General features: G+C 45.6%; 1 protein-coding gene and 2 pseudogenes across 1 annotated transcript; 2 read left to right on the forward strand and 1 right to left on the reverse strand.

Moving 5' to 3' along the window:
* Window positions 1-185662: 185662 nt before the first annotated feature.
* On the reverse strand, window positions 185663-190660 carry LOC147710314 (Y-box-binding protein 3 pseudogene; annotated as a pseudogene).
* A 210-nt stretch (window positions 190661-190870) lies between these two features.
* Window positions 190871-446084, forward strand: LOC147710315 (solute carrier family 53 member 1-like). The gene is made up of 15 exons (XM_086919346.1): window positions 190871-190874; window positions 191910-192011; window positions 193937-194151; window positions 201260-201409; window positions 287332-287415; window positions 298230-298311; window positions 299242-299429; window positions 305030-305209; window positions 319171-319349; window positions 322002-322454; window positions 323829-324208; window positions 331355-331549; window positions 337404-337567; window positions 420163-420299; window positions 445434-446084. The coding sequence occupies exons 1-15, from the start codon at window positions 190871-190873 to the stop codon at window positions 445645-445647; spliced, it is 2727 nt and encodes a 908-aa protein (XP_086775472.1). The 3' UTR covers window positions 445648-446084.
* LOC147710316 (28S ribosomal RNA) lies at window positions 220002-221041 on the forward strand (annotated as a pseudogene).
* Window positions 446085-576716: the final 130632 nt, after the last annotated feature.

Raw genomic sequence — 576716 nt, forward strand, 5'->3', positions numbered from 1 at the left:
ATATGTGGTGAACATACATGCCCTAGGGGCATGTATGTGCATCACATGGCACTTTGAAAAATGCTCAAATTGGCATTTTTCAAGAAATTCGCAACTTACCACCAACTTGAAGTTGGTGGTAATTTGCGATTCCTTAGGGACAATTAGCAATGTTTTTTTGCATCATACATTGCATTTAAGGAATCGCACAAGGAATCGCCAATTTTGCGATTCCTTATTTTGCACCACATTTTGCTTAATACATTCCATTTAGCAAATTCGCATTCGCAAAGGCCGAAATTCTGCGAATTTCGGCCTTTGCGAATGCGAATTTGCTTGATACATATGGCCCAATGTCTCCTCGTGCCTAACAACAATGAATGTGGCCATCTGTAAAAAAACTGGTGCTCATGTAAAGCGCTCTGATACCTGACATGCTCGGGTCTAGTTTGCGCTATATAAAACTCTAAAAAAAAATTACAAAATACTCCATTAAGCATTGGGAAAACTTAGATTTCTGGGCCCTGCGGCTTACAAATGTTTTAAGATCCATTATAAGCGGGGGACGATCGTGGAGGCAGTCAGTCACAGTCCCCATTTATAAAAATAGAGCTAAGAATGTCCCCAAACACTATCCGCCGAGTGCACTGCTCGACTCCCCATGAAAATCTTAGGTAGGGTTATCTTGAGGATGCTGGAAGCATGGGAGAATGAAAAGTCAGTTTTCACAAAAGTGCTATATGGGTTCCGCCCCAGAGCTGGCACCACTGAGCAAGCTCTGAATCTTTCCCTAATTTTGGGTAAATACAACAGGGCCAGGAGAGTAGCCATGTATATTGCTTTGATAGACCTCTCCTGTATTTTTGACCTAGTGGACAGAAATAAACTGTGGGTCATCATGGGACATGCAGGAGTGGATTTACCTTTATTGAGCGTGTTAAAAAGTCTCCACCAAGACGCAAACATGAGAGTTTGTTACTTCCACACGGGCAAACAAACTTCCCCTATTCAAGTCGCACGCAGGGTGAGACAACGCGTCCTGAAAATTGGTTCGCCCTTAGTCCCTGTGCTACTGTACATGGGCGATGCCGTCCTTTTGGCTCACACTGCAAATGGCCAGCAAGCACTTTAGATGGGTTTGATAGTTTTATGCAGGGGCTGAATCTTAAGGTTAATAACAATAAATCATACATCTTAACATGTTGACCAAAGATAACCCGCTCAAAGACATTTTTTGGTGGAAATACACCAATTTCAAAAACAATGAATTTTAGTACCTGGGTATTTTATTTCGAGCCAACCTGAGATGTAACAGTCTAATTACCCAAAAATCCCACTCGATGGAGGCGGTGTGTGAATCCCTATTTAGATATGCGAAACGTTTGGCACATACATTTCCCAAGGAACTGACCATGCTATATTAAAAGCAAATCTTTTTTCTTTGGGCACATACGGTGCTGGTATGTGGGGGCACATTCCTGCAAAGTCCCTTCAGGTAGTAGAAAATATGGTCCTCATTTATGAGGCTGTGCGTCACTTTTTTGCCACTGGTGCGTCACTTTTTGGTGGCATAAAAAATGCGCCTTGTTGCACCATATTTACAAAGTGACGCATCTAGGTAGATGCGTCACTTTGTAAACCCCTGCGCCACATTATACCTGCGGCAGGTATAATGTATGCAAAGGGGGCGTATTGATGCAAGAAAGGGTCGTAGAAGTGACACCGTGAAATCTATAAGATTTCACTGCGCCACTTCTAGGACACAAATGCATCAATATCTTATGCCTGCCTGACAGCAGGCGTAAGACTGACGCAGGCCCCCATGTGAAAGGAAACATTGCTGGAGTTGCGTCACTTTTGTGACACACTCCAGCAATACGTCAATTTTGCGCCCTACATATATGTCAGAAATACTGACGTATCTGTAACTCCTTGCGACATGATGCGTCATACAGTAAATAGGACGCATCAATCATGTCGAAAGGAGGGCGCACTGAGAAGTGACGCATCAACGCTTTCACGCAGCGATGCGTCACTTCTCATAAATGAGGCCCTACGTTTTTAACTAGGCTGTTAGGACTCCCCAGATCTACATCTTATAACGAAATGGGTCTAGATCTCTTGGAAGACAGGGTGGGCTTGGCACCCATCTTGGTATGGATTAAAATGTGGTCCACTCCAGAGCTAGGCATTACTCAGGAAATTGTAGAGGATTGTCTCAGTCAAGCATGCTAGTTAATCCGTGGATTAGGTTATTAAAAAAAATACTCTTCCAGACCTAGGATAATCCAGTCTCTTTGAGAATACCAACGAGATAACCACATTCACAAAGACCTTGGTAAAGGACACAGTACATCTACAGAGAGAAGATGAGACATGAGAAGGTTTTAGATATGGTCACTGTTTACTCATACACCCCATTGTCAACCTGCGAACGAATGGAACCCTATCTATTTTGGATAAAGGTTCGAGTCCACAAATGCTATCTAACTCGTCTTCGATTAAACACAATACACTTCTTAGTAGCCTTTCATCTTACTGGGTCTTGGTTTGATTTTTTCACCCCGTGGTCCATGCGATGGTAGGCGAAGCACTTTATGCTTTTCTGCACCTTATACTCTGATTTTAGAGCTCTTTGTTTACATCTGATTTTATCAGGAAAAGGCCTCACAAAACACCAAGAAGGTCTAATAATTCTACAACATCTTGAGAATCCATCAACCTGCTTATGCAGCGCTAAATTTTATTATTCAGGCAATAAGTCTAAGGAATAAATATGCAGCATGATTTTAGTTTTACTGATATGGAAGGCCAAGGATGATGTACATTTGTATTTTAAAATGTGATAATGATTTATATGACATTTGTATTGGTTTTTATTATGTGCGTTTGTGGTCATATTGCTGACCAAATAAAGATCATTTGAACTTGAATTTTATACTGCAGTAAAGGTTTTTGTTTGACTAGATTCCGGGGAAGTCCCAAGCCCTAGTCTGTCTTATTCTGCCTTCCTATTGCCTCCATATACCATTGTCGCAGCTCAGTGTTACATCCCAAGATTTGTTCTCTTGTGTTGTCTTTAACAAACTCTTCTCAATTGCATACAGTCCTTAAGGTTACTCCCTCCAACCAGAACGTAGTTATTTTATTTATGAAGCATGTACGTAGAATGCACAAGGCTCAAGAGCAAAGGTGCCCTAAGTATGGGTAGAGAAAATATATACCTTGCAAAATAGTAGAAAACAGAAACAATATTGAACAGAATGAAGAAAAGAAAATGTTTTACAAATAGGGGGCAGCAGCGAATCATAAAATTGTGTAAGGGTACACATTTTTCCCCGTTGACGTTCACATTTTTAGTAAATGAGGTTTTGATTGTGTCTAATAATTGCAGATCTACCAGCAGACATTGATCACAAGCAGTGGTCGAAGTGCTTTAAAAAACACTGGGAACTCTGATCCTGAGTCCAATGTTGGCAGGGACAGAGAGCATGGGGGTGGGATCAAATCTGCGGCTAAAAAGTAGAAAATATTCTGTAACTATTTTGTTGGTCTTTCACCTTAAAGAAACTGCATATAAAATAATACACACCTTACATGAAAAATAAATGCAAGTTAAACTAATCAGTGAGAGATGCACTTTTTTATATTGTGAAACCTCTATTGGTTAATGTGGTCACTGCAGATATATGTGGGTGTAACCAAAGAGTCACAGAATTGAATTCTGGTCGGTGCAGTGGGGAATAGCGACTTGAGAATCTTTAGTGTTACTGTGTCCCAGCCTGTGGCAAAAAGCACTATGAATATGTACAGCATTCCACACAGTATAAGACAGGCTGCCACAAAGTGCTCGAAGTGGTTTTGGTTTGAGATAAACAAATACAGATCTGACTAGTATGCAGACTGTACTTAGTGCAAAAAATATTTTAACTGTCCCCTAAAAGCACCCTCTCCACAGCTCATCAGGTCACCTTACAATACCACTCAAAAAGAATGTTCTTCAAGTGAATCGATCAATTTAAGCCAACAACATCTCCCAAGCAGCCTTTACATTTGCGGATTAACCAAATGCTCACATTAACATTTCTTTCAGGCAGCAGACACCCTGGCAAGAAGGCTTAGTTCTTGTTTAGCTCTCTGCTTCACTGCACAGGAGGCTCTCTCCCCTTCCACTTCACTTGAGGCATTTCAAATGTTGGCATTCACCACCTCGGCAGGGTCGCTTTTTAATAAAAGGGGGGGATCTGTCTTTTGACAAATAAAAAAAATATGGGCACATTGTGCCCCTCAGATCCCACCCACTTCGACCTCTGATCAAAAGTCTGCCTGCACTTTTCTTGCTCCCTTTGAGACAAGTCTTCTTCAGGCTTGACCACAGCCTGGTGGGTTCAGCAGTCGGTAGACTTCTGTGACCTTGCCCTGCTTATAATGGATTAAAAGATGGAAAGGTAGAAGTTGGGAGGTGCAGAGTAAAGAAGTAAACCCTCTCTCTCCCATGTGATGTTTACTCAGAAGTATATAAAATAATAAACATTTCTATTATAAGTTTTATAGCTAGTCATGTCTGCTCCTGAGTCAAAGTTGCCATCTGCATCGTACAGGCTAGCTGTGGGTCAGTGAATGTATTGAAGCCCTGGCAAAGAATAAGGGCCCCGCAAGATGCCTTAATTGGAAAGTGATATTGTCTCTTTAATTGATTGAGGGTAAAATAAGAACTTAATTAATACATCCCCCTCTGCGCTCCATGAAACATACACCCACCCTTCCATCCATCCACCCACCCACCTAACTATGACCCACCCACACATACACCCTCCCACCCACCCATGCATCCATCCATCCATCTCTTTAAAAAGTCTACTTGGTGATCCTGATTCACTATGTAAAGAGTTCTCCAGAGGATCCACAGTATTTGAAACAACCAATGAACTAAAGAAGCAGCGATGAAGGGCCATATGTATCAAGAAGTCATTTTGCGATTCTCAAATAGCGATTTTTTGCGAATCACTATTTGAGAATCGCAAAATGCTATGCATGTAGGATTTGCAATAAATTTTGCGAATCCTACATGTTCCTTAATTGCGATTCGCAATTAAGGATTACCTCCCCATTCATTCCTATGGGCCTAGAGGTCCATAGAAATGACTGAGAAGACATTCTCAATTTGCGATTGGCAGTTAGCGAATCGCAAATTGAGAATGCAATTTCAAGGGTGAAGGGGTGTCAAAAGAACACCCTGTTGCACCCCTGAAATAAGTATGGGTGCACATGTGGCGCACATACATGCCCTAAGGCCATGTATGTGCTTCACATTGCACTTCGAAAAATGCAAAAAAATGAATTTTTCAAAGAAATCGCAAATTACCACCAACTTGAAGTTGGTGGTAATTTGCGATTCCTTAAGGCCAAATTGCACTTTTTTGGTGCTTCTTACATTGCATTTAAGGAATCACAAATTTTGCGATTCCTTAAATGCAAACGCAAAATAGGGAATTGCAAATTTTGCGATTCCTTATTTTGCCTTAATACATACCATTTGGCAAAATTGCATTCGCAAACGCGGAAATTCTGCGAATTTCGGCATTTGCGAATGCAATTTTGCTTGATACATATGGCCCATAATCCTCGTGCAATATGAATGGAAATCTTCTACGTACAGTTAAGAATAGTAAAAAAGAAATCACATTTCCATACAATTAAACTCGGATGAATCCTAGAAATAGAAGAATCACTGATCAGCAGGCCTACCTAGTCTGGCGCGTGCGTCTGTTAAAAAACAATTTGGATTTCTTTTCCACCTCTCCAATTCCTGAAAGGGATGTGATGTTTCCTGCACTTAATAGGAGCTTACTACCAGGCCACTGGAATTACGCAGCAATGGTGGACCAAATTATGCAGGGCAATCTGTGATGGTATTATTTCGTTATTTTGGAATTTTTCATCTATTAATACCATCTGGGCAAAATGGCTCCTCGTTAGTAGCTGCTTGGCACCTAAATACAATAAATAGAAGCTGGATGATCATCAGTTTTCCTTTGCAAAGTGTCTGCCATTGCGCGGAACTCCGAGCACCGCTGGCACTCAATTCTGTAACTTTTGATCTGTTTGTGTGGGAAAATCCAGCAGTTTTATGTGGGAAACACAGCATCTCCTGGAGCAATTCAAGGTACGGAGCTCTACCCTTGAAACTGCTAAATATCCACATTTCAGGGTGTGGAACATGTTAACGAGGATTTTCAGTACATTTTTAAAGTTCATGTGTTTTATCAAAAAGACGGACGAAGAGCAGATTGAGGGAAATTCATATCTTCTGAGAGCAAAATAAAATGGCCATTTTCAGCCAGAAGCTACCAAAGGGCACATTGTGTTTGCACATTTTATAAGCCAGCAGGTATTTCAAAGAATCGTTTACTATAGTTAAGAAAATTATCATGTTTGCCCATACGTGGACATTTTTACCTTCATCGCAGGCCCTTGATCGTCATTTCGGGTCCCGGTAGCCCATTAGGGAGGCATTTCTTATAATCGCAAAGCAATGGTTTGGCTTGGCTAGCCAGCATCTACATATGGCTCACTGAGTCTGGTAAATTGTAAATTACTGCATTCACTAAACTGATGGAAAGGACAAAAGGCCTATGTTTTAGTCTGAAAAAGATTGCAACCTCTGGCTGAATAGAAAATAACAGAATTCCTACTACTAAAGAAGTAAATATTTGACTAAGACTCACTGATCTATCACCTGCCTCACCTAAGGAAACCCTGTTTTTTTCTAAGCTAACTCAGAGCATCACCTCGGTCCTCGTCGTCACCACATCACAACTTGAAGAATTAGCCCGGAGATGCATCAAGCCCAGATTCTGCGAATTTTAAATTGCGAAAAATTCAGAATCGCAATTTAGAATTCGCAGAATGAGATGCATCATGAAAAGCGACGAAAAAAAGCGAATCGCAGTCGGCCGCAATTGCCGATTGCGATTTTTGTGAAATCGCACAAAAATTGCAGAATCACACGTTTTCCATGTTCAAATTGCGAACTCGCAATTACTGAAATCGTAAATTGCGATCTCGCTAATTGCAAGATCGCAAAAACGGGAAGTCACATTTCGAGCGGAATGATGACATAACAACCAGGAAGTATGCAGAACACAGAGCCTGAGAGTGGAAGAAGCACAGCCCAGAGCTCCACAAGACACATCCTGCAGCACCACAACAGGACACAAACACCAAAATAGAATGTCTCAGGAACCAGCAAGAAGCAGTGCACCCGACAGAAAGCGAAAAATTTAATTTTTGGAACAGGAGTTGGAGTTCCTCATCGAAGGAGTATCCAAGGACCATGACAGGCGGTTTGGCAAGGAATCCCGGAGGGTGCCTGAAGCCGACAAGAGGCGCATTTGACTGCGCATCCGGTCCAAGGCGAACTCTGTTGGAGTGACCCAGCGCTCCACTGATGAGCTTAAAAAGAGGTGGTACGACCTCAGAGGTCGTGCCAAAGAACGCATTGCTGAGAGACTGGGGGAGCAACATGCCACCGGAGGAGGAGACCCCACAGATGCACCCAACACTCCACTTGAAGACCTGGTGGAGGACACACTCAACCCTGCAGCCTACGTGGGGGTCTCCCGGCTGGACACCTCCCGACCCACCCAACAATCCCAAGGTAAGTGCCATACAACTGCGAACCCGTCCCCTAACAATGCCCATGACTCCAGAGCTAGCTATTTGATAACCCCAGTAATGCAGGCCATGCACACCTGAAATGCCCTATTGCATTGTGGGACCTGTAGTGGGACAATATTTCCCGGATAGCCACACACAGCCAGACCTGTCAAGTGAAACATATCCCTAAAGCCAGTCAGGGAATGCAAGCCTGCATGTATGTTGCAACATCCCATGTGCAAGATACATATCATTAATCATGCACCCATTTACATCACAGGTGCATCAGAACAACCCAGCACAGACAGCGAGGCACTCCAGATTGAGGAGAATCTTGAGGACACTGAGGGAAAGGGCCATCCTGCCCCACGACCTGGACCATCACAACCACCAGCACCAGTACCACCACCTCCCCATGTGGACAGGGCCACCCCTGCAGCCACAGGAGGACAGCAACTACCCCATGTGACACCCATGGCTGTGGTACAGGCCACACCACCACCCAGGAGGCAGACACGGCGCACAGCCACTGTGCGATCGCAGTCCAGCGGACTGATGAGGCAGCAGCACAACGTGTCAACACGCGCTGGTAGGGGGGAACATGTCCGGGATCCTGGGCTGGGCATAAAACGCCGGATGCTTGCTGTCCACCAAAAGCAGGCGAGGCACTTGGCAGCCATACAGCTGCAGCTTTATAAGACAGCACGAAACGTGAGCCAGCTCACAGAAAGCATGCATATGATGACGGCTGCTGTCAGGGAGAACAGCCAGATCCTGGTGACATAGCAGGACATCACCCGCCGCCGCCGCCACCGCCAGCTGCTGACCCGCCTGTCAGCATACACACAGTGGCGTAACGAAACTTGAGGGGGCCCCTCTGCAAACTACATGGAGGGGGCCCCCTCCCATTCTCCGTGCCAGTCTAGAGCTCTCAGGCCAGCGACCCGCCGTACTGCAGGGGATGCGGGGTTATTGTTACGCCACTGTCACCAATACAGCTGTTATAAGTAACACTGGATGGTGGAGTTAAAGGTTGTGCCTAGTCTGCCAGCAGGCTATCATAGGTGGTGTTCCATTCATTACAGGGTCCCTGCCATCAGTAGGCCGGGGAAGATAGCCCAATTTTAGGTGGGTTTCCTGATGCAAACTACAGTCATGATATACAACATTGGGCCCACTCATCGTTCAGTTTTGACAAAAGTGCATCCACTGCTCCTTCTCGTTTACGTTTTAAACCATTAGACAATGCGACAATGCAGTATTTCAAAGCAGATGTAACGACAAAGAGCATTTTGATAACACATTTTTATTAGTAGACAATAGCAATCTTAAGAGGCATTGCATAGGTTCATACACACTGTGACCCCAATTCATCACAGTCTCTCTCTCGCTCTCTCTCTCTCAGTGAGTCAGTCTCTCTCTCTCAGTCAGTCTCTCTCTCTGTCATTCAGTCTCTCTCTTCAGTCAGTCTCTATCTGTCAGTCAGTCTCTATCTGTCAGTCAGTCTCTCTCGCTGGCGGTCAGGTTCTCTCTCTCAGTCAGTCTCTCTCCGTCAGTCAGTCTCTCTCTCTCTCTCTCTCTGCAAGTCTCTCTCTCTCTCTGTCAGTCTCTCTCTCTCTCAGTCGGTCTCTCTCTCTCTCTCTCTCAGTCAGTCTCTGCCTCTCCCTGTCATTCTCTCTCTCTCATTCTCTCTCTCTCTGTCATTCAGTCAGTCTCTATCTGTCAGTCAGTCTCTCTCGCTGGCGGTCAGGTTCTCTCTCTCAGTCAGTCTCTCTCCGTCAGTAAGCCTCTCTCTCTCTCTCTGCAAGTCTCTCTCTCTCTCTGTCAGTCTCTCTCTCTCTCAGTCGGTCTCTCTCTCTCTCTCAGTCAGTCTCTGCCTCTGCCTGTCATTCTCTCTCTCTCATTCTCTCTCTCTGTCATTCAGTCAGTCTCTATCTGTCAGTCAGTCTCTCTCGCTGGCGGTCAGGTTCTCTCTCTCAGTCAGTCTCTCTCCGTCAGTAAGCCTCTATCTCTCTCTCTCTCTCTCTGTCTCTCTCTCTCTGTCAGTCTCTCTCTCTCTCTCTCTGTCAATCTCTCTCTCTCTGTCAGTCTCTCTTGCAGTCAATCAGTCTCTCTCTGTCAGTCTCTGTCTCTATCGGTCAGTCAGTACCTCTCTACCTCAGTCAGTCAGGCAGTCTCTGTCAGTCATTCTCTCTCTCTCTCTGTCAGTCAGTCTCACTCTCTCTGTCAGCCAGTCTCTCTCTCTGTCAGTCTCTCTCTCTCAGTCAGTCTCTCAGCCAGTCAGTCTCTCAGCCAGTCAGTCTCTCAGTCAGTCAGTCTCTCAGTCAGTCAGTCTCTCAGTCAGTCAGTCTCTCAGTCAGTCAGTATTCAGTCTTAGAGTCAGTCAGTCTCTCCACTCTCTCTCTCTACTCTGTCCACTCTATATCCACTGTCTCACTCTCTCCACTGTCTCTCTCTACTGTCTCTCCACTCTCTCTCTACTCTCTCCACCCTCTCTACTGTCTCTCCACTCTCTCTCCACTGTCACTCTCTCTCCACTCTCTCTCTCCAACCTCTCCTCTCTCGATCCACTGTCTCTCTCCACTTTCTGTCTCTCCACTCTCTTGCTCTCTCCGCTCTCTGTCCAACCTCTGCACTCTCTCTCTCTCTCTCCAACCTCTCCAATCTCTCCACTCTCTCTCTCCACTTTCTGTCTCTCCACTCTCTCTCTCCACGCTCTCTATCTACTCTCTTTCCATATGTCTCTCTCTCTCTCCACTCTCTCTCATTCCAGACTCCACTCTCTCTCTACTCTCTCTCCACTCTCTCTCCACTCTATCTCCACTATCTCTCTCTTTAGTGTCTCTCCACTTTCTGTCTCTCCACTCTCACTCCACTCTCTCTCTCTACTCTCTCTCAACTCTCTCCACCGTCTCTCCACTCTCTCTCTCTCCACTCTCTACTCTCTCCCTCCCTCCGGTCTCGCTCCACTCTCTCACTCTCTCTCCACAGTCTCTCCACTTTCTCTCTCCACTTTCTCTCTCCACTCTCTCTCTCCACTCTCTCCCTCTCCACTCTCTCTCTCCTCTCTCTCTCTCCACTCTCTCTCTCCACTCTCTCTCTCCACTCTCTCTCTCTCCACTCTCTCTCTCTCTCCACTCTCTCTCTCCTCTCTCTCTCCACTCTCTCTCTCCACTCTCTCTCTCCACTCTCTCTCTCTCCACTCTCTCTCTCTCCACTCTCTCTCTCCTCTCTCTCTCTCTCCACTCTCTCTCTCCACTCTCTCTCTCCACTCTCTCTCTCTCCACTCTCTCTCTCCCTCCACTCTCTCTCTCCCTCCACTCTCTCTCTCTCTACTCTCTACTGTCTCTCCACTCTCTCCCTCCACTCTCTCCCTCCACTCTCTCTCCACTGTCTCCACTCTCTCTCTCCAATCTCTCCACTCTCTCTCTCCACTCTCTCTCTCCACTCTCTCTCTCTCTCTCTCTCCACTCACTCTCTCTCCACTGTCTCTCTCCACTGTCTCTCTCCACTTTCTGTCTCCACTTTCTGTCTCTCCACTTGCCTCTCTCTCTCTCTCCACTCTCTCTCTCTCGCTCTCTGGGGGGGCATGGGTAAATTACCGGCAAGGTACGCAGGCCATTATGTTGCACCCTCATTCTGGTTAATTCAGTCATCAGTCAGTCATAAGCTTTTATTCGATATGCAGAGATATCTTATAAGCACATTTAAAATACAATCAATACAGTGTACAAAAAAAAAAAAAACATTGCCACAAGAAGTCAGTATGAAATATAAAAGAGATAAAAAGATATAAAGGTCCGTTAATAAATTAGCTAAAAAGAGAATTAAACAGCTACTGACAATCTCTTACATCGAATAAGCCAAAACTGCTTTAAAAATTTAGCTAAACCACACACAACGGGGGGAGAGGTGTCCGTGCTTAGGATACGCAAGGCTACTAAATGACTGCGTGTGCCCATATTACGGCAAAGTGGTTTCAGCCAGAATCTCCTAGGCCTTGCATAATCCGGGCATTCAAATAAAACATGCGCAATGGACTCAACCCTACTCGGGCAACATGCACAGTTAGGAGAAATACGGTCCGCCATTGCCCATTTTGATACCAGAGCGCCCAGCGGGAGGGAACCAACTCTGAATTTAAAATAGAGAGCTCGGTCGAAGGGGAGAGTGATCAAGTCCAGATAGGGTTCAGTAGCAACAGTGTCTTTAATTTGTAAAAAGGCGGCAGTGGACCTGCAGTGGTTGGAGCTAGTAATTAGACGCTCCGCAGTCCATTTCCAATAAAGCGCCTTGACAACTTCTTTTGGGGGGGCTGAACGGGATGACCAGCAATCTCCTAGTCCAATATTCTCCAAAAGCTTTTTGGTGTCATTTAACCATCTTATCTTGGCCCAACCCCCCTGGCTCATTATGTCTCCCAGGGCATCAGCATAGGATTTTAATTCTTCGCATCTCCAAATCCGTGTCCACAACAGGAGCGGGCGAAGCTGGGCCTGTTCTTTAATGTTTTTGCAACCCGTGTCCATCCACACTGGTACTGACGGTGACGGAGTGCTCAGTGGAACAGAGATGAAGGATTTTAAGAGCTTGCTTTCTGCTGTGACTAGGGCATCCAGTCGACAGTGGCCCCACAGTTCTGCCCCATACAAGGCTGATGTCGCTACTTTGGCCTTGTAGATGTCGAGTACTGGGGTAGTTGATCTTCTAGTTGAGGCCCTGTATTCCCTCATAAGAGCTCCTCCTACTCTCTTGTGGTTAAGCACCATTTTTTCGATGTGGCTAGCCCAAGTCATCCTGTCCGTAATCCGGATACCAAGGTAGTCGAATTCGGCTACTTTCTCTAGGGGAATAGAATTGAGTGTAGGTGGGCGGCCCAATTTTTTAGGTGGGTTAACAACTAAGTATTTGGTTTTGTCCACATTTATTATTAGCCCTTTAGCATCACAGAACTCCTGGAATCGTGCTAAAAGTTTCTGTAGGCCTTGTGGGGTCTTCGAAATCAGGAGCGTGTTGTCCGCAAAGAGCAGGGTTGGGATGCGGACACCTCCAAGACAGGGCGCGTCGGCTGGTTCTTGTTGAAGGTGTTTTACCACCCCATTCAGATATAACGAAAAAAGGGTGGGTGCCAAGACGCAGCCCTGTCTTACGCCCCTAGACACTGGTATCTTTTCAGTGAGCTCTCCGTTTTTGCCCCAGCGGACCTGTGCAAAGGTGTGTTCATGAAGGGTTATGAGAAGGGACAAGGTGGTAGTCCCAACTCACGAAGAACCCTCCAGAGCTCTTCCCGGGGAACTAGGTCAAAGGCAGTCTTCAAGTCTATAAAGGCTAAATAAAGACTACCCTTGCCCAGTTCCACCACCTTCCACCCCAATAGGGACAACCTAAACACCTGCTCTATAGTCCCCATACCAGCCCGGAAACCTGCCTGAAAGTCTGATAGGATTTTATTCTCCTCCACCCAATGGAGGATCCTACCAAGGATAGCTTTACCAGCTATCTTTTGGGTGGAGTCTATCAGACTTATGGGGCGATAGTTTCCTGGGGTTTCCCTACACCCTTTTTTATAAGTAGGGACAACCACCGCCCCTTTCCAGGATTCTGGTACTACTCCTCCCCTCATAATGTCATTTAGGAGAGCTGCTATGATCCTTCCCCATTCCGCTGGGTAAGCCCTCATGAGATCACCCGGCAGGCCGTCCGGGCCTGGTGCCTTGCGTGGTGCTACCCAGCCTATAACCCCCTCGATCTCTAATGGAGTAAAGAGGTCATAGGCATGGGGTTCGATTGCTAGTGTGAAGTCCATCCCCACAGACAGTTCCCCAATTGGTGGGAGGTATAGAGATCCAAAGTGTTTTACCCAGCTTTGGGGCGGGATGTTGCAGGGTCTCATGGCTGCGTCGGGTCTGCTCCGTTTACCTATAAGGTTCCAAAAGACCCCTGAATCCCTAACCTTGCTAGCCTGGAGCAGGTCTTCCCAGTATTTATCCTCCCACTCCCTTTTAGCCAAATTAAGGGACTTTTTATAGGCCTTCCTCGCTTCCTGGATCACATTTTGAGATTTGGATTTAACTGCCTCAACCAACTTTGCCTTATGGGCCCTACATACTTGGGTGTACCACCCCTCCACTGGTTTTTTAGATCCTATATTACCCGGCTTTTTAGAGTACAGGGTAAACACGTTGGTTAAGGTTTCAATCAGGGAGGCAAACAACCCACTCGCTTTACCCACCCCTTCTAGGGAGGTTCCAAGAGCTGCCACTGCACGGTTTAGATGGGACTGAATTTCCCCAACCTTTGCCTCGGATAGGACCAGTTTCGCCCATTTAATTCTTCTACCACCTGGGGAGACTTCTGATTCATCTAGTGGTGCGGGTGCCACTTTGGCATTGGACTTCCCTAAGGGTTGCCACCATTGTTCCATTTTTAGGGATAGAGGGTTGTGATCACTTTCTGTCGAAGGGACCACCTGCATATCCCTTACATAAGGCCATAAGCACACATCTATTAGAATATAATCCAGCCTAGAGGTGTGCCCTGGTCTATTGTAGGTATGCGCACCCCCCCTATCCGAGGAAGTCCTCCCATTCGCTGCCCTTAGATTAAATTCCAGGCTCCGGGAGTATATCTGGAGTGCCACTTCTGTCCACCTTTTGATCGGTGGGATGTCCAGTGCTGGGATCCCCCACCTAGCATCCTCCTCATCTTGGTCCAGGGAAACATCCGAGCCCAAGGGCTCGAACGTGCAGTTTATATCACCTGCAACCAAGGTGCGGGTCTTATGGGGAGTGTTGTTTAACAGGGTCTCGAGGAGAGCTATTACTGGAGACTTTCTCCCACCCTTTGTACCCCGTGCATACACATTAAAGATATTTAAAACAATTCTTCCCCTTTGGTCTATAAGGGTAATGTTTTGTATGTCCGGGGAACCTGTTGGAAAGTCCACTACTCTACAGTTTAGAGAAGCCGCGACCCAGATGAGAAGGCCGCCCGAGGGTCGGCCTCTCCCAGATTCCGAGACCCGCGCAGGAGAGGAGTATGAGGAGAATCCCACCCTATGGACCGGTACCAGACTCCAAGTTTCCTGGAATAGGCACAAGGAGTGCTCATCCACCCATGCAGTAAAATCTGGAAGGGCCAGTTTTCCTGCAATCCCTGCGACATTCCAGCTGAAAACCTTAAAGACTAGGTCCGTCACAGCTGGGAGGTCGCTGGGCACCTGAGAGCCCCTATCTGTAGGATTCCCCCCAAGTATCCGAGGAGAGCAGGGATCTTGTGGAGTTATTAGAGAGTCTCCCATTCCACTTGCAAGGTTTATTTGGATGGGCAGTGCTCCTACTTGTTCTACTCTGCTCGCTGAATCCAGTCAGCAGGGGCCAATTGCCCACATTTGATTCTCCCTATTGTCCCCTACCACCCCAGCCCAATTTTGATCGGAGTTCGGGGAACTTACACTTCCTCCATTTGGGCTAACAAGGTGCCTAGGGTAAAAATACGAGAGGTCTACAAGTTTAACCCCCGGGGCCCCCATATTTTTAATAGGAGTGCAAATCGATGGTACCACTCTGGGGTCTTGGAAGTTTATGATTATACAGTCTCCCTCCTGCATTTTTTTTCCTTGCCCTACCCATCCCACTCTGCGGACACTTAGGATAATGCCGTCCACACCCAGGGGGATTGGCTTGTTTGCCTTCAGCCAGTGGATACACTTGTTTTTGAGTGATTGATGGTTTTCCAACTGGCCATCCTTTAGGGGAGGCACATTAACCATGACAGCAACAAAAGGTTGACAGTCTGGTGGGAGATTTATCGGGGGAATCCTTCGTGGGGGAATGCCTGGGGCCTGTAGGGAGGTAGTTGGGGCTGAACGTTGTGTTACAGGCCTAGGTACTTTCCCTGACGAAGGCCCGCTGGGCTTGCTGCTACCCTCTGATTTTTGACGGACTTCCTTTTCACCACTAGGTGTCTGTTTCTGTTTTTGGGGAAGAGGCTTTGGCTTATTTTTCTCAGGCTCTGTATGTGTTGAGAGACCCTTGTGACTTGGGCCTGCTTTGGGATGGGGAGAAGATTTAGGAGTTGGGATTACTGAGCTATTAGGAGCAGCTTTGTTTTGGGATATTAAGGGCTTAGGGCCGCTCTGCGCTGGTAAATCATTCCCTTTTACACCCCCGTCCTTATTACCAGTCACTCTAATTGTTTGTTTAATTGTTGTTTTGAGTGAGTGTAGCCCGTCCAGGGTTGACTGCTCTAGTTTGTCAATCCTCTCCCCTAGACCCTTAACTTGTGTTAGTAACGGTTTCAAGAGGGTATATACCTTCTCCAGAATATTTTCAACCGCTACTAAGTCAATTGGTTTTGAGATCTTTGCTGTGTGTAACCCCTTGGGAGAAATAGGGACATCCTCTTCTATATCGGGTTCATTCAGCATAGGGGCACCCCTTGTAGTTCTCGAGCAGAATACAGGAGACTTCCTTACTCTTTGGTATAGGGCGGCCTGCCTCACTAGCCTACCCTTCTTGCGTTTACGCAACTTTTTACCTACGGAGGGAAACTCCTGCCTAATATCGGGAGTCACGGTGATAGGTGAAGCCCCAACTAACTTCCCATCTGATACAACTGTGGGGGGTACAAGCAATTTTGGGGACTCGGGATCTCTGATGACATCACTTGTCAGAATAGGTGGTAATGATGTGGACAGGTTACTAGGGCCTCCGTCTTCCATTATAGTTATAGGTAGGAGAGCAGCCAGATTTTCCAGCCTATCTATATTTTTCTCTAAACCAATCAAATGGAGGGGTTCTGAGGAAACATTCTGGTTAATTATAATGTTTAGAGGAACAACAGTTGTTGCATAAATATGATAATTTTAGGACGTCAATCACCTTGACATAAACCATTGCTTGCTAAATGAGATAATAGATATTTATTTATATATATATATATATATATATATATATATATATATATATATATATATATATATATATATATGTTATATATATATATATGTTATATATATATATGTATATATATATATGTATATCTATATATGTCATTCAGGCATGTGATTCATTTTTGAACACTCACTTTTTGTAAAACCCTTTATAAATACAACTATCAAAAGCAATGTTGAGTAACAGTGACTCAAAAGGCAGCATTGTTCTTATATAAATAACTTTTTGAAAGCACACTGTCGTCTGGAAACATTTTAAATTCGTAAGCACAATACAATACCTCACAAATATCCATGTATTCTCAGATGGAAAATCCCTGATGGGAAATCTATCTGGCTACTTACTAATGTTTTTACTCGGGTCAGCTACAGAGCGTGAGATTTAAAAGGAAGTACACTGGAAAATACAACCCCAATAACCAGTTGCAGGATTGCAGTGTTCCCCAGGAAAACATCAGGTGTCAAAAAACCAATATGGTAGCTACTACGTCTAGCAGAAACTTTTTGCAATCAGCCAACAGGGATTTTCACTAGGGTTGTGAAAAGGCACCATCAGGGTTCAATCAATGCAGAGCAGAGAGCATGGAGGCCACGGGCTCTAAAACACACACAAATTAAGCTTGTATTAATTATTCTACCTTGTTGAAAGTCACGTGCATGCGCTATATAGCTCAAGGATAGGGGGTGGTCAGGACACCAACTGTAAACACTTTACCACACCAGGGTTTTTCAACTGCAGCTACCAGGGTATTTTGAAATGCTTTACATATGCAGGACATTGTAATGCGTGTGCAGACCACCGTGGCCGCCCATCAAATACTAACTCCACACAATATCTGCTACACGAGCAAATAATAAACACAAGTGTTTGTTCACACTTCCTAAACGGGCCAATCCCAGCTGATGAGGAGGCACAGTTAGGCGAAGCGGCCATGCAGACTTCAAGGTCACAGTGTGCAAATTCCAATAGGGAACTGAAGGACACACTAAGCTAGAGCACTTACTATGAGGGCTACTTGCAATATCGCAACATATAAATGTCACGCTCGACTGGTTTTAGCATCCCCGATTTACACAGTACACAGACCAGGGAATACATTCACGCCTATTTACACCACATAGCTTCTTCCACCCGCGCTCCCCGATGTACATATGCACCTTATTTTGTTTCTGCAATGCTGTTTTACCAAGATTGGATGCCTATGGATTGCATGACAATGGATTCAGTACATGGTGCAGAATTCATTGAAAAACTGTTACACGGACATTCTGCACATATAGATCGAATGATCCATCCATCCATCGCACATCCTGTCTAAGTTGCTTACATTTATTTGTTGACGTTTTTGTTCGTGTGCTCAGTTTAAAATTGTCACTTCAGTCACACAAGTTTTATATGTCTGGCAAGGAATATAGCGGTACAAAAGGGGGGACTGATTTGCGGTATTCACCTGTTACAACGCATTTTTTACAACGCACTACCACTACAACGCAGGCATTACAACGCATACCATTACAACGCATAGCGCTGGGGGGCGCTCTAGGATAAGAGGTAAGTTTAATTTACTATCCAACACCTTCCCTAGGGTCCACGGGGACTGGAGTTAGAATAGTAAATTATACTTACCACTATCCAGCACCCCAAAGCGCTATGCGTTGTAGTGGTATGCGTTGTGAATACCGCGTTGTAATGGTATGCGGAGTAAAAGTATGCGTTGTAACGTCATACATCCCTGATTTGCATATAGCCATGTCTGAACTGGGGTGGCAGAGTGGGCTAAAGAACGGTGATGGATTAAACCCAGATCTTTTGACTGAGTGTGAGTGTTTGATTGATTCGGATGCTCCGTCCATCACCACCCCCTTTTGTACCGCTTTTGGCCGCCATAAGTGTGGCAGGGTATGCTCAGACCTGAGTCCCTTGCTCACTTTGCCACTGGATTCAAGCAAGCCGGGCTGAAGACGGCTGGAATGCCAGAAACCGGTCTTCGGAAGCTTGTTTCTGGTCCAGGGAAGACATGGCTTGGCAGTTCGGGCTGGACTGTTCCCGTGAGGCACAGGGTCAGACTGATTTGCTTATAGCCATGTCTGAACTGGGGTGGCAGAGTGGGCTAAAGAATGGTGATGGATTAAACCCAGATCTTTTGACTGGGTGTGAGTGTTTGATTGATTCAGATGCTCCGTCCATCACCACCCCCTTTTGTACCGGCAAGGAATATAGATCATTACCCATCAACATATGCAGCCTAAGAGAATGCTACCAAACAAGGTGAATTCCTTGTGTTTTGGCATGGTACAAAGTGGTACACCATCACAAAATGATACATTCCCTTGCTAAGTTAGACAACACTTTGTGAATTGCTGGGCTGAAACCGAGAAATATGTATTCATGCAACAAGCAAACCTTTTAGATGAAGAGAGGAAATATAACTTTAGTGGTATATGCTGTGCGGGAACTAAACATCAGTCAAGGAGCAAGTACATGTCTGCTATCTTAATCGACCCAAAGCGAGGTGACACCCTCACAATAAAAAATCTTCATTGTTCCAGGAAACGTGTAACACATAGCTTTAAGGGGTATGGAACATCACGGAAAGAAATGTAGTTATTTCAAGAGAGTGTTTTTGTACAACACAAACAAACTTTACTATCTAAAACAGCTGCCCTTTAGAGCAGAAAGCGGTGCATCGTTTTCTTGAAAAACCTCTCAAAACTCGCTACTGTGGTGCTTTAAAATGACCTCCCTGATCCTCGCAGAAAGAAAATGGAATTGTTTTTGTTCGAGAGCTTTACGCTTGCCAATACTTTCAGTAGCTCTAGTGCATAGCTGCCAAGGTTTCAGAGTACTTATGTGTGACATTTTCAGAATTTCAGTGTAATTATGAGTGACATTCAACGACAATGAGTGACACTTTCTCACGAGCAAAAATCAAGCAACTGAGACAAGGGAAATGTATACATTTCAGAAATGACACCCAGTCGAGCAACAAGAAACTCTAAGATTATCTTAAAACTGCTGCAAACGACCATAAATGGAAAGGCAGTCCTCCTCAACAGGTGGCAAATGCAATACCACATCCTTCTTCGGCTTTCTCCCATTTACATACTCCTTCAAAACACCAACTGTGCCCTACAAAACTCTCATACATTAGCATAATCTCCTCTCATCCTACACTTTACTACTTCTCGCACCACAGAACTGCAGATAATTGAAACTGCTCTGTTTTAAATTTGCCATTCCAAGCTACTAAACCTTACCAGAGTGATCAGTAAATCCAATGTTCTTCCTGTAAACTATTGCTGTAACAGGGCAGATGGTGTGGGGTACCGAGTACCTGCACTACTTTAATTTAAAAGAGGGAGCAACTGCACTTCTCAGCAATGCTGTAATATTTAATGGGAGAACAGTGGCACTTTGAAGGAGAAATAGGTACTGTGGATAAGTAGCAGCACTTTTTGTATGTTTTAATTTAAAGTACTGCCTGCAACATTTCATTGGTATCCATCACTCCTCCAACTGCAGCCATCCATCACTCTATAAGCACGGATTGAAAGCCCCTTCTGGACAGGCCACTAACTAACTTTCTCCACTACGGGTTCTGCTAAATGTGCTAAGCGCCCGAACTGGTGGTGGAATTGCTCTGACAGCAGCAGTCGCTGGGCCTCTTTTGAATTAGGGGGCTAAGTGCAGAGTTGATAGTCTGTAGAATACTCGTTCACATCTGCCGCCACTTCAGGTCATCGATAAATCAAAGGCTCTGGTCTGCTGTTCCTTATCAAGATAGTGCAGCACAGCATGGACACAAGTGCCCTGCCGTTCCCGGAACACACGTGGAGCCAGGGCAGAATGCTTTCTATCACAGGCCCTCCCAGACCAACGGAATCTCTGCCTATGGGCCAGGGCTGGCGAGGCAGCAGGGGGCACAGCAGGACGTAAAACACTGTTGTCAGTGTGAGCGCGGTCTCCTCCACGCTAGTCTGAATAAGATAAACACTAGTGGACTGTGGTGCCTATGATAACCTAAGGATGACGAGAGAAACAGAGTAGTCCTGCTGCCTGCAGATTTTAGTGTGTGTGTCTGAATTAAATTATCAGATCATTTGCATGACTGTGTGTGTGCTCCGCAGCGCTGTGTGACAAGTTACAACAGGTTGCCTGGTATCAATCAGCACGTGGCTAAAGTAAAAGTTAAAAAGTTAATTAATTTAACTTACTTGAACTACTACTCCAGAGTCTGTCTCTGACTGTCTGCGTCGGTCCTGGTCCGGCGCCGGTGGTAAGCAGCACGAGGATCACCCGCGGAGGAAGGGGGGGGGGGGGCACAGCACACTGCATGCATGCATGCATGCTGTGACCATTCAGAACCAGTCTTTAGCCCAGCTCGGCCGCAGTGCTGCCTGCGCCCGGTGCCTCTCATCAATCTGCGCCCAGGCGACCATGCTGAGGAGTCAAATGGTTTGTTGGTCATTTCTGCAGCTGGCCTCCCGCCCTTGCCGGGGTAACGGTGTTTCAAAGTTATGCACAGACAGAGTGGAAAAGTGCAGCTTTAGTTGACATGCATGAGATTCACCCGGGGGGAGGTATCTATCTAAAATATATACAAAGCTGTTCCTCAACTGATGCCACACTGTGGATCAGGACTTTCAGCCTGAAATGTATCTACCAGGCTCAAGTGTCTAGCAATTCTGCTTACCTGAGGGCACCGACCATTTTGCTGCCTCGTCCGTTCACTTATGGGCTGCATTGCCCTATGGAAAATGCTCTCTCTGGGGCGGGGCCCCCGCCCCCATCCCTTTTCCGGTGTTCTGGCGCGCTGTGACTGAAGAGAAACATTGTTTTCTCTTCAGTCCTGGGTCAGCGCTAGGAGGTCGGAGCAGGCTGCGCACAGCAGCTGCTGCTTTAGAGCCTTTCTCTCTCACAGCTCTCTGTAGATGAGCTGAGGGGGCCGGGGTCCCCCTTCATGTACTGGAGCCTGGGGGCCCACGCATTGGGGGCCCCCTTCATGTACTGGAGCCTGGAGGCCCCCCCGCAATGCGTGGGCTGCGGGGGTGTTTGTTACGCCCCTGCATACACAAAATCCAACCATCTGATTGGTAATGCAACCTCCCAACTTTCGCGCCGCTCCCTTGCGATGCAAATTCAGATGGTACAATGCTGCCAGGACATCCCCAGGGCCTTGGAATAGGTCACAGCAGCTGTCCAGAATCAGCAGGTGTGTGGCCATGCCCAAGCAAGTGGGGGGATGATGCCAGTGAGGGCACATCAACTCACAGCAGCCTGTCCTTGCCAGTGGTAACAGCACGCCGCCGCAGCACCAGGCCCACTGCAGCATCACGGGCCAATACTGGCGTGGAGGACGTGAAGAGGCGACTGGGTGCGTCCGGCCGGAGGTGCCAGTGACTCTATGTACTCGAGCAGCAGGGCCATGCTGATAAGACAAGCACGCCTGCTTCGCTATCATGGGACTGTATGAGAAAATACAGTTGTCATGTATTTTGAAAAAAAAAATGTAAAGACACATTATTGTGAAAATAACAATAAGAATTTATGTCACACGTAAATCCGACTCATGTCATTATTACATTTGTCATGCATGAGTGCAGTTTTGTGTGAGGGCTATGGGTGCACTAGACACAGTTCATTGTGATTTGGTTGCGGCGCCTGTGTCCTTCTGCAGGATTCTCCCGCGTGCATGATGCACATGTGCAGGTGGGCTGTTGTCCCCTTCCGACTCACTGCCAGAGATCTCCACAGGTATCCTCCGCTTGGTAGCAATATTGTGGAGTATTTCACACACGGCCACGATGCCGCAGCAGACCTCAGGCTGGTATTTGAGGGCCCCACCAGTCTTATGTAGGATGCGGAATCGGCTCTTTAACAGCCCAAATGTCCGTTTAATGCAATTTCTAGTGCGAATGTGTGCAGCATTGTAACGCCATTGCTGTGGTGTGGCAGGGTTGCGGTATGGGGTGAGGAGGTACTCACGGAGGCCGTAGGCACTGTCACCTGAATGAAAGGAGCAGAGGGTCAGTACCCGTTATGCGCAACTACATGGTCTCGACGTACTGTTTGTGGGCATGTGTACTTACCTCGGAGGTGTCCTTCGCCAAAATCACCCCTGGCCAGGCGTGTATACGTGCCTCTGTGCCGAAATATGAAGGAATCATGCGTGCCCCCAGGGTATTGTGCCACTATGTCAGTGATGATTGTCTTTGCGTTGCAGACCATCTGGATGTTCAGTGAGTGGTAGGACTTGCGGTTCCGGTACATGTATTATGTCTCAGCGGGTAGGTAGATGTGGATGTGGGTACAGTCAATGTATCCAATTACATGGGGGAATTGCGCAATGTTGTAAAATTGGAGCTTTGTTTGATTCAAGTCCTGTTGGGTGGTTGGGAATGTAATGTAATGGTGTATCTGGGTCAGCATGGCGTCAAGGAAACTCCTTAGGCAGTGGGACAGTGTGCTCTGGGATATCCCCCCTGCAACTGCAACTATCCCCTGGACGCTTCCGTAGGCCAGGAGGTGCAGGCAGCACAAAACCTGGACATGGGTGGGCACGGCATTGGTCCTCCTTGTTGGGTGCTGCATCAGGGGGTCAAGGTCCCAGATGAGCTTGGTAATCATTGCCCCATTCAGCCTGTATTTCGAGTAGATTTCCTCCTCAGTCTGGCCCAGGAGTGTGATCCGCTGCCGGAAAATGCGCTCCTGGATCCTGCGTCTGTTCCTGGCTGCAGCCTGGAGCCTTTGCCACCTTACCACAATGTAGAGTCTTGGCATTGTGAATGTCCTCATGCTCCTACTGTGTCTCCTTAAGTGTGTTTGTTCAGCCCCGTACCTGTACCTAGTTTACATTTTTTTTCCCTTTATGGTTACCACCTGGTTTGAGTTCTCCTTAAATTAAGCCTCGCAATTTGCGATTTTGAGCTTTTTCGCTAATTGCGATTTTTTTCATGCATTTGGTTTGCGATTTTTTTGCGAATTCGCAAATGAATTCGCAGAATCAGTGGAAATTTGCTATTTCAGAATTGCAAAGGTGTTCCACCTTGATTTTGCGATTTTATTTGCGAAGTTGCAAAATTTATTTTGCGATTTCGCGATTTGGTTGTTTTTCATTTCATGAATTGCGGTTCATGGAATTGCTATCGCAATAGCAGTTTCACAACTATTGCTATAGCAATTTGTGTTGATGAATCTATCTGATAGTGCTATTTACACAGGGCTCCTAGCCGAAACCATCGGCCTAAGATCGCCACACTGGCTACTCATTAAAATGAAATTCCAATTTTAAATCCTGTCGAGTGCTCCTTCCTGCACAAAAACAATCCTGCATGCAACACATTCACATGGTGCATAGGTGCCTACATTGGTGCTAGGCTGGCAAAAGGGCACCAGAGCTGTGAAAAGGACAGGAATGTGCTGTATTGACTTAAATGTGGCGTATTCCTGCCTTGTACCTGTCATGCTGTGTAGTGCAGCAAGGAGAAATGCTTCACCACTTGCTCATAAATGAGCCCCTTTATATTTTCGAACTCGTTCTTGCGCTTTGTCAGTAGCAAGCATGCACTCAAGGAAACCAGCTACCAATTTGCTGCTGACCAAATATCCAGGAGTTGTTGTAGGTGTCACAATTGATATGGAACCAGTTACCGCCAATAATAATAATCTTTATTGCTGATTTAAAAGTAAACCATTGCAAGTACAAAACATTTAAAAGGTTCAAGATTGCATTTAGAATGTTAAATTCATTAGAAGTCAGTATGTATAGATGATAACAAATGAGACTTCCATTTAAAAAGTCATATTCATAATATAAAAAGCCAGCAACAGCAAGTAAAATTTGGCAGCATTATTCCAATGGGGGGTCGCAAACTCTGGGCAGCTCAGTAAGTTTTTTTCCAGCGCGCTCCCTGAATCTTACTAGGCACAATTTAATTTAGTGTTCCTAGGGTAGAAACAGGACAAAACTGCTGCTCTACAGCTTCTAATCATGTTTCTATTCCAATGATGCTTGAGTAGGGCCCGTCTCTCTGTCAATAGTAGAGGGCACAGGCATATGATGTGTATGATGTCTTCTTTGTGGGTCCCACAAAGTCGGCATTGAACTTTTCCATGTTCTCTTTTCCATTTTGGCCAATGAGTCAACAGGTTAATAATTCCCAGTCTCAGTTTTAAAAAACTTAGTTTCATCTGAGCACTAAACGATATGGTAAGGTACGGCTGTGGAATTAGCAAGGCATAGGATTGAAGGGTCATCCACCCATGACTTCTTTTGGCAAGGCTGGCTTTGTCTTCCACTATTGATAATTGCTTGGTGCTGATTTTCGCTAGCCTTTTAAATTCCATCTGACTGGCGTGCAAGTTCCAGAGGTCATTTAGGCACAGGGTTTTTAAGCCTTTTGACCAGTATTCATGTCCTGCTCCCCATGAGTTGTTATCAATGCTGGCCCACAAATGGTATCCTAAGCTTCCCTCCTTTGATAACCTCAATTTGTGACAGGACACGAGGAAAGACATGGCTCTGGCCAATCGTTGTTTGCAGATGCCAAGTTCCAACCTAATTTGTGCCGGTGATGTATGGTTTGGTAATTTGAACACAGACCTGTAGATCTTAGTAATTATTTTGTCCAGATGGTCACTGTCCAATCCTTTTAAAGCTTCGCTGCCGTAAGTTAAGGTAGGAATTATTTTTGCCTGAGCCACCTGTAGTGTGGGTGCAAGAGTAGGGCCTTGTAGTTTCTTTTGAATTAGTCCGATTGCAAAAGCGAGTGCCGTACCCTTCCTTTTTTGCTCTTCTAGTTGGGATTTGTATTTTCCATTGTTGTTAAAAGTGACTCCAAGGTACTTTTGGCAATTTGATTCAACAATGCTTTCATTATTCAAAGCCCAAGACAGTTTCTTAACTTTCCTTGAGTGCACCGCTAAAATTTTCGTCTTCCCGTTGTTGATGCGAAGCTCATTATCGTTTGAATAGTTGGAAGTAGCATCCAGAAGTCTTTGCATTCCGATCTTTGTTTTACTTAACAGTACCACGTCATCAGCATATAATAGATTTGTCAGCAGCAAGCCAGATAGTTTAGGAGCGTTGGAGTTGACCTTATTAAGAGCTTCAGGGAGGTCAGCTAAGAATAGATTAAAAAGTGTCGGGCCAAGACACAACCCTGTTTGAGGCCTTTTTCTGTTGGAATTGGGCGAGACAGTCTTGAGCCGTCCCCGATCTTAATTCTGACCCATGTGTCCTGGTGTAGGAGTTGTATGGCTCTTAGGAGGGCCTCTGGAATGTTAAATCTGGACAACTTCTGCCAGAGTTTACTTCTGTTGACATTGTCAAAAGCCGCTTGGTAGTCAATAAACCCCATACAAAGTGAACAAGAGCAGAATTTCGCTTGGTCAATTAAGCATGAAAGGGTCATGAGGTTGACTGAGGTACCGGTGTTTATTGTAAAACCTGTTTGATTCGGAGGAATTATGGAGTTTTCATCAGCCAATGCCCTAAGTGAGTTGAGCAGCACTCCCGCAAAATACTTTGCTTCGTTGTCAATAAGTGCGATGAGACGGTAATTCCCTGGGGATTTTTTGTCCCCGCCTTTGAAGATTGGTGCAAGGATGGATCCACGCCAGGAGGGCGGTATGGTGTTGTTTTGCAGACATGTGTTAAAAAGGGGGCTTAGTTTCTCAGCACAGAAAGTTGCATCTTCCTTGAACAGAGCTTGAGGAATTCCACCTGGACCAGGCGCGCCATCCTTACGTCCCTTTTGTATTATTTTTTCAATTTCGACCTTCTGGACTGTCGCAAAATTGACGCAGCTTTGGGTCGAATGACGTTCTTTTGTTGGTGTCATTTTGTGACCTAGCTTCTTTAGGGAGTTTGAAATGTTCACGAGAGGTTCCGGGACAATCTCTGTTTGTGTTAATGTGTCCATGAGAGGGGGATTTGGATGGTTAATGAGCAGTTCCTGGCTATTAAAGTGGGAGAAAAGAAATTCAACCCACTCTATTTCAAGAATGCTCGAAGAAGCAACTTTGGATGTGCGCCCAGATGCACTATTGATTGTGCGCCAAAACCTGGCAGAGTTGTTTGTTTTAATGTCATGCTGCAGTTTGACCCAAAACAGGTTTCATTGGTTTGTGCATAGTTCACGTTTTGCTTTCTTGAGGTGATTGCTGGCCTCTCTCAATTTTAATTTTTTACTGGGATCCATTGGATCAGTTTTTAAAGCCCGCCATAAGCGATTCATCGATCTTGTTGCAGATAGTATCTCAGAATTCGAGCGCGGCGTATACTTTTGATCAGTTTGACTTATGTGTTTTGTTGGTTTCGCGAATCTGTCAGTAAGTTCGGTAGCAAATGTTGACCAGTTGGCACATATGTTGTCCGGGCACGTTTGGCGCTCAATTATTTGTTTAGCCTCTGCTGATAAGAGTTGAAGATTCTCAAAGGAGCATTTGATGCGTTTAAGGTTGATTGTAAGGCTCTCAGATGGCAAGTCCCTTACCTTTTTGTGTTGTGTAAGGCAAGTCCTCAGAATAATTTCTTGCGGGCAGTGATCACTTTCTGTTCTGTTTCCAAGACAGTATCCTGCTACTTGATGGAGCAATGAAATGCTGACGAAGGTATAGTCAATTAATGAAGTGCCTTTTTTCGATAGATAGGAGAATCGAGGTGGCTTGTCAGCAGGATAACGCCCAGATATGGAACCAGTTGTCAAGTTGGTCCAATCCTGCTACCGGAACATCAACCAGGTGGCAAGAAGAGTGCCACCAACTTCAATACAGGCTAAAAACATAGCCCCCTGCATCCCTGTTGTCTTGAGCAGCTGACAGCTGTGACTGAAGCAGTTGCTGTAGCTGGCCCCTCAGGTAGGAGGGGCAGCTGTGCCACTTCACCTGCTCCACCAATGATATCGTCACCTATGAATCGCTCTTAATCTTGCCGTATAGCTCCATGTTGCCAAGAGACAAAGGTCCCAATTTTCGACAATGTTGGAAATCTGTGCCTAAAGACTTCTGCTCAAGCAAGGGTACAGATTTCCAGTTTTTTTGGGAAAATGCAAAATATTTACAGATTTTCAGGTGTGCTTCTGGAAATCTGGATTTCATTACTTTTGCAAGCATGAATATAAACATGTACATTTTCTTTTTTATCTTAACCATGTTTGACATTGGGAAAACTGATTTCCTTAACTCCCCATATTTAGGGAGGATGATGGGAGAGTTGGTGGATGTTGCCATACTAGAAAGAGATTTTCTGCTTCCTCTTAAAGATCTGCCTTTTTACAAAGTGGGATGGATTGTAAGACAAGTTTGTAAATACAAATGTGTGAGTTTGCAGGTATTCACCTGCTCCATTTACATTGCTGGCCTTCTGCCCTGGCCAATAGATTTAATCACATGAACCTTTCTGAGTAAATCATTGTATTGCCGACCTCTAATACTAGCAAAGGCTGTTTATCACTCCTAAAAAGTCTGTTTGCAAGTGTAAGTCATGTGCAAATAGGTTTGTGAATCAAGTCCAATATTCCCAGTTCTGATTTCTTTGTTATGTGGTGTCAAATGTGTCATTCCAGGTGATTCAATGGAAGCAAGCCAACACCAGATGACCCAGACCACAAGTAGTCAAATAAAAGCTAAGGACTGGAAAAACTTGACAATATGAAGCTAAGAGATAGTTTTTTCATACAGACACAGACCTGAACAAGAAGCCCCTTTGTTAGGGTATGTAATGTCTTGTAAGTATGAATAGCGAGACCCTTCTGGTCACTGATGGACTCCGTAGGGGATGACATAATAGTTTGGGTGTGTCTGGATCTGGATCTGAACTCCCTTGGGGTCACACGCTCCTACTTGTCGCCGTGCAGCGGATCTAGCGCTGACACGGGACCTTGCGCTTGCACTGAGCGCCCCGCCGCCATCACCAGCGAGGCCGCTGGACACGCCCCTTTTGAGGCCACGCCCCCCCTAACCGTCTTTCGGCACATATAAAAATTTGCAACTTCAGGAAGCGCAGCGGATGAGCGCAGCGGGCGAGCCTAAGGCAAGCCCGTCTGCGCCCGTCCGCAACGAGCCGGGACTAGGGGCTACGACCCCTGGTTCTACACTCTGTGGTCTACCCCATACTTATTCTAGGGAGTCCCTCCTTAGCCTCAGGCCATCACAGTGCTCACACTGTACCACTATGAATCCTCATTGTGCTCCTTTAACCTGCCCGGTTTGTCTTCTCCCCCTCACATCCTTCCCCTCCCTAACCAACATAGCCTCATCTGATTTTCCTCCATCTCGCCCAAAACCTACATCTACAGACTTGTCTCAGACTCGGACGCTGATCAGCTTAAACTGTAGATCATTAGTTAAACATAAGAGAGAGATCTTTGATCTACTTGTCTCGGTGGAACCTGCAGCCTTATTCCTCACTGAGACATGGCTAAAAGACTACTCTGGCCCGGATATTGCTGCTGCTCTCCCTGACAATTACACTTATGTTGGAAAAAACAGATTAATGAAAGATGGTGGAGGGATAGCCATCATTTATAATAGACTGTACTCCTGCAAATTGTATCATGGGAGATAGCGAGTGTCTTGACACTCTGCCTTCCTTGACAATGGAGGCCTTGATTCCTTGAGCCTAAAAATTAAGTCGGGTTCTCCTGCGGATCCGCTCAAACCGGTTCAGCTTAGGAATATGCTGCCGCTATGCCGTAATCCGGTGTTGTCTCTAATTAACCTGTCACTATCCTCAGGTATAGTGCCTATGAGGTGGAAGCAGGCCGTAGTTACACCTATCTTGAAGAAGGCTACCCTGGATCCTCTCAAACCTGAGAACTACCGCCCTATCTCCTTGCTTCCCTGGGCCACAAAAGTTGCTGAGGCCCATGTGAACAGCATCCTGGCAGACCATCTTACCAGAGCCAACATTCTTGACCCCACTCAAAATGGGTTCCGCTCGGGCCACAGCACGGAGACGGCCCTACTTTCTATGGTCGAACACCTGCGTTCTGTGCTTGATGTGGGACGGACTGCGGCACTTTTGCTATTAGGTCTGAGTGCCGCGTTCGACATGGTCTCGCACGGGATTTTACTTCAGCGACTCGAGGAAGTAGAAGTTAAGGGCTCTGCCCTATGCTGGTTTTGGTCTTTTCTTACGGATAGGTCGTTCCAGGTGGCGATTCCACCCGGCAAATCCAAATCTTACCCGTTGGCCCTGGGGGTCCCTCAGGGATCATCGTTGAGTCCCACTCTATTTAATCTTTACGTTAGACCGCTGGCTGCGGTCATCAAGCAATGGGGCCTGACGATGGTCTCATATGCCGATGACACGCAGCTGGCGGTCATGTTGAGTGGGGACTCTGATGTGGAGGCTCTCAGGTTCCGTGACGGTGTACGGGCAGTGGCCAATTGGATGAACTCTAACTGTCTCCAGTTGAATACTAAGAAGACAGAGGTCATGGTGGTCGGCAAGCAAGTGGGCTGTGGAGTGACAACTGGTGGCCTCCTGAACTGGGTATGACCCCCTCTCCAGTATCGGAGATAAAAAATCTTGGGGTCTGGCTTGATCCAACACTCAGTTTTACTTGCCACACCAAGAGGGTGGCGGCCTCTTGCTATGGCACTATTACAGGTCTTAGGCCTATACTTAAATTCTTTGATGCCCCCACCAGACAGCTGGTGGTTTAGGCATCAGTGTTGTCCCGGCTGGACTATGCCAGCTCGCTCTTGGCAGGGATAAACCAGGCTGAACTCACCCGGTTGCAGCGAGTGCAAAATGCTGCAGCCAGAGTAGTGGTAGGTCTGCCCAGGCGGTGCTCGGTTTCAAAAACGTTGCATTCGCTTCATTGGCTTCCCATAAATCAGAGGATTAAATTCAAGGTCCTCTACCTTGCATTTAAAATCCTCAAGGGTAGGTCCCCTCAAATACTGGCGAATCTTTTAACATCTTATGTTCCTCTGCGATCCTTGAGATCTTTGGGTTAGAACCTGGCGGTGGTTCCACGCTTCAGGTTGAGTAGAACTGGTGGCCGCTTCTTTCGAGTGTTAGCCGCGAAGTGGTGGAACCTCCTTCCCTCTGAGATTCGGGCCATTGATGACCTTCTTCAGTTTAGAAAAGGGGGTGGTGATGAACGGTGATGGATCAAGCCCTGATCTTTGGACTGGGTAAGAGTGGTCTGCTTAATTCGGACACTCTGTTCATCACCACCCCCTTTTCTGAATCTTCTTTAGTTTAGGCGTGCCATCAAAACTTTCTTGTTTTAGGCTATTTCCTCTCCCCTCTTTTTTATCGGTGTTGTGTTGTGTTTACCTTCTCATAGCGCCAGGACGCACCTTCGCTGGGGCAGCTGTGCGCTGTACAAATAAAAATACCATAACATAACATAACATAACAAATGGGAAGATTTTGAACTACCAAACAGCGAAGCCGGTCTTTTCAAACTTTCGCTATTTCCCAATTTTACTCTTTCTGGGATGCTTATTTATCGCCCCCCTGGCCCAGCGAGTTCCTGGGCCACCACTTTTCCTGAGTATGCAGCACCTCAAATTAAGAATTCAACTAACTTTTCTATTATTGGTGATCTGAACCTGCATCTGAATGATCTTTCGTGCCCCACCAGCAGCAATCTCTTACAGGACTTGGCTGCTCTAAATATTATTTTACATAATTCTGGTCCCACTCATAAAGCTGGGAACCTTCTGGACCCTATTCTTTCTAATTTAGAAACCATTATATGTGAGGCTCCTTCACCTATTATATGGTCCGACCACTATATGGTGACTTTCTCTGTTACCATTGGTTGTCCACCGAACACCCTCTCTAATTCTACAGAATCTAGACCATCCAGAAACTGGAACAAACTGGACCTTAAGAAACTCAACTCTTGTCTTGAGAATTCTAGACCTTTCACGGAAGTCACTAGTATTGAAGCAGCTGATACGGTAAATGCCTGGCTTGCACATGCTGCCGATGCATGCATGCCTCAGCGCATGCAAAAGCACAACCCCCACCATCCGCCTGCGCCCTGGTTTACAGCCGCTTTGAAAAAAGAAAAAACCTTCTGCAAAAACCTTGAGCGCAAATGGCGCACAAAATATGATCTGTGCTCCAAGCAAATTTACAAAGCTGCCTTAACGAAATATCATTCTTTATGCAAAACTGCAAAAATTGAACATGTCAACCTAACTATTCTTGAGGCACAAAATCGTCCTAAAGCACTTTTTACGGTAGTACAAAAGCTCTCGGGCGCATTATGTCAACCCAAACCACCATGTTTAGATACTGCACAGTGCAACTCTCTGGCTGAATTTTTTATCGCCAAATCGATACCATCTATTCTGATTTTGAGAAACTTGCCCCTCCCCCTTCCTTGTCTCACTTATCAGCCCCAATCTCATCTTCTGATCGAGTGACTTTAGAAGATAGGTCCATTACCCCTGCACAGCAGACCCCTCCCACAGTATCTAACCTCACGATCTCCGATGATTCAGGGGTCCGACAGGATTTCTGTCCCCCCGCTTCAAAGCTGATCGCCTCATGGGATCCTCTCAACATCAATACTCTTTCTGATATTATCAGTAAAATCAAATCCGGCTCCCCATTGGATCCTTTTCCCCCTCAAATATTAAAAATGTTGGACAATTCGTCCCTTGAACTCATTATGGATCTTCTAAACTCCTCCCTTAGAGAAGCTACAGTACCCTCTGCATGGAAACATGCGATGATAGTGCCTCTGCTAAAAAAGGCCAATGCTGACCCTAGCATTCCATCTAACTTCCGTCCAATTTCACTTCTCCCGTTTTTTTCAAAAATTATGGAAAAGCACATCAATTCACAACTTTCAACCCATGTTGAATCTAGGGGAATTTTACATCCATCCCAATCCGGTTTTAGGTCTGGTTTCTCGACGGAATCTACTCTGTTGGGGGTTTCTGAAAACACCTGATGCCGAGTGGATAGGGGGGAAACCGTGGCACTCATTTTACTTGATTTGAGTGCCGCATTTGACACCGTTTCCCACCCCATTCTTATCAATGCCCTTAGATCATCTGGCATCACCGGCTCAGCCCTCAACTGGTTCATTAGTTTTCTACCGGATTGTACCTTCCAAGTATTCTCCTCCTCATCAGCTTCCCAAACCTATACATTGGCGTACGGTGTTCCACAAGGTTCCATCCTGAGCCCCTTGCTCTTCAATTTGTATGTCAGACCTTTGGCTACTATTGCGGAGCAAGCTGGGCTCACCATTTACTCGTACGCCGATGACACCCAGGTCATCTACTCTCTTCCCACGGGTTCTCACTCCTCTTCCTCCTCCCTATGCGCAGGTCTCAGTAACATTGCAGCTTGGATGTATGATAACAAACTGAAACTGAACGGGGGGAAAACAGAGCTTCTTCTGTTTGGCCATAATACCACCTTATGGGGACCCCAACACTGGCCCTCTCAAATGGGCACTCTACCCATTCCATCTAAAACAGCACGCAACCTCTGCGTCATTTTTGACGACCAGTTATCCATGAAGAACCACGTGGTTAAAACCTCCTCCACTTGTATCACTATCATTAAGTGGTTGCGTAAGATCATCTGGATGCTCCCCCAGGATACTCAGAAAACTGTGGTCCAGGCCTTAATCACCTCTAGACTGGACTACGGGAACATTCTTCTCCTGGGAGCCTGCAAGGAGGTGATTCGTAAATTACAAACAGTCCAGAATATGGCAGCGCAACTGCTCTGTAAACTCCCCAATACATCCCCTACCTCCAATTCTCTACGCACTCTGCACTGGCTTCGCATTGAAAGCCGCACAAAATTTAAGGCCCTTTGCTTTATGCACAGATTAAATGCTGGCCTGGCCCCACCCTATCTTAACTCCTTGGTACAACATTACTGTCCCCTCCGTACTCTGCGATCATCTAATCAGTACTTGTTCTCGGTTCCCAGAATTAAAAGATCCAGAATGGGTGGCCGCTCTTTCGCCTGGCTGGCCCTCTCACTCTGGAATTCCCTTCCTCTCCTGTTGCGAACTGAACCCTGCTACCTTAAGTTTCGCAGACAAGTAAAAACTTGGTTATTTAATATGTAATAGCCTTCCTTTCTGACTCTCCCCGCCTCATTTGGTTTTTAGCACCGGGAAACCTACGGGTAGCTGAGCGCTTTACAAACTTAAATATAATAATAATAATAATCTGGGTGTGGTTAATAAAGTTGATGACGCAGAGCGAGTTAGTTAACAGTTGCACTCTGAAGAATAAAGACGTGCACTACAGAGCTCTGTGAGTGGCATGGTCATTTGCATGTCACCAGGCTGGGGAGAACACTGCCGGGTGCATGAGAGAGGGTTAGGAAATGACCCGGAGGTAGCTTTTTAGGGAGTAATGTTTCTTACTGGCATTGGCCTTTTGAGCATGTAGGAGGATTCAGTTGTGCCAATGTCTGCGCCTTCTAAAAACCTGGAACTCCACTGGCTAATGAAGTGGTGCAGTCACGTTTGCTAGTGCCTGCTCTGCAGTGTAATTAATAGACTCAAGATTAAACATGAAATCCTTTCCAGCCATTAATAATTGAGCTGCAGCGCCAGCATCATTAGCGTCCCACTTCGTATTCTCCTCAAGTCTGCTGGAGGAAACACTCTGGGAAGAATTAGGTGCTTTTTATCAATCTCCGTTTAAAGTGAAAGTCTGGCCAACACTAACTAAATATCATCCAAAGATGATGATGAAGCAAACTGCTTCATTGTCCCCGTCTTCTCCTCCTCCATCTCCCCACCAATGTTTTTCAGGAGACTTGTCCCTGCTCTAGCTATGAAATAGATATATTGGACCATGGGCTTGAGCTTCAGAGAGGTGGTGAGGCCTGATGAGCACTCACCAACATGTGAGGCTTATATCTGATACATGACCAACCACGCCCAGGCCCACAGGCTTCACATATGAAGCCTTTTTGAGAAGTCTTATGATGTTCCTCTTGACCATTCTGCCTCTAAGACCATTTGCCCAGTGCTAAAATGGTATGGACCAGAACATAGGAGCATAAATATCGGCAGACAGAAATGTTTTATCCGGAATACTGGCACACTCATCCTGGCCATGAAGTATTTTAAGTGCAAACCCAACCACGCTTTGAGTTTCAACTCTAGATTGAAATGCGCTGTTCCAAAATCCCACAGAACTTGAATGCAGTCGGCATTGCCAGATGATGGAGCAATGTTTAACTTGTCAACTTTGGTGTGGTTTCCCATGACTTTTTGCCTCTACCAGTATTTTTGATGCTGTGCTGGATTTAGTTTTTGCTGGCTTAGATGCTTTGGGCACTTTGCCACTGTGGATCAGTGTCAAAGTGAAAGTGCTCCCTGCGTAAATTGTTATTACAATTGGTTCTCCATGATTGGCATATTTGATTTACTAGTGCATCCCTAGTAAAGTGCACTGAATGTGCGTGGGCCTGTAAATCAAATGCTACTAGTGGGCCTGGAGCACTGATTGTGCCACTCACATGAGTACCCCTGAAAAGGTATCTCAGACCTGCCACTGCATTGTCTGTGTGTAGTTTAAAACTGCCATGTTGACCTGGCATGTGCACCCACTTGCCAGGACCTAACCTTCCCTTTTCTCTGCCTGGTTGTGGATTGACTGTCTGGTTTTGGAGTGATAGGAGCTGGGTATGTGCATGCACTGTAGACAGCCACAGGGAGGGTTAAGGTGTGCCTGGTCCTTCCTATATGACTCAGATCTTAGCTGAATAGGCCTTGGCTGCATTTAGAGTAGTGGGAAGAGCTTTCCATGTACCTGAATAGGGCCTGTCTCCCTTGCACAATGCTGTCTCCACCCCCTGTTGTCATACTGCACCAGTGAGGACAGAACTGGTTTGGACTGGGCTCAAAGAACTTTGCTCAAAGAAGAACAAATTCAAAATGGGGTATAAGTAGTGGAAATTAAACCCCAGAACGTTGGATCACTTCTGGACTCAAAAGAAACCTTTGCCAAAGAGAAGAGCCGGAGAGCTGTGAGGCGCAGTACTGCCCCTTTGCTGTGTGCTGTGTGGGGTTGGCCTGCAGTTGCTGCTTCTGCCAAGGAAAGGACAAAGACTGGAACTTTGCTGAGAAACCTGCGTGAAGAAGAATCTCCAAGGGATTGTGTGTGCTGGCATCCTGTTCTGAGGTCTCAGGGACACAGTGACTTCACTCCCAGCTCCCCTGAACTCTACTGATGAGAGTTCGCACCTAGCTGGAGGTGCCTATTCCAGTTTTGGGCCTCTGGAGGTTGTTCCTGCTGTTGAGAGCTGGAAGAAACCTAAGAGTAGAAAAGCAATCCTCAACAAGGTCAGCGCCGCCGCCGTGACAATTCGCTGATGCTGCGACCTGCACCGAGGCCTGGGGCACCACTCTTAAAGTGCACAATGCACCGCCCGGCCTGCGCCTCAGCTCCGACGCCCTTCAACGTCTGCCGATTCCTGCAGTTATCGGCATTCCTGATGCCAGCGCTCACACTGATTGCATCATTTCCAGTGCCTGCATCCTGTTATCGCGGTTCCGATAAATGCCGAGGGTGACTCCACAAACTTGCCGACTTCGCATCGCATCACCGGAACCGACACCTCACTGCGGATGCAACCGACTCCCCTGTCCTGGTTTTGACACGTTGCCTCCTTGTGGACACAGCGCCTCGCCTCCCCTGTGGCACCCAGGGAGCCGGCCTCGACCTCGGTTCCAAAGCCTCACCTCCATGACACTGTGCAGTTCTAACAAGCAAGCTATATTAAATGCCATGGGGCTGCTGGGCAAATAGGTGGGCCCAGTGCCTGGCAGGAATAAATAGGAAAAGCTGAGTCAAATGCAGAGACAAAGGGTTTATGCGTTAGCACAATACATTGGTCAAAACATGGTTGAGCCTAGTTGCTAATTTATAGAGGTGTGCATTTTACCCGTATTAGTCTCAAGAGATAAACATACCACTTAATGTAGGAGTCCAAGTTCTTGCAAAGATTTTTCTGAGAATGGATTGGAAATGGAATCAAACTACATGAAAAGTTCTGCATCTTTTGAAGAAAATAGGTGTCTTGTGTTTGGGTTGTTATTAGTGGCTCATTGTGGAATCTCTTAAAAACCTTTTGAACAAAGGGCTGCATATAGAAACAATTTGGCATGGCATAGTGACCACAACATAAACATGACATGCAAAGAAAATCCATTTTAAGCACAGTACAGCATTACTTCAATAAAGTTTACTAAAGGAATAATGCAAGTTGCGACCACACCATTACCTGAACAATGCTTCCCAAACCCTCTCTACAATAAAGTCTGCATCAGAACCAGTGGTGGCCTAGCATCCCCTTAAGAACACTTCAGCATAATTGGAACAATCTGGAGTAATACTGTGTCTTTTTGCCACTACTATCCCGGACTTCTAGGTTCACCTTTAATACTGCAAGCAAGGCGTAAAAAAGGGTAGTGTGCAAAGTGGTACTTACAAAAAACAAAGGTGTCACATTTGCCATATAGACAGAGGAAAAGATGCTGTAACCAACTTGAATTAGGTCACTTCTGCACCACACACATAAAGGTCTCATATAGGTGTTGTTTACTGAGAACAATCAAGCTAATAAAATAGGGGAAATGTAATTTCTCCTTAACTTGCATTTAAGTTAATGAAGTTTAAACAGGGAGAAAATTAAAACTTTCTCTTTTTAAGTCTAAAAAATCTCAAGACTCGCGCCTAAATTGGGAGTGTTGTCATATGTGAGCCATATCAAAGCAAGAGTGAAAAAAAGCAATAAAAATAGGGACATGTAATCAGATTATGAAAATCTGAGATGCTTGCACGCCGCCTCCCCAAAATAATAATCTAAATTTTTACACCCAACTAATTTACAGACGCTCTCACTATGACCACACTGAAATATTCATGTATTAAATACTGAAATAGCAAACACAAAAAGATAATGGATGGAGTGTTGAAACTTTTCAACCACTCACCCGGAGTTAAGAGATCTAGGTTTAATCCATAATTCTTTTGCTCACTATGCCACCCCTGTTTGGGCCCAGCTGTATGCAAATCAGTCTTGACCTTGCTCCTCATGGGAACAGTCCAGCCTGAACTCCTCCTTGGACCGGAAACAAGCATCCTGGGACCGGTTTCAGGGTATCACCCCTCATCAGCCATGCTAGCTTATATCCAGTCGTAATCAACAAACAGTGCCCACACCACAATTACTCAATACCTGTTTTCAAAGGGTAAGAAACCAATTTATTGTCACTTCCCTAGACAGTGTTACTTTGTGTCCATTATTTTATATCTTTTTCATATTTGCAAAAACTCATAACAGAAAAGAAGACAATAGATTCAAATATTTACAAGGCTAAATAGACTCTGTACATACATTAAAGACAAACATTATTTACACATTAGAAAACATTTCAACATCAAGCATTACAAAAAAAAACAACAGTTATTACAATCAATTAATGAGAAAAACTAAGTTTGGGGGGGGAAATAAGTAACTCAAAGACTTATAGATGCTTGAATACTGGACCAGCCGGTCCTAGTATCCTAAAAATGGCAAATTATTTCTCCCAAACAACACTGCCAACCCCTGTTGTTCACAGCTTATATCCAGTGGCACAGTGAGCAAGCGACCCACATCTGCACATACCCATGGCCACTTAAGGCGAACATAGCAAACACTATAAGATGATGAACAGAGTGCTGAAACTTTTTAAACACTCACCCCCAGTCAAGCGATCTGGGTTTAATCCATTGTTCTTTTGTGCACTACTCCACCCCAGCCATATGCAAATCAGTCTTGACCCATAGGAACAGTTCAGTCATAACTGCCAGACCAGGTCCTGTCTGGACCTGAAACAAGAGTCCTGGGACTGGTTTTGGGGTATCACCCCTCATCCGCTGGACCTGGCCTGGAAGTTCGGGCTTGACTGTTTCCATGAGGAGCAGGGTAAAGGCTATTTTTTGCATATGGCTGGTTCCAAAGTGGAGTGGCATAGTGAGAAAAAGAATGATGTATTTAACCTGTATCTGTGACTGGGGGTGAGGGTTTGAATGATTCATCACTCCATCCATCATTTTGTTGTGCTGCAAAGTCCTGAAATGATATAAGGAATAAAGTTCAAACAATTTTTGGGAAAATCAGAAACAAATGTCAGTGGAGGAGCTGTGGAGCTTCCCAGCCCACCGGTTTTTGAAAATACTCTTTGGAAAGTGGATGAAATGGATGAAAAGTGAAAGTGAACAAACCAGGGTTCTGCAGAGCTCGATTCAGTGATACATTTTTTTTTTTTTTTTTTTTTTTAGCTTTTATTTTGGTTGGAAACCAATTCCAATTCCAAAAATTCTTTATTTCGGCCATATAGGCCATACAAGATGCAGTAAAATACAATACATACATTTAAAATACAGAATTTAATACATATAAAAGTCTCTACTGGACCAGCGGGGGATAGAGGGTGCAAGACAGTACCAGTTCAGGGGGACATTTTCTTTCTAATTAGCCACGCTGCCATTAAGAATTTTGATACAGCAAACACAATGTGGCCCAGAGTACTGGTTTTCATGACCCTGTATGCCTGTAAGTACTTCCTGAACCCCAGGTTCCGGCAGAGCGGTGCAATCCAGTGTTTCCTGGGTCTATGGTAAGCATGGCATACAAACAATATATGTAGGTCATCTTCATCATGGGCTTTACAGCATGGGCAGAGTTTATCACCCCCTATGGACCATTTGCAGGTAAATGTTTTAGTGGGGAGTGTGCCGAACCTCCATAGCACAATCAATTTCCTCGCCAGGACAGGAAAGATAAAATCCATAAAAGATTCGAAAACATAAGAATTTTTGAATTCCATAAAACATGCCGTCAGGGTGCCACTATTATAAGCATTTTCCATGTGAGACAAGTTCTTATTCTTATACATCTGGGCCAGGGTTTTACGGTTAATCCTTTGGCAGCCTTGAGCTGGATCCTCCCATAGGTCTGGCAAATTCATACTGAGCAATTCCGTCTTGATAAAAGCCAGCCAGGGAATTTTATTGTTGCCATTCAAGCTCATTACATGAATAAGGTCCTGTCTGTAATGGTACAGTTCATCAGTGGTCCATAACCGGTGCCAAAACTTCACGGGTTTTGACAGAAGATCTTCAGCAATGGAGGGAAGACCCATGTCTAATCTTAGGGGCAGAAGTGGCGTGCCTTGCGGGAGACCAAGTAGGCGTCTTAGGAAACTGTTTTCCACTCCTGCCAGAGCCTTCCCTGCATTGTGGCCCCATAACTCGCTACCATACATGGCTGCTGCCTTGGCTTGGGACCTATATATTTCCAGGGCCGAGCTTAAAGGCTTAAAGGTGGACTTATTAGCCACCTTCAATATTGCACCCGATAGCTGGGACAATTTTACCCTGGATCTAGCTATCTGGCAGTCCCATGAGAGGTTTTCCTGGAGTGTTACCCCCAAATATATGAAGGTCGAGACCCTCTCAAGACTAACTTTTCCCAGTGTGGGGTTGGGTCTGGTTTTGGTGGGGGGGTTGAAGATCATGAACTTGGTCTTTTCTGTGTTCACCTCCAGCCCGTGTTGGCGACAGAAAAGGCCAAAACCGTTCACGATCCTCTGAATCCCCATGGGGGATTTGGAAAGCAGGAGGGTATCGTCAGCAAACATTATTGCCGGGACCCTCCTGCCTGCCAGGAGCGGGGCATCATTGTCCTTAACGTTATCAAGATGTAGTATAACGCTATTAATGAAAAGACAGAACAGGGTTGGTGCCAGGACACAGCCCTGTCTGACTCCTCGATGGACCGGAAACCTGGACGAGAGCTTGCCATCCCTCCCGCACCTCACTTGTGCATAGTTGTTCTCATGCAACCTGATTATAACGCTGAGTAGCTGAGGGGGTACTCCTAGCTTTTCCAGAACCTCCCATAATTTCCTTCGAGGGACTAGATCGAAGGCTGACCTCAGATCCACGAAGACCATGTACAGTCTTCCCCCCTCTAACGTCACCGTCTTCCAATAGAGGAGGAGGAGGCGGAAGATCTGGTCCATGGTCGACGTGTTCTTTCTGAAGCCAGCCTGGAGGGGGCTCATGATGTCATTGTCCTCCACCCAATCCAACAGATGGTTAAGAATGAGGTGCGCAAAGAGCTTTTGGGGTACATCTATTAGGCTAATAGGCCTGTAGTTAGCCGGGAGCAGAGTAGACCCCTTCTTATGAATCGGTACAATCTCTGCCCCCAGCCAAGAGCCAGGGATCACCATACCTCCTAGAATGGCATTAAAAAGAATAAGGAGGTACGGACCCCAGATGTCCGTATGATGCCTAAAAAGATCCCCTGGTAACTTATCCAGACCCGGCGCCTTCCCCAACGTTAAGTGCTCCAAAGCAGCCTCCACCTCCCCTAGGGATAGTTCCAGGGCTGAGTCCTGGGTGCCTGTGGGCACTGACAGGGCTCTATCTGGCCAAGTATTAGTGTCTTGATAGAGTGCCCCAAAGTGAGCCTCCCAAAGCACGGGGGCGATGTTGGGTTCAATTGCTTTTTTGAGTTCCCCCATCCCATTGTTTACCAAGGCCCAGAATTTCCTGGAGTCTCTGGCTTTTAGGGCATCATGGAGGTCATGCCAGTGGTTCCAGTCCCACTCGGTCCTAGCATTAGCCATCACTGATTTATACTCCTTCCTAAGGTCACGTACCTTGGCCTTATTTGACCCCTCCTTAATTGCGGCGATAAGCTCAGATTTGGCTGCCCTGCAGGAAGAGGTACTGTATACCAGGTAGGAACACGGGTCTTTTTCTTTCGGGTTGGCACCAACGGGTAAAATACCTCCGCCAGATCCCTCACTAATTCCTGGTGTATGCTACCCAGTTTCTCATTATATTCTGGGGTTCTTGGTTCATTTAAAAGCACATCCACCTCCATAAACCTTGGGAGTGCCAAACCGTATAACTTATTGATGGCATCTTCTGAGCTCAGGAGCTTTCCCCACTTAACCCGACGCCTATTTGTTGTAAGAAGCAACTCCCCCATGTCTTCTCCGCCATTTTCTGCGGGCAGGCCCACTAGGGGCAGGGGCTGCTGGATGTTTAAGCAGATGGCATTGTGGTCACTATCTGACCTATTTATTACCCTGAAGTCGAGGACTTTTGGCCAAAGTGTGATATCTATCATAATGTAATCTAGCCTCGACTCATGGCCCCTTCTGTTGAAAGTACACACTGAGGGGGTATCAGAAGGGGTACGACCATTACAAGCCCTCAGTGCGCAGTTCAAAGTGAGGGACATGAGTTGTATTGCTAGAGGGGACCAGGCTTTAGGGTGGGGCGAGGACGAGGGTGGTACCCCCCAATAGTCATCCTCAGCAGTGAGGGCACCCTCCAGTAGACCTTCCAAGGGTTCGAAGTGACAGTTAAAGTCTCCTCCCAGCACTACCTTATAGTCTCCTGGCAGTTGACCCAGGAAGGAGGACAAAATCGTTTAGGGTGGGTGATTCATTTGGCGCGGCAACTGGTCGCGAGTAGACATTAACAATGGCCCACGATGGTTTGCCAGGCCATGTGAGCAGTACACACTGGATGTCCTGCGAAGACGTATGCATCTTTTCCGCCTGGCACCCAGTGTGACTCGCTATCCAGATTGCCAAGCCTCCTGACGGCCTCCCTCTCCCACTCCATTTGGCAGGGATTTCAAATATTTCGAACCCTCTCCTGGTTTGGGGTTCCCTCGCCCATGTTTCCTGAAAAAGGAGGATATCACTGGTACCTAATAGGTGATCCCACTCCGGTGTGCCTTCCTTATTTGCGATTCCTGCCACATTCCAGGAAAGAATTCTCAGCCCTGGATCTTGTGGTAGTATACCTTGGCCTCCAGTAGGAGGTGGTGCAGTGACTGTGGGGGGATTAGAGTCTTGCGGAGCATTGTTACAAACCGGGATGATGGGTGGACCATCCACCTCCACCTCCACAGTTTGTAAACTATGACCAGACCCAGTGTTAGGTGATGGCCCTTGTTGGCCCAGAATATCATCCAGGGTAACCGTTCGTACTTTAGCGGTATCCTGTGGGCCACACTCAGTTACAGGGGCAGCACTCAATCCCACCCAACTTAGGGCCTCACCCACTAGCTTCCCAGGGCTAAGTGGAGTCTCCCCAGTTTGTGGTCAGTCCACTTGGTCTAGGCAGGAAAATCTATTGTGATGTATGATATTAACCGGGACAGGAGGTAAGTAATGCTTTGGTCTATAACGTGAGCCATCTACAGCAAAGCCTACTCTAGTCCACCCCTGCTCCCTCCCCACCTCCGTATTGCAGGCATTTGGGTAGAAGTGTGAAAGTGGTAATAATTCAATGTTGGACTTATCAGGCCTTACGAGCCAATTACAAATATAGTTGGCGACATGTGGGCTTTTGAAACTAACAATAATGCAATCCCCTGCCCTGTTCTTTGGGGTAAGGTCAATCCATGGGATCCTCCTGACCATCAAAACCTCACCTTTCAAGTTTGGGGGCAGAGGCCTGTTAATACTAAGCCAGCTTATGACCTTGTTGCGTAAAGAGTCCTGAGGCTCCCTTGTGTCACCAGTTAGCTCAGGTACTCCCACCATGATTGCCGTGTACGGTACTGCTTCTGGGAGCAGATTAACCACCCTACGCCTATCATGGGGGGTAGTAGTGTGGCCAGTGGGACCATTGGTAGAATTCTCCTCTCCCCTTGGTTGAGGAGCAGGAAGTGGCTTAGATCTCCTAGGGGCAGGAACAGGGGGCCTAGGCAGTGGAGATGGCAAGGGGTGCGTTTGGGGGGCAAGCGCACCGTTTTTGCTGCGCAAGTCCAAATTTGAGTCCTGGGTGGTCAGTGCAGAGGACGACGGTCTGTTCCCAGATGGGTCCCGGGGAACTAATGGAGCATTTGGAACCGACCCAGGGCTGTTCCTTTTGTGAGTATTTTCCATAGCCTTGAGTCTAGCCTCTATGGCATCCAGTTTGTCGGAGATAGGGATCAGCAAGTTCTTAAGAGTATCTGTGAGTGAGCTGATTATCATGTCTGTGCTATTAGAAGTTGCTCCACCGAATATAAAAGGACCCGGGTGCAGTGGTAAGGCCGTGGATAGTGGAGAGCCTATATGATCCGACCTGGACCCTGGTGAAATGACCTCAGGGGAGGCCGAGATGTCTGTGCTGTCATCCAGATTTAACTCAATTGTATCAACTTTGGCCCTTTTTGCCCTCTTTGGTTTCCTGGACCTTTTCCTTTTTGGTGGTTGTTCCACTCCACTACTCGCAGGCTCTGTGAGAAGGGCAACCTGTCTCACTTCCTGCGACTCTGTTCCCATGTTGACCGGAATTGAAGAGTGGTCATTGATCCCAGATGGCCGAGGGGAGTCACTATCCCTCTGGGGGTTTGATGGAGTTCTTAGCTGCTGGAGAACCGAATCAATGGTCTGATCGATACTGTCCATTAGTGACATGTGGGTGGCGTCCAGTAGTATAGGCGTACTAACATCAATAGAAGAAGTATCCGCGGGGTCCAATGTCACGCTTTCAGATCCCAGCTCCAGGTGTGTTTCCGTGACTGACTGGCATTTATTGGCTAGAGCACTCGCCTTAGGGAAGAATTTTTCCAGTGTGCTTGAACACTGTTGAGCAGATTTACTCCTTGAAACCCTGGACGCCATTTTGGAGTTAAGCAGATAGGGGCTAAGGGACAGGGAGCGTCAGAGGGGTGGCCCGGTCCGGTCTCTGCCGGCCTCTAACGGCCTAAAACGGCCCGCTCTTTGCCCGGTCTTCACCCGCTTCCTCGTCCGCGCGCGTCCCGCGTTCGCGTTCAGGGCGGGGTTAAAGTAGAGGAGGAAAGAAGGGGGCGGGAAGAGGAACCAGGTGCGCGCGGTGGACGGCGCAAGCACTTCTGGACCTCGCAGTCCCGCTCCCTATGCAGGTGGCGTATGTAGCACTCCCCCAGCCGAGGTAACCGAGCCGAAATGCTCCCAGGTCACGAAGAAGATCTAACAAAGGGCTCCGCTGTAGATAATGCCCCTGAAACGGCCACAAGCACAGTCCAAAGTTCTTCACGCTACACGAGCGGCCCCCGCGCCAGCGGGGGCCGCGAGGAGTTTATGAGCTTCCAGGAAGGTCCAGGGAGGTCGGAGGGAGAAGGGGGCGGGAAGAGGAACCAGGTGCGCGCGGTGGACGGCGCAAGCACTTCTGGACCTCCCAGTCCCGCTCCCTATGCAGGTGGCGTTTGTAGCACTCCCCCAGCCGAGGTAACCGAGCCGAAATGCTCCCAGGTCACGAAGAAGATCTAACAAAGGGCTCCGCTGTAGATAATGCCCCTGAAACGGCCACAAGCACAGTCCAAAGTTCTTCACGCTACACGAGCGGCACCCGCGCCAGCGGGGGCCACGAGGAGTTTATGAGCTTCCAGGAAGGTCCAGGGAGGTCGGAGGGAGAAGGGGGCGGGAAGAGGAACCAGGTGCGCGCGGTGGACGGCGCAAGCACTTCTGGACAATGGAGAAACAGCGGCCCTCATCCTCCTAGACCTCTCCGCGGCATCCGACACGGTCTGCCACCGCACCCTAGTACGGCGCCTCAGCAACATCGGAATCCAGGACAAGGCGCTGGAATGGATCATCTCCTTCCTCGACGGAAGAACACAGAGAGTCCGCCTACCACCGTACAAGTCAGAGGCCTCCGAAGTCATCTGCGGCGTCCCCCAAGGATCATCCCTGAGCCCCACCCTCTTCAACGTCTACATGAGCCCCCTCGCGGCCATCGTACGCAAACACCACCTCAGCATAATCTCCTACGCCGACGACACCCAGCTGATCCTCTCCCTGACCAACGACCCCGCCGCTGCCAGAGCCAACCTGCACGAAGGGATGAAAGAGGTAGCCGAGTGGATGACGACCAGCCGCCTGAAACTGAACTCGGACAAGACGGAGGTCCTCATCCTGGGCTCCTCACCCTCCGCCTGGGACGACTCCTGGTGGCCTCCCGCCCTGGGCACCGCACCCAAACCGACAGACCATGCACGAAACCTGGGCTTCATCCTGGACTCCTCCCTCTCCATGACCAGGCAAGTCAACAGCGTCTCCTCGGCGTGCTTCAACATCCTACGCATGCTACGGAAGATCTTCTGGTGGATCCCCACAGAGACCAGGAAGACCGTCACCCAGGCCCTCGTCACCAGCCGACTGGACTACGGCAACGCCCTCTACGCCGGGACCACCGTCAAGCTCCAGAAGAGACTCCAGCGGATCCAAAACGCCTCAGCCAGACTCATCCTCAACATCCCACGATCCAGCCACATCTCCGGACATCTGAGAGACCTTCACTGGCTCCCCGTCAACAAGAGAATCACCTTCCGCCTCCTCACCCACGCACACAAAGCCCTACACGACCAAGGCCCGAGCTACCTCAACAGCCGAGTCAACTTCTACGCTCCCAAACGCCACCTCCGATCAGCCAACCACGCCCTCGCCGCCGTCCCCCGCATCCGAAGAGCGACTACAGGAGGAAGGTCCTTCTCCTACCTGGCCGCCAAGACCTGGAACTCCCTCCCGTCCGACCTGTGCCTGACCCAAGACCACCTCTCCTTCAGGAAGAAGCTGAAGACCTGGCTGTTCGAGCAGTAGCGCCCCCCCCCCCCCCCCCCCAGCGCCTTGAGACCCTACGGGTATGTAGCGCGCTTTATAAGTGTCACTGATTGATTGATTGATTCTGGACCTCGCAGTCCCGCTCCCTATGCAGGTGGCGTTTGTAGCACTCCCCCAGCCGAGGTAACCGAGCCGAAATGCTCCCAGGTCACGAAGAAGATCTAACAAAGGGCTCCGCTGTAGATAATGCCCCTGAAACGGCCACAAGCACAGTCCAAAGTTCTTCACGCTACACGAGCGGCACCCCATTTGTTCTTTTATGATACATTTCTCTGACAGGGTAATTTTATATGTTTTGATTTCTTCACTTCTTAGTCTGGAAATTAATCACAGACTAGCACAGGCATGGGGGAGGAAAGTAACCCATCGCCCCCCCCCCCACTATAATATCTCTGCTTTTACATCACAAGTAATTCTTTAAACCCTACTCTTCAATCAGTCCTTGCAAAGGGTTCATGGTTCCTTGACTATGTCTTAGTTACCTCCAGATAGCTCTAGAAAACCATAATCTCAACCTCAGTGACCTTTGGCTATGTCACAGACACCCCCGAATGGTCTTATAAAATCACATCAACCCCCAACCTCAAAAACCCTTGGTGTGTCTTCTGATTCCCAGAAGGCTTTTAGAGATCGCTCAGCCATATCCTAAAGACCCTTCATTCGCATTTAGATGCTCAAAGCCAACTAACAGATACTACTTGCCTATCTTCAGACATTCCACACCAGCATTGTGAGCTCCTTGGCATGCCCTCAGAGACCTTACTGCTCAGTCAGTCTTCAGACAATCCCATCTACTGATTAGGTGGCTCAGCCAGTCATACATCCACTTTCAAACACTCCAAGATACTCTTTAGACACCACCTGATGTCTCTCAAAAACTCAGCTTAACTTCAAACACAATGGCAGTCCCTAAAAGAGCCTCAGCTGGCCTGTAACGTCCCTATTCTCCGTTCTTTTCATCTTCAGTGCGCTCTCGACACCATCAGCAGGTCCTTAGAGAATGTCTCATGGCATTCTGACAACCCAATTGTCATATATAACCCCAGTCGGCTGTGCCAACATGTGCAACCACTCTTCAATCTTGTGAGTTATTTATAGTGACTGTACTCATGGCATGTATCTACCATAATGCAGCTTATTGATCTGGTGTTGTTTAGCCGAGCACTGTGCTCTCCTTCCCCATTGACTATAACTCCAGCTGAACCTCCGCCTGACTTTGAGTACCCTAAGCTAGTCCTAAGCACTTCTCAGAGACTACTACTGCCATTTAGACAAGAGGCATAATGCAAAATGATGGGTCTACTCTACAGAATATAATGAGGGGCTCCTAAGTCTCCCATATCTCACAGATTGTAATTGGTCTTGCACTGAATGGGGTCCCCCCGCAGGGTTGCCCCCACGCCAAAGGGGCAGTGGAGACCTGTCTTATGCCCTGCTTCAAACATTCCCAGCAGACACTTTTAGATGCTCTTTTGGACCCTTGAGACTCTGCCTGATTGTAAATACCCTCGCCTTGCCATTCAACAGCTCTTTTCAGCAGCCATCAAAGACCTTCAGTATGTTGTGTGAGCAAAATTACCATGCCCTCAATCTATTGCATAAACATCTCTTGTCTCAACTCAGATTACTATGGTGTGCTTCCAGAGCCCTACAGAATGCTCCCAGAAAACCCCAAAATGTCCTCAGAGGACCTCAACTAGCCATTAGTCACCATCGGCTGGTCCTTCCTCTCCTAACTAGCCATTAGAGACCAACAACAGGCTCTCAACAACCTTCACAAAGTTTCAGAAACCCTCAGATTGCCTTCAGACACCCTTGGCGAGTGTCAGAGACCATCTGCTTACCTTCAGACACAACTAGCTAGTCATTAGACATCCTCATTCTGCCATCAAAGAAGTTTTAGAAATCCACCAAATTACTGGGTTACCTGCCAATAGCACTCTGAGACAGCCATCCTACTTTCAGTAGACTATAGCTTTCTATCCCGCTGCCCACACCACTACCATATGGTGCCTACAAACACTTGCTCCACCATCAAACACTGCCGGAAAACCACAAGAGTCCTTCAAACAGGTCATAAAAACCTTCAGTCTGCATTGAGACACCACAGTCTACTTTTAAACACCTCTAGTATAGCTTCAAACTTCCTAGACAGGCCCTCAGAGATTCTCAGCATACCCTCAAAGACTTGACAGCTCAGCCTGCCATTAAACACTCCTCTTTGGTCATTATTTACCTCTGCCAGTCCACAGTCTGACACCTGAACTTGGCATTAGATCCCACTGATGTCCAACAGAGACCCTAAACCTTTAGCCAGACATCTTCAACAGAACCTCAGAGAGATTTGGTCAGCTCCTAAATACCATCACTTTCTTTTCAGATATCTCAGGCCCACACTTAGAACCCCCAATGAGCCCTTAGAGACCCCGGCAGGCACCCAGCCTGCTTCCTAGACACCTCCAATTGACTGTAGGACAAACTGAGCCTCTCTCAGCTTGCCTTCAACAAGACAGATACTTAGAGTGTCTCCAGCTGCTCCAGCATGCCCTCAGAATCCATGAGCATGCTTTCGAATTCACTCAGACTGCTGTCACCCTTTTGCTGGTTCTCACACACTTCTGATAGACCCTCAGATACCTTTGGTGTGTCATCAAGCATGTCCAGCATACCCCAAGAGACCCTCAGCCTGTCCTCCAAAACCCCCAGCAGGTCCTCAAAAGGTCATCTTTATCTTTGCAGTGTCACAGGTCCTCACCTGCCTTCCCCAGACTCTTCAGGGTCTCTATAGACCCCAGAAGGTGACAGAATGTAGGTGATACTGTGCCTGCACCGGCCGCCTTCTCCCCTGTCAGCATGGTCTCTTCTGCAGACGTGCGCTGACAGGAGGAACCATCCTATGTTTATGTGGGTGGTATACCCAATGCTATATGTGTGCTGGTGGTTTCAGATGAGGCCCACCAGTGCTCATTCTTGGGAACTGACTTTTTTTCCCCCATCAGACTTTGACCCAGAGCAAGAAAGCGAAAAAGGTCCAAGTTCCTCTACCAATTTACAGTGGAACTCATGGCCAATAGACCTTTATTGCCTGCTGAGAAGTGCAGAGGGGAGAAACAAATCATTGAACAGGATTGCAATTTACATGGACTGTGACTCTAAAGAACCACAGACTCCGGATTCCAATTTAGTGGGTATATTACAAAGCCAAAAACAACTAAATGTACAAGCACCTCATTACGATGTTGTTGAAATACATGGGAACTAATACAAATACAAATACAAATACAAACCTACTGGCTATTTTTTTTTTTGTAAACAGATTTTATTCAATAGCATCCAAGCATTCAAAAGCAATACAATGGGGGTCTAGAGCTTACATCGTACTTTCGACAATTTTTATCAACATCCATATGCAATGATCTCAATCCACCATCTTCAGATACTCACCAGATGTGATCCTTGTGCAAAATGTCAACAGCACGTTGAGGTCAAATCAGAGCCCTCAGGCGAGCCAGGCTCTATATCCCTTCAGTGGATAGCCGACATCTTAACAGTCTGTTCCATTACAAACTCGCAAGGTTCACAACAAATAAATAAAATGACAGAAATATCCCTCCCCTCCCCCCCGCTCAACTCCTACCCACACCCACCCACTCCAGGCATGTCACTCAATAATCTAATTCTCTGTGGAGAATAATATCCAGTTGTACAGGGCATCAAACACAATAATTCCAGAAGGAAGGGGTCTAAAAAAGGGTAAACCCCTATGCAGTATATACTTTCAGTCGGCCAGGCTACATGCACATGTAGGGCAGTGTTCCAACCTCCACATCAGGTGCTACTCATTCAGGGAGGGGGGTGGGGGGTTGTTATCATCACTCGTTTGCTTTAGCAACTCTACTACCGCCATCCACGCTCTCGCCGCGTTCAGTGTTTTTTCACTGCCAGTTCTTTTGGCCATTTGCAGTCTAAAAATCCCTTCACAATCTGCCCATTTAGTAAACTCCCTCAGCCACCTCAAGACACTAGGGGCACTGTTCGCCTTCCAATGGCTAGTGATTTGCCTTTTAGCCAGAACCAACCCCAAGTCTATGAATTTGCTGGTAACTTTTTTCCGGGCGGTGTGAGGAAACCAGTGTAGAAGACAATACCCGGGGTCAGTGTTATATCCCATTCCGTTATGTCACCTAATCTAGTCGATACATCCGTCCAGAACTCATCTAGTAATGGGCAGTCCCAGAACATATGTAAAAAGTCAGCATTTTCTAAATTACACCTCGGACAGGCTGATCGGGCCCCAAAATACTCATTAATCTTGTACGGGGTAAGATATGCTCTGTGGAGGAAAATAAATGTATTAGCTGGAAACACGCATTTCTGGAACTTTTCCAGGCTCTTTCTACCAGTTCTTCCCACGGCTTCTCATCTGTGGGCATACCTAGGTCTGTCTTCCATTTAAGACGCAGGCCCTACAAGGGACGCCGTATCTCTTGGGTGAGCCGTCAATAGAGGTAAGTGACTGCCTTGATGTAATGTAAATGTATTTGAGCTTATATAGCGCACAGCTACCCACAAAGGGTTTCCCGGCGCTTGCTTAGGGAACCCGTCCTGGTATTCCCCTGTGAGATAACCCCGGCAGGGTATCCACAAGGTGAAAGCCAGGCATCCCGCCGCGAGGGGCCGTTGTGGAGATTAAGCAAGCTATTGCCCAGAGTCGCAGAGTGTGAACCCGTGAGTTGAGAAGGCACCAGAGCGAGAATTATCGAGTCCGTGGAATTTTTGAGCCCAAGACCCGCCGAGGCGGGGAATTGAACCCTGGTCCAGGGCCGATCTCAGCTTCCGGGTCTGCCGCCTCTAACCCCCGAGCCACACTTCTCCAGTAAAGAGGTTGGCGGTTCTACCATTCCCTTCCTCCAATGTTGATCGTCCCACCTGCCATCACTACATACTGGCAAGGTAAAGAGGTTGGCGGTTCTACCATTCCCTTCCTCCAATGTTTACGGATGGCTGCTGTCAGGGCAGCATGTAACAGAAAGACACTTCTTGGGAAGCTCATAGCACTCCAATAAATCATGAAAGGGGAGCAGGGTATTGTATTCGTAGAGGTCTCCAATAGTGGAGATCCCCGCCTCCTCCATGCCCATAGTACCTGCCAATCTCCGCCATAGGGCAGGGCCTCGCAGACCAACAGCAGAATCTCAGGCGCATACGGGGGTCCCTGCTGGTCTCTTCTACCAGCCCGGTTCCAGCAGTGGCGCATCACCCATAAGTCCACCGGGGTTTCTCTTTCACTCAAGGGGAACCGCAACAGCATGCAGGACAGCAGCCTCAAACCCAGATCTGTACTCCCATGGACCTCCTCATTGCAAAGCTGCCCCACCATCCACTTTGTGAACCACTGTATTTGGGCTGCGTGATAATAAGCCTCAAAGTCTGGCACTGCAAAGCCCCCCTCCTTCCTGTGTCTCATCATGGTGGTGAACACTACCCTACATCTCCTAGAGCCCCATATAAATCCTGATATCATGGTGTTAAAAATTTTGCACGAACCCAGAGTGGTAACAAGCCAAAATAATAGAGCAATCTCGATAATGTGACCATCTTTAGTAGTGCTACCCGTCCTGCCACTGACAGCGGGAGGGTCCCCCAAAATTCAAAGTTACTCTTGGTGGCTTGTATCACTCGTCCGACATTACCTTCTAACAAATCGACGGCGGCGTGATATATTCGAACCCCCAGATAAGTCAGGCATCTGCTTTTCCATGCTACATCTAGCATGTCCAGTGGGTCATTCCTTCCACTCAAAGCAGGGAAAAGGCATGTCTTGTTCCAATTAACCTTGAGGCCCGCAACTCTTCCCAGTCTATTCAGTAGATCCTTGGCTCCCCGCAGGTCGTCCGCAGAATTGGCAAGGAACATTAGGAGATCATCTGCATATAATGCTATTAATTGGGGTTGGCCCATCATGTCTAGTCCCCGATAGTACTCCCTCAATTGCGCATGTACGGCCAGAGGTTCCACTGCCAGCACGAACAAGAGTGGAGACAGCGGACATCCCTGTCTCGTTCCCATCCCTACAGCGCAGGCCCCGGAGATCAAACCTCCTGTACGAACCCTGGCAGTGGAGCTCTTATACAGTATTGCTGTCCAGGCTACGAACTCCTCCCCTAACCCAAAGGCCCTCAAGACTCTAAAAAGATATGGCCATTCGAGACTGTCAAAGGCTTTCTCGATGTCAATCGATAAAATGCACGCCTCATCTTTGTCCTAGGTAGATTCGTCCAGCAGTCGAAGCAGCTGTCTTATATTCATGGCCGTGTTCCGGGACGGAATGAAATCCGCCTGGTCCACGTGCACAAGTGTCATCATATGGATCATCAGGCAGCTAGCCAAGATGCTGCTTAATATCTTATAATCTAGATTGAAAATGGCGAGGGGCCGATATGCAGTGCGATCCCAAGCTGGTTTATAAGGTTTTAGTAGCAGGATAATTGCTGCTTCCCTCGCTGATACAGGAAACACCTATCGCGCTTCGATCTATTATAGAGGGGCATCAATCGGGAGCCAAAGCGTCTACCTATGTGGAGTAGAACTCAACCAGAAGTCCGTCCGTACCAGGAGTTTTGTTTCTGGCCATGTGTTTTATGGCCCCCCTGACCTCACCAAGTTCAACATCACAACCTAGGACCTTCGCTGCATCTGCATCATTTTGAGGAAGTTCGATATCTTCTAAAAATCCCTCCCCTTCTAACACCATTGGGTCTAGTTGGCTCTGATACAATGCAGTATATTATTCCAAAAACTGAGCGTTGATATCCTGTTGCCCATAGTGACTCACGCCATCCCTCCCCTGCAATTCCAGGATCGTCGTCCCTCTACACGCCGGAATGGACAGCCAAGCCAGCAACACCCCAGACTTGTCTCTCTCAGCATGGGCCCAAGCTGTGTAAGCCCTATAGTCAAAGTATCTCAACCGTTCCACCTGTACCACCAGCATTTCTCTGGCCTCTAGTAGACCTGCTTGTCGGTCCCCTCTCTCCGGCCAATCCCTTTCTGCATCTCGGAGCCGTTGTTCCGCTTTCTGCACGCCACCCAGTCGGACCCTCCATACTCCCACTGCTTCACCAATACATCGACCGCTAATGACAACTTTAAAAGCATCCCATTCAATGAGGGGGCTGGTACCTGTGTTAGTATTAGTCAGGAAATAATCCTCTATAGCAGTGCCTATCGTGGTTCAAAACACCTGATCTTCTAACACCTCCGGTCGGAGTCGCCAACTAGGAATTGTAGGCCTAGTCCACATCTAATCCAAGGACACCAGCAGGGGATTGTGATCAGATACTGTCCTAGCTAAGTACTCACTCAGAGTGATCCCTACATGTATGTCCGGGGAGCAGAGGATGGCGTCTAAATGAACATGCAGCTCGTGTAGAGCTGAAAATAAGAGTAGTCCCTCTCCACCCGATGATGGGCTCTTCATGTGTCTGTCAACCCCAAATGCCGCTGCCAATCACGCCGAGCTTCTGCAACCCTGTGTGTAGGAGCGTCGGGGAGTGGCGGGTGGGAACGGTCCAGAGTGACATCAGCAATGCTATTGAAGTCCCCCCCCCCCCAGGAGTACCGATGAAGTCAGTACCTGCGCTAGTGTCTGTGAAAGCTGAGCCAAAAATGCGGGTTGATCGACATTAGGGGCGTATATACTTCCTATAGTTATATCTTGTCCATCCAGCTGCCCCAATACTACCACAAACCTGCCCTCTGGGTCTATAATTTGTCTGATATATTGAAAGGGGACTCCTGCCCGTACCCAGATCAGGGTCCCTCTAGCAAAGGCTGAATACATAGTGTGAAACACCTGCCCTCTGCAGCCGTGCTGCAGTGCCGCCCCTTCCTTCTGCGTTTAGTGGGTTTCCTGTAATAATGCAATTTGCACCGCTCTTCTGATCAGATAAGCATGAATTTTATGCCGTTGGACCATGGTCCCACTGGCTAACTTTATGCGGAGGATCATAAACAGAATGACAATCTCCAGAACCAGAAAACAGGCAATGATTGCCCCCACGTCAAGTTCGGTCTTCATCTGGCGGGAATGAATAAAAAGCATTAGTCTGTCCCTACTATCGTGACATCCCTACTTACATTTCCCCGGCAGGATCTGGAAAAGGGTGTCAGCGCGTGAAGACTTCCTAAGAAGTACACTCACATTGTATGGGTCATGTAGCCAAGGCTACGGAGCTCGTTCTAAGATGCTCCTTCTGTTTCCTTCGATCTCCTCACCCTTTCTCACTGTCTCCACCCCGGGACACTAGCCCTAATACAAAACATGAAAAGGCAAAACACGCCCACAAATCACCTCATCTCGCTGAACACTTCCTATAGGTGATTTTCCCTGCTGTGTCGATACTCCCAGCTCCTGGCTTGATTACCTTGATTTCCAAGCCTCCCTCAATGAGAAAGAACACAGGCTCCTGATTATCAGCTCTCCTCACCAGCATCTACCACATCCTCCTGAGCCTAACTCTCCTAAACAAAAGACGTTATTCTAACTAACAAAGATGACTTTCTCCACCTGCAACAGAAATGTGAGAACAGAACAAATCCAACATGTTCACAAATTTTACCAACTGCACAAACAGCTTTCCAGGATAAATTCATTTCAGGCCTACAAAACTCGGCTAACATAAGAATAAAATACATAGGCCTTTTAAATACAGACGTAAGTGAACATTTCATTTAGGCCTTTCTACCCCATTGAATTACAAAGCACATCAATGCATTTTATTGCAAGCAGTACGCAAAATCTACACGTTATATGCAATTAATCACGTCCATGTGCAACTTTAATATGGTGCACATTTAAATCATACACATCACATTACATATAAGCAAATTCTTTAAACAGATGACATTGAATACTATGAATGACAATGTTATAACATGAAGAATACGTTGTCTCTCTACATAACACAACACTTTATAGGTCTCGCCTGAGCCAATGCGCTTGCGCATTGCTCCGGCGAGATTATAGTAAACGGCAAAGTAAGGTCTACCAAAACGTCTGCGGATCGCATATAGTTTATGTGATCTGTGAGCGTGCACAGAGCCAGCCACTTCACACACCACCATTTGTCTGTGCCTCGGCATCAGACTTCAAAGGCTGCCGCTCCCCCGCCCCCCCGGCGGACACATCACACACCACCATGTCTGTGCCTCGGCATCAGACTTCAAAGGAATGCTCTCCCGCTCCCCCGCTGCCCCGCCACAGCAATGCCGAGAGCTTGTTTCTGGACAAAAGTGAAAGCCTACCGTGCTTGTTTACAGTAGCCTTGCTCCTCAAATGCTGTTGCTGTGTTGCCATCTCTCTAGGGACACTCAGCTTGAAAACTCTCGACTTGCTAGCTGCAATGCTACATCCGCCATGCTTTGCCTCTAGACACATTGATCCCTCGCAGACTGTGCTGACTCTGCCCCTCCTGATTCTGAAACTGACCAACGCAGTCACCACGCTGTCTCTTCTCTCTGCCTTATGATGTCTGCCCTGCCACCATTTACTTTGGACCCTCACACCTCCTCACCCTCACACACCCTCACACCCTCTCACCCTCACACACCCTCACTCACCCTCACCCCCTCACCCTCACAACCCCCTCACCCTCACAACCCTCTCACCCTCACTCACCCTCACCCCCTCACACCTCCACACCCTCACATACCCCCTCACCTTCACCCTCACACACCCCCTCACCCTCACCCTCACACACCCTCACACTCACACCCCCTCACCCCCATCACCCTCACCTCCGTCACCCTCGCACTCCCACACCCTCAAACCCCCTCACCCTCACACACCCTCTCACACCCTCACACCCTCACCCACCCTCACACACCCTCACTCACCCTCACAACCTCACACCCTCACATCCCTCACCCTCACAACCCTCTGACCCTCACTCACCCTCACCCCCCACACACCCTCACCCTCACACACCACATCCCTCAGGAACACCACCACATCACCCAGGGACACCACCACATCACTCAGGGGCACCACTCAGGGCACCACTCAGGGCACCACCACATCACTCAGGGACACCACCACATCACTCAGGGACACCACCACATCATTCAGGAACACCACCACATCACTCAGGGGCACCACCACATCACTCAGGGACAACACCACATCACTCAGGGACACCACCACATCACTCAGGAACACCACCACATCACTACACCACCACATCACTCAGGAACACCACCACATGACTCGGGGACAACACCACATCACTCAGGGACACCACCACATCACTCGGGACACCACCACATCACTCGGGGACACCACCACATCACTCAGAGGCACCACCACATCACTCAGGGACACCACCACATCACTCAGGGACATCACTTAGGGACACCACCAAATCACTCGGGTACACCACCACATCACTCTGGGACACCACCACATCACTCAGGGACACCACCACACCACTCGAGGACACCACCACATCACTCGGGGACACCACCACATCACTCTGGGGCACCACCACATCACTCAGGGGCACCAACACATTACTCTGGGACACCACCACATCACTCGGGGACACCACCACATCACTCGGGAACACCACCAAATCACTCAGGGACACCACCACATCACTCAGGGACACCACCAAATCACTCGGGGACACCACCACATCACTCGGGGACACCACCACATCACTCAGGGACACCACCACATCACTCGAGGACACCACCACATCACTCAGGGACACCACCACATCACTCTGGGGCACCACCACATCACTCAGGGGCACCAACACATTACTCTGGGACACCACCACATCACTCGGGGACACCACTACATCACTCAGGAACACCACCAAATCTCTCAGGGACACCACCACATCACTCAGGGACACCACCACATCACTCGGGGACACCACCACATCACTCAGGGACACCACCACATCACTCAGGGGCACCACTCAGGGGCACCACCACATCACTCAGGGACACCGCCACATCACTCAGGGACACCACCACATCACTCGGGGACACCACCACATCACTCAGGGACACCACCACATCACTCAGGGACACCACCACATCACTCAGGGACACCACCACATCACTCAGGGGCACCACTCAGGGGCACCACCACCACATCACTCAGGGACACCGCCACATCACTCAGGGACACCACCACATCACTCAGGGGCACCACTCAGGGGCACCACCACATCACTCAGGGACACCGCCACATCACTCAGGGACACCACCACATCACTCAGGGGCACCACTCAGGGGCACCACCACATCACTCAGGGACACCGCCACATCACTCAGGGACACCACCACATCACTCAGGGACACCACCACATCACTCAGGGACACCACCACATCACTCGGGGACACCACCACATCACTCAGGGACACCACCACATCACTCAGGGGCACCACTCAGGGGCACCACCACATCACTCAGGGACACCGCCACATCACTCAGGGACACCGCCAAATCACTCAGGGACACCACCACATCACTCAGGGACACCACCACATCACTCGGGGACACCACCACATCACTCAGGGACACCACCACATCACTCAGGGGCACCACTCAGGGGCACCACCACATCACTCAGGGACACCGCCACATCACTCAGGGACACCACCACATCACTCGGGGACACCACCACATCACTCAGGGACACCACCACATCACTCAGGGACACCACCACATCACTCAGGGACACCACCACATCACTCAGGGGCACCACTCAGGGGCACCACCACCACATCACTCAGGGACACCGCCACATCACTCAGGGACACCACCACATCACTCAGGGGCACCACTCAGGGGCACCACCACCACATCACTCAGGGACACCGCCACATCACTCAGGGACACCACCACATCACTCAGGGGCACCACCACATCACTCAGGGACACCGCCACATCACTCAGGGACACCACCAAATCACTCAGGGACACCACCACATCACTCAGGGACACCACCACATCACTCGGGGACACCACCACATCACTCAGGGACACCACCACATCACTCAGGGGCACCACTCAGGGGCACCACCACCACATCACTCAGGGACACCGCCACATCACTCAGGGACACCACCACATCACTCAGGAACACCACCACATCACTCAGGGACACCAGCATATCACTCGGGGACACCACCACATCCCTCGGGGACACCACCACATCCCTCGGGGACACCGCCACATCACTCAGGCACACCACCACATCACTCTGGAACACCACCACATCACTCAGGAACACCACCACATCACTCAGGGACACCAGCATATCACTCGGGGACACCACCACATCACTCGGGGACACCGCCACATCACTCAGGGACACCACCACATCACTCAGGGGCACCACTCAGGGACACCACCTCATCACTCAGGGACACTACCACATCACTCTGGGATACCACCACATTACTCAGGAACACCACCACATCACGCAGGAGCACCACCACATCACTCAGGGGCACCCCCACATCACTCAGGGACACCACCACATCACTCAGGGACACCACCACATCACTCAGGGACACCACCACATCACTCAGGAACACCACCACATCACTCAGGGACACCACCACATCACTAAGGGGCACCATTCAGGGACACCACCTCATCACTCAGAGACACCACCACATCACTCAGGGACACCACCACATCACTCAAGAACACCACCACATCACTCAGGGACACCACCACATCACTCAGGGACACCACCACATCACTCGGGGACACCACCACATCACTCAGGGACACCACCACATCACTCAGGGACCGCACCACATCACTCAAGGGCACCACCACATCACTCGGGAACACCACCACATCACTCGGGGACACCACCACATCACTCGGGAATACCACCACATCACTCGGGGACACTACCACATCACTCGGGACACTACCACATCACTCATGGGGCACCACCATGTCACTCAGGTGCACCACTCAGGGGGACCACCACATCACTCAGGGACACCACCACATCACTCAGGAACACCACCACATCACTCAGAGACACCACCACATCACCCAAGGGCACCACTCAGGGACACCACCTAATCACTCAGGGACACCACCACATCACTCAGGGACACCACCACATCACTCAGGGACACCACCACATCACTCGGGGACACCACCACATCACTCGGGGACACCACCACATCACTCAGGGACACCACCACATCACTCAGGGACACCACCACATCACTCAAGGGCACCAGCACATCACTCGGGAACACCACCACATCACTCGGGGACACCACCACATCACTCAGGAATACCACCACATCACTCGGGAACACCACCACATCACTCGGGGACACTACCACATCACTCATGGGGCACCACCACATCACTCAGGTGCACCACGCAGGGGCACCACCACATCACTCAGGGACACCACCACATCACTCAGGGACACCACCACATCACTCAGGGACACCACCACATCACTCGGGGACACCACCACATCACTCAGGGACACCACCACATAACTCGGGGACACCACCACATCACTCTGCGACACCACTACATCACTCTGGGACCCCACCACATCACTCGGGGACACCACCACATCACTCAGGGACACCACCACATCACTCTGCGACACCACTACATCACTCTGGGACACCACCACATCACTCAAGGACACCATCACATCACTCGGGGACACCACCACATCACTCTGCGACACCACTACATCACTCTGGGACACCACCACATCACTCGGGGACACCACCACATCACTTAGTGGGTTTATTACAAAGCCAAAAACAACTGAATGTACAAACATGTCATTAAGAGGTTGTAGAAATACATGGGAACTAATCCAAATCCAAACCTGTGGGCTAACTTTATGCAGTGGATCATAAACAGAATGACAATCTCCAGTAGCAGAACACAGGCTAGGATTGCCCCCACATCCAGTTCGGTCTTCATCTGGGGGGGTGAATAAAATGCATTAGTCTGTCCCTACACTACCACTATCATGACATCCCTACTTAGCATTTCCCAAGCCAGATCAGGAAAAAGGTGTCAGCGCGTGAAGACTTCCTAAGAAGTACACTCATGTTGTATGGGTCAAGCAGCCAAAGCTACGGAGCTCGTTCTAAGATGCTCCTTCCGTCTCCTTCAATCTCCTCGGCCCTTCTCCCTGTCTCCACCCCGGAACCCTATCCCTAATCCAAACGTGAAAAGGCAAAACACTCCCACATATCACTGGACACTTCCCATAGGTGATTTTCCACGCGGTGTCGATGCTCCCAGCTCCTTGCTCGATGACCTTGATTCCCAAGCTTCCCTCGATGAGAAAGAACACCGGCTCCTGATTATCAGCTCTCCTCTGCAGAATGTATCACATCCTCCTGAGTCTAACTCTCCTAAGCAAAAGACGTTCTTCTAACTAATAAAGACGACTTAGTCCACCTGCAACAGAAACGTGAAAACAGAACAAATCCACCATGTACATGAATTTTACCAACTGCACAAAGATCCTTCCAGGGAAAATACATTTCAGGCCTACAAAACTCGGCTAACATAAGAATGAAATAAATAGGCCTTTCAAATACACACATAAGTGAACATTTAATTTAGGCCTTTCTATCCCATTACATTACATAGAACATCAATGCTTTATTGCAAGCAGTATACAAAATCTACACGTTATATGCAATTAGTCACGTCCATGTGCAACTTTAAAATGGTGCATGGTTAAATCATACACATCACATTACATGTAAGCAAATTTGTTAAACAGGTGACATTGAATACTATGAATTACAATGGTTTAACATGAAGAATATGTTGTCTCTGTACATAACCCAACACTTTTCCTAACATTTGCACTTTCACGTGTTATTACTGAACACTTTCTACTGCTCAAATGTTATCACAACAAAGGAATATATGTGGGTGTGGACTATCCATGGTTATGATGCACCCCTGCAGTTTTCAGAACCCCATTATGCTCCATCAAAAGCGACAAAACCAAATGGGGGCGAGGAAGGAAAAGATGGAAAACTTTTTCAAAGGTAGAGAGAAGGGATGAAAATAAGCATACAGGAAGGAGAAAATTTGTGTGGAGTGCCTGGTGGTGGATAAAAGAGGCATGAGTTGCAATTAAGACTAACCACCCTGGCTATTCAGCTGACATTTGATAGGACGACTGAAATCTGAGCAAAGCTTTGGGTCCCAGCCCTCATTAGTTTACAGATAAAAGCACTGGGGATACCCATGAGGGTGATGAGGGTGCGTGGCAGGGGGCCAGGTGTTTTTTCTTTCAATTTGGGAAAGGCCGGTATTTCTCAAGGGTGGTAATGGTAGATGGCTTGAATCCAGGTGTTTTTATTTAATTTTATATTTGGGCTGGGTTTGAGGATTTTTCAAAGAGTGGTGGGGATGAGGGTGGGTGTCAGGAGGTACTGTGTTTATTTTTCACTTTGGTAGTGAGGGAGGGCGTATGTTAATAGTAGTGCGGGAGGATGGTAAGAGGTAGTGCTTCATTTGTAAAAGATAAGTGCCAGGGCCCTCGTCATGATGCCACCTCAGCTTGCACCATCCACTCCCACTCCCAGAGGCTGGCAAATACAGTACCAGCACAAGTACTAACCATAACACTCCAACAAGTGTGACAGTTCAGACTATTTTAGGCCCCCAAAGCTATAAGAATGGCTTGGGAAGGAGGTATTAGATGTTATTAATGTATATTGAATTAATAAACAACTGTTGTTCTGTTCAGTTCTAAATTACACAAACAGTGCCACCATGTGGCAGCTCTCATATGTGCCAGTGTTGACATGAATTGCCAGTGCCGAGCACCGGAAACCACCAGCTCAAATTAAGCACTGGGAGGCAAAGTGTTTCTTACAACATTTGGATGGCAGGCAGTGTTCTATATGTATCTTTCATTCTTTATATTCATCTACGCAGAAAACAGTCCGACCTATAGCGTAAACTTGCCCAATGCCAGACTTGAGGTACAAGAGTTATCAGTAGTTATCTCAATTTTCGCTGTGAAATGCAGACTTTGCAGCTATGAAATATAAAGAAAAGCATACATCAATCATATACCTACAGGCGCAGTTGCTTTAAATGTCTCTGAAAGATATTCAGTAATAACAGACATCTTTTGGCTTGTTCACATGCATAATTTGTTCTGTCCGGAACTTGTTATTTCATGTGGTTGGCACGCTTTGACAATAATGAACTTGAAAGTATCTAGGCATACCATTAAGACAAACCCACCAATTTTATGACAAAGAAACATTGAAAAAGCAATAAAACATCCAGGCGTTTTTAAAGGCCATTGTAGAATTAAAGGTCTAACTACCGTCCAACGTAGGCTCAAGAGGGCCTGGATCACGCCACATGTTTTTCTAACCACTATGCAAAGAATTCTATTTAGATTCACTGTATCCATTTGTTTATTTTAATCAGGAAAATCTAGATATGACCCTTCTGCACCTGCGGTGGACACCCTGAAAACAGCTTCAATCCGCTACACCTGTGTATCCCCACAGAACATGATACAGGGAAGGTTTAAACGCGCTTTCATATCTTCCTTCGCTGAAGGAGCTGCTGTCTTTGATGCAGAGTTGAAAGGCGCACCTGTAGCAAAACCCAGGTTTTGCATAAGCCCTAATGTTCCAGTAAAACAGTATCTGGCTAGGTTCTGTGTGTCTGCAAAAAGCTCTTTCATCTGTTCTCACTTTCAGTGAGAAAACAAACTCACATTCACTTCAGAGTTGACAATGCGGAGCCGTTTTGACACACAACAATGGGGCGGTCATGAATAATAGTGAATAAAAAGCGGTTGTTTGCTTACAACAAAAAGATGCTAATTAATATGTAAAAATCGGCCTTGCAAATTGAAGATTACTGATTGGACATGGGGAAACTGCTTTTATGTTTCATTTCCCGAGCTCATCCGCCGCTGCGCAAATCAAAGGCGACGGAATAAAAAAAAATGTGTGCATACGTGAGTTTATTAATGCAGGAGAGGGGCCGTGGCGGTTTCCTTAGAGCACAGCGTGTTCAGAAATGGATGCGCGCGGCGCGCGCGAGGGTGACAGCGAGAACAGCGCGCGATGATCTACGGCCGCGCCGCTTTGCGGTGCCTCGTTTCATAAAGCATATTGAATAAAACACCAGGGTGGCATGTCTGGAAATGCCAGGGAAATTTCACCTGCTGCAGTTTTATTGCCCAAAAAACGGAGCCCTGAAGAAATAGAGAAGCGGGCTTCTGTAAAACTGACAGGGAAATGCCTATTGCGGCGATATGCGCAGCTTAAAGGCCTCTTTTATGCACCATAAACGTAATGTATTCCTGCGCCGGCTGCAGCTCCGATGTGGCTGTGAACTGCGCTCCGCCGTTTTATGTTGTCTTACGCGACTGCGGCGAGGCATTAAACAAGAAATGCATTTTGCTCTCTTTTCATTTAAAATCAAGGACCATTTATTACTCCCAAATGAAGCTGTTACCCTCGTCTTCTAGAAAGTGGTCTCCTGGCTGATGGAGGGTTTATATGTGCACACAGGAAACTGCATAATGGCACCTCTCTGAAAAATGCTCTATAGAGCCTAGCTTCCCGGAAGCGCCTGCCAGAAACAATAAACAGCGCATTGATATTTTTAAGTCGAGCATTCGAGACCTCTTGTATATACTTTAGTATTTACTTATATGTGTATGTACTTTGTGGGCTCTGGAGATTATCTCCTAGAACTTGTCTGCTTCCGCTTAAGGACTTTTTTTCTGTTCAACTGCCTCTATTTAACTGTCTTGATGGAAAATGACCAGGAGAGGTCAGTAAAATTCCAGAATTGCTTTCTGCATGTTCAACTGCCTCTATTTAACTTTCTTGATAGAAAACGAACAGCAGAGGTCAGTAAAATACCAGAATCACTTTAGCATTCTCTAGATTCCAGGCCATAGAAATTGTCTTCCACAAGTGGAGAAGTGTGGCTCACTGGTTAGAGGCAGCATACCCTGAAGCTGAGGTCAGACCCGGGACCAGGGTTCGATTCCCGACACAGAAATTGTCCACAGACTCGATAATTCTCGCTTCGGTGCTCACTCTAAGCATGAGTTCACACTATGCAGCTCTGGGCAACAAGCTTGCTTAATCTCCACAACGGCCCCCCCCCTCCCGCGGCAGGATGCCTGGTTTTCACCTTGGGAATGCCCAGCACGGGTGATCTCACAGGGAAAAACCAGGACAGGTTCCCAAGGAAAGCGCTGAGATGCCCAAGGGTACATCGAGCGCTATATACATACAAGCACCCGTAGACAATAATAGTTTTTCAAATCTTGTATTTTCAGTGATACGACCACCGAAGACCCTTATTTTATTTTAAAAACAGAGCTTTGGACTATACCATTTCCAGCTGAAAGGTAATATTTCCTTCCATGTGTTCCCAAACCTGGCGTGTCACGCAGTTTGGTGCTTACTTTCTCCATGTTAAAGAACAGTAGATGTTTCAGCACCCAGGCTAATGTGCTGCATAGCTAAATACATATAAGGACCCAAAGGCGAGACCAATTGCATTGCAAATGCTTGTTTTAAATGTAAACCTGCACGGCGAGGTCGCTTTATGTTCCCCTGAGTTCATTGGAGACGTGTGAACTGATGCACATTTATAAATGTGGAAAGCATTCTCCAATAAGGCGACTTTTTCACCACCCACACCCAGTGCCACGTCATGAGCAAGGAATAAGGCGGGGTAGTACACAGCCGCCCCCACTCCCACCTCTGTCCACCTGTTCAAGGAATTTGAACGCTATCATGCGTTTCTAAGCACTGTAAATAACAGATGTCGTTATCACTTAATGTATGACACTCAATTTACCTGCTAATATGGATGAAAGGCTGAGGCTGCGTTGCCAGGTTTCAACCTCATGACTTTTATGTTATCTTCTCCAAATATTATGTTTCAGATATTTGCTCAAACTCCTGTAAGACCCTCAGCATTTAGCATAATGTTACTGTAAGAAAGTCCAGAATGATTTGGGGTGAACAGTTACCCACATCATTGAATATTAACACTCACTTGTCAGGGTGAACCCCAAAGTCACTAAGGGGCATATGTTTCAAGCCCTTTTCCCGTTCACAAATGGGCCGATTCTTAGAATCAGCCCGTTTGCGAATGGGAAAAGGCCTTTTGGGATGTATCATCCCAAAAGCGAATCGCAAAATAGGGAATCGCAAAATTTGCGATTCCCTATTTTTCGAAAGCATTCTGGCCCACATGCATCAAGCATTTTTGTAGTCGCAAACGGTGCGATTACTTAAAATCGGCCGTTTGCGAATGCAAAAGTGCTTTTTGGGATGCATGAAGCAATTTTAGAATTCGTAACATTGTTGCGAGTTCTAAAATTGCGGGTGCTTTTAAGAAGTCGCAGATGTGCGACTTCTTAAAAGCAATGCATCATTACTTTCACAAGTGCAAAGTCGCAATTAGGGTGCCAAATTTACCGAGTGGTTGAACCACTCGGTAAATTTGGAAAAAGTGTTTAAAATGCTGCAAATGTTTTTATTTCTACATTCATGTTTCACACACACATGTCCTTAGGACATGTGTGTGTGAAACATGATGTGAAAAATACATTTCAGGGGTGCATGGGGGGGTCCTTTGGACCCCCCCCTGCACCCATGAAATTTTCAAAGTGCCACTCGCAATTTGCTGATGCCTTCCCATTGACTCCTATGGGCCTTTTGGCCCATAGGAATCAATAGGAATTGCGAAAATGCACTTAAGAATTCGGTATTCATTTGGGATTCGGTAAAAATTGCGATTTTTACCGAATCCCAAATGAATACCGAAAACAATGATGCATAGCATTTTGCACTTCTTAATTTGTGATTCCTTATTTTTCGCAAATTAGGAAGTGCAAAATGTAACAATGATGCATGTGGGCCTCTAGGTATCGCAGATTGCGATTCCTTAAGTGCGATGTAACAAGCACCCAAGTTGTGCGATTTCTCCTTAAGAAATCGCAAATTAACACCAACTTCAAGTTGGTGGTAATTAGCGATTTCTTTGAAAAATGCACTTTTTGCCATTTTTCAAAGTGCCATGTGGCGCACATACATGCCCTAAGGGCACATACATAGGGCATGTATGTGCGCCACATGCGCACACATGCTCATTTCAGGGGCGCCTCAGGGTGTCCTTATGACACCTTTGCACCCTTGAAATTATTCTCAATTTGCGATTCTCTAATTGCGAATCGCAAATTGAGAATGTCTTCCCATTCACTCCTATGGGCCTCCTAGCCCATAGGAATGAATGGGAAGGTAGTCCTAAATTGCGATTCACAATTTGCTAATCGCAATTAAGGAATGCCAAGGAATCACTAACTATTTGCAAATTTTTAATTACATCTCGTTTGAGATTCGCAAATAGCGATTCTCAAAAAATCGCTATTTGAGAATCGCAAATGGAGTTTTTGACACATATGCCCCAAAATTACCAAAGTTCAATCCCTTGGTAGCTATGGCACAGAGTAGATATACTTAACGAAAGGCAATGGGTAAAACGTACACAGTACCTAAACAGTTGTAAAGTAAAACGTAAATCCATAAAAATCCAAATAATGCCATAAAGCACTAAGCGACAATGATAGTCCGTGGAAGAGGTAGATTGGCACCTTGGTATGATTTCAATCTGACCGGGAGGGAGTAGGCGTTAGATGCACCAAGCATCTTTGGCCCAGTCAAAGATTTTACCTTTTGACTTAGCCTCTTTTATGGAGCTCAAATCGTCCAGTGGCTCAAGCCTGAAGCTGTATCCAAGGAAGGTGCATCAAAATCAGACACATTTTCCACTAAGTCCCCTTTATGGTTTCTTAAGTCTTGGAACTCAGAAAAGGCCTCATTTTCAAGGGTTTTTGGAGCCGCACCTCTTGGTCTTTTCTAAGGCTTACAGACTTAGGGACAACACTTAGGGGTCAGGACTCGCTCCATCAGAGGGGACTAGCAAGGTCCAGTCTAGGTCCATTTGGTACTCATCAACTGATCACTTTAGAAGAAAAGGCCTCTTGCAACTTGTTATGTCTTGTAGCCGCACAGGAGGTCAGCCAACTGACCATTGGGCTCCTCTTCTTTGTCATGGGTATTGTATTGTATTGTGGCATACTTGTATAGCGCAACCTGTCACCACAAAGGGCATCCTGGCGCTTAACCCGTACTCAGTGAGGGTACAAGAGAGAGACGGCCCTTCAGTGCTTCTGAGGTCAGAGACACCAGGTTAAGTTCTCTTCTGATTTGCTGCAGGTTCAGAAGTGCTCTGAGGAGTCTGTTTTAGGATGTCAAATTCCTAACCAATGGGGTAGAAGTTCCCCAGGGCAAAGCTACCCACTTTTCAGCCGCTCCTGTTTGCCCTACTGCAAACAATTTGTCAGTGCCCTCACGCCTAAAATCATTGATGGGAAAACCCTTCCTCCCTTGTGCAGAGTTCTTGTGTCCACACAAAGGTGTGGCCAGGGAAATGAGCAGACCCCTCCCCTGTGCCCAATCCAATCCAATTCTGGTGGTAGCGTCCATTTCACTGGGTTCGGGCCAACCTGGCTTGAATAGGCATTGGAACAAAGGCTTTTTCTTCTTCAGGTCTCCCATTCACTAAAATATGAATTTCATATTGTTTAATTTCCTGGGTCCACCTCAATTGTCCTTCCTGGGCTGACAAGGACCAAAGCCCCCACTCCTAGTCCATCCTCCCACTAGATCTAAGCCATTGTTCTGATCTGGGAGCAGTTTTCACACCTCATTAAGGTCAAGCACGGACTAGGCTGCTGCTAGCAGACTAATGCCAAATAGCCTCGAGGAACTTCAGGCAGTGAAAAGATAACTCTCAACAACTAACTTTTCCTACATTTTTATTTGAAATCCAAATGCACAAATGAATTGGAATTTTATCAAACATGAAAAATAGTCTTTGAATTACTATTTTAGTCATCGAGGAAGAAAGATGGCGGGTTGACCCCGCCACAGAGAGCACCTTCCGTATCCTTCCTCGACTCCCCCCCCCCCCCATCTCCGTAGCATTTATGGAATGCACTACAGCACAACTAAAGTGGTGAAGGCTAAAGGAATTCTGCTGTCTTACTGATCATCTTCAAGCATGGATGTGCTGGCGTTGCTCCATCTGGCGTTGCTCCATCTGCTGCGTCTTGCATAGTGTCAGGCTCTGACTATGGCATCTGCAGGCTCTCTGCAGACCCTGCATGGTTCCACATGGGACCTGCCATTCAGAGGGGACGTAGCCACACTAACGAGCCATTAATACTGAGTCAGGGAATACCAGCTGTTGCGGTTGCTGCTGCTGAATCAGCAAGGGAGCCAGCACCTCCCCTACAGACCGGTCGGGCGTCTGACGTTAAGGCTGCCTCCGGCTCTCTACTAGGTAAGCCGATCCTACGGCTGTTGCACTCTAGGAGGGCAGGTGGCTTTTTTCAATCCTATGGTTCAGAAAACTCCATTCCGGCCTTGGAGATGGCTGATGTCTTGCTGGCAGCAGTGCAGGAGGGCTGGGTGAATAATCCTATACTCCAGTCCCCCGTCGTCACTAGAGGAGGGGATTTGACTATTGATCATCAGTGGGGTTGACGATGAAGCTAGTCTCAGCGATGCTAACGCTACTCTGCAGAATGTGGGTCAACCTGAGTCCGAGATGGTGACCGGCTCAAACTCTATTCTTACTGGCTATAACACCCTTTCTCCATTACTTTTACATCTGCAAGTGGGTTGTGGCAAGAATGGTGCAACGCTACACCCCGATGCGGACACTAACCTGCAAGAGGTCTCCTTAGTTGTGTTGGAGTTACAGATCTCAGGAGGGGTTAAAGCTCCCCAGGGAAAAGACTCAACAAGGGCTCACCCTGCACCTCTGGCAGTTCCTTGTTCTATACCAGGGATCTCCAACCTTTTCTGCAGTGAGAGCTACTACTGATCAGTGAAAATCATCGTAAGCTACTAAGGGCCAAGCAACTCGTGCATTTTTCCAAGAAACTCCCTCACACGCAGCATCATTGACTTTAAGGCAAGCCTAATTGCTACAGAGCCCATACTGTGGTTTGAACAAAATACTTGAGTTACCTAGAACCACTGACCTCATCTGAGCTAAACAGCGCATTGTTTGGCCTCGTCGTGCTCCTCAACATGAAATCATTCCCATTATCCATGTTGGTGAACCCTTTTATTAGTTGCAATGGAATGAAATTTAAACAGACGGTGGGTGGAGGGGAAGAAATGGACCCTTAATCTTCATGCAGATGATCTCTGACCTTCACCCGTAGGCCACACATGACTCCCTTACTGCTTCCCATAAGACCTCTTCCCATCAAGGCGAGCTGCCCTCTTCTCCTGCCTTAACTGCAAATATTCCACCGGTGGAAGACAGGCCAAAAGCAGAAATAGGGACATCCTATGGATTTTTGGGGCCTGGGGCCAAAGGTATCTTGAAAGCCCCAGTTCAGAACAGCTTTGAATTTATGTTCCATTCTCATATCTTTCATGCCCTCTTTGGCCAGGTCACTGACAGTGCACAGGTGCACTTGTCCAAATTCTAAAGCTGTTAAATTTATATATTCAGGGATAGTGAGGTGTGTTTTCAATGTCGTAATGCAGCAGCTCACTAATATTACTGCAAATAATCCATGTGACACCCTCCTATTTCTCATATAGGAGATCTTGTTTTGATCTAATAGGAACTTTATTTATGGATGTTGCATGAAACATAAACACAACATTTCTCTGCAAAAAAGTCTGTAATAGACTTTCACAGACATTAAAAATAAATGAAAGGGAAACAATAAAACAATATGTTGAAGAATTATTCACGGTTATAAGGGCAAGACTCTGAGAAGAACAGAGCTTGCTCTATCACGGCCCCTGGAAGGCTGGGGCCTTGGGCCAGAGTCCACTTTGCCCACGCATAAAACATCTCTGAGCAGAGGTATTTATAACTTCTGAGTTGATATCCATTCACACCCACTATATTTTGAGAGCTTCAATCAGGGGATCTGTAGTGCAAGACCCCCCAGCAAATCATTTTATTTTTAGATATTTCATATAATAAGCCAGCAATCTATATTGTGATGAAAATGTAGTTTGCTGTGAAACCTCTACTATCTTGCTAATTCTTTTTGCTGCATGCCATGGATGTTGTTTGCAGAACTTGTTTAGATTTCAGTCCTCGCTATGTTTACTCACTCCAAACGTTTGCCATATAGTTAGGCATGGAGGCACGCAATGCATATTCTTGACCTCTAAGTGTAATTTTCAGCAAACACCAAGAATCAATGTTCAGCTTGCCAACTGTAGTTTTATTTTCCATTAGGGAATGCTATCTATGGGAATTGACATGTTGCACAAAATAGTGTAATTCACAAGTGCATTTTAAATTAGTGAATTTTGGTACGATCACTTTAGGTTTGTTTCACTGCCATTAATATGAAGTACGTTTTTACATTCTTATTTCAATGGTTAGCATCACGGATCTCTTCTCCCCCTCCTCACTCTCTTCACGCCCTCCATACTCTTCACTGACCGTGGTTCTGGGCAAGAATACTTTTGGTGCCTGGGGCTGAGAAAGACTAATGCTAGGGTACGGGCGCACAATTATGCTGCAACTAATTGAGGCATGAGATTCTGTAGGCTGCAAACGCACAACATTGAACGTGCACAGTGCCATGATGAAACAAAAAGCGGTCTGATCAAAAACCTATGAATGAATTGTAGGAAGCATCCTCTCTCATAGACAGCTTACAACTATGCAGCAACAATTCAGGCCACGGCTTACCGATCAATCTACTGCTCCACACGCAGATCAAAGGAGGGGTGCCAGCCTGAAAAATGCAAGTGGCGTGGGTACTGGTAGGGTAGCAGTTCTATACTGCTGTGCCACACACACCCTTGCACACTCCCAAGCTCTCCAGCCCATGCTGCTCGTCACTGATACATGTTTGGGAGTTTGGCTGGACAAAACCCTCACTTTTAACACTCAGGCAACTAAAACAGCAGCAACCTGCTTCGGGATCATCCGGATGCTGAGAAAGATCCTTCCAATCCTGCCCTTTGAAGCTGAGCAGGTTGTCATTCAGGGCCTCATCCAATCCCGACTCGACTTTAACAACCCCTTTACTTGGGAGCCCCTCAATACGTGCTGCAGAAACTCCAGCGTACCCAGAATTGCACAGCTCGTACGCTACTCCAGATTCCCTGCAGAAAATCGGCTAAGTCAGGGAACAGGTCACTCCACTGGCTCCCTGTCAGGGAAAGAATAAAATTCAAAACCCTGTGCATATCGCATCAAGCCTTCCATAGAGCTAGCCCTGAGATCAACCACACACTTCTCACCCCCTACTGCCCCGGCAAGCTACTCCGATCTACGAACGCATTCCTTGTCGCAGTCCCCAGAATCAAAACATCCAGAGCAGGAGGCAGGTCCTTCACGCTCAATGCCGCTAAACTATGGAACTCCCTTCCCCTTTCCCTAAGGTCCAACCCCATCCTCTCGTCCTTCCGTAAAGAGTTAAAAACATTCCTTTCCAGAAACTAATACTCCCCCCTGGCTCTCTCCCCCCGCCCCTCAGAGTACTATTTCCTCCACCTAGCGCTTGGACGCCCTCGGGCAGCAGTCACGCTCTACAAAACCCCTTTAATTCATTCATTCATACTCCAAAGATTGAAAGCGCGGTACCAGGCGGCGAAAGGCAGGTGGTGCGGATATGACTCTGATGACGATCAAAGTTGTCCTCTTCAGGCTGCCCCACCAGCCCCAGATAAGCTTGATTGAGCTTATCAGAGCAGCAGGTTTGGGTGAGGGTGGGCATCGGCTACAGAAAAAAGTCAGAAAAACAATAAAGACAATAAAGGGCTACAAAATAAAAGTGCTGGCGTGAGCTACTCACAGGGCCTCAGCGAACTACCGGTAGCTCGTGATCGACTAGGTATTCCAGCTAGTGTAGAAATAGGGGTACTGATCAGAATATGGAGTCAACGGAATCGGTGGAAGTCTTAAGGCTCAATGAAATAAGGGGCAGTACCCCGCCTGGGGTTAAGCCATCAAGAGTTGAGGGAGCTAATGGAACAAGAGGAATCAAAGGAGGGAAATGACGAGGAGATGTACAGGAATTTATATAGCACAAATCACCGAGCGGTTTCTAAGCGCTTGCTTAGGGAACCCGTCCTGGTATTCCCCTGTGAGATAACCCCGGCAGGGTATCCGCAAGGTGAAAGCCAGGCATCCCACCACGAGGGGCCGTTGTGGAGATTAAGCAAGCTATTGCCCAGAGTCGCAGAGTGTGAACCCGTGAATCAAGTAGGCACCGGAGCGAGAATTGTCGAGTCTATGGATATTTTAGGACTCAAGACCCCGCCGAGCCGGGCATTGAACCCTAGTCCCGGGCTGACCTCTGCTTCCAGGTCTGCCTCCTCTAACCAGTGAGCCACAGGAGGCCCCAAGCCCACCTTTCGTGACCTAGATGACCCAATTAAAAACCCTGTCTCAACTCGCTCAAAGGTCGGATGTGATGCTAGTCCCTTACATAGATGTGTGACATCAAAGGAGGAGGTCAAAGCCATTATCTCTAGACTGTCTAACTCCAGAAAAGCAGAACCTTCGGAACACTCTCTTTGGGGGGAGGGGGAGCCTGCAAACTCTGTATATCTTGCTCAGGACACCTTAGCTTGCAGCCATGGTCAAATGGACAATTTAGAAGGAACATCGGCCTCATCGGGCCACCCACCTTCATCAATAGATTTATCTGACCCATCGGGAAGGGTAGCAGCTCGAAGTTCGAGCTCTACCGACTTCGAAGCGCCCTCTCTTTCCACAATTCTAGAGGTGCTGACCACTCAAAGAACAGAGGCCCAAGAGTACTATGTACAGGCTAAGGCTGATAGCCTAAAGATCAAACAGACACTAGCGGATGTTACCACGAAAGTTGCCTCACTCTCCTTGGATGTTTCTGAACTGCAATAGTGGGTCGTGGCAGTATAAGAAGCTGGCATTTCGGCCGCGAGATCCATTAAAGTGCAAGAGACACATATAATGCTACTGCAGAAGAAAATTGAGGACCTTGAAAATCGACAACGCTGCAATAACTTGAGGGTCTTTGGTATTCCTGAAAGAAGGGAAGGCTCGGATCCTAGGGCTTACACGGTCAGCTTATTGCAGCAGGCGTTTCCGTACCTTGCCAATTGGGACATGGACTCACAGGTTCAGCAGGCACATCAACAACCAATATTTATAGCACAAGGGAACCAAGGTTAGCCATCCCATCCTCGTCCAATACTTGTGTTAATCAGCAATTTCCTGTTTCGACAAGGGATTTATGCCAAAGCCCGTCCAACAACTCCTGTAAAAGTGGACTGGATCTCTATTTTCATAAGGCCAGATCTGTGCAAAGCTACAATGGACGGACGGTGGAAGCTCCACCAGCCAATTGACCCTCTCAAAGCAGTCTGCTTCCAAGTCTTCCTGCAGGGGCCTGCTCGGCTGAAGATATTCAAAGATTGTCGGCCGCAATTTTTCTATACAGAGACTGATGTTAAACAAGCCCTCTCTAGATGGCAGTCTGACACTACTTTAAAAAAAAGGGGGATAATTTATAAGGAGAGTAAGTCTGGTTTCTGTCTTTTTTTTTATTTGTTGCAAACACATTGTCAAGGGTGGGGTGGGGCTGCTGGAGCCGGGGCGGCACCGGGTAGTTGTTCTCTGAAGGCTGTCAGTCAGTGATAGCAGGGTAAGGGGGTGATTCCTTTTTGTAGGCACAGGGTGGGAAGTGCAGGGTTGGGCTGGGGTCTGGTGTAATTGGAGGGCAGTTCTCTGTTAATCTATTGGAAAACTTGGCCTGAGCTCTGCAGGTAAACCTATAATCTATTGAGAGCAATCTGCAGGTCTGAAGGTAAATGTGCCATCTATTGAGAGGGATATATACCATTAGATTGCATGCGTTTACAACACATGCGATTAGAATGCGGTTGTTACAACAACCGCGTTGTTACATCACAGTACAAAACAACGCAAGTCGTTAACATGACTTGCTCTAGATGGCGCGTTGGACTTAGGAATTGTAAAATTTACTATACCGACTCCAGTGTGTGCAACAGTATGGAAGGTGTTGGAATAGTAAATTATACTATTCCTTAGTTTAGAGCGCCATCTAGAGCAAGTCGTTGTAACAACGGCATAGTAATGTACTGCGTTGTAACAACGCATCCGTTGAGAGCAAGCTGCAGCTCTGAAGGTAAAGGTATCATCTGTTGAGGGCAAGTTGCAGCTCTGAAGGTACACACATCATCTGTTGAGGGTAAACTGCTGCTCTAAAGGTAAACGTGTCATATTTTGAGGGCAAGCTGCAGCTCTGAAGGTAAACGTATCATCTGTTGAGGGCAAGATGCTGCTCTGAAGGTACACGTAACGTATCATCTGTTGAGGGTAAGGTAATGCTCTGAAGGTAAACGTCTCATCTGTTGAGGGCCAGCTGCAAGTATCTGGCCTTGCTCTTGTCAGGCAGAGTTATTAGAACACACCAGCACTAAGACATGGCATGCAGTGACAGTGACACCAAGCCACCCACTGGGGCAGAGACGCAGTGGTGCCCACCTCTGGCCTGCAAGTCAAGCCCAATGATTGCATCTGTTGAGGGCAAGCTGCTGCTCTGAAGGTAAATACATCATCCGTTGAGGGCAAGCTGCAGCTCTGAAGGTAAATGTGTCATCTGTTGAGGGCAAGCTGCAGCTCTGAAGGTACACGCATCATTTGTTGAGGGCAAACTGCAGTTCTGAAGGTACACACATCATTTGTTTAGGGCAAACTGCAGCTCTGAAGGTAAACGTTCCATTGTTGAGGGCAAGCTGCAGCTCTGCTGGTAAACATAATCATCTGTTGTAGGCAAGCTGCAGCTCTGAAGGTAAACGTAACGAATCATCTGTTGAGGGCCAGCTGCAGCTCTGAAGGTAAACGTGCCATCTAATGAGTGCATGCTGCAGCTCTGAAGGTAAACGTATCATCTGTTGAGGGCAAGCTGCAGCTCTGAAGGTAAACGTGTCATCTAATGATTGCAAGCTGCAGCTCTGAAGGTAAACGTATCATCTGTTGAGGGCAAGCTGCAGCTCTGAAGGTATATGCATCATCAGTTGAGGCCAAGCTGCAGCTCTGAAGGTAAACGTGTCATCTAATGAGGGCAAGCCAAAGCTCTGAAGGTACACGTATCATCAGTTGAGGGCAAGCTGCAGCTATGAAGGTACCTGCATCATCAGTTGAGGGCAAGCTGAAGCTCTGAAGGTACATGCATCATCAGTTGAGGGCAAGCTGCAGCTCTGAAGGTACATGCATCATCAGTTGAGGGCAAGCTGCAGCTCTGAAGGTACATGCATCATCAGTTGAGGGCAAGCTGCAGCTCTGAAGGTACATGCATCATCAGTTGAGGGCAAGCTGCAGCTCTGAAGGTACATGCATCATCAGTTGAGGGCAAGCTGCAGCTCTGAAGGTAAACGTATCAGCTGTTAAGGGCAAGCTGCTGCTCTGATGGTAAATATACCATCTGTTGAGGGCCAGCTGCAATGATCTGGCCTTGTTCTTGTCAGGCAGAGGTCTTAGAACACACCAGCACCAGGACATGGCATGCGGTGACAGTGACACCACGCCAACCACTGGGGCAGAGACGCAGTGGTGCCCACCTCTGGCCTGCAAGTCAAGCCCAGTGACTGCACTCACAACAAAGTTCGAGGGTACGAGACCCGAAGCAGACACAGTCCCAGTCTGAGTACTGAAACACCCAACTTGAAAATTATGCAAGCAACCCCTTCATGGGCCTTACCCTGTGAACATCCCCTTCCAGAGGTGGATGCAGTGACACGTAAACAACACGACTTCATTATTTCATATTACTGTCCTACGACAGATCCTAATACATATGCGAGTTTATTTAATCTGGGGGATCAGCAAGGCAAGCTCAATCAACAAACAATGCAATCAGAGTCAAAGAAGAATGCGCTTCCCTGTGAGCATCACAGCAGGTCTGTATTTAGCCCAGGGGCCTTTGCAGGAGCCCTCCTGCCTCCTGCTCCAGAGCTCTCCTTGTTCACAGGCTCTGTTTATGAACTGCCTGTGATACCTCGTGTACACTCCCAGTATCAGGAGGCCCAGGCGCAGAGTCTGCCAAGTGCATTAAATTTAATATCTCTTCCTCGTAATGCTCCCATGCGCTATAATGTCTAGTATGCCTTAAAAATTAATTGCATCACCTCCCGAAGCTGCTTTAACTGCTCGTGGGATTAAACCACGCTAATAATAATAACTTCACAGTGACTGCTTGTTAGACGAGTGTTCGGCCACATTCCATTTCGTGGGGCATCATTTTGCTTATGATGTGCCAAGGCGTAAACAAATCTTCTAGTATGCATTCCAGTCCAGTCTTTTCCATAGGTGTCCAACAACATAAAGCTATATATTTTAAATTGAAGAACAGGTAAATACAACAGGATGTCATTTCGAGCCTAGAGCTTGTGATGGGGTCATATTTTTAACATTGCTTGAGTATAAATGCCTGCTTGTGTGTTATTATGGGTGACCTATATATTTGGGGGCAGATTTATGTCGGACTTGACGCAACGGCGGCGTAAACGTGGCGCATCCCTGCAACCCATTTACAACGTGACGCATCTAGGCAGATGTGTCATGTTGTAAAGCCCTGCGCCACATGTGGGCGTTCCGGCGCAGGGGGGGCGTTCCGGGGCAGGTGTGCCTCGCAAAAGTGGCTGAGTGAAATCTACAAGATTTCACTCAGTCACTTTTAGGCCAATGCTGCGTCAAAACCCTGCGCCTGCTTGAAGCAGGCGTAAGGCTTGACGCAGCATTGGACAGATAGGGCAACCCCGAGCCTTGCTGGAGCTGCGTCGCGCTTGCGACGCAACTCCACCAATGAGCCACCTTTACATCACATATGCGTCACGCATCTGTGACGTTTTTGCCCCATGGTGCGCCGCATTGTAAATGTGGCGCACTATGGGTGGCGGAGCTGCAGCGCACAATAACTGGCATATCCCTGGGGATGCGCCAGTTATTGTAAATCAGCCCCTTGGTGGTTAAAGTTTTTCAATGGCCAATTCTATTCAGAAAGGCTCTCGTCAGAGGTGAGCACAGAAATGCACATTCAAAAGATGTGAAAAAAACTGTGGCGGCTGGCATATATTTAGGGTGGCGAGGCTGGCAACATATGGGTGGCATTAAGATCATTTTTTAAAAAGGCACTTACATTTCAGACTTTTCACCTGACGTCCTCTTCGCTCGAGTCTCTTCATTCCTGGAAGCACGGGAGAAGGAAACTGCACTCTCAGCATAAAAGACGCATCAGGATTGGAGGAAGAGGCCTCTCACAGTGCTCCTAAGAGCATTGGAGGCCTGCACTTTCTCTAACCTAGCTGCCTAAGATAGCTACATTAGGGAAGTTTAAAATGTGCATGTCTGGCTGTCCGTCGCAAGATGGCTAGCCAAAGAGACATGCGCACTTTAAACATTAGTGCACAGCTCTCTGCTGCCACTCATCAGCCCTGGCCCTGCCCCATTCTGACACTCGGTTCAGAATGGGTTGCTTCAAAATAAAATGGAAATAAATAAACTTTATTACAATTATATTTTTTTTAGCTGCCCAGGGGCATATTTTTTAGGGGGGGACGATGCTGCCCCGCTCTGAAGGAGGAGCCTCTCCTGACGAGAAGTGAAAAACCATGATCCATACGTGACACACATTACTATTGTGTAGCAGGCTTTCATCCATTGTTACAGCCCTATGGCTCTTTAACCAGTGTGATGACTTTCTGCATTGTTCCAGGGTTCCCTCTATAGGCGGTAGTCAGATGCACTATGAGTATCTCTTCTGGTTGAATTCTTGTTTTGATGCCTATGCCTTATTCATTTAGCCGAGGGTGTTTGATTTTGGTGTGTAAGGGTTAACTCCTGCTGGAATGAACAGAGATTTGCACTGGTGGGGCCGTCTGCCATTGAATGCACTGGGGGACACTCTTTTTTTCAAAATGATGACCCTGCTGCACTTTCTATATATTTTTTCAAATTTTACTCACCTGATCCTTAGGAAATGGTTCCAGGAGCTAGATTCAAGGGTTGCCGCCTTTCTTAGGGCAGGCGGCCTCCCACATGTGCCCTTTGTTAATGGTCTACACTCCCCATATGAGGAAGGACTGGGTATGGTGGACCTTTATGGGTACTACTTAGAGGCCTTAAGTCAAAGATGGGGGGGGCGCGGAAGATAGGTTCTACTCCTGAGCTCCTCCAGGGACTAACATCAGGATTATCAAGTGTGAGGGTAGTTCCTCTGCCAGACAGACGCACGAATTTGTGCTATTTGGCCGGAGTACGTGTCACTGGGAGATCTGTAATTCAGATCGCAATACCCTCACTCACGTGTTGGGGTGTCATGCTTCATCATTGGGCTCTCCTCGTCAGATTGGCGCTGCTTTAGCGGAGTTCTTCTGATCTGAGGACGCCGTATATGATGGGTGCAAGTGGGCAGTATGAGCGGTTAATCAGGTGTAAAAAGGTGATTTAAAATAGGCACAGGAGCCCATCGGCAAACTATTTAATCAGATATGGGCCTCAGGACCCGGTAAAAGCAGTGGTGCTATCTGTTGGTTGTTAGGTCCCAGGATATCGTAAGTAGCAGGTGGTCAATATGTTTCATGCCATCTATCCCCAACCGTCGGGCGGCACTTCTTCAGGATCTTAGTGATCAGAGATGCTCCCTATTGGGCTAGAGGTCTCCCTGCTACATGGGGATGATGCTTACGTGTGCCGGTGTCCTATATTTGGGAGCCGGTTCGGTTTTCCACATAAGAAAGTGGGAGAAAAATGGTGGAAAAACAAACAAACACGCAACATGAGGACTCCGTATTTCACAGTGAGCGCAAGCAGCAATAACATGTGTGTGGTAGACAGTATAGGTTTGTAAGGTTCAGGGGACTGCCAGCCAAAGCTGATAAAACAAACCCCTTTACCCACAGATACTATCAATGTCACAAAAGTGATATAAATACCTTGACAAGATCCTGAGTAACAGTCAAGGTGGGATAAAAAATTAACTCATTAGGAATTAATAAAAGATAAAGCTAGTGTGCATCTAATAATTATGGTACTGATTGAATCAATGTAGGACAAGTGTACACCTTGTCCAATTGGTAAGGGCGGGACGGAGTCAAGTAGCCCTTGTGCGGCTTACCTTAAGTTGAGGAGTCTAGTTCTTCATAGAAGGATTGGAGTGCCCCGAACATGCTGGGGGACACCTTCAAGGAAACATAACAAGGGTGGGGCCAAATGGCTTGGCCAGTTAGTGCACGATAATCAGGGATATACTGGTTAAAGGACACAGGGTATACACTCAATCGCATGCCAGGAAGATGCTTACCAATCGGCAAGCACCCTGTGTGGTTTTAAGAGGACCTGTGTGGTATACAGACCCCGTCATGCAAGAACTCTAATGCGCGAGTGCAAGTGCGCTACCAGGTTGAGTCTTGTGTCTTATTTAGCCAAGCTGTACCGTGAGCTGTAGGCGTCACTGGGTGCTTAGATCCAGGTGTCAATACTGCTTGAATGCGAGTGATTGTGGTCTAAAAAAGCGCATTCAGTGTGAGATTATCAAAGTGCCCGTTAACACGGGTATCTTAATTTTTAACGCTGTTGGTCATCTGCTGGAAAGCGTGTGATCATGATCGAGAGGGCATATACATAGGCCCCTGCCAGATGCTTGTGTAGTGAGCCGAGAGCCGGTAAAATACACCTGAATGTTGGACAGTGGCTGTTTAATAAACCATAGCGGGTCCCCAAAGTTACTTGTCTAAGCAGCTCGTGCAAATTTGGCCCATAATTAGAGACGTAAACAGGCTGACCCTCAATATGTCTGTTTCACTTACTTGGTATGTAGATCGGACACTTCCGTCTCACCTACCCCACTCCATCCAGCCTAAATGTTACCGGTAAAGCGGCCATGGTTGAGACTAAGTAGTCTGGGTCACAGTCCATCATCTCCTTGTTTTTGCTTTGTTCGCACTAAGTTGGCAGGGTATACCCATACGTGGGTCCCTTGCTCACTTTGCCACTGGATTTAAGTTAGCCTGGCTGATGAGGAGTGTTACCCTGAAACCGGTCCCAGGATGCTTTTTTCCGGTCCAGGGAAAACCTGGCTTGACTGTTCGGCCGGACTGTTCCCATGAGGCACAGAGCCAAGATCGATTTGCCCATTACTAGGTCTGAACTGGGGTGGTGAAGTGAGCTAAAGACGATGATGGATTCAACCCAGATCTGTAGCTTGGGCTGAGTATCTGGAAAGTTTCAGCTCTCCGTCCATGATCACCTTGTGCTTGGTTTGTTTCCCTAAGATGGCAGGGTATTCCCAGATGTAGGTTCCTTGATCACTTTGCCACTGGATTCAAGCTAGCCTAGCTGATGAGGGGTGATACCCTACAACCGGTCCCAGGATGCTTATTTCTGGCCCGAGGAAGACCTGCCTTGGAAGTTCAGGATGGACTGTTCCCATGAGTCACAGGCTCAAGACCGATTTGCATATGGCTGGGCCTGAACTGGGATGGCGAAGTGAGCTAAAGAACGATTATGGATTCAACCAAGATCTGTGACTGGGGGTGAGTGTCTGAAAAGTTTCAGTGCTCCATCCATCATCTCCTTGTGTACGCTTTGTTCGCCCTAAGTTGGCAGGGTATGCCCAGATGTGGGTCCCCTGGTCACTTTGCCTCTGGATTCAAGCTAGCCTTGCTGATGAGAGGTGTTACCCCGAAACCGGTCCCAGGGTGTTTGTTTCTAGTCCAGGGAAGACCTGGCTTGGCAGTTCGGACTGGACTGTTCCTATGAGGCACAGCGTAAAGACTGATTTACATATGGCTGGGTTCTAACTGGGGTGGTGAAGTGAGCTAAAGAACGATGACGGATTCAACCCAGATTTGTGACTGGGGGTGAGTGTGTGAAGCGTTTCCATGCTCCGTTCACCAGCTTCTTGTGTTTGCTGTGCTGGAGGGCAGCACTCTGATTTATCATCTGGGAGTGCAAACTCACGACACTGACCCCACTGTGGCAGGGGCTCATGGTTACATCACACTGCCGGGCTGCAGGGATTTGCGAGGTGGGACAGGATGGGTATCGCTCATCTTGGGGATGGATGTCACGGTGATTGTGTACAGACATACCAGGAAATGCAGGAGCAATACCAGCTATCCCGAACACAGTTCACCCATCACCTGAGGTTGTGTCATGCCTTGTTAGCTGAAAATACCTCTGGTACACATGTCCCAGAATTCACCCCCATTGAGGCCAATATCTTCATGGGGAGGCTGGGCAAGGGAATCATCTGGATTTATTGACCTCTCATTATTAATGCTCCAGACTGCTTCCCTGGGTTTTGTGAGCGGTGAGTGGGTCCTCATATTCCCAACTCAACGTGAGCTATCTTAATACTCGCTCTCTGGTAAAACACCAGTTGGAAATCTTTCATTACTTAGACTCCTTGAAACCTGGTATACTGCTGCTGACTGAGACCTGGCTTAACGAGGAGTCTTCCCCAGATATTCTTGCCGCAATTCCCACTGGTTATTATATTCTCCAAGCGAACAGAGCCTGCGGCAGGCCAGGAGGCGGGGTAGCAGCTATTATTAAACACCCAATTAGATTTTCCACTCTGTCAACTGTTGGCATCCCTTTGGTCGACCTTCTTGTGTTGAGACTGGAATCTCCAATGACTCCCCTCACTTGTGTCCTAGCATATCGCCCTCCTCAGTCGATGCCTGATTTCCCAATGTTGTTTGGCGATATGCTGTCTCAATTAGTGATTAACCACTCTAAAATTCTAGTTCTAGGAGATTTTAATTATTGGCCCACTCACGAGAAGGAGAGCGCTTGTTCTGTTATGTTTTCCGATCTTTTATCTGGAATGAACTGCAGTCAACACATAAACGCTGTGACTCACATTCAAGGTCACGTCCTAGACCAGGTCTGGACTTTGAACCTGGATATTTCTGCCCCTCTCATCTCTCCCTGTTTATGGTCAGACCATTCCATTATCTCCTTCCTTCTCACGGTCACCTCTCATCCCAGTAGGGCCCTAGAGGGTAACCTTTCGGCCCGGAACTGGAATAGAGCTGACCTTAGTGAATTTGTTAACCTTCTTAGAACCTCAACCCCTTTTCCCTCTGACTATGATCTTATTGACACCCAAGCCTCCGCCCTTACGTGCTGGCTTGAATCAGCCAGCAACATCGTTGCACCTCTCAAGCAGATCAAGCTCAAGCGCCTGCACGATGCACAAAGGTGGTTTACCGAGGATCTCAAAGGCCTAAAGCTTGGACTTAGGCAAGCCGAGCGCCGCTGGCGACGAGGCTATGCTGCTAACACGAGACTGCGTTTCATGTCTCTGCTCAAAGAGTATAAAACAGCGGTCCTACTTGCAAAGACCTCTTATTTTTCAAAAAAGATTGTTGAGTCGGCCTCCAAAACTAAAGATATTGTTTCCATTGTGGAGGAGTTGTCACACCCAGATAGAGTCACCATTAAACCTCTTCCCTCCCGTGCGCTCTGCGATTCCCTCAATCAATTTTTTGTGGATAAAATTGCCAACATTAAAAACAGCATTTCACTTGCGGGTACTTCCCCTTCCCCTATGCTTAATCCTTCCCTGTCTTCCCCTAACCCTCAGCAATTGACTCAGATCCCTCCTATTTTGGAGGAGGAATGTTTTGCTCTCTTAAATAAGGTTGCTTCTGGGTCCCCCACTGATTGTTGTCCCCCCTAATTCTTCGTGAGGCCTTCACAGCCTGTCCGCTTCCCCCTTTGAGGCTTCTGAATAAGTCTCTCTCCTCTGGCTTAGTTCCCAACTCATTTAAAGTTGCAGAGGTTGTGCCCATCTTAAAAAAAACAACGGCAGACCCTTCGGTCATGAGCAGCTACCGTCCCATTTCCCTTCTTCCTTACCTCAGTAAAATTCTTGAGTTTCATGTTACCAACATCTTGAGCTCATTCATCGAGCGTTTTCAATATCTTGACTCCCAACAGGCCGGTTTTAGACCCGCCCATTCTACGGAGTCTGTTCTACTGTCAGTCATGGAGGAACTGCGAAGAGGAGCGGACTCTAACATCAGTCAGGTTCTGGTGCTCCTGGACTTGTCGGCCGCCTTCGACACGGTCGACCATGATATTCTGGTCGACCGTGTCGGGGAGGCTGGCGTTCAGGGTACGGCTCTTGACTGGATCCGCTGCTTTTTAAGCAATCGCCACCAGGCGGTCCGACTTTCGCAGTTTACCGCGGACAGGGTCGAACTGACCTGTGGTGTCCCGCAGGGTTCCTCCTTATCCCCCCTTCTTTTTAATGTATACTTGGCCCCCCTTATTTGTTCTTTGCAAGGTAGCCATGTCACCGCGTTTAATTACGCGGATGACATTCAGCTGGTCTTCAATATCGACTCCTCGGACCAGTCCATTGTCAACTTTCAGTCAACCCTCTGCCACATCAGTGACTGGATGGGGGCCAACCACCTCAAACTTAACCCCGACAAGACAGAGTTGGTTCTTGTTGGGGGTGCTGCCAATCCATGGAAATCCACCTTTTGGTCTGCGAGGTTGGATCTTCCCCCCAGCTCAGTCGACTCAGCAAAAAGTCTGGGGGTGATCATTGGTAACAATCTCACAATGAAGCCCCAGATTAATGCCGTAGTCTCTTACAGTTTTTTCCAGTTGCGGAAAGTCCGAAAGATTGCCCGTTTTCTGACCATTGATGCCCTTACTTTAGTTCTGTTAGCCTTAGTCATCTCAAGGTTAGATTACGCCAATTCCCTCTACGTTGGCATCCTGGCATACTTAATGAAGAGGTTACAGCTTGTTCAGAATCCGGCTGCTCGTCGCATTTATCATTAACCCAGGCACCAACACGTCCGTCCTTTGTTAAAATCCCTTCATTGGCTTCCCGTGTCCGAGTGCTGTAAATTTAAACTAGGTTGTGCTATTTTTAAGTCCCTTGCCGGAACGGGTCCGTCTTTTATCTCTTCACTACTACACCCTTATGTCACCTCCCGCAACCTCCGTTCCTCTCATCTCATCTTGCTTAAGGTTCCAGTTTTTAAACACAAGAAACACGGAGGTTTGAGATTTTCTTTTCTTGCCCCTTCCCTTTGGAACTCACTCCCCCTAGGTATAAGACTTGCTTCCCCCTATACTCGCTTCAGGTCCCTTCTTAAAACTCACCTGTTCTGTAATGTTTATCACTAACGCCTTTTGTTCTGCGGACTGTTTTCCCCCTTGTGCTCGAGCGCCAAGAAACCGTCTGGTGTTAGTTGCGCTTTAAAAATATTTTTTACATTTAACCACTACTCCCTAAACCACAAATTCCTTAACCACGATGGCTAAACAACGATCAATCCCAAACCACTACTTTTTTTATTATGAGTTCCTAAACCACGAAAAAATATTTACATAGCTCATTACATATTTACACCATATTTTTCTTTTAAATCATAATGTTTGACATTTTTTATATAGATATAGTTTTGGATTATGGGGTTCAGGGTAGTTTTAGGGTTTAGGGATAGGTATGGGTTTCGGGGTACAGGGGTATTTTTAGGGTTCAGGGCTAGGTTTGGGTTTTGGGGTATAGGGGTACTTTTAGGGTTCAGTGGTAGGTTTGGGTTTTGGGGTACAGGGGTATTTTAAGGGTTCAGGGCTAGGTTTGGGTTTTGGGGTACAGGGGTATTTTTAGGGTTCAGGGCTAGGTTTGGGTTTTGGGGTAAAGGGGTATTTTAGGGTTCAGGGGTAGGTTTGGGTTTTGGGATACAGGGTTTTTTTTAGGGTTCAGGGCTAGGTTTGGGTTTTGGGGTACAGGGGTATTTTTAGGGTTCAGGGGTAGGTTTGGGTTTTAGGGTACAGGGGTATTTTAAGGGTTCAGGGCTAGGTTTGGGTTTTGGGGTACAGGGGTATTTTAGGGTTCAGGGGTAAGTTTGGGTTTTGGGATACAGTGGTATTTTTAGGGTTCAGGGCTAGGTTTGGGTTTTGGGGTACAGGGGTATTTTTAGGGTTTAGCGATAGGTTTGGGTTTTGGGGTATAGGGTATATTTATTGAGTTAAGATGGGTTAGTGTTTAAGGGTGTTGGGGTATTTTAATGAGTAAGGGTGGGTTATGATTATGGGGTGCAGGTGTATTTAAAGGGAGCAGGGTGGGATTAGCACACGATATGAGACATGGCATGAAGGACTGAACGTACCACATGCCCCCAGCATTTGTCACACCCCCAGCACACGCCCACAGCACAACGCTAACACACCCACAAGGGACTACTTTGCTGGCACAGTTCTTTTACCTTTTAAATGTGTATGGTGGGCGTCTGCATAGCCTATGTCCTTCTGCTGCAACTGCCCTTTCAAACGCTGTATTGGGTGTTGTGATTGGTGCGGTGGTTCCTGAGATTACCCGCCTCAAAGGTTTGGGATCTCTCTTTATTATATTAGTATGGATATATATATATATATATATATATATATATATATATATATATTACCTACTGGCGGTCGCCAGTAGGTAGTTATAGTTAGGATTATTTTCAATAGAAAATCTCAAAATTCTATTGTGAATAACTTTGGCGCCGGTTGAGGAATCAGCCTGAGAATTTCCTCAAATTTGCCTCACGGCGCCCCGGTCCTTCCCTGAAAGTTTGGGGGGGATTTGTCAAGCGGGGGCCGAGAAAAAAGGGGGGTCCCAAAACGTGTTTTCCCCATGTTAATTTCCAAAGGGCGGTCAACCTCACTTTTAGCCCGAACGGCTGAATGGATTTCCACCAAACTTGGCAAAATTGTAGGGACTGGTAGCCCGATGTGCCTTTGCTATGTCTCAAGATATGTGCTCCAGTGGATTTTGAGTAATTTAGGGTAAAAAAAAATATATATATCTATAAGCGCTCCCCGGTACGCGCACCGGGGCGCTAACTAGCGCGCTACGCGAGCTCGCGCGCGGAAAGCTGATTGGCTCTTGGGTGTCTGTCAACATTCCAAACAGTCCGGAGCAGCCGCCATCTTGTGTCTCGGTAGGATCGAGACACAAGAGGTGGCAAAAATAAAGGGGGAAATGACCATAAGGGTGCAGAGTAGACCCCCCTTGACCCCCTAGGTTTGATGTGGGGGCTATAAAAGGGCTCCGCGGGACAAAAAAAAAAGATTTTTTGTTGATTTGCGCGGGTTGAATGCCCAGTACGCGCACCGCGGAGCGTACCGGGGAGCGTACAATGGGGAAAAAAGAATGATAGAGTTTTAAAAAAATGTAGCCTTTTTTTCATAAATTGGAGATAGTTCTAAAAAGAACTGTTTTTTTTCTTCTTTTTGTTGTTTTATATTTTTTTAATGTTTTTTTGAACATTTTGTACTTTTTTTGGCTTTTATGAACTATTTTATATTTTTTTTGTTATTTTTATGGGGAGAAACAAAAAACAGGGAATTGAAAACGGCTCAACTGGAGCAAAAAAAAAACATGAAAAAATTATGGATTTTTGGGGCATTTGTGGTTGTCACCAGCACGGTTGATGAGCGTTATGCTTTGCTCACCATAGGTGATGGTCTTACCACAAAAAATACAAGAGATCTTGTATTGCCCAAACCTTTGTTGAATGTTTGGGACCATCTCCCTTGTTTCTGGTCCCAATGGAGTGGGTTGCTTTCGTTTGGAGGTGCTGGGTGAAGATTGGGGAGGGTTGCTGGCCAGTTCTCTCACCTCTGCCTCAGCATAGTTGTTGGGATGCTTGCGCTGCATGTGTCGAATCATGGTGTTATTACCAAATGAATATTTCTTTATTTCTTATTAGGGTTCCCCCTTGAAAGTTCAATGCCACAGATTTGGCAAGTCACCTTTGGCGCATTCACTTTCTTCTTTCCCTCTAGGATGAAAAAAAACACCCATACAATGTGCTGCTTTGGCCTGTATGGGGTATTGTCTTCTGGCAGCCACCTCCTCCCCTCCTCCTCCTCCTCCTCCTCCTCTTCTTCTTGACCACCAATGTGATGTTGTGGTGGTCCTCTTGGTGGTGGTGGTGGTGGTGCAGATGCTCCAGCTGCTGCTGCTACTGTAGCCATTTTAAAGTACAAAATATTACTCAAAGATCTCCAAACAGGTCTTCCTCAGTCAAAGGACAAAGTCAGAATAAGGAAAAAAGGTGGGGGCTTTCATCATTTGGAAAAAAAACCTGTCCTGAACCAATGAAAAGTGTTATTTTCAGGTCACATGACCTGGGCTTTCATCATTTGGAAACCAAAACTGTTCTGCACCAATAAAAAGTGTTATTTTCAGGTCACATGACCCGACACACTTACGCGACGCGCCCCCGGGCGCGCGTCGCGTAAGCGCGTCAGATGCTTACATTGCGCGATCGTATTCGCTCGAGTGCTTCCAGGTGCGCTTATGCCGTGCGTATCACGCGGACGCGGCTACGCGATACGTCACGATGATGTTTTCGTTCGCGGCAATAGCGCTAACGCGACGCTCACCGGTGCGCGCCGGAAAACTGTGCTTTCCGGTGCGCACACCGGGGCGCGCACCGGGAGCGTTCCAGGGCAAAAGAATAAAAAATAAAGAAAAATATATTATATAAATGTACAATATAGGATTCATTATAAAAAATATTACATTTCATAGGTTTGAGGCCCTATATATAGTTAGGAATTAGCATTTAAAAAACCTATGAAATTCACTGAAAAAACCATAGGTTTCACACCAGTTATAGTTAGGAATTAGCATTTAAAAAAACCTATTAAATTCACTGAAAAAACCATAGGTTTCACACCAGTTATAGTTAGCTGGAAATTTTACATCAGTGATGTCATGAGTGATGTCACTGACCATGTCATGAGTGATGTAATATGTGACGTCATCAGCAGTGCATTCCAGGCGCACAAGTTATAGTGAGTTCAACTAACTATAACGTGGGAATTTCAATGGTTTTATGTCAGTAAAATTTAACACTTTTCACACTGTCTACGAGCAGCTCACTGGAGCAAGATTTTGGACTACGAACACCAGAAGGCTTAGGGAAGCCAACGCCCACTGGGGCAGGTGTTTGTGATAAAAGATTCCGGAGCTTCACACAGTGTTCACGAGCCTCTGAAGAAATGCTCCCAGAGCATGAAACGCGTCAGGCTTCCAAATCAAATGGGACTTTGTTTAATCTGCATTAATGCTGGCAACTTGCAAATAAAATGAATTTGCACCTAAGTGGATGGTGGTTTTTCCTCATGGGGTAACCTTTTGTTGGAATGTTTTGCGGCCGACCCCGGTCGCGGAAAAGCCCTGCCACATGAAAGTGGTCACAAGCTGCAGTCACCTGGCGAACAGCTTTGACAGGAAGGTCGTTTTTGCAGGATTATTTCACAGCGCAGAGACAAGGGAACAACTTCCACACCCACTGGGGTTTTATTTTTTGAACACTTTTCACACTGTCTACGAGCAGCTCACTGGAGCAAGATTTTGGACTACGAACACCAGAAGGCTTAGGGAAGCCAACGCCCACTGGGGCAGGTGTTTGTGATAAAAGATTCCGGAGCTTCACACAGTGTTCACGAGCCTCTGAAGAAATGCTCCCAGAGCATGAAACGCGTCAGGCTTCCAAATCAAATATCAAATGGGACTTTGTTTCATCTGCATTAATGCTGGCAACTTGCAAATAAAACGAATTTGCACCTACCTGGATGGTGGTTTTCCTCATGGGGTAACCTTTTGTTGGAATATATATATATATATATATATATATATATATATATATATATATATATATATAGATATAGATATAGATATAGATATAGATATAGATATATATCTATATATATATACATACTGAGACATGGCATGAAGGGCTGAACGTACCACATGCCCCCAGCATTTGTCACGCCCCCAGCACACGCCCACAGCACAACGCTAACACACCCACAAGGGACTACTTTGCTGGCACGGTTCTTTTACCTTTTAAATGTTTATGGTGGGCGTCTGCATAGCCTATGTCCTTCTGCTGCAACTGCCCTTTCAAACGCTGTATTGGGTGTTGTGATTGGTGCGGTGGTTCCTGAGATTACCCGCCTCAAAAATATATATATTACCTACTGGCGGTCGCCAGTAGGTATATATAGTTAGGATTTTTTCCCTATGGGATTTCTGAAAATTCTATGTCTAATAACTTTGGCGTTTGTGGACGGAATCGGCTGAAATTTTCAGGAAAATGGTACATTTTGTTTCTGAGCAGCTCCTGGAAATTTGGGGGGGGGTCGTCAAGGGGGGGCCGAGAAAAAAGGGGGGTCCCAAAACGCGTTTTTCCCATGTTAATTTCCATAGGGCGGTTGGCCTCACTTTTAGCTCGAACGGCTGAATGGATTTCCACGAAACTTGGCAAAATTGTAGGGACTGTTAGCCCGATGTGCCTTTGCTAGGTCTCAATATATGTGCTTTAGTGGATTTTGAGAAATTAACGTTTAAATCAAGATATATATCTGTAACAGCGCTCCGGGCAGCGATCCGGTCCGCTTACTTTTCGCGAAACGGAACTTTGCGCGCAGAAAGCTGATTGGCTCTCCAGTGTCTGTCAACATTCTAAACAGTCCGGAGCGGCCGCCATCTTATCTCTCGCTAGGATCGAGAGAGAAGAAGAGGTGAAAAACGAAGGGGGAATTTATTGAAAGGGGGCAAGGTATACCCCTCTTGACCCCCTAGGAATGTTGTTGGGGTTATTAAAGGGTCCCGTGGGGAAAATAAAAAAAAAATGATTTTTCACGGTAGAAGCGCTTCACGGGCCGCGAACTGGGCCGCAAACTGGTAGCGAAATGGGAATTCGCCATTTTGTGCTTCGTTTTAATTGTTTAGAGACAAAAATTATCGCCGCACATCGGCCACAATGCATGAATATCGCTGAAAAGTCAGCGATATTCATGCATTATCCAGCAAATGCTCTTAGCCATGTTATCCACCTTCCATTGGATAACATGGCTAAAAACTGCTCTGTGCGTGAGCTTTTTTTTTTTTTTTTTGCTGCGTGACGTTTGTTAACGTTCGATTCGATGGAAATCAGGAAGTGTTGACCACCATTTTGTCACTGCGAGTAAATATTTTGTTATAAATGAATCCTTATTGATAAACATTGTCTGCGCCATCTTGCGTTTTTGTCCAATGCCACAATTTTGTCGTGCACGGCAGCCATTTTAGATGCCTTGACCAGGGCCACTCTCTGCACGCCGCCGATCCTCAGCATGGCTCCCCACCCTCGCAAGCATCTCCCCCACGCACTGGTCACCCCCGCTCTTTCTCTCATGCATGGGCCATATACTTCCCCCCATCTGCGCTGCTCTTCTCTGAGAATCAAACCCTGTGCCCGCCCGACACCTCCCTTTCACCCTATTCACTACCGCACCCTCTGACACTCCTCTTCCTCTGTGTCCGATTGTCCAGGCCGGACCTAGGCTATCACCTAGCCCTGCGGATGTAGTTTATGGCCCCAGCTGTAGAGTATCCAGACATGCCAACCCTCCCGATTCAGGCGTGAGACTACTGATTTCAGTGCTAGTCTCCCGCCTCCCGATTCCTGCAAGCAAAAACCCAGGGGCATATTACCAACAACTAGCGATAATTTTTGTCTCTAACTTGTTTAGAGACAAAAATTATCGGCGCACATCGGCGAATTTTATCGCACATAAACCTTGCTATTAGCAAGGTTTATCGCAAATGCGATAAAAAACGGCCGCAATGCATGAATATCGTTGAAAAGTCAGCGATATTCATGCATTATCCAGCAAATGCTCTTAGCCATGTTATCCACTTCCCATTGGATAACATGGCTAAAACTGCTCAGGGCAGGTGTTAGGTTTTGGAGATATTCGCGCTTAGCGCGAATATCTCCAAAAGTTGGTAATAGGAGATAGCGATGGTTAGGGACTGTTTCCAGTCGCTAAAATCTTGGCACGCCCACTTTGCATGTCATTAGTGATAAATATCACTGATATGCAAAGCGGGGCCCAAGATGGTCGCTATCTCCTTTTAGATGTCACTAACTGGTGTTAGCGACAGCTTGGTAATAGGGAGATAATTTTATCTCTTTTTTTTTTGGCTTTTAAAGCCAAAAAAGCGGAAATTAACCCCCTTGATAATATGCCCCATGATTTCTCGGGGGTTTCAGCTGACAGGGCTTGGTATTGTGTTACGTGCTAATTCTTCCAGGAAACGTCAGAGGGTCGATGCAGGGGTTCTAGAAGGGGTGATAAACCATTTAAGCCTCATGAACAAGCGCATGGTCTTTTAAAGATTTGTGAAGTACTCGGGGCGGCGGTGTGTGTGTGCCCTCTTTCAGGAGCGGGCGGGGGGGGCACTGCCAGCAACTTGCCAGGCCAGGCAGTGTTCAACACGTGCATCACCCTTTCTCTGCCTGCTATTGCGCTCCATGCTTCGGAAAGGTAAGAAAAAGAACGTGCATTTGAGTTTGAAATGTCCGATCTTGTAGCAGTACACTTGCAAAGCCCACACATGACAATAACCCGATTCAAGGCCCCATTCACCCGATTTTTTAAACATATATAGCACTCCAACAAAGTTAGATTTTAAAACTTTATTAACTTTTAACTATAATGAACGGAACAAAAACTGTAAAAACATTTAAACATTTTTCACCCAAAAAAGCAACAATTGTCAGAAGCTGTCTTTTGTGCGAATAGTCCCAAGGCAGCACAACGTGCTGAGTTCTGGACGGCACCCAGGTGATGTCGCCTGGGTGCCGCACTGGTTTTGGTATCCTACAATGCTGCTCTGAAAATTGGCGTGGGGCGTCCCGGATGGGGCGGGGGGAGGCCTCGTCAGTAGCGGTCTGTTGTGCGAATAGTCCCAAGGCAGCAGAAAGCGCTGAGATGTTGATGGCACCCAGGTGATGTCCAGTAAACTGCCGCACTGGTTTTGGTATCCTACAATGCTGCTCCGAAAATTGGCGTGGGGCGGCCCGGGGGGGGGGGGGGGGGCGTGGGGGAGGCGGCATGAACGGGCCTCCCCAGGTGGCGGCCATCCAGCTGAGTTGCGCCCGCTCTTGCGGCTACAGCGCCTCGCTCACCATGTTGTTGAGTTGCTCCCACTCTTGCAGTGCAGCGATAGGCGGCTGCCACATGACTCTTAAAATGGCGGACGGCTCTTCGGTTTTGGGCCTGGTCCACTGAAATGGCCCTGGGACACCTTGGAACTCGGACGCTTGCCTGCTAGGGCTTGGGCTCCATTCTCGAAAAGCATCCCCTCAGCCGTGAAGATTCTACAAAAGTCTTGGGGGCCCCCGACTCCCGCAGGCTTCCGGTGGGGAGCGGCTGCCATGATTGCTCGCGGAATGACCACGACGGAGCTACGAGATGGTGGTGCTCTCATGCTGACGCCAGCTTTAGTCTGAAACATCCAGAAACAAGGTGGGGCTTTCATCGTTTGGGAAAAAAAATGTTCTAAACTAATGAAAAGTGTTATTTTTAGGTCATATGACCAAGCCTTCCATCTTTAGGAAACCAAAAGTAAAATGAACCAATGAAAAGTTTTATAAACAAGTCACATGACCTGTTATGCGGCATAGGGCTAAAAAAAGCGTAGAAAATCCGTTGGCACGTGAGGCGGCGTCAGTAGCGGACCGATGTGCGAATAGGCCGAAGGCAGCACAACGCGCTGAGATCCGGATGGCACCGAGGTGGTGTCCAGCAAATTGCCGCACTGGTGTGGCCATCCTACAATGCTGCGCCGAAAGACGGCGTGTCCAGCTGAGTTCCGGTCACTCTTGCGGTACAGTGAGTCGAACGCGCCGAGATCCGGATGGCACCGAGGTTGTGTCTAGCAAGTTGCCGCACTGGTGTGGCCATCCTACAATGCTGTGCCGAAAGTCGGCGTGTTCAGCTGAGTTCCGGTCACTCTTCCGGCACAGTGACTCGAATGCGCCGAGATCCGGATGGCACCGAGGTTGTGTCCAGCAAGTTGCCGCACTGGTGTGGCCAGTCTACAATGCTGCGCCGAAAGTCGGCGTGGGGTGCCCCGTTGGCTTATGAGGTGATGTCAGTAGTGGACCGATGTGTGAATAGGTCGGAACCAGCACAAGGCGCCAAGATCCGAATGGCAAGTCCTGGACGTTGAGTGCCTCAGTTGAGAGTTCTGAGCAGTGCTTGTAAGACTGTCTGAAGCTTATTTGCACCTGCTGCAGCTTCACTATTGCCCTGGTGTGGCCAAAGGTCGCACATGACATAGGCGGCCGGCTCCCGAGGTCCGGCGGAACTTTTTTCCTTTTCCTTTCTGCTTCTTTTCCTACAATCCGTTTCATCTGAAGACACGACCAGGTCCCTGAATGTGTGCAGGGGGACGCTATTGATTGAATGAAAATGGCGGCTTGACACAAAGCTGACTCAAGCGTTGCTGTTGATGCTATACAGACAAAAATTGGTTTTCAGTTTGTACATTCTTCAGGATTTTTTTTTCCATCCAAGTCTGATTGAGAGTTTGTAGAAAAATGGCTTCAGATTTTCCACATACTACTCTTCAACATTCTTCCTAAATGTAACAATGTGAAACTCACTAGGAGAACGGCTGTTTCTGTTTCCTTTCAAAATGCTGCCAACAATATTTTCTGAATGGAAGACACCATCTTGTAGCATAAAGGGCCGAAAGGGGTTCTGGTCTGGCCGATGGTTGGTGGAGACATTTTGACTATATCTTGGACCTGCCCGGCCTCGCCCAAAATGGCGCCGGTATAAATGGGACTCGTAACTCCTTGCCCGCAAATGTATATCTAGAAAATGTTATTGTAAGTGGCCCTGTCGTATTTTAATTACAAAATGTACGTCCACCGATTCCGCAACTGTTAGACACCTTTGTTCTTGCAACCTAATGGCCCGCTCGTTACGTTCCTCTACAGTGTAAATGTCTCCTCATCATATACGAATTCAGTTTGCTCCGTGGCCGGCCCACGTGGTTATAGGCCCGCATTTGTATACTGACATTTTCACAATAAAGGTTTTTAAAACAAAACACAGTAGTAGTATTTACATTGGTAAAGTTTTTACTTTTAGTCACTGTTTTCGAATCAGTAAAAGGCAAGTGAAATAAAGCAGTCCAATTACATGACGGATAAAAGGTATAATATGTAGGAACACAGTAAAGATAAATGGTCAAGGGCAGTTGTGTTTTTCATTTCTGCAACATAAAGTGATCGATAAGAATCTGATAATCAGGCGTATCGGCGACTAAGACAGCAGGCTGAATCTCTTTTACTCAACGGCTCCGTCATGGAAGGAAGAAACGCCCTTTTTCTCGAAAAAGGAATATATTTTACTTGCAGGACAGTTGTAAATTTTCCGGGAAAGTACATTAGCCTGGAATATTATAACATATGTTTAAAAAAAAATAATGTTCGAAAACAATAGAAAGCGTAATTTTTAGGTCATATGACCAAGCTTTTCATCATTAAAATAACAAAAGTAAAATGAACCAATGAAAAGTTTTATTAACAAGTCACATGACCTGTTATGCTTACGTTACGCGCTGCGCGCCGCGCCTCGGATCACTTCCGGGTGCGCTAACGCGGCGTGTCATATAACGCATTACGCGACAACGTAGGTCAAGAATATAGTCAAAATGTCTCCACCAACCAGCGTTCGGAACACAACCCCTTTCAGCAGTCCAAAAAGTTCTGTTAAATGACAACAGAGGGGACAGGCAACAAGAACCATCAGTCAAAGAGGGGAGGGCAAGTTCTTCTCTTCCGGGTCATGTTGGGGCGCTACCGGAACTGATCGAATTGGTAGTCTACAGTGTTTCTGGATGTTTCAGACTAAAGCTGGCGTCAGCATGAGAGCACTACCATCTCGTAGCTCCGTCGTGGCCATTCCACGAGCAATCATGGCAGCCGCTCCCCACCAGAAGCCTGCGGGAGTCGGAGGCCCCCAAGACTTTTGTAGAATCTTCACGGCTGAGGGGACGCTTTCGAGAATGGGACCCAAGCCCTATCAGGGAAGCGTCCGAGTTCAAAGGTGTCCCAGGGCCATTTTAGTGGACCAGGCCCAAAACCGAAGAGCCGGCCGCCATTTTGAGAGTCCTGTGGCAGCCGCCTATCGCTGCACCGCAAGAGCGGGAGCAACTCAACTACATGATGAGCGAGACGCTGTAGTCGCAAGAGCGGGCGGTAAACAGCTGAATGGCGGAAGAGGCACAGTGTAGCAAAAGCGGGCGGAATGGCAACTGAAACGGTAAAGGGGCGCCCCACTACAGCGTGTCTTCAGGTCAAACGGATTGTGGGACAAGGTCCAGAATTGAAGAGTCATCAAAAGGCAAAAAGTTCCGCCGGACCCCGGGAGCCGGCCGCCTATGTCGGGGGCGATCTCAGGCTACACCAGTGCTATAAGACTTGGGGAGGGTGTCGGAGCCAAGCGTCTTCTCCGAGTCCATGGCCATCACACCGCCCCCTCAGGGGCCTCCGTCAAGCTGTTTAGGAAGGTAACATATCACATTGTTTTCTAATGCAGTCAGGTCCACAAACGACACTCATTTACTTTGAGAATAGTGAAGCTGCAGTAGGTGGAAATAAGCTTCAGACAGTGTTACAAGCACTGCTCAGAACTCTTAACTATGGCACCCAACATCCAGAACTTATGCCATTTGAGAATGGCAGTGACATTGAAGCAACTCAGGGACCAAAACCATTAACGTACTTTCACGTATGAAAATCTTACTTGGGGAGGGGGCAGGAGCGAAGCGCCCCCTCCCAGTCCGCGCCACCACACCGTATGTTGAAAATCTGAAGCCATCGTTCTACAAAGTCAACCAACCTTGGATTGAAAAATCTAGAAAAATGTACAAACTGAAAACCAGTTTTGGTCTGCATAGCATCAGTAGCAACGCTTGCTATCAGAGTGCATGAGTTTCATGCTCGATCGATTGAGCTAGCCGGATCGGGCAATAAAAAAAATAAAATAGTTATGTAAATAGTTATTTAATAAAATGTTTTACCCTGTTTCTTTGCTGGTGTGTTGTCTATATTTTTAATATTTGCATAGGGTTTGTCGTTATTTTGGGCGGGGTGGGTGACGGAGTCGAGCTGTCTTGCAGCCCTCATGGTGTGGAGCTCAGTTCATCTCACTATTTTCGTATTTCTCATGAAGGGTTGTTCCTAATATTTCTATTTTAGCGAGGTCAAAAAGAGATCCAATTAGTGGCCTACTGATTTTGCTCGATTACTTTTATTTTTTTACACGATTTTTCACTATCTGCAAAGACTAAACAGAGTATTGCGACTTTGTGCTTGTTTGTAAATAGAGAATGATCCAAAGAGAACCAATTCTAAAACAGTAAATGCTTGGATAACAATCAATCAAATGGAGAGACAAGCAGGCACGACGGATTACAACGGGGGCAAAGGCCTGCGTTAACTACCGTTCACTATCTGCAAAGAGAGAGTACTACTAAGAGAAAAGAGGGGAGGGGGGGGCAGCGTTCAAAGCACATCAGCGTGCATAAATACGAAAATGTTTTTATCTATCACGTACTTGACATTTTAAAGCTTTTCATATTTGCTATTAAAAAACCAATGAAATTCACAGAAAAAACCATAGGTTATAGTGGATATATAGTTAGGAATTTGCATTTACAAAACCTTGAAAATTCAATGAAAAAACCATTGGTTTTAGGCCATATATAGTTAGGGATTTGCATTTACAAAACCTTATTTTACTCGCATAAAACCATTGAAATTCCATATATAGTTAGATGCGCTAACTATATATCGCGCACCCGCAATCCACTGCTGATGATGTCACATATTACATCATTCATGACATGGTCAGTGACATCACTGATGACATCACTGATGACAACTCAAATGACATCACTGATGACATCTCAAATGACATCACTGATGAAATCACTGATGACAACTCAAATGACATCACTGACAACATCACAGATGACATCATTCATGTGTTAATACGATGAACCTCTACAGACTCTGATATATCCTTAGATACACTCAGTGAAAACAGACACTCACAGATTGTCACTCATCCATGGAGTTACTCATACACCTAGTTAGTCATGCAAAGAATCAATCACACCTCCAATTCCTCAACTATACAGTTATACACACCTTACTTATTGAAACATATTCTAACACATATTTATTCTCTTATATAATCCCTAATAAAAGTTCACAATGATCCATACAGCCACTCACACATTCACTGGCTCTAATGCACAGTTATTTATATATGTCAACTCTCACATGGAGTGTGTTTTACATATGTACTTACTTTGACATGTAGCACTGAGATATCCATTCACTCACCAATACACTCATGCACACAGTCAACCGCCCATACAGCTGTTTCCACATGCACTTTTGAAACCATACATCTAGTGAATCAACTGCTCACACATCTATGCACAGAGTCACACACCTCCCAGCCACCTCCACACACACACTTACTCTCCCATAGAAATACTTAGGCAACCAATCAATAACCCATATAGTTACTCATATAGCTACTGATTAACACATGCAGCACTTCATAGAACAACAGATATAATGATGCACAAATTTATACAGTTTAATCACTAACCCATGCACTCAGTGAGACACATTTAATCACTCCCTCATACAATCAGTCATGCACCTACTAAATCCTTCATCCAGACATTTATACATCCACTCATTCTTCAATATGTAAGACATATTTTAACTTTACAGAAACATACAGTCACTGGATGTTGTGATCAGTGATGTCATCAGTGATGTCACTGACCATGTCATGAATGATGTAATATGTGACATCATCAGCAGTGGATTGCGGGTGCGCGATATATAGTTAGCGCATCTAACTATATATGGAATTTCAATGGTTTTATGCGAGTAAAATAAGGTTTTGTAAATGCAAATCCCTAACTATATATGGCCTAAAACCAATGGTTTTTTCATTGAATTTTCAAGGTTTTGTAAATGCAAATTCCTAACTATATATCCACTATAACCTATGGTTTTTTCTGTGAATATATATATATATATATATATATATATATATATATATATATATATGCGATATGTGTCGTCCTCAGCTTAATTAAGCTCAGCTACTTGCAGCCAAAGGAAGATGCGAGACCCGATTTCTTAGGTGTTATTAAGTATTTATTTTGAACCCAAACACCAGTTTGCCACGACGCGTTATATATCTATAAGCGCTCCCCGGTACGCGCACCGGGGCGCTAACCAGCGCGCTACGCGAGCTCGCGCGCGGAAAGCTGATTGGCTCTTGGGTGTCTGTCAACATTCCAAACAGTCCGGAGCAGCCGCCATCTTGTGTCTCGGTAGGATCGAGACACAAGAGGTGGCAAAAATAAAGGGGGAAATTACCATAAGGGTGCAGAGTAGACCCCCCTTGACCCCCTAGGTTTGATGTGGGGGCTATAAAAGGGCTCCGCGGGACAAAAAAAAAAGATTTTTTGTTGATTTGCGCGGGGGGAGTGCCCAGTACGCGCACCGTGGAGCATACCGGGGAGCGTACAATGGGGAAAAAAGAATGATAGAGTTTTAAAAAAATGTAGCCTTTTTTTATAAATTGGAGATAGTTCTAAAAAGAACTGGTTTTTTTCTTCTTTTTGTTGTTTTATATTTTTTTAATGTTTTTTTGAACATTTTGTACTTTTTTTGGCTTTTATGAACTATTTTATATATTTTTTGTTATTTTTATGGGGAGAAACAAAAAACAGGGAATTGAAAACGGCTCAACTGGAGCAAAAAAAAAACATGAAAAAATTATGGATTTTTGGGGCATTTGTGGTTGTCACCAGCACGGTTGATGAGCGTTATGCTTTGCTCACCATAGGTGATGGTCTTACCACAAAAAATACAAGAGATCTTGTATTGCCCAAACCTTTGTTGAATGTTTGGGACCATCTCCCTTGTTTCTGGTCCCAATGGAGTGGGTTGCTTTCGTTTGGAGGTGCTGGGTGAAGATTGGGGAGGGTTGCTGGCCAGTTCTCTCACCTCTGCCTCAGCATAGTTGTTGGGATGCTTGCGCTGCATGTGTCGAATCATGGTGTTATTACCAAATGAATATTTCTTTATTTCTTATTAGGGTTCCCCCTTGAAAGTTCAATGCCACAGATTTGGCAAGTCACCTTTGGCGCATTCACTTTCTTCTTTCCCTCTAGGATGAAAAAAATCTCCCATACAATGTGCTGCTTTGGCCTGTATAGGGTATTGTCTTCTGGCAGCCACCTCCTCCCCTCCTCCTCCTCCTCCTCCTCCTCTTCTTCTTGACCACCAATGTGATGTTGTGGTGGTCCCCTTGGGGGTGGTGGTGGTGGTGGTGGTGCAGATGCTCCAGCTGCTGCTGCTACTGTAGCCATTTTAAAGTACAAAATATTACTCAAAGATCTCCAAACAGGTCTTCCTCAGTCAAAGGACAAAGTCAGAATAAGGAAAAAAGGTGGGGGCTTTCATCATTTGGAAAAAAAAACTGTCCTGAACCAATGAAAAGTGTTATTTTCAGGTCACATGACCTGGGCTTTCATCATTTGGAAACCAAAACTGTTCTGCACCAATAAAAAGTGTTATTTTCAGGTCACATGACCCGACACGCTTACGCGACGCGCCCCCGGGCGCGCGTCAGATGCTTACATTGCGCGATCGTATTTGCTCGAGTGCTTCCAGGTGCGCTTATGCCGTGCGTATCACGCGGACGCGGCTACGCGATACGTCACGATGATGTTTTCGTTCGCGGCAATAGCGCTAACGCGACGCTCACCGGTGCGCGCCGGAAAACTGTGCTTTCCGGTGCGCACACCGGGGCGCGCACCGGGAGCGTTCCAGGGCAAAAGAATAAAAAATAAATAAAAATATATTATATAAATGTACAATATAGGATTCATTATAAAAAATATTACATTTCATAGGTTTGAGGCCCTATATATAGTTAGGAATTAGCATTTAAAAAACCTATGAAATTCACAGAAAAAACCATAGGTTTCACACCAGTTATAGTTAGGAATTAGCATTTAAAAAAACCTATTAAATTCACTGAAAAAACCATAGGTTTCACACCTGTTATAGTTAGGAATTAGCATTTCAAAAACCTATTAAATTCACTGAAAAAACCATAGGTTTCACACCAGTTATAGTTAGCTGGAAATTTTACATCAGTGATGTCATGAGTGATGTCACTGACCATGTCATGAGTGATGTAATATGTGACGTCATCAGCAGTGCATTCCAGGCGCACAAGTTATAGTGAGTTCAACTAACTATAACGTGGGAATTTCAATGGTTTTATGTCAGTAAAATTTAACACTTTTCACACTGTCTACGAGCAGCTCACTGGAGCAAGATTTTGGACTACGAACACCAGAAGGCTTAGGGAAGCCAACGCCCACTGGGGCAGGTGTTTGTGATAAAAGATTCCGGAGCTTCACACAGTGTTCACGAGCCTCTGAAGAAATGCTCCCAGAGCATGAAACGCGTCAGGCTTCCAAATCAAATGGGACTTTGTTTCATCTGCATTAATGCTGGCAACTTGCAAATAAAACGAATTTGCACCTACCTGGATGGTGGTTTTTCCTCATGGGTTAACCTTTTGTGGGAATGTTTTGCGGCCGACCCCGGTCGCGGAAAAGCCCTGCCACATGCAAGTGGTCACAAGCTGCAGTCACCTGGCGAACAGCTTTGACAGGAAGGTCGTTTTTGCAGGATTATTTCACAGCGCAGAGACAAGGGAACAACTTCCACACCCACTGGGGTTTTATTTTTTGAACACTTTTCACACTGTCTACGAGCAGCTCACTGGAGCAAGATTTTGGACTACGAACACCAGAAGGCTTAGGGAAGCTAACGCCCACTGGGGCAGGTGTTTGTGATAAAAGATTCCGGAGCTTCACACAGTGTTCACGAGCCTCTGAAGAAATGCTCCCAGAGCATGAAACGCGTCAGGCTTCCAAATCAAATGGGACTTTGTTTCATCTGCATTAATGCTGGCAACTTGCAAATAAAACGAATTTGCACCTACCTGGATGGTGGTTTTTCCTCATGGGGTAACCTTTTGTTGGAATGTTTTGCGGCCGACCCCGGTCGCGGAAAAGCCCTGCCACATGAAAGTGGTCACAAGCTGCAGTCACCTGGCGAACAGCTTTGACAGGAAGGTCGTTTTTGCAGGATTATTTCACAGCGCAGAGACAAGGGAACAACTTCCACACCCACTGGGGTTTTATTTTTTGAACACTTTTCACACTGTCTACGAGCAGCTCACTGGAGCAAGATTTTGGACGACGAACACCAGAAGGCTTAGGGAAGCCAACGCCCACTGGGGCAGGTGTTTGTGATAAAAGATTCCGGAGCTTCACACAGTGTTCACGAGCCTCTGAAGAAATGCTCCCAGAGCATGAAACGCGTCAGGCTTCCAAATCAAATATCAAATGGGACTTTGTTTCATCTGCATTAATGCTGGCAACTTGCAAATAAAACGAATTTGCACCTACCTGGATGGTGGTTTTTCCTCATGGGGTAACCTTTTGTGGGAATGTTTTGCGGCCGACCCCGGTCGCGGAAAAGCCCTGCCACATGCAAGTGGTCACAAGCTGCAGTCACCTGGCGAACAGCTTTGACAGGAAGGTCGTTTTTGCAGGATTATTTCACAGCGCAGAGACAAGGGAACAACTTCCACACCCACTGGGGTTTTATTTTTTGAACACTTTTCACACTGTCTACGAGCAGCTCACTGGAGCAAGATTTTGGACTACAAACACCAGAAGGCTTAGGGAAGCTAACGCCCACTGGGGCAGGTGTTTGTGATAAAAGATTCCGGAGCTTCACACAGTGTTCACGAGCCTCTGAAGAAATGCTCCCAGAGCATGAAACGCGTCAGGCTTCCAAATCAAATGGGACTTTGTTTCATCTGCATTAATGCTGGCAACTTGCAAATAAAACGAATTTACACCTAAGTGGATGGTGGTTTTTCCTCATGGGGTAACCTTTTGTTGGAATGTTTTGCGGCCGACCCCGGTCGCGGAAAAGCCCTGCCACATGAAAGTGGTCACAAGCTGCAGTCACCTGGCGAACAGCTTTGACAGGAAGGTCGTTTTTGCAGGATTATTTCACAGCGCAGAGACAAGGGAACAACTTCCACACCCACTGGGGTTTTATTTTTTGAACACTTTTCACACTGTCTACGAGCAGCTCACTGGAGCAAGATTTTGGACTACGAACACCAGAAGGCTTAGGGAAGCCAACGCCCACTGGGGCAGGTGTTTGTGATAAAAGATTCCGGAGCTTCACACAGTGTTCACGAGCCTCTGAAGAAATGCTCCCAGAGCATGAAACGCGTCAGGCTTCCAAATCAAATGGGACTTTGTTTCATCTGCATTAATGCTGGCAACTTGCAAATAAAACGAATTTGCACCTACCTGGATGGTGGTTTTTCCTCATGGGGTAACCTTTTGTTGGAATGTTTTGCGGCCGACCCCAGTCGCGGAAAAGCCCTGCCACATGAAAGTGGTCACAAGCTGCAGTCACCTGGCGAACAGCTTTGACAGGAAGGTCGTTTTTGCAGGATTATTTCACAGCGCAGAGACAAGGGAACAACTTCCACACCCACTGGGGTTTTATTTTTTGAACACTTTTCACACTGTCTACGAGCAGCTCACTGGAGCAAGATTTTGGACGACGAACACCAGAAGGCTTAGGGAAGCCAACGCCCACTGGGGCAGGTGTTTGTGATAAAAGATTCCGGAGCTTCACACAGTGTTCACGAGCCTCTGAAGAAATGCTCCCAGAGCATGAAACGCGTCAGGCTTCCAAATCAAATATCAAATGGGACTTTGTTTCATCTGCATTAATGCTGGCAACTTGCAAATAAAACGAATTTGCACCTACCTGGATGGTGGTTTTCCTCATGGGGTAACCTTTTGTTGGAATATATATATATATATATATATATATATATATATATATATATATATATATATATATATAGTTCTAAACCAAAAGTCCCAAAGCTTTCGAAAAATGCACTCATCAGCCAACTTATACCACAGGCATTTATTCATCACGGAAACCAGCTTGTGTCCCGATTTTTCAGTACTTCGCCAACGCGTTTCAAGGCCTTCGCCTCTTTTTCATAGGCAGTTCAAAAAATGCGGAGCGGATTCCACAGTCCCAAGTCTGATAGTCTTTTATATGCATCCCCAGGTGGGTATTGTTTAGTGCTTTGCGCATAGTGCTTCCCATTTGAAATGCATGATGGAACTTGCTGTTCAGATTTTAGAACTGTATTTACTCACGAGTTATTTTCTGCATTCTCTTCATTAAAAACATTGTTTTTCCCTCCAGTGGGTTTTTGAACACTTTCGCAGGTCGATTTTTCCAGAGTTGGCTGCGCTGACAGCAGCTGTGACATAGTTCATTACTGCCCAGCCTCTCTTCCTTCGAGATGGTGCACTTTTCCACGGCAGGACAGCCGTGCCAATTATGTTCTAAACCAAAAGTCCCAAAGCTTTCGAAAAATGCACTCATCAGCCAACTTATACCACAGGCATTTATTCATCACGGAAACCAGCTTGTGTCCCGATTTTTCAGTACTTTGCCAACGCGTTTCAAGGCCTTCGCCTCTTTTTCATAGGCAGTTCAAAAAATGCGGAGCGGATTCCACAGTCCCAAGTCTGATAGTCTTTTATATGCATCCCCAGGTGGGTATTGTTTAGTGCTTTGCGCATAGTGCTTCCCATTTGAAATGCATGATGGAACTTGCTGTTCAGATTTTAGAACTGTATTTACTCACGAGTTATTTTCTGCATTCTCTTCATTAAAAACATTGTTTTTCCCTCCAGTGGGTTTTTGAACACTTTCGCAGGTCGATTTTTCCAGAGTTGGCTGCGCTGACAGCAGCTGTGACATAGTTCATTACTGCCCAGCCTCTCTTCCTTCGAGATGGTGCACTTTTCCACGGCAGGACAGCCGTGCCAATTATGTTCTAAACCAAAAGTCCCAAAGCTTTCGAAAAATGCACTCATCAGCCAACTTATACCACAGGCATTTATTCATCACGGAAACCAGCTTGTGTCCTGATTTTTCAGTACTTCGCCAACGCGTTTCAAGGCCTTCGCCTCTTTTTGATAGGCAGTTCAAAAAATGCGGAGCGGATTCCACAGTCCCAAGTCTGATAGTCTTTTATATGCATCCCCAGGTGGGTATTGTTTAGTGCTTTGAGCATAGTGCTTCCCATTTGAAATGCATGATGGAACTTGCTGTTCAGATTTTAGAACTGTATTTACTGTATTTACTCACAAGTTTTTTTCTGCATTCTCTTCATTAAAAACATTGATGCATATAAAAGACTATCAGACTTGGGACTGTGGAATCCGCTCCGCATTTTTTGAACTGCCTATGAAAAAGAGGCGAAGGCCTTGAAACGCGTTGGCGAAGTACTGAAAAATCGGGACACAAGCTGGTTTCCGTGATGAATAAATGCCTGTGGTATAAGTTGGCTGATGAGTGCATTTTTCGAAAGCTTTGGGACTTTTGGTTTAGAACATAATTGGCACGGCTGTCCTGCCGTGGAAAAGTGCACCATCTCGAAGGAAGAGAGGCTGGGCAGTAATGAACTATGTCACAGCTGCTGTCAGCGCAGCCAACTCTGGAAAAATCGACCTGCGAAAGTGTTCAAAAACCCACTGGAGGGAAAAACAATGTTTTTAATGAAGAGAATGCAGAAAATAACTTGTGAGTAAATACAGTTCTAAAATCTGAACAGCAAGTTCCATCATGCATTTCAAATGGGAAGCACTATGCGCAAAGCACTAAACAATACCCACCTGGGGATGCATATAAAAGACTATCAGACTTGGGACTGTGGAATCCGCTCCGCATTTTTTGAACTGCCTATGAAAAAGAGGCGAAGGCCTTGAAACGCGTTGGCGAAGTACTGAAAAATCGGGACACAAGCTGGTTTCCGTGATGAATAAATGCCTGTGGTATAAGTTGGCTGATGAGTGCATTTTTCGAAAGCTTTGGGACTTTTGGTTTAGAACATAATTGGCACGGCTGTCCTGCCGTGGAAAAGTGCACCATCTCGAAGGAAGAGAGGCTGGGCAGTAATGAACTATGTCACAGCTGCTGTCAGCGCAGCCAACTCTGGAAAAATCGACCTGCGAAAGTGTTCAAAAACCCACTGGAGGGAAAAACAATGTTTTTAATGAAGAGAATGCAGAAAATAACTCGTGAGTAAATACAGTTCGAAAATCTGAACAGCAAGTTCCATCATGCATTTCAAATGGGAAGCACTATGCGCAAAGCACTAAACAATACCCACCTGGGGATGCATATAAAAGACTATCAGACTTGGGACTGTGGAATCCGCTCCGCATTTTTTGAACTGCCTATGAAAAAGAGGCGAAGGCCTTGAAACGCGTTGGCGAAGTACTGAAAAATCGGGACACAAGCTGGTTTCCGTGATGAATAAATGCCTGTGGTATAAGTTGGCTGATGAGTGCATTTTTCGAAAGCTTTGGGACTTTTGGTTTAGAACATAATTGGCACGGCTGTCCTGCCGTGGAAAAGTGCACCATCTCGAAGAAAGAGAGGCTGGGCAGTAATGAACTATGTCACAGCTGCTGTCAGCGCAGCCAACTCTGGAAAAATCGACCTGCGAAAGTGTTCAAAAACCCACTGGAGGGAAAAACAATGTTTTTAATGAAGAGAATGCAGAAAATAACTCGTGAGTAAATACAGTTCTAAAATCTGAACAGCAAGTTCCATCATGCATTTCAAATGGGAAGCACTATGCGCAAAGCACTAAACAATACCCACCTGGGGATGCATATAAAAGACTATCAGACTTGGGACTATGGAATCCGCTCCGCATTTTTTGAACTGCCTATGAAAAAGAGGCGAAGGCCTTGAAACGCGTTGGCGAAGTACTGAAAAATCGGGACACAAGCTGGTTTCCGTGATGAATAAATGCCTGTGGTATAAGTTGGCTGATGAGTGCATTTTTCGAAAGCTTTGGGACTTTTGGTTTAGAACATAATTGGCACGGCTGTCCTGCCGTGGAAAAGTGCACCATCTCGAAGGAAGAGAGGCTGGGCAGTAATGAACTATGTCACAGCTGCTGTCAGCGCAGCCAACTCTGGAAAAATCGACCTGCGAAAGTGTTCAAAAACCCACTGGAGGGAAAAACAATGTTTTTAATGAAGAGAATGCAGAAAATAACTCGTGAGTAAATACAGTTCGAAAATCTGAACAGCAAGTTCCATCATGCATTTCAAATGGGAAGCACTATGCGCAAAGCACTAAACAATACCCACCTGGGGATGCATATAAAAGACTATCAGACTTGGGACTGTGGAATCCGCTCCGCATTTTTTGAACTGCCTATGAAAAAGAGGCGAAGGCCTTGAAACGCGTTGGCGAAGTACTGAAAAATCGGGACACAAGCTGGTTTCCGTGATGAATAAATGCCTGTGGTATAAGTTGGCTGATGAGAGCATTTTTCGAAAGCTTTGGGACTTTTGGTTTAGAACATAATTGGCACGGCTGTCCTGCCGTGGAAAAGTGCACCATCTCGAAGGAAGAGAGGCTGGGCAGTAATGAACTATGTCACAGCTGCTGTCAGCGCAGCCAACTCTGGAAAAATCGACCTGCGAAAGTGTTCAAAAACCCACTGGAGGGAAAAACAATGTTTTTAATGAAGAGAATGCAGAAAATAACTCGTGAGTAAATACAGTTCTAAAATCTGAACAGCAAGTTCCATCATGCATTTCAAATGGGAAGCACTATGCGCAAAGCACTAAACAATACCCACCTGGGGATGCATATAAAAGACTATCAGACTTGGGACTGTGGAATCCGCTCCGCATTTTTTGAACTGCCTATCAAAAAGAGGCGAAGGCCTTGAAACGCGTTGGCGAAGTACTGAAAAATCGGGACACAAGCTGGTTTCCGTGATGAATAAATGCCTGTGGTATAAGTTGGCTGATGAGTGCATTTTTCGAAAGCTTTGGGACTTTTGGTTTAGAACATAATTGGCACGGCTGTCCTGCCGTGGAAAAGTGCACCATCTCGAAGGAAGAGAGGCTGGGCAGTAATGAACTATGTCACAGCTGCTGTCAGCGCAGCCAACTCTGGAAAAATCGACCTGCGAAAGTGTTCAAAAACCCACTGGAGGGAAAAACAATGTTTTTAATGAAGAGAATGCAGAAAATAACTCGTGAGTAAATACAGTTCTAAAATCTGAACAGCAAGTTCCATCATGCATTTCAAATGGGAAGCACTATGCGCAAAGCACTAAACAATACCCACCTGGGGATGCATATAAAAGACTATCAGACTTGGGACTGTGGAATCCGCTCCGCATTTTTTGAACTGCCTATCAAAAAGAGGCGAAGGCCTTGAAACGCGTTGGCGAAGTACTGAAAAATCGGGACACAAGCTGGTTTCCGTGATGAATAAATGCCTGTGGTATAAGTTGGCTGATGAGTGCATTTTTCGAAAGCTTTGGGACTTTTGGTTTAGAACATAATTGGCACGGCTGTCCTGCCGTGGAAAAGTGCACCATCTCGAAGGAAGAGAGGCTGGGCAGTAATGAACTATGTCACAGCTGCTGTCAGCGCAGCCAACTCTGGAAAAATCGACCTGCGAAAGTGTTCAAAAACCCACTGGAGGGAAAAACAATGTTTTTAATGAAGAGAATGCAGAAAATAACTTGTGAGTAAATACAGTTCTAAAATCTGAACAGCAAGTTCCATCATGCATTTCAAATGGGAAGCACTATGCGCAAAGCACTAAACAATACCCACCTGGGGATGCATATAAAAGACTATCAGACTTAGGACTGTGGAATCCGCTCCGCATTTTTTGAACTGCCTATGAAAAAGAGGCGAAGGCCTTGAAACGCGTTGGCGAAGTACTGAAAAATCGGGACACAAGCTGGTTTCCGTGATGAATAAATGCCTGTGGTATAAGTTGGCTGATGAGTGCATTTTTCGAAAGCTTTGGGACTTTTGGTTTAGAATATATATATATAGATAGATAGATATATATAGATATAGATATATATCTATATATATACATACTGAGACATGGCATGAAGGGCTGAACGTACCACATGCCCCCAGCATTTGTCACGCCCCCAGCACACGCCCACAGCACAACGCTAACACACCCACAAGGGACTACTTTGCTGGCACGGTTCTTTTACCTTTTAAATGTTTATGGTGGGCGTCTGCATAGCCTATGTCCTTCTGCTGCAACTGCCCTTTCAAACGCTGTATTGGGTGTTGTGATTGGTGCGGTGGTTCCTGAGATTACCCGCCTCAAAGGTTTGGGATCTCTCTTTATTATATTAGTATGGATATATATATATATATATATATATATATATATATATATATATATATATATATATATATACGGTATGTGTCGTCCTCAGCTTAATTAAGCTCAGCTACTTGCAGCCAAAGGAAGATGCGAGACCCGATTTCTTAGGTGTTATTAAGTATTTATTTTGAACCCAAACACCAGTTTGCCACGACGCGTTATATATCTATAAGCGCTCCCCAGTACGAGCACCGGGGCGCTAACCAGCGCGCTACGCGAGCTCGCGTGCGGAAAGCTGATTGGCTCTTGGGTGTCTGTCAACATTCCAAACAGTCCGGAGCAGCCGCCATCTTGTGTCTCGGTAGGATCGAGACACAAGAGGTGGCAAAAATAAAGGGGGAAATGACCATAAGGGTGCAGAGTAGACCCCCCTTGACCCCCTAGGTTTGATGTGAGGGCTATAAAAGGGCTCCGCGGGACAAAAAAAAAATGATTTTTTGTTGATTTGCGCGGGGGGAGCGCCCAGTACGCGCACCGCGGAGATTACCGGGGAGCGTACAATGGGGAAAAAAGAATGATAGAGTTTTAAAAAAATGTAGCCTTTTTTTATAAATTGGAGATAGTTCTGAAAAGAACTGTTTTTTTTCTTCTTTTTGTTGTTTTATATTTGTTTAATGTTTTTTTGAACATTTTGTACTTTTTTGGCTTTTATGAACTATTTTATATATTTTTTGTTATTTTTATGGGGAGAAACAAAAAACAGGGAATTGAAAACGGCTCAACTGGAGCAAAAAAGAAAACATGAAAAAATTATGGATTTTTGGGGCATTTGTGGTTGTCACCAGCACGGTTGATGAGCGTTATGCTTTGCTCACCATAGGTGATGGTCTTACCACAAAAAATACAAGACATCTTGTATTGCCCAAACCTTTGTTGAATGTTTGGGACCATCTCCCTTGTTTCTGGTCCCAATGGAGTGGGTTGCTTTCGTTTGGAGGTGCTGGGTGAAGATTGGGGAGGGTTGCTGGCCAGTTCTCTCACCTCTGCCTCAGCATAGTTGTTGGGATGCTTGCGCTGCATGTGTCGAATCATGGTGTTATTACCAAATGAATATTTCTTTATTTCTTATTAGGGTTCCCCCTTAAAAGTTCAATGCCACAGATTTGGCAAGTCACCTTTGGCGCATTCACTTTCTTCTTTCCCTCTAGGATGAAAAAAAACTCCCATACAATGTGCTGCTTTGGCCTGTATGGGGTATTGTCTTCTGGCAGCCACCTCCTCCCCTCCTCCTCCTCCTCCTCCTCCTCTTCTTCTTGACCACCAATGTGATGTTGTGGTGGTCCTCTTGGTGGTGGTGGTGGTGGTGGTGGTGCAGATGCTCCAGCTGCTGCTGCTACTGTAGCCATTTTAAAGTACAAAATATTACTCAAAGATCTCCAAACAGGTCTTCCTCAGTCAAAGGACAAAGTCAGAATAAGGAAAAAAGGTGGGGGCTTTCATCATTTGGAAAAAAAAACTGTCCTGAACCAATGAAAAGTGTTATTTTCAGGTCACATGACCTGGGCTTTCATCATTTGGAAACCAAAACTGTTCTGCACCAATAAAAAGTGTTATTTTCAGGTCACATGACCCGACACGCTTACGCGACGCGCCCCCGGGCGCGCGTCGCGTAAGCGCCTAAGCGCGTCAGATGCTTACATTGCGCGATCGTATTCGCTCGAGTGCTTCCAGGTGCGCTTATGCCGTGCGTATCACGCGGACGCGGCTACGCGATACGTCACGATGATGTTTTCTTTCGCGGCAATAGCGCTAACGCGACGCTCACCGGTGCGCGCCGGAAAACTGTGCTTTCCGGTGCGCACACCGGGGCGCGCACCGGGAGCGTTCCAGGGCAAAAGAATAAAAAATAAATAAAAATATATTATATAAATGTACAATATAGGATTCATTATAAAAAATATTAAATTTCATAGGTTTGAGGCCCTATATATAGTTAGGAATTAGCATTTAAAAAACCTATGAAATTCACTGAAAAAAACCATGGGTTTCACACCAGTTATAGTTAGGAATTAGCATTTAAAAAAACCTATTAAATTCACTGAAAAATCCATAGGTTTCACACCTGTTATAGTTAGGAATTAGCATTTAAAAAACATATTAAATTCACTGAAAAAACCATAGGTTTCACACCAGTTATAGTTAGCTGGAAATTTTACATCAGTGATGTCATGAGTGATGTCACTGACCATGTCATGAGTGATGTAGTATGTGACGTCATCAGCAGTGCATTCCAGGCGCACAAGTTATAGTGAGTTCAACTAACTATAACATGGGAATTTCAATGGTTTTATGTCAGTAAAATTTAACACTTTTCACACTGTCTACGAGCAGCTCACTGGAGCAAGATTTTGGACTACGAACACCAGAAGGCTTAGGGAAGCCAACGCCCACTGGGGCAGGTGTTTGTGATAAAAGATTCCGGAGCTTCACACAGTGTTCACGAGCCTCTGAAGAAATGCTCCCAGAGCATGAAACGCGTCAGGCTTCCAAATCAAATGGGACTTTGTTTCATCTGCATTAATGCTGGCAACTTGCAAATAAAACGAATTTGCACCTACCTGGATGGTGGTTTTTCCTCATGGGGTAACCTTTTGTTGGAATGTTTTGCGGCCGACCCCGGTCGCGGAAAAGCCCTGCCACATGCAAGTGGTCACAAGCTGTAGTCACCTGGCGAACAGCTTTGACAGGAAGGTCGTTTTTGCAGGATTATTTCACAGCGCAGAGACAAGGGAACAACTTCCACACCCACTGGGGTTTTATTTTTTGAACACTTTTCACACTGTCTACGAGCAGCTCACTGGAGCAAGATTTTGGACTACGAACACCAGAAGGCTTAGGGAAGCTAACGCCCACTGGGGCAGGTGTTTGTGATAAAAGATTCCGGAGCTTCACACAGTGTTCACGAGTCTCTGAAGAAATGCTCCCAGAGCATGAAACGCGTCAGGCTTCCAAATCAAATGGGACTTTGTTTCATCTGCATTAATGCTGGCAACTTGCAAATAAAATGAATTTGCACCTAAGTGGATGGTGGTTTTTCCTCATGGGGTAACCTTTTGTTGGAATGTTTTGCGGCCGACCCCGGTCGCGGAAAAGCCCTGTCACATGAAAGTGGTCACAAGCTGCAGTCACCTGGCGAACAGCTTTGACAGGAAGGTCGTTTTTGCAGGATTATTTCACAGCGCAGAGACAAGGGAACAACTTCCACACCCACTGGGGTTTTATTTTTTGAACACTTTTCACACTGTCTAAGAGCAGCTCACTGGAGCAAGATTTTGGACTACGAACACCAGAAGGCTTAGGTAAGCCAACGCCCACTGGGGCAGGTGTTTGTGATAAAAGATTCCGGAGCTTCACACAGTGTTCACGAGCCTCTGAAGAAATGCTCCCACAGCATGAAACGCGTCAGGCTTCCAAATCAAATGGGACTTTGTTTCATCTGCATTAATGCTGGCAACTTGCAAATAAAACGAATTTGCACCTACCTGGATGGTGGTTTTTCCTCATGGTGTAACCTTTTGTTGGAATGTTTTGCGACCGACCCCGGTCGCGGAAAAGCCCTGCCACATGAAAGTGGTCACAAGCTGCAGTCACCTGGCGAACAGCTTTGACAGGAAGGTCGTTTTTGCAGGATTATTTCACAGCGCAGAGACAAGGGAACAACTTCCACACCCACTGGGGTTTTATTTTTTGAACACTTTTCACACTGTCTACGAGCAGCTCACTGGAGCAAGATTTTGGACGACGAATACCAGAAGGCTTAGGGAAGCCAACGCCCACTGGGGCAGGTGTTTGTGATAAAAGATTCCGGAGCTTCACACAGTGTTCACGAGCCTCTGAAGAAATGCTCCCAGAGCATGAAACGTGTCAGGCTTCCAAATCAAATATCAAATGGGACTTTGTTTCATCTGCATTAATGCTGGCAACTTGCAAATAAAACGAATTTGCACCTACCTGGATGGTGGTTTTCCTCATGGGGTAACCTTTTGTTGGAATATATATATATATATATATATATATATATATATATATATATATATATATATATATATATATATATATATATATATATATATATATATATATATATATATATATATATATATATATATATACATCTATATATATCTATATATATATATCTATATATATATCTATATATATATATCTATATATATATATATATATATATTATATATATATATATATATCTATATATATACATACTGAGACATGGCATGAAGGGCTGAACGTACCACATGCCCCCAGCATTTGTCACGCCCCCAGCACACGCCCACAGCACAACGCTAACACACCCACAAGGGACTACTTTGCTGGCACGGTTCTTTTACCTTTTAAATGTTTATGGTGGGCGTCTGCATAGCCTATGTCCTTCTGCTGCAACTGCCCTTTCAAACGCTGTATTGGGTGTTGTGATTGGTGCGGTGGTTCCTGAGATTACCCGCCTCAAAGGTTTGGGATCTCTCTTTATTATATTAGTATGGATATATATATATATATATATATATATATATATATATATATATATATATATATATATATATATATATATATATATATATACGGTATGTGTCGTCCTCAGCTTAATTAAGCTCAGCTACTTGCAGCCAAAGGAAGATGCGAGACCCGATTTCTTAGGTGTTATCAAGTATTTATTTTGAACCCAAACACCAGTTTGCCACGACGCGTTATATATCTATAAGCGCTCCCCGGTACGAGCACCGGGGCGCTAACCAGCGCGCTACGCGAGCTCGCGCGCGGAAAGCTGATTGGCTCTTGGGTGTCTGTCAACATTCCAAACAGTCCGGAGCAGCCGCCATCTTGTGTCTCGGTAGGATCGAGACACAAGAGGTGGCAAAAATAAAGGGGGAAATGACCATAAGGGTGCAGAGTAGACCCCCCTTGACCCCCTAGGTTTGATGTGGGGGCTATAAAAGGGCTCCGCGGGACAAAAAAAAAATGATTTTTTGTTGATTTGCGCGGGGGGAGCGCCCAGTACGCGCACCGCGGAGCGTACCGGGGAGCGTACAATGGGGAAAAAAGAATGATAGAGTTTTAAAAAAATGTAGCCTTTTTTTATAAATTGGAGATAGTTCTGAAAAGAACTGTTTTTTTTCTTCTTTTTGTTGTTTTATATTTTTTTAATGTTTTTTTGAACATTTTGTACTTTTTTTGGCTTTTATGAACTATTTTATATTTTTTTTGTTATTTTTATGGGGAGAAACAAAAAACAGGGAATTGAAAACGGCTCAACTGGAGCAAAAAAAAAACATGAAAAAATTATGGATTTTTGGGGCATTTGTGGTTGTCACCAGCACGGTTGATGAGCGTTATGCTTTGCTCACCATAGGTGATGGTCTTACCACAAAAAATACAAGAGATCTTGTATTGCCCAAACCTTTGTTGAATGTTTGGGACCATCTCCCTTGTTTCTGGTCCCAATGGAGTGGGTTGCTTTCGTTTGGAGGTGCTGGGTGAAGATTGGGGAGGGTTGCTGGCCAGTTCTCTCACCTCTGCCTCAGCATAGTTGTTGGGATGCTTGCGCTGCATGTGTCGAATCATGGTGTTATTACCAAATGAATATTTCTTTATTTCTTATTAGGGTTCCCCCTTAAAAGTTCAATGCCACAGATTTGGCAAGTCACCTTTGGCGCATTCACTTTCTTCTTTCCCTCTAGGATGAAAAAAAACTCCCATACAATGTGCTGCTTTGGCCTGTATGGGGTATTGCCTTCTGGCAGCCACCTCCTCCCCTCCTCCTCCTCCTCCTCTTCTTCTTGACCACCAATGTGATATTGTGGTGGTCCTCTTGGTGGTGGTGGTGGTGGTGGTGGTGCAGATGCTCCAGCTGCTGCTGCTACTGTAGCCATTTTAAAGTACAAAATATTACTCAAAGATCTCCAAACAGGTCTTCCTCAGTCAAAGGACAAGGTCAGAATAAGGAAAAAAGGTGGGGGCTTTCATCATTTGGAAAAAAAAACTGTCCTGAACCAATGAAAAGTGTTATTTTCAGGTCACATGACCGGGGCTTTCATCATTTGGAAACCAAAACTGTTCTGCACCAATAAAAAGTGTTATTTTCAGGTCACATGACCCGACCCGACACGCTTACGCGACGCGCCCCCGGGCGCGCGTCGCGTAAGCGCGTCAGATGCTTACATTGCGCGATCGTATTCGCTCGAGTGCTTCCAGGTGCGCTTATGCCGTGCGTATCACGCGGACGCGGCTACGCGATACGTCACGATGATGTTTTCGTTCGCGGCAATAGCGCTAACGCGACGCTCACCGGTGCGCGCCGGAAAACTGTGCTTTCCGGTGCGCACACGCGTTCCAGGGCAAAAGAATAAAAAATAAATAAAAATATATTATATAAATGTACAATATAGGATTCATTATAAAAAATATTAAATTTCATAGGTTTGAGGCCCTATATATAGTTAGGAATTAGCATTTAAAAAACCTATGAAATTCACTGAAAAAACCATAGGTTTCACACCAGTTATAGTTAGGAATTAGCATTTAAAAAAACCTATTAAATTCACTGAAAAAAACATAGGTTTCACACCTGTTATAGTTAGGAATTAGCATTTAAAAAACCTATTAAATTCACTGAAAAAACCATAGGTTTCACACCAGTTATAGTTAGCTGGAAATTTTACATCAGTGATGTCATGAGTGATGTCACTGACCATGTCATGAGTGATGTAGTATGTGACGTCATCAGCAGTGCATTCCAGGCGCACAAGTTATAGTGAGTTTAACTAACTATAACGTGGGAATTTCAATGGTTTTATGTCAGTAAAATTTAACACTTTTCACACTGTCTACGAGCAGCTCACTGGAGCAAGATTTTGGACTACGAACACCAGAAGGCTTAGGGAAGCCAACGCCCACTGGGGCAGGTGTTTGTGATAAAAGATTCCGGAGCTTCACACAGTGTTCACGAGCCTCTGAAGAAATGCTCCCAGAGCATGAAACGCGTCAGGCTTCCAAATCAAATGGGACTTTGTTTCATCTGCATTAATGCTGGCAACTTGCAAATAAAACGAATTTGCACCTACCTGGATGGTGGGTTTTCCTCATGGGGTAACCTTTTGTTGGAATGTTTTGCGGCTGACCCCGGTCGCGGAAAAGCCCTGCCACATGCAAGTGGTCACAAGCTGCAGTCACCTGGCGAACAGCTTTGACAGGAAGGTCGTTTTTGCAGGATTATTTCACAGCGCAGAGACAAGGGAACAACTTCCACACCCACTGGGGTTTTATTTTTTGAACACTTTTCACACTGTCTACGAGCAGCTCACTGGAGCAAGATTTTGGACTACGAACGCCAGAAGGCTTAGGGAAGCTAACGCCCACTGGGGCAGGTGTTTGTGATAAAAGATTCCGGAGCTTCACACAGTGTTCACGAGCCTCTGAAGAAATGCTCCCAGAGCATGAAACGCGTCAGGCTTCCAAATCAAATGGGACTTTGTTTCATCTGCATTAAGGCTGGCAACTTGCAAATAAAACGAATTTGCACCTAAGTGGATGGTGGTTTTTCCTCATGGGGTAACCTTTTGTTGGAATGTTTTGCGGCCGACCCCGGTCGCGGAAAAGCCCTGCCACATGAAAGTGGTCACAAGCTGCAGTCACCTGGCGAACAGCTTTGACAGGAAGGTCGCTTTTGCAGGATTATTTCACAGCGCAGAGACAAGGGAACAACTTCCACACCCACTGGGGTTTTATTTTTTGAACACTTTTCACACTGTCTACGAGCAGCTCACTGGAGCAAGATTTTGGACTACGAACACCAGAAGGCTTAGGGAAGCCAACGCCCACTGGGGCAGGTGTTTGTGATAAAAGATTCCGGAGCTTCACACACTGTTCACGAGCCTCTGAAGAAATGCTCCCAGAGCATGAAACGCGTCAGGCTTCCAAATCAAATGGGACTTTGATTCATCTGCATTAATGCTGGCAACTTGCAAATAAAACGAATTTGCACCTCCCTGGATGGTGGTTTTTCCTCATGGGGTAACCTTTTGTTGGAATGTTTTGCGGCCGACCCCGGTAGCGGAAAAGCCCTGCCACATGAAAGTGGTCACAAGCTGCAGTCACCTGGCGAACAGCTTTGACAGGAAGGTCGTTTTTGCAGGATTATTTCACAGCGCAGAGACAAGGGAACAACTTCCACACCCACTGGGGTTTTATTTTTTGAACACTTTTCACACTGTCTACGAGCAGCTCACTGGAGCAAGATTTTGGACGACGAACACCAGAAGGCTTAGGGAAGCCAACGCCCACTGGGGCAGGTGTTTGTGATAAAAGATTCCGGAGCTTCACACAGTGTTCACGAGCCTCTGAAGAAATGCTCCCAGAGCATGAAACGCGTCAGGCTTCCAAATCAAATGGGACTTTGTTTCATCTGCATTAATGCTGGCAACTTGCAAATAAAACTAATTTGCACCTGAGTGGATGGTGGTTTTTCCTCATGGGGTAACCTTTTGTTGGAATGTTTTGCGTCCGACCACGGTCGCGGAAAAGCCCTGCCACATGAAAGTGGTCACAAGCTGCAGTCACCTGGCGAACAGCTTTGACAGGAAGGTCGTTTTTGCAGGATTATTTCACAGCGCAGAGACAAGGGAACAACTTCCACACCCACTGGGGTTTTATTTTTTGAACACTTTTCACACTGTCTACGAGCAGCTCACTGGAGCAAGATTTTGGACGACGAACACCAGAAGGCTTAGGGAAGCCAATGCCCACTGGGGCAGGTGTTTGTGATAAAAGATTCCGGAGCTTCACACAGTGTTCACGAGCCTCTGAAGAAATGCTCCCAGAGCATGAAACGCGTCAGGCTTCCAAATCAAATATCAAATGGGACTTTGTTTCATCTGCATTAATGCTGGCAACTTGCAAATAAAACGAATTTGCACCTACCTGAATGGTGGTTTTCCTCATGGGGTAACCTTTTGTTGGAATATATATATATATATATATATATATATATATATATATATATATATATATATATATATATATATACACATATATATATATATATATATATCTATATATATATATATATATATATCCAAACAATTTACCGTCTTTGCTTCACAGACAGAGAGTCGAGGCCCAGATTAGCTTTTCAAGTGTTTTTATTCCGCAACACTAGCACTCAACGCGTTTCGCAGCCTCCGCCGCTTTATCACGAGTGAATAACAGTGTAATACAATAAAGTTTTATACAATAACAAAAAAGGTTGATCATGTGACTTTTCAAGTGAAAGTGAAAACATACTCTTTTGTATAAGTGTCTCATTTTTAGCTTTTTGCATACTTTGTCACGAGTTACTTGAATTTACTAAACATAAGCGTAAAACATATTTAGTTATTTAGCAGTACATTTCGGGAAATTCAGTCCGTTTACCCTTCACGGACTGCTACTCCCATAAGTCAGTGTTTTAGAGGTTTACTCGCCCTACATAACGATTGTTATTCCTGAATTTCCTCATTCAGAAATAAAGTTGTAAGGTTTAAATTATATAAGGCTGCATCATTGCCAATATTGTGCATTCATTTGCGCAGTACTGTGCTGACATCACCTCTGATGTTCACATTGGCGGATGAACGGTTTAGGATTTCATTTACTCATGAAAGCATTAGACCCGTTCCTTTACGCGGGACTAGATTGAGTTATTCCACTCATTCTGCACACGCTATAACTTCACTGATATTTCGTCTCAGTGGGTTAGCATTCAAGAGATATTGGCTTCTTACATAAAGCCCCAGTGGGCATGATCCGCTAATGCTGTGCGCACTTGAACCTCACTGATAATTCACCTCAGTGGGTTGACCGTTAAAGAATACCACATTCATTGAATAGTGTCCTCTTGCATAAAGCCCCAGTGGGCTTAATCCATTAGTATACTGCTATTTCATTTAATACTTGAATCATTCCGTGTTGTGCTTGTGACTTTCATTACATTCATGCCATTAGTTCACCCCTCGTGACCTGCAAAATAAGAGAGCATATTCATTAAAATCATAACCTCAGTTATCATAAGTGCATTAAAACAAACATATATCATAGAATACTCTGTAGGCTTAAAGATTAGATTTTACATCAGTTTCAACTAGACGCTTCTTATTGTCCCAAGTGAGATGCCAGTCCCTCATCAATATTGTGCCCTAAAGGGGACAATGTCTGGAATCCAATTATAAATCTAGATTCCAGTCTACGTAATTCTTTTATTCTGTCTCCTCCTCTCTCTCTTTTAGGAACACAGTCCAACACCACAAATGACAGGAGGTTCGTGTTTTGGTTGTGCTCACTAAAAAAGTGACGGGCAATGGGGTATTGTTGGTCATGGTGGTTAATGGCCCTCAGGTGTTCCAGTACTCTTTTCTTTGCTTTGTGTACTGTACTCCCTATGTAAAATAATTCACATGGGCATTTGAGGGCATACACTGCGTATTCTGTCTCGCACGATAAATGTTTCTGAATTCTGAATGGCTTAGTTTTCGCAGATAACCTGACAGTTTTACAATTCTTGCTGTTTTTACAGGCTTTACACTTGCCACAAATAAAAAACCCCTGAACTGGATTCAATTTTTTGGGTACTAATTTGGGCAGGTTGGCTGGGCTTACTAAGTCCCTGATCGATTTTCCTTTTCTGAAGGTGATTTGAGGATAATCTTTCACTGACTTCCCAATCTCAAGGTCTGTTTGTAAAATACTCCAATGTTTTTCAAGGCATTTCCTTACTTCAAAGGACTTGTTGCTGTATGTGGTAACAAATCTGATTGTTTCTTCACTAGATATGCTACCTACTACTGACTCTCCTGTTAGTAAATCATTTCTGGTTCTTAGTTTCACCTTGGAGCAGGCTGTAGATATATTCTGGTCACTGTATCCTCTTTCCTTAAATCTTTGGGTCATCACTCTGCACTCTTTTTCATATCCCTCTATCGTGCTGCAGTTGCATTTAGCACGCAGCAACTCTCCATATGGGATACTTTCTATTAGGCTTTTAGGGTGACAGCCAACGCATGCAACATGCTGTTGCCAGCCGTGGCTTTGCGGTGTAGTACAGTTTCAATATTGCCATTTTGTACTTTCACTAACACATCTAGAAATTCCATCTGGGTTGGGTGCACCTGGTGTGTGAATGATAGGTTCAATTGGTTATCATTCAGATTTTTCACAAAGGTGTCCGCTTCTTCTATTGTGCCTTCCCACACACAGAACACGTCATCAATAAATCGTGCCCATTTTTTGACATGTTTTTTGTATAAGCTGTGGGGTCTAACAAATTGTTCCTCCCACCATCCCAAGAAGAGACAGGCAAAACTCGGGGCAAAACAAGTGCCCATCGAGGTCCCCATCAATTGTCTGTACACCTGATTGTCAAACAGAAAATAATTTTCCGTCAAGCATGTGTTAATCATGCTTAACAGAACCTCTGTGTGCATCAGGTAGGAAATGGATCTTTCATTCAAATAGTGTCTGCAGGCTTGCAATCCTAGATCATGGGGGATGCTGGTGTAAAGACTAGTAACGTCTAAACTTAACATCAAATAATTGTCATTCCACACAAACTCATTCATCATTCTCAAGAAATCGCCTGTGTCCTTGATATATGAAGGTAATTCTTTCATATATTGTTGCAAGAAATAATCTGCATACCTAGACGTGTTCTCAAGGCTGGACTTTCTGGATGACACTATAGGCCTCCCTGGTGGATTGTCCTTATCTTTGTGGACTTTTGGTAACAAATACAGTACCGGCAGTTTTGGATATTTACAAAATAAATAATCATATTCATTCTGCTCTAGCAAGCCCTTTTGTTTCCATTCAAATAATTCATCAAAATATTTTTTGTTAGACTCTTCGAAACATTTCTTGGAACTTTTTTCATATTGCTTTACATTGCTCAATTGTCTCAAACCCTCCTTCACATACCTATCTCTCCCCCATACCACCACATTACCCCCCTTATCAGATTTTTTTATCACAATGTTAAGGTCATTCTGCAATGTCTCGATGGCTGAGGTCTGTTCCTTGGTCAGGTTTCTCTTTACTTTGGAGGTCATGCCGCTTATTTTTTTGAGGCCATTTTTGACTCCTTTCTCAAAGACATCTAATGCCTCATTCATTATTTGCGGCATGAATATGGATGTGGGTTTAAAATGACTTTTACTGCTCAAGTCAGTTGCAATATCATCATTAAGCAAATTCAGTATCGGATCGCTATTAAAATTGGCTTGGTCTCCCCAATTCATTTAATAAGTGCAGTGTCTTAATGTCACTGATACACAAATTACTAACCTCTTCTCTGCTGGTCTTCTCTTTCTCCAGAACCGCCTTAGTGGAAAACCATTTCTTAAGGCGCAGCTTCCTTGTAAAATAGAAGAGGTCAATTCTTGTTTGGGTGTAGTCATATTCATTGGTAGGGACAAACGTTAATCCCCTGGATAGGACGTCAATTTCAATGTTGGTCAATTCGCGATTTGATAAATTCAATACTGTCTTAGTTTTCATTTCGGTTTGCTCCATTCTTTTGTTCTTTTTTGCCAACGTGTGCGAGATCCTACCGGACTCCCCATTACTTCCTTTGGCGTATTCTGCAGCCTTTCTACGCCTCTTCCTGCGCGTCCACGACCTCGTCCTCTTTGGTTGCTCGATTCGACGGTTTCTGGTGCTGTTAGCCTGTCTTGTGCTAACATTGAGAATTCCATTAAAATTTTGTCTTTTACTGACATATTAGGATTTTGGGCTTGTTCACTGGTTGTGGCTCTGGATTCTGGTGTTTTATCCACAAAACTTGCTCCATTCACTTGGTCAGCATTATCCAATACTGTTTTGGCATTCAAGTTTTGGCCTCTTAGCCGATCGAATTTTTTAGCAAAGGTTAATATCTGTCCTTTTTCATAGTCTACGAAATCACGTAGAAATTTCCTCTGCTTTTTTTCTTTAATCTCTTTTTCAATTCGTTCCAGCTTGGTTTCAAGTTTTGCCATATCTTGGTTGAATTCCTCTGTGTCACAGAGTGCCTTTAATTTAGCTGTTACCTCTTCTATTTTGCCACTCAGCGTTTCACAGTCACGGTTTGCGTATTTAACCAATAGTTTTAGCATCACCATTGAACAATGGTGATTGTTTTCAGCCCACTCGCCGATCAAATCAGGGTCTGGATCACTGAATGTGGGAGTGATAAAGATCCGGAGTCCTCGAGGCACTCTCCCTGCCTCTATGTATTTTTGTAGTGTAGTCGCCTCCCACCATTTATTTTGCTCTGCTTTCATGTGTTTCCAAAGCAGATCCCATTGTGCTCTTTTCGACATGTTCTCACCCACAGAGGGCGCAGCATTGCTCACTTCGCTCGGCGTCAGTGTCGATGTCTCAAACATTCTGCTCGCTGCCTCACAGCGTTTCTCATTTCTCGATGTTGCCATACCGATTACGTGGGGTCAGTATAAATTACACTTCTTTAGCTTGCCGCTTACTGTAATGCTTACATCACTTCGGCGGAATTCCACTTGCCTTGTTGTCTGTATTGTCTTCGCTCAGCTCGGCTTTTCTAACACGTTTGCATTCACGTGTTGGTGATGATTTACGAGGTTCACCTTCTCAGCGTTCTTCCGTTCGTGTTGTAGCGCTGAAAGGTCGAGATCCTCTGATGCCGTCACCGGGTCAGTTACAGGCGGGCGCTGGCTTTGAAACTTGTAATCCAAACAGCTTTAGCGAAAATCATGCCTGCGCCTCTTCGTATGTGGCGGGCCTCGGCGGGGTTTCGCCACACCCCTTTCAATCCAAACAATTTACCGTCTTTGCTTCACAGACAGAGAGTCGAGGCCCAGATTAGCTTTTCAAGTGTTTTTATTCCGCAACACTAGCACTCAACGCGTTTCGCAGCCTCCGCCGCTTTATCACGAGTGAATAACAGTGTAATACAATAAAGTTTTATACAATAACAAAAAAGGTTGATCATGTGACTTTTCAGGGTGAAAGTGAAAACATACTCTTTTGTATAAGTGTCTCATTTTTAGCTTTTTGCATACTTTGTCACGAGTTACTTGAATTTACTAAACATAAGCGTAAAACATATTTAGTTATTTAGCAGTACATTTCGGGAAATTCAGTCCGTTTACCCTTCACGGACTGCTACTCCCATAAGTCAGTGTTTTAGAGGTTTACTCGCCCTACATAACGATTGTTATTCCTGAATTTCCTCATTCAGAAATAAAGTTGTAAGGTTTAAATTATATAAGGCTGCATCATTGCCAATATTGTGCATTCATTTGCGCAGTACTGTGCTGACATCCCCTCTGATGTTCACATTGGCGGATGAACGGTTTAGGATTTCATTTACTCATGAAAGCATTAGACCCGTTCCTTTACGCGGGACTAGATTGAGTTATTCCACTCATTCTGCACACGCTATAACTTCACTGATATTTCGTCTCAGTGGGTTAGCATTCAAGAGATATTGGCTTCTTACATAAAGCCCCAGTGGGCATGATCCGCTAATGCTGTGCGCACTTGAACCTCACTGATAATTCACCTCAGTGGGTTGACCGTTAAAGAATACCACATTCATTGAATAGTGTCCTCTTGCATAAAGCCCCAGTGGGCTTAATCCATTAGTATACTGCTATTTCATTTAATACTTGAATCATTCCGTGTTGTGCTTGTGACTTTCATTACATTCATGCCATTAGTTCACCCCTCGTGATCACGGAATGATTCAAGTATTAAATGAAATAGCAGTATACTAATGGATTAAGCCCACTGGGGCTTTATGCAAGAGGACACTATTCAATGAATGTGGTATTCTTTAACGGTCAACCCACTGAGGTGAATTATCAGTGAGGTTCAAGTGCGCACAGCATTAGCGGATCATGCCCACTGGGGCTTTATGTAAGAAGCCAATATCTCTTGAATGCTAACCCACTGAGACGAAATATCAGTGAAGTTATAGCGTGTGCAGAATGAGTGGAATAACTCAATCTAGTCCCGCGTAAAGGAACGGGTCTAATGCTTTCATGAGTAAATGAAATCCTAAACCGTTCATCCGCCAATGTGAACATCAGAGGTGATGTCAGCACAGTACTGCGCAAATGAATGCACAATATTGGCAATGATGCAGCCTTATATAATTTAAACCTTACAACTTTATTTCTGAATGAGGAAATTCAGGAATAACAATCGTTATGTAGGGCGAGTAAACCTCTAAAACACTGACTTATGGGAGTAGCAGTCCGTGAAGGGTAAACGGACTGAATTTCCCGAAATGTACTGCTAAATAACTAAATATGTTTTACGCTTATGTTTAGTAAATTCAAGTAACTCGTGACAAAGTATGCAAAAAGCTAAAAATGAGACACTTATACAAAAGAGTATGTTTTCACTTTCACTTGAAAAGTCACATGATCAACCTTTTTTGTTATTGTATAAAACTTTATTGTATTGCACTGTTATTCACTCGTGATAAAGCGGCGGAGGCTGCGAAACGCGTTGAGTGCTAGTGTTGCGGAATAAAAACACTTGAAAAGCTAATCTGGGCCTCGACTCTCTGTCTGTGAAGCAAAGACGGTAAATTGTTTGGATTGAAAGGGGTGTGGCGAAACCCCGCCAAGGCCCGCCACATACGAAGAGGCGCCGGCATGATTTTCGCTAAAGCTGTTTGGATTACAAGTTTCAAAGCCAGCGCCCGCCTGTAACTGACCCGGTGACGGCATCAGAGGATCTCGACCTTTCAGCGCTACAACACGAACGGAAGAACGCTGAGAAGGTGAACCTCGTAAATCATCACCAACACGTAAATGCAAACGTGTTAGAAAAGCCGAGCTGAGCGAAGACAATACAGACAACAAGGCAAGTGGAATTCCGCCGAAGTGATGTAAGCATTACAGTAAGCGGCAAGCTAAAGAAGTGTAATTTATACTGACCCCACGTAATCGGTATGGCAACATCGAGAAATGAGAAACGCTGTGAGGCAGCGAGCAGAATGTTTGAGACATCGACACTGACGCCGAGCGAAGTGAGCAATGCTGCGCCCTCTGTGGGTGAGAACATGTCGAAAAGAGCACAATGGGATCTGCTTTGGAAACACATGAAAGCAGAGCAAAATAAATGGTGGGAGGCGACTACACTACAAAAATACATAGAGGCAGGGAGAGTGCCTCGAGGACTCCGGATCTTTATCACTCCCACATTCAGTGATCCAGACCCTGATTTGATCGGCGAGTGGGCTGAAAACAATCACCATTGTTCAATGGTGATGCTAAAACTATTGGTTAAATACGCAAACCGTGACTGTGAAACGCTGAGTGGCAAAATAGAAGAGGTAACAGCTAAATTAAAGGCACTCTGTGACACAGAGGAATTCAACCAAGATATGGCAAAACTTGAAACCAAGCTGGAACGAATTGAAAAAGAGATTAAAGAAAAAAAGCAGAGGACATTTCTACGTGATTTCGTAGACTATGAAAAAGGACAGATATTAACCTTTGCTAAAAAATTCGATCGGCTAAGAGGCCAAAACTTGAATGCCAAAACAGTATTGGATAATGCTGACCAAGTGAATGGAGCAAGTTTTGTGGATAAAACACCAGAATCCAGAGCCACAACCAGTGAACAAGCCCAAAATCCTAATATGTCAGTAAAAGACAAAATTTTAATGGAATTCTCAATGTTAGCACAAGACAGGCTAACAGCACCAGAAACCGTCGAATCGAGCAACCAAAGAGGACGAGGTCGTGGATGCGCAGGAAGAGGCGTAGAAAGGCTGCAGAATACGCCAAAGGAAGTAATGGGGAGTCCGGTAGGATCTCGCACACGTTGGCAAAAAAGAACAAAAGAATGGAGCAAACCGAAATGAAAACTAAGACAGTATTGAATTTATCAAATCGCGAATTGACCAACATTGAAATTGACGTCCTATCCAGGGGATTAACGTTTGTCCCTACCAATGAATATGACTACACCCAAACAAGAATTGACCTCTTCTATTTTACAAGGAAGCTGCGCCTTAAGAAATGGTTTTCCACTAAGGCGGTTCTGGAGAAAGAGAAGACCAGCAGAGAAGAGGTTAGTAATTTGTGTATCAGTGACATTAAGACACTGCACTTATTAAATGAATTGGGGGACCAAGCCAATTTTAATAGCGATCCGATACTGAATTTGCTTAATGATGATATTGCAACTGACTTGAGCAGTAAAAGTCATTTTAAACCCACATCCATATTCATGCCGCAAATAATGAATGAGGCATTAGATGTCTTTGAGAAAGGAGTCAAAAATGGCCTCAAAAAAATAAGCGGCATGACCTCCAAAGTAAAGAGAAACCTGACCAAGGAACAGACCTCAGCCATCGAGACATTGCAGAATGACCTTAACATTGTGATAAAAAAATCTGATAAGGGGGGTAATGTGGTGGTATGGGGGAGAGATAGGTATGTGAAGGAGGGTTTGAGACAATTGAGCAATGTAAAGCAATATGAAAAAAGTTCAAAGAAATGTTTCGAAGAGTCTAACAAAAAATATTTTGATGAATTATTTGAATGGAAACAAAAGGGCTTGCTAGAGCAGAATGAATATGATTATTTATTTTGTAAATATCCAAAACTGCCGGTACTGTATTTGTTACCAAAAGTCCACAAAGATAAGGACAATCCACCAGGGAGGCCTATAGTGTCATCCAGAGGGTCCAGCCTTGAGAACACGTCTAGGTATGCAGATTATTTCTTGCAACAATATATGAAAGAATTACCTTCATATATCAAGGACACAGGCGATTTCTTGAGAATGATGAATGAGTTTGTGTGGAATGACAATTATTTGATGTTAAGTTTAGATGTTACTAGTCTTTACACCAGCATCCCCCATGATCTAGGATTGCAAGCCTGCAGACACTATTTGAATGAAAGATCCATTTCCTACCTGATGCACACAGAGGTTCTGTTAAGCATGATTAACACATGCTTGACGGAAAATTATTTTCTGTTTGACAATCAGGTGTACAGACAATTGATGGGGACCTCGATGGGCACTTGTTTTGCCCCGAGTTTTGCCTGTCTCTTCTTGGGATGGTGGGAGGAACAATTTGTTAGACCCCACAGCTTATACAAAAAACATGTCAAAAAATGGGCACGATTTATTGATGACGTGTTCTGTGTGTGGGAAGGCACAATAGAAGAAGCGGACACCTTTGTGAAAAATCTGAATGATAACCAATTGAACCTATCATTCACACACCAGGTGCACCCAACCCAGATGGAATTTCTAGATGTGTTAGTGAAAGTACAAAATGGCAATATTGAAACTGTACTACACCGCAAAGCCACGGCTGGCAACAGCATGTTGCATGCGTGGAGCTGTCACCCTAAAAGCCTAATAGAAAGTATCCCATATGGAGAGTTGCTGCGTGCTAAACGCAACTGCAGCACGATAGAGGGATATGAAAAAGAGTGCAGAGTGATGACCCAAAGATTTAAGGAAAGAGGATACAGTGACCAGAATATATCTACAGCCTGCTCCAAGGTGAAACTAAGAACCAGAAATGATTTACTAACAGGAGAGTCAGTAGTAGGTAGCATATCTAGTGAAGAAACAATCAGATTTGTTACCACATACAGCAACAAGTCCTTTGAAGTAAGGAAATGCCTTGAAAAACATTGGAGTATTTTACAAACAGACCTTGAGATTGGGAAGTCAGTGAGAGATTATCCTCAAATCACCTTCAGAAAAGGAAAATCGATCAGGGACTTAGTAAGCCCAGCCAACCTGCCCAAATTAGTACCCAAAAAATTGAATCCAGTTCAGGGGTTTTTTATTTGTGGCAAGTGTAAAGCCTGTAAAAACAGCAAGAATTGTAAAACTGTCAGGTTATCTGCGAAAACTAAGCCATTCAGAATTCAGAAACATTTATCGTGCGAGACAGAATACGCAGTGTATGCCCTCAAATGCCCATGTGAATTATTTTACATAGGGAGTACAGTACACAAAGCAAAGAAAAGAGTACTGGAACACCTGAGGGCCATTAACCACCATGACCAACAATACCCCATTGCCCGTCACTTTTTTAGTGAGCACAACCAAAACACGAACCTCCTGTCATTTGTGGTGTTGGACTGTGTTCCTAAAAGAGAGAGAGGAGGAGACAGAATAAAAGAATTACGTAGACTGGAATCTAGATTTATAATTGGATTCCAGACATTGTCCCCTTTAGGGCACAATATTGATGAGGGACTGGCATCTCACTTGGGACAATAAGAAGCGTCTAGTTGAAACTGATGTAAAATCTAATCTTTAAGCCTACAGAGTATTCTATGATATATGTTTGTTTTAATGCACTTATGATAACTGAGGTTATGATTTTAATGAATATGCTCTCTTATTTTGCAGGTCACGAGGGGTGAACTAATGGCATGAATGTAATGAAAGTCACAAGCACAACACGGAATGATTCAAGTATTAAATGAAATAGCAGTATACTAATGGATTAAGCCCACTGGGGCTTTATGCAAGAGGACACTATTCATTGAATGTGGTATTCTTTAACGGTCAACCCACTGAGGTGAATTATCAGTGAGGTTCAAGTGCGCACAGCATTAGCGGATCATGCCCACTGGGGCTTTATGTAAGAAGCCAATATCTCTTGAATGCTAACCCACTGAGACGAAATATCAGTGAAGTTATAGCGTGTGCAGAATGAGTGGAATAACTCAATCTAGTCCCGCGTAAAGGAACGGGTCTAATGCTTTCATGAGTAAATGAAATCCTAAACCGTTCATCCGCCAATGTGATCATCAGAGGTGATGTCAGCACAGTACTGCGCAAATGAATGCACAATATTGGCAATGATGCAGCCTTATATAATTTAAACCTTACAACTTTATTTCTGAATGAGGAAATTCAGGAATAACAATCGTTATGTAGGGCGAGTAAACCTCTAAAACACTGACTTATGGGAGTAGCAGTCCGTGAAGGGTAAACGGACTGAATTTCCCGAAATGTACTGCTAAATAACTAAATATGTTTTACGCTTATGTTTAGTAAATTCAAGTAACTCGTGACAAAGTATGCAAAAAGCTAAAAATGAGACACTTATACAAAAGAGTATGTTTTCACTTTCACTTGAAAAGTCACATGATCAACCTTTTTTGTTATTGTATAAAACTTTATTGTATTACACTGTTATTCACTCGTGATAAAGCGGCGGAGGCTGCGAAACGCGTTGAGTGCTAGTGTTGCGGAATAAAAACACTTGAAAAGCTAATCTGGGCCTCGACTCTCTGTCTGTGAAGCAAAGACGGTAAATTGTTTGGATTGAAAGGGGTGTGGCGAAACCCCGCCGAGGCCCGCCACATACGAAGAGGCGCCGGCATGATTTTCGCTAAAGCTGTTTGGATATATATATATATATACACACAAACACAGTGTTCACAAGCCTCTGAAGAAATGCTCCCAGAGCATGAAACGCGTCAGGCTTCCAAATCAAATATCAAATGGGACTTTGTTTCATCTGCACTAATGAAAACGAATTTGCACCTACCTGGATGGTGGTTTTCCTCATGGGGTAACCTTTTGTTGGAATATATATATATATATATATATATATATATATATATATATATATATATATATATATATATATATATATATATAGACATAGATATATATATATCTATATTCACAGAAAAAACCATAGGTTATAGACCATATATAGTTAGGAATTTGCATTTACAAAACCTTGAAAATTCACTGAAAAAACCATAGGTTATAGACCATATATAGTTAGGGATTAGCATTTAAAAAACCTTATTTTATTTGCACAAAACCATTGAAATTCCATATATAGTTAGTTGCACTAACTATATATCGCGGACCCGCAATCCACTGCTAATGATGTCACATATTACATCATTCATGACATGGTCAGTGACATCACTGATGACATCACTGATGACATCTCAAATGACATCACTGATGACATCACTGATGACATCTCAAATGACATCACTGATGACATCACTGACATCTCATTTGACATTACTGATTACATCACTGATGATATCATTTATGTGATAATAAATCTTCAGACTCTAATATAACCTTTGATACACTCAGTGTAAACAGGCACTCACAGACTATCACACATCCATGGAGTTACTCACACACCTATTCAGTCATGCAAAGAATCAATCACATCTCCATTTCCTTAACTATACAGTTATACACACCTTACTTATTCAAACATATACTAACACATATTTACTCTCTTATACAATCCTTGATACAAGTTCACAATGATTCATACAGCCACTCTCACATTCACTGACTCTTATGTTCAGTTATTTATATATGTCAACTCTCACATGGAGTGTGCTTTACATATGTACTTACTTTGACATGTAGAACTGAGATATCCATTCACTCACCAATATACTCATGCACACAGTCAACTGTCCATACAGCTGTTTCTACATGCACTTTTGAACCCATACACCTAGGGAATCAACCGCTCACACATCTATGCACAGAGTTATACACCTCCCAGCCACCCACACACACACTCAGTCTCCCATACAAATACTTGGGCAACCATTCAATAACCCATATAGTTACTGATATAGCTACTGATTTAAACATGCAGCAGTTTACAGAAGAACATAAATATTGATTGCCAAATTAAGACACTTTAATCACTAACCCATGCACTCAGTGAGACACATTTAATCATTCTCTCATACAGTCAGTCATGCACCTACTAAATCCTTCATCCAGACACTTATACATCCACTCATTCTTCAATATGTAAGACATATTTTAACTTTACAGAAACATACAGTCACTGGGTGTTGTCATCAGTGATGTCATCAGTGATGTCATTTGAGATGTCATCAGTGATGTCATCAGTGATGTCACTGACCATGTCATGAATGATGTAATATGTGACATCATTAGCAGTGGATTGCGGGTCCGCGATATATAGTTAGTGCAACTAACTATATATGGAATTTCAATGGTTTTGTGCAAATAAAATAAGGTTTTTTAAATGCTAATCCCTAACTATATATGGTCTATAACCTATGGTTTTTTCAGTGAATTTTCAAGGTTTTGTAAATGCAAATTCCTAACTATATATGGTCTATAACCTATGGTTTTTTCTGTGAATTTCATTGGTTTTTTAAAAGCTAATATCTATAGCTGTAAAATATATTCTTTATTAAGTGACGTATCACGTAGCCCGTGAGACGCCTCATGATGCATCGCATAACCGTGACGTATCGTCTCTGCAGCGCAAACCAAACCCAAAACGTAAGCGCGCCAGAACACGCTTAAAGATATATATATATTTTTTAACCTTAATTAGACAAAATCCACACGTGCACATATCACAAACGTTCAAAAAACACAATATGTCGGACTCCCGTTACGCTGCCGGTTAGCTGCCCGGTTAACGTACCAGGAAGCACCTTTACCGCGAAAATCGCAAATTTTTTTTTTTCACCCCCCAGGGAACTTTAGTAGCCCCCTCATCAATCCTAGGGGTTCAGGAGGGGTCTGCCTTACCCCTTTCATTCATTTACACCTTTTTTTTTTCCACCTCTTGTCTCTCGATCCCACAGAGAGACAAGATGGCGGCCGCTCCAGACTGTTTACAATGATAACAGCCAATCAGCTTCTCCTCAGACTCCCGTTACACTGCCGATTAGCTTCCCGGTAGCTGCCCGGTTAGCTGCCCAGTTCGCGTACCAAGACGCGTCTCTACGGCGAAAAAATCGGATTTTTTTGTTTGTTTTTTTTTGGCCCCACGTGGTTTTATAATATCCCCCTCATAAATCCTAGGGGGTCAGAAGGGGTCTACCTTGCCCTCTTTCCTTCATTTCCCCCTTTGTTTTGGCCTCCTCTTGTCTCTCGATCCTACCGAGAGACAAGATGGTTTACAATATTGACAGCCAATCAGCTACTCCTCAGACTCCCGTTACACTGCCGGTTAGCTTCCCGGTTAGCTGCCCGGTTAGCTGCCCGGTTCGCGTACCAAGACGCGTCTCTACGGCGAAAAAATCGGATTTTTTTTTTTGGGTTACACTGCCGGTTAGCTTCCCGGTTAGCTGCCCGGTTAGCTGCCCGGTTCGCGAACCAAGACGCGTCTCTACGGCGAAAAAATCGGATTTTTTTTTTTTTTTGGGTTACACTGACGGTTAGCTTCCCGGTTAGCTGCCCGGTTAGCTGCCCGGTTCGCGAACCAAGACGCGTCTCTACGGCGAAAAAATCGGATTTTTTTTTTTTTTTTTTGGGCCCGGCGTGGCTCTATAATATCCCCCTCATCAATCCCAGGGGGTCAGGAGGGGTCTACCTTGCCCCCTTTCCTTCATTTCCCCCTTTGTTTTGGCCTCCTCTTGTCTCTCGATCCTACCGAGAGACAAGATGGCGGCCGCACCGGACTGTTTAGAATGTTGACAGACACCGGAGAGCCAATCAGCTTCGCTTTGCAAAGTTCCGATACGCGAAAAGTTCGCTAACCGGATCGCTGCCCGGAGCGCTGTTACAGATATATATCTTGATTTAAACGTTAATTTCTCAAAATCCACTGAAGCACATATATTGAGACCTAGCAAAGGCACATCGGGCTAACAGTCCCTACAATTTTGCCAAGTTTCGTGAAAATCCATTCAGCCGTTCGGGCTAAAAGTGAGTCCAACCGCCCTATGGAAATTAACATGGGAAAAACGCGTTTTGGGACCCCCCTTTTTTCTCGGCCCCCCCTTGACGAACCCCCCCCAAATTTTCAGGAGCTGCTCAGAAACAAAATGTGCCATTTTCCTGAAAATTTCAGCCGATTCCGTCCACAAACGCCAAAGTTATTAGACATAGAATTTTCAAAAGTCCCATAGGAAAAAAATCCTAACTATATATACCTACTGGCTATCGCCAGTAGGTAATATATATATATATATATAGATATATATATCTATATATATATATATATATATATATATATATATATAGATATATATATATATATTCACAGAAAAAAACCATAGGTTATAGTGGATATATAGTTAGGAATTTGCATTTACAAAACCTTGAAAATTCAATGAAAAAACCATTGGTTTTAGGCCATATATAGTTAGGGATTTGCATTTACAAAACCTTATTTTACTCGCATAAAACCATTGAAATTCCATATATAGTTATAAGCGCTAACTATATATCGCGCACCCGCAATCCACTGCTGATGATGTCACATATTACATCATTCATGACATGGTTAGTGACATCACTGATGACATCACTGATGACATCTCAAATGACATCACTGATGACATCACTGATTACAACATCCAGTGACTGTATGTTTCTGTAAAGTTAAAATATGTTTTACATATTGAAGAATGAGTGGATATATAAGTGTCTGGATGAAGGATTTACTAGGTGCATGACTGACTGACTGATTGAGTGAGTGATTAAATGTGTCTCACTGAGTGCATGGGTTAGTGACTAAACTGTTTTAATTTGTGCATCATTATATCTGTTGTTCTACAAACTGCTGCATATGTTGATCAGTAGCTATATGAGTAACTGTATGGGTTATTGATTGGTTGTCCAAGTATTTGTATGGGAAACTGAGTGTGTGTGTATGGGTGGCTGGAAGGTGTGTGACTCTGTACATAGATGTGTGAGTAGTTGATTCACTATATGTATAGATTCAAAAGTGCATGTGCAAACAGCTGTATGGGCGGTTGACTGTGCATGAGTGTATTAGTGAGTGAATGGATATCTCAGTGCTACATGTCAAATTAAGTACATATGTAAAACACAGTACATGTGAGAGTTGACATCTATAAATAACTGTGCATAAGAGCCAGTGAATGTGTGAGTGGCTGTATGGATCATTGTGAACATGTATCAGAGATTGTATAAGAGAGTAAAGTAAATATGTGTTAGTATATGTTTGAATAAGTAAGGTGTGTATAACTGTATAGTTGAGAAAATGGAGGTGTGATTGATTTTTGGCATAACTGACTAGGTGTGTGAGTAACTCCATGGATGAGTGACAGTCTGTGACTGTCTGTTTACACTGATTGTATCTAAGGTTATATTAGAGTCTGAAGAGGTTCATGGTATTATCACATGAATGATATCATCAGTGATGTTATCAGTCATGTCAAATGAGATGTTTTCAGTGATGTCATCAGTGATGTCATTTGAGATGTCATCAGTGATGTCATCAGTGATGTCACTAACCATGTCATTAATGATGTAATATGTGACATCATCAGCAGTGGATTGCGGGTGCGCGATATATAGTTAGCGCTTATAACTATATATGGAATTTCAATGGTTTTATGCGAGTAAAATAAGGTTTTGTAAATGCAAATCCCTAACTATATATGGCCTAAAACCAATGGTTTTTTCATTGAATTTTCAAGGTTTTGTAAATGCAAATTCCTAACTATATATCCACTATAACCTATGGTTTTTTCTGTGAATTTCATTGGTTTTTTAATAGCAAATATGAAAAGCTTTAAAATGTCAAGTACGTGATAGATAAAAACATTTTCGTATTTATGCACGCTGCCCCCCTCCCCTCTTTTCTCTTAGTAGTACTCTCTCTTTGCAGATAGTGAAGAGTAGTTAACGCAGGCCTTTACCCCCGTTGTAATCCGTCCTGCCTGCTTGTCTCTCCATTTGATTGATTATTATCCAACCATTTACTGTTTTTCAATTGATTCTCTTTGGTTCATTCTCTATTTACAAACAAGCACAAAGTCGCAATACTCTGTTTAGTCTTTGCAGATCGTGAAAAATCGTGTAAAAAAATAAAAGTAATCGAGCAAAATCAGTAGGCCACTAATTGGATCTCTTTTTGACCTCGCTAAAATAGAAATATTATAAACAACCCTTCATGAGAAATACGAAAATAGTGAGATGAACTGAGCTCCACACCATGAGGGCTGCAAGACAGCTCGGCTCCGTCACCCACCCCGCCCAAAATAACGACAAACCCTATGCAAATATTAAAAATATAGACAACACACCAGCAAAGAAACAGGGTAAAACATTTTATTAAATAACTATTTACATAACGTTGGTTTATAAGATGATGTCAGTAGTGGACCGATGTGTGAATAGGTCGGAAGCAGCACAAGGCGCCAAGATCCGGATGGAAAGTCCTGGATATTGGGTGCCATAGTTCAGAGTTCTGAGTTTGAGCCTTTTTCAATGCCTGTGCTTTGTTGTTTCCCCTCCATCAAAAACAAAAAAAAAATATAAAACTGTGCAAAAATACAAAAAAAACAAAAAATGTTTACAAAAGCAGTGCTTGTAAGACTGTCTGAAGCTTATTTCCACCTACTGCAGCTTCACTATTCTCAAAGTAAGTGAGGGTCGTTTGTGGACCTGACTGCATTTGAAAACAATGTTATATGGTACCTCCCTAAACCGCTTGACGGAGGCCCCCGAGGGGCGGTGTGATGACACGGACTCGGAGAAGACGCTTGGCTCCGACCCCCTCCCCAAGTCTTACAGCACTGGTGTAGCCTGAGATCGCCCCCGACATAGGCGGCCGGCTCCCGGGGTCCGGCGGAACTTTTTGCCTTTTGATGACTCTTTTATTCTGGACTTTGTCCCACAATCCGTTTGACCTGAAGACACGCTGTAGTGGGGCGCCCCTTTACCGTTTTAGTTGCCATTCCGCCCGCTTTTGCTACACTGTGCCTCTTCCGCCATTCAGCTGTTTACCGCCCGCTCTTGCGACTACAGCGTCTCGCTCACCATGTAGTTAAGTTGCTCCCGCTCTTGCGGTGCAGCGATAGGCGGCTGCCACAGGACTCTCAAAATGGGGGCCGGCTCTTCGGTTTTGGGCCTGGTCCACTAAAATGGCCCTGGGACACCTTGGAACTCGGACGCTTCCCTGATAGGGCTTGGGTCCCATTCTCGAAAGCGTCCCCTCAGCCGTGAAGATTCTACAAAAGTCTTGGGGGCCCCCAACTCCCGCAGGCTTCTGGTGGGGAGCGGCTGCCATGATTGCTCGTGGAATGGCCACGACGGAGCTACGAGATGGTAGTGCTCTCATGCTGACGCCAGCTTTAGTCTGAAACATCCAGAAACACTGTAGACTACCAATTCGATCAGTTCCGGTAGCGCCCCAACATGACCCGGAAGAGAAGAACTTGCCCTCCCCTCTTTGACTGATGGTTCTTGTTGCCTGTCCCCTCTGTTGTCATTTAACAGAACTTTTTGGACTGCTGAAAGGGGTTGTGTTCCAAACGCTGGTTGGTGGAGACATTTTGACTATATTCTTGACCTACGTTGTCGCGTAATGCGTTATATGACACGCCGCGTTAGCGCACCCGGAAGTGATCCGGGGCGCGGCGCGCAGCGCGTAACGTAAGCATAACAGGTCATGTGACTTGTTAATAAAACTTTTCATTGGTTCATTTTACTTTTGTTATTTTTTATTTTTTTCGATCATTATTTTTTTTAAAACATATATGTTATAATATTCCAGGCTAATGTACTTTCCCGGAAAATTTACAACTGTCCTGCAAGTAAAATATATTCCTTTTTCGAGAAAAAGGGCGTTTCTTCGTTCCATGACGGAGCCGTTGAGTAAAAGAGACTGGGCCTGCTGTCTTAGTCGCCGATACGCCTGATTATCAGATTCTTATCGATCACTTTATGTTGCAGGAGTGGAAAACACAACTGCCCTTGACCATTTATCTTTACTATGTTCCTACATATTATACCTTTTATCCGTCATGTAATTGGACTGCTTTATTTCACTTGCCTTTTACTGATTCGAAAACAGTGACTAAAAGTAAAAACTTTACCAATGTAAATACTACTACCGTGTTTGATTTAAAAACCTTTATTGTGAAAATGTCAGTATACAAATACGGGCCTATAACCACCTGGGCCGGCCACGGAGCAAACTGAAATCGTATATGATGAGGAGACATTTACACTGTAGAGGAACGTAACGAGCGGGCCATTAGGTTGCAAGAACTAAGGTGTCTAACAGTTGCGGAATCGGTGGACGTACATTTTGTAATTAAAATAAGACAGGGCCACTTACAATAAAATTTTCTAGATATACATTTGCGGGCAAGGAGTTACGAGTCCCATTTATACCGGCGCCATTTTGGGCGAGGCCGGGCAGGTCCAAGATATAGTCAAAATGTCTCCACCAACAATCGGCCAGACCAGAACCCCTTTCGGCCCTTTATGCTACAAGATGGTGTCTTCCATTCAGAAAATATTGTTCGCAGCATTTTGAAAGGAAAGATAAACAGCCGTTCTCCTAGTGAGTCTCACATTGTTACATTTAGGAAGAATGTTGAAGAGTAATATGTGGAAAATCTGAAGCCATTTTTCTACAAACTCTCAATCAGCCTAAGTCATGGGCGATCTTTGTCCACACCAGGGCAATAGTGAAGCTGCAGCAGGTGCAAAAGAGCTTCAGACAGTCTTACAAGCACTGCTTTTCTAAACATTTTTTTGTATTTTTGCACAGTTTTATATTTTTTTTTTTGTTTTTGATGGATGGGAAACAACAAAAAACAGGCATTGAAAAAAGCTCAACAGTGCAGGGCGCCTTGTGCTGCTTCCGACCTATTCACACATCGGTCCACTACTGACATCACCTCATAAGCCAACGGGGCACCCCACACTGACTTTCGGCGCAGCATTGTAGGATGGCCACACCAGTGCGGCAACTTGCTGGACACCACCTCGGTGCCATCCGGATCTCGGAGCGTTCGAGTCACTGTACCGCAAGAGTGACCGGAACTCAGCTGGTCACGCCGTCTTTCGGCGCAGCATTGTAGGATGGCCACACCAGTGCGGCAACTTGCTGGACACAACCTCGGTGCCATCCGGATCTCGGCGCGTTCGACTCACTGTACCGCAAGAGTGACCGGAACTCAGCTGGACACGCCGTCTTTCGGCGCAGCATTGTAGGATGGCCACACCACTGCAGCAATTTGCTGGACACCACCTTGGGCAACAGTGAAGCTGCAGCAGGTGCAAATAAGCTTCAGATAGTCTTACAAGCACTGCTCAGAACTCTCAACTATGGCACTCAATATCCAGGACTTGCCATTCGGATCTTGGCGCCTTGTGCTGGTTCCGACCTATTCACACATCGGTCCACTACTGACATCACCTCATAAGCCAACGGGGCACCCCACGCCGACTTTCGGCACAGCATTGTAGGATGGCCACACCAGTGCGGCAACTTGCTGGACACAACCTCTGTGCCATCCGGATCTCGGTACGTTCGACTCACTGTACCGCAAGAGTGACCGGAACTCAGCTGGACACGCCGTCTTTCGGCGCAGCATTGTAGGATGGCCACACCAGTGCGGCAATTTGCTTGACACCACCTCGGTGCCATCCGGATCTCAGCGCGTTGTGCTGCCTTCGGCCTATTCGCACATCGGTCCGCTACTGACGCCGCCTCACGTGCCAACGGATTTTCTACGCTTTTTGTAGCCCTATGCCGCATAACAGGTCATGTGACTTGTTTATAAAACTTTTCATTGGATCATTTTACTTTTGGTTTCCTAAAGATGGAAGGCTTGGTCATATGACCTAAAAATAACACTTTTCATTGGTTTAGAACATTTTTTTTCCCAAACGATGAAAGCCCCACCTTGTTTCTGGATCATTCAGACTGAAGCTGGCGTCCGCATGAGAGCACCACCATCTCGTGGCTCCGTCGTGGTCATTCCGCGAGCAATCATGGCAGCCGCTCCCCACCGGAAGCCTGCGGGAGTCGGGGGGCCCCCAAGACTTTTGTAGAATCTTCACGGCTGAGGGGACGCTTTTCGAGAATGGAGCCCAAGCCCTAGCAGGCAAGCGTCCGAGTTCCAAGGTGTCCCAGGGCCATTTCAGTGGACCAGGCCCAAAACCGAAGAGCCGTCCGCCATTTTAAGAGTCATGTGGCAGGCGCCTATCGCTGCACTGCAAGAGTGGGAGCAACTCAACAACATGGTGAGCGAGACGCTGTAGCCGCAAGAGCGGGCGCAACTCAGCTGGATGGCCGCCACCTGGGGAGGCCCGTTCACGCCGCCTCCCCCACGCCCCCCCACCCCCCGGGCCGCCGCACGCAAATTTTCGGAGCAGCTTTGTAGGATACCAAAACCAGTGCGGCAGTTTACTGGACATCACCTGGGTGCCATCAACATCTCAGCGCGTTCTGCTGCCTTGGGACTATTCGCACAACAGACCGCTACTGACGAGGCCTCCCCCCGCACCACCCGGGACGCCCCACGCCAATTTTCGGAGCAGCATTGTGGGATACCAAAACCAGTGCGGCACCCAGGCGACATCACCTGGGTGCCGTCCAGAACTCTGCACGTTGTGCTGCCTTGGGACTATTCGCACAAAAGACAGCTTCTGACCATTGTTGCTTTTTTGGGTGAAAAATGTTTAAATGTTTTTACAGTTTTTGTTCCGTTCATTATAGTTAAATGTTAATAAAGTTTTAAAATCTAACTTTGTTGGAGTGCTATATATGTTTAAAAAATCGGGTGAATGGGGCCTTGAATCGGATTATTGTCATGTGTGGGCTTTGCAAGTGTACTGCTACAAGATCGGACATTTCAAACTCAAATGCACGTTCTTTTTCTTACCTTTCCGAAGCATGGAGCGCAATAGCAGGCAGAGAAAGGGTGATGCACGTGTTGAACACTGCCTGGCCTGGCAAGTTGCTGGCAGTGCCCCCCCCGCCCGCTCCTGAAAGAGGGCACACACACACCGCCGCCCCGAGTACTTCATAAATCTTTAAAAGACCATGCGCTTGTTCATGAGGCTTAAATGGTTTATCACCCCTTCTAGAACCCCTGCATCGACCCTCTGACGTTTCCTGGAAGAATTAGCACGTAACACAATACCAAGCCCTGTCAGCTGAAACCCCCGAGAAATCATGGGGCATATTATCAAGGGGGGTTATTTCCGCTTTTTTGGCTTTAAAAGCCAAAAAAAAAAGAGATAAAATTATCTCCCTATTACCAAGCTGTCGCTAACACCAGTTAGTGACAGCTAAAAGGAGATAGCGACCATCTTGGGCCCCGCTTTGCATATCAGTGATATTTATCACTAATGACATGCAAAGTGGGCGTGCCAAGATTTTCGCGACTGGAAACAGTCCCTAACCATCGCTATCTCCTATTACCAACTTTTGGAGATATTCGCGCTAAGCGCGAATATCTCCAAAACCTAACACCTGCCCTGAGCAGTTTTAGCCATGTTATCCAATGGGAAGTGGATAACATGGCTAAGAGCATTTGCTGGATAATGCATGAATATCGCTGACTTTTCAACGATATTCATGCATTGCGGCCGTTTTTTATCGCATTTGCGATAAACCTTGCTAATAGCGAGGTTTATGTGCGATAAAATTCGCCGATGTGCGGCGATAATTTTTGTCTCTAAACAAGTTAGAGACAAAAATTATCGCTAGTTGTTGGTAATATGCCCCCGGGTTTTTGCTTGCAGGAATCGGGAGGCGGGAGACTAGCACTGAAATCAGTAGTCTCACGCCTGAATCGGGAAGGTTGGCATGTCTGGATACTCTACAGCTGGGGCCATAAACTACATCCGCAGGGCTAGGTGATAGCCTAGGTCCGGCCTGGACAATCGGACACAGAGGAAGAGGAGTGTCAGAGGGTGCGGTAGTGAATAGGGTGAAAGGGAGGTGTCGGGCGGGCACAGGGTGTGATTCTCAGAGAAGAGCAGCGCAGATGGGGGGAAGTATATGGCCCATGCATGAGAGAAAGAGCGGGGGTGACCAGTGCGTGGGGGAGATGCTTGCGAGGGTGGGGAGCCATGCTGAGGATCGGCGGCGTGCAGAGAGTGGCCCTGGTCAAGGCATCTAAAATGGCTGCCGTGCACGACAAAATTGTGGCATTGGACAAAAACGCAAGATGGCGCAGACAATGTTTATCAATAAGGATTCATTTATAACAAAATATTTACTCGCAGTGACAAAATGGTGGTCAACACTTCCTGATTTCCATCGAATCGAACGTTAACAAACGTCACGCAGCAAAAAAAAAAAAAAAAAAGCTCACGCACAGAGCAGTTTTTAGCCATGTTATCCAATGGAAGGTGGATAACATGGCTAAGAGCATTTGCTGGATAATGCATGAATATCGCTGACTTTTCAGCGATATTCATGCATTGTGGCCGATGTGCGGCGATAATTTTTGTCTCTAAACAATTAAAACGAAGCACAAAATGGCGAATTCCCGTTTCGCCACCAGTTTGCGGCCCAGTTCGCGGCCCGTGAAGCGCTTCTACCGTGAAAAATCATTTTTTTTTTATTTTCCCCACGGGACCCTTTAATAACCCCAACAACATTCCTAGGGGGTCAAGAGGGGTATACCTTGCCCCCTTTCAATAAATTCCCCCTTCGTTTTTCACCTCTTCTTCTCTCTCGATCCTACCGAGAGATAAGATGGCAGCCGCTCCGGACTGTTTAGAATGTTGACAGACACCGGAGAGCCAATCAGCTTTCTGTTATCCAATGGAAGGTGGATAACATGGCTAAGAGCATTTGCTGGATAATGCATGAATATCGCTGACTTTTCAGCGATATTCATGCATTGTGGCCAATGTGCGGCGATAATTTTTGTCTCTAAACAATTAAAACGAAGCACAAAATGGCGAATTCCCGTTTCGCTACCAGTTTGCGGCCCAGTTCGCGGCCCGTGAAGCGCTTCTACCGTGAAAAATCATTTTTTTTTATTTTCCCCACGGGACCCTTTAATAACCCCAACAACAATCCTAGGGGGTCAAGAGGGGTATACCTTGCCCCCTTTCATTAAATTCCCCCTTCGTTTTTCACCTCTTCTTCTCTCTCGATCCTACCGAGAGATAAGATGGCGGCCGCTCCAGACTGTTTAGAATGTTGACAGACACCGGAGAGCCAATCAGCTTTCTGCGCGCAAAGTTCCGTTTCGCGAAAAGTAAGCGGACCGGATCGCTGCCCGGAGCGCTGTTACAGATATATATCTTGTTTTGAACGTTAATTTCTCAAAAACTACTGGAGCACATATATTGAGACCTAGCAAAGGCACATCGGGCTAACAGTCCCTACAATTTTGCCAAGTTTCGTGAAAATCCATTCAGCCGTTCGGGCTAAAAGTGAGTCCAACCGCCCTATGGAAATTAACATGGGAAAAACGCGTTTTGGGACCCCCCTTTTTTCTCGGCCCCCCCTTGACGACCCCCCCCAAATTTCCAGGAGCTGCTCAGAAACAAAATGTGCCATTTTCCTGAAAATTTCAGCCGATTCCGTCCACAAACGCCAAAGTTATTAGACATAGAATTTTCAAAAATGCCATAGGGAAAAAATCCTAACTATATATACCTACTGGCGACCGCCAGTAGGTAATATAGATATAGATATATATCTATATATATATACATACTGAGACATGGCATGAAGGGCTGAACGTACCACATGCCCCCAGCATTTGTCACGCCCCCAGCACACGCCCACAGCACAACGCTAACACACCCACAAGGGACTACTTTGCTGGCATGGTTCTTTTACCTTTTAAATGTTTATGGTGGGCGTCTGCATAGCCTATGTCCTTCTGCTGCAACTGCCCTTTCAAACGCTGTATTGGGTGTTGTGATTGGTGCGGTGGTTCCTGAGATTACCCGCCTCAAAGGTTTGGGATCTCTCTTTATTATATTAGTATGGATATATATATATATATATATATATATATATATATATATATATATATATATATATATATATATATATATATATATATATGCGGTATGTGTCGTCCTCAGCTTAATTAAGCTCAGCTACTTGCAGCCAAAGGAAGATGCGAGACCCGATTTCTTAGGTGTTATTAAGTATTTATTTTGAACCCAAACACCAGTTTGCCACGACGCGTTTCGGCCAAAGCCTTGATCACATATATATATATATATATATATGTAAATATTATATGTAATAGACAGGTGTGCACAGCTAGGGTTGCACACTGGAGGAGAAGCCAATGGTACAAAACCTCAACAAAGTTGGAAAGGGAAGCTATAGGAGATAGGGATCCTTGAAGTTAGCAAAGAAAATGTAGCCGGGTGACCAGACTGAGAGTGTTATATGCTTACTTAGCAATGTCGATAATGTCCCCAGGCACCATTTAAAAAGAGTTAAATCAATTCTTCAAGGAAAAAATAGGAACAGTAACATAGGACTTAAAGGGGATAGAACCAGCTGAAAGGCACTATAGCTTCATTGCGATGCATTGAAAAGGAAGAAAGACCTTCCTTAAATAGTGCATAGATAGAAAAAGGAAATGACACAACAAATCACATGAGCCCAGCTATAACAGAGTGGGGAAAAAGGGAAAATGAAAGCAGCACACCTCTGTAAGAAATAGGGTTGAGGCGTGTGAAACCCTTCTCAAGCAGCACCACAACTCTTGTCAGGGGGAAGTCACAAGCAAACCCTAAATTAACCTGTGCTAAACCCTTGGGAAGCTTGGAACAGAGCAGTCAGGATTAACTCATAGGTAATGTGGAAAGCATTTGTGCAACCCTTCAAACAGTAATAAAGTGAAAACACACCACAAAAAGGATACCAGCACAAGATTAGAAAAATAAAGTAAATTTTAAATAAAAAAATAAAACAAGACTAAAATGACAAGAATCCAATCAGTAAAACCAGAGATATTCAATTTGAAATATTTTAGTGACAATAGCAACAAAAAAAGCAAAGCGCCAACTGTGGTTATCTGGTCGCCCTGGACTTGGACAAAGTTCCAAGTTATGGCTGACTGCGATGGAACGCGGGTCGACTACAGGGGCCAAGAGAGACCCACTGAGCAAAGTACCTTAAATTCTGGGGCATGGTTTGCGTCAGTTCCTGTGAGCAGTGGGGCAAAGCATTGTGGGACTTTATATAATTTTGGATCAGTTTCGATGGAGCAGGCAGCTGTGCAGTGAGGTTTTGCTGGGCTTGGTGTGGCTCGTAATCGAATCTGATGAGGCTGGCAGCTGTGCACCGAGGCTTTGTTGGACTTCACATCGCTTTGCATCAGTTCCGATGGGGACTACAGGTGGGCTGGCAGAGCACCTTCAGGAACACTTCTATGGGTCCAGGTGGGGTGTCACCACTTGGGAGGGAAGGGCTTATAGATGGCATAGTCCTTGTGCTGGGGGTCAAGGTTGAAGGAAGCCTGTTATGTCACTCAGGTTTATGATCAGGAGGCCAGCCAACTAGCCCATCCAGTAACACCTAAGCTCTCTTCTGTGTGGTTGTCTGGGAGGAATACACAAAGCCCAACTGCCAACTACACCCAGTCATGTGACCCAGAGATAGGCTTCAAGCTCTATATGGCTATGGCATGAAAATGACAACTTTCTAAAAGTGGCATTTTCAAAATTGTAGCTTAAAAGCAAACTTTACCATAAGATAGGATTTTTCAATACATTTTCAAAGACACTAAACGTGACTAGGTACCTGTATACATTTGGAAGTAATCACTTATTAAATTTAATAAGGTAACTCCAATATTATTTTATAGAAGAGGCAGGCCTTGCAGTAGTAAAAAACTTAATTTAAGAGTTTTTCACTACTAGAACATGTAAAACGTAAAAGACATAGCTACTATTTAAATACATTGCACTCTTCTCTGGGGCTGTTTGGGACCAACCAGGGGGGGTGGTTGACATATGTATTAAAAAGGAAGGTTTGGGCCTGGCAAAAGGTTTATTTTGCTAAGTTGAAATGGCAGTTCAAAATTGCACGTACAGGCTGCAATGGCAGGCATGATACATGTTTAAAGGGCTACTGAAGTGGGAGGCATAATCAGTGCTGCAGCCATACTAGTAAAAAGAACAAATGCAAAAAAACAAATGATGGACGGAATGCTGAACAATGGGTTTAATCCATAGTTTTTGTGCTCAACCCGCCACCCCAGTTTGGACCCAGCCATGTGAAAATCAGTCTTGACCCTGTCCCTGAAGGGAACAGTCAAGACTGAACTGCCAAACCAAATCCTCCCTAGACCAGAAACAAGCATCTTGGGACCAGTTCCGGGGTATCACCTCTGATCAGCCAGCTGGCTTGAACCCAGTGGTGCAGTAAGCACGGGACCCACGTCTGGGCATAGCCTGCTCACTTAGGGTGATGAAAGCAAAAATAACAAATGATAGACTGAATGCTGACCAATGCAAACATTCTCCTCAGTCACAAAAATCTGAGTTTTAATCAATCGATTTTTTGCTCACCACACCATCCCAGTTTGGACCCAGGCATATGCAAAAAAAAGTTTCGACCCTGATCCTCATTGGAACAGTCCAACCTGAACTGCCAAGCCAGATCTTCTCCGGACCGGAAAGAAGCATCCTGGGACTAGTTTCAGGATGTCACCCATAATCAGCCAGGCTAGCATGAATCCAGTGACCCAGTGAGTATGGTACCCATGTAAGGGCATACACTTCACACTTAGGTTGATAAAAGCAAAAAGAATAAATGATGAGTGGAATGCTGAGCAATGCAAACCTTCACCCCCAGTCACAAAGATCTGGGTTTAATCCATCATTTATTTGCTCACCATGCTACCCCAGTTTGGACCCAGCCATATGCAAATCAGTTGTGACCTTGCTCTTCATGGGAACAGTCCAGCCTGAACTGCCAATCCAGACCTTGCCTGAATTGGAAACAAATATCCTGGGACCGGTTTTGGGGTATCAGCCAGGCTAGTTTGAATCCAGCGGTGCAGTGAGCACGAGACCCACATCTGGGCATACAATTCCCACTAAGGGCGGCAAAAGCAAAAAGAACAAATGGTGGACGAAATGCTGAACAATGCAAACATTCACCCCATCACTAGTAGTATTTAATTTACAGGCCTTGGGTACCCAAGTACCACTAGTCTAGGGACTTATAAGTAAATTAAATATTTTAATTAGGAATAAGCCAATGTTATCATGTTTTAACGAGTAAGCACAGACCCTTTAATACTGGTTGGCAGTGGTAAACTAGTCTCCCCGTCGCCCTGACTATTTGAGGGCGGGAGTCTCACGCGCGCAATCATTGACTAAACGAAGTTTGCAGCGCCAGCGCTACACTTTTACCAGCGCTATACTCGCACTAGAATTACTACAAACAACTTACAGAATTTTATCGATCTCTTAGGATTTAAAAATATTTTCGAGCGTGATTTATTGATTGTGTGCTTTACATGTAATATTGTGTTTTAGAAAACATTAGCTCTGCCCATACTTGCAGTTTGCTCGCTACTCCCCGGTCCACCACAGCTTCTGTGCTGATTGTCGTGGAGGGAGCTTTGGAGCGTCATCACTTCCTGGTTCCTGGCTGTTCCATCCTGGTCAGCCATCTTGGAGAGGTCGGCGGACTAGTCTCCACCCTCACCTAATCTATAAGACCCCACACAGACTAGCGCAGCGGTGACGCGCAGCGGTAGCGCCGAATACGCGCCGAAGAGGCGCCAAAGAGTAGCCAGTCTGCGCCAGTCCGCGGCACGGAGGCGGACGGTGCCGGACGGTCTACGTATATACACTCTATCTGTGCTAGTGGCACTATGTGTCGCTGCATACTCAGGTATTCCAGCCCCGAGCTACGCTCCTTCCGCCCCCCGTGTGGTCGCTGCCATCATGTTTTTCCGGGAGGGCGGGCTTTGAAGAAAGGGTGTAGTACTTGCGGCTGGCGCCTTCCTGCTCGGAATTCTTTTACACAGGTCAGCCCACCCATTCTGCATAAATGTTTACTACTGAATACTAGATCCCTACCCGGCCACGCTCTAGACATTTGGAATATGTTACAGGATTCTAAGATATCCTGTCTGTTCCTTATGGAAACTTGGCTGTCCGAATCTTCCTCTCCCGATTTGGCAAATGCCGTACCTTCCGCCTATAACATTTATAGGAAAGATAGGTCATCTGGTAGAGGTGGTGGAGTGGCTATTATAGTTAATAAGAATATTGTATGCCATACGTTCTCAGTAGATAATATACAGGGCTGCGAAGCATTAGGCTTTACTCTCCAGCTCTCATCTTCCCAGGCTTGTATCCTGGTCTACAGATCACCAGGTTCGGTGGGGCTGTTTTTTGAAGAACTACAGGCAGCCCTATCAATACCATGCCTTAGGTCCAATCATTGCTTTTTATTAGGTGACTTAAATATCCATATGGATAATAGCTCGGATCCGGACACTCTAAAACTGTTAGATATTACTTCCGTGTTTGGCCTATCTCCTTATGTGGCAGGACCGTCTCATAATAAAGGCCACACGCTCGACCAGATTTTTTCTACTTTTCCTATCTGTGTTGACCCTCCCATGCCAGTTTTGTGGTCAGATCATTTTCTCATCACTTTTTCCATCTCTGTCATGGTTCCATCACGGTCTAAACCAGTAGGGCCGCTAAAGCATCTCTCTAAATCTTTCCATCTTCTTACTACAGAGATGCTATCAAATGTTCTAACTAACTTCCCGTGTCCCACCTCTGACAATGTAGAGGAGTACATCGATCTCTTCCATAATTGGTTCACAGACCGTCTAGAGAGCTTGGTTCCGGCCAAGAAACAAAATTCTGCAGATAAGAGAACATCTGCCCCTTGGTTTACCCCTCATCTAAAAAAAGCACGACAAGACCTTAAGAAAGCAGAAAGAGCATGGAGGCGATCCTATGATCTTTCTGAGAGGCTAAAATTTAAGACGCTGACTCGAGCCTACCATAAATTAATTTGGGATGGTAAAAAATCCTATCTGGAATCTAGAATAAATGAAGCGGAGCATTCTTGCAAGGAAATTTTCAGGGTGGTTAAAGATTTCACCTCCCCCTCTGCTTATACCCCGATCCATGCTCACTCCGAAATTTGGTTGAAGGAATTAGCTATCTATTTTGTACAGAAAATTACCTCTATTCAATCATCTCTCCAGGCCACTTTCCAGCAGCATACGACAAGTCTGGGGTGTCCCTTGCCAGATCATGGCCCCTTTCTGTCCAATTTTCCCCCATTAGATCATGAGAGTTCTCTTGCTATTCTGACAAGTCTCAAATCCGGATCTCCTCAAGATCCTTGCCCTGCTAAGTGTCTAGCAAATATGGCACCTGTTCTTAATGATTTGATTAATCCCATTTTGAATCTGTCACTCTCTTCCGGGGTAGTTCCCAAAGCTTGGAAGAGTGCCATGATCTTGCCACTTATTAAAAAACCTGCGCTCGACCCTGCAGTCCATGCAAATTACAGACCCATCTCCTTACTCCCTGCTCTGGCGAAAGTGACTGAAAGGTTTGCTCACAGATCTATTTCCAATTTTATTGAGGAAAGGGGTCTGTTGCATAATACTCAATCTGGCTTCCGTGCAAATTTCAGCACGGAGACCGCGCTCCTTGAAGTCACAGATGCCATCAGGGAGGAGTTGGATGTTGGTAAAAAAGTGGTACTGATTATGCTGGATCTGTCGGCGGCGTTCGACACCGTTCCCCACGCACTTCTTCTCTCCAGACTCTGGGACTTTGGTCTGCGAGGAACGGTGTGGAATTGGCTTAAATCCTTCTTAGCCGACCGCCGGCAGACAATCTGGGCGCCACCCTTCTCTGCTGAAATGTCACCACTTGAAGTGGGGGTCCCTCAAGGTTCCATCTTGAGCCCCCTCCTGTTCAACATCTTTATTGCCCCCCTGGCGGTGACAGCGGAGTCTTTTGGCGCCCGGATTGTCAGCTATGCTGACGACACCCAGCTCCTCTTTGTAAGTAACAGGGATGGTCAGTTTGATGGTGTCCAGGTCAACGGATGTTTGAGTGCTGTTTTTGAGTGGTTTGGACGCCATGGGCTGAAGTGCAACGCCGACAAGTCGGAGCTGCTCTTCTTTGGCTGTACATCTGAACCCGATTGGAAAACCTGGTGGCCGAAAGATATGTCTCCTCCCACTAGCTCGTCTGTGAAAGCCAAAAATTTGGGAGTGGTGATTGACAACAAGCTATCTTTCGGACCACATATTTCATCTCTCACTGGGAAATGTTTCGGCATCCTGCGGATGCTTCGCAAATTTCTCCCCCTAGTCTCTATCCAGCACAGAAAAATTATTGTCCAGGCACTGATCTGCTCCAGGCTGGATTATGCAAACATTCTGTTTCTGGGACTTCCCAAATATTTGGTCAGGCGTCTGCAAATCGCCCAGAATTCTGCAGCCCGAGCCATTTTTGGTCTTCCGAGGAAAGCCAGAGCCACGGATCTTCTCGCCACACTGCATTGGCTCCCAGTTGCAAAAAGGATTCTATTTAAAACTTTGACCACGACTTTCAAGGCCTTGCATGGCATAGGCCCCAAATATATCTCCAAACGACTGTCTTGGTATACCCCTCCCAGATCTCTTAGATCCTCGTCCTTATCAAAGATGAGTGTTCCCACTATCAAACGGGCAAGAGCAGGAGGACGGTCTTTTCGTCACTTAGCCCCTCATGCCTGGAATGATCTTCCAATCTCTCTAAGACAGACTTCTAGTCTTCTGTCTTTCCGCAAGGCCCTTAAGACTTGGCTCTTCCCGTAATCTTGATGCTGTTTCTATGTTTGTATGCCCTTTTGGTGTTATGTTTTTCCCCATCTTCGGTTGGGAGTCTTCGTTAAAGCGCCGGGATACTCCAGTGGAGTGGCCGTGCGCTATAGAAGTGTACAAATAACATAACATAACATAACATAAAGTGCACAGAGTCCTAAGGCTAGCATAAACAAGATCACCAAAAAAGAGGAGGGAGACAAGAGGTTTGAGGGAAGGCCACCCTAAGGCTGACAGGTCTAACAACCCCCATCCTGGAATTACAAGGCAGAACATAGAAACCTGGACTGGATTTAAGTCTTTAAAAGGTTTCAATGGTCCTCCTCCACCAAGAAGGCCATGAAGCTGCTGGTGAATATCTGCCCACCTTTCTCCCCCTTCCAGAGAAGCTAAGTTCCAAGAGGGAATTTACTGAAGGAACGCCCAAAGAAGTAGAGCAGGATCTGGCTCCCTTAGGCTGCAGGTAAGTGTTTACCCCAAAAGCTGTCAATTCCTGTGGGAGCGGTCTCACCAAAGAGATGCCACCTGCGAGTGGCCAAGAGTATGTGTTGAGTTATAAAAGGTTATTGCCTGTATTGGTTTCAGTTTTGAGTATCATGTTGTGAATCTGTTTTATAATAAGGCAGCCACCTATTCTGATAGAGGTAAACTTTAGGCCATCAGTTACATAACATCTCTTTGCTCTTTGTTAGGGTACCTTTCATTGTGCTGCATTTCCTTTTGAAATATTTTGCTCATGGTTGGAGTTTAAAGCTTTCGATTCCAACAGAGGAAATTGTCATACAATTCTGGCTTATTATGAACCATTTCGTGACTTAGAAGTCCGTTCAAATATCAGGAACATCTAGCATGGTTTGGTGGTCAAGTAGTTCAGAATGTTAGTCAAGGTCCAGTGAGCAACGAAGGGGCTGCTTGGCCAGTCCTGGCTGGGTATACACTATATTCAGTTCACAGTGAACTTGGCAACTGCAGAAGTAAGACATTTACTGAAACAGATGGCGGCCATCCATGAGTGAGGTTGACAGTATGGTCTACTATTGACTGGTACAGGAGTATTTGTCCCAGCTGCACAGCAGGCACGTCCTGGTACTCTGGCCTCAGGACAGCACTTTCTGTCATTCAAATATACTACTTTTAAACATTCCTAAAAATACTTGGGGAATTTATAACTTTCCCTAAGATATTCCAGGACTGGAGTTGTAAAACTTAATAATCCTCCTAGAATTTTTGGGGGAACATTGTTCTTTCACCATATATTCTAGGACTAGAGTTCTAATAGTAATTTTGACCTTCCAATGTCCGCCATGTCCACTGCTGCCCTGAGGGTGCAGGTAAGGGCAAACAACACGAATGAGCACACATCCTATGGGGCAGGAAATTAGTCCACAGACTATTAATGCCACTATGGCAAATCACTCACAAAATGAGACAAGATTCCTTTTTAGAGTGCTCTAAAACAACCCAGCCAGAAGTGGTCTATCCTCACACAACCCTCCAGGATGGAAATAAGATGTTACCTATGTGTGTTCCATTTGGAATAGTACCACCTGTAGAAGAGTGCACTACATGGGGAACAATATTTGATTTAAGGAAAATTGGTCATTACAAACTTTGAAATTGAATTAATTGTCATGGCAACTGAAGGCTGAGCTCCCTGTTTAGTCTCTATAATTTGACTTCGAAACAAGTAACTATCACTGAAAAAGAAGCATCATGGTATTTTAACAATAAAGCAGATAGAGAGCATCATGTTCTCTGTGACAGAACACCTACATCTCATGTGGCTCTTGTCTGGGCTAATATCCATGCAAATGACTACCTTTCGTTTTTATAATTGTAAGAAACATTAAATCTCAGGTTGGTATGAAAAACATTCACAATCGTTTTTTTAGCAAGGAAATTCCATTTTGAGTTCAATTGTTGGTTAAAAGACAATCCTGCATTGTTTGGCACATCTGCATGCAATAACTTACTCCTCAGTGATTCTATCCCTTTGCACATAGCGTCTAACCCTTTGAAATCCGACCTTCTAATTTCATAACAAGAAGTTCATCATAGTTTGCTATATGGAGTGAACCTGAACAGGATAGATTTGGTCCAGTCTGCTTTAATTTTGAGGTTCTGATTACAGGTTGCGACTAATGCTCATAAACGTTTTAGCTTTGGGACCAATCTTGTCTTAGATGTTGCTGCAGGATCGGCATCAGAGTAGTAATCTTTCAAATAGCAATCTTTGTTTTGCATCTGGCTCTTTAGTATTTTTATGCATTGTAAACGGTTTTATTAACTGGAACACTAACATACTTTGTGGAAGTACATGTTGATGCTGGCTAATTTTAAAATGAATTTACAGATTAGTCCTAGTTATCAGTGCTAAGTCTGTGTCGAAGAAGGTTCCATGTTGCTTTGCTACCTTGGGGTTGGGCAGAGGCAAGTACCTTCAAAGATGGAGTTGGGTAGAGCTGCTTGTTTTGAGAGTCAACATTCATTATCTGAAGTGGAGACATTTTGTTTATGTGCTGTTCATGCTGAGCCACTTTGATCCCGTTCCTGACCATGCTTAACTGGGATGGCTCGAGACAGTTTGTTAGTTTTTCTTCCTCTGGGGTTGAAAAGCTCGATAACCTGTGACACACCCTTTAATGGAACATCCCCCCTGATTCAAGGTAAGCGCAAGATCAGAGTGTACTGAAAGGTCCACAAGGGGGCAGTGTCCGTGCTACAGGTTTGAATATTCATTGTATTACTGCATTTTTTAAATATTCATGCCTAGTACCTTGTCAATGTAAATAAACATAGATTTTCATGAAGTATTTTTTTCTTCTTTGAATTTTAATAATTGGTTATGACTTTCCCCCTCTGAGCTCTCATTCACTTTTATACACGCCTTTTATTTCGTAAGCCATCTTTCCTTTCTATTTCTTAAGCCCTTTCTATTTGCTCTGCCCCTCACCACACCATTTCCATGTCCACAGCTCTTCCTAGTTCTTCTCTTTTCCATCTTTGTTGCTTTCTCTCCTTTTTAGGTCTTGCCTACTAACAGCTTTTAGCTGTGTGCTGTTTGTTCTGAAAGACCCATTGCGTGCAATACCAATTGTTACAGTGTACTTTGGGTCAGTCCATTACTTATCATTGGTTTGCTTTCTTCTCAGTCTAATGTGAGTGCTTCTAATCCAATAGCTTTCTTTTCTATTCTTATATTTGTCTCTCCCCTGGAGGATAGCTTCTTATACCTTCAGTGCATATGTCTATTCTCCCCTCCTTCTTGACTGGGAGCTGTCTTCCACTTCACATCCCTGACCTCACACTCTCCATTTTGCTCAACCACCCCACCCCCACCAGCTCACCTGTTGCTTACCACACCTCTTTTTTTATTACCAGCTCTATTTCTCCCTCAACTCTCCCTGCCCGCCATTATGTTGACTTTATTCCACACACCTCTGCTCCTCCATTGCTCCCTGCCCCGTTTCTCTGCATCAATTTCTTTTGAATTAAATGCGTTTTTTTTTCTCTCTTTTTGAGGGCTTGGCAGCTGCAACTCACGCCTTGGCTGCTACTTTATCAAAATGCACTTCTACGCACCTTTTTATTTTTTGTTTTACTTCGCCTAGATCGGCATCTAACATCTGGGATAATGACATATGTGCAACCATGTGTGGTAATGCATATCCATTATCACCCAGAATCAGCAGCAGCATCATGCTGCGGATGTGCACACGTGTGGTAATGCATTTCATTGCTTTTTTTTTTCTATTTTGCTGATACTTTACAGCATCAGCAACACTTTTTTTTTCTTTTCGCTATGGTTAACAGTATCAGCAGAAGGCATTAGCAAAACCAAAAGGTGGGGCCTGGTGGCTTTGCCAATGCTTGTTGTGCTGTATTTCGACTCTTTTTTTTCCAGACCTTGTAATCTCCATTGTATATAGTGAACTACCTTGCACCCAATGTACTCTTTTGTCCCTCTTGGTTTCTCTTGTACCCATTCTGCCTGTCTTTTTATTCATCCTAGTGTTGTTCACTCTTTCTTTCACTCTTCCTTTTCTGTGTGCTCCCTCTTTCACAGCACCCCATGCACTCTCTTTCCCTTTCTTTTCACCCTGACATTCAGTGCTCTAAGCCCCCTTCAGCAGTTCTCATCCTTCATTGTTCCATTCAGACCTCTGAGGCTCTTTACTATGCTCCCTTGTCTTGATATCTTCTCCCTTTGTTGTCATTATTCATGTCTCACATTTACTGACGCACTGTTTCTTTGCATGTTCTTTTCTCCTGTTACTTAATATGTTGCCCTTTGTTGCTGGAAAAATGTGGTTGCAACTCTTATTTTGTAAAACAAAAATAAATAAGTGCTGTGACCCACAGTTGTTCTTAGGAGCCCATTACCAGCAATGTCAAATACAGAGGTTGCCCAACCCCAAAGCTGTATGCTCTTAATTCCATCTCAAGTCTCCTCCTAACTCTTTATCTTACTCATGTGGCTCATCTTTCATTCCTGCTTTTTGCCTTTGCACTGTCTTCCTGTCTTTTACTGCGTGCCAATGAGCACCACTGGTACCCATTGGCACCAATTAAGACCTGGAGAGCTGCCATATTTTTGGGATTGCCCTCCCAGTGCATATTTTCCCTGCCTGGGCCCACCAGCAGAAGATCTCTAAACAAGGCCCCCGGGAGGCTAGAAGGGTGGGGGGTCGGTTTTGCGGCAGTGCAGCAGTTTTAAAAGCACTGTATATTGACCAGTTTTCCGGCAACAATAATAGTGTAAAGGTAACCTCTGGTTATTAACCCCCTGGCTGCAGCCAGAATTCTGCGCCTGTGCGGCACATTCCGATCGCGGGCGTGATCATGATGGCTCCCGGCCGTCATCAGCACATGCCCACCGTAACGCATGATGACCGGGAGCCGTCATCAGCACCGAGCAGGTTAATGTACCTGCTGGAGAGAGATGGGGGTTTTGTCTAGTGGCAGTTTTGAGCCATCTAAAGCAGCACAGAGGGTTAATATGCCTGCTGCAAAGAACGGGCACCATGCATATCAAAGAAGAATATTTAATGTGCATAGTTCAGTGGGTTACTGTGTTTGACACAGAGATTCTTTTGTTACTGTGTAGTTCATAAATTACAATTGTAATCTAGCACAGTGAGCTATGGACTGCCATCAAAAAACTGCATACAACCTGCATAGTACAGGTTAGAAAGTTAGGTTTTCCCAGCCTTTCATTTTCCTGAGGTTGCAGAAAAGGTTTGTTTGGGTAGAAATACATTTTTATTATTAAAGTCAACCCTAACCACTGTGTCATGTTCTGAATCCTGCGTTTGGACCTCTCCAGACCAAGTACTCTTAAAAAGTGCCTACCAGCATGGATGGCATGTGAATCCTACACCTTGTAGTCCCCTTTGCCTCCAGTAATATTTTCTATAAACTGATTTACACATCTATGATTCATGATGTCTATATGTGTGTGTGATGTGATGTGCTCCGACACCCGACACTGATATGGGAGGTGCTATAGAACAAATAAAATACATGTGACAGAGCGGCTATGGAGGGTGATAGTGAGGGAATCACTGAAGACCGCCAACAAAGATTGTCGTATTCCGGTGCCAGTAAGGTCAATATTTACTATGCTTCAAAAGCGAATACAATTGAATATATAATGACAATTGTGTTGTAGAATGCACCATTTTCTCCCAAATTTTCTTGAGGGGAGAAACCCTCCAAAATTCCCCTTTGCAGTGTCAAGCTCACACTCTGCACTCGCTATGCACCTTATGGGGGCTGGTCTGACAAAAGTTGCCAGGGCTGTTTTGGGTTCCCAGTCTGGCCCGGTCTCTACATATAGTCGGCAGTGTTCCACCAGAGGTAGGGGCTAGGTGCTCTGCTAATGTGGGGGCTCCTCTGACACAGTCCTGTGATGCTTTGACAATCTATGGGAATTTAGGAAGGCTCTAGGTACCTTCTGCTCGTCTATGGGATGTCTCTTTGAAAGCACATAGTTGTTGCTTGCCCTAGTTGTACGGTGGGTGTCACCTAGAAAAGTAGCCAATCAGTACAGGGCTCTCATCTTCAGTTATCAAAGGGTTTACGCATCCCACGAGGATCCTTGCATTGCTTTGGCATACGGAGCCAGATTCATTTCAGAATAAATGAAGCCTTGGACTTGGCTGGCACTTACCTCTGGGACAAAAACACAAGAAGCAGCTATTTTATGAGGACAAACTGATTAAATGCAGGAGGGATCTGGGACACGCTGTGTACTGCAGCAGCTCTATGCGGATAGGACACACCAGGACGCTGCATGGGAGGAAAAGCGGCCGCCTCAGCTAGAAATTTCCTGTCCCAGTGGGTTCCGCTTCTTGAACTCATCCACCAACGCTCAACTAATCAGACAAAATAGAACACGCACAGAGCCGAAAGAACAGCACTGTGCAAAATGTACGATTAGTCTATAAAAAGAAAGAGTTTTGATGTAAATTTGTTCTGCCTGCCTAAGAAGATCAGATTCCCTGTTCCCTGCCCCTCTCAATCTGTTACTTAGCAGACCTCGGTTTGCTGTCTTCTGCAAAACACATCAGTTTTCTTGTTACAAATGGGGCACAGTGATGTGGACCAAACAGATGCATGTGCAGCTGGCTTTGTCAGGCTTGCCAAATGTTGAAATAAGCATTCAGAGAGCCAATAGGATTTGCATTTTGCAGTGCTTAATTTGTAAAAATTTTAAAAAAAGCCAGGGTCCTTCTCAGGAGGCCACTGCAGCCTGACACGCCCATTGCCCCTGCCAACGCTGCCAAGGACAGTAGCAAGTACTGGCTGTCGCACTCCTACAAGTGTGACGGTTCAGACTATTCCAAGCCACCCAAAAGCTATAATATTGGTGTGAGCTACAGGTCTTTTTTATTTATAATATTTTTTACGGGGGCAGGAGGGGGGTTATATAGCGTGAACTAGACCCAAAGATATCAGTATGCTTTACATGAGTATCAGTTGCGTTACAGACTATTACATTCATTTTTGTTAAGCACAGGGAGATCAAGTGATTTGCCCAGAATCACAGGATGCTGAGCGTCACTGCTGAGACTTGAACACATTTCCCCAGCTTTAAGGTTCACTGCTCTAGCCATTAGGCCACATCTTCTCCCCTTTAAACACTGTTGTGCTAATCTCAAAATTAGACAGACAGCGCCACCATGTGGGGGATTGCCACTAGAGCCGGTGCTGACAATTCAGTGCTGGGCGAGCACCGGAAACCACTCTCTCAAATTAAGCACTACCTTTCTGACCTATTGGCCTTTCGAATTGTTCTTAGCTTGCTGCCCAGCCTCTCTGTTGCTGGGCAGAGTGGTTAAAGTTTTTTTAAAAAGCCTTAGAAGTGGTTGTGTTTTTTTGTAGACTTGCTTACAACAAATATGATGTGGGCGTTTTTTTCTATTTAGTTACCAATCTGAGTTTGAAGGGGTAGGGAGGGAAGAAAGTGACGTGTAAGTACCATGGGGGCAAGAAGGAGGGAGGCGAAGCAACAGTGGGGTTCGGGAATGCAACACAAAGGGCGCAAGTGGGGCAACAAACCACAGGGAAAAAGAATGGGGGCACAGATGGCAAAAGCAACACAGACGGCCTGGGGGAGGCAATGAGAAGAAGCACATAGGTGAGTGCAACAGGAAGCACTCGGGTGGCAGACAACTACACACACAGGAGGGGAGATGTTGGTTTCAACGTGAAAGCACATGCACTCTGATGAAGTGCCTATTACAAAAGAAAACAGTAGTGCTTGTTAAGAAAGCAGCAGAAGCGGAAATGCCAGATAATCAAAGAGATGGTAAACAGCCAATGATCCATGGGGGGGACAAACAGAAGATTGACACTTTGGGAACGAATAGCAAGCCGTCAAATGAGAATAACAGGAAAGCTAACCAATGGTAAGCACAGGTCAGAATTCAAGTCCCTCTACGTTCTTGGTAAGCCACATGTCAATAGACAGCTCGATCTAAAAATCTCACCGTGAAAGATGGGGAAGCGTGGAGTGGGTGGAGTCTGGTGAGGGAGGTATATATATGCTCGAGCCCATTGCTCTCACCATCCATGAGGGTACTTTGGAGGGGGCAGATTCAGGAGTCTCTCTACCCACCCTCGCCTCTGCAAACAAGCTTTCAAGGCTGCCACTGATGCCCTTGGGAGATTGCTGTCCCCACGAACATAAGCTCTGCACAGCCTCCACAAAGGAGCTGGAAACCCCCTCTGAGCAGGGGTTTCCAGCTCAAATTGTCTCCTGCAGTGTGGAAGATCATGTGAACAGAGCTGACATTGTGATTGGTTGATTGAGATCGTTTGTAAAGCGCAGAAAGAAGTGTCTTAGCGCTTGTGAGGTAACAACCCACACTCGGTCCCCCTACTTACAAGGAGAGAGAAGCGAAAACAAGGAGGAGGCACTAAGGGGAAAGTATTGAGCTTCTTTCTAAAAGCGAAAGATTGTTTGGGAGTGGGGATGGAGCAGCCTTGGCTGTTACCATCGCTAATGACTGGCCTCCCAATCTGGACTTTCGGAAACTTTTGAATCAACGATATGTATTTAGACCCTGGATTCCACGAGGACTTGTGCCAGATGCCTTGTGAGTTTCCTGGCAAGCCTTGTCACCCTTATGGCACAGGGCCTTAAAATAGCATCTCTTGTTCCCTGGCAGCCAGTGAAGCTTTTGTGGATGTGGGAGAGGGTCACACATCTTTTTAGTCCCAAAAGCAGTCTCACAGCCACCGTTTGAAGAAGCTGCAGCTTTTGAATAAGATGTTTAGGAAGGTCAACTAATAGAGCCTTACAATAGTCCACTCTAGACAGGATGAGCGCCTACGGTCACGCCATGCCAGGGTCGCATCATTCCACGCGCATTCTTAGGGCCCTGGGGTCCAGATGGTGCTGCCCTGGTTGGACCATGGCTAGGCCAGTGCTGGAAATAGTCAAATGTGTTCAGGGGTGAAGGCTGTGCTTGCTTTAAGCGGTGACTGCAAGATTGCCAGAAAGTACTGACTGCAGATGTGGGAGGACTGGTGGGCTGGTGAGGCTCAGAGCTTTTGCATGGAATCTGTATGGTTAAATACCCAATGGTTGGTCCCCAACCTTGTATTCTTAAAAGGGGCCAACAGTGCCCTCCACTCCATCTTTGATTAGACTGATTATACTCGGTAGGGGTGAACAGCATTGGCCCAGGAGGGCCAGTTACATGCAAGATTTCCAGAAAAACGACCGACTACTTACTAGATTTACATGTTGGTTCATTGTATTTAATTAGGATATGTCAATATCTGGACAATCTGTCACGAGCCCACCTTCCTAAACCTACATCGTCTTTCACTTGCACAAGGTTGCATTTCTCAGTCAGCAGTAGGGCGGCATGCCCATGATGGTCAATGCCAAGGGACATTAATACTTGCAGCACTCATTTTCCAAAATGTTTTCACAAGCTGGGGGCCTATTACATATAGGGCGCACTTTCGCGGTTTGCGCCAAGGCGCACCTTCAAACAGGTGCACTGTGCGCAAGCAGAGAAAAAGAGCCCTATTAGGTTGAACGTGCTGCCCTCAGGGCAGCTGCGAACTTACGCTACCCTGGGGGCGGTGCATTCAAGTGAAATACAGAGCGGCTGCTGAAAAGACGCTCCCTGTTATACGGTGCAGGCGGCACCTGCCTGACCGTTAAAGAAGGGAGGGAGATCCCCTTGTTAGCGGGTGCAATGAGTGAGTTCACCCACCTGCAAGGGGATGTTTGGGGGCCATAGGACCCCCTTGACCCTCTCCAGAGGGCTGCCATCAGGGGGCACACTGAAAGTGCATCACATTTTTGTGGCGCCCTGTCTTTACCTCTGTGCCTGCGTCCATAATACAGGGCAGGCACAGAGGTAAAGACATTCCCTCATTTGCATGGGACCACGCCCCATGCAAATGAGGGAATGCCTTCTTGAGATAGCGCCAGCGCAACATATGCGGTATCCATATTATAACAAGCATTTGCAATGCAATAGGTCTCGCATTAGGAAAGTTTGAGCTATTGGTATTGTAAATGACATATTTTTTATTTATGTGTTGGTTTTGAAAATAGCGAAATTAATAGCTTTGTCATTTACAATGGCAAAAGTTTTAACTTTCACAAATGTGACACCTATAGCTGTTGTAATGCAATATGTGTTGTATTGTCACGAAAATCTAAGAACAGAGTGAAATATTAACATCTTTTTGTGACATTTATAAGACAGACGTCATCGTTGTTCGAGTATTTTACGCTGGTGTTTGGATTCCTGTAAATCCCCAGTGTTGCAGGGTGCTTAAGAATTTTGTGATCACAGTGGTACTGTATTCCGTGCTGGGGGGGGAGGGGAGGAGAGAGAGAGAGGGAGGGAGGGGAGGAGAGAGAGAGAGAGGAAAGGGAGAGAGAGTGAGGGGAGGAGAGATAGAGAGAGAGAGGGAGGGGAGAAGAGAGAGAGAGAGAGAGAGAGAGAGGGAGAGAGAGAGAGAGAGAGAGAGAGAGTGTTTTTTCCTCTTTCTTATATTGTGTTTTAATTTTACCAAAGAGGTCCTGTGATTACATTTTGGGCATTTACAATAGAAATACATCTGTAACTTTCTTAAGCTTTTCTTAGGATGATGAGGGAATTCCTTGGGCACGAGCACATATGCCCTTCACATGAGTATAGCGATAACGATTATAGGTGAAACACTAATTATTCATAAACCTGTACCTTCTCAACAGTGGGTTCATAGACACGCTAACTCCCCTTATTTGGATGATGCGCCTGCCCTCCTCCCATTGTGACTCCAATGGACTCATGCACAAATATCGCTAGACAAGCAAGAGACGTCAATATTGGAGTTATGGTAATGCAACCAACACTCACCTTTGTCAATGGTCCATCTCTGTGCAGATTTCCAGATCCATCTACAAGGTTCATAAGACCTCCAGCACGTCCTGGTAACTGGCGTGTCACACTGGATTGGTTCCGGGTGCATTGATGTGTTAAATTCTATAGTAGCTAATACCGGTCCAGAGTTCGTCACAGAATATGTTTTGGAAATTTTTTCAAAAGTTTATGGTTCAGCAATAAACAATAACAAAGCCTCACTCATGATTCGATTTACTTCATCCACAGTGCTTTGCCCAACCTCACTCCTCCTTATCAAGGGGAATATCACGTAATTTCGCAAACCTGTCACTCAAATGTAGGAGGCGCAGCTACTGCCAGGCAGTGCAGTTTGTGAGGCATAATACTTTTAACTCTGCTTCAAAGTCCGCTCAAGCAGGACAAAACTGCAACAACATTATTGCATTTGATTTATGTCCATTGAAACCCGCTGCCATAACAGTTTTCCAGTCGAATAAAATCTGGCGCTCGTACTTCATGTAAATGAGGAGCTCATAGGCTAGATTCTGTCGAATTAAAGAAAATGCAAGTATATCTTGATAAATCTAGTTTATTGGCCTTAAGCGCATCGGTCTGCTTGGGTGGATGGGAGGCAAAGGGTAGTAAACATAAGCCTTTCAGCTGAAGCTTAAGAGGGTGCGCCCTTGTGAAGAGAGCGCGCGCACGACAGCAGAACGCCAACCGGAAGTTCGGCAGCGTGAAGCCGGTCGTGGGGCGGGACATCCGCCTTCTACGTGAAGCCCGCATCCACGGAGTGCCAGAGAGCAGCATTGGTGACGCGGGCGGGGCTCCCATGCCTGAGGGAGAGCTCCGCGGTGGCTGCCGAAGTCAGGAGTGGCAGCGATGCGGTGAGTGGGGTTTAGTTGTAAGGGGGGGCGGGGGTGTGTGTATGTGCGGGGGGGTTAGGGGGCTGCGACGGGTGTATGCATGCGTGTCTGTGTGTGTGCGTGTCTGTATGTGTGGGTGTGTGTGTGTGTGTGTGCAGGAGGGTTGGGGGGCGGCAGCGTGTGTATGTGTGCGCGCGCCTGTGTGTGTGTGTGTGCAGGGGGTGGGGGCTGGCTGTGTGTGTGAGTGTCCTGCGCCGTGTTTGCATGCAAGCCAAGCGATAGCAGGGGCTGTGTGTGCGCCTGTGCAAGCGCGTCTCAGAGGCGCGCTCCCGCGGTCAAAACTGAGACTGGGAAAGCGCGCGTCTGACTCGTGTCTACATTCCCAGAAACGAGCAGCAATAGGCCTCGAGCAGACTCTGCTCGACCTAAAAAGGGCTGCACAAGAATCTGAGGCCATTCTGTTGTACCAAAGTATACAATAGACACGCCAGACTCTATTTCTCTTTAGTCCCTCACGTTACATGACTGCGTGTGGAGAGAGGCCGCCACACACAACTCTTATTCCCATGATTCCCAACAGTCATGTGAATGCATGCGTGGGCACGCCTTTACCTACCACGTGACAAAGTGCAAGCTAATTCTTTTATGGCTCTCCTTCTTCTACTGGCGTCTCCCTTCCCATCACATCGTTGAGAGGAGATAGACGGTGAAGTAGGTGCGAAAGCAGGGTGTAATTTTGACAACATGTGTAATGGAGGATGTAGAGAGCCACCCGGGCTCTCCCGTACATTGTTGCCACTGACCCACGCATCCACACATACCCCGGGGCGGGCTCGCACCGGGGTATAAATAAAGAAAGCGGAAGACCGCTCAAGGTCTTTCCGGCTAACCTGCATCTCAGTGTCTGTGTCACCGTTATTCCAGCAGCCAAGCAGACACGTGTCAGGCCCTGACACTGGCCCTCCACACTGGCGACGAGGCCGGTCGGACTCTCGCGTGCCTGGCCGCCCCAGACTGCCGAACAACGTCGTGCCTGCTTCGGTCTGCGGAGCCCACCCGCACCTCTGTCCGGTGGCTGACTCCGGCTCCTGAGGCCCGCCCACGCGTCTCCCTGTCGGGAGCGCCTTCAGCTGGCGGGGCTCGCCGGAGAGTCCGCCTGCTGCTGCAGACCCTCCAGTCAATACGGGTGAGTCCTGCCTCCCTCACCCCCGCCCGCGCTACTCCATGCGGCCTACCTGGCCCAATGCAGCTCCACGCGGCCCCCCCGGGCCCAGCACAGCTCCACGCGGCCTACCTGGCCCTACGCAGCTCCACGCGGCCCCCCGGGCCCAGCACAGCTCCACGCGGCCTACCTGGCCCTGCACAGCCCACGCGGCCCTCCCGGCCCAGCACAGCTCCACGCAGCCTGCCTTGCCCAGCATAGCTCCACGCGGCCCTCCCGGCCCAGTGCTTCCCTCGTCACTGCATATAGACCCGCATGGCCGACGTCTAGCTTGCGGCCTGAAAAGAGGAGGAGCCACGTGCTGCGAGGAGCGCACGTGCACCGAGCGAAGCAGGGAGGCCCTGGATTTCGCCTCCCCAACGGTGAAAAGCCAGATGAAGGTGCCGATAGGGGTGGGAGGTCATTCTCATTCCCAACAGCCCATCAAGCATTGGCAAAGTCCGGTGAGGAAGTGTGAGGTCACAAGGGGCACAACGCTAATCTTCCTAGCCTTGCCCCCACCACATCCAGGCTCAGCTCCCAGCCCTACACGTGGGGAGGTGGAACTCAAGCAACAGTCGACTCTCGCTGCGAGGCAAACAAGCACGAGGCAAGCCAACTGTCCTCGCAAGGGGACACTGCGCACGAAGTTCTCCCGGGCTGGTACCAGAGGACCAGAACAAAGCTTGAAGAATGTCAGTGGTAGCACCGGGAGCCAGTCAAGCCGGGGCAGCACAGAATCCACCCGTGGTGGTTGCCCCACCACCTGTGGTAGTCGCACCACAGCCACCAGGCCAAAATCAGGCTGGGGCCATCGCACCAATGCCACATAGCCACATGAACTCAGGCGCTGCGCCCATTCCACCATTTAGTGAGGGGGCGGATCCTGCGACGGCGCCGCCGAGATGGAAGGCGTGGGTAGGAAGGCTGAACCTCTACTTTAAAGGTACCAGAGAGACCGATGGGACAGTCAAGAGGTCGCTCCTCATCCTGTATGGGGGTCCAGAGATATACGACCTATTTGAGACACTCCCTAACACCGGACCAGAACACAACTACGATGCCGCGGTCGCTGCGCTTGACGTGCATTTTGATCCCCAACTCAACAACGACTTCGAAAAATTCAAATTCAAAAGGGCGTGGCAAACTGAATCTGAGTCAATGGACATGTTCTACGCCCGATTGCGCCGACTGGCAAAAACCTGCCCGTTCACCAACCCGAGAGAAGAGATCCGAGACCAGATAATAGTGGGGTGTCGCTCTAAATTATTGAGGAAACCTAATCTCCGACAACCTGGCATATCACTCGATGAGATACTGATCCTAGCGAGGTCACGCAAACTTTCGGATGCAAGGGCGGAAGAAATGAAAGTCGCGCTGCGAACACCGGTGGTCGCACCGGCTATGACCAAAACAACGCCAATCAAGGAGGAGAAAATCAACGCTATCCAGAGAAGACCCCGGACAGCTCGCCCAAGAGCCCCTACCTCCTGAGGGAACCAATGTGGATACTGCGGAGAAGACCACCCTGCAATGGCGACGTGTGGGGCAAAAGGAAAGACATGTTTGAAATGTGGTCGACTGAATCATTTCGCTGCAGTGTGCAGAGGAGGAAAATACCGACCGGCAAGCCAGAGACTCAGGACCGTGACGCAACGAATTCGTCAGCTGTCACTGGATCGGGGGCCACCTCCTCCAGACAGTCAATCCCAAGGGAGACGACCCCGATATGAGGATGACGAAGATGATGAGGTGTATGTCATCTCATACGTCAGCAGAGCGTCAACCAAGAGGAGACCACCGCCCATGTGCTCGGTCTCCACAGAAGGCACAGAGGTTGCCGCCCTTATAGACACCGGAGCCTCATGGAACGTAATGGACCAGTATGAAAAGATGTCTCCCAAACCCCCTCTAGCACCTTCCAATGCCAGGATTTATACGTATGGTGGCACGGAACCGCTACCATTGAGAGGGGTTATTCAGAAGACAGTTGTGAACAGCGAATACTCAACGGAAACACAGTTTCACATCACGGAAGGGAAGAAAGGAACCCTGCTGAGCTGCCACACAGCAGAAGACCCTGGGTTAGTATTCTTCCTGAACCAGGTACTCCAGGCGCATGCAGACATCCTCCTGAAGGAATTCCCAACAATGTTCCAAGGCCTTGGAAAACTGAAAGGAAGAAAGTTCAAACTCCACATTGACCCTTCCGTAAAACCAGTCACCCCACGACATAGACGTGTGCCATTCAATCTGAGACTGCAGGTCGAAGAAGAGCTCCAAAAATTGAAAGACCTGGGAGTGATAGAAAAGGTGTCGGGCCCGACACCCTGGGTGTCCCCGTTGGTGGTAGCGCCGAAGCCAAAACAGCTGGGGGAGATCAGATTGTGTGTAGATATGAGGTTGCCCAATGTGGCTGTCAAGCGGGAAAGACACATTACCCCCACCATGGACGACATAGTGGCCGACCTGAATGGGGCCAAATGTTTCTCGAAACTGGACCTCAATACGGGATACCATGAACTAGAACTGGAGCCGGCGAGTCGGTATATAACGACCTTCTCAACCCATGTAGGACTACGTCGATACAAGCGGCTGAGTTTTGGCGTGTCCTCCTCCGCAGAGGTATTTCAAAATGCCATACGCGAAGTATTGTCCGGGCTGAACGGAGTGATCAACCTCAGCGACGACATCTTAGTGTACTCTGCGACACTGGAAGAACACCATGCGCATCTGAGGGCGACCCTCCAAAGGCTCGCAGACTGTGGACTAACCCTACACCGGTCAAAATGCTCCTTTTATCAGGACTCCATAGACTTTTTCGGTTATACCTTCACAAGAGAAGGACTGAAAGTTGACCCCAAAAAGGCGGAAGCAATCAAAGCAGCCAGTACCCCGCGGAACCCCACAGAAGTGCGCAGCTTCCTAGGGATGGCCACTTACTGTTACCGGTTCATTCCGAACCTGGCAGCGCTCGCAGAGCCCCTAAGAGCCCTCACGCGGGCGGACCACAAATGGGAGTGGACGGTGTCAGCAAACAAAGCATTCCAGGACATCAAAGCAAACCTCCTGGATACGACAGTGATGGCATATTTTCAACCACTTTGCAAAACAGAGCTGATAGTGGACGCCAGCCCCGTGGGCTTAGGGGCAGTACTTCTCCAGGAACACGGATCGGAGGTATGGAAGCCAGTAGCGTATGCAAGCAAGGCCTTATCGGACACAGAAACTCGGTATGCCCAGATTAACCGAGAGAGGCACTGGCCATAAACTGGGCGTGTCAGCATTTCCACCTTTGCCTGTGTGGCCAAGAATTCACTGTTGTGACAGACCACAAACCACTGCTGCCACTATTCGCAGGATCCGCCAGGCTGGCACCCCCACGGATAGAACGCTGGGCTGTCCAGCTACAAGGATACAACTTCAAGATTGTCTTCCGACCTGGAGCACACAACCCAGCTGACTACTTATCCCGAAACCCTGACGCTGCCAGCCAAGCCCCGCTACAGGAAGATGGAATGGAAGCAGAAGAATTTTTCCACATGATATCGCAAGCCGCATGTCCGGAGACCATGTCCCTGGAGGAGATAGAGGAAGCGACTACAAAGAACGAGACGCTGTCCCGAGTGCGACACGCTCTCGAAGGGAACCGATGCGCGCACTTCCTCGATGGAGCACAAACCCTTCGGCCAGAGATTAGGCACGTATGCCAACAGCTGTGGCAAGTCAGGAGGGAGCTAAAGGAGGGAGATGCAGGAGTCATCCTGAGAGGACATCTGATCGTAATACCGGAGTGCCTCCAGCAGAGGATACTAGCGCAGGCCCACATAGGCCATCAGGGAATGGCCAAGACTAAAGCCCGCCTGAGAAGCAAGGTCTGGTTCCCTGCCATGGACAGTCTGGTCGACGAAATGGTGCGCTCCTGTCACGCCTGCACCATCACCGGAAGCGATCCGGCACCCGCACCTGTGATTACAGAGGACGCCACCCAGACGCCGGGGTCCCACCTGAGCATCGATTTTGGGAGCTTCCCCGACGGACGGCACATGCTAGTCCTGGTTGATTCATTCTCCAAGTTCCCGGTGGTAGAAATATTATTGTCAACGGCATATCCCCAGGTCAAGAAAGCCCTGACCGCACCTTTGCCACTATGGGGCTTCCGGATGAAATTAAATCAGACAATGGGCCACCCTTCCAAGGGAGGGAGTTTCAGAGCTATCTCGAGAGTCTCCAGATCAAACACCGGAAGATTACCCCTCTGTGGCCCCAGGCCAATGGGGAGGTTGAAAGACTAATGAGGACGCTCAATCGAGCGCTGAGGATTGCAGTGGACCATGGAGAGGATCCTGAAACAGCCCTGGATAAGTTTCTGGGAGTCTATCGCCAAACGCCGCATAGTACCACAAAATGTGCCCCAGCGCACATTCTATTCAAGAGAGCACCCAGAGATAGCATCTCGACCGATAGCACTTGGGTGCCTGGAGACAGGAATGATGAAGCCATTCAGGATCGGAGGCGAACCACCAACTTGAGAGCCTACCCTGCAACTGGGAGACACTGTGGTGGTTCGGGATCGACACCCGGGATGGAAATTCCAAACACCCTACGAGCCCGAGGTGTGGGTCATAGAACGGATTCAAGGGACCATGGTCACCGCCCGGCGGAATGGACAAGTAGTAACACGAAATGTGTCATGTTTCAAGAAGGCAAGAGAGCAGGCAGTGGGTCTCCAGACAACAGAACATTCAGAGATGGGAGATGACGGAGGTCTAGATCTTGGGACATCGTTCCCAGGGTCACCGGTGGTCAGGCATTACGAAGGGAACTCACCAAGAGCGGCGACCCAAAATATCACAGTCGAATCCAAACATGTCCTAGAGCGGTGATGGTGAGGAGACAACCCCGGCGGGGGCTGCCGTATCCCCGTTTGCCCGGAGCCAGCGGTACAGTTTGCGATCCAACCCAAGACCAAGTCAGAAGTTGAGAGACTTTATGTGGACATCTCCCTAAGAAAAAAAAGAACTGACTAAATTGAAGGAGGGATGTAGAGAGCCACCCGGGCTCTCCCGTACATTGTTGCCACTGACCCACGCATCCACACATACCCCGGGGCTGGCTCGCACCGGGGTATAAATAAAGAAAGCGGAAGACCGCTCGGGGTATTTCCGGCTAACCTGCATCTAAGAGTCTGTGTCACCGTTTTTCCAGCAGCCAAGCAGACACGTGTCAGTTCCTGACCCTGGCCCTCCACAGAGTATTACTTATCATGGGCTTTCCACCATATTCTGTAAAATGCACGATCCATAGTGCTTTTGAAATGGTTTCAATATTTAAGTGTTTGACTACAAAGCCGCCCCCATCGATCTCCATGATGCCCTATCCTAGGTTAGTTTAGAGTACATGAAGAAACTTTGATGAGATAATGTATGAAGGTCCGTTTGGGTTTACCACCCACACAAATTGTACACTGATGTGCACTGTACCATGAAGTGTTCACTGACGTTCTCTCATAGATGTACGTTTCACAAATTTGCTTTGAACTACTACAAAAAATACCACAATGTGCAGCATGATTCTTTACCGTCATCGGAAATAAATTTATTTTGTTTATTGATTAAAAATTGCCTTTTGTCTTTTTGTTTATTTGTTATCATAGGATCTCCCAAAGACCCACTGATGAAGTGTTCCCTTCCATTTAGCAGGAAAAAAGGCAACATATACCAAATGTATTTGTATGAGAGTATACCTGTTGTATATGTACATTGGTTTATACTAGTAGACTAGGGTTGGAGGGATCCTCGGTCCTGAAGAAAGCCATTGACCCTTATGGGGCCAAAGGTTGAAACATGTCGACCCACAGATGCAGAATTATTCATGTCTCCGAGACATTGCAGTAGCTTTTAACCATTTTGTTTCCTTCGAAACAGAATAAAGGAATTTATAATCCTGGATCCCTACCCCCATCCTTCATCCATAAGTGCCCCCTATAGTCCCATAGGTGAGCCTGTCCTGCCACTAGAAACATGCCTTGGTGAGCAAGAATGGCCGATGATGAAGCATGGCACCCAAAGGATGTGTGAGGCCTTACCTTTCAATTTTGTTAATTGATTCTCGGAGCACAATGGGAAGATCAATACGTTTAGAGTCCTATCTTGACAAAAAAATTAAAAACATCGGCTTGGTTTTCATAAAAAAGGAAAAAATCCTGTTGTTGGCCTCACTGTGTCTCATTTGCCTTGCAGTGTTTGTCTCATTTGTTCAGCCCCTGTGCATCCAAAGTGGTGACAAAGGGTTCAATGAAAGTAAAGCTCACAAGGGAAATGGCGCTTGGTTGTTGGCTCAAGGCTGCACGTGCCGTTGGTCTCCTGCTTGGCTTGGACCGGTTGCCTGTTTACTCCTGAAGCTGCTGCTGCCTGGACACAGTCCCCACAGCGGTTTACCTGAGGTTCTGCCTTTTCAAGAGCCTTTGTTTGCAGAAGATAAACTAATCTAAGATCAACCTGCTATGTACAAGCAGGAGGCCAGCACCTATCTCTGAGCCCGAGACTCCTGTTCAGCGAATTGTTCTCAGTAATTTGCTTTACGGCTCATCAGTGACGCGTCATAAATCCGATCAGGGTGATGGGAGGAAGAACAGAACTGTGGAAGCCATCCCAAGAGGTCAGCCATACTGATAACATTTTAAATAGGTAATGCCTGCCTCCTGGACCAGGCAGCTCCTACTCGTTTCTATGATGAATGTTTGCTTTTAAACAAGGAGCGATTGATTATTAATGCATTAAATACCAGTTACAGGAAATAATAAAACCAGACTTTCATTTTGATCTCCAGTATGAAATCTGATGTATGGTTTGATGGGGAAATGCACACACCTGCTGCAGGTATGCTGATGCGATTCCAATTTGTCACGCTTGGCTGGTTGTGTAGAAGAGTGTACCATCTCTGCAAAATATGCAGGGTGCAGGAGCATTTTAGCACAACCCAAGAAAGCCATGAGGACTGCAGGAGAGGAAGATGCATTGCAACAGTTGTATCACAACACATCCAGGTCAATGTATTGGTCTACAATAATATTGCTTCCAGTAGAACGCCTACTTCTCCATTGCCAAGCATAGGGTCTAATTACAAGTGGCCTGTTCAATGGCAATCCCAGTGCAGATGATCGATGGTCTTCATGGTCGATGGAAAAGACCTGGGAACAACCACACTCCCCAGAGTCCAGAACCGTATGGATAAACCACTCATTTATTACTTTTGCAAGGTGCCAATCAACCAGTCCTGGGTGGTCAAGGTATCCAGCGCCCTCCAGGATACCTGGAAAGTAGGATGATAGCTTTAAAAAAGTGGGGGACTTAATTAGCATCAGGGTCGGACTGAGAACCCAAAGCAGCCCTTGCAAATGTTGTCAGCCCCGTACAGTGCGTAGCGAGCGCAGGGAGTGAGCCTGAACACTAGAAAAGGGGTTTTAAGGGGGGATCTCCTGTCAAGGAAAAAAAAGGGGGGGGGGACTATGGTGCATTTTACAACACGTATGTCCTTATAAAGTCAATTCTATTCGCTTTTAAAGCACAGTAAATGATGACCCTACTGTGCACCAGGATGCAACAATCTTTGTTGGCGCTCTTCAAGGATTCCCTCACTATCACCCTCCTTAGCCGCTCTGTCACATGTATTTAATTTGTTTTATAGCACCTCTCATATCAGTGTAGAGTGTCAGTGCACTTTACATCACACACACATACAGAGACAGTGAATCATATGCGTGTAAAGCAATGTATATAAAATGTTACATAAGGCACAAGGTGTAGGATTCATGTCATCCATACTGGTAGGCACTTTTTAAGAGTGCTTGGTCCAGAGAAGCACAAACCCATGATTCAGAACATAACACATTTTAACAATAATAACCTGTTTTGGCAACATCAGGATAATAACAGACTGGGGGAAAACCATAACTTTCTAACTTGTACATGCAGTTTGATGGCAGTTCATAGCTCACTTTGCTAGATTACTATTGTAACTTATGAACTGCACAGTAAGGAACGAATCTGTGCCAAACGCAGTAACCCACTGCACTACGCAGATGAAATATTGTTCTTTGATGTGCATGGTACACATTCTATGCAGCAGGCATATTAACCCTCTGTTCTACCCAGGGCTTTAAGTGGGCCGGGTCTCACGGGGTCTGAGCACCGGCAGTTTTTTTCAGGGGGCCTCGAAACGGGTCTCTATCGGGCTCTGTTTTGAGCCCTGGCACAGGCGGTCCGTTTTTTCCCCCAGACTGCAGTGACAGCAGTTTGCTGTCACTGCATCCGGAAAAAAGCTCCAGGGCACAAAACAGCCCGATAGAGACTCGTTTCGGAACAGCAATGCCAGGGCGCAAAACAGCCCGATAGAGACCCGTTTCGAGACAGCAGGCACGTTGATGTGTGTGTGCTCACACTGCTCACTTCTCACTAGTGGAGAAGTTATGGAATGACATCATGCCAGATGTGAGTTGTAGAGGAAGGGAAATCCTTTAAAGAGTGATTTTGTTTCTTGATTTCCCTTCTCTTCTTGAAATGCAAGAGCAGCAACATTGTGGTGCCACCAGGGCTTTAAGTGGAAGCTTTTTCAATATAAATGTAACAAACCATAGTTGCAGCTTATTTATCTTATGCAACTAATAACCATTGACAAAGCCAATAGTCCTGACATGCAGGTATGATGTTACTTGTTGTATCACATATCTGTATGCAATGACAGAAAGAGCAAAATACAAGTCTGGTGGCACACCATGCTAAACACAGATTTTTAGCGTCAGTGCTCTGAAGCCACGCCCTTAATTACATCGGCCTACGCCCCTTTGAGAGACCCCCAGTTTTTTCATCCCACTTAAAGCCCTGATTCTACCCTAGATGAGTCAAAACTGCCACAAGACAAAACTCCCATCTCTCTCCAGCAGCTACATTAATCATCAGAATTATGTTGGCACTTTTATCTTTGCCTGGATATACAAGTAACCTTGCAGTGCTTTTAAAACTGCTTAACTGCCACAGTCCCCCCCCCCTTCCAGCTTCCCGGGGAAATGCCTGATGCCCGGTACGACTAGCCGCTGCCCATGCAGCATAAGAGCGGTGGTAGGGTAGGGCCTTTTGGAGGGGATTCCGAGAGACGACCAGAAGGGAATAATTAATTTCCTCTGTGGTCATCTCTTGAAATACCTCCACCCGGCCCCACCCCACCGGTCTGCCCAGCACCAGGCCATGGCTGGGTGCGACCTTAATTAGCATATACAGGGATGTGACCTAATCGTAGGAAGGAAGGGCTGTCACGGACATATCAAGCCTTCTTAGCAGGCAAAGTGGAGGTACAAACTGCTATGCATATTATTAAATGCACGTAAATATACGACATGCAGTGTGTGCTCTTATATATAAACTGCACATTTAAATCTGTCTGTCTGCCACAGCAAAGAAAGAAGTGAGTGTACTGCGGCCTATATATGGGCATACATCAAAATACGATACAAAACAAACTGTGGAATGTACATTTTGCTTTATGGAGCCATGCACTGTTCTTTACTTTTAGATTTGGCAGTCATCAGCATAATACCAGTGATGACTCATTATGTCAAATACACTTATTTCTGATAGATTACAGAAAGTGTGCCATGACACTTGAGTGCAGTTTTACTTGTGGGCATCAGAGAGATTGAATAATAATGTTAGGCTTTTATTAGTACACCCACGCACTGCTGCCGAGAAACCTGTCCCAATGCCATGGAGTATTTTCCAACTTCCCTAGCCGGTGTACTTAAGCTCCTACCAGCACTAACTTTTATTTCAATATTAAATGCTATAAATTCTCCATAAAAATAATTGTGGTGGGAAGTGACCACACACCAATGTTGCACTCATGTCCTACTGTTTAAACAAGCATTGGAAATGCAATAGGGCTCGCATTAGGAAAGTTTGAGCTATTGGTCTTATAAATGATTTTTTTTTATTTATGTGTTATTTTTTAAAATAGCTAAATTAATAGCTTTGTCATTTACAATGCCAATAGTTATAACTTTCGCAAATGTGACACCTATAGCATTTGTAATGCAACATGTTTTGTATTTACGTGACTTAGATGTATTGATATTACAAATAACAATGGCTTTTAATTTTTTAAATAATTAATACTTAAATAATGTATTTAATTTGTAATGGCAATAGCTTAAACTTTTGTGAAGATTATGTGTTTTTTTATTGTGATGAAAATCCAAGAACAGAAGTGAAATATTAACATCTTTTTGTGATTTGTAATAAAGCGTGAAAGCTTGAAAACAGTTTGAAACATTGAAAGAACATATTTGAACCAGTGATGCTGTGGTTGCGCTGAGTGATGCTGTGGTGGTTCTGAGTGATGCTGTGGTTGCGGTGAGTGATGCTGTGCTTGCGCTGAGTGGTGTGTGCATCGGTGGAGCTTAGTGGGTGCATTGGTGGAGATGTGTGGTGGGTGCATTGGTGGAGCTTAGTTGGAGCATCGGTGGAGCTGTGTGGTGGGTGCATCGGTGGAGCTGTGTGGTCGGTGCCTCGGCGGAGCTGTGTGGTGGGTGCATCGGCAGAGCTGTGTGGTGGGTGCCTCGGTGGAGCTCTGTGGTGGGTGCATCGGTGAAGCTGTGTGGTGGGTGCATCGGTGGAGCTTAGTGGGTGCATTGGTGGAGCTGTGTGGTGGGTGCATTGGTGGAGCTTAGTTGGAGCATCGGGGGAGCTGTGTGGTGGGTGCATCGGTGGAGCTGTGTGGTGGGTGCATCAGTGGAGCTGTGTGTTGGGTGCATCAGTAGAGCTGTGTCGCTGGAGCTGTGTGGTGGGTGCATCGGTGGCGCTGGGTGCATCGGTGGAGCTGTGTAGGTGGAGCTGTGTGGTGGGTGCATCGGTGGAGCTGGGTGGTGGGTGCATCAGTGGAGCTGTGTGGTGGGTGCAGCTGGTGCTGCTGTACACAGACACTTTAGGAATGTTAACCAGTCATCTTCAGTCGTTTATTGCTGCAGTCCGGCATATAAAGAAGCGACAATGTTGCACAAGATGAATAAACATTCCCCAGTTGAAAGATCTTTGTCCTGAGCAGGAAACAAAAAACGCACGGCCTGATGCACATCAGAGTTTTGCAGTCGTAAAATCTGTAATTTGGAAAATTACAGGCTTTATAGAGACAGCCCTAAATCGCAATGTACTTAAGGTTCATTACAAGACGTAAATAAATGTCTTTGTGACTCACAATGCGTTCTTTGACACATAATATGGATTGATAGGAAAAGGTTGCATAAACTAGGCGTCCCTACTGATTCGAAAATCTTTAATGGGTGTTGGGTCCCCCCACCAAAACTGGGGGTGCCCATTCACAAAGTGGTCCCTGTTTGCGAGCGCTACTTGCATTTTTAAATGTGAGGATGTGGGGCCAGGGGGAAGCATGCAGGGGACCCCCAAATGCACTTCACTTCACTTCCAGGGGCAGAGGCTGAAATCCATAAAATAAAAGAGCATTTTGCGACTGTGACTGCAGGGACGGGGTATGCTGTCCCTCGCAGGCCTCCGTCCAGCCCAGCACTTTTAGTAGGGTTCAGACTCAATCTGCTGGTGTTGCTGCTTGGGGATTCCGGTTTGCAAACCTGTTGGCAGCTGTGCAAGGCCTTGTTGCACATCGTCTTGGGCGGGGCCCCACTCGCTGTAGTGTAAACTACAGCCGAGTGAGGCACATGAAATGAGATCTGCTGTTTTACACTGGTTTTAAACTGAAAGAGGTGCCACATAATTATAGCATAATTTTCCTTTCTTTGCTGCATAAACAAGTCAACTCTGCCACATAGAAAGAAAGAAAGAGAGAGAAAGGGGGAGGGAGGGTGGGGGAGAAAGAGTTAGAGCGAGAGAGAGGGAGAGAGAGAGAGGGGGAAAGAGAAAGAGATGGAGAGAGGGAGAGAGAGAGAGAAAGGAGAGAGAGAGAGAGAAAGGAGAGACAGAGAGAGAGAGAGCGAATGCGCCCTGGTGGGAGTTGCAGCCTTCGCACTATTTCTAAAGAATCTCGTAATGTCATTTTAATGTTCTTCCCTATCTATAGAGTTATTTTGAGTATTTCCCTCGTTTTTTCTATTCCGGTATTTTTAGCTGGGAATATTTTTCTATTCGTGGAGGAAGAAAGAGCTGGCTGGGATGGGTGGGGGAAGGGGGGTGAGTAGAGATGGGGAGGGAAGTGGAGAGACCGGGAGGAAGAGGCGGATGAGAGAGCGTGAAAGGAAGAGAGTCGACGAGCGAGAAGCAGACAGACAAACGGAGCGGAGATGGGAGAGAGGAGGGGTGAACACGAGAGGAGACAGAGGGGTGGACGCGCGTTCAAAGGGGGGGGACGAGTGGACAGACCCAGGAGGTGGACACTGGAGAGAGCGGGAAAGAAAGGGGGAGAAAGGACAGAGCGAGAGAGAAAAGATGGAACGGATAGGGGTGGAGACCCCGTAACTGAGTGCCTCGGTTATTCTGAGTGCACCACGGCTGTGTGTGCAAGCGAGGTGTGTCGGTGTCTCCCTTTCTGGCCTTCTCATCCCACCCCACCTTCAGCCTCTCATCAGTCAGAGCGGGGCATTAACCCCGCATTAAAGCCTCGGGCGGCACAGGCCTTGAATGTAGTGCGCACTCAAAACGTGATTTACCAAAATAATCTGTTGAGAGAAAAATGCGTAAAAAGATAAATCTGTATAAATAGAAGAAAGAAAAGGATTCATTGTGGCGTGAACTTAGAAGAGTGCGGAAGTAGATACTGAACGCCAGTGGTGTAAAAGGGCGTCAGAGAACAGCCAGAGCTGCAGACCGGGGGGCAATGGATACTGGGTGTGCTCGAGGGTACAGAGTGCATCGTTACAAGCAGAGGGACGAGAAGTAGGTTAAAGGTGGGGAGAGTAAGTGGGCACAGCCATTTATAACAAAATAATAAACATTGATTAAAATAAAAGGAGACACGGCCTGGCAGCCGTGAAACTGAAAGTACGGCCGCCAGGCCGTGAATAATTAGGGGATGAGAAATGCGCTGGGAGGAGAAATGCAGAGGGCACGCTGAGAATCTTGTGGGAGGGAGGCTGGGCTGCCTTTGATGTGGTAATGCGAGGCAGGCAGGCAGGCGGCTGGTGGCATTGTGCATGCGCTTTTTAGGGCTTGCACTTGTGCAATGACTTAATAAAAAGCACATGCACTGCATGGAATCGCCAGTGGAATCGCCAGTGGTTAAACTCTGGATAAGCGACTATAGAGCTTCACCAGCTATGCGCAAGCGCATCATCAGGTGATCCCTAAAAATACTCTCACTGTAGATGTGATTGACGCTGCTGACAGCACATGCAAGGTGTGCTGATCACCGCCGAATAGGAGGAACAAGCACGCGGTGTGCCAATCACCTTTGAGACAGATCAAAAATATGCCTCGAGAAACATGGCAGACAATGTGGATAAATGTATTGCAATAGTCTTGAGATGGTGCTATGGTTGCTGCCACTGTCAAAAAGAAAAGCCCACACTGATGGCTATTGCTGAATAATTCGACCTGCCCCAACTAAAATGGCTAACGGAATGGAGAAATTCACCTTGCAGGTACAGGGCTGCCTCCACCCAAGATGGCCACTGTAAATGAATGCCAAAAACGGGATGTGAGGTGCAGACTCCAGGTTTCCTTTCATACGCACATGCTGAGGAAAGAACACGCACCCAAGGAGAATTGCGAACCAGGTGCTCGCCTTGAAGATCACGTTGTACAGGAACGTGCGCACAGGAGCTCGCAGCAAAGTTCGTGTGCTGGAGCAGTGGCCCAAAATCCTCAAAAATTAAGAAACAGCCAGTCCACCTCAGCGCCCACAGCAATCCCCACGACATGGAGAAAACAGTACCTGGGAACAATAAATTGCTGCCCCTAACCAGTACTTGTGATTAACCTTGGGCACCAAACTACGCTCCGCTGGCAGAGTTTGCGGAATTTTGCATACTCCGCGATCCGCAGAGAACGCGAAGTTCCTGCAAACTTTTGACTCCACAAAGAAGCAGAGTTCAGCCCTGGGCCCTCCCCCTCCCACCCCTCGCAATAAATATTTTTGTAATAAGTTGTACAATTAAAGTAAAATAAAAGCGCACTTACCTTATCGTGGCGTCCGGGGCTGCCCCCCCCCTCCTTGCCGTAATCCCCTACCATGACCTCGGTGATTATGGCGAGGAGAAGGAGAGCAGCCCGAGACGCTGCAAAATATTTATTGCGGGGATGGGAGGCAGAAGTCCACCGAATTTTTGGCCAACTCCGTAGAGCTCCGGTAGAGTAACTCCGCCTTCTCTGCCCAGGCCTGCTTCTGATGCAGCACCAAACCTGGAATGCTGTGTAGGAACTGGATCATCGCCACTGAAAAGAAGATGCAACAATGGTATATGCCAATAAGTTTATTACACCATCAGCACGGAGAGTCTGCCAGCAATTGTCAGTCTCGGAATCCCCCATTACATTCTCCTCTTAAGAGCTTTTCCAGTCCTGGAGATAAGAGGATTGGAATGAGAACCCCCAACACCTTCTCTTGCTGCATAATTTACTCAACTCTGATGCATACATTGGCACTCTCCTGCAGCATAATTCTAGTGGCCCTGGGTAAGACCGGAAGTGGCATTGGGTTGGCTGCCAGACTACTGCGGCCAACCACTGCAAGTAGCCAAAGTCCACACCACACTTTGGCTTAGCACAGCCCCCTCCCTAACCACTTCGGGCCCCAGGAATTCCATCCCGAGGCCTCTTTTTAAGGGGAGGGGGAGCAAGATATTCCTCCCTGGACCACAAAAGGCCCTGGGGACCCCAATCCTTGGAGCATTTAAGGGCCCAGTAGTGGATCTAGAGACCACATACTCTGGGACCATTAACAACTATAGGGGAGGGGCGCACAACACCCATTATCGAGTCTTAAAAGGCTCTGGTGACATCATCCCCTGGGGCCCATTGCCATAATGAAGGGGAGGGGGCAGTGGCGGCTCTCGGAGGAGCGTCCCCACTGCCTGCGGAGCAGTGTGAAAAAAATGACAATAACAGTAGTTATTTCTGTTATTATCCTTAATTTTTTTCAATCAGGTTGGGCGGGACTGAGATTCCTGTGACATCCCAGAGGAGGAGTAGCTGCTGCACTACAAAGTGCGCATGACTGGTTGGCTGGCCCGCTTGGGCCGGCCAACCATACATGCGTACGTTGCATGTTCTCCACGAGGCTGCATCACACAGTCTGTTGGGGAACATGCCCAGCCTCCCATTCCCTGTGTGAGTGCCAAGCCACGACGCTTAGACCAATCACAAAGATGCATTGCAGCGTTGTGATTGGCTAAGAGGAGGGAGCTTGTGTGCTTCCCGGTTCCGGCGGAGAGACGATAAGGGACGACGGAGGAGATATAGCTTAGGACTCGAGATGCGGCAAGGAGGTAAGTGTTGTCTTTTCATTTTGTAATCCCCGCATGACCCTCCACCTGCCCCTCTATTTTTGTTCCATGCCAGCCGCTACTGGGGGGATGCGTGTCTGCAGTCGTGGCTGCTCCCGCAAAGCACTAGTGGAGCAGGGACAGGAGGAAGGAGGGGGATAAAAATAAATTGAAAAAGTCACTTACCTGCTGTAATGAGGACTTCGTGGAGAACATGCATAAGTGTGCATGAATATTTGGCCGGACAAACATTCAGGCACACTTAGGAGAGTGCCAGCACTCCTACCCCCTGTGCAGCCTAGCCCTGCCCCACAAAACTGCCCGAGCACAGAAAAAATAAATGATAAAATAACATCGCGTTTTTATCATTTTGTTTTTCCTTTTTTGCCATGCTGAAAGGCAGTGGGGTGATGCACCTCCACCTCAGTGGAGGAGCCTCCCCTGCATGTCTCCCCACCCCGAGCCTAATTAGGTCTGGGGACCTCATCCCCTAGGGCCAAATGCCATAAAAAAGGGGAGGATAGACATACAGCCCACCCTCAAGATCCTTAATAGACCCCAGGCCCCCATGCCCCAGGGACCATTTCCATAATGTTGGGGAGGGGAGCTACACCCCCCCTTTGCAGGCCTATTGTGGCGCCGGGCAACCCATCCTCTGGGGCCTCTCTTAATTATAGGTGGCTATCCTGGTGCCCACCCTGGACACTCATCAAGTAGCAAGTTGCGGCTTCAGGGGGAACCCCAGGACCCCGTGGCCCTAGCCGGCTTCCTGAATACTGTGAGAGCCATCGATGAGTCCGCCTGGCTTGACCAGATATTTCTGCAGGTTCTGGCTGGGCGGGAGCAATCTGTGTTTCCCTGTCCACATGAGTGCAGGCAGGGAAACAGAAGTCTACTGTCTCCCAGTTGGAGCATTTTTTTAATCTCCTGCCGAGTGGGAGCAGACTTACCTTTGTGCTCCTGCGGGCAGGGAAGGCTTGTTTGCTTGCACACAGTTGCAGATTTAAAAATGCTGCCACCAGGTGGGAGCAAACATATGTTTCCCTGCCCACACTAATGTGGGTAGGGAAAATACTGTGTCCCGGGGTTGGTCTCGACAGAACACAGTTTGGAAGACGGCTCCGGGTTATGGGGCCCCTATGGCCTTAAGATGTTCATGGAGAGGGGGTGCACAGGTTCTCCCTTTGAAGATTAGTACGGCCCCCTTCCTTTGAAGTTGAACTCAGCTTGAGTGGGGGATTCCCTGGGCCTTCTAAAGCTGGCGGGCAATATATATTCACAGAACAAAGTTTGTTTTAACTCGAGCCACTTGCGACGGCGGGCCGTGGCGGGTTATCCACAATTCCGTTGTGTATTTCTCCAAGCACAAACAACGGTCCACGGCACCAAAATGCTTTTCAACAGAGTTTATTTGATGGCAAACCCTCTACGCGTTTCGGAAACCATGTTACCTTGCTCACGAGTATAAATATATATACACACACACACACACACACAAACATGCATGGAGAAGCCAGGGTCTGATTTCACAGGAAAAACTTAGATATCTAATGGTAGAGCATCCGGTAACTCCAATATTATACCCGATCCTGAAGGTCCTCAAGAGCGCCGCCAATCCACCGGGCTGACGATTATTTTGGCAATAGGAGAGCTGTTCCTACCATCGTTCATTATGGATGCAGGAGATTTCCTACGCAGAATCTATGATGTAGCGTTGTATGACTCCGATGCTTTATGCTCTTTTTATGAGCATAATACACAACAATGGCAAAAGAGCATTAAGACACTTTCTTGGAACTCGACACCTATATCAGTATACTCAGATGCTGATTAGTATTGCAGAGTGGTGCCTAAAGAATAATCTTTTTTTGTTCCAACGACAGACATCCAAACAGATACAAGGGACTGCTATGGGTACCTGCTTTGCCCCAGCTATGCAAATTTGAATATGGGCTGATGGGAGGAGCAGGTACTAGCAGTTGACTATTCGAATGAATTGGCAGATAACATTGTACTGTGGACTAGATATATAGACGATCTCTTCATTCTTTGGAAGGGATCTCCTGAGTCGGCTAAAACATTTGCACAGCAATTAAATTCAAATGAGCTCAATCTTACGTTCACATATGACATTAGTAAACATGAGGTACATTTCCTCGATCTAGTTGTGTACGTAGAAAGGATTAGACTAAACAGTAGAATACACAGAAAACCTACTGCTGCCAATTCTATATTACATGCCAGAAGTTTTCATCGCACCAAAATTAAAATGAGCATCCCGTATGCAGAAAACATGCACACGCATAACTGTAGCCATGAGGAAACATTGAGGGAAGTTCAGAGTGATCTGCCAACTCATCTTACAAAGAGAGGCTATGCTAGAAATGTAAAAGACTCAACCAAAGAAAAAGTCAAATCACAGAAGAGAGCAGATTTGTTATTCTGCATGAACAAGAGGAAGAGACAAACATCTGACAACAGTCAGATTTGCTTGATTACGGGGTACTCAAACTATCACGCCAGATTACGCAACATCTTTTATAGGCACTGGCGTCTCATCAAAAGGGATCTGGTGATAGGGCATGACATACCCCTCATATTGTTCAGAAAGGCAAAATCCAATGTGAAATTAACTTGTGTAGAACCTACCCCAAACTACGAAGGGTTCAGAGTGGCTGAGACCTAGTAGGGGTTTCCAGGAAATGTTCCAGGTGTAAAGCCTGTAAACATGGTAGAAATATGAAAACAGTCTAATTACCCCTAAGAAAAACCCCTATGATTATTGGGGGGATGTTCAACTGCAAGACAGAATTTAGAGTGTATGTACTCAAGTGTTCATGTCCTAAACAATTTGTAGGCAGCACCATCCATATGATCCACGGCAGAATCCTGCAACACCTCGGGCCATAACAAAGAATGACAATACCTACCCCTTAGCTAGGCACATCCATGAACACCACCAGGGAACTGTTAAATATCTGGTGTATTATGTGATAGATGCCATTCCCAAAAACCTGAGGAGTGGTAACAGAGAGCAGCAATTGAGGAGGTTGGGATTACAGTATATCCTAACTATATCAGGCCTGAAACCTATGGTTTTTTCAGTGAATTTCAAAGGTTTTTTAAATGCTAATTCCTAACTATATCAGGCCTGAAACCTTTGTTTTTTTTTAGTGAATTTCGAAGGTTTTGTAAATGACAATTTTTAAATGTATTAATTGTTATATATTTTTTGATACTGATTTACTACATTTTTAAAACTATTTATTTTTAGATAATTTATCTTTTAATTTACATTGTAATTACATTATACATTACATTACAAAATATACTTTCTCAGAATTAATTACTATAGTTTAAATACTTTGCAAATAGGCAATACACTTTTAAGTACAGTAGTTACAGTTGTTACAATGGGCAACACAATTTCAAACACAATGCAACTTTGATCTCAATGTGTTTTTCTAGCTAAACGCAATTAGTTACTTTATGGATTACTTTTCTAACCACAGGATTGGATCCTAGATTCAGTCCTTGGATATCTCCTGTAAACAGTTGAGTAAAAGTGTTTTAGTTACAGTAGTGTTTTTAAGTAATATTATTGTATTTGACAGGATTAGACTGGGCTGAAAGATGCAGCACTGAGGTCTCTCCTGATAACAGGTGAGTAAATCGGAATTCGTAGTTCGGCTGATTTTAGAGGAATATTTGTACGTTTCAAAAATAGAAACTTAAAAACTTTGCTGGTGAAAACCACACAATAGATTCCTATGGAAGGAAATACAAGTTACTGGTAAGTACGCTTAGATTTACCTTTCAGGGTCTGAGACTGGGCTTAAAGATGTGGGACTGATGTCTCTCGTGATAACAGGTGAGTAAATCGGAATTCGTAGTTCCTCTGATTTTAGAGGAATATTGTGCTTAATAGTGAAGGAAGGGGGTGGGGCCTGAGGTGACATGTGTGTAAACAAGCCCTGTGGCGCGTTTTAGATTGGGAAATTAATTCCTCTTTAATCCTGAGGTCCCCTGTGAGCCAACTAGCCCACCAGGTACCTCCAGATTGCGCCAGGGAGCTGTGTTGCAGAGAGGTGTTCAGAGGGCACGCCCCCTTTTTACAACACTCTGCAACGCAGCTCTGTGGCACTTAATGGAGGTACCTGTTGGACTAGTTGGCCCCTAGGGGACCTCTGGATTGAAGAGGAATTAAATCCCCAACTTAAAATGCGCCAAAGGGCATGTTTGCACACATATCACCTCAAACCCCCCTTACTTTCACCACTGTGCAAATGCGCCCCGTAGCAGGTTCTAAGTTGGGGGATTAGGTCCCCTTGCATACTGGGGGTCCCTGGAGGCCAACTAGCCCACCAGGGACCTCCAGTATGCGCCGGGGGCTGCGTTGCAGAGAGGTGTAATGAGGCCCACCCCTTTATACACCTCTCTGCAACGCAGCCCCCCTGGCACGTTTGCAGAGGGTGAACTAATTCCCCTTGCATACTGGTGGTCCCTGGGGGCCAACTATCCCACCAGGAACCTCCAGTATACGCCAGGGGGCTGCGTTGCAGAGAGGTGTAATGAGGCCCCACCCCTTTTTAGACCTCCCTGCAAGGCAATCCCTTTGTGCGTTTGCAGAGGGGGAACTAATTCCCCTTGCATACTAGTGGACCCTGGGGGCCAACTAGCCCAGCAGGAACCTCCAGTATGCGCCAGGGGGTTGCATTGCAGAGAGGTGTTCTGAGGCCACGCCCCTTTTTACACCTCTCTGCAACGCAACCCCTTGGCACGTTTACAGAGGGGGACTAATTACCCTTGCATATTGGTGGTCCCTGCGGGCCAACTAGCCCACCAAGAACCTCTAGTATGCGCCAGGGGGCTGCGTTGCAGAGAGGTGTAATAAGGCCCGCCCCTTTTTACACCTCTCTTCAAGGCAGCCCCCTGGCGCATTTGCAGAGGGGGAACTAATTCCTCTTGCGTACTGGTGAACCCTGGGGGTCAACTAGCCCAGCAGGAACCTCCAGTATGCACCAGGGAGCTGCATTGCTAAGAGGTGTAATTAGGCTACGCCCCTTTTTACAACACTCTGCAAAGAAGCTCCGTGGCGCTTACTGGAGGTATCTGGTGAGCTAGTTGGCCCCCAAGGACCCCCAGTAATCAAGGGAAATTACTTCCCCGTCTGCAAACGCACCTGGTGGCGCGTTTGCAGAGTGGTGCAGGGAGGGGGCTGCGCTTGAGGTGAGGGATTGCACCACTCTGCAAACGCGCCCCCTGGCGCGTTTGTAGAGGGGGAACTAATTCCCCTTGAAAACTGGGGGTCCCTGGAGGCCAACTAGCCCACCAGGAACCTCAAGTATGCGCCAGGGGGCTGCCTTGCAGAGAGGTGTAAAAAGGGGTGAGGCCTCTTTACACGTCTCTGCAAGGTAGCCCCCTGGCGCGTTAGCAGAGGGGGAATTAATTCCTCTTGAATACTGGGGGTCCCTGGGGGCCAACTAGCCCACCAGGAACCTTCAGTATGCGCCTGGGGGCTGCGTTGCAGAGAGGTGTAAAAAGGGGCATGGGGGAGATTTTGCAGAGTGGTGCCTTAATTTTTTTGGGGGGATCGGCAGTGTATGAGTACCATACGCGAATCCCGTGATTTAAAAAAAAATCTACCCTGACCCCTATTCTTCGTTTTCACCTTTGTTTCCCTGATTTCTGTGATTCGGTTCTACCGAGGCACAAGATGGCTGCCAACACTTCCTGGTTCGGAGTGTTGACAGACAGTTGACAGCCAATCAGCATGCAGCTCGTAATTTTACGAGTAAAGTACTTCGTCTCTAGATATTACTATGAATTTACTTTTAATTTTCTCAGGAAATACTGAACGGATTTACGCCATTTAACAAAAAGCCCAATCTGTGCACCGAACTCTACCTTTTTGCCAAATTTGGTGTAATTCCATTCAGCCGTTCGGGCTGTAGCCATGGCTAAAGGTCCCTATGGAAAATTGCATGGGGAAAACATGTTTTGGGACCCCCCTCTTTTCTCAGCCCCCACTTGACGAATCACCCCCAAATGTTCAGGGAAGGAGCGGAGCGGAACAGGCCATTTTCTTGGAAGATTTCGCTAAGTTTCGTCCACCGACGCCAAAGTTATTCCAAATAGAATGTTGTGGATTTCCTATGGAAATGAGATCCTATATATATATATATATATATATATATATATATATATATATATATATATACACACAGCACCACGTTCTTGAAATTTCCCTGGATCCCAAAGATGGACACTGTGACACGAGAGGAGCGCCTCATCCAGCATGCAGTGAGAGGTGCATGCTGGGATCTGTAGTCTGCCGACGCGGCTACAGTATTCTGTGAGACTCTAATCCTGCCCCCAGGGACAACCACCAATGGTAGAACAAGTGGGTATTTATTAGCTGTGTACTGGCGCGAAGCTGTGATGTTGGCAGGCATTTGAGAAAGTCACTTATGACGAAACGCGTCATGCCGAAGCTGTTTGAGGAATAAATCACCTACCTGGCTCCCCGCTGTGTCCCTCCGATTCTTCCTTCGGCTTGAATCCTGTGTGGCATAATTTGCGCGCCGGCCCGAGACGCGCTGGAGGGTCCCGCCTCATGAAGTGGAAAGAGTGAACAAGGGCACTTTGTGGCAGTTACTTTTCCAGGGTACTGGAGCACTCTAACCCACCCCACCCGCATCTGAACAGTGCCGCTGCAGTTGCAGTCTGTGAACTTTCACGGAGGAACCAAGGGCCACTGTTTCTGAGGTTTCAGACCTGCCCACATGTGGACAATTGCGGTTGAGGCGTCCTGGGGACCCAGCGGGTGATTTCGACTCTGCAACGCAGCTGGCCAGAACACAGCACCACGTTCTTGAAATTTCCCTGGATCCCAAAGATGGACACTGTGACGCGAGAGGAGCGCCTCATCCAGCATGCAGTGAGAGGTGCATGCTGGGATCTGTAGTCTGCCGACGCGGCTACAGTATTATGTGAGACTCTAATCCTGCCCCCAGGGACAACCACCAATGGTAGAACAAGTGGGTGTTTATTAGCTGTGTACTGGCGCGAAGCTGTGATGTTGGCAGGCATTTGAGAAAGTCACTTATGACGAAACGCGTCATGCCGAAGCTGTTTGAGGAATAAATCACCTACCTGGCTCCCCGCTGTGTCCCTCCGATTCTTCCTTCGGCTTGAATCCTGTGTGGCATATATATATATATATATATATATATGTATATATATATATATATATATATAATAGTTAGGACCTTGCTTCTATTCAAAAAGCATTTTTCCTCAGATTTGGCATTGTTTGATAAATCTTCACAATTGTTTCAAAATTAATTGGGCAGTCAGGTCAGCTGCTGTGTTTCGTCAAGCAGGGGCAGAGAAAAAGGGAGGTCCCAAAACATGTTTTCTGCATGTTAATTTCTTTTTTTAAGTTCAATTGGTGTTTATTGCTTGCGAAGTAGACTGGATGAGATTACACCCATTTTCAGTTTGACATTTTTCATTTACACAAAAAAAGTTGCCATGGTGAACTTGCAGTAAACAGAGCCCCAGGATGCGGCGCAAAAGTTTACAAAAATAAGCTTCCCCTTTTACAATAAAAAGGGTGAACCTGGGGATTTAGCACCAGATGAGCTCATTCTCTAAAAGTGTGCTTTTACCTCTCGCATATTTAGTAGAAAGTTTAGTATTACAAAAAACCCTGAATAAATAAAAAACGTGAAAATGGAACGGGTTGTGGCAAACCTTGCACTTCTCTTTGCGCCGGGTGGGTAGGTGTCACATTATTTCATTCATGCCTTCCCCTGCCCAGTTCACGCAAATGAGCCTCTCCGCGGGTCTCGTCAGCTGTTGATTCCCTTTGAGTTTCTTCACTCAGATTATAAAGCAGTTTTGTTTCTTCCTCACTTTTAGAATTTCGGTTCGGATGTTAGCTTTGCATTTCAAATCTTTGGTGGTTCATTTCCTGGTGTCATCATGATTTTAATTTTTCCTTTCAAATTTGCTGGATGTTTCATTCCTCTGTTTAATTTCCCTTTAATTCCAGTTGAATTTACGACACCTGGATGGATGGTGGAGGTGTCCTGGGGAGCAGGATCTCACTCAGCCTTGCTCTCCCCGCTGGCCACCACTGCAGCAGCAGGGCTCTCTCCGCTGGTGTTGATTCAGCCACCTTGCCCTCTTGGCCATCTTGGGGTTGAGTGTTCTGCGGGTTGGGGCAGCGCCGATAGTTGTAGGGGCACCTGTTGTACCCACAGCGGGTTTGGGGCTGTTGCTGCTGGTCAAGGACTGCAATGTTCTCACCCTGGTTCTCCTTGTTGTCACCTTCGCCTGCCACTGGCGGTGGTCTTGGGCGCGGGGGTCCTCTGCGGTACCATGGCTTGTAGTTGGGCTGGCGTCCTGGCTGCGGGTTCTGGTTTGGCTCTACTTCGCCACTGTCTTCCTTCATCTCAACTTTTCCACCCTGTGCGCCGGAGTGCTGGCCGGGGCCGTGCGGGCGGCGTTTGAAGCCGCGCTGCACGTAATAGGGCGGGAAGCGCCACTGCCTGAACGGCGGTTGTTGTAGTAGCCTCATCGGTAACGGTGCCTGTAGGCAGCGTAGCGACTTCCCTGGACAGGGACGCCCTTCGGGCCAGTTACATTGGCGGCCTCGGCTCCCTTCTCTGCGGCGACTACATCGAACTCCACGGTCTCGCCATCTTCTATGCTGCGAAGGTACTTCGAGGGATTGTTCTTCATAATTGCGGTCTGGTGTACAAAGACGTCTTTCTTTGTGTCATTTCGGTTGATAAATCTGTAGCCGTTAGTCACATTAAACCATTTGACAGTGCCCAGGACTTTGGTTGTGAGCACTTTCTTGTCCAGGGCGGTGGTGGCAGAGGATCCACGAGCCCTCCAGATCCTGTGCCTGCAATCTGATTGACTGCCACCAGTTCTACCCAGGAAATGTTGGCAGCCATCTTGTGACTCGGTTGAACAGTCACAAGGAAAAGAGTAAAAGAAATATGGAAAATTAGGATAAGGGGGCAGGGTATAAACACCCTGACCCGTCAGCCTGCTCAGGGGGTCCCAAAAGGACCCCCAGGTCCAAAAAAAAGAATTTTTCGTTTTACATTTTTGGCGGGAGTCACGTAGGGTCCGCGAATCCCGCCTAATTTGTTTGTTTTTTAAACAAAGCGCAGTTTCCCGCGCTTCGTTTAATTAGGTCTCTGGGTGGGCAAGGTTCTGCAAGCAATTATATAAATAGATGTGGGGGCCCAAGGGGGCCCCTGCAGCCACAGGGACCGCCACCTCCCCGGGGTATGTTTATTAAAGGTGGGGGCCACATGGGCGCCCTGCAGCCACAGGGACCGCCACCTCCCCGGGGTATGTTTATTAAAGGTGGGGGCCACATGGGCGCCCTGCAGTCCCAAGGACTGCCACCTCCTCCATTAAAAAAATGCGTGGGGGGGCTCCTGCCATTTGGCGTTGCAGACCGCGCAATGTAATTTGTTTTATTGATTAATTATTTACTTAACTCTGTTCAGCCATATGCCCGAGTTTAATACCCCCCCACCCTACCCTTCCCCCGCACAACCTCACTGCTCCGCAGCACTTGCGCGAGGAGCTGCCACTGAATTGCACCAGGATAGAGCCTCATCTTGGAAGCCCATACAGTGTCCAAACATTTGCAGTGGTCTTCAATGATGTACATTGTCAAAGGGTACTGATAAATCTTGCAAGATTAGCAAGCATGATTCCCCTTCCCCAGAGTGATGAATATACTGTGCAGTATTTTCAGAGTTGCAGTTGGTAAACTCCTGATTGACAGTTTCCCATGACGTGTTCTTTAGTGATTGTGATGTTTCATTGGTTTCGGAAATTGTTTTCCTGGTTGAGGGGGGCAAAACTTTACTCAAGCCGCAACCACAATCTCTTTCAGGGTGAAACACAAGCGAACGCCAAAGTAACCTACGCTTAACCTTCTTGTAGCTTGGCACAAAAGCAGTCATGCTTAACTTAAAGGCAATGTTTAAATTATTTATGCAGCACTTCAAACAGTAATAAAGTGAAAACATCACACAAGAAAAATCCCACACCAGTTTAGAAAAATTTAGTAAAATGTAATATAATATTTGAGACCAAAGCAAAAAGAATCCAATCGATAAAACCGCAAATATGCAATTTTAAAGATCTAAGTGAAAACAATGTCTAGAAGCACAAAGTGCCAGCTGTGATTACAAGGACCAAGTTAGGCCCACTGAACAAAGTGCCTTGAATTTTGCTTGCGAAGCGTTGCAGTAACCTGCTTTGGAGAAGCGTCATGCAGAAATGGATCTGAGGAGCTGCAAAGCTGTGATTGAGAATGCCGTCAACAATGGGCTTGTGATGTGAAGTCCTGAAATGAGGATGCACTGCACACAGCGGTTCTGGAGAAGCTGCAGGACTGTGAAGCGAAGACCTGCAACTTCAGCAATAATGCTATTGATAAAGAGCTTGCCATGCGAAGGCCTGTATCGAGGATGCAGCACGCAGTGATGAGACTGCATGCTGTAATGCGAGGTTCTGCATTAGGGATGCTGCCGCAGTTCCAAAGCTGCTGTGAGGAGATGCATCGTGCTGCGTTGGTTCTGCTCACAGGACCACAGCTGTGCTGGCAGAGCACCTTCAGGCCCACTTGGGGGCAAGACTTATAGCACGTAGAGTCCAGCTGCTGGGTTCAGAATGGTTGGAACCTTTTCTGCCATGAAGGCCAGCCAACTGGCCCGTGGAGTCACTCTCGAGGTCTGGGGTTCAAGATGCAGCTCCAGCCCTTTCACTGTCAGCAAGGCAGCAGAGCAGCTATCCTTCTTGCACAGCAGCACAGCAGTCTTTCTGAGTCTTCCACAGGTCCAGAGGTGTGCTGGAGAGTTTGGTCTGAGTGTTCATTATTTATAACTGGTGCCAGCTTTGAGGTAGGAGAAGGTGTTAGTGATATCCATCCCCAGAGGTGTTGTGGATTTCCTGCCTCCCTGGCTTGCTCCAACTTGTCTGGGGGCACAAAAGACTAGTGTCAAACCCTTTCTGAGTGTGACCAGACACAGCCTTTGTGGTGTGCAAGTGTGGCAGGTGATAGCACCCCCCGCCGCATCGTCAGAGATGGCCTTTCTTGCTAACACCTATTGCCCTTTATCTCATTGTCTGGAAGCAATGCACAATGACCAAGAACTACAACACTGAGTCATGTGACCCAGGATACAGGCTGCTGACACCAAATATTTGTGACAAGAAAATTTCAACTTTCTAAATGTTTTACAGCCAAAAATGCTTGATACCAACCAACAAACTACACACACAGGTATACTGAGCTCTCTGTTTAATAATAGTGATCATCAAACAAACCTTTACATTTTATTTTTGTCATTCTAATGTTTGTCATGTACAAAAGATTATTTCAAAAAAATGACATACACCCAACCACCTACTTCATCCTTGCTGGTTTGTTCAACTTTCTAAAAGTGACTTTTTCAGAATTGTGACTTAAGTCGACCTTTACCATTAAAGAAGACTTTACATTACAATTCTTTAGACACCATATTCGAAATTCATACCTACAAAGGTATCACTTATCAAATGTAGTAAGTTAACCCAGTGTTATCCTATGAGAGCGGTAGACCTTGCAGTAGTGAAAACCTTATTAAAGATTTTAAAAGTACATGTCTAACTTTTTAAGCTTTGTGCTCCCTGTCCTCTGGACTGTCCAGGGCCTACCCAAGGGATGATCTATCTGCATTAAAAAAAGAAGGCGTTGGCCTGCCAAAAGATTACTTTTGCCGGGTCGAGATGGTAGTCTAAAACTGCACTCACAGGCTGCAATGGCAGGCCTGACACATGTTTAAAGGGCTCCTTAAGTGGATGGCACAATTAATGTTGCAGGCCCACTGGTGCAAAAACAACAAATGATGGACAGAATGCTGACCAATGAAAACATTCACCCCCAGTCACAAAGATCTGGGTTTAATCCATTGTTTTTTTGCTCACCACGCCACCCCAATTTGGACACAGCCATATGGAAATCAGTCTTAACCCTGCTCTTCATGAAAACAGTCCAGACCGAACTGCCAAGTCAGGTGCTCCCTGGACCGGCAACAAGTATCCTGGCGCTGGTTTTGGAGTATCTCCCCTCATCAGCCAGGCTAGCTTGAATCCAGTGGCTTAGTGAGCAAGTGGCCCACATCTGGGCATACCGTTCCCACTTAGGGCAACAAAAGCAAAAAGAACACATGATGGACTGAATGCTGAACAATGCAAACATTTATCCCCAGTCACAAAGATCTGTGTTTAACCCATTGTTTTGCTCACCATGCCACCTCAGTTTGAACCACGCCATACGCAAAACAGCCTTGACCCTCCACTCCTGGGAAAAGTCCAGCTGAAACTGCCAAGTCAGGTCCTCCCTGGACTGCAAACGAGCATCCTGGGACCAGTTTCGGGGTATCACCCCTGCAATGGCAGGTCTGATACATATTTAAAGAACTACCTAAGTGGGTGGCACAATTAGTGCTGCAGGGCCACTAGTCGCATTTAATTTACGGCCCCTGTGTACCTGCAGTACAACTTTACTGGGGACTTATGAGTAAATTATATGTGCCAATTGGGTGTAAGCCAGTTCTATCATGTTTAAAGAGAGAGCACAAGCACTGTAGCACTGGTTAGCATTGGTAAAGTGTGCAGAGCCATAAAAGCCCCCCTAAAAAGCGGATCAAGGAAACAGGATTGTGAGGGTAAAATGTTTGGGGTTGACCCTGCTGAAAGAGCCAAGTCCAACAGTTGGTTACAGTTTTTATAAGGCTTTCCCGAGCCTTGGTAGATTTCCTTTCACACTGTAATTTAATGCTTGGATATGGTCTCGTTCTCGTTTAGGCTGCATGCAGGTGATTTTAGCTGAGGATATGGCAAGTTTTTATTCTTTTCTTACTTTACTTGGCTTAGTTAGTGACTGGGCTCTTAAAATATTTCCATTCATTTCATGCTTCCCTAAATTTGATTCTTGCTTTGACTATGAATTCCAAAAAACAAGGTTGTTTAGTTCTAGTTCGAGAAATTATGAGTTTTTCAAAGCAATATCATTGGCAGCAGCTATTATGATTTTCACATATTCCCAGGTAGGGACCTTGATGCTCCTGTTTTGGTTGAAATGTTCAAGCGTGGGAGAGAGAGACTCTTGAAGGGCAGCATGGGTAAGCTTTCTCAGCGGGCAGGCGAGTCTTTTGGATTTTCCAGGTTTGCTTGAATTGTGATGGAGTTCATGAAAATTTGAAAAAGATTAGGCCGGTGGTAAGATCAGTCAACATCAAAAGGGAAAAAGGAGCAGACAGTATCAGAGTCACCAACTACGAAGCATAGTACTTTGCATTAATAGTCGGTGGGTTGCATCACCAATTGCCTCAAGTTGTGTAATGAATTTAGCCCACACGTATCAAGCTTTTTTCAGGTCGTAAATGGTATGTGACCAAAAAAAAGCATTTCGGTATGCAATCAAACCCAAACTTCGATTCAGTAGCGTGCTACTGAATTCCAATTTTGGTTAGCGACCAAATATCGGTTTAATATTTAGAAGGAGTGTTCCTTCCAAATATCGAATCGGAACGGTATGTATCAATGTATTGTGACTACCATAGTGTAGTGGTAATGCATTTGTGAATGGTCCCCTCAGTACCCTTTTCCATTTGTGAATGTAAAAAAGTTTGTTTAAAAGAAGGCAGTGGTGCACAGGACCACTGAGTCTTCTTAAACAAACAAAGAATTACAAAAAAAGGCACTTTTAATTTTAAACACATCCCATTTTCCTTTAAGGAAAATTGGTTGCATTTTTGAAAAAAAGGCTGCTTTATTTCAAATTCATGGTGGTCTGCTGACCTGTGATGGTATTGAATCCTAACGGATCGCAATATTCATTAAAGGTAGGTCAATATGCGACTCAGTGGGATTTGCTACATGAAACTTTATGAGCTTTTCATACATTAGGAATAGTGATTTCCTAATTGCAATTGCAGAAAATCCCAGTTAGGTAAATATTGATACATCTGGCCAAACTATTTTTCAGAGTTACAAAATGTTTGTTGTTCACATCACTGTTGAGACCGCCTAGAAATTTGATATTTGAAGACAGCATGCCATGCAGCTGTTCGTCAATTTTCAATGAATTTGCAGTTGTTCTTCTGGTGGATGGTAGATTTTGTGTGTATATCATTTAACAATGCATTCCTTCACAGATGCTGAGCCATCTGTATCCCAGCGGCAGTATGCTTCCTTTGAAGAAAAGTTCTTCCAGACGTGTGAAAAAGAACTTACTAAAGTCAATAATTTTTATGCAGGTTAGTGTATGTGTTACCTATTCCTTGTAAAATATTCTGGTCTGGATGGGACCTAAAATTGGCAGATGTGATCACAAGGGGGCCTATTCACACAGGTAAACTTGCACAAGAGTAGGTCTGCATGTGTAATGTTATTGGACTCTTTTTTGCAACTTTACTACTTTTGGCTAGTCATCATTTACAAGTGCAAATTTACTCCAAAGTGTAGACTTACTAAATTTATGAGTGTAAAGTTACAACAAAGAAGGAGCAGTAGTAGGTTCAGGGCCACACATACCAATCCACTGCTACACCTTCGCATAGCAAATAATAGAGGCAGAGACTTAAAAATGAAACCCATAAGAAATAATTAAATCACCTTTTTACACACACAGACACACACACGCACAAGCACACAAACACACACCACATATATATGTATGCATATAAAATGTATTTATTGTAAAACATATTATATATAATTTAAAAATAAATATTGTTTTATGATAAAATAGTTTAATAACCTTTTTAATTCAAAATTAAATGTAAATGTAATTTGTTAAAAACTATTTAAATTAATTTTGTGTATAACGTGTAATCTTTAGAATCTGATATATGAATGTATTTTTTAACTTTAGATGAGATTTTTAAATGATTGTTTAAAATGTAAATGTAATAGAGATAAACTAATTTAAAGAATTGAAAAATGCATTTAGAGTTAATAGTTCCGTTTTTATTTTGCTCTCCATTTAAAAGAAATACATACAATCAATTTACATTAACATTTAACATAAATACTAAAATATTTCAAGTTTTAAAAACTTTTTCAATTTTCTATACACTTTACCGTAAAGATATATGTGCTCCTTTGGCAGAAGTACATCAACTTTGACATGATAAAAGTAAATGTTTAAAACATTTATGAATACTGTCACAAAAAATGTTTTTTTTCTCAAAAGAAAATGCATTTCCATGCTCACAATCAGAGAAGCAGTAAATAGAAGCTGTTAATAAACCATCTCCTCACTCTACACATCACATTTAATTAATAGATCTTGCAAGTTTCATGCTAGTGAAATCAATCTTGAAGATAAACAAAATAATTACAAGGCTGATATCTTATTGTAACGCTTATTTCTCGGAAGCCTCTCAATGAATGTATATTGCTGAAATCAGACAAAAAGTTCATACGAAATAGCAGGGAAAATAGGGAAATATTTGGGTTTCAGGTGGGGTGTTCCTGATTTCACAGTAATTCACAATTTCTGGGGCAACCCTCATCCATGTATGTGTGCTTGCGTCCATTGTTGCATTGACTAATTCAGATTAATTCTTCAACTATTTCTTATCAATCCATCCGTCCTCTAGGCATCTTCCCGCCCATTTATCCATTGAGACATTAATCCATTTACCCCTTCAGACTTACCCCCACTGAATCCACAATGATACTCCAGACACACCACATCCATCCTTTCAGCTATCTGTGAATCGTCTTGAAATGTATGCTTCCTCTTAGAGCTTGTGTACCTCTCACCATTGTTGTTTCATTTACTTACATCTTTTAGTAGAGGTTGATGGATCAGTTCTCCATCAAAATCATGGCAGATGTCTGGTTCCTCATGTCATAAGTACTTTATAGTCAATGGCACGCTATGCCTGATGGGATATTCACCAAATTGTTCACAGGTCCCCTGTGCTCCAAACCCTAAAGAAGCCATACATGTGTTGCTGCCGCAAGCATGGCCCTGAAGCGCTAGTACATCACCACTGAAGCCATGCTGATGCAGCATTGTGCTGATGAGGATAGTGTTGAGTGGTGCATCCTTTTTGAGGGTGGGCATGCTGTGAGGAGGGTGCAGGGGGTTCAGCTCTATTGCTGAGGGAGAGAAGAAGGATTTCAAGAGCTCACTCAATCACTGGTTTGTGCATTTCCTTCACATGTAAAGAAAAGCTGGCTGAAGCTCAGCGGCGGCTGACAACTCTTGAGACAGAGCTGGAACTGGTCTCCGAAGCTCCCCAGGAAGATCCCAGCGGCCTCGGCAAGCAGAAGAGACTGCTGCGCAGACGCTCCAGCCATCGAGCCCAACACAAAACCATGTGCGACTTGAAGCTGGCCTTCAGTGAGCTATACCTCAGTCTGGTGCTGCTGCAGAACTACCAGGTGAGGAGGGGTGTGAGTCCTGAGAGGACTGACAGACCAAAGGCTGTACAGGGTATGCTGGGCTAGTCTTCCTCCTCTTCCTCCTTCTCCTCCATGGTCTGTTCACTCTATAACTCAAACAATGTCCCTATATTAACTCCCAGAAAAACTTACATTTCTCTGTTCCAAGATGTTTCTGTGGAAACAGGGGAAGGAGAACTGTGTATTGATGCCGGTCTGCCCAAGATCTCCCGCGGAAGCTCCTTAGCTCTAACAATCCATATTTCTTCACTCCCATTTCCAATAGAAGGTACCCGTTGTATAAATCTTTATAATTCTTGGCCAGTTTTTGAAGAAGCTAAAGTTGAGGGTCAGGAATCCTGCTCAGATAGTATTAATCACTCTTTCCTACCATCTCTAAGAAATGTGCTGCCCTTCTTCAAGGGAGGACTGCAGAGATCCACTCTGTACCGTGACACCCAGGTGGGAGGATTTAGTGAATCAGTGGTCAGTGAGGGGAAGAAACAAAATGTGGTGATAGTAGTAAAGTAAGCATGCGGATAAGCATGCAACATTTTAAAAACGACTACAAAACAGATTAGAAGGCAGAAGCCATATTTAATCCACAACACCGTGTGCTAATAGAAACACTAAAAATCATAGCACATTATTGGGAAAGTAATCACAACACCAACATTTAACTACGCTAACGCCCTATATCTGGGAACCCCACTTACTACCGCCCAAAAATTGCAGATAGTGCAGAATTGCGCAGCACTGCTGCTTAAGAATACTTCTAAACGCCTCTCAGCTTGCATCGCTTCATTGGCTCCATTTTTAAGAGAGAATCCAGTTCAAGGCCTTGTGTATTACACATAAAGCACTCTCAGGCAAGGGCCCGCCTATCATTGGGTCTATTATTGAACCCTATCGTTCTAATAGGTCTTTACAGTCAGATAATAAACAACTGGCGGTAGTCCCAAAAATAAGAAAATCACAAAGAGGAGGACGTCGCATCGTAGACAATGCCACTAAATTGTGGAATCTCTTGCCCCTCTGTATCCGCCTTGAACCAAACTACCTGACCTTTCATAAGCAGTTCAAAAGCTACTTGCTTCCCTATCACTGCCCGTAGTTCAAGCTGCACTGATATTAGCACTGGGATGCCCCCGGGTATCCTTGCACTTTAGAAATGCCTTTCATTCATTCATTGGTTCAACTCAATATGTCAATTGCAGTGTAAAAAGAATCAGTAGCTGAGCACCTTGTTTCCTTCTGCACCAATACCCCAATGCTGCATCAAACAGTGTTCATAGTATCCTGAGGGAGGTTGTTGTGAAATTATTAGTCCTACTCAATTACCCTTCCATTCCAATCAGATTCTTCATTTGATTAAATTAAATTCTTCCACTACTTAGTTACAATCTCACCAAATTACTATATGTACAGCCAACACGTGTTTCGAGGATTCTCCTCTTTATTAAGGCTGTAGTTAGACCTAAAAGATGAGAGAAACTCTTATAGGTCTTGTGTAATCACCTATCATCTAAATAAACCGAAGATAAACAAGAAGACAAAGAGAGCAACACTTTTCACGATCATCTCATACACTGAGTCTATTTTGTGGTCCTAAAACCTTTGAAAATGCACCAAACCAGTAGGTAGGGACTCTACTAACAAGAAACGTGGACTCTTTCATTGATTTATAATTTAATTTAATCTAATGATGTTATATGCAATTTGGGATACAGATTTAAAAAAACAGGTAACTAATTGGATTGTGCAATTCTGGAACTACACACCTGCGAGTCCACATGTTTCTTGTAAGAATTCTTACTCTATATTTTGATATATTTTTTTATTTCATGGGTTATCATACTCATGATATTAATTGTTTTAATCAAATGACATTCTATATAATTCGACATTGTGGGAACAAGATATAAGTGCATCTTGAAAATTAGGAATTGTATCATTGTGATGCTACGTATTTCTGACCCTGACATGATTCCATACCACTTATTCTCCCCCACACTTAAAAACTGAGGTGTAGGCAGGGAATATTGAATCCGAAATATCGACGGGTCTCAGTATCGTGACCAAAATATCAAATATCAAAGGAAAGTTTCCATACATTTTCTGTACCTAACTCTACATTAACACACCTGGGTGATATAAATACATCTTCAAGGTACGTAAATATGAAGCTAGGATTAGTAAATCATTACCTCCCTGTGTGCACTTACCAGTTCGATGTTTTGTCCCTCGATATTGTGGTCATCATATTTGAGCCATCGATATCTTTAATTCGATATTCTCTACTAAAATCAAATCTGAGATTATGCTCTCTCCTGTTCCTTCTGAATTAAAAACTGTTTTAATTGACAAGAGGTGAAAGAAACGAGAATACATTTAGGCACAGGAAAGATGGCTTGAGATATTACCATAAAAGATATAGATTTAAGAAAAACAAAAATTTAAATTTGCAAATAATCTGCAGAAAATGAGAACAAAAACCAAAGCAAACGAGAATGAGGTCCTGGAGTAATGCGAGTGGTGACAATGATTTGACTGAAGCTCATTAAAATCATTTAGCAGCAGGGATATGCAAAAAAGAAGCTAAGGGAATGTATGTTTTTTTAACACCTTAACATAAAAAAACTGAATTGCTTTCCAAGACAGTAATCCAACACTGCAATATTATGAAATATACCTAGATATTTTAACAAGATATGTAACAGCAGTTGAAAAACACATCTCGTTGTAGCTAAGGTTACTGCATAGGATGCACATATAGTGAGACGAGTGGAATAAGTGATAGGAGGGCACTTATCCAGAATAGATGCCTCAGCAGATTAAAGCATCTATTGCAAAAGTTGTTTTTGCGGCTGAAGGTCATCAGCCTGAATCTTGGCAGGACTGGCACAAACCTTTATCATTATGAGGTTGGTAAAGTCAGTAGGATTGACGTCAAAAATAGGCAAGTCTGCTCCAAAACTAGTGATTTCTGGTACAGTAAAAGAAGTAATAATTATAATATTAATAATAATATTACTACTAATAATAATAATACTTTTCAAGTTGACAAGCATATGAAATTATAGGGTAAAAAAGATAGGAGTGAGGTGCATGCCTAAATCTTCACCTGAGACAACCATTTCAGATAAATGCCTAATGAAAAGGTTGTGCAGATGCAAACGTTCTTGACATTTAGGGTCAGATTCATCAAACAAAAATCCGCTCGCAAAGGGCCAGATCCTGAGAATCTGGCCCTTTGCGAGCGGTATTTTTGCATTTGGGATGCTTAATCCAAAATGCAAAAATCACAATTTTAGAAATCGCTAAATTGCGATTATTTGCATTTAAGGAATCTCAATTTGAGATTCCTTAAATGCAATGCAAGAAAGTTTTTAAAATAGCGAATTCGCTAATAGGGCACGCAAATGACCATGAAGTACAACTTCATGGTAATTTGCAAAAACTTTGAAAAATGCACTAAAGTGCATTTTACAAAGTTTCATGTTGCTCACACACATGCCCTAAGGCACGGGTCTTCAAACTGTGGGGCGCGACCCCCAGGGGGACCATGGAGTGATGCCAAGGGGGTCGCGCCTTCACAGTCACACTTCTGCAGAGGCCCAAGGGCTTCAGCCCCCCTCCTCCCTCGTGTGTCTCTCAGCCCGGCTGCTGCTGCAGTGAAACTCGAGCAACTGGGGGCTCGGCTGGGCAGTGTCTGGAGTCATCTCCTGCACGCTGAGTTTTTCACAGGTCTTTAAAGACCATTTGCATATTTACATGTCTTTGTAAACTTGTTACAGAGGCGTAGTTTTTTTTCCTGGTTCCAGTACCCCCTGGGCCCCCACTCTGCCTGTTCCTCACATTTGTATTTTACAATTACCGTTGTACTGTGAGAATGCATTTAATGAAAAGGGATTTAAAGTAGGATTGCCAAAAGAAAAATGCCTGCCTGTTTTGTTTAAAGAGCCTGGAAAGACCTCCTCTTGACACTAAATAGACTTTTAAACACAAAAGTATGTATGCATTCCTTATGTGACTTTTCTGTCTTTTTTCTCTTCATCAGTCATGGATCATTGAGGCAGCCCTAGAACACAATTAAAAGTGCTTTCTATTTATATTTGCTGTTCAAAGTATGCACAGATAAATGCTGAAAATACAGTTTTAGGTGACTGCTTATTTTTGTACCGACTGTGCCATCAAAATAATCTGCTGGCAACCCTAACCATAGGACTGTAAGTTTGTTGCAGGATAAGCACATTATTTATTTCCTCCACCCTCGATCCCCGATTAATGCCGCAATAGTTTAACTTAGATTTTAAACCCTACACCGCCGTCAATAACATGAGTTACTTCAAGTGTCTGGAATGCGCCCTGCATTCAGACAGCTCGCTACTTATTCTCGCCCTTCACTTTCACACTCACCCTGCACTCACAGTGATCACTCTGCACTCACAATGCACTTACGCTGTTCACCCTATACCTCACCCCGCAGTCACACGAGTACACTACTCATCCTGCACTCATGTGACACTTCACTCACCTGTCCCCCTCAATGCTCAATATGCAACTCACTCAAATAAGCCCATCAGTAATCATACATTCATTCGTCCCATTCTGAACTTGCATTCGCACCCAAATTCATAAATTCATACGCCACCTCACTCACCCTGCACATTCCTCTTACCCAACTCTCGTACTGTTGCATCACTCACCGTGCACTCACATGGGCACTCTTGTCACCCACACAGTGTGCAGAGGGTTAATCTGCCTGCTACAAAGAATGTGTACTATGCAGATCACAGAACTGAGTGCGAGTAAACTATGAGTAGCGCTATAAAAAAATGAAATGTTTGTAAGAAAGGTGCTATAGAGAGATGAGGTGCATTGTTGGTGAGTGGCAGCGAAGGAATTCATGGAGAAGGAGGAAACGGGGGTGGGGCACCAAAAAAGACAGTTGCACAGTGTGCGACCAGTGTTAGGATCAGCCCTGGCTGGGAGTGTTAGTCCCCTCCAAATGTCTGGTCTAGTGACTCCCCTGCTTCTGGCTATTATTATTATTTACATTTGTAGTGTGCTACGCTTACCAAAAGATGTCCTGGGGCTAATAACTATCTGCTGCCTGTAGGCAAATGAGAAACACACAGAAGGAGAACCAGCCAAATGGGGTAACCTACAGAGCATAGAGAAAGGTTTTTATATCTTCATAAAGGATAATAGATTCTTGGTGGAGCGAAGCAAAGGAGGGTGTAAGTTCCATAACTGCGCGGCCTGCACCAAAACAGCGAGACAGACAACTCATGCCTTCTTGAATTAGGAAACAATAAGCAGAGTGGCACAGGCCGAGAGGAGCATACGGGTCTGACACGTATGCTTGGTGAAGAGAGATGAGAGGATGAGAGAGGACAGCAAGGGAGTGAGAGAATTCGATTGAGGAGGTCAGGGATGAGGAGAAATGTGAATTGCTGAAGAGAAGTGTGGACACACAAGAAGTGAGTGTGAGCCAAAGGTGAGGGCTTCTGCTAGAACAAAGGGGAGATGTGAAAGTTGAATGGGGGGACTGGAGAGGTGTAAGATATAAATAGACAAAAATTTGAATGGAGAGACGAGGTGAACGAGAAGTGCTGAGGGGCACGGGAGATGACGGGACCAGAGAGGCCATGAGATAAATGCGAGAGACTGTTAGAGATGAGGGCAGTGAAAAGAGAGAATGGCAAAAGGTGAAGTGAGAGAGTTCAGAAGTTGTAAAAAGGGGTGAAAGAAAATGGCCTGCAAAGTGACAGAGGGATCCGGGGTTAGGAGAGGAGAGAGGGATGGAAGGGAGGGGGTGAGAGGAAAGCTGCATGGGTAAACTGCTCGACTCTGCACAAAACCGCTAGGTTTTTAAGGGACCCCGGCTTCTCCTGGCCAGGGCCAGGTGAGCTTCTAATGTGGCAGCACATATTCCTGCGGAGTGGAAGGCCCTTCTCAAAGGTTGACTAGAAATCTTTCTGATGGTAATTGCTGTATTTTGGTTATAAACGGGTACTGATGGGGTGAAATCTTTCCTCAGTGTTACTGTGGGTAGAAAATGTCAAAATATTGAAGCAATGCTATCCCAAAAAACACAGTATCACATAACATCACTTACATTTCTTCCCACACAATTTAGTCAAGCCTGTCGCGTAATTTGGTCCTCACCTGCCTCATAATTCTAGTAGCCCTGCCTACAGGTTTAGACATTTTTGTCAGGAGGGGGTCCTTACACCTCAACATGTTGACAGGGGGGTCTCGGCATCCAAAAGTTTGAAGACCTCTGCCCTAAGGGCATGTGTGTGTGCAACATATGTGCACATATCAATTTCAGTGGTGCAACAGGGTGTCCCTTGGACACCCCTGCACCCTTGAAATCGCAATCTCAATTTGCGAATCGCTAATTGCGAATCGCAAATTGAGATTGTCTTCACATTCATTCCTATGGGCCCCTAGGCCCATAGGAATGAATGGGGAGGTATTCCTTAATTGCGACTTGCAATTTGCGAGTCGCAAATAAGGAATTCTAAGAAATCACTATTTTTTAAGTGATTTCTTGATGCATTCCATTTTGCAATTCCTTAATAGAGTATCGGAATTTTTCGCTATTAATGAATCGCAAATTGGGTTGTTGATGCATCTGGGGGTAGATGTGTACATTAAACCTGTGAACACTCTGATTGGGACCAACATAGAAATATTGAAATGATTCCCTCCTTATATTGTAAACATTGAGAGCTCTAAGTCTGTCGTCTTATAAATCCAGATTTTTCTGTTGTATGTATAATGAAAATTGTCTTCGAAAATATCGTCTTACATAAATATTGTGCCCTTATTATCGGTTACAAAGATTTCATCCTACTGGGTGTAGATGTTCTATTATTATCTCCAATGGGGCGACATTTTTAATTAACAATAGTCAGGACACAGTATTTCTAGCCAATAATGTTCTGGTACCATATTTTGTAAGTGTAGGTTTGTATATAGTCCCCTATTTAGTTTGGTTTATCGCCAGTTGTAAAGCCAAGTTATACTGCATTAACTGGTTTTATACCTATACATACTTGGTTTCCTAAAACACATCAATTATGCTTTCTCTTAGAATCTGAACTCCATGGGATTTCACAAAATAACCAAGAAGCACGACAAGCTGTTTGGGACGTACCGTGGATCTGAGTGGACAATGGTGCATGTGGACACCTCACCTTTCCATACAAGCAAGAAGAATGACCAGCTCATCCGCGACGTGGAGGTGAGGCAGCTTGGATGCAGTGTAGGGGAGGATGCTGGGGGATTCATGCCTAGGACACCTACATGGTAATGGACTATTCAAAAAAGTTGGTCACTTTTCCATTACTATATAATTTGCAATCAGCAATGCACAATAACCCCTTCCATGCTCATGACGAGCTCAGCTCGCCATGAGGCACAGTTGAGCAGTGCTGATGACGAGCTGAGCTCGTCATGACACCAGCAAAATGGCAATTTCCAGCACAGGGGAAAAATAACCACAGCAGCGATGTGGCTAAAGAGAAGGCTCTCATACAAGCTGTCAAAAGATGTTTCAGTCAATTTGTTAAGGTCTTTTGGTCTAGACCAGTTGTTGACTCACTTGATCTTGCTGGTTAAAAATTCCATTTAAATTACATTGCCCACAATTACAAACCTTAGTATTTATCCAGCAAATGTATTTGTTTTTAGGAAGACTATTGATAAGGTCCTATAGTTCCTTGTGTCAAAGCATCTTGAAGTGATACACAAAGTATTTGAAAAGAATGAAATGGAAAACATGCGGATTAACCATGAAATAATGGCATTTCCTAGAAGAACGATTAGTTCTACCATGGCATGATCCAGTGAGTGAGATAATGCAGTTAATCTTGGAAAATACCCTGGAGACTTCTAATTCCAATGTTATCACAAAACAGGGTGTAGGAATGTAGTAAATAGTTCCAGGTCACTTCAACTAACTAGTAAACCCCTATTGGGAAGGAACAAGGGGAGAAACCACTACCAGAGGAAGATGAGTTTAAACAAACATGAAGTGACTGTGTTTAAGGATTTTCAATGTTATTGGCAAAAAATGATTTGTGACTCCTTAAGGGAGGCTGGGCCACCTGTGCACCAGTTTGGTGGGGGTCCTGGCGATCCCTGGTAAATGACCGCCCACAATATATTTTCAGATTCCTGTGTGGATTTCACTGCCTGCAGATCTTCAGCCGGTGAGGAGGATGCTTTGTCAGCAGAGCAGTAGGCTGAGCAGGTGCCATGTTTTTTGGCCATGCTCAACATACTCTCTTACTTCACTCAAACAAATTTCAAAGCAAGAGATGCCTTTAGTTAAACAAAAAAAGGGATGGCCCTGACGCACCGGGAGGTTTGCCTGCCTGGGACCGCCATACCTCTCAAGTTCGACCCAGACAAGGATAGTCAGTAATTAGTGACAGTCACATGACCCGCTATATGTCTGGCTGACCGACACTGTGACCTTGCGACACAGTGGCAGATGCACTATCTTATCAAATTTGCCACTTCCGGAGCCTATTGGCACTCCATCAACAGAAACTCTGCTGTTCTCTCTCCTTAAAATTGGGTGGGTAAACCACAAGGTTGGTAGACTGATCATCAGCCGTTTTTGGCAGACGCCCCACATCCACCAACCTGTAAAAGATGCTCTAGAAGTGAAAGGTCTCCCAGCCCTTCCTTCATTGGTCACTACCTTCTTCCAGGTCAAGCAAGTCCTCGCATACCTCTGTGCATTACACACCCAGGTCTGTCCATGGACACCACTGGCTTTCCATGAAGTCTTGAAATTCCCTAGGTGCTGAAGAGGGTTTAAGGTCAAAGGGCCATACTGGCATATGTTCCTTGCTGCACAGTTCCTTCTTTCACCATCATTGAGCTCCAAAATGGGCTTGTTGCCACCCAGGAACAGGTGGTTAAGCAGAGCTGCTGCAGAACCATCCTCAGTTAATCTCACCAGATGGAAGCTGCCTTCAGTCACTGCAGTTCTAAATCCTTCAGGGTGTTTCTAAAGTTGTTCTTCTTCAGCGGGCACCTCCCTCTCTTGCAATCGCCACAGATCTATCATTGTCGCTCAAATACCTTTCCATGTCCATTTTGCCGGCTGTATTCTTATTTTCTCTCTCTCCGACTGCCCTGGGTATTCTTCATCTTTAACCTAAGTTTCTTACAACCACATGCATCAAAGGAAATTGCATTCGCAAACGGTCCGAATCGCAAAATTCGGCCGTTTGCGAATGCAATTTCCATTTTTGGGATGCATTAACATTTTAGTAAGTTTCGCAATTTAAGAAATCGCAAAATTGCGATTTCTTAAATTGCGATTGCATTTAAGGAATCTCAAATTGAGATTCCTTAAATGCAATGTATCAAACTTTAAAAATTTGCTAATTCGCAAATAAGGGGAGCAAATTACCATAAAGTTGACCTTCATGGTAATTTGCGAAAACTTTGAAAAACGCACTAAAGTGCATTTTTCAAAGTTCCATTTTACACACACACATGCCCTTGGGGCATGTGAGTGTGCAACATGTACTCCTAAGCAGATTTCAGGGGTGCAACAGGGTGTCCTTTGGACACCCCTGCACCCTTGAAATTGCATTTTTAATTTGCGAATTTTCAGTGGTGAATTGCAAATTAAGAATGTCTTTCCATTCATTCCTCTGGGCCTCTAGGCCCATAGGAATGGATGGGGAAGCATTCCTTAATTGCGATTCTCAATTAGAGAATCGCAATTAAGGAATTTTAAGAAATCTCTATTTTTATAGCGATTTCTTGATGCTTTGCATTTTGCAATTCCTTAATTGCGATTCCTTATTTTTCGCAATTAAGGAATCGCAAAATGCAATATTGGGCAAGAGTCCAGAGCACACAATAAGCGTAAACAGACTGGTTTGTCTGAGAGTAGCAGTAGTAGGGATAGACCAGACAAAGCGTATAATTTTCAAGGGTTTTATTCACCCACAGTGTTCCCAACCTGGGAATCACTGTCAAACACAAGTCCAGCCGACACGTGTTTCGTCACAACATATGGCTGTGACTCTTCAGGGCTGCTGTGAATTATCGAGGACGTGATCGGGGAACCGGTGATAATTCCAACCCGGTCCTAATCGGGTGGTCTAAGACTTAAATGGGCGGCACCAATCGGGTTGCCGGTGCCGGTCTGAAAGTAACAGGACTTGTTGTATCTACAAGTTCTGGAGAGCTGTGGCCGTGTTTCGCCAGAGTAGTTGCGTCGACCTCAATCGGTTTCGTCACAGCCATATGTTGTGACGAAACACGTGTCGGCTGGACTTGTGTTTGACAGTGATTCCCAGGTTGGGAACACTGTGGGTGTGGGTGAATAAAACCTTTGAAAATGATACGCTTTGTCTGGTCTATCCCTACTACTGCTACTCTCAGACAAACCAGTCTGTTTACGCTTATTGTGTGCTCTGGACTCTTGCCTAATTCACAGAAAAGGAGGTCCCCGTCCTTCTTTTTCTTTACAGAGGTTAAGGTTTTCCTCTGGCCAAGAAGCACCAACCAAAATATCCTTTTGAGAACTCATTGATTATTACCCTACCGTAACAAGTTGAGCGCCACATTTCTGAACACTCTAAAAACCGACTTGCAGAACCCTCGCAAAATGCAATATTGATGCATGTGCCTGTATATCTCTATAGGCCATAGACAGGAAACAGTGGTTTCAGGTTAATGTAATTCTGTATTCTTATGGGATCCTTCCTTTTGGGAGCAGAACATCATTAAGGACCGATGCCCACATGCATCAAAGTCAATTGCATTCGCAAACGGTGCGAATCGTAATTTTCGGCCGTTTGCAAATGCAATTGACTAATTTGGAATGCATCATGCATTTCGCAATTTTAGGAATCGCAACCATGTTGCGATTTCTAAAATTGCGATTGCATTTAAGAAATCGCAATTTCAGATTTCTTAAATGCAATGCATGATCATTTTCTAATTGCGAATTCGCAATTTGGAAGTGGTAAATTAGCATGAAGTTGAACTTCATGCTAATTTACCGAAAACTTTCAAATATGCACAAATTGCATTTTTGAAAGTTTTAATTTACACAAACACATGCCCTTGGGGCATGTGTGTGTGTAAATTGCATTTAAAGTTACATTTCAGGGGTGCAGGGAGGGGTTCTTTGGACCCCCCCTGCACCTTTGAAATTGCATTCACATTTTGCGAATCACAATTTGAAATTCGCAAAATGTGAATGCCTTCCCATGCATTCCGATGGGCCTTTTGGCCCATAGGAATCAATGGGAAGGGTTTTCCTTAATTGCGATTCGCAAATTGTGAATCGCAATTAAGGAAAAATACTGAATCGCAAAAATAAATGCGAATTGTTCATGCATTGCAGTTTGCGATTTCTAAATTGCGATTCCTTATTTTTCGCAATTTAGGAATCACAAACGGGTGCAATGATGCATGTGGCCGCATATGTATCAAAAAAGAGTTTTGCGATTCTCAAATTGCAATCTTTTGCGAATCGCAATTAGAGAATCGGAAAATGCAATGTATGTAGGATTTGCTAACATTTTTGCGAATTAAGGAATACCTTCCCATTCATTCCTATAGGCTAGGAGACCAATATGAATGAATGGGAAGACATTCTCAATTTGCGATTACCAATTAGAGAATCGCAAATTGAGAATGCAAATTCAAGGGTGCAAGTGTGCCAAAAGGACACCCTGTTGCACCCCTGAAGTATGCATGTGTGCACATTTTGCACACATACATGCCCTAAGGGCCTCAGGCTCTGCAGATGTGTGTGATCAGGAGGCCAACCAAGTGGCTTTCTTTTGTATGACAAACTGTTATGTTATAGTCAGTGCTTGAAATGGAAAAATGGAAAAATGGAAAAATAGAAGTGCATGTACTCTGTACCAGAGTACCTGCTTGTTTCTGGGAAGTGCAGGTACTTTCCAATTAGAAGTATTACGTCACTCTAGAGAAGTGCCGGTACTCTCCCTCTCAAAAAAAAATGTGCCGGTACTCCATACCGGACAGGACCGGCCCATTTAAAGCACTATCACCTGAGAGGGTATCGAGGCACTTCGCCAAGGGTGTAGTTTTGTGGTCCCCAAGGTGCTTGTACAAAGAGCCAGGTCTTCAGCTTCTTGGGGAAATCAAGCAGTGAGGAAAAGGCACTGATGTGTTGTGGTAGGTTGTGATTTGAAAACGTGGTACGTGGTGTGTGGCACACTATGTTCCTCTGTAGTTTGCTTCTTTTTTACGTGTTGCTTTAATTTAATTGTGTTTCTGGGGGCCAGTGGGTAGCTCCCTCTGACACTAGGGAGTTGGACTTAAATAGCGGAGAAGCAATGTTAACTGAATTCTAATTTGAATTAGAAGAAGATAAAACAAATTTTTGTATTGTCTTTATTTTTACAAGTGGACTTAAATTTGTAAACTATCGTGGGACCACGTCTCCTAAGGAGTGCCAGTCGGGAACAGTGGTATTAAGTTAACATTGCATCTCCGCTATTTGAGGTAGGTTGTTCCATTTCTTGGGTGCGATGTAGGAGATTGAGCGGTCTCCAGTTTTCTTTTTGTGGAATCATGACCTGTGTGTGAGTGACAGTGAGGCAGAGCGTAGATGTCTGGTGGGTTGGTGAAAGTGCCTATGGCTGTTTAGGTATTCTGCTCCTGTGTTGTGTAGGGTGTATGTGTGTGAGAAGTTTGAACTGGCTGCGCTTGTGAATGGTTGAGCCAATGAAGCCTCCTGAGGTGCGGTGTGATGTGAGTGCGGCTCGGGAGGTTGAGTATAAGTCTTGCAGCGGTGCTCTGGTGAAAAGAATTGCCATTCTGGAGCATCTTGAGCTGATACCTTTGTACCATGTAAAGGGAATGTGCAGTGGATGTCTAGGTGGACGCTCCCAGTTGTCGGGCAGGTCAGCCTCTCTAATGGATTAAAAAGGGATATCTGCACCAATTTTAACCCCTTGACAGAAATGTTAGGGGCATATTCACAAGGAGCTATCGCTGAATTAACAGCACTTCATCGCAGCCAACGTTGTGATAAATTTACCACCCCATTCACAAGCTGGTGCTAGCAGCCCACAGCACCAGTTTTCCTGGATAGCAGCCGCAACAATCACCACAGAGGACCACCGCAACTATCGCTAATGAGATTCAGAGTAGGTGTTTCCATGTAAAAAACCCCAACAACACGACCAGCCACATCGTCAATAAGAACACAAAACACGTGATAGGGTGTGTTAGATTTGGGGGTCTCTAGTTGGCACAGGTAGGTACTTGTGATAAATAGGGACCCTTGCCTCTAGTCAGGGTAAGGGGGTACACTCCTAAAATAACCCCTGCTCACCCCCTTGGTAGCTTGGCACAAGCAGACAGGCTTATCTCAGAGGCAGTGTGTAAAGCATGTGTGACCACATACAGTAACCCAGTGACAACACTACAGATGGACAACACACAGTTGTATATTAAAAATAATTTTTCTTTATATAGACTTAACACAAGACCACAAACGACAAAAATCCACAATACTATACTTAAAAATGGTAGTTTTAGCTTAGTTCAGTTCAGTTGTTAAGATGCAACACTTTAAGTCAATGTTCCTTACGATGCGTGACGCTTCCACAACAAAAGTATTGCAGCGATGGAAATGCAGCAAAGTTCCGGTGCAAAGAAATAAAGACATGTAGATCTTCCAGATGCGGCACGCTTCTCCGATGATGCGCAAAGTCTCGGTTTGATGCGTTGACTGCAGAGGCGACACCCTTGTGCAGCGATGCGACGGCAACGGCTGCGGCACTCTTCTCCAACATTTGCTAGAAGCTTCCGCGCAATGCTGAAGCTACAGCGGCGATATCCAAGATGCGACGGTAGTAGCTCCGACGGTGGCACGCTTCTCCGTGGATGTGAGGCGCTTTTCTTGATGCGGTCTAGTGGGACCACAGCAAAACACACAAGATGATGGACGGAATATTGCACAATGGCAAAACATTCACCCCCAGTCACAGATCTGGGTTTAATCCATCGTTATTTTGCTCACCAAGCCACCCCAGTTCAGACATGGCCATATGCAAATCAGTCTTGACCCTGTGCCTCATGGGAACAGTCCAGCCTGAACTGCCAAGCCATGTCTTCCCTGGACCGGAATCAAGCATCCTAGGACCGGTTTCTGGCTACCAGCCGTCTTCAGCCAGGATAGCTTGACTCCAGTGGCGTAGTGAGCAAGGGACCCACGTCTGGGCATACCCTTCCCACATAGGGTGAACAGCAAAACAAACAAGATGACGAACGGAATGTTGCACAATGGCAAAACATTCACCCCCAGTCACAGATCTGGGTTTAATCCATCATTATTTTGCACACCAAGCCACCCCAGTTAAGACATGGCCATATGCAAATCAGCCTTGACCCTGTGCCTCATGGGAACAGTCCAGCCCGAACTGCCAAACCATGTCTTTCCTGGACCGGAATCAAGCATCCTAGGACCGGTTTCTGGCTATCAGCCATCTTCAGCCAGGATAGCACGAAGATCCCCCAGGACAGAGGTGGTATCATAATGGTCATTCACTGGTGACGCAGCCCTTCTGGCTGGCCCCTGACCCACTGGTTCTTCCACTGGGGACTCTTTACCCCTCTCACTCCTCAGTCTGGACTTCTGTACCCTCCACTTAGGAGTGGCACCAGAACTAATGGAGGCCTGCTTACAGACACTCCCAGTTCACCAGACACTAGGAGATCCCCCTCAACGGGCAGCCCATCAGGACAGCCTAGGCTCCCCACCTGGTATTCCCTTAAAGACCCATCCAGGCTCTGAGACTGGGTTAGGGGCACCAGGGCACATGCAGCCCCACACTCACTCCTCCACTGAGACAGGACGTGAGCCCCTACACCCCTCCCACTACAATGGGACCTAGCTGGGCTACACTGAACCACTTCCACCACTCTGGGTTGAAAGATGCCTGAGCCACTCCCCACAGGGTCATTTCCCCAATGACTCTCCAGACCCTCTGGAATCCACCAAAAGGTCTGCCTCCAATGTGAGCTCCCTGGGGTAAGGGAACTCACTTTCCAACAGGTGTTGGCATAGCTCTGGAAAACAGGGACTTAAGATATGCTCTCCCACAACTGGATCGCAAAGCCCCCTACAGGGGTTAACCAAACTATCCTTCATCTCACCATCCTGGTGTATGTTAACCCTCTCCAAGTCAGGCGCCACATCTCTGGGTGTCTGTACTACTCCCTCAGCACTAGAACATTCAATTTTGCTGCCACCATCTGAGCTGGATTCCACCTTCAACTCAGCAAAGCTCAATCTCTGAGCTACACAAATTTCTTGTTGCTGGACTGAGACCCTCATGGCCTCAAGCCTCTCAAGCTCTAAATCAAGCTCCCTCATTGTCAACTCATGCTCCATTTGCATTCTCTTTTCATCTACGGACAATTTCCTGTTCTCTAACTCCAGTTGTCCACTCCACTTGAGCTTGGCCAGCTCCATTTCATGCATCCTACATCTCTCTGTCCTCCCAATCAAAATCAATAGATGCTATGGATGCTGCTTTACTCATGGTGGTTAAACTTGTCAGTTCTTGGCAAAAATAGAAAATCCCCAAAAGAAATCAACCAAAGGTATGTGGTCGCATTTTGGTCTGCACTCACTAGTAGTGTTCACCAATCACTGTACCTGAGTCACAAATGCAAGTCCAGAATCCTCATCGCTGACCACCAATGTTAGATTTGGGGGTCTCTAGTTGGCACAGGTAGATACTTGTGACAAATAGGGACCCTTGCTCACCCCCTTGGTAGCTTGGCACGAGCAGACAGGCTTATCTCAGAGGCAGTGTGTAAAGTAGGGCTGGGCGTAGTTTGCGTAGCGCCACTACACACACTACGCCGAATTTGGGAAAAAATGTGTGGAAAACGAGGGCACGTCCTGATGGTCCGGCTGGGCCCCAGGAGCACTTGCGGTCCTCCCCATGCCTGAGGCCCAGCGTGGGGGTTCGGAGTCCCCCTGAGCCTTGCAGCCCCAGAGCCCTGCAGCCCCAGAACCCTGCAGCCCCAGGGCCCTGCAGCCTCTGAGCCCTGCAGCCCCAGAGCCCTGTAGCCCCAGAGCCCTGCAGCCCCCGCACCCCGGAGCCCTGCAGCCCCAGAGCCCTGCAGCCCTGAGCCCTGCAGCCCCAGAGCCCTGCAGCCCTGGAGCCCTACAAGGGAAGGTGGGGCTGGAGCCCTCCCATGAAGGCTCAGGTGGGCAGCCGGGAGTTCTTTCGGTCCTGGTCATCTGTTTGCACCTTTCCCCTCGGCCATTTGGTCGCACGCAATGCTTTCCAATGGTGCGACCAGATGGCCGGTCTTCCCTGGAAGTCCCGATGAGATGCTATTTGCCTCCCCGATCCCAGCGAGGGCTCCAAGAGGTCGGGTGCCTCCGTGCCCTGGGTCCCCTCTGTCACTCTGTGTGTGCATGTTACAAGAAGGAGGGGTAGCCTTCCTCCGGATTACTAGAGGCAGGATATGCCCGGACACCCCTCCTGTGCTAGCGGTTCTCTGCTGGTGACCAGATGGGTTATGCTCAGACAACACCTCTCCTCCATCCGGGGGGCTCCGGGCAACGGCATGGCAAAGTGCCCGGGACGGTCTCCATGGTTCCCAGGCAGACCTCCCCCAGGCTTCATCCTCCAGGCCAACGCATGGCAAAGTGCTCAGGATGGGCTCCATGGGTCCCGGGCAGTCCTCCCCCTGACATCCGGGGCTCCCTCCTCCAGGCCAATGGCATAGCAAAGTGCCCAGGACGGGCTCCATGGGTCTCGGGCAGTCCTCCCCAGGGCATCCGGGGCTCCCTCCTCCAGGCCAACGGCGTGGCAAAGTCCCCGGGATGAGCTCCATGGGTCCCGGGCAGTCCTCCCATGGGCGTCTGGGCCCGAGAGCTCTGGTGGTCCTCCCCGTGCCCGAGGCCCAGCTGGGGACCCCAAGCCCCCGGGAAGCAGAGCCCCCGAGCCCTGCCCTGCGTAGGTAGGCGGGAGCAGCTGGGAGTCCTTTCGGTCCCGGCCATCTGGTCGCACCTTTCCCCTCGGCCATCTGGTTGCACGCAATGCTTTCCAATGGGGCGACTAGATGGCTGGTCTTCCCTGGAAATCCCGATGAGTTGTCATTTGCCTCCCTGACCCCAGGGAGGGCTCCAGGAGGTCGGGTGCCTCCGCGGCCTGGGTCCCCTCCGTCAATCTGTGCGCGCGGGTTCCCAGAAAGTGGGTTAGCCTTCCTCCAGATTACTAGGGGCAGAGTATGCCCGGACACCCCTCGCGGGTTGGCAGTTCTCTGCCGGGGACCAGATGGGCTATGCCTGGGCAGCACCTCCCTATGTATCCGTGGCTCCCTTCTCCGGGCCATGGCATGGCAAAGTGCCCGGGACAGGCTCCATGGTTCCCCGGCAGTCCTCCCCCGGGTGTCCGGGGCTCCCTCCACCAGCCCAACGGCATGGCAAAGTGCCCGGGACGGGCTCCAATGGTCCCAGGCAGTCCTCCGGCGGACGTCCGGGGCTCCCTCCTCTAGGCCAACGGCATGGCAAAGTGCCTGGGACGGGCTCCATAGTTCCCGGACAGTCCTCCACCGAACGTCCGGGGCTCCCTCCTCCGGGCCAACGGTGGGGCAAAGTGCATGGGATGGGCTCCATGGGTCCCAGGCAGTCCTCCCCCGGGCGTCTGGGCCCGAGAGCTCCGGTGGACCTCCCCGTGCCTGAGGCCCTTCCGGTGTCCCCGAGCCCCGGGGAAGCAGAGCCCCCGAGCCATGCCCTGCGTAGGCAGGCGGGAGCAACTGGGAGTCCTTTCGGTCCCGGCCATCTGGTCGCACCTTTCCCCTCAGCCATCTGGTCGCACGCAATGCTTTCCAATGGGGCAACCAGATGAACGTGCCCGACCAGATGAGGTGCCATTTGCCTCCCAGATCCCAGAAAGGGCTCCAGGAGGTCCGGCACGTTCACGCCTAGGGTCCCCTCCGTCACTCTGTGCGTACAGGTTCCCAGAAAGAGGGTTAGCCTTCCTCCGGATTACTAGGGACAAGGTACTCTGGGACCCCTCTCGGCCTAGCAGTTCTCAGCCGGCAGCTGGACGGGCCAGGATGCCATCCTGGCCCTGGGCCTGCCGCGTGGCAGGCTGCCCTGGATGGGGTCCGCTGGGCCCGGGGAGACTCCCCCGGATGGGCTGGGTAGAGGGGCCCCGGGGAGGGTGTCCTCCCTACCCTGGGCTCTGCCCTTGGTCCTGCTGCGTGGCAGGGTGCCTGGGACGGGGTCCGGAGGGCCCTGGGTTGGGTGCTGGGGCCCTGGGCCCTGTCCCCCAGCCTGCTGCACTGCCAAAGGCCCAGGATGGGGTTCCGTTATGCCCGGAGACCTTCCCCTTGCTTGGCTGGGTTCAGGAGCTCCATCCGGGGCCCCAGGGAGGGTGGCCTCCCCACCCCGGTCTCCGTCCTCGGTCCTGCCAATGGCAGGGTGCCCGGGATGGTGTCCGGCAGGCCCGGGGAGGCTTCCCCTCTGCCTCTGGGAGCCCCAACTGTGTCCAGGGGCCTGGCCAGGCCCCGGGTTGGGTCCCGCGTCCCTGGGCCCTGTCCCCCAGCCTGCTGCACTGCCAAAGGCCCAAGATGGGGTTCCGTTGTGCCCGGAGAGCCTCCCCTTGCTTGGCTGGGTTCAGGAGCTCCATCCAGGGCCCCTGAGGGCCCCGGGGGGGGGGGGTGGCCTCCCCACCCTGAGCTCCATCCTTGGTCTCTCCCCTTGGCAGGGTACCCGGGATGGTGTCTGGCAGGCGCCCGGACTGGTGTCCGGCAGCCCCGGGGAGGCTTCATCTGCGCTTCTGGGCCTGGGAGCCCCGGCTAGGTCCAGGGGCCCGGCTGGGCCCCGGGTTTGGTGTTCCTGCCCTGGGCCCAGTCCCCCGGCCTGCTGCACTGTCAAAAGGCCCAGGATGGGGTTCCGGGAGGCTTCCCCTGCGCCTCTAGGCCTGGGAGCCCCGGCTGGGTCCAGGGGCCTGGCCAGGCCCCGGGATGGGTGCTCCGGCCCTGGGCCCTGTCCCCCAGCCTTCCGCACTGCCAAAGGCCCAGGACGGGGTTCTGTTGTGCCCGGAGAGCTTCCCCTTGCTTGGCTGCGTTCAGGAGCTCCATCCGTGGCCTCTGAGGGCCCCAGGGAGGGTGGCCCCCCCGCCCCGGGCTCCGTTCTCGGTCCTGCCCATGGCAGGGTGCCCGGGATGGTGTCCAGCAGGCCCGGTAAGGCTTCCCCTGCACCTCTGGGCCTGGGAGCCCCGGCTGTGTACAGGGGCATGTCCGGGCCCCGGGTTGGGTGCTGCAGCCCTGGGCCCTGTCCCCCAGCCCTCAGCATTCCGCACTGCCAAAGGCCCAGGACGGGGTTCCGTCGTCCCGGGGGAGCCTCCCCTTGCTTGGCTGGGTTCAGGAGCTCTATCCGGGGCCCCTGTGGGCCCAGGAAGGGTGGCCTCCCCACCCCAGGCTCAGTCCTCGGTCATGTTGCGTGGCAGGGTGCCTGGGATGGTGTCCGGCAGGCCCTGGGAGGCTTCCCCTACCCCTCTGGGCCTGGGAGCCCCGGCTATGTCCAGGGGCCCGGCCGGGCCCCGGGTTGGGCGCTCCGGCCCTGGGCCCTGTCCCCCAGCCTGCTGCACTGCCAAAGGCCCAGGATGGGGTTATGTTGTGCCCGTGGAGCCGCCCATTGCTTGGCTGGGTTCAGCAGCTCCTTCCGGGGCCCCTGAGGGCCCAGGGAGGGTGGCCTCCCCACCCCAGGCTCAGTCCTTGGTCCTGCCGCATGGCAGGGTGCCCGGGATGGTGTCCGGCAGGCCCGGGGAGGCTTCCCCTGCGCCTCTGGGCCTGGGAGCCCCGGCTAGGTCCAGGGGCCCGGCCGGGCCCCGGGTTGGGTGCTCCTGACCTGGGCCCAGTCCCCCGGCATGCCGCATTGTCAAAGGCCCAGGATGGGGTTCCGTTGTGCCTGGGGAGCCTCCCCTTCCTTGGCTGCGTTCAGGAGCTCCATCTGGGGCCCCTAAGGGCCCCAGGAAGGGTGGCCTACCCCACCCCGGGCTCCGTTCTTGGTCCTGCTGCATGGCAGGGGTCCCGGGATGGTGTCCGGCAGGCCCAGGGAGGCTCTTCCTGCGCCTCTGGGAGCCCCCGCTGGGTCCAGGGGCCAGCCCTGGGCCCTGTCCCCCAGCCTGCTGCACTGTCAAAGGCCCAGGATGGGGTTCCGTTGTGCCCGGAGAGCTTCCCCTTGCATGGCTGGGTTCAGGAGCTCCATCCGGGGCCCCTGAGGGCCCAGGGATGGTGGCCTCCCCACCCCAGCCTCAGTCCTCGGTCCTGTCGTGTGGCAAGGTGCCCGGGATGGTGTCAGGCAGGCCCTGGGAGGCTTCTCCTACGCCTCTGGGCCTGGGACTCTCGGCTGGGCCCCGAGTTGGGTGCTCCGGCCCTGTGCCTTGTTCCCCAGCCTGCCACATTGCCAAAGGCCCAGGACGGTGTTCCGTTGTGCCCGGGGAGCCTCCCCTTGCTTGGCTGGGTTAAGGAGCTCCATCCAGGGCCCCTGAGGGCCCCAGGGAGGGTGGCCTCCCCACCCCGGGCTCCGTCCTCGCTCCTGCCCTGTGGCAGTGTGCCCAGGACGGGATCGGGAGGGCCTGGGGAGGTGTCCCCTGTGCCCCCGGGCTTGGGAGCCCTGGCTGGGTCCAGGGGCCCTGCCGGGCCCCGGGTCGGGTGCTCTGGCCCTGGGCCCTGTCCCCCGGCCTGCTGTGCCACCAAGGGCCCAGGACAGGGGTTTGTCGGTCCCGTGCAGGCCTCCCCTGCTTGTCAAGGTGTCCACAGGCCCCTTGTTGGAGGGCTGGTCGGGTCCCCCACGCAGCCTCCATGGCTTCGCCCCAGCTAGGGCCCTGGGCCTCCGGTCCCCCATTCCCCGGCACCCGCGCTCTCTTTCGTTGGGGCATAGAGTGACCAGGTGGCTTCCCTTTTGTGCCCAGCCATCTGGTCGCACCTTTCACTTCGGTCATCTGGTTGCACCGATCCCCTCGGCCATCTGGTCGCACCGATCCCCTCGGCCATCTGGTCGCACCAATCCCGTCGGCCATCTGGTCGCACCCAATGCTTTCCTATGGAGTGACCAGGTGGGCGGAGTTCCCTGGAAGTCCCGATGAGGTGCCATTTGCCTCCCCGATCCCAGCGAGGGCTCCAGGAGGTCGGGTGCTTTCGTGTCTTGGGTCCCCTCTGTCACCTCGTGTGCATGGATTACAAGAAGGGGGGTAATTTTCCTCCGGATTACTAGGGAGAGGGTCAGTCAGACCTCCGTGAAGTCTGGCGATTCTGAATCAGGGTTAGGCAGAACCTGGGCCTGGGTATGCACCTGCCTCTCAGCCCCTTGCCGATGGTCCTTTTTCTCTGATTTTGCTCAGGAAGACCTCCGTGAGGTCCGGCGATGCTGAGACGGGATAGGCAGCACCTGGGCCTGCCCACCGGGGCCCCCAGGGGCCCGGATATGCACCTGCCCCTCAGCCCTTACCAATGGTCCTTTTTCTCCGAGGTTTTTTCCTCAGTCTGACCTCCGTGAGGTCCGGCTATTCTGAAACGGGATAGCCACAACCCGGGCCTGCCCACCGGGACCCCCAGGGGCCCGGATACACACCTGCCTCTCAGCCCCTTCCCAATGCTCCTTTTTCTCTGAGTTTGCTCAGTCAGACCTCCATGAGGTCCGGTGATGCTGACTGAGACAGGGGAAGGTAGCACCTGGGTCCACCTGCTGTGGCCCCCAGGGGCCCAGGTATGCACCTGCCTCAGTCTCAGCCCCTTCCTGATGGTCCTTTTTCTCTGAGTTTGCCCAGTCAGACCTCCGTGAGGTCCGGTGATACTGAGACAGGGGAAGGCAGCATGCGGTCCCACCTGCTGTGGCCCCCAGGGGCCCGGGTATGCACCTGCCTCTCAGCCCCTCCCAGATGGAGACATAATGGGAACTTTTAAAGAACTGAGAAAACATGTCTCCAACAAACACAAAGGCTTCGATCTTAAAACGTACTGTTCAAAATGTGATAAAGAAGCCGAATACCACAATATTGCATGCTATTATGCCAAATGTAAAGGAAGACCTCAAAAAGCAGAGCTGCCATTCCTGTGCAGCTTCTGTGACCTCAGATTTGGAACAAAAATTGGTGTTTCTCAACATGCTCGGCATGCGCATCCAAGAGCCCAAAACGAGGCTAGACTAGCAGCTCTATCAAGCAGCAAACCATCAAAATTATGGTCACAGGAAGAAATACTGCTACTAGCAGAATTGGAAAAAGTATATGAAAATAAGAGGAATATTAATGCGCTGATGGTTCCACATTTTGACAATAAAAACAGAAAACAAATTGCAGAAAAAAGAAGAGATAGAAGAGATAAAATCAAAAAATCCGCAAAAGATGTACTGCAAGCATCAAATGTTTCGGAAAATGACTCTTGCGATGAACCAGAGGTTACAATGAAAGTAACATCAAAGCGCCTGGACACTCATTGAGTAGCCGTGCGCTATATAAGACAAATATAGCATAACATAACATAACAACAGAAAAGCGCAAAGGCTTTATCAACCGCAAACGTGCGCAAAAAATCAAGAACTTTGATGAACTGGAAGAACGAATCACAGAAATTGAGAAGTACACCCAAAACGTAAAGCAACACGATGTTGCTATGGATCTGATGGATGAGGTAGTGACTTCTATTGCAGAAAACACCACTGATATAAGTCCTACACCAGCAAGTGTACCAACAAATGAACCAGCAAGAGAACTCAATATTTAGCCTATGAACCCTGCTCAAGATGAGCACCAGAATGCCTCAGTTGTGAACAAGATAACAAAAAAAGATAAGAAAAACGGAAGGCTTAATTGCCAGGATTATCACTGATGGGGCAGAAGATGCCACTTGCCAAATCAGTGCTGATGAAATCTTTCAATATTACAAAAACATAACTGAGAAAGAAAACAAAAAAAATCCTAATTTTGTGTGATTGATCAGATACCAGAGGACTATGACATTAGAAATCTATGTAAAGAAATAACACTGCTCAAAATAACTCATGCCTTTGAGAACTCCAATTTAAAGAAAGCAGTGGGGCCTGATAAGATTGGTCTGAATGACTTGTATAAAGTACACAGCAAACAACCAAGACTGCTGCCCAGAATTCTATCGTCTTGGTTGATGATGAGAAGAGTACCAGAAATTATCAAAAACAACCGATCAATTTTGATACCCAAGAATGTACCGATTAGTGAACTTAAAAAAATCAGTAACTGGTGTCCAATTACCATCGGTACTGCATTCATGAAGTTATTCACAAAAATATTAACTAAAAGACTTTCTTTTTTTGTTGAATTGAATACGAGACAAAAAGGCTTCATGAAGGTGAGAGGTTGTCTTGAGAATCTGACACTCCTACAAAATATCATAAAAGGGGCACCAAAAAACAGTCACTCATTAGCAGTTGTGTTCATTGATATATCGAAAGCCTTCGACTCTGTCAGCCATGGTCACATTATACAGAGTCTCGCAAGGCAAAGAGTTCCATCATACATCAGAGACATAATAAAAGACTTATACACTGACTCAACAACATCTTTCAAGGGAAAGAACAACAAATCAACTCTTGAAATAACTATGAAATCTGGGGTCAAACAAGGTGACTCTTTATCCCCACTACTATTTAACATTGCCATGGATCCTCTGATCTGTGATCTTCAGAAAAATGGTAAGGGCTTCACATTTGGATCAGATGGTCTTATTGAGCAAATCACCGCTCTCGCCTTTGCCGATGACATCGCAGTACTCAGCAGTATCTGGGAAGGAATGAGTACAAATCTGAAAATCATTGAAAAGTTCAATAAAACCACAGGATTAAAACTTAATGTGAAAAAGACACATGGAGTTTTATATTAGTCACCATAAAGATAAAATCCTGGTTAACAACTGTACACCATGGCAATTTGAAAAAGACAATATTGAAAATATTCATCCAGGAGAAAGTGCGAGATACCTCGGATTGAACTTTGATCCACACACTGGTCATACAAGCAATAACAAAATTAATGAGGTTCTTGTCAATTGGGCTCAAAAACTTGATAATCTACCACTTAAACCCACGCAGAAAATAGAAATGTCGGGCCAGTACTTGGTACCTAAACTATCATTCACATTGGAAATGACAGGAACAGAAGCAAAATCTTTAAATGTACTGGATCAAACAGTAAAAAAGTATGCCAAACACTTTCTACACCTTCCTGCATACACATGTGATGGTCTCCTATATTCGAAAAGATCATTTGGAGGCCTCAGTATTCCAAAACTATGTAAACAAATTGGTCTCAATAAAGTCAATAGTTTATTGTATCTCAGGGCCGCTCCAGACCTGTACCTAACACATTCCTTCATGTATGCAGGAGAAAATATGAATAAAAAAATTGATAACATCATCAAAACACACAAACTTAACATTTTAGACAGTAACTCTCTGAGCTATGATTTGAATTTGTTAGCAACATATGATTGGAGAAAAGAAGAGTTTGAGAAATGGGCAAATCTCCCTGTCCAAGGTGATGGTATAAAATACTTAGCAAGTAATCCAACCTCAAACTTCTGGATCAGCAGGCATAACAAAATGAAAAAAAAAAACAGTACATAGCTGCGCTGATGCTAAGAGCAAATGTTTTATATACCAGAGAAACCATCACTAGGGGAAGAAATCTTGCATTTGCTACATGTAGGTATTGTAGTGATGTTTGTGAAACAATTTCTCATATTTCAGGCGCATGTCCTAAAACTAAGGACATTAGGATAAAAAGACATAACAAAATTCTGGAATTGCTCATTGATAGAGCAAAAATGTGTGGTTGGATGGCATACAGGGAACCTCATGTTAAGAATAATCAAGGAGAACTACGAAAACCAGATATAGTGTTTACCAAAAATGGTACAGCTGTAGTGATTGATGTTTCAATTCGTTATGAAAATTCGCAGAATTCCCTTGAATTAGCGTTTGAGAGTAAAGTGAAATACTATCAGGATCTGTCACAGCAAATCAAAGATCTCACTAAATGTAACACTGTTAAATTTCATGGCTTTATCGTTGGATGTCGTGGTTTTTGGCCTCAATGTAATGATGTTGTTCTGGCTGATTTAGGTCTACAAATGGCATTTCCATTCAAGAAAAATGTTTGCCTGACTACTTTAATGGACACTCTTAAAATGTGCCAAGTATTTATGGACAATTGAGTATCAAGCTTATACTGAGATGTACACTTTCTTGCAGCACACAAGTCACCCTTATAAAGCAAAATGTTTTAACATATAGGTTTATAGTTGGCAAAAGAGTTAGTATAGATGTAAATTTTTATAGATGTGAAATTCTCTAGATGTGCTTTTTTTATTAGAAGTGCAATTTGTAGATGTGCATTTTTGTTTTGTATATATGTGTGCTTATAGCAATGTAGATATAGTGTGTACATCATACTTATTGAAATGTCTTGAATGATGAATAGGTCTCAAATAATCGCATACACATAATTATCACACATTGATTATTGCTGTCCTGCTAATCATATTTTAATTTCTCAGGACTGTTCATAGACAATCTTAAAATTGTTGGAATAGTACTGCAGGGTGTACTATCTCTGGCCTGTACGTGATCCCAGTTCCAGTGAGGACAGCATTTGTGGCTGTACTCCGGAGCGAAAGAAATTTGTATTGTTGGAAGCCAAATGCCTCGTCATCTGATTAGTGACGCGCATGAATGGATGAACGAGATTCCCACTGTCCCTACCTACTATCTAGCAAAACCACAGCCAAGGGAACGGGCTTGGCAAAATCAGCGGGGAAAGAAGGTACTGTTGAGCTTGACTCTAGTCTGGCACTGTGAAGAGACATGAGAGGTGTAGGATAAGTGGGAGGCCCTCGGGCCACCGGTGAAATAGCACTACTCTTATCATTTTTTCACTTACCCGGTGAGGCGAAGGGGTGAGCCCCGTGGGGCTCTCGCTTCTGGCTCCAAGTGCCTTGCGCCCGCTGGGCGCGACCCTCTCCGGGGACAGTGGCAGGTAGGGAGTTTGACTGGGGTGGTACACCTCTCAAACGATAACACAGGTATCCTAAGGCGAGCTCAGGGAGGACAGAAATCTCCCGCGGAGCAGAAGGGCAAAAGCTCGCTTGATCTCAATTTTCAGTATGAATACAGACCGTGAAAGCGGGGCCTCACGATCCTTCTGACTTTTTGGGTTTCAAGCAGGAGGTGTCAGAAAAGTTACCAAGGGATAACTGACTTGTGGCGGCCAAGCGTTCATAGCGACGCAGTTTTTTGATCCTTCTATATCAGTTCTTCCTATCATTGTGAAGCACAATTCACCAAGCGTTGGATTGTTCACCCACTAATAGAGAACGAGAGCTGGGTTTAGACCGTCGTGAGACCGGTTAGTTTTACCCTACTGATGATGTGTTGTTGCAATAGTAATCCTGCTCAGTACGAGAGGAACCGCAGGTTCACACATTTGGTGAATGTGCTTGGCTGAGGAGCCAATGGGGCGAAGCTACCATCTGTGGGATTATGACTGAACGCCTCTAAGTCAGAATCCCCCCTAAACCGTAACGATACCGCAGTGCCATGGAGCCTTGGTTGGCCTGGGATAGCCAGCCTCTCTCAGGGGGCCGGTGAGTAGAGCCGCTCGCTTGGGGACCTGAGTGTGGACGGAAGGGGGCCGCCTCCATTGCCCTTAGTGCACCACATGTTCGTGGGGCACCCGGTGCTAAATCATTCGTAGACAACCTGATTCTGGGTCAGGGTTTCGTAAGTAGCAGAGCAGATAAATCGCTGCGATCTACTGAAAGTCATCCTCTGGGCCAAGCTTTTGTCTCTCCATGCGTGGGTGCCCCCGGAGGCCTCCCTCCACCACACCAAAGGGTGGGCGCCTCTGCTGCCAGGCTGGTGGGAGGGATGCAGAGGGGGTAACGTGGGTCTGCAGGAGGCCGCCTCCACCAAGCGCCCTTCGGCATGGGGGCCTCCCCCTCCTGTCCCTGCCCCACTGAGGTGCGGGGACGGGGGCCACCATCCCTCACGGATTGGCTTAGTGACCAGATGGCCTGGGCCACCGGCCAGGCCTCCCCTTCCCACTGCTCCCGGTCAAGTCGGGCAGGGAGGTGAGCAGCAGCCACCCAGGGGAAGGAGCCTCCAGAGCGGCAGCCTCAGTGCACCCGACCACCCTCGCCGGGCAGCAAGGGCGACTGGGTACGCAACCCTCCCAGGCCATCTGGGCCCTCCCGGGCCATCTGGTCGCCTGGCTGCATGACCAGATGGCCCTGCGGGCAGGGTGACCAGATGACCCTGCGGGCAGGGTGACCAGATGACCATGCGGGCTCAGTGACCAGATGGCCCTGCGGGCAGGGTGACCAGATGGCAGCTGGTCTAACTCCAATTTTTGTCCTTCCCCAAAATTCTTAATAGTCGAGGAAAATGGGCTCCCAGGGCAGCCCGTCAGGGAGAGGACGTGGCCTGGGCTTAACCCTCCTTGGTTCCGGCTGAGTGTCTGGGTGCTGGGGACAGGGGTCCACTGTGGCCCGGGAAGGCTCTCCTCGGCCTGGCTAGGGTTCGGAAGCTGGGACTGGGCCCGGGGCTTGAGATCCGTCTGGCGGGCCCCGGGGTGCATGAGCCCCCGTGTCCTGCAAGCCATCGGAGGGTCCAGGTGCTGGGGACGGGGGTCCACTGTGTCCCAGGGAGGCTCATCCCGGCCTGGCTAGGGTTCGGAAGCTGGGACCAGCCCGGGGCGTGAGCTCAGACCGGCAGGCACCTGGGGTGCGTGAGCCCCCTGTCCTGCAAGCCATCAGAGGGTCCGGGCACTGGGGACTGGGGTCCACCGGGGCCAGGGGAGGCTCTCCCCAGCCTGGCATGGGCTCGGAAGCTGGGACCGGCCCAGGGCTTGAGCTCCGTCCAGCAGGCCCTGGGGTGCGTGAGCCCCCGTCCTGCAAGCCATCAGAGGGTCCGGGCACTGGGGTCTCCCCGGCCCAGCTAGGGCTCGGAAGCTGGGACTGGGCCCGGGGTTTGAGCTCGGTCCAGCGGACCCCGGGGTGCATGAGCCCCCCTTCCTGCGAGCAATCAGAGGGTCCGGGCACTGGGGACAGGGGTCCACTGGGTCCTGGGTTGGCTCTCCCCGTCCTGGCTAGGGTTCAGAAGCTGGGACCGGCCCGGGGCTTGAGCTACGTCCAGCAGGCCCGGGGTATAAGATCCCTCCGTCCTGCATGCCATCAGAGGGTCTGGGCGCTGGGGACGGGGGTCCACCGGGGCCCGGGGAGGTTCTCCCCACCCAGGTTAGGGTTCGGAAGCTGGGACCGGGCCCTGGGCTTGAGCTCCATCCGGCGGGTCCCGTGGTGCGTGAGCCCACCCGTCCTACAAGCCATCAGAGGGTCCGGGTGCTGGGGACGGGGGTCCACCGGGGCCCGGGGAGGCTCTCCCCGGCCTGGCTAAGGTTCGGAAGCTGGGACCGGGCCCGGGGCTTGAGCTCTGTCCGGCAGGCCCTGGGGTGGATGAGACCCCGTCCTGCAAGCCAGCCGAGGGTCCAGGCGCTGGTGACGGGGGTCCGCCGGGCCCCGGGGAGGCTCTCCCCGGCCTGGCTAGGGTTCGGAAGCTGGGACCGAGCTTAGGGCTTGTGCTGCGTCCAGCGGGCCCTGGGGTACGGGAGCCCCCCGTCCTGCAAGCCAGCCGAGGGTCCGGGCGCTGGGGACTGTGGTCCACTGGGGGCCTGGGGAGGCTCTCCCCGGCCTGGCTGCTTTCAGAAGCAGGGACTGGGCCGGGGAGCAGGTGTGGCTGGCTTCATCCACTATGCTGTCAGAGCAGAGTTTTCTGCCCACCCCTAGTGTAAACCATTTGTGACCATATACAGTAACCCAGTGACAACACTACAGATGGACACCACAGAGTTGTATATTCAAAATAAGTATTCTTTATATAGACTTAACACAAGACCACAAACAACAAAAATCCACAATACTATACTTAAAAAGGGTAGTTTTAGCTTAGTTCAGTTCAGTTCTTAAGATGCAACACTTTAAGTCAATGACCTTATGATGCGTGACGCATCCACAACAAAAGTGTTGCAGCGATGGAAATGCCGCAAAGTTCCAGTGTAAAGAGATAAAGACGTTAAGATCTTCCAGATGCGGCACGCTTCTCTGATGATGCAAAAAGTCTTGGTTCGATGCATTGACTGCAGCGACGACACCCTTGTTCAGCGATGCGACGGCAACAGCCTCGGCTGCGGCACTCTTCTCCATCGTTTGCAAGATGTTTCCGCGCAGCTACAGTGGCGACATCCAAGATGCGACAGCAGCAGCTCCGACGGCGGCACGCTTCTCCATGGATGCAAGGCGCTTTTCTTGATGCTGTACAGTGCGACAACTACAGCGGCAACATCCACGATGCGACGGCAGCAGCAGCGACGGCGACACACTTCTTCCTCGTTGCGACATGCTTCTCTCGATGCGGTGCAGTGCGACAACTACAGCAGCGACATCCAAGATACGACGCCAGCTTCCTCTTCGTTGCAAGACGCCGCGGTATAATGCGTCAGCTACAGCGGTGACACCCTCCTTTAGAGTTGCCACGGCAGCGCCTGCGACGGCGACACTCTTCTTCCTCTTGAGTTGCGCTTCTAGCTCCATGCGACACGCAATCCCTCAAAAGGCCCAAAAACAGCAGCAGGAACTTGGGGGAGCTGGGGTTTGAAATCTGTTGTCCATGAGACTTCAGCAGGAGGCAAGCTCTGTTCCAAGCCCTTGTAGATCCTTCACAAGTTGAAAATAAAGCACACAAAGTTTTTTCTCCTTTCTTTGGCAGTCGGGCAACCACTGCAGGCCAATCCCCCAAGCAGCACTTCAACTTAGGGATAGTCTCTCCTCAGTTTCTTCGGGTTCCTCTTCTCGGCAAAGATTTCTTCTTGTAGTCCAAAAGTGATCTAATTTCTTGGGATCAGGGTCCCAATATTTATACCCCAAAATCCTTTGACCTCTGAGGTCAGAGGGGCATTTGCCCAGTCCAAACCAGTTCTGGAGCACTCTGTTGACATGACTCCTTCTTTCCTTTCACAGCGCAGGGCAGAAACATCAGATGCCCCGCAGGAGGTGGAGCCAGCATTGTGGAGGGAAAGCACAACCCTGGAGCACTTTGTTGACATGATTCCTTCTTTTCTTTCACAGTGCAGGGCAGAGACATCAGACGCACCACAGGGGGTGGAGCCAGCACTGTGGGGGGAGGCCCAGTCCTATTCAGGTCCCAGGTGCAACTCCTCCCTCCCATCTAGATGCAGATCACTCTATTCACCACTAGGCTGACTCACTCTGTCTCCTGGAATTCCCCAGCCCTGTCACTCAAACTCCAGACAAGGAATACACAACCTAGCAGAGGCAGGCTTTGGATAGTTAGACAAGAAAATACCTACTTTCTAAAAGTGGTATTTTCAAACACAGAATGTTAAAATCAACTTCACTAAAAGATGTATTTTATCATTCTGAGTTCAGGCGTACTAAACTCAAATTTCTACCATGTTCTCTGAGTCAGTTAGGATTAGAAGATGTAATAATCTAACTGCTCATTCTGGCCTATAGAGAACAGGTGGCTTTGCAATAGTGAAAAACAAAAATGGCTGTAATTCACTATTAGGACATTCCACGCACACCAGGGCATGTCGTACCTTATACTTACAATGCACCCTGCCCTTGGGCCTACTATTGGGGTGTCTGATATGAAGAACAGGGATGGTTTAGGGACTGGCAAGTGGGTGCATTTGCCCAGTCAGCATGACAGTACCAGGCTGCACACAGGCTCTGCAATGGCAGACCAGAGACATTTTACAAGGCTGCTTTTGTGGGTGGCACAACCAGTGCTGCAAGCCCACCAGCCGCATTTGTTTTACAAGCCCTATGCACATGCAGTGCACTGTACTAGGGTCTGACAAGTAAACCAAACTAGCCAATCATGGAATCACAAATTCATACATTAATTTACAGGGAGAACATATGCACTTTAGCACTAATCAGCAGTGGTAAAGTGCCCAGAGTCATAAAACCAAAAAAAACAGGTCAGACAAAATACAGGTACAGGAGGAAGGCAAAAAGTTCAGGGATGACCCAGCAAAAAGGGCCAAGTCCAACAGGGCGCGTAAGCAGCTGGAAATTAACACATGCTCTGACCTGGTGTAAAGTCGGACCACAACCTGCACCACAAAAGGGAGCCCAGCCCACAGCCACACCTGAAGACAAACAGATGCCATGGAGCAACTGAACATGCAGCACAGACACCCAAGAGGGCCAAAAGACCCCACCCAGGTCCACCCCTCCCTGGCACCCCCGACCAAAGACATCAGCTACACTTAAACATGTACAAAATAATCTGCCTGATGTCGTACAATCACAACTGGTGACATGCATGTGTCGCCACAGAAATGAGCATCACACATTCACTTTTGAAGGAACCAATGAAACTTTATTGAAATAAACACAGAAATGACATAAAGACACATGGCGGCTTCCCTCGGGACAATCCGTAGGCCACATCCTGCAAGACAAAAAGCATGATGAGGAGGTGTGTTCTGTGCACATCAAAGGACAGAGAGAGAGAGAAGGAGAGAGAGAGAGAAGGGAGAGGGTGAGAGAGAGAGAGAGAAGAAGAGAGGGGCACCCAGGTCATACTGCTCACCTGCTGCCACCGTTGTGTCCCCAAGCACTTGCCGGTATGTATAGCAGTACACCAGGTCACACATCAGAGTCAAAGCTGTCATCTGAAACAGAGCCAAGGTACATGACTGGCACGGTGCACCCCCTTGCACAAGACAATGTCGCCCACCCGCCCATGCACATCCAGGCAGAGGCACCCCGGTCCCTCCCAGCGCCCATCGGAGCATGCCCGCCCATGCACACCCAGGCCTCACTGCTGACCTTCCACCACTGGCGTGTAGACAGCGGGTCCCACCATGTGCCGCTACAAGCCACAAGCCCGGTGCCTGCGGACAGGGCACCCTCCACAGCATGCAGTCTTGCTGCGCAGGCCACCAGGTCCCACGTCTGGTGCTGGATCTTGATTACACCATGGCATAGGATATACCAGGGCACCCAGCAACATCGCAGCCTGCACAGTTGCTCAGACCAATGGGTGCCACTTACTCTGTGATCCCCGAAGCTAGGCCACGTGGCAGTAGGCCCATGCAGCCAGCTGGCTCTGCCTATACTGCGGCCAGCAAGGCACAAAAATCCTGAGCAGTCCGGACCGCCGGGACGGGCATCACCGCAGGCTGCACACCTGCTCAGCAGCTTGAGGTGCCAATGACTCAGTGCACCCAAACACACCATCCCGTGGTGGGGTGCCTGTGCCATTCGCAATGCAGCATGTGTCACAAACCCTGTTCAACCCCAGTCAGCGCCACGTGGTGATAGGCCTGTGCCAGCCTCAAGGCCTCGGGTCCATCATACAGTCACCACTGGCAGGGGATATGTGACATCGTCGGCCCCTTATATTTGCGGGGTCACATGGCCAGTGATGCCTGTGCCGGATGGGTTTGGTATGCGTGCAAACCTGTCCTCAGGGAGTGGCTGTGACATGCTGACAACTAGACCAGTGACCTGCACACTACCAGCGAGAAGGCCTGCAATGGGTATCAATGAGGCAACCCTTCAGTGCATAAGTAGAGTAGTCTGCCAGCGCAGGGCTTGCAACATTGACTCGGGGGCTCTGGGCATGATTCAGTACATGTCTGGACAAGAAAGTGGATGATGCATGTGTCCCTGTTGTGTTGTCCACAGGACCCGTAACACAAATTTATATATAGCACCCTCTGACTGGTATCCCACAGGATGAGCATCATCGACAAAAGGGTAATCACTGACCCTACATTCATCCACACATACATACATGAATGATGGAAGACATGACACAGCAGTGTATCACAGGATGTTTATTGCACATCCAGTGACGTTCTGCAACAGGAGCGGAATAGGGCAATGCCGAACACACTACACAAAATGGGCCCGTGGAGGGCCAGGCAGAGTCCATCTGGGGATCACAAGTGCTCTGGAAGAGGAGGGGTGCAGTTTGCAGTCTGGTCGATGTGTCATTGGTCATCAAAGAGGATGTGGCAGTCCATGTCGTAGTCCAAGGTGAGTGCATCTGTGTGATTCAGGGGTCAGTGGAAGGTCATGAGGCTATGTGCGGGACCAAGCAGAAAAAGGCCACGTGGCGGAAATGAATGCTACTGAGTCCTTCTGATCACAGGCACATCCACGTCCTCGTCCTTGGTTTTGTGCTCCACCCCACCTGGGGGGGTTGCAGTACTGGCTGCGGCTCTGCGTGCCACTGGCACATCAGTGGCCGGAGGTGGATTGTCTGCCGCACTGCGTGCCACTGACACATCAGGTGCCGGAGTGGATAGGCCTGCCCCACTGGGAGGCGGAGACACACCAGGGGCGGAGATGTGGATGGTGTAGGGGCAGCAGCATGCATCATCGCCACGCCCTGTGGCAGCAATGCCATGATGAGGATCTGCAGGGCATGGTAGATCCCAGCTACATTCCGCTGATGTGTTGAGGTGGCTGCCATCCTTTCCGCCTCCATCCGCACTATGTCCTCCATGAGCCTCCCCATGTGTGCCAGCTCACGGCTGTTAACGCTGGAGCCACTCTAAGCGGACAGGTGTTCTTCTCTCTGCGTCATGACTCCAGCGATGTCAGTCAGGGCTCGTTGGAGGCCATGGAGCGGGCCTACACACCCAAGGATGGCATCAAGTTTGGTTGCCATAATGCCGAAGCCCAACTGCACCTGCTCTACGGTCTCCCTCTGGAAGTCCAGCACATGGCGTTGGAAGGCCATGTGTTTTTCCTGGGGGTCTTGGGGGGGTGCTGGGCTGTGTGTGCCTCCTGCTGGGTGCTTTGGTTAGTAGGTGGGGTCTCCTCGATGTAGCTGGGCTGCCCTGATCCTGGAGGTGAGTGGCGGATGAGGTCAATTATGTCTTGGATGGTTTGGGTGTCGATGCTGGTGTTGTCCTCATCGTCATCAGTGAAGAGTGGCTGGTACTGCCCTGCAGGAGGTGTTGATGGTGCCCCTGCGATGTGAAGGGGAGATGGTGTATTACAATGTGTCCACATGTATGTGGCCGCATGGTACATGTTGACAATCTGACAGCATGGCATTGTACAATGTGACAGTCAGTAGATCTGGCCGAGGACCCAGAGTCATGGGTGTGCACTGTGCTCTGCTTGATTGGGCATGTGTGCCATTGTGCCTATCTCCACCCGTCCCCCCAGTACCTGGTGGTCACTCAAACTGTTGCGGTTGTGTTTTGTCCAGTCGAGAAGTGTCCGATTCCCCGACTCCGGCCACAGTCTCCACACTGATGACTGTTGACACCAGCTCCTCCATGTCATCCAGCTCGAACTGTGGCGCTGGGCCCCCATCTCCAGTCTGCATTACTGCCTTCTGGTTAGCAGAGAGATTCTCCTTGGTCCTCCGTTTGATGCCATTCCATCGCCTCTTGACCTGGTCCATTGTCCTCTTGTGCTCCCCGACAGCATTCACCTTGTCCATGATGTCCTGCCAGATTCCATTTTTGGTCCCCAATGACACATTGGAGGTGACGAACCGTTGTTGATGGTGTTCCATCACCTCCGTGACTATGAACCTGTTCGCCTGCGGACTGTACTTCGTCTTCCTCTTCTTCTTGTCCTTGCCCTTCCCTGTTCCCGAGCTCCCAGGCTGGTCGTCCGGGGTGCTTGTGGGGTTGCGCTCATCCTCTGCGCCTGCCCCGGCTGCATCCATGGTGCTTGGGTGTTGGTCAGTTTGCGTTTGTGTTATTTTTCTACTTTTATGGCGATTTTTCCCGCCTGCTAGGTGTGTGTTGCAGGCCTGGCGCTGCTTATGGCTGATTTCCTCATCGCACGTTGGCCCATCGCAGGTTTTTTGGTGTTCTGGTTTGTGTTTTGGACTCCATTGAGGTGGATGTATCTCTGACATTGTCTGTGGTTTCGGCAGACTATCGCATGCTACCGCCGCGTTGTGAATTTCACGTTGCCAATGGTTTTTTTTCCCGCGATAGGCTGCGATGTTGAAAGCTGCGTTACGCTACTCTTGCTGTAGTTTTCACAGGGTCTTGTGAATACACCCCTTAGTTTGTTCACCATGAAAAAAAGTGACCACTTAGCAGCAGTCTTCCTTTGTGACACTGTTGGTTATTGGGGATTCTAAAAATGCAGTGTGGGGCTGTCAGGAAATGTAAATCCGACAGCTATATACTACCACAACTAGACAAACAAATGATGCATGCGCGCGCTCCAGTCCAGGGTGTGCCTCAAACCCTACAGAAACTTAAGTCAGAGACGAACATTCAGGGAACTTTGCTCCGGGTGGCACTAGTCTGGCTGCCAATGGATGGCACGGGCGGCATGCATCAGGGGCGGCCCGCATTTCAAGTTTCTACAGAAACCCATCCGAGGTCATTTGTCATTCAGAGACGCTGCTCTTTTTCGGGACGGGACAAAACATATTTGGCATCGTTCAGTTCCTTTCGCCGCCGCGGGATGCGGATCATGTCTGCTCGGTAATTGATGCTGCCTCTAATCAAATTGATTTCCATTGCATTGCATCCTCCCTCCCTCCCCGCCGCGGTGATGTCAGTGTCAGCCCGGGCCGAGCCTCGCGCTGACGTGTAATCAAAGGACGAGATGCAGATCGCTCTGTGTTACTTTTCACTGAATCAAATTGAAGCTGAATTGCAGACGCTTTAAAAGGCACATCCCGCCCTTATTTTGTTCCCTTTGCAGCGGGCGGTGTGAGCCCAGGCAAGGCGATCGCATCACCCCCAGAATTAATCTGCCTTTTAGCAAACAGCACGACTCTAGATCCTCTGCGCTCCTATGCGTCAGCTGCTCTGATTTCAATTTCCAGTCTGAAGCAAAAAAAACACATTTTTGTTCGGAATGTGAATGCTGTAGCAGTCTGCCAGGGCCTGCCTTACTGCGGCTATTAGCATGTATCCAGGTCAGTTTAGACTCTTTCTTCTCCGGAATTTACACATCAAAAGTGTTCTCCTTGGGCAGGGAAGGAAGTTTCACCGCAGAGCATTGTGTGAATTAACTCTGGAGAATTAGCACTCTCTTGTGTTAAAAATAGCAGAGCAGAAGTGGTGTGTCTGGTGCAGTGAAACCTTGCCACTCCCACAGACAACCATCGGTGGGATATGAGGGGGTGGGGGGCAGAAGGGGGGCTAAAGTTAAATCAGATCATTTGATAACTCTGAAGCAAGGAATACTCCAATATGTGTGTGCAACGAATCAAAATGCGCCTTCGATCTATTAATACTAATAATCGCCTTAAACATTGTTCAAATGATTATGTGAGGAATATTTAGCTTCTAGCTAAGAAAACTGGAGAGAATGTTAGAAAACACATTATTGTGTGTGGGTGCCGAGCGGTCACAACACACTACAGGGCCTCACAGCACACCCTTGGTGCTCCCAGCGCCTAATCAGAGGAACACCAACTTGACATACGTACATCATGTGCCAGATTTTAAAAAAATGCATGTGACGCAACGCAGCACCCAAAGAGTCTGCGTTGCGTGACAGGGAGGGAGCAGGAAAGAACTATATCTACAGAACTATGGTTCTCTCCACCCCTCTCCCTAGCGCCGGCGCTGATTTCAGTTGCTGAGCGCCACGCTCACGCCGTAGCGCCATAGCACTAGGGTGTGTGTGTGTGAGTGTCTAGCATAGGCTTTGTATAGGAAGGGCATCCTTAATGTACGCAATACCATGCATAGACAAGTTTAAAAGCTTTTCCCACTTTGTAAGGGTGCTGCACAGTGCAACACGCACGCAAAGTCGGAAAAGAAGCAAAAAAGTTTAAAAAATGCTCCTGTTAGCGCCTTCTTTGAAGTAGTGTTAACTTTTGGCGCTAGACCCTGTCTACAATTCTTTGTAGATAGGATTTTGCATCAAAAAGCATGGGGGGGGGGGGGGGTTACATGGAAACACCCGTGTACCACCCATGTAACGCCCCCTTGGTGCTAAATATTTCAAAGCAGTGCTTTGCACTACTTTTGGGGACTTACCAGGGAAAAAAATGTTTTGCACTGGAAAGTAAATTCCCCAAAAACGTTCTGTGCTGGTTAGCATCACTTTTGTGATGCTCACCCTGCACAAAATGTTTGAAAATCTACCCTCTAGTACATTAACTAATGTAATGCTCTATTACTGGTTCATTCATCACAATCTATACTAAAACTCACAACGAGTTCTTTAGCAACATTGGTCAGATGTTCAAAAATTCTATTTGCAAAAAGAGGTTGCAAACTGTGCACCAACTCTGTACTAATAGGTTAGTTCACAACATTCCTGATTGGACTGAGTTGCAATATGACCTACAGCATTATTATTAATGAGGTAGGTTGGAAATAGCGACTCCCTGTGTTTGATGGCTATAAGAGATTGTATTATTAGCTTTGCAGGATGCGAGTCCTCTGGAAGTAATAGGTCCACAATTGGCCCCGTACGGTAAAGGACGTTCCTCATTGTAGCACCTGACTCTCCTAGAGTAGCAAAGCAGAGCGGTTCAAGGCCTACTCAGAGGAGGTGGTGTGGGCTAGAAACCTCAACAACACTGAATACATTATTATCCAGCCAGTACTTTTTCTTTGAAAAGGGAAAATTACATTTATTACCCACACACTACTAAATATTACACTTTAAATTACAATTATATGTGTGTGCTTTATGAAAATTCCTTTGGTGAACCTCTTATATCACATTTCACCCCTAAGTAGGACAGTACCACTGGCCCTGGAGAGACCCATTTGGTCCTTGTGTCAGCGACAGTAAAAGTCATTCGTCCATCTTTGCAGGGGGGGCATAAAGTTGTTTCTCCTTTGAACTTTCCAAGGTTCTGCTGTTGTCACCTTTCAGGTCCAAGGGCTTGCTCACTCTCTTGCCCTTATGGGGGGGTTTATAAGTGTGGATGGCATACATTTGGGATACCGAGCACCCCTGATGTCACATTATTCCTCTACCCCTGTCCCAACCCTCTTGCACAGCATCCTGGAACAACCCAAAATATCGCTGTCAAGTTGTCTCGGAGCAGAACGTCTCTTAGGACCTCAGCTCCACCCCTAGCTGAAATCATTTCCATGTCCCTTCCCACCCGAACTTCAACAGGGAGCCCCCTAAACTGCTGGTTCAAGATGCTGGGCTTCCTCCTTTGTTCAGTGAGTCTGGGCTGACCCACCCAGGTGCAGTGTGACTGCTGATTATCAGATGCAGATTCTCCTCTCCACCTCTTCCTTCTCAGGAACTAGACCAATCACTAATAATTGCCCTTTCGTGTGGGGAGGGCTGTGTTACCTCTGCTGGGCAGCCGATTATTTAAGTTGGCCCAGCAGATGAGACAAAGGCCTAGAATCTGATTCTGGATTGAGCTAGAGAAATATGACAATTCCTGACAATTTATAAGATATATGTGCATGGTGCTGGAACTTGAAAAATTAAGCTCAGCATACATTGTTTACTCCAGTTTGACATGCATCTGGACTGTGTAGGCTAAATGGAGTGAAACTGCACTTTAAGGCAGATTTCACCTATACACATAATACAGTGAAGGCACTACAGATTTAGCAGTAATCTCTGCTGACAAATTGTGAGAAAGCCATACTTTTTGCCCTGATCACCCCCATCTATTTTCTTGACTGATACTGGTGGTAACTGACTCTGATTGTGCCCGGGGCTCTGCTAACTAGACCCAGGGCCAGTGCTCTGTGTCAAAGGTATATGGTAATTTGGTGTAGTTACAATTGGGATGACAACCTACCCCTAGTATATGGTAGGGCATGTAGATGTAGAGGCCTGCTGTGTTGCCTGCTGTCATTTTAAAGGCAACCCTGCTTTGCAGGCTGATTTTAAAATTAAATTACATGCACATTCGACTTGGGAATTAAAGGTACTTTATAATCCTAAACTACATTTTTTACATTTAAGTACACCCTACTGTCCCCCCTAGGTGCCCCGTGGGTAGGGTGCCTTATAACTATAAGCAGGGTCATTTTAAAAGATGTTTTATATCCCCCCGTGAGGGAAAACCTGACAAGTTTGTTTTTCCCCATTGTAGCACATTGGCTCCATAGTCTAACATGGGAATACGTTAATAAAGTATAATTATTGACAGGAGTGAGCTAAAAGTATTAAAATGATGGAATACATCCAACAAGTTGCAAAAGTTAGATTTAATATAACTATCACATAAAATAAGTTATAGAACTTGCTTTTCTGATGAACAAAAAATCTAACATTTCAGCAGTTCTCCGGATTGCCAGCCTTTGACAGGCTGAGCCAAACTGCTCTGATCAGGTGTTGAGTGGGCTGCATAGAGACAAAGGACATCTGATGGGAGGAGATCTGAAGCTGCAGAGCAATAGGAAGGACGGGGCTGGAGTAGACAAACTCGTCCTCAAAGAGGGAATGCCAGTTATGACAGAACACAGGCTCAACCCCACATACTGCACCACTAGCCTGGCAGGAGTCCCAATAATTGAATTAGCAGCGGGGCTGGAAGGGAAGTGCTACATAAACTTAGCCATGCCAGTGGGTTGTCTTAGCCAGATCTTAACCTCCAGGAGAGAGTTTCTCCAGTTTGGATTTTAAAATAACTGTACTTTCTGGGACAAGAATATGCCACACTTTAGAGGACGTTGTCATACTCTGGGTGGCACCCTGCGCCCCATTGGTCAGGGGTGCCCTCCTTCTTGTCACACAAGAATATTGGATACATTTTGGAGAGCTGCCACAACTCAGATCCCCGCCTAAAACTGCAAGAAGACGAAGGACTGGCCTGCTGGAATCCTGACTTGCAACAAAAAGATTGCACTCGGAATGAATGCACATTGGAACTACAGCCCTAAGGACTTTGCCCTGTTTTGAAAAGTGAATGAGTGGACTCCCTGAAAGCAACAGGTTAAAAGAGTTCCACCAGCATCATCTCCAGGAAGAAGAAACCAGCAGACCACCTCCAGCGAGACTTCAAAGGATTTGGACAGGTGCATTGTGGGAGACATAGTCCCAGCATCTCAAGGAGCAACTCAGAGCTTCAGGAACCTTGGATTGGTGTTGTGAACCCTTTTGAATCCCAAAATGACCTTCTGGAAGAAGATACAGAAGACCGAGAAGATTTGGAAAAAGTTTCTCAAAAAGCTCCATAAGTTGACCGACCGGTCGTTGAGTCACGCCAGCAACACTGACCCCAGACTCGGCCTTAAATTCAGATTTTCCACCTGAAGCTCCGGAGCTTTTCATCTTTAATGAGACTCCCCGGAGTTGACAAGGTAGTGCGAAGAGCCAAACTGCCGTCGGTGAACCCAAAGACAGCCTGATGAGGAGTCTCGCTCAACATCGAGACAAATAGCTCCGAAAGAGTAACTAATTCAGAAGGTAAAAACTTCACTGAGCCCTGCCACTAAGTGTATCCCCCAACCTCCATCGAGGTCGGACTGAAACTTTGAGTTTGAACCGGGAAAGCGTGACCAGATGTCCAAAAGTGGTGCTTTGGGCATTTAGGAAATACAAAGTGTTTATTCTTAAAAAAAAATCATATATCCGGTTTCCTACATTGGATTTTTGTCCTTTTATTGTGTCATTTTACTCATAAAAATATTTTGTACTTTTAATAAATTTGTGTTGGATTATTATTTTGTGTTATGTCTTACTTATTTAATACACTGGTGTTTTTAATGCTTTACACACCTGTCTCCTAGGTTAAGCCTGCCTGCTCCCAGCCAACTACCAAGGGGGTAGCAAGGGAATAATTTAATGAGATCTTGACTGGGTCTTATATTGTGATTGGGGCCTTATTACAAGTGGTAGGTACGTACTTATCCCTATTAATAAACCACATTCCACCACATATATAGGAATGCCGACTAATATTATAAGGCCCACCTTGAGTCAGCACTTATCCTTGCAGAGTCCTCCTGCACCGGCTACTTCTGTACAAATACAGGGAAGTTCATGACGGCAGTCTGACCAATGCTGCCCACACATGTGTGCACACATGAGCACACCTTTTCATGTGTAACCAAACCAGGGACCCTTTCCCTAGCTGCACAGCAGCAGCTTTATCTTAAAAGACAGACACTAGCAGTAAACACGCCCAATTACTGTGAAATTTCTGCGAGTGAAACTCAGGGAGTGAGACTCACCCATAGTAAAGGTCCAATATCTGGGTGAGCAAAAAGCAAAAAATCCTGGTGAACTAAGTTGGTGGAACTCATTTGCAACAGAGGCCATTGCCTCTGTTGCAAATGACCACCATAGACCACCATGTCTGTGATTGGTTCTTAAATACATATATGTTTTAAATGAAGTCCATTATCGTACCAATGGCAGGCAACATCTGTGCAAATGCCACTGACACCTACACTTTTGTAATTGTCTTAATGGTATTGTTGGTAAAGCGTTGTGAGCTTCATGGGGCTACAAAATAACTGCTGCAATATGAAATATATGAAAAAGTAAGTGTTATATCTGTTTTAGCCGAGGTTATGATTATCTAGTCAAGGCTGGAATAAAATGTTGAATGGGTAACTGAGATGCACTTTGGAGTGGTTACTTTGGATCTCAGTGGCAACTGATTCATGATGCTTGGCCTAAGGGTTGCCACGGGTCCATGTTACTGATTAAAGAAGACTGGAATGCAAACTGGCTCCGTTGTCCATATCGCTACAATAATTGGCAACAATTTGCCCATCAGTTCAACAAGGATGCATGTTCACAGAAAGGCAACCTCATGCATACATCGTTTTGTAGGAATTACCTTTCTAATTCGCACTTCAATTTCATTTGCAAGTAGCCATCCAGTTGCGCGTAGCAATGTGCAGCCATCCTCAAGTAGACAGCGCACTTCCAATCGTCCATGCGCAGCACTTTATTTGAGGCTCTGACTGCCGCTGGGGATCACCGGCACTCTTTTTTGGGTACCTGCACTCATTTTTCCTCATCAGACATTTCACAAGAGCAAGAGAGGGAAAATGCAGAAAGGGGAAAGAAGGAGAAAGAGAAAGAAGAAAAGAGCCACAAGGTGGATTACAGCCTACACACCTTTGGGATTTGGACCGCCAGCCTCGGACATCCAAACAGATCTTTGGGCACCGGCACTTATTCATCTACAAATTTAACACTGTCCATGCAATTTCTTTGCTGTAGGAAATGCAATTTAGCAATATAGGGCCAGATGTATCAAGGCTTTTGCGACTCGCAAAGGCCGAAATTCGCAGAATTTCGGCTTTTGCGACTCACAAACCGCCTTTTAGCATTTTTTCATATGTATGAAAAAATCGCATTTTAAGGAATCGCAATAATTTGCGATTCCTTATTTTGCCATAGCATTTAAGGAATCGCAAATTTTGCGATTCCTTAAATGATATGTATGAATCATTTTGAAATTGCGATTTAGTGTTAAGAAATCGCAAATTACCACCAACTTGTAGTTGGTGGTAATTTGCGATTTCTTTTAAAAATGCCCTATTTGGCATTTGTGAGGGTGCCATGTGACACACATACATAGGGCATGTATGTGTGCCACATGCACACACATGTAAATTTCAGGGGTGCAGCAGGGTGTCTTTGAGACACCCCTGCACCCTTGAAATAATTCTCAAATTGCGATTAGCAAATTGTGAATTCGCAATTTGAGAATTATTGCACTATCATTCCTATGGGCCTTCTGGCCCATAGGAATGCATTGGAAATTATTCTTAATTTGCGAATTCGCAAAATGCGATTTCGCAATATAAAGAATAATAAGGAATCGCTAAAATATAGCGATTTTGTACATACATTCCGTTTTGCGAATTCTAAAAAGTGATTCGCAAAAAATCGCTATTTAGGATTCGCAAAACGGAATCTTGATACATCTGGCCCATAGTGAGATATGCACCTACTGCAAAGATAATGGTGAGTTTAATTTTCAAATAGTTTTGGGAAAACTGCGTTTTGCTTTCCCATTTATAAAGGCTGTTGACATGTCACTCATTTTATCAACGCTGGAAGAATGAAAGTTGTACACTTTACCTGCAAAGTCAGAAAAGATCGCATAGGAGAGACATGGGTGACCAAGAACCCTATTTGGAGTCTGGGTGGAGAAGGAGCCCTGCTGTATATCAGTGGTGCTCTCGGCTCATCAAACGTGCTGTTCTCCAGCACTGTTTAGAGTCTATGGAAGTGCTGTGTTCGCACCATCGTAGGCTCTGCTCAATGTGCTGGCTCCACCGGTGTAAAGCATCCACCTGGTGGTCCATTCACAAGGGGCCATAATATCACAGTGACAGTCAATCTCATATTATTGAGGACGAACTAAGGAGCATATTAGCAAGAACCTCGTTAAAATTATTGCAGTTTTAGCGGCGGGAAACTGCCGCTAAAACGGTGATAATGGGCTTGCTAATATGCGTTATAGAATACCAATAGAAGCCCAGGTTAGATGTCCTGCACATCTAACCTGGGCTTTTATTGGAATTCTATAATGTATATTAGCAAACCCATTATCACAGCTTTAGCGGCAGTTTCCTGCCACTAAAACGGCGTTAAGTTTAACGAGGTTCTTGCTAATATGCCCCTAAGTGTATCTGCTATGTGAGGAAAAATGTACACTAGTGCCCAAGTTCAGGGTGGAGACTTATTTTACATGGGGTATTTTGTTTGGAGAAAAGAAACTCATATTTTGTGAGTATTTTCCTGCCAACAAAGTGTTTGTTGGGCACTGCTTTAAACGTGGTGCCTGGTCTGAAGACCTTAATTGATGTGCGGGAAGCTGTCATGGTTGCTGTCTTAATGATCTCAAGGGTCTAAATGACCCTCAAAGTTTCCAGAGTTTTTGTACTTCATCTGAGGTGAGGTTTAATCCACTCCACCACAGTGCTATTTGGTGCATGGCTGTGCCCATGCTCCACATGTTTGCATACAGTCAGATGTTGCACCATAGAAGAGGGAAAACCTACGACAGGGAATTGTAAGGTGAGTTTCCACATCCGTGTGGCATCTAGGAGACATTCTGGCAGCTGAACAGCTCCTGTTTATGTGCTGTCCCTCAGGGCTGCCATTAGATCTGAGCAGAAGTGAGTAAACAGCCATTATTCGCTTGGCAGCTGGGCACTGTTGAGTCCCAAGCTGTGAGACTTCTGGTGGTGGCGAATTACAGTGCACAGCTGACACATGGGGGGATTTCTCTGTTTCTGCTTATTTCCTTGAGTGGCAGCTTAAATGGTTTCCTGCTTCTGCCATTTGAAGTTTAAGCTACAGTCTTGGTCTCCCGTTTCCTTTTTTAACTCCACCAGCTTATTGGTTTGCAAAGCTGGTGCATTTCGATAAAAAATGCTAAGTTACAAGAAGCAAGCCTTTTTTTGATCTTTCTACACCCATACCCAGAACCAGAGTCCCCTAGCTTGGACCACCCCTTAGCCACAGTCAATGTGTATATTTATGTCCATAGCTCACGGTGGTCTCTCTATAGCACGAACCTAGCCGAAAGGCAGCAAAGTGCTGTACATGGTCAAAGACAAGCATAAAGTCAACGAGTGATAGGAGAGGAAGCCAGGTTATGGACAGGTAATGCTTTCTAAGGTCTCTGCTTTGAGTCCTCTTCCTCCACTATCCAGAGTCTGCACCCTCCTGCAGTATCACCCGCTCTGCATTGGGCTGTGGTATTCATTCGACAGATGTTCTCCGGACGTCTGATGCACGCGCCAATATTCAGTTTGAGCAAAGCTGGGAGATTTCAACAGCCTTCAAGAAGGGCAACATTTTCCGATTTTGGATTAAACATTCACACGACCCTTCTCATAACACCAGGGACAGGCTGCCCACTATTAGACCAATGCCATAAATTATGTACATGCACCAATCACAGCCTACACAGCAATCAATGCTATATAAAGGTGTATTACGGGACTCAAAACAACCTGCATCCCTAATACGTGTCATGTGCATAACATCTCAATAAAATTTGGACACACCACTACACACTCATCCAGTGCTGCACAGACATGCCATACTTTTCAGTGCCACAATGCTGGCACCCATAATGCTCTATTGTCAACGCTATTTCTACCACCAATATATGCGAAAACAATGTAGTTACTTAGAACGGGTTTTGTGACTAAGCATGGGCGAATTTTGCGAATCTGGCGTTCGCGAATTTGCGTATTTACGAACTTGCAATCCGCAAAATCCGCGAATTCTCGCGAATTTGTGGATTTTTTTTTGTGTTCGCAAGGGTTTCTGCCAGTTCGCGAGGGTTTTGTACCAGTTCGCAATTGCGAACTTACTTGCCGGCTCGCAACGGTCGCGACTATGTTGTTTCTACGTCTGGTTCATCATCACAGGTTCCCAGTACCCTCTGATTCACCACTGCCACCCTCTGTTTCACCCATGCCACCCTCTGGTACACCAATCCCACCCTCTGCTTCATCATCACTGTAGATTATGGGGGGGAAAAGCAAGCACACCTGCCCTGCTTCAACTGACATGAATTAATTTGGGGTTGATTTATTAATGTGTCACTGTTTTAAAATTCCAGTCTGGCACCTGCTTCCTTATCTGTAATTTGCTTTCTGTTGCAGTGCAATTTTTTTTTCCAGGACCTTTGTGGCTTACTTGTAGCTATTCTATGAGCCTGCTGTGAGGGTCAGAGCAGGGTCATACAATTGTTGCAACTAGCAACTGAACTCTGGAGGGGCCCCAGTCAGGAAGCACTACAGGGAATGGTTACTAATGATGAGTTTGAACTTTTGCACCTGCTGAGTGCTTTCAGTTTTGCAAAACTCGTTTTTCTGCAATTTTGCGTGATTCGCGGGGCGCGAACGTGTGCGAGATCGAATTCGGAAGCCGCGAATTCGTGCGAATATGCGATTTGTTTTTTTGCGGCGTGTTAGTTCGCAAGGTTTTGTGCGTTTTAGCGAGCCGCTTGTAGCGCAACGGCGCGAAGTTACCCTCACGGTCGTTCACGGGCGCGGCCATCTTGTTTGCATGACGTATTTCCGTTTACGGGCGCGATGTGTAATCTCGCAAAGTGTGCGGCTCGCTAGTACAATTTCGCGTGTGTTCGCAAGGAAAATCTCGCGCGAACTTACCCATGCGGTCGTGAACGGGCGCGGCCATCTTGTTTCTCATTCATTGCTATGGTTCTGGGCATGCTTTTTCTATCCTCTCTGAATCTCTGCCATCCTTTGCTTGTTTGAAGTTTTTTTAATCTATTTTACTTATTATCTATCTCTCTATTTTTCTAGCTCTATATTTTTGTGTTTTCTGCTACTTTTGGTTAATTTTAAACTACTTTTTTAAACTCTTTTCTTTTCTTCTCTTCCCTAGTCTATTTTCTTTATTATTTAGCTTCCTTTCTGCCCAGACCATGGTCAAGGGAGCCGGGAAGCATCCCGAGAAGGGGAAGGGTCCCGCATCCCGTGCCCGGCTCCCGTGCGGGCGTTTGAGGGGGGAGCAGGTCGCACCCCGGGAGATCTTTAGCCCGGAGGAGGTGGCCGCACTAGTTTATTATGTTCAGCGCCGCCTCCCCAGGACCATCATGGCAGGCGGCAGGATCGCTAGCGGGTACGGGATCCAGGAGCGCCGGAAGCGGTGGGAGAAGGTGTGCCGGGCCATGTACCAACACTCTCGGGTCCGGCGCACCTACAACCAGGCCACCCACCGTTGGACGGATCTCCTGGACCTGAAACGCGATCTGCTCGACCTGCTCGGCCTTGAGATCCCCGGGCTTGGTGAGTAGTGGTAGCTATTTCTTTACTATGTTTTCTCCTGCTCTGTGTGTTATTATCTTGCAAATTTTTGTTTTTTACCAAGAGCAATAATGCTGCTGATTACATTGTAGGTAAATTATATTTCAAAATCTTCTGTGCATTTCAGGTGCACTGCTCTCCTTCTCAGTAGCGCTGCTACTATGCTTATTTGTTTTCGATTTTGTGCTTATTTCATTGGCCTGTGAAATTATGCATGAGTGTAGTTTAAAGAACTGCCTAATGCTAGACACTAAGGGTCAGATTTTTAATTACCGGCGCATCCCTGCAAAGTAGCAGGGATGCGCCAGTAATTGTGCGCCACTCCACCACCACCCATGGTGCGCCGTATTTACAATGCGGCGCACCATGGGCCCAAAACGTCACCAAAGCGTTACGCATCTGTGCCGTAAAGGCGGCGCATTGCTGGAGTTGCGTCGCAACGATGGCGCAGCTCCAGCAATGCTCTGGGGTGCCCTATCTCCCCAATGCTGCATCAAGCCGTACGTCTGCTTCAAGCAGGCGCAGGGTTTGAGTCACGCATCATTGTCCTCAAAGTGACTGATTGAAATCTTGTAGATTTCCCTCAGCCATTTTTAGGATGCGTTCCTGCGCAGGAACGCCCTCCCTTGCGCCGGAACACCCCCTGATGGCGCGGGGCTTTACAACATGATGCATCTCCCATATGCGTCACGTTGTTAATATACGCCGCACCATGGCGCCTCTTTTGTTCTGCCGCTGCGTCACAAAAGTCACGCAACAATGGAGCAAAAGAGCCGCAAGGGGCTTCTAAATCAGCCCCTACATACTCAAGTCCAGTCCTTCCTTTGTACACATGGCGGTAAGAAGAAATAGTGGTGGTGGATTGATAGTTTGAGTATTTTAATGACTGGTTAATGTAGTAGGAAACTTTAGTGTTGTCGCTGATCTGCAATCACGATGGACTTTGCCTGTCACTTCGCGTGCCTGCCAGTCCTAGGCAAACCTTTTTAGTACTTTGTTTAGTGAGTTACATAAGAACTTTCCAAATCGATGGTCCGCAAATCAAGCAATACTAATAACGTAGTAGACCAAATGAGATCGGTCAATATATCCAGTGGAATAGTTGTCTATTTGCTATTTCGCCAAAATATTTTGTTATTGTTCTTTTGAAATGTTTGATTTGGTTGACAAATATCATCCATGTTTTCTGGTCTTTCTTTCTTTCATGTTGTACATCAGCTCCCCCCAGTGGCAAGAGGACACAGGAGGAGTAGGCTGCTGTTCGCCAGGATGCAGGCCAGGATCGGGCAGGCGAGGGCTCCTTTGCTGGCCCGGTAAGTTTTAATTTTAATATAGAGTACCTATTTTTTCCTAGCGTTCCTCATTCAAGTTTTTCGAAATCGTCTTTGATCTTCTTGTAGACTGGATCTAAATTCTTATCCTGCCTCGACTATGACTCCCTGTGGTATTACTAGATTATTCTTATTAGTCTGTCTGTGTAGCTAACTAAGATTGCACATTTGGCAATTCCATTGGACTCCCATTCTAGTCAGCAATAGCTCTATGCACTGAGTGCAGTTCTCTGGGATTGTCCATACTGTCTTTTCAAGTCTTCTAAATGTTTATGCTTTGACAATTGCCAACAATAAAAAGGTGAATGACCACCAAGAAAGAATAAGATACTTCTTTACTTTTGGTTTGGATGGGAGGACAATCCATTCTACTACTGTTGCAGGGACAAATCTGCACAAACAGAACTATGGACACTAAATAATGCATTGCTTAGCTTATCAATTATAATAGGTGCTGTTAGACTTTCCACATACCTCAGTGATAACAGACTTTGTAGTTGAACCCCCAATCTCCTTACTGACTAGATAGTGTGGCAGATTCATTTAGCTCCCAAAGTCACCGATGATTGATCCCCAATGATGATTAGATTATCCAACGCAGGACAAGAGTACGGAGTCAGAGTCAAGAAGTGTCAGAGGCACGGACTCATGCTTGCAAAAATTCCAAAACCTTTAGCTCAGCCACTCTATTCTGGAGGACCAAAAACCACAGAGTCTATTTAAGTTTAAATGCTTTATTAAAAGTAAACACATTTATTAAAATCAAGTTTGTCATAAAACTAAACGTTTAACTGAAAATGGAAAAGTGCTTAGTGCTGACGATTAATTGGACACATTTCTTGTGGTCGAGCCGAGCTCTCACCTGGTTTGAACTTGATCTTGCTCGTGTTCTTAGAAGTCAAGCTTCTGTCTGTTAGGAGAAAAAGTGGTGCGTGTTAAAAATAAAAAGCAAGCATTCATCAGTTGTGTCAAAAAGTGCAGCAAGACAACAGCCTTCCCTGGGAAAAGGGACATTTTTACTTTAGAGTAGACAGCCACAAATGATTACATTGTTTGCTGTTTTTTTAACATTTGTTTATTACTAGACCAAATATTATATAGTAGTGAGCGGTGTATTCTAACATTCTGAAATGTACTTTGTAGGTGGAACATCTGGTGGCGGGGCCAGCGCGGAGGTGGTGGTGGTGGATGAGGGAAACACTTCTGGGGAGGATGCGATGCAAGTGCCGGACGACACCAGTGTGCCTGTGAGGGTTCACATGGTGGTGGCGGGCAGAGCTAAGCTATATATTCCTTACTTATTGAGATTGAAGACTGCAGAGTGGGCTTTCTGCACGGGTGTATTATAAATCAACCAGGTAATAGCCTCCTCTAAATGTACTTCGACTTAGCTGTGAAGTTTTTGGCGATAAGAATCCCAATCAGATCTGAGATGAACTTGATGGATGGGATGAACGAAAAGCGAAAGAAGGGTGTAAGTAAGTGTGGAAGGATGAGAAATTTAATGATGACTGGCAAAGAAGAATGATATGTGTTTGCTTGGTCCCCGAGGTGGCTGGGAAGGAAAGAATATGGTATGGTGCATGGCTGGGTGAATGATGAAGCAAGGATGGGTGGAAGGAGAACAGCCTGGGTGGGTGAAACAGAAACTGTATGTGTGCATATACTTTGAATCGATGGATGCCTGGATCATGGTACTATCTGACTCTTAGATAGCATATGTGTATCTAGAGAGAGTAGACGGTCACTGGATGAACTAAGTGTTACTTTGAAGAGCATATAACACCGCACCCGCACGTCCGTTCCAGTGTAGGAAAGGCAAGGAAAAGAAGTTGTAATTTTGTCCAAATACTACCATGAATAGTAGCAGTAGTTTGTATTGCAACTGCAAGCACAGCATATATCCGGTTATTACGGTGGACACTCCCTACCTCTCCTAATAACTTTATTTTAGTAGTAGTACATCATTCATGTGTGGGTGTATCACTGTTCACTCAATAATAAGCAAAGCACCTAAAGTCATCCCATATGTAATCAAATACATCCCATGTGAAGTGATAGATAATCAGATTATTTAGCTTCTTCTTTTTCCTTTTCTAGTACTCATTTGAACTGTAGGGTGAAAGCTAAATTAATTAGGCAGTAGCCCTTTTAACAGAGTACTCTCAGTGCCACCCGTAATAGAAAAGTAAGAGCTTCACCACCTGCATGTACTGGACCGGTACAGTAACGCAAGTCTGTCTCACTCATCATGGTGTGCGTCTGTTTTTCTCGGGTGCAAGTTCACTGCGCTGGCAATATGCCGGCTTGCATGAGATAACGTACCAATTTTCCTAAACAAGAGAGAAGAAGAAGAATAAGACTGGTGTACTGTCATAGTCGACTGTAATGGAAGTCCATAGTGCTCGTAGAATTTGTTCCTTAAACTCCCACTAATGTTAGAGCAAGGATGAAGAAGTGGGAGGTTAGATAGATACTGTCCTCAATAGTTATGTACTGTGCTTTCAATTTGCTACTTGCCTTGTGACACAACTTTCTGCTCAATCATTTTGTGTTAATCTTAAGGAGCATTGGTTATAGACTATGTCTTTCTTTCTTCATATAGTTGCTCCTTCCAACTCAAACAGACCATCAAGGAAGGAGCTGGCTCGAATGGCCCGGCAACGGAGGCTGGATGCCACTGTCGCCGAATATCGGGGGCTGGTGGCCCTGGAGGAGGAGGACACGCAGTCTACCGGTACAACATCCACTGGGACAGCTGCATCCTCCTCCGGGCTCCCACGGGCTGCCAGCCAGCACAGTGCTCCAGCGGTACGGAGCCGGGCTACCAAAGCCAACCGCCACCGCCGAGCAGCAAAGACAGCAGCTGCCCCCCACAGGAGTTGCAAGGCACGCCAGTACCGCTTATGCCTCAGAGTGTCCTACCTGGAGCAGGAGGTCCCAACGTATAAGACCTTGGTGGAGGGCCTCCACTCCGACCATGCCACCCTCCGCAAGGAGTATGATGCCCTGGCCGCAAAAGTGAACAGCAGCCTGCCGTAGTGTCCCTTGCCCCTTTTTTAGAGACTTTTGGGGGGTGGGAATTGGGAGTTGGGTTGTTTTTGGGACTTTTGAAGGACAATCGTTGGGGTTAGGGAGGGTCTTGCGGGAGATTATTTTGTTAGGGCTACAAAAATATACTTTTTGAAACTTTATCTGAGCATACCTGTTTTTTACTGCTTTTGAGTCTGGTGGGTGGGGGTTTAACAGAAAGTTTGTGTTCCTGAAACTTAAGTCTGTGTCATTTTCTTCCTTTAAGTGTAAATGGCTAAATGTTTTCAACACTAAGTGCCTCTCACAGAGTAAGTGAATTCAAGAGTCCTAGGACTTTAGTAGTACTACCGTCAATCTCTCGTCTCTCCTAATACTCCATTATACTACCTCCCACCAAACGCTTATCTTACCTGTAATTTGTGTTTGAAAGTAGGGCTAGGCCCAGGGCTGGCTCCACGGGAAATGGGGATTAAGGTTGGCAATCCTGGGCGGATTAAATGTCCTCCTCATTGCGGTGGTACTAGTGGTGTGACACAGTGGCAGTTGCATGCCAATGGAAAAAAAGAAAATGAAACCTGGTTTGTCCTTACTGTAGCATTAGATAGAGAATATAGCAGGTGACAGTACACTAGAACAGTGCCACAATGTAGCCTAACAAATGGTAAAGTATTGAAAGTATAACTAGTACTTGCGTTGAATTTCTTTGACATTGGCTACTACTACAAGAAATAGTACTGAAGCTGAGTAAGTCTAGAATATATCCTCGGATTCCTTCACCAGCCTGTTGCTATGACCTTATCCTCCCCAGCAAGTGTGTGGAATTATTGATGTCATTTAGTCACACATCAATAAAAAACCACACAGCCCGGGGGAAGAGGGTTAGGGTTTGGAAAATGGATGGGAATGGGGGTTTCTTTTTGGGTAGGTTTTGTTGAGAGAAGAAAAAAAAAGCACAGCATGGACAAACAATAATTGAAGATAAAGAAATCTTTGGGTACAAAGCTAACCATAAATCTTTTAAGTGACATAAAGGAAGTGCATGCACTACTGCATGCATTGTTACTGAAAAGTAAGTAGTACTTTCGAAAACCGTGAATGACAGAATGCGACAGTACAGAGCTGCAGCGTTTTCACTTGCCTATCTCTGCACTCAGAGAAACACTTCTTACATTAAATTGGGTTTAAAAAATAGCCGAAGTAAAACCTATAGAATGGCTGTAGGGATCAATTTAGAAGCAGAGAGAGATCCAAGAAATGCAGTCACACTCATAGAAGAAAGCAATGGATACTGTATCTGTATGTTGTTGTAGTTGTCCTGTTGAATTTGGTAAGTAAGTTGCACGCATCAAACAATTCCTCTTCTTAGCGGCACTCCTCCATTCCAGCCGACGCTTCGTCCATCAATGTTGGTGACCAGAAGACACCCTGTCCACTGCCTGCCTGGCGGATGCTGAATTGCGGCTCGCTAATGTGAAGCCTGATTCCATCCTTTTTTTCCCATTGCACAGACTGAAACCCGGCCTGTAATTATTGACGGAAAAACAGGAAGTGATATTAGAACACCACTGATAAATAAATATAAGGTATGTACGCTGTGTAGTACAAAAAGTCACACTTTGAGTTTCCTTTTAGACAGTACAATATTTTTGAAAGTGCGTACTCTGTCTGAGTCTCCTTTTGAAGGATAAATAAGTATGGGCAAATTAATTTAGCGGATCTTTCCCGTCAAGTTAGGTGTACTGTAAACTGTGTTTTAGAACAAAATTAGACCTTCCCAGCAGTGCTCCCACCTAGACCCTTACAAAAGCCAGTCGCAAAAATGTAGAAGACCCCCAATCAGATCTCAAAAAATGAGGCCTAGTAGAAAACAGGTGACAAAACGTACTTTGAAAGTAAAAGTAGGCCCAAATACCCCCTTACCCACCGTGGATTGTATTCAAACCACTTGCAAGCAAGCAAAAGTAATACCCAGCATCGCTCCAAGACTCGCAAACCCCCCCACCCAAACACATGCAATACAAATACTGCTAACCCTAACGAGCCCTAAGTTAAGAATAGTGGCAAAGGCTTTCTTTAACTATGCCAAATCCCCCCTTTCCCACCATGGATTTTCTTCAAATCACTTGCAACCAAAATGACACATTCCCACGAGTGCTCTAAGACCCCAGAACTCAGTTGCAAAAATGTAGAACACCCCGAAACACATGCAATCCTGCTGCTAGGGCTAACCCTAACGAACCCTAAGTTACAAAAAGTGCCAAAAGGCTTTTCCTTATGGATTTTGTCCAAACCACTTCTATCCGGTATTAGACCTTCCCAGCAATGCCCCAAGACCCGCCAACCCACCCGTAAAAAAGCACAACACCCCCAAACAGCCAAAAAGGAAAATCTCATACTTACAATATTTATCGGGCTTCGGTCCAAACGCGCTGTGCAGCTAGGTCATATCTCCCGTTTTCCACCACGGATTTCCTGAAAAGCAAATGCAATCAAAATTAGACTGTCCCAGCAGTGCTCCCAGACCCCAAAACTCACCCACAAACACCCGGAACCCCCCAAAGAGCACCTCAAAGGCAAGCCAGTCAGCAAAAACGCAAAAAAATGTTTCGCCTCCGATTTGGTCCAAACCACTTTTATCCGGTATTAGAGCTTCCCAGCAATGGCCCCAGAGCCGTCAACCCAGGCGAAAACTAGTAGAAGACCCTCAAACAGCCAAAAAGCAAAAGTACACAAATGGGGACAGTCATTTTCTTGGCAATTTCCAAAATCACTCCACGCGCGCTCTGCAGTAGGCCTTAACTCCCCTCTGCCACCATGGATTTGCTTCAAACCTCTTGCAATCTAAAGTATCCATAGCCAGCAGTGCTCCCAGACCCCAAAACCCACCCACAAACACCAGGAAGCCCCCCAAACAGGCCCCCGAAAACGCTACATTGAGCAAAATGTCAGAAATAGCAAAAAATATTTCTGCATTGATTTTGGCCAAACCACTTCTATCCGGTATTAGACCTTCCCAGCAATGCCCCAAGACCCGCCAACCCACCCGCAAAAAAGCACAACACCCCCCAAACAGCCAAAAAGGAAAATCTCATACTTACAATATTTATCGGCCTTCGGTCCAAACGCGCTGTGCAGCTAGGTCATAACTCCCGTTTTCCACCACGGATTTCCTGAAAAGCAAATGCAATCAAAATTAGACTGTCCCAGCAGTGCTCCCAGACCCCAAAACTCACCCACAAACACCCGGAACCCCCCCAAAGAGCATCTCAAAGGCAAGCAAGTCAGCAAAAACGCAAAACAATTTTCGCCTCCGATTTGGTCCAAACCACTTTTATCCGGTATTAAAGCTTCCCAGCAATGGCCCAAGACCCTTCAACCCACCCGCAAAAAAGCACAACACCCCCAAACAACCAAAAAGGAAAATCTCATACTTACAATATTTATCGGCCTTTGGTCCAAACGCGCTGTGCAGCTAGGTCATAACTCCCGTTTTCCACCACGGATTTCCTGAAAAGCAAATGCAATCAAAATTAGACTGTCGCAGCAGTGCTCCCAGACCCCAAAACTCACCCACAAACACCCGGAACCCCCCCAAAGAGCACCTCAAAGGCAAGCAAGCCAGCAAAAATGCACACAAATGTTCGCCTCCGATTTGGTCCAAACCACTTTTATCCGGTATTAGAGCTACCCAGCAATGGCCCCAGAGCCGTCAACTCAACCGCAAAGAAGTAGAACACCCCCACAAGTGCAGAGTCTTTCTTCATTGGGCGTAATCCAGCCCTCTGCTTAAGGGAAATAGGAGTCTGGAGGAGGAGGATAGAGGAGCATGTTCTTGTGAACTTGTGAACCTGAGGAATGCAGACTGCGGCACCTTCAAATCAATAAGCAAACAAGTGAAGACAGTTCTGCTGATGGGCTTGTTTTTGTGATTAGGTGATTAAAGTTTGAATTATATTAACTGTGCAAAACAAAGAAAGACAGACACACAGGAATAAAAGTTAATAAGGACGAAAAAGAAAGTTATTGATTCATTGTCTCATTTTCAGGGCTCGGTGTCAGGGAATAAGAATAAGGCTTCGTCATCATACTCTGCGAATTTAGGCAGGATGAGGTCAGTGTCACCTAACAGAGAAGAAATTCCCTCATCTACGTTGCTGTCCTCCTCGTCTTCAGCCGGCGTGCTTTCTCGTACTTTGTAATCTGGTGGTATGAGGTGCTGATTCATCTTGATCATTGTTAACCTCTCCACATTTTTGGGCGAGAGGCGGCTCCGTTTGGAAGTTACAATGCCACCAGCAGCACTAAAACCACGTTCAGAAGACACGCTTGCAAGTGGGCAAGACAAGTAGTTTATAGCCAGGTTGGCGAGCTGTGCCCACAATTCTTTTTTCCCATGACAATATGCCAATGGGTCAGCATTAACATAGACCTCTGTTGAGTCATTCAGATAGTCCTGCAGCATCGACTCAAGGTCCTCCAAGGTTCCTCCACTTCGCTTACTTTTTGCTGTGACCTTTTGAGAACCAAACCCAAGCCGAGTTAGCCAATCCTCTTCTGCATCCAATGTTACTGTTGTGTCTGGTGCAGATGATCTGGTTGCCGGTGTCTTTAACGGCTGAGAGGTCACTTGTGCCACAGCCACAGGTGCAGAAGTGGATTCTTTTGACTGGGTATGGCCTGCTGATGCTGATGTACTGCCTTTTCCTTCAATTTGCTGCCGTTCTATTTCAAACCTCTTGGCTGACAAGGCTAGCCAACGTTTGTACTTTATAACATTTTCATCATCAAAAGGAAAGAATGCTCGGCCTGCCAGCGCCTTTTTGTAGCGTGGATCCAGAATAGTAGCACAAATGTAATGCTGTTCTGAGTGGATCATTTTAAGACGTTCATCACCACGTAGGCGCTCTAATAATTTCTCCGCCAAAACAAAAGCGTCTTGCTTTTTTTCATCTTTTTGAAACATAGAAGACACCGCCTCAAGTTGGTGCTCCAGCATGCGCAACAATGGGATAGCTTTTCCCAAATTACAGTCCTCCTTGCTGACTGCACGCGTGAAGACCTCAAAAGGACGAAGCATGTCTGTCAGGCTTTTAACTAGGTTCCATTGCGCCGCATCTAGCCTCAGGTCCTTCTGAGCTGTACCCAGTGTTAAGAAATAGTGATCGAGTACCGTATACTGCTCATACAGACGCTCAAGCATGTAGAAGGTTGAGTTCCAAAGTGTTGCCACCTCCTGGATGAGTGCTTTCACTGGCATTCAACGTTCATGTAGCAGGCTCCTCAGATGCTTCCGGCCCTTAAAAGAATGGCTGAAATGGTTGCACATTCTACGGCAGGTGGCCACTAACTCGCACGCTGGACTGTCTTCATCACTCAAGAATTTTTTAACAACCAGGTTTATACAGTGCGCCAAACACGGCACTCTGAAATATTGACCCAGCTACATGGCCTTAACTACATTGGCGCCATTATCCGTGGAAACATAACCAATCTGGCGTTTTTTGGGGGACAGCCAGTGAAAGACCTTTGTGTTAAACTCATTCAAAATGTTTTCTGCTGTGTGATGTTTCTCCAAGCCAAACATGGCTAGTGTTGCATGTTTCCGAGCAGCTTTAAAAACTTGGTCCGGGTCAACACCTGTGTTTAGCTTTGCTTTAACCCCTGAAAAAGAGACCCATTGTGCAGTGATGCACATGTAATCAGCGCCTGCACCACTGGTCCACATGTCTGTTGTCAGATGTATAGTGTGAACAGCACTCTTCTGCAAAGCTGCCCCAATCACCTCCAGCACATCTCCATGTAGTGCTGGAACCGCAACTCTGGCAAAATAGAACCGGCTAGGAACCTTCCATTTAGGGCAGAGCGCTGCCACTAATTCTAGAAAACCAATCCCTTCTACAAAAGAAAAAGGGAGAAGGCCCAGAGCTAGCATTTTAGCCAGCTTAGTGTTATACAGACGCGTCAGTGGGTGGTTGCGTTCATATGGCGCTTCTGTAAAAAACATGGTTCTAATGTTGCCCTGGACCAAGCATTTACGGGATAATGATGACTTCTTCGACCCAGTTACGCTTGCTGATGAACTTTTTCGCATTGGTGTCTCACTCTCTCCTACACTCTTAGTGTGGCTCACATGGGGTGTGCTGCTGACAGGGGTACTGGGTGTAAGTGAAGTGTTTGACACGTCTTCTTCCTCCTCGTCATCATCAGATGAAACATCAACGTTTTCTTGACTTGCAATTCGGGCTTTCTTGATCTCCTTTAGGTGCGCAAACCATTGGACAGCGTGCTGTCTCTTAAGATGACCTCTCTGGCCTCCGGTACCATAGTTGGTCCCAAACTTACCACGACTAACTGCATGCTTACAAATGCTACAAATGGCGAAGTTTTCCTTTTTTGGGCAAACACTAAAGAAGTCCCGAACTGCAGACTTGAAATGCCTTTGGGGGCCGGAGGAGGCGGCGATACTGGTGGTGGTGGTCCTGATGCTAATGCCAGATGAAGTGGAGGATGTGGATTGCCGAACTTTAGTACGTTTTGCACTTTCACCACCACTAATTGAGGTCGAGGTGAATGGAGGTCCTTTCTGGTGAGGAAGAAATATGGAAGCGGTAGGTGTTGGTGTACTAGTTAACTCCAATGATTGTGGTGTTTCCATTGCCTCCTCGTCGACAACATCCTCACGCTCAGCAGCTTCTCGGGCTAGGGTCAAAATGTCTGTTTGCTGCATGCCCGCTGGGGCTGCAGTGACCTTTATGATGACTGGGTCGTCGTCGTGAGAGTCTTCATCAGCAGCAGTATCCGCCACTTCTTGTTGAGCCTCATCACACTCCATACCTATGAGACTTTTGACGAGCCTCCTTTTACGCTTAACTACCTTTGTCAGATCATGGTGTGCCTCACTCTCAGACGGCAGTGGTGCTGGTTCCCAATTTTGATCCGTATCATCCGAAGGAGGTGTGCTTGAAGAAGATGTAGACACCACCCTTGATCTTTTCCTTGCTAGGGATGAGGAAGACAATGAATGATCAGGAGGAGTGGCTTCCTCAAATGATACCTCGGCTTGATTGTTGATTTCCTGATGTGCCCCTACTTCTGGAGGAACAACTATTGTGGGCACTTGTGACCCTCCATGCACCACTGCTTGCGTATCTCCTTGCGCTGCCTCTCCTTCCACAAGTACTTGGGCTTGTACTTGCACATGTGGTTGTTGTTGCGGCTGTGGTTGTTCAACACTCGTCAGATGAGTTACAACAACCTGTGTTGATTGAGGGACATTGCTGCTACTTTCTTGCGATGAGCCAACATCACTGGTCGATGGTGATTGAATAACTAGACTAAGTGCCTCTGCAGCACTCAAGGGCGTGGATTTCAGTTGGCGTGGTGGTGGTGGTGGTGGCACTGAGCCCAATGGAGCGGGGGTGCTGCTCCCAGCTTGGTCCCCAGCAGATCCCGCTGCTGCTGCAGGCGTACTTTTTTTTTTACTCCCAAAAAATGTGGCGGGCGGCACACCAGTCTCCTTGGTAACTTGCTTCTTCTGCTCCTTACTGGCAACTTTCTTGCTAGAGGAGCTACGGGGAACTTTTTTGGGGGCCATCTTCTTTAGAGGTCAGAACAGCAGGCCGCAGTTGCACGAGTTGCAGAGTTGTCTGTGGCCAGACGTGACGTCGCGTGACGTTATGCTGCACACACACACCGCTGCAGGACTTCTTCCTGGCACTGGTGGTTCTCTTGAGTCTTGTGCACCTAAAAGCAATGGAAGACAGAGGAACATCAGTTCAGTTATACACCCCAAAAAAGTCGAAAAACACAGAAAAATCAGCACAATCCCATGCCATCCATGACACCCCACAGAAAGACTAGGCCCATGCATCACTCACTACCCCTGGTGAAAAGGCCACAACAAAAGCCCAAAAAAACGAAAATCACAGAAAAATCAGCACAATCCCAAGCCATCCAGGCCCTCCATGATGTTTTTATTAAAGAGACCCCACAGAAAGACTCAGTCCACCCACCACTGAGTACCCCTGGGCAAAAGGCCCCAACAACAGCCCAAAAATTGAAAATTCAAAAATTGTAGTTGCAGCAACTGTAATGCCCCAAACAAACTTACTTGTGAAATTTCTAATCCAAAAGTGATCCAAAGAAAGTCAAAAAGGCCTCAAATCCAAATATCCAGCAGCATCCGCAAAAAGTAATCCTTCCAGGTGAAGAATCCGAATGAAAGTGACCAGCACATGAAGAAAGCACAGGGAGGAGCCTGCTGGACAGGAACAGGAAGTTGGAGACTGTGGGGCACTTCCTCCTCCCCCCCCCACCCCAAAAAATGGACTCCTTGCAAAACAAAGTGCAGGCAAATGTCAACCTGAGGAGTTATTCTGATAAAAATCATCATTTCCAGAAGGTTTATGCTGCTTGCTGGTGGATTTCTTGTGCAGAATTGCAAATTTTGAAATTTCGCGAGTGCTAGATTGTTGCTGCCCGCCGCATCTACGTGTTCGCAATTGCGAACTCCTGCAATACGTGATCACGGCATACTCGCGTTGACAAACTCTCGCTGTGCAAGGTGGCAAGCCGCGATGACGTAATCGCGGTCGCCAAACTCCCGCGGGATCTCGCAGCAAGATCCAAAATGGCGCAGCACTCTCAAAATATCGAGAAAAACAACTCGGCAAACGCTGAATGACGGTAAGTGAACGCCGCACGCTGCAAAATTGTATCACCAAGAAAAAAAAATCCGCTGCGTGCGAATTTGCGGATTTTGCGGGAAATTCGTGAATCTCGCGGATTGCCAATTTACCGAAAATCCGCAAAATCCGCGAGCGGAACGGATTTTCCGCCCATGCTTATTTGTGACACCCGTGCCGAGGCGGTGGTGTGTTGATGGCAAATGATTTGAGCAGGAGCCAAACTCCAGTGTTGTTGCAAAGGACAATATTCCCTGGACTTCCAGTTCAAAACACCTCAGCATGGTTGATATGCCACATTATTTCCACAAGCAAGAATGGGGAAACTGGAAGAACATGTTCCATGCCTCCTCAAAAACAACACCGCCCTCACATTCTACACACTAACAGCCTAATTCATGAAGCTGAATTCGGCTCGCAAAGGGCCAGATTCTGAGAATCTGGCCCTTTGCGAGTGAGATTTTTGCATTTGGGATTCATCATCCCAAATGCAAAAATCGGTAATTGCGTTTTCGCAAATTTGCGATGGATTACATTTAAGGAATCTCTATTTGAGACTCCTTAAATGCATAGACCTGAAGATAAGGACACTGCCATGTTCCTTGGGGATATGACTACTTTTGGTCTATCTTTTATGGTCAAATCTCCTACGCATGATAGGGGCCATACTTTGGATGGCATCTTTTCCAATTCCAATGACCTCCATGTAACACATACCTTTCCGGTTACTTGGTCTGACCATTATGTTATCATGGCATCACTTAACCCTCACCAATAAGTTGTTCCCCGAAACCCAGCAATACTAATCAAACTTTCAAGGCATGGGACGATATAGACAGCTCCAATTTTAAAACCTCTCTAGTGGCCTCCATGCCTTCCTTTTCACAAGACCCAAACACAGAAACCTCTCAATTTCATGACTGGGTCGATGCAGCTGCATCCTCACTGGTTCCTATTAAGCAAATATCCCGCAATAGATCTACTCCCTCAGCCCCTTGGTACTCAGCTGCCTTAAGACAGCAGAAACAACAATGCAGGCAGAAAGAAAGGCTTTGGCGGAAAGATTATGCCGAAGAGGCCAAAACCAAATATAAGGAAATGGTAGCCAAATATAAACAAATGATTGATGAAGCCAAGAAATCATTTTTTAGTCACAAAATAGAAACTGCAAAAAACTCGTATAAACTTTTGTATGACACCGCAAAACAGCTAGCTGGTCACTCCCCCAACTTGACCCCTCCTCCATCTCAACTTCTATGTGACACATTGGCTAACTTTTTCTTTAGCAAAGTCAATGATATATACTCTGCATTTGCCACCAATATTAAAAATTCCTCCGAAAGCATACCTAACACACTTATCGGTCCCACACTCACTCAATTTGCTGAAATTACAGAAGCTCAGGTTATGGACATATCTGCTACCATTAGATCAGGTTCAGCACTTGACCCTTGCCCTTTCAAAGTTCTACTGCCAGTCCTAGAAGAGATCACCCCGGCCATATCCTCTATATGCAACGCCATGTTTAAAACAGGTATCTACCCTGAAAGTCTAAAAAAAAACATCATAAAACCTCTGTTAAAGAAATCACATTTGGACAAGGACGAACCTAAAAGCTATCGACCAATAGCCAACTTACCGGTCCTGGCCAAGATAGCCGAAAAGGCTATGAATAAACAACTTTCCGCTTTTTTGGAACAACACCAGCTACTTGACGAAACTCAGTTTGGGTTCCGCCAGTGTCATGGGACGGAGACAGCTCTGATTAAAGCAGCTGACGACATCAGACTCATCCGTGACACTGGGGGTACAGCAATTTTGATACTACTAGATCTATCTGCAGCCTTCGACACGGTAGATCATACCACCCTGATTGACCGTGTCGAAGGCCTGGGGGTACAAGGGACTGCCAGCAAACTTCTGGCCTCCTTTTTGGCTGATAGAACTCAGGTAGTTACAACGGGACCATTTCAGTCATCCACCATGTCACTGCCATGTGGTGTACCTCAGGGCTCATCCCTAAGCCCGACACTTTTTAACATCTACGTGTCGGGCTTAGCCAATGTCATTCGGGCCTATGGGATGAGCCTCACATCCTACGCAGATGACACCCAGCTGGTTCTAGCCATCAAGAACAATGGCTATAAAGTGGCAGATGACCTCAGGGCTGGTATGATGGCAATAGGGAGTTGGATGGCCTCCAATTGCTTAAAGTTAAACTCAGATAAAACTGAGGTAGTTATCTTTGGACAATTAACACCTGAGTGGTCATCCAATTGGTGGCCATCCTCCTTGGGCTCTCCCCCCGAGCCTGTTAGCAAAGTGAGGAATCTGGGAGTCATCTTTGATGACCGCCTCACGTTCCATCCACACGCCAACCAGATTACCTCTTCAGCTTTTTATAAACTGAAACTTATTAAAAAAATCCTCCCTTTTCTACCGGATAAAGCTGGTAAAACCCTTGTCACTTCCCTTGTGCTGTCCACCTTGGACTACTGCAATGCCCTGTTCCTCAATGCATAGGAAGGAGTCTTGAATAAACTACAAACAATACAAAACTCTGCTGCGAGGCTTTTGGGAAATATCCCTAAACATCACTCTGCCTCCAAAACCATCAAAGAGCTGCACTGGTTATCCATTAAAAACAGGATAAAATTCAAGACCCTGTGCATTGTGTATAAAGCGTTGCACAACCAAGGATCAGCACATCTCATCCGCAATCTGACTCTTTATCGTCCGCTCAGAACACTACGTTCATCCTGTTCAGGAGATCTTGTTATACCCCGAACAAAAACGGTCTTATGGGGCGATAGAAGATTCCTGGTATCAGCCCCCAAGTTGTGGAACACTCTGCCACCAATGATTAAAGCCAGTCCATCTTTATGGTCTTTTCGTAAACAACTCAAGACCTGGCTTTTCATCTATAGTTTCCTCAGGGTAAATATTCAGATACTCAGCGCCGAGACGCCCACGGGCCTTTGCATGCGCTCTACAAATATCAAAAATAAATAAATAAATAAATTCATCATCCATTTAAAAATTGCGAAATCGCAATTTCGGGCCGCAATTTACCGCGAGGTCAAACCTCGTGGTAAATAGCGATAACTCAGAAAAATGCTTTTAAAAGCATTTTTCTGAGTTGCATGTTGCACACACACATGTCCTTTGGACATGTGTGTGCGCAACCCCTGTTCATATTAGCATTTAAGGGGTGCTACAGGGTGTCCTTTGGACGCCCCTGGCACCCTTTCAATCGCTATCTTATTTGCGATTAGCTAATTGCTAATCACAATAAGGAATGCTCCCAATTCATTCCTATGGGCCTTCTGGCCCATAGGAATGAATGGGGAGTTATTCCTTATTTGCGATTAGCAATTTGCTAATCGCTAATAAGGAATTAGTAGGAATCGCATTTTTTTTGCATATTCCTACATGAATCCCGTTTTGCGAGTCCTTAATAGCGATTTGCTATGAATCGCTATTAGGGGCTCGCAAAACGGGAGTATGAGGAATCAGGCTGTAACATACAACTGACGACCAATGCCAGCTTTGGAACAAAGCAACCATTGGCTACGATCAGGGGGAAAGATTAAGGGGCACCCTCTGCATGACAGGCCGAACTGAGACAAGCGTAGCCCTGCAGAGATCTTTGTGTGCACTACGTTTTACAGGGGCTATTACAAAGGCATGATAACTCTGGTGGTTCATGCACTTGGGTAAAGATCTGCAATTTGTCTACTCACAGCTTTAACACTTATCCACATAAAGGGTACATGTTACTGCTGAAAAGTTCAATGTGTGACATTCAGATCACACATTAGTATTTTATGTTGAGAGATTAGTGGATTACTGCTTTTGTCACTTCTGTGAGTTCATAAGTAAAAATCCTTGGAAATATAGCACATTGAGCTATGAATTGACATCAGATTGCTGCCTGTAAATTGAAATGCATAGGTTTTAAAACTAGGCATAGGTGGAACGTGCAGAGGTTTGCTCTGAAGAATTTCACAGAGTTCTGAAAAGCCCAGCAGCACGTTTGCACAGCTTTTTTGTGTCAGTAGCGTGTTCCATGCTGAAAATCAGAGTGAACAGCACCATGCGGTCCGCATGGGTGTGGCCATTTTGTTTTACATGCTTTCTGTTCTGTGCATGGTGCTGGGCCTGATTTTTCTATCCATCCGAAATCTTTCCAATTCTCCCCCTATCCCACTCATCCACCCCTCATTTACCTTTATTTTATCAGTGTGTGTCTTTGTATTTGGGTATTTTATGTTTTTTTTCTTTTTCCGTGACTTTTTTGTACTTTTTAGTATTCCCTTTTCTTCCTTCCTACTTTTCTTATTTCTTTTTTTCCCACCCAGCGCAATAGCAGAGCAGGGTGAGACAAGAAGCGGCAGCGCCAGTGCGGCTGCTAGCCGCACACCTTGCAGGTTCCAGCACTGCTAAGGGGCGCAGCCCCGCCCCATTTATTCGGAGGTGGTAGCACTGATTATCACCAACTCCCTTCCATGCTGGCAGCAGCCGTCAGGTCTGGAAGTGGCTGCACCCTGTGGAGGCATCTGCTGCTGTAGGAGAGTGCTCGCCAATGCGTGTGCCGGAGCAGTGGGGACCCGCACACTTAGCAGCAGTTGACACAATGCTGGGCTGACTTATGTGACCAGGAGCAGGACCTGCTCGCCCTGCTGGATGTCCAGGTTGTGGGGCTCGGTGAGTATTTATTTATTTGTTGTGTTCTGCAATGCTAATATTTGTTTTTCAAATAACATACTGCTCACACTCAAAGGTAAGTCAAGTTTATGTTACGAATATTATGTGATCCAGTATGAGCTAGCCAGGTGCTCAGTGCTATCTAATCATACTCGTTGGTTTTTAGCTTGGGCTGATTATTTAAGAAGTCATTCCGACTCCTCTGTCCTGTCACTAGAATAGTGGTAATAGTAATAGCAGTGAGATATCATTCTCTGTGCCTTTCTTTATGTTGCTTGTACAATCCCAAGTAATCTCCCAGTCATGTGTAGCATGCACTTATGCATTGAAACGGAAGACTGAGTTAGCCCATCAAAGGGGTTGAGATGAGAAGCAAAAATCATTTGTTGCAATGCATTAGTTGTTCCAAATGTAGTTTAGGAATTTTGGATTTGGGCTAGGGTTTCAGAAACTAGAAATAGATCAACTCGAGCCGATACTGGTAATATAGGTGATCTGGTTTAGAAAAGTACAATGATATTTCATTTGCCTTTGCATGCCAAAATATTTGTGGAGAGATTAACTGTACCACTGATCTACTTGTGGCGGGTCAGGGTGCTGGGGTTGCTACCAGCAGTGCAACAGTGGGTGGAAGTACCACCACTACCACCAGTCCTGTGGCTGATGGATCTGCTGGTCCCAGTAAGACCTCCTGTTAATATTTTATTATCATTTCCCTAACTTCCACCTCTCCCCATTTAGACAGATGTTTTCCTTATGTTTTTAGTAATGTTCCTGTCTCCTTTGTTCCAACTCCTCTTCATTCTATCTAATGTTTCTTACATTCTTGTTATCCATGCATCATCCTTTTTTCTATATTTCGTGTTTCTGTGGCTGACATCCTCCTGTCAGTACTAGTCTGTAGCTGTCTACTGCTTTGCTAGTAATCTTTCCCTCAGGTAACCAGGAGTGTTATGGAGCTTTCGTCTTTTATGCAGGCGAAGACTAAGGACTGCTGATTGTAAAACAGAAATAATATTGTACATTTAAGGAGAAGGATAGAAGGTAAGCTTCATGAGGAGTGTACCAAGACTAAGAGGCAGAGCAAGAGCATAGGCTGCTGCAATCATTCAATTTATTACTCATGAGCAATTAATAAACTGAGAAGTTAGAGCAATTTTTCAACCAATCATGGAAACTTAGGGGCCCATTAGGATGGCGGGCGGACTTTGTCCGTCCGCCATCCCGACGTAAAACAGGACCGTCCGCCATAAGTGCGGCGATCCCGTGGGGGCCATTAGGATGCGCCCCCCACACTGGCAGGCACATCCCGCATTTTTAACATTGCGCACTTCAATGCACAACGTGACAAGCACCATGCCGTGCCTACCACGTTGCACAGTGAAGTGCGGGGGGGTACCATAGGTAGCCCCCATGTGCACCCCCCCCAGAGTCCCTGGGGACCCGCAACGGGCCCCCACAAGACATTCCTGCATGCCTTTCCGTGGCGGCAAAAGCATGTCCCCGCCTTCACCCCAATATTGATGGCGGTGTCTAACAGACACCGCCACCATATAAAAACCTTTTCTGCCCGGTCAACTCCTTGATCGGGTGGAAAAGCGGCAAACGGTCTTTCCGTTCGCCACGGTCCCCCCGCCATAGTAATATGGCGGGGGGGAATGGGTTGCGGGCGGGGAGGGATGTCGGACGGATCGCACCGCCCGCATGGCAGTTGCGATCCGCCCGACATCCTAATGGGGCCTTTAGTTGCATATACCAGGCTGATCAATCTCTCAACTGTCATCATAACTTTTAGCTGAGTGCATGCGTCATGTGATGATGATGTGACATTACATGTTTGCTCTTGTTACAATAACAGCCCCATAACCATAACCACATAATAGAGAAGTTTAAAATTTAAGCCAGCACACACAATCAGCAGCATTTCCCAAATCAAAGCACCTCTCACTCCAGTCCACAGAGCTGAGTATGACTCTTAGAGTTATCATCATGTCGGTTTACCTGAAGTCGATAACTCCCTTCTTCTGGCTGCTGTTGAGGTACTCCCACGTGAGTCCTTCCATCATCCTGACTCTGAGTAATAAATCAATTTGACTCCATTCCAACCCAAATGAGAGAGATCGTACTTTAGTGCACTCATGTTGATGAACGTGAAGAGAAAGATTTTTTGAGTAATTTTTTTTGTCTACATTTGTGTTTGTTAACTAAACTGATCTGGTCTCTGAAGACTGAGAACCAGAAAAAAGGAGTGTACCCTACAACTAAATCTCGCTAAGTGTGAAAGGGCCAATCACATTCAGGAAAGACTATCACCCATCAGGCCTTAAACAATGCAAATCATCAAAATCAAGTTTACAATTTAGTTGAACACCCTCCCTCACGGTCTGCCACCACATGTATCATCAATCATCACTCACAATCACTCACTAATGTTGTACTCATTGGTGCAAAAGTTACCTGTTCTAATCCAAGGATGGTGGTACACAATTGTATCTCCTCTTTGATGCAAGCAACACATATCGGATAGTCTTGAAAATCAAATGATCGGAGCCAGCCCTGCTGGTGGAAGAAAATATGATAGGCATGGGACAGAGGCAGGCATTGTTTCCAATGTCTCCAAAGGGAGCCCAGAGGCTTCTTTATTGCACACTGGTCCAACTTCAATCCAGCCATACATGTGCCTAAAAATAATAGGGCTGCATAAGTCAGTCAGACACAAATAAAATATATAATGCTCCTCTAGCTATATCTATTTTATTTGGCAAAGCAGTTTCGAAATAATATAAAGCTTCTATGGTAGCCTACTCTCAGTCAAAGAAGTAGTGTTTGTCCTCAAACTCAGGTGTTTCACCCAGAAGTTGGGCAGCTAACACACTTCAGTCTGATCAATCACCCTCATCCTCCTCCTGTGATATTTCAGGGATGATGTAATTGTGTAGTATGAGGTGTTGGTTCATTTTGATCATGGCCAATCTCTTAATGTTTAGAGGTGAGAACTGGTCCTTTTCATTGTGCCAACTGCACCAGCTGCACTGAACGCACACACAGCAGACACACTGGCTACTGGACAAGCCAGATACTTTATTACCAACCTGCTGAGCTCCGGCCATTGGCGCATCTTCCCATTCCAATAAACCAACGGGTTGTGATCCACATAGACCTCTCTTTGGTCCCCCAGATAGTCCTGGAACATCCTCTGAATGATAATCAGTGCGGCCACTTGCTCAACCTCTTTGCTTTCACCTCTGCACTGGCCTTAAGACCTACCACTTGAAACGTAACTAATGCAGAGGTTGGGGCCAATACTTCTGTTCATGTTGTTGTTGCCACCAGTGTTCTTGTTGCTGGTGTTGGCTGCTGTAAGACAACAAGACAGCCCTATCTGGAAGTTGAAGCTGGCCCCACAGAACGTCTGCCTGGGAGTGGGACTCTGATGTCCAACCATTCTTCTTCCAGGTCTCTGGTTCGCTCGACAATTCACATCTTGTATTGTGAAACATCCCCTTATGAAAAAGGACAGAAAGGAACCAGTATTTTTTTCTACCATGGATCAAGTATTGTTGGTGCAGATATACTCTTTGGACAACACAATTTCTCCTTACAGCCTTGTATTTTCAGCCAAGTGAAGGATTAAGCACTGAACCAAGGTATGTAAATCTTTATTTTCGTTCACACCTACAAGCCTTCCATACACCTTTTGTAACTGGTCCTGTAGCAGATGCAATAATGAGATAGCTTGGCCCACTGTACTGTCCACATTACTGACTTCCCATGTGAAAACCTCAAAAGAAAGTAGCATCTCTGTTAGGCATTTGACTAGCCTCCATTTGTCCATCCCAATGGTCATGCGTTTCCCAATTGCATCCACTCCTCTTTGAATGGCATACTCATTGATCAGTTTGTACTGCTCAAACAGATGTTGCAACATGTTATAGGTTGAGTTCAAACTTATTGGTACCTCCTATATGAGGGCTTTAACTGGTACTCTATTAGCATGCTGAATGATCCTCAACTGCTTCCGTGCTTTAAAAGAATGACTGAAATAAGTGCAGATTCTTCTGCAGAAGGTCAAAAAGTTGCTGAATAGGTCATCTTTTTTTAGAAAGTCTGTCACAATGATGTTGATGCAATGCGCCAAACACAAGACTTTGAAATAGCCACCATCTGCCAGGGCCTTAACTATACTACTGCCATTGTTTGTGGCAACAAATCCGATTCTGAGACCTCAGAGTCACAATCATTCAAATACCTTGATGTTAAAGTCTTCCAAGATGTGTGCAGCTGCATGAAATTTCTCTATCGCGAACATGGCTACTGTTGCATGCTGCCGAACACCCTTAAAAGTTCCTTAAGTGCAGAGACCTGCAGATAGCTGTTGCCTAACCCCCACAGAAGAGATCCAGGGTGCAGTGAAACACATGTAATTAGTGGCTTGACAACTAGTCCACATGTCTGTAGTCAGGTAGATAGTGTGAACAGCACTCTGTTGCAAAGCTTGTCCAATGAATTGCAGCACATCATGAAGAAGTGCCGGAACAGAAACTCTGGCAAAATATGTCCGGATGGAAACCTTCTTTTTCAGGCAGATGGATGCCACAAAATCTAAGAAACCCACTCCTTCCACAAAAGAATAAAGGAGGAGGTCCAGCGGTAACATTTTAGCCAGCATATCATTGTACAAACATGCTGTTGGGTGGTTTTGTTTGTATACCAACTCCTGCCTCAACATGTCCGTAGTAGTAGCCTGGATTTCTTCTTCTCTGGTGCCACTGACGCAGGCGACTTTTATAGAGAAGAATAACTAGCATGTGGTAGACTCAATGTGCGTCTTGTTGGGGCAGTCAGTGTATACTGGCCCACTGCTTTCAGTTAAGTTGTCACCCTCTTCTACCTTATCAACTTCACTTACCACTATAATCTGAGCTGATTTCCCTCTCTCATCACTTTCACTACCACCTGTAGCAATTTATTTAAGGTGTGCCTCCCAGCGGATTGCATGATGGTTTTTCATATGGGTCATTTGGCATCCAGTACAATAGTGTGAACCAGACTTACCTCGAAGAACACTCGTGTGACAAATGGAGCATATTGCAATGTTATCCTCCTGCTTGCTAATCGCAGACAAGTCCGAAACTGGGAAGGTGCACTTTTTCAGTGGCTCACTGGTGCCACTGCCACTGCACAAAGAACTGGAAGTAGGTGGGTGTTTCAACAATTGCCTCTCTGCAGCATGTACTTCTACTGAGGTAATGGCGGATGCAGGTCTGAGCTGGGGCCTTACAAACATGTGAGCTGGTGCTGGCCGTGGTAGTGGTATCAGTGCCACATCCCTCGGAGCAGATAGAGGAGGAGGGGTAATATTGGTCTCCTCTGGGCCAGCTTCTATGACAATGACTGGCTCATCATCCTCATCCTGTCCCATATTTGTAAGGCTTTCTGAAACTTTCCTTTTCCTTTGCCTCTCCTAGCGTGTCTTGGACTCATCCGGGGTCTAATCCATGCCCAGGTTATCAAAGGGGGAACTTAGAAAAGATGATGTGGAATACCTTTCCTCTTTCTTGCTGGATTCTTGAAGCCAATAGTTCTAACACAGGAGGTTTTTGCTCAGCAGAATGCTCATCCTCCTATTCTGCTCCTACTTCAGAAAGATCTTCTATTGCTGGCTGTGGCTGTTGTTCACTCTACTCAGTTTCCTGCAATGATTGGGTACTACATTGCAAAAGAGACAAATCCAATTGAATGTCACTGTTATTGGCGTAACCATGATTGCAGTGGCAGCCTCGATGACAGACATGGGCTTGGGCTTATGTTGGAGTGGTTCTGTTGATGTGGGAGTGCTACTCCCAGGTAGCTCCCGGGATGCCGGTGTGGCAGGCACAAGTTGCTGGAAAAATGTTGTGGAAAGCTGCTTCTTCTCACTTTCCTGGCAGCACCTTTCCGAGGGGCCATCTTGAAGCTGTCAATTGGCAGTAGCACTCAGCTGCACAAGCAGAAGAGTTTGGAGAACTCACATCATGTGTTGTGTGGTCACATCACTTTGTAAGGGCCTTCTGTCTGGCAGTATTGTGGGTGATGTCTCTTGTGCACCTAAAGGCAAACAAGCAAGAAAAACATTTAATGAAATGTGGCATTGTTTCAGTTTGAATTAGTACAGACAAAGACAATATCATTTAGTGTGGTTACTTAAGTTATTATACTAAATAAATACCTACAATACTGTATCCATTCCAAAGTCAAACCACACCACCATAACATAAAATGTCATTCCAATCAGGATAACAACATGCAGATGTAATTGTTTGCCTTATGTGCATCTAAGGGATACACCTGGGGCACTCATGGAGGTCAAAGAGAACATTGAATAATCCTTAAAAAATGCATGCTAGTGTGCGCCTATGACAGGCAAGGGGGTACAAGGGGAAATAGAATAATCTTCAAAAAATGAATGCTGCTGTGTGCACATAGGGCAGGCAGGGTGTTCAGGGGAAAATGGATGAATACTTGAAAAAAGAATGCTGTTGTGCTCCTATGGCAAGCGGGGGGGGGATGGATGGCGGGAAACTGTCAAAAAACTTATATTTATTTTAAAAACCACAAAAACAGTTTAAAGATTTTTTTAAATGTTTACAAAAATTAAAACAGTTACAATGAAAAAACAAAATGAAATAGAAAAAAGGATTGCTGTTGTAGTAGGGGACTATGAGAAACCCATTAGAAAACAAGGAGGTGCAGGTGAAAAATGCACAAAAATAAATATAATATAAAACACTGTTCATAATCACAACAAAAAAAGGTATAGCCCTCTACTATCAATCTCCATAGAAAATGGCTTTAAAATTTGGGAAAAAAAGGTGGCTGCACAAAATATCCACATGGTCAACCAACAACAACAAGCAAGGCAACAACATGGCCACAACAAAGAGCATGCAAAAGCACTCTGGCTAGCTACACAAAATTGCCACTGTTCACTTGGTCAACCAACAATAGCATGCAAGGAGGTGTGGCCCCAACAAAGAACACATGCAAGTCTATGACAAAAGCACACTGGCTAACTGCACAAAATGGTTGCCAGCCGATTGGTCAAACAACAAGTAAAGAGGCATAGAAAACAAAAAACACATGCAGGTCTATGTACACTGTCTACACAAAATGGTCCCTGACCACATGGCATGGAGAACAAAGACAAATAGTGGCCTATGGTAAAAACACTCACACCCACACTAGCTAGACCAAGGAGGCAAGGTAACACTGAATAAAACACTACAATTAATTCAGCAAAGGCAAAAACAAAAATTAAATGAGCTATACGATTTTACAACTGCAAAAACCACAGTTGGTGGACAGAATGCAGAACAATGACATACATTCACCTCAGTACAGAGATCTGGGCCTAAATCCATCGTTTTTTTGCACTCCACACCACCCCAGTTCAGACATGGCCATATGCAAATCAGTCTGACTCTGTGCCTCATGGGAACAGTCCAGCCCAAAATGCCAAGCCATGCCTTCCCTGGACCGGAAACAAGCTTCCGAGGACCGGTTTCTGGTATTCCAGCCGTCTTCAGCCCGGCTTGCTTGAATCCAGTGGTGTGGAGAGCATGGGACTCACGTCTGAGCATACCCATCCCACTCGGGGTGACAAATGCAAAAACCACAGTTGATGGACAGAATGCAGAACAATGTCATACATTCACCCCAGTACAGAGATCTGGGCCTAAATCCATCGTTTTTTTGCACTCCACACCACCCCAGTTCAGACATGGCCATATGAAAATCAGTCTGACCCTGTGCCTCATGGGAACAGTCCAGCCCGAACTGCCAAACCATGCCTTCCCTGGACCGGAAACAAGCTTCCGAGGACCGGTTTCTGGCATTCCAGCCGTCTTCATCCCGGCTTGCTTGAATCCAGTGGTGTGGAGAGCATGGGACTCACGTCTGAGGATACCCATCCCACTTGGGGTGACAAATGCAAAAACCACAGTTGATGGACAGAATGCAGAAAAATGTCATACATTCACCCCAGTACAGAGATCTGGGCCTAAATCCACCGTTTTTTTTGCACTCCACACCACCCCAGTTCAGACATGGCCACATGCAAATCAGTCTGACCCTGTGCCTCATGGGAACAGTCCAGCCCAAATGCCAAGCCATGCCTTCCCTGGACCGGAAACAAGCTTCCGAGGACCGGTTTCTGGCATTCCAGCCGTCTTCAGCCCTGCTTGCTTGAATCCAGTGGTGTGGAGAGCATGGGACTCACGTCTGAGCATACCCATCCCACTCGGGGTGACAAATGCAAAATCACAGTTGATGGACAGAATGCAGAACAATGTCATACATTCACCCCAGTACAGAGATCTGGGCCTAAATCCATCGCTTTTTTGCACTCCACACCACCCCAGTTCAGACATGGCCATATGCAAATCAGTCTGACCCTGTGCCTCATGGGAACAGTCCAGCCCGAACTGCCAAGCCATGCCTTCCCTGGACCGGAAACAATCTTCCGATGACTGGTTTCTGGCATTCCAGCCATCTTCAGCCCGGCTTGCTTTAATCCAGTGGTGTGGATAGCAGGGGACTCACGACTGAGCATACCCATCCCCTCGGGGTGACAAATGCAAAAACCACAGTTGATGGACAGAATGCAGAACAATGTCATACATTCACCCCAGTACAGAGATCTGGGCCTAAATCCATCGTTTTTTTGCACTCCTCACCGGGCTGAAGATTGCTGGAATAACAGAAACCGGTCCTCGGAAGCTTGTTTCCGGTCCAGGGAAGGCATGGCTTGGCAGTTCGGGCTGGACTGTTCCCATGAGGCACAGGGTCAGACTGATTTACATATGGGCATGTCTGAACTGGGTTGGTTTGGAGTGCAAAAAAACGATGGATCTGGGCCCAGATCTCTGTACTGGGGTGAATGTATTACATTGTTCTGCATTCTGTCCATCACTTGTGGTTTTTGCATACAATTTTACAACAACACACATCCTCCCAAAACAACAAATATTAGCCCACCTACACACTTTTTGCAGAAACAAAATGTGAAAAACAAACAAAACCCACATTTATCATTTAATCCAATGCCATCTCTGCCCTAAATGATGTTTTTAAATAAGTATGGGTGAATTTTGCGGATCTGCGTTTCTCGAATTTGCGCGAAATCGCAAAAAAGTCTGCAAATTCGCAGATTTTCCCACGAAATCGCTGACTTTTTTGCGATTTCCATCTACTCAACTGGAGTGCTTTCTACTGGCTAATCCAGTAAGTGCTACCTCATTGGGTAAATGTATAGTGCTTTTCTTACACTGCAGCTGTTTAAAGGGCCAGAAGATTTGTCTCCACTGACCATGTGTGCCTGCAACTTTGCCACCGCGCCAAAAGGCGCCGAGGTCCCTTAAGTGAGCTGCCCATCATAGTTGGGAAAGGGAGGGAAAACGTTTGATACCGCTAGTGTGTGGTGCTGGGCTTCTATGCGTGTTCACATGCCTCTTGTGTATAAAGTGTCAGAGAGCGAGCAGGGCAGCAGGTGAGGAGAAAGCAGCCTCCTGGTCATAGGAACGAGGATTGCGCTCGAAAAACTCATGGATGCAAACACCTCCCTCGAGTATTACTGCTAATTTCTGATGGCAGATATGGGGTTAAAGCACACTTGCCCAGTCTCGACCGTGCTCACTAATGTTGGGGCTGATTAAAACGTTACTGAATTTGAGCTTTAACCCGGGCACCTGCTTTATTTATATCTGTAAGTGCTTCCTGTTGAGGTTTAATTTTTGTGACAGGAGCCTTGTGCCAGAATGAATCCTGCCCTGGATAGTTATCCACGAAGATGCCACCGTTTTGTGCAATACCTCTACTCAACTGGAGTACTTTCTACTGGCTAATCCAGTAAGTGCTACTTGTTGGGTAAATGATAGTGCTTTTCTTACACTGCAGCTGCGTAGGGCCAGAAGATTTGTCTCCTCTGACCATGTGTGCCTGTAACTTTGCCACCGCACCAAAAGCCGTCGAGGTCCCTTGAATGAGCTGTCCATCATAGTTGGGAAAGGGCGGGAAGACGTTTGATAGCGCTAGTGTGTGGTGCGGGGCTTCTATGCGTGTTCACATGCCCCTTGTGCGAGCAGGGCAGCAGGTGAAGAGAAAGCAGCCTCCTGGTCACAGGAACGGGGATTGCGCTAGAGAAACTCATGGATGCAAAGACCTCTCTCGGGTATTACAGATAATTTTCGACTGCAGATATGGGGTTAAAGCACACTTGCCCAGCCTCGAACGTGCTCACTAATGTTTTGGGCTGATTTAAACGTTACTGAATTTGAGCTTTTAACTTGGGCACCAGCTTTATTTATATCTGTAAGTGCTTCCTGTTGAGGTTTAATTTTTGGCCCACAGGAAGCACTTACAGAGTTAAGGCAGGTGCCCGAGTTGAAGCTAACTTTGCAACCATTTTAGAATGGCGCCAGCAAGCACTCTGGCAGCTTGCCGGCGCCATTCTAAAATGGTTACAAAGTTAGCTTCAATTCGAGCACCTGCCTTAACTGTGCTTCCTGTGGGCCAAAAAAAAAAATCCGCCCGTTCGCGAATTCACAAATTTTTCGGCAATTCCGCAAGATTCGGGGATCGCGAAATTGCCAAAAATTCGCAAATTTCACGAGCGGAGCGGATTTTGCACCCATACTTATTTTAAAACAACATATACTACAGAAACAGTTGTTTCCATGACTAGTACTGGGCCTACTGGCTGGATGACCTGTTGGCAGACTACGCCACATAGTAAATAAATTAATATTGCAAATTTAACAAACATGGAGAAAACGTACCAGACATTGCAGCATTTTTCCTTTACAAAAGATGAAATATTAAATGCAAAAAATAAGTAGGCCCCTACTGAATCTGCAGAGCACCCACCACAATACAGTTTTAAAATGTAATAAAAGTACAAACAAATATTGGTGCACGCCCTCTATCAAACAAGCAACTTATACAAAAGTTTTCGAACTTAATTGTGATATCAAGAAAACAGAGTCCTTAAATCCAATGGTTTTAAATGAAGCAGACAAAGAGAGTGACCCTTCTAGGTCCAAACCCACATGAAAAGTGACCAGGAGATGAACAAAGCACTGTGAGGAGCCTGCTGGAAAGGAAGAGGAAGTTGGAGTCTCTGGGGCACTTTCCTCTTGTTGAAAAGAAAATTAAAATGAAAAGAAGGCTTCTCTCACTAAAACACAACTTGATTGGTCCGTTGGAGTAGACTATTAATCTCTAAAATATATTTTTGAGTAGATTTAGCTGCTTCTTGAGTAGAGAATCTGCTCGAGGTGCAGCAGTAGTCATTAACACTCGCAAGCATCACTTAGAAGGCGCCAGAAGGCACATTTGTGGTTGGAAACTGCACTAGTGGCTGCCAAATCTTATGCATGCTCATTAGCGGCCGTCATGTCTCGTGGCACTTGCTAATGCACTCCAAAACAAACATTTGAATGCCAACGGAAAAAGAATTCCACTGGATTCCAGAATTTACCAGGAACTCTATTACACAAGGAGTGCAGAATTTCCAAATTCCTCCAACTCTGTGAACAGAGTGAATTCTTCAGCCCAGGCCCATTTAGAAGCTGAATGTTTTTCTCCTCAATTTTTCATTGTTCTCAGGTTGCTAAAAAGAGTTGCTTTTGGTAACAATACAATTTTATGAGTATTGCTCTCCAATCATTTTGCTATATTTATGGGACAGATTTACTAACCCTTTGTGCCTGGTTTGCATCTTGCAAACCTGATGCAACGTGTTGTTTTGGGGCTTACTTTAGAGTGCAAATCCTTCATTGCAATGGACAGTAGTCCTAATATAACCAAAGTAGCACTATACACAGTAGCGGCCCCTTCTCTGCCAAAGTGGCTGGGCGGGCTGGGCTGGAGGAGGAATGAGGGAGGTGGGGAGGGGATGAGGTATTCGGGGGACAATAATATCAAATAAAGAAAAAACGTGAGAGAACACTGCCGCCGAAAGCCGCATCACACTCCTTCATGAAAGCAGTATCAGGATTGGCACTGGGAGCCTGTGCCTGCTCTCTCCAGCCCCAGTAAGATAGATGGGGCTGGAGAGAGCTTCACTACGTATGAGGGTTTGGCCGGCCAGAGACGGCCAGCCAAACCCTCATGCCCAGTGAAGGCAGTACACTACTCCCACACCAGCAGTGTCAACCCCTGGTCCCACCCCACCAAGACTCATCAGAGTCCTGAGAACGGGTCCGGGGGATTAAAAGAAAATGGTAATAAAATGGTTTAAAACCTGTTTTATTATCATTTAATTTGTTGTTGGTGGCGGGGGGGGGGCTCCTCTGCCAAAATGGAGTGGCCGCCGCTTACTATGCACCACTTTTCATCAAGGACGCATACCTTTGGGGTTCATAGCTGCTCACATGCATTTACACATTTGAAGTTAAGCCCTACCTTCTAACTTTGGTAGTAAGGGATTAGCATAACAAAAATTATGCCCTCTCAAGGCTGGCGTAAAGTTGGAGAAAAGATGCTCTCCAAACCGTTCCGATTTTGTAAAAAGAGGATGGTCTCCGCGTCAAAGCTGGTACATTTATTTACTATACAAGTATCCCCATAAGCGCCATTGGATATCACATTGCCCAGAAATTCCAATATTTCCACTGTTCAAGGGTCTGCACAGGGATCACTGACAAAATATCGACCAACAAAATATCGACCTACAGGAATATCGAGTCAAAAATATCGAGGGCAAGAATATCGACATCCTATCTACAACATGGTAAGTACAAAAATTTCGAAAAAATAATATAGATGTTAAAAATATTGATGTTAAAAATATCGTTTTTTTCTTTTAAAATATAAATGTAAAATAAAGTAAATAACATTAATAAATAAACTGTACATAGTTAAAAGTATCTAATAATGTTTAAAATTAATAAATAATACATATATAATAATAATACATTAATTAAATATATACAGTAAATATATGATATATATGTACTGAACAATAAGTAGTAATAATTATTTTACTAATTTATAAATTAATAATATATATTCTAATTTACTAATACATTTACAAACATAAAACAATAACATAAAATGTAAAAAATATAAATAATTAAATATACTTATAATATTTTTAACTTAAATTATTTAAAACGTTGGATAGCGTAAGGGTAAAAATAACTATTCCCACTCCAGAGAGTGCAACAGTAGGGAAAGCGTTGGATAGCGTAGGAGTAAAAATTACTATTCCCTCTCCAGAGAGTGCAACAGTAGGGAAAGTGTTGGATAGCGTAGGGGTAAAAATTACTATTCCCACTCAAGAGAGTGCAACAGTAGGGAAAGCTTTGGATAGCGTAGGTGTAAAAATTACTATTCCGACTCCAGAGAGTGCAATAGTAGGGAAAGCGTTGGACAGCATAGGGGTAAAAATTACTATTCCCACTCAAGAGAGTGCAACAGTAGGGAAAGCTTTGGATAGCGTAGGTGTAAAAATTACTATTCCGATTCCAGAGAGTGCAATAGTAGAGAAAGCGTTGGACAGCATAGGGGTAAAAATTACTATTCCCACTCCCAAGAGTGCAACAGTAGGGAAAGCGTTGGATAGCGTAGGAGTATAAATTACCATTCCCACTCCAGAGAGTGCAACAGTAGGGAAATCGTTGGAAATCGTAGGGGTAAAAATTAATAATCCCACTCCAGAGAGTGCAACACTCGGGAAAGCGTTGGATAGTGTAGGAGTAAAAATTACTATTCCCACTCCAGAGAGTGCAACAGTAGGGAAAGCTTTGGATAGCGTAGGGGTAAAAATTACTATTCCCACTCCAGAGACTGCAACAGTAGGGAAAGCGTTGGATAGCATAGGGGTAAAAATTACTATTCCGACTCCACAGAGTGCAACAGTAGGGAAAGCGTTGGATAGCGTAAGGGTAAAAATTACTATTCCCACTCCAGAGAGTGCAACAGTAGGGAAAGCGTTGGATAGCGTAGGAGTAAAAATTACTATTCCCACTCCAGAGAGTGCAACAGTAGGGAAAGCGTTGGATAGCGTAGGGGTAAAAATTACTATTCCCACTCCAGAGAGTGCACCAGTAGGGAAAGCGTTGGATAGCGTAAGGGTAAAAACTTACTATTCCCACTCCAGAGAGTGCAACAGTAGGGAAAGCGTTGGATAGCGTAGGGGTTAAAATAACATACTTATAAATAAAAGCTTTTTTTAGTAATAAAAATAAAAACTATTAAATAAATATAAACCATACACAATACCTATACATAATTATTAAAGACATGATTATCAAAATATATTTAACCAAAAATAAATATTTAAAAATACCATTTTATCATATGTCATTACCAATTAATAATTAATTATCAATTATATTATTAAAAAAACAATTAATTTAAAAACATTAATACTTAATTACATTTAAATTACTCCCCACCATATTCCCCTATAAACCCACTACCCGCAACAGAACACATTTATCTATTTATGAATTAATTAAAATTATTTACCAATTAATTAAAACTAATTACCAATTAATTAAAATTAATTACCAATTAATTGAAATTAATTAGCAATTAATTACAAAAAATTTATAATTCCTACTAATTAATAATTAAATAAACATAATTACATTACTTCTCACCCTATTCCCCTATAAACCCACAACCCGCTACAGAACATGTATATCAATTTATCAATTAATTAAAATAAATTACCAATTAATTACATTTATTTACCAATGATTTAAAATTATTTATTAATACCTACTAATTAATAATTAATTTTACATAATTAAATTACTTCCCACCCTATTCCCCTATAAACCCACAACCCGCTACAGAACATCTTTATCAATTAATTAAAATTAATTTCCAATTAATTAAAATTAATTAGCAATTAATTAAAATTATTGTATAATTCCTACTAATTAATAATTAATTAAACATAATTAAATTACTTCCCACCCTATTCCCCTATAAACCCACAACCCGCTACAGAACATCTTTATCAATTAATTAAAATTAATTTCCAATTAATTAAAATTAATTAGCAATTAATTAAAATTATTGTATAATTCCTACTAATTAATAATTAATTAAACATAATTAAATTACTTCCCACCCTATTCCCCTATAAACCCACAACCCGCTCCCGTACTAAAACATATAATTGGCTTATAAATAAATGTTTTAATATATTAAATTAATACACATATAATAATATTTATTTTAAATACTTAAGTAAAACATATAACACATACATAATAAAAAACAAAGAAATTATACAAATATCGATATTAGTGTCATCGAAATTGTGACATCCATATATATGCTATTGATATTACTAACTTCGATATTACTTACATCGATATAAAGCATTTCGATATTACTTACCATAGGGTCGATATTCTGTCTAACGATATTCTTGACATCGATATTCTACACCTTCGAAATATCAAACATGATATTATGCTAGGTCGATATTTACAACTCGATATTTTGACTGTGCACCCTGCACAGAATTCCAGTTCCCAAACAATCTAAATTCTATACCAATGCTCCAACCCAATCCATCCTCCCCCATCAACAATGATGAATTACAGAATACCACAGAAAAATAAACATTTTAGGACATCACCCACTGCATATGAATGTGGATAAAACCTGAGACTCCACCAAATTTTTATGAAAAAAAGAGATGAGTGCTTCAAATCACGAGTTTGGCTGAAACACACCCAAACACGTAATCCTTGCGCCAAACCAATTTGTGCCTCTCATTGCTCGCTCTTGTCAAGCATATTTCCTTCAATCACTCATCCTCTAATGTTCCTTCTAGGTAGGTTCGCACCAGGTTGACCTTACTTTCAGGAATGACCGAGTTCTTGTCTTTGTTGTTCCACACTTTGCCATCACTGATGTGAACTGTACTTAAGCGACACCTTGGCAACTTGCTTGGGACCAGAAAATCTGGAATCACCCTTGAGAACATATCTCTGCTTCTTGATTCTGACCCAGCTTTCCACACTCAAATCCCTGGAAACATATTTAACACCAACCCCATCGTATTGCTTTTATACTTTTTCCCTCACATCCACCACAATTGGCAAACTTGCCTCATTAATATGATTATGACAAATCCACTCATGCTTCAGGTTTGAGCTGGGAACTCTACCCCATAACAGGACAAAAGGAGAGACCCCTGTGCAGCAAGTGGGGGTTGTTCTTTAATCCCACTGCAAATCCACAGTGGATCTCCAATTCAATTTGTTTATCATTGCCAGTTGCAAATGGTCCTTCAAAGTACGGTTGAAGCGTTCAACTAGACAATTGTTTCTAATATGGTATTGAGATGTCATGATGTGCTTAATCCCCTGCGAACCGAAGAACCCCTTCATTTAATTTGACACCAATTGTGTGCCACTGTTGGTCACAATCTCCGCAGGGTAGCCCTCTGTCACTAATACACGGTGTATAAAATTGAATGACTGCACTAGAGGTGATGCTATTTACAAAACCCATTTCAGTCCGTTTTGACATATAGTCCATGGGGACAAAGGCAAATTTCCAATTTTCACCTAAAATAATTATAGGGCCAGCTATATCCAATGCCAATTTTGCCCATGTACTTAAAGGAGAAATCACAGGGTCAATCGGGGTAGATTGGGTCACCTGAGATTTATCACTAATGGCACAAGGCCAACAGTCAAGCCCAAAACATTCCACCGCTTTGTCAACCCCAGGGCACCAGAAATCTTCATTTACCCTTTGTTTCATCCCTCTTACACCACTGTGAACTTCATAAATCCCAAAATGTTTTGCCTCAAACTAGCAGGAGATACCAACTGACTTAGCCTCCTCAGCAGTCCCTCTTCTCACGTCAATTCATTTGCTACATGCCCATCCGGTATGAAATTCCCATCCAGACACCTAAGGTTGGGTCACCCTGGTGTAACCCTTGAAATCGCTTTGCTAAGAACAGGATCCTTGCATAACTTCGCTCTCCATTCATTCTCTTCCAATGTTCCTTGCAACACACTGTTGATAGAGTTGGCCTGGCCAAGCACACCTCGTCGTTATCTCCATCACCTGCCAATTCCACATCCCCAACTGAAGTATCTAACAGCATTCTGGACAATAAGTCAGCAGTAATTTTCATCTTGCCAGGATAATATTCAATAATATCTTAAATACATTCTTGTAAGTGATGTTTCCATTTGGCAATCCTGGGTGTAGCCTTGTCCCCCCTTTTTGTGCTAAACAGCTGAACAGTTTGCGATCCATTCTTAACAGGAAAGGAACTACCCATACATATGTGCGGAAATGCTGAGTTCCCCATCATAGTGTCAAAACTTCCTTCTCAGTGGGTGAGTACATATGCTCTGCCCCCCCCCCCCAAGTGCTCAGAAAGTGAAGGCTACCTTGTCCTCTCTCCCATCACTCCTTTTCTGCATGAGTACAGCACTCAACCCAAAGTTGCTAGCATCGGTAACTATGATACTATTGTCTCTTGTATAAAGCAATTTCAAAGGACCAGCCTACAGAATGTCAGACCGCACATGTAGAACGACACTTGGCACTCATCACTCCACACAAACAATACTCCTTTCTTAAACAAATCCCTGAGAGTACTGGTTTTGTTTGCAAAATGGGGCACAAATTTCAAGTAATACTTGGCTAAGCTCATTAAGGATTTCAATTGGCCTTTGTTACAGGGAACAGGTGCTTCCTCCATGGCCTTAAGCAGCTTCATTTTGGGACTAATGCCCTCTGTGGATATATGATGACCTAAATAGTCTACTCCCGGCTATTCGAATTTACACTAGTCCTCCCTCAAAGTCATTCCCTTCTCCTACAATATACCTAAAAGCTTGTCCAAACGCCATTTTACTGTTGAAGATTTTGAACAGAAATCAGAATGTTGTCCTGGAAATATCAGACCCCTCAAAACCTTGAATATCTGCTTCATTTCTTTGAAAGAAGGGTGAAGCAGATGCAAGTCTGAAGGGCAGGCCTTTGAAATGGAACGCACCTTCTGGAGTCACAAACAAGGTTTTGGATTCTTTACACAAAAATATCCAAGGAGGTAAATATTGTCGCCACCCACCAAAGAACTCAACATCTCACTTATGTTGGGCAGGGGTTCCCGTCACTCCAAATATTTCAGTTGAGGTCACGCAAATCAACACACCGGCGTAAAGCATTGTCAGCTTTAAATGCTAAGACAATTGGGGCCAGCTATTCCGAACTTTCTATGGGCTTGATTACATTTAAACTGCATAGCTTATCTAGTTCCTAGTGCAGATCGCTTCAACAACAACGGTACCCTGCACACCGTGTGATCTACTGGGACAGAACTTGTTCTCAATGTGATTTTGTGCTTGAATCCAGGCAATTTTCCCAATTGCTTGATGAATACTTTTGGAAACTTTTCAACCCAAACGTAGACAGAAGACGTAGTCATACAAATCGACATCAAATTGGACCTTGACCTCACACAATTAGGGTAATTGGGTTCCAGAATTATGTCTGATTCTCCTTGATCATGCCATCCCAATAGATATGAACCCTCCTTTGCCACAAACAATAACCTGCGAGCTGCTGTTTCATCAAATTCAAACAGGCCATCAAATTGGCCCTCAAATTCAATCCTTTTCTCAGCATAAGAACACATTTTTAACCCTGGGCAGGTTACTCCGCTCCGCAAGCAGATTTTGCAGAGATTTGCCTACTCAGCGCTCCGTGATGAACGTAGAGTAGGCAAAAACTCTGCCTCCGTGGCCGAGCGGAGTTAGCCGCTCCCTCTCTCCTCCCAAATGCTTTAAAAACGTACCTGTCTTTCTGCCGCCTCCCCTGCCTGGCTGCTCTCTTTCCTGCTCCTCTCGCATCCTCGACGTCCTAACTTCATAAAAAAAAACAATATGTTGTAAGTCTTGCTCAAGACGTATGGCGTAGTGTTTTTTTTTATGAAGAAGGACGTCGAGGACGCGAGAGGAGCAGGAAGGAGAGCGACCAAAGTCTTGAACAAGACGTACGATGTAGCTTTTTTTTATGAAGACGGACGTCGAGAACGCAAGACGAGCAGGAAGGAGAGTGGCCAGGCAGGGAAGGTGACAGAAACACAGGTGAGTGCCTTCTTTATATCTTTTTTAAGCATTTGGGAGTGGGGATGGAGCGGGGATGGAGCTATGCATAGCTACGCGTAGCTCCACTGAGTTTTTTTCAAACTCCGTAGAGCTATGCGTAGAGGCACTACGCCAACTCCACTCAGACATACACATTTTCACCTTGGATGGTTAACATTCTTATGGTTTGAACTTAGAGACGACAATTAACGTAAAGGGGACCCTGAATCCGCATTTAGGCATACATTGACACCATTTAACCTCACATTGCAAAATGGCTGTTTCCTGTATACAGGATTCAACTCTCCTATCACCTCCTCATCAGCTTCAACCAATTCATTACCAGCAACACATTCCTCCTTATTGAATGCTGTGAATGTAGTTTCATCCACATGAGATACCAATGGTTTGCATGCGTTTCTGCAAACTGTCCCAAAATGCCCCTTACATTTAAAACATGTGACAAATAATGGCGGTTAGTTGTTTGCCAAATGCAACACAAAAAGATGATGGACGAAATGTTAAGCATTGTCAAACATCCAACCCCAGTTACAGATCTGTTTTTTTTTAAAAACAGATTTTATTGATAGATCACATAGACAATCGCAGATCTCTGTACCCCAGAGGTATCCGCCAGGTATCAGCACACATATAAAACAACGCAATCCATCATTACTTTTACATTCAGTACAAAGGGATCAATGCAAGTAACCATCCCACCCCCTTCCCCCCTTCACCCCCCCAACTGACCCCAACTCCATCCCACCCGGATCCCTCCGCCTGCACGGTTGCTGACAAGTCCGACCATTCACGTACACACATCCTACGGCAGAGCTCACTCAAACCTCCAGCTCCGGGTCTTGTTCTGTCGGGGGCTCTAGCCAGATAACTCTGTAATCGGCCCACCTCTTCCAAATCTTGTAATGTTTACCGGGGCAGCCTCGGGCAAGAAATATAGGCTTCTCCATCCCCATACAGAAATCTAGGCCCCTCTTCCATGCGATGAGTGACGGGGCCTGCGGGTTCTTCCAGGCCCTCGCAATATCTCGTTTGGCCACTGTGAGTCCCAATAATAACAGATGTCTCTTGTAGAGGTTGCCTCCCACTCCCTCCAACACATGTAACAAACCCAGTCGCAGTGTGCGCGGGAGCACCCAGCCCAACGCCTTATCCATACCATTCCAGACACCACTCCAGAATCTATCTAGTCGCCCACAGCCCCACACTGTATGAAGGAAGGTGCGCTCCTCACATCCACACCTAGTACACTCTGGGGATGCAATGAGGCCCGCCCTCCAAAGCCTCCGTTGTGTATAATATACCCTGTGGAGGTATTTGAATTGAATCGCCTCGTTCCAATCTTCCTCCTCCAGCGGCCCAACATCAGCCTCCCAGGTCTCCTTAAGTTTGTGTAAATCCGAGGAGCAGTGTTTGATCAGGGATTGGTATATGCGTGAAATCTTTTTGGTGTCTATATCCCCCATAAAAACTCGGGCCTCCAGTGGGCTAAACTCGGGAAGTGACGTCAGACCCTCGAGATCCGGGGCCAGAGCATGGCGAAATTGTAGATAGCGGAAGAATTGCGTGTGGGGCATGTTATACTCAGCGCTCAGTTCTTGGAACGACTTGAGCGTCGTCCCTGTCATAACGTCCCCCAATCTAGAAATACCAATGGCGTCCCATCCCGCAAATCCCGAAAGGGCTGCCAAACCTGGTAGGCAGCCATTACGCCAAAGGGGGTTTCTTCGGTCAAGGTCCGCCACCATCCCATCCGCCGCAACGCTCGCCTCTAAACATAAAAAAACACCTGTGTCACCGACGGCAAGGCATTGCGCCCCCTTGTCGCATAGAGCAGCATGTGGAGCGTATGAGGCTCCATCAATAGCCTCTCCAGAGCATAGGACGGGTCTCTCCTATCCCCATACCACCATTCATGTAATACTAGGAGACGCGACGCCTGGTAATAAGAAAGAACATCTGAGGTCGCCCACCCCCCACAGATCTGTTTTTAATCCATTGTTTTATTGCTTGCCACGCCATTCCAGTTTAGACCCAGCCATATAGAAATCAGCCTTGACCTTGTTCCCCATAAAAACAGTCCAGCCCGAACTGCCAGGCCAGGTCCTCCCTGGACCGGAAAACAAGCATCCTAGAGAACACACGACCCACGTCTGGGCAAACCATTCCCACCGACATTCTGGTACAGTGGCAGCTGACACAATTAAGAGGTGGTAGGGTGGGTGGAGGGGTAGTGCAGGAGGTGGAACACGCTGGGGGTAATAATTAAAAAAGAAAAAACAAAAACACTTACCTTAACCTGCTGGCCGCCTCCAGCCTCGAGTCACGTGTCAGTGAACTTCCATGTCCCAGCAGGCACTGGGGCAGCGTCACAGATTCCCATCCAATCTCCCACGCTGCAGTGCTTCAGTATTGGCCTGAACGGGCTGAGAAGACGCTCCGCTCCGCTCAGGTCAGGGAGTCTGTGGGGTTTCTCCCGTTGGGTTGGAGAAACCTGAGTGCGCATGTGCGTTTGGCCACTATGGTGCAAGGGTGCCTGCGTGGGCGCTAGGCAGCTAAATATAGCCCCAGCGCTAGGGAAAATGCAGGGGTGTGCCATATTATGGCAATTATGGTGCACCCCTGCATTTTCAGTATGTAGGAACGCGGCGTTACCAATTGTGGCGTAATTCCGTACTCCGCCATTCTGTTGTAAATATGCCCCAAAATGTCCTCCTAGTGCTTTCAGTGATTTTGTATTTGTTAACATTGACATTGTTCACCTTTATCAAGGTTTGTGAATGAAGGGGCTGAACAAACTATTTGTTTTGGGTGGGCTTAGTGTACAGATCACAAACCCAAACAGGTTACAGCCAGCAAGAACGTCATTGTAAATCTGATGACACAAACATGCTGTGGCCCATCAGGACACAGGTGCATCATCCATGAAATTCGACTTTAAGGCCCTCATCTATGCTAAGTTGTATTCTTATATATAAATCTTTATTGCTTGATTGCTTAAAATCATTGCAATCACAACAACTTCATATTGCTATCTTAATAACTAGATTAATCATTAAAAATTAATTACGAGCAAAACATCTTCCCAGCACATAAAATAAGAAACTGTCCTATATATACAATTTTAAAACTTATCACTAAAATAGAATCCAATCAGATAACATCAATAATTACAGAATAATATTGCTCATTTTATATTTTGAAGGTGACGGCGTGCACAGCATGCTATTTCCTTATACATAATAGAGAGATATTCTAACGAATATCCGTTAATTTCAGCTGGAAAACTTTACACATGTTGTAATTCGAAGCATTAATGCTAAAATGCTAAATTACCTGAAACAAAAAAGTTTCTAATGTACATTTCATGCTCAAATTACATTTCAAGGTGCTAAATCGGTCTGGTAGCTCAGTGGGCTAATGCGTCCATTACAGGGGCCTGTGTTCGACCTCATGGTCACAGATTCAAATCCCAGCGGGTCCACTCAGCCTTTCATCCATCTGAGGTCGATAAAATGAGTACCATTGAGTTAGGTAACAATAAACATCTGTTATTTAGCCCCAAGACACCTCCGGGTAATCGTGCACTTTACAAATACACCTGTTATGTTATGGTAATGTGCAATTATTGCAGCAACCGTGCTGCTACTGGGGACAACTGAAAAGAACATAAGAAGGCTCCAGGTGCTTCAAAACACGGCAGCACGGCTAGTCCTCAGACTCCCCAAAAGAACAGCATCCAAACCCACTTTGGCCGCTCTTCATTGGCTTCCCATAAAAAAGAGGATCCTATTTAAAGCACTTCTAGTTTGCTATAGGATAACCTCGATGAAAGCCCCTGAATATCTGCAGGATCTAGCCATCCCTTACAAGCCCCACAGAGCACTTCGCTCCATGGGCATGGGTCTTCTTAAAGTTCCTCGTATAAAGAAGGCCAGAATGGGAGGTCGCTCCTTTCGTGTGTTGGCAGCTAACCAATGGAACTCCCTCCCAATTGAAATTAGGTTAGCCAAGACTGAAACAGTTTTTAGGAAACTTTTAAAAACGCATTTGTTCACCCTTTAGGTCGGTTACTCCTTTTCTGCTACTCTCTCCATAGCGCGGGGATACGCCGGGATGGCGTCACCAGGCGCTCTATAAACTCCTTTATTATTTATTTTATTATTTAACCATCATATCAAAGCAATAATAAAGTGCATCAATTTGCAGTAGTGGCATGTCTGTTTTAAGATGTCAAATTATCACCCTTGTGGCATTATTATTAAGTAATAAAGATTATAAGTCAGATAATACTATTAGTCAACACAACCATAGAAAATACTGGAGATCTACCTTTTTGTATCAAACATTTTTCAACTGCCAATAAAAATGTTACCAAATGACACAATAATGGAAGCGATTCGCCAGATAGTGACATAATTAAAGCCTGACGAGCAGATCTCACCCCACTCTCCAAGAAATTAGGTCTCAAAACTGTACGTCGAAGCTCAATCAACTTGGGGCACACAACACTATATGGACTAGTGTTTCCTGTGGCCAACCAGAAAGTCTACAGTTAGAGTCCGGCCACTGCTTGATCCACGATTGCGTGCCCTCCTTTGTTGGGTTTAATCTCATACGTAAACTTAAAAACTTGTTTTTGAACTTCACAAAAAAAACATTCAAATACGGCTGAATACGCAGGGATTAGTATGAATTAATCACGTACCATGCATAATTTTTCTCTGCTAATTCCATTTTATCCAATTTAAGCAATTCAGTTTTAGTAAGCTTTTTTAAAATTGACTTGTATTTGGGCATTTTCAGATCTTGCAGTGCAATTTGCAGGCCGATATCTCCCAGGAAAGTTAAAATATAGGATCTCCATTGGGCCGCATAGACAGACTTGTCTATTTCTTGCCAACAAATGTTCCCTAGGGATGCTGGTACTGATGTTGACTGCTAGGTTGTATTAGAAACAAGCATTGACAAAGCCAATAGGTCTGACTTTTCAGCCACTGAACTATCGGCTTTGCCAATGCGTGTTGCCATATTTTGTTATAAATGTATATATCCACGATAGCCCATGCTTTGGTTCAAATATGTCGGCCATCGTAGACAGGAAGCTAATGATAAAAGATTGGAAAATAATTCAGATATTACCTTCCTTCTGTAAGCATGCACAAGTGGCTGTCTATGAATATCTTTGCCAACTTTAATATTTTTGTTACCATTCCAAGATGATTTACACATTTCAAACCAATGCATCGGCCATCGTGTAATGTAAAGAATGATAACAATTTTTTTTTAAATTACGCTAATGCAGGGTAACCACAAGATGCGGCGCCCATTCAACAGTAGTAAGTATCCCGCTAGCAGCTTTTGGGGAGCTGATGATCCCTTAAAAAATAAAAAATAAATTATGAAAACTTATAAATGTGAACAATATTTTTTTTTTCAAATGACCATTGGACTATTAGACATATCCCTAAAGGGGATACCTTTTATGGCAGGTATGCAAATTCAGCACAAGACAAAATACTATCACACACAGTGAGGGGTGCCACTGGTCAAAGCGTGCCAAATGCTGCATGCTGTGGTGGGCAAAAGCAAGCTATTAGTGGCAATGTAATTGATCACTGGAGGAAGACTCTTCAATCAATCAATCAATCAATCAATCAGGGGTTTAAAGAACGCTTCTCACCCGTAAGGGTCTCAAGGCACCGGGGGTCGGGGGAGCAGCTCCGGTCAGCCGAAGAGCCAGGGCTTGAGGCTCTTCCTGAAGGTGCGCAGAGTAGGGGAGAGTCTGATGTTGATGGGAGCTTGTTCCAGGTTTTGGCTGTGATGTAGGAGAAGGCTCTACCCCCTGTTCTGATTTTGTGGATGCAAGGGGTTTCTGCCAGGGTGGGGTCGATGGAGAGGATGTTCCTTTTGGGTGCGTGGAAGGAGACTCTATTATCGTGGAGGTATGTGGTCCGGTGTTGTGGAGGGATTTGTAGGCGTGGGTGAGTAGTTTGAAGGTTACTCTCTTCTCGCCGGGGAGTCAGTGGAGGTCTCACAGGTGTTGGGTGATGTGCTCATGTCATGGGATACCTAGGACAAACCTGGCTGCAGTGTTCTGGATGGTCTGGAGTTTGTGTAGCAGGGATTTGTTGATTCCAGCATAGAGGGTCTTTCCGTAGTCCAGTCTGCTTGTTATGACTGAGTGGGTGACGGTCTCTCTGGCTTCAGGGGGGTCCACTTGAAGGTCTTGTGGAGGATACACAGGGAGTTGAAGTAGGTGGAGGCGACGGCGTTGATCTGTTGGGTCCTGGTGGGGAGGAGTCGAGTATGATGCAGAGGTTCCAGGCGTGGTCTGTGGGGGTGGGAGAGGTGCAGAGGGCCACCAGGAGTTATCCCATGCAGAGGGGGAGGGTCTGAGGTCTAGGACCTCTGTCTTCTCCGAGTTGAGTTTCAGTAGCTGCTGAGTCTGGTGGTTTCGGGGTCTTTCATGAAGGAGAGGATGAGCTGGGTGTCATCGGCGTAGGATACAATGCTGAGTCCATGCTGTCTGATGATGGTGACAAGAGGGGCCATGTAGAAGTTGAAGAGCGTGGGACTGAGCGATGATCCTTATGGTGCTCTGCCGTTGATCTCTGTGGGTTCAGAGAGGAAAGGCGAGAATCTGATCCTTTAGGTTCCGGCAGCCTGAAGGAGCAGAGCCAGTTGAGGGCAGTTTCCTGGATTCCAGCATTGTGGAGTCCGGCTTCGAGGGCCGTGGAGATGTCGAGCAGGATGAGGGATGCAGGTTGGCCTTGGTCGATGTTGTCTGTGGCGGTGAGGAGGGTGGTCTGGCGGGTGGTGATGGCGTTCTCTTCAAAGAAGTTTGTCAACTGGGCATTGATGATCTTCTCGGTGACTTTGGCTGCAAAGGGAAGGAGAGCGATGGGTCGGTAGTTCTTCAGGTCTGTCGGGTCTGCAGAGGGAGTTTTGAAGAGGTGTTTGATTTCTGTGCATTTCAAGCCATCTGGGAAGGTGCCGGACTCGAAGGTGGCGTTTATGGTGCTACGTAGCTGGGGTGCTATGGCGGCGGCAGCTCTGTGGAAGTTGTGCGGAGGGCATGGGTTTGTGGGGCTCTTGAGTGGGTGCCCTTCATGATCGTGGTGGTGTCTTTGGTGGTGGCCGGGGTCCAGGCTGTGATGGTGGGCCAGCTGTCGTAGCTAGAGGGAAGGATGGTTTCTGGAGTATGCTCACTGAAGTTGTCCTGGCTTAAAGTTTGCCACATATGAATACTTTATGATAGTTTATTTTGACAACACAATAGTCTGGTGTGTCAGAAAGGGCAGATATAAACATTTTGTTAAATGTGTGGTAAGTGGATTTCCAAGCATTGACATTTTTATGTAATTAGAGAACAAGTGAAATGTTCACATCAGGAAATTCTGCAACATCACTTCATTGCATGGAATAGCCATGTTAAAACTGCACCTGTAACTAAAGAACAAGAAGCAAAAACAACACCAGCCTTTCATTAGTCCCCATTTAAAACTAAGTTTTTGTATAATGCACAATTACTTGTTGCAGTAACACAGTCGCAAAAATATGGTATTCCCCCAAATGGCCAACCTTCTCTCAGTCATGGCTTAAATTACTCAGTTTGCTATTGGATATAGCCACATTCACCACATATTCAGGTATGCACACTTTCACCAGTGTGGTACGGGCGGGAAAACACAGAGTACACAGAGAGTTCTCGAAGTCTGTCAAACGTTTTAAAAGAGAGGCAAGAAAAAAAGATTTCCATAGTCACTGAGCAAGATTATGCACGAGGCTGAGTATTAATGCAGTATGCATGAAGCAGATTTGCTACACAGCTGAGCCTGAGGGAAGTAATCAAAACAGCTAGATTGGAATCTCAGCATTAAAAATCTCTGATTCAGCATTCATCAAAGCATTGAGAAGTCGGGAGCTGGAAGACATCCCTGGGCTTGGACTGCAATGTGTCATCCCAACTGTTATGATGGTGATTCGGGGAGTGATCCTGGACAGCTCACTGAGCTATCTGATGTTTAAACAGTCATGCAGGAGATATTTGCAACTTCAGAAGCAGTTAAGGTCTTAGGCTGTCAAATCTGTTAATCTGAGAGATAGCTCTGCTGACAAGGTCTATGCCTGAAGTTTGGCTTTGTAGTGTAGCCTAAAGTCTGAGTAACCTTAGATAGATGAAGACCAAGGATGACATGAGGGGGTGATGATGACCCACTTACCATATTTAGAAGGGAGGGGACGATGGTTTTAAAACGTTACTCAGCTAGACCCAACTCTGTGCAGCACAAATGTGCCACATCATTGTGGGCCACTACGCACACAACAGCACTCAGAAAAATTGACACCTCACACAGTAATGTACAACATAACACATTAAAAAGAAATATTACCATCCCTTCAATACAGCAATAACTTGGTCCCAAATGCTCATAACTACAGTACACACAGGCATCCAACGGTACTTCCAAGACACAACTTTTTACCACTCACCCAACAAAGCCCAGAGCCGTGCAGAGCCAGTTCAGAGGGCCACGTGCAGTGGAGACTGACTGCCCAATAGGTGTGGATTTGGGGCCTAGGCACAGGACAGGCCCTACGACAATCCTAAATTGTGAGCAGGGGAGGGAGGAATCCACCTTCTGGTGTTTGCACAGAGCCTAGACACAAGCCAAGCCCTACAGCCATCCCCTGACGGGCACAGAGAACTGGTCAGACAGTGGGTGGGGTGAAAGTTCCTGGCCACAAGCTGGCCATGCCCTGTGGCCAGCCCCTGTTGCCCTTGGCTGGAGCACATGCGCAGTGGAGGCGTGGCAGCACTGTAAGGTGGGAGCATGATCTGGATGCAGGCAGGCCCTGCATCCACAGCTACTACTTGTGGCTAAAAGCCACTGTAATTAGGATTAACAAGAGTGGTTTCAGTGTAGGGCATCTTTTTCATTTATTCCACGGCTACCTGTATGCGGAGACATTACCTGTCACGAGCACAAACTGCCTCACAAACAAGTGATTACACAAACATTTCCACTGACGGCCAATCCTGAGCTTTTTACCCTATTTCACTTTTCTGTGTTCATACGCTGTCAGATGGTATTGCCATGGCAACCTATTGTAGCAACTCGATGAACTTCATCTACATATATATCACACAATCTTAAACATAAACGAACCCATCATTTCCATCTAATTCTCAACCGAGGCTGCATTTTAGGGCTAAAATCAGAAGTTTGTGGAAACATCCAACCTCCTACAGTGTGTTTGACAGATATAAGTTGTGCTAACAATTCTTGATTCTTGGGATTTAAAGACAAAAACAACAGGTTATCTTTTCAGTGTGTGCTGTTATAGATTCATCAAACGTAGATACTGTCTCACCCAACACTTTAAATGTCTTTGTTATAAAATGAGTCCAAACCATTAACGCTCTGTTTCTCTCTCTGGGAAGTCTCTAGTCACCACTCAGCTGGAAGGAGGAGACAGACAGAAAGCCATGAAAAGACTCAGGGTCCCACCGCTTGGAGCAGCCCAGGTAGGTTCCATTAAGAGGAACTGCGATGGTTGGCCTCCAATGGTTGTTTTTCATGTTTAGTCCCACAAGAATTCTTCATGGTGTGGCTCATCACTGATTACCATTGAATAAGGGACTTAAAGAGAATGCCAAATCGCTATTGTCCATCATAGGACCACAGGAGCTGGGCGCATGCCAGCACTGCCCAATCCTTGTGGACCAAGGTTGGACATCGCTTCAAATTAGGATCTTAGCATGTGCTGGGTACCAGAAATTGTAACATGCATCAGATGTCTACAAATCCTAGTGGATTCATCATTCATTCAGTGTAGTCATCATTCATGTACTGCCCGCTGTACTGACTAAAGGCATGTTTGGACAACAGAACAAGGGACTAATAGCTAGATGCATCAAACATAAATCCGCTCGCAAAGGGACAGATTCTCAGAATCTGCCCCTTTGCGACTGGTATTTTTGCATTTGGGATGCGATTCACACATTGAGATTGTCTTCCCATTCATTCCTATGGGCCTATAGGCCCATAGGAATGAATGGGGAGGTATTCCTTAATTGCGACTCGCAATTTGTGAGTCGCAATTAAGGAATTCTAAGAAATCGCAATTTTTTTAGTGATTTCTTGATGCATTCCATTTTGCTATTACTTAATAGAGAATCGGTATTTTTCGCTATTAAGGAATCGCAAAATGGGTTCTTGATGCATCTGGGGGTAAGTGCCTGCATGAATATTGGTGATTTTAAAGCCTCATTGTTTTTGCAGAATGACCTGTAGAAAAGCTAAAGACAATGGGAATTCTAAATGGCTTTGCTATTGAAATGCTTGATGAAATGCAATTTTTGCTTATAGGGAATGGAAAAAACATATTCTAGTAACTCTGGCATATCTTTCAAAATGGCCAATACCAGCAATTAAACAGGTTAACGCTAAATTAAGATAAAAGCATAATCAGTATTACTTGAGGTATTTGTCTCTTGGGTCCCGATGTATACGTTGGCAGAAAGTGTACTCCATCATTACAGAGCACCCTTTGCAAACATAAGGGATTATTTACAAGCCCCTTGCGCCACCTTTACGTCACTTAAATGATACAAACGTGCAGCAAGGGGCTTGTAAATCTGCCCCATAATGTTCTGCCTACCTGATTTAAATGCGGGCAGACCTTTGGTGTAATCATGGTGGAGACTACCCCATTTCCACTATGGTTAAACATCTCTAACGGGAAACTTCCTTTACAACGAAACTTTTTCCACGTAGTACCTTTGCAACGCAGGATTTACAACGCAAGTTGTTACAACGACTTGCACTGGAGGGCGCTGTAGGATAGGGAATAGTTTAATTTACTATCCAAAACCTTCCCTACTATCCACGGGGACTGGAGTTGGAATAGTAAATTAAACTATTCATTATCCAGCGCCCCCCAACGCAAGTCGTTGTAACGACTTGCGTTGTAAAACCTGCGTTGTAAAGGCATGTGTGGAAAAAGCATGCGTTGTAACGACATACATCCATCTCTAACGGCCCGGGCTGTGGGAGGTTGACCTTAATGTTCATCCACCTAATTTAGATTAGTGGACATAGAGGTCAATTTTTACTGCCTGCCTCCACCAGGAAAACCCTGGCGGTAAGGGGCAGTGAAAACTGCAAAATGCCCCTCTCGCCAGGGGAGATGACTCCCATGGTGAGAAGGGCATTGTTTACTTTTATTTTCAAAAACAACAATCCTCTCTGGGGTTTGGTTTTTGAAAATAAAAAACAAACTTGAAAGTTTGATGAATGGGTCCATCATGTTGAAGGGGTTGTCCTTGAGATTTTCAGTACAAATGCTAGATGTGTCTATTGGCTTGACGTACATATCTAAATATGGCAGGCAGATTACCCTCGGCATGGCGGTCATAACCTACTCTGCCATGCCGACGAATAATACTCCGCCCGCTAAACATCTAATTCGGGTCTTTAGTGTCTTATGATAGAAGCAAATCCTCCTTGTCCAAGAACCAGGCTTCTCCCAGGCACATCAAAATATTACTACCCTGTCTGGTAAAATCGATAGAGAGAAAGGTTTGCGATCACCATGTTTTTTTGTAGAAGAATGAGCTACTCTGTCAATTTTTTGGTAGTAAAAACACTAGCCATCATCCCAAAGATGTACATAATACTTAAATTGCAAAAATAGTAAATAATTTATTAAGCATTTAGGCAGTATGAGCCTACTTGCAATGAGAAGGAAATGACAACATACTTGGGTTTTGTTCAATGTGTGCTGAAAATGTGTGCACTTTGAGTTCTCCATGTGATACTGGGCTGAAGGCACATCTCCGACCTAACACTGCAGCTGCCCGGTCAGACAAACTGATGCATCTAGAAACCTATCAGCAGACTTTTTAAGCAACATGGAGGTTCAAAAAGTAAAATGTGCATAACTTTCATAATATACTGTGATAGAGAGAGAGAGAGAGAGAGAGAGAGAGATGACAGAAAGGGTGTCCAAATAAACATACATGCTGTTGCAGAGAAAATGTGATAATAATGAATGCTTCACAATGCATCAACCAGCCGAACTGTCAGGGTGATGACAGTGAAAAGTATCGGTGAGGCAGAGATTCTGATGCTCTTCGACCAATCCTCCATACTCTGAAACCAAACCTCCCAGACGGCAAACTTCCATCAATACGGATTTGTAATTGCAAAGCAGGGCTTATCACCCGTGAGGGTATCCAGGTACTGAAAGCATTTCTGAAGAGAAGCTCAGTTGAGCAGCCAGGTCTCGAGACATTTTCTGACTTCAAGTCGAGATGATGAGGTCTGGAGGGGAAGTGGGAGGTCGTTCCAGGACTTCAGGGTGATTTACAAAAAGGAGCGTCCTCCACTGTTTCTGTGGTGGATTCAGGTGTGTGGGCGAGGCAGAGGGAGGCGGTGTGCCGGTGTCTGTAGGGAAGGTGAAAGTTCAAGCAGTGCTTAATGTATGTTGGTCCCTGGTGTGAAGGACTTTAAAGGTGTGGTTCAACATCTTGAAATGACATCTCTTCTGGATGGGGAGCCAGTGGAGTCTCCAGATGTGGAGCTCCGCTTAGGGAGGTCCAGGATGAGTCTAGCCTCTGAGTTCTGTATGGATTGTAGGCTCTTGAGGAGGTGCAAGGTTATTCCTACGCAGAGTGTATTGCCGTAGTCCAGTCTTTCTGGTGGCAAGGGCTTGGGTCCATCTGGTGTCGATAGGGAGCCACTTGAAGATTTTGTGGATCATGCAAAGGGTGAGGAAGCAGGCGGATGAGACAGTGCTGATTTGTGTTTTTATGGTGAGCTTGCTGTCCAGGAGGAGGCCCAGGTTGCCGGCATGGTTGGTCAGCGTGTGTGAGTGTCTTTATTCAGGAGGCCACCAGGTGTCATTCCATGGGGAGGTGTTGTTCCTAAAGATCAGCACTTCTATTTAGTCTGTGTAGAGTTTGAGGCAGTTGTCTCTCATCCAGTCGATGATGCTCGTCATGCACCTGCCGAAGTTTATCAGTGTAGTGGAGGGGTCTTTTGATAGTGAGAGGATAAGCTGGCTATCGTCGGCGTAGGAAATGATGCTCACTCCATGTGAACTGACAACTTTGGTCAAGGGAGTCATGTAGGTGTGGAACAGAGTGGGGCTGAGGGATGAACCTTGCTACACGCATTTGATGGTGTACATGGGTTTGAAGGTAAAAGGGGGAAGGTGGATTCTCTGGGTTCTTCCAGTGAGGAAGGAGGTGATCTATTTGAAGGCAGCTCTCTGGATGTCAATGTGGTGAAGCCATTTGATCAGAGTTTGGTATGATACTGTGTCGAAAATTGCTGAGAGGTCAAGGAAGGTCGGGCGGCCACTTTTCCTTAGTCCAGGAGTAATCTGTTGTCGTCTGAGGCTGCAATCAGGGTGGTTTTGGTACTGTGGTTGGTGTGGAATCCAGATTGGGAGGTGTCTGTAAGATTGTTGATCTCCAGATTTTCTGTTAGTTGGCAGTTGATGGCTTTCTCGGGAAAGGGTACCAGCGAGATGGAGTGGTAGTCCATAATAAGGGTTGTGATATTCCCATGAAAAATGAAGTGAGGATAAACACAGACAGAAACACAGCATAAGAAAGTGCTGTCTTCTAACAGTATGGGATGATCACATTAGGTTTTTGGTAGGGCACAGTGTAAGAAATACAGGTCTTTTCTGTGTGGTCACCCTGGATTTTTCACCTTTGGCTGGACTGTATAGTTTTGCTAGCTTTGCAATTTAACCCTGCTAACCAGTAGTAAAGTGCCTGTACTCCCCAGTGGCATGATGCAAAATGACCTCCCGCAGAATATGAAAAGGGGCCCCTGAGTCTCCCATATCTCATAGATATATATTGGCCTTGTGCGGCCACCCTGTAGGTTTGGGGTCCCTTGAAGGGTTGGGGGCCCACTGCCCACAGGGGATGCAGAGCCTTAAATATTACGCCCCTGCTGCTCCCCCTTTTAACATGGTAGAATTGCATACTCCTAAATTGGTATATTTAGCTCGACAATAAGTCCCTAATATATGGCACTAAGGTCCAGATGTATGAGGCCTTTTACCACTCGCAGACCGGTAAAATGACTTTTGGCATGTACCAACCCTATTTTGCGAGTCAGTAACCTATAACCAACTCACAAAATAGAGTTTGTAAGTCGCTATTAGGATGGGACGTGTTATGGGCGTCCCTTCCTAATAGCGACTCACACTGGTATGTAGGAATGTTTTGCAAATGGGAATGCAGTGGCAAAACATTCACAGTTACCACCAACCTAAAGTTGATGGTAACCCAGTTGCAAATGTGAAGAAGGGACCCCTTCGTGAATGTTGGCGCCAACATTTTTTAAGAGCAGACATTGTTCCCATGGACCACTGCCTGGTCTTAAAAAATTAAAAGGTAGCTTTTCATTTTTAGTTTAGAAATCCATTTTGTTTTACTTTCAGGAAAATGGGCTGCATTACAAAAACAATTGCTTCATTTAAAAGCAATTACTGACATGGTGGTCAGCTGAGCCCAGCAGGCCACCATCCCTGTGAGGGCAGGCCATTCTCAATGGGTTGCAAAGTAAGACCTACCTCATGAATATTAATGAGGTAGGTATCTTTAAGACCTACTGGAAATTGCAAAATATGTCTAAGACACATTTGTACATGGGTGCTTGCGATTTCCTAATTGAGAATTGCAGAAATTTGAAATTAGCAAATCGCAGACTAAGTTTTTTGTACATCTGGCCCTAGGTGTACTCAGTTCTAGAAGCAAATATCACTAGTGGACTGCAGCACTAATTGTGCATTCCACTACAGTGGCAGTGCAAACATAGCTTCAGGCCTACCATTGTAGCCTGATTGTAGAAGTTAAATACTGCAGTTTGACCTGCCAAAATAAACTCTTTTTACAGGTCAAAACATTTTCCTTTAAAATATTAATAGTTCACCGCTATTTAGGCCTTGTAGGTTACAAGGCAGGTTGTGTGGTATTTAAAAGTAGGACATGTAGAAATTTAATGTTAACATGTTCTTACAGTGACAAGCAACGAAAGGCAAGTTTTCACTATGGCAGGCCTAGCTGTCCTATGTAGAAAAACAGATTACAATCATAGTACTGTACCTGGGAATGGCACTAACAAGAAAAATGAATATACTGCAATTTTTAATATTTATTCAAAATCCAATTCAATAGTGAAGCCTGATGTTAATAAAAATTAAGGATAAATAGCTTATAGAGCTTTACCTCCTGTTCAACCTACTGTGATACAACAAGCTGCAAGAGGCCTTTCCTGTAACTACCTAGCTGGCCAGTGGCAAGTGGACCTGGACTGGACCCTGCTGTTGGCCTCTGACTGACAGCCTGTAAGTCCCTAAGTGCCACCCTGAGGTCCTTGGGGGCTTTAGAAATGTACTACTAAGTTAGAGGGAAAATCTTTGACCTGGATGAACCTGGTTAGTGTATCCAACCCGCGATTCATCACTACCAGCTTCAAATTGCGTTTAGATCCTACTCTACTGTGGCAAAGAACTATCATTGACAATTTTTGCTTTTTGGCTCCATTTCTACTTAAAACTTTAAACATTCATATCCCCATTTCCCCTTACTGGATTTTTGTCATTTTGGTGATTAAATATTACTCTAGTTTTCTAATTTAGTTTAATATTTTTATTGTTTAGCATTTTTTATAAATACTGTGCCCTAAGTTAAGGCTACCTTCTCTGTGCCATAGCTACCAGGAGATTGAGATAAGTTTTATATAATGACTTTGAGGATTTACCCAGAAACGGGGACGGATTATTCCTTTAAGTGGGTATTCATCCACCCCAAATAATAATAAAATTTCTTACGATAGTGTTCAGCAGTGGGATCCAGGACTTGGGATTTGCAGTCCCATGCTGCAATTAAAGTTGTAATTAAAAATTCATTTTTAAATTGACAACAATAATTTAATTCTGTTTTGTAATTGGCATTTGGTCTTAATTTAGTCATTTTTATGTGTTTTACTAAATTCATTCTTGCCATCAATTTTTGCACCCTAAGTTTTGAGAACATGGAGGTGGATCTTGGTAACGTGGACAGCATTAGCATGGCTGAGGAGCATGTACACACAAAGGGAATTCAAGCTAAACAAGCAGTCCAAGAAGGAGTCTTATCACATTGCCCTCAGAGCTTTGGAGGAAGCCCAAATGTTGAAGACAGAAATAAGGAAGACATTGAGGAAGCGCGAGTGGCAAGAGAGTGTTGTCCCCAAGGACAACCATCACCTGCGTTTTCCATGGCATGCAGCAATGTATCAGCCCACTGTTTGTCCCCCTCATAGCCAGCGGACAGACAGGAATGGCCGGACTGGCCTATATATTGTTTAGTGTTATCTGATGTCTCAAATAATGGACTCAAAAGGTACCAGAATATCCCTCTTAGATGAGGAAGAAACAGTAGCAGTTGGGACTTCAGTGAAGCAGACATTAGGATCACGAGCAAGCATTACAGGACAGGCTAATAGAACCTAAACAGCACAAACATAGAAGGGAGAGAAACAACAAAAGTGCAAAGACGCACATGGTGAGCAAAACTACGACAGTAGAAATCCTACAACTGAAGACGTTACAAGGCAATAGTTATTTTTCACTTGAGCTTCTCATCTTGCCCACCTTGCCTTATCGTGGGGAATATCCCATCCGCCATATTACAAATGCATTATATCCTCTGGTACTTGTAAAACGGCAGATGGGCTATCTATCACCTTTGTGCAGAGTACCACATCCGTCAAACTCTGAATCAGGCCCCATTACTAGTGCTGCCTCCAGGGGAACTTTTGGAACATTTCGTGAATTCCCAAACCTTGTGCAAAGTCATAAAATTGTGTTTTGTAGATTAACATTTTGAGCCAAAAATCAGGCCCCCAGTATCTCAACCTAAAAATAGTTTATTCTCAATGGCAAAAGTTAGGATTAAAAAGATGGATACTGACCCCCACTGGATTATCCCTAAATTTAGAGAAAATGCCCAACATATGGGTTCACTATCAGTCCCACTTGTGTCAATGTGTGACAATAATTTTCACAAAAACCTTTGTGAGTCGCAGCAAATATGATCCTGCCTCTTTATCCATTAAAGACTTAAGCAAATCCACCAATTTAAGTCCAAAACGTTATGTGTGTACAGAAATTGGACATTAAATAGGAATTAACTGAACCTTTATATAGGCACTACTCCGAAACTTTTGCTAAAGTTCACTGATCAGGCTTCGACCCCATCACTTGGAGCTGAATGTATAAAGCAGATATTTATCGAATAATGGTTCAGAGAAAAAAAAACTTCATTATAGAAATTTACGTTTTATACAAAAATAATTCGTGCTTGAAGAGAGTTGTTTTTTTCTACCTTTAATAAGCAAACTAAAATACACTTGCGAGAGTATTTCTCAGAACATACACTTGCAAGAGTATTTCTCAGAACATACACTTGCAAGAGTATTTCTCAGAACAAATAGGACACGTTACAACGTACGCAATTACAATGCGTGCCATTACAACACATTTTTTACAACGTGAAATCCATTACAATGCATGTCATTACAACGCATAATCCATTACAACCAAATTAATATTCGAACTCCGATGGGGCGTTACTTTGGGGAATGCCTTGTAATGTCATGTGTTGTAATGACATACGCTGTAATGGATTTTGCGTTGTTAAAAATTTGTTGTAATGACACACGTTGTAACGTGTGTGTTGTAAATGATGTTTCCCCCAGAACACACACTTGTGAGAGTGGCATGGCACTTACTCCTCGTACATCAGGAAAAGAGTCCAGTTCTACTGCCCGCACCGAACCCTGAGCCGGCGGTGGTGACCGTTACCCCGCCGTAATATGATGGCAGTGGGTATCGCTGCAGACGCAAAGTCCGTCCGCCGGTTTTCCACCAGTCGGCAATTATTGCGGTTGCCGGCCGGAAGGAGCTGGGCCAGTAATATGGCGGCGGTTTCTAGCAGGCACCGCCAGCCATATTATGATGTGGATGATTTCAAGCCCTTTCCATGGCTGGTGGGGATTGGCTTTGGGGGCCCTCTGCCGGCCCCCGCGGTGGTTGGGGGGGTGCACCGTCCGCAAGGGCAGGATGCTCCTGCCAATATGGCGGGCACATCCTGATTGGGCTGGGGGACCGCCTCACGTCTGGCAGTTGGTCCCATCCCCATTATGATGGCGGGAGGGCTGATGTCCACCCACAATCATAATGAGCCCCAATGTTTTTTCTGCGATAGTACATGATTCTAGCTTTTGATAGCACACTGTCAGCCCCGTCAAGAGGCTTTTAGCACCGGGACACTCTATTGAGTAGCTGTGCGCTTTATAAATACCTAGTTAACATAAAATAACATAACACACACATGCAAGAGTATTTCACAGAACACACACTTGTGAGAGTATTTCCATTGCTTTTGTGGAGTGTGTTCATCAGGCTTGGAATATGTGGTAATACAACCTCTTTCACTGGATATTTGGCATCTGCCCACTACTTCACCAATTCCTCTGTATTTGGCCTTAATGCTAAAACATGAGTACCAGCCTTTGTCAAACCAGTGTTTGCTCAAATTTTCTGAGCCAAGGCCAAAATTACATTTAGATGTTTTAGCCCTTGATGTCCTATAGAAAGATGTTAATTTTATATGTGGTGACAATTGATGAGAGTGCCTCCGCAAAATACAATTCGCTTTTTACTCCTGGTAGGCATTAGTGAAAAAGAAGACGTAAAAACATTTGCCCCTGTTTTTACCCTTGTGGTTTGGTGTAAATGACCGTGTCAATGAAGCTGGCATCTTGGTGAAGTGCATCACTTGTGTTCTGCTTTTCTTAGTGGGTATATTCCGTTTAGGGATAGGCTTAGCTGATTAATCCCCTGGTTTGAATTTGTAACTATTATTGGAAGTATTCTTATATTTTATGATTTAAATTAGTAAGGGCAGGGGAACCTGGGAGAACAGTGGGACGTGGGTTTCTGGGAGCAGGGGGCTCAAAGCTGTCGTAGTTGAGGAGGCAAAAACACAAACAGGTTTTAGAGAAGTGCTTGAAAGGGGATTTGATTAGTACTGTTACTCTGCCTGGCCTTAGTCATTGCCTTTACTCTGACAACAAAACTACTCCTGAAGTTTCCTGAGCAAGAGAGAAGTCCAAGAATAGAAGCAAAGAACAAATAGGAATAAAGCTTCTCATCCCACCTCAAGGAGGTCTCTATACTGAACCTCTCCTGGTTGGGACAATGGGGTCCAGGAATCATATAAACCATTTAGGGCCCATAGAAAAACTCTTCACTATGTGAAGGGGATCAGGACGTATACTACCTCAGTACTACTGTACTGACCCGCAACTTCTACAACTGCCACATTTATCTACTTAGGGGCCAATTCTGATCTTGCTTGGAAGGGCTCCGAATGCGATCTGGCCGGAAAAAGTATGAGCCGTACGCATGTTCTCTGACCAACTCGTACAGCTGTATGAGCGAGCAAGTAAAATGCGAGAAATGCAAAATCGACCGAGCCAGTACGATGCACGATTCAGAGCCTCCGACACGTAATAGCTCCGGGAAGCGGACTTCGGGGTCCGTGCCGGACCACCCTTCACCCTAGCCTTACGAGTGGATCACGGGGAGGACCCAAGTGTCCCTCCTACACTTGCATATATGGTGCGGGTGGGCCAGATGCGTCCCCACTACATGGGGCACCCTTGGGAGGAACGCACCTTTTTCGTCAATGGGAGCCCATGCTCCCATTGATTTCAATGGGGCACCAAGTGACCTGTGTCCGCCAGCGCTTGTTCGCATCGTACTCGGGCGCTTGGAGCCCTCTGGACCCGAGTCGGAAGGAACCTTCTCCCAGCGAGATCGGAATCTGCCCCTTATTGTCGACCTCCACAGTATCAACTTGGACCAGGTGCTTGCCATTTTACTGCTCTGGAACCATTATCCAGAAGGAGACTGGAGGTGTTGCAGATTGTTGCTAAAGGATGTTGTAGACTAGAAGCAGACAGGAGAGTTGGGTAGGATGCAGACAGCTGCAGAGTGCAAAGAACGTCTTGTGAAGACACGGAGGCAACCAAGTCTTTTTTGAACAGACATCTAAAAGAGGGTAGGGACTTCCCAGGGCATTTTTAAAGTTCGGCATGAAGCCCAGAAGAACACTTCAGGGGAGTTATCAATATCCGAGAGTTTGCATTCTGATTTAGGAATCCAACAGCAGACATTTCTCTTAGAGAATGTTGACTTTAATGTGCAGTGTCACAGACTAACAGAGAGAGTTAATTCCTTCCACTTCTTTCTTTTTGACCCCAGTTGGTGCCGGTCTGGACTACCTTCCGCGTAGGTGTATACTGTGGTATGATCGCCGCTTTCATGGTACTGATCATCTTCACAGGTAAGTGCCTCAGAAGCACATGGCATGTTACTAGGAGAGTTATCTTTGATTCTTTGATTCTTTCTGTTTTTCTTCACTGTTCTGCTTTTTGTTAATGGACCATAGGTTGTTCATTTTGTTTGTATAAATTGAAAAGTTCCTGGAAGACAATTTTACAACCCTAAAAGATACCTGTCTGCCCTGACACCAAGCAGAGCTCCGATATAAAAACTGCTAACTACCCCCAAAACATAGCTTGTGGTAGAACACTTGCAGTGCAGAACTGTCTTTTGTTTTTCATTCCCTTTCTGACCTTTGCGCAGGGAATGCCTTGAAAGGAGGGCTACAAGGTACATGAACTGTTAGAAAGTAGCTTGCCTCTGACCATCCAATCTTTGAGGGTAAATGGAAAAAAATATTTTTACTGCTTTGGAAAATGTTTTTAACACAAAACAGCAAAAGGTTATTTTAGCAAGCCATGAAAATGAAAGAGCAAAACTGGTTTATTTGAAGAAAGCTTGCATATGTGTATGGGAGGTTATCTGCAGAGTTGCAGCTTTGTAATTTTTTTTTTTTTCAATGACATGACTAGAGCATACATGATTCCTATGTGCTCAGAGCATTAGTCCTTCTCAGCATTTGGGGTGAACATAATCTGTATTAATCTATGGGAAAATAAACAAACAAGAAACCCATTACCAATCAATACATTACCTCTACCCCCACTATCAATTCCCACAATTATTTTTTTATTATTTTCATCGCCCCAGCTCCTTACATCCTGTCCACCGCCCCCAAAAATGTTGTTTGGGTTTTCTTGCTAATTTTATTTTGGTGAACGGTTTCTTAATTATGTGTTTTGGGCTATTCCATAATCCTGATCTGTGTGGCCTCTTGGATTGATCTGCGCTCTTCACGTCCACTCTCATGGGTTTCTCTTCCTGCTTACAGTCTTCCACCAGTCCAAGGATCACATCGCCTGGCCACTGCTCAGGTTGTACAGAGGCGGGTTCCTGATCATTGAGTCACTCTTCTTGCTTGGGATCAACAACTATGGATGGAGGAAAGCGGGAGTCAATCATATACTGATCTTCGAACTTGATCCCCGGAACCATCTGTCATTCCAGAACCTGTTTGAAGTACATTTATTATTACTAATCAATCTATCTTATATATAGTCTACACTAGACCTTTGCAATATACATAACATACAGCAAGTAAAAAGGTTCATATAAGAAAAATATATCTTACCGTTCCCAATTCATTACCTTATCTGCTCCTATAAAAAATTGAATTTCATTGTCTTGCTCCATTAATGTATTTATCAAGATTGGTCACAGCATAGTGATGTCACAATATCATTTAGAAAAAAACTTTTTGGACAACGTGCCAGAGAAGGCAAGGGAAAATGTGAATGTTTATGAACACATATATTGAGGCAAACAGCTTGATATGAATTCCTATTTAATCTCGTTAGATTCTTACTGTGCACATAATTATGCCTATTCACAAACTGCATTTTGTAGTACATTTAGTAGTACTAAAATAGCACTACTAAACGTACTACAACATGTGATTCACAAACCTACAAATGCAAGTCTCCACTTCCACCTCTCCTATTTTTTCTATGTGGAGATCCTACACATTTAAGTCTACTACTGAGGGGCCAATTCCGATCTGGGTCGGAAAACACTCCGTCCGATCCGAATCCGGAGTGATTTCCGACCCATCCGGACTCCCGCAGTCCGACCGAGTGAGTACGATGCGGCCGGATGCTGTCGCACTTGGTTCGGTCGGACTCCCATATAAGTCAATGGGAGCCAGACGTACGACGCGTACATGGGCTCCCATTGACTGAATGGGTACATCGCAAACAAGTGCGCCCCCTACAGTGGGTACGTGTCGGTGCCATCTGCACCGTACATGCCTATGTTGGGGAGACCCAGGGGTCTCCCCCTGTGTCTGAGTTGTAAGGCTGCGGGTCGCAGGGGTCCGAAGCTGACCCCCAAAGTCAGCCTCCGGGAGCTATTGCGAGCCGGATGCTCCGACTCGATCTGGCTGTCCGAATTGAGCATCGTACTGGCTTGGTCGGGATTCGTGTCCATTGCGCGCCATGGTGTGCTTGCGACCGAGTCGGTCGGAGCGGCTCGGACCCGGTCGGACCCGGAGACGATTTGGACGGAGATCTTGCGCTTGTTCTCATCGTACTACGGCGTCCGGACGCGTGTACGATTCGTTCATAAATTCAGCCTCCGGATCGGATCCGCTGACTCCGAACCCGATTTGGTGGCTTACCGACCGCGATCGGAATCGGCCCCTGAATAGTAAATATGGAAGGGACCAAGGGAGTGGCTGGAAAAAGGGGCATACTTACTTCTGAATGAGAGGGAGTTAGGCAGGAAGAGTATGCCTATTGCTATTCACAAACTGCACTTCTAAAGTTACCACAGCCAAAAAAGAACCAAAGCAGTAGTAAATGCTTCTACCTCAGAGTTGGAGTATTTCTAACTCCATATATGGCACTGCAATACATTCCCACTGAAAATAATGGAGACAGGGACTTAAAATAAACACCCATAGGAAATAATGTTACATTAAAATAAATAACTTGAATTCACTATAAATACAAATAAATATAAGTTAATGATTACAATAAAAGACTTTTAAAACGTATTTATTATTTCATTATAAAATATTCGAAGAACGTTTTTGAATGTAGAAATTGATGTAACATTAATTATATGAAAATATAATAATTATATGAAAATATAACAACTACTTTCAACTAATTGTACACATTGCTTTCAATAACTATTATTGCATAATATATTTAAGTTAATTAAAGCTTTATTTCAAAATTAAGTAAATAGTGCTGCAGAAGTAAATATTTAAAATTAGTGTACATTGATATTTAACATTAACATGTTTTTACAAACCCGTTTTGGAAACTAACAAAGTTTTTTACATTTCAACAAACGTTTACCAGAGGGAGACTCCGCATTCAGGGTGGAGATCTCCCTTTGGTAAAGCAAAGGGATCATGATAAACATTATTGAACTTCATAATGAATTAGCAAAAATATTTCTTGTTAGATATTATTGAAATTAAATTTATATATTTATTTTAAATGTAGATTCAAAGAAAAATGCTACAGCAATCGTAACTTAATTATGGTTTAAATCTTTAATTCATTTACATTTCTGAAGATTAAATAAAAACATATGTAGCTAAACATGGTCCAAAAATGTCATCTTTTATTATGCATTCAAAATTACTAACAGTGATGTATAGAGTTAATTAACCGTAGTGTAATTAGATTGCATGAAATATGTATGTTACCTCAATTTATAACTATAAAAAATGTATTTAATATTTTATAATTATATAATACCTATGTTTATTTTTTATATTTTTTGCATTAAAATATATTAATTTATATTTCGAATAGTTTAATCTAATTTAACAGTATTTCCTATGGGATTTTATTTTACACCTCCATTACTTTCTCTTCAAGGATATTGCAGTATAAGTGGTTAGCCATGTGGTGTGGTGCTGGACTTACTACAGTTTCTTTTTGCAGGAGTAACACCAATAAATGCAACTCCACCCCATTTTTCATGGCTTCGAGATGGATATTTCTACAGTTCTGAGTAACTATACACACAAATTTTGTAAGCAGCCAAAAGTAGTAAAGTTACTCGTAAGAGTAAATTACTTCTGTAACTTACTTACAGTTTTGAACTAACTTTGTGAATATCCACAAATATTTTAAAGTATTTCGGGGAAACAGCTGCTAAATTTCAAAATAAGGTGTAGGAAATTGCAAAGAGTTTTGCTCCGAAAGTTCTGGTAATTCTGGGCAATACAATGATTCTATGATTACTATATGCAGTTTACAAAGTTTTCTGCTTGTGCATTTCTCACAATCTTATTAGGGTGTTGGTGCACCTTTCAAATTGATGAATCAAAGAAGGCCAACTTTCATACATTTTCTGACGTGAAGAAAGTGGCTTAAAAAATAACTTGTGAAATAACTCCACATCTGTTTTCAGCGCCAGCAAGCAGATGCAAGAAAGGTTTGCCAGTTTGCAGAAAAACAATGCCATGATGTGGATGTACGAAACTATGTGGAAAATATGTAGGCTGAAAATCGGACTATGTGCAAGACTCTGCTCGGAAAAAAAAAAAAAATCTCACTGTCTAACACCTATTCACAAAGGTAAACTTAGACCTGAAGTCTAAGGGGCATATTTACAAGAAACCTGCGTGCCGCTGCATCACTTTTTTTGACGCGGCGCAGAGTGCAGACCTGTTTTAATTGAGGACACACAATGCACTTTACAATGCTTTTCATGGCCTCATAGAAATGGAGTAAGGCAAAGCAGCGCAAGTCAATGAGTTGCCTTACTCTGCATCAAAGAGGCATTCCATGGGCATTGCAATGGGTGTTCCCACGATTCACCCATGGATTTTGATGTATTCCCAGAATTACAAGGACTTGTACACCTGGGAATATGTCAAAAGCCTCCTACTCCCTAGGGGAGGGATAACGATGAGAAATATATTTATTTCTCCTTGCTTTTTCCTCTTTCTATGTGTGCTACATTCTGCAGCACACATAGAAGGAGGCAAAGGCCACCATCGATTATTTTTGTGCAGGAACGTGTCCCTTCCTGCACTACAAAGTAGACACCCTTGCACCAGGGGGCAAGGGGGCTTGACAGCGCAGCAAGACAGCACAGCAAGAAGCCTTGTAGCACTTCCCTGTGACAAAATGTTGTAAATAAGGCCCACAGTTTAGACTTGAAGTCTCAGTTTAGACCTCAAAACTAAGGGCCCAACTCACGAAATTAAACTTAGAACTGAAGTCTAAGCTTACCATTGTGAATCGGGCCCTTAGACTTCAGGGCTAAACCTAGGGCCAGATGTACGACCCTTTCATTTAGCGCCTTGCAATTTGAGACACATTGTGAGTCGCAAGTTGCAAGGCGCTAAATGAAATGTACAACAGTGTGTTTACACTGTTTTGCGATTCCCATTGGGTTCGCAAATTGCAAGGCTCATTAATATTAATGAACCTCTAGCAATTTGCGAGCCTATTGTGAATGCCAGCCCTCCCAGGGATGCTGGCATTCCGGGCTCAGCAGATCACCATGTCTGGGACTGCTTTTTAATAAAGCAGCTTTTTTTAAAAAATGAAGCCCGTTTTCCTTAAAGGAAAACGGGAGGCATTAAAAAAAAAAAAATTTAACGTTTTTGTTTAATTTTTTAAGGGCAGGCAGTGGTCACTGGGAACACTGCCTGCCCTTAAAAAAAATTTCACATGCATTTGCAAAAGGGAAGGGGTCCCCTGGGTACCCCTTACCATTTGCAAATAGATTACCACCTACTTGAAGTAAGTGGCAATTGCAAGTGTTTTGCGACCGGTCGCAAAACATTAGTACATTGTTTTGAGACTCGCTATTTGGAAGGGAACGCCCCTTCCAAATAGCGAGTCGCAAAACCTTTTTAGCGAGTCGCAAGAAAAATGCGACTCGCTAAATAGGCTATGTACATGGGCCAATATGTTTTTGCACATGCAAACGGGTTTGCAAACCTGTTTGCACATGCAAAAACGGGTCGTACATCTGGCTCTTGGACTTCAGGTCTAAGTTTACCTTTGTGAATCAGTCCCTTAGACTTCAGGTCTAAACTTAGACTTCAGGTCTAAGTTTACTTTTGGGAATCAGGCCCATATTACTGAACTTTACCTGTCCCCAGCAGACTAACCAATTCTGATTTAAAATTATGTAGAAAGTATTAATCTACAAAGCTGTTGAACACAATCAATTAAAAATATTTCTTATCCATGATGTGTATTTTATTAGACAGAGTTGTCAAGGATTCATATGTTTGGGGGTGTGGCCAAGGTTTGATCATGGGCTATTTTAATTCTCTTTTTCAATAAAACTTTAAGCTTGTATAATACACAGCCCTCTCAATGCAATTTGTCAATAAATTAAATTCCTTTAAACAATAGTACATGGCACAGATACTCTCCAAATATTAAAACCCTTGGAGGTCCTCATTTAGATTCAGTCAAGTCATAAACTATTACAACTGTTTCAACATCCGTTAACACAAGGTTACCATATCACAACAACATATCACTATATTGTGCACATTACGCAACTGATTTGTTTTTAGATTTCACGCTGTTGATAAAAATAATCCAAAGGCTGCCAGTTGAACTATTAAGTAAAATAACAACGAGATATTTCCATAATTTACGACTACTTTTTATAACTATCTTTCAACTTAAAATACTGCAGTATTGATGATTAGATTCGCCCAAATATTGAACCAGTGCAAATGTGTAGTTAAGAAGAGGAAGAGAGAGAGAGAGGAAGAGGGCAAGAGAGAATATGAGAGTGAAGAAGGGACAGAAAGAAAATTAGGACGAAGATGGAAAGTAAGTATGAAAGAAAGAACAAACGGAAAAAAGAGAGAAATGAAGAATTGAAGGGAGAAAGAAAGAAAGAAAGAAAGAAAGAAAGAAAGAAAGAACGTACAGAAGAGAGAGAAGATAAAGCAAATGAAAATAATAATTTATTGTAAAAGTATCAGACTAAATTTTTAGACAGTTGCAGAGTAAGGGGACCGATCATTGATCCCAGGTTTAAGAGAGATGAAGTCTTAATAATGCCAGAATGGGATGTCTAAATGTTCTCACTGTACCTGCCTCCTTACTTCCCTGCAGTTGGCCGGAGTCCTTGGCGTGGCCTGGTGTGTGAGCGTCTTAATCTGCCTCTACAGCGATTGGCTGCCCATACCCCTACAGCTGAACCCACTCGCCTTTTACCTGTTTATGGTTTTCCTGTTCATCAACCCAACAAAGACCTTTTACTACAAGTCCAGGATGTGGCTGATCAACCTTATGGTGTGTGTACTGCTCAGATCGTGACTACTGAAATGCAGGACAATTAAAACATCTTTCCACAGAAGATTACATTATTAGAATGATAAGCGTGTGCATCTTCTGAACTGATAATGATTTATTTCCATTATTATGGGTCTCCCTCAATACATGTGGCCACCACCATTAGGGATGCTCGGATGGGAGTGACCCTGCACATAGGTAACACAAGAGCCCTAAAGTAGTAGCAAACAGGGGATAATACTTGGGCCACCAGTTCATCTATATTAGTTCATTATTAGGTCATTAATATAAACTATTGCACATCCCCTTCACACACTCACAGGGCCTGATTTTTATGTTGGTTGGAAAGTCTCCAACTGCAGGTCGGAGGCTTTTTGACCGACATCAATAGTTTCAATTCCGACCGCCTAATTTCAATGTAGGTGGTCGGAATTGAAACCGGTCGGTCATTCCGGCTGGCTTCCGATGGACTCAAGGAGCCATTCCGCAGTCGGAATTGGCCCGTACTCCGGATCACGATGCTTGGTTTCCAACAGGCTTTCCATGTAGGGCTTTAAAAACATGGTAAGCCTGTCGGAAAGTGACTTTGGGGGCCCTAGCAGGGCCCCGTTCTCTCTCCTGTCTCCAGTTGGGGGCCAAGGGGGCACCAAAATCCCTGCATCGTGTGGAAGGCACCTTGAAGTGCAGGGAATAACAGAAAATATGTGTGGCAAACATCCCTATTCCATGTGTACAACAGGATAATAAAACAGAACATGCAGAATTTATTTTAACACTTCGAATTCCGCGTGGTTTACCTTTTTCCAGACCTTTTCCACCCAAAAATATTGTCAAGTTCGCCCTGGCTGAATTTATATGGGGAAAACTGTGACAGTGTGATAATTATCGCACAACTTGTAATTCTGGCCTCTGTTTAATGGAATTTAGCCCTTAAGTCATGGTGAGGGCTTAGGTAACAGTGAGCATCTGATCAATGGAAGAACATAACAGAATCCCATTGGAATTTAATTGTCCTTTGTTACACCCATCTTACTCCTTCCACAAGTCCATTTACCCCTCCCACATGACAAGTCCTACAGTGTTTAGTTACCTAACAAGTATAAACACGAGGGAACCATCTTAGGATCCGCCGGCTGCACAGCCACATGTCTGCCTGAATCCAATGAATTAAATTCATATGATTTCATCTGCTTTCTTCATTTTTTCACCATTAGTTTTCAACCTTTCTTTTCCTTTGTGTTCAATTCATTTTATTCAATCCATATTTAACGTCAATGTTCAGAAAAGGCTCAGAAGCATATAATGGGTTCCATGTCATGATTTATTTTAACAAACCCAATGCATTTCGGGAATAGATTCCCTTCGTCGGGGGCATCTGAAAATACAAGCAAATATATATTTTTAACCAGGCCTTTCAACAAAGCATTTCACTGAAATCTAAACTAGCAGATAAACATGATGTTAGCAATGAGCCTGTCAATAAAACACGGAAAATTTGTCTGCCATATACACAAAAAATTGTCACTTGCGAACTGTACCCCATCCTTTCTAAACCCACAATATTTATATATTTCAGCGTGACACAATGACATCAGAGTTTTAAGTGCATCAACCCCTTATCAATGATGAAAGCAGTACCTACTTCTAAGAACACACAAAAACATATTTAAACTTTTTGGCGCTTACCTTGACATGCTGTTTGTAGGAGAGTAGGGTCTGCTATCCTATGGTCACCCCAAATTTTTGCTTTTTGCTTCACTGGTTTCTGACTTAATGTGGCTGTGGGCCTGCTAATCAGACCCACAGCCTGCTGTTCTCTCTCTAAATTGATGCCAATGCACTTTAGGTGCATTACGAATTGGAACTGGTTCACCTTATGAGCCCCTGTATTAGTGCACCCTAGGTGCCCAGGGCATAGGTGTATCCAAGGCCTACCAGGGGCTGCAGCATGTATTATGCCACCCCTGGCCTGGCCTCCATATTTGACACAACTGGCTGATCACTCAGCTGGGGTAAGTCGGTGTAACCACCTCTTACTTAGGTACAGTATGTCTGTGCCTAACCCCAAACTGGACACATATGTTCCTATCAGCCAGTCCTATGGAAGGCCTCATCAATCCTGGAGGCAGAGTGCTTGGAAATATGTGAGATGGTGCTCTGGCGTGAGCTGAGCCTGTCTACAGCTGTCGGGAACAACTCCCTAAGCCGTTCCGGGATATTGCCATACCATATACTCTTAAGTGCATTATAATCCTCGCGGTTAAATGCTATCTTTGGTTTGGCTTTATCAAAACATGTCGAGTAAGGTGTCATACGAATTGGAATACTATCCCCTCGCCAATTCTGGCGACGGGGATAGCATTCCACCCTTCTAGAGGGACACGACATGTGTGTAGCCTTAACCCCGGTTAAAGTTAAACAGAGCCTCAGCTTCACAAAATGGACGCTGCCACCACAGACACAAGTCTGGCCTCCTGCTGCTGACCGAAACTCGGCAGATGGTGGCCTGGACAAAGGGTTTCCTGCCTTGGGAGGTGCGAGCACCACCCCAGGCAGGATTTTGTGTATTAGGTAGGACAGGGCTGAAAAGAATCAGACATGCCCGGGGCACACAAGGTGTCCCCGTGCATAGGCCAGCCCAAACCGGTTCTGGGGCCTTCCAGCCCCAGTCCTGGCGCGGAGCTGGACAAAGGAAAGGGGGTGTAACCGCCCCCCTTCCTGGTTCCTCCCAGAGGAGGGACCTAGTAGGTGATCCACCCCCAGTTTGGGAATAAGAGGGGGAGCAGTGCCATTGCACAGCAGATCATCCTGAAATCAACTTAAAACTAAGAAGAAGACTGGACTTCGACATTCTGCTGCACAGAAGACTGAAGAAGAATCTCCCTTGTGGCCAAGGAGTGACCACCCTGTGAACACAGGTACCAACCAGCAACTCGACGTCTGCTTTGCCGCCGCCTCCCGCCGGAGACCGAGCCCAGAGCCCGACAAGAACCAGACTCCCAGACCTCTCAGAGCCCGATCCACAGTCCCTGCGAAGAAGGGACCCGTGGAGGCACCGAGTGACGTGGGACCGGACCTCTTGAAAGACACCCGAAAAGCTGACTGCGCAGCTTCTGAGGCATCCTCGATGTTGTGCTTTGGGGATTGAGAACCCCCACCACCGAGCAGCCCTTGCACCGAAGATCAGCCCTCCAGCATCTCCACGATCTGCGTGGGGCCCTTTTGCATTGTGCCACTCGACGCGCCATCCCGGCCACTAGCCACGCGGCCAGCGGCCATCTTGGCGACGAACCCGAAGATTTAAACAGCAGGTCTGGTTGCTCCAGACCTACCCAAGCTCCTGTGAAAAGGAGCACTCGCTCTGACCTTGCTGGTCCGAGTGAACAGCATCTTTCGACTCCTGCGTGGCTTGCATTTGCCAAGGCCTGTTTGCTCCGATCAGGTCGCCGACACCGCCAACAGCGAGAAGCCTACGTGGGACAGCTCGTGACCGACTCCTGGACGTCCTCGACCCCGGGTATCCACGTGGCTGCAGAAAGAAGCTACCCGACAACGCCTGTTTGCACCCGACATCGCCTGGTTCCACTCTGGTTCCACGGTAGTCACTGGCTAGTGACTTTGAACACTGTCCCCTCTGCTTTCAGGTCTTCAACTCTTCAGATCCACACTTGGATCCACCGGAACTCTTCTCATCGAGCCGCCTGCAGCATCTTCAGCTCCAAGCACCATCGACCAGCGTGACGAAACCCGACACATCTTCGACCCTGTGCACCCGCTTCCTGTGGGTGAGGTAACTCAGCTCCGCCGGTGCTCCTGCACTGGTACACATCCCAAGGGCCTGTGTTTCAAGTTTCAGCTCCGTAGGTCACTCGGAAGGTTCCTAACTTTCTAACTTTGTGCTTTTTACGCACCATAGACTTTGTATTGAGAAGTGCGTGCACTTTGAACACTGCACCCGAGTCCCGTGGGCCTTTCCCGACTTAGTTAACTCCAGTCTCAAATAGCTCCAGCGATTCCCAAGGCCCTAGGCCTCTTCACTTTCCTCTTGGTATCTCTTATACCACTTTCTTAGTATATGGTTTAGGTGGCCCCTAGGGCTCATCCATATTGTGCAACTTTTGTGTATTTTAAACTGTCTTGTGATTTAACGCTTGTGCTTCTGTGCTCATAAAGAGTCCAGGGGATTTTAATAGTTAATAAATCAATATATATTTTCAATATATATCTGTGTGGTGTCCCTTTCATTTGGTATTCAAGGGGGTTGTGTATGGTATAACAGCTGGCTTCACATGCCTTTCAGAGTTTAGCCTAAGACTGCTTTGTCCACGTTACCACTAGGATAACTGGTCTACAAGGTTGAATTACAACCATCATCATAAGGGTTGCTTGGCATGGTACAAAGTGATCACTAGAATTAGTGAGCATTATATACCAGGCCAACTTCTCACATTGGTGAGCAGCGGATTGGGATCTGAGCTTGCTGTTGTTTTACCATTACAATCTTTGAGATTATCATTTGAAAGATCATACAGGTACCTGCTAGGTACATATAAAACAAGACTAGTATACTTAAGTTCTACTGAACTTAGTTGTTGTAGAGCAAAGGGAGTAGCACACCCTAGCTACAACTACTAGATAGGTTTAGTAGGTAAACACCAGTGTAGGTAGATTGCAACACATCCACCCACACTAGAGCAATGTCTGGAGCAGAGGGGTCCAGTGGACTTACTCCTGTTGAGAGTGACCCTCCAAGGGCACCATCCAAATTTGCTATTTTTTCCTTTAAGGAATTAAGACAGCTTTGTGTCTTAAGGGGTCTGAAGACAGGGCCTTCCCCTACTACAGACCACCTAATAGAGCTCTTAGACCAGTCTGAGACTCTAAAGCCCTCTAAGGCAAACCCCACAGGGGATGCTGAAGGAGGCCATCCTTCAGAGGATGACACTGTAGACCCCCCTGCCCCTATCATCCTAGTATATGAGGAAGCCTCCACCACTGGAGCTCCTCAAGTAGATATAGAGGAAGAGGAAGAAGAAGAGGAGGAGGAGGTGGAAAGCAGTGAGTCAGATGATGACAGAGATAGTCAGGTGCTGGTCAGTAGACTGAACCAGGCTAACTTAAGTCAACTTGGGAATGAATCAGGTAATAACCCATTCAGACCCCCAGGTGGACTTAACCAGGGCCATGGGAGGAGGAGGCATCACTCAGGTGAATCCAATACCTCCCATGTCTCTAGAGGCTCTCATGGTCACTCCAGAAAGGAGATGACTAGCCCTCAGAGAAGGGAACATGAGGCCAAGATGAGAGAGGCTGAGCTTAGGATCCAGAGGCAAGAGTTAGAGGTTGCCCTGGCTAAAGAGAAACTTGCTAGAGCAAGACAGCCTAGAGAGAGTGGGGTAATAGAACCCACTGGTGGCAGCAATATCCACAAGGATAAAGACAGGTCTTTTGATAATAGAAACCTGAGTAAGATTGTGCCCCCCTACAAAGCTGGGGATGATATCCATAAATGGATTACTGCAATGGAGAGAGCCTGCAGAGTACAGCAGATCCCTCAGGAGCAGTGGGCAGCAATCTTGTGGCTCTCCTTTGAAGGTAGAGGCCGAGACAGACTCCTCACAGTTAGTGATGGGGATTCTAGAAACTACCTGGTCCTGAAGAGTGCTCTGGTTGATGGGTTAGGCTTAACCACTGAACAGTACAGGTTAATGTTCAGAGATACCCAGAAGACACAGACTCAGGACTGGTCTGAATTTGTTGAGTGTGCCACTAAGGCTCTGGAGGGATGGTTGCTGGGAAGCAAGGTTACAGACTATGAAGGATTGTACAATTTGCTGATGAGAGAACAAATTTTAAATAATTGTCAGAACCAGCAGTTGCATCAACATTTGGTTGACTCAGATTTGACCTCTCCCCAAGAATTGGGAAAGAGGGCAGATAAATGGGTAAGAACCAGAGTTAAGCAAAAGAACCAGAACCAGAACCAGGGTGGTGACCAGAAGAAAACAGACCAGAAGGGTGGGGAGCAGAAAGCTAAAGACCAGAAGTCTTCAACAGGGCCCCAAACTGAGACAGAGGGTGGGTCCCAAACTTCCAAGAAGAAGAAGAAAGAAGGTCAGAAGAAACCCTGGTGTAAAACTTGTAAAAACACCTCTCACTGGACAAGTGAGTGTAAAAAGGGTGGAGCCCCCAGCACTGCAGCCCCTAAGGCACCTGCACCCACTAGTACAGTTAGCAGTGCTGGTCCTCAAGCCAAGGGTTTAGTGGGAATCACTTTGGGAACTGAAGGAGATTCTGACCTAGTCAGAACCCTTACACAGGCTGTTCTGGTTTGTGAAGGGGACATAGATTTGACCCCTGACATAAGTCCCAGTAACCTGGGCAAATACAGACAGACACCTTTGATTAACAACAAAGTGGCTCAAGCTTACAGGGACACATGTGCCAGTGTCACTATGGTGACACCTAACTTTGTGGACCCTGGACAATACATGCCAGGCGATGATTACCTGGTGACCAATGCCAGCAATGTCACTACTACACATAGTGTGGCACTTGTTAACTTTTCCTGGGGAGGGGTAACTGGCCTAAAGAAAGTTGTGGTTAGTGCTGATCTCCCAGTAGAATGTTTGTTGGGCAATGACCTGGAGAACTCTCTATGGTCAGAAGTTGAGTACAGGACTCATGCAGAGATGTTAGGGATATCATCACATGTCCTTGCTGTGACCAGGTCACAGGCCAAAAAGTGCCTCTCTGAACCTTAGGTCTTGGATCCTGGAACAATGGACCAAGTACCTCCCAAGAAGAAGAACAGGAGGGTTAAGGCTGTGCCTTCCCAACTGCCTACAAGTGAGGATCAGGCTTCACAGGAAACTGATCTTGAGACCCCTGAAGGAACTGTCCCTGAAGAACTTGAACCTGATCAGGTTGAGTTTCTGGGGACAGGGGGACCTTCTAGGGCAGACTTGGGGCAGGCTCAGTTAACCTGTCCTTCTCTTGAACCTCTCAGACAGCAGGCAGCTGCTGAGGCTGCTGGGAATGCTCAAGGTGCCCATAAAGTATATTGGGACGATGGACTCCTTTATTCAGAGGCTAGAGACCCCAAGCCTGGTGCTACCAGGAGGTTGGTTATACCTCTGCAATTTAGGGGCTTCCTACTCACCTTGGCCCATGATATTCCTTTAGCAGGACACCTAGGCCAGAACAAGACTTGGGACAGGCTTGTCCCTCACTTTCACTGGCCTCACATGTCTGAAGACACCAAGGAGTTTTGTCGCTCCTGTGAAACCTGCCAAGCCAGTGGTAAAGCAGGTGGAACAACAAAGGCCCCCCTGATACCACTACCTGTGGTGGGGGTTCCCTTTGAGAGAGTGGGGATTGATATTGTTGGTCCAATGGATCCCCCTACAGCATCTGGGCACAGATTCATACTGGTGGTAGTGGATCATGCCACCAGGTACCCAGAGGCAATTCCCCTTAGGACCACAACAGCTCCTGTTGTGGCCAGGGCCTTACTTGGAGTTTTCTCCAGAGTGGGGTTTCCTAAGGAGGTAATATCAGATAGAGGTACCAACTTCATGTCTGGATATTTGACAGCTATGTGGAAGGAATGTGGTGTAAACTACAAGTTCACCACTCCTTATCACCCACAATGCAATGGGCTTGTTGAGAGATTTAACAAGACCCTAAAGGGCATGATTAAAGGATTACCTGAAAAGCTCAGGCGAAGATGGGACATCCTTCTGCCCTGCCTTTTGTTCGCTTACAGAGAGGTCCCTCAAAAGGGGGTTGGCTTCAGCCCCTTTGAATTGTTGTTTGGGCACCCTGTAAGAGGACCCCTGTGTCTTGTGAAGGAAGGATGGGAGTTACCTCTCAAAAAGCCTAAACAGGACATAGTGGACTATGTACTTGGTCTCCGCTCCAGGATGGCAGAGTACATGGAAAAGGCATCCAAAAACCTTGAGGCTAGCCAAGAATTACAAAAAGCTTGGCATGACCAAAAGGCTGTCCTTGTTGAATTCCAGCCTGGACAGAAGGTATGGGTGTTGGAGCCAGTGGCCCCAGCAGCACTCCAAGACAAATGGTCTGGACCCCATACAATTCTGGAAAAGAAGGGAGAGGTTACCTACTTGGTGGACCTAGGAACTCCAGGGAGCCCCCACAGGGTGCTCCATGTGAACAGATTGAAGGCATATGTCAGCAGGGCAGACATGGGCTTGCTCATGGCTACAGATGAGGGACAGGAGGAAGAGAGTGACCCTCTCCCAGACCTGCTCACTCAGAACCCTGAGGATGGCTCAGTTGATGGTGTGGCCTTAGGTGGCAGCCTCACTGAACATCAGCAACATGACTGCAGACAAGTTCTACAGGCATACAGGCATATGTTCTCCTTGACACCCAGTCAGACTAACTGGTGTACACATGTGGTGGACACTGGTGACAGTCTTCCTGTAAAGAGCAAAATTTACAGGCAACCTGACCACGTCAGGGACTGTATAAAGACTGAGGTGCAAAAGATGCTGGAATTAGGTGTCATTGAGCCTTCAGAGAGCCCCTGGGCTAGCCCAGTGGTTCTGGTCCCCAAACCTCACACCAAAGATGGCAAGAGAGAGATGAGGTTCTGTGTGGATTACAGAGGACTCAATGCTGTCACCAGGACAGATGCACACCCTATTCCAAGGGCAGATGAGCTCATTGACAAGTTGGCTTCTGCCAAATATTTGAGCACATTTGACTTGACAGCTGGCTACTGGCAAATCAGGTTAGCTGAGGAGTCTAAAGCCAAGACAGCATTTTCTACCCCTAGTGGGCATTATCAGTTTGTGGTGATGCCCTTTGGTTTGAAAAATGCACCTGCCACCTTCCAAAGGTTGGTGAACCAAGTCCTCACTGGGTTGGATGACTTTTGTGCAGCTTATCTGGACGATATTGCTGTCTTTAGCTCCACCTGGGAGGATCACCTGATCCACCTGAAGGAAGTGCTTGAGGCTCTGCAGAAGGCAGGCCTCACTATCAAGGCAACAAAGTGCCAGATAGGGCAGAGCAAGGTTGTATACCTGGGCCACCTTGTAGGTGGAGGCCAAGTTCAACCACTGGAGAGTAAGATCCAGACCATCAAGGACTGGTCCCCTCCAACTACCCAGACTCAGGTCAGAGCTTTCTTGGGCCTGACTGGGTACTACAGGAAGTTTGTTAAGAACTATGGGTCCATTGTGACTCCTCTTAATGATCTGACATCCAAGAAGATGCCCAAAAAGGTTCAGTGGACAGAAATCTGTCAAAAGGCATTTGATGACCTGAAGAAGGCCATGTGCTCTGCACCTATCCTGAAGAGTCCTGACTACTCAAGAGAGTTCATTGTCCAAACAGATGCTTCTGAGTTGGGAGTGGGAGCAGTGCTTTCACAGCTTAATGTAGATGGCCAGGACCAGCCCATTGCTTTCATTAGCAGAAGGCTGACCCCCAGAGAGAAACGTTGGTCAGCTATAGAGAGGGAGGCCTTTGCTGTGGTGTGGGCCCTGAAGAAGTTGAGACCATACTTGTTTGGCACTCACTTCACGATTCAGACCGACCATAAGCCCCTCCTATGGCTTAATCAGATGAAGGGTGAAAACCCCAAACTACTCAGGTGGTCCATTTCCCTACAGGGGATGGACTTTACAGTGGAGCACCGCCCAGGGACTGACCATGGCAACGCAGATGGTCTCTCCAGGTACTTCCACTTAGAACATGAAGACACAACTGGTCAAGGTTAGTCTAATGTCCCTGCGTTTGGGGGGGGTTATGTAGGAGAGTAGGGTCTGCTATCCTATGGTCACCCCAAATTTTTGCTTTTTGCTTCACTGGTTTCTGACTTACTGTGGCTGTGGGCCTGCTAATCAGACCCACAGCCTGCTGTTCTCTCTCTAAATTGATGCCAATGCACTTTAGGTGCATTACGAATTGGAACTGGTTCACCTTATGAGCCCCTGTATTAGTGCACCCTAGGTGCCCAGGGCATAGGTGTATCCAAGGCCTACCAGGGGCTGCAGCATGTATTATGCCACCCCTGGCCTGGCCTCCATATTTGACACAACTGGCTGATCACTCAGCTGGGGTAAGTCGGTGTAACCACCTCTTACTTAGGTACAGTATGTCTGTGCCTAACCCCAAACTGGACACATATGTTCCTATCAGCCACTCCTATGGAAGGCCTCATCAATCCTGGAGGCAGAGTGCTTGGAAATATGTGAGATGGTGCTCTGGCGTGAGCTGAGCCTGTCTACAGCTGTCGGGAACAACTCCCTAAGCCGTTCCGGGATATTGCCATACCATATACTCTTAAGTGCATTATAATCCTCGCGGTTAAATGCTATCTTTGGTTTGGCTTTATCAAAACATGTCGAGTAAGGTGTCATACGAATTGGAATACTATCCCCTCGCCAATTCTGGCGACGGGGATAGCATTCCACCCTTCTAGAGGGACACGACATGTGTGTAGCCTTAACCCCGGTTAAAGTTAAACAGAGCCTCAGCTTCACAAAATGGACGCTGCCACCACAGACACAAGTCTGGCCTCCTGCTGCTGACCGAAACTCGGCAGATGGTGGCCTGGACAAAGGGTTTCCTGCCTTGGGAGGTGCGAGCACCACCCCAGGCAGGATTTTGTGTATTAGGTAGGACAGGGCTGAAAAGAATCAGACATGCCCGGGGCACACAAGGTGTCCCCGTGCATAGGCCAGCCCAAACCGGTTCTGGGGCCTTCCAGCCCCAGTCCTGGCGCGGAGCTGGACAAAGGAAAGGGGGTGTAACCGCCCCCCTTCCTGGTTCCTCCCAGAGGAGGGACCTAGTAGGTGATCCACCCCCAGTTTGGGAATAAGAGGGGGAGCAGTGCCATTGCACAGCAGATCATCCTGAAATCAACTTAAAACTAAGAAGAAGACTGGACTTCGACATTCTGCTGCACAGAAGACTGAAGAAGAATCTCCCTTGTGGCCAAGGAGTGACCACCCTGTGAACACAGGTACCAACCAGCAACTCGACGTCTGCTTTGCCGCCGCCTCCCGCCGGAGACCGAGCCCAGAGCCCGACAAGAACCAGACTCCCAGACCTCTCAGAGCCCGATCCACAGTCCCTGCGAAGAAGGGACCCGTGGAGGCACCGAGTGACGTGGGACCGGACCTCTTGAAAGACACCCGAAAAGCTGACTGCGCAGCTTCTGAGGCATCCTCGACGTTGTGCTTTGGGGATTGAGAACCCCCACCACCGAGCAGCCCTTGCACCGAAGATCAGCCCTCCAGCATCTCCACGATCTGCGTGGGGCCCTTTTGCATTGTGCCACTCGACGCGCCATCCCGGCCACTAGCCACGCGGCCAGCGGCCATCTTGGCGACGAACCCGAAGATTTAAACAGCAGGTCTGGTTGCTCCAGACCTACCCAAGCTCCTGTGAAAAGGAGCACTCGCTCTGACCTTGCTGGTCCGAGTGAACAGCATCTTTCGACTCCTGCGTGGCTTGCATTTGCCAAGGCCTGTTTGCTCCGATCAGGTCGCCGACACCGCCAACAGCGAGAAGCCTACGTGGGACAGCTCGTGACCGACTCCTGGACGTCCTCGATCCCGGGTATCCACGTGGCTGCAGAAAGAAGCTACCCGACAACGCCTGTTTGCACCCGACATCGCCTGGTTCCACTCTGGTTCCACGGTAGTCACTGGCTAGTGACTTTGAACACTGTCCCCTCTGCTTTCAGGTCTTCAACTCTTCAGATCCACCCTTGGATCCACCGGAACTCTTCTCATCGAGCCGCCTGCAGCATCTTCAGCTCCAAGCACCATCGACCAGCGTGACGAAACCCGACACATCTTCGACCCTGTGCACCCGCTTCCTGTGGGTGAGGTAACTCAGCTCCGCCGGTGCTCCTGCACTGGTACACATCCCAAGGGCCTGTGTTTCAAGTTTCAGCTCCGTAGGTCACTCGGAAGGTTCCTAACTTTCTAACTTTGTGCTTTTTACGCACCATAGACTTTGTATTGAGAAGTGCGTGCACTTTGAACACTGCACCCGAGTCCCGTGGGCCTTTCCCGACTTAGTTAACTCCAGTCTCAAATAGCTCCAGCGATTCCCAAGGCCCTAGGCCTCTTCACTTTCCTCTTGGTATCTCTTATACCACTTTCTTAGTATATGGTTTAGGTGGCCCCTAGGGCTCATCCATATTGTGCAACTTTTGTGTATTTTAAACTGTCTTGTGATTTAACGCTTGTGCTTCTGTGCTCATAAAGAGTCCAGGGGATTTTAATAGTTAATAAATCAATATATATTTTCAATATATATCTGTGTGGTGTCCCTTTCATTTGGTATTCAAGGGGGTTGTGTATGGTATAACAGCTGGCTTCACATGCCTTTCAGAGTTTAGCCTAAGACTGCTTTGTCCACGTTACCACTAGGATAACTGGTCTACAAGGTTGAATTACAACCATCATCATAAGGGTTGCTTGGCATGGTACAAAGTGATCACTAGAATTAGTGAGCATTATATACCAGGCCAACTTCTCACACTGTTACATCCTAATATATCAAAACGTGGTTCCAAAATAACCAAATCCAATTTTAAATCCGTAGCTTCATATTTCTGCTATCCAGCGCACCGAGGCACGCTTGTCTCGTTTCAAAGTGAACTGAATCTGATGCTCAGAAAACCACTATGAAGTGTTTCCGCCCTTCTTAACACCCTGCAGGTGATTAATTGTGTATGCTTGTGTCACACCCCACTTAACATCAAACCATATGCACAGCACTTTTGACTTGGATCTCCATGGTTCTATCAGTACTACTACAAATCCCACAATTCACTATACCCATACTCTTCCACCTCGTGTAGATCGCAAAACCCACTGTTGCCGATTTTCCCAACAAATTCATGTTAATAAAAGTAAAGCCACTTCTTTCCAAACTGCTATATGTCCGTTTTTATATTGTCCTTGTGAGCCCTCCAGGAAATGCTTCTGTGCGAAATATTTCCAACGTTGCTCTTTCCATGAAAATGCTTGTGCTCTTTCCTTGTTCATAATAATCCAACACGGCAGGGAACCCGGCCTCTGGGTCATTCGTCATCAACTTGTTTATCAAATTCTTAGCTTGTCCTGTTGTTCTTTACATTTTAAACTTTTTATGGGTGCAATCTCATTGGAGACGAAAAGAATTCATACAATGAGCTAAATTGAGATGAGATGCACACCTTTGATAATCCAATATCTGAACCATTATCAACAATTTACTCAAAATTTTTTGTGTATATGGCAGACTAATTTTCTGTGTTTTATTGACAGGCTCATTGCTAACATCATGTTTATCTGCTAGTTTAGATTTCAGTGAAATGCTTTGTTGAAAGACCTGGTTAAAAATATATATTTGCTTGTATTTTCAGATGCCCCCGACGAAGGGAATCTATTCCCGAAATGCATTGGGTTTGTTAAAATAAATCATGACATGGAACCCATTATATGCTTCTGAGCCTTTTCTGAACATTGACGTTAAATATGGATTGAATAAAATGAATTGAACACAAAGGAAAAGAAAGGTTGAAAATTAATGGTGAAAAAATGAAGAAAGCAGATGAAATCATATGAATTTAATTCATTGGATTCAGGCAGACATGTGGCTGTGCAGCCGGCGGATCCTAAGATGGTTCCCTCGTGTTTATGTAATGTTGCAGCGCAATGGGACGAAGCGTGGAGCAGGTTTTGCACGCCGTTAACGTTTGAATGGAGTAAATTGTTGATAATGGTTCAGATATTGGATTATCAAAGGTGTGCATCTCATCTCAATTTAGCTCATTACCTAACAAGTATCCCATTTTCAGATTAGGATGAGAAGTTTACACAACATTGACCATCCCTGGCTTGTCCTCCTGCAGGTGACTTGTTCATACTGCTCCCCTTGTATCTCATTGACAATATTTACCTCCACTGCTTCTTTTCCTACAGTGCAAGGTCTTCACCGCTCCTTTCCACAAGGTGGGCTTTGCAGATTTCTGGCTGGCCGATCAGCTGAACAGCCTCACCGCTGTCTTCGTAGACACCTGGATGTTGTCCTGCTTTTATTTCCACGACGTTAACTGGCGAAATCCGAAAGGACTCTACCAGCTACCTGCAGGTAATCTCAGGTGAATGTACAGAAGGCTAGCCATTTTCTCAGTTCAATTATGCATGGAATTTCACCTGGCCGCAAATCACTGGTCATCTTTTTTTTACAGCTTATTTCAAAGGAACAGGCTTCTAATGCCATGAGCAACTCGCGTCCTGTAGTAACAGACAGGTAGCCATATAGTAGCTCAGGCAACAAAAATGTAAAGCAGGGGTCTCCAAACCGGTCCTGGAGGGCCGGATCCATGCCAGATTTTTGGGATATCCCCATTGAGATACATGTAGTAATTTTAAAAATCTGGCACGGATCCGGCCCTCCAGGTCCGGTTTGGAGACCCCTGATGTAAAGTAAGGGCAAAAAATTACATCTCCACTCTAAGTATTTTTAAGTTTTTGTGCTATTTCCATTCCCAGAAGTGTGCCTGGAAAACTGACTCAGACACAAGTGTCCAGGTGTACTTCTGGATACAACATGAGACTGTTCACAAGGCTCCTACTCCCACTGAGCGGAGTTCTCCATACCAAAGCACTCCGTGTAGGGGAGATTGAGCCTCCTTTTACAATTGCATGTTTTTTTTTCTCTGTGTGGAAGGACATGTTCAGATAGAGGAAAATTTCCCCCGCACACCGAGCAAGTCTGAGTGTGCTCTGTTTTCCTTCCCATCCTAAGCTAAGTAACAATGGGGTAACCCAGTATCCCTCAGAACCTGGGCAATCGTATACCAATGTAACAGTGGTTCTGTCGGGTGAAAAATGTCTTCAACAATTGAGCAAATCATTGGTTACTCATAGGAAACAATTAGTCATACGCAAAAGACACAAAAGACCATGGGGCCTTATTTATGAAGGCCTTGCGTCAGTTTTGTGCCGCCGGTGCGTAACTTTTTGTGACGCACCAGCGGTGTAAAAAATGCGCCTCGTTGCGCCATATTTAAAAAGTGACGCATCTAGGTAGATGCGTCACTTTTTAAACCCCTGCGCCACATTATACCTGCGTCAGGTATAATGTATGCAGAGGGGGCGTTCCCCCGCAAAAAGCCTCGTAATAGTGACGCAGTGAAATCTATGAGATTTCACTGCGTCACTTTTAGGACGCTGTTGCATCAAAATCTTGCGCCTGCCTCACAGCAGGCGTAAGACTGACGCAAACCCTTTCACATGGGGCTTTCGCCATGTGAAAGGACGCATTGCTGGAGTTGCGTCACTTTTGTGACACACTCCTGCAATGCGTCACTTTTGCGCTTACAGATACGTCAGAAATACTGACATATCTGTAACTCCTTGTGACATGATGCGTCATACATTAAATATGACGCATCAGGAATGTCGTAAGGAGGGCGCAGTGAAAAGTGACGCATCGCTGCTTTCACGCAGCGATGCGTCACTTTTCATAAATGAGGCCCCATGCGTGGTATTTAGGAGTTTTTATAAATTGCGTCATTTATATAAATACCCAAGAACATCTGAAAGGCTTTCTAAGCACACAGTGAAATACAGTCTGTTACAAGGTAACATGTGGTGCTCAGTGATATAGTGATAGTGCGTAAAATGTACAGAGTGGCTTAAAGGATTCAGGGACTTAGAAGGGCAGAAAGTAAATATTTAAGTAGTTCTGCGAACTGAATAAATGAATTTTTTTCGCAGAATCTTTCAACCGGTCCAAGGGATATTGTCGACGTTTCAACGCAGGGTCTGCACTACTATCTAGTCAGAGCGGGTCTTCATCAGGACAGGGACAGGGGAGTAACAGCCTGTAAGTAGTAAGATGCCATGGTCAGATGTGTTGCAAAAGTTATATGCTCAAGCTGATCAGGGCATACATGATGGTGGAGGACTCACCTAAGAATGCCCAGATGGGCTTGTTGCAGTCTGTAGTATCATTTGCAACACCTTGTGTCTGGTAACCATATGGGAGCGTAGGTTTCCTCCACAGTGAGTAGCCTCCCTCGTGTGGATGTCTAGATAAATGGACATGGGTAGGGAAATTAGAAACTTCCCTTCATATGAGTCACTGTCATGAGCCTACTTAATGCATGAATGCGATGACTCACCCAGTATAAAGCTGTGGGGGCGATCACAGCTTTAGGTTTCCCTGCCTAGTAGGAAGAAAGGGGGGGGAAGCTATGGGGTGGCCGACGGGTCCTGTGCCGCCCGATTGCAGGGGATTCGGGTCAGGCAGTCTCACTGGATGCGGGCTGTTCCGAGGACTACTACTCCATTACGATGCACGACAAGTGGTCCTCCCTTTGAATGTTGGCCTACGGCGGCCGAGAAATTCCATTTTTTCAAGGTGCAGTGGGCCACGCCCCTTTTCATTATGGCCATTCTTCAGGGTCAGCTGACTGTTGCCTGTCATTACGCTTGCTGGAACTGGTGTAGACTGCATCTACACATTCATTTGCATATAAGGGGAGAAAACTTTAAGTATTGTTGCTACTGACTCAGTTGCTGTTTGGCATTATCGGGAAACATCATCCGATGCGGAGGCATGTTTCTCCTGTGTCTTCTCTGACCTCTCCAGGGAACAGTGTGGATTCCGCCCCTCCTGTGAAGCAGACCAGGCTAAATGATGTTTGTTTGAAAAGGCTGATTCAATCTGATTTGAAGTCTTCCAAGTAGATTGCTGGTGTACGTCCTGGTGGGGGTCATGACCTCTACTCTGATATTTCCAGCTCTGAGTCTTCTGATGGTTCCTCCATGGGTGCAATGGACCTTAAGGGGAAATATATTTCCAAGGATATGTTGCCTGACATTCTGTCCCATGTCAGTGAAAACATGGGTTTCCTTGATGAGGAGGTTGCCAGCACATCCAGATATGTGGTGTTACCGCTGTATCAGAAGCAGGCAACTAAGATTCTACCTACTCATCCTTTTGTGATGGACGTCCTCTTGATGGAGTGGAAGGATACGGATCACATTATGATGCCTCGCTTCCTGTCAAAACTCTACCCCGTGCAGGACATGACGGATACCAGTCCTGAGAAGGTTGGTTCGATTGTGGCCAATTTGGTGGGATGTCCTTCCACGGCTGATGATAATGTCCTAAGAGATGGTGTGTATAAGAAGATTGACTCTTCTTTGAAGAAGGCCTATGCTGGATCACAACTCAACATCTGGCCTGGGGTGTATGGGGCTTATGTTGTACTCTTTGTTGCCCGACTTTGAGACCATGCAGTAAGGTGGCAGTTGTCCTGACATGCTAGAATCCATAGAACGTCAGGCTGAGTCCTATCGGATATTACCTTTGACTCTGTGCGTGCTTCAGCCATGTCGTGTAGTGCGTCCATTGCTGCCAAGTGGAACTTATTGCTGAAGGGATGGAACACTGACGCGGCTCAGCGATCCATGGCTTTGCTTTTAAAGTTCACAGGTCCTCTGCTTTTAGGGAAAGTCCTTGAAGAGAAACTGCACAAGGTGTTCAAAGAACGGTAGCATTCCTTCTCCTTCTGGCATCAGCCACGTCATAAGGAATCATTCTATGCCAATGCTAAATCTTTCTGTCAGCCTTCTCATCTGCAAAATACTATGCTCCGGAACTAGAAAAGCACTGGGAAAGGGTTCCAACAGCGGTTTCAGAAGATACCCCTCCTGAGGCGGGACCTGGTAATCAGCATTCCTGATTATGCCGACTCCCAGATCGTTCCATCTGTAGTACTGCCAGAGGTGGGTAGGAGATTGCTCCTTTTCCTGGCGGCTTGGCAGCTCTCGACATCTGACCAATGGGTCCTGGATGTCCAAAAACGGGGTTACCGGATCTAATTCTTATTCCCTCCACCTGCGTCAGGCAGGGTGCGGACTCCGATCCCCAAGGATGAGTCTCGTCGTCAGGCTCTGTTGGACGGAGTTCAGTCTCTGTTTCTGAAGAAGGTGATTGTGCCTGTTCTCCAGTCAGAATGGGGTCAGTGGACTTATTCTGTCATCTTCTTTGTTCCAAAGGTCACAGGGGGCTTTCAGATTGTGATTAATCCCCGGCCTTTGAACAAGTTTGTCCAGAAATCCATTCAAGATGGAGACCCTGCAGCGTGTTATTCCATTGATTCATGCTGGTTGGCTAATTTTTCCACTGGATCTTCAGGATGCATACTTTCATGTGCTGGTGTCGCACCATTTTTTCAAGGTGCAGTGGGCCACGCCCCTTTTCATTATGGCCATTCTTCAGGGTCAGCTGACTGTTGCCTGTCATTACGCTTGCTGGAACTGGTGTAGACTGCATCTACACATTCATTTGCATATAAGGGGAGAAAACTTTAAGTATTGTTGCTACTGACTCAGTTGCTGTTTGGCATTATCGGGAAACATCATCCGATGCGGAGGCATGTTTCTCCTGTGTCTTCTCTGACCTCTCCAGGGAACAGTGTGGATTCCGCCCCTCCTGTGAAGCAGACCAGGCTAAATGATGTTTGTTTGAAAAGGCTGATTCAATCTGATTTGAAGTCTTCCAAGTAGATTGCTGGTGTACGTCCTGGTGGGGGTCATGACCTCTACTCTGATATTTCCAGCTCTGAGTCTTCTGATGGTTCCTCCATGGGTGCAATGGACCTTAAGGGGAAATATATTTCCAAGGATATGTTGCCTGACATTCTGTCCCATGTCAGTGAAAACATGGGTTTCCTTGATGAGGAGGTTGCCAGCACATCCAGATATGTGGTGTTACCGCTGTATCAGAAGCAGGCAACTAAGATTCTACCTACTCATCCTTTTGTGATGGACGTCCTCTTGATGGAGTGGAAGGATACGGATCACATTATGATGCCTCGCTTCCTGTCAAAACTCTACCCCGTGCAGGACATGACGGATACCAGTCCTGAGAAGGTTGGTTCGATTGTGGCCAATTTGGTGGGATGTCCTTCCACGGCTGATGATAATGTCCTAAGAGATGGTGTGTATAAGAAGATTGACTCTTCTTTGAAGAAGGCCTATGCTGGATCACAACTCAACATCTGGCCTGGGGTGTATGGGGCTTATGTTGTACTCTTTGTTGCCCGACTTTGAGACCATGCAGTAAGGTGGCAGTTGTCCTGACATGCTAGAATCCATAGAACGTCAGGCTGAGTCCTATCGGATATTACCTTTGACTCTGTGCGTGCTTCAGCCATGTCGTGTAGTGCGTCCATTGCTGCCAAGTGGAACTTATTGCTGAAGGGATGGAACACTGACGCGGCTCAGCGATCCATGGCTTTGCTTTTAAAGTTCACAGGTCCTCTGCTTTTAGGGAAAGTCCTTGAAGAGAAACTGCACAAGGTGTTCAAAGAACGGTAGCATTCCTTCTCCTTCTGGCATCAGCCACGTCATAAGGAATCATTCTATGCCAATGCTAAATCTTTCTGTCAGCCTTCTCATCTGCAAAATACTATGCTCCGGAACTAGAAAAGCACTGGGAAAGGGTTCCAACAGCGGTTTCAGAAGATACCCCTCCTGAGGCGGGACCTGGTAATCAGCATTCCTGATTATGCCGACTCCCAGATCGTTCCATCTGTAGTACTGCCAGAGGTGGGTAGGAGATTGCTCCTTTTCCTGGCGGCTTGGCAGCTCTCGACATCTGACCAATGGGTCCTGGATGTCCAAAAACGGGGTTACCGGATCTAATTCTTATTCCCTCCACCTGCGTCAGGCAGGGTGCGGACTCCGATCCCCAAGGATGAGTCTCGTCGTCAGGCTCTGTTGGACGGAGTTCAGTCTCTGTTTCTGAAGAAGGTGATTGTGCCTGTTCTCCAGTCAGAATGGGGTCAGTGGACTTATTCTGTCATCTTCTTTGTTCCAAAGGTCACAGGGGGCTTTCAGATTGTGATTAATCCCCGGCCTTTGAACAAGTTTGTCCAGAAATCCATTCAAGATGGAGACCCTGCAGCGTGTTATTCCATTGATTCATGCTGGTTGGCTAATTTTTCCACTGGATCTTCAGGATGCATACTTTCATGTGCTGGTGTCGCAGGAGTGTCAGCAATTTCTGAGGTTTTGCCTGAAAGGTCAACATTGGTCATTCTGTGTCCTACTGTTAGACCTGCGGTCCACCCCAAAGTCTTAACCAAAGTGATAGCTCCTCATGTGGCCCATCTTCACCTCCTGGGAGTGTCTGTGTTTCCCTACCTGGATGATTGCCTTCTGCAGGCCCCTTCGTCCTTGATAATGTCTCAGCATCTGACTTTGACTAGAAAGTCATGGGTTTCTCCTGAACTTTCCAAAGTGCCATCTTATTCCTGCCACCCAGAGATCCTTCATTGGAGTGGACTTCAATTCTGTTCTGGGCAAGGTGATCCTGCCTCCATTCAGTATTCTGCATCTGCAGTCGCAGTTGAGGAAGCTGTTGTCTTGGCCTTCAGTGCCCCTGCTTCAATGGCTAGAAGTTCAGGGTCACATGGCTGCAACAGTGTTTACGGTTCCATGGGCCAGATTGCATCTTCGGCAGTTGCTGTGGCATCTTCACCACTGGCATTTCCCAGTTTAGGACTTCTTTGTATCTGTTCCTGTGTGTTCAGAGATTGTGACTGCTCTGCAGTGGTGGATGCATTCTTCCAATCTCTTCAAGGCCATGTGGCTGCGCCCTCCTCCGCCGAAGGTGTTGACGACGGATGCAAGTGCATCGGATTGGGGTGCTACTCTGGGTCAGTGGACTGTCCCGGCTCATTGGCAGGGGTCGGAGTTCCGCCAGTCCTCCAACTGGAAGGAACTGTCTGCTGTGGAGTGAGCTCTCTGGTTATTTCAGGGTCATCCACTGGGTTGCAATGTTGTGGTACGGTCTGACAACACCATGACAGTAGCTTACATCAATCATCACGGCAGTACTCAAAGTCCTTCCTTAAATCTGGTGGCCTGTGCGAATGTGAGTTGGGCGGAGCTTCATCTTCTAGCCATTTCTGCTCAGCACATCCGGGGCTTGGACAATGTTGTGGCAGATGCACTGAGTCGCAGATTTCCATCACCCCTGACTTTGCGCCTGTCTCTCAGGATATTCTGGTAAATCTGCCGGAGGTTCGGGACTCCTGTGATGGATTTATTCGCTTCCAGGGCCAATGCTATGCTTCCCCGCTTTATTTCCTGGACTCCGGAATGGGGGAGTTTGGGGGTGGAGGCCTTGTCTCCCCAGTGGCCTCCTTGGTTACTGTATGCCTTTCCTCCTTTTCCTCTCATCCCTGCATTTCTATTGAACGTTCAGAGGGTGGGGGCACAGGTGGTGGCTGTATTACCACACTGGCCCTGGTTACTGAGTCTGGCGGTGGGTCGTCCTTGGACCTTGCGTCGCTGCTCATCTCCCCTGAGATCTGCCACCCCTTCTCTCCTGGTCCCTCTCACCTTGGCGGTCTGGATGTTGAATGGCTGTCTCTAGGGGGCCAGGGTTTGCCTGACCACATTATTACTGTGAAGCTGGCCTCCCTTAGGAGGTCCACTTTATCTTCTTATTCTAAGCAAAGGGCTTCTTTCACCTCTTAGGGTTATGAGCTTGGTTTCTCTTCTACCACTTGCCCTGTCACTGATATTCTGCAATTTTGTTTGGATATTATGCTTTGTCTACGCTAAAGGGCCAGTCGGCTGCAATTCGGGCTTTCCAGGATCCGGTTTCCCTGCCATCTTCGGATGGGTTGTTGGTGCCTCGGTTGTTCCGGAGTTTCTCTCTCTCCTCTCCTGCTGTTCATTCTTCTGTGCCTCCGTGGGATCTTTCTCTGGTCCGGCTTGCTCTGCAGTCCTCTCCTGTTGAGCCTTTGGGGTTGGTTGATCTCAAGTTCCTGTCCTTTAAGGTGGCTTTTCTGGGGGCCATTACCTTGGCTCGGAGGTTGGGTGAGCTCACTGAGTTTCATTGTTCTCCTCCGTTCTTGTGGTTTATGGACGATGCTTTGGTCCACTGTTTAGATCCTGGTTTTCTGCCTAAAATACGTTCTAAGTTTTATTCTTCTCAGGAGTTGATCCTGCCTTCTTTCTACCCTTCTACTTCTTCTCCTGCTGATCAGTTGTTACACACTCATGATGTTAAGCGTGCTTTGACCGTGTATGTGGACCGGTCGGCAGCTTTTTGCTCTTCCGACTCCCTGTATGTGATGTTTGGGCAGGCTGGTCATGAGAAGGCTGCTTCGCACCTTCCACTGGGTCATTGGATCAAGTCTATCTTTTCGTTGGCTTATCAGGGCTCTGATTTGCCTTGTCCTTCTGGGATACAGGCCCAGTTTATGAGGGGTGTCTTGGCTTTGTAGGCAGCCTTTCATGGAGGGCCTCTGGATGAGATCTTTTGTGCTGGGACTTGAGCTTCTGACTCTACTTTTGTGAAGCATTACTGTTTGAATTGTGCCCTGGATAAAGATAGTAATAGTAATTATTAAAGTTGCCCAAAATTGTTCTTATGGGCCCACCATTGGTGCTACCACATGCCTGGTCTGCTGAACACCAAGATTGTCTAGTTTTAATTCCACGTCTTGCCTCTTTCTTCAACCACCGTACTTCCTGTGACTTTTTCTCACTATTGCAGGTTGGTTTTATTCACTGCTTTCATCCTTTACCACTGTTTTCCAACCTTTCAATCCTTCCTTTTCTGCCTTTCTCTCTGTTGTTGTGGTCATGCCTGATGGCAAAGACTGAGCAGCAATACACAAATGGGAGGGCTGTTTTTCACCGCCTGCAAACATGGGCACAAATTAAGAACTCAGGAAGGCTACTGGAGACACATATTTGAAGGTAGGAGGTAGCAGCTTCAGTGCGAGAATGGTCAGAGGCCCAGCAAAATTAAATTTTGCCATTTGGGTGTTTCCCCCTCTCTAGAAGAAAAAAAAACACTTTTCAAGGTATTTGTGGCAACCTGAAGATATCTTGTGGTCTCTTGTAGTAGCACCATGGGGCTGCTTACTACAGCTCACTACAACCTTCCTTACAGATGTCCTTTATAATCCCAGGACTTTCCACCCATCAAAATTACCGTCACCAAAGGACCCAATATTTCAAAGGGGGTGATAACAGGCCACTCATAATGGTGGCTGTATGAAACACCATCACATGTAGGAATTACATACATTGGGTGCCCGATTCACAGAACTAACTTAAGACAAAATCCTAAACTTACTACCATTTACTCATTTTGCTATTCACAGAAGGCACTTACTCATTTTGGTATTCACAGAAGGCACTTACTCATTGACGAGTAAGTGCCTTCTGTGAATACTAAAATGAGTAAATGCACTTACTCATTTTGGTATTCACTGAAGGCACTTACTCATCAATGAGTAAGTGATTCTGTGAATACCAAAATGAGTAAGTGCCTTCCGTGAATACCAAAATGAGTAAGTGCCTTCTGTGAATACCAAAATGATTAAGTGCCTTCTGTGAATACCAAAATGAGTAAGTGATTCTGTGAATACCAAAATGAGTAAGTGCCTTCTGTGAATACCAAAATGAGTAAGTGCCTTCTGTGAATACCAAAATGAGTAAGTGCCTTCTGTGAATACCAAAATGATTAAGTGCCTTTTGTGATTACCAAAATGGTGTTAAGTTTAGGATTTTGTCTCTAGTTAGTTCTGTGAATCGGCCCACGTTTTTTTAGGGTGGAGGCTGCTAGATGGGGTACCAACAAGTTTATGTATCACATTAGTGGGATACAAAGGATTGCACAAAGAGGAGCACACTTTGCTTTTACACACAGAGAGCTGCATGTTAGCAGCTCCCTGGATGTAAAAGCAATGCTGGCTCTTGCAGGAGGTGGGGAGTCGGCCGAGACCGGGAGGGCCTATAGGTTCCCCTGCGATCCCCAACGAAGAGGCCTGGCCCTGGTTGCTTGGATCCGCAGGGCCAAAATCAGCCTCGATAGGGGATCGCGGTGTTCCCTTACTTTTTAAAAAAATGTAAAAGTTTTAAAAAAGGGGGCAAGCTGCGGGAGATGAGGTTCCCAGGGCCAAAGTCCCATTGACTATTAAAAATAAATAGTAAAGTCCTGGCCCCACGGGATGAGGTCCCTGGGGCTGAAATCAGCCCGGGAGATGTGCTGAGCATCCCCCCTCCCATTTTATTTTATCAAGAAAATAAAAAAGGGGTCAGGCCCCGGGGGATGGGGTCCCAAAATGGTCCAGAAAAGGGGGGCCACGTGGCCCCCTTCGTAAAAAAATTTTTAAGAAAGCTGCACCGCCAACCTGCCGGAGGCCCCGCCCTCTTTCTCCACTACCCTACAAACGCACTGCCTGGCACGTTCCTGGTTCGGATATCAAGTCCCCTTGGCTGCTGAGGGTCCTTAGGGACCAAGAAGACTTACTATTACCTCCAGTAGGCCCCACACAGTGAAATTGCTGAGAGGTGGTCGGAGGTCTCGCACCCTTTCTCCACCACCCTGCAAACGTGCCTCTTGGAGCATTGCTTGTGGAAGGGTGAGGTCGGTGAGTGAATGGATGTGTCAGTGGTTTATGGATGAGTAACTGCATATGTGAAAGGCAGTATAGGTGAGTGCAGGTGAGGGTTGGGAATATTTGAGTGACTGCATGTGTGACTTAGTGTGGCCGTATGGGTGAGTGAGTATTTGTATGAATAAGTGAGTGGGTGTGGGTATAACTGCCTATGTGAGTAAGTGGCTATGTAATTGATTCTATGGGTGAGTGACTAGGTGTGTGAGTAGTACTATGGGTGACTATCAGTGAATGAGTGACTGTATGGGTTTATTAGTGGACATATTAGTGGCTGTATTGGTCAGTGATTTGGTTATGAGTGACCGTATAGGTGAATATGTGTTAGTATATGTATGAATAAGTGAGTAGGTGTGTTTATAAGTGTATAGGTGAATAAGTGGCTGTGTGGTTGACTTTATGGGTGAGTGAGTAGGTGTGTGAGTAGCTCTATGGGTGACTAACATGTGAGTGGGTGTATGGGTGTATGAGTGGATATACCAGTGGTTGTATTAATGAGTGAGTTGGTGTATGTTTGGCTGTATGGGTGACTGAGCAGATGTGTGTGTAGTCCTATGAATCAGTGAGTGGGTGTGTAAGTATAGGTACAGGTGTCAATGGTTTTGATAATGCTAGTGTGGAAGTTGGAATGGGTGTATGAAAGTTTATGTTGGGAGTGTGAGTGGGTGTTTCAGAGATTCTGTGGATGATGTCATTAGTGATGTAATTTGAAATGGCATCAATTATCTCATCAGAGATGTCACTGACCATGGCCCTAGTGCTGTAATATGTGAGGTCATAAAATGTGCATTGCGGGGGCGTAAGTTATAGTTAACTTAGCTAGCACTGTGGTTCAGTCGAAGAGCCAGGTCTTGGGGTCCTTTCTGAATTGAGGCAGTGACGGTGATTGCCTGAGGTGGAGAGGCAGGGTGGAATGGAAGCTTCCAGCTATGCTTGTGACACCCAGCCAAAGCATGTAGGGCATCCTTCCACAGTTGAGTGCCCTTTGTGGCTTCCCTAACAAAAAGTGTCAAATTAGCCTCACAGCTTCCACGGGGCTCTAGAGAGAACTGGTTTAGGGGCTGGGATAGCAACCACAGGTCCAATGGCATGTACATTTTGTAATGTACCTTTTCTACAACCATCTACAACCATGAAAACCCTTTCTTATGGATGATTGATAATGGAATCTAAGAATCTGCAAGGAGTACATAGATGCACAGTCTACTGATTATTTTCTCCAGTGATTTAACAAAAGCATGGGATAGGGGGCACTATTGGGGCATACTCCATGCCAGCTCCGCAGGATAACCACTGACTATGTAAATCACACTCATTTGTATTAATTGTATGTAAACTTATGCTGCACGAATAACCTGAAAATCTGGCCTGGCTGCGGGCCAGTGTTAGACACCACTGAGTTACCATTATTAAGACAATTTCCAAGCGCAACATAACAAATGACAAGGGTCGTACACTGGCTGAACACAAGTAGATGATTAAAACCACTCAAAGGTGTGATCACAATGAAATGGACAACAGGGAAGTGTTCAGGAAGGTTATTTTTCATTCCTGGTGGCACCATAATACCTGCTTGCTATGCTCCACATTCGAGTCATCCATGGTCAGTCCATGGAAGTGGTACACTTCTCAGCAAGTCTTATGCTTATTGCTTTCAGGTACAGGAAGAGTGGGCTCTCATTCTTCAGGGATGATCGGCTTGATCCAGTGCATTCCACCCTGGCTGCGCTTTGCCCAGTGCATGAGAAGATACCATGACAGTGGGAGTCGATTCCCGCATCTGGCCAATGCTGCAAAATACGCCACCGTTTTCATCATGGTCGCTCTGGCCATCCTGTGCTCCGGTGACAAAGGTAAACCTGGGTGGACTGAAGGGATGGTATGCTGAAAGTACACCGACCTAGTCATCTGGCGCTTGACAGGTATCCATCAATCAATCAGTATTTGTATAGCTCAGCACTGTTATCCCGAAGGGTTTCTGGGTGCTGAGGGTGCCATGTTTCCGTCGAATAGCCAGGTCATGAGCTTCCATCTGAAGTCCATCAGGGAGGGGCCTTTTCGGAGGTGGTGGGTCAGCAATGTAGGAGAAGGAGAGCCCCCGCAGTGGCTGCAATGGATGTGGGGTGTGTGCGAGGGCATGCGAGGCGTAGGGCAGGCGTATTGTGGGTACGTGGAAATTCAGTTGATGGTTGATGTAGGATGGTCCTTAGATTGTTTAGCTGCCTTTCTACTGCCAAGAATGGAGGACCAGCCTGACTGTCTTCTGGTGCCACCAATGGGCAGAGTGTCCAGGAGCCCATCTTTGTTAAGCACAGGAAAGAGCAGAGCAGAGCAGAGGGAGGAGTCACAGAAGCTGAAAACACAGTTCCTTCTGCAGACAGTGAGTGGTTGACTTGCAAGGGCTGACTGACCACTGAAGGCTACAAATCTCCTGAGTGAGTTATTGGGCACTGGCAGGAAAGTGAGATTCCTAATAGGGTTTCTTTCTCCGTCGAGTCATTACTACATGCCCTGTGTTTCTCAGTTAAGAAGCGTAGGGAAATCACAATATTTTGTGTACCTCAGAGGAACATACGTGTGACTAACCTGACACCTGTTTGCACCATTAGTTGCTGGCTCACTAGTTAATGCAATACCACTCAGAGTAGATGTATGAAACTTCTGGGAACTCTACGGAAATCAGGAATGATTGAGGTGACCCCCCCCTCTGGGAGGGAGCTTGAAGAGTAGTTGTTACCTCACTGGTATGAGCGTGAACCACTAGCATGGAGATAACAAAGGACGGGATGAGTGTGGATTTGTACCCTGAATACGAGCTGTACTCAGCATTCTGGAGAGCCATAGCTGCCCTCCTTTCATTTTAACCCGCTGAGTAAGAGACCTTGCGAATAGACTTTAGGGGGCATGGCACCCTGCCACCTTGTGAGTGTAATTCTTTTTTAATTAATGCATGGCAGAAACCTGCAAGCCGAATGGAAGCCCCTGGATCTAACCTGAACCTATCACACTGGCTAGGAAGTGCCCTTGCTGATATACAGGTCAGCACCCGCTGGAAACACACGCAGTGTGGAGTGCCACCTGAAGGGGTATGGAATGCATTGGTTGGGAAACCAAAGCAACATGTTCATGGATGAGCCAGGGTTATCTACAGTTTACCAACAGTGAATTGTAACTGGTCATGGTTTGACCATGTAGTTAACTAAGTAGTATCTTAGTCAGGTCTTACCTGTTCAAGTCGTCAGCCTCACCGAAGGAGGAATCACTATAGGCGTCTTGTTTGAAACAAAGTCCCTGGCGTCCGATAAATAGCGCTCTACTTCTGGGTTCGCAAAGGATCCCGGGAGATGTAGTTTTGTTAAAAGTGACTCGTGCTGATTTTTTGCATTTCGGCTATCTTTCGATGAGCTGATGTAATGGAAAAGGATCAAGGATATCTTCCCTTTTACAATCACATCTGATTGAGGAACTTCAAAAATAAATGGTGCAGTGTAAAAAAACAATAATGTGCTGAGATAAACAAGATTAACTACATTCCAAGATGGCCACCGCAGAGACTCTGAATTCAATCGGCATATAAACAACACTAACAGGACTCATGATTAAGTCGAATTAAGTCTCACAAAGAGGTTGAGACTAATTTGAACAAAAAGGGATCCTTTGCGAACCCGGAAGTAGAGCGATATTTATCGGACGCCAGGGACTTCGTTTCAAACAAGACGCCGATAGTGATTCCTCCTTCGGTGAGGCTGACGACTTGAACAGGTAAGACCTGACTAAGATACAAGAAGGCTTCAGTGAATCTGTTGCGAGTAATTAGATGGATTACCAGTAACCGGCTGTACCCTCTTCTTTGCAGGCAGTCGCCACTCAAAACAAAAAGCCTGTGTACACTGTGCTTGCACAACTATCACAAGTAAGACACATCACACACAGATCGGTGCTATCTGGCTAATTATTCACCCTTTGATAAAAGAAGGCAAATTGCTTGACTATTAATTGAGGACGAGTATAATCACCCCCATCAACCCCCACAATATGATTTATAGCACAGCTACCCTTTTTATCAGATATCAGATGTGTGAGAAGGTGTCCTTCTTTTTCACCATATTCATACTGGAATGTCTCATCTTCTGATAGCTAGCAGCCACCCTCCTGGTTACCCCCCGGTTAGGTATTTGCCGCCTCTTATTCAGCCTAAGATTTATGGACTGCACCCAAGGGTTGCTTTAGAGAAGGGCCTATGCCTGTTGCAACTCTAAATCCAGAGAAGCCTGCCATCATTGGACCAGTTCAAGTTGCCTGAATTTATTTTGATTTCTTATGAACCAGAGTGCTAGCCCCCTAATGTGCACCTTCATGCAATCCCATACAGTTGCACCTGAAGAGGTTCCTTTATTAATACGTATAAATTCTACCATTAAGCTTTTAAAATACTGGCAATACTCCAAATTGGTGAGGAGATGGCGAGGAAATGAAAATGCCCATCAACTTTCTATCCCTTCTTGCAGAATCTGCATAGTCAGTATGATAGCATTATGATCAGAAGTAATCTTAGGACATATCTCAATATACGCCACTTATAACATCTGCCCTTTTGCCAATATCATATCGATTCATGAATATTGCCTTTGGGTAGAGGAATAATAGGTGCAACCTGGCCATAGAGGGAATAGAGTTCCCCATGCATCCTCTAGCCTGTGCAACCTCTTCAGTTCCAAGATTACAGCCCGAGTTCTAGCCATCCTAATATTTGCTTGATTGTTAGAAGAGTCAATATTTTACTCCATAACACAGTTAAAATCACCCATTACAACCAAATCTCCAGACCAATCCAGCAATTCTATAGTTAAAAAATCACATGTATCTGGGTCATTCAGATTGGGGCCATAAACAACACAAATAGTATGTGTCTGGCCATTAATTGCTAGTTGAACTAAACATCACCTTCTCCTGCTATCTGCAGAGGTTCTGATCATTCTAACTGCCAAGCTCTTAGACTTCATTATAGCCACAACACGTATGGACACTGTTTGAGATGAACAAATTATACTGCCATACCCCAATTGATTTAAAACTTGCTGGTCTTTGGACACCAAGTGGGTTTCAGTTATGCCCAATATGTGTGGTTTATAAGCTACAAGTTCCTCCTGCACTAACTGCAGCTTGCGAGCTTGGTTTAACACAGTGATGTTCCAACACGTAAATTTCAAGCGAAACATTGTGTTACTATAAAGTTAGCAGATCCTTCCCTATCTTTGGTATCAAATTGTCTCCCTAGCACCACATTTATATTATATTCTACATGACGTTTCAGCTCATTCTGACTCTTAAAACCACCCCAAACCCATCCTCCCCTTGATGTGTAATAGTGTTAACACAAAAGACTCCAATACCTCCCGTGACCCCCCAGACCCTGCTCCCCCAAGGATGGTCCCACCCTCCCGTCCCTGGAAAAGGAATTAGCCACCCCTTCACTGTCAGCTGGATTTATACCATCAGTGAGAACACCTCCGCAACCCCCCACACCCACACCCACCTCAGTAGAGATATTAAACAGTCCCACTAGTTCTACCATATAGGACCTTAAAGGTTAATGTCCGAAATATTTTCTCATTAAATGACAAACAAACAAAAAGTTGCATTAATAGTTTGGAGCCCTATCCAAGGAGAAATTACCCTAACACCACTGACTCAAAGCTTTAGAAGCTTCCAACTCCAAATGGAATTTTCGTAGGCGTCCATCTTTAATAACCTTAAGACATGCTGGTTCTTGTAGAAACACCTGAGCCCCAACTGCCTTTAGCAGATCTATTAGCTGATGCATCTTGCAGCGTTGATCCATTGTAGCTTTGCATAAGTCTGATCGAACATAAATGGAGATTGAATCAACTATTAGAGGTCCTGCAGGGCAGGCTTTAAAATAGATAGTTTGTCTCAAAAGGAAGTTACCAATGAAGAAAAGGATAGGGCGGGGGTGCGAGAATTGTGACTGTACCGCTTGCTTCATAAGTAAAGGTAATCTATGAGCCCGCTGACTCTGAGAGTCCATATTCCAGTCTGAAAGCTCTGAAATGCCTCCTGAAGTAAGTTGATCACAAAAGCTCTGGGAGCGCTGCCTTCTTTCCTCCCTGGTATGCTAAAAAGCCATACTTTTTTGCCTCTGTCTATTTTCTAAATCTTCAATTTTGCTCTGAACAGATGCCATTTGACTCTCCTGCTCCTTGATTGTTTTGACAGTTACTGATCCGACTTCTTCTGCCCCCGCCACCCATTACTGAAGCCCTGCTGGTGACTTCCGAGGGAGCCCGATGCATAGCTACATTGTCCGCCTTAACCTGAGCATAGTGGTCTAGTGCCTCTGTCCACTGGATCTGTAGAAATTGAAGAATTGTTATTAGAGAGGGTTCTTTTGCACCTTGTATGTCAACATAGTTAGTGTGATCCAAAGTGTTAGCACTAGATGCAGACGCGCACCGAAAGCGTTTGCACCAGATGTGGCTGCACAAGATTTGTGCAATTGTCTAACAAAAATAATCACTATAAAGTACCCAGGCATCTTCTCCCTCTAGTACCCATGCATCATCAGCAACATTGTCAAACAAAACCTATCCCTGTGCACTTTGCAGACATTCCATCCCATGTGGTTGCCAGGCATCATCAGCGAAATTGTCAGACAATACCCATCACTCTGTACTCTGCAAATATCCTCTCCCTTGTGTTGCCCAGGCATAATTAGCAATATTGTAAAAAAAAAAAAACATCACTGTGAATTAGCCAAACACCGTCTCTCTTGTGGTGCTCAGGCATCATCAGTAATGTCGTCAAAAGCATCACTGTGAAATATTTACAAATCCACTCTCTTGTAGGAATTTGACATTATTGGTGATATTGTCAAACAAAAACACATCACTGTGATGGACCAAACATCCTCTCTCTTCTGGTACCCAGGCATGATCAGTGATATTGTCAATAAAAACGTATCAATGTAATATACCTATATATTCTGTACTAAGTAGGAATTTGGCATCATTGGTGATATTGTCCGTCAAACCCATCGCTTCGAAGTACCCAGGCATCCTCTCCCTTGTGTTACACAGGCATCATCCGTCACATGGTCAAACAAAACTCATCCTCGTTCGGTTCTAGACACCATCTCCCTGTAAACCTGGCCATTGTCAGTGATGCTGTCCAATCAGCCTATCACTTTTTCAAAACTCACACAACAGCTTCCTTAATGAGGCCAGGGCATCATTAGCGATACAGTCCTCAAACAAAGCCCTTCACTCTTTCAATACTCAGACAATCTCTACCTTTGGGAGACCTGCCCATCATCAGGGATTTTGTCAAACTTTCGCACACTGGAGCTTTGATGCCAATAAGAGCCCTCAGATCAGGAAAGGGGACTTTTCTAGTTTGCATTGCTCATTTTTGTTTTTTTGATGTACAGCGCCATACATCACCTTATCGCTCCATTGCCTCTTGGCTCTGCCGCCTATTAGAAAATGTTTGTTGTAAATGCTGTTCATAAATAAGGAAGGCCGGGGAGAGCTCCTGGAGCAGAGGCAGTGTCGCTTCCTTGACGACTGATTTATGGCACCTCTCAATATTCCTTCTTGAAGCGCGCCCCATTTGTTATTCGTGAATAAAGAGCTCAGAGAGACGCCAGCGGGAGCTTGCGTCGCTTGTTGATGATGTCATCTCTTGCAGATGCCTCCGGCGGGGCCAGAGTGTGTTTCTACCTCTGGGTCGGGGCTGCGTGCGCGAGCACGGTAGTCACGACCACCTGGGACCTGAGGATGGACTGGGGACTGCTGGACCGGAGCTGCCACGAGAACCGCTTCCTCAGGGAAGAGACCGTTTATCCCAAGAAAGTAAGTCACCTTGATAATATCAAAGAGGCTCTTGTGTAAGCTGTGAGATGTTGATGTACAATTACATTTAGTGTGCTGCTATATTAAGGAAAATAGCCCATCTATCTATCTTAGTTCTATCCTAAAATTATGTTCAGTTGGCAAATCACAGAACTTACATTTTTTAACACCAATTATATCAGACATGCATAATAACTAATTTCTGCTTATGATGTATCTACGAACTACACTATATAACCTTGTAAACAACTCCACCGCTGTATGGGATATGCAAATTCATCTTTCAGTCAACAGGAGTAGGACTTTGTGTAAGTAGCCAAGAGTTTATATTAAGAATGTCCAACATGTTTATGCAGTCTGTGGTCAATATTCCACATAATGATTTTGCAAATGGTCATCTGCCCCTGAAGGTATGTAATTCTGCATATGTAAATAAATACCGTACCTGAATCTGACCATGGACTGCACGAAAAAGGGTATTTTCCCTCACATTGCATAAAAGAAGACTGGGGTGAAGTTTTTATATACCTCTCCCAAGCATAAAAATTGCATCAAACTCAGTCACCCGTGGAGTTGTGTTACTGTTTGTGTCTGAGGATGTTTCAAACCACAGCCTCCCAAGGATGTCAAATGAGGCATTATTTGTCCCATTGATAACTGTTCTCTCCCACCTTCTGCTGTGTGGGGGAGGCCGGTGTGTGACTGTGGGATATTATTCCAGAGTATCAGGAGAAAATGTTCTTAGCAAATCAGAGACTGAGGATTAAATCCCACCACAAGGTGTCTGATTGCGATGGATGCAGCTTCCTGTTTGGAAATCAATAGACAGTTATTTAAAGGTTCAGGGATGTGGGGCATCTTATAAAAACCGGCAGATACCCCACCTGACAACCACGTGCTTCAGGCCAGTGGGTTCCCTACCTGCAACCGCAGTGCAACTCATGGCTGCTGCATGGCGGCCTTGGACAGGGACAGCGCAGTGGCCCTGGCGCATCTTGACAAAAACCCCTCTGCATCAGGACTATCTGCTTGTCCAAACCAACTCCTCCACCAGCATTCACTGGAGGCACAGAGGTCCTCACCAGGCAAGTGGATATCCCATTTCATTTTATTTATTTATTTATTTTCAAGTTTTATAGAGCACAAACCAGACCCGTGATGGTATCAGAGCGCTTTACAAGATAGATAGGAGGTAAACAAGGGACTTTGTGGGGGGAGAATACAGTTATGATAAAACCAGGCAGATACAATATTATACAAAGAGGCAGGCACTTTCAATCCCAGGATACCTGTGGGACAAAAGACAGGGGGAAACATTTAAAACAAGAGTCTCAGTTTGGGTGAGTATCATCCAAGAAGACCATGGATACTGCCGAGATAGAGGTTGAAACCGGGACTCTGAGATGCAAGTAATGCAGCGTTAGGTGAGGAATTTGCCCATGAGGAAAGTTTTGGCCTCTTTTTTGAAGCGAGCCAGAAAGGGAAGTTTTCTGATGGCGGGCGGGAGAGAGTTCCAGATTCTGGGAGTGGCCCCGGAGAAAGCCCGATTCTACCTTTTTTTCGCAGGCGTGCCGGTTGGAGCAAAAGGTCTCTAGAGAGGGGTCCTCTGCTAGGGGGGTGGGAGTCAGGGCCTCCGCTGAACTTGAGGGCCACCCACCAGTGTCCAAATTCACAAATTGTGACTTCAGAGGAAGATAAGCTTGCTCTGTCACTGGGACTCCAGGTGGAAAAGGTGGCTGAGCGATGGTAGTGGCTTGTTTTAAAGATGCTTCCATTACACGAGCCCAGTGCTTTCCTTTCACAGCAGAGTGCAAAACTGGAAGGTCGTGGCTACTTAAGCAGCCTGTGCCAAGACTCCTAAATAGGTTTCAAAGGAAAACTAAAGAGCTGGCTTTTGAATCCCTAATGTGTAGAGACATTTTCTGTGTCTGCTGGCCCTTTTCCACCTTACATTATTTATTAGGCATGGAGCTTAAACAAGCTGACATCAACCACCCACGATAAGGGCCTCGAGACACTTTTTTCAATACTGCACACAACATAAATTAGTCCCTCACTCACTCAAAATGACAGCCCAGTGGGCATGCAGGGTGCATGATTATCTAAGTGGGATTTGAGCCCTTTATAAATTGACATGCAACAATTAAGCACAGCAGAGCACAATGAAACCAAACTTCAACCCGAATTGCATTGCATTGAATAGTAAACTTTGCAGTTTGATTGTATGGGTGAGCGTGTCTTAGTCTATAACGTTCTTTCATGGGCTCAACACAGTGTGGTGTGGTGTGGAGACATACTTATGTCATTGTTCATAAACAATTGTGATGGGCATTTTGGCGTTTTTGTCTCAGCAGGGACTGCATATTTCTAAACAGGCCCAACCACTACAGTAAGAGTGAAGAACACATGCTGCCGCCTACCTCTAAAACATAGGTCCCGATTCACAGAACTAACTTAAGACAAAATCCTAAACTTACTACCATTTTGGTATTCACAGAAGGCACTTACTCATTTTGGTATTCACAGAAGGCACTTACTCATTTCGGTATTCACAGAAGGCACTTACTCATTTCGGTATTCACAGAAATTAGGAGTCCTAATTTTAGGACTCCTAAATGCCTTCTGTGAATACCGAAAGTCTTAAAGTTAGGATTTTTCTCAGTTTAGGAGTCCTAAAGTTAGGAGTCCTAACTTTACTTTTCCTAAACTGAGAAAAATCCTAACTTTAAGACTTTCAGTATTCACAGAAGGCATTTAGGAGTCCTAAAATTAGGACTCCTAACTTCTGTGAATACCGAAATGAGTAAGTGCCTTCTGTGAATACCAAAATGAGTAAGTGCCTTCTGTGAATACCAAAATGGTAGTAAGTTTAGGATTTTGTCTTAAGTTAGTTCTGTGAATAGGGCCCAGAGACTGTGACATGCTTTCCTATCAGCCCCTGATGGCGACTTTGGTGGTGTGGCAGTGGGCCGCCAAAAATCAGCACCCGTCTGCCACACCACCATAGTCGTGCTGACACCCCCGCAAGATTAGGAGTTTTCTCCTGGTCTGGTGGGCAGTGCTTTGGCGGCCCCAGGTGGCGAGCCTCTGAAAGGCACCCCAATTGGAACACCAAAGCAAGATCTTGCGTGGCATGGCTGTTAAGTCCATGCTGAGCAGGAACTAGGCATGAATAGGGGGGGCATATCATATGCACCCTTTCATGTACCACCATGGCCCTAAGGCCCAGGGGGCCCTGTAGGGCCGCCTTAGTTTCATCACCGCCACAGTTTTCATGGCAGGCTCACCGCCATGAAAACTGTCACAGTGAGGAAACTGGTAATATGCCTGGCGGTGCTGCGGTGGCACCGCCAGCATATTGCAGACCCCAGACTGCCACAAGACCACCAGGGATTGCGGATCCTTGGCGGTAATAGTGGCCCTGTGGCGGTTCGACAGCCCAACTCCTATTAGGGTGGTCGGACCGGCAGTGCCCGCACCGCCACCATGGACCGCCGTAGTCTTTTTCAGGCCCTTAGACTTCAGGAATAAGTTAGACTTCAGGTCTAAACTTGGGCTCAATTCACAAAGGTAAACCTAGACCTGAAGTCTAAGCCTGATATCTAACTTTAGACCTGAAGTCTAACATTAGACCTGAAGTCTAATTTTAGACGTGAAGTCTAAACTTGGACTTCAGGTCTAAGTTTACCTTTGTGAAACGGGCCCTGAGAAACTAAATTCAGAAGGTAGAGGTAATGTGTGCAGAAAAGACCAGTGGTGAAATTAAATTACTTTTAACTGGTAGCTATGAATCAGTTATGAAATTAGGAATATATTCTGCCTCAGGCCAGTAGAGCTGCATTCTAAAAGGCATATAGATTTCTGTATGTGCTTACACCCCAATTGCAAATTTGTTATCCTCTTCTAAAATTCTCCTTTAAGATGACTGGTCGCACAGTGCGCAGGATGGCATTGGGGAGACCCCTGGAGTGTGCAAAAGGAAACAGCTGAGTTTTCAAATTTTCCAACAACCATTTTGATTTCAGAGAATGTAACCAGGTGACCTATTGGATACAGGAGGGATATTTCTTTTAGGTCAAATGGAATGACAAGGGTGGAGGTGGGATGCAAGAGAAAACTCCCCAGCTGAGACAGGACTTCATCATTTAAGATTTTTCATCAATGGTACTGAGTGATACTTTTGTTGCCACAAAGCACACAAGCAGGTCAGGAACTGCATCACATCACTGCAAAACTTCCAGTGTGAAGCCAGATTATTTTAGTAAGATTGGCGAGACCTTGTCACCAATGGCTGACTGATTTACTTATACATATACCCTCTTGGACACTCTCCAAAAGAAGAATATCCTTGAAACTCAAGAGAAAAGTTGCCCCTGCCCGCTGACCTGAATAAGTCCTGCCTGCCTCTTTGAGCATCTGAGAGCTATCTCCAGCTGTCCCTTATCATAACATATGTATTTGTAGAGTACAATATTCACCCCCAAGGTGTTCTCTTGATGCTGTTCATAGATAATAGATGTTTATTGGCACCCACATTAAAGGTACTCATATTATTAACCTAGAAAGGATGAGAAACTGATAGGACCTGCCACTATTTGAACCTGTGAACATAGGTTCAAACACAAGTCCTTGGAGTGGATACATTAGTCCATTGAGCCACCAACTCTTGAATTTTTGCCTAGCATTTTGCTCCATTTTGCTCCAGGCAATGGTTTTGCTAGTCTCTTGCTGGCTTACCACAGTAAATTGAACCAGGGTCCTGTCAGTGAAACCTGCTTGTCCTAAAGAAGTACCCTCATGATGCCAAACAGTGCAAAAAAAAAAATGTGTACACCTTTAAATGATGTAAAAGGGCTGTATTAAAATACACAGAAGTTGTGCCATTGATCTTGATCACTGAGCAGGGCCTTCTCTTTTTTAAGACAATACGAGGCAGTCGCCCGGCATGTCAAGAAAATGGCACTTTGTGGTGACACAGTTTTTAGTCCAGCCTGCGTAGTTTGGTGATATTAGGGCATTTTATACTTCATGAAAGAATGCGAAGGACTATGAGATAGCTTATTTAAAAAATGCCCTGTCACTGCAGCCTGATGTCCCTGCACAAGTGATCGGAAGATAATGGCTGCAGGGATTTGTCTTCAGCTGTAGTTCCTCCGTAATGGCGGCGGGGTGTCACCCCACTGCTTCAGTAGCATAAAATCATGTAAAATAAAATAATAATAAAGCAGTTTTAACTATTATTTTACTTTTCATGACCTGATCCAGAGCTAAGCCAAGTCTTGGGGGCGGACCTAGGCAAGAATGGAGGGCACTTGCAGTGGTGGGCAATGCAAGTGCGCATGACACCATCATGTGCACTTAGATGTCTCCAGCAATAACACTTAGATGTCTCCAGGCTTTTACTGGAGAACAGCCTGCACAGGCTCCCAGTCCCTCTGGGACCATAAAACCAGCTGGCTCCACCCAATCCCAGTGCTGCTCTTATACAGGGCAGCAGTATTAGCAGCATGAGAGCAGCATCTGAATTGGCGCAGGGGAGTCTGGGAGCCTGTGATCTGGAGAAGAGCACCGAGGCGGCAGGCAGTGACGCAGCCGATAAGTTTTAATTTCAATTTGTTTTTCCTCTGCGTTGCCCTACCACTTTTGCTTGTGGCAGCTGCCACTGTCCGTATTTCGTGCTGTAATATATGGGGCAGTGGGGAAACACAATGGCAGCTGCCAGATCTCGTTAGCATCTGTCTCAGATCCCTGAAACTCCACCCTGGGATTTCTATGATTGGGGAATGAAGAAGGAGCAGTGAATAACACACATGCGCCACACAGCTAGTACAACCCACATTTGCAAATAACCCTGTGCAGACCTGAAGACTTCAACATTTGGAAAGATCTGCACAGGATGGGCAAAGTCAACTTTGCACTTGTAAGCTACTGCACAGTTCTTTGTGATTTTGGTTTAGCATCTGAATATGTAACATTGTAGAGAAGAAATATACAAATAATTTCTGTTGGGAAGTAAGTGATACCTACAACAGGAATACTATTCTGACCAATGGAGCTGTGACAATTTTTAGAGTTTAGTACTTGGCAAAGAATACCTGTCCTAATTGCATATGTTTAATCCAGGTTTGGAATAGAAGAAATGGCAAATCTGTCTCTTAAAATATGGTCAGGTCTACTGCCTGGAAAAAATATTCAAATTGATTTTTATTTTGTAATTTTGTATGAGTATTATCAATGCAGTCGACATAGTAACCTGACTGATTAAAGCATCTCGGCCACCACCACCACCACAACCAAGAGGACCACCACAACACCACAGTGGTGGACATGAAGAAGAGGAGGAGGAGGAGGAGGAGGAGGAGGAGGAGGAGGAGGAAAGGAGAAGGTTCCTGCCTGAAAATACTACCCCATATAAGCCAAAGGAGCACATTATCTGGGAGTTTTTTTCAATCCCAAATGACCTCAAGAAAGTAAATGCGTCAAAGGTTACTTGTTTAATCTGTGGCACTGTACTTTCCAGGGGGAACCCTAACAAAAAGTACTCTTTTGGCAATAACACCATGATTCGCCACATGCAACGCCTGCACCCTATAACAACTATGCTGCGGCAGAGGTCTGAGAAATGACCAGAAACCCTCCCCAATCTTCTCCCAGCACCTCCAAAAGAAAGCAACCCACTCCATCGGGTCAAGAAACAAGGGAGATGGTCCCAAACATACAACCCCAGTTTGGACAATACAAAACCGTTTGTATTTTTTGTGGTAAAACAATTACTTATGGTGAGCAAAGCATTAAACTCATCAACCGTGCTGGTGACAACCACATTTGTCCCAAAAAACCTTAATTTTTTCTTGATTTTTTTTGCTCCAGTTGAGCCGTTTACAATTCACTGTTTTTTGTTTGTCCCCATAAAAATAACAAAAAATATATAAAATTGTTCATAAAAGCCAAAAAAAGTACAAAATGTTAAAAAAATATATAAAACAACAAAAAGAAGAAAAAACCCAGTTCTTTTTAGAACTACCTCCAATTTATAAAAAAAGGCTACATTTTTTAAAAACTCTGTCATTCTTTTTTCCCCATGGTACGCTCTCAGGTACGCTCCCGGGTGCCCGCGGGGCCCTTTTATGGCCCCCATATCAAACCTAGTGGGTCAGGGGGGTCTACTCTGCCCCCTTTTGGTCATTTCCCCCTTTGTTTTTGCCACCTCCTGTGTCTCAATCCTACCGAGACACAAGATGGCGGCCGCTCCAGACTGTTTGGAATGTTGACAGACACCCGAGAGCCAATCAGCTTTCCACGCGCGAACTCGCGTAGCGCGCTGATACGCGCCCCGGTGCGCGTTCCGGGGCGCGTTCCGGGGCGCGCTTATAGCTATATATATATTTTTTTGAATCTAAATTGCTCAAAATCCACTGGAGCACATATCTTGAGACATAGCAAAGGCACATCGGGCTACCAGTCCCTACAATTTTGCCAAGTTTGGTGGAAATCCATTCAGCCGTTCCAGCTAAAAGTGAGTATGGAAATTAACATGGGGAAAACACGTTTTGGGACCCCCCCTTTTATCTCGGCCCCGCTTGACGAATCCCCCCCCAAACTTTCAGGGAAGGAGCGGAGGAAAATGTCAGGCAGATTCCTCAACCGGCGCCAAAGTTATTCCCAATAGAATGTTGTGAATTCCCTATACAAAATAATCCTAACTATAACTACCTACTGGCGCCGGCCAGTAGGTATATATATATATATATATATATATATATATATATATATATATATATATATATATATATATATATATATATATATATATATATATATATATATATATATATATATATATATATAAGCAAACTCCTTGTGCCGTTTCTTCTCTCAGAGCTGATTTGCATATAGCCAGTGTCTGACCCAGGGTGGTGTGGAGTGCAAAAAAACGATGGATTTAGGCCCAGATCCTTGTACTGGGGTGAATGTATGACATTGTTCTACATTCTGTCCATCAACTGTGTTTTTTGCAATTTTCACCCCGAGTGTGCTGGGTATACTCAGACGTGAGTCCCAGGCTCCCCACACCACTGGAGTCAAGCTATCCAGGCTGATAAAGGCTGATAGCCAGAAACCGGTCCTTGGATGCTTGATTCCGGTCTGGGAAAGGCATGGCTTGGAAGTTCGGACTGGACTGTTCCCATGAGGCACAGGGTCAGAGCTGATTTGCATATAGCCAGTGTCTAACCCAGGGTGGTGTGGAGTGCAAAAAAACGATGGATTTAGGCCCAGATCCTTGTACTGGGGTGAATGTATGACATTGTTCTACATTCTGTCCATCAACTGTGTTTTTTGCAAATTTCACCCCGAGTGTGCTGGGTATACTCAGACGTGAGTCCCAGGCTCTCTACACCACTGGAGTCAAGCTATCCAGGCTGATGAAGGCTGATAGCCAGAAACCGGTCCTTGGATGCTTGATTCCGGTCTGGGAAAGACATGGCTTGGTAGTTCAGACTGGACTGTTCCCATGAGGCACAGGGTCAGAGCTGATTTGCATATAGCCAGTGTCTAACCCAGGGTGGTGTGGAGTGCAAAAAAACGATGGATTTAGGCCCAGATCCTTGTACTGGGGTGAATGTATGACATTGTTCTACATTCTGTCCATCATCTGTGTTTTTTACAAATTTCACCCCGAGTGTGCTGGGTATACTCAGACGTGAGTCCCAGGCTCTCCACACCACTGGAGTCAAGCTATCCAGGCTGATGAATGCTGATAGCCAGAAACCGGTCCTTGGATGCTTGATTCCGGTCTGGGAAAGACATGGCTTGGTAGTTCGGACTGGACTGTTCCCATGAGGCACAGTGTCAGAGCTGATTTGCATATAGCCAGTGTCTAACCCAGGGTGGTGTGGAGTGCAAAAAAACGATGGATTTAGGCCCAGATCCTTGTACTGGGGTGAATGTATGACATTGTTCTACATTCTGTCCATCAACTGTGTTTTTTGCAAATTTCACCCCGAGTGTGCTGGGTATACTCAGACGTGAGTCCCAGGCTCTCCACACCACTGGAGTCAAGCTATCCAGGCTGATGAAGGCTGATAGCCAGAAACCGGTCCTTGGATGCTTGATTCCAGTCTGGGAAAGACATGGCTTGGTAGTTCGGACTGGACTGTTCCCATGAGGCACAGGGTCAGAGCTGATTTGCATATAGCCAGTGTCTAACCCAGGGTGGTGTGGAGTGCAAAAAAACGATGGATTTAGGCCCAGATCCTTGTACTGGGGTGAATGTATGACATTGTTCTACATTCTGTCCATCAACTGTGTTTTTTGCAAATTTCACCCCGAGTGTGCTGGGTATACTCAGATGTGAGTCCCAGGCTCTCCACACCACTGGAGTCAAGCTATCCAGGCGGATGAAGGCTGATAGTTATAAACCGGTACTTGGATGCTTGATTCCGGTCTGGGAAAGACATGGCTTGGTAGTTCGGACTGGACTGTTCCCATGAGGCACAGGGTCAGAGCTGATTTGCATATAGCCAGTGTCTAACCCAGGGTGGTGTGGAGTGCAAAAAAACGATGGATTTAGGCCCAGATCCTTGTACTGGGGTGAATGTATGACATTGTTCTACATTCTGTCCATCAACTGTGTTTTTTGCAAATTTCACCCCGAGTGTGCTGGGTATACTCATACGTGAGTCCCAGGCTCTCCACACCACTGGAGTCAAGCTATCCAGGCTGATGAAGGCTGATAGCCAGAAACTGGTCCTTGGATGCTTGATTCCAGTCTGGGAAAGACATGGCTTGGTAGTTCGGACTGGACTGTTCCCATGAGGCACAGGGTCAGAGCTGATTTGCATATAGCCAGTGTCTAACCCAGGGTGGTGTGGAGTGCAAAAAAACGATGGATTTAGGCCCAGATCCTTGTACTGGGGTGAATGTATGACATTGTTCTACATTCTGTCCATCAACTGTGTTTTTTGCAAATTTCACCCCGAGTGTGCTGGGTATACTCAGATGTGAGTCCCAGGCTCTCCACACCACTGGAGTCAAGCTATCCAGGCTGATGAAGGCTGATAGCCATAAACCGGTACTTGGATGCTTGATTCCGGTCTGGGAAAGACATGGCTTGGTAGTTCGGACTGGACTGTTCCCATGAGGCACAGGGTCAGAGCTGATTTGCATATAGCCAGTGTCTAACCCAGGGTGGTGTGGAGTGCAAAAAAACGATGGATTTAGGCCCAGATCCTTGTACTGGGGTGAATGTATGACATTGTTCTACATTCTGTCCATCAACTGTGTTTTTTGCAAATTTCACCCCGAGTGTGCTGGGTATACTCAGACGTGAGTCCCAGGCTCTCCACACCACTGGAGTCAAGCTATCCAGGCTGATGAAGGCTGATAGCCAGAATCCGGTCCTTGGATGCTTGATTCCGGTCTGGGAAAGACCTGGCTTGGTAGTTCGGACTGGACTGTTTCCATGAGGCACAGGGTCAGAGCTGATTTGCATATAGCCAGTGTCTAACCCAGGGTGGTGTGGACTTCAAAAAACGATGGATTTAGGCCCAGATCCTTGTACTGGGGTGAATGTATGACATTGTTCTACATTCTGTCCATCAACTGTGTTTTTTGCAAATTTCCCCCCGAGTGTGCTGGGTATACTCAGACGTGAGTCCCAGGCTCTCCACACCACTGGAGTCAAGCTATCCAGGCTGATGAAGGCTGATAGCCAGAAACCGGTCCTTGGATGCTTGATTCCGGTCTGGGAAAGACATGGCTTGGTAGTTCGGACTGGACTGTTCCCATGAGGCACAGGGTCAGAGCTGATTTGCATATAGCCAGTGTCTAACCCAGGGTGGTGTGGAGTGCAAAAAAACGATGGATTTAGGCCCAGATCCTTGTACTGGGGTGAATGTATGACATTGTTCTACATTCTGTCCATCAAATGTGTTTTTTGCAAGTTTCACCCCGAGTGTGCTGGGTATACTCAGACGTGAGTCCCAGGCTCTCCACACCACTGGAGTCAAGCTATCCAGGCTGATGAAGGCTGATAGCCAGAAACCGGTACTTGGATGCTTTATTCCGGTCTGGGAAAGACATGGCTTGGTAGTTCGGACTGGACTGTTCCCATGAGGCACAGGGTCAGAGCTGATTTGCATATAGCCAGTGTCTAACCCAGGGTGGTGTGGAGTGCAAAAAAACGATGGATTTAGGCCCAGATCCTTGTACTGGGGTGAATGTATGACATTGTTCTACATTCTGTCCATCAACTGTGTTTTTTGCAACTCTCATTTTGCAGCACATTAACTCATTAAATTACATTTGTATTCAATATATAAATATTTTAAATATATTAATACATTTACAAATATTAATTTGAAATAATAATTTTAAAAACACTACTCACCCTCACCCTCACTAACATTTTCATTTTTATTTCATCTTTAGTTCAATTTAAATATTTAATTCATGTAAAAACTGATTTACTTTAGAGGATGTGGCAAAATGGCCAGAGCTGCTGGCTTAGGAAATGGGAACCAATTTTAAATCATACCAATTTGGTATTTAAGAACAGGCAAATGGGATGTAGGTATTTTTACCGAAAAAATTACTGAATCGGTAAATACTGATTCGGTAATTGGCATTCATTCCTATGGGCCTATGTTTCCCCCTTTTACCGATTCGGTAAAAGGGGGAAACATTGAAGGGTGGCAGGGTATCACTTTGACACCCTGTTGCACCCCTCAATTGTGTATGGGTGCACATGTTGCATACATACATGCCCTAAGGGCATTGTTGGAAAAGCAAAAAAATGCTTTTTCCAAGTTTTTCATTATTTACCACCAACTTGTAGTTGGTGGTAAATAACAAATCCTAAAAGGGGGAAAGCACTCATTTGAGTGCTCCCTACATAGCAAATTCAGTAATTTACTGAATCAGTATTTTAAGGAATCAGTAATTTACCGATTCCTTAAAATACCGATTCGGTAAATTACCGAATCAGTAAAATGCCCACCTACATCTAGTTAGTTTAGTTTAGTTTATGGCATTTATTAAGCGCTTGGTTGCACAGAGAACAGTGTGTCCCCGCGCTGACAACCCTACCTACAACTCTTCGGCCGGGCATCAAGAGGCTGGGCACAGGGGCAAGAATACACTATGCTGAGTTTAACCTGGGAAAGAGATGGGTTTTCAACCTCTGTCTGAACCTGGTTTCAGAGGGCTCCATCCTCAGTTCGATAGGAAGGTTGTTCCAGTTGTTGCTGGCGTGGAGTCTGAAAGAGCGTCCTCCCATCCTTGCTCTGTGTATCCGAGGTACCACTAATTGCATGCTACCCATCGACCTCAGGGGACGTGTAGGGCGATATACTGGAAGCAAGTCCTGGAGATATGGAGGTGCTTTTTTGTGGGCTATACGGTGGGTGATGCACATGGTTTTGAAAATGATTCTTTCCTTTATTGGGAGCCAATGAAGGGTGCGTAATGCATGTTTCCCCGAGGCTCTCCTAGGGAGGTTGAGGACCAGCCTCGCTGCAGCGTTCTGGACGCGTTGAAGCTGTGTTAAGCCCTTTTTACTAAGTCCACATAGGAGGGAGTTCCCATAATCTAACTGGGAAGTGACCAAGGCGTGTACCATGGTTTTTCTGGAGCTAGGGTGCAATAGGTCCAGGATTTTCCTTAGGACCTTCAAAAGTCCGTAGCATTTTCCCGCAACCTTACCCACATGATTGGTGTAGGCAACATTAGAGTCCAGATGAAAGCCAAGGTTCTTAACTGTGTCCACTGGGACCGGGACAGAGCCCAGTTCGGTGGGCCACCAGGCAGAGGTCCAGATGGAAGGACGTGGACCTACAATATGAACTTCCGTCTTGTTACCATTAAGGCGGAGACAGTTTTGTTTCATCCAGCCGTCTAGAGCCACAAGGCAAGCCGAGAAATTCTCAGCATCCACAACTGGATCACGGGACAAATTGATCACCAGTTGTGTGTCATCTGCATAGGAGACTATTGCCACACCGTATGACTCCACCAGTTTGGCAAGGGATTCCATGTACAGGTTGAATAATGTAGGGCTCAAAATAGAGCCCTGAGGAACCCCTTGCCTGAGACATCTTACACTGGATTTGCATGGTGGGCAATGCACTTGAAATCTTCTGTTTTTCAGAAAGGATACCAGCCACTCATGAGCGGGACCGGTTATTCCCTTTTCCCTCAGTCGGTTCAGTAGTACGGGATGTGATACGGTGTCAAACGCCGCACTTAAGTCTAATAAGACTAGTGCGGCCGTGTGACCTTCGTCCGCCTTGCTCCGCAGCAGCTCTGTTGATAGGAGGAGGGCAGTCTCAGTCGAGTGTTTCGCTCTGAAACCCGATTGAGACGTGTGTAGGAGCAAGTTTTCCTCCATAAAACTTACCAGCTGTCGATTGGCCAGTTTTTCTACTACCTTCGCGCAGTAGGGGAGAAGGGAGATAGGCCTTAGATTGTCGAGTTGCGCTATGCTTAAGTGGGCTTTCTTTTTTATTGGGACGACTTGGGCCAGTTTCCAGCTGTCCGGCACTCGACATTCATCGAAGGAAAGCGTGGCCATATTACCTATCTGCTTCGCCACCTGGGGAAGGTGATTACGGAGAATTCTCGCTGGTACCGCGTCAAGGGGAGAGCCTGAGTGGATGTCCGATAGGATGTTGATAAACTCCTCAGTTTGGGGAACCGCAAATTTCCTGAGTTCTTTTTTGACCATATTACCGCGGTTATGGTCGGGCAAGTTAGTAGCCTCTAAATTAGTCTGAAAAGAAGCATAGATCTTTTCTACCTTCCCTATAAAAAAGTCTGCAATCTCGTTGCATGACTCGGTCGTGGGTGGACCTTCCCCTGAGCTCGCGGGAGTAGTGGAGAGTTCCTTTAGAATCATAAAGAGTTCTTTCGAAGTATTCTCTGCACCACCTATCCTGTTGTTATAGTACTCTCTTTTAGAGTTCCTGATCTGGCTGTGGTAGACTCTGAGCTCGCTCTTATAAGCTTCGCGTAGTGAGGGGGTGTAATCCACTCTCCATCTACGCTCCAAGGTTTTGCATTTGGTTTTAGCAGAGCGTAGCTCAGCAGTGAACCACGGAGCGGATTTGGTGCTCCTTGCCATGGGTTTATGAGTCCAAGGGGCTACATTGTCCAGCGCACCTTGAACCCATTCTTCATACATCTTGTATGCCTCCTCCAAATTATCACTATGTTTTGGGGGGTCCTGTTGTAGGGCTTGACGGAAGGCCTCGTGGCTGAATTTCCTCCAGTCCCTGCGTCTAATAGCGGGAGGTTTTCGTAAGGGCCCCCTGTTGGGCAGTTTTCTGAATTGGAATGGTATCAGATAATGGTCTGACCATAGGATCTTAATCGGAGCAGAGACCCTTATATCGTCCCAGTTGGTAAAAATAGGTCTAATAGATGTCCTGCTTGATGGGTGGCACTATTTTTTCCAAATACCGGTCGGTAACGGCCGAAATGAGAAACTTGAATATTTGCACTAAATTGCACAGAAAAGAGACCGTGTGAAATAGCATCTTGGATGGGAACAGTGGTCACCTTGAGAAACTAAGATGGAGTATCCCCTATGATGAAATGCTGAGAGCTCGTAGAAACTGTTCTGAGGAAAGTGACTTCAGAAAGGAAATCAAGGATATGAAAAATCAATTCCTCTTGAGGGAATATCCACTGGCAGTGATTGAAGAAGCCATAAAACAGGTATCGACTAAACCTAGAAGTGAATTGTTAGCTCCTAAGGAGGTAGTCGTGAACAGTGATGAAGGGAACATTCAACTAATCATTGGTTATAAACAACAATATAAGAAATCAGAAAGATAATACAAAAGCACTGGAATATCCTGAAATTAGGTCGAGCTTTGAATGTAACTCATTCAACCCAGTATAACGTATAGAAAAACTGCCTCCTTAGCAGATGTTTTAACCAGGAGTCATTTCTCCCCGAAGAAAAGTATCAAGACAAGTTGGCTCAACCAACCGGGTTTTAGTGAATGTGTCAAGTGCAAGGCCTGTGAACATGGGGTGAACAAAAAGACTATAGATTACAAAATGGGAGATCAGAAAAGATAAAAGAACTTATCACCTGTAATACTGATTTTGTAATCTATGTCCTACAATGCCCGTGCAAATACAATATGTCGGCAGTACTGTCAATAAGGTAAAATTAAGAATATAACAGCACCTGCGAGCGATCAAAAACAAAGACTAATCATATCCGATTGCGACACACTTCTGGGAGGAACATCAAGTTGAAACAAAATATTTGAAAGGTTTTATATAGCGCTAGCTCGACCTGGTGGTATCAGAGCACTTTACATGAGTAAATAACATTATAGGAAAAAGAACGGTTGTACAATAGCAAAAAACATTAAGAACGGGAAGATTAAACCAAATTAACAAAAGGGCACACAAGAAATATACATGGGAAGGCAATCAGGGAAAGCAATGATTACACAGTAACAAGAAGTGAAGGTAAAGTTCGGCATAGCGTGAAGGGGGGTGGTAAAAATTCTGGGCGGGACTCCGGGAGAGGAGAGATTAGATCAAAATAAGGGGGTGAGCACCAAATAGAGGAAGAGGAGGTGGTAAAGACAGAGAGAGGTTTTTGTGTGAGCTGGATAAGGGTGGGAGATGGTGGAGAGGGGAAAGAAGGGGGATAGGGAGAGCGTAAACAAGGTGAAATATAGAAAAGGGGGAGAGGTGTTAGATTGGAGTCAAGTGTAGGGTCGAAGGCGCGCTTATGGACCCCAGTACTTGCTGAGAAGGTGAAGTTTGAGGTATTTTTTAAAGCTGAGGTGGGAGGGGTTACATCGCAGGTCCTTGGGGGAGTATTCCAGATGATCGGGGCATTTTCTGAGAAGGAGCGTGATTGTGTGGTTTTCTTATTTAACAGGGGGGGATGAGGATGAGTGCGTTAGTGCTTCTCATCGGTCTGGAGCAGCCCGCTTGTTTGAGTTTGTTTGTGAGGTACAGCGGGATTTTGGCTGGAGAGCTTTGTGCGTAATGCATGCTCGCTTGTTGGAGGATCTACCTTCAACGGGTAGCCAATTAAGGGCTTTAAGAGCTGGGGAGATGTGGTCAAAACATTTACAGTCAGTGATTAGCCTGGCCGCTAGATTGAGCACCGATCTGAGGGGGGGGGGGGTGTACTTTAGGGGTTCCTGTGAGGATGGCATTCCCATAGTAAATTTTCGTGAGGACTAGTGATTGGACAACCCATTTGAGGTTGTCAGCTGGAATGAAGGGTTCATTTTCTTGAGGTGATGGAAAGTAAAGAGAGCTCCTTTAGCTGAGTTTTTTATGTGGTTGTTAAGAGTTAGGTTTTTGTCAATGGTGATCCCACGAAATGTCACTAAATTAGATAAGGAGAGAGAACAATTGAGAGTATTGAGGTCAGAGATCCAAGGTTTGATGGGTAGCCAGTTGAAAAATTAAAAATACCTTCAGTACTTTGAGATTAAGCAAATCAACAGGAATGAGAGAGGAGGTGACATGGAATTACAGTTGAGAAGAATGGAATTGAGACTTATCCAAGCAATAGGGACTGAAATACCAATGGGACGCCCCTCCCCTATTCCCCAGGTGACTCAAAAGCTCTGCAGTATGATTATTTCCCAATCCTTATTGTAGACACATTTTTCCACCTCTCAAATCATGTAAAATGTACTAAGTATACAGGAATTAGTCTTAATTAGTTAATTAATAATGCATTAGCACTTTAGATAAATGTCAAATTGATGTCCTAACCTCACCTTTTGCACTCCAGCACTTTATATACTCTTTAATATTGGATGTGTTAACTAATAGATGAGCCTTCCCAGTATTGTTTATTCATGCATTAGCACTTTAAATGGACTAGCACTTTTGGATACATTTTAATGAAAATGTATCCCAGAATGCATATAGCACTTTACTTAAAAGGAAGTACATAACTTGCAGCAAGATATTCCATGGGCACAAAAATAAATATATGTTGTCCGTATGCAAGAAGGCACTCTGTTGCTTATGGTCCAAATTGTGAGGAGGACAAACTAATTATGACATATGGACCTTGATTAAAAGGATTAATGCTGCTATTCCATCAATGTCCACAAAGAAACATAATGATAGTTTATGGGCAGTAGATGTGCGCACTATTATTAACAACTATTGTTCATGAATTCTCTAATTAAAATTATAATGAGCAACATATGCACTAAGTACTTTCTAATGGGTTTGACTTATGCTCATCAACTAATATTGCTATGAAGATCAGGGCCTTTATAAATCTTATAAATCCTTAAATCCCCTTTTCTCTTTCCCTCTCTTCTTCTCTGTGCTCATTTTCAGTCACTAACCCCTTGGTCATTATGTAGGTACCCAAATCTGACATGTTGTTCACCAGAGTTTAATGTATTCATATATAGTTTTTTTATCACATCCATTTTTATCATGATATGTGTGCTATTTTGTGTTTATAATCCATTTATTATTTCATTATAATTCTCTCTCTCAGTCACTGTGTTGTAAAATGGCAATTCCTTGCACTACATGTATATGAGATTTAAGTACTTTACTGATATGATGCAAGTCATAGGATATTACTTGTCTGAATTTCTGCCTATATACAACAAATCTATTTAAGCAAAATATAAACAAATGTACTTTACAAATTCATTTATAACGCTTGATAGATTATATGCTTTATATGGTTAAAATTATTGACACTGTAAAAGGACTATGGACCTATTTAAGGACTAGCCAAACACGTGGACTCCATGTCATACATTCACCCCAGTACAGAGATCTGGGCTTAAATCCATCGTTTTTTTGCACTCCACACCACCCCAGTTCAGACATGGCCATATGCAAATCAGCCTTGACCCTGTGCCTCATGGGAACAGTCCAGCCCGAACTGCCAAGCCATGTCTTTTCTGGACCGGAATCAGGCATCCTAGGACCAGTTTCTGGCTATCAGCGGTCATCAGCCAGTACTGGGGTGAATGTATGACATTGTTCTGCATTCGGTCCATCAACTGTTGTTTTTGCACTTACTTAACCACCCATGGAGTGGGGAATAAAGTTCATAGTATTTTTCGCATATGCTGAAGTTCTGTTGGGTGAGGAGTGTTCTTCACAAAGGAAACTGTCCCTTTTTACAGCACTTTTTAGAGGAAGAAGGGATCAGCGACCTTAAGCATCTTCCACTATAAGTAGCATCAGGAGAGCTAGAAGTATTTTCATATGCATGTTCAAGCCAGTGGTTTGCTTTATGTTAAAAAAAAACAAATTCTGTAAATTGTATTTGTACCAACAAAGTAATGAGAAAAAACAGTTTACTATGTTGCAACATTGAGGTCACTTGACGTCATATGTGGCTTTGAGAGCATTTGTAATGAGCAAGTATTATGGTTCAAGAAAGATTGTGGGTAGATATGCATCTTATGATGAATGATATTACAAACATAGCAAAGGGAGTTGATCAGTCTGGACAGAGTTTACAAAATATAATGTGCTATCTGTCTTCAGAAGTGAGTACAATAAACAGCATTAATAGCTACAAATGCAAGGCAAGCGGAGATTATGGGAGCGCAGAAAGAAGGCACATTAGTTTTGCTATACCCTATAGGCGTGGCAGTAAAACTGCACCTGCCATATTTTAAGGTGGACTACTAGCGCTAGAAAAGGGAACATTTTGACAGACTTTTTAGGATTTCTGCTAGAGGATAAGTAAACCTAAACAATACAGAATATGAAGATAATGCCTTCGGGCTCAATCCTAACGTCGTTTTAAGTATAGGTGCAGGAGAAGGAAAACATAGAGGCCTTCCAAGAGGCAGCATAAAGGTAAAAGGAAGTAGAGGTGATGGTAAATTTATGCTTATGGCTTACTATTCTGAGAAAAGCTTTAGTAAACAAATGTTGTGCCAATATTAACCAGTTTTTACCGCAGCGCAAATTCCGCCACGGTGCGGGCGTTCTTTTTGGTGGGCGTGGCTGCGTCGGCCAACAGTCGTGTGCAGCACCAGGGAGGTAGTGCTTGCGTCGGCCCTTGGCCGACATGAGCACGGAACGGATGATTTTTATACTAAAATATACAAAAAGTAATGGCTGGAATGCTTGAATTAATCTCAGCCACTGACCATCACTTGGGCTGCATCCCAGTCCAACTTTATTTGTTTGCACACCATGTCATCTGAGTTTGGACCCCGCTATATGCAAGTCAGTCATTAAGATGGAGAGGATTCGTGTGAAGTGGGGTACACTATGGAGTATGTGGTGTATAAAAAAAAAAATATTCCCATTCTGTTCTGACTGAGGAAGTATGGGATCAGGGAATGAGTGTAGATACTGCCCTTCCTTCTGGGTTCGGATGGGTTACCACTGATTGGATGGTGAAAAGAAACTGCGATCTATAAAGTGGAAAACATTCCTGAAAGAGCAGACGAAAATACCGCTTCTGTTTGTTGAAGGAGTCAAAATTGTGAACCAGTGCCATGAAGGTCTTACAGGAATGCCAGAAACCAAAAGAGGCTCTATGAACTTTTTGGGTGAGTTGGAAAGATGAATTCGCCTTCTGAGGTACAAGTGTTTAGAAGTAAGACGTCTGCACGCACCAGGACCCAGCTTCTGGGCCACCTTCAGGCCAGGATTAAAAACACTGCTTAGGTCCCTGCCCAGCCCGAATCCATGTGTCCAGAAGTATCATAATAGGCAGGCACCTGAATCCAGCTTACCCAGAGACCTGCGACCCGAACCCAAAAACAAATTAAGTGAACCACCTGGGCAATTAGCCAGTCCCTTAGTACTAGAAATAAAAGGTGCCCTTCTACACTGTACAAAAGCCATAGAAATATAAAGAAATGTTGATGTTCTTCCCCCAGAAGACTCGCCTTACCATACCTTTTGGGCAGCTGCTTGTGTGTATGTGTATGTAGGTGGTGCCGGTGTCTGGCCAAAAACAAACCGTTTCTGCATACAGCCTGATGCACAAGTATCAATGAAAAACCATCACCACATGACCACTTAGGTCATATGTATGTAGCACGTATTTATGAAATTGTACTGCCATGCTATTCAGCATGTCAACTTGCTGCGCTGCATTACAGGGAAAGGGCTGGAATGGGCCGTATTTATTACAGTTTGGTGCATTCCTGTCCTTTGCCCAGCGCTGGCGTGCAATGGACTGCCTAGTCAAGTCAAGTCAAGTCATACAATTTATATAGCGCACTACATACCCAGAGGGTTTCAAGGCGCTTAGGAAGGGGAGGAGGATTATTTGTCAAATATCCACGTTTTAAGCTGCTTTCTGAACGCTAGGTGATTCTGGGTGAGGCGAAGGTAAGCGGGGAGTGAGTTCCATGTTTTGGCAGCCAGGTAAGAGAAGGATCTGCCTCCCATGGTGGTCTTGTTGATGTGGGGTACAGTGGCGAAGGCTTGGTTGGAGGAGCGAAGTAGGCGGGGGGGGGAGTAGAAGGACAGTCGGGAGTTGAGGCAGTCTGGTCCGATGTCGTAGAGTGATTTGTGTGCGTGGGTGAGCAGTCGGAAAGTAATCCTCTTATTGACGGGTAGCCAGTGGAGATCTTTAAGGTGACCAGAGATGTGTTCGTTGCGTGGGATGTCTAATATGAGCCTGGCTGAGGCGTTTTGGATTCGTTGTAGTTTCTTCTGGAGTTTGGCGGTGGTGCCTGCGTAGAGGGTGTTTCCGTAGTCCAGTCGGCTCGTGACCAGAGCGTGGGTGACTGTTTTCCTTGTTTCGGTGGGGATCCAGCGAAATGTTTTTCTGAGCATGCGAAGAATGTTGAAGCAGGAGGAGGATACGGCGCTGACTTGTCTGTTCATTGATAGTGAGGAATCCAGGATGACGCCAAGGTTTCGTGCGTGGTCTGTCGGGATGGGTGCATTTCCGAGGGCTTCCGGCCACCAGGAGTCGTCCCAAGCAGAGGGGGATTTACCTAAGATGAGGACTTCTGTTTTGTCTGAGTTCAGTTTCAGTCGGCTTTGTTTCATCCATTCGGCGACTTCTTTCATTCCTTCGTGAAGGTTAGTTTTGGCGGTGCTGGGGTCTTTGGTGAGAGATAGGATCAGTTGAGTGTCGTCCGCGTAGGAGATGATGTTGAGGTTGTGTTGGCGGGCGATGGCCGCGAGGGGGCTCATGTATACGTTGAAGAGGGTGGGACTGAGTGAGGATCCTTGTGGTACGCCGCAGATGATTTCAGAGGCCTCTGAATTGAATGGTGGGAGGCGGACTCTCTGGGTTCTTCCGGTGAGGAGCGAGGTGATCCATTCCAGTGCCTTTCCTTGGATTCCGATGTTTCTGAGGCGATGTAAAAGGGTGCTGTGGCAGACTGTGTCGAAGGCTGCAGAGAGGTCGAGGAGGATGAGGGCGACTGTGTCTCCATTGTCCAGTAGAGTACGGATGTCGTCTGTTGCTGCGATGAGGGCGGTCTCAGTGCTGTGTTTGGCTCGGAATCCAGATTGTGAGGGGTCGAGTGAATTGTTGGCTTCGAGGAAGGCGGCGAGTTGGTTGTTGACAGCTTTCTCGATGACTTTGGCCGGAAATGGAAGAAGCGAGATGGGGCGGTAGTTTTTGAGTTCGGTGGGGTCTGCTGTTGGTTTTTTCAGAAGGGCGGTGAGTTCAGCGTGTTTCCAATCTTCTGGGAAGGTAGCGGAATTGAGGGAGCAGTTGATGACGTCTCGGAGGTGCGGAGCTATGACGAAGTCTGCTTTGTTGAAGATGTGGTGAGGGCATGGGTCTGTGGGGGATCCAGAGTGGATGGAATTCATCAGGCGGATGGTGTCCTCCGTGGAGATGGGGTTCCAGGCGTTAAGGGTGTTAACGGGGGGAAGATGGTCGGCTGATGGTAGGGTGGGTTGGTTTCCGGGTTGGTTGTCAAAGCTGTTGTGGATGTCAGCAATCTTGTTGTGGAAGAAAGAGGCTAGGGAATCGCAGAGGGTTTGAGAGGGGGAGATGTCGTTGGAGTTGGCCGAGGGGTTGGAAAATTCCTTGACGATGTTGAAAAGTTCCTTGCTGTTGTGGGCGTTGTTGTCAAGTCGATCTTTGAATGCTGTTTTCTTGGCTTTTCGGATCAGTTGGTGGTGAGTGCGGATGGCGCTTTTGAAGGCGTCCTTGTTGCTGGTGGATGGGTCTTTTTTCCAGGCCTTTTCAAGGGAGCGGCACAGTTTCTTGGACTTCTTGAGGTCATCGTTGAACCATGAGGCCTTCTTGATACCAAGTTTGTGTTGACGTTTTTTCATTGGTGCTAGGGTGTTGGCGGTGTTGGAAAGCCAGAGGGTGAGGTTAGATGCGGCTTCGTTGGCGTTAGAAGAGAGGGCTGGGGAGGTTTGAAGGAGCGATGTGGAGATCTGCTCCGTGGTGATTTTGTTCCAGTTTCTTTGTAGAGTTGGTTGGAGGTGGGCGATGGGTTTCGGTTTGTTGTAGGTGAAGTGAACGCAGGTGTGGTCAGTCCAGAGGAGATTCGTAGTGTGGCTGAAGGAGACATGGTTGCTGGAGGTGAAGATGGGGTCGAGTGTGTGGCCTGCGATGTGGGTGGGGGAAGTGACCAGTTGTTTAAGTCCGAGGTTGGCTAGGTTGTCCAAGAGGGTGGTGGTGTTGCGGTCTTTGCTATTTTCAAGGTGGAAGTTGAGGTCTCCCAGAAGGATGTAGTCTTTAGAGGGGAGCGCGTGTGGGGTGATGAAGTCCGTGATGTCTTCACTGAATTTTGCGCGGGGTCCTGGTGGTCTGTAGAGGAGGGTGCCTCTGAGAGTGGTCTTGGGGTCGATGTGGATCTGGAAGTGAAGGTGTTCGGAGTTAGCGAGGTTGGCGTCAGAGCTGGTCGAGATGCGGATTGATTTCTTATGGACGATAGCGATTCCGCCTCCTGTATGGTCCGTGCGGTCCTTGCGTGTGATCTTATAGTCGTCAGGGATAGCGATGGTGATGTCTGGGGCGGAGGAAGCGTTCATCCATGTTTCCGTTAGGAAGGCGACGTCAGGAGAGATGGTGTCTAGTAGGTTCCAAAGGTCAATGGCGTGCCTGTGGACCGAGCGGGTGTTGAGAAGGATGCATTCTAGGTGGTTGGGGTCGGGAGTCTGGTCAGCACCATTGCAGCACCATTGCAGGCACATTTGCACCATGATGCAAGGGTGCCTGCGTTGCATGCAGGATTGTTGTTGTGCACGTGGGGGCACCATCCTGCACAAAAGCGATCTTGAGGGGCACAGTCTTCTCAGTTTGCTGCAGAATGCAGTTGACATAGAAAGAGGAAGTAATAAGGGGAAATAAAGATATTTCTCCTCGTTATGTCTCCCCCGAGAAGGCATAATTGCAGTGATGGTAAATCTGGGAATGCATCAAAATCCATGGGAGCTGCATGGGAACACATAGGCAACGCCCATTGAATGCCTTCCCAGGGCAGAGTTTTGCTGCGTTGCATTTCTCCAGGTTTATGAGGCCACTCTCATTCAAGGTGGCCTTGCGTGGCTTCATAAATCGCATTTTGGGCTTGCGTCATGGTTGCACCACATTACATGATGTAAAAGCCATGCAGCTAGCTCCCCTTGTAAATATGTCCCTCAATGCTTTGCTTTTTTTTAGTATAATTTGTATTATTTTTTTCTAGGTCATAGTATAAAACAAATAAATATAAGCAATTCCTACAACATGAACATCGAATACAAGAAACAGCCAAAGTAAAAAAACGAATTACAATTAATTTGTTGATTCATTCATTAATTGATTAGCCAAGATTATATCAATATTAAAAGGGGATTACACGGGGGCGGAGCTTGCCGGCAACAATGGCGGACGCTTGAAGTGGGAGCTCCGTGCTGTCACTCCTAACTATCCTGAATTAATCCTTATATAGCTGAGCCCCGTGGAAAGTGACGCTGTCTCCCTACCCCCGGGGGGAGCCTGACTGCAGCTGAGAAAGCGCGGGGAGAATCTGAGCTTCCGCGGCGGAGAACGAACCTGATCAGGCATCGCGGCGGACTAGGCCGCTGAGCCGGGCACCTGCTTTGAACTCACCCCGGAGTGCGTCACTCGACGTGCGGCCAACGTAACAGCCAGAGACGAGGAGGGCTCGAACCCCACGATTGGACCGAGCATTAGAGAGGGAGACACAGCAGCAGCTGCGGACCCTGCCCCCCCCCCCCCACCAGCGCGTTTGGTGAGGAATACAGATGATAGCTTGCCCCTGATGAGCTGAATCAACTATTGGGGAGAGATGACCGATAACGGCGTGGCGCCATTACACTTTGGGGATACTGCACCAAGGGCGCTGCCTACCTAGCGCGACCCTAAGGGCGGACAAATAGTGAACTCCACACAGTCCAGCTGTGCGACTTTTGGTCTTCGCAGCGCAGGAGAGAGTGGTGTTACACCTGAATCCCGGATGAGGCCTGGTGCGGCCAGGGCGAGTCGGCGCTAGTCCTGCACGTGGCGGAGAGCCCGGCTGTGGGTTGTACTCGCTCTCGCTCGGGCCTGCTCCTGACAGTTGGGGAAGCTGAGCCACAACGGAGGGCAACCCTTGAGCGGTGGTCGATTGAGAGATTCGCAGTGCTTGATCAGAGCTGGCCAAAGCAACTGGAAAGTCCACGGTGAAAACCCCCTTGGCGATTACTGACGGGGCCAATATGGGCAAAGGAGACAAGACGCAGTCCAAGCTGGCGTTTGAACAGCGCAAGCGCGGCCTCCGGAAACACAGGAATCCTCGCCTACGCAGCAGAGCAAAGGCCCGGAGAGCTCCTTTTACGCGGACATCAAGGGGCTCCTAGTCACCATGGAGAAGAGCCTTCAGGACAGCATGACCGCAATAGGTACGAAGATAGACGCTCTTACTTATCGTATAGACCGAATGTCGGAGAGAGTGGACAAACACGCAGAGAGACTGGATATGTCCGAAAGGCGCCTGACTGAGGTGGAAGAGGCCCAAATGGACCTGAATAAAGATCGCAAACAGATGGGGAAGCTTCTCCAGGTCATACAGGATTAATCGAAAGATTTGGAGGCTCGCTCTCGGCGCTCAAATATTCGAATTACGGGTGTGGCGGAAACGACGCAAGTGGGAAAAATGGAACTGTTTGTGGAAAAAACTGCTCATCACGCTGCTGGGTGACGATGTCTTTTCGCCCATGTTTATAGTGGAAAGGGCGCATCGCTCGCTGGGCCCACGGCCACGCCCGGCCGCCCCCCCGAGACCAATTATCGCAAAACTCCTGAACTACAGGGACAGGGACACTGCTCTGCGACTGGCCAGAGAAAAAGGGAAACTGCAGTACGAGGGGTCGGCGATCTCATTGTACCCGGACTTCACGGCGAGGGTGCAGGAAGAACGCCGTCATTTTGCCCCATACAAGCAGCAGATCCGCGATCTAGGGTTGGACTACGCCATGTTGTACCCAGCAAAGCTGCGCATAAATCGACAGGGGCATTCTCATTTCTTCACCAACCCTAAGGGACTGCAGAAAGCATTGAAAACGTGGTCCAAGGACCGAAGGAATAGTCCTAGGGGCCAGGATGGAGAACAAGACCTTGCTAGCGGCTTGGAAGACCAGGAGTAGACCGCTAGAGCTGCTGGCATTTCTTCATAGACTCCTGCATTTTGGGGGGAGTGAACCCTTGAGACAAGGTAGTATGATGATGGATTGAGACCCTTTGGCATGCTGAGATTCGGCCGGGGCCTACTACCTGCGGGACTGCCGGGGCGGCGACCTCGCGGAGCCCTGGTGAGATCATTACAAGTTATACTGTTGTTGGTTGTACTGTATATATATATATATATATATTCTGATCTGGTTGACATCGGTGTCTACTTGGAAATTAAGGCCACAAGCGGCCATACTACAGTGAACCCATGGGGGGGTGGGGAGGGGGAGCAGCTGCATAGACGTTGTTGGGCTTCCACTGGGCGGTGGGAGGTGGCGCGCGATTTGGGGCGCGAGAGCTAAGACACTGAAGGAGTGACAGGGCCAAGAGGCTCTCAATGTCGAGATGGACTAAGTTAATGCACCCTGCACTGATCTCTGCAACCTCTGCCCTAGTGCTGTGCGCACAACTGGACCCCACTTGGGATTCTTTGGGACGTGGGGAAGGGAGGAGGGGGGACTTTTCCATCATGCTAGGCCATGTTGGGGTTGGTCTGCTGTGAGTGGGGGGAGGGGGGTTCATGGGACAAGTGGAAAGTTACTGTTTTGATGTTTTTTCACGATGTACCTTGCCTCAGGGGGCACAAAGTGCTTGCTATGACCGATTGCATGTTTGCGACACAGCCTACCTCGCACGCCTGGCTTCATTTTCAGAATTCACGACACGCCCTCATGATTCAGAAAAGGGGGTGGTGATGAACAGAGTGTCTGAATTAAGCAGACCACTCTTACCCAGTCCAAAGATCAGGGCTTGATCCATCACCGTTTGTTAGCTCACTGCACCATCCCAGCTCAGAACTTGGCTATATGCAAATTAGTCTGACCCTGGCCCAGTGCATCATGGGAACAGGGCAGACCAAACTACCAAGCCAATTCTTATACTGGGAAGGAAACAAGCTACCGGGGACCGGTTTCTGGCATTTCAGCCGTCTTCGGCCTGGCTTGCTTGAATCCTGATGGTGCAATGAGCTAGGGACTCACATCTGAGTATACCCTTCCACGCTTATGGTGGACAAAAATGATTCAGAAAAGGGGGTGGTGATGAACAGAGTGTCTGAATTAAGCAGACCACTCTTACCCAGTCCAAAGATCAGGGCTTGATCCATCACCGTTTTTTAGCTCACTGCACCATCCCAGCTCAGAACTTGGCTATATGCAAATTAGTCTGACCCTGGCCCAGTGCATCATGGGAACAGGGCAGACCAAACTACCAAGCCAATTCTTATACTGGGAAGGAAACAAGCTACCGGGGACCGGTTTCCGGCATTTCAGCCGTCTTCGACCCGGCTTGCTTGAATCCTGATGGTGCAATGAGCTAGGGACTCACATCTGAGTATACCCTTCCACGCTTATGGTGGACAAAAATGATTCAGAAAAGGGGGTGGTGATGAACAGAGTGTCTGAATTAAGCAGACCACTCTTACCCAGTCCAAAGATCAGGGCTTGATCCATCACCGTTTTGTAGCTCACTGCACCATCCCAGCTCAGAACTTGGCTATATGCAAATTAGTCTGACCCTGGCCCAGTGCATCATGGGAACAGGGCAGACCAAACTACCAAGCCAATTCTTATACTGGGAAGGAAACAAGCTACCGGGGACCGGTTTCTGGTATTTCAGCCGTCTTCGGCCCGGCTTGCTTGAATCCTGATGGTGCAATGAGCTAGGGACTCACATCTGAGTATACCCTTCCACGCTTATGGTGGACAAAAATGATTCAGAAAAGGGGGTGGTGATGAACAGAGTGTCTGAATTAAGCAGACCACTCTTACCCAGTCCAAAGATCAGGGCTTGATCCATCACCGTTTTTTAGCTCACTGCACCATCCCAGCTCAGAACTTGGCTATATGCAAATTAGTCTGACCCTGGCCCAGTGCATTATGGGAACAGGGCAGACCAAACTACCAAGCCAATTCTTATACTGGGAAGGAAACAAGCTACCGGGGACCGCTTTCTGGCATTTCAGCCGTCTTCGACCCGGCTTGCTTGAATCCTGATGGTGCAATGAGCTAGGGACTCACATCTGAGTATACCCTTCCACGCTTATGGTGGACAAAAATGATTCAGAAAATGGGGTGGTGATGAACAGAGTGTCTGAATTAAGCAGACCACTCTTACCCAGTCCAAAGATCAGGGCTTGATCCATCACCGTTTTTTAGCTCACTGCACCATCCCAGCTCAGAACTTGGCTATATGCAAATTAGTCTGACCCTGGCCCAGTGCATCATGGGAACAGGGCAGACCAAACTACCAAGCCAATTCTTATACTGGGAAGGAAACAAGCTACCGGGGACCGGTTTCTGGCATTTCAGCCGTCTTCGGCCCGGCTTGCTTGAATCCTGATGGTGCAATGAGCTAAGGACTCACATCTGAGTAGACCCTTCCACGCTTATGGTGGACAAAAATGATTCAGAAAAGGGGGTGGTGATGAACAGAGTGTCTGAATTAAGCAGACCACTCTTACCCAGGCCAAAGATCAGGGCTTGATCCATCACCGTTTTTTAGCTCACTGCACCATCCCAGCTCAGAACTTGGCTATATGCAAATTAGTCTGACACTGGCCCAGTGCATCATGGGAACAGGGCAGACCAAACTACCAAGCCAATTCTTATACTGGGAAGGAAACAAGCTACCGGGGACCGGTTTCTGGCATTTCAGCCGTCTTCGGCCCGGCTTGCTTGAATCCTGATGGTGCAATGAGCTAGGGACTCACATCTGAGTATACCCTTCCACGCTTATGGTGGACAAAAATGATTCAGAAAAGGGGGTGGTGATGAACAGAGTGTCTGAATTAAGCAGACCACTCTTACCCAGTCCAAAGATCAGGGCTTTATCCATCACCGTTTTTTAGCTCACTGCACCATCCCATCTCAGAACTTGGCTATATGCAAATTAGTCTCACCCTGGCCCAGTGCATCATGGGAACAGGGCAGACCAAACTACCAAGCCAATTCTTATACTGGGAAGGAAACAAGCTACCGGGGACCGGTTTCTGGCATTTCAGCCGTCTTCGGCCCGGCTTGCTTGAATCCTGATGGTGCAATGAGCTAGGGGCTCACATCTGAGTATACCCTTCCACGCTTATGGTGGACAAAAATGATTCAGAAAAGGGGGTGGTGATGAACAGAGTGTCTGAATTAAGCAGACCACTCTTACCCAGTCCAAAGATCAGGGCTTGATCCATCACCGTTTTTTAGCTCACTGCACCATCCCAGCTCAGAACTTGGCTATATGCAAATTAGTCTGACCCTGGCCCAGTGCATCATGGGAACAGGGCAGACCAAACTACCGAGCCAATTCTTATACTGGGAAGGAAACAAGCTACCAGGGACCGGTTTCTGGCATTTCAGCCGTCTTCGGCCCGGCTTGCTTGAATCCTGATGGTGCAATGAGCTAGGGGCTCACATCTGAGTATACCCTTCCACGCTTATGGTGGACAAAAATGATTCAGAAAAGGGGGTGGTGATGAACAGAGTGTCTGAATTAAGCAGACCACTCTTACCCAGTCCAAAGATCAGGGCTTGATCCATCACCGTTTTTTAGCTCACTGCACCATCCCAGCTCAGAACTTGGCTATATGCAAATTAGTCTGACCCTGGCCCAATGCATCATGGGAACAGGGCAGACCAAACTACCAAGCCAATTCTTATACTCGGAAGGAAACAAGCTACCGGGGACCGGTTTCTGGCATTTCAGCCGTCTTCGGCCCGGCTTGCTTGAATCCTGATGGTGCAATGAGCTAGGGACTCACATCTGAGTATACCCTTCCACGCTTATGGTGGACAAAAATGATTCAGAAAAGGGGGTGGTGATGAACAGAGTGTCTGAATTAAGCAGACCACTCTTACCCAGTCCAAAGATCAGGGCTTGATCCATCACCGTTTTTTAGCTCACTGCACCATCCCAGCTCAGAACTTGGCTATATGCAAATTAGTCTGACCCTGGCCCAGTGCATCATGGGAACAGGGCAGACCAAACTACCAAGCCAATTCTTATACTGGGAAGGAAACAAGCTACCGGGGACCGGTTTCTGGCATTTCAGCCGTCTTCGGCCCGGCTTGCTTGAATCCTGATGGTGCAATGAGCTAGGGACTCACATCTGAGTATACCCTTCCACGCTTATGGTGGACAAAAATGATTCAGAAAAGGGGGTGGTGATGAACAGAGTGTCTGAATTAAGCAGACCACTCTTACCCAGTCCAAAGTTCAGGGCTTGATCCATCACCGTTTTTTAGCTCACTGCACCATCCCAGCTCAGAACTTGGCTATATGCAAATTAGTCTGACCCTGGCCCAGTGCATCATGGGAACAGGGCAGACCAAACTACCAAGCCAATTCTTATACTGGGAAGGAAACAAGCTACCGGGGACCGGTTTCTGGCATTTCAGCCGTCTTCGGCTGGGCTTGCTTGAATCCTGATGGTGCAATGAGCTAGAGACTCACATCTGAGTATACCCTTCCACGCTAATGGTGGACAAAAATGATTCAGAAAAGGGGGTGGTGATGAACAGAGTGTCTGAATTAAGCAGACCACTCCTACCCAGTCCAAAGATCAGGGCTTGATCCATCACCGTTTTTTAGCCTACTGCACCATCCCAGCTCAGAACTTGGCTATATGCAAATTAGTCTGACCCTGGCCCAATGCATCATGGGAACAGGGCAGACCAAACTACCAAGCCAATTCTTATACTCGGAAGGAAACAAGCTACCGGGGACCGGTTTCTGGCATTTCAGCCGTCTTCGGCCCGGCTTGCTTGAATCCTGATGGTGCAATGAGCTAGGGACTCACATCTGAGTATACCCTTCCACGCTTATGGTGGACAAAAATGATTCAGAAAAGGGGGTGGTGATGAACAGAGTGTCTGAATTAAGCAGACCACTCTTACCCAGTCCAAAGATCAGGGCTTGATCCATCACCATTTTTTAGCTCACTGCACCATCCCAGCTCAGAACTTGGCTATATGCAAATTAGTCTGACCCTGGCCCAGTGCATCATGGGAACAGGGCAGACCAAACTACCAAGCCAATTCTTATACTGGGAAGGAAACAAGCTACCGGGGACCGGTTTCTGGCATTTCAGCCGTCTTCGGCCCGGCTTGCTTGAATCCTGATGGTGCAATGAGCTAGGGACTCACATCTGAGTATACCCTTCCACGCTTATGGTGGACAAAAATGATTCAGAAAAGGGGGTGGTGATGAACAGAGTGTCAGAATTAAGCAGACCACTCTTACCCAGTCCAAAGTTCAGGGCTTGATCCATCACCGTTTTTTAGCTCACTGTACCATCCCAGCTCAGAACTTGGCTATATGCAAATTAGTCTGACCCTGGCCCAGTGCATCATGGGAACAGGGCAGACCAAACTACCAAGCCATTTCTTATACTGGGAAGGAAACAAGCTACCGGGGACCGGTTTCTGGCATTTCAGCCGTCTTCGGCCGGGCTTGCTTGAATCCTGATGGTGCAATGAGCTAGGGACTCACAACTGAGTATACCCTTCCACGCTAATGGTGGACAAAAATGATTCAGAAAAGGGGGTGGTGATGAACAGCGTGTCTGAATTAAGCAGACCACTCCTACCCAGTGCAAAGATCAGGGCTTGACCCATCACCGTTTTTTAGCTCACTGCACCATCCCAGCTCAGAACTTGGCTATATGCAAATTAGTCTGACCCTGGCCCAGTGCATCATGGGAACAGGGCAGACCAAACTACCAAGCCAATTCTTATACTGGGAAGGAAACAAGCTACCGGGGACCGGTTTCTGGCATTTCAGCCGTCTTCGGCCCGGCTTGCTTGAATCCTGATGGTGCAATGAGCTAAGGACTCACATCTGAGTATACCCTTCCACGCTTATGGTGGACAAAAATGATTCAGAAAAGGGGGTGGTGATGAACAGAGTGTCTGAATTAAGCAGACCACTCTTACCCAGTCCAAAGATCAGGGCTTGATCCATCACCGTTTTTTAGCTCACTGCACCATGGCTGATGTAATTAGTGCACGGACGGACGAACCGCCTTTCTCGCTAAATGCCCTCACATGGAATGCCAGGGGGCTGAACCATTATAGAAAACTCAGGAAGGTGTTAAGCTACCTTAGACGCCACAATATTGACATGCAAAAAACACAGTTGATGGACAGAATGCAGAACAATGTCTTACATTCACCTCAGTACAAAGATCTGGGTCTAAATCCATCGTTTTTTGCACTCCACACCACCCTAGGTCAGTCAATGGCTATATGCAAATCAGCCTTGACCCTGTGCCTCATGGGAACAGTCCAGCCCAAACTACCAAGCCATGTCTTTCCTAGACCGGAATCAAGCATCCAAGGACCGGTTTCTGGCTATCAGCCTTCTTCAGCCTGGATAGCTTGACTCCAGTGATGTGGAGAGCCTGGGACTCACGTCTGAGCATACCCAGCCCACTCGGGGTGAAAATTGCAAAAAACACAGTTGATGGACAGAATGCAGAACAATGTCTTACATTCACCCCAGTACAAAGATCTGGGCCTAAATCCATCGTTTTTTTGCACTCCACACCACCCTAGGTCAGACAATGGCTATATGCAAATCAGCCTTGAAACTGTGCCTCATGGGAACAGTCCAGCCCAAACTACCAAGCCATGTCTTTCCTAGACCGGAATCAAGCATCCAAGGACCGGTTTCTGGCTATCAGCCTTCTTCAGCCTGGATAACTTGACTCCAGTGATGTGGAGAGCCTGGGACTCATGTCTGAGCATACCCAGCCCACTCGGGGTGAAAATTGCAAAAAACACAGTTGATGGACAGAATGCAGAACAATGTCTTACATTCACCCCATTACACAGATCTGGGCCTAAATCCATCGTTATTTTTGCACTCCACACCACCCTAGGTCAGACAATGGCTATTTGCAAATCAGCCTTGACCCTGTGCCTCATGGGAACAGTCCAGCCCGAACTACCAAGCCATGTCTTTCCTAGACCGGAATCATGCATCCAAGGACCGGTTTCTGGCTATCAGCCTTCTTCAGCCTGGATAGCTTGACTCCAGTGATGTGGAGAGCCTGGGACTCACGTCTGAGCATACCCAGCCCACTCGATGTGAAAATTGCAAAAAACACAGTTGATGGAGAGAATGCAGAACAATGTCTTACATTCACCCCAGTACAAAGATCGGGGCCTAAATCCATCGTTTTTTTGCACTCCACACCACCCTAGGTCAGACAATGGCTATAAGCAAATCAGCCTTGACCCTGTGCCTCATGGGAACAGTCCAGCCCGAACTACCAAGCCATGTCTTTCCTAGACCGGAATCAAGCATCCAAGGACCGGTTTCTGGCTATCAGCCTTCTTCAGCCTGGATAGCTTGACTCCAGTGATGTGGAGAGCCTGGGACTCACGTCTGAGCATACCCAGTCCACTCGGGGTGAAAATTGCAAAAAACACAGTTGATGGACAGAATGCAGAACAATGTCTTACATTCACCCCAGTACAAAGATCGGGGCCTAAATCCATCGTTTTTTTGCACTTCACACCACCCTAGGTCAGACAATGGCTATATGCAAATCAGCCTTGACCCTGTGCCTCATGGGAACAGTCCAGCCCGAACTACCAAGCCATGTCTTTCCTAGACTGGAATCAAGCATCCAAGGACCGGTTTCTGGCTATCAGCCTTCTTCAGCCTGGATAGCTTGACTCCAGTGATGTGGAGAGCCTGGGACTCACGTCTGAGCATACCCAGTCCACTCGGGGTGAAAATTGCAAAAAACACAGTTGATGGACAGAATGCAGAACAATGTCTTACATTCACCCCAGTACAAAGATCGGGGCCTAAATCCATCGTTTTTTTGCACTCCACACCACCCTAGGTCAGACAATGGCTATATGCAAATCAGCCTTGACCCTGTGCCTCATGGGAACAGTCCAGCCCGAACTACCAAGCCATGTCTTTCCTAGACTGGAATCAAGCATCCAAGGACTGGTTTCTGGCTATCAGCCTTCTTCAGCCTGGATAGCTTGACTCCAGTGATGTGGAGAGCCTGGGACTCACGTCTGAGCATACCCAACCCACTCGGGGTGAAAATTGCAAAAAACACAGTTGATGGACAGAATGCAGAACAATGTCTTACATTCACCCCAGTACAAAGATCTGGGCCTAAATCCATCGTTTTTTTGCACTCCACACCACCCTAGGTCAGACAATGGCTATATGCTATTTTTTCGTCCAGTAAGTAAGGACAGTATCCTTGTAATCAGACACTCTGATAATAAAAAGAGGCTAATGGAAGGAATTAAAACCTACAGCTTCTCGGAAGACCAATTTAACAACCTGATACATAGGTCATCCAAAAACATCACCTCAGTGAGATTAGATAAAACTGATGAGGAGCAATGGCGTGCACTCTGGAATCTAAAAAAGAAAGTAGTAAGAGCTGAGTTACATGCAGACTTCTTGGTCGAATATTGTAAAAACGGCATAATACCCAAAGGGCTACAAGTAACCAACGAGCCTGGCATCTTTATCGCAAACAAAAAATTTATAGAAAATTGGACGTTGGTGGCAAACCGCTACAGCCGCGATTGGATGCTTTTAATCATAGAGACGGCGCAGGAAGTCTTGATTTTCGATGATGATGTAGCGGGGTATAGCGACTATTTGGCCAATAAAAAAAGCAATAAACTAAGAAAAGACATCGCCAACTACAACCCTGAGTTTGTTTATCCCTATCTACAGAAAGATTTCTATGATCGCCCCAGAGAACAATACCAAATACGCAAACCATGGCAACAACCATGTAATTTCGCTAAGAAAAAGGTGAGGTTCTTTGACACATCTTACACCAGCTCGGACTCGGAGGGAGAACAAACAAATGATAAAAGAAATACTACTGAGAGAGACATCCCATCAGGCCCAAATAGGGAGGGCTTGTCTTTTTTGGAACAGCGCCATCAGAATTTTGGACAGCTGAGGGGGAGGGGAAGAGGGCGAGGCAATTACAATTCACAGCCCCAATTCCTTCAACGTCCAAGGACAAGGAGCCAGAAAGTTTGGGACTAAATAGACAACACAAGGCAGCAGTCATAAATCTTTCCACACACAAATTAACTCCATCACAGACAACGCTTCTAGAGAAGGGATTAGGATACGCCTTATGTTCCCCTGTAGATAGATATGCATTAGAAAGAGACCTACAGAGCTTCTTCAGGAAAATCAGGTTAAATATCTTCTTTGAAGGTAGAGATAAACACCCCAGTGCCAATAAATCGGGTCTAAAAAACAAATCTGCTTGGACTCCCAGCCTCAATATGGTAAATAAAGACATCGAGACTTTTGAAAGAGTAGTTGACAAGAGTATAGATTCCCTTCTCAATCAAAAAAACTGGATCAACTATAATTTGAGCAAAGTAGAAACGGAAGCCCTAACGACACTAGAACAGAGAGAAGACTATCAGCTATCAGCCTTCTTCAGCCTGGATAGCTTGACTCCAGTGATGTGGAGAGCCTGGGACTCACGTCTGAGCATACCCAGCCCACAGGGTGAGACTGATTTGCATATAGCCACGTCTGAACTGGGGTGGCAGAGTGGGCTAAAGAACGGTGATGGATTAAGCCCAAATCTTTTGACTGGGTGTGAGTGTTTGATTGATTCAGATGCTCCGTCCATCACCACCCCCTTTTGTACCACAATATTGATATAGCACTCTTGCAGGAAACGCACTTACCACTCACGAGTAGAATGCTGCACACCAGAGGCCCAGCAGGGCGTATAGAAGTTGCTGGATTCACCACGCACGTGAGGGGAGTCATCACATGGGTAAACCCAAAAACAAACATCCAGATACAGACGTTGGGTGCGGACACTGAGGGCAGGTATGTTATAGCGTCCTGTAAGGGGCTGGGGAAGGATCTGCTAGTTATCAATACTTACGGCCCCAATTTTGACTCCCCTGAATTCTTTGACACACTGGCCAGTGAGATAGCTAGACACGGGAACCCACACGTACTATGGGGTGGGGACTTTAATTTAACGCTTAACCCGGACATAGATAGATCCTCGGGTCCCCCCCGAAGACCTTCGACAGCCGCACAATCACTCACAGCAAAGTTAATAATGTTAGATATGATAGACGTGTGGAGGAGTAGAAACGTTGGGCGGGGCGGCTTCACACACTATTCCGCATTCCATGAGATACACACGAGAATAGACTACTGGTTTGCCACTGCGGGGATCAATCGTTCTGTCAAGCAGTGCAAGGTGCTTCTGCGCACACTCTCGGACCACTCCCCTGTACTGATAGCCTTGGAAACCCCTGTGAAGGGGTACGCTCCATTCACATGGTGTTTCCCGCCTTACTCCCTCCTAGACCCGATTTTACTGCGGGGAGCTAGCGGAGGCGATTTATGTGTTCTTTGAGAAGAATGTGGGATCAGTAGAGGACTTCCAAAGTTCTGGGAAGCGTTTAAGGTCTATATTCGGGGTATAGCGATGTCTAGGCACTCTAGTGTCCTGAAGGCTACAAGGACCAAACTGGCTGAGCTGGAGCAACAGCTGCAGGCACTTGAGGAACAAAGACGATCTAGTCCAGACGACACAGTAGAGGGGGAGATTAAGCGCCTACTGGTGGAATACCATGAGGCCGCAGATAGGGAGGTCCAGCATCTGGGCAAGTATGCCATGGCCCGAACATTCTGCGAGGGGGAGCTGCCAGGCTCAGTTTTGGCTAATGTTATCAAGGGCCGAAGGGGAAAGGCGCTAATTTCAGAACTGAGAAACGCAGGCGGAGATAGAGTGACGGACGAGTCGGAACTTGCCGCGGTCTTCTGAGACTACTATTCGGAGCTGTACTCCTCCAAGAGTGGTGACATGTCGGCTGAAATACTAGACTATCTGGAACACATAAAGCTCCCGTTCCTCCCAAATTCCGAAAGGGAATTCCTCATGTGCCCTATACAGTTAGATGAAATCAGAGACGCACTAGCCACTATGAGATCAGGCAGCGCGCCAGGTATAGATGGACTCTCAGTCGACTTTTATAAAACTTTTCAAGAACAACTACTGCCGCACGTGCATACCCTCCTGGAAGACATCTGTGTTCAGGACAGCATGCCTAGCTCTATGAGGGAGGCAATGATTGTCACTATTCTAAAACCGGGTAAGCCACATGACGACTGTGGTTCGTACCGCCCACTATCGTTGCTAAATGTTGACACCAAATTGTACGCTAAAGTCCTGGCAATTAGGCTGGCGTTGCTGGCCCCTGAGTTAGTGACCCCAGAACAAGCGGAATTCATACCATCCAGAAACCTGACGTACAATATCAGGACAGTGTTAGGAACCATCCAACATGTCAAGCAGGATGTACTGGCGGTGGCGCTTTTCCTAGATATGAAGAAGGCGTTCGACTCCGTAGAATGGTTGTTCCTTCTTCATGTGCTACGACGTATGGTACTTGGCGAACCCTTCATCCAAATGGTGGGCACGCTTTATGACGGCCCCTCGGCAAGGGTGCGCGTGGGCAACGCGATCTCCCACCCCCTGTACATAGGCAGGGGTACCCGTCAGGGATGCCCATTATTCCCCTTGCTGTACGCACTTGCAGCTGAGCCTCTGGCTTGTGCGCTGAGAGAGTATCACAGCCACGAAGGCATACGCTTCCCTATGTATAAAATAGTTGTGTCCATGTATGCGGATGATAGGCTATTATACGCACATGACCCTGCTACCACACTTCCCCCACTTCTGAGAGAGGTGGTTCGTTTTGGAGCGCTATCAGGACTCAAGGTTAACTGGGCAAAATCGGTGGTGCTACCCCTGACTCCGGTGACCAAACGAGTGGAGACCGAGTTCCCTGTCCAGTGGACCGAAGACCCGATCAGGTACCTGGGGATTCAGATCCACACAGATCCGGACCTGCTTATCAGCCACAACTATGGGAGAGCGGTCAGTAGGTTGGAGGACGATGTAGAGATCTGGAGTAAACTGCTTACATTAATGGGCCGTATAGCCATTATGAAGATGGTAGTACTACCAAGATTCTTGTTCCTTTTTAACGCTCTGCCAATAGTGCTCTCTAAGGCATTCTTCCAACGCTTGACGAGCCTGATGATAAAATTGGTGTGGGCGGGGAAACAGCCGAGAGTCAAATGGACAACGCTCACCCTGCCGTACAGCATGGGGGGCTTGGCAGTGCCGGACCTTGAATTGTACTACAGGGCGGCCCAGGCATCCCACCTCCATACCTGGGTTCATGGCGACAGAAAGATTCCGCATGTCCGGATGGAGCGACTATTGGCCCATCCGCTGCAGCTCCCGGCAACGGTCTGCAAGCCGCAGGATCGAACTGGAATATTGGACTCCATCTCCTCCACCAACCACGCTTGGCACTCTCTCCTGCTTAGCCAGGGAGGGGCGACACTATACTCGCCGGAGATGCAGATGGAATGGATGCTTTGGCTCCCGCCCATGGCTGAAAGGGCTGTCATAAAGGAACTAGCGAAATTGGGACTAAGTAAAGCGGGCGACCTATTCCAAGACGGCGTAGTCAAAACCTGGGAACAAATTCGAGGAGATGGAAGTGAACCTCCGCTGCTCCAACGCTTCCACTTTCATAGAACCCGGAGTGCCCTCATGGAGATTCTGGGCCCAGACATGGCGGAGCTTCCGGATGTCCCAGAACTGACATATGTAATCAAACGCAAGGAGCATAAGAAGCTCCTAACAAATATCTACAGCATAGCCAGGTCACATGGTGCGCACCAACTCATGAAAGCCAGGTTGGACTGGCAGAGGGACCTAGAAGTCAAGCTGGACGATGCGACATGGCGCTATTGCTGTGAGAATACGAAGCGCAGTGTTGGATGAGAGGTCCTCCACCGACTAAGGCTAGATGGGCACGGGACATGCTGTACTGTAGCACACAGACGGAGACGTACAGCGAATTACTTCCCCCAAAAAGCCGCCCGAAAAACTTCTGGGCCCTATACCAGACTTACTTGCAGGGACAGCATAATGAGGACGTAAGCACCGCAGATAATGTTTCCCAGGGATAGGGGGCAGGGGTCTAAAACGACATTACACTGAGTTTCTGGGAGGAAGTGGTGGGACGAGAGTTGATGTCGGAGTGCTACCATTGGAGAGGACAGTGGGGGGGAGCGAACAGAGTAAGGGGCGAATTAGCGAGAAAACACTAGGGGGAACATACTGTACGCACAGGCAGATAGAGACACCGCATAAAGCAAGCTAGGTAGATAGCCTGAACGCGCAACGGGGTATGTTTCCCTAGGGCTTACAGGTGAGGATGGGTAAGGGGTCAGGAAACAGGTTAGGCTAACACACTTTTGGACAAATTGGAGTAGCTCAGGAGGTACTTCTGAGGCTAGGGGGTGGGAGGGGGGCGGGATGTTCACGGCATTATTGGACTTACATCAGTTTGCTTTGACACGCGCCTTCAGGTATTGTTGCTAGATGGAGATGAAACACAGCGGGGGAGTAATGGGTTATACAGTGGGTGAAAAGCTAGAAAATGCACATGAAAAACGCAACCGGCAATGCTGGGGATTACAACTGATTATTGAGAAACTATTATTTGTTAAACGCCGCCGGACCTCCGGGTTGTCGGCCGACGGGCTGTGTAACATGAGATCTAGATTTGCCTGATATGCTTGTGATGCGGCCGGCCCGGAGAGGTTGTAGGCCTGAAGCTGTGTCAATTGAGCTTGTGTAATAAAAAATAAATAAAAAAAGGGGATTACACAAACATATTTCCCTCCTTTTTTCCCCACAACTCATTTCAATATATGGTAATAATGATCAGCATTGATAAAATACCAATGACATTTTTTCCAAATCCTATCAAACTTCAGCAGCGAGGAGGGGCCCCTTGCTTTGGCCAAAGAAAGTTCCAGGTCATATATCTGATAGATGGGGAAACATCATTCCATATTTTTAGGGGCGCTCCCTGACACCTAAGCCCTAGTAATGCAAAGTCTGGCAGATACAAGCATAATCATCATTAATTTCTGTACGCCCCCTTCAAGTTCATATTTGACACCCATCATTCTCTCTTTAACAGATAATTGAACTGGAAAGCCCAGAATAAGCAATATAAACTTCGTCACCCTGTCCCAAATCTTTTTTAGACAGGGGCAAAGCGCGAATATATGAAAAGACATCAGCAGCCAAAAGACTTCACTTAGAGCATTTGGTTCTATCTTTTCTATCTGTAGAGGCAGTTGCTCCTATTTTAAAATCACATCTGGGGTATAGTATAGAAGACACAGCGTACACCACTATTGTAGCTTAAGATTAACAGAATGTACTGAGAGATCCAACAAATCTAAAGCAATCTGAATCGCTCCAGCCAAAACTTCAAACGAGAGGAGCCTGCTCCACTTTGCTACTAATATCTGGGTATCTTACACAGCGAGCTGCGAAAATGCATGTTCGCAGCTCGTCTGCATATAGTCCCTCAATTGAAGGTATTTAAAATAAGAATGACGAGGGACATCGAAGGCATCTTGCAAATCAGAAAAAGATCTAAAGCCATTCACATCAAATATTTGGCCCATTGTGATAATGCCGGTGTCTGCAAATACTTAGTTGGATCCCAGAAAATAGCGTGAAAAGCAGGATTGCCACTTATGGGGGTATCTTTGTTGATAAAGCCTAGAGAATATTTCTTACAAATCCCTCTCCAGATACAGATAATATCTTTTAATATCTTAAAACGTAACATTTAATAATAGTTGGGATCCCCAAGCCGATAAAAACTGTAGGTCTTAAAAGAACATTATGATCAGCATTAATGTGGATGATTCATGTACAAGGATCTCATCTTTGGAACTAAATCGACTTGATTAAAGAAATTTGGTTTATCTGGCCAACTGTATGCTGCATTGTTTGCTGATTACCATTGTTGTTTACGTTTATTGTTTATTTAGTTTAATAATGCATGCTGATGTATAAGCTGTAAATTCCATTTGGGATACAGTAGTGCACCTGCCCAGACCAGTTCTTAGCCATATTATCCAATGGGAGGTGGATACCATGGCTAAGAGCATTTAGTCGCTAATGCGTGAATATCGCTGTTTTCTCAGCGATATTCAAGCTATCGCTGGAAAAATTATCGCTTTGGAGATAAACGTATCTAATAGCACGTTATCTCAGCGATAATTTCCGGCGATGCTTAGTGATAAAAAAATCGTTGCTAGCCTATTTAGCGATAAATATCACTAATCGTTGGTAATATGCCCCTCTATCTTTCTGCCACCACTCACACCGCTCACCAGCACCCACAACACTACGCAACCCTCCCTTGTTCAGAAGAAGGAATCACCCCACTCTGAAGCCATTGCTGGAAACCCAAACCCATCTACCGTGCATCCCTAAGCACCGACCATCCACCAAACTTACAGTAGAAGAAAAAGAAATAAAAAAAATAAGGCGTAGAACGAGTCCGAGTAAAAAAAAAGGCAAACTATTTCAACTTATCACTTAACCCCTTTACGATCCAGCAAAAAAAAGCATATAATTATTTTGTTTCCTATGTTATTAGGTGTTCCCCCCTTTAGTCCAGCCAGAGCCTGCACGGCATCATGCTCAGAAAAGCACATCTGAGACCGTCCATCCTTAATAATTTTGAGACGAGCAGGTTCTTGCCAGAAAGCTTGTTCCCCAACAGCTTTTAACAGGTCTATAAATTAATGTAGCTTCCATCTCTGGTCCATTGTGGATCTACATAGATCTGAGCGTGCGACAATCGACAGTTTGTCAATTAAGACCGGGGATGTTGGTCGGGCTGTAAGGGAGACAGCCTGTCACAGAAGGAAGTTCCCAATATATATCAGCATAGGCCGGGGTTGTGTCACATTGGTGATGGAGGCATTGCAATTGAGGGGAAGCCGATGAGCATGTTGTATTTGTGAGTCCCAATCCCATTCACTCAAATCTAGAAAAGCCCTTCTAAGCAGTTGCACCATATACTGCTGGGGGTCTGCCATTGCTTGAGTGTAGTAGACCTGTGCCCCGGCTCGTTGGGCCTGTAGAGCTAGCATCATTTTTCTTAATAATGGTTCTTGTATAATCCCCTCTATCTCCTTCATATGCCCCTCTTTGACCATGAGTTGGGGGGACTCATCCGACAAGTTCAAGAGCATATAACTGAGGTAGAACCGAGAATTGGGGTAGAACATGTGTGCTGAGAGTGTGAAGCGTGTTGTCCAGTGCGCTGCTTTTTTACCTCTGAACCTGAGAGTGTTACAGATAATCGAGAAATTTGTTATTTTATTTCTCCCACTGAAGTCACCCACTTCCTGATTGGGCTGCTCTTGGCCACCGATTGCCTGTCTTAGTAGACTAACACTGTCTTGAAGGCTTGGACAATTGATGAATCGTAGCCTGATCTATATGTTTCTTCTTAGGTTCTCTTAGTGCACTCTGATCTTGGAGGTCACACCCCCTGACCCCCTTGACTAGAGCTCATATCAGTTGTAAAACATGGGACAAGTTCTCAGGTTGTAAAGCAGAGACCTCAGGACTCCCATGGATAGATAAAGGGTCCTTTTAACAAGTTATATTTCAGTTCACCTCTGCCTTGGAATTACATTTTAGTGTCTCCTTTAGTTGCAGCTTCAATCAGATTTTTCACTGCCCCTGTTTTGGGCAGATTCAAAACAGTGTACCCTACTTGTGAGGATGTCGTGTCAGCGGGTGTAGCTGTCAGGTTCACTACCTCGTCTTCTCCTGGCTGTGCTTTTAGTTCTTCCAAGCGCCCCTCGTGTTCATCGTCCCCGAGGAAAACTACCCTTCTGCGGTACCATTACAAGTTCCTAGCAGTGAGTACTGAACTAATAGAACTGGAAGCACGCAGCAAAGTGAAAATGAATGTAAATCAGTCGACCGCTGAGCTGCAGCAATGGCAGAGAGAGAGACCACGGTGTCGGTTCACGCTGAGTGTAATTCAGCTGAAAAACACTGTCCAGGAACTCGTACTTAGCACTCTGCCTCCTGTCCAGAATTGCGTCGCGGATGGTAGCAGCGAGCAAGAAGATGCAGGGTGGAGAGGAGCTCACAGCGGGATTAGCCCGCCATCTTCCTTCCTCATCCCTCAATGCTTTGGTATATTACAGCATAGCGCAAAATACATATAATTGCTGCCTACTCTTAAATACTATGTCCATCAATACTGATGTACTGAATAATTTTACAAATGTACTAGCGACTGTTATAATTTACCAGACCTAAAAGAATTGTTAAGTGGATATCTCTACTCTACTACAACCAGTTAAAAAAACAAATTATGGGTCCCTAATCTAAACCAATGCTAGGCCGGGTAGAGTAGATCATTTAGTCAAACAACTGCAGGTGCCAGGGACCAGGAGGCTGGTGAGAAAAGATTATCTGGAAGGCACTGGGCAGACAGCTCCTTTTTGGTTGGCAAACAGCTCCTTGTTGGTTGGCAGACAGCTCCTTGTTGGTTGGCAAGCAGCCATCTGTGGGCAGACAGCTTCTTGTTGCGAGGGCTAACTGTTTCATTAAGCAAGAAAAGACCTGGAGAACTCCTTTTCTCTTAGTATATGTGGAGTACTCAAGAGACAAACTGCCATTTTTTTCCTGAAGAGTTGAAAATCCTTGCACCGTGCCTGGATGATGCTCTGAGATTTATCACTTACACAATGTTATAGAAACAACAAAAAACTAAAATAACAAAAACATGTAACTATCATGTTTAATATGTGCATTATCTGTACAAATGTATGTATTACTTAGGGTTAAATAATATTATATTGTTTTATTTTATGTTTGAACATCTACACAGGGTCATGCATTCATAATCTATTGGTATCTTGCTGAATCATTTTAGGTTTGTCATTTTATTATAATGACACATATCTGCCAGAAGATATGAACATTATGGTATTACATTAATATATATAAATAAAAGACTGGGTGTGTATCTATATATTTATCATAACTTCTTTATACTTACTGATGGATAGAAAATATTATATTTAAAAATATATGTATATATATTAACTATTTATACTTTTCTCCCTAACATTAATAACTAGGTCGATATATAGATAGCATTTAAGTTCATCAAATAATACTTTTGGATTATTTTCCAATGATAAAACTTATATATCACAATGTCTAAATATGATTTTAGGAAATCTATGTGTTAGTGCTTAAGTACTGAAATATTAGGAATAAACAGTTACCCATAAAAAACAACTTTATTTATCAACAGCAAAAATGTGAAGGCTTGACTTTGTACATATGTATATATGCATCTAAATTCAGCTTTTTTTTTATAGTACAGCTTTTCTACTTCGAAATTATTTTCGTGTGTCTAATGAGTTATCATCTCCAGGTGTGTATAGCTTTTATGTGTGAGTATGTATCTATATAGGTACATATTCGCCACCTACTGCAGAGGAAAACCTATAAAAATCCCTTTATAACTCTGCCGATTCTTTTAGTCTCCTACTCGCCCTAAACATCTTTCAAATTATACACCTACCTTCCCTCTGTGACTCATCCCAAACCTCTCATACTACTACGGGCTCCCAGATAATCCATTTCGAAGCTGTTTCCCTCTTTATCCCTCCTCTAACCTAGGGCCTGATTCACAGAACTAACTTAAGACAAAATCCTAAACGTACTACCATTTGGGTATTCACAGAAGGCACTTACTCATTTTGGTATTCACAGAAGGCACTTCCTTATTTCGGTATTCACTGAAGTTATGAGTCCTAACTTTAGGACTCCTAAATGCCTTTTGTGAATACCGAACACCTTAAAGTTTGGATTTTTCTCAGTTTAGGAGTAGTAAAGTTAGGACTCTTAACTTTAGGACTCCTAAATGCCTTCTGTGAATACCGAAAGTCTTAAAGTTAGGATTTTTCTCAGTTTAGGAGTAGTAAAGTTTAGGACTCCTAAACTGAGAAGAATCCTAACTTTAAGACTTTCGGTATTCACAGAAGGCATTTAGGAGTCCTAAAGTTAGAAGTCCTAACTTTACTACTCCTAAACTGAGAAAAATCCTAACTGTTAGACTTTCGGTATTCACAGAAGCCATTTAGGAGTCCTAAAGTTAGAACTCCTAACTTCTGTGAATACCGAAATGAGTAAGTGCCTTCTGTGAATTCGAAAATGAGTAAGTGACTTCTGTGAATACCAAAATGGTAGTAAGTTTAGGATTTTGTCTTCAGTTAGTTCTGTGAATCGGACCCAGAGTTTTCCCAACAAACAGGTGCTCATGTCTACCTCTCCCCATAGCAATTCAGATTTTCCTTTTTCTAATCTATCTATATGTATAAAAACGAAAGCATGTCTGTTTGTCCTTTATGCATTACTACACCATTCATCAGATCGGCATGAAACTTTGGGAAGTTGTTGAGTACACTCCCGCGAAGGTTGCTGGCAAAAAAAACAAAAAAAACCCACAAGCACTCAAATAAATAAACAGAATTAAAACAACACTTTAAAATGTTTTCCATATTAAAATGAACAAGTTTCCTTACATTTCCTTTCTTCTGAGATCGCAGCAACGCGCGACGGGTAAGCTAGTTCACCATAAACAAATCCACCCCTTCAAAACTATACACCTCAGGCATGAAATCTCAAAAAGCAGTTACTTAACACAGTCTCCACCTAACTACAATCTCTCCCCACCAGTGACTCTCAGTGGTCACTCCACTCTTCAGTAAGCTGCTGCACTGGCTCCTGCCTGCCCAAGAAGTTGTCATTTGTTGTTTCAAGCAAACCACCCTGCTGTCCAGCAGCCCCTGCTCAGTCATTCGCTAGGTGCCAGCCTGCTGCTGCAGACATTGCCTAGTTTATCTCACCTCCAGAAACACTACCTGGGAGAATCAGGATTATAGGATCCACATGCATAGAAACTCTGACATCCATCGCAAAAGCCACAAGAGACGGTTCTTCATTCTGTAGATGCACCCCCTTGCTCATGCTCCCTCCTAACCAAAGCTTTGTAAATAATGTCTGTTTGCAACCACACTCCAAACATTGATGCTACAATAACTTCCACTAACTTTTAATCACATTTTCTTGTGTCTGGTCTGGGTGGGTAATTAATATATCAACAGTGCAGAGGTAATGTGATTAATTAGTACCCTTGATTAATGAAGAAAGTCGAGCAGCTCTCTGCTTTAATGCCTGTGTGCTGTGGGGAGCAGCCAGGTCTGCCAATGAATTCTGGTGAGGCCTGCCTAACCCATTTGCAGTGTGCTGTATAACATCATGCTCCGCCTTTTATCATTCCCCAAGTACACCTTTGATTGTATGTGTGTGTGTGTCTCTCTCTCTCTCTCTCTCTCTCTCTCTCTCTCTCAATTATATATATATATATATACATATATATATATATATATATATATATATATATTCCTCACAAATGTCCCCGTAGCAGAGGGAACTCCATTGGTTGGTGCACGCGTTTGGAGACCGGGAACGTGTCTCCCAGGTAATTTTGTAAACAAAAGGCAAGGACGCGGCACTCCTCTTGAACACGATAGTTTATTTTTAGGTCTCTTTGCAAAAACTCCTACGCGTTTCGAACTAACGTTCTTGGTCACGGCAGTGTTCTACAAAAGTCCCTTTTCACTTTCCACCATTTATACTATTCACTCAGTTTTACAAGAATGAGGAATTATGGGCCTTGTAGTTTATACATTTAAACGTATGTTTTTCAAAATCAAACAAAGCATTCATGTTGGGATTCACGTGTGGGTAACATTCCTTATAAGAAATGTTCTAACATAAATTTTATAACAATAAAATTATATGCTGATTATTAAATTAAATTCACAATTATAGTCCATGTTGTGCTTTCACAATAAACACTTTTCATCAAGGACCTATTGATATAACGTTTACGTTATACTACGTTCAGCGGGCTGAGTGCCCCATGTCCCACACATTTCCCTTGATTATGCGTTATGGCCTGTATTGTGTTCCTTCACACAGGATTATACATAAGGTCAATGATCAGTGTTTTTCAGAGGTGTACATGCATCTCCTCGTCTGCGTTCAACCCTCTTGGCTGTCTTGTTTTGAACTTAATTATAAGTTTAGACTCCAAACGTCTCAATTTCAGAAGTCTGTCTCCCCCTCTTTCCTGGGTGGGGATAGATGCTAAACCCAAGTATCTTATATCTTCCCAGGTTTTGTCCGTGTGTGTTTTCAGGTGTTTCGCCATGGCATAGTTGTTGTCACTGTTTTGTATTGCTCGAATGTGTTCTAAAATTCTCTTCTTGAGAGGACATTTGGTACTCCCAATGTATTCTTTCCCACATTGGCACCTGAGCATGTATACAACAAAGGAGGACTCGCACGTTATTTTTGTTCTGATTATGAAGTCTTTGCCTGAGGGGTCTGTGATGGATGTTGCATTTTGACCTATTCTACATGCTTTGCATGTTTTGCATTTGGTAAATCCAATGTTTCTTTTCTGTAGCCAGTCTTTTTGTTTCGTCAGTGAGAAATGGGAGTACCAAATGTCCTCTCAAGAAGAGAATTTTAGAACACATTCGAGCAATACAAAACAGTGGGAAGATATAAGATACTTGGGTTTAGCATCTATCCCCACCCAGGAAAGAGGGGGAGACAGACTTCTGAAATTGAGACGTTTGGAGTCTAAACTTATAATTAAGTTCAAAACAAGACAGCCAAGAGGGTTGAACGCAGACGAGGAGATGCATGTACACCTCTGAAAAACACTGATCATTGACCTTATGTATAATCCTGTGTGAAGGAACACAATACAGGCCATAACGCATAATCAAGGGAAATGTGTGGGACATGGGGCACTCAGCCCGCTGAACGTAGTATAACGTAAACGTTATATCAATAGGTCCTTGATGAAAAGTGTTTATTGTGAAAGCACAACATGGACTATAATTGTGAATTTAATTTAATAATCAGCATATAATTTTATTGTTATAAAATTTATGTTAGAACATTTCTTATAAGGAATGTTACCCACACGTGAATCCCAACATGAATGCTTTGTTTGATTTTGAAAAACATACGTTTAAATGTATAAACTACAAGGCCCATAATTCCTCATTCTTGTAAAACTGAGTGAATAGTATAAATGGTGGAAAGTGAAAAGGGACTTTTGTAGAACACTGCCGTGACCAAGAACGTTAGTTCGAAACGCGTAGGAGTTTTTGCAAAGAGACCTAAAAATAAACTATCGTGTTCAAGAGGAGTGCCGCGTCCTTGCCTTTTGTTTACAAAATTACCTGGGAGACACGTTCCCGGTCTCCAAACGCGTGCACCAACCAATGGAGTTCCCTCTGCTACGGGGACATTTGTGAGGAGTGTTACAATACAGAGGCGAACCCGGCATCCCAGCAGCACAAAGCTAAGAACATCGAGTGGATCACTGAAGAACCAAACCAGCAGATCGGAACATCAACAACACGCAAACGCCCTGGTCGAGCGCCGACGTGCTCAGTCGGAGGACGCGAACACAGTCGGGAGTCTCCCGGGTGAGTAAAAGTGTGTTGAATGCAACGTATGAATACCTGGATGCCGAGTGGGGTTTAAAAGTTTGAAGAAGCTGACATAGCGACAAACGAGTGACTTGTGAAGCAAACAGAGTCACTGAACCCGTCTTGTCACTTAAGGGTCTCGCAAAACGGGAAACAATAAACCCGAATCCAAAAGACTATTGAACCCAGTGTTCCAATTATTTCCTACCACGAATATACTAAACAGTATTCACACAGGAGCAGAAACAGGTCAAGTAAGCATTGGTGAAAACAATAACCAAAACTTACCAAAATGGAAGAGAGAACAACGCGAAGGATAGCCAAAGCGGAAACAATGTTTCAACGAAGAGACAGTTCCAATGCTGCAGGCGCCGAAGGAGGTGGAGAAAAAACACCACCACAAAGCAGCACGACGATAAAACAATTATTCACGAAATTAGAAAAACTAATGAGAAAGGAAATTTCAAGGGGATGGGAGATCCTAACTCTGGAAAAATATGTGGAGTGCAAAATGGTACCCAGGGGTCTCCGCATTTTCACTCTCCCCAACCATCCAGATACAAAACCCGAGATGTTGGAGGAATGGGGCAATAATAATATGGACTGCTCGAAGAGGATGATGTTGATAATTATAAAATATGCAAAACAAGAGGTCGAAGAGCTGATACAAAAAATAACAGATACTGAAAAGGAAATATCAGCACTGAAAGAAGAGAATGCCACAACAAAAAAACTGAGAACGGAGATGAATAAAAATCTGGACAAACACGATGACGAGGTCCAAAAAAGAAAGGAACGCAAATTCCATCGCGATGAGGATGATTATAAATTTGGTACAATCTTGACCTTCGCACGGAAATTCGACACAGCTAAAAAACAATGGGATGAAACGAAGAAGGGAACTACCCAACAAATGAGTGGATCGGAGTCGGAAATAAGTGATGGGGAACAAAGAGCAACAGGAATACGTAGGTTTTCTTTTTTAGAGGAACTAGAACTCTTGTACCACCAACAACAAACGCCCCAATACATTCCAAGTGGTCGCGGACGAGGGTCCCAGCGACAAAGAGCAAGAGGAAGGGGTACTTACTTCTCAGGAAGACAAAACACAAAACCCGAAGAAGCCAAAAACACAGGAAGCAGATACAACCTGAGATCGCGGCAAGCGAGAAGCTGAGTCGGAAAACCAAACAAACACCGAACTTAGTAATTAACTTGTCAAGATACAATCTCCAAAAAGAAGAAATAAACCTACTAAACAAAGGACTATCTTTCTGCCCAGAAACCCATCATGATGAAGTAGACACTAAAATTGACATATATAAATATGTGAGGAAACTGAAACTAAAGAAATTTTTCAGTAAAACGTCAAAAACAAAAGACAAAACATCTGACAAATCCGGCGAAACAAACAAAAACTCTGAACAGACAACAACGAGCAATGAATATAATATTGAGGATGTTCCCCACCTCCGGATTGCATACGAACTGGCAAATGAAGAAAGTGGATCCCAAATAACTTCCACACAAATACTAAATGAAATGGAAATAGTGACAGACAAGCATAAAAAATCTCCTTTCAAACCAAGATCCAAATTCTATCCAGTTCTCCATCCAGGCAACAAAATCGACCTGTTTCATGACCTTGTAATAGGAGACATAGAGAAAATGACAAACAACTACCCTCGGAAAAAAGAAAATCTGTCCAAAAAAGAAAGAGCAGCGATACAAACTTTGAAAAACAATGCCAATATCGAAATAAAACCAGCCGATAAGGGGGGAAACATCATCATAATGGACAAAGAACATTACATAGAAGAAGCCCTAAGACAATTGACTGTGAAAGAGAACTATGAGCCTTTAAACACGAATCCAATCCCTAAACTTATAACAGAATTGGACAACAAGCTCAACACATGGAAACAGAACGGCCTTCTAACAGATGATGAAAAGAAATATTTAATGGTGGAAAATCCAATCATACCCACGATATATTTCTTACCGAAAGTTCATAAGACACTCAATAAACCCCCGGGAAGACCGATAATATCTAGCTGTGGCAGTTTGTATGAGAATGTGGCAAATTATGTGGATTATTTTATTGCTCCATTAGTTCCTACCCTGACATCTTACATAAAAGACTCTGGAGATTTTTTAAAAGTGCTCATGAATACTGACTGGCATCCAACCTACTCGTTGATAACGATAGACGTGGTGTCGCTCTACACCTCTATCAGCCATGAAATTGGGATCAAAGCCATAGAGTTTTTTCTGAAACAAAGACCCATTACAGAAAGAGAACATTCGAAAATGCTAACTGAAATGATCAGGATGTGCCTATACAACAATGTCTTCTTATTCAACCACAAAATGTACCAGCAAAAGTGTGGAACAGCCATGGGAGTTTCCTTCTCTCCAAGCTATGCGAACCTCATGATGGGGTGGTGGGAGAGGAGCATAGCTTGGAGAGAAGAAAACGACCAACATATGGCCAAAGTAGCACTTTGGGTGAGGTTCATAGACGACCTGTTTCTCTTGTGGAAGGGAAGCACATCGGAGTTCAAAACCTTCTTTGATGTACTAAATGAAAACGATGTTGGCTTAAAGTTTACGTATAACATAAGCCAGAAAGAAATTGAGTTCCTGGACATCAAAGTTTTTGTACAGAACAACAAAATTGAGACAACTACCCACAGAAAGAAAACGGCAACAAACAGCATCCTGCACGGTTTAAGTTTCCATCCCCAAAAATTGGTTAAAAGCATACCCTACGGGGAGTTTCTCCGTATGAGAAGAAATTGCTCAACAGAAGAGGAGTTGGAAATAAAATTTGATGACACGAGAAAAAGATTTCTTGAAAGGGGGTATAAACATAGAGATGTAACCACTGGGGAAGAAAAAGCGAAATGTAAAACAAGATTGGAAACACTAAATCTGGAAAAACCTAAAGAGTCAGAAGAAATTGAACAACCTGAAGAAAACAAACAAATAACAGAGCATGAAGAAAAACCGAGAATGATTGCAACATATAACAAAGAAAGTTATAAAATCCAAAAAATCTTGGCAAAATATTGGCATATCTTAATGAAGGATCCGGACATTGGAAATGACATTGGAACTGGCCCTCTAGTAACATATCGGAGAGCGCCAAATCTCTCGGACCATTTGGTAAACAGCCATTTCTCACTGACGAAACAAAAAGACTGGCTACAGAAAAGAAACATTGGATTTACCAAATGCAAAACATGCAAAGCATGTAGAATAGGTCAAAATGCAACATCCATCACAGACCCCTCAGGCAAAGACTTCATAATCAGAACAAAAATAACGTGCGAGTCCTCCTTTGTTGTATACATGCTCAGGTGCCAATGTGGGAAAGAATACATTGGGAGTACCAAATGTCCTCTCAAGAAGAGAATTTTAGAACACATTCGAGCAATACAAAACAGTGACAACAACTATGCCATGGCGAAACACCTGAAAACACACACGGACAAAACCTGGGAAGATATAAGATACTTGGGTTTAGCATCTATCCCCACCCAGGAAAGAGGGGGAGACAGACTTCTGAAATTGAGACGTTTGGAGTCTAAACTTATAATTAAGTTCAAAACAAGACAGCCAAGAGGGTTGAACGCAGACGAGGAGATGCATGTACACCTCTGAAAAACACTGATCATTGACCTTATGTATAATCCTGTGTGAAGGAACACAATACAGGCCATAACGCATAATCAAGGGAAATGTGTGGGACATGGGGCACTCAGCCCGCTGAACGTAGTATAACGTAAACGTTATATCAATAGGTCCTTGATGAAAAGTGTTTATTGTGAAAGCACAACATGGACTATAATTGTGAATTTAATTTAATAATCAGCATATAATTTTATTGTTATAAAATTTATGTTAGAACATTTCTTATAAGGAATGTTACCCACACGTGAATCCCAACATGAATGCTTTGTTTGATTTTGAAAAACATACGTTTAAATGTATAAACTACAAGGCCCATAATTCCTCATTCTTGTAAAACTGAGTGAATAGTATAAATGGTGGAAAGTGAAAAGGGACTTTTGTAGAACACTGCCGTGACCAAGAACGTTAGTTCGAAACGCGTAGGAGTTTTTGCAAAGAGACCTAAAAATAAACTATCGTGTTCAAGAGGAGTGCCGCGTCCTTGCCTTTTGTTTACAAAATTACCTGGGAGACACGTTCCCGGTCTCCAAACGCGTGCACCAACCAATGGAGTTCCCTCTGCTACGGGGACATTTGTGAGGAGTGTTACAATACAGAGGCGAACCCGGCATCCCAGCAGCACAAAGCTAAGAACATCGAGTGGATCACTGAAGAACCAAACCAGCAGATCGGAACATCAACAACACGCAAACGCCCTGGTCGAGCGCCGACGTGCTCAGTCGGAGGACGCGAACACAGTCGGGAGTCTCCCGGGTGAGTAAAAGTGTGTTGAATGCAACGTATGAATACCTGGATGCCGAGTGGGGTTTAAAAGTTTGAAGAAGCTGACATAGCGACAAACGAGTGACTTGTGAAGCAAACAGAGTCACTGAACCCGTCTTGTCACTTAAGGGTCTCGCAAAACGGGAAACAATAAACCCGAATCCAAAAGACTATTGAACCCAGTGTTCCAATTATTTCCTACCACGAATATACTAAACAGTATTCACACAGGAGCAGAAACAGGTCAAGTAAGCATTGGTGAAAACAATAACCAAAACTTACCAAAATGGAAGAGAGAACAACGCGAAGGATAGCCAAAGCGGAAACAATGTTTCAACGAAGAGACAGTTCCAATGCTGCAGGCGCCGAAGGAGGTGGAGAAAAAACACCACCACAAAGCAGCACGACGATAAAACAATTATTCACGAAATTAGAAAAACTAATGAGAAAGGAAATTTCAAGGGGATGGGAGATCCTAACTCTGGAAAAATATGTGGAGTGCAAAATGGTACCCAGGGGTCTCCGCATTTTCACTCTCCCCAACCATCCAGATACAAAACCCGAGATGTTGGAGGAATGGGGCAATAATAATATGGACTGCTCGAAGAGGATGATGTTGATAATTATAAAATATGCAAAACAAGAGGTCGAAGAGCTGATACAAAAAATAACAGATACTGAAAAGGAAATATCAGCACTGAAAGAAGAGAATGCCACAACAAAAAAACTGAGAACGGAGATGAATAAAAATCTGGACAAACACGATGACGAGGTCCAAAAAAGAAAGGAACGCAAATTCCATCGCGATGAGGATGATTATAAATTTGGTACAATCTTGACCTTCGCACGGAAATTCGACACAGCTAAAAAACAATGGGATGAAACGAAGAAGGGAACTACCCAACAAATGAGTGGATCGGAGTCGGAAATAAGTGATGGGGAACAAAGAGCAACAGGAATACGTAGGTTTTCTTTTTTAGAGGAACTAGAACTCTTGTACCACCAACAACAAACGCCCCAATACATTCCAAGTGGTCGCGGACGAGGGTCCCAGCGACAAAGAGCAAGAGGAAGGGGTACTTACTTCTCAGGAAGACAAAACACAAAACCCGAAGAAGCCAAAAACACAGGAAGCAGATACAACCTGAGATCGCGGCAAGCGAGAAGCTGAGTCGGAAAACCAAACAAACACCGAACTTAGTAATTAACTTGTCAAGATACAATCTCCAAAAAGAAGAAATAAACCTACTAAACAAAGGACTATCTTTCTGCCCAGAAACCCATCATGATGAAGTAGACACTAAAATTGACATATATAAATATGTGAGGAAACTGAAACTAAAGAAATTTTTCAGTAAAACGTCAAAAACAAAAGACAAAACATCTGACAAATCCGGCGAAACAAACAAAAACTCTGAACAGACAACAACGAGCAATGAATATAATATTGAGGATGTTCCCCACCTCCGGATTGCATACGAACTGGCAAATGAAGAAAGTGGATCCCAAATAACTTCCACACAAATACTAAATGAAATGGAAATAGTGACAGACAAGCATAAAAAATCTCCTTTCAAACCAAGATCCAAATTCTATCCAGTTCTCCATCCAGGCAACAAAATCGACCTGTTTCATGACCTTGTAATAGGAGACATAGAGAAAATGACAAACAACTACCCTCGGAAAAAAGAAAATCTGTCCAAAAAAGAAAGAGCAGCGATACAAACTTTGAAAAACAATGCCAATATCGAAATAAAACCAGCCGATAAGGGGGGAAACATCATCATAATGGACAAAGAACATTACATAGAAGAAGCCCTAAGACAATTGACTGTGAAAGAGAACTATGAGCCTTTAAACACGAATCCAATCCCTAAACTTATAACAGAATTGGACAACAAGCTCAACACATGGAAACAGAACGGCCTTCTAACAGATGATGAAAAGAAATATTTAATGGTGGAAAATCCAATCATACCCACGATATATTTCTTACCGAAAGTTCATAAGACACTCAATAAACCCCCGGGAAGACCGATAATATCTAGCTGTGGCAGTTTGTATGAGAATGTGGCAAATTATGTGGATTATTTTATTGCTCCATTAGTTCCTACCCTGACATCTTACATAAAAGACTCTGGAGATTTTTTAAAAGTGCTCATGAATACTGACTGGCATCCAACCTACTCGTTGATAACGATAGACGTGGTGTCGCTCTACACCTCTATCAGCCATGAAATTGGGATCAAAGCCATAGAGTTTTTTCTGAAACAAAGACCCATTACAGAAAGAGAACATTCGAAAATGCTAACTGAAATGATCAGGATGTGCCTATACAACAATGTCTTCTTATTCAACCACAAAATGTACCAGCAAAAGTGTGGAACAGCCATGGGAGTTTCCTTCTCTCCAAGCTATGCGAACCTCATGATGGGGTGGTGGGAGAGGAGCATAGCTTGGAGAGAAGAAAACGACCAACATATGGCCAAAGTAGCACTTTGGGTGAGGTTCATAGACGACCTGTTTCTCTTGTGGAAGGGAAGCACATCGGAGTTCAAAACCTTCTTTGATGTACTAAATGAAAACGATGTTGGCTTAAAGTTTACGTATAACATAAGCCAGAAAGAAATTGAGTTCCTGGACATCAAAGTTTTTGTACAGAACAACAAAATTGAGACAACTACCCACAGAAAGAAAACGGCAACAAACAGCATCCTGCACGGTTTAAGTTTCCATCCCCAAAAATTGGTTAAAAGCATACCCTACGGGGAGTTTCTCCGTATGAGAAGAAATTGCTCAACAGAAGAGGAGTTGGAAATAAAATTTGATGACACGAGAAAAAGATTTCTTGAAAGGGGGTATAAACATAGAGATGTAACCACTGGGGAAGAAAAAGCGAAATGTAAAACAAGATTGGAAACACTAAATCTGGAAAAACCTAAAGAGTCAGAAGAAATTGAACAACCTGAAGAAAACAAACAAATAACAGAGCATGAAGAAAAACCGAGAATGATTGCAACATATAACAAAGAAAGTTATAAAATCCAAAAAATCTTGGCAAAATATTGGCATATCTTAATGAAGGATCCGGACATTGGAAATGACATTGGAACTGGCCCTCTAGTAACATATCGGAGAGCGCCAAATCTCTCGGACCATTTGGTAAACAGCCATTTCTCACTGACGAAACAAAAAGACTGGCTACAGAAAAGAAACATTGGATTTACCAAATGCAAAACATGCAAAGCATGTAGAATAGGTCAAAATGCAACATCCATCACAGACCCCTCAGGCAAAGACTTCATAATCAGAACAAAAATAACGTGCGAGTCCTCCTTTGTTGTATACATGCTCAGGTGCCAATGTGGGAAAGAATACATTGGGAGTACCAAATGTCCTCTCAAGAAGAGAATTTTAGAACACATTCGAGCAATACAAAACAGTGACAACAACTATGCCATGGCGAAACACCTGAAAACACACACGGACAAAACCTGGGAAGATATAAGATACTTGGGTTTAGCATCTATCCCCACCCAGGAAAGAGGGGGAGACAGACTTCTGAAATTGAGACGTTTGGAGTCTAAACTTATAATTAAGTTCAAAACAAGACAGCCAAGAGGGTTGAACGCAGACGAGGAGATGCATGTACACCTCTGAAAAACACTGATCATTGACCTTATGTATAATCCTGTGTGAAGGAACACAATACAGGCCATAACGCATAATCAAGGGAAATGTGTGGGACATGGGGCACTCAGCCCGCTGAACGTAGTATAACGTAAACGTTATATCAATAGGTCCTTGATGAAAAGTGTTTATTGTGAAAGCACAACATGGACTATAATTGTGAATTTAATTTAATAATCAGCATATAATTTTATTGTTATAAAATTTATGTTAGAACATTTCTTATAAGGAATGTTACCCACACGTGAATCCCAACATGAATGCTTTGTTTGATTTTGAAAAACATACGTTTAAATGTATAAACTACAAGGCCCATAATTCCTCATTCTTGTAAAACTGAGTGAATAGTATAAATGGTGGAAAGTGAAAAGGGACTTTTGTAGAACACTGCCGTGACCAAGAACGTTAGTTCGAAACGCGTAGGAGTTTTTGCAAAGAGACCTAAAAATAAACTATCGTGTTCAAGAGGAGTGCCGCGTCCTTGCCTTTTGTTTACAAAAAAATATATATATATATATATATATATTACAAAAATGCATAAACGTGCTGTCAGGAACCACCGCTTGATAGCAGAGACGCGTCATGTTAATGATTTATGATGGAATAAATCTGGTGTATTGAACGTCCCTGTCTGTGGTTCCTGAGAGCGTGTTTACGCATTTTTTACGCATTTTTGTCATTTGGATTATTACCAGCTGCTCCGCCGGCCATCACACTACCTCCCACTGGTCTTTGGCTCCCGGAAGGAGCGTTCTTTACTTTGGATATATATATATAGTAAACAACGCACCTTATGGGTACCCTGCCCGGCGAGGATATATATACATATGTCCTAGAGGGGCACGGAACCCTTATAACTTTTTTTTCGCTTTTTTTCCTAGGACTTGGAACTGAGTCCTAAGATGGCTGCTGCCACATTGCTGCTGATGTGGTGGCAGCCAATAACATCTCAGCTTGAGATCTGTGGGTTCCGCAGATCCTCCGCGGTGTGATATACAAAGATTTTTGCCTTAAATAATCAAAAACTACTGAATGAATTTATACCAAATTACAAAAAGCAAGCTTTCTAGACCAACCTCTAGCTTTCTGTAAAATTTGGTATAAATCTGTGCTGGTGTTTGGGTTGTAGTTGTGTCTAAATTTCCTATGGTACAATAAATTGGAAAAATGGGCCTCAGACCCTCCCCTTTTTCTCAACTCCTCCTTGACCGATCACGCTAAAACTTTCCAGGAAGAAGCTGAGGTAAAAGAACATTTTAAAAAAAAGTCTCCTGGAGATTTGTCAAACAGTGCCGAAGTTTTGACCAAACGAAAAAATGATTTTCCTATTAGAAGCACAATGCTAAAAATAACTACCCTGTGACAACTGCCACTGGGTAATATATAAGGGATAACGTACCCAGTGCCGTACATTATAAGGATATTGCAAGTCACCGAGGAGTCCTACAACCATACAGAAGTTCGAGGCTGAAGGATGAGCTCCTTTATAAGATTAGGGAACTCTGAGGTGACTTGTAATATACTTCTCATGTACCCCAGAGGGTGTTGTATCCCATATAATACATGGTCACACCATCACTTTCCCTCAAACCATTAAAAACCTTGGTGCATAGCTCTTTCGTATGAAAGAGTGAGCATGTTTGCAAACAATAAGAATACAAATGAATCCTCTAGTGAAAAATTAAACACATCAAAAATAGGTTAGATATTTGTTACATACAGATATTAAAAGCAGTTCAATACCAGTCAGTTCAAAAACAAAAAGTAGCAGTAGCTCAGAATGTGTAGAAAAATGCAGCAAGATTCTAGAATTCTCTAAGGAGTGCGGAAAAAAAATAGGTTCTCTCTGCATGTCATTATAAGGCATTAAAATAGAGCAAAAGAAAGAAAAGCAACATTCCGTTTGTTGCTTTAAACAGCTGCTTCAATTATGCTACGTGACCTAACTTGCTTTTCACCTCAACTGCTGGCTCTGGCAGCAGGCATTGTGACATCAGAATTCAACTGTAATAACCCTATAACAAGTCACTGATTACAAAGAAATTGGTGACTGCCATTTATACAGGAATTACAGTAGCCCATATTTATTATTTATTTATAAAGTTAATTATAGCGCGAACTTGATCCCGAAAGATATCAGAGCGCTTTACAATTTGAGGTATGTTAGAAACAGTATTACTCATTAGTAGTACAAAAAGAATAGTCATTTGACTTATGCTGTAGCTTAGCATATATCTTTAAGTCTCAGAAATGTTTTCGAAACACTTACACTCACTCAATGATGTTATCAGTGATGCCATTTGAGATGTCATCAGGAATGTCATCACTCATGTCACTGACCACGTAATGAGTGCAGTAACATGTGCACTGCAGATGCCTACATCATTTTGGGAGAGACGAGCGGAGCCCGCGAAGAGAGCAGTTGCAGTTCCCGGCGCTCTCTCGATTCCCTGTAGTTAATAAAGTATATGGTTTGTGAGCCCCCTAGGGCAAAACCTATATTGTGCAACGTATCGTATGCTAATGAAGTAACTGGTACTGTACTTTTGCCTCTGACCTCATAAAGAGTCCAGAGGGGTTGTGTTTAGAATAAATACATGTATATTTGATATATACCTTGATATATCTATATATCTATCTCTCTCTCTATATATATATATATATATATATATATATATATATATATATTACCTACTGGCGGTCGCCAGTAGGTATATATAGTTAGGATTTTTTCTCTATGGGATTTTTGAAAATTCTATGTCTAATAACTTTGGCGTTTGTGGACGGAATTGGCTGAAATTTTCAGGAAAATGGAACATTTTGTTTCTGAGCAGCCCCTGACAATTTGGGGGGGTTTCATCAAGGGGGGGCCGAGAAAAAAGGGGGGTCCCAAAACGCGTTTTTCCCATGTTAATTTCCATAGGGCGGTTGGCCTCACTTTTAGCTCGAACGGCTGAATGGATTTGCACGAAACTTGGCAAAATTGTAGGGACTGTTAGCCCGATGTGCCTTTGCTAGGTCTCAATATATGTGCTCCAGTGGATTTTGAGTAATTTAGGTTCAAAAAAAGATATATATCTGGGCGGAGCCTAACCACACATCTGATCTGATTGGCTGTCAGCACTTCATCCAAGAAGTGTTGGCAGCCATCTTGGGACCAATATACATGATAGCACCTCATTAAAAAGCATTGTAGTTAATAGAGGGTTTTAGGACTTTAGTTACATTATAAATCATTTGTTGATGGTACCATACTCGTTTTAGGGATTGTGGTGGGTTCTAAGGTGATTTTACCATGTGAAAAAACCTTCTGCTGTGATATCATGAATATTGTTTGAAAGAAAACTAATATCTCATGATTTTCCCACAGTGGTTTGGAAGGGGATCTATAAGCTAAACTGAAAGCATATTTTCTGTAAATTCACATTATCTTTCTCAGTCATGTGAAAATGAAGTCTGACATTCTCAGTAAAACGTGTACATCCAACAAGGACAGAGACTGTCAGTTGATTCCTTTGTGTTCTACTGCAGCCTCCTAGAGTGTTCTAAAGAACAACTAGAGCGCTAACAGTCCTACTTATTACAAAGGTATGGCACACCTGAAGCCATCTTGATTGGAATAAAGTGGTAACTCTTAAAACATTTAATTTAAAAAGAAACAACATGAGGGGGTATATTTTGCCATAGAAAGTATGATTAGTGCTGCAGAATGAAAAATTAGGGCACATTTTGAGTGACTTCTCAAATCCTTTTCTATTTCATTAAAACATTCTGACATGCAGTCTCCCAAAATGGCCACCAGAGACAAAAGAGCCCAAATGTAGCCCAAATATCACCCAGATGTAGCCCAAGTATAGCCCAATGACAGAATGTCCCAGAGTGTTCTAAAGAACAACTAGAGCGCTAACAGTCCTACTTATTACAAAGGTATGGCACACCTGAAGCCATCTTGATTGGAATAAAGTGGTAACTCTTAAAACATTTAATTTAAAAAGGAACAAAATGAGGGGGTATATTTTGCCATATGAATTATGATTAGTGCTGCAGAAAGAAAAATTAGGGCACATTTTGAGTGACTTCTCAAACCCTCTTCAATTTCATTAAAAAATTCTGACATACAGTCTCCCAAGATGGCCACCAGAGACAAAAGAGCCTAAATGTAGCCCAAATATCACCCAGATGTACCCCAAGTATAGCCCAATGACAGAATGTCCCAGAGTGTTCTAAAGAACAACTAGAGCGCTAACAGTCTTACTTATGACAAAAGTATGGCACACCAGAAGCCATCTTGATTGGAATGAAGTGGTAAGTCTGAAAACACTCAATTTAAAAAGGAACAACACGAGGGGGTTAATTTTGCCATAGAAAGTATGATTAGTGCTTCAGAAAGAAAAATTAGGGATCATTTTGAGTGACTTCTCAAATCCTCTTCTATTTCATTAAAAAAATTCTGACATGCAGACTGAAACATGCACTTTGAATACCAGCAGCAGACGTCCCTGGTGAGCAGTAGCTTTACTACAGTGATCTAATGTGCAACTAGAGTGCTAACATTCAGAATTTATGGCAAATGTGTGACACATCTGAATGCCTTCTTGATGGAACCAAAGTAAACAAGCATTGAAAATGCAATAGATCTCGCCCTCGTTTAAGTTAAAGCCATTCTGTTTGTAATGAGGTGGCTTTTTAGCTTTGCTTTTATTAGTGTTTTTTCAACTTTCATGTAAATAACATGCATCTGTATGCATATAAGTATATGTATGCATGCATTTATGTTTGTATTTATATAGATATACAGATGATATATGTTTATATATGTATGTATATATATATATTCACTGAAAAAACCATAGGTTATAGACCATATATAGTTAGGAATTAGCATTTACAAAACCTTGAAAATTCACTGAAAAAACCATAGGTTATAGACCATATATAGTTAGGAATTAGCATTTACAAAACCTTGAAAATTCACTGAAAAAACCATAGGTTATAGACCATATATTTAGGAATTCGCATTTACAAAACCTTATTTTACTCACACAAAACCATTGAAATTCCATATATAGTTAGTTGCACTAACTATATATCGCGCACCCGCAATCCACTGCTGATGATGTCACATATTACATCATTCATGACATGGTCAGTGACATCACTGATGACATCTCAAATGACATCACTGATGACATCACTGATGACAACATCCAGTGACTGTATGTTTCTGTAAAGTTAAAATATGTCTTACATATTGAAGAATGAGTGGATGTATAAGTGTCTGGATGAAGGATTTAGTAGGTGCATGACTGACTGTATGAGTGAGTGATTAAATGTGTCTCACTGAGTGCATGGGTTAGTGACTAAACTGTCTTAATTTGTGCATCATTATGTCTGTTGTTCTGTAAACTGTTGCATGTGTTGATAAGTAGCTATATGAGTAACTATATGGGTTATTGATTGGTTGCCCAAGTATTTGTATGGGAGACTGAGTGTGTGTGTGGGTGGCTGGGAGGTGTATGACTCTGTGCATAGATGTGTGAGCAGTTGATTCACTAGATGTATGGTTTCAAAAGTGCATGTGGAAACAGCTGTATGGGCGGTTGACTGTGTGCATGAGTGTATTGGTGAGTGAATGGATATCTCAGTGCTACATGTCAAAGTAAGTACATATGTAAAACACAGTACATGTGAGAGTTGACATATATAAATAACTGTGCATAAGAGCCAGTGAATGTGTGAGTGGCTGTATGGATCATTGTGAACTTGTATCAGGGATTGTATAAGAGAGTAAATATGTGTTAGTATATGTTTGAATAAGTAAAGTTTGTATAACTGTATAGTTGAGGAAATGGAGGTGTGATTGATTCTTTGCATGACTGACTAGGTGTGTGAGTAACTCCATGGATGAGTGACAGTCTGTGAGTGTCTGTTTACACTGATTGTATCTAAGGTTATATTAGAGTCTGAAGAGGTTCATCGTATTATCACATGAATGATATCATCAGTGATGTGATCAGTAATGTCAAATGAGATGTCATCAGTGATGTCATCAGTGATGTCATTTGAGATGTCATCAGTGATGTCATTTGAGATGTCATCAGTGATGTCATCAGTGATGTCACTGACCATGTCATGAATGATGTAATATGTGACATCATCAGCAGTGGATTGCGGGTGCGCGATATATAGTTAGTGCAACTAACTATATATGGAATTTCAATGGTTTTGTGTGAGTAAAATAAGGTTTTGTAAATGCGAATTCCTAACTATATGGTCTATAACCTATGTTTTTTTCAGTGAATATATATATATATATAGATAGATAGACAGATAGATATAAATAGTTATATATATATATATATATATATATATATATATATACACATATATATATACATATATATATATGTATATATATATATATATATATATATATATATATATATATATATATATATGTGTGTGGGGTACTGTAATACCTGTATAAATGGCAGTCACTCATTTCTTTGTAATCAGTGACTTGTTATATAGATTGGATAGATGGACGGACGGAGACAGACAGACAGACAGACAGAAATATAGACCTCTCTCCAGGTGACTTAGTTCTCGATTCTGACTGGTAACACTTTTGCTGTTCTAGATGAGTGAACCACACACAACTCTCCCAATGCATCTTATCATCAATGAGCAGAGACCCCTGCAGTTCTAGCACTGGGTGCACCAGGCTCTCCCAATGCACCTCACTATGACCTGCAGAACCCCATGTTATTCTACTACTGAACCAGACAAAGAGTTCACCCAATGCTCTTCAAACCTGCCCTGGAGGAACCCTGTGTCTTCAGGTCTGCATGTCAGGCACAGATAGGTCAATGTAACTTAAAATTAATTTCTGTCACCCTGCTTACACACTGCACACTTCTCTGCCATTGCGCCTTAGTTCCTCAGTTCCATACAAGGCACATTCTGCAATTCCATTACTTGGATCCACGTAGGTTTTTCAGTGCAGCTCCAGTCTACTATGCAGAGCTTGTTGATATCCTAGTAATGGGACAGAGGAACAGATCTGCACATATTTCATCCCTGAACTGCAGCACCCCCTGCTGTTCCACTGAAGCACAGCAGTATCCTACCCCATTCCAGTAACGAACACTTGTGTGACAGCTGCATGCAAGCAGCTCAATTTTTGAGGTACTCTTGTATTGCAATATTTTGATACAGCGTTTCAATCCACCTCATTTTGGTGCTGCAGAGTCTTTCCTATTTTGTGAGAATGTAACACACATTCAAAGTGCGAAGAACGAGGAGAAATAAAAACAATTCTCCTCCCTGCCTTGGGGAGGCACAAGATTTTAGAACACATTTCTGTCTTCACTACTTTGTAGATAAGGATTTGCATCAAAAGCCATGAGTGGTTTCATGAGAATTTCCATGCAACCACAATGAAATGCACCCTTGATGCAAAGTAACGCAAGGCAGCAAATTGTGCAACTTTGTGTTACTTTAGGTTACAATCTACAAGACAAGTTGCGATTTACGTTGGATTGTAAATCGCACCTGAACACTTTGTGTTGGGTTTGCTTTAGAAACGTAAAGCAAAGCATTGGTGAATCTGGGCCTGGGTGTGCTCGCCTTGAGTGTGAACTAGGTCTTGACAATTGCACTGCTCACTATGAGCTTTTGAGAATTAGTAGCTGAAAGGTTTGGTAGTATTTCCAAGGCACACCAGGAACTGAAAATCTTGTGCTGCGAGAGTGCTATTCACTCTTGAAGTTTGCAGCACTTGGTACACTCAGATCTGCAAAACTGGCCAGATGTTCCTCGTCCCGCCAGAGCTGAAAGTGCAAGGATCCTGCAGAGAATGCTACAGATTTTTTAAGGCTTGGTAGGATGTTATTTTTCTGTTGGGAGCTTGTGATCTTGCAGTGCCTTATAGGAGGCACAGAGATTGATAGGTAGATGCTGGTGAGTCACAATGCTTGGCAGAGACTAGCACCAGGAAACATGCAGGTCTGCCATGGTGATTGCTCCTGCTTAAGGGAGTATTCTTCGTTGAAAACCCGTCCATAATTGAATGTGAACCCAACCCTACATCCCCTATAGACTGCAGCTGCACAGAGGAGCTCTTGCAAATCAACTGTGTGGGTCACACTTGCTCAGTTCAGTTCCAGCGAGACTTGACCATAAAATGCCTTTCAGGTATGTGCCCAGACTTCTTAGAGACAAAATAGAACCGTGCACATACAGCCGTGCATGCACTGGGGTTACTCAAAGTAATGTTAGCCTTGTAATGGAAGACACATATCATAGCTGTCATCCTACAGATGTGTGCCTTACTTCCACTAATGTTACAAACATCTCCACTTGAGGGTGCCGTTCAGAGACAGCTAGATCTAATGCCTCACTTACCGTGTCATTAAGTCAGGGAGAGCACTGCACTGGGACTGTATAATGCACAGTGCATCAGTGCAGGGAGAGGAGAGCAGTACAGCGCCACATCTTTGTAGCTTGCAGCGGTCTTTGTGTGCCTTGAGCCTTGCTGGGTCCCTTGCTGCCTGCCTGGCGCTGAGGGTGAGACGGAGCAACCACCATCAGCTGTGCTCCTCCCCTGCAGCCTTCATTACCGCTCATGGCCCCTGCTTTGCGGGAGTTACTCGCAGCGGTCTTTGTGTGCCTTGAGCCTTGCTGGGTCCCATGCTACCTGCCTAGACGCTGAGGGTGAGAGAGAGCAACCACCATCACCTGGGCTCCTCCCCTGCAGCCTTCATTACCACTCACGGCCCCCGCTTCGCTGGAGTCGCTCGCAGCGGTCTTTGTGCACCTTGAGCCTTGCTGGGTCCCTTGCTGCCTGCCTGGACACTGAGGGTGAGAGGGAGCAACCACCATCACCTGTGCTCCTCCCCTGCTACTCCCCTGCAGCCTTCCTTACCGCTCGTGGCCCCCGCCTCGCGGGAGCCGCTCGCAACGATCTTTGTGTGCCTTCAGCCTTGCTGGGTCCCTTGCTGCCTGCCTCAACGCTGAGGGTGAGAGGGAGCAACCATCATCACCGGTGCTCCTCCCCTGCTCCTCCCACTGCCTATATTACTGGTTACGTCCCCCCGCTATGCCCGGGCAAAGGGCGGGCCGTCAGGGGCCGGAAGAGGCCGGGCTGGGCCACCTCCCTTGGCGTATTTGTCTAAGGATCACAGACCCCCTGTAAATAAGGAAACATGTGTACCTTCTAAAGTTTTGGGGTCTCATTGATATTTCAAAAAGACTTTTAGTGTATCAAATTAAAGCCCCCATTTATAAAATGAGTAAACGGAAGGGGGTAGCCGGTACTTTGGATGACTTTATCATAAGGGCCGAATCGGTGCTCATTCATGAGATTCAGGCAACTGAGAGACGGTTATCCCTAGAACTTGTCTAGCCCCAACCACGCTTGTCAATTGGAGGGATCTACCTTCTTTAGATAACCTGAGATCTCCCCCTGTGCCTTTGAGTCCGGACATAGAAGTTATAAACCCTTTGCCTACTTTCTCTCCGACCATCCAGGACTTACATGCCCCAGCCAGTAACACACGAGGCAAGGTAATTAGACGGCTGATCACCGATTAGCTTATTTATTTATTTATTTTATTCGATTTATATAGCGCGTTATAACCCAGGGGTCTCTAAGCGCTTTGTCAGGTACGCACAGCAGAAATTCCTAAAAAGCCCTACCAGGAGTTATAGCCCAACCCAGGCCTTCAGAAAAAGAACAGTTTTCAACTTCTTCCGGAAGGACATCAAATTGGATTCCTTCCGCAAATCCGCCGGCAGATTATTCCAGACTGCTGGGAGGGTATTGTAAATGGTGCGGCCACCCACTGTGGCCAATCTGAAGCGTGGTTGGGTAAGAAGGGTTGCTTCAGCAGATCTTAACGACCTACCCGGTTTGTATGGAGTCAAACGGGTCTTGATATATCTTGGCGCCTTTCCATAGAGCGATTTGTGTGCGATGCAGAGTCCTTTAAAGAGCACCCTCTGCCTTACTGGCAGCCAGTGTAGCTCGCGCATAAGTGGGGACGCATGCGAGCTCCTTGGTTTCTTAAAAATTAGCCTGGCGGCATCATTCATCACCACTTGAAGTTTGTCCAGAAGTTTTTGGGGCAGTCCTAAATAAAGCGAATTGCCATAGTCCAACCTTGATAATATCATTGCGGATACCGCCCGTCTCAAGGTGGAGAAGGACAATAATGCCGCAATTTTCCTAAGTTGTCGGAGAAGACCGACACAGGTTCCTACCACCGTGGTGACTTGCTTCCGCATGGATAGTTTATCATCCACATGGATGCCTAGCGCTTTTTACCACCGCTGCAGGTTCTGGGGGTGGCCCAAGTTCTCTTGGCCAAAACCCGTCGTGCCATGGGTTACCAGCAATGGTGATTGGTAAAACCTCCGTCTTGTCAGGGTTGATTTTTAAGGAGTTCAAAGACATCCAGTTGGCTGTATGCTTGAGGATATTTTGCAGCCTTGCTAACGCCCCAGGAGCATCATCCGTTTGGATGATGATTTGGGTGTCGTCAGCGTAATTATACACCTGACAATCCATTTGATTGAGGAGTGAAATCAACGGTTGTAGATATATATTAAATAAAAGGGGCGACAGAGCAGACCCCTGCGGCACTTCACATGAAATTGGTGTTGCAGTGGAGAGCAATTCTCCCAGCTGTACTCTTTGCGTCCTCCCTTGTAGGAAAGAGGCAAACCAGGCATGAGCTGTGCCCTGAATGCCGAAATCCCTCAACCGCGACAGAAGTTGTTTATGACACACGGTGTCAAACGCCGCGGAGAGGTCTAACAACACCAGGGCACCAGGTATCTTCCTATCTGCCCTATTCCTGAGCTCATCTAAGATAGACAGCATGACCAGCTCCGTGCTGTGATTCGCACGGAACCCCGATTGATTTGGTTCCAACAAACCATTCCTTTCCAGATGGCACTTTGGCCAGGAAAGGAATCTGGGAGATAGTCCTGAAATTTTTCAGGCATTTCACGTCTGCCCCTGTTTTTTTTAGCAAAGGGATCAGTCGTGCTTCCTTGAAGGCTAACGGAACCTTGCCTAATACTAAGGATGAATTCAGGAGAGCCAAGACCTCTTCCTCTATTCCTGGCATAGCCAGTTTGAATACTTCAGGAGGGCAAGGATCGGCCTGAGAGCCAGTCTTAACTCGCCCCATAAGCAATGACAGTCCATCCTTCGCAATCAAGGGTAGAGTGTCCAAAGGACTGTCCACCAGCTTCTTAGCCGGGGTGGTCTGTAGGGGGCAGGCATGCATGGGAGTACGAGCAATTTCAGAGATGAGGTCTGTAATTTTGCTGGTGAAAAAGTCCTGAAATCTCTGACAGTCCTCTAGAGTGAACTCCGGCCTCTGTTCTTTTGTTTTCCTGAGTTCATTTAGGACTCTAAAGATTTCTTTTTGTGGATCTTTAGCTGTAGTGATTCTTTCCTCATAGAACTCGGCCTTCCTGACTGTTATTGCCCGTTTATAGGTCGCTAGTTCTAGCATCTAGAGACTTCGCGCATTAGTGTCATAGGCTCTGCGCCAAGCTCTCTCCGCCTTGCGTAAAGCCCTCTTCTTCTCCCTAAGAGAGTCGTTATACCAAGGGGATCCCGAGCCTCTATTTACTAAGTTGACCCTTCGTGCTGGTGCCACGTAATTGGCCGCCCTTCGAAGTCTATCATCCAAATTACTGCAAAGAGCATCCGGATTCTCATCCAGAAAATTCTGGGGTGGATTCGCTAGGAGATGTGCTACCATTTTGTCTCCATTAATATTTTTCCATTTCCTCACCACCCTCTGCCCTTCAACAGGTTTAATTTTTTTTCATCAGGAGATCTCCCTTCGCCAGATGGTGATCCGACCAGACACAAGGCAACGTAATCGTCAATCCCTGTACCGGAAGTGATGTCCACACCAGATCAAGCGTGTGACCTTTCACATGTGTCGGCCCCTTTACTTGTTGGACTAGCCCTAGTGATGATAGAGCCTCATCAATCTGGCTAGCCTGCCCTTCTTTCGGGGTAGTTTCCCAGTGGTAGTTAAAGTCTCCCAATATAACCATATTGTCATACCTCGAGCGCAAATCCTGCACTAGCTTCAAAAACAGGTCTGGAAACTCCGGCATGGCCCATGGAGGACGATACACCACCAGGACTGTCAGGCAGTCTATCCCCAACCTCAGTTTAACACCAAGCACCTCCGTCCCTCCCAAATTTTCTGCCAAGATTGTTTCTCCTCGCATACGATCTGCAAAGAAAAGTGCCACCCCTCCGCCTCTCTTCTCACCCGCTCTATTACAATATAGATATGAAACTGAACTGAAAAATTTGCCGGTAGAGCAGCCACAAGATCCGGCAGCGAGAAGTCCTCCAGCCACGTCTCCGTGACTCCTAACACGTCGAGCTCCCCGTCCTCCAGTAATGAAAACACCCCTCCATTGTGTTTTTGGAGGGAACGGGTGTTTAACAGCCCGTAGTGCAAGACCCCGGCTTTATGAGCATGAGGCCATCCAGACCCTTTCTCCGGAACCCTCCACAACCCTTCCTGTCGAAGTAGGGCTGCACTCCCCTCCTCGAGAGATGTATTACTCAGGTTAACTTCCAATAGCTCACCTCTATCATAGATGATGCGCGAGCCAGGGGTCCTGGCCCCGGGTCCCGTCTGGTCACGGATTACCTTAGTACCTGGAGGGAAGAAAAATGCTTCAAAGCCTAATCAGGCGGAACCCAGGCAAAAGCTAATACATTCCAACACAGATGCCCTGAGCAACAACGAAGGAGGGAGTGGCAATGGATCTACGGAGGCAAGGTCAACTAACTATATTTCTACTCAGGCTGAAGACCTCCTGGCCAATGGCACTAATACAACTGATATGGGTATTGAAATCTTGGATACCTTAATGGAAGGTTTTGAATCCAGACTAGATGACTTAATGGAGATTTTTGTAAAGAAACTTGATGTCCTATGGAAGGATATGTCAAAGATCAATGATGTGGCAGTAAATATAAACAAGGTGGGGGAAGGTATAATAATTTTGCACCCCAGGTTAACTGGCTGAATAACCTGTGATCAGGACCCACGCTCTTGTGGTATAGCCGACTTCACGACGCTACCCCAAGCGGGAAACAACCTTTACAACGCAACTTTTACAACGCACTACCATTACAACAAAACTTTTACAACGCAACATCCATTACAACGCATGCCATTACAACGCTACCATTACAACGCATGACACTACAACGCATACCACTACAACGCATGTCATTACAACGCAGTCATTACAATGCATACCATTACAATGCATAGCATTACAGCACATAGTACCCTTACACTATCCAACACTTACCCTACCTTTGCACCACCTGGAGTTAGAATAGTAATTTTTACCCCTACACTATCCAACACTTACCCTACTATTACACCCCCTGGAGTTAGAATAGTAATTTTTACCCCAACACTATCTAATACTTACCTTACATGCAATGTAATGTTATGCGTTGTAATGGTATGCGTTGTAAAGGTAGTATGCGATGTAATGGAATGCGTTGTAAAGGTAGTTTTTTAAAATTCATTGTAATGGCATGCGTTGTAATGGAATGCGTTGTAATGGATGTTGCATTGTAAAAAATGTGTTGTAAAGGTATGCGTTGTAAAAGTATGCGTTGTAACATCATACATCCCCCCAAGCAGCGCTTGGCGATTTACGAGGAGATGGCGGGCCTCATCATCCTTGGGAAAAAGTGTTACTAACTCTAGCAGAAGCGGTAGATTGCCACCAGGAAATGTTAGCAAAAGTATTAACAGAGGAGGCACAAACCAAAGTAGGTCACCTAAGCAGGACATAAGGCCAATCAACAGTAGCAATGAAGCTAATAGAGCGTTTAGTGAGTCTAGCTCCGCTAACAATCCCACTAATAATCCGGATGTCCTACACCTCCCACCCGCCTCCGCCCCCTACGTACTGGTTCTAAGTGGCGTCCCAGCGCTTAAAGAGGGACAGAGAGTCCTGGTCTGATTTGCAAAGCAAGTCAGTAGACTGGCTCCACAAACATAAAAATTTTGATCCATGCAGAAGGGAGGATATAATCTTGGCCAGGAGAGTAGGATGGGTTGGCCCCTCACACAAATGTATACAGGGGGACTGCATTGTTCTAAATTTTAGAAGGCCCCAGCAGGTTTGCCATCTTTTATCTGTTACTGAGGAAACATTTAACCCTCCGACCAACATCAGCGCACTCCCGTTAGACTACTTTTATAAGCCACCATTTACCCCAAACAGAGGCACTAGAACAGCTATGCCCATGTCGAATAATTACCAAGTTCTCTCTAGTCTGGACTCCCAAGATTGACCACCAAATATGCTAGATATCGCAGACGCTAGTGACACGCCAGCTCAAGGCACACCAACAGGGCCTAATTGTATCCAAGGGAAGATAAAATCAGTAAAAAATGATAATGGTGCTAGTTTGAGTGTATTGAGCTGGAATGTGGCAGGCCTCCGATCGAAACTAGACAGCACAGAATGGGTAAATTCGATAAAGGGATATGATATCCTCATGTTCCAGGAAACCTGGGCTACCAAAGATCTATATATTGAGGGTTTCCATTGTTTTAGTGTACTATCCCAAACACCTAGGATGGGGAGACCACCGGGAGGTCTGTTTATGGGGATTAACATGGCAGCTGGGGGAAGTTTTAATGTAATCTTAACTCATAGCCTAGATTACCAGGCTGTATTGTTCAAAAGAGGGATTCATCTTTATTTGATACATTTTTATAATAACGATTTTCAGTCAGTTCCAAACAAGAGTTTCATAAAGCTTTTTGATTTTATTTCTGACTTGGATAATCAACCCAATAATGGAGACCTTTTAGGCACATTAGTAGGAGGTGATTTTAACGCTAAAATCAATGATGTGGGTCCCAACAAGGGAACAGCTTACTTTGCACAATCCTCGTCCAGCAGAGGCAGAGAACTGGAACGGTTGACCAAATCGTATAACCTATCTAATGTTATGGACCTGGTCGCAGGGTCAACCACGACCTACCACCCTACTTATAGGGGTAGGGGGTGTAGTTCAGTAATTGATTATATTTTCGTATGCCCTCTGATTGAAAAGCAGTTGGTCTTTGCCGAAGTTGTACCTTCTGAGTTCGGAGACCATAACCCCATTAAGAAAGTGATATACACAGCCCGCGAACCGATTTTTCCGACCGAAAGCGGGGCTATACATTTTGTAGTATCAACTGATAACCTAAGACTGTGCTGGAAGGGGGCCCATAATTCGGAAACCTTCAGGAACTTGGTAAATGGTAATATGCCACTTATTGATTCCTGCCTTTCATTAGACTCACCATCAGCGCAGATAATTGTGGATTTGGGAAGATCTGCCAGGCGATTAAAACCATCCTCTCCAAACCTCCCCCTAAGGTGACACTCACCCCCAGATGTTTCAACCACGACTGTTCCAAAGCAAATAGGAACTTAAGTAGGGCATTAACTACCACTCTGAGGTGCCCTATGGGAGTCAAGCAGGCCAGAGAGGAATATAAGGAGGTTATTAAATGCAGGAAGAGTGAACTCCTGAGGGAACGATGGGACAAATTGTCGGAGGCAGCTAATCTAAAAAATGGCAATATCTTCTGGGCGGCGGTCAGGGAAGTCCGTTCTATGGGCCAGTCCCTGACGCCGATCATCTGTAATATAGCTAGTGACGCATGGGTGGAGCACTTATCAATTTTTTAGTCCACTCCACCTCCATGCGAATTAACCCTTATTCCAGGTAATCCAACACCAATAGATATCAGTATCTCAGAAGTAGTTGAAGTGAGTAATCAAAGCCTAGGCAATAAAGCGCCAGGCCCAGACGGGCTGCCTATAGATCTAATTAAGTGGAATCCGGCCTTCTGGGCCCCGCTGCTTCTGAACATGTTTAATAATTTGACGTTGGCAAAGATACCTGAGACTTGGGCTAGAAGTATAATAGTCCTGATTTTTAAGAAGGGAGATAGATCTCTTCCATGTAACTACCGTCCTATCTCCTTAATAGATAATACCCTCAAAATTCTAGGTAGAGTCCTGTACAATAAAATAATGAACTGGATAGAGGCAAACGACATCCTAGATCCGTGTAAGTTGGGTTTTAGGGGCAAGGTAGGAACTAAGGAACAATGCCTTAACCTAAACCTAATTATTGGTAAATATGCTACCGCAAAGAAGTCCCCCGTCTATATGGCTTTTATGGATCTGTCCACAGCCTTTGACCTAGTAAATAGGTCAAGGCGGTGGGCAATCCTTTTGGCTGGAGGTCTGGATGAAACGTTGGTAAACTTTCTGGTATATGTGCACAGAGACCTCAAGGCTTAAGTAAGGATTGGGGTGGGTGGTGAGGTTTCTGGGCCCATTAACATTGGCAGGGGGGTCAGACAAGGTTGCGTGCTGGCCCCCTGCTTTTCATTATATATATTAACAGCCTCAATGTCTCCCTGAGATTGGCTACCCAAGACGTCCCTTATATTAATAAAGAACCCATCCCTGTACTGCTCTACGCAGATGATGCGGTTCTCATAGGCTGCACCCCAAATTCACTGCGTCTTCTTGTTCAAAATGTTAACACTTATTTGAAAAAATTAGACCTGCGGGTACATTTTAAGAAATCATTTTTAATGAGTAGTGGCCCGGGGAAGCGTGACATAGGCCCGATTTCAATAGACGGCCAAAAACTGACTAGGGTAAGATCTTTGTTTATTTAGGATTGGCCTTTGCTGCGAACGGCTCCTGGAGTGAGCATTTAGTTCTCAAAGGCCACCAATTCGATCTTGAGCTTACCCCGCCCCAAGACAACGAATGCGCTTTTAGCTGTACAGAAAATCTATAAACTGCAGTGCACCCCGGTGGCCACTTATGGCGCCGAGATCTGGGGAACGGCTAACTGCTCTGTAATCCAGCAGGATTTCAAGGTTTGTTTATTGTACAGTTAATAAAAACTCACAATTTTAAAACGTACAAATGTTAAAAGTCAGTATCTTCTTTAAAACAAGTAAGGTGCAGTAGCTCGAGTGTTTAACAGTGTAAACGTCTCAGCTTGGGTTGCATAAGAATCAATGGGGTCTTCGTGGCCTTGATGCTTCCAAATTTCAAAAACCATGATAGCCAGGGGTGTTTACTTTGATTGTTTATCTAATGCTTGAGTAAACCCTCTCAATTTTTCATTTAGTCTTATGGCCACTGTATCAAAGTATTTTGTTGTGCTGCAGTTTAGCGGAGTTTCTTCGGGGTTAAAACAAAGCATCACGGCCTGCCTGCAGCTCGTTATGCCCTTCTGGTTCCGTAGAGCCCGAAACAAAGAGCACCTTATGTCCCGGAGATTTGTGCAGATGCAGATAATGTGTATGAGGTCCTCTTTCCCAGAAAGACAGAGGCGGCATTGATTTGCAGGGTTTTCCCTTTTCCATGGTGCCAGGTGCGGGGCTATAGGAATTTTGCCCATGCGCATGTTTAGGAACTTATTTTTTGTCTTCTGTGTGAGGCCCGTCGTTAAGTACTCTTGTGGTTTTAGAGCGCTGTAACCATTCAACACGACCCATCCGTGAGCTCTCTTGGCTAGGGTGGCTTTGTCCTCAATTGATGAGACCATCTTGGTGACTTTCGACACCACTTTTTTGAAGGTGCCAGGGTCAGTTGCCGACTCCCATAGGTCTGCAAGTCCTAAGATCTTCAATGATTCCATTAAGTAGGTCCTTGCAGGTGAGTTGTCTCTGATGGTTAGTTCGGTCCAGAGGTGGGCGTTTAGGGATCCATGGTCGGCATCTCTGATTTTCCGCCAGCTTTGTAAATATGCGCCTCTTCTCTCCACTGCTTGTTTCTGCAGGCCGAATTCGAGGCGGATTTGTGCGGGTGATGAGTTGGTGGGGAGATGAAATATTGCCCTGTATGCTCGACTGATGGTTTTGTCTAGTGTTGTTGCATCTTTGCCTCGCATGGACTCGCTACCGTAGGTAAGCATGGGCTGTAAGCGAGCTCTTAATACCTGTAGAAGAGGGCCCAGTGACGATCGGGGAGTGCTTTCTGCAGAGGCTTTATCGATAGGTGGAATGTCGTGCCCTTTCGACGAATGGCCTCTAGTTGTTGTTTGAAGGAACCATTGCCATCTATTGTGACGCCTAGATATTTGTAAGAGTGTAGAATTCACCAAAAGATACCAGTACTCAGGGTGGTGAATGACAAAGAAGAGTTTATTCTACGATACAAACTCCTGTGACCTCAGCCACAGCCTCTCGAACTGCTGTCGCCTCAGAGTGTCCCCGGCGCTCGCCTTGGAACGCTGGTCGCGGTGACATTCTAAGTGATGTCACCGCGAGCAGCACCATCACACGCAGAGCCGCCGGGGGAGACAGAAGAGGGAGATACCACACATCCCCCTTCCCTGCAGAAATAGAAAACATTAGATAGAACAATGAGCAGGAAACAGAAATAGGGAAAAACGTACAATCGGCAGAATGGCAATAGTTACATCATTACATATTGGTCGAAATGCCTGGGAGGTCTGATCACTCTCCTGTTGGGCCTGTGGCCTGGGTGAGGGACACCCGACGGCCTCCTGATGGCGAAACCGCTATCCAGTCTTGGACCACTCTCCCCCCCCCCCTTGCACCTTCAGGGACTTCTACTGGAGGGTGGTACTTTACAACTCTCCCTAGGTTCGATATTTTCCCTTCTTGGGTTTTGACTGCATTCTTGAAAAGTTTTGTGATTTTTGTGGGACTGCTGTACTCTGACCAGCTTGCCTTCCCTGTGGGTGCTTTGATTTTGATGTTGTCACCTACTTTGAAACCAACCTCCCGTGTGGCCTTGCGTTGGTCGTAACCTTCTTTCCTCACCCTCATGGCTTGTTCATGTTTCCTCAGACTGTCCATTTCTTTGGTTCGGTCCGACCACCCCTTGTGCCATTCCATCCACCCCGGGGTGAGCTTAGTGTTGGGTGTCCTTGCGCGGAGCAATTCGAACGGGGTGACGCCCGTCGTCTGATGCGGCGTGAACCTGTATGCTTCCAGACGCCTCCACACCTCTTTTTTCCAACTTATGCCACTGGCTTTGGCCAGCTGGATGCTCTCCTTGATGGTTTTGTTAAAGCGTTCGACCATGCCATTGGTTTCTGGGTGGTATAATGCGCATCGCTTGTGTCTGATGCCTCTTTCTTCTAGGAAGTCCTCCATCTCTTTCGAGCATAGTTGCACTCCGTTGTCAGTGAGGATGTTGCTGGGGAGCCCCTCTCGGATAAATACCTCCTGCAAGAATCCGATGCCGGTCTTAGTCGTAACTTCACTGACGAGTTTTATCTCCGGCCACCGAGAATACAGATCTACGAGCACCAAGATGTAAGGTGTCCGCAGTTCCCCAGACATCGGGCCCACGATGTCTAAAGCCAACTCGTCCCATGGTCCTGACGGGGCGGCCTACACACCATGGGTGGTGTCTGTTGCTTCAGGACCTTGTCGCTATTGCAGCACGGGATGCACTCCCTGATTCTCCATTCAGTGACCAGGTCCATGTTCGGCCACCAATAGCTCTCCCTGAGTCTTTGCTTGGTCTTAGTGATACCTAAGTGCCCTTCGTGAGCTATCTCGACCAGGTTGTCTCTCACAGTAGCTGGTGGCACGAGCCTTGTTCCCCTGAACAGGCATCCGTCAACAATGGTTAACTCGTCCTTAACGGCCTGGAAAGGCCGTAGGTCTTCATCACGTTTGTCACCGTGCTTCCATCCATCCCTCACTCTTCTGCAAACTTCCTCCATAATCTTGTCCTCTTCCTGTGCCTTTCTCCACGTTTCTTCACCCAACGCCTTCTGGATGGTGCAGACATTCTCGACCATGAATCCTTCTTCATCTTCATCTGTTTTTTCTCGCATTTCACTCACTTCTACATCACTGACGAGTCTGGACAGGCAGTCAGCTGCAAGGTTTTGTGTTCCTGGGACATACTCGACATTGAATGTGTACTCCTGGAGACTGACCACCCAACGCCTTATCCTACTGGAGATGGCATCCAAGCCCTTCTTGCTGAACACTTCTACCAACGGTTTGTGGTCGGTTCGGAGGGTGAACTGCGTACCCCACAGGAAGTCTCTGAATTTACCTACTGCCCAGGATACCGCCAATGCCTCTTTTTCGATGACTGAGTAGTTGTTCTCAGATTTTTGGAGTGACCTTGAGGCGAAGGCTACGGTTTCTTCTCCTTCCACGCCTTTCTGGGTGAGGACGGCTCCCAACCCTTTTGCACTTGCATCAGTGGTGAGGATTGTTGCCCGGCCGGGCAGGTAAGACTTCAAACTAGGGGCTTCTGCAAGAGCTCTCCTTACATCCTCGAACTCGCTCTGGCATTCCTGGCTCCATTTGAATTTGTTTTCTTTTTTCAGCAATAGCCTGATGGCGTAAGTCCTGCCTGCTAGGTTTCTAATGAACTTTCCATAGAACTCCAACATCTTCATGAATGATTTGATCTCGTCTTTGCTTTTGGGGGGTGACAGATTCACAATGGTGTTTTGCAGTTCGGCCTTGGGACGTATGCCTTCTGTCGTTATCTTGTGACCCAGGAAATCCAACTCAGCACAGCTAAAAACACATTTGTTCTTCTTTACGGTAAGACCTTGGGACAAAAACCTCCTCAGCACACATCTCAGTCTCTCATCATGCTCAACTTGGTTCTTGGCGAAAACCAGCACGTCATCCTGGTAACACATGACGCCAGGGATGCCTTTCAGGATGTTGCCCATGATTCTTTGGAATACGGCAGCCGCCGAGACTAGGCCGAAACGCATCCTTTTGAACTTGTAAGCGCCCATGGGTGTCACAAAAGCAGTGAGTTCCTGAGACTCCTCGTGAAGTTTTATCTGGAAATAGGCCGAGGTGAGATCGAGGGTTGAAAACACCTTGGCACCCTCTAGCATGCTCATCATTTGGGTGATGTTCGGCAAGGGGTATCGGTCAACAACGACCTCTTTGTTGAGTGCCCTCAAATCAATGCAGAGCCGGACTGACCCATCCTTCTTCTTCGCTGCCACGATGGGCGCCAACCATTCGGTCGCTTCCACAGGTTCGATGACTCCAGCCTTACACAGTTTCTCCAGTTCGGTTCTGACCTCCTCCTGAATGGCTATGGGGAGTCTTCTGACCTTTGCCACAACAGGCTTGGCATTTACCTTCAATTTTATTTTGTGACAATAGTTCTTCAAACACCCAAGCCCTTCCCTAAACACCTCTTCAAATTCTTTAGTGATGTCAGACCCACATTCTTGTATCTCCTGTATCAAAATCTGGGGATCGCTGTTGGGATTGAGATACACCCCCAAACCCTTCTGAGCACGCCACCCCAAAATGTTGTCTCCTACAGTGGATACATATACTTTAGACACAGTAGACCTGTTTCTGTACTCAATTCTACTCAGAAAGTATCCTTTCATGGAGATGGGGCGCCCCGCATACCCTCCTGGCCTCAGGTCTAACCTCTTCAAGATTATCTTCCCTTTAGACACACGTGAGAACTCCTTGGCATTGATAATTGTAATTCTAGAACAGGAGTCAAACAATGCCTCTAGGTCAACCTCCCCTACTCTTATGGTGTCTTTAGGACTATCAACTCGATCTTCATCAACCTGTGCTGTAACTTCTGCACACATGGGGTTTCTCTGACCGGGCGCCTTCAACTCTTGCACTTGCACAACAAGCTCGTCGCACACCACATTCGTTCTGTCTCTACTCTGTCTACTGGCCCCCTGCCCACTCTTGCAATATTGCTTGAAATGGCCTTTCTTACCACACTTGTTACATGTGAATCTGAGGGTGGGACACTCCTTGTCGTTGGCAAGGTGCCCTTGTTTGCCACACCTGTAGCAGGTGCCTTTGAATGACCCTCCTGGCCTGCCTTCCTTCTGTTCCTTGCCCACTGCCCTCTGACCCTTAACTACAGACACAGTCTCACATTCAGACACCACCTCATTGACGTTGGTCTTGTCATCGTTCTTTTTCTCCCCTGCATCTTGCTTAATCTCCTTGACGCACTGCAACATGTGCTCTACCTGCTTGGCTATGATGAGAACTTCTCTCAACGGCGGGTCATCTTTAAGCCATAGCACTTCACGCACCCGCTCCATCCTGCAGGTCAAAACAAACTGGTCCCTAATTCTCTCTTCGCTCGCTCCCCCAAACTTACGCGTTGCAGCTAACTTCCTCAACTCAGACACAAAATCTTCTATGGATTCCCCATCTTTTTGTGCCCTCTTACCAAAATGGTACCTCTCCATGATTGTGCTGGTCTTGGGGAGGTAGTGTAAATCTAACTTCTTTAGACTAACTTCAAATTCATTGAGACCCCTTGCCTCCTGTGCCCCTAAATCTGGGAGGTGATCTAGGACTTCCTCTCCCTCTGCGCCCAAGTAATGGGCCAGCAATGCAACCTTCCTTTCTAGTCCTAGGTTGGGCCCACACACAGTAGCATAGTTTAGGAACACTTTTTTCCATTTTTTCCACAGGATGGTGGGATCACCTGGGCTGGTTAAGAAAAAAGGTGGAGGGGTCACACTTTGCATGCTTACTTCACAATAGACAGAGAGAAACTTTACCCTTCAACCGTGTACTATGAAACCTGCCCCTAGAAAATCCAATGCTTTTCTAAAAATGTTTCAAAATTGTTGTGCCTTCTTGGTGCAGTCTCTCAGCACTCTCAGGACAGCACTCTCAGGGTGATTCAATTTTTCCCAATGTGCATGTTCTTCTTCAACTGCTCCACGGGGGTCAAAAATCGCCACCAAACCTTCACAAGTGCAGGACAATTCACTGAGAAACCACAGGTAGAGCACAAACTTCCTCATGCACATCACCCTAGTCGCTTTCAGTTACTGTTCATTCACAGTGGAGGCAGTGGACTGTTACTTTCATGTGGTGCACACCACTACGCTACACCCTCATACCAATGTGACTTGGCTTCGGCTTCACAGAGATGGCGATGCAAATACAAAACCAGAACCCTTCAGTGCATAAGGATGAGCACTATTCAGCACGGAACCTGTGCACAGTCCAGGTTGTTCCCAAACTGTGCTCTCAAAGTGCCAACACACCAAGTTGCTTTCCCTAATGCTTTTCCACTTCCCACGCCGCGCTGGCAGATCAACCCACAGTCATTCAGGGATGTGGTTTAGATTTTCTGAATGAGGTGCACTGTCCCACTGCGCTCCTAGGCTCCTTTCTCCTCCCACGTCGCGCTCCTAGAGGCCTCTAGGTGTTCTAGTCACGATCTTGGAAAAAGCCTAGACGCTCCTTACTTCCTCACAGCGCCGGCAAGTTAACATATACCAGCAGCCCAAAACGCTTTGCTTCATAATCGGATGCACTACACCTCCGCTAATTCTCTCTTCTCGCGCTGCCCTGAGGAGGGAGGATTTACCAAGGGAGGACAGTCTTCACACGTCCCTGTGGTGTCAACACACAACGCTGCCCTGTAGCTGATGAAAAGGGGCGCGCGGTGAAAGTTTCTGGTGAAGGGCTGGAAGCTACGCGCCGGGCTCTCGCTTTCAGTTCAGCTCCGGTGGCGCTATAATTGGCCGCTGGCAGGCTCCGGCAAGAACCGGGAGATTCCTCACCTTGTCAGCTGCTGATGTCGGGGCTCGCCACACGAACGTGGGCAGAAGGTCTGGGGTCAGCGCGCAGGGTCACCAACAGGCGTACCTCACCTCCAGGGTGTCAGTCACACGTTCTTCCCCGGGCATCTACGATCCCTCTGCCTTCTTTCGAGTCGACAATACGTCCTTCCCTTGAGCTGCTTCTCACTCCGCCGGCTCTTCGCGTTTCAGTCAGTTTCACTTAGACTTGTTTCTTTTCCCAGTCGGCCGGCTGGGTTTACTCGAGTCAGCTGCTGTTCTTATCTTTCCTTCCGACGGCTGTGCTCTTCTGGGCGTGTTGAGGTCACAAGAGGCTATAACCCTCGTCGCCAGTGTAGAATTCACCAAAAGATACCAGTACTCAGGGTGGTGAATGACAAAGAAGAGTTTATTCTACGATACAAACTCCTGTGACCTCAGCCACAGCCTCTCGAACTGCTGTCGCCTCAGAGTGTCCCCGGCGCTCGCCTTGGAACGCTGGTCGCGGTGACATTCTAAGTGATGTCACCGCGAGCAGCACCATCACACGCAGAGCCGCCGGGGGAGACAGAAGAGGGAGATACCACAAAGAGGCTACCTGGTCTAGCCTCTGTCCGTCCAGGAACCATGCGGGTTTCCTTTTTTTATGGTAGTTTATTGTCATTACTTTTGTTTTGTTTAAGTTAATTGTTAATGAGTTGGTTTTTGAAAATGCATTGGTTTTGTCAAGAAGGTGTTGGAGACCGACGGGGGACCGACTGATGAGGACTAGGTCGTCTGCGTAGAGGAGGTTTGAGAGCGTGATGTTGCCTAGTCTTGGGGCATGAGATTTAACTGTCTCCAGTTCGCCAGGGAGGTCTGCGAGAAAGAGGTTGAACAACATGGGGGCTAGGACGCAGCCCTGTTTCAGACCTTTACTGATATTGGTAATCCAGCAGGAAGAAAATAGGTTTTGCAGAAAGTTATTGAGCACCCCAATATCTACCTCCCAATACATATGTCACAAAGAAATCAATATTAATTTTATAACTGATTTTATTGGGGCACGTCCGGCACTTATGTGGATTACAGTGTGGAAGAACGAAGCAGCCTCCCTGACGCAGCATATTATCAAGGACTGTTTACGCTGTGATAAGGGCTTAGAAATCCCCTGGCTGAGAGGTGTACTGAGTAGCTTGTGCAGTATAAAAATGGAAAGTGTTTTATGGGACCCTACATTAGCAGCCTCAGTTGCAAAAAATGAATTGCAGAACACCCTGCACTCCCTATATAAGAACAAGCGGGAGATGGCAGAGGCCAGGAAAACAACTGTGCGCAAGTGCATGGTCATTGAACGGTACAGTTATCCGCTCCACATGTACTTATCTCTAAAAAAGAGCCGCTGGGAGACGGGCTTACTGTATCGTTTAAGAGCTGGTACAATTTGATTTGCACTTTGCTTCGCACTTGATCATAGCCCAAATTCGAATTTTAACTTGTGTCCTTGTGATGGGAGTAGTGAGCAAACTATTATGCACTTTATATTTTTTGTGCAAAAACTATATCAAATATTTTAAACAGTTTTTATGCCTCTATTTTAATAAAAGAAGACCAATTAGCTTGGAGGTAGCATATCGATCAATACTAGATTTGGATGATGTTGATCTTATCTTTCGTATAGTACTTTTCTAAAAACTGCAACAAGGGCGCGGAGAACCATGATGGACCCTTGATACTGTTTCTCATAAACTGTGAGGTGTTATCTATTTTAAAAATCGCATATACTGATATGTTGGACAGTTTTGCACAAGTCACTTTTTGATACCTGTATATTGGATTTTAGATTCTTGTATTAACTATTGTAATGTATTTGTTTTGTGTGCTTTTATGGGCACTATCGTATCCGAATAAAGTTGAACTGAACTGAACTGAACTTTGTAGCTATGGAGCTGTTCTGCTGCCTCTCTTTTGCGTAACGCAGCAACTTTACCTGCTGCCCTGTGTTGCGTCACTTCCATTGAAATATGGGGCAAAGTCCGACATGAGCATTGCCTGCACCCCGCGTGCTCTGAAGCTTTCAGCAAGCCTGTAAGCGAATAGCAATCTTTTTAAGCCCCTAGTCAACCTTCCTAGCTCATAGCGCTCTACCAAGCCTTATATGTTCAAGTTTAGCCTGGCACCATCTTGCCAGCTTTGCAACCTCTACTAAACATTGCAGACTCCTAGTGAATACGGCAAGGCCCTAGCATGCCATCTGGACCAAGCCTTTAAACCATTAGCTAGCATTCAACCTTTTAGAAAGCATTGCTGCTTCCAACAAGCCTTGCAAGGTCCAAGAAAGGCTTGCACCTGCAAATCGAACATTTGAGCTCCTAGAAAGCATGCCGATTTCTGAGAAAGGGCTGCCTCTGCCATCAAGCATTGCTAGCATATACCTCAAACCAAACACTATATACCCCTATACATTTTGAGACTTCAAGGGCTTAAGAAGCAGTTCTGGTTATGGTACATGCAGACACAGCACAGGGCAGCATCTTGCTTGAAGCAGATGTCGGTACGTTCGGCACACAGCAGTAAGTATTCTAAAGAACGTCTGAACTGTGATAATGATGCAGCAGGGCCAGGTGCATTGATGGTATGTTCCTGCTCTCTCTTAATCGCTCTTTATTCTCACAGGTCTATTACTACATTGCCATATTGGGTGATGTCCTACTGCGTATCTCCTGGGTCATCAATATTTTTTTGTCACAAGACCGACACTCTGCGGCTGTGGAATGGACAACCTGCATGTTTACAGCTTTGGAAGTCTTCAGGTAACATTTTCTATCCTAAAGAATATTTCTAGATATGCATGAACTTCAAGATGTAGTTGGGTATTTAAGTAACAACATTCATTGCACTCTTCCAAGAGCAATCCTTCTACTTGGGGAAACTAGCTTACAAGGGACATATTTAGTGACCTCACAAGAGATATCCATAACTTTTTCAGTTTTGCCCCACTTTTGTCAATGACTTCAATCTGGGTATAAAAGAATCCTAATGAAAATAAAGCTTATTGGCAGTGTCTCCAGCCAAGGTACAGTGACGAACCGAAATTTATTATGGAAAAGAAACATATTCTATAGTCTAGGATCAATTGTGTCCTCATACAACAAATGGCTTTCTTACAAGGAGGTCCAAGAAAGAACCACTCTTTGGACATCCCTACACAAGTACAATTGAGGGTAGGCCTCGGTCACGTCCAGACTTCCATCCACCCATCCACCCACAACAGAAAACCCGGAAGAGCCTCAATCAGCTCATTAAGAATCATGTTACAATGTATCCAGCAACACAATAGAAAACATACATGACTCCTGTAGCCCCCTTCATGCTGGTCGATTTACTATGGGCCCGATTCACAGAATTAACTTAAGACAAAATCCTAAACTTACTACCATTTTGGTATTCACAGAAGGCACTTACTCATTTTGGTATTCACAGAATGCACTTACTCATTTTGGTATTCACAGAAGGCACTTACTCTTTGATGAGTAAGTGCCTTATGTGAATACCAAAATGAGTAGCTTACTCATTTTGAGTAACTTACTCATTTTGAGTAACTTACTCATTTTGTGTAACTTACTCATTTTGGTAGTCACAGAAGGCACTTACTCATCAAAGAGTAAGTGCCTTCTGTGAATACCAAAATGAGTAAGTGTCTTCTGTGAATACCAAAATGGTAGTAAGTTTAGGGTTTTGTCTTAAGTTAGTTCTGTGAATCGGGCCCTATGACTTTAATGGGTGATCCGTGTGGGGTCAGTCACCTCCTACAACGTATTTATCCCCAGTAGTGGAGTTGTGTCTCCGTAATGATATTCTGCACATGTTGTTTGCTCAATCCCAGTTGATTGATCCAGTTAAATGACAGAAATATTCTCGGGTCATGCAACAGCACACAAAATGAAAAGGGTAACACGTATGGGGTCAGAGAGACTGTGGTGAGCAAGACTGACCATATGGCTAGAGCAGCCTCCACTGGATCATCAGTATCTAGGCGCGGGGCGTGGCTTGGACGCCGATCGGGATGGCGGCGTGAGCTTGCAGCTCCGCGCAGGGTCCCGCTATTTCTCCTGAAATCTACACCCGGGGAGACCCCTGATCGGCGCAACTGGCCTGCAGGGTGTTGGGGAACCACTGGAGAGTGGCTGAGAGCTCTTGGGGGACCGCTAGTGCCACCGAGACCTTGAAAGACGAAGCCCGAGGTGTTGCCCGGAGTGCGAAGAAAATGGCGGCGGAGAGGGTCGATGGCCTCTGAACCGAAACCGGGAAGGACTGGCGTCGGCCTGCGGGGTGGCCCGCCTTCTGCGAGATTGGAGTTACGGGGGCGCGCTGGCACGGCCCTGTGGGGCAAAGCTGGGGGCCTGGAGGTCAGCTGGACTGGTGTACAAGTTGAACGCACTCGTTTATACCTCCCCCCTTCCCCTCCCCCCGGCCCTGGCGACAGTGGAGCGGGCGGCCCTGGCACTCCTGGTTCTTTGAGTTGCCGGCACAGTAGAGGTACTCCATCCCGATAACTGTCGGTGCGCACGTCTCCCGGCAGGGGTCACCGGGCCTTGGAGAAGATCGGGTGTGTCCATGTGACGACGACGGAGGTGCCTAAGATGGCGGCTGCGGGAGGGGCAGCCATCACGGAGCAGGGCTGGGAGGACTCAACCGCGCTATCCCAGGTCGGTGAGGCCCGAGCCTCCCCGCTGATGATGGAACAGGAGCAGAGGCTGAACCAGCGCCTAGATACTATCTTGGAGGCCATCACCTCGACTAAGCAGGACATTGCGCAGGTCACCACGGGGCTGGGTCTCCTGAGGGCGGATCATGCCAAGCTGGCGGACAAAGTAAAGGACCATGAGCAGCTGCTTCTAGACCTGAAACCGGCGGTGGTGACCGCGGAACACAAGATTACGGACATACTCAACCGTTTGGACACGCTGGAGAGACGTGCGGAGGATGCCGAAAGCCATAATCGACAGAACAACGTGCGGGTCGTAGGCCTGCCGGAGAGAATTGAAGGGGATGATGCGGTGGCCTACATGGAGAACTGGTTCCGGACGGTGGTGGCGCCGGAGGGCCTCTCATCCTTCTTCACGTTGGAATGGGCACACAGGGTGCCGGCTCGCCCACCGGCGCTCGGCCGCCCCCCTAGACCGATGGTGGTGAAGCTCCTCCATTATAAAGATCGGGACCTGTTAATTCAGAAAGCTCAAGCATTGGGCCCATTTGAGGTGGAAAATAGCCGAGTCACGATTTTCCCGGATTATACGCAGGCGGTCCAGAAGGACAGGGCATCCTTCCTGGTGGTGAAAAAGGAGCTGAGGGAGGAGGGCATCCAGTATTCATTGCTCTTCCCGGCTAAGCTGCGAGTAATCCTGGATGGGAACACTCAATTTTTCCAGACTCCTGATGAAGTGTGGTCCTGGTTAGAATTGTATCGTGCCGGCACGGTCAGGACTGGCAAAAGTCAGCAAGAGAGGCCTAAACCGCTTCAGGTCCGGAAATCCCAACGGATCCGCTCCCGCAACAAGCTTCAAAGAGCGAAACGGGAGGCTCAAATGGCTGCGGATAAAAGAGGGGCGCTGGCGGCGACGGCGAGCATCACACGGTCGCAACAGGAGAGTGACCTGCTTGTATCGGACTCTGGTGAGGACGGCGGCAGGACCGGAGAGGACTTATCGGAGGCGGAGAGCTCGAAGGGCCCGGCGGTCACCCCACAGACATCCGACGGGATCTTTAATGGCTGACTCATATATGGGACTTGTGACACTGTACTTCTTTCAGGGCAGCATTCAGTTGGTATTAGTAGGGCTGCCAGGTAGGGTGTGGCACTGGCACTGCGGGATGGAAGGCGCGGGGCGCGGGCTCCGCCTGCCCGTGGTCGGCGATAACTCACCCCCTCGGGGCCCTTAAGGCCTTCTGTGGTGGCGACCACAGATTAGTCGGATGTGTGTTTTGTTTAAGGTTTGGATCAGGGCTGAAACTGGGTTTGTAGGCTCTGTCCTGGGGAGTGGGGTTTGGGGAGTTTTTTCTATGATTCTGTTGGGGGGGGGGGCAACTGCTACGATGTGGGTAATGAATGGCTGCACCTGAACTGGATCGTTATGCTTTGGCATGGGGACGTTACCTAACTTGAAATGCCTAACGTGGAATGTCCGAGGACTGCGAACTATGGTCAAACGCCACAAAGTGCATGCTTATTTGGTGAGGCGGGGGGTCCAGATTGCAATGTTGCAGGAGACTCATTTAACTAAACAGGAATGCACTGCGCTACAGAAGAGATGGCGAGGTCAGGTCTTTGGAACCACTTATTCCGCGTTCGCTAGAGGGGTCCTGATATGGGTCCGAGCGGGTGTACCGTTCCAGATGTTGAATCAGCTGGTGGATCCTGAGGGTAGATATGTGGCGGTGGAGGGAAGGCTGTATGGCCGGGATGTGGTTTTGTGCTGTGTATATGCTCCGAATGTTGACCAGGCTCGCTTCTTTGATGGCTTATCGTGCTCATTGGCCTCTTTCTTGGCGGGTCCTGTGCTACTGGGAGGGGACTTTAACTCGATCACCGATGTGGCATTGGATAGGTCTCACCCACCACTGGTTGATTCCCCAGTACGTAGACTAGCTGCACACAGGAAGGATTGGCAGGAAAGATGGGGGCTTCTGGATGTGTGGCGGGAGCAACACCAGGGTAGTAGGGATTATTCCTTTTTCTCAGCCCTCCATGCTCTACACGTCAGGATCGATTCGGTCCTGTGCAGTGGGCCCCTAGCTACATTGGTTACTCATACGGAGTACCTGACCAGGACCATCTCGGATCATAATCCTTTGTTGGTGCACGTACAATGGCAGCGTGCGAGATCCGTGATTCCAACATGGCGGCTTCGGCCCGACACCTTGGAGGACTCGGTGTTTAGTGACGCGGTCCAACGGGGCATAGACCAATACTTTGATGAGAATGAGGAGACAGCTAATAGCAGGTCCACTGAATGGGACGCGATGAAAGTGGTGGTGAGAGGAGTGTGCATGGGTAGGTTTTCGAATGCCCGAACGGCGGTGTTGAATGCGCTTGCTAGGGCGGAAGAGAAGTTGAGGGATCTGGAACAGCGTACACCGGACCGACCGGACTTACAAGCCCGGTTATTGGAAGCCAAGGAGGTGGTGGCTACCGAAACGGAACGGCTGCGGAGTTATGATTATAGACAATATGCCATCAAAGCACATGCTGAAAGGGATAAGGTAAGCACGTTACTGGCCAGGCTCGCTAATCCTGAACTCAGAGGCTGCCCAGTCTTGAGCATAAAAAATGCATTGGGGGAGATGGTTTATTCACAAACAGCGGTGATGGAATGTTTTCGGACCTATTATGCTGAGTTGTATGAGAGTCAACTGGGGGTGGAGGCCTGGGAGATCAGTGATTACCTGGAATCGATGCAGCTCCCGGTGCTGGATGACGATGATGCGAAGGACTTGGGGGGACCTATCACGCTCGCCGAGATCAGGGCAGCCATTAAACATATGGCGAGGAACAAAACGCCAGGGGTAGATGGCCTGCCGATTGAATTCTATCAGAAGTACGTAGATAGTTTGGCGCCTAGATTACTGGTGGTGTACGGGGAGGCTCACAGGCTGGGGAGTCTGCCCGGATCAATGAGGGAGGCGTTGATAGTGCCATTGTTGAAACCCGGCAGAGAGGCGTCGGATGTACGGTCATACAGGCCGTTGTCTATGTTGACAGTGGACTACAAGATATTGAGCCGTATTTTAGCCACTAGGTTGGCCCCGCATATGACCAGGCTGGTGCACAGGGACCAAGCGGGGTTTATCCCTACGAGGAACACGGTGCTTAATATTCGTCGTCTAATTGGGATATTGGACGGCACGACGGAAGCGGACGGTGACCAGGCGGTGTTATCTGTGGATATTGAGAAAGCCTTTGATAGTCTGGAGTGGGTCTACTTAGAAGAAGTCCTGGTGAAGTTTGGCATTGGAGAGGGGTTTCGTAGATGGACAAAGGTGTTGTATTCTTCGGCTACAGCGCGGGTACGCCTGGGCACAATGGTATCTGCGGATTATCCAGTTTGTAGAGGGACGAGACAGGGGTGTTCGCTCTCCCCATTGCTGTTTGCACTGGCGATGGAACCGTTAGCAGCGTGCGCCAGGTCAGGAGTCATGTACGCGGGGATCGAAAGAGGCGGGCAGTCGCACTATATATCTTTGTATGCAGACGATTTGCTGCTATATATAGCGGACGCGGAGCGGGATCTGGAGGGGGCGATGGATATGTTGTCCGAGTTTGGTCGGTTGTCGGGCCTCAAGGTTAACTGGACGAAGACTTGCATCTTTCCGCTCAGGGCAGACACGCCGTGTCCTTCTCATGATATAGGGGTGGTCTGGGAGCCATCTTGCTTCACTTATTTAGGAGTCCGAATCTACCACGAGGTCGCGAACTTATTGGAGGGTAACATTGGGCGATGTGTAAGAGCGCTGAGAGGCTGTATGGCCTTTTGGGATTCCCTCCCTTTGTCAGTGTTGGGAAGAGTGGCCCTACTGAAGATGGTGGCGCTCCCACGGCTACTTTACTACTTTCGCACGCTGCCCATTTGGATCCCTCAGAGGATCTTTAGGGACCTGCGGACGATGATAATCGATTTCCTTTGGGGGCACGGTCGCCGTAGGGTGGCATTGAACACCTTGCTTCGACCCAAGCTTGAGGGGGGGATGGCGGTCCCCGACTTTGAGTTGTACTACTTGGCCGCGCAGCTTCAGGTTCTCACGCAGCACGTGGCTAGGGTATTTAGGGGGCCAGAACACGAACGAGAGCACGGTATACAACGTCACGTCCTGGCTTATATTATCATGCAGCAGAGACTGGAATTGCGAGGCCTCACCATGGAGGAGAGGACGCTCAGGTTGTGTTGGCAAAGGAGTCTGAAGAGAGCGAAGGCGTCCCGACCGTATGCGCCGGAGATACCATTGGGAATGTTGACTGCGCTGCCGCATGGGGGCGATTGGTCTCCGCTACTGGAGTGGGAGGAGCTGGGACTGCAGGTGGTGGGGGATCTGTATCTTGATGGGACGCTGGTCCCCTTCCAGACGCTGCAGGAACAGTTTGGGCTGCAGGAGGGGAGCTTCCTCTTGCATGCGGCTGTGGTAGCGGCGGTGCAGAAGCACTGGAGAGGGGGGGCTCATTGAACCGGAAACGACTATGGCTTGCCAGTATGTCGTGATGGCCGCAGGTACCTTTAAAGCGGTGACCTGCCTCCATAATAGGATGTTGCATGAGGGGTTGGATCCGCTCCTAGGCCTGAAATCGAAGTGGGAACTTAGCATTGGTAGGCCCATTCCGGACACGGTGTGGGGTCATATCCTTAAGCGTACGTGGAAGGGTACTAGGAACGCGCGCTTTCAGCAGGTACATTTTTACGTGTTGCACAGGGCTTACCTGACCCCGGAGAAGATTAAACGGTATTTCCAGGTGCAGGAGGCGAGATGTCCGAGGTGCCTGGCACTGGAGGCTGATCTAGATCATTTGTTATGGGGCTGTCCGAAGCTGGAGATTTACTGGACGGAGGTTGGGGAACTCCTAAATGCAGTGACCGATCGGGAGGTGGATTTTGACATGGCGGCGTGTTTGTTGCTCTGGTTCCCACACACGAAGAATACTAAAGTGACGAGTAAATTCATTGATCTGGGGCTGATACTGGCGCAGAGGGAAATCACTTGGCATTGGAAGTCCAAGGAGGGACCGTCCGTGAGTAGATGGGTGAATGAAATGCTGAGGTGGTCTGAATGTGAGAGTGTGCTCCGTATGAGACAGGCAGTCAAGCTTGACAATGAAAAGAGCCTAGAACTGGCGAGAGCGTGGGAGATGATAGTCCAGGCGTTGCGCGATTCCATGGTGGAGGATGAAGACTGAATTGCTTGTGTATGCGGGCTCCATGAGGTTTATGAGTATAGAGGTACCAATAGATCTGTAGCGAGACCCATAGTAGCGTTAGGAACATGGCCCACATCGATAGCGGTTGCTGGGGGGGGGGGGGGGGGGGGGGGGGGAGGGGTTGTTTTGGGACTGTTGGGGGGGGGGTTAGGCACCGGGACCCTGGTCGGGAGGCAGTAGTGTTCCCCGGGGTTGGAACCGCCCTAGCGCGACGGGAGAGTTTGGAGAGGTGGCGGGGTAGAGATAGGGACACATGGAACTGAGATGATAGGGGCCCACCACCGAATGGACTGGGGGTTAGGATTATGAATATCGCCTATGTGACCGGACTGTTAGGGTATGCTAGACGGTGTTGGGGGAGGGTTAGGTGTTTAAGGGGGTAAAATGCAGATACGCAAATCGTTTATTGACCACTTGTCCCTCAGGGATGCTCACTGTGATGTTCTTGCTGGAAGTTTGGATTACTACGCCGCCCGGCCTCCGGGATACGGGCTGAATGGCTGTGTACGACCTATGGTTTACTTGATCCATGCGGGGGGACACCATGAGTGTGCTGGTTGATTTATTATATGCAATGGTTTCTAATTCTGCAATAAAAACAAATAAAAAAAAAAAAATCTGTATCTAGGCGCCACTTTCTAAATTTCCCATTACCGTTGGAGTTTTTTGGTCACTAAAGTACCTTCTGTCCCCACTGCAGTAACTGCTTCAGAGATAAACAAATTAGCAATAGGATCAATTCCCTACACATGGTGGGGGAATAAGATGGCATAGAAAGAGTGGCCATAAACAGGACAACCCTTCACGCACTATGCACACTGGCCATTGTCCCACTAAATATTTTTTCACCTCTATATGACGTGGAGGATGCAAGAGGTGGCCGGACACGTTAGCCACCAACATTTGGATGACTTGCTTAACCACCCACTTCTAAATGAAGCCCTTGCTTTACAGCTAAGTAACCAGAAAGTGCAAATCACAGGACATGTCTTTCTTTTATGACCCAACCTGGGCTCTCTCTGATGAGGGAATGCGAACAAGGGGTTAATAACGCTTAACGCTGTGTGTCCGTCACTCGGACTCTCCACCCTTTTATACTCTTCTATAATGGCATCTTGTGGAACTACTCAAAATCTTTTTTCCTTAAAAAGAATTAGTAATGAGATATTGAAGGTTCTACAAATGAAGGCATCTATCTCGGCCTACATTCTACATTAAGATCTACTCTCCTGCTCCTCTGGTGTTAATATGTATTCAGGTAACCTGTGTTGCTGAACACTGAAATCGTAATGTGACATTTCTGCTCCAGTATTCCTATTTTTAAAGGTGCCTGGTATGTTTTAGCATCAAACACTTCAGCTGTGAACATCACCAAATAGCTGTACATAGCAGTTACATTGTTATAGCTTTAGAAATAACCACACTAGAAAGCTTCAAGGCTTGATACAGCTTCATACGCATTCAACAAAGATATAATTATGTGGGAGGCTCTCTCATTGTGGTATGTCAGAATATTGAGGACAGATGTAGCAACCTACAAACATTGTGTGACCTAACTATTGAATACCAAGGTATCATGAATGCAAGTATATATATGTAAAATGTAAATAGATTTACTTATTAATTGCACAAACATATAATCTGAAGATAAATGTGTTTCAAGGTACACATATGTAGAGTTAGGTATATAGTAAACCCATACATGTATGTATATATTCACTGAAATTTTCTTTTTTTAAACCTAGAAATTCACTGACAAAAACGAAGGTTAAAGGCAAGTCATAGTTAGGTGAAAATGTCAGTTAAAACATACAGTTTTCAATTAACAAAACCACTGAAGTTCACCAGGGAATGTTATCTCAAGTAACTATAACTCATGCCCTAAAATAACTCTAACGTGCACCCCCACCATACACAGTGGTGATGCCATTTCAGAAGTTGTGGTGATGTTATCAATGATGCCATAGAACATGTCTTGAGTGATGTGATATGTGAATTCGTTTTTGGTTTTCAAAGTGGGCGCCCCAGTGCACGCCTGGGGCACCCACATCACCAAAATTGTATGTGGCAGCAGTGAGAGCTCTGCAGCCCCAGCCAGCTCCTCAGACAGCACCCATAACAGATGCCAGTGGGAACTGGCATCTTGTTTACAAAGTGGGAGGTAAGTGCCCTGGTGCCATACCCACCCAAGGCTCCTGCATGCCTTTATTTGATTGGGGGCTGTGGGGGGAGTGTCTAGGCTCCAGTGGCGCAAGCCAGCTTACCTGGGCGGAGCACGCAACCTTTTAAAAATGTTGGTGGGTCCCCGGTGCCCAGCCGGGGCAACCACATGCCACCTATTGTTGGGGACTGTACAGGGACTTCCAAGGCACTGCGGACCCTGCCGGCTCCCCAGCCAGCACAAGAAGTGGTTCTGGCATGAGCCAGCTCACTAACTTTGCTCCCACTCAGAAGGAAGCACCATTTTTACCTGTTCCCACCCAGGTGAGAGCAAAGTTGTGTTCCCTCCCTGGAAGAGTCCAGTCCACCCTCCCGTTAATATTATTATACCGGGAGATGGGGTGTCCTGGGCCTCTTGAAGACTCAGGTAAAGGGACCCCATTCTCCCCCCTCCAAAAATAGGTATGTGCTGCTCCTGGGCGGCCCTAGCCCAGTGGGAATATAGAAAATAGGCAGGAGACAGATGCGAAACCTCTGTGGCGTGATACGTGCATTAATTTTAAGCCCTAATTTCTTAAAACCTACTGAATATATGTATACCACATCACAATATGTACACTCTCTGGATCAAGCTTTCTGCCACATTTGGTGCAACTCTGTTCAGTAGTTTTTGCGGTATCGCTGTTCAATTTTGTGATGTAAACCTTTTTTGGAGTCTCCTTTTTCTCAGACCCCTCACAGATCACTGAAAAACTTTCTAGGAAGTAGCTGAGGCGGATGAGACTTTTTTTCAGACAGTTTTGTGAAGATTTGTCAAACAGCCCCAAAGCAAAGTTGTATATATAGATTGCTTCTTTTACGGCCTTGTGTCAGGAGGGGGTCACATGTGTAGTACTACGGTGAATCAGTCCAAGACACAAATAAGGGCTCTTTAAAGATACAGAAATGTTGAAGAAATTATTTTATTTCTCCAAACATTCAACTCCATTCTGCACGTTGCATGTGTGCTGCACTGTGCGTGGCGCTATACAGAAAGCGCAGCAGCAAAGGGGATGACAGCAGACACAGGTCATGCTTAGTACATATAGCTCTGTGCTGCTTTTTTTTCTTTTGCAATGCAGCACAGCAATTTTTGTAGGTGTGCATGTTGCACTATAAATGAGTAAATCTTTCCCTATCGCTAAGAGTCAGAACCGCTCCAGTCAGTATCCTCCAATTAGGGGCTCAATGATTAGAGCGGCAGACCCTGATGCAGAGGTCTAGCCCTGGACCAGGGTTCAATTCCCCACCTTAGCGGGTCTTGGGCTCAAAATTCCACAGACCTGATAATTCTCGCCTCGGTGCCTATTCCAATCACGGAGTCCCACTCTGCAACTCTGGGCAATAGCTTGCTTAATCTCCACAACGGCCCCCACAACGCTAAGGATGCCTGGCCTCCACCTTGGGGGCGCCCAGGAGTGGACGCCTCACAGGGAAAGCCAGGATGGGTTCCACAGCGGTATTCGTACAAGTGCCTTGAGACCCTTGCGGGTGAGTAGTGCGCTATACAAGCATCAATTTACATTTACTTGTGTCGTTGGATAGTCCTAGCCAATAAGTAAATTCTGACTCCAAATGGACAGCACTGGCAAAAATGGCACCAAGCATTCAGGCAGAGCAATCCTTTAAAATAACTTAGTTTTGGTGGACGCATCACCACAGAGCAGCAGTTTTACCAACCACTTGGTCCGGGTATGCTGCCGACTTCCCTGACATTTTGTGGAAGCATAAAGCACGCACAAGTTCTGATAGAACCACAGGTAATACCAGCCAACATAGAGCCATCAAGCCAATCATTATATGGGGAACGTTTAGCTCAGCAATCCAATTTGCTTCGTTGTGTTGCATCAAAGAGAGCAAGAAAAACATAGCAATATTTACTAAGCTATGGTGCCCTCACTCTGCTACATATTTGGCTGCCCCGTGCTAAGGTGTACGCCCTTGTACAATAATGTCAGCATGTTTGTGCTCTGTCAGTCAGAGGTTTTGAACTGCAAGATGCTCTTACAATACAAAATACTATTATTTGACTTTGTAGCAGGGACGCGTTCCTTGGATGAAGTATGGGCGTTCCCACGCATCCACTTATGAATGTTGGTACATTCACAGATTTACAAAGAGTTGTAAGCCTGGGAATGCGTCAGAATGGTGCGCCTCCCAGATCCAGGCATAAAGAGAAGAAATATATGTATTTTTCCTCATTACTCCCTTTTTCTATGCGTAATGCATTCCGCATCACACATAGAAAAGGGAAAATACCTTTAAGGATTGTTTTCGGGCAGGAAATGTTGGTTTCTGCACAAAAACAATCCTTCCTATAATGCAGGCACCCTTGTTCTATGGTGCAAAGGTGCCAGCATTGGCACGCGGCAGCACATAGTGCACCGGCTCAAGGAAGCAGCAGAAATGCGCCATATGTTCGTAATATTGTACATTTATAATGTCTCCCTTTCACGCAACATTACACCGCAAATTGCCTTGCTGGGCTGCACTGCATGAAAGTAGTAAGTCTGGCCTTTCATTTCTTCTCTCAATGGTTTTACATGTGACCCTCTCACATGAGCACAGGGTGTTGAGGACTTGATTCCCAGCGAGGCTTTAAAACTTTCTACATGCAGAAACAGAGGCCTGATGTACTATTATTCCATTTGCGTAAGTCATAATTAATTGAGCACCAACTTTTTGCAAATGGAATAGGATTTTGCCAACCGAGCTATGTGGGGCAGTTTACAAAAAAACGTTTTGCAGGGGGAGGGTGGCATAAACACATTCCTTTTTTTTTTTTTCTTTTTTTTTTTTTCTTTTTTTAAACTTTTTATTGTAAACAAGCTAACAGGAAAAAAATACAATACAAATATGTATATCCAGGACATTAAATACATTAGAGAAATAGTTAAATAATACAGCAAATATTGCAACAAGGAGGGAACAAAGAGGTATCATCAAAACGGCAAAGAAAGATCATAGACGTCCAAAGTTGCTGAACGTGGAGATAAAAAAAAGGTATATAAGTTTATAGATTTCATACAATGTCAAAGGAAATAACAAATTAATATCAAGTTGAGAAGCAAGTTCCCCAATATCTTTCAAATTTTATCAGTGAGCGGCCTCCCCTTAGGTTAGCTAGGGCAGATTCCATGGAATGTATTTCCATTACTAGAGCCCACCAATTCCAGGCCGTAGGTGGATCTATAGCAATCCAGGCTCTTGCAACAGTTAGTTTAGCACAAGAGATAAGTATGGTTGCCAAAGGAGAATGTGGGATTTGGGTAGGTTGATGATCTAGCAAAACTAGGTGGGCAGTAAGAATAGGCAAAAAAATATTCTTAATTCTACAGATATCTTGAATCTCGTCCCAGAAAGTTTTAAGCTTAGGGCAGGAAAACAACATATGAACTAAATTAACGGCTACCCCAGAGCATTTGGGGCATTTTGTGCGGTCTGTGAAATCGGGATTAGGGGACCATCTGGAGACTCTTTCAGGAGTATAGTAGAGCATGCACGTTGTTCTAAACTGCTGTAGCCTAAGGCTGGATGATCTTACTAGCTTGTTGATGTTAGAAAGGGAGTTCGTTATTTGCTTCGGGGTGACATTAGAGCCAAGTTGGACCCCCCATTTCTCCGCTAGTTTAGGCAGGTCATTTGTTTTATATTTTAATAATAGTTTATAAGCCCCACTAATAACTGATTTAGTTTTTTTAGAATATAAACAAGTCCAGATGTCACAGTCTGCAATGCTTCGAATCTTTTTTTTATTAATTAAGAAATCATGGATCTGTAAGTATTTATATCTGGCATTTTCCGGTAAATCATATTTAAGTTTAAGCAGATTAAAATCAACAAATCCCTGTGGGCCATATAAGTCAGCCAAGGTACTAACTCCCTTCTCTGCCCATATATTATTGATATTATCAGAAAATGCTCTTGGAAGACCTGGATTACCCCAAAGAGGTAGCATCGGGTGAAAGAACGAGGTCCTGCAATATATCAATACGTTCTTCCATATCTTTGTTATATCCCTGGCCGTCTTGAACCTTACCCTCTTGAAGTAATTGGGGTCATTTGCTCTAAACAAAAACATGTTTGACTCTTGCTTCAACATAAGATAGTGAAAAAATATGGTTCCTTCCTTATGAAATAAAGAACGTAATCGTAAAAAAAATGAGGACCAAAAATACAACTTAAAATCTGGGAAGTTAAGCCCACCCTCACTTGTGTTATTTTTCAAGTGTTTCAGCGATCTTCTTGTTTTTTTATAGCCCCAGATAAAGCTGTTTAAAACCCCATCCAATTGTTGGAAAAACCGATTATTCAATGCCAATGGAATAGATCGAAATAAATATAAGAACTTAGGTAATACCTTCATCTTAATAAGATTAATTCTGCCGATAATATTCAGAGGTAACCTATGCCACTTCTTTAAAAGTATAGCAGTGGATTTGATTAATTCATTATAATTAATATGATTTATTTCTTGTATTTTCGCCGTGAGTTTAACACCGAGATAGGTAACTACCTTGCAAATCTCTGGAGTAGCCGTGGAGGGGGAATAGTTGGCAACAACTTGTGTCTTCTGTATGTTAAGCCTATAGCCAGATACTTTCCCGAATTTAATTGCCTCTAGTTTAATTCCTTTTAGGGCCTTATTTATGTCGTTTGTATAGATAGCAATATCATCCGCATATGCAGTCAGTTTAAGCTCTTGAGAGCCAGAGCTAAAGGGCATGATTAAATTTTGCGAGTTAAGAGCCATTAAAAAAGGTTCCAAAGAGAGAGCAAATAAGAGGGGTGAGAGAGGGCAGCCCTGGCGAGTGCCACGCATAATTGGAAAATCTGAGGAAGTTAGACCATTATAACTAGTGCAGGCAAAGGGATTGTCATATAGAGCCTTAGAAAGTTTCCACTAAACCTCATTTTAAGCAGCGTGTTCCAGAGATAGCTCCACCCCACTCGATCAAACGCTTTTTCCGCATCTAATAAGATCATGCCTAGTGGGGTGGATTCTATCTCTGCGACATCGAAAGCCGTTATAGCCGTGTTTACATGTGAGGTAGTGTCTCTCCCGTGAATAAAACTATGTTGCTGGATATTGACAAGTTGAGGCATAATAGGTACCAGTCTGATTGCGAGGAGTTTAGCAAATATTTTTGCATCTGTGTTTATCAATGAAATTGGCCTGTATGACCCTCTCTCTTCCTTTGGTTTGTCTTTCTTTAGAAAAAAAACTATTTTCGCCCTATTCCATGATTTGGGTGCTTTTCTATTCATCCCTACTGACTGCATAACTTCTAATAATAGCAGATCTAATTCGGATAAACATGCCTTATATAACTCCAACGGAATAGTATCTTCCCCTGCCGCTTTACCCACGGGCAAATGATTAATAGCCTGATGTAGTTCTATCATGGTTAAATCATCAGACAAGGAGCTCAGGTCTACGCTATCAGCTGCCCGCATTGCGTATTCCTCAATATAGGCCCGTATAAGATCCGGATCTGGCTGATTCTCTGGGGTATAAAGAGTTTTATAGAACTCAGCAAATAGCTCTAAAATCTCTTGTGGTTTATTATATATCTTGTTATCTGACCCCCGAATATTAGAAATTAGAGAGCCTGCTCTGGACTCAGACACCTTATAAGCCAAAATGCGGCCAATTTTGTCCCCCCCCTCGTATTGCGCAATTTTATATTTACGAATATTTGCACTATGTTTCTGATAGAAGCTTTTCTTTGCATTGTTTTTTAAAGAACTAAGTTTAAGATTAATATCCGTGACAGTTGGTAAATTATGTCGAAGTGCCAGGGCCAGTAACTCTTCTTGATTAGTTATTTGTGATATTATCATAGCTCTGCGTTGTTTAAGTTCGGCATTTTGTCTATACACATAGGCCTGTGTGAAACCCCTTATGCTCGCCTTACAGGCATCCCATACTACAAGACAGGAGGCCGAGTTCTTGTTGATACTAATAAACTCGGCAAGATGTGCTTTCAGCTGCGAAATATAAGATGCATCTGAGATAAGATATCTGGGAAAGGAGAACATTCTGGGGGGAGCTGTGCTGTGTGGTGTGGAAAATGATATAATTATAGCGTTATGGTCAGAGGAAATGCGGGGGCATAGGGTCATGGAGCAAGTCTCTAATACATTATCACTGACTAGAGCCATATCTAATCTTGAGCATAATTTGTGGGGTGCCGAATAATATGTATACCCAGATCGACTTGGGTGTAGCTGACGCCAGGCATCTTTAATATTATGTATACGACAAATATCTAATATAGCTGCCCTAGTCTTATGCATCCGTTGGTGGCTATTAGGTCTGGTTGTATCCAGATTATAATCCATGATACAGTTAAAATCACCCATAATTATAATTTCCCCCACCCAGTCCAATAATTTTATATTCAATTGGTCAAATAACATTGGTTCGTCTGTGTTAGACCCGTACACCACACATAATACAAATGTATTGTTTTCATACTTAAACTGCATTATTGCCCATCTGCCATCTTTGTCATGGGCAGTCTGCAAAACTTCAACTCTTACGCGCCTATCCTTAAGTATTGCAACCCCTCTTATAGATGTCCCAGCAGACGAGCAGACCATAGTTTCATATCCTAATTGGTTAAGTAGTTTCCTATCTTTCCAAATAAGATGTGTTTCTGATAGCAAACAAAAATGCGGTTTATATAATTTCAATTCTTCGGAGACCAAGGATCTCTTGCCTTTGCTGTTCATACCCGCTATATTCCATGCTAAGCATTTTATTTCATGCATTTAAAAAGTGGTGAAAACATCGGTTCCTATACCCGGTAAATAAACAAACGTTGATAATTATATATAGAAAAAAACAACTGTAATGGGGACAAAAACGTCGTAGATTCTTGATCTCTCTCAAACGATTAATATCACATCTAGTATGCTTCAAATTCAGTGCCATAATGTCCATGTCCTGTCTATCTTCAATTAAATCCCTGTTAGCCTGAAAACTTGTTTTAACCATTTTCCTCCCACCCAAAACCCACCCACCGAGACCTGCGGAGAAGGTCCCCCCCTACCCCCCCTAGTACCTACCCCAGCCGGGGAAGTACCGACCTTCAGCTTCAGCTGCCGTTGGAGAGGCAGCTCTTGTAGAAGATCGCCCTGACGGGCCCCCACCCCCCCTCCCTTCCTTCTCAAACCCCTGAATAGACTTGTCCCAAGACAACAAAACATTTTTTTTTTCCCCTTTTCTTTTCTTCCTCTTTTTTCCCCCCTTTTCCCCTCCATTCTTTTCTATCCGTTCTTTAAATAACCTAAACAGCGAGAAATTGGGATTAACCCTCCAGACAGCGACCCTTTAGCAACCCAGCCACCTCAGCAGTTTATCAATCCCCTTAAAAAAAAAAATAAAAAAAAAAAAATAATAATTACAAAAAAAAGATGGGGGAGAAAAGCAGAAACCCCGGAGAGAAAATGGGAGAGGGAAAGGAAGGAGAGAGATCCCTGTGGAACTCTTGTAATGATCTGTCTCTAATTTTTATCTGACTTGATATTGACTAAGAAAGCTTCAGCCTCCTTATTTTCATTGAAAAAATGAGTTCGCCCATTTTTTATGACTTTGAGGCGTGCAGGTTCTTGCAGAAATACCTGGGCACCACAAGCTTTGAGGGGATGAATCAGTTTACGGAAGTGCCACCGTCTGTCCATAGTGTCCTTGCTTAAGTCCGAGCGGGTAAAGAGCGACAGACCCCCGACCAAGATTGGAGAGTTAGGACGTGCTCTCTGCCAGACAGCTTGTCGCAAAAGGAAATTCCCAAAATATATTAAAAATGGGCGAGGGAACTGAGCATCTTTGTTTCTCTGAAATAATGGCAGCCGGTGAGCACGTTGTATTTGAGAGTCCCAATCCCAGTCGGCCAGGTCGGGGAGAGCATTCTTAAGTATGCCAACGACATAAGCCCTCGGGTCTGATCCTTCCGATTTTTCCGGGATCCCAAAAAGTCTCAGGTTAGAGCGTCTTTGTCTGTTCTCCAAATCTTCGACTTTCCTTTGAAGACCAGAGATCTGCTCTTCATGTTTTTCGGATGCCGAAGCCACCTTGGTGGTAGTCTCTTCCACCTCCACCAACCGCTGTTGTAACTCAGTTGTTTCTTGCGAGATCCCACCGATTTTAGCCGTAAGTTCAAAAAGAGAAGACTGCATCTTATTATTATCTTCTCTCGGTTGAAGGTAATGTTCTTGCGCCTCAGCCCGTTGATTACTTAATATTTGTAATATTTCATCCAAAGGTGACTGGTTGACTATGGCGGGCCCCGAGACAGGCCCCAAGAAAGGTCTTGACTGCGTTTCTAGATGTGTACCTTCAATGACCGTTTTAGATGACGTTACGGTAATAAATTCGGTGGGTGGGGTCTGACGCTTGCTGGCAGAGGCCAAAGTATCTACGTGGTTCGGGTCCCCTGCCAATAATGATGGCGATGTAGATGGTCTAAGAGTAATAAGGTCCCCTGGCCCCCCGGGTCCAGGGTTCTGACTCTAGCTCCACTGGTTGTTCCATCAACTGTGGACTGGCAATGCTGGACGTAATGCTCGTAGGGGTTGTATTATCTGGGGTAGAACCTATGGACATGTGGTCCGGGGGACTCGCCCCGGATAGTCTTAGTGCTATAGTCTTGACTAAGCCCTTTGCTTCTATCCATTTTCGCAGTGGACTCTTAGCCTGTAAAGGTTTTCTTACATTTGGCCTGTTACTGCTTTTAGGTTTAACTGAGGTCCCAGCAGCCTTGCTCCCCCTTTTGGTTCTTTGCTTATTTTTAGCCTTGCAGACCCCTCCCCCCATCGAGGGGTTAGATCTGCTATCATTGAGGTCCTCATCAGATTCAGCCTCATAGTCTTCGTAAGAGTCCAGTTCGACATCCGTATCGATATCCACCATTCTGTTTGTTTGCCCAATAGGCCCTTCAGTCTCTGGTTACTTTTTTGGGGGGGTGGGCTCTTTGGTTTTGGTCAGAATGGTCCCATCTGCCGCATTAGACGGTAAGGGGACAGTTCTCATATCTTCGGCCTGTGTTATGGGCTCTTTGGTTTTGGTCAGAATGGTCCCATCTGCCTCATTAGACGGTAAGGGGACAGTTCTCATATCTTCGGCCTGTGTTATGGGTGGGTTAATACCCCCCACGTTCCCCTTGCATGGAGCAAAGCCTGAGCTATCTAACATTGAGGCTGGGGCCGTTTGTATTTCCACCTCCACCTCCACTTGTACTGCAGTACCACCGAGGTCTTTAGGAGTAGAGGCGGACCCTTCCTGAATAGAACCAGAAGGCAACATAGCCGAGGTAGTTTTAGAAGTGTCGCTCACTGAGGTATCTGTTAAGGAGCACAAACCATTCTCATTTTCTTCTTCTATCAAAGCCCCAGTCTTAGCAATCTGCTTGGACCCAACCCCAGCCTTGACAGCTTTAGTAAGTACATTTTTAGCCTCTTTCCCCAATGTCGAGGGTTTCAGTACCTGTTTGCCTTTAACCTGCGTTTGGTCTCCGACTTGGGTCTGGGTCTGTTTCTTGAAGGTTAAAGCTTGTTGTGCCGGTATCTCCGTGGCTCTTGCGCTGTCATTACCACTACCGCCGCCTCCACCGACGCTGTTAGTATTCAGAGCATCCCCCAGCTCCTCGTGAGTTCCTGTGGCCGGCTCTTCGATAATTGTAGAGGGTAAACTTGCAGCAGCAGCAGGAGTGGCCGTGTGGAGAGCCGGGGTAGCTTGTTTGTTACTCCTGGTTGTTCGAGGGGGGTTCGGACCCTTGGGCGTCATCTTACTCCGTCGCCGCCGCCAGCCACCTCCACCACCAGTAACAGCACGGAGGCTCAGACCTATCCAATGGGGCCCGAGCCGCTGAACCAGCCACGGAGCACCCGCCAAAGGAGATTTGCCGGGTCCGGGAAGCTGAGCATCGGCGTCCTGACCTGGATTTCGCACCTGTGGATCGTCGGGAACACTACTGCTTCTGTCTCCGGTGATAAAAAAGTAAGAGTCGCTCTTATCGTTTCAGCCGCTTTTCAATATTTCATTTCATTTTTTCATTTTCTCGGCATGTAACAGAGCCGCCGCATCTCTGCCACATCTCCGGTTGCGGGGCCCCAGTTACTCAAGAGGGAAAGAAGGGAGAGGGTCAGAGCCTCTCAGACGAACCGCTAGCACGGATCCTCACTCCGCCATCTTGGATCGGCATAAACACATTCCTAATTAATTTTTATTAGGCAGTTCACAATTTACAGCCTACCCCCATCCCCCACCCCAGTGATAAACTGCAGCCACGGGAACGATGGTCTGCAATGGACAGCAGACCACCACTGCATGGCAAAACAGAAAACATTTTTAAAGGATTCTTTGGTCTTTAAATGAACCACTGCTGCTTTTTAAATGTTTCAGAAAACTTCAATGGAGAAGGCAGCGGCCCCATGGCCCCCATCTACTCCCACTAGGCTGTCAACATCATTCCCATGGGGGTAAGGAGTCCAGTCAGGACTCTTTCCCCTTTGTCAATCAGTTATCACCCCGATCTGAGGATTGATTACTTACTAATGGTTTATGATCGTAATTGCAGATGTAAACCAATTATACATTTCTTTCCAAATCAGAAATAGGACCAGGAAGTCCCATTCACAACCCTTCCTATTTGCAATTCTGAAAGGACTGCTAAAGTCTTTTTAATAATTGGAAATAATTTTCCATTGTGTAAAATGGATTTTGTACATAAAGAAATGCCACTTTGTGGTTAAAAAACATGTGATTTTGTAAATCACAGGGTTTGTGATTGAAAAAGGGCTTTGGACATGAAGCCCATATGCTGTTTCATTATAGACGAATAACACTATTTACATTGTTGAAGTTAACTAAATGAATTCCTTACACAGAATAGTATTTTGCTGCCTGTCTACATTATGGGTGTAAGAAACTGGAGTATTAGTTGAAGGGCTGAGAATCCCCTTCAAATGATAATCATAATCCTTGTCAAGGTGATCAACTAAAGTCATGAAATATATCTGCGCCTTACCCTCTGGTGGCTTGGCACAAAGCAGTCAAGCTTCACTTAGAGACAATATGTAAAATATTTATGCAGCACTCAAACAGTAGCAAAGTGAAAATGCAACACAAGAGAAATCCCATACCAATCTAGCAAAATAGAGAAAACTTTAATAAGTAAAATCTCACAAAAACAACAAAAACCCTATAAGTAGAACCGGAGATATGAGTGTTTAAAGTTGAAATTAAAAATAGTGCAAAAGGCACAAAGTGCCAACCACTAGTATCGCCTGCACTAGACCGGTTCAAACCAAGAGCTAAGGCAGGTCATAATGGATTGCTGATCGGATACAGGGACCAAGTTTGTCTCATAGATAGTATACCTTCTGACTTAGAAACTTTTATGAAGAAAAAGTGGTCATCAGTGAGTCGTTAGCGGGCAAGCTACAAGCTTGATCGGACGTGGGACTTGATGACAGTGGGCTGCTGAAGAGCAGGGTCCCGGGGTAGTCACTGATGTAGGTGAGAAAGCTCCAAGCAGGGGACATCAATGCCTGTGAAGACCTTGACATCGATCGGATGCTGCTCAGCATCAGTCCTGGTGAAGTCCTCTATGTTTGAACGTATAGAATCTTCTCTGAAAGTCAAATCTCCTGCAATAGGGAAACCTGTAAGTAGAAGCCGCCCAGCAGTTCGATATCGACAGCTGCGGCTTCAACTGCAACCTCAGTCTCTGTCAGTTTTCCGGTTAGAAATTGGGAAAAACATTACTAAATCACTATTCTTGCAGTTTTTGTACCAGAGATGTACACTTTAATACCGGCCAGACCTGGGAGCACCACTAGAGGGTTAGGGCTCACTCCAACAGAGCCCAGCAGCAGGGTCAAGGGCTGATTCATTTAGAATTGGTCAGCTGGGCATGCACAGGGAGCAAGAGGCCTCTAGAAGCTTCTTATCTGACTGTTGCTCAAACCAGAGGTCTGTCACATGGCCCTTTGAGGCACTTATAGGGGCTTGGGTTCAAGGCAAGGAGCACCAGTCTTTCTTTGATTTTTTCAAAGAGCAGTGCAAGCCTTCTTCTGATTTTTCACAGGTCCATGAGTGTTCTTAGGAAAGTTCTATGGTTTCCACATTCATGCCCAGTGGTAGCCTGTGGGTGGAGGGCAATCCTTTGTCCAGCCCCTAAACCAGTTCTGGTCAGTTCCTCCCCCCTCCCCCCTCGCCCCCCCACCCACCCCCAATGGGTTTGGAGCCAGTCTGGATACAGAGACAAAAGGGAGGTAGGCAAAGGTTTAGGCTTCATCTATCAGAAACATTGGAGGCATCATTTGAAACTCAGAAGAGGCTGGGCACAAGCCACAGGCTATCCTACACAGAGCCCTTTCTCCAATTTCTGCAAGCAATACACATCCCACCACAGCAGAGCCAACAAGGGTCAGCTGACAGCTAGACACTAGCATGAACGCCTTTAGGATTTAGGCAGGAAAACAACAACTTTCTAAATGAGTCACGTCTAAAATAGTAATATAAATCCAACTTATTGATTAAGTGGGATTTTAAATTACTATTAAAATGAGCCCTTCACATATTGTTTTAGCTATACCCACACTGAATTTAGCACGTATAAACTGTAACAGTGTAAACCAGTGTTAACCCATGGAAGGGCTAGCTTTGCTACAGTGAAAAACAACTTTGGAGGTTTTTGACTGCCAGGACATGTAAGACTTTAAATATACATGCCAATATACATGCCATACTTTTAAATAACAAACATCCTGCCTATTGGCTTTTAAGACCTACCTTAGGGGTGACTTATCATTATTAAAAAGGAAGGTGTAAGCCTACCAAAAGGTTTATTTTGCCAGGTCGAGATGGCAGTTTAGAACTGTACACTCAGGCTGCAGTGTCAAGCCTGTAGACAGGTTTCGCAGGGCTTCAGAAGTGGGCGGCATAATGAGAGCTGCAGCCCTCTAGTTGCATTTAATTTATCGGCCCTGGGAGCAGGTAGTACCATATACTAAGGACTTATCAGTAAATAAAATTTGCCAATAAGCTGTCTGCAAAAAAAAGCAGGGTTAAAAATTGCACAGAGGTCTATGTCCAACCACAAAACAGGTTCATAAACAGAAGGCAAAAATTTGGGGGAATACTGTGCAAAAGATGATCATTTCCAATAATGGGTTTGGCCAGCATCACTCCTGGATAGACATTCTAAAAAATGTAACTAACACTGCTGTATACATAATGGTCAGTGTTATGAGGTGCTTCCTGCCTCTCGGAAAGGTACGCCTCTGAACTAATATTGGTTATTACTCTGCTGCCCCAGGGGAACTCAATATTGTATTCCCTGGTGGCTGGACAGTGCCTTCAAGGGCCTTTCCTTTGGCACTCTTGGATGAACTGCAGATAGTGCTTGCTCACCAGTTGCTAAACAGTAGCATCAGGGCCTTGGCTTTTGTTGCTCCTTGTGGTGTTCATATATTATTCTTCAATTGCCTAATACTGCCTCCAGGGGCTTGGCCTATGTCACTTTGGAGGGGACTCTATAGTAGTTTGTGGTCCATAATAGTGCCACCTGGGACTTGGCGTATGTTGTTCTTGAGTTAACCCCTTACAGTATTCTCTGGTCACTTAATAACGCCTCAAGGATTCATGCTTATCTTACTTTTCGGTTGAACATTATAGAATGTTACTGTGGACCATCTGATTTACATAATTGGCATCCTGAATGAAAGAATCCACAATTTCCTGGATGGCACTAGGTAACTGGTTCCAACCCTCAGAGGCTTGAACCAAAAAAGACTCTCCTCTTAGTCGGGCTTTTTTGAAATGAAGAACAATTATCCTAGCACACCCAAGAGCTTATTTGGTAATTTAGGCCATGAGAGCAAGGGAACCAGTACCAGTTTTTGCTTCATGGGCCAGACATAGTGCTTCGAAATATACCCTTTACTCAACTAGAAGGCAGTCGAGTTTTACACCATACTTCAGCGATGTGCTCAATTAGCGTATTGAAAGAGCCAGCCTTATGGTGAAATCTGTATCAGTTGATACCTGAACAAAAAATGTAGGCAAGCTCAGATAGCAGGCACTCACGAAGTTTACCCTGGAAAGGATGAATGCCCAAAACTCAGATGAGAGGACCCAGAGACTTTTCCAGATGAGTTTTATTTGGATCAGGTAGAAACTACAATGTTAATTTGTGTCAAGGTCAGGTCTTTGTCAATTTTCAGGCCTCCATTTTTTACCACACTATTCAGATTAGAAAGAGACGCTGAGTTTACAGTCCAGAAAATTTCATAGCATAAGGAGTAAGGAACACGTGTTAAAGTTTCTATTTTGTACACAATCCTTTTTAACAAGATTTAGCTCATCGAGGCTTGGATAAAAGTGCAGGGTTAAGAAACAGTTGAATCTCTTCAGTAGAACAGTCAAAGCAAAACAGCTGAGTATCATCAGCACATGACATGCAGTACAAGCCAAAGGAATCAATTAGAAGAATCAAAGGTCAAACATAAGTGTTAAACAATGAGGAGCCTTGGGCATAAAGTTAATTTCACCTGATTTACTTTAAACCACAAATAATTAATTGCTAATGAATAACTTTGACTTGTCAAAAATGAAGAGAACCAATCATGGACAGACCCTGAAAGACTTGTCTCTGCTAAATGGTCAATCATGAAAGGATGATTGACCGGGTCAAATGCTGCTTATAGTCGAAAAGCATTAGACCTGTCAAAGGTCCACTTTCCAGAATCCACTATAATTCCTACCAGATGGACACCAGAGCAGTTTTGGTACCCACCAGAAGGTGAAACCCAGTTTGAGCTACAATCAGTAGATTATTTCCTCCTGAGTGTCTTGAAAGCAAGATACTTTTCGTTTATTTTTTAGATCAAAGGGAGGAAAGATGTACACCATTGTGTGTCAATACAGTCCACCCAAACATAATAAGTATCCATATATGTGACTACATTTATTCTTGCACTCTCCACAATGCTTCATGCTTAAGTCACTTTCAGATATTTCATGTATGTTAGCAGACATCAATCTGACATTGCACACATATCATATTATTGAACAAATTCGGATCAGAGTGCGACTTTCACACACATTCACTCATGCTTAAGTGCAGCAAAGCCACCACATCATATTTAGAGAACACCTCCAAACCTCCCATGCTTCACCCAACATCCAATTCATAGGCCAAACAACGAGCAACGCCCTTTTAAACAATGCATGTGAAAGCTTGCCCAGGAACCAAATGCAAATCTGACCACTTCACAGCTTCATCAGGGGTATGAATAGCTATACAGTTGCTGCAATACAGAAGAAAAGTAGATAGTGCATGGTGATGTATGTATGTATGTATGTATGTATGTATTGGTAATCTTTTATAGCGCGTGTCTGTCACCCCACGGGTATCCTGGCGCTTTGACTGAAAGGATCCTGCTGCGCAAATCATTTCCCTGACACAGCCACTTCCTTCTTAGTGATGCTCAATGTTCCTGGCTTGATTTAAAGAGGATATAGAACAGTGTTGGTGATAGAGTCTTTATAAATAGGTTTGATGGACCATACATAACTCTACCTTAGATGCTAAACTGGTATTATTAATTTTAACTAAAGGCAGAGCAGAAACATCAAGATCCATTGTTCAAATATACAGTGGGAATTTTAGAAGGAATCCACAGAGAGCTCTCTGTAATTTAACAATATTTTAACTTTTCCTGTTTATCATGTTTAGTAAACGGTTCCTTCTTCTCTTTTGTACACAAGTAGACGATTCATCTGGAACTTCTTCCGACTGGAGAATGAGCATCTAAACAACTGTGGGCAGTTTAGAGCTGTGAGGGATATCTCCATCGCCCCACTCCACATCGACAACCAGACTGCACTCGAGCAGATTATGGACCAAGAGGATGAAGTGAGGAATCACGGGAAAGGACAGGGCAGCAGGAGGAGAAATAAGTTCTCGTTGAAGCGATCTAGGTGATCCCAGTTGGATATCATCCCGCACAGTTTCATAACCACCTTAGGAACATTCAAGTGTATATTGTGATGAATTTGTTGTTAAATCTACACGAATAACTGCCTATTTGGCTCACTAACCATTCTGTATAAAGACAAAAAGCTACATCCTTATGGTGAAGGAAACTCCACTGATGGATTTTCTCCTGATTTCAGTATCGCTGCAGAATTTGGAGGATTTTCTATTACCACCGAAATCAACATCAGGCTGTAGTATGGATTGAGAAGCAGATTAATTTACACACGGGCAGCAATGTGTTACTTAAACTACCCACTGACCCTTATCAGACGTTGAGGCACCATGAACCTCAGACATTGTTGGGGAAACAGTCCGAAAATTCAGAAAAATCATCAGAAAATAACCATATGTCTCATTTTGCTTTGCAAAAATATAAATCTCTGTAGACCAACAGATTTGCCAGATGTTTGTCAGTGATGTGGGTTCTGAGTAAATTTGAAAGTATTCATGATTGGAAAGTCAAAGCATAAAATGATTGTTTATCAAAAAATTGAATCTGAATTAATTTATAAATGTTTTTCTGAAATCCTATAAGATGTACCTTTTCAACGAGTCAGAATAGGGCTAATAATGACTCTACTCAAAACCAAATCTCATTCCTGTCAGTTCCGAAGAGTAATTTATAGGTAATCCTATGTTTGTGATCTACTTGGGCTGCTTCTCAGGCTGCTTTTCTGTGGTTAGCATAACCCATAGCACTACAGAGGCAGGGACTTAAAATTCCAGAGACCTGGAAAAGCTGCACTTAAAACTGTGGCCACCACTAGACCTTTTCAGGTTCAGGAAGGAACTGAAAGCCTTTCTCTTCCCCCAAATATTTAAGACCATCTAAATGCGACATGGCCGAGCGTTTTAAGAAATTATCGGTGTCATTTAAATTGGTCATTGAAGGCACCACCTCTACCACCACAGCCAAGACTAAGAGTCTAAAGTTAGAATTGTCTGCTTCTTTTGTGGACATGTTGCAACCCAGATGACTCCCAAATACATTGCAAGAGCCTCTTTGTTGGGAGAGTTGAGGCAGAGTTTAACAGTTGCAATAGGTACAAGGTGCTAAAATAGCAGACCTATCATCAAATATTATTTCTGAAGACTACCACCAAAGCCAGGCTCCTTTCTCAATAAAGATGTGTAAGTATTGACCCTCTCGCATTGGTTGTTTCCTCCCAGTTAGTGAAAAGGTATTGCCTTTTCTCTCTCTCACCTCCATGGTTTTATGACAAAATCAACATTTGCGTGAATAGAGATATCGCAGCTCCTCCAATGCATTCCCTAGCAGCATCTGATATGCTAAAAGTGTTTTCCAGATGATACCGCTGGCGGTGAATTAACCATTGGGAGACTCCACTGAGGCAGGGGAAGCAAGAGCAGGCCATACTGGCTAATTGACAATTTTCTCTGTACCTGCTACACTCACTACTTACCTATATGATGCAGTCAGTGATTAAAACCCCATCAGTAAATAAATAAATACTGAAATGCATTTCCAATAAATTAGGAAGTAAAAGAAATCCCTAAAGAGAGAAACTAAATTTATAAGAAATCATCTACACCAATGGATCTCAAAACCTTTGTGATGCACCTCCAAATTTACAAGAAACATGTCATAATGATTCTCAATGTTTCTGCAAACATTTCCCTGTTTTGTTGTATTTTGTGTTGTTAGTTGATATAGTTTTTGATTTTGTGTGCTTTTTGTATTGCTTTATTTATCAGTCAGTCAGTCAAGTAATCTTTATTTCGACCATAGACCATAAAAGATATAGTAACCATTCATAACATTGCTAAAAAACACGAACCAATGACAATAAATATATATAAAAATATGAAAGTTAAAAAACTGTACAGCATTGGGAATACATGGAATGATAATTCATATGTGGTTTCTACAAACTAAAAAGATTTTCTACAAATAGGGTCTTCTCCTGCGCCACATAGCATCAATAAAGCGTGAGACTGAGAATACAACAGGAGTAGAAGTATTACTCTTAAGTATTCTTAGGGCCTCTTTATGATGTCTAAATCCCAAGTTTTTGCAAAGTTGGATAAGCCAACGTTGCTGTATATTTTTATATGTCGGACAGAAAAAGAAAAACATGGGACTCAGACTCTTCTTTGGCCCCACACGCCGGACATTCCCTAAACGGAAGTGTACCATATCTAAATTGTAAATAGTATTTCCTCGCTGTAGTAGGTAAAATTTCATCTAGGAATGGCTCTACTATGTATTCGTCTTTCATATTAAAAAACTTGAGAGTAAGTGGGCCCAGAGAGGAATTACCATAGGTAGCCGAAATTCTGTACCTGCGATCCAAGTTAACCAAATCAGCGCGAGACAACTGTGCGCAGACCACAGCAGGATTAGACCAAAGACCGGGTAAATCTAGTCTCATACTCTCCTTTTTTATAAAGGCAAACCACGGCAGTTTCTCAGACCCAGGGAGGCCCAGTACCTCTTCCATTGCAAGTCTAAAATGCATTAATTCCTGGGTTACCCAGAGTCTGCGCCAATAAGTAACAGGGCGTAGGGTGACTTCATCTTCTATTGGTCTGATACCTAAGTCCATTCTCAAGGGGGCAAGGGGGGTACTGGATGGCAAAGCCAGCAATGATCTTAAATATTGAATATCGGTCTTACTGATACCATCAACCGGGCGATGGCCCCAAAGTTCTGCCCCATATAAAATTGCTCCCCTAGCTTGTGCTTTGTAAATTTCTATAATGGGAGCAACTGGCTTAAAAGTTGATTCTCGGTGCAATTTTAGAATAGCACCCGTGATCTGGGTTAGTCTAAGTTTGGCCTTTGCAAGTTGAGGAGCCCCATTCATTTTATCAGTAAGAGTTATACCCAGATATTCAAAAACTGTAACCCTGTCCAATGCTATGCCATTTAGAGAGAGATTGGGACATCTAGTCTTAGTTGGATTACAGACTATAAACTTAGTTTTTTGTGTATTTATCTCCAAGCCCCTTGTATGGCAAAAATTTGCAAAGCTGTCCAGGGCACGTTGGATACCCATGGGTGATTTTGACAATAGAAGAGTGTCGTCAGCAAATATTAATGCCACCACCTGTTCGTTTTTCAGTTTTGGGGCGTCAATGTCTTTGACCCCCTTGAGGTGGGCGATCAGTGCATTGATGAAAAGACAGAATAGGGTGGGTGCCAACACACACCCCTGTCTAACTCCTCTATTGACTGGGATTTTAGCTGTAAGACTAACCCATTTACCACTCCTGACTTGGGCAAAATTATCTGAGTGATGTCTCTTAATGATGTTAGGGAGATATGCTGGTACCCCCATAGCCTCCAAAACAACCCAAAGAGTTTTACGGGGCAGCAAATCAAAGGCTGTTTTACGGTCAACAAAAATTAAGTAGAGGCTGCCACCCTCTAATCTCACAGTCTTCCAGTAAAGAAGTTGGAGCCTTAATAACAGGTCGATCGTGGAAGTCTTTTCCCTTAAACCGGACTGAAAGGGGCTGAGAATCTAACATTCTTCCATCCAATTCTGAAGCCGATCGAGAATAATACGTGACAATATTTCTTTACTTACGTCGATCAGACTGATCGGAAGGTAATTAACCGGAAGAAGTGAGGAACCTTTTTTAAACACCAATCTCAGCTCCGGCCCAGGTAGCAGGTAATTTAGAGCCTTGAAGTATAGCATTGAACAACATATGGAAATAAGGGACCCAGATCCCGGTTTGGTCTTTAAAAAGGTTGCCGGGGATTTTGTCAAGGCCAGACGCCTTGCCAGCTGGGAGCCTATTTATAGCAAGTTCAATCTCCTTCATTGTGATTTTGGTCTCTATAGATTCGTTGTTAAAAGAAAATATTGGGGGAAAGTCCAGATTGCTGTTTAGCTCCAAGTCCTGTAATGGTAGCTGTTTGGGAAGACCTACTGGGGGACTTTCTTCAACCGGAGGGGCATATAACTTCTGATAATGTTCAACCCATCTCTCCGGTGCGATATTAGAGACATCAACCTTTTGACCATCTTTACTACCAGAGCGAACTATAATACAAAATTCCCTCATATTCCTACACCTAAAAGCATTTTTAATAGCAGACCATTTAGTATTCTCCCAGGTCTGTTTGGCTTCAGACTGCACTTTCTTATACTCGAGCCTCTTTGTTTTTATTAATGGTCTATTCATGGCTTTGATTGCAGCCAAGAGTGTCACCTTGGCTACCCTGCAGTTGGAATCATACCATGAGCTGGCCTTCCTGTTTTTCCTTGATTTACCCATAGGAGGATTAAGTATTTTCGTAAGAGCGGTCACTAAACCTGTGTGGATATTATAAATTTGGTTAGGAGACACTTCCTGCCCCTGTTCTAAAAAACCACTTAAATCATCGAGTGCCCGTAGAACGACTTGATAGAGAGAACTCATTAATTCAGCGGAACACTTCACCGTTGGCCATTTAAGATTTCTACTGTTATTAGATAATGGTGAAGTCTCCCCATTGTCCACTCTTTCACCCAAGTTTAGGCCCTTCTTGGGAAGGCCTAAGTCAAGTACCAGGGCATTATGGTCACTATTGTAGCGTGGAAGGACCACAAAATCAATTACCTTAGACCAGGTACTAACCTCAACCAAAATGTAATCAATGCAGGAGAACTGGTGTTGGCGATTGAAAGTATTATACCCCTCTAAATCAGATAGAGTACGCCCATTACAGGCTCTCAAGGAGTGGGCCAAAGTAATGGAACTCATTTGGAGGGTTATTGGTGTCCATGCCCTAATCGGGGGTACTTGCGGGTACAGTCATAGGTTCATTACTGACTGGAGCAAAATTTTGACACACATTTTGTTCAGGTGAGCTCATTACATCAGTTAAAAGGGGTGAAGCCAGTGAAAAACAATCAGGTGTAATTGAAAGGCGTCTTTCAGTCAGTTCAATTTCGGAAGTTACCACTCCAACCGCCTTTTGAAGCATTAGGCCTATTGCTGTAGGGACTGTTGGTGAAGGAGGATTGACCTTTGGAACCGAGCGCTTCATTGCACAAACGCATTTCCCTTGTGCACATAGAGGAGGAATTGGCGGGGCCATCACAGAAATAATAAAATTAAATACGACAAAAGGCAGGCCTACAAGGGATTTTAATATGGGGTCACAGTACCTTAAGTTCCGCAAGAAGAGACAGGTCCCAAAATTCAAAAATTAAGGGGTGTGGCCCAGCCCAGCCTCTTCCGGGCGATGACGGACAAGGATGGGCCGGTCCTTGGCCTGGGCTTCGCCCGGGCACAGCCCTCGAGTGTCCCGCGTTGCGTGGGGCGGGAGCGCTTTTGAAAGAGGAGAGGCGTCGCTGTTATGTCGTCACCAGGGCACATCAGTTCAAGGAACTATGGACATGTGGTTCCTCTAATCTGCCGTTCCCCTCACGGCGGTGTTGGCATGCAGAAAGGAAAATGGTACGAGCCGTTCCCCTCACGGTGTACCCACGTGTAGAAAAAGCTGTTCCTCTCACGGCTGGCTCAGAGTAGTCAGAGAAATGGTCAAGGGCTTTATTTATTGTTTTACATTCTCTTGAGGTGCCTTTCCTGTATGTGTATCAGTGAGTATCATGTTCTCTGGTTCACAACGAGCAGGTGTAAAGGAAACCCAAGCCAAAGAAAATTTTCGTTTTTTTCAGTAGTAGTAGCAAATTGACAGATATTTATATCATGTACTATGAGTATGATGCTGTGCTCTGCATAAATCATGTCTGTGTGTCCAGTCGTGATGTCTGTCCCTTGACCCTAGAGTATCTCCTAGGGTCTACCTGCCTCATCCCTGGTAGGAGCCAATGGATGTCTTGTGTAGGAGTGTTCCAGTAGTGTCAGGGGTGGGACTCTCTGTGACCAGATGGGCTTAGTAGTGGAGAAAGGTAAACCCAAGCTGGATGCCACATGCACACTGACTATGCCTAATGTCTGTAACCAAGCCCTGAGAACACTTTGAGTAAAACCTAAGCTAACACCCCCCATCAGTGTGCAGATTCATTTATTAGTGTGCACCCTCCAAATGTCACACTGGAGATGAGAGAAACTGGACTTCAAGAGAAGCAGTGGGGTAGCACCCCAGCACCCCACCTGCATGCACACATGCTGCTCTCAAAACCTTCCAGCTGAAGACATTAAAACAAATGATGCTAACAGAATGTGGCCTGTGCATTTGAGGGCACATAGTGTGCATGAAAGTGAAAGGCGGCAGGATGTACTACAGGGGTGTGAGCCACCCACGATTTGCACATGTGGGAAGATGCATAGTTCAGTTTCGCTTCCACTGCACAGGCACACACAATACACTGCTCCAGTGTGTGGCACTGAGGATAGTGCCTGGAGGAATTCCATCATTCTGGGATTACTCATCTGTGTTGCTTTCTTTTGGACTCTGGATAGCTACTGATTTTTCTTTTATTCTGTTAAAGAGGTCCGAATCTGTGCATTCCAGTGGTGGAGTTAATAGGGTGGCGAGTGGTTCCACTGGTCCCCCCTGCGCCCCCTGCTTGCTCTGCTATTCCTGAAGGAACCCCAGTCTCGCACTTGATAAGATCAGGGAATTGCTTACATTTTGCAATTGAAATGTAAGCATTTTACTTGCTTAAGCAACATACAAAATACTTGTTTTTTTTTAGGAATTGCTTGCATTTCAGAAGTAAAATGCACCACATACGCTGCCTGATTTGACAGATGAGGCCAAGGCATGGATTAATATCTGAGACACATCAAAACGAACCACTCTAATGGCAATTGTGGATTACTAGAACATTCCAGAAGTGGAAACAAGTTTTTCTCCCCGCCTGGAGGAAAAGAAGTGGCTCGAAGTTCAGCTTCAACTCATGAAACACAGTCCTTGCTCTTGTTTGCGCAGACCGGACACTTCTTTTACATTGTGTAAACTGTTAGTGAAACTAATTAAGATGCTGGGCATTATTAATGCAGTTTCATTATTTTTAAAGGGCATGCCCCCATCCTTTACCTGCACTTTCATGCTTAAAATGGGGAGTACATTCTATGAGGGGGCTAAATTCAATCTGTGCCATGTCAAGTGCAAGGGCTTCTGTAAGTCCTTGCGTCACAACACACTCACCACTTTGCTCTCTGTGACTTGTAGTCATGCATTTCCAATGGGAAATGATGGACTGCAAGAATGAACATTAACAGCAATATGAGCATAACAAAACCTTCCTCACTAAAACACCCACCGAACTCAGCTCTTGATACACTATTACTTCACCGTCCTTATTGTACTAATAGAGGGCCTCATTACAATGTCGGTCGGAAAAAAGTCTTCAAGCGGCAGTCAGAATCTCCTAAACCATTTCGGACCCTAAGTTTCTGACTGACTTGGAAACATTTCCAAGTGACCGATTCCGATGGAAAGGTAACCGTTCGGTCATTCCGAATCAGTTCCGACCGGCAGTCGGAGACTCTGAGTTGGTCGGAGCCGAATCGTACAGCTCTATGGACAGCTATTTTTTTGAATAATCAGGAAACATCAGTAAAAATGTGATGAATATTTATTAGCAGCACGGCAATCCATCTTCATGTATCAGAGCCCAGCTGTAACTGACTCTCCCATCCAACAACATTACAGTTCCACAAACATGTGGAATATGGAGCACCATTGAATGATAACATGTCGCATGCAGTGGCATGCGACCATAACCATACTACTTAAAGAGATATACAATAAAATAAGGATATAACATCTTCCCTTTTCAAAAAATAAAGAAACAAAAGAAAAACAAAAAGAAATATGTACAATATTAGAAAAGAGAAAAATATGACATTACATTCAGTCAGAAAATCTTTTAGGTAAAATGACAACACGTTTTGCATCTTTGACTCTATGAGCTATAGAATCTTTTTTGTCAACAATAAGATTCTTGTCAGATTGATTACTGTAAACATTATAAGGTTTAGAACATTTAGCCAACCTTCCCATATTCCAAATTCTACCATCTTGGGTCATGACACTATTGGTAAACACTTTTTTTAATCTCAAAAGGATCACTAAACTTACTGGATCCTTTGGCTAATAAACCAGGTTTAAGAACTCTAACCCATTCACCCTCTTGAAAAAATTGTCTTTTGGTATTCCATTTCTTGTCATACCATAATTTCGTTTTCAACTGTTTATCTTCCACACGTTTAGCAACGTCAACAACATTTTCCTTATCATGCATAGAAACTTTGCTATACTTCTCTTTTAACCACCATGGTAAAACACTGGAGGCTGGGTTGCGACCCTTGAATAATTATAAAAGCTCTCACCTCTGTGGTAGAGTGAGGCGTAATACGATAAGTCCACAACCTTTCTCTTAATGCACTTACCCAAGTTTTCCCGCATTTGATGGACTCTACAATAAAATTCTTCAACACCCGATTAAATCTCTCCACTTGCCCATTCTCATGTGGTTCGTATAAAGATGTTAACCTGTGAACAACATTGCATTCTTTAAGAAATACAGACATTTCCACAGAAGTCAACTGCACACCATTATCAGTGACCATTACTGCAGGGCAACCTTCTCTAGTAAAAATTTCTTTGAAAAATCCTATTACAGCTTCAGTGGTAGCTTTGGGAACAAACTTAACCTCCGGCCATTTTGAGTGATAATCTATCATAACTAAGGCATACTTTGAAGACTCCGGTAACATGTGGAAAGGCCCAGAAATATCAAACGCAACCTTCTCCCACGGATCAGATGGCCACTTTACCATTTTGAGGGGTGGGGTAATAGTCTTCAACATTCTATCACTGGAAGCACAATCTTGACATTCTCTGACAGTCCTATCAATGAATCTATCAACTCCAGGCCACCAAAAATATGACCTAACCAACCTTTTCATAGAAGAAATGCCAGGATGAGTTTTATGTGCCACCTTAAGTATGACCTCCTGCATTCCCTCTGGAGGAACACACTTGCCAGACTTAAAAATAAAACCAGACTCCAACTCCAATTCTTCTTCTACATTATAAAATGGTAACAGCTCCGCTCTAACTCTATCCTTACTTGGCCATCCCTCAGTGATGTAACCTTTGAGTTCCTCCCATTTACCATCCTTCTGTACACAATCCAACCACAACGATTCAGATATATCCTGAAAAGTATCTTGTAAAACATCTTGAACAGTAACCACAAAATCCCTTTCATTTAATACACCCACTACATCCTGTTCACACGGTAGACGGGATAAACAGTCAGCTGTAACATTCTTCTTGCCAGGAACATAATAAGTGACAAAATTATATTCTTGTAACCTTGAGGAAAGTCTGGCTATCCTGGCTGTTGAATTCCATCCACCACCAAACGATAAAATGTTGACCAACGGTTTGTGGTCTGTCCTAAGAGTAAATTTTGAACCCCAAACATACAACCTAAAATGCTCAATTGCCCAGACACAAGCAAGAAGTTCCCTCTCTATCACTGCATACTTTCTCTCACATTCACTAAGAGTTCTAGATGCAAATGCTACAATCCACTCATTATTACCTTCTTTCTGTGACAATACACTACCTAATCCATACAGACTCGCGTCCACTATAATTACACATTCCTTGTTCATACGAAACGGTTTAAGTGTAGGAGAACGTATAATATAATTTTTGATTGTTTCAAAAGCCTGTTGTTGTGTCACAGACCAGTTGAACTCTTCTCCTTGCCTCAATAGTTTTCTTAGGGGTTCCATCTTAGTTGCAAAGTTTACTACAAATTTGCTGTAATATTCGCACATTCCAGCAAATGACAACAACTGATCTTTATTCGTTGGAGCAGGCGCTTTGATAATTGCATCTACATTTGATTTCTTTGGAATAACACCATCCCCCGATAATGTGTGTCCTAAATACTCAACTGAATCCTGAAATAACTTACATTTATGTGCCTTAAGAGTTAAACCATTTGATTCTAGTCTTCTGCATGCTTCTTGTAAATGTGTTTCATGTTTACTCACATTTTTTGAAAAAACTAAAATGTCGTCCTGAAAGCATTTGACGAACATATCCAAGTCTCTGAAAATATGGAACATTGTCCTTTGAAAAACAGATGCCGCTGATGCAAGACCAAATGGCATGCGTACATATTGGAATAAACCCTGAGGTGTTATGAATGCTGTGAGTTTCCTAGAAGATTCTGTTAATGGAATCTGGTGATAAGCTGATCTTAAATCTAAGGTAGAAAAGATTTTTGCACCCTCTAACATTGACACCAGCTCATTAATATTAGGCAAAGGATGACAGTCAATTACAATGTTGGCATTTAATGCCCTTAAATCCACACACAATCTTAATTTTTGATCCAGTTTTCTTACCAAAACTATGGGAGAAACCCATTCTGATGATTCTATTGGTTCAATGATTCCCTCATCAAGTAAATCCTTTAACATGCCTTTAAGTTCTTCCCTGATGTTGATGTGTACACCTCTAAGTTTTTGTACAACTGGTGTATGGTTCCTTTTGAGCACAATATTATGTGAAAAATGTTTGAGCTTTCCTAATTTTTCACAAAAAACAGAACTAAAAGATTTTACTAGATTACAGCCTTTCTCAATATTAGTAAGCTTTACACTAGATGGCTCAATTGCAGAAACAGTACCCATAAGACTTTCATCACAAAGCGAAATGGGATCTTTAGCACGTGGATTTATCTGGATACCTAATTTCCATTGATCCATCCATCCTAAAACATTAACCCCTTTGAGGGAAATGTATAACTTTATGTCAGCTTTCCTATTTTTAAATTGAATCATCACCTGAAAGAAACCAAGAATATCAATCTTTGTACCAGAAATTTTTTTTGCAGAAATATCAGATACTTTCATTTCATTTAACATTTCAGAATTGGCTAAAGTTTTGCTGAAATATTCTTGCGTTATAATAGTCCATGGTGAACCTGAATCTACCATAAGAGACAAATCCCTTCCACAAATTTTGAAAATACAATCAGGTGATTTAAGATGTAACAATGCTTGGTCATCAATGATAGATACTACAAAACCATTCGTCTGTGACTCAATATCATTAACAACATCTACATTTCCTTCTGCTATTGAAGAAACAGAACCCTTATTATAAGTTTGAGCGTGTCTGTCTCTACACATATTGTCAAAATGACCAACTCTTTTACAGAAATTACATTCTTTTTTAAGTGCTGGGCAACCTGGAAAAGAAGCATAGTGAGATTTGTTTCCACATCTAAAACATATTCCTTGCATATTACTAAATTCATTAGGTTTTTGTGTAAAATTTGATTTAGGTCTAAAAGGCATATATTTTGTTGACAGTTGATTAGTAACCGGTTTGTTATCTTGTCTATTTTTTATAACACAAACTTCTTCTTCAGAAACTTTCTTCTCAGTATCATTCCTAATTGTTTTCATCCATAAGTCAGATTGTTCTTGAGCTTTGGCTATTGCAATTGTCTCTGTAAGATTGGGATCACCCATAACCCAAAGTTTGTCGTGAATCTTTTTGCATTTGACATGTACAATGATCTGATCTCGTATCATTTCATCTGTCATCATACCAAAATTGCAATGCAGACTTAAAGATCTCAAAGAAGTTAAGAAGTCATCAAAAGTCTCATCTTCTTTCTGTTTTCGAGTGTAAAATTTGAATCGATTCAAAGCAATACTGACATTAGGTTTAAATCTTTTCTCAAGCCTTGCTAAGGCTTCAGTATAAACATTCATGGAATCTCCCCCTCCATCACTCTGAGAAATTATTTGCGGTAAAGATCTAAATATGACTTGCCCTTCCGAACCAAGACAATGTAAAAGAATACTTTTTTTTCTCTCAGAGCCCATTCTTTCACCATCAATAGCCTTCATATAAGTCATGAATTCCTCTTTCCACCTTGTCCAAGGCATGGGTGGATCTCCCATGAGTTGTACAAATTTTGCAGGGGGATCAAACGGCATGTTATCCCGTAAATAAGTTGAATGTCAATACTAAATTAATGATAGCAGTATTTTGGCAGTAGAAGAATACAGTATGTGATGTAGAATAGACTTGAAAAAATAATCTTGAAATTTTCCAGAAAACAAGTTAAAATGAAAAAATAACTTACTTTTAAGCGTTGTACCAAATTGTGTCAAAAAACGTGTGTAGATCCTCTAATTCGGTAAAAGAAGTACGTCGTGTTACCAAGGAAACAAAAGAATAAACAACAAAATGGCCGCTGTACGTGTGACGTGAAGACGCAGTGAAGGCTATACGTCATCCAAAGTCATGCGCATGCGCTCGAGACACTCGGAAACAAATGTCGGAGAGCTGTTTACTTTCAAGACTCCCCGTGTGTCACAACGTCGATACAAAGGTAAAGAGCGATATAACTTGCTGAAACGTTGGACGAGTGTTGCGCACAGAGGATAAAACAAATTTATGATAAATCAAGTTTGGATGTGACACGGTACAAAACGCTAGAAGAAATGAAGGCGCAGTCTATTAAAGTTAAATTTAAAAAAAAGAATTTCAGCCGCAGGTGCAATCAGGGCACAGAAACACTCCTTTCAGCCGCAGGTACAATCATAGTACATTAAGAAAATAAGTTTAAAGGTACATACCAAAACTTTAAAAAGATGGAAATGAATAAAAAATTGTGAGTTCAACACCACTCAATTCCGTGCTGCTTAGTGGTAATTTCCCTCGTCGCCATATTTTGTTGAATAATCAGGAAACATCAGTAAAAATATGATGAATATTTATTAGCAGCATGGCAATCCATCTTCATGTATCAGAGTCCAGCTGTAACTGACTCTCCCATCCAACAACATTACAGTTCCACAAACATGTGGAATATGGAACACCATTGAATGATAACATGTCGCATGCAGTGGCATGCGACCATAACCATACTACTTAAAGAGATATACAATAAAATAAGGATATAACACTTTCTGAATGGGTCTGTCCAACATGGAACGGCTGTAGGAAACCGACTTTGGGGGCTGGTCGGAGGCCCCCGTTCACCCTGAGGCCTCAGGTTCGGCCCTGTGGGGATACCCATGGGACCCCCCTTTAAAACCATGCACCGTGGGGAAGGCACCATAGGGTGCCTGCAACAGGGTGCATGGTTTGCCGCAACCACCCCTTTTTTCAATGGGAGCCTGTGTTGTTGGTCGGAACACATACTCCCATTGAAGTAAATGAGAGATCTTCAGAACGGTGTTAGGAACCATTGTAATCGGTCGGACTCGCCGAACGCTAGTCAGTCGGAATCGATTTCGACAAGGAGTTGGCCGGATTGCTTTCTGACCAACATCGTAATGAGGCCCAAAGTGTTTTATGTCCAGGAGATCGGAACAATGGTAGGTTATTACCCAACCCACTGGTGCTCTCAGTATCTGCGTTAAAGATGAAAGGCCCTGTCTTTAAAGTATCACTCCCTTGTACTGTGCCCTGTATTGTGCAATCACATTAGTATCACGTGAACCCCAACATCACCAGGTAAAGTAAAGGATTATTTCAAAATGACCTGCCTATAGTTGGGCCTCCTCTGAATTTGGTTGTGATGTGACAGGGTCATGGACTGTGCATGAGGCCATAAGAGGCCCCAAAGCCAAGTATAGGTAGAGAGCTTTACAAATACAATTCATAGGAAGCAGCTGCATTTACAAGAAAGTGTCCTGCAATGTACATAAACACTGCACCATTCTCATCTGCTCTCTATGCTGTGCAGTGATAGGAACTGGGGTGCATGCACACAGGGAGGCACAACAAGTGCCCCATTGCATGCACCACATGGCTCTAATTCTACAGGGGTCCTGTGAGGCCCCCTTTGTTTCCTCTCCGCCACAGTTTTTATGGCGGGCTAATGCCGATTAAAACGTGGCAGAGAGGAAGCTTGTAATATGCTTGGTAATGCCGCAGCAGCACTGCCAAGCCTATTGTGGCCTCAAGACCGCTGCAAAACCATTGCGGCGGTTCCATGGTTCTAGCCGCCCATACAATGGTGGCCGGACCACTGCGCCACCGTGAGCTTGCCGGACCTTGGGCCTCCAAAATAATAATTACGCCCTACGTGACAATGCCTGAATAACAGCACTAATTCACTTGCCTTGACATTAACCCCCACTCACGTTTCCTCCCAGCCACTGTTTGCTCACATATGCATTAACGGCTACCAAGTGCATATCATAGGAACTGACAGGCAGTTACTATATCACTGACAGCAACTGAATGAATATTGACACTTACATGATGTATGTAATGACGTTTATTGACTAACCACTCTTGCAGTTACTGACTGCCTCTCAGAATGTTTGACTAATGTTTGCTGTGTACCACAGCCGTTTACTACACTTTGGAGGTAATGACATACTCAGTCATCCACTGATTCTCAGACACATCAGTTTGTCTTCATTTATTCTCACAGCCACTTATTAACTACCTCTGATAAGAGTTAATTCACAAAAGTAGTAGCAACTACTGAAAGACTGCCAGAGACGTTGCCTGTCTGTGCCAGCCTCCAACCACCATAGAAGCCACTCACTGCCTCACACAGAATGACCTGGACACTGACTATTGACCAGTTTGTTCTAATACAGTACATGATTGCCACTCACAGCTGTCAACAGCCACTCAGCATCTGATAAAGTATCTGACATAGGTTTCATGTCTCATGTACTAACACATTCTCAGTGCCTCTGGCAAGCACCGTTTGTCTGATAAATTACACATTCTCATAGACACAAACTTCCCTTGACTGCATGACTGACTATCACAAACAAAAATATCGCACTACAGTATATCGACAAAATAATATCAAGGACACAAATATCAACTTTACATACTTGTATCCATACTAATATAATAAAGAGAGAGCCCAAACCTTTGAGGCGGGTAATCTCAGGAACCACAGCACCAATCACAACACCCATTACAGCGTTGGAAAGGGCAGTTGCAGCAGAAGGACATAGGCTATGAAGACGCCCACCATATAAATTTAAAAGGTAAAAGAACCGTGCCAGCAAAGTAGTCCCTTGTGGGCGTGTCTGCGTTGTGCTGTGGGCGTGTGCTGGGGGCGTGACAAATGCTGGGGGCGTGTGGTACGTTCCGCCCTTCATACCATGTCTCATATCGTGTGCTAATACCACCCTGCTCCCTTTAAATACCCCAACACCCTTAAACACTAACCCATCTTAACCCTGTAAATATACCCTGTACCCCAAAACCCAAACCTATCCCTAAACCCTAAAAATACCCCTGTGCCCCAAAACCCAAACCTAGCCCTGAACCCTATAAATACCCCTGTTCCTCAAAACCCAAACCTACCCCATAACCCTAAAAATACCCCTGTACTCCAAAACCCAAACCTAGCCCTGAACCCTAAAAATACCACTGTACCCCAAAACCCAAACCTACCCCTGAGCCCTAAAATATCCCTGTACCCCAAAACCCAAACCTAGCCCTGAACCCTTAAAATACCCCTGTACCCCAAAACCCAAACCTACCCCTGAATCCTAAAAATACCCCTGTACCCCAATACCCAAACCTAGCCCTGAACCCTAAAAATAACCTTGTACCCCAACACCCAAACCTACCCGTGAACCCTAAAATACCCCTGTACCCCAAAACCCAAACCTAGCCCTGAACCCTAAAAATACCCCTGTACCCCAAAACCCAAACCTAGCCCTGAACCCTAAAAATACCCCTATACCCCAAAACCCAAACCTAGCCCTGAACCCTAAAAATACCCCTGTACCCCAAACCCAATACCTATCCCTAAACCCTAAAACTACCCCTGTACCCCATAACCTAAAACTATATCTGAACCCTTAAAATACCCAAACACCCCAAAACATATACCTCACTACCCCAAAACATATACCCCTGTACCCATACTTACCTTATCCAAACATAAAACAACATGCTTTTACCATTCATGCATTTACAACGAATTGTATGCGTGGTAAAAGCATATAAAATGTAATGCTATGCGTTATAATGGCATTGCGGAGTCATGTTACTTTCGTAATGAAAGTATGCAGAGTGATGGTATGCGGAAAAAAAGTTGCGGAATAATGGTTGTTTACACTCCCCCAGTAAGTACATTGGTGGCACGGTGGCACGGTGGCCCACATCTCCAGCAACATACTCATATTTTTTCACCACCCATTTGAAAAATGCACAGGTCTCTCTCATTGATGGCCAGCACCGACATACACTTTTAGACACACCTCAGCCACAAGTTCTAGAATTGCGAACTTTAGAGCTGGGGAGCTACATTCGAATCTCGGCATCAGCTCAACATCCTGTGATTCCAGGCAAATCGCTTTGTCTCCCCGTGCCTACCACAAATGAATGTGTTCTTCTGCAATGTAAATTGTGCTCATGCCATGTTGTCGAGTTCGCACTATATAGTAGTGCAAGGAAAAATAAAGTAGGGAAACTCGAGTTCACACACTACTGAACGCGCACACTTAAGTGCATCAGCAGTGCACTGTGAATCGGAACGTTTCACAGGCCTGTCACAGATAAGAAATGATATCTAAACGAAATCCTACAAAACAATATACTACTGCCTGGCAGCAATTCATACCCGGACAACGTCGGGACGGGCAGCTAGTGTGAAGAATAAAAATATAAACTACAAAAATATGGAAGAGCAAAACAATGTCATAAAATAGGTTAGGAAAATGAATTTTAAATACTATACATTATATCACCTTTAAAAAATATAGGGGGTCATTATGATGGTCGAAGGCCCGACCCCGCCAGCTGTGCGGAGGCCGGCCTTCTGCCATCAGGCCTTGATTTTCCCCCACCACATTACTACGGCGGGGGGATCCAGGCTGCAACTGTGGCTGACGCAAAGACCGTTCGCCATAGAACCACCAGAGGCAACCGTTCTGATTGCCTGGTAGTCGTTCCAGATAGGCTAAAATGGTGGCAGTGCCTAGCAGGCACCGTCCACCAAATTAGGATACTGGCTACAGCCAGCATTTCCATGGCGGCGAAACCACAATGGAAAGGTGGCGGGGATTTGTTTCGGGGCCCTTTGCGGGTCCCCCTTGTGTGTAGGGGAGGTGTGGGTGCACTGGCTCCCTATAATTCACAGTTCTAAGTGGCAGGCACCATGTGGTGCCAGCCACATAGTGCAGTGAAATGCACAACCTGCTTTTTTGGGACTGCGGCGGTTGCTGGAGTCTGCAGCCCCAGCCGCAATGTTTAATGGCACTACAAATTAGGATGCGACCGCCACTATGGTGGTCCCATCCTAATTTGTAGTGTGGCACTGCCGCATGCATGCCAGGCGGTCCCAATCCCCACCATGATGGCGTGCGCCATCGTAATGACCCCCATAGTCTTTAAAAATTATAACATTAATAAAATTATATATATAATATACAAATATTTTTGTATATAACTTACAAACTTATAAAATAAAAATGTATACATAAAAAATGCTAAATAATACACTATTTAACCCCATCACTGGTGAGGCGTTTCAACCTTAGTGTTGATCCCTTTATGGCTATTTAGGGTACTTCACGCTTAAGCCGCCATAATGTTTTCACATAAGGTATTGGCGCCAAATTTGTATCCATTTTTCCAACATGATGGGGATTCTAAAGCTACCCAGGAGTTTCGGGTTCCACTGAAAGGAACTGAGAAAATTGCCAAAATATAGCTCCATTTTGTGTTTTTTAGGCAAAGAGACAAGACAGTGCTGCAAAAGAAAGACTCAATGAAAGATTTCCTGTGCTACAATTGCCATTTTCTTTGCTTTCAAGGACAAAGCGGAGCTGAATAAAAAAACATTATTTCATAACAGTTTAGCCAATTTTTCTGATTTTTTGTGCAATTAACCTACTTCCAGTTTGTAGTGGAAACAGTTCTGAAACCCATGGGTGATCCCGAAAGGTTGTATCTTTCTAAAACGAAGAAAAAACAAGGAGTCATTGGTGTAGGTCCTTCAAAATTTTCCTAAATAAACTAAGGGGCTGAATTCGATGGCGGTCGGATGAACGTCCAACCGCCATCATTGCGAGAAGAAGAACTGCCGACAGATAGTCAGCGGTCCCGCCCACCAAATTACGATGCATCTTGCCATTTTTGCATGTACTGCAGCCTGGAAAAGGCGGTCTGACCCCCATGGAAAAGCTATAGGAAAGTGACATTGTATACTCTACGGTGGAGCAGGCACTGCCCCTCTTGTAGAGACTACGTTCCAACTGACGGTCCCGTCGGAAGCCCCGTCAGTCCTTCCGACCAATGCGGTTGGACCGGCTGCATCATAATGCAGCGGTCTGACCACTCTGGTGGATGTCGGTAAGACCGCCGCCAACGGCCTGTCAGTGGTGGCTCACCAACATCGTATTCAACCCATAACTGTTGATATAACAACAATATTGAAATAAGTAGGAAATCTATAACTTCTTGTCACAATGGCTAATTTACAAAGGTAGTACACGGATATGCCTGTCAGATCTTCCTGGTTGCTGCAATATATTGTGTTTGTGGGTTTTCAAAGAACATACGATACCCAGAGGCAATAAATGAGCTGCACCTTACGGTGATTCTTTATTGTGTTCAGACTATTCAGCAATTCACATGGCAAATATAAAGAATTCATGGGAATGAAGTATTTCTGAAATGTACACTAGATACTGAGTTGGTCATATGTACACCTCTGAGTATGGGTTTACCCACATAACCATGATATTCAGATGACATTTTGCAAACTATCTTCCTTCTTTCACACTGACTCAAAAATGGAAGCCACAAATGAAGAGAAATAAAATAGGTAATAACTAATATTCTACTATTCTGTGTTCCTACACATCTCCTACTAAAAACCGCACCCACACTTGTGTGGCTGGGCCTAGTGCCCACAGCATAGAATATTCCAGAACCCAACCTGGAATTACCCTGGTTCAGCCGGCACCCTGGTGAACCCACCAAACCCAAACATTTCTCGAAACTAGATACCTGGGGGAGTCCAGAGTGGCATGACTTGTGTGGCTCTTGCCAGGTTTTCTTATCCTCTAGCCCTTGCAAACATCAAACGGTGGCTAAAAACACACATTATACTCATGTTTCTGTGAAGGGAATCTTCTGGAATCTGTGGGGAGCCACAGACTCCTACCACTCAGTATTCTCCCATGTCTCCGGATACAAATGGTACCTCACTTGTGTGGGTGGGCGTAGAGCCTGCATCCTGAAAGGGCCCAAATACAACTCAGACACATCAATTTTTCAACGCATTAGTTTATTTCATTTTTGGTAGCTGTGGATTTTGGGCCCTAGCTCAGACAGCACTTTGGGAAACCTACTAAACCTAGATATATCTGAAAACTAGACACCTGTGGAGTTTAAGATGGTGTGCCTTACATGGATTCTATGCTGTTTTTTTTACCAACAGTGCCCTTCAAACCTCAGACCTTGGCCAAAAACACACATTTTCCTCGCATTTCTATGCAAGAAAATTACAGAATGCATCGGTAGCCCACTTGTGTGGGTGGGCCATCAGATCACGATAAGAATGGCCCTAAAACCGCTACATGGAGAGATCAGCTATAGGAGTATCAATGGTATTTGTTGTTGGTGTTGGGCTCGGGAGGCACCTATGGAAGCCTACCAACCACAGACATTTCTGAAAACTAGACACCCAGGGGATTCCAGAGTGGTAAGGTTTCTTATCCACAATGTCATGCAAATCTCAAACTTTTCCTAAAATCGGCATTTTCCTTGCATTCCTGTGGCATAAGCGTTCAAGAATCTGCAGGGATCCAAAGAAACCCTGCCACCCAGCCTTCTCCCACTGGTCTCGATAAAAATGCTACCCCATTGGAGTGGCTGGGCCTAGTGCCCACATATCAATGGATCAAACCATGGTCAATAGGTGTCCCTCTGCGGGGACGCTCGGTGGTAGAAATTTTTGGGATGACAGCATATGCGGGAAGTTCACGTCACAAAAATGCAAGGAAAATTCATGATTTTGTAAGTGTACGGTTTCCAAGGGACTGTTTTGTTCCTCTCAGGGTGCGGCTATGGCCAATGCGAAAGTGGAACACCTGCACCCCTTTCTTTTTCGCAAAAGACAACATCCCTGGTGACCAGTGGCTCCCAATCCGCCACCCAGGGGGGCAAAAAGACTGTCCTGACTTCTTTTGGGGTGGGTTAATGGTCCTGTGTTTGTTTAACTATTAATCCTTGCCGTCTTTTGGGCTTCCTGTCCCCCCCCAACCGGTGGAGGCAGATTGGAGCAAACCTCAAATATACCTCTCTGGAGGGCAGAAACACACTCATTTGCCTATGGAGCATGTCCATGGTGGACAGACCAAGCCCTAAGTTTAAATTATTTGATATCTAGTGAGATTTCTGGGGCAAGCCTGGGGCAAATCTCTTAATCTGCCTGGGGGAGGTAGAAAGAATATGTTACCTTTTTTGAGGTGTAGGCGTGGTGCTGTACATGGAGGGCAGCCTCCACACTTTAGATTTTTTTTTTCTGTTTATCCATAGTGTCTATTGGGCTTTCTGCCCACTTGGGAGAGGCAGGTTGGGGCAAACTTCCAATCTCCACTGGGGGTGTAGGGAGAGGAGAATGACTGTTGCAGCCCCAACCCCCTAGTTTTAGGACTCATTGGTGTCTAAATGACGTTATGCCATCCAGGGACACAACTTGGACAAATCCCCAAGTCTGCCACCTCAGGGATGGCAGAAAGACTGTACTGCCTTTTATGCGGTGGGGGCATGGCCATGTCCATCGTGGGCACCCCGTACCCCTTCAGTTTTTTGACACCCTGTTTTCTAGTGCCCTTTCTGAACTCCCGGGGGCTAGACTGGGGCAAATTCCCTAATCTGTCACCTCAAGGGGGCAGAAAGCCTGTACCAATATTTTTTTGTGGTGGGGGCATAACCTTTCAATGGAGGACAGCCCCTTCCCCTTTGTTTTATTTTGTTCTCTTTATCCATGGTGTCTAGTGATAACCTCCAATCTGCCCCCTCCTCCAGGGGTCAAAAAGACTGTTTGACCCTTTTGGGGTGGGGGCAGGGTCCCACCCATCTTTCTCTATTGACTATATTACCCCTGGTGTCTAGTGGGTTTTTCGCCCCTCTCGGGGGCCATATTGGGACTAATCACCCCCACCTTCCTTCTGGGGTAGTAAAATGACTAAAGCTTTGGGGGAAGCGCAAGCCTTTGCCTCTATGACAGCTCCGCTTTCCAAAATCCCTGGTATCTGATGGTTGGGTCACTACGTGGAGATTAATTGACTGCAGGAATCCCCAATCAGGGATCCACTGGGCAGTGGAGAGTCTCCCCTTCCCAATGATAGCTCCCCCAACTGAATCAGTGTGCAGGGGGATGAGAAAGATGTGATTACCCAAAGGAAATAAAAAATAGCCTTGGGCTGCTCAGGAAGCTGTTACAGAGCAGCTCGAGCTGAAAAAAGAATCCCTCTGGTGCAAGTACCAGATGGTCCTTTTAAAGCATCGCCAGCGTCCGTCAATGGCCGACAGACACACTGGTGAGGTAATGTGTACTGATGGGGTAAATAAATAAACAAATTAAATAAACATAAGTGATCAGATAAAAATACTAATTATAATTAATAATATTTACAAACATTAGATATTAAACATTATAAATACCTATTTAAGAAAGTTATACAGATTAAAAAATAATAAAATTTGACTCCAAAACATACAATAAAAATAACTGAAATTATAATAGCTTAATCATTTATGTATGAATATGTATACATATATTTAAAATATATTTAAAAAAAATAAATAAAACCAAAATACACATGAATAAATTAGACTTTGAGGGGTCAAATTAATTTACCCCACTGCAATCTGACCAATAGTATGGTGTTGGACTTTGGGGAGGCAGATTTACTAGTCCCACTACAACATAAGCAACTGTACAGGAGGTGTTTTACTTGGTGTTTGGACAAAATATTGTTTTTAAAAATATTGGGAGACAGAAATATCAGGAAATATCATGGCACACAAATATCATGACGCAGAAATGTCATTTACAAGAATATAATTTTTTGAGGTAAGTGATATTGCTGTAAATAATATTGATGTTTTTAATATCGTTTTTACTGATATAGTGGTTACAAATATTTTAATGATTTTGATGTGTTTAGTTGAAAAATGTATTTCTTGTGTTACTATTGTCTATATAAATGTTATTCATTGTTTTTAAAATATAGCTTATAATCTTAAGTGATTTAGAATGTTTTATTAATTATTAAAAGTAATTTATAGTGTCATTTAGGGTTGTTGGGGTTGTAAGGGGATAGGGTGGGAAGTTAATTACTTAATACATCAATAAGAATTATGTAATCAATTTTATTAAATTATATAATCAATATTTAGTATGCAATTAATGGAATACTGATTAATTTTCATTATATGTTATTTGCGGGCTATTAGGTTTGCAGGGGTATTGGATGGAAAGATAATTAAGTATTAATTAATAAACAATTCATTAGTAATTGGTAATGAATTATTTAAATGATTTTTTAATTATGTAAAATATGGAATACTGATTTATTTTATTCATATTTTAGTTGTAGAACACTAGGGGGCTCACTAGTATGGCTGTCGGACTTTATCCGCCCGCTATACCAGGGGGGAATGGGACCGCCCGCAATGCTAGCGGGGGTCCTGCACACCCCTTTATGATGCACCCGCAACACCGGCGGGCCCATCCCGTATTTTTAACATTGCAGCGGGAGGTGCTGAAAGCACCACCCGCCGCAATGCTAAAAATGCAAGTTGTGCCTTTCACAGCACAACGTGACAGACACTGCGCGGTGCCTGCCATGTTGTTCTTTGGAAGGAAGGGGTTACCATAGGTACCCCCCCCATGTGCACCCTTCACCCTTCCGGAGTTGCGGGCCCCCCAAGCAGACTCTGCATGCCTTTCCGTGGTGGCAGTGCCCCCACGGAATGGCATTGACAAATGCATATTCTAATATGGCTGGCGGTGTCTTTTAGACACCGCCACCATAGTGAACCCTTTTCCGCCCGGTTGACATGTCGTCCAGGCAGAAAAGAGGCGGGCGGTCTTTCCGTCCTCCGCGGACCCCCCGGCCATTGTAAAATGACGGGGGGTCTTTTCTACAGGGATGAAGGACGAATTGCCCCCGCCGGGCAAGCGGTGACAACCGCCAGGCAGGCGGGGGCAATCCGCCCGCCATCCTAATGGGGCCCTAGGTGTGTAGGGTATTAGGTTGGGAAGTTAATTAATTAATCATTAATTAACTCAATTAATATTTGGAAATTAATTTTTTATTATATTTTAATTATGTAAATTGTGGAATGCTTATTTAATTTGATTTCATTTTAGTTGTGGGATGCTAGGTTTGTAGGGGTCTAGGGAGGGAAGTTACGGAATAACTAATTAACAATTGATTATTATTTCTTATTTAATTTAATTTATTTTAAATATGTAAGTTATGAAATAGGTATTTTTTGTTGTATTTTAGGTGCATTTTAGGCGCGGACTACCAGATTTATAGGGATACAAGTCTGGAAGTTAATTAGTTATTAACTGAATACCAATTATTTATTAATTGATAATTACATTTTTATTGAATAGTAATCATTTATTAGTTGTTTTTAGTTTTTTTTAAACATATATTTATGTTAATCAATATTTTTTTGAGTTCATTGTTTTTTTCTACATTCATGACGTTACACATGTTATGTGTTTGAAGTGAAGAATTTTCCCTACTCTTGCTTAGACTGCAGTAGGAATAGTAACATTTAAATCTTCAAATTTCTACACTATCCCTACTTTTGACTGTTTGGAGTGGGAATAGTACATTACACACCTTGAAACCTAAAGCTTTCCCTACTGTGGCACATACTGGAGTAGGAACAATAAATGTTACCACTCAAAAGTCAAATACTTTCCTTACTCTTGCGATTGCTGAACGGTGTGGGAATAAAAAATTCCCCCCCCCCTCTAAAGTCCCTCGCTTTCCCTAATGTTGCACAGACTGGAGTGGGAATAGCAAATGTTACCCCTCCTACATCTGACATTTCCCCTACTGTTGCACTGTTTGGAGTGGTAATAGTAAATTTTCTCTTCTGAAATGCAATGCTTTCCCTACTATTGCCATATTTGGGATGAGAGTAATAAATTACACTCCTCTGAAATTCGTTGCACGTATTGAAGTGGTAATAACACATTTTACACCTCCAAAATCTAGCACTTTTCCTACTGTTGCATTGTTTGGAGTGGGAATAGTACATTTAAACCCTCCAAAGTCCAACACTTTCCCCTACTGTTGTGTAGACTGGAGTGGGGATAGTAAATATCACCCCTCCGAAGTCCAACACATTCCCTACAGTAGAAAAAGTAAAAAGAGTGAACGAGGATAGGAACCATGGCTGTGGGACAAACCTGTAAAATGGAGAAGGGTAGGTCACTCTGGTTGCAGTTCGTAGCAAAGTTGGGGAGCACAAACAGAGCCATGAAGATTGCAAACGGGGATAGGTGCACCTGTTCAGCTCCATGCTGAAGATGGCACTGGCCACAAGGCCATTTATTAAATTCTAAATGCCTATTAGACTCAACTTGCAAGGTCCAGGAGAATGGGTTATACTACACATTACAGCACAGTACATGGACCAACAGAAGACAGCACAACTCCAAAGCCTTACCACTTTATGATTGACTTTGGACAGGATGAAAAAACTGCCTTTAGCTACCAGCCACCAAGTGTAACAGAAGGTTCAGTGCTTAGGTCATTTAGCATTCCGAAATCACCGACAAGTGCAGTGTTGGTAATACTGGGTGAGGAATTACAACACTGGTGGTGCTGCATCACTTGAGACAGAGGCCTAAGTATTCCATTCCCAATGGTTATGGTGGAATGTATGTTGCTATCCTACAGCCTTTTTCCCCTCAGGGAATCACAACACAGTCGTTACAACAACCTGTTGTGATTCCGCATACTATTACTCCGCAAGTCGGAACAATGACTTGCGGAGGGGAGGCGCTGGATGTTGGAATAGTATAATTTACTATTCCAACCCCAGTATGTGCGGACAATAGGGAAGGTGTTGGATGTTAAATCCAATACCTTCCCCCCCTCAGCAAGTTGCTGTTCCGACTTGCAGAGTAATGGTATGCGGAAACACAACGCGGTTGTTGTAACGACCGCGTTGTGATTCCCTGCGGGGAAAAATATTTGTGGTAAACATTGTTTACCATTATGATGATGTGCTTTTGATGGTCCAGCAGCAAATCTATCAATTGGGTTGTCATCCATATGAAGGGTGCCCAGGCCTGGTGGGAAACACACATTTTCCCCACCGAGGTAGGCCACTGTGAGGAGTTATCTCTTTGGGTGAGGCCAGTCCATGAGGAAGCAGCATCTATGACCTCCACCATAGCCTGCATGTGAGCCCCACAGACTTCCACCACCACATGCCAGCAGATTGCCGGGACACCTGGCAGTGCAGACCACATACCCAGGGCCACGGGAGTTATGTGATTCTGCCACTGCAGCTTTTTTCCGCATAATTATGGATCTGTCGCTTTTGGCACACATAATTCATCATCTGCTGCACAGTCTGCATATTTTAACAACAACAAAATAATTTCTACCTCAGAAGAGCAAGAGGTGTTAAAAACGTGCCCACATGTGTTTGCTTGAAGTGGAAGGTCCTTAGAAAAGGTAAACTGGCCATCTTTCAGTTGCTTATTTATGTATTCAATCAATCAATCAGTATTTTTTGTTGTTGTCCTCATTAGTCCCAGATTTGCCATCCACGACACCTCTATCCGAAACCGCCCTTTCCACGTGCTGGGACAGAAGCTTCTGATGCTGCCTTACTCATCCAAGACCTGCCAAATGCACTTTAGAAGCCATTTTTTCCTTGCCTTCGGCTCTCCCAACAGTGTGCGACCCCTAAAGAGATATCAACAAGGAGAGATAGAAACATTTTGAGAATGGCATTTGCTTCATACTGAGGTCTGGTTCGGTATAATCATTGGACAGTCCCTACCTATCTTTATGCCTTTCCTACTTCGCCAGCCATTCCATAACCGGAAGCCAAAAAGCAAACCTTCTCCTTTCCAGGGAGATTGCATCCAAACTAAAAGTGTATTGCAAGGATGATTTGCACTCTATGTACATAGGAGGACTTGGAATTTTTACACAATTCTCTTCGTGCCAACAGCATAGCATAGAAAATATATTTTTGCTTATCTCCTTCTTGTTCATTAGCTCCATTATCCACACCAAAGAAAACAAGCAGAGAGCTTACCTGAATCTGTGTTTTGAAAATATCAGCCAAAGCCCTGCTTACATATCCCCAAAATACCTGAATCTTTCGGCACCTCAAAAACATATGCAAGTCCTCTGTCCTCTTCAAACTGCTTTTACGATACGCCGCCTCTCCTCTGTTCCCAGCTTTCGACAGCTTATAAGGAGTCCAATACACTCTGTGGATAAAGAAAAGGTGGTTTCTCCTTAAATAGGCGGGCTTAATCACTTTGGGGCAGATGTAGGTAATCTCCATTTTGTGATTCTGAAATAGCGATTTTTAAAGAAATCGCTATTTCAGAATCACAAAATGGAATGTAGGTAATAATTCGCAATTTTTCTGCGAGAACCTAATATTCCTTAATTGCGATTTGCAAATTGCAAATCGCAATTAAGGAATGAGTGTCCCATTTATTCCTATGGGCCAAGAGGCCCATAGGAATGAAGGGGGATACATTCTCAAATTGCGATTTTCTATGAGAAAATCGCAATTTGAGAATTGCAATTCCAAGGGTGCCTGGGTGTCCAAAGGACACCTGTTGCACCCCTGGAATGTGCCTGTAAGTACATGTGGCACACTGACATGCCCTAAGGGAATGTCTGTGCGCCACTTGGCACTTTGAATTTTTTTAAAAATGCATTATTAAAGGAAATCGCAAAATACCATCTACTTGGAGTAGGTGGTATTGTGTGATTCCTTAAGCCTGAATCACATTTTTTAATTGGCTCCTACATAGCATTTAAGGAATCGGAAAAAAATTGTGATTCCTTAAATTCTTGAGCAAAATAAGGAATCGCAATTTTTGCGATTCCTTATTTTGCTAATATGCACCTACATATCAAAACGCCGTTTGCGATTCGCAAACGCCGAAATTCGACGAATTTTGGCGATGCGAATCGCAAACGGCTACCTACATATGCCCCTTTGTAAAGTGTAGAAAAGGATACTTGCCACTATTTATCCAGCGTTGCTCCTGGTAGGTCAGTTCCCCACAGCTCCTGTGGCAAAGCGAGCTCTCCCTCCACCTCTTCCATCATCCGCCAGTACCAATAGGATGTTTCTTTCTTCTTTGGACCATCTCAAAACAAAGAGTCTTCTTACTCACTGAAACCACCTATCTTATTTTCTAAGGACTGAAACCAACTCTGGATTTGAAGGTATTTAAACTTGGAGACTTGATTGTTCGTTTTAGTTCGAAGTCCTTCCCATGAAATCCGCAGTTTTCCCTTTAAAAGATCCTTCCATCTTTCTATTCCATCCATCCTTAGTGGCCCTGCTCATTTATTCTTCGTCCAAATTCGGTGATCCAGGTGATTCCCAAGAAGCCGCAATGTTGCTATAATACGGCCAATTCAGTCTCCTTCTACTCTTGTACCAAGTTTCTGCCACACCTCTAAGGATCTTCAATCTAACCTTTTAAAAAATCTTGGATCTGCATATTTCGTCATGAAACCCAAAGCCCCTCCTTCTAATCCTTTTAGCAATCCAGTAAACAGCTTCCCAAATTCTGAATCTGAAGGTTTGTCCAGAAGCATCCTGCTGTTTTTAAGCTGGAAAGACCATGCATATAGATGCAGGTCTGGAATCAATCAGTAGCGTATAGCGCAGCTTATCATCCCGGGGGGACTCCAGGCGATAGGGTTTTGTGAGCCTTGGTCAAAAATTAATGTCTTGAGCTTCTTCCTAAAGTCATCCAGCGAGGGGGCGGTTCGTAGGTGGAGGGGGAGGTCATCGGTCCAATACTTGGTGGCGAGGTAGGAGAAGGAATGACCTCTTTTGTTGAACTGGTAGCAGTGATGCAAAATCTTAGCCCCAACAGTATTACCATGTGTAAAACTTGCAAAATAATTAAGTAATGTCATGAAAAAGTGTGCCTAGGTTCTTTCTCATACCTACACTCTCTCGTTGTCTCTGTTTTCTCTTCCCCTCACTTTTGTTCTTTCTTCATTCATCTTGTTTGGTCTGAGTCAAAGTCTGATGAATAAAAATATGTCCTTGTGCTGCAGAACTGCATGCCAGTGCCCTCCACCGGCAACCACCGGCACAAATGAAACACTTCCCTTGAGTATTGTATGACACCAGAAATAAGTGCCAGAAAGGAAGCAATCACTTCCCAAAGAATTACGCATGAACTTATGCTAAACACTGTTGGTGCAGAAAAGATTTGCCTCGTTCGCACAGAGAAAAATACACAAGAACCTGGGTAAATGTACAACAAGCCACCAAAGAACTACTTCTAAACAGAAAGAAAACATTCCAAAATCCATTTGCTCAAAGAGTGACTACCTTGTTAAATGGACTCTCAAATGCCTCATTAAAAGAGAGTATTCTTTCTTATTTCAATGTTTTCATGTAGAATGCACCTTACAAGCTGCTGGAACTTTACTATGGCCATGACATGCCTCCACCAGCCTTTGGAAATGCTTATGTGTGTTCCGTGCTGGCTACTTTGATGGATCTGCCTCACCGTGTGGGGCAGGTGCGGGCGGAGAGGTGGATGCAGGATGTAGGTCTTTGGGCGGGGATATTACCCCACAATCATTTTCTTTATCTGGCTAAGTATCCACATATTAAAGCCCCTTTTAAACATCTTTTAAAGATCCTTAATCATAGTTTTTGTAAAGTTTTTTGTTTCTGTCTGTGATAATTGAACATTTTTGTGAACTTGTGTGGCATTTGTCCAGTTACTGTGTTATGGGAGGCAACACTTGGCTGTGTAATGGATGAGGAAGTACATAGCTAGATGCACATTTTATAGTTTGTGATCTGCTGATATCTCTGATTGATGAGTTCAGCAGTTCCCTTTAATATGTTGATATTTGGTCGGCCAATCATATTGATCGGGGACGGGGTGCAACAAATGTGGAGCAAGAGCGAGGGGGAATAAGACACCAGCCAGGAGATTGCATTACAGTGCTCCTTTATATGTTATAGGGTTTTATATAGCGCTCAGCTTCCCCAGCAAAGGGGCGTCCCGGCGCTTTCAACAGCAAAAGAAGAACCGACTGCCACTGCGGGAAAGCTCAACATAACAGCAACCAGAAGACTACTTTAAAGGAAAAAGGTGGGTCTTGATAGCCTTCCAAAAAATCAGCAAATCCTTATATTGCTGCCATTATGAGACGTCATGTAATGAGATTTGTCAAGATTTGCTGTGCAATATTCATCCTTTTGATCATTGAGATTATAGGATGTTGGTGTTCAGAGAATGTGACTATTTGGACTCTGCACTATGTGAGAATCATCCAGTGACCAGCAGTGTGTGGCCTTCCTCTCCTTTCTCCGCGGTCCTGTCTGGTTAGTATTTCATGGTTAGTTGAGTAGGCTGGTAGAGTCTGTTCTTTGCCGTCCAGTTGCTACCAAGGTTACGCAGGTCCTCTCACACAGATGGCCCGTTATTGAGGGATCATGCAGTGACATGGTATATGATATCATATGGTGACACGGGTTATATTAGATTGAGACCAGGTGGACTAGCACAAAGACTAGTGTTATTGTCCTACATTTTGCGTCTTATGCAGGTGGGTGCCAAGAGATAGGACATTTGAAGATTGAACTTGGATTCTATGAATGTGATAATAACTTGTGGTTTTGTTGGTATCAAAGATATGGGAAGATGAGTTACAATGTTTTTATAGAGTAGCAGGTGGGCCGTGTGACTTAATTAGCAGGCGGTATCATGGTAAGTTCTGGTGCCAGGTTTCTTACCTTTGTTGACCTGCGTAATGGTGCATTACATTTCTTGGACATATGGTCAAAGGCTGGTTGGTGCTTTTTCCTACTGGTCATTGTCTTTGTCCTTGTGGGTCTGAGCTTTAGTCGGTCACTCATCATCCATGCAGCCATCATGCCTTGACTTGTCCATGTTGCCTGGGCCTTTAAACCTCAGAGGAGGTAAGGCACATTCTTCAGCATCTACAAGGTGGTGCCGCCAAATGAAGTAAAAAGCCCAAAATCCCATTTGCTCAGTGTACTGGGACAGCTGTTGCGTGTAATATTATATTTTGGCTAAAGTGCTGAAAATCATTGCACCCTTCCAGAGCACACCTCAATGTTAGACAAAATACATGACGTTTAACTGCATAGTGTCAACCAATCAGCCGTGGCCCATGCAGATAAGAGCAGTGGGGCCGGGTGGTGGGGGATTTTTTGGGACGATGACGAGGGAAAATTAAATAAATAAATAATTTTCCCTTGGAAAAAAATAAATAAATGATTTCCCCTTGGAAAATGAAATAAACCATTAATTTTCCCTTGTCATGAAATTCATATTCCAGGTAAAATAGTGAAAAAAATGTAGCTCCTAATTTACCATAACTGTATGACTTTTCATCAATGTGAGCGATCCGTTGACACAAGCGCCTAACAGTAGTTTAAGTCCTACATAAATGTAAATATACCCCCAGAGGTTTACAACCTGGTCCAAGTGTAGCTCCTTTGTGTAATTCACAAAGGTTTGCCTGGTTACTTTCGAAAACCTGAACTCATCATTCGTGAATACCCACCAATGCAAACATTTGTGAGTGCACAAGCGATCATGGCATACCAGACCTGAAAGACCTCATCCAACTCATTCCCCACACCTTGGAGTAGATTTACTCACACAAACGTGCTTGTGTGAGTAAATACATCTACAAATGCAAATTCAACTTTTATGGATTCTATAAATATGGTAAGTAATGGTAAGTAAGTTTATTTGCACAGTTAATTAAAACCAATGCAATACAATACAAAATATGAATTAAAGTAAAACACAATGTAAAATCACATATGTTTTAAAACCAGCATGGCGTGGACATTGCTGTTCTGTTCGTCCTAATTATAAAACGTGTTGGCCTTCATTTATCACACAAGTATTTAGACAGTAGACATAGTTTCTGTTTTAAAACAGGTTAAGATCAGATCAGTTCAAAAATCAAGTCCGGGCATTTTATCCTCCACTGCCTTTAACATTTTTACAAGGCTGCAGCTCAGCTGAGGGTCCTGAGATGAAAAACAGGTAAAAACTGCGCTCCTTCGTGTGTGTGTCCCGTGTCGGATAAAATGGCGTCTCAAAAGAAGTTTCCACTCATCCGGCATTTTCTCACAGGAGCATAGCAGATGGAGCATATCTTCTATAAATAGTTTTTTACACACTTAGCCAAATTTACACATGTGAATAGCATTGCAAATTTGGCCCAGGAAAGTCTTAATTTCCCCTGGTGTCGGTGTTGGGCTTTGGGGTACACGTCACAGGTCCTTGGAGCGCCCATATGTATGTAATTCTGCGCCTTTGAAATGCTTGATTCTTCTGTGACTCGAGCATCAGAGTCTTGCACAGTTACAACTAGATCGTGGGTATCCTTGCAACGGTGCCAACTCCTGCTTTATTTTAAAACTGATGGCAAGAACGTCTCCAAGAGCGACCGCCCACCCGTGTGTGCCCCTCACACACACAGCAGAGCTCCTCCCTGCCAAGAATGGAGTGTTTACATTAAGCCTCTAAGAATAGCTCGCAGCCTTGCTGCTCAGGTGGCAGAACCACCCAGACAAGTGTGCCAAACTCTGCTGTGAAAGACGGCGCAGGCAGCTGCAGAACATGGCTCACAGGAGTTTTCTAGGGAAACTGTAAGTCGCAGGAGTAGTTCTGTAATTAGTTTTGTGAATTTCAAGTTACTCACACCCTGAGGCACAGCTGCGTGTGTAACGTTACATGTACATTTACTCCTGCCTATGTACACTGCAATACTGCAATTCCATTCCAGCAGTTTTCACAGGGACCTCATTCAATTGTAGGTGGCTGCAAACTTCCCAAGGCATTCTAGCGAGTGGTTTTGCCATCTGTTGCCAGTCTGCCGTAATACATTTTTACAAATTTTTAATTCAGGCTTTGTGAATATCAAACATGGATTTGTGCTTCTACAACGGCCATCACACACCTGAGTAATATGCACCAATGGCTTTGAAAACCTGCAACTCTCTCGCCACAATGAAGTTCTGACTGATTGGTGAACCCTGGGGAGTTTTTTTAATTTGGCTTCTGTGTCTTAATGGCAGCTAGAGGCCATTAAATGTTGCACATTTGCTTTGGGATGCCACCCCGAGTGATCGCCAGTGGTTAGATAAATTGAAAGCATTCCTCCTATCACCTTTTGTGTGTTTCATGTACCGCTCTAAGTGGCAAGAATATGACCAAATGTGGGTTTTGTGCTCATTGTGTCACTAAAATTGAGCTGTACCTGACTGATGAGCCCTTACCAGGGCGAAAACGGCTCTAAGTTTCTTGTGTTGCAGTGCAGTGAGGGCCTGGCAGTTCCGGCTGGGCTGTTCCCACAAGGAGCAGGGTCAAGGCTGGTTTGCATATGGCTGGGTCGAAACTGAGGTGGCACAGTGGGCAAAAGAACGATGGGTTGGGATGGTACCCCGAGTGTATGCCACTGGTTAGAGAAATTGCTAGCATTCCTCCCATCACCTTTTGTGTGTTTCATACTCACAGATTTCTCTGACTTATGCCAATTCTTGAAATTTTGTAAGTGCAGTATAACTTAAGAAAGGATGAAGCAAAGAGTGTGTCAAAGCCCTTGTTTCATTTTTTCGTAGCTGTAAAATATGTAGTGAAATTATGGTTGTGCATTTAATGTTGTTACTGAGTCACTGATTAGCCATCCGTTTGCAGATTGTGCTGTAAAAATGCCCTTGAAACCCACAAAATCTAATGATTCCAGCAGAGTGTATCGCATCTGTAGAGCCAAACATATTTTGTATGACGAAATATAGCAGACAAAAATATCCTTAAGAAAAATATCTCCAATAAATTTCAAATATTGACAACAAACATCGCCAAGAAAAAAATTAGGAGACCCCAAAATTTTCAAAAATAGTTAAGTATAGCGAATTAACTATTATAAAGTATTTTATTAATTCTACAGATAATATTACATTTGAAAATATATACTTATAAAATAAAAAATGCATAGACATAAAATAAAAATATATACAGTAAAATAATTGCAGACTAATAAACATATTAAAAAATGAAAATATTATGTGACCTACAATCATACAAATACTAATAATAAATAATTATAATTGCAAACACCAGATATTAAATTAATTTTACAAAAAGAATACAATAACATTAAAATAGAAAATAATTCACTGAAAAAATATTACTTTAAAAAAAAAAAAGATGATATACAGTTTAGTTCAAATTACTTTATTTGATTTGCATGAATCATAAAAGTGTTCCATACACACATAAAAAAATTCGATAACACTTAAAACCTTCTATACAACAATTATGGTGAATACATACAATAGTTCGCAATTATAAATTTCGATAATATACAAGATTTCATCAATATGATTTTTCTGTCACAATTCATACTGTTTCCTAATTAACAACGCAGTTAAGCACAGCTCTGCAAATTGCAGTAGTAGACAAAGATAGTAAATAATTAAAACCTTCTTGATATGAACGGGGCAAATTTCCTTTAAAAGGGGCTCAAAAAGTGTGCCCTAATATCTTGATAAAGTGTGCAAAACAGCATAAAGTGCATTGTGCTTTGTTGGGCTAAATTATTGAAAGGACAGGAAGTCAGTCTCTCACACCAACTTGCCTGTTTGGGAGAAAGTCACAAGAGAGTGCAATGTGCAAAGTGCAATGTGCAAAGACGAAACCTAGTTAAAAGGAAATGTGATTGTTTATGAATAGGAAAAGACAAGTACAATTGTTAATGAGATAGCGGCACATAAGTAAATGTATCATTATCCCGATTGGTCATTCTTATTTCATTATAATGTGCATTTTTTATGATTAATTTCATATTAGATTGTATACCGTCAGGATTATCATAATAGTGTCCCATTCTGATCCTATAAAAAGTGTTCTTCACATAACAAAGCCAAGGGATGGACAGGGCTTTTTCCAAATTCATACAATCTCTAATAATCACTCTGGAGAATGATAACTCCACCGAGATCTACACCTTTCCCCATAGGATCAACGGGGCAATATTAAGTCTATCTCTGACATAATCCAAACCCACCTCAGCAGGACAAATTTTGTGGGAGAACTAATGGGAATCATAATGGTATACATTAAATTACCTTTTACAAATAGAAACAAAAATATGTATATTTTTTTTAAATAAAAGAAAATGATTGCAGTTGTCAAGTTTACTACTCCCACCAACAATAGAGTACGTGATTGATTCTGAAGGGGTCAGAACTACTCTTCTGACTCCAATGTAAGTAGCAGTAGGGAAAATGTTAAACTGACTTAATTTCCCCATATTAAATTAATACAAAATAAATTACATGTATATATAAAAAAACATATTGAATATATTTCCACAAACACAATAAAACATATTTTTAACATGATATATGTAATGCTAAATTATACATAAAATTATATGAAAAACTAAATCAATATGAAAATGTTAAAATTAGATTTGCACATCGCATTACCCTAAAATCCCAACAACCGCAAAAAACAAACAACATTATTTTAAATATTAATAAAAGGTATAAAACCAAGGGCTCTATTACGATGTTGGACGTACTTGAGTCTGCCCAACACGTTTCGGTGTGGGAACCGACTGACCATAGGCCATAGGCCGGTGGTTCCACACACCGTATTATGAAGCAGCCAACTCCCATTTCTCTATGATAGCTTGTGGCGGCAGGCGCCTCCAGCACAAGCTCCCATAGAGAAATGGGAGCTTTTGTAAATCCCTGCCACATGGTGAAGGAATTTACATATTTGCGGCTGGCATGACTCCCTGGCGGGTGGTCGGGTGGGGAGGGGGTATGTTAATTTAATGAAATTAATGTAATTTTTAAAAAACGTACCTTCGTCTCCGGTCCCGGACTCCCATGTCACCTCTCCTGCTCCCTCTCTGCTAACAGGAAGCGGAAGCAGGCAGCCTCCCTTTCCTCCCCTAAGCCAATCACAACACTGCAATGGCAGCGTTGTGACTGGCTAGGACGCCGTCTGTACAGGGGAGACCATTTTCTCCATGCAGGCTGCAAGCAGCCTACATGGAGAAAACGGAGAGTGATCATGACTGGTTTGGTTGGCCCTGGGGCCGACCAAACAGTCAGTGCCCATAACATTGGGCTATTATCTCACAAACAATTTAACAAATAAAGGTCTGTTTAAAAAAAAAATATATTCAATAACTAAAAAAAATTCAAATTAACACAATAAAACCCATACAAATAGATAATCAATTTAAAATACATGTTTTAAAAACCTTCGACCCTATTCCCCTTTAAACCCAACAACCTGTCAAAATTGCCATCAAATAAAAACCACTTTAAATATATTATTAAATAAAAAACAAAACCACGCAAAAAAAATAATTAAACATTCTTAACATTAAAATAATTACAACTTATAAAACAAAAACAAATAAAACTCAACTAAATAATAAAAAATTCATATTAAGTACTATGATATTTAAAAAGCGATATTCTTATCTTCTAGGCGTTGACCCTTGATATTTTTGACACAGTATTTGTTCCTCACAATATTTTTTTAACTATATTTTGGCAGCTTACCCAACCCTACTCTGCATGTGAAATTCCTCATAGGGCTGTTTTAAGATGTTTCTCTTTTTGCAGAAATATTTATCTCCACGCTAAAGAAAAAGCACATTTGAGGTCAGTAATTTTGTCAAATTAGTGTAGACCAGAGATCTTCAAAGTTGTTGATGTCGATACCCTCTTCTCAAAAGTTTATAGGTGTAAGGACCCCCTCCTGACAAAAAATCTGAGAGCCTGTCACTCATCATAAATAACCATAAACACCCTCAATTCTCATGGCAAATCATTTTTATGGCGGGGCAATAATGTTGAAAATAGTGTATTCTGTAAGATTTTTAGGTCTTTCACTGCCAGGTAGCTAGGTATAAAATAATGGGCAGTTTAAATGAAAAATAAATTTAAAACGTTGTTACTCAGTGGGAAATGCACAATAGTACATTATGAAACCTTTATTAGTTAATGCACTGCAGAGGTCTGTGTGTAACCAGAGAGCCACAGAATCCAGGGGGTCATTAGGATGGAGGACAGACTTGAGTCCGTCGCCAGCCTGTGGTAAACCAGGACCGCCCGCGGTCGCATTTTGGTTTTCAACATTGCGGCGGATGCTGCTCACAGCAGCACCCGCAGCGAAGCTTAAAATCATGTTGTGCATTTCACTGCACTACGTGGCAGGCCCCACACAGTGCCTGCCAAGTAGTGCTGTGAAATGTAGAGGTACCATGGGTACCCCCCAAGTGCACCCTCACTTCCCCCCAACACATGGAGGCCCCACAAGCCTTTCCATGGCGGCATCGTAGCCGTCGAAAGGCCTGAATTTTCCATCACCATAATTTGGTGGACGGTGCCTGCTAGGCCCAGCCACCATTTTGTGGTCCCTGGACCATCTGCCTGGCAATCTGAATAATTTCTTCTGGCGAACAAGTGGCGAACGGTCTTGCCATCTGCCGCGGTCAGGAGATGATTCCCCCACCATCCTGATTTGGCGAGGGAAACTCGCGGTTGGCGGGCGGAAGGACCGGTGGCAGTCCTTCCAACATCATAATCGACCCCTCAATTTTGTTGGTGTAGTGGAGAATAGTGACTTATGTATTTTTAGTGCTAGAAGGTCACAGCTTGTGACAGAAAGCACTGTGAATATGTAAGTCAATATTTAAATCTTGCATTTTAGTAATACCCAGATTGCAAGCAATAGTTTGTTTTTTTTAAACTGGCCTTCAACACCTCCTCGCTATGCAAATACAATTAGAAGCACACACTTCACAGCTCAATTGTTACCTCTTTGCACTAACACTCAAAAAGAATACATTTTTGTCTTCACAAAGCTTTGAGTGATTCGATCAATTAAAACCAGTACCTGCTTCCAAGCACCCTTTATTTAAATGTACAGAATAACTTGTAACTCACATTAGCATTTCTTTCAGGCAAGCTGGCAGTTTGGAAAGGGGCGACCATTCGGTCCCCCCGAACGTATGGTGGAGTACCACGATCCCCCCGGGAAGCCATCTTGGGCGGGAGGCGAGCCTCGGCTGGTATGCCCGAAGCGGCGTAGCCGGGGCGCGCCTTTTCCCCGCCCTGGAGTGGGCTGGCCTAGACACTGACGCGGCCGGCCACGCCCTTTGGGGCAGGCAGGGGCGGGTGTACGCCCGCCCTGAAGACGGATAAAAGGAGCAACAAGCCAAGAAAGCATCCTCTTGTTCCTGTGCTCTGAAGCTGCACCTCCTCGCTGCACGTGAGCTCGAGACGGAACGAAGAGCCAATTTTGAGCGTTGTAATCTTTCTTGTTTGTTTTACAGATACTCTGTTGGAGAATGCCTAAAAAGGCGGGAAAGAGAATGACTACCGAGCAGATGCTGCGTGTTCTCATGAAGGAGGTGACCGACCTAAAAAAGCGAATGGCGGATAAAGACGAGGAAGGGGGGCCGAAACGGCCTTTGGCAGGAACAGCTCCAGGTGGAAAAGGCAAGAGGCCCAGAAGGGGAGCAACGGGGGGAGACGTCCCAGTTCCCTGTAACCCACGTGAGGCACCCATTCCTGTGCCGGAGGAAGGAAATCCGATTCCCGTGGTGGTCACCCCCGTGTCCGGAGAAGATATGCCGCCCGAACTGGCAGCACAATTAGCAGCGTGGTTGGGTAAAGGTAGCAAGGGCGCCACGGCTGACGACGCACGGGTGTTGATGAGGCAGCTGCGGGAAACAAGGGAAGCAACGAAGGCGCCATTGCCGGCTGCGGCAGTCGCAGATACAGCTTCCAGTTCAGGTAAGCGGCCTTTGCCGGTTGCGAGGGATGAGTCGGCACCCTCTCGAAGGGAAAAGTTGGGTCAACATGTCCCTCTAGCTATCAAAGAGAAGATATGGGCAGAGGAGTATATAAACATCTTCTCGTTGCTTACCGATCATTATGAGATGGAGCATGTTAAGAGCCAGAAGGAGCTCATGCATCCGAGTGTTTGGCGCGCAAAGATGGCCGCCTTCAAGGTAAATGAAAACATTGGCAATTGGGGCAAAGCATGGGGGGTTTTTACATCCATCTTGGGTGAACGGAGGCCCGAATTACTGCCTGAATTGCCGATTTATCAGTCACGGATCATGGGGTATTCTGTATCACACGAGGGCAATCATTGGTTCTGTTACGATAATATTTTCAGAAAAGCGAAAGAGCATGATAGAAACTTAACGTGGGATTGTTATGATTCTGTGTCCTGGTCCAAAATGGAGGACTCTGGTATGTTGAAAGTGCCATTAGTAGGGAGTAATGTTGTTGAATCCTCCCGCCAATATGCGGGGACGCCCTTTCGATCAGGTACGGGTAACGAAAATCACTCAAGGCCAATCGGAAACACAGGTAAAAGGGGGGTATGTTGGAACTTTAACAGGGGAAAATGTACTAGGCCCCAGGGGTCATGCAAATTTAGGCACGAGTGTAGTGGGTGTGGGCAATCATCCCATCCTGAGTCCATGTGCAGAGCCAAAAATGGTGATAACGGGGGTAGAGGAGGCGCCAAACAGGTCTGACATAGTCCGTGGGGCGCCTTTACCTACTCCAATTGATACCATGGCGATGATTCCCTGGCTCAACGAATACCCGGATCACGCTTCCGCTCGGGTGTTGCGGAACGGGTTTTCATATGGTTTCCGCATCCCAGTGGGGGATTTTCAGGGTATAGTAAAATGTAAAAACCAGATATCGGTCCTGCAGCATACGACCGTGGTACAAGAAAAGATCGGGAAAGAGGTGGCTCGAGGTCGAGTTGCCGGTCCATTTAATGTACCACCAGTGGCTAACTTTGTTTGTTCCCCTTTAGGGGTGGTCCCCAAGAAGGACCCGGGTGAGTTTCGGCTGATACATAACTTATCAGCCCCACGTGGTCTTTCCGTAAACGATGCGATAGACCCGGGAGTGTGTTCGGTGCGGTACGCATCCTTCGATGAGGCCGTAGCCATATTGAATCGCCTGGGGCCCGGGGCGCTGATGGCAAAATCTGATATCGAGTCAGCGTTCCGGTTGCTCCCGGTACATCCAGACGATCAGCGTCTTCTTGGTTTCATGTTTCAGGGTCATTATTACATGGATAAGTGTATGCCGATGGGGTGCTCTATATCTTGCGCCTATTTCGAAATGTTCAGTTGCTTCCTGCAATGGGTCTTCACAAAGAAGACGGGGTTTCACCATGTTATGCATTATCTCGATGACTTTTTGTTTCTGGGGGCAGCCGGGGATCCGGAATGTGGGCAGGCTTTGTCTGCATTTTGTGTCTTGATGAATCAGTTTGGCGTGCCACTGGCGCCAGGTAAGACGATGGGTCCCTCGACTTGCCTCGAGTTTCTGGGGATCGAGCTCGATTCCAAAGAAGGTTGTTTTCGTTTACCAGGAGACAAGGTGTTAAGATTTAGGGCATCCCTGCAAATGTGTATAAGTGAGTCTAAGGTTAAGCTACATCAGTTACAGCAATTGGTGGGACAATTGAACTTTGCCCTAAGAGTTATACCGATGGCCCGCCCCTTTTCTCGCTCGATCGCTCAAGCCATGGTCGGCCTGAGGGAGGGTCATCATCGCACAAGGCTCTCGGCAGAGGTTCGCCAGGACATGCGCATTTGGTTGGCATTTCTGGCGGATTTCAATGGTCGCATTGTCTGGAACAAACCAGCCGTGTCCTCTGAGGAGCTGGGGCTGTGGACAGATTCGGCTGGGAGCATTGGTTTTGGTGCCATATTCGGCACGCAGTGGTCGGCACAAAAATGGCCGTCGTGGTGGCATGATAATGGACTGACAGGTAACATTGCTTTCCTAGAACTTTTTCCCATTCTGGTGGCCCTGAGAACTTGGCCTGAGGGATTCAGGGATCACTCTGTGGTATTCTGGTCTGATAACATGACCGTGGTTGAGTGTATCAATAGCCAGGCAGCACGATGCAAATGGATTCTGAGATTGCTCAAGGAAATCGTATTACTATGTATGCAATTGAATGTACTATTTAGGGCAAGACATGTCCCGGGGGTAATGAACAAAGCGGCTGATGCGCTTTCTCGTTTTCATATGCAGGCCTTCTGGGGTTTTCTGCCCACAGCGGACCCGGTGGTGGCACCCTTTCCCGAAGCTCTCTGGTCTCTCGGTGCCCCGAACTTCGTAACCTCGTGGGAGAGAGTTTAGCACCCAGGACGAAAAAGGCATATGAAGGGGCGTTCCGATCCTATTGGGCCTTTTTGGGGGCTGCTAGGGGGGAGCTTTGGGGCCAGGAAGAGTCTGTAGTAAACTTTTTGCTGTCTTTACATCAGGCAGGCAAATCAGTGGCTACGGCCCAGAGGCATCGGGCCGCCATTTCCTTTGTGGCTAGGGCTCATGGGATCCAGGACCCGACAACGTCTTTCGTGGTGCAAAAAGCGCTACATGGGTGGCAACGCCTTGAGGGTCGCAAAGTAGATGAAAGGCGCCCGATAGGTTTGGATAGGTTGGCCCTGTTATTAACCAGACTCCCTGCAACATGTTCATCCCAGTTTGAAACAGTGTTATTCCGAGCCGCTTTTACGCTGGCATTCCATGGGGCCATGCGGGTGAGCGAACTAGTGGCGAGGAACAAGCAGGATGTGATGGGGGGACTGTGCCGAGAGCACGTTCAGATCAGAGGGGAGACAATGACTGTCTCGTTTTTCAGGTCCAAGACCGATCAGGGTGCGATGGGTGATTGCATAATCATACAAAGGATTCCCGGGTCCTCCATGTGCCCGGTGAGTTGTGTAGAGACATATTTAACACAAAGGGTGGCATCATGGGGGGGGACCTTGTTGAGACACGCTGACGCCACCCCACTGACGAGGTTTCAGTTTCAGCGGGTGCTTGCGATGTCAATTACTGCTGCGGGCTTGAACCCGGGTGAGTTTGGGACCCATTCCTTTCGGATAGGGGCTGCTACAGAGGCTACAGCCAGGGGTCTGGATGTTGAACAAGTTAAACGTGTGGGGCGTTGGTCCTCCAATTGTTATAAAAGGTATGTGCGGTTGCACATGTTGTGAAGCTGTAATGATGTACTCACGCTTCTTGTTTTGTTTGGTTTCAGTTGCGCAAGCCTACGAGGCGGGGCGGACTATGCAGTCGACCCAACACCGGGCCAGCGGTCAGACATCACCGGCTGTGAAAGAGGAGGTGTGGGTCGTGGGCCACTCATACGTGAGGCGTGCCGCGGACGTATTCAAAGCAGGTGACATGATTCACGTGGCTGGGGAATACGGGTACAGGGTGTCCTTCTACGGAAGGGGCGGACTCTGTATTGACCAGTTTCAATCATTTTTCGAGGGTTTGCTAGGGCGGATGAGGTCACCGCCGTCTATAGTCATAGTACATCTTGGGGGCAATGATTTGGTCACCACTGGTAGACGACTTCTTCTTGAGGCGATGCTTTCCACTGTAAGTTGGTTGGCGAGGAGAGTTCCAGGGTGCACGATTGCATGGTCCCATATGATCCCACGAAAAGTATGGCGGGGGGCTATTTCTGTTTCTGCTCTGAATCATTCAGTAAGGAAAATTAATAACAAAGTGAGTAGGTTGTTCCGTTCCAATACACTGCATTCTATTTCGCATGGTTGTATTACTGGTGACAGTATGTATCTGGGGGATGGTGTTCATTTGTCCCGGGTGGGGAACGAGTTACTCATAGGGGACTGTATAGCTTGGCTACAGACCTTAAGACATGACCTTTAGGTAGGAGTGTTGTGGGGGGTCCGGATAGCCGGTCAACTATCCGGCCTGTGGCGGTAAGGTCATGATCGGTGAGCACTAATTGGTAGATCCCTATGAGTGGGCGTCACCCATTACGGATGGGAGCGCTCGAGGGAGGTGGCCATTGGCCCCTCAACGGGGAGGCGGTTCCTTCTAAGGATGGGCCGCCGAAAGGAAAGGAAAGGCGGTCAAGGCCCCTTCCTGGGTAGGAGGGGTTACAGCCCCCTCCTGGAGAATTTCCCGGGGCCAGGTCATCTGCGACGGCAGATGTGGTAAGTTGTGTGGGGTTTGGGAGGGGGGTCTACGCTACCTTCTAGATACCTCACACGAGTCCTCGAACGACCTTTAAGTGGCGTCGAGTTTAATGGGGCCCCCGTCAAGTCAAGGGAAATTGGTAGTGGCACTTGAGGTACGCCTCTGTGCGGTCGCCCCTCACAAGTGAGGGGGTCATTTCTGGTTTAGGGATCTTGACACCGGTTACGACCTTGCCGTTGGCCCTTAAACGTTAGGATGTACAATTTCAAATTACAAGTTAATATTTTGTAGGATGTTAGTTCGGCTAGGAGAACCTTTGTATTAGAGCATATGTTAAGGTTAGCCAAACATCGCAAATGTGGAAATGAAATTGTACATAATATGAAACTGTTATTTTCATGTTTTTAATTTTGTTTCATATTTTAATAAATACGGCCGGGAGGGTCACTCCCTCCCGTCTTCCAAAAGTTCAGAACTGTTTCCGGTTTCCCATCCTTGGGGATTGTGTTGCGAGGGGGTGGCGGGTATCTCGGCCATATGGAAAGGGGCGACCATTCGGTCCCCCCGAACGTATGGTGGAGTACCACAATCCCCCCGGGAAGCCATCTTGGGCGGGAGGCGAGCCTCGGCTGGTATGCCCGAAGCGGCGTAGCCGGGGCGCGCCTTTTCCCCGCCCTGGAGTGGGCTGGCCTAGACACTGACGCGGCCGGCCACGCCCTTTGGGGCAGGCAGGGGCGGGTGTACGCCCGCCCTGAAGACGGATAAAAGGAGCAACAAGCCAAGAAAGCATCCTCTTGTTCCTGTGCTCTGAAGCTGCACCTCCTCGCTGCACGTGAGCTCGAGACGGAACGAAGAGCCAATTTTGACCCACCCACCAGCCCCTGAGGACAGCTACTTGTTGTGAATAAAGTTTTGATGTGGTGACTCTATGTTCTTTCAGGTTGTGACGACTGTCGTGATATTTTGAATCTGCAATAAAGATGGTCATGTATTGGATATTTTCAAATAAAGTATTTGCACTAGTGTTGATCAATAATCATGCTTATAATATATAATTCTTTAGTAAGTTAGTTTTAGATAGTTTGTCGTATTTATTGTCGGGCGGTAAGGTCATGATCGGTGAGCACTAATTGGTAGATCCCTATGAGTGGGCGTCACCCATTACGGATGGGAGCGCTCGAGGGAGGTGGCCATTGGCCCCTCAACGGGGAGGCGGTTCCTTCTAAGGATGGGCCGCCGAAAGGAAAGGAAAGGCGGTCAAGGCCCCTTCCTGGGTAGGAGGGGTTACAGCCCCCTCCTGGAGAATTTCCCGGGCCAGGTCATCTGCGACGGCAGATGTGGTAAGTTGTGTGGGGTTTGGGAGGGGGGTCTACGCTACCTTCTAGATACCTCACACGAGTCCTCGAACGACCTTTAAGTGGCGTCGAGTTTAATGGGGCCCCCGTCAAGTCAAGGGAAATTGGTAGTGGCACTTGAGGTACGCCTCTGTGCGGTCGCCCCTCACAAGTGAGGGGGTCATTTCTGGTTTAGGGATCTTGACACCGGTTACGACCTTGCCGTTGGCCCTTAAACGTTAGGATGTACAATTTCAAATTACAAGTTAATATTTTGTAGGATGTTAGTTCGGCTAGGAGAACCTTTGTATTAGAGCATATGTTAAGGTTAGCCAAACATCGCAAATGTGGAAATGAAATTGTACATAATATGAAACTGTTATTTTCATGTTTTTAATTTTGTTTCATATTTTAATAAATACGGCCGGGAGGGTCACTCCCTCCCGTCTTCCAAAAGTTCAGAACTGTTTCCGGTTTCCCATCCTTGGGGATTGTGTTGCGAGGGGGTGGCGGGTATCTCGGCCATAAGAGGTCTGCCCAATTTCAGTTTCACTTTGAAACAAAGCAAGGAGTTAGGCCCTTTTAGGAACGTGGTCTAGGTTAGGCCTTATAATAATCATTAAACACCACAGTTACCTATACCACAATTATTTCAAGCTCTCATTATTCTCGCTTTTTGGTCAAACACAATTAATTTTTGTTTGCACCCTTTTTGGTCAAACACAATGAATTTTTGTTTGCGCCCTTTTTGGTCAAACACAATTAATTTTTGTTTGCACCCTTTTTGGTCAAACACAATGAATTTTTGTTTGCACCCATTTTTGACCATAAAGCGAGAATAAGGAGAGCTTGAAATAATTGTGGTATAGGTAACTGTGATGTTTAACAATTTCAGTTTCACAGCACAACACTCCCTGAATGACACTCCAGCTATCAGAATTAACCGTCCCAGGATGGTTGTATTTTTCAAAAAAGTAGGAGAACGGCTATTTATAAATATATTTAAATATGTTTGCGAGTGCTTTCACTGCGGAAACCTTCTTCATTACATGAAGGGTCGTGCAATTGCACTTTATAAATATCATATTTAGCAAAATGATGCCTTAATGAGAGGAAGGAATACAAAATTAAAAGTTAATGGAAATAAATCTTCAAAATAATCTGCAAACGTATTTAAAAGGCAATTTAGATATTCTAGCAACAAATGTCAATACCTTTCTAATATAAAGGTTTTTTTATGCACCACAATAAAAAATCGAAAAATGTAAAACCACTTCCAAATACGAGAGTCCTTTACAGTATGCATTATAAAAGTTTCTGTGTAAACTAGGTGACAAAAGCAGTAAAAATGACAAATGGCAAACGGTAAGGAACGATGGCTGGGTGGTTTAGGCCTGTGACTTCCATCCCATTTTCCCCTCAGAGAGAACGGCCCCCTCCAACCCTCAAGCCCTGCCCGCACCTTCCCTTGTGGATGCAGTACATTAACAGGCGTGCTGGGCTCAATTAAGCTGGTACTTGCCTCCCGCAGCAAGACCCATTCCTCCTTCATCAGCTGGTGAAGAATGTGCACAATAGGTTTGCTTCTCAGAGCAGCTTCCAGTGCAAGGCTTTGTTTGGTACAACCACTGGAAGCTGATGCCATTCAACAATCCTTGCGTGGCGGCAATAAGGCTGGGGAAAGAGCGCCCCCCTTCCTTTGACTCCACGGCCCCCCTGGGGGTCGCGCCCCACAGATTAAAGAATTCTGGTGTAGACCCAAGATAGGGCAGTGATACTTTCATTATACCTATTTAGGTTGCTTCTAGACATATTGGGCCTGATTACGATGTCGTTCGGAGTTGCCTCCGACTGACCGTTTCAGTGGAGGAACCGCCCGTCAATAGGCCGGCAGTTCTGCATACCGAATTATGATCCGACAGCACTTACAGGGTGATTACGACAATGGTCGGAAACTTTCTGCCCGACTCGAAATCGAGACCAACCGACTCACGGTCGGTGATTCCGCCCGCCCAATTATGATGTGACCATCCACTGTTTGGCCAAATTGCCATTGTTTCCAAAGAGAGCTTGTGTTCTGCCCAACAACACAGGCTCCTATGGAGGAATGGGGTGTGTTTATAAAACCCTGAACCCTGTTGCGGGCACCCCAAAGGGCCTGTCACACAGAGCAGGGTTTTACAGGGGGGTCCCTTAGTTACCCCATCAGCCTCCAACCGGAGGTCGCAGGAAGAAGGGTGCCCTGCCAGGGGCCCCCAAAGTCACTTTCTGACAGCCTTTTTGTGTCAGACAGGCTGACGCAGAAATTCTGTTGGAAATCAACATTGTAATCTCGATGCTGGAAGTGCTGTCCATTGGGGTGTATGATGCGGTTCTGATCAACACAAATCCTCTGACAGCTTGTCGGAACTAATTTGTAATGACCGAGCGGTTTAACTTCCAACCGCGAACATCGTAATCGGTCGGGCAGACTGTAAACTGACTGAGTCGGTCGGAAGGGCTCCGACACGGTCGAGGAGATTCCAACTGTTGGAGGAGGCTTTCTGCCCAACTTCGTAATTGGCCCACAGTGCATTGGAAACTCCTATTTCTCAATCAGGACTTGTGTGTCACTTTCCAACAGTCTTTCCATGTCAGAAAGGCCGACAAGGAAACAAACATCATAATCCAGATGGCAGAAAAGCCGCCCTTAAGGGATTATGGTGCGTTTCCGACCAACTGACAGACTATATGAGCCTGTCAGAAAGGGTCGGTCGGTCCCTCTGACTGCTGCCTCCAACCGCACTCATCATAATGCCTCGGTCGGACCGCAGCGTGAGATGCGGTTCGGACGGCAACCGACAAGCCGTCTGTTGCTGCCCAAACCACATCATAATTAGGCCCATAGTAGGGTATTTATTTTGGCATATTTGAGTTTTCCTTTTGAGGAAGTAGGAGTAATGAAGACATTTTAGACTTTGCTAACTGTTGCCATAATTCTGATGTGCTCACTAAATAGCGAAAGAGAGCAAACCAGTAGCCTCTCAAATTCTGAAATCTGTGATTTTCATATGTCTGTGAAGACTTTTCTGGGGAGTAGAAGTGTTTTTAGAACTGCGCAGTAGATTGGGATGAAAAACTGCTTTGCGGGTGAAAAAGGCATCCTGGAAAGAGTTCTTATTTATCAATGGATTGAAGTTGTCAAAAGAAGCAAATTGGCTGTGATATTGCCCATGGGCACATACCACTTATATTACTACGTAATTGGTAGAAATGATGCAATTGATGGAATCAACATTAGTCTTGACTAAAACCAGTGAAATGAAATTTGAAATCATTCATTACCAATGGATGTTTGGTCATTTGAGCCATGCAAAAGTTAATGCTCAGTACAATGTCCCTTGGATAGATTCGATGGCCGCACTCATTTTGCACATATTCAAGAGGTGCCTTGATAGTACCTGTTGGGGCCATGCATTCAGTGGCATGTTTGGAATGTTTTGCCCCTATGGCTCTCCTCAAATGATGATTTATTGTCACCTCTCTCCCCCTCTATCTTTAGAAATGTTTCAGGAGGTAATTTTGGGCCAAATTTTCATTGCTGATTGTGGATGGCTCAAGTGTGGCATCTTGTGTTCGTCCACATGGTGGATATTAAGTATGGGCGAATTTTGGGGAACTGCGGTCTGCGCATTCATGCGAAATTACAAAAAAATCCATAAATTTGCGGATTTTCCCGCGAAATCACAGATTTTTTTGCGATTGCTCCATACTCAACTGGAGTACTTTCTACTGGCTAATCAGTAAGTGCTACCTCGTTGGGTGAATGTACAATGCTTTTCCTACACTGCAGCTGCATAAAGGGTTAGATGATTTGTCCCCAGTGACCATGTGTGCCTGTAACTTGGCCTTCTTTTTCATAGGGGTCTCTAAGAGATTGGGTTATTAGCTCTGAAGGAGGAGATTCTTGTTCAAGTAATATGTCCTCAATTGTTCCCTTACTGGGGACCAAGTGCCCTATGTAGCAATTGATGCTCTCAGGGTAGTGTAGCAGAGGAGTCCAAGGTTTAACTCAGGGTAGGTGGGATGGGGTGGGCTGATAATCTCTATCCACTGACACACAACAACAACATTCAATAAATCATTGTCCAGTCTGTGTTCTTTCTTTAAAAAAAGAAATGTACTTTTACTACACGCACCACTATAAACTATGCAATAATTTACAAATATATATATGGGGGAGATGAAAATATCTTTGGCAAAATCTTTTGATCATATTTGACACTTAGGAGCACATTAGGATGGCGGGCGGACTTTGTCCGCCCGCCATTCCGTAGTAAAAAGGGACCACCCAACACAAGGGCGGGGGTCCCGTGGGTGCCATTAGGATGCGCCCACCACAGTGGCGGGCGCATCCTGCATTCCTAACATTGTGGCGGGCAGTGCACTCAGCACCGCCCGCCACAAAGCCAGGAAGGCATGTTGTGCATTTCCATGCACAACATGGCAGGCACTGCGCGGTGCCGTCCATGTTATGCATGGAACTGCAGGGGGGTACCTGTGCACCCCCCACCCCCCAGAGTCCCTGGGGGCCCGCAATGGGCCCCCACAAGCAATTCTTGTATGCCTTTCCCTGGCGCAATGCCGCCACGTAAAGGCATGTTTCCTCCCCCATAGTAATATGGCTGCGGTGTCTAACAGACACCGGCACCATATGAACTGCTTTTCTGCCCGGTAGGTAATCAGGCGGATTGCCTACCGGTAGAAAACCGGCGGACGGTATTCCCGTCCGCCGGGGTTTTCCGCCATGGTAATGTGGCAGGGGAAATGCAGAGCGGGTGCAGTTTTTTGGTGGGCGGGTCACCACCGCCATACGGGCGGTGGCGATCCGATCGTTATCCTAATGTGCCACTTAGTATGTCATGACTCCCATATCACAATACCCCGCACCTATACCAGATGCAACATCACAATATTAAGAGGTGTCATGTTATATAAAGCAAACCTATTGGCTTGTTAAGGGGTCATTCCATCAATGTATAAAGCAAGCCTATTGACTTATTCAAGAGGTCACCATATTAAAATATAAGTCAAGCCTATTAGCTTTGCCCAGGGATCACCACATTACAAGAATTGCCACATGTTAGAACTAAACATTAACCCCAATTAAATCAATAATCATGTTCCAATGCATTCACCATGAATGTAAAACTTTGCAATGTTCATTACTAATTATTGACAATACACAAATTTAAATAAAGCATTGCAAATGAAAGTAACATGCATCAAAGTCTTTTTTTAACCTCTTACGACCACATAATGTAGCCATAGGACCCACCACTAGAGATCCCTGCAATCCCGAGCTGATGAGCTTCGAGCCACAGCTTTGGGAATGCTTGCAAATGGTGCAGTCTTTTCTGGGGGTCTGAATTTAAGTATTCCAAGAAACTAAGGGCACATTTGTAATTCGCAAGTAGAGGCTGCATTCCCCCACAGCTCTTAATATTCATGTTGCCGGTTCCCCCGTCCCTCTTTGGGCACCACAAGGAAGAAAAGAAATGCAAATAAGCCTCATCATGGGGTATTATGGGGGACTCGCTGGAGGTGTGAGTATGGAATGAGCTGCCCAGGAGAGGTACGTGTCACCGGGCTGTGTTCCTTTTTTTGGTTTTTTTTCTAGTAGGTGCTGCGGCTTCACCAGGGCACCAACTTCCACCATTCATTATGGGGGCTGCAGGTGGAGCCAAAGCCCCCCAAGGACACACCTACTCCTCGCCCGCAGCACCTGTGCTGAATGGGAGCTTGCATTTGCTTTGTGATACCACCAGGAGTGAACAGCTCCTCCTTTGGTAGGAGCAATAGAGTGTCCCCTGTCAGTGAGGAGCACAGGCAAGGCTGGTGTGTGACAGTGTGGCCCGCCCCCAGAAATGGGCATGGTGCAGACAACTCACCTGGCAGCAGGCACGGTTGTCATGGGTATGTGGTCCCTGGGGTGGTTTTTCTTTTGACTGCCTCTTTTGCATTTGATCCTGAGAGTGGGAGGTCCCCTGGAGACATCTTGATTGCTTTAGGCCCCAGGGATGGGGCCCATGAGGCCAAGGAGGAGTCTTGGGAGTGGGCCCCATGGACAATCGTCAAAAGTACATTACTCAGGCTATGTTGGGCCGTTTCTCTTCATAATGGGCTCAATTTGTTCTTGGTGGCAAGATCTAGCTAGTGCCAACAGGCTTCTTGGCCTGAAAAGGGATGCACTTTGCAGGGAGCCGATGTAACTGCTTTTGTTTGCTAGCTTTCTCCTGTCCTGGCTTGTGGTTCTTCTTTTCTGCTGGTTGCATCTTCCTGCGTAGTCCCCCTTCCAGCAGTCAGCATAGCACCCTCCTGCTGATGCTCCCAAGCCCCAGAACTGCCTGGCTGTATCGCAGGGCACTTGGGGTGGCTAGATTCTGGGCACCCCTGGACAATCCTTGAATGGCACATCCTCTCTCCAACCCTGTTGCAAACCTCCTGTGATTCTTTTCTTGTATTTATTCATGCAAAAAATTATTTTATTGATATGCACATTACAAATGTTTTAATAATGTTTTTATATGAATTGTGAATTATATATTGTTTATGTGGAATAAAATTGAAATAATAACGTTACCAAACATACACTGTTATAAGTCTTATTTTAATTTATATTCTTGCTGTTAGCACTGTATTGAATCTGTCACAACCCATGGTTGTCCGTGATAATATAATGTGGAACTGATATAGACTGAATATCAAATTTATTGGATTGTACCTTTACATTTTCCCGTTGATTTGTCGATATGTCAAGTTAGTAGACAACTCGTAGTACCATCACTAAAATAGGACAGGTTTCATTTCGGCCTCTGATTTGGGACTTTTGTCAAATTTTTAACATTGTTTTCCCCCCCAGTCCCTTATAATACTGCGTGGGGTCCTCCTTCATCTTCTTCAAACCTCCTGCACAGCCTTTTGGTACAATCCAATATGGCTATGTCACATTTTTTATGTGGAGAGCTCCTTTGAGAGCCTCAGATCAACGCCTAGCTGACATCACCATCAGCTACCTTCCCTCCATAACTTTAAAGGGGATCCCTGCTTGTGCTGGCTCCAAGTGACTTTCTCCTTTCTTCAGTGGGCATGGGCTGACCCAGCCCAGGTGTAGAGTGACAGCTAATTACCAGATGAAGATGTTCCTCTACACCCCTTCCTTCTCAGGAACTGAGTCAATCACTGGTAATTGCGCCCTTTGTGTGATGAGTCCTGTATTCCCTCTGCTGGGAAGCAGCCTCATTAATTAGCCCATCAGGGGGACAAAATGGCTAGAATATGATTATGAGCTAAGCCAGAGAAATATGACAATTCTTGATGACCCCTAAGATGTACACGTATTTGATTGGGACCCACATATTCAAACTCAACATGCATGTTTCACCCCAGTTTGGCACAGTGTTAGACTGTGAAGGCTAAGTGGAGAAAAACTGAACTTTAAGTGAGGTGATATGTTATTTCTTCTCACTACTTCCTCTGTCTGTGCATCATGCATTCTGCATCACGCAGAGACAGAGAAAATTGCTTCTTATGATTGTTTTTGTGCAGGAAGGTGTCCTGCATAAAACCAAAACAATCCTGCCTGTATCGTCGGCATCCTTGCACCATAATGCACGGTAGCTTGCGTTGGCAATAGGGAGCCCCAAGTGTACCAGTGCAGGTAAAGAGCAGAGGTGCGTCATATCTTAGTAGATATGACATTGTTCAACTCTATCCCATTCACACAACACAGCGCATCAATTTTGCTTACTACCAGGGGCTATGTTAACATTTAGTAAATATCCCTCCCTGTTTTAGTGGTAGTTAGACAAAATATTGAGTTTAAGATATTGTGATACAGAAATATTATAAAAAATATATTACTACAAAAAAGTGTGTTACAGAATCTCATGTAAGTCCATTCCCTTCAAGAACTGGGGTTCATGCAGATAGGGGGATGACCCTGTGCCCCACTGGATGCATACCCTGGGGCAGAGGCAACAGGGGGCCAATAGGGCCCCCTTAGTTTCCTCTCTGCAACACTTTTTATGCCGGGCTCACACCATGAAAACCATGGCAGAAAGGAAACTGGTAATATGCTTGGCAAGCAAATTGTGGTCTCAAGTCAGCCGTAACACCACCAGGGATCTCAGATCCCCGACGGTTGCAGTTGTGCCAATGTGGTGCAATCGCTGGTCAGTCGGACCAATGGTGCCCGCACCGCTACCATGGCTACGGTGGTTCCATGGACAGCTGTAGTCATAATAAGGCCCTATGACTTTGCCATTGCTTTTTTCTTTCCATTATTGATCAATTTTAGTCATCCTGCGTATTCTAACTATGTATTCAGGTTACAGTAATTCAAATTGACAATGTAAGTATATGGGCAGGGCACCATGTGCAGGTGATGGCATTCTTTCTTTTTTCATTTTCCTTTTGCGATATATGCTTGCAATAACAAAAAATGTCATTCGTTCCAGTTTACTAATGACAGATATATTGTTTTTGGTAAAGCTTGTTTCCATTGTTACCCTTCTCAGATTCCATGTGTGCTGTCTAGCAGTCAGAGGGAGAGGGCCTAGCTGGGATATGTGTTTTTGCCCCTGTCACCACCCAGAGTATCTTTAGAGTTGGTGACAGTCTGCTTTACTTCTCTGAGTGGTTAGAAGTAGCACAAACAGTGGCTGGACCAGCACTGTATGGGACCTTCTTCCATCCCGAGACCAGATACTGTATTTGGAGCGTTCACAATGAGTGCGGGTCAGGCAGGTACTTCTCTGTGGATACAGGTAAATGTCCCTTATTTGTGTTCATGTTTGTGGAGGCATATGTGTGTTGAGTGTGTACTTGTCTGTTTAAATGTGTTTGTGTATGCACGTTTTGCAGCTGGGTGTCTATATGTTTGTGTGAGTATGTGTACTCTATGAGCAAGTATCCATGTTCATCTGTCTGTTCCTCTTGGTGTGTTTGTTTGTGTGTGTTCTTCTGTGCGTATTCTCTGTCAGTGAATACGTGTCCCTCTTTGCTGGTGTTCCTCTGTGCCTAAGTCTGTGCATGCGTACTTATCAACTTCTGTTTGTTTGTTCTTGTATGTGTGTGCAGCTTTGGTTGTGTTGTCTGGGTCTTTCTCCAATCCTTTTAGTGACATGGGCAACCTAGCAATATCAAAGGTAAGGCTGCACGCGTTCCCCATTATCAAGGACACCTGGTATTTGGTTGGAATTGGACAGCAGATCTTCCAATCCTCCTTGCCTCGCTTGAAAACTTAGTTGAGAAGCCAAGGTCTAGCTCAAATGAGGTTGTGTGAAGCTTGAGCCTAGATACATTACAATACAAAGGGAAGGGGTCCCAGACAAAAAACACAATATTTCAAACTTATATCTTAATATACAATTAAGTCAAGGAGCAAAGCTATTGAATGCAAAAAAGTTTTATTCAGATTTGCATGATTTCCTTTCACTGGTTAGAATTCATAATACATTGGATTATACACATGACAAATTGTAATAAATGTACGTGCCCACATTCACAACGGGAAGGGGGGAAGTGAAGGAAGTGTCAAGGACAGGGTAGGGTGAAGGGATAGTCAGATTCATTCAGTGGCAAGTATTATTCTCAATTTAGTGACTAAGTACATGTGGTCCCTTTAGCCAAAAGGCCACAACATAAGGCTCTTGGAGAGTCCAAAATATAACTGATCAACAAAGCCAAACTCCGCTTCAGCCATTAAGGTCTTGCTTGGGGTAGGAGATTGGTCGTGGTTGTGTAGTCAACGTTTCGACCCGGATTATGGGTAGGAGAGTGGTCCTTACAGGGCGGGTCTTCGTCAGGACAAAGGAGTTGTGGGTGGGCAACCTCCTAGGGAGTAGTTAAAAAGAGATCAATTAACACACACCCATCCTGTTAATTATTACAAAGAGGGCGGATTTTAAGAGAACAATTTAACAGTTAAAAAAGTGTTGTCAAAGGTTGTGTCACGGACAACGTACATACAGTGTGAGACAAAGAAATACAGAATTACACAGGGTCTGTTAATAGCTCACCTAGTGCAAGGGGTGAGAGAGACAGGGTCTACAGACGATGAAGTCGACTTATAGCTTGACATATATTGGTTACGATTGGCTCGTTTTACTTGATTGTCTGGGGCAGAGGGTTGTGTCTACACTCCACAGCACAGATGGAAATCAATAGTAACATAGGAACGTCAATATTCAGCTCACATGTACTTGAAGATAGATGTTTTTTAGGCAAGTTCCCTTCCAATTTCCTGTGAGAAGGAGAGGAATTCTAGGTTCTCTGGGGCATATTCACAAGACCTGATGCATCTGCATCGATTCGCCAGATTTCTTGTGCCTGCCTCAAATGCCCTAATGACGTCATGGATGCACTGTATGTACAATACAGTGCTCAATGGCACAAGAATGCACAGATGTGTCAGAAATTGTAACGCATCTTTTGGTGCTAAAGTGATGCATTGCAGTGGTTGGTCAGAAGACTGTCCCATGTTAAAAGCTCTGCATCAATCCTTACGGCTGGTTTGAGAAGGCGTAGGGATTTTGACTCAATCAAGTCGTAGAGTGACGCAGTGAAAAGATGTACATTTTACTGCTTCATTTCTATGTGGCTTTTAACGTGGGAACACCTACTCTACATACATTATACATGGTGCAGGTATAATGTGACGCAGGCCTCTACAAACTGACGTATTGGGCCCAATGCGTCAGTTTCTAAATATGTTGCAATGTGGAGCACTGATTGCACCACTGCGTTGTCAAAACAAATGATCTGCGGTGACTCTAGCTCCTTGTAAATATGCCCCACAGCGTCTGCATCTCTGCATCTCTGGACTTCTTGGTCTTACTGGAGGTTTTCAACAAAGGCAAGGGAACCAACAGAGCTTTTCCACATTCCGGCCACATATTGTGGAAACTGGCAACACAGAGCCCCACGTCCCAGGACTAACACAGCAGAGTCCGTGCATGAAAAGGGTGATGAAGAGGCAACCGAGGGGACCCTAACAGGGCCCCTGACGCTTCTGGGCCTGGGGATGCATGCAGGGAGGCACATGTTGTGCCACCCTGGAATTTCACCCCTGTTCCTGCATGGTATGGCATGCATGACGTGGTACATGCCACACCGTTCAAAAACATGCTGCAGGCGCTGTCACAGTAGCGTTCTGCTGTTAAGGCTCTCCAATGAGCCTTAAACCGCCTCCGCTGTGAGACTGGTGCAGCACCGCTCACCCACCATGGATCGAAGGCGTAATTCAGTGGGCGGGCGCATCACAGGTTTGACAATACTCCTATGATCACAGCAGAAGCAGGCCCAAAGGAGTCCCACCAAACTCATAATCAGACCCTTAATGTAAACGGAGACAAATAGAGATCAGCCACTGCACCCAAAAAACTCTGAAATGCCACCAGCATGGACCTTGGCACAAGGGTAGAGGTACTTCACTTAACACTATGACAGCATAGGAGTATGTCATTATTATTATTAGTAGTAGTAGTAGAAGTAGTAGTAGTAGTAGTAGTATTAGTGGTAGTAGTAGTAAGGATAAGTCATTGTGCTTATGTTTTTACAAAGTAAACACTAGAGGTTGGGCACTAATGGCCTTTTTGCCCACATGCTGCAGTGCATAAACAACTGCTCATTGTCCTACTCCTATAGTTCCCTTGCCTTCGGCTTGGGCTCTTATTGCAATGCAAAAATTCAAGTTTACGTGCTCAAGAGAGGGTGGCAAGGCAAACTGTGCTCGTCCTCAGATCAGAGGGCAATAACGCTCACCGGATGCAAGATTCTAAAATGGAATATTTACTAGAAAATACCAAATCATTTATGACTAGTTAATACTAAGTACTCCAGATGGTCAAGATCTACAGCTGAAACCTAATGTCTAATTTCAAATCATACATATGGTAAGAAAAAAGCAATAGAGAACATATGTTTTTTTACTTTACATTCAAGATGCCACTGACTGTCACCATCGAAGGCCTGCAATGTTTTACACTGCATATGTTTAGAGTGATACATTAAAAAAGCATTGCTGGATTTTAGTTTAGACGTTTTTTGGAGGAAAGGCTCTCAGGCAAAAGTACAATGTAGGGTCGGCTTCTCCGAAAAGGCGGAGGAGCATCACCACACTGCTTTAAAGGAGTGCAAACGAAAAAGAAAATGATAATAAAAGAACGTTTAAATTATTGCAGTTGCACTGCAGCCAGCCAGGTTGTTAGAGCTGGGCGAGGCCGGGCTCCCCTGATGTCGAGGGAGGAGGAATGGTGGCTACAATTTAAGTGTGCATAACGGTTTTGCTAGCTCTCTCGGGCTGGCCAAACCGTCATGCGCACTTCGCATGTTCTCCGCAGACTGTATTGTACAGCCTGGGTGGAGAACATGCCTCCTAATCCCTGTCTCAGTGCCGAACCACGACGCTTAGACCAATTACAGCACTGCTGTAATGTAGTGTTGTGATTGGTCGGGGGATTCTGGGAAGCTGTGTGCTTCCTGGTTCTTGCTGGAGGATAGGCGAAGGCTGGCGATGGCGACCCCATGTAATTTTTTTTCTAACACCCCCCCACCTGATCTCGCACTAAGCGGTGCCCACACTCCCTGAGTCCTGCTGGCCTCTTCTCCTATGAACGACCCACACACCCAGGACGTTCAGAGGAGCATGTTTTCTCATCTGTCCAGCGTATAAAAATGAGCAGCGGTCCAAGGATCAGGGCGAATACCCGTTACATGCATATTTTACCCGCATCACAACTGCAACCAGTAATGTTTACTAACCGCACCAAGCATCAGTTTCACCACTGTAAAGAGTTTCAACCTTTCTCCCTCAACGCCTTAGTGTTTTCAGGCACTCATCCCCCCTCTCAGTACTTTGCTTCAGGCTTCCCGTGAACAGCTCTGAAGCAGTTTCTGGCATCTGCTGTGACGGACACCTGTCCCAGTGCTTTATCTTCAAAGCTACGTCAGCTTCCCTGGATTCACACATAGCACACAAGGTGTGGAACAGACTGCCCTTCATGAGTATGACACGTTTGCATTACAGTGGACTTGATGGGAGCATCTGGTTAGCCATAAGGTTCCAAAGAACATGTTATCATGCAAAGCTGTGCCTTACTAATGCTCTATGTAAACCAACAAGGCTCAGAATAGACTCCAAACAACACTGTCTTTAAACACTGGGAAAGAGGTGATACGCCATAAAATCAATGAAACAATATTGTTGGTCAATAATATTGTGATATCAACAATATCGATGGACGTAATATCATGGCTAACAATATTATTTTTATGTGTTATATATATTATTTTTATGTAAATATTGTTCTTTTAACTTACCTAACATAATGTGTGTTTTTTATTATGATTTTTGGTATGTTTTTATGTTATTGTAATATGTGGTCATTTATTATGTTTTGAATGGACAGTTGGATTTCTAGGTGAGTGGGTGGGGTGGGGTTCTTGGTTTTATGGGGGAATTGGTTTGGGAATTTATTTTTTAATTATTTAAAATAAATTATTTAGTTCCAGCATAATTACTTACTTACATGTCTTTAGTTAATATGTCAAATGTAATAATCTGTAGTATAAAACATTTCACAACTAAGCTTTAAATTTAACAATTCATTATTTAAATGCTGTGTAAATAATTAAAAACATATACAATTTAATTCTTATATAGGGAATTAGCTGGTGATACTAATTATCACTTATTCATATTATTACTAAATGAAATAGTTTTGTTATCCTCTTATGTTTCATTAAGAATTAATTGTTGCATGAAAGTGTACATTTACTTTTCTTATATATATATTATTTTTTTGCTCATGAAAAAAACAAAGCTTAAAGTAACATTTTATAGTTAGGTAGGTAATAATCTTACTTTAAGTGAAAGGAAACCTAAGAAATTCATCAAAACTAAAAGGTTAAAGTGAGGTCATAGTTAGGAATGGTAATAGGATTTTAGCTTGAGTTTAAAAAAAAACAACATTTACGGGAAAAAAACAAGATTGATGTGACAGTATAGGTAGGTGTTCAAATAACACAAAAACTAAAGTTTAAAAACAAAAAAAACATAAACTCACTAGCTATAGTTTACTGCGATAACTATAACTTGCATCCTCACCATGTTTATGACCTTACATATTGCATCACTCATGACATATTAAATGACATAATTGTTGACATCATTGATGACATCTCACATGACATCCTGGATGAACTCATACAGTCACTGTCCCACTGTCCTTAAGGCTTTGTGGACTTGAGGTAATGCAACATGCTGCACCTGCGGACATTTTTAATTTAAGGCCGTGCCCAGTGTGGAGTTGGTCTTGGGCCTGATCTCTCACCAAGCCCTGGCGGGGCTCGGCTCGGCTGGGCGCGGGAAGCCAATACCCCGCTGTGCACTTACTTTGGATATGCATGGGATTGCCTGCAGGTCCTGGGCTAATGCCCTGTGGGCTGGGAAACCCCCACAACTAATGGCTACTGGTCAATGTGTATGAATTGGGAGTGAGAACAGTTAATCTGACCCCTCGTTTGCGGTGGAGTGGGATGCGAAGAGCAGGGAAACATTGCAGATGGTCATCGATGTAGCGCGAAGAGCAGGCCTGATGTTGTGAACAGTCATTGCTGAAGTCCAAAAATCCTGTGGTCTTCGCAAACAGTTGGGCTGGAGCTTCGCTGTGGCATTCCCGCAAGCAATCAATGCTGTAGTGCGAAGGGTCAGGTTGATGAAACTTCGGATTGGTGGGCAGTGTGAGCAACAAGGTTTTAGTATTAAGATGCCCCTTCACAGTTGCAAAGAGACCATAAACGTCAAGTCCACTCCTCCGAGGCCACACCAAATATCCAGGACCTGAGGGGCACCACCTTGGGGTCAAGTTCTTGATCCAGTTAGATCCGGTTTGCTGGTTCAGGTGGTTGGGAGGATGCTATGTCCCCGTCGCTCTAAACAGTAGCTCAGCAGACTTGACCTTGGAGTCATTCTGGAATCCTGGGTTCAGGTGCATGTCCAGTCTCCCTTTCTCAGGCAGCAGGGCAGCAATCCAGCAAGGCAGCAGTTCAGAAGGTCAGCAGTCCAGCAGAGTGGCAGTACTTTCAGCAGCACAGCAGACCTTCTTCCTGGCAGATTCTCCAAAGGTCCAGAAGTATACTGAAGAGTTTGTACCTGTGGTCCAATATTTATAACAGGCACTCATTTGAAGTTGGAGAAGCTTCTAGAGGTTTCCGTTTGAAGTGCACGGGTTTCCTGCCTCCCTTGCCCTGGCCCTGGCTCCAGACTAACTACAGGGGGTATGCAGCCTTTTGTGGAGGAAGGACATGGACTATTTAAGTGTAAGTAGGGATGTGCCCATCTCTGTCCTCCCATTCTGCCAGTGATGGCTTATCCAGCACACCTAAGCCTTCTCTTGTGTGTGGCAGTCTAGGAAGAATACACAAAGCATAACTGTCAGCTACACTCCTTCATGTGGCACAGAGACAGGCTGCAGGCAATAAATAGCTATGGGAGGAAAATGCCAACTTCCTAAAAGGAGTGCACAACAGTATACTTGGCTACTCCTTGATTTAACTGCTTCCCAATTGAAGCAAAAAATCACTGGAATTAATCCAACTAGAGCTGGTTATTTATTTAACCTTTTAACATTTCATTTTATTAATCTGTTTCTTTTTTTCCAGATAGTCTGGTATGAGACATACACTTGTTCATTCAAAAAAAGTGAATATACAATACAAATACAAACAACATGTATATACGTTTAACATTCCTACATGTGAAACAAAACAGTTTTCTATACATCAATCTAAATTCACGAAGAGGGCAACTTCAAATTACATTCCTTTCACCATAGCAGGAGAATGCCCGACATTAGGAACATTACTGATAACAACCAGGTTTAAAACCACTTTATGGTTCCCCCTGACTGTGAGTAGCCACCATATGGCTCTTCCTCAATGTAATCCCAAAATGCATTTTGGAATTACATTGAGGAAGAGCCATATGGTGGCTACTCACAGTCAGGGGATTGATTCCAGTGACCTTTTGCTTCAATTGGGAAGCAGTTAAATCAAGGAGTAGCCAGGTATACTATTGTGCACTACTTATTTCGGCCCTACCTGGCTACGGTTTCCTGGGCCAAAGTTCCCTTTTTGGTCTTTAACTTCCTAAAAGTGTCAATTCCAAAAAAATAGTAACCTAACATCCAACTGTACCATAAGAGAGGAGTTTTCTTTACAATGCCAAAGACACCAAACATGAACTGACTACCTGGTCCCATTTGTAAGTTACAGGCTATTAAATGTAAAAAGGTAATTCCAATGTTTTCTTATGGGAGAGGTAGGCCTTCCAGTAGTGAAAGATTTTATAAGAAAATGTCCAGATTTTTACATAGACTGCACCCTGCACTGTGGCTGTCCAGAGCGTACCCGATTGGTGAATTATATGTATTAAAAGGGAAGGTTTGGGCCTGGCAACATGTTTATTTTGCCAGATCAAAATAGCAGTTTAAAACTTCATACAGAGATTCCAGTCGCATGGCTGAGACATCTTTGAACGGACTTCTTAGGTGACTGGAACAATCAGTGCAGCAGGCCTACTAGTAGAATTTAATTAACGCGCACTGAGTACACAAAGTACCAGTTTACTAGGGACTTGCAAGAAAATTAAAAATGTAAATTGGGTATTAGTCTATTTTTGCTATTTTTTAAGGAGAGAGCACAAGTACTTTAGCACTGGTTAGCAGTGGTAAAGTGCACAGAGAACTAAAAGCCAACACAAATGGGTTTAGAACCCAGAAGGGTGAAGGCAAAAAGTTTGGGGATGACCTTGCAGAAAGAGCTAAGTCCAACAGTGGGGTATAATATATATTAGTTTGGTTCCTGTAGGTGCAGAGGAATTGGCACTGGATTCCCTTAAATCTTGTATTATATTTCTTGCTTGCACCTTGGTAATATTTGGAGGATGGTTGTACTCTCTGACACTTTCATCACTACCACGCATTGCTGATGCTCTGCCATAATATCGATTAGATTAGCATTTAGTACATTTACTATGTGTTTTCTCATTAATGATACTTTCTTTGCTGCAAGTCTTGCCCATGTAACTTAAAAGGAGTTTTTATTTCTGCAATGTTACGTGAATTCTAATAATGTTTAAAGTATATGTTATATAGTGTATTAATTAATACTTTATATTTATCATTGCTATATTTATTACATATTCCATTATATACTTAGCTTTTGTCTGTCTTGGGAGGTGTTGTTAGTTGTATTTCTTGACGGCTCCATGTTTTTGCTTTGTCTTCTTTAATCTTCTTTTTCAGTTTTGTTGTCAAATTAGAAAATGCCTGTTGGTTAATTATGTAATATTTTTAAAAAACTTTAATTCTTTTTATTGCTTTACATTTTAAATATATTTATTGTACATTTCTTTTTCCTTACATAAATTTTATTAGTGCAGTTTCTGTGCCTGTGTTTTTCAGGATTTTTTTTCCCTAACAACTGGTTTCGAGTTTCTCAGGTTTGGTATATGTATTTTTGATATATATGTGATGTCATTTGAAATGTCATCAGTGATATCATGAGTGATGTTACTGGCCATGTCATGAGTGATGTAATATGTGAGGTCGTAAGCAGTACATTGCAGGGACGTAAGTTATAGTTAGCTTAGGTAACTATAACTGCCAAATTTCACTGGTGTTGTATGAGAGACTTCTGAGCCTAACTATAACGTTTATATTATAGGTGCCATCCTGTGGAATTAAAAAAAAATAATTCACCAGCGCGAAATTTGTGGTCCGTGCTCCATTCTTACGTTCAATAGCGGGAGGAAGAAGGAGTGTTTTGTATATATATAAATATATATATATATTCTCGCTCCTTACTCGCACCGGCCTTCCGCGCACATGAACAGTGCCTGTCAAAGGGGGGTGCTCCCGCTTGTAAATCACAGCTCCAAACTGCCAACGGATAATCGTACCCTACTCCACAGAAGACAGCACTCACAGGTGGGGGTGCCAACGATATATTTATTTTTAGGAACTCTGGACGCACAACAGACACGTTTCGGCTAATCGCCTTCCCCGATGTTTTAGCACGAAATGCCCGCGTCGCCATTATTTTTTTTATTAATATTTTGCGCTACTGCAAAGGCAACAGAAAAAGTAGATGGACTAACACGGCAGATCCCCACAATCTGGGTGCCGAAGTCCCGCCATCTTTAAATGTCAATACATTTAACATCACCTCATATAAATTATATACATAATGCGTGAAGACCCAACAGTTACATCTTGTACCTTGAAATAAATTCAAATTTGTAATCACTAAATATTCAATCATGCCCTGAATACATGCACAAAAGCGAATAAAGGCGGAGGCCTAGTTGTGATGAACACCACTATGTATCAGGCAAAAATTAACGAACATTTATCAGACACCAACATCTATGCACCTTTGGATCAGAATCCAACTCAGGAATACTTAAACAAGCTCTTAGAAATCATCACAAAAGCTGGAAATAATGAGACAATTAATGAAAGAACAAAAAACTTTTTAATCAAATCTAATCCCAGGAGTCCTACCTTCTACATGATGCCGAAAGTGCATAAAAATGTGTTGGATCCTCCGTTGTGACCCATAGTTTCAACCAAGGATAGTATACATGAGCCCATTGGGCAGTTCATCAACAAATACATACAACCGACAGTATAACAAATGTCTTCTTATATAAGGGACACTACTGACTTTTTGAACAGACTAAATATGTTGAGGATCGATACCAATGAACGGCTGATTCTTTGTACTGCGGACGTCAAATCTCTCAATACATCGATTCCACATAGTGGTGGAATTGAGGCGATGGAGGAGGCAATCCTTACTACCGAATATGGCTTACCCACACAAACTTTCATCATGGAATTAATAATTTTCACATTGTACCACCGCTACTTTGTGCACAACAACATCTGGTACCAACAACTGGTCGGAACTTCCATGGGCAATTGTGCCGCCCCTATGTATGCGAACATCTACATGAAGTCTTATGAAGAACAGCATATCTTGGAAAATCCCCTTTGGACGACCAACCTCAAAATGTTCGTCCGATATATCGACGACATCTTCATTCTCTGGAAAGACACAAAGGAATCACTAGTTGAAGCACTTACCGATTTGAATTTGAAAAATGAGAGAATTCAGTTAACCTGGGAAATTTCAGACTCTTCCATTACCTTTTTGGATGTACGGATTAATTTACATGAAGAGGGCATAGAAACAGAAATGTACCGAAAGGCCACGGATAGAAATAACACCTTGCACTTTCAAAGGTTCCATCAGCAATCACTCAAGCAACATTTGCCTCTATCACAAATGATGAGGGCTAAAAGAATCATTTCTGATCCTAATAAACTTCAACCAAAACTCAATGAGATGGGGAGCAGATTTTGTGACAGAGGATATCCAGTCAATTTAATTGATCAAACCAAAGAAAAGGTCAAAACAATGCCGGGAGGAGAGTTGTTGAAAACACGACACAAAGACAAAGAACAAAGAACCACCATTGAGTCTAAATATTCTACTGCCAGTTATAAATTCAAGAAGATCATCCGGAACCATTGGAACATCTTAAAAGCTGAACCGGATTTCAATCATGTTTTTGATCATCAACCAATCTTTGCATTCACAAGGGGCAAAAATTTAGGCGAACTACTAAAAAACAAAACTGACCCTTTGACTATATTTCGTGGAACTCGACCCTGCTTACAATGTGGAAATTGCAACAACATCATTAGAGGCAATTGTTTAACTCATCCTATGAAAGGTCACAAAATCAAATTACGAGTGAATGCTACCTGTGACACAGCTAATGTAATCTATATGCTGAAGTGTCCCTGCGGAAAATTATACGTGGGCAAGACCACGCGCAAGATAAAAATTAGACTTAACGAACATAAGTCCAATATTAGAACTCACAACACCAAATCCACCGTGGCAGTCCATTTTTCTGAAACATCGCATAACATTTCACAACTTCAATTCTTGATTCTGGAGGTTATTCCCAAAGAAGAAGGTCGGGATAACAACCGTTATCTCTTACAGAGAGAAAACAGTTGGATTTATCTGTTAAATTCTTACAAGCCGTTCGGTCTGAATGACCGTATAGAATTTATGTGCTACCTTTGAATTATTTGCTAGACATTCTCATCTGTGCCTTGTCCCATTGTTGTAGGACAATATGTCTGATAGATAATCGTTCATCACATGTATCCATGTTATTGTTGTGGTTATGTTTTTTTTTATTGTTTTGTTTCATCGTAATATGTGCAACTTTATTGAAACCCGGCATTACCATAGCCTTTGAGTGTTCATTGACCCAGCTCCCGATCACATGATCGGACGCTGGACCAATCAAAATTCGTACTACTCGGGACCTTGCTATTCTCCATCTTACTAGTTAGCTTATTGGTTGTTCTACACTACCGCTAACCACGTTCGAGTAAGACTAGAATCGATGATCGTGTGGGAGACGCTGCGGCGTCTTAAAAGTAAGTTTTGCGCTACTTGATACTTTTTCAAACGTGGAGGTTCAGGAATGGACTTAGCGTGTATTTAATGCCGACACTTTCTCCTACAGCCTACGTAAAACTTCAGAGAAATTACCGTTTGACTGCGGTTTGAAACACCCAGACAAACGTGAGTGCCTGCTGGCATTATTTATTAACTTGTCACTCTCACTTGGGGTTTTTCACGTTTTACCACAGAGTTGTAATGCACGATGTTCATATATTTTGAGATGTATTCTTATGTTGATACAATGAATTCAGTGAATTGATTACGTTTTTATGCACCTTGTTTTCCGCTTTTGGTCCCCGATGAAGGGCATTACAGCCCGAAATGCATTGGACTAATTGAATATTGGTTTATATGAAAAGCAATATAATATAAGCCTTTGAAAGAAAAGAATGAGAAGAAAAATGATGAATTAAAGAGATACTTTTTGAGACCACATCACAGTATTGTTGAATTTATGGAATTCTGGTACACCAGAAGATTAATGAGTGGAGCGCCAGGGGATGCTTCCAATGGTTCATTGGGAGTACAACTTGTGTACAATTTCATCTGTTACCATAAGAACCAAAAATATAGCATCTGTAGCGCATAGCAAATGTTGCCATTTCATGTGGCGATTGGAGACAGCCACTTCACTTTTCGGAAATAGTGAAACATTTTAAATTGGAGACAAATTATATTCATTCAAAACTGGAAAATAACAAAACATATCCTCACATAAACCTGTCGAGTACAGGCAGGTAAAGACATACAAAGACATCAGAATTTCATATTTTATTTTTCATTTTTCATTTTTCAGTTCCCCAAATGCACAGCCAATTCCTCACTACTATTGAGGCCACAGGGCGTTTTGTTCTGTAAATCAATGATATATCGTGACTCAAGACGTCTAAGTCTTTGAATCCTATCACCCCCTCTGGGATGGATTGGCACCTGATCTACACAGAAATATGTCAATAAATCTCTGTCACATATGTGATGTTGGTTAAAATGTCGTGCAACAGGATATGACTCATCTGCATTTTCAATTGCCCTCAAATGTTCGAGAATTCATATCTTTGCGGGATGTATGGTGCTCCCAATATAGCGGAGCCCATAGGGATACGTCAGACAGTAAACTGTGTATGGAGTAGTACATGTGAGGAACTTGGTTATTCTTTTCGGGGCCTTTAAACCAGGAATATGGTATGACAATACACGTTTGCTCTTCCTACATGCCTTGCATTTACCGCAAGGGTAAAAACCATTCAATGCTCCGAACGGAGATTTCATATCTGCAGTGTTTTCAAAGCTGTGGACCAGGCTGTCTCTAAGAGAGCTGGATTTTCTATATGTGATCAAGGGATTAGAGGGTAGATCTTCTCCTATAACTGAATCTGAAAGGAGGGTTGACCAATTCTTTTCAAAATACGTTTAAGATGACCCACATCTCGCTCGAGCTGCTTTGTGGGATTTCTGCCACTCGCCTGACTTGTTTCGCGCATTCTGCGCATTTTATTAACATTTTACTCCTTCTGTTCCTAATAATATTTTTGTTGTGCAGGTACACTCCTCGATGCGTGCTGGGCATTAATAGCGCCGCATTTGCTCTCCTTTCACCACTACTCGTCCCCTGCAGGAGATTAAAGTCCTGCTGGGACTCGTAGCTGGCCGCCATCTTGGGTGCGGAGGGTGACTAGGTGAGCGGTCTAGCGCTCGGCCACTCACGCCCTCAGCCCTATAAAAATCATTTTAATTCAGTCCCCCAATTGATTGGACGCTCGTGGCTCTCCCGAGCTGCTTTGTGGGATTTCTGCCACTCGCCTGACTTGTTTCGCGCATTCTACGCATTTTATTAACATTTTACTCCTTGTGTTCCTAATAATATTTTTGTTGTGCAGGTACACTCCTCGATGCGCGCTGGGCATTAATAGCGCCGCATTTGCTCTCCTTTCACCACTACTCGTCCCCTGCAGGAGATTAAAGTCCTGCCGGGACTCGTAGCTGGCCGCCATCTTGGGTGAGGAGGGTGACTAGGTGAGCGGTCTAGCGCTCGGCCCCTCACGCCCTCAGCCCTATAAAATGGCGCCCCTTCAAAGGGAGCGCAGCAGACGGGCGCAGCGAGCACGCCGTCAGCGCGCCGAAGTCGCGCCAAAGTCCAGCCCGTCTGCGCCCGTCCGCGGCCAGACGGGCCCAGGGCCCTGGAATGCTGCCCCCTCCATCACTTACTCTTCTGCCACACTTAGAGGTTTGCAGCACCCTCCTTGCACCCTTCTGTCCACAACCTGGGATCGTCTTGTGTCCCTTGGCATTTCGGCTAACCTGCCCTCTCCCAGACTTACCCGGAAACCCCCGTCGGCCCCCACCCCGCCCGAGACCTGTATTCGTATACTCTATCTCAATACACGTTCCCTCCCCCAACACCACGCCGATATTTTTCTCTTGTTGATAGCTGAGAACCCCGATGTCCTGTTGCTCACTGAGACCTGGCTGTCTGATTTCTCCCTCCCTGACATCCTGGCTGCCTTACCACCTAATTACTACATGCTGAATGCCAACCAGCCTACAGCTCGTCGTGGCGGTGGGGTGACGGCAATCATACGTAAAGATCTCACATTCATCGCGTCTTCCTCGCTATGCCTCCCTGAGGCTGAGAATCTTGTCATCAGCCTAGCAACGGAAGTTGGTGCCTTGACTCTTATTGTCTTATATCGCCCCCCCACCCCCATGCCCCTGTTCCCTGCCGCCCTTAGCGAACAGCTTGCCGCCCTGATGACCTCTTCTGCCCATATTGCCATGTTTGGCGATTTTAATTACTGGTTTAATCATGCCGATGCCGGTCCTCAGGCCACCGAACTGTTTGAGGCACTCCTCAGTCTAAATCTGACCCAGCACGTCACCACCCCTACTCACATCGGGGGTCACATTCTGGATCACATCTGGACACAGGGGGTATCGCTCTCCTGTCTGATCATTTCCCCCTGCGTCTGGTCTGATCACTCGCTGATTGAGTCCTCCATCTCTGTAAAGGGCCTGGTCAGGCTCCCCCCTCTGGAGGGTGGGATCGCTCGGAAATGGAATGCTCTTGACTCCTCTGCCTTCCTCTCTTTTCTTGCGGAGACCCAGCCCCTACCTAGTAACACTCCAGGCGTCAACACATTGGACGCTAATATTGCTCACTGGCTCACGACGGCTAGCGACCAATTTGCCCCCCTGTCCCGCTTCCCTCGCTCACGCCATAACAAATCCCACAAATGGTTCAACTCAGCTCTGAAATTACAACACCTCGAGCTGCACCAACTGGAGCGTAGGTGGAGGCGTAATTATCTTAGTACTGACAGGGAGGCGTACCTGCCCGCACGCAAAGAATATAAAAAAGCTATCACTACAACTAAGTCTGCTTTTGTCTCCGAGAGAATATTAACAGCCCCTAACAAATCTAAAGAGATATTTAAGGTCCTCGGCAAATTAACATCGGACGCCAGGACACTCCCGAATCTGCCCCCCTCCGCAGAGTCATATAATTCCTTAAACACCTTCTTTATTGATAAGATCTTGGCAATCATAAATTCCATCCCCCATTCCCCTCTCTCAGCTATAGCTGCAGCCCCCTCTATTAACACCTCCACTCTGACTTGTTTCCCCATACTTGATCCCGACTCCATAGCCAAGCTGGCTACTCGAGTGAAATCCGGCTCCCCTAAGGATTGTTGTCCTCCTTCAGTGCTTCGCGACATCTGTCATACTTTACCGCACTGCATTCTACCCTTACTTAATACCTCCCTCAACTCTGGCACTGTCCCTAGATCGTTTAAGGAGGCCGTACTGGTGCCTTTGCTAAAAAAAACTGGTGCGGACCCGGCGGTCCTCGCCAATTACCGGCCCATCTCCCTCTTGCCTTACCTGTCTAAAATCTTGGAGGCACACATTACTACTTGCCTCTCACAATTCATTGAGGAGTCCAACTTCCTGGAATTAAACCAGGCCGGCTTTAGACCAGCCCATTCTACCGAGGCTGTGATCCTTGCCATGTTGGACAACCTCAGAGGTAACGCCGACAAAGGACTCCCCCAGGCACTGGTCCTACTGGATCTGTCGGCGGCATTCGACACGGTGGATCACAACATCTTACTCCACTGTGTCGAGTCCGCCGGAGTCCGTGGACCTGCCTTGTCCTGGGTCAAGTCTTTTCTAGAGGGAAGATCTCAAGCAGTTAGCTTGGGTCCCTTTAGCGCCACCAGTGCTCCTTCATCCTGCGGGGTCCTCCAGGGATCTTCTTTGTCCCCCCTCCTTTTTAATTTGTATCTTCAACCTCTTATTCACTCCCTGGGTAGGTGGGACGTCACCGTGTTCAACTACGCTGACGACTTACAAATTATTTTCCCCCTCACCTCCCCTGACGCCGTCACCAACTTTCAGGCGGTCATGATATACATCCAGCACTGGATGAATCAAAATCAATTAAAGCTCAACCTTGGAAAACTGAGCTCCTCCTTCCTGGGAGAAGTGCCTCCCACTGGGGCCCCTAGTACTGGCCAATTGAGCTTGGTCCTCCACCTTCTCCTGCTGGCTGTGTAAAGAGCCTCGGGTCATTATTGACTCTGAGCTCACTCTCAAGGCCCAGGTAGTGCCGTAACATCTTCCTGTATGTTCCAGCTACACAGGATACGGAAAGTTGCCCACCTCTTGACTCCTGAAGCTTTGCTACAAGTCCTAATAGCATTGGTGATGTCCTGTCTGGACTTCTCTAATTCCTTGTACCATGGCCTTTCCGAATCCCTGCTGTCTAGGCTACAGATCATCCAAAACCAGGCTGCCAGACTGGCATTTAAAATCCCTAGATGGCAGTCGGCCAAACCTTTATTACATCAATTACATTGGCTACCAGTTAGTGAAAGAACAGCCTTCAAGGTCTGCTGCCTGGTCTTCAAAGCCTTGACTGGTCCCTCTCCCGCTTTCCTGAAGTCCCTGATCACCCCCTACTGTCCCCCCCGTACCCTGAGGTCCACCCACCTTCAGCTTTTAGTTATCCCCCGCTTCAAACTTACTAAACTAGGTGGCCGCAGCTTCTCTCACCTGGCTCCCAAGCTGTGGAATTCTCTTCCACTTTCACTTAAGACCTCATGTTCTCTCTTATCATTTAGGAAATCTTTAAAAACCCTGCTCTTTTCACCCCCCCCACTAAATTCCTCTCGTACAGCCTCAGTGTCCTATCAGCGCCAGGAAACTCATGGTGACAGTGCGCTCAACAAATTCTCCTCAACATTAACATTAACATTAACATCCTTGGAGAATGTGGTAATCATCCTAAATTGACCCTTATTTTCTCCCTTCTTATGTTCGCTGTGATTATCGAGAAGATCTCTTCTACTCTACATTTCACCTTGTTCAGTGCCTTCTTCAATACCTCATCACTATAGCCCCTCTGTTTAAAGTGATGTATGCTTTCCTGGGCTGATAGATCAAAATCAAGATCCCTTGTGTTGTTCCTCCTTATACGCAATAGCTCCCCATATGGAATACTTTCAATCAGTCTTTTTAGGGTGACTGCTAGATGAGTGTAAGATGGCGTTGCCTGCTGTAGACTTCCGATATAATTTAGCATGCAACTTACCATCAGCCACAAATACACTTAGATCTAAATAGTGTACCTGTTCCGTGCTCACTTCCCCAGTGAATTTTAAGTTGATACAGTTAGAATTCAAAACTGTAATATACTCAAATGCCTGTTCTGGAGAGCCATTGAAAACAACAAAGAGATCATCGATGTATCGATGCCATGTCACAATTTTAATGTCCAGATCCTATTCGGCTTGGCCCAGGCCACCTGCTCCTCCCACCAGCCTATGAACAAGCTTGCATAGCTGGGGGCAAAGCAGGTGCCCATCGCCGTCCCCGACACCTGTCTATACAGCTGTTTCTGGTAGATGAATGTGTTATGCGTCAAGCAAAAATCAATGAATTCGACGAGCATAACATTATTCCTAAAAATAAATATATCGTTGGAACTCCCACCGTGATATATGTTATTTTTTACCTAAGGGGGTCTGAGGGGGTTTTCTCTCCAGGTTGGTACAATTCTTCCTTGTCAATTTTTCCTCGGGCAGAGAGCAGGACTTTTTTGCATGTTTTTGTTCTGCATATGTACTCTTTTTTAATTTAAAAATTGTTGCTATTTTCAAACTATTTTCTTTTGAATTTCATTGGATACATATTTACATAAGGCATTTTTGTTATTTTCCTGTTATGGAAGGCACTTATTAAGATTTATTTTTGGATTCCTTGAAACATAAATATGTACATATTATATAGTTACATATAATATTCTTGTTCAGATTTTTTTGTTTATTAATAACGTTTAGGTTGTCAATTTTTTTATATTGTTCCATTTGTTATACTGTATGTTTGATAGTCTTAGTTTTATACTTTAGGGCCGATTATGTTGCGGTCTGAAACGGCTCCGACCAACGTTCCAACCGCATCATATTCAACCGGTCAGATTCCTTTCCGACCGACCCGTTATGATGGAGTCAGTCGGAAAGGAATATAACCTATTATTCCAAAAGACTTCCGACGGGCTCAGAGAGCCCATCTGCCAGTCGGAATGCTTTCAGTATTTTAGGGTGGCTCTTTCTGCCCGAGGGATTATGATGTTGGGTGGAGACAGCCTTTCTGTGCCAGCCTTTCCGACACAGAAAGGCTGTCAAAACTTGACTTTAGGCCACACCAGCAGGGCCCCCTGTGCTGCACAGCCTCTGGTTGGAGGCCGAGGATGCACCTATGGTGCCCCCATGTAGATCCCTGCACCTTGTGGCAAGCACCTTGAGGTGCCTGCAACCGGGTGCAAGGATGAACTGCACCTCACATTTTTACAATCGGAGCATGCATTCCTGTTGGATGCATGCTTCCATTGTAAAGTATAGGAGTGCAACCAAACAGTGTTCGTCGCATCCTAATTAGTCTGTCAGGACTGCCTTGACTGAGATGATGTGGTGCGGAGGAAACTCCGCCCGACATCGTAATTAGTTTCTTTGTTTTTGATGCTATGTGGTTTTCTCTATTCTTTACATGGATATTTTTTAAGTTGATGGTACAGTATGTTTTGATCAGTGGATAGAAAGTCGAAAATTAGTGTTCTCTGTATTTTTGCAAAAATATTTTAGTATCCAAATATTTTTGTGATAGATACTTGGCATATCTCTGGAATAGAGGGCACACTGCTCTGGAGAAGCTTGGTAGTGGTTTGATTATGCTAAAGCAGGGAGCACACCACGATGGCTCAGCTGTGTGCTTGCTTACTTCAACATATACCCCCCACCAGCATGCGCCATACTTTGCCTCGTCATTACATTTGGAGTGGCAGTCATATCAAGAGTATGGAATCCACAGTAGACCTTATTACTGTGTACCAGCCCAGGTGCTGCTGCTGAAACACGTGCTGTTACTGCTTATTCAGCAGGCATCAACCACCTTGGCTTATGGAGCGTGCTGTCCACAGCAAAGGGTTCTGGGGGAGATGGACATTAGGAGGACGGGTCTCATGTTGGGCAGTGTGCAGTAACAATGCGCCTCCATTGCAGTTCATGTGAAAATCTGGGAATTGGTTCTGGGGGTGGGATGGTCCAAGTACAGTCAAGAGTTCATGGGATCCAAAGGTGACAGCTTATATATTGTAATTCTGCTATCCTGGCGCCTACTTCCTACTGCATCCAAACTAAACACCATGTACACTCCTTAGCATTTGACCACAGAGAATCGAGGCAGAGCAACCCAAGGCTTAATCATAGAAGAACCATGGCTTAGAAACTCAGGACTTCACAAAGCACACAGTGCCACTCCTTAAATCAATATCCAGACAGTGCTTTTATGTTTAAAAAATTTCTAAAAAAACTTTAATTCCTAAACAACTAAGCACTAAATATAAATTAGTACTGTCTTTAATATTGGTGAGCAATGGAACTATTACCAACTGGGGCTACCCATGCTGCTTCACAATCAAATGCCAGCAGTTGGGATGGAATGCATGGGTCTAGTGAGCATGTGACCCTTCCTCCTTTACTTAAAGTGAGTTCTTTAGGTTTTTCAACACAAAGGATGATCACGCATGTGTGCTGGCAGCTTCCTGTATCATTGATTGTGACCCAGAATTAGACTTTGGGAACACATGATGTGCATCCTCCGTTTAAGAGAGCATGACTACTATTAGCTCACCGGCATGCTGGGAACTGACAGTGGGGCAGCATCAAAGTTATGGTGGCAGGACAGATTTTCTACCTGTAGTATGCAAGGAGAGTTGCCAACAGGCCTCTACTGGCTTTTTTAAATTGGTGTGCTTGTCCCCTGTCAAAGAGAATTCACTCCTCCATGTGTGAAATGTGTGACACGGGTTTTGTCTGCTCTACTTCAGTAGGTAGAGTTTGAGCATGGAAGAGCCTGCTGTGGTCCCACAGGAATCAATTTGGTTTCCTGAATCAAAATGGTACCTAAAAGGCTATTTTAAATTGTTTGTTACAAAACCTGCGGAGAACTTAAACATACATCTGGACATTTTATGTATCGTAAGGGGAGAATTAAACCTCTGCCATGACATGAAATTGGTCATAAGTTTTTAGCAGACGCTTTATTTTGAGTGTTAGAAATGGGGGTCTCTAGTTGGCAGAGGTAGGTACCTTTTTCCAAATAGGGACCCTTGCTTCTAGTCAGGGTAAGGGGGATATACTCCTAAAATAACCCCTGCTCACCCCCTGGTAGCTTGGCACGAGCAGAAAGGCTTATCTCAGAGGCAGTGTGTAAAGCATTTTGTGAACACATACAGTAATACATTGAAAACACTACAAATGGACACCACACCAGTTTAGAAAAATAAGTAGTCTTTATCTAAACCAAAACAAGACCAAACAACAAAAATCCACAATACAGTATTAAAAATAAGGCCTTCAAATGGTAGAAATAGTTCAGTTCAATGCTAGTTGTAAATGCAACACTTTTCTCAAAAGTACCTTAAATGTGTCACGCAAAACAAACAAAATGGCCGCAGAGAAGATGATGCATTGGTTCCTTACACTCAGGGAAGGTTATGCGTCAATTCCTTTCTCTGGGGGAGGTGATGCGTCGGTTCCTTACTGCAGCGCAGGGGAGTTGATGCTTTGGTTCCTTACCGGAGAGGAGGTGATGCATTGTTTTCTTACTGCGAGGGGAGTTGAAGTGTCTGTTTCTTACTGCGGCCCCCAACGATGCAACAGTCTTGGCGCCTCGATGAGGTGTGTCGATCTGGTATGATGCATGGTTTCGTGCATCCGCATAGCAGGCTTGGGTCAGGATCGGTGCGGTGATCTCGGACTTCTGAGATCGTTGCACCCGATTCATCGTGCAGCGATTTTTGAGCCGTGACAAATGCTGCGACGGTTTCTTCGACAATGCGTCGGAAAAGAGGTGCGGATACGACATGCTTCTTCGGTGCTGCATCAATTTTTCAGCTCCCAGCAACAAACAGTCCTCAAAGGTCCTAAAGAGCAGCAGGCACCGCTATGCAGGTTGGAATTCCCAGCAAGGAAATTCAGGGGAGCTGGTGGTGTAGTCTTTGTGTCCCTGAGACGTCAGAACAGGATCAAGCTCAGTTTCAAGCCCTTGGAGATGTTCCTCAAGATGACAAAGCAAACAGCAAAGTCCTTTTCTCCTTTTCTTGGCAGCAAGCAGCCACTGCAGGCCAACCCCAGACAGCAAACAGCACAGGGGCAGTATTACTCCTCAGCTTATCCAGCTCCCCTCCTTGGCAAATGTTTCTCTTGATTTAAATGTCTGGGGTCTGGGCCCCTCTTTTTATACACCAAAATCCTTAGTTCTTTGAAGGCAGAGAGTATCTGTACCCAGCCAAAACCAGTTCTGTGGGGCGCTTTGCAAGTGCACAACAACCTCCATTGTCAGTGTGAGCCCTGGCTCCTGACACACCACAAGGGAGGTGTAGCCGTCATTGTGGAAGGCAGGCACAGCCCTATTCAGGTGAAGGTGCTACTCCTCCCACCACTCCAAATGCAGACCAGGTCTTTTCCGCCCATTCCTGACTCATCAGACTTCTGGAGCCGCTGCCTGTCTCCATCCCCTGTCATTCAAAAGCCAGACATGCAATACACAAACCTAGCAGAGGCACACTAGATGATTAGGCAAGAAAATATCTACTTTCTATAAGTGTTATTTTCAAAAACAGAATGTAAAAATCACCCTCACTAAAAGATGCACTTTAACAATCTGGGTTCAGGCATACTAAACTTTACTTTTCTATCTTGTTCGTGGGTCAGTTATGTTTATAAAATGTTATAAACAAACTCCCCATTCTGGCCTATGGGAACAGATAGCCTTGCAATCGTGAAAAACTAAATTGGCAGTATTTCACTATCAGACCATGCCACACACAACAGGGCATGTCCTACCTTTCACACACAATGCACCCTGCCCACAGGGGTACCTTGGGCCTACCTTAGGGGTGACTAATATGTAGAAAAGGGAGGGTTTAGGGATTGGCAAGTGTGTGCACTTGCCAAATCGAAATGGCAGTTCCAAACTGCACACAGGCTCTCATGGCAGACCTGAGTCACATTCTACCAGCGGCTTCAGTGGGTGGCACAATCATTGCTGCAAGCCCACCAGCAGCAAAACGTTCTGGGATGACACTGCAAAAAGGGCCAAGTCCAACATTGAGGTATTTGGTACTATACATAAAAACTACAAATGCTAGTGTCAGAGTACAAAAATGCTTTGAGTACTATGCAAATTGAAGATAGGGAAACCAACGCTCATGGACAGACACAAAGTCCTAAAGTAATGTAAACAAACACTTCCCACATTGGGAGAGCACAAGAAGTAACATCCCACAATGTTTGACCCTGATGATTGGATATTTAGGGCCTGATTACGAGTTTGGCGGTGTGGCAGCAGGTTGCCACACCAGTGCCCAGCTGGCACACCACCAAACCGTAGTAAATTGATACTTGTATAGCGCACTACTCACCCGCAAGGGTCTCAAGGCGCTTGTACGAATGCCGCTGTGGAACCCGTCCTGGCTTTCCCTGTGAGGCGTCCACTCCTGGGCACCCCCAAGTGGAGGCCAGGCATCCTTAGCGTTGTGGGGGCCGTTGTGGAGATTAAGCAAGCTATTGCCCAGAGTTGCAGAGTTGCAGAAAGGGACTCCATGATTGGAATAGGCACCAAGGTGAGAATTATCAGGTCAGTGGAATTTTTTAGCCCAAGACCCGCCGAGGCGGGGAATTGAACCCTGGTCCCGGGCTAGACCTCTGGATCAGGGTCTGCCGCTCTAGCCATTGAGCCACACTTCTCCACTATTAGTAGTGTTACCACCCTCTATAATCTGACTGGAATACAGGCCGGGCAGTCCTGTGGCGCGGTGCCTTTCTAAGGCTCAGAAGAGAGCCTTAGAAAGGTACCACCGTGCGAGTGCTGCAGCCCATTCCTGCACGGCATGGACAGTGAAGTCCATGCCATGCAGGAACTGGGGGTGCATGCATACAAAGGGCACACCGTGTGCCCCCCTGCATGCATCCCCGGGCACAGAGGCAACAAGGGGCCCTGTAGGGTTCTCTTAGTTCCCTCAGTGACACACTTTTCATGGCGGGCTAACTGCTGAGGAAACTCCAAATATGCTTTGCGGTGCTAAAGCAGCAGCGCCGGCATATTGGGCTCTGACCACTGCAAGACCGCTAGGGAATGGTGGTTCCCCTTCAGTAGCAGTGGTTCAATGTTGGTCCAACATCCCAAATCATAATACGGTATTCGGACCGCCAGTGTGGCGGTTGCCACACCGCAATACAGCCAAACTCAGAGTCCGGCCCTTCGTTTTTCTGTTTACAGCACATGTAATAATGTGTATACAAGTGTTTGGTATATTTCTAATCAATGATTGATAGCAGGTGAAACAATTCTATACTAAATCTAGCATAAGGTAAAATATAACTTACTATAGTGTATCAATAGAACGATTTCTGTACACATACAGGTTGCAAAGCACTTTGCCCGATTTGTTGTGATCTTTAATTGACCACCTTGCTTAACCTACAGTTCCCTAATATCGCCTTCGGCTGTTATGAGTACCACCGCCAACAAAAATAAACCTGCTTGATATGCATGGCCTTATATGACCCCTGAAATTTGTGGCCCTCTTACTACTTCCAGCCTATATTCCCTCCATTCACATCAAGTTTTGGAATCAGCATTGAATCAGGGACTATGGGAACCCGAGCCGTCTCCTCCAGCCCCTTCTACCTTCTCCTCTTTCCACCCACAATCTTCATTGAGCATTGGATGAGAGTCATGGGCAGCAGAGCATTCTCCCTCCAACCTCTTCTGTCATCCCTCTCCCTGCTCCACACCCAAACTTTGAATCAGCATTGGATCAGAGACTATGGGCAGTAGATCAGTCACCCACACCCCTTTCTCCCCTCTCCCTGCTCCACACCCAAACTTTGCATCAGCATCGGATCAGTGACTATGGGCAGTAGAGCCGTCGCCCACCATCCCTTTCTACCCTCTCCCTGCTCCACTCCCAATCTTTGAATCAGCGTTGGATCAGAGACTATGGGAAGTAGGTGTGTCATCCACCATCCCTTTCTACCCTCTCCCTGCTCCACTCCCAATCTTTGAATCAGCGTTGGATCAGAGACTATGGGCAGTAGAGCCGTCGCCCACCATCCCTTTCAACCCTCTCCCTGCTCCACTCCCGATCTTTGAATCAGCGTTGGATCGCAGACTGTGGGCCACAAAGCCTCCCCCACCCAACCCCTTCTAGCCTCTCCTGGATCCTCATTCAATGCTTGAATCTGTATTGGATCAGAGATTACAGGCAACATAGAGGATCACAGCAGGAAACTTACTCCATTCTAAGACTGTATTTCCGCCTACACATCCCTGGAAAGAATGTTCCACCATATCACTTCAATGTTGTGTACATTACAGAGAGGAGGAAGTGGGTTAGAGACCCCCCCCCCTCCCCACCATTCTCTGCTTCCCCCCATTCACACCAAATCATTGACCTAGCATTAGATCCGAGAGTGTAACTCCATCCTGCAATTACACTTCCAAGGACCAAATGTTTTTACATTGTGTGTGGCCCCCGTGTACATCACAGAGGGCAGGACATGGGTTCCATAATCTCCACCCGCACCTCCTCAACACCCACTGCCCCCTCCACATTCAATGTTTGACCTAGTAGTGGGTTAGAGAGTGCAACTGTGTACATTGTCGAGAACAAGACATGGGGCGCATTCTCCTCTCCATCCCATAACAGCAGCCCACCCGCCCCAAACGTCTTAACCTCTGAGCTTCCAGGGGGATCAGGAATTGTAGCTAGCGTATTTTCACTTCCACGACCATGAAAAGATTGCTTGTACAATGCGTGTGGCCCCGTGTACATTGCAGAGAAGAAGGAATGGTGCCAGAGTCTCCACCCTCTCTCCCCTAACACCAACTCCCCTCAACTTCCAATGTTTGGCCTAGTATTGGGAAAGAGAGTATAACTAACATATTTTCACTCACACTTCCATGGAAAGAATGCTTGAACAATGTGTGTGGGCCCCAGTGTACATTGCAGGGAAGAAGGCATGGGTTCCAGAGACCTCCTTAACACCCACTCCCCCCTCCACATCCATTGGTTGACCTAGTATTTGGAAAGAGAGTGTAACCAAGATATTTTCACTCACACTTCCATGGAAAGAAGGCTTCAATAATGTGTGTGGCCTTGTGTATATTGTAGAGAACAAGACATGGGGCACAATCTCCTCTTCATCCCACCAGCCCACCCACTCCCCAACATCCGAATCTTTGAGCTAGCAGGAGGGCCAGAGATTGTAGCTAGTATATTGTCACTCACACTTCCATGGAAAGAATGCTTGAACAATGTGTGTGGCCCCCGTATGCATTGCAGAGAAGAGGGTATGGGTTCCAGAGTCTCCACCCTCTCTTCCCTAACACCAACTTCCCTCCACTTTCCATGTTTGACCTGGTATTGGGTGAGAGAGTAGAACTAAAGATAGTTTCGCTCACACTTCCATGGAAAGAATGCTTCAACAATGTGTGTGGCCCCCGTGTACAATGCAGAGAAGAGGCCAAGGTCTGCTTTCTGTCCTCCTCCCTCCCAGGATGCTCCGGTTGGATTTGGCCCCAGCACCGCCGCATCCCGGGGCGGCCGCAGCCCGCCATCCCGCCCGCCATTAGAGCTGTCCGTCGCTGCACCTATTAGCTTATAGGGGGTGAGTCAGCATCAATCTCCTTCAGAGACAATATGTTCTTTCAGGCACAGGCGGATTAATCAGGGCATTACGGAGCTCAAATGCTTCCTCTGCATGAAAAGTTCCGGGCAGGAGGAAGAAAAATGACTTCTGGACGCCTGACAGCACTTTGTAAGCAAGACTCGGGCCAAGATCCTGCGGAACGCCGTCACAGCGCGTCCTTTCTGCTCTGCCCCGTTCGACTGCAGTGACGTGAGCTGGCTGGTTGCATGCGGAGCTCAGGGAGCCTTGAAGACTGCAAGCATGGCGCTGCACTGGCCATGGGTGGGAAGAAGAGAGCTGCTGATGCACACAAGTGTCCTGCCATGTTCAGGTCTATGCATGTCCGTCATATGACGACAGGAAAATCACCAGAAAAGCTTGGATATGCAAGTTCAGTACTAGAAAATCAAGCCTAGTCTACACCACAAGGTTCTACTGACAAGGTAGCTCAGTTGGTCGGGCTCCCTCTGCAGATGGGTGTATGTAACAAATGAATCACACCTTTATATGTTGGCAGTGCCAACTGAGCCATCATGCTTTACGATGTCAATAAAATGAGCATTAGCAAATTGGAAAATATATTAACCCCTATTGCGCAAAGACCAAGGGGAATATTTACTGGAATATGTCGGAGCGCAGAGCTGCGCCAAATTTGGCAGCGCCGCACTCCGACATTATCAAAACTTAGGTATGCGACATATTTTACTACAATAAATCGCACCCTTGTGTTTTCCCTAGCGCTAAAATTTAGCTGCCTACTGCCAACGCAGGCACCCTTAGAATATAATGCAAGGGGGCCTGCGTTTCAGGGAATGATTGTTTATGTGCAAGAAGGTGTCCCTACACATAAACCATCCATAATGGCCATGTGTTACTTCACTCTGTGCTGCATTCTGCAGCACCCATAGAAGTAGCAAATCCCCATGATTTAACCCCTTCACTGCGGCGGTATCGCAGTGCTAAGGGGGCGGGGCGGAAGAGCAGCGGGCGCATGCTGGTCACGGAACCGCTCCGTCACCAGCGTCGGTTGCACTGTGCTTATAACGGAACGGTTCCGTCATGGCCCCGCCGGCTCAATAGAACGCCCAGCGCAGGCGCGGAATTCACAACGCGCAGGCGCGTCGGGCTGGCCATGACGGAACCGCTCCGTCATCAGCACAGCGCCACCGCGGCTGATGACGGAGCGGTTCCGTCATCCGCAGGGGAGGGGTTAATTAGTGTTTATGGGCCGTATGCGACATCTTGTTGCACACAAACAATAATTAATGGCTTTTTGCTCTTCCTATGTGTACTGCAGAATGCAATACACATAGAGAAAGCAAAAAAGAGCAGAATATTTTCTCCTCGTGCGCCATTCTAATGCCATTCTAATGCCTGCTCTTGAATGGCGTTAGTTGTTGGCACTGCCACAGATTTACACCCCCTTGTAAATCTGGGGCAGCGTAAAAAAAAAAATGGGTGTTGCTGTGGAACGCCCACAGCGACTCCCACTGTACACCCTTTTTCATCAGAGGACTTTGGCAGAAAGGGTCATATTTACAAGCGCCACTTTTTAAATATGGGGAATGGTGCAACGCCACCAGGAGCATCAAATAAAGGGATGTCCGGTGACGTTAGTGGCTTGCAAATATGTCCCCAAATGTGTAATTGTCTCCATACATTCTGTGGTGAAGTGCAGCATGTAGTGCATGGCTTCAGCTTCAGGTGATTTTTGCAAAGCTCGTATACGTCACCAGCCATCACGGGAGCCCTTGCGGGACCCAGGTTCATAGACCCTCATCATCTTCAGGGTCAGTCTCAACGTCTTCTTCAAAGTTGTGTGGCTCACTGCTTGTTGAAGGCTTTCTTATGGTGGCCTCTCAATCTGCATCTTTCACTGCCTTCCCTCCCAGGTGACCCACTGACACATATTTTTATGGGAAACATCAATTACAACGCGGTTTGAACTGGGCATGCAATTACAACGAAAGCTTAACAATGCACGTATATTTCCCACATCGTTTTTTATCATGACCTGCTTTAACAACGCATGCCATTACCATGCAAAATGTACGTATAAAGGTAAGTGTGATATATGTTTGTGTGAATATACATATATACAAACGTTTGGAGAAGGGCATTGTTAGGGTGATGTTGGTTTTTTTTTAGATGGTAATTTTTAGGATTTAGGGTTGGTATGCGTTTTTGGTGGTTAGGGAATGTTTCGGGTAGGTGTGGGTTTTTGGATGGCAAGGGATTTTTTTTAGAGTTTAGGGTGGGTATGGGTTTTTGAGCGGCAAGGACATTTTTTGTGTTTAGGGTGGGTATGGGTTTTTGGGTGGCAAGGGAATTTTTAGGGTGGTCATGGGATTTTGGTTAGCAAGGGAATTTATAATGTTTAGGGTGGGTATGGGATTTTGGGTGGGAAGTTTTTTTGTAGATTTTAGGGTGAATATGGGCTTTCAGGTGACAAGGGAATTTTTAGGTTTAGGGTGAGTATGGGTTTGTGAGTGGGAAGGGAATTTCTAGGGTTTAGGGTGGGTATGGGTTTTTGGGAGGGAAGGGATTATTTGGGGCTTAGGATGGGTATGGGTTTTGGGTGGGAAGGGATTTTTGGGGGGTTAGGGTGAGTATGGGTTTTTGGTGGCAAAGTATTCTTTAGCTTTCAGGATGGGTATGTGTTTTTGGTTGGAAAGGGATTTTTAGGGTGGGTACAGGTTTTTTGTGTGGTAAGGGATTTGTAGGGTTTAGGGTGGGTATGGTTTTTTGGTGGCAAGGACATTTTTAGGGTTTAGGCTAGGTATGAGTTTTTGGGTGGCAAGGGAATTCTTAGGGTGGGTTTGGGTTTTTGGGTGACAAGGGATTTTTAGGGTGTGTCTAGGTTTTTCTGGGTGGTAAGGGATTTTTAGGATATAGGGTGGGTATGGGTTTTTGGGGGCAAAGTAATGTTTAAAGTGGGTATGAGTTTTTGGTGGCAAGGACATTTTTAGGGTTTAGAGTAGGTATGAGTTTTTGGGTGGCAAGGGAATTCTTAGGGTGGGTATGGGTTTTTGAGTGGCAAGGGATGTTTTAGAGTGGTCATAGGCTTTTGGTTAGCAAGGGAATTTTTAGTGTTTAGGGTGGGTATGAGTTTTTGGGTGGGAAGGTATTTTTGGAGGATTGAAGTTGAGCATAGGTTTTTTGGTGGCTAGGTATTCTTTAGGGTTTAGGGTGGGTATGGTTGTGAGGGTGGAAAGGGATTTTAAGGGTGTGTATAGGTTTTTCTGGGTGGTAAGGGATTTTTAGGATGTAGGGTGGGTATGGGTGTTTTTGGGGCAAAGGAATGTTTAGGGTTTAGGCTGGATATGGGTTTTTGGTGGCAAGGGAATTGTTAGGGTGGTCATGGGCTTTTGGTTAGCAAGGGAATTTTTGAAGGGCAAAAAAGATATGTGTATTTTTGTAAATGTATTACATATAAATATATGTATATTCACTGAAAAAACCATAGTTTTGACACCAATTATAGTTACCTGGAAATTTTACTGACATAAAACCATTGAAATTCCCACGTTATAGTTAGTTGGACTCACTATAACTTGCGCGCCTGCAATGCACTGCTGATGACGTAACATATTACATCACTCATGACATGGTCAGTGACATCACTCATGACATCACTGATGACACCATCCAGTGAATGTGTGTCTTTCTGAAAAATAAATATGTTTTATATTTTAGTTTCTATTTTTGAATATGTGTTTCAAGGATTACATTACACTGAAAGGAGGTCTGTCACTCTGTCACAAGCGCGTCGGGTCATGTGACCTGAAAATAACACTTTTCATTGGTTCAGAACAGTTTTTTTCCCAAATGATGAAAGCCCCCACCTTTTTTCCTCATTCTCACTTTGTACTTTGACTGAGGAAGACCTGTTTGCAGACCTATTTGTAGTGAGAAATGGCTACAGTAGCAGCAGCAGCAGCAGCAGGAGCATCTCAACCACCACCACCACCACCATAAGTACCACCACAACACCACAGTGGTGGAGAAGAAGAAGAGGAGGAGGAGGAGGAGGAGGAGAGGCGGTTCCTGCCTGAAGATAATGCCCCATATAAACCAAAGGAGCACATTGTCTGGGAGTTTTTTAAAATCCCAAGGGGCCTAAAGAAAGTTAATGCTCCAAAAGTTACATGTCTGATCTGTGGCACTTTACTTTCCAGGGGAACCCTGCCAAAAAGTATTCATTTGGCAACAATACTATGATTCGCCATATGCAACGCCGGCACCCAAACAACTATGCTGCGGCAGAGGTCAGAGAACTGACAAGGAACCCTCCCCAATCTTCTCGCAGCACCTCCAAAAGTACATAACCCACTCCATCGGGTCCAGAGACAAGGGAGATGGTTCCAAATATCCAACCCCAGTTTGGAGATTTTAAAATTGTTTGTAAATTTTGCAGGACTACAATTTGCTATGGAGAGCAAAGAATTAAACTGATCAACCGTGCTGGAGACAATCACAACTGGATAAAGAAACGTTAATTTTTTCCTGATTTTTTTTTTGCTCCAGTTGAGCCGTTTACAATTCCGTTTTTTGTTTGTCCCCATAAAAATTACAAAAAAATTATAAAATTGTCCATAAAAGCCAAAAAAAGTAAAAAATGTTCCAAAAAAAATTAAAAAAATGTAAAACAACAAAAAGAATAAAAAAAGTTCTTTTTAGAACTACCTCCAATTTATATAAAAATGCTACATTTTAAAAAAAATCTGTCATTCTTTTTTCCCCATGGTACGCTCCCCGGTACGCTCCGCGGTGCGCGTTCCGGGCGCTCCCCCCGCGAAAATCGCCCCCACATCAAACCTAGGGGGTCAGGGGGGTCTACCCTGCCCCCTTTTGGTCATTTCCCCCTTTGTTTTTGCCACCTCTTGTGTCTTGATCCTACCGAGACACAAGATGGCGGCCGCTCCGGGCTGTTTGGAATGTTGACAGACACCCGAGAGCCAATCAGCTTTCCGCTTGCGAACTCGCTGGAGTGCACCCAGGAGCGCGTACCGGGGCGCGCTTACAGATATATATATTTTTTTGAACCTAAATTACTCAAAATCCACTAGAGCACATATCTTGAGACATAGCAAAGGCACATCGGGCTACCAGTCCCGGCAATTTTGCCAAGTTTGGTGGAAATCCATTCAGTCGCTCGGGCTAAAAGTGAGTCCAACCGCCCTATGGAAATTAACATGGGGAAAACACGTTTTGGGACCCCCCTTTTATCTCGGCCCCCGCTTGAAGAATCCCCCCCAAACTTTCAGGGAAGGAGCTGAGCGCAGCGAGGCAAATTTAAGGAAAATTACAGGCAGATCCCTCAATCGGCGCCAAAGTTATTCCCAATAGAATTTTGCGGATTTCCTGTGGAAAACGATCCTAACTATAACTACCTACTGGCGATCGCCAGTAGGTAATATAACAAAAAGTATGTGTTTCACACACATATATATGTATAAGTAAAAATATATACAACATAAAACTTATACGTATAAAAATACATATATATAGTCCATTGGGATAAGTACATACTATTCAGGCTCTCATTTACCCATACACATATTTCTCATCCATACGCACACATGTTCATGCATCCCCGATGACCACGCTCTCACTGACACACATGGCATCCCTGACTTCCTTTCCAGTTGGCAAAGGGCAAGTTTTTGTAACTTTTGTTCAGGGGAGAACCATCTCTGTGCCTCAAGACTGCAAGCCAGTTTTATTTGTTTGAGTGAAGGGTGTTTAATACTGGCTGCTAATAACCAAGCTGGGATATTTTCCTCATAACAATTAATATTGGAATCGGTGGTTGGGGCTGTGTTGGCCACTGTATCATTACATTCTTTTTTATCAGTAGTGTTCCATTTCCTAGCCAATACACCCTTGGTCATGGGGGTTTTATCTGGCGTGAGTTTCATAATCGTGAACTTTATTAAGTAGTGGTCTGACCATATGCATGGTAGGATCGAGAGTGCAGACACCATCAAGTTAGTGGTCCATACTTGATCCAATATGTGCCCTTTAATATATGTGGCCGAAGATACCCGCTGAGCAAAATTTAAGCTGGTAAGTAAGTCTGTTAGTTCAGCAGAGTGGGGCCCACCTCATATGTCGTTAGACCAATAGTTAAAGTCTCCTATCAGCAGGATTTTAGCGTGATTAGTGACCAAATTGGCAACTTTTTCGCCCAGGGAATGTGGAAACAGGCGCATATGCTGCGGGGGCCTGTAGAGTAAAACGCAGATAAGTTGAGCAGAGTCAGATTCCAAATTAATTACAACATTGTCTACTTCGGGGAGACAGAGTGCTGTGTGTAAATGAGAAATTTAAAGTGAAGAGTTAACTTTATATTTATATGGATGCCATAAAACTCATCATTTACATTTTCTGTCATTTCCAAGTGCCACATTTACATACAGCAGGCAACTTGCACCCAGTGGCCTGTAGACACAGTGCCATATTTATTACAGAAAAATACTGTCATTAGTTTAAATGGGAGTACCTTAATGTGAGGACACATGCTTCATGAAATATTAAGACGCCATTGGCTTAATTGGAAGTGGAGAAAAAGATTGACTTAATGTTTCATAGAAATATTTATCTTGACTTAAAATTGCTCCCGTTTAATCAAATTACTGTATTGGTCAGTTTTAAATATGGCAAAGTTACTCCTGGCCATTGGGAGCAAGAGGCCTGCTGTTTTGTGAATGGTACTCTTTTAAATGGGAGGTAATTAAAATGAAGAGTTAACTTAATTATTAAGATAACTTTTCATTTAAAATGTATCCCATTTCAAAGCATCCAGAAACATTATTTTGTTCTCGCACTCCAATATTGAGTTGACAAGGACTTTTATTTAAGATTTAAATACCTCGGGGCTTCAGTTATTCACCTCTGTGTCCGGAGTCATAAATCTGACTCCAGCACTGCTCATTATTACACACGGCAATCTGCAGCCTGAAGATAATAATGTACAATAACACAGACTTCCCTTAACTTTATAAGGAAAATGTGACCCTGTGCTTATTTATAATGAACTCATGGTTGTGAGCTACTCTGAAGGAGTCTGTGAGCTACTGGTAGCTCGCGATTGACTGGTTTGAGACACCTGCTCTAACCTTTGGTTTTTTAGTGAATTCCTAAGGTTTTTTTAATACTATTTCTTAACTATAATATCCCAGTAACCTTTGTGTTTTTTCAGTGAATTTCTAAGGTTTCTTTAAAGTGATGTAACATTTAATTACCTTACATGAATCCAACCCCCCATAGACATCCAACCCCCCATAGAGACCCAATGTCGTGCCACACACAGCCTTTGGCCAGGCCTTGCGCCCAGCCCAACCCCCCCCCCCCATAGGTACCCAACCCCATACTGTAGGAATCTGGCTCTCTAAATAGTGTCCTAAAACAAAGTACACTGTGAGGGGGTCAAGTGGATTCCTTACTGGTATACAGAGGTTAAAGTAGATAATATGAGTGCTGTTTATGTGGTAGTGTGGGCGAGCAGTTAGGCTGATCACAGGGTAGTGCTAAGTATCTGTTGTACTCACAGAGGCCATACATGAGACACACATTCAAGAATAAATCTGAGACCAATTTATAAAAACAATGTTGATTTGTATGTATTTTTAAGCCCTAGAAATTCGATCTACAGTAAGTAAGCTAGGAGTTATGATTTTTAAGAGTTCGGAAAATATATAACTTTATATGTGCAATTCTGCACCATTGATGTCAATGGGGAAAAGCAGAAAAATGCACATAAATTCAGGGAATGCTTTCACAAAGTTCACCTTTGCATTTCAGGTCGATAGCAGGACCAGGTCCAAAGTTCCAGCAGCAGATGATTTGAATCGTCCCAGATTCAGCCAGGACCAGGGTGCTGAAGGTGACGGTAAATGGTATGAAGAAAGAGGCCACCTGGAAAGATCCTGCACAGGCGGAATTAAAGGTACGTTAGGTTGGTCCCACTGGAGGAAAGAGGTCGCAAGTGTCACAGGACCATGAAAGCATGGTTTGTTCTTTGCTACCGGGGCCGGTAGAGCCAGGTGCAGAGCAGATAGGTCAGCCGGGCATCGTGTGTCGAGAAGCCCTCGTGGTCAGGAGCAGGGAACTTGGAGAGGATATTTTGGGATGGCTGGGCCAATCAGGATGTGGGTCTTAGGGTCTTGACATCCCTCGATGGGTGCTTCCTTCTGGGTTAGTTGGGATCCGGCACCGACTCTTCATCTTGCTGTTTGCAGTAGGGTTTCAGTACCCCAGGTATTGGTGTGGTGCAGCTCTGGTAGGTCCTGGTGTCTCCAATCTTGTTTGGGGAGACAGAGTTGACCCTCCAGAGCTGTTGTACCTCTTTTGGCATGAGTGCTGTGTTGAACTCATCGGGGAGAAGCAAGTCGACATACCAGACTCAGCAAGATCATTGCCTGCAGTGTGCAGGGAAGTGATACCTACACTCAAAGCGAGGTTCTTGGTGATTTCTCAAAGTCTGGAGGCACCCCGGGGTCCCCGGAGCAATACTAGGCACAAGAGGAGGGTCATTGCATCCCCCTCCCCAGTATTACTTTTGCGCAGCCCTCCTCCTCTTCTTTTAAGGTTGGCCTGGCCCCAGGGAGATAGAGATCCCTGGACCCCATAGTGGCTTCGGGAAAGGGGGATGCTTGCATCCCCTCCTTGAAATAAATAAATATATTTGCCCACAGGACCTGGCACACCTGGGAGCTCAACTATAAAAAAGCGTAGGAGACCGCGCTTGTTGTTTTTAAAAATGCTTTCTGAGATTTAGGATCCTGTACATTTTTTGTGGGAACATTTTAAAACACAATGCATTTTTTGCTTTGGCGGTTTCACTGTGGGACCCCACCACCAGGCTTAGAGTGTTAGGATATTACTACTCGGCCACTTCTCTTTTTTTAACTTTTTTTCCGAACTCTGCTGACTCTGAGTCCCAAAATGGCTGTCTGGTTAAAGTTTTGGCAGCCAATCAGATCTCAGCATGAGATCTCTTGCATCCACGGAGAGTTTGCGTCCCTAGATATCTATTTTTTTCTTTAATAACTCCAAAACTACTGAACAGGGTTTACAGCAAATTACAATAAGGGCTCTTTCTGGACCAAAAGCTAGCTTTCTGACAAATTTGGTGTAATTCCGTACAGTTGTTCAGGCTGTAGACGTGTTCAAAATCCCTACGAGATATGAAATGGGGAAAAGGCATTTTGGGACCCCCATTTTTCTCAGCCTCTGCTTGACAGATCAACCTAAGACTTTCCAGACTGCAGCTGAACTCAGGTGCATAATAGTTTTGAAACATTTGTGGCGATTCATCAAACAGCACCAAAGTTATTGGCAAAACAAAAAACACTTTTCCTATGGAAACTAGGTCCTAACTATAACTACCGACAGGCGACCACCAGTAGGTAATAGATGTATATATATATTCACTGAAAAACACCCAAACTTACAGGGATGTTACAGTTAGGCTCAGATTTCAGTCGTACAATACCAGTAAAATTCAGCCATTATAGTTGCCTGAGCTAACTATAACTTACACTCCCACAATGCACTGCTTATGATCTCACATATAACATCACTCATGACATGTTCAAGGACATCACTGATGACTTCATTGATGACATCTCAAATGACATCACTGCTGACATCATTCAGTGAGTGTAAATGTTTGTAAAAGTTTCTGAGAATTAAAGATATATACTAAGCTACTGTATAAGTTAAATTGCTATTCTAATGAGTGATACTGTTTCTAATATAGGTCATCTGAGTGGCGCTGTGACTGTCTGTATCAGTGTGAGAGTGGGTCTCTGAGTGATGTGGTGGCTGTGTGAGGGGCTCTAAGGATAGATGAGTGTGTCTGTGAGTGGCTGTAGTATGGGCGACTAAGTGGCTGTGAGAGTGGCTCTATGGGTGAGTGACTGGGTGTGTAAGTGGATTTATGGATAAGAGAGTGGCTGTTTGTCTCAGTTTATGGGTAAGTGAGTGGGTGTGTGAGTGGCTGTTTTGCACAGTAAGCATTTGTGTGAGTCACTATATAGATGCATGAGTGGGCATGAGTGATTGTATTGATGTGTGAATGAGTAAGTGGTTTTGTGGATGGCTGAATGGATGTGTGAGTGGCTGTATAGATGAGTGAGTGGTTGTGTGAGTGACTGTATGGGTATTTGAGTGATTGTATGGGTATGTGTGCGAGTAAGTGAGTGGCTATATGGGTCTGTGAGTGGGTATGTGAGATTTCTTTTTGGGTGTGTGAGTGGCTGTATGGGTCTTTGAATGGCTGTGTGAGTGGCTATATGGGTATATGAGTGGTTGTGTGAGGGGAGTGTGGCTGAGCACGCAATGAGAGCGGACATGCCTGGGTAGAGCTCTGTGAGAAGCTCCCCCGCCGCAGGCTAATTATCCGGATCAACGCACGCAATTGCTGCCAGAGTGCCAACGGAGGTACCCGAGGAGTATATCTGCCTCCTGGAGAAGTTTGGGGTGATTTGGCGATACAGAAATCCCACCTTTCCGTGAGTCCTTCCAGAACGCCCGGTCTGGGCCCACTTTCGGTCGGCGACCGTAACTAATCGAGGCCGGGGACTCGACTCCCGCACTGGGCCGCATTTACCATTTGAAGCGGGACGTCCCCTGTGTGCTTTAGCGGTGCTGGCGGACCAGGGATACGGCGCCGTTCCCCACCCTCGGCTGCACTGACCTGAAGGTAACCGTTTACTTGGCTAGAGGCACACAGAGACGGGCCCCCACTGATGCGTAGCCGGTGGCTCCCAGCATGGCGGCACCCCTCTGAATAGCTACGAGACTGGCGGAGACAGAAGAACCCGCCAAAGCCCACACTTCCAGAATCGAAGATGCATAGTGGCTGAGGGCCTGAAGCTGGGAACTTGAGGGGAGCGGACCGATTTGCTACTAGTAGGAACGCCCTATACCTGCAATCCGCCCATAGCACAACTGGCCCCCCGGATCCCAGAAAGAGTGCTGCACGCAGGTTGGTACGTGCAACGCAGTTGGCACTTTTACACCCCAATACCCGCTGCGGAGCTGATCGACAGCACCGCCACAGACATTTGCTGAGGCCTTACTCAGGCTGTGTGCGGACGTGCACACCTGCAGACGAGCCGCGAAGGGGGAGAGACGCCCATACAGGGCACCACTAGCGATGAGTGCACCTGCTATTTACGGCTAGCGTCGCTACATTTCATCCTGGAGCAGCGCATATCGCAGGTACATAACAATGCCCAATAGTCAATGAGTACCCTCACATGACCAACTGTTAATCCCCCCCTGAAGATTGGGCGGGAAGCCTGATACTCCCGCTACCATTCGGATGACCCCACCAGAGGGAGGACGCATAGGTTGAATTCTACTGCGACACCCACTACAGGCACCATAATATAGTTACCGATACTCTGAAGACTCACGGGGAGAACAGGGTGTGAGACTTTGGGAGTGTGGCGCGGATTCTTCCACGGCGCCCCACGGCATACCCATCAGAGCAGGAGTGAACCCACTCCTTACATAGCATTACATAGCTGCACCGCTGAGCAATTGACCCCCCAATCGCTGGATATTTCTCTGCAACTAACGGTGGCCCAGACAGGCGGAGACCGGCGCGCCCCTGGTAACACGCGGTCTACACCAAGACCTGGAGAGTTAGGCTGAGGGAGACCTCAAAGTGTAGAAGTGTACAACGGAGCGGTGCCCACCAGCGGAATTGCCCATGTAGCGCACTCAGGTGATCCTCCACCCAAGACTTACTACACCCAAGACCCTGCTGTGTCTTCCATGTCAGGGGGGACCAGGACGAGAACAGGAGCTGGTGGTACACAGAACAAGGGGAAGATGGCAAAACAGATGGAATCTGACCACAGTGCCTCCAAACTTGACGCAATGCTAGCAGCAATGGAGAGACTTGAGGAATCTATGCAACTAACCCGCACTTCACTAGAGACAAAGATTGATAGCGTGGCTATTGATCTGACGCACCTCCGAGCTGATCACAAAAAACTATCAGAGGGGACAGCTACCCTGGAAAATACTGTGGCAGATATATCGCCCAAAGTTACGCAAGTGGACAAGCATGTACGTGACCTCCTCAATAGAGTGGAATTTCTAGAAGACAGGGCAGAGGATGCGGAAGGACGTGCGAGAAGAAATAACGTTCGCATAGTGGGCCTGCCAGAACGATGGGAACGCAGGGACACGGCGGAACACATGGAAAACTGGCTTCGGGAACTATTACCAGAAGGCGCCTTATCACAGCACTTTGTAGTGGAGAAAGCCCACCGTGTGCCTCCCGCCCTCCACCAACAGGATCCAATCCGAGACCTATGCTCCTGCGAGTGTTGAACTACCGGGATCATGATGCTATATTGCGTGAAGCTAGGAAATTATCTGATGTCAGAATTGACAATACGAAAATCATGTTCTTCCCTGACTACACGAATCAAGTGCAGCGGCGGCGTCACTCCTTCTTGGCAGTAAAACAGAGACTTAGACGCCTGGCCTTCAAGTACTCGTTGCTATTTCCAGCCCGCCTGCGCGTGGCCACTCAGGACAGGACGCACTTCTTCGACACCCCAGAAGCAGCCGAAGCCGGGCTCGATTCGGGTGTGGATGCGGAACCTGGGGATATGTCGCCAAAACCGCGCAGAGAACGCGGAACCCGACGACGCAGGCACAGGAAACCATCGCCGGCGAGCCCGCCGCAAGCAGAGAAGGAGATAGGACCCACTCCTGACCTCATGCAAAGTGAACAGCAAGAAGCTCTCCGCATGGTGGCGGAGATCAGCGGCACGCAGTCTCCGGGTCCAGCATCTAGCACTAGCCCCGAAATCCAAGGGAGTGATGACGAATATCTCTACGGATTACCGAACACTCAAGCATCGGAGGAAATACCAGATGTTATGCCACAGACTGCAGACATGATCATCTAACTGCGGCCATGAGGACCAAAAAGACAATTGCAACAGATTCGCCATTGCCTCTGGGACACACTGTATTGCAGCTGTTGCAGCCACTTGCTTGCTGTGATGTCTACACCTGTCACCTACCTTGGAACTTTGGAAGGCATCAGATCACCGATGAGGGTGAAAGTCGTGCTAGCAGCTGGTGAACAGTGGTGCGGCAGAGGTGGGGGGGCCGGACCCCTAGAGGTGAGTGACCTACTGAGATAGAATGGAAGTGGCTCCTGGAGATGGACACCCTGAACTCGCAGCCACGGACAAGTCAGGAACTGAATGCTGACATTGGCATCTTGCAGGCACGCAGCTACTGACTGCGGCGGGGAGGCACCAGTCCTTCCCTGGTACCATGGAACACTTAGCAACACAGACCTGATAAACTCAGCAACTCCCCCATTGAACTTAAGTATAATTTGAGCTCGCTAGAGCGTTTGGACGACAACATGTTCCGTTGTCGACCTTTTGGAATTGTGGTTATGTTTATACTGTTTATGAGACTAGCACTTATTCTTCTTTACCAGACTGTGCGCTTCCGAAGTGGTGTGAGAGGGTGGGTAATGTATACTGTAACTAGAGTGTGCCTGAATAACCATGTGGCTGGGGTGGGCGGGGGGATTGGGTGGGTGGGGGGTGCTGGGAGAACCAAAAGACATCATGACTGCGGTTAAATTCTGTACCTGGAACGTACGTGGTATGCATACACCCTCACGCCGATATCAGGTATATTCCTATCTCCAGCGCCACCAGGTGCAAATTGCCCTCCTACAGGAAACCCATCTGGCTGACGCAGAGGTGCTCACGCTTCGCCGCAGATGGAGGGGGCAGCTATACGCAACAGGCTTTTCTGCGTTTGCTCGCGGAACCCTGATTTGGATACGCCCTGGGGTACCCTTTGCACTAACACACAACATTATTGACCCTGAGGGACGATATGTGTTTGCCCAGGGCAGATTGGATGGGCAGCCGATGGTGGTGGCCTCCATTTACGCGCCAAACATTGAACAGGGAAATTTCTATCGCGGTTATCGACAGTGATAGCACCCTGGTCTGATGTGCCACTTCTACTAGGAGGGGACTATAACAGCGTACTGGACGTAACATTGGATCGCTCACTCCCTCCCATGCCCACTGCGTCAACAAGCGGGGCATCAAAGGCGCTTCTAGATTGGGCAACACAGTGGGACTTACAAGATGCGTGGCGTGTCCAAAACCCTGGCGCGCAAACATACTCATACTTTTCCGGTGCTCACACCTTGCATGTTAGACTAGACAGGTTTATGCTACCACACGTCACTGATAAGGGATATCTGGGCCGGACACATTCCGATCACAATCCTCACACCCTAGACTTCGTATGGGAACGCCCACATCCGCCAGTGCCCATGTGGCGACTCCAGCCGGATGTCTTACTAGACATCCAATACCGCAAGACTTTGTCGGGCGCATTTTACAGTATTTTGAAGATAACAGTGATACTGCGTCTTCCCCGCAAGTTGAGTGGGACGCCTTCAAAGTATTCACCCGGGGCAGCTGCTTAGGCATGCAGGCGGGACTGCGCAGACAGGTAGAGAAAGACTTAACGAGAGTAGAATCTGTCCTAATGGAGCGCGAACAAGAAGCGGCGGAGGGCGATGACACACCACTAGTGACAGACAGGGAAGAACATACTCAACTGCTGGATAGGTTGAAAAATCTAAACTACGCTGCGCCCTCGGCGCGCACTCACCATACAGGAGACAAACCAGGCAAACTGCTGTCTTGGTTAATACGTTGCGATGCCCAAACGACCACTGTCCTCTTTGTCCGCACCACTCGGGGCACGGAGGTCTATACACAGAGAGCCATACACGAGGAATTCACGGCCCACTATGAGTCCTTGTATCGTTCCCACTTGCGAGTCACCGAAGATGACATCGCGGAGTATCTGTCATTATTGCGCCTGCCGTCGGCCACCAATGCACAGAGAGGGGAGTTGGGAGCGACGCTCACGGATGAAGAGATGCGCGCAGTTATATTCTCTCTCTCCAATGGCAAGACACCGGGTCCGGATGGACTACCGGCGGAGTTTTATAAAGCATACTCTACCATTCTAATTCCTGAATTGCTACGGATGTATGGGGCAGCAATAGAAGATGCCATGCTTCTGCCATCTCTAAATGAAGCCAATGTGATCTCTCTTCTGAAGCCGGGCAGAGATGCACTTGACCTGAGATCGTACAGACCACTTGCACTCCTTAATACGGATTATAAGATCCTGGCGATGGCGCTAGCTCAAAGGCTGGCACCCCTAGTCCCCACCCTGGTGCATGCAGACCAAAACGGATTTGTACCAACCCGCAGCACAGCCTACAACATTCAACGGCTATTCCGGGTCCAACGTTATGCCACATCCAGATGGCCTCGCTCAGGTTGTGTGATACTTGATCTGGAGAAGGCCATTGACTCAGTGGAGTGGCCCTATCTACTGCAGGTGTTGGAGAAATTTGGCTCAGGTGACGCATACATCCAAATGGTGGAACTGCTGTATCAAGTGCCTGAGGTGCGGATTCGTACGGGGAAGCTACTCTCTGATAGAGTACGGGTTCGCAGAGGCACTAGGCAAGGATGCCCCCTGTTTCCTCTAATATTTGCGCTTATGATGGAGCCGCTGGCGGAGCAACTCCGAGTCTCCAGGGCGACATGGGGCATTCCCCTGGCCGTTGAGACACACTTGGTGTCCCTGTACGCTGACGATTTATTGATCTATGTCAGAGACCTGACCTGCATACCGCGTACTCTTACCGACATCTTCAGAACCTTTGGAGAGATGTCGGGTTTACGCGTCAATTGGGCGAAGTCTGGAGTGTATTCGTTCGCGGCTGACATGCCAGAGTGCGATGTTGAGGTAATGGGGGAGAGACTCATATGGTACCCAACTGTCTTCCGGTACCTGGGGATCCGGATTTATCGCGACCCAATTGCCCTGCTAGAGGGCAACCTAGTCAGAGCCATTTCGTCACTAACGGCTCAGGTCACTTTTTGGAACTCTCTTCCGCTAAATGTCCCAGCTCGAGTCACACTCACGAAAATGATAGTACTTCCGAAACTATTGTACTACTATGCGAATCTACCAGTGTACGTCCCAACCCACATTTTCCGGGAACTTGAAACCCTGACCAGACGCCTGATTTGGAATAAGGGGCGCCCTCGTGTAGCGCTGAAGACTCTATGCAGCAACGGAAGCTGGGGGATTGGCAGTCCCTAATCAGGAACTATACTATCTAGCAGCACAGCTTCAATGGGTCACTTACTGGCTGAGTGTCAGGAACCTAAACGATACCGCCACAGCAGATACGGTAATGACCGTGGCACAGATACACATGCTGTTCCACCCTTTGGCCAAGTGTCGCTGCCCTGATCAAATACACTTAGCGGTGGCAAAGAAACGCTATGCGAGAAGCCTGAAGCTCACGAACTCCATAAAGCCATATGCCCCAAATCTACCGCTTTTGGGAACGCCCTGGGAGGGAGGCGCGCTGTCAGAGACTGCACTGAACAGTTGGAAGACTGTTGACCTGGTCAGCTTGGGAGATTTGTACGAAGAGGAGGCTCTACTCTCTTTTGAGACTCTGGCGGCCAACACTGACCTACCACCAGGACAATTCCTGGTTACTGCAAAACTCCTTTGCACACTGGTGAGGGCCTGGGGAGACCTATCTAAGGAGCCGCCATGCACTTACTGATTCAATATCTACACGTGGTGGGAAATGGTTCTCACATAGTGCACTGGCTTGCCCAAGCGCTACACTACCACACGCAATTTTCGTCACAACGTCTGAGGGACAAGTGGGCTGCAGATAGAGGCCGCAACTGGTCTGATAAACAATGGGCAATGGTGTTGGCCGGAGCGGGAAATGTTCCGTGGAACTCACGTTTTAAAATAATCCTGTATTATATCGTGCACCGAGCATATCTGTCTCCAGACAAGTTGAATCGCTATTTCGGCCTCACCACCTCGACATGTCCCAGATGTGGTTTGTTAGATGCAGACCTGCTGCATGTCCTCTGGGGGTGCCCTCCCCTCTGCAACTATTGGAGTGCGGTATTGGCCTCATTGGCGACAGCGACGGGAGGCTGCTTACCAAACACGTGGGAAGCTTGCCTTCTGGGATTATTTAAGCGTACTAAACAAACGAAGGTTCAAGCGCGGTTCTGGGACTTGGGGCTGATAACAGCCAAGCGCCTCATCACCAAGCGCTGGAAGAACAATGTCCCCCCCCCGGCGATAGACTGGCGCAATTCCTTTACCAACTGGGCCGGAGCGGAAAGTGTGGCGCTGCATAGGGAGGAGACGGCAGGTCTCCGCATGTACCCCATAGCACAGGACTGGGACGCCGCCCTGTCTGCACACCATCGGACGTGCCAGCAAATTGGCATTACTTAGGCACCCAACCAACACTGATCAGCCTACCGACAGTGACCCCCTCTGCACCCTACCGCGCTCCCCCCCCTGGAGACCCCCTCGCCTCCCTCCCGCCTCCCCTCCGCCCCCCCCCCCCCCCCGTGCTGCCCCCCCCCCCCCCAGGGCGCACTCACCAGCAGCCACCCTGACCTACCCTTGCACTAACACAATATTGGACAGGCTCACTTCCTCTGTTGCCTACCTTTAGAGTGGCGCACATGCACATACGCACTATTAGACCGTGGATATCTAGTCTCCTGTTTCTCTATCTTTACTGTTTGTTATTTGTTGACACTCATGGTTTTCTTGAGTCTGGATGTAAGCCTTGAATATGTACAATACTAAGGACATATATGTGTAGCCTTGCTTTTACCATCACGATGCAATGAGTGCTTTCACCATGCCACTCTGCTGATAGGATAGGTAGAAGCAGTTAATAGTTTATGTTGACAGGCGACCACTGTTGCTTCTATTATACCTTGTAACATAGAATTGTATATGTAACTACTGACAAGCTATACTCTATTATCCGCCACTGATTTATTGCTGACTGCTGTTTCTTTAAAAAATATGCATACCCAGGAGAACAGACATGTAACCAAGCTTAGCCGAGAGGACTAGTTCCTATTCAAGTATTGTCAAATGGCTTAATGTCTACATTTTGTAACAATAAAAATATTCAAACAAAAAAAAAATGAGTGGTTGTGTGAGTGGCTGTATGAATAAGTGAGTGTGTGTCTAAGTAGTTCTATAGGTATGCACATGGGTATGTGAGTGGTTGTGTGAGTGGGTGTACGAGAGGTTGTATGGGGATATGAGTGGGTGTATGAGTGTTCTGTGGATGATGTCATTGGTGTTGTCATTTGAGATGTTGTTGGATATGTCATCAGTGATGTCCCTAACCATGTCATGAATGATGTAATAAGCGAGGTCATAAGCAGTGCATTGCAGGGGGTGTAAGTATTAGTTATTTAAGTTATAGTTAGCTGAGGTAACTATAACTGCTGAATTTCACTGGTTTTGTATGAGGAAAATCTGAGAATAACTCTATCATCCCTGAAACCTTTAATTTTTTCAGCATATTTCTAATATTTTATTAATTCTATTTCCTAAATATAATGACCTTGTAACGTTAGGTTTGTTAAGTGAATTTCTAAGTTAAAAAAAACATTCTATTTCCTAACTATAATTTCCAGGTAACCTTAGTTTATTTCAGTGAATATATATTGCTGCGCCTGCGCAAATATCACAAGTCATTTAAAATAAATGTGTATGAGTGACTGTATATGTGATTTAGTGGTTGTATCATCAGCTGTTTGGGTGAGTTGATGTGTTATTGGCACCATGGATCAATGAGTAGGTGTGTAACTGTTTGTATGGGTCTGTGAATAGGCATGTCAGTGACTGTGTTAGAGTGGTGTATGAGATGTTATATGGGGTGTAACTGGGTGTGTGAGTGGTTCTGTGAATGATGCAATTAGTGATGTCATCAGTGACTTCATTTAAGATGTCACTATTGATGTCATGAGTTATGTCACTGACCATGTCAGGAGTGATATAATATGGGAGGTCATAAGCAGTGCATTGCGGGGGCATAATTATAGTTAGCTCAGCTAACTAGAACTGCTAAATTTGGTTTTGTACGGGTGAAATATCAGCTTTACTATAATGCCCCTGTAACCTTTGTTTTTTTCAGTGAATATACATACAGACCGCAGTGCTGATGGTCTTCCGACTGCCATATTACAAGTTTCCTGAAGAGCCAGCGGTGTGGCTGCGGCGGTCTTGTGTTGATGAGCAATGTATTACCAAATATATCGATGCCTGTGTGTACATTTCCACTGCAAATGTGTCAAATTAACACATATGCATGATACATATGGAAAAATACCGCCTACCCATTGCTGGAGTCTGACCCATATGTGGGCAGTCCAGGTAATGCCTATATGGTGCAAAAAGCACTTGACTGTATTTCACTGCAGACGGGGTCATATTCATTGGCGTGAAAATGCTCCTGTGTAGGGGGACCTGGAGAAAGGGATCCATGTCAACATCTGCTGGGAAGAACAGGAAATTAGTGAGTATGTACGCCAAATCCTTCTTTTCCGCCTACGTTTAGACTGCGGTCCGACAACACTGTCGGCTCGTGGGAAAGCCAACCTGTAATATGGATGGCAATGTTGCATCTCTGTACTGCCCAATGGAGACTTCCTACCCGCGACCGTGGTCCCGGCAGTCAGCGGTGTGTTGATCTATCACCAGTGGTCTTCGCAAATCCAACCCGCCCAACTTGTAAAACGGCAGCTGGACCACTGAGCTTGCTGCTGTTAGACCAGCGCTGCCGGGAAGGTGGTCCATGGACTGCCAAACATGTAATAAGGTCCTAATTCTCTTTAGAGCAACCCTTCTATTTGCAGCTATTCTCTGTGCCCCTGTTATGTTTGATGGCTTGTCTCCCCGATCGTCAGTTCATGGTAGAGAGAACCACTTGTCCAGGACACCTCCAGGGGCCAGCAGACATGACAGCTCCTCCAGACAGGCCTGCCACCATCCAGAGCCCCAGTATGGCACCGGGTCCATTACCCCCACAACTTCCCCCACACAAGTCCCACTTCCTCACACTGATCAGAGACATTGCAGATCTCATACCAAGGGCCTGGAGAACTAGCAGGGCCACTCACCTTGTACAGTTACTCCAGGTGGAAGAGTTCCACTGAGCCAGAAGCCATGCCAGCTTTTCCTTTATATTTGGATAATAGTTTCTGGCGTCTTCTTTTCCAGCAGTTTAGTTCTTCAATCCACCATAATTTCTCAGAGTTAGTCCTCCAGCCAACATCCCCCACCACTTGCACCACATCAGTGAATTATAGGGTGTCTCCTTTGATAGGAAGAGATAGAGAACACCAAAACAATTGTATTTTGGCATACCTTCCAAAATAGTTACTGTAGGAAATTGTGTTACTGGTTGAGGGGGTGAAAGCCTATTCAAGTAGCCACTACAATTTGTGTTAGGGTGAAACACAAGCTAACCCCAAATTAACCTATGCTTAACCATCTGGCAGCTTGGCACAAAAGCAGTCCGCTTAACTTAGAGGCAATGAGTAAAATAACTATGCAGCACCAAACACTAATAAAGTGAAAAAACCACACAAGAATAACCCCACACCAATTTAGACGAAAAAGGTAAGTTCTAATAAATTATTTGACACCAACATGACGAAAATATAATCAGTAGAACCGATGAAATGCAATTTTAAAGATTTAGGTGAAGTTAGTGTGTAAAACATAAAATGCTGAATGTGGTTATCTGGTTCTGCCAGGCTAGGACAAAGTCACAAGTTCAGGCCAACTGTGATGAAGCATGGGATGGATACAGAGAACAAAGTGCCTTAAATCCTGCTTATAGAGCATTGTGGGGTCCAGGGTCGAGGATGCATCTGCACAGCGTTGCTTCGGATGGGCTGCGGGATGCAATGTGTTTGGACCTGTGTTGAAATGCGTCACTCATCTGGCATCTATGACTTGCTAACTGAGGAATCCCTAGACGCCCTTTTTCTAACTGAGACATGGCTATCTGCCGATTCAGAGTCAGTGCTAGGACTGGCTCTCCCACAGGGTTTTAACATTGTGACCCTTAATAGAGAGTCTAGAGGTGGGGGCATTGCCCTCATTTTTAAATCTCACTACACCTGTTCCTTCACTAAAGAGACTCTAGCTGTCTGTGAGTGCGCTCTATTTGGGCTCTCTCTGAATGCCTGCTATACAATGTCTGGGTTACTTATATATCATCCGCCTGGACCCTCCAAAGAGTTTAGATCGTCGCTTGTGGAAACCTTTAATATCTTGGCCACACGGACAGCCAATTTTAGTGTCATTGGAAATTTGAACCTGCATTTAGAAAATCCCCAGGAAACGGAGTTGGGCAATTTCTTGGCTGATTTGGGTGCCTGTCAGCTGATGCAATTGGCTCAGGGTCCCACTTACTCTGCATGGCATCTGCTGGACCCGGTGTTCTCAAACCTCCCTTCTTTATCTGCCACACTCCGATTCCGGTCTGCTGGTCAGATCACTATTTGATGTCTATGTCTCTCTTATGGGTCTTCCTTCTGCAGAAGCAACGTCAGAAGGTTTTTTTTAAACGCCCCTGGCATAAACTTAATCTCATCCAATTCCATGACCTTCTCTCTAGAAATGCTTGCAGCATGCCAGACGACCCTGATGCTGCTAATAAAGCACTCTCAGATTGGATTTGCAGCCCCCTCGATGCACTCATCCCAGCGAAGTGGTCAATTAGCTGCACCTCCAAATCCAACCCATGGTATAACGATGATCTTGCCATTTTGCGTAAAACCCGCAAAAGGTTGGAACGGTTATGGAGACGGGAGTATGACCCTTCGCAGAAGAACTGTAATCAATCAGCAATAAAAAGCTACCACAGGGCCATTCACACTGCACGTGCAGCCTATTTTGCTGGGGAAATTAGGAGCAGTGGTAACCAATATTCCCTGTAATTTTTTTCCTCTGTGTGCGGCAGTGGAGGGTCTCTGTGCGCTGCAACCATGGCTATGTGCGCCAGGAACCAAACCGTTCATGTCTGCGGCACCAAATGGCACTGAAAACGTTTACTTTAAAAAGGGTCTTAAAGGCAGTTTGAACATTTATTGTATTGCCTGTATTTTCATTGTTGTGTCTCTGACTGCTGTTGTCTGTTCCCCGCTGCCTGTACGTGGTCCGTGCCCCTTTTTCTTTCCACTGTTCCCCTCGCTGTCCCTGTGCTCTCTCTGCCCGGTCTTTCCTTCTGTACCCCTCGCTGCCCGTGTCTCTGCCCAGTTTTCCCTTCGGTTCCCCTCGCCTCGCTGCCCCGTGCCTCTCTGCCCATTCTGCCTTCTGTTCTTAGCTGCACCTATATTTCTGTATTCTGTATTTTGCCTCTGTGCTATTAGTTTCTTGTGCCCGTCTGCCCTCTGTGCCACTCTTTTTTGTGACCTTCTGCCCTCTGTCCCACTCGTTTTTGTGCCCTTCTGCCTTATCCATTTCGTTTTTCCCTCGTTTTTTGTGCCTTTCTGCCCATTGTTCCACTTCGCTTCCCCTCGTTTTTTGCCTTTCTGCCCTCTGCCCCACTCGTTTTTGTAGCTTTCTGCCCTCTGTTCCACTCGTTTTTGGGCCCTTCTGCCCTCTGTCCCACTCGTTTTTGTGCCTTTCTGCCATCTGTCCCACTTGTTTTTGTGCCCTTCTGCCCTCTGTCCCACTCGTTTTTGTGCCCTTCTGCCATCTGTCCCACTCGCTTTTGTGCCCTTCTGCCCTCTATCCCACTCGTTTTTGTAGCTTTCTGCCCTGTGTCCCACTCGTTTTTGTGCCCTTCTGCCCTCTGTCCCACTCGTTTTTCCCTCGTTTTTTGTGCCTTTCTGCCCATTGTTCCACTTCGCTTCCCCTCGTTTTTTGCCTTTCTGCCCTCTGCCCCACTCGTTTTTGTAGCTTTCTGCCCTCTGTTCCACTCGTTTTTGGGCCCTTCTGCCCTCTGTCCCACTCGTTTTTGTGCCTTTCTGCCATCTGTCCCACTTGTTTTTGTGCCCTTCTGCCCTCTGTCCCACTCGTGTTTTTTTGCCCTTCTGCCATCTGTTCCACTCGTTTTTGTGCCCTTCTGCCATCTGTCCCACTAGTTTTTGTGCCCTTCTGCCATCTGTCCCACTCATTTTTGTGCCCTTCTGCCCTCTGTCCCACTCGTTTTTGTGCCCTTCTGCCCTCTGTCCCACTCGTTTTTTCCCTTGTTTTATGCCCCTCTTGCCTTCTGTTCCGCTCGTTTACCCAGCCGCTGTGCCCCCTGCTGCCCCGCCCTTTAAAAAAAAGCCACAGTCTGCCCCGCGCTTTAATGACAAAAGCGTAGAGACAGTTTCCAAACACAGCGTGTGCTCAAGTACACACTGTGTTTGGAAAGTGTCTACCTTTCCAATGTACATAGCAAGGTCCTTTCTGCAGCAACACTGGGTGTGAGTGTTTGATTGATTCAGATGCTCCGTCCATCACCACCCCCTTTTGTACCGCTTTTGGCCGCCATAAGTGTGGCAGGGTATGCTCAGACGTGAGTCCCTTGCTCACTTTGCCACTGGATTCAAGCAAGCCGGGCTGAAGACGGCTGGAATGCCAGAAACCGGTCCTCGGAAGCTTGTTTCCGGTCCAGGGAAGACATGGCTTGGCAGTTCGGCTGGACTGTTCCCATGAGGCACAGGGTCAGACTGATTTGCATATAGCCATGTCTGAACTGGAGTGGCAGAGTGGGCTAAAGAACGGTGATGGAGTAAACCCAGATCTTTTGACTGGGTGTGAGTGTTTGATTGATTCAAATGCCCTGTCCATCACCACCCCCTTTTGTACCCCTTCTTCTGATCTCCAGCCTCTATGTTAGGGCTTGGCCTCGGGTGACCTATATGTATTAAAAACAAAGGTGTAGGCCTACCAAAAGGTTTATTTTGGCAAGTCGAAATGGCAGTTTAAAACTGCACACACATGCTGCAATGGCAGGCCTCAGATATGTACTAAAATACTATTTAGATGGGTTGCATAATAAGTGCTGCAAGCCCACTAGTTGTGTTTAATTGACAGGCCCTGAGTACATGTAGTACCACTTAACTATGAAGTTGCAAGTAAATTAAATGTGTTATTGGGTGTAAGCCAGTTTTAAAGGAGAGAGCAGAAGCCCTTAAAACAGGTTAACAGTCCTATTACAAGAAATTCAGCAAAACAGGAGGACTGAGGCAAAGCGTTTCGGGGAAGACCACCCGAAGGATTACAGATTTAACAATGCAGAATTACAATCGAAACATAAACCTACACTTAGCGCTATTTTTATGGCACAGAATGCCCTCTTGCATTCAAAATGGATCAAACGATGCATTTTCCGCTAATAAAATGGTGCTAATGCAACAGAACACAACAGACGCAGCTGCTCGCACTCTGTCCCTGTGCTCAAATTAATCTAAATTACTTGAGTGGGGGTAGTCATGTTATTTTTTGCAATTATCTTGTACAAGAGTAACACAAAACTACTCTGATTACTAGTTACAACATTTCCCAGGTCTAACCTCCATGTAGTGATGGGGTTTTCCCCAGAATACTGGGTGTGAAAAGCATTATGAAATATTCAGTGTTTAAATCAAAACCATTTTTGCTGGTGTGCTGACTTAGATCTGATCTGCAATCATGACATGAGTAAGCTGGCGCTCCGTTTCCCACCAACACATATGGGTGGTGTATTTTCATATCTTGTGTTTTTACTCAATTCTAGAAGATTGTACTCTCTTAAACCTTTCTTTGGTGCTTTTGAAGACTTGTTAATAATGATGCAAATTTGTAAACCTTTGTCCCGTGTAAACTGGAATGATTAAAAATGTAATGGAAACATATTCCTGAATAGCTATTCTCAAACTTTAATTTACCTTTAAAGCATTTTTACAATGCAGTGACCCAAGCAGAGAAAGAACCTACAATATATTCCTGATAATCATTGCTTTAATGGCTTCCTGCCAGCATGATGGTCTGGGCTAGTGACCTCCCTGGAATACAGCCACCAAAGCCTGGTCATGATTTATTGAATGGGAACAGAGTGATTTAGAGATCAATATACCGCATACGCACTACTATGACTGTTTCAATCATCCATAAGGAAAGGCTAGCAACTACGTGTCAACCTTAAATCAATATGTAACTTTATGATAGCCATCATTCTACGCAGGTCCCAGCATGTGATGCTTTCATCAGAGATGTGACCAACAAGAGAGAAGTGAGAATGAAGAAGCGTGTTCGTCTCCCCTGATGCTTACTCACCAAACAACGAGAACGAGATCAAATTTATCTTGAATAGAATAACGGTTGTGGTTATACAAAGTGTCTCCCTTACAGAAAATCCATTAGGTTTATAAGAGAACCCTCATCCACCAACCTAGATGGTGGCATGCTTTATCAGAGGGTTCCCACCCAGGGGGGCTAAGTGCCTCCTGGGTGTGCTTCAACACCTGATTATAGCGGAGCGGGTTTGTTTTGATGTGAAAAAGCGAGTAACCTGAAAGTGAAAGTTTAAAACTACCTCCAGGATACCAGATTGATTTATTGTGCATTTCCTGGGGTAGGATTAAAAAGACTTACTGGACGTGAGTGGGTAGATATGATCTTGCCTGTCCCCTAAATGAGTGAAGGTGGTCAAAGTAAAATGGTCTACATGTTTCAGAAAACCTGTTCCAATTTTATTGGCTTTCTTCAGGACCAGTGGCTTTGGGTGAATTTTGCCTAGAGCTGCTGTTAATTAGGCACACACGTAAGGTGTGCTTAACCGTAGTGAATGCATAACTTACGAATTGTCACTGTCTGTTTAAAATGTATTCTACAAGGGAAAAGGAGACATATGACGATTAATAACATACAAGAGCTAGAGGTGGTGGTGCCAAATCTGCCATTCATGCAACTCCTGCCTCCTGCTATTCATCAACAAACTTAAGCAACTGTGAGCCTTGGGATCGCTTTGTTTGACAGGCAATATATCTTTTCTAAAATAAGGGCGCATCCTATATGAAGTAAATCAAATTCACCCAGAGCCACTGGTCCTGAAGAAAGCCAATAAAATTGGAACAGATTGGCTGAAACATGTAGACCATTTTACTTTGGGCACCTTCACTCCAAAAAATCTTTTTAATCCTACCCCAGGAACTGCACAATAATTCAATCTGATATCCTGGAGGTAGTTTTAAACTTTCACGTTCATGTTACTTTTCACATCAAAACAAACCTGCACCGCTGTAATCAGGTGTCTGAGCACACCCATGGGGCACTCGACCCCCTGAATGGGAACCCTATGATGAAGCATGCCACCAACTAGGTTAGTGGTTGAGGGTTCTTTTATAAACCTAATGGGTTTTCTGTAAGGGAGACACTTTGGAAAACCACAATCGTTAGTCTGTTCAAGCTAAGTTCGAGCTCGTTCTCCCTCAGAGATATGACATCCCATTTGCGGAGAAACTGAAATTCTCTTCAATTCTCCTGACCTTTCCAGAGAAAACCAGTCACCACTGACAAGGCAACCATGCAAGGGAAACAGAGAGGCAAGACAGGAGACCCACCATAAGTTGCTATTGGATTCACTCCATCAAATTCACATTACCTCCACTTTCCCCTCTTGCTTTCCTCCCTTACTGGATTGAAGCAGTCCTACCTCCCTAGACAACCAATTGTCATAGACATAACCAAATAAAATGGCCCCATCACAACAATCGTTCTGTATCTTTTCTGTCTCTTTGGTCAGCAGCAGCTGTCAGCCATACGAGGGGCAGTAAGTGCATCAATTTTGTTTTTCTTTTATAAATATCATTTTAACGAAAAGAAAGCATGCGTGGCAGCTCACTGCCTCTTTATTTTACTTTGCTTTCTCTGGCCGAAGGATGCCACTCCACAGGGTAGTGGGGCTGTTCTTTCAGTGCCCCTCTCACTCTGGCAGCAACATTGTCCGATTGGCTAAAAGTGGTAGGGGCTATGTTCTCTGATTGAATATCGGGAGCTGGAGGAGTGCTGGATACGCGATCCCAGGCACATTCAAGAATCGGCTATCTAGGTCAAAGGAAAACCGCCCACAAGGATATAACCTTTTTCCCTATTTATATTCTGATGGAGGCTGTAAATGTTACATTTTTATTGGTGTTGGCTATTTGGCTGAGAAGTGGTGTTCATGGGGGATGTATGACGGTACCACGCGTACTTGTACAACGCGTACCGTTACAACGCTACTTTTACCACGCAAGTCGTTACAACGACTTGCGTGGAGGGGCGCTGGATAGTAAATTATTTAATTTACTATTCCAACTCCAGTCCCCGTGGACTCTAGGGAAAGGAGTTGAATAGTAAATTAAAGTATTTACTATCCTGGAGCGTCCCCCAGCGCATTTCGTTGTAACGACCTGCGTGGTAAAAGTATCGTTGTAACGGTACCGCGTTGTAGAATATGCGTGGTAACTGTTGCATACCGTTCATGGGAGCTCCTACGCTAATATTGATCCGTTTAGAGAATTTCATGGGGTTTTTGTTTGGCTGGGTATGCTCTTAAACAACCAGTGTGTATTTCACTATGCAGGGAAAGCGAAGAAGTAGAAGGAGATGAGGATCAGATCCCAGCTGAGTCGATCAGGTCTCCAGAATTGCCTCAGCATCCAACAGATGCTTCAGACAAAAAGATAGATAGTGCCTCAAAGAGGGTTTTTTTTCAGCAAATATTTTTTCTCTGAGATCCTCCACTTGAGTAGACTAATCGGCAGAATCGTTGGAGAAAGATTTTGATGGCTTGGCAACTACTATTCAAAAAGGCTCAGATTGATCTGATCTTCTTTTGGCCATAAAACAGCAGGCGAAGTATGCAGCCAGCATCTTTTCAGATATCCTAAAAACATCCTCTTTTGCTATAGGAGTGCAAATGCTGGCTAGACGGAGTCTTTGGAAACATGACTGGAGAACAGAAGGCGTCATTATTGAAAATTCCCTTTGATGGCGGGGAACTGTTGAGTGAGAAGCTAGAGGAAACGATCACAAAGGCATTTAGAGATTAAAGGCATACCCTTCCTTGTAAGAGTAAAGCTTCTTCATCCACGTTTTCCCACATGTCATGGGGGGTGGTTCTTCTCATTCTTTCCCCAAGAGAGACTACAGACCCTATGATTGCAAAAAGAGATTGCAACCTAGGAAGCAGTACAAGAAATAATATATCAGAGATCAGCCCCGAACATCTAAGAAACAATTTCAAATATTCTAAGATGTCTAAGGCAACAGAACCTGTTGGGGTCAGACTCCATCTTTTTGCAGGCACTTGGGATCAGGATGTCAGGGACACATGCAGAGTCTTTTTTTTCACTTCTTTATTGTTCATTTCATAGCATATAATATTTACAAATCAATCAATTAAATCATTAATGCAGGAATGATCTACACTTTGAAAGTAATATAAAAAAAAACTTCAAGAACATAGTAGCCATAGGAGGTGGTTGACACTCATAGCGATATCTCCATATGTTGCAGCATAGGCCCCCAGATTTGTGCCCCCAGCTTTTTTTCCCTGCGTGATTTAATCCGGTACAAACTGTATTCCAGATTAAATACATTATAAAACTTTGCACGCCACATTTCAAATGATGTATAAAACACAGGAGCAAGACCCCATCAACCATGTTGGGATTGGGGTGGATAATCAGAATAAGCAAATAATATCCCAACTGGTATTATTGACAGACAATTAGAATGGATATGCAATAAACATTATCAGAAAGGAAATAAGGAGACTCATTGAATATTACAAATGTGCTCATGGCATCATATTTATCTAGAAAAGGTTGGGCAAAATACAGTTGTAGCAGCACTGTAGGTAAACAAATAACAATATAACCCAAATTGTACTTGGTGCTCAAGGTGTGCATGTGATGAACAATGTGGCAATGCAAGTGACAATGTGATCAGCATAAACGGCGCATAGTGAGTGGTGCTCGGATATATACAGTGAGTAAATGAAACAATGTGGCTCCAGCTAAATCATGAAGCGTGGGTTCTAAATTAGGTTGATTGTAGTTAGGATGAACCACATTGTGGGCTGCGCCGCTTACTGCGCTGAGTGGTCGACGGCGTTTCGATCCTCATAATTTGGGATTATCTTCAGGACTGGGTTGAAGTGAAAACGGTGCTATACAGGGGGGACAAAGGAATGGTAAGGGGTGGAGGAAGGGGAAGTGAAAACGCGAACTCTACGCTACCGGGAGCCTCGCAGATTTATCTTTCTTTTTTTAAAACCACAATGTTAGCGTTGTCCCATGAAGGTGGTGAATTCCCCCCCCCTGAGCCTCTAAAAATGTAGCCAACATATCTTCTTTTATGATAGAGAAATGTATGCAATATATCTCCAAAGGAAGTTTATCTGGCCCTGCCGCTTTCCCTGCCACTAATGCGCCCAATGCTACTTCCAACTCTGTCATGGTAATAGGGGCTTCTAACTCATCACGTTCTTCTTGTCCAAGCCCAGATAAATCTAAACTCCGCAAAAATTGCTCTATATTAACCTGCTCCACTGGGTCTTGAGTATATAATTCTTTATAATAAGAGTGGAATACCTCCAGTATTCCTTTCATAGTCTCCGCTATGCCCCCTTTACCATCTTCCAAGATTTCAATTCTCTGAGCTACTTGTCTGACCCACAGTCTTTGAGCTAAGCATCGACCAGTTCAATCACCATATTCATACCTTTCTTCTTTATACATTTTAAACTGTGCAGCTATTTCCTGACTCCATATCCCATTGATCCTGGCCTTACAACATGTAATCTCAGTTTGTAATTCTTTAATGTCAACATTACCTCTAACCGCTTGGATAAGTTCCCACTCTGCTATCTTTAGCTCCTCAAGTAAATCCAACATTCACTCCTTGAGTTGTCTCTGCTTAGCCTAACCATAGCTGAGTGTTTCACCTCTTAGCCCAGCTTTCAATGCATCCCAAAGCATTGGTTGTGCAGCCGAGCCTCTGTTGCTCTCAAGAAATAATTTAGCCCCAAGTTTGAATATGATGAATATAGTCATCGTTCACTAGAAGCTTCTTATTAAAAGTGAAACACTGATTTTCCCTAGGAAGACTAAAACTAATAAGATCTAAGACCACGGGACCATGATCCGATGTAATGCGTGGCCATACCTGTATCTTTGCACCAACGGTGAATGGCCAAGACAGAAAAACATAGTCTAACCGGACAAATTTATTGTGTGGGAATGAATAAAATGTGTACCCAGGATCCCCATGATTAACAATGGTCCATCCATCTACTAACCCATGATTCTGCAAAAGCTGTTGTAGCGCCCTATATACTTTTGTTTTTGCGCCCAATATACTTTGCATACTGGAAATACCAAATCTGCCCTTCCCCATGTATATTGAAGTCCCCACTCAATATCAGCGGGCTTCGCCAACTCGACATTGAAAAATTCTAAAGTCTTGGCATCATCCAAATTTGAACCATATACTGTACAAAGAACTACCTTAGTACCCCCTGTAATACACTCCGTGATGGCCCACCTCCCCAAATTATCTACCTTCTCCCTGCCTGTACCAGATATTCCACGGCGCGCTAAAATCGCCACCCCCCTGTTCATCATAGATTGTCTGGAAGTGGCTATTAACGTAAATCCCAACTCGGATAATATCTTTCGATCAGCCCAGGGAACATGCGTCTCTTGTAAACAAAGAATGTCAGGGTTTATTAACCTCAGATCAGCAGCAACTCGCTTCCTCTTAAGAGCATTATTCAGTCTGCAGACATTGAATGTACATATGCGTAGCCTCCTATCTCTCACCTTATCCACCATTAATATATTTGTATCTCACAACAATCGATATGTCAGTATATATCACATCATTCCTACACGACAAGCTATGAAATGAATTTTTACCTTTTACCTGCCCCCCACCCATACCCTTGCTCCCCGCACAACCTCCCCATTAATGAGGCCTTAGGGCCTATCGCCCTTGTGATGGTCGGTGAAAAGCCCACCTAGTGCCCACCCATCCCTCATCTTCCTATTATGTACGGCTACACTATCGCGCTGTGTACTATTCCATCCAACATGTAACATATCTATAACTTCAGGCTAGTGTTCCCTAAGCATCATTCCTGGATATCATTATCATAAAGATTGTAGATATACTTTAGCCACAACCTCAGAGGTGAAAAACCGTGTCTGACCCCTATTAACAACTTTTAGAGTAGCAGGTTGTAATAGGAACACTTGTGCACCTTTTGCTTGTAATGGATTTATCAGCTGGCACAACTGTCATCTTCTTTCCACTGTAAAGTGACAGTAGTCAGGTCTAACAAATAATTGTATCCCCTAGCCAGACCTTTGCTTATCAGGTCGTGCCAAGTTATATACTGCCTGTCGGGCCAGGAAGTTGTTTAGTAAAATCAAAATCGCCCTTGGGTGCTGCGCCGATTGACCATTTTTATTTATTTATTTATTTTTTAATTTATTTAATTTATATAGCGCGTAATCACCCCGGGGTCTCTAAGCGCTTTACCAGGTATATACCAACCAGGTTCTACAGCCGATCGTCAAATTACAGCACACCCCATGCTTGCTGAAAAAGCACTGTTTTTAATTTTTTTCGAAAAGGCAACAAGTTGGGTTCTTTGCGCAGTTCGGTAGGTAAATTATTCCAGACAGCTTTTTAGTGTTGCCGAAAAGGAAATCTGTACGCTCGTTGTATGTCCTGTGTCCATTTCCGTTCTTTAAGTTCAGGGAGCGCTTCCTCAAACATCTCAATTACAAATTTCTGGACATCTTGCCCCTCTAGTCCTTCCGGCACGCCTAAAATGCAAAGGTTATTGCGCCGCAGTCGATTTTCCATATCCACAAGTTTGTCATGGACATTATCTTTATTAGCATTTATATCAGCTACAAGATCCTTATGCACCACCACTTGATCTTCTAGCAACGAGATATGGGTCTCTGCCTCTGTCATTTTCTCCATGAAGTCATTGCAGGTTTTAACCAGGCGTCTCACTGTATTCTGCAGCTTCCTACAAGCAGTGTGCATTTTGGAATTCTCTGCCCGTGTCTCCATCCTATGATCAGAAATACATCTGTAGATTGCTTCCAATGATATCTGACCTTGTATTTCCTCCGTCACACCCCCAGTTGCCGGGTCTGAGAGATCCAATCATTCAAACGTTTGCTCTCCTACATTGCTCTCCTCTGCTCCAATTCAGGCACCTCGACCATTTCCGGTCCCACTCGTTCTTCTTTAATCTTTTTCCGTACGGTGAGAGTCTCCGAGGATACAGTCCCCCAATGGGGTTTCCCGAGACCTTTCTCTTGAAGATTACCCGTACTTATAGGAGAGCTGCCTGATGATCCATTTTCCTGCAACTGAAAATCCTCATCCATATCAGACCCTTCCGAATGCTCCAACAAGGAGTAGAACTCACTTTGCTTGCTGCTAGTGGCTTCATTCCTTTCATCCGTTACAGTGCTGTTTCCTTCCATTGAAGCATATGCATTAATTGTGGCAGTATTAATCTGAACGTGACGGAGTGCCATTACCAAGTGGTGCCGGAGTACGCATTACGCCTCATGTAACTTCGAGGTGTTCTGTAGCACGTTGGTGTTATATTACACCGTTTAACTACATTGTAACCTAATATTGGTGTTACCGCCGCTACTTGGAATGCTGTGACCAGGACTTATGCAGCAGTCTACTTTTTATCACCTCAATCCTCTTGCCCGACTGTGGACCAAACTTAGCTAACTACTGAACTGATGGTTAAGAATCCCCATTTTGATATTCATCCAGCAGCATACTTTTCAATCTATTTAATCGGGCCACTTGGACTGTGATTACTTATGCATTCAGGAGCATTGAGTTGATTATATTTTCCACGTGATTTGACAATACACATGCCGTAATTACCCCATTAGCCTTGAAAAAGTCCTTGTACTAATTCAGAGTACGGACGAAACACGTGTCGGATGTCGTTTTATCAATTGGATAATCACTTTTAAGAAATTAATAAAGGAAAAGATGAAACAAAGCATGAACTTTACTTATCTATTTGTCCTGCATCCTATTTGGAATTACTGACATCATTTTGATTTGTTGTTGCCGGGACTCTACACTGTATTAGTCCAATATATATTTACATTGTAGGATTGTGCTCTCCTGACCACCGTTGCCTTAATCTGAACCTGCTCAGTGTCTTCCAGCACCAAAGGACTTTCCCCAAGAGTCCCAGAAGCCAGCTCTCCTCCACCTTTCTGGACTTTAGACATAAGGGTCGTCTTTGGAGGAGCTGACGTTTGATACTGAAAGTTTCTTACCAACCGCCACTTGAAAAATCTGTGAAATCTTGGGAGTCCCATGGGTAAGGCCCTTGCCTTGCAAAGTAGCCTCCAGGTGTTCATCTCCAAGCAGCTCTTTTGGGCCCTTCCCTGCAAGCGCCGCACAAGTTCCCACTTGCGCCTCTCCACTGCCTCTTATCTTCCCCCCACGAGCCATTTTTGTAGGCATTACTAGTTGCTGCTTGCCCCACAGCTAGATATATGGACGTTATTATTGCCCTGCCTTGCATGGGTTGCTAGCGTACTGCCGTTCTGGATTATGAAGCCCAAAGACCTCAAAGTGTTCAATTTACTCTTCAAGTGTGAGAGGGCGCTCCCTTCTAACTCTTTCGCACCCCAGCAAATCTTAAAGTGCCTGCCGAGAAAGGCAAAAACACAGCAGTTCCAGAGCTCGCTGCCTCTAATACACTCACTGGAGCCTTGGCCGACAGTCCGGACTTCACAGTTTACCAGTTAACCCAGCGCCGGTATCGTGGTGAAAAAACAAAAAGCAAAGCACATCCAGCCGTTGAGCTCGAAATCCGCCTCTCCGCTGGCCGCTGGGGTCCCTCTCCTCTTAGAGCTTGTATCCAAACAATACCGCAATCTCCGTAGTATGAACGCTGCTAGTATCTGATCCAGTGCAGGTGCTACTTGCTGCCACTGCCACTGCCACTTGCCGCCACCGGTACGCTTGGCGTTCTCTGCAGATTTTGCCGTACTTCAATATCCGGGGCGGCAACAAGAAAACCACTGTCGTGTCTTCCTTGTAATAACAAAAGACTACTTCTTTATTTATCTAAGAGCTTTATTCAACAGGTGCTCTCAGGTCCCCGTCCCTACTCTAACTAACTAGCCCATCCCCTGGGTCCTCCTCTTGCCCCAGCCCATTAACTCCGCCCACCCAACTACTAGACCGCTCACAATCCCACAACCACCAAACAACTTACATTGCTCTAAACACCCCCTGCTGCCCCCGTTAATGCACATTCTATGCCGTGGAGTCAGCAGGATATGTGGAATGCCCGAGAGCTGCTCAGACGCGCGTCCGACCCGCGGACGCCATCTTGGCCGCATGCTGATTCTATTGATACCTGTTTTACCTATGTGAGTTGTGAGGTCAACATGTACTTGAAAGACACTTAACAGAAGCAAAACTAAGTCTCCGCCTTGTGTTATTGTTTTACTTTGGCATAGTTGTGTTTTCAAGTCAGTTAATTGAGTCATCATCATCAACAAAGAATGCAATTTATAGAAACACAAGTTAAAAAAGACGAGGTACAAAATCTATCCAATCAATAAAAATTAAAAAAGCAATAACTTGCAAAGGCATATGGCAGACTTTAAAAAGCATCCAACGGATATATAGTTTATTGGATTAGATATCATTCTTGAAAACAAACATGCTAGTTTACATCTAAAAAGTCATATTTTTTTAACAATGGGTAACCAGTACCATCATGTCATTGGTTTGTAAAATCTACGAAAAAGACAAGTGCATCGTGATCTATGCTGAAAGTTCATCATAGGGGCAGATAAGTGCTGTTGACTTATCCATTTGCCCTAAGGGGAAGTGATCTACGAAAAAGACAAGTGCATCGTGATCTATGCTGAAAGTTCATCATAGGGGCAGATAAGTGCTGTTGACTTATCAATTTGCCCTAAGGGGAAGTGAAGATGCCTCCTAATACTTCCTAGACGAAAACTAGCTAATAACAATTTTTCTAAGGGATTATTATTTAAAAAAAATATTTTTATTTGCATTTTTGAACCATATAAACACAACAAGCATGTCACTGAAGAGTGTCCACCGTATCCTGTCTGCCCCCCACCCACCGCCCACCACCTCCAGCATTGCACAATACATATCACTACATCTATATACATGAACATGCCGACAGTTTTAGAACATATAGGTGCTTCCAAGTCCCTCCTCTGACCACCAGGGCTGTAAGCAAGGCAGTCACTCCCTCCTCAAAGCCTCCCATCCAGGCCATGATATTGTCTCCGGTTCCCCCACACTCTAGTAAACTTCTTCGTGCAAACTCTAGCTTTATAGGTAACCCTTTCGGCTGCCATATAAATATCCATACCCCACTTCCATTCGTCCAGGCTCGGGGCACCCCAGGCCAGAGCCACATCCCTCTTGGCCACCGCTAAGGTCAGTGTTAGGAAAATTATAGGAGGTAGGGGCATATCCACTTCACTCATAATTCCCAGTAAAACCAGTTTAGGCTCCAATGGGAGGGTTGTTTCAAGTATTTCACCAAGTTCCCTTAGTACCTTGGCCCAGTAGCTCCGGAGGACCTCACATTCCCAAATGGTATGGTAAAAGTTTCATTCTGTATAGCCACACCACAGACAATTGGGATGACTGGCCCTCCCCATCCTATGCAGACGATATCTATCGTAGTAAGCTGTATGGAGAATTTTGAATTGGATGAGTCGGAGTCAGGATTTTATCGCCACTTCCCTGGGATGCATCAGGGCAGTCTCCCAGTCAAACGTATCCATCTCCCCCAGGTTTGATTCCCATACACTTCTTAGTTTCACTAGTCCGTCCGGCATATTGTTAATCAAGGGTTTGTATGTCAAAGAGACTAACTGGGCCGGAACCAGGTCCTGGAGCTGGCGACCCTCTAGCGGGGCATACTCCGGCAAGGGGCCCGAAAGCGCCTCTTCCGCCTGCCAAGCGGGGCGTACCTGCGCATACTTCAAACACTGAGTGGGGTGCAAACCGTATTCTGCCCTTAACATCTGGAAGAACTTCAGAGCACCCTGCATGCCTATGTCGTCCCACCTTTTGAACCCTCTCAGTTTATGCAGTTCCCATAGCCATGCACAGTGCCATATTGGGGTTTGTCTTGACGGTTTGTGCTGCCATCCTATCCATCTCGTCGCCCTATTCCACAACTCCACAGTCACCCTTCTCACGGATAGTAGCGCTTCTTTCCCCCTACCACTATATATGTAGTGTAGACACGTATGACGTTCCAGTTTCCTCCTTTCCAGTCTATAAGTAGGGTGATCAGCTGTAGCGTGTAGCCAATCATTTATCGGTGCCAGATGTTCTGCCCAGTAGTATGCCTCAATATTGGCTAGGGAAATCCCCCCATTATATTGGTTCCTCTGTAAGGTCTCCATGGCTATCGTAGGCTGTTTTCCCAACCAAAGCAACGTTCTAAGCCCTTCGTCTATCTCTTTAAAAACCTGTCGGGTAGGGGGAAGTACTCATTTTGCAATGCATACAGGAACCTTGGCAGGGTGATCATTTTATACATTGCCGCCCGTCCTAGTACTGTGAAAGAGAGGGTCTTCCATCTAAGCGCGTCCTCCTCAACATTTTTGAGAAATCGCTGAATATTTTCAGTATATGAGATAGTACGATCCGTCGTCATATAGATCCCTAAGTATAAAAACCTGTCAGACGTCACTCTTAGGGCCGCAGGTAGGGCCGACCCTAAACTCCCACCTCTGGGGCTGTACAGGACCGACTTGTGCCAATTTATAGTATAGCCTGAGCGTGACCCATAGTGGCCCAGCAAATTAAACAAGCATGGTATCGATACCTCCGGAGTTGTGATATACAACAGGATGTCATCCGCGTAAAGCAGAATTTTCTCCTCAGAATCATCACTTTGGTAAATTTTAAAAACCCGTTATCTGTCCAGCTTGCTGTATTTCGCATGCCACTACTTCTATGGTGAGGGCGAACAATAACGGGGACAGGGGGCATCTCTGATGGGTCCCTCTTCTTATTGGGAAGTCCCCAGACAGCACTCCATTAACCTTGACCCTCGTTCGCGGGTCCATCTATAGAAGGTCAACCCAGTTCTGAAAGTTCGGGCCGAAACCAAACTTTAACAACACTCCGTCTAAAAAGGGCCAGTGCACAGCGTCAAACGCCTTTTCAGCGTCTAGGGAGAGAAAAACATGGGGCTCCTGACGATCACCTACTTCCATCAACCAGTTATGTGTCCTCCTCAAGTTGTGCCAAGTTGCCCTGTCTGGCAGGAAGCCCGTCTGATCCAGGTGAATCAGTTCTGTTTTCACCTTTCTCAGGCGCAATGCCAGAATCGTCGCTAGGAGTTTTACCTCCACTTTCAACAATGATATGGGGCGGTATGATGCACACTCCCCTGGCGGTTTACCCTGCTTATATATAGGTACTATTGTGGCCATACGGCGATCCAGAGGGAGCGTTCCTTCCTCCAAAGCCCCATTGAACAGGGCAAGTACATGAGCAGTAAGGAGGTCCGCCGTCTTTTTAAAGAATTCCGCGGGGAACCCATTAGGACCAGGAGATTTCCCCGGGAGTAGTTTAGCTATTGCCTCCCACACCTCCGCTACTGTGATCTCTGCCTCCAGGCTCTCCCGAGCGTCCACCTCTAAACTGGGGGTCTCAACTGTGTCCAAGTGTTGACCAATCTTGTCCGTCGAGCCTAGGTCTCTAGCCTCATAAAACCGCTCATAATAAGCTGCGAACATTTGCGCTATCTGCACATCCGTTCTACTGGGTCTGCCTTCCGCATCCACCACCTGATCTACCCACCTCGCCTCCTGTTCCCTATGACTCAGCCATGCCAAGAGTTTCCCGGATTTGTCCCCCACATCGTATAGACGATGCAAGGTCGCCTGCGCCTGAGTTTTGGCCTCATCACTCGTTAGGGCCTTGTATTGCTACTGGGCATCCTGCACTTGTCGTAGTAGACGTGGTCCCCCCTCCATGACATGTCGCTGTTCGAGCTCTAGAATGCGTGCCTCAAGTCACAGAGGTCCCCCTGCAGTCTCCTCTTATCCTCCGCTACCCTGTTCTGTATTCCATCACGCATAACAGCCTTCAAAGCCTCCCAGATCGTCACCCCCGATTGTACGGATCCCAGGTTGTCTGCCAGGTACACCTTCACGTCCGCCCTAAATCCCCTCAACAAGTCTTTGTTCTGGAGATCCCAGGCAGCCAGTCTCCAGCTCTTACCCCTCACCCCTAGTCTTGCTCCCAATGTCACCAACAGCGGCGAGTGGTGCGAGATGCCTTGCGCCAGATATTCGGCTTGGTTGGCCACATCCAACACTCGGCGGGGTAGGAAGACATAGTCCAGTCTTGAGTACACTCTGTGCGCCCCACAGAAATAAGAGTACATCTTAGCCTCCGGATGGAGCCATCTCCATGTGTCCGTTAGCCCCACCGTGTCTAGAAACCGTGCTAGAGGGGACTGCAGCGGGGGTCAGTTCGCACCCCTGACCTGTCCAAAGGGGGATGCACAACATCATTAAAGTTCCCACCCGCCACGTGCAGAGTGTCCGGCGTGTTCAAAATAATATCCGCTACCCCTGTGATATTTCTAGCCTGTGGCCTAGGGGGTGCGTACACGGACAGGACCGTAATTTTCTGGCACCTCCATGTCCCCGTTACCCCAACGTATGTACCCTGTGGGTCCGTCTATGTGTCTGCGACTGTGAACGGGGTTTTCTGAGGGATTATTGGCCCAAATTAGGTAGTTCTGCCTCCAGCATAGATTGCATAATGGCATAGATTGTCAGAGCATCAGTTTCCTCAATTCTTCCACCTCTCTGTTAACAATGGTTGATAACTTGGAATGATTTTTGACCCTTAAAATGATGATGCGAGGTGTATAATTCAGGTCTACCAAGAACGTAAGTGGCCTGCTTAATATGCCTCAGCCAGAGAATCTTGTGCTCTTGATCACATATCAGGCAATCCTCTGTTATTTCCCTGTGAAAGGGGCCCATTTGTTACATTAAACTGAAAGCCAAAGGAGCACTGGGGCTCACTTGGTTTGATCTGCCAGATAACCGAGGCCTAATTCCTCATGAAGGAAATACTGATGGCTGCAGGGAAAAAGGCCTAACAAACACCAGCAGAATCTATTTTATTCAACGTACAATCTTTAATTTTCACAAAAGTCCCAGACAGGTGCCCTATAAGCCAAGATTGGCAGGCATTTGCACTTGTATAATTCCAGTAAAGGCCCTAAAGGTTTATTTCCAACACTCTTGGTAAAGCCAAATAGAACCTCCACCGACTGATTAAACTTCAAACATCCTTTGGAAAGATAGGGGGTCCATGCGTTTAAAGATCTAGGACCAGATTTATCAATATTTGACCATCGCAACGCAGCAAGACAACTTGTTGCACTGCATCATCACCAACAATGCACCGACACCAACAAAGGCACCATTGCGCCATGGTGCAAGGGGGCTTGCATTACATCCAGGATATAAAATTAAGCTTCCCACCCCGTCACCTAAGCCTCAGCCTATTATTCTTCTGGGGATTCATAGAGTGCATGGCTATCCGAAGGCTTCCGAGCGCTGACCCTATCCAGCGGAACTTAAAACCCACCACCCTGAGTGCTGACGAGTAGTGAGCGAGAGACGAGAGTCCTTCAATTCAAGATAGATGGATCCAACCTTCCTCAGGAATGGAGTACAGGTAGGAGAGATGTTAATAATAAATCATTAGGATTGTGATGTCTATAACTGCTTGTCTTGGTTCCCCCAGACTGAACAAACTTATGCATGGACCCTGAAACAAATCATCTATAATAGTTCCTTGCCCCCAACCGAAGAAGTAGCAATTTGCTTGTCAATTCCCCACCAAAATTTCAACACAGTTTCGTAGGTCAAAGCTCAATAAATGTTTGAGGAGATTGTCCCCCCGTTATCCATTTTAGACTGATATGGCACAATTACCCCTGGCTCATACGCATCAGAGACAGTGGATCTAACTCCTATCTTTGCATTACAATCGTTACTTAGGATTATTTTACAATTATTCCAAAATCGAAATGAACTTATTCTCAACACCTCTGCAGCAGAGAATAAGGTGTCCATATTGCAGGTCTTTTTATGTGGGTTTACAACATTGTACAAGTTAGTTAAAAAGATATTTAAATGGATAGAGTGAAAAACCCAGAAGAGGTGGATCCCATGGTGCAGAATTGGAATGTGCACAATCTTTAAGTCTATGAAGACTGAACAAATTACAAGCCACTCCTTTGGTCTTTCCACTGAGATGGGATTGCTGGTACACAGAAACTGAGATATCAGACCACGTGATATCCACAGCGGCTAAAGATTCCTGACACATCATTATATCATATGCTTTACATCAGTTAGCCATTGCTCAATAGTTAACGTGGGAGCTATACTGGAAATCACCCGGGAGAGCTGAATTAGATATTTTACTTGAAACATTAACACGGGTAGCCTTGCACAAGATGTGCAAGTGGAAGAGGTGTGGCGCAGTGGCCAGGGTACCTGACTCCGGAACACAGGGTTCACGGTTCGATCCCCGGCACCGGTGGCAGGTTAGCACAGCACCTTGTGACTCTGGGCAATAGCTCACGTAATCTTCCCAGCGCCTTGGCACCCTCTGGTAATTGTACGCTTTACAAATACTGGATTTCATGTCATTGTATTTCCAGTGGTTGGACAGACATTCCCAATACATAGAGTACCCTGCCCTATGTGTCATTCTAGATTCCTAATCTAGACAGTGGAGAAAACGATTGGATATTGGTACCAGGCCTAATACACAGGATTAGAAATAAGTTTGTTGACCTAGTTGCTGTTTTACGAGCCAACACAGCAGATGCTTATTTAAAAAAACATAAGGTAAAAGACTAATATGTATCTCATTCCTATGATCTAAGTAATTCTAAGACAATGTTGTGCTAAAGCTGGATATTTACAATTAATAACTACAAACTCTCCTGTAAAGGATTTCCGGGAAGGACCTATCACAAACACCAGTCTAACAAACAAAATATTATCATAATGAATAATGGTAAAATTGACATGTTTTGAAACCCAATGTCACACCTTATTCTTCAACTGCATAGTATATTCTGTTTTCCTTGGCTCCATGATAGGTACATTGCCCATTATACAACAACGACCTAGGGACACGCATCGGGTGGAAGATTACATCGATGATTAGGAGGTCACTGACCATGTTTAGCTGGACCATGAGGACCAGGAGCCTGTGTTCCCTCATTCGTGGAGCTCTATGATTATTTAGACATTCAGGTATAGCCAATGATGAAGGGAGTGTGTTCGAGCAGGCTTCCAGGGGAGGCTCCAACAAATGGGATTGTTGCGACTGGCGGTCCAAAATCGCAGTGGGTGATGGATGAATTGTGCTCCCAGCTCCGCATTCATGTGTCACTCGAGAGGCATTTAGTTTGGCAATTTAATTTTCCAATAAATGCAGACACTCCCCCAATGGGCAGATATAAGACTCCATGGGCCAGATGTAGGTGGCCCAGTACCAGTCGGAAACGGCCAAAATTACCATATTTCGGCCGTTACCGACCGGTATTGGGCATTTGGGATGTAGGGGACCCAAAAACATCCGAACCGGTAAATTTACTGAATCGGTAAAGTTTCCGAATCGGAAAATTTACCAAATCGGTAATTTTTCCGATTCGGTAAAGTTTCCGAATGGGAAAATTTACCAAATCGGAAAATTTACCGAATCGGTAAATTTACCGATTCGGAAATTAAGAAATGGAAAAAATGAATTTCGAGATGTAGGTACCCTTTTAAATACTGAATTTGCATGAAATTCGGTATTTAAGAGTCGGCATTTACCATGGATTGAAATCAGGTGGTAACCAGGTGCAGGCTATAAAAAAAGGCCCCAAAATGCACCAGTTCCACCAGAATGGCGGCATACTATGTCATTGCGAGGCGGCTACGGCTACAAGCAGAAGGAGAGAGGGTCTGGAGGAGGGAGGAGCAGGTGTACAGGCAGAGGATCACTAACTGAGCCTGAGATCCTTCAAAGGTACAGGCTGGCCCCCCAAACTATCCTGGACCTTATCAGGGACCTCCACCCACTGTTGGACCATCCAACCCCAAGGGCGCACGCCATCCCACCCCATGTGCAGGTGCTGTGCAGCCTATACCTGCTTGCATCTGGGAGTTACCAGAGTGTGGTTGCTGCGGTAGGTGGGGTGTCCCAGAGCTGTCTGTCCGGTTTCTTAAAAAAATTCCTTGACGCCATGTTGCAGAGAATGCATTACTACATCAGCTTCCCTGCAACGCATGCAGAACTGCTCAGGACAAAGACAGACTTTTATCAGATGGCGCATTTCCCAAACATCATTGGCTGTATTGATGGTACCCACATACCAATATGCCCACCTGCTGCCACAGAGTACATTTATCGGAACAGGAAGTCCACCCACACCATAAATGTACAGGTGATCTGTGATTCCAAGTACATGATCACTGACATAGTAGCCAAATTTCCCGGGAGTACCCACGACTCTTACATCTTCCAAAACAGTGGGATCTACGCACGCCTGACAGCGGGGGAATTTGGCGAAGGATACTTGCTAGGTAACACACGTATAGCAGATGTATGTGTGTGTGCATGTGAGTAATGTTTTTTCTTCTTGCAATTAGGGAACAGTGCATATGCCCTCCGGTCCTTCATCGTCACAACCTACCTCAACCCTACAACACCAAGCCAGAGGAGATACAACAGGGCACACAAAACAACCCGAAACATTGTGGAGCGCACCTTTGGTATGTGAAAGAGCAGGTTTTGCTGCCTATATAAGAGTGGAGGGGCCCGCCAGTACACACCGATCACCTGCTGCAAGATGATTGCAGCCTGTGCAATGCTGCACAACCTTGCGGTTAAGAAGGGCACCAAAGTGGATATCTCTGATTATGAGGACCATGATGACGAGCAAGCACTGCCTGAGCCGCACACATCTGGAGTTGCAACACCAACTGATGGCAGACACAGACGGGAAGAGATCACACACAACTTCTTTTAAGTAAGTAAAGAGACACAGACAGGTGGAGTATGCACCCAATGTAGTTTAATTGTGTCATGACGTAGGTTTCTAAAGCACAAATGTGCAACAAACATTTTTTAACTTAAATGATGTCATTCCTGGTTCACTTTACCATGAACTGTCATAGTCATTTTCGTCCTCGCTTCCCAGGGCCACTTGTATGGTGCTCACTGTGCTCACTTTCTTGCTGGCCTGTGGCCTCAGCGTGGTGCCTGCTGCTCCTCCTTGTCTCTAGGACAAAGGAGCTTGCCATGCTGCTCCTGCTTGTGCTCTCCTCACTCACAGGCACATCCAGAGCAGCTGTTTGTGCAGTTTGGGCATTTAACAGCGCCTCAAGAGCACTGGTCATCCTTCCCATGCCCCTAGTGACCTCATTGCTGTTTTGGGTCATAGCCTCCTGCATGTTACTGCTTGTCCTGCATAGCAGGGATGTGGCAGTGGCCAGGCGGTTGATTGCTTTATTTTGGCCATGAGCACGCTGCCTTTCCTTGCGCCTTGACTCAAAATCAGTGTCTAGATTGGTGCATAGCAACTGCACTGATTTGCTCATTTCGCTCATCCCTGCTGCCATCTCTTTGTTCACTTCTACAATCTCCCTGATGCCCTTTCCTATGTCTCCTATATTATTGTTCAGGGACCTCATTTGGCGTTGGTATGACTGGATGGCTCTTCCCTGCATCCTCTGGATTCTCACCATGGACCCCTCCAGGCCACGGAACACACTTTGACCCTCCATAGGTGCATCTGCACGCCTTTCTAGGACTCTGCGGCGTCTTCCACCAGTATGGCCCTCCTCTGCACTGGAGTGCAGTGGGCCAGGGCTATCATCCACAGGCAAGGTGTGCGTTTCTTCCCCCATGTCAGCTGCTGCTGACTCCATTTCTTGAAGTGGGACCACAACATGCCTCCTGCTTGGTTGTGATGCAGGTGTTGTGTCATGCTATGATGCTGGCATTTCTGGGGATGACAGCAAAAGAGGGGATTAAGATCTTAGAGGGGACGTCTGCAACTCTGGAGCCATTTCTGAGTCTTGTGCAGGAGGATGGCTACTTGGTGCACCTGTGTCCTGTGGTACGTTCTGGGTAGATGGACCTGGCTCCTGACTCTCCTCCCTCTCTGGTGGTGTGCCTTCAGTCTCCTGCGAACGCCTGCGAGACGTTTCACCTGTGGACATATGAGCGTACATTAGCTAAGCGCTACTGTCTCACAGTCACTACAATTAAATATTTCACACTTTAGCTTTATTCTCTGTGCAATCATTTCCCTAACTTGGTTGTTGCTGTGCTGTATGACATGTTCTTACATTGCCTGACTACATGTACCATGATGCATTGCTCCTGTATAGTGCTAGCAGTACTGGACTGGGGTTCACTTGGCCACAAAGGGTACAGGTAAGGATGATGGTAGGGGGGAATGCTGTGCATGTGTCTTACCTTTTCTGCTTGCTGCTCTGGCAGAGCTGTCTACTTCTCCCAGTCCGCAGACGCTGTCTGGTTCAATGGTTGAGGCCACCATCTCCTCCAGGTCAGTAAGGGGGGGTGCTGGGTTCTTGCCTTCGCCAGTTTTTGTTGCCTGCTTGTGGTGTTCAGCCAATTTTTTCTAAGTTTGGTTCCTGAGGTCGTAGAATCGCTTTTTCAGGTCCTCTGCGTCTCTGGTAGTAACCCCAACTGCATTAACTTTGTCCAGTATGTCCAGCCAGAGTTTCCTTTTGGCAGATTCTGCCACAGTGAGGGACTGCCTGCCAAACAGTTTTTGGTGCACCTTCACCACCTCCTCAACAAGGACCTGCAGCTCCATGCTGCTTAATTTGAGTTTCTTCCTCCTCTCTGTCTGCTCTTTTTCTTTGCTGCTTGCCATTTTGCAGTTTTAAAAGTGCTCAAAACTTTTTCTGCTGCTCAGGGACTCAGCTCAGCTCCAACTGCCTTTCCAGAAGCTTCTAATTAGTTGCAGCTGCCTGTGTAGCCACTTCCTGGTAAGGAGGGGGAGGGTGGAAGCACCTGATTGGCTGCCTACTTATGTTTCACTTTTGTTTGCTTTCCGATTCGGAAATTACTGAATCTGTATTTACCGATTCGGAATTTCCCATTCATTCCTATGGGCCAAAAGGCCCATAGGAATGAATGGGAAATACCGATTCGGTAAATACCGATTCAGTAATTTCCGAATGTCCGATTCCGAATTTTACCGATTCTGTATTTTTTACCGATTTTTTTTCTACATACCATTTACCGATTCTAAAATACCGAATCGGTAAAATTCGGTATTTTAGAATTGGTAAAATCGGATTACCTACATTTGGCCCCATATCTTTACCAAAGAATAGATCCCAGTCAGGGCCTCCACCCTCTTCCCCAGGAGCTTGCATCGACCTCAACTCAATGAGGACCTGGATGGTGGTCAACCAAAGTTTCAGGCTGAACCACAGATCGCTTGGTCCTATTTTTTCTTTGCACTATGGGACCAACATTGCGGGAAACAATCAAGAGCTGCCAGGTCACACTGAGATGGCATTGTTACTTTACAGACTTCCTCTGATGACTGCTTATAATCCTCTCTTGTGGAGGGAATGGAATAGAACCACAATGATCTAATGACACTCGTCTCTCTGCCAGAGTAATTTCCCACCTTCTCCTCCATCCTCGCAAGCCAAGACAGAATTCTGGGAGATGGAGTCCTTTGGGCAGCCCAAACAGCAACAGCACATTCCCTGACTGATTGTTTCTCCTGTGAGCATGCATGTTTTTGAATTTAGGTTGTGCTCTCAGTTAAGCGTGAAAAGAATAAATGCTTTCAACAATGAACATTCTACAGAGAGAACCTGTGGTGTCATCATGGAAAGTTGGGCTAATCTGACTGAAAGCTGAGTGTGTGTTTGCTGTTAGAACATGGAAGGAAGAGCTTTAATGAGCTTTTCCATCAGGTTTCCTGAGAAGCCTTCTTTCATATGACGTCCAGGGAGGTTCACATGAACATACAAACCCAATTACCTGTGTAAACACTTCCAGATGCAGCAGTACAAGCCCAACTGTCACTAGCAACATTTCCAGACACTTGAGCAATGCAAGCCCTATTGACCTAAGAAACAAGCAACAACTCTCACGAGAATCTATGTACAACTCAAGGGCAGCCATCTTGACCTGCAGACTATAAAAGCTCAGTTCAAATGATCCACCAATGGTTTCCAATTTCTCCACGTCAAGCACAAGACATAAATGTCACTTTTAAATGCATATGAAAATTGTCCTATTGACCTTGTTAACCTAAAATGGGCAAGCTTTGAGACAGAAAGTTCTAACTGCACAAACACAATTTAGTGCCTTACTATTTTTTACATTTTGGCATTCTTGGTTTATCTACCTTCCCACATTTACTCTGTGAGCATGAGCCCAAAGACATGACTGTGTGGTCATAATCGACTTGCACAAGAGAGGCAGAAGACTTCTGCCCATTAGGGGTACCCCCAGTTCATTATATCTTGGACGAGTAACCCTGCACATCTGTCCATGCAAAGGCCACATGGATCATAACGTAATTAATTTAGTTTTTAGAATGCAAACTGTCTTCTGTACACAGGTGACATGCCTGCCAGCATTTCCCTTTAAAAGAAATCGAGAAGCTCCTACATCTGGACTTTGCCTCCCAATGGGGAGCAAGTGGTAAATTATTGAATGTAATAGAGGGGTGAAAGGTGAGCATTCTGTAGTTTGCCTGGCAGGATTGGTCACAGTCTCTCTCCTCCCCGCCTCCATCCAGACAGCTGACAGTGGCAGGCTGTGATTGTCAATTCACTCTACAACACTCCCTAAAATTCTGACAGCCCAATTGCGTTTGGATTCCTATCGCCCACTGTAAAAACCTGCTACTAAGGCACCCATCAGAACGCACTCACCCACAGAGTCTTGCCAGTGCAGTGTGCCCCCCAAAATATACCTATGCTTGTTTGCCAGCACGTGTTTCACCCTAATGCTGATGTCCCATGGATTTCTCAAGGCAAAACTGAATCAACATAAAAACTTAAGCGTAAAGGCTGCTGGCATGTATAGTTTCATTGAGTCTGAGAAGCAGGCCCGGTTCTAGCGGGTGGGCCGGATGGGCCAAGCCCACCCAAACATGAGCCTGGCCCCCCCAAACAGGATCCTTGGCCCTCGCACTGAGGGCCTGAAGGCAGGCGTCTTTGGGATCTAAGTGCTTCAACCCTCCCCCGTCGCGTGTGTCAGCACGGGCCGAGGGGCGCGCCCACACAGACAGTTTTAGAGATGATCGCAGCAACGCCCGAGTACTTCACAAGTCTTTACAAGACCATGTATATGTTAACGAGGCTTTGTTTATTTTGTCACCCCTTCTTCTCTGCATGGCGAAAGGCAACAAACCCTTTCTTTGACAAACTTTGGTAACCTTTGCTTACTGTCCTCCTGCGTTGATATTTATTTTTATATGCAGCGCAGGAGAAAAGAAGTTTTTTTATTCCTATTCACCTTTTCTGACCCCTGCAGTGGCTTATCACAAAAGACTGTGACACAAACTTTGACTAATGGAGTAGGTAATAGAATGTGTTACTATATATTTTTCTTTTTAAAATCTGCACAGGCCCAGCAGGACACACACGTGTGTGCTTCATTTAAACAGTTTTTATCATTAGCATGGCCGATGCAGGACAACAATAAGAATACAAAATGCCCAGATAACGCTGGTGATTAATAATCCTGCTGGAGAGCAATCATTTGTCTCTTAGTGGTTTTCAAATGCATATGAACTGTATTTTATGTGGATAGCTCCAGGGCTTTGAGTGGGATGAAAAAACTGGGGGGGGGGGGGTCTCTCAAAGGGGCGTGGCCAATGTAATTGAGGACGTGGCTTAAAAACAGTACGTTAAAAATCTGTGTTTAACAGTGTGCGGCCCGACTTGTATTTTTCTGTTTCTGTCATTGCATCCAGGTATTTGATACAACAAGTAACATCATATCTACAAGTCAGGACTATTGGCTTTATCAATGGTTGTTAGTTGCATAAGATAAATAACAGCAACTATTGGTTGTATATAATTGCAAAAGCTTCCACTTAAAGCACCAGTGACATCAAAACAATGTTGCTGCTCCTGAGTTTCAAAAAGAGAAGGGAAATCCAGAGAGAAAATGACTCTCTTTAAAGGATTTCCCTTCCCCCTACAACACTCACCTGGCATGACGTCATGCCGTAACATTCCACTTGTGAGTAGTGTGAGCAGGTTACACCGATGTGCCTGCTGTCTCGAAACGGGTCTCTATCGGGCTCTGTTTTGTGCCCTGACACTTTTTTTCCGGACTGCTGTCACTGCAGTTCGGGAAAAAACAGACTACCTGAGCCAGAAAGAGACCTGTTTCGAGGCCCCTTTAAAAAACTGCCGGTGTTCAGACCTAGTGAGACCCGGCCCACTTAAAGCCCTGGATAGCTCAGTGGGTTACTGCCTTTGTCACAGAGATCCTTGTGTTACTTGCAGTTCAGAAGTTACAATCCTAACATAGGACAGTAACCAATGAACAGTCATCAAAGAGCTGCATAGAAACATGAATGATATAGTTAGAACTTCGCTTTTTTGGTTTTGTGATATAGTTAGAACTCCCCCAGTCTTTCATTATTCTAATGTTGTTAAAATGAGTATGTTTGGGCAGATATACATTTTTATCAGTAATGCTGACCCCCATGGAATACTCTTTAAATCCTAAGGTTGTGTTTCCCCAGACCAAACCCTCTTAAAATATCCCGCCCACCAGTATGGATGACATGTGATTCATACACCTTGTAATCCTCATTGGCTTATGTGACATTCCCAATAGACTGATTTATTGTATCTGTATAATGTGTGCATTGTGTAAAGTACTGACACACACTACACTGATATGAGTAGCGCTATGCGGCAAATGAAATGCATATGAGAGAGGGTCTACGTAAAGATAAAGGGCACTGTTGGAGGGTGTCAGTGAGGGAATCCGAGGAAGATGTCATGGGGTGGAGGGGGGAGTTAGGGAGAGATGAGGGGCACTGGTGGAGAGTGGCATTGAGGCAATCCGAGGAAGAGGTCAATAGGGGGAGGGGCTATGGGGAGATAGGGGCACTTGTGGCATGGCTTTGAGGGAATCCAAGTAGGAGGTCAATAGAGGGGGGCATTGGGAGATGAGGGGCACTGTTGGAAGGTGGGAGTAAAGGTATTTACGGAGAAAGAGGTTATTGGTGCAGCGCCAAAAAAGACTCATATCAACGCTGAAGCCGGCCTTTCTGTTTTTGATTATTTAATTAGCAGTCGGGTCATAAGGTCTACTGTGGAAAATACTTTAAAGTGCGTGCTAATTATATTCACTGCTATATTCAATGTTTTAAGTTTGAAGGTGATTTTCCTAATGTTTTTACCGGGAAAAATGAAAGTGTAGCCCGATGGTGCCTGATATGGGGCTGGGACTCAAGGTCATTTGTGAGATAAGGTGCACTGGAGAGAAGAATTGGATATTCAAGCATGTAAGGGAGTGCGTTGCAGAGTCCGCGGTCAGGTGGAGGTAGTAATGAAGAGGGATTCTCCCTGAAGGCTTGCACAGAGGGAGCCCGAAAAGTGTCACTTGCCTGATACTCCCACCTCAGAAACCTCCTCTTCCCATCAAAGGGACATTACATGGAAAAAACACTTTTTGAGAGTGATCACATTTAGAAAGAGATTTGGGAGAGAGTGTGTTTTACTTGGCCTTGTAAGACTAAGAAGAGATAAAGGAGCACCCTGAAGCAGGCCTGCCTAGACATACATGCAAAAAATCGAGCTCGCATTGGCCCACCCAAATGCACCCTTGGCCCACCCAAATAAAAATTCCTGGAACCGGGCCTGCTGAGAAGGGGTCCAATGTCTGTCTAGTCCGCTTAAGCTTCCAAAAAGTTCATGTTGACCCACATGCCAGTTTTGCCTCGAGAAAGTTGTAGCTAAATCAGCGAAAGGGCAGAGTATGTGCTGGGAAACAAACATATGTATATCCTGAGCAGGTGCTCCCCCCCCCCCCCCCCCCCCCGGTAACTAGAGAAGGGGTGCGCTCAGTCTCACCATGGCCTGAAACCCTTGCTGGCACAGAAAGTGGAGTCGGAGAGTTACCTGGTGACATCATCAAGAGGCGCAATGAAGCCTCTGGACTATTTAAGCCAGCATGCTATGTAGAGCTACCTCATTGTCCCTTTCATCACGCCTGGTGCGGGCCAGGATTAGCCGTTGCTCGTCAACCACCCACTCACCCCTGAGCTGGCAGTGTCCCTGGCAGAAAATAAGGGAGATACACAAGCATTCCGAGTCTGGGACTGGGTTGCCCCTTGGCAGGGTATGATTTGTGTGGGCACCGGGCAGGCGGGAGCAGAGGGCTGACCTGCTGGTGGTCCCTGGACTTTCCTGCCCTACCCTGCGATGCTGGGTTCGGAACTTTTGAAGATTACGCCTGTGTTCAGGTACCGCGGTGGGCCAATGAGCGATGCTGTGACCTGTTTTTAAGTGTGAGGTTATTCTCGGCGGTTGGAGGAGATGGAGATGTGGTGAAGTTGTCCCAATGATTTTCCTGTAAATTCCCTTTGGGAAGGGTGCGTGGATGCCCTGGGTGGAACCTGGAGGGGGCTGCTGCAAGGTGGGGCCTGCTGGCACCCTGCACACAGCGGCTCTCATGACAATGTGCGCTGGATCTTCTTGGAAAGTGAAATATGATATTTGACTTGTGTATTCATCTTCCATCTTGCTTTGATATCTATGAATTGAACGTTTGCTTGGTGCATACCTGTCCTTTGAAGAACTTCTCTTACAAGCAATTTTAAATGTTGATGTGAATAAAAAAGGCTACGCCGGGGAAACCACAAACTGGTTCTAATCTCTGTTCTTGAGCATAGCAGTGAGAGAATGTGGGGCGAGCTGCGCGTACTATGCTGGATTAATCAATGACACAGTCCTCCTTGCTGAAATATGGAAAGTAAGCATAAGAATCAGGAAAGTAACCATAAGTATCAGGGAAGTAACCATAAGAATCAGGAAAGTAACCATAAGTATCAGGGAAGTAACCATAAGAATCAGGAAAGTAACCATAAGTATCGGGGAAGTAACCATAAGAATCAGGAAAGTAACCATAAGAATCAGGAAAGTAACCATAAGAATCAGGGAGGTAACCATAAGTATCAGGAAAGTAACCATAAGTATCAGGGAAGTAACCATAAGAATCAGGAAAGTAACCATAAGAATCAGGAAAGTAACCATAAGAATCAGGGAGGTAACCATAAGTATCAGGAAAGTAACCATAAGAATCAGGAAAGTAACCATAACCATAAGAATCAGGAAAGTAACCATAAGAATCAGGAAAGTAACCATAACCATAAGAATCAGGGAAGTAACCATAAGAATCAGGAAAGTAACCATAACCATAAGAATCAGGAAAGTAATCATAAGAATCAGGAAAGTAACCATAAGTATCAGGGAGGTAACCATAAGAATCAGGAAAGTAACCATAAGTATCAGGGAAGTAACCATAAGTATCAGGGAAGTAACCATAAGAATCAGGGAAGTAACCATAAGAATCAGGAAAGTAACCATAACCATAAGAATCAGGAAAGTAACCATAAGAATCAGGAAAGTAACCATAACCATAAGAATCAGGGAAGTAACCATAAGAATCAGGAAAGTAACCATAACCATAAGAATCAGGAAAGTAACCATAAGAATCAGGAAAGTAACCGTAAGTATCAGGGAAGTAACCATAAGTATCAGGTAAGTAACCATAAGAATCAGGAAAGTGACCATAAGTATCAGGGGCCTCATTTATGAAAAGTGACGCATCGCTGCGTGAAAACAGCGATGCGTCACTTTTCACTGCGCACTCCTTGCGACACCAATGATGCGTCATATTTAATGTATGACGCATCATGTCGCAAGGACTTACAGATACGTCAGTATTTCTGACGTATCTGTAAGCACAAAAGTGACGCATTGCTGGACTGTGTCACAAAAGTGACGCAACTCCAGCAATGCGTCCTTTCACATGGGGAAAGCCCCATGTGAAAGGGCTTGCATCAGTCTTACGCCTGCTGTGAGGCAGGCGCAAGATATTGACGCAACAGCATCCTAAAAGTGACGCAGTGAAATCTCATAGATTTCACTGCGTCACTATTACGAGGCTTTTTGCAGGGGAACGCCCCCTCTGCATACATTATACCTGACGCAGGTATAATGTGGCGCAGGGGTTTAAAAAGTGACGCATTTACCTAGATGCATCACTTTTTAAATATGGCGCAACAAGGCGCATTTTTTACGCCGCTGGTGCGTCACAAAAAGTGACACATCGGCGGCGCAAAACTGACGCAAGGCCTCATAAATAAGGGCCCAGGGAAGTAACCATAAGTATCAGGGAAGTAACCATAAGAATCAGGGAAGTAACAGGAAAGTAACCATAAGTAAACAGGGAAGTAACTATACTATACATATGAGGGAAGTAACC

This window comes from Lissotriton vulgaris, chromosome 5 (genome assembly GCF_964263255.1).
Source record: "Lissotriton vulgaris chromosome 5, aLisVul1.2, whole genome shotgun sequence".
In the NCBI taxonomy this organism is placed as follows: Eukaryota; Metazoa; Chordata; class Amphibia; order Caudata; family Salamandridae; genus Lissotriton; species Lissotriton vulgaris.

Bases quoted from the DNA above. Each gene is read 5' to 3' on its own strand.
- LOC147710315 (XM_086919346.1), top strand. The intron at 322,455-323,828 runs GTATGGGGCTTA...TGATATTTCCAG, and splicing joins CTCAACATCTGGCCTGGGGT to CTCTGAGTCTTCTGATGGTT. The intron at 331,550-337,403 runs GTAAACCTGGGT...CATCTCTTGCAG, and splicing joins CCTGTGCTCCGGTGACAAAG to ATGCCTCCGGCGGGGCCAGA.